The sequence below is a fragment of the Pipistrellus kuhlii genome, unplaced genomic scaffold, assembly GCF_014108245.1.
Source record: "Pipistrellus kuhlii isolate mPipKuh1 unplaced genomic scaffold, mPipKuh1.p scaffold_m20_p_6, whole genome shotgun sequence".
Classification (NCBI taxonomy): domain Eukaryota; kingdom Metazoa; phylum Chordata; class Mammalia; order Chiroptera; family Vespertilionidae; genus Pipistrellus; species Pipistrellus kuhlii.
In genome coordinates, this window is record NW_023425562.1 from 69,062,930 (window position 1) to 69,541,250 (window position 478,321).

Sequence of the window (478,321 nt, forward strand, 5' to 3'; positions counted from 1 at the left end):
CCAAAGTATTAGCCACCTGTAGAGCCCTCTTCAGGCCCATACACAAGGCAGAACTTTATATCTGCATTTTAAATAGTCATAATGGTGCAATATGGGGTGCCAGGTCATGCGCTATTTCGGCAATCAATGGGTGCTGGCATTGTAACTTTTACACAATTAAAAAAAAAAAAGTTGGTCACTGGCATCAATTCAGCTGACACTCTCCACCTTATTCCCAAACAAACCACTTCTCCCGGCCTCTTCTTTCTCAGCCCTGCCCCATACAACTTCCTAATTCATTGCCTCATGCCTCTGCCCTCACCTGTTTTAGTTGTGCCACCATCTATTCCACTTTAAACCTCCCAATCCCTGTGTTCTCATTAATGCCTCCCACTAGAGTGTTGGTGATTAACGCTCTCTAAGACAGAGGTGACTTGGAAACCAGCTCTCCCATATTAGCTGTGAGGACCTGGCCCTGATTCAAGCCCACATAACACAAGCCAAATTACACACTCAGTAGTTGAGGCATTTTTCAAGTCCCACCCTTGCATGAGTGAAGGTGGACAAGCATTATGTGACCATGTTGATCAAACAAAGGGACATGACTGTACTCCCCTCCACTAGTTTTCATTTCTTGGTTCTTCTCCAAGCCTTCTTTTTGATGTTTCCTCTTATTTGGACGAGGCTGAGGGGGGGAAGTGCATAGGGTAGAGTGCTATTCTAAAGAGTTTGGAGCTTTATCCTATAGAAATGGTGGGCCTCTGAGAGGTTTTTAAGAAAGTCAGCTTTGCCGAAGCCGGTTTGGCTCAGTGGTAGAGTGTCGGTCTGCAGACTGAAGGGTCCCAGGTTCGATTCCGGTCAGGGGCATGTACATTGGTTGCGGACACATCCCTGGTACAGGGTGTCCAAGAGGCAGCTGGTCGATGTTTCTCTCTCATCGACGTTTCTAGCTCTCTATCTCTCTCCCTTCCTCTCTATAAAAAATCAATAAAATATGTATTTTTAAAAAAAAAGAAAGTCAGCTTCGTATTTTTGTCTTAGAAGGCAAGTTCAATCTGGTGGCAGTGGTTTTGTCTTCTAGTGATTTTGCATAAGAATTATCATGCAAACAATCAATTTCTAAAGGACTTCAAGTTTTTTTTTTAATTTTAAAAAATATTTTCTTATTTATTTCAGAGAGAAAAGGAGAGGGAAGGAGAGATAGAAACATCAATGACGACAGAGAATCATTGAGTGGCTATCTTCTGCACTTAGACCCCACCTTGGGGGATTGAGCCCCTGCAATCTAGATATATGCCCTGACCAGGAATCGAACTGTGGCCTCGTGGTTCATAGGTTGATGCTCAACCGCTGAGCCATGCTGGACTTCAATTTTTTAGAACAACTCAGTGAGGGATGGGTATCGTGAAGCTCCTAGACCTCCAGTACACCTGAGTCTGAGCAGATTTACTTCTAAGGCTTCCTGTTTTAATGCCACCATTACCCCCTTCTCCAGCTCCCATCAGAACTGACATTGAAGGGACAGAGCTGTGGATGTAGAACCATTGTCGCCTCCAGGACAGCAGTGGTCATTCTGGCCACATCTGGGTCAGTCCAAAGCTGCAAGGGATGGGAGCTGATGTGATTTCAGGATACTAAGACTCTAGAATAGAATAAAAGCAGATATAAGGTTTAGAAGTTCTGGCCTAAGAGCAAAATGTGTTAATTAATCATGCTTCCTAATCTTTGTCCCACCCTGTTAAACATTAAAAATAGGGTATTTGTGTAACTCACTGGGATCAACTTGAGGGAACTTGGATCATTTCAACTGGAGTTTACAGATAATAATTATCCCTATTTTCTTTATATAATATTCTTATAAAATAAAAACAAAAAACTATGATATTATAGATTATGAGAAGAAAAATAAAAACAGTACTGGGACAGATTTAAACATTGAATTTGTATAAAATTTTCTGATAACAAGTCTGTGATTTTTCTAATGAAAAACTAGACACAAGGAAAGAAAATAATGGTGCATTTTATAAGCACTGCATTGTAAAGTGGAAAATGCAGTGTCTTAAATAAAACTGTATTCAAATTGGCACCATAAGAAAAGCTAGAGCTTATTTCTCTGAGTCTAAAATGTTTAAATTTTATGTTTAAAATGTCTGTATTAGTGGGTTTGGCTCAGTGGATAGATCAGGTTTGATTCTGGTCAAGGGCACGTACCTTGGTTGCAGGCTCCATCAGCGGTCCCAGTCGGGGCACCTGTAGAAGGCAACCAATGGATGTATCTTTTCTTTCTTTCTTTTTTCTTTTTTTAAAATATATTTTATTGTTTTTTTACAAAGAGGAAGGGAGAGGGACAGAGAGTTAGAAACATCGATGAGAGAGTAACATCGACCAACTGCCTCTTGCACACCCCCTACCGGGGATGTGCCCACAACCAAGGTACATGCCTTTGACCGGAATCGAACCTGGGACCTTTCCAGTTGCAAGCCAACACTATCCACTGAGCCAAACTGGTTTCAGCTGGATGTATCTTTTTTTCTGTTTCTCCCCCTTCCTTCCACTTTTTCTCTAAAAATCAGTGAAACAATGGGGGAATTAAAGGGACATTTGTAATATTCTCAACAATAAAGAATTATTTTTAAAATAAAATAAAATAAATATAAATGGAAAAATATTCCCTTGTGAGGATTAACATGAAAATAAAATAAAATGTCTACACATAATTCCTGATCAAGATGTTTTAAATGATGATTTCTTCAATTTGTGATAGTTATCATGAAGGCAAAAACCTTTCTTGCTGCGAGAAATAATTATAAAATATAAAACCATTTTTTGTAGTTCATAACTTTATGTAAGGTTTTTCTAAGAAGTGGGTCATACATATAGATATGAGCACAAAATGTGTGTGCCACTTGATTGATTTTCACACACAATTAGTACCAGCAAGCAGATCAAGAAACAGAATGATACCAGCATCCCATTTGCCCTCTCCCAGCAAGTACTCTGTCAACAAGATGACCGGCGTGCTGGCTTCTGTAAGTGGAATTTGCACAGATATACTTGCACATGTGTTTTGGTGCTCACATGTGCGCAGTTCTGTTGCGCTTGCGTCGAGGGGTGAAGTTACTGACTCAGAGGGTTTGAGCCAGTTCAGCTCCAGCAAATACAAGTAAAGTGGTCCGGTGACACTCCCATCAGGACACAGAACATTCAGCTGTTCCATGTTTTTGCCAACATGTGCTATTGTCAGTGAAAGCCATTGTTTTACTTTAATGATTTATAAATGTACAGCACTCAGAAATTATTTTGAAAGGATCTAATAGCTCTTTTCTTCCGTTAACAATGCTAATGTTGACTTTTTTTTTTTCTTCCTGACATTGTGATTGGGTTTTGAATCTGAAAGAACTCAGTCACACCAAGTCTTTGGAAACAACGAAAAAACTCCAATCAGGGGCAATAGAATGGGAGGGGATTGATAATTCTCAAGGGGAAAGGGGTGTCTGCGTGTGGGGTACGGGACTGGACAAAAATCATATACCTATGGATGAAGACGGGGGCGGGCCGGGGGGGAGGTAAGGGTAGAGGGTGGAGTGGGGACCAGGTGGAGGGGAGATATGGGGGGGGGGGGGTTGTGAGGAGAAACAGTTGTAATAATCTGAACAATAAAGATTTATTTAAAAAAAGAAAAAGAAACTTCAGTCCACAAATGTGGCCAAGCACCTTGAGAGGTGAGAACGCTCATGTTGGGATGTCACCCAAAGGCCCACTTAGCTGCAAGCAAACAGAAGACAAGAATTCAGGGCCACTGACAGGAGCGCTCTCCAGGTAGTGAGTCTTACGGCATCCTGGAGGGGGCCACTGGAGACTCTCAGGCTGGGATGCTGTGGCATGCACTATCACCACATGCTGATCTGAATGTAGGCATGGTATTAATTAATCATCTCAACCAGTAAGCCAGGGAGGAATCAAACATATCATTGCCCCAATAGTGCAGAGGAGGAAACTGAGGCCCCGAAACCTAAAGGATGGGTGAGCCAGAAGTCCTGCTTTCCACCTCTGTGTTCCAGCAGAGCTTGGCTCAGAGACGCCAACTTCTGAGAACAGTATCCCAAGGGAGGGCAGCAGGGCTATCCTATTAAAGGGAGGAATGCAAGACCCCAAAACAGAGATGCAAAAGGCCACGACAATGGGCAGGTCCCTCAGAAGTCTCCCTGAGGCAAATCCTGTTGCCTCAGAACCTACTTAAAGTTCCAGTCCATTTTTCTGTTCTCTTCTGTTTATCTCTCTCTCCCATCCATGCATCTCCTCACATCGCCCTCCCTCTCTTGCCTGTCTCTCCCCTCCCATTTTTAAGTAGCTAAAATATGGAATTGGAAGATTCTAAATTTACACATTATTCTTTTATCTATTGACTAAAGATATATGTTCTCTGTTTAAAATGTTTAAACCAGGCACATTTAATCTGTTACATCTTTTGAAAACAAAACTAAAAACCAACCAGATTGTTCTATTACTTTTGGACACTGGTCATGTTACCCACTTCTCTGTGCCTCAGTTTCCTCACCTGGAAGATGGGGATACTAACAGCATGTATCTTATAGGGTTATTGTGAAGATGAAATTAGTTGATATATATATATAAACACCTTTATTTTTCATTCTTTTAACAGCTTTATTAAAATAATAATGTACCATAAAATTTACCCTTTTAAAGTATACAACTCAGTGGTTTTTAGTGCTTCACAGAGTTGTGCACTCACCATCATGATCTAATTCTAGAACATTTTCATCACCCCAAAATGAAACCCGTTGACAGTCCCCAATCATTCCCACCCTCCCTTCTCCCCGCAACCAATGTTCCACTTTCTGTTTCTATGGAATTGCCTATTTTATATAAATGGAATCACATAATATTAATACCTGGTCTTTTGTGACTAGCTTCTTTTATTTAGCATGATGATTTCAAGATATTCTGGCTCATCTCTTATAGCATGTATCAGAACTTCATTTTTTCCCTGAGTATGTGTATATATGTAAATAATTTTTTTCTGCTTAATGCTTTAAAAATATATAATTTTTCTTTTGTTTCTGGCTTTATTGGAGCATAACTTACAAAGAAAAAATGTACATATTTAAGGTGTACAATGTGATCATTTGATATACCTATACATTATGAAACGATGACTATAATCAAGCTATTCATACACATATCCATCACTTCACATACTTTTTTTGTGAGAATGCTCAAGATCTACTTGCCTACTAAGTTTCAGGTATACACACAGTATTATTAACTGCTAGGGGCCCAGTGCATGTATTCGTGCACCGTAAAATGAACTGTGGGCCATGAGGCTGTGTTGGGCACAGGGGCAGGTCTCAGCCAATCCTCCACACCCCCACCCAGACCTTCCCGCTATGGCGCCAGTCCCATGTGTGCCTTCAGCCCTGTTCCCCCCACAATGCGCTGACAATGTGGGCCCCACTCTCACCTGCTGATGATGGGGTGGCGCCGGGTGCCAGGCGGGACAGTGGTGTGCGGGAGTAAAGAATTTTCAGTAACCACCAGAGCCTCACCCTGATGACAGTGCCCAGTGCCCTGCCTTAGTCTGGTGCCCCCACTCACCTGCTCCACCATTCTGCCGCAGCCAACACCTGCCATGTTCCACACTCTGCCACCTGCTGCTCACTCCCACCATGTTCTGCACATGCTCCCCTGGTGACCAGCACATGTTATAGTAACCGGTTGTTTGGTTGTTCCACTGTTCGGTCTATTTGCACATTAGTCTTTTATTATATAGGATAGTCACCATGGTGTACATTAGATCCTCTGAATTTATAATCTTACTAGAGGCCTGGTGTACGAATTTGTGCATCAGTGGGGTCCTTCAACCTGGCCTCCGGGATCGAGCCTAAACTGGCTCTCTGACATCCCCTGAGCAGTCCTGGATTGCAAGAGGGTGCAGGCCAGGCCAAGGGACCCCCACCGGTGCACTTAGGGCCAGAGAGTGATGCCGAAGGTTGGTCAACCGGGGAGGGACCATGGGAGGACTTCAGGGCATGTCCAGCCTGTCTCGTTCAGTCCCAATTGGCCAGATCCCAGCAGTAAGCTAACCCAGCGTTTTTCAACCGCTGTTCCGCGGCACACTAGTGTGCCGCGAGATGTTGCCTGGTGTGCCGTACGTGCAGACAAGACAAGAATTTTATAATTTTTCACTATTTTGTTTACTTAATATTTCATAATAAAGTAATTATAAAATACTTCCTTTGTGTTTATTTGATTCCTATTCAAGAGAATTACTTTATATATAGTCAATATAGGCACAGAGTTAAATTTTTTAACATTTTCTAATGGTGGTGTGCCTCGTGATTTTTTTCATGAAACAAGTGTGCCTTTGCCCAAAAAAGGTTGAAAAACACTGAGCTAACCTACCAGTCAGAGCATCTGCCCCCAGTGGTCAGGGCACATCATAGTGAGCGGTTGAGCAACCTTAGCATGTCATTATCATATTATGCTTTAATTAATTAATACCATTCTTACAATCAGATCAGGTTGAATGGATGACCAGATGACCACACACTTAGCATATTAGGCTTGTATTATATACGGAAATAGTCAACAAGTACATTAAAAAAATACTCAACATTACTAATCATCCCAAATGTGTGCCTGAATGTGCTAATGTTTGCTAATGTTATGAAGTCATGCTTTTTACCCTCCCTGTGGGTGAGTTGGCTTCAAATTTAAGTCTTAGACCTTGTAGTAGAAATTCCACCTGTGAGTATATCTGTGATTATTTCAGTAGCACCTCTCACCCAGAGTCTCCAATGGTTAAGCAGGATTTTTTCCATTTAATCAGCATTAGAGATGGTTTACCATTGAGAGAGAAAGAGAGAGAGAGGTGAGAATTTAAGAGCAGATAGCACCTGGTTCCTGTAGGAGAGTTGCTGGAAGATTCTGATGAAGCACATGGTCTTGAATCTTCTGTGTTAGGTGATACTGACTCTGGAGCAGTAGATCTATGCCCACACTTAGGGGGAACAGTTCATTGTTGTCTCAGTTGTGGCCGCTATAACAAAAAATACCATAGACTGAGTAGATTAAACAAAAAGGTATTTCTCACAGCTTTGGAGGCTGGGAAGTCAGAGATCTGGTGCTGGCATGGTTAGATTCTCGTGAGGGCTCTCTTCCTGATTTGCTAATGGCCACCTTCTTGCCCTGTCCTTACATGGTACAGAGATAGCTCGAGCTCTAGTCTCTTTCTCTTCTTACAAGGACAGTAATCCCATCATGGGCTCTACCCTCATAACCTCACCTAAACCTAATTTCCTATTAAAGGCTTTTCCACCTGATACCATGCCATCGGAGGTTATGGTTTCAACATAAGTGTAGGGGGCCGGGGAGGACACACAAACATGCAGTCCATAACCATTCCTATTTGTAAACTGCTTTTTAAATTGTGCTTATTTGATATGTCAATCAGTCTTCCTTGCAGAAATTAAGCTGCCTGAGGGATGGCATGGCAATGGGGGAATCTTGAATCCATAGCTCCTGGCACATTCAGTCAAAGTTTGTTGGAAAAAATAAAATAAAAAGTCAATTAGCAAGTCTGGGCTTGTATTCATTACTAGAAACTCTTCAAGTTGTCCCAGAAAACTGCTTTTGTTCAAACACACTGCACACACTTAGAAATATAGTTAGACTAGATGGAAATCATGTTAATGATTTTAAAAAGGTGGTTTTAGTGTTTGATGGCATGCAGTCATTCTCTCACATAGTAATTTATGTGACAAAAATCATACAATACATCCTACTCAGGCTTATAAATACTTAAACAGTTAATCCATCATTTAATTTCACACATTTAAAGGATCTTTCAAAAGTATAATAACAAAATATTTTAAGAAGACGTTGAAAAATTAGTGATGACAGGATGAAAGACCATCTAACTCTTTAGGCTACAATCTATGGACATGTTGAAGGCTTATTGATTTAAAGGGAAATTATATCTGGAGAAGACAATATAAAAGTAGTCTAATTGTAGACAATTAAAAATAGTCTAATGGGTTTTTTTTCTTTACAGAAATATGCAATTACACCCTGAATCAAATTGCTTCCAACTTCAAGGTGTATTAGGGCAAGACTCCTGTTTTCCAATTCAATGGTACATTCCTCCAGCTGAGAAATATGTTGTGCACAAAATGACATTTGAAAGGGTATTTTTACCTTTTTTTATTAGTCTTATTGTATTACATTTTTTAAGAGCAGTCTCAATCATGCCGTTTACACTTGCATAACTTAGGCTGGAATAGCAAAGCACTACAGAAATGAATGTCAAAGGAGCCCTTAGGTGAGGTTAAGATAGAGCCCAAGTTAATATCACCCTAAGTTGTTTCCATAGGAAAAGTTTGTTCTCTGTGAATTCTAGTAAGAAAGAATAATTTAATGACAAAACTTCATTAGAAAGCCAAACGTCTTTCTACATCTTGGACAGTACCTTAAGCTATTCTCAAAGCACTCCCTCATTCCATCATTTATCTTTCTAGTGATGTGGGCTCAGGAATCCTGTTTTATAAATGGCGGGGAACTGAGGCTAAGGGTGTCAAAGTGATCTCTTAGGGATTCCCTGGACAAGGAGTTAACCAGCTCTTTTCATATCGGGGGGCAAGGAGGTGTCGCTGCCCAGTCAACAGGCTCTTTAGGCAGAGACTACGATTTTAAGAAAACCAGTCCCTGACCAGCCGCCCCACAGCGTCAAGGTGAAAGCAGGTGACTGTGTCTACATTTAACTAGCAAACCTCCATCTCCTGGCGGCACCTGCCCCGCCAAAGGGACAATGAGGGCTGAGTTTGGTGAAGCTGCCATTGAGCAAAGCACCTGGGCCAGCATCTCCACAGGTGACCGAGGAGATGATACAAATGAGGAGGTGCAGGCCTGCAACCCTCCAACTCACCCCGACGAGGTGCTGGGGCTCTAATTTAGAATTTGAATTGGGAGTGCTTTAACCCTGCCGCCTGCGGGGTAGAGAGAGCATCCCTCCCTCCCCCAGGTCCCACCCGCAGCCGCATTGCCGCGGAGCAGCTCGGCTCTCGATTGCTCGCGCCTGGCGGCGGGCCGGCATCGCAGTGGCTGGGGATCTGCGCTCTAGGGGTCGGGTCTGGCTCGCACTGGCGGTGGCGCATGCTCGGCGGCACCCAGGCCCTCGCGTGGTGGGAGGGGGTGCCCGGCGCGGGGATGTCGAGGAGATCGAAGCTGGTGCTGGGCCTCTCGGTGGTGCTGACGGCGGCCACCGTGGCTGGCGTGCATCTGAACCAGCGGCAGGACCGGCAGGTTGGTGTCACGTGACGGTCTCTTCCGGGCCCGGCGGCGGCGGCCTTGGGGAGGGTCTATGTTCTCTCCGCGTGGTTTCCCGCTGGTCCTGGTCTTTCCTTCTCTCCCGTCCTGTCCTCTCCCCGGCGGCGGCGCGGCCCGGCTGCAGCCCCCCTGGCCGCGTGCGCCCTCGAGGTGCGGGCCACCGTCCCGCCTCGGGCGCCGGGAGCCCGGGCCTCCCGCTGAAGTTGGGCTCCCGCGAACGCACGCCCGTGGGGCGGTGAGCGGCCCCGCTTTCTAGTGGCAGCCAGCCTGCAGGGATACGGCGGCCTTCCAGACTGTCACTGGGACCCCAGAGAATGCAGGCGGGAAGGCGTTTCCTTGGGGTGCATTCAGCAGGTGATGGCCTCTCCTCACCCCCAGGCCCAAGGTTGGTCCTACGGTGTTTAAGTGCTAGTAAGACTTTATCCCACGATAAAGAAGCATTCCCGCATTCGCCTTCGTAATTTGGGGAGATGCTTGTATGTTTTTTTGTGGTTGTGTGTTGTTGTCTTCTTTATTGTTGAAAGCAATACACGTGTCCCTTCTTTTCCCTATTGATCCCTTCTAGCCTGTCCCTCCCCCCCTTCCCCGCCCCCGGCCTTCACCTCACTATTGTCTGTATCCACACACACAAGTTCTTGGTTGATCTCCATAAAAACTAGATTTTGTGGACGTCAACGATACCAGCTTCCAAATTTTTTTATTTTTTTTTTGTACTTATATTCCTAGAAATATCCTGACTTACTGATCATTGGTCTGGCCGTCCATTCTGTGGCTCTCTGCCCATACTTTCTTATTCAAGTTAGTAAACGCTTAATGACGGGTCACTGTGTGCCAGGAACTTTTTGGGAAACACAGATAAGGAAGCAGAGCCGCTCTGGAGACAGACTAACTGAAAACAGCACTGAATGTTGAGTGTGAGAAGAGGAACTGGATCATAGGTGAACTCTCAGAGGACACCTTGGCGCGGGTATTGGTCGAGCCTAGTGTGCCAGGGGTGAAAGCAGTGACCTGAATCAGTAGTAAAGTCATCGCTTGCATTGGACTGTGCTGTGTGCTGGGTATTCAGATATGAAGCAGATGAGGTCTTTGTCCTCGGTGATCACAATCCACGGAAATCAGAGGAGGGGAAGCCCGTGAAGATACGAGAATTGTGCGGAGAGGAGGGAATGGGATGATGATTAATGATGAAAGGGCATTGACGAGACTAGAGATTTGGGGTTTTAAAGGGGTAGCTCTTGTAATAGAGGCAGAAGTCTTCCTCCTAAGAAAGAAAAAGATGATGATCCCAAGAAAAATTGAGCTGGAGTAGTGTGTGTCAGATACAGCTCTGAGGTCTGTGAACAGGGAATTACCAAGAGAGTGTCTGGTAGGGCTGGATTATTAGAGCTTGGTTCTGAAACCTAGCCACACACACACCCGATGTTCCTGGAAAGTTTTTACAATGCAGCTGAGGCTGGGCCCTGCTCCAGGCCTATTAAATCAGAATCTCTTGGGCATGAGGATTCTGCTTAGATATGTTTTATTTATTGATTTCAGAGAGGAAGGAAGAGAGAGAGAAAAACATCAGTGATGCCATTGATCAGCTGCCTCCTGCACACCCCACACTGTGGATGGAGTGGGAAATCCGGAGCGAGTGCGCTGACCTGGATTGAAACTCGGACCTCCTGGTTCATAGGTTGAAACTCAGCCACCGAGCCACATCAGCTGGGCTTACGTATGTTTTAAAAGCAATTAAGTAGGTTTTAAAGGCTACCCAGCCCTAGCCGGTTTGGCTCAGTGGATAGAGCGTTAGCGTACGGACTGAAGGTTCCTGGGTTCAATTCTGGTTAAGGGCACATGCAAGGGTTTTGGGCTCAATCCTCAGTAATGGGCTTGCGAAAGGCAGTCAAACAATGACTCTCATTGATGTTTCTCTCGCCCTCCTCCCTTTCTCTCTGAAATCAATAAAAAAAAAATATTGTTTTAAAAAAATAAAAGCGACCCAGAGGATACTAGCAGGCAGCCAGGGTTAAGAACCCCTGGCTAAAAAAAAAAAAACCCTGGCTGCCTGCTAGAGTGGAAGAACAGGTAAAGTTAGATATTTGGAAGTTAGAGATGAAGAAAAGATTGACCAGAATAACCTGGGTTTATCTTACATCCAATCATTCATGTGGGCTTACTTTCTCTCTAGCAGTGGAAAAGAGCTGGTAGATATGTAAGAAGAAGGTTCAAATGATTGACTGGTAGATATGCAAGAAGGTTCAAGGAAGCAAGAAATAAATAATGACTATTGTTTCTTGACTGTCTACTACATACCAGGCACTGTATTAAGCATTTTATATACATTACCTTTAACCCTCATGGGAACCCTGCAAAACAAGTAGTACTTAGGTGAGGAGCCAGAGTTCCAGGTGTTAGAATTGGAATAGTGGACAAGTCGTAATGGTTAGTAAGTGAGGTGGTTCGTAAGGTAGTTGAGTGGACCTCACAGGAAAGATGTGGGAGGCAGTCGGCATACCCATTGAAACTTGGAGGAAGATAGCAAATGATGGATGCAGAGCAAGATCCTAAGCATGTACTAAACTCTCTGCAAAGGGTAGGATCTCAGACAGGTGTGGAAGGTGTGAGCTTTGGGGGTGGGGTGGTGTAAGGAGCACAGGATCGGAGGAATTGCGGAGGGAGGCGTGGAATGAGCACTTCCATTTCTGTCTCTGGAGTTCTTGCCAAGGGGTCAGTGATCAAGAAAGTTGGTTTTCAGTTGAGTTATTAGTCTTAGAATCCTCTACTCCCCCCAATAGGGAATGCAGCTCTAGGCCTCAAGGTCCAGCAAGTAGATACTTAGTGAAAGTGTCTTAAATAGACATCATAATAATTAAAAAAAAACAAAAAACAAGTTCAGATCCGTTCCCCTACCCCCATTAATTCTGCATGACAAGGCTATTAGAAAATTATTAGAGCATTTTGTGACCTGTGACTATAAAATGTTATTAGTCATGACTGGATGGATGCTTTAAAAAGTCATCTTTGGTGCCATGTTCTTTAGTGCTTATCAAAGTAACTACCATTGATGGGCCTTTATTTTTCCTCTGTTAGTGGCATTCTATTTTTTCCCCATCTCTCTCGGTTACAAATTGATTAGTAATTTTTACTTTTTCTCTTTGTATACTAGAAGCTGGGTTTTTTATTTTTTTTGCATCTACCTTGTAGCTTGTTCATATTTTAGCAATCCTTTTTTTTTTTTCTTTGATGTTTATTCAGCTAGGAAAATTGCTAACAGGAAAGTATTTCACAGAGTTACTGTAGTAATTCTTACCAAATAGTTTAAGTGTCATATATCAATTAAACTTTTAAAATTCAACATAGTGATAGTTTTTTTAAATTGTTATTAAATTTTCTGTAATAAATGTTCAGGAATTTCTTAAAATATGGCCAATAGTCATTTAAGTGATAATGTTATAACCCCAGGTTAATTTGATGGGGTTTTTTAAATTACATTTTACATTTATAGAGAAAGTTAAAATAGTAGTTGGGTATTTGGAGTCTGGAAGTTTTAAGTGTATTTTGGTAACACTGTTATTTGATTTTGAGTGTAACAAGGATGGGAACCACCTGTTCAGGGTGCTACTGAAATCTGTTTCTTACATTTTTAGAGGCTTCGTGACGGAGTAATCAGAGACATTGAGAGGCAAAATCGGAAAAAAGAAAACATCCGTCTTTTGGGAGAACAGATTATTTTGACTGAGCAACTTGAAGCCGAAAGAGAGAAGATGTTACTGGCAAAGGATCTCAAAAAACATGACTTGAAATGAATGTGAAATATTGATGTGTGTGCATGTGAGTGTGTTGATGGAGAATAGCTTATAGTAAGATTTTCAAACTTTTTTTGGTCACTGTCCTTTTAAACTCAATCAAGGAAAGGGCAATGGATTATACCAAATTATTACTTTAAAAGTTCGTTATATCTGATTAGAGAATAGGACAGACACTCTTCTGAAGTTTTCGTATAATCCTGATAAAAGCCTCTTTAAGCTTGGTCAGAGCTTAGGATTGTTACGAAAGCACTTCTGACCCTCTGAGAAAGAAGGGATGGATAGTAACATCCATTTAGGTAGTTTGATAAGTCGCCATGATGATGAAGCCACAAGAACCTCTACCTCAGAAGGACTGGAGGAGGGTGAAGTGGAGGGGGAGACTCTCCTGATTGTTGAATCCGAGGACCAGGCATCAGTGGACTTGTCTCACGATCAGAGTGGGGATTCTCTCAACAGTGATGAAGGAGATGTGTCCTGGATGGAGGAGCAGCTGTCCTACTTCTGTGACAAATGCCAAAAATGGATACCAGCCAGTAAGAAGCTTCTCGATTCCTTTGATATGTCAGTTTCCATGTGTTTGTTTTCCTAACCTGTGGAAAAAACAAAAATAAAACATGAATGTAAATAGACCTAAATAAAAGGATAATTATATTTATTTTTAGTTTAGTTGATTTAACTACAAATTTATATAAAACAAACACATTTATACTAATAAAAATTACTGTTGATATTTATCACATTGTTAAAATAACGTTCTTGATGGTAACCCAATAAAGACTAGAAAATTGGATATCCTGTGTTACTTAAGAAATTAGCCAGATTTTTCTTAAAAGGCTATGTTAAGACTTTGGGGCCCAGTGTAGAATAAAAGTTCAAGTTCATAAAAATTACTCTTAGTATTTAACTCACATGGAAAATTCCTGCTACTGTAGGCTGATGTAAGGCCAGAATTAGCAGATTAAAGTGTTTTGTGCTTTTTTTTGCTAGGATCATTCTTCTTTTCTCTTGTTGACCTCAGTGATCTGCTGGCAAGAGATCTATACACACACATGCTCCCCTGATACTTTAGTTTTTCTTTTCTTTTTTTTTTCTTTTTTAAAAATATATTTTATTGATTTTTTTACAGAGAGGAAGGGAGAGAGATAGAGAGCTAGAAACATCGATGAGAGAGTAACATCGACCAACTGCCTCTTGTACACCCCTTACCGGGGATGTGCCCGCAACCAAGGTACATGCCCTTGACTGGAATCGAACCCGGGACCTTTCAGTCCGCAGACGGACGCTCTTCCAGTGAGCCAAACCGGTTTTGGCGATACTTTAGTTTTTCAACTCAGTCTTTTCAACTGCTAGCTTCCTAGTTCTCACAGAAGATATGCTTTGCCAGTCATCATGAGTCTTACCACAACAGGATTTTTCTATTAGGTAGAGACTAGTAAAGACGTACGCACTAGAGGAATTCTTTGTGTAATGAATTTGTAACTAGGTAATTGTGAAGTGGGTTATTTTCTGGTATGTGGAAATGTTTTTGTTGAATATTCAACTTCAGATTAATAGTTACTACTAACACATAACTTTTCTCAGAAAACAAATCTGGAGTTTATTATAAGTAGCTTTTGTTTGTGAGGTGTCTCTTTTTGCTTATTAATTCAGGATCCTGCCTGAGAATCTCAGTGGCTTTCTCTGTCCTGACGGTATACATCTTAACCTGCCCTTTATGATTATGCCCCTGCTAACTTCTTTAGCCTCTCTAATATCCTGTTCTCCTCACACATAAACAGACCTTTGCTGTTAGGATGAGCTTTTAATTCTCTACAAACAAGTCTTTCTTATCCCTGAGTCTCAGCACATTTTAATTTTCTTTCTGGAATATTCTCTCTAGCCTCCATGCCCTCCCCCCATATACACACAAGCTCCTCTCTTCCCCTGGCCAATTCTAGTCATCCTGTAGAAGCTACTTTTTCTAGCTCTCCTATCTTTCCAATATGGGTCGGGCACCCCGTTTATGTGCCGTCACATTGTCTTTACTACTACAGTGGTTTTCATGTCTTCCAGAGCGTGTGTCACTTTAAAAATGTGGACCCAGGCTCCACTTCAGAGATTAATTTATTGCATGTGGGATAAGCCAAGACATTAAAACAAAACCATTCTGATGTACAGTGAGGATGGAGAACCACTGTGCTGTTGTGATTACCTATTTCCTCCTGTTTCCCCTACAGAATTTGTAAAGAGAGCAGTTACTAGGCTTGTCTTGGGCACAGTATTCCCAGTTTCTAGCCCAGTGCCTGATACTGGGTGGGAGCTTGGGTATTTTTGAAAGAATGTGTGAAGAGACTGTAGGAGTCTGGAATGTTAACAGTTGGAAAATCCAGTGAGCAATAATAACTGCTTTTTTCCAATATCTTCCAAAAGTTAGGGAACCAACGATCTTCATGGGCATACACTGATGTTGGGAAAAATAAAAAAATCTCTATTTCTTTCCCTGCCTCTTTCTGTCATGAACTGGCTGAAATAAAGGAAAAACAGTAGGGGAAACTTAAAATCTGGTTGCTAAAAGAATTAAACTTTTGAGTTACCCCTGTTCTTAGATAAATCTATGATACACTTTTTTGTTTTTCTCCTAGGTCAGCTGAGGGAACAGCTCAGTTACCTTAAGGGTGATAATTTTTTTAGGTTTACTTGTTCCGATTGCTCAGAAGATGGCAAGGAGCAGTATGAAAGGCTGAAGCTAACATGGCAGCAAGTGAGTAAAGGCTCTTATAGAATTCAGGAGTTTGGTCCCCCAAGGAATTTATTGGAATATCCACAGAAAGAGGAACTTATATATGTGAGATTTTGAGCTGTTTGGAGGGTTTTTATTTCCTCATGAAAATTATATATTGAATGTGTGGAGAAAGAAGTTCTTGGACTGCACTCATTGCTAACTTAGTGAATTGGGTTTGAGATACTTGAAAACTTCACACACGATATCCTTTTTTCTATAATACGAAACTTTGATTTTAATTGAAAATGAAGTTCACGTTTTTTGAACCATGAAACCATTTTAAAAATTGTAAAGATGGCCACATAGGAAATAAATCTGGAAGACATAATGTGGTTGATTGCAGAAACCAACATAATCCACTTTTCTGCATTTGAATGCAAACCTATTTGAATATTTTTTGTGTCTGTTTTTAAAAAAATTCTCACCCTATTAATTTAGAGAGGAAGGGAGACAGAGAAACATCAATCTCTTGCCTCCCGCATCCCACCTGGCGATCGAACCCACACATTCAAGGTAATGTGCACTGACTGGGAATTGAACCCACAATTTTTTGGTGCCCAGGACAGCACTCCAACCAACCTGATGAGGGCCCTATGTCTACTTTTAACCATCTTCAATACCAATACCATAATCCAACTATATAGTATGAATGATAGCTTTTTATTGATCTTTGGTTATATAAATTTTTTTGGTTTGTTTCTATATTAATACTAGTGTATCTCTAATAGGCACAATGTACATATCGTCTTTAAGTTCTAAAAATGAATGAATTATGCATATTCAATTTTATGTTTATTGATTCAACAAATATTGAGTGCCTGAAAACTACAAGAGAGCTATAACCCCTACCCCCTAGGCGTCACATTCTAGACATTTATTTTATGTTGTAAGCAGACAGATAAGTTAGTTACCTATAGCACTTTTTTGCTGTGAAGGAAATGAACAGGGTAATGAGAAAGATTATACCATCTAGGCCTCTTCAGGTGTTCTTGTAAATTGTAGTTGCTTTAGCAGCCTTAGGTGTCTTAGTTATCAGAGCTTTATTAGACAGCTCATCATGAAATCTGTTGGAGCTGAATGGAGAGAGTGAGTCTTTGACTTGTCTGAAAATATATGAGTAGAAAATGAAAGGTAGTTTATATTGAGGATATAGTCTCATGAATATTGTAATTCTAATATTTTTTTCAAAGAATACATGAGACCTGCCTCTAGCCAAGGTCAGGTTAATATTAATAGGTTATTCTGATGTGTGCATATGTAGGCAGATTTTCATTTGGCCTGCAAGTAGCTTTTCAAAAGCTGTTATATGGAAGAGCAAATATATGTATTTTTGTTATTTTCAAGAATGTGAGTTTTCTGTGAAGGTTCTTTTTAAAAGAAAAAGTAGTTTTTTATTGTGTGGCTCAGAATTTGTAATATTAGCTCAGTTTGCATATTTAGTTAAACTAACATCCCTTGAAAATTATTTATTTTATTTTATTTTTTTAATATATATTTTATTGATTTTTTACAGAGAGGAGGAGAGCGGGATAGAGAGCTAGAAACGTCGATGAGAGAGAAACATCAACCAGCTGCCTCCTGCACACTCCCCACCGGGGATGTGCCCGCAACCAATGTACATGCCCTTGACTGGAATTGAACCTGGGACCTTTCAGTCCGCAGGCCGACGCTCTACCACTGAGCCAAACCGGCTTCGGCTTATTTTTTACTTCCAAAGACACATCGGTGATAGATGATATTGGTCTGATGAAATCATAACTTAGGTCAGACACATCTCATTCTTGGCAAGCTACCGATCAGTGTTTCTGTTGCATCTTAAAAACTCAGTCTTGCCCTGACCAGTTTGGTTCAGTGGATAGAGCGTTGGCCTGCAGACTGAAAGGTCCCAGATTCGATTCTAGTCAAGGGCATGTACCTTGGTTGCGGGCACATCCCCAGTGGGAGGTGTGCAGGAGGCAGCTGTTCGGTTTCTCTCTCATCAATGTTTCTAACTCTCTATTCTGCTCCCTTCCTCTCAGTAAAAAATCAACAAAATATATTTTAAAAAATTAAATTAAATTTAAAAATATTGTCAGAAATAAATAAATTAATAGATACTTCTGTATCTACCACTGATATTAACAGTGAATCCTGTTTCTGGGTTACTCTAGGAGTCTGAGAGTGGGCAGAAGTTCACTTCATTCTTTCCTTAAAGTATTTCCTGAACAGTCACTTTTAAAAATTGAGGTAATATATACATAGTGTAAAAGTTTAAGATTTTAAGCATTTTTAAGTGTACAATTCAGTGGTATGAAGCATATTCACATTGTTTGGCAACCATCACCACTATCCATTTTCAGAATTTTCTTATGTTCCCAAACTGAAATTCCATATTCATTAAATAGTAACTCCTCATGAACAATTATTGCTTTTTGGTTGATGTAGACCCGATGCAAAAATCAGTGAAAGAATTTGAAAAATCTGTTCACGGGTTAATTATTTGTTAGGCCGTCCGAAAGTTTTACAAGTTTAAGGTTGGCGAATATTGAAATTCAGTGGAAGCAGCAGAATTGCCTTCAGGCATAAGTCTTCTCATTGGGAGTTAATGCTGTGAACCCACGTGATGGCCATGAATTGCACTTTATTAGATTCCTTACAGCTTCAGGACCCTCCTTATTGAAATAATTATTTAAGGATTAAAAATTTTAAAAAATATATTTATACATATTTATTTATTATTGATAGTATTACAGATATCTCCCATTTGTTCCCTCTTTACACCCCTCCTCCTAGTCTTTCCCACTTCCCAGGTCTTCACCTTCCTAAAAAATATATTTTTATTGATTTTAGAGAAGAAGGGAGAAGGAAAGAAAGATAGGAACATCAATAATGAGAGATAATCATTGATCAGCTGCCTCCTGCACGCCCCCTACGGGGCATTGAGCCCACAACCTGGATATGTGCTCTGACTGGGAGTCTAGCTGTAACCACCTGGTTCATAAATTGATGCTCAAGCACTGAGCCACACCTGCCAGGCAGGATTTTTTTCCTTTAGATTCTCTCTCCCCTTTTCAATTTTGTTGGCCCCAAATTAATCATTATTTTTATTAGGTTGAATACATGGTTTTGAATAGCTTGTATAGTTTTGTTCATTTACATAAAATTACATAATTATAAAATTACATGTAGACACAAAAAGAAATGTCCGAAAGGACAGTCACTAAAAATGTTAAAAGTGATTATTTCTTTTAACATATTTTTAATTGTTTCAGAAAGGGAAAGAGATGGAGAGAGAGAAAGACATATCAGTGATGAGAGAGAATCGTTGATCAACTGCCCCCTGCATGCCCCTCACTGGGGGTTAGCCTGCAACCCAGGCATGTGCTATTCATGGTGACCTGGATGCTAACCATTAAGCAACACCGGCCGGGCTGATTATTTCTTGTTGGTGGATTTAAAGTGATCTTTACGTACTTCTTTTCTCTTTTTTCCTATTATTAAGTCTTTTACAGTGAGCATGTGTTATTTCCCCATTCGGGGCCATGAATTTATTGTTTGTAAAATAACCAGGTTGTTCTACAATAGATTAGGAGTTTTCAGATTGAACTCTGGGGAGTGAGCCCTTTGAGAAGGGGCAGAGCAGACAGGCCTTTTCAGGTCTCTGCCCCTTGTTGATTGCTGGTTTCCTTTGAAGAAAGGTTTGCACAGCTAAAAATGATTAAATACTGAGTAGATGATGTGTCACATTATTTTCAGCTCTTAAATTCTGAGAGTCATTTGTTTCTGCCCTCTAAAGCGCTTAGAAAAATATGCAGGGATGATTTTCAAAATATTCAATAAAGTTAGCACTGTTGGTGAATATGCTGGCTGTAGTAGATACCCAGAGACCTCCTGATGGCCAGTAGTTAACACTTTTGTTAGTTCTGCATTGTGTAGGATGGAGGGCTACTGGGCTGGGGATTCACCCAGGACAGTGGTTATTTATCATAATCAGTCACCCACACAGCAACCCTGCATATGTAACACGTAAAGAAAGACTGCACATAACTAAGTGGATTAGTGAGACTCATCTGAGGCAAACAAAGAAAGTAAAATTTTATACTGAGGATATTCCAAGATACTATCCTTCCTTTCCCCCTCTCCTCCTCTGTTCTCCAGCACTACTATTTAGAATATATTAACACCTTTAATCATGCTTCTGTCCCAGTCCTTGTTTGGTTTGTTTTTCAGGTTGTCATGTTGGCAATGTACAACTTGTCTCTGGAAGGAAGTGGACGTCAAGGTTATTTCAGGTGGAAAGAGGATATCTGTGCTTTTATTGAGAAACATTGGACTTTTTTACTAGGGAATAGGTAATGTGATTTTTAAAAAATTTTTATACTTGAACAAAGATGTAAAGAATGAATATAAGATTTGAGCCAGCCTAGTGTAGCCCTCTAGAGCAGCAATTTTCAACCTTTTTTATCTCATGGTACATGCAAACTAATTACTGAAATTCTGCAACACACCAAAAAGTACATTTTTGCCACTCTGACAAAAAAATAGAAAAGGTATAATTTTGATTTATTCACACTGGCCAGCTATTGTGTTAGCTATTGCCATTCTTATTTTTATTTGACAATCTAAGGGAAAAGAGGTCAGTGCCCCTGACTAAATAATCAGGTATTGCACGTTCTAAAAATTCTTGTGGCACATATGAAATACTTTCAACAATAAATAATAATTATTATTATTTATATTTTATTGATTTTTTACAGGGAGAAAGAGAGAGGGATAAAGAGTTAGAAACATTGATGAGAGAGAAACATCGACCAGCTGCCCCCTGCACACCCCCCACTGGGTACGTGCCCGCAACCAAGGCACATGTCCTTGATTGGAATCAAACCTAGGACCTTTCAGTCTACAGGCCAACGCTCTATTCACTGAGCCAAACTGGTTTCGGCTAAAGAATTATTTTTAAAGATGAAAATAAAAATGCTTGTGGCACACTGGTTGAAAATCACTGCTTTAGAGAATTAGAGTATGCATTTGCTAGTGGCAATTACAGAGAATTTTGTAATCCAGAAAATGTTCCTTTTTTAAGTTAAAAAACTTGTTTATGAAAAACCAAAGTGGAAGTATATACTATTAAAAGTGTAGTCACTCATCCTATTTCGAGAAGGAACTATTTATACTGAGCATTAAGAGATTTTGAAGAGATTTGTAGAATGTTAAAACGTAGTTTGATTAAATGAGGCTCTTTAATAGTTGGATGAGTAACTATTTAATTGGAGGAGATAGTATTATTACTATCCTTTTAAAATTATTGCCTTATCAAAAGAAGAAAAATAATGGCAGTTATTGACTGCACCCATATATATTGCTATTCATTAATAAATTCTTTTTTTTGTATTTATTATTAATTTTTATTAAGTTGAAAGGAAATCTGTTGTCTTAGTTGTCTTAGAAGGGAGAAACAGTTTTAAATATTTTGGTATGACAGTGCTTAGCAAGATCTAGATACATTATTATACATACGGCTTATTCATTCCTCTTTTCATTTTAAAAAAATATATATATTTTATTGATTTTTTACAGAGAGGAAGAGAGAGGGATAGAGAGTTAGAAACATTGATGAGCCGCCTCCTGCACACCCCTCACTGGGGATGTGTCCGCAACCATGGTACATGCCCTTGACCAGAATCGAACCCGGAACCCTTCAGTCCGCAGGCCGATGCTCTATCCACTGAGCCAAACCAGTTTTGGCTCTTTTCATTTTAATGCCTTTTTTATTTTATTTTTATTTTATTTTTTTTGCTGCTAAATACACTCCTCCTTGGTAGCTGCTTTAGTTCATCAGACTTAGGGATGTCAGTGCACAGATATTGAGACCATATGGTGAGTGGAGAGAGAAATATACATTAATCGGTAATTTGTAGCCTTCTGGATATGCCCCAACTGGGGATTGAACCTGCAACCCAGTTATGTTCCCTTGTTGGGAATTAAACCTGACCTTTTTGTACACGAGACAATGCTCCAAACAACTTAGCCACACTGGCCAGGGCTTGAGACCATATTTTTTAACTAAAGATTCATGTGAATCTACTAAGATTTTTATTGCTATCCTCATTGCTATTTAGAGATTAGAGAGTTTACAACTGGATTGGTCAGTTCTCTTTGAGATTCTGATTGTTAATTGCCGTCTGAAGTCCTGTGTGAGATTTGTAAATCTTGCATAAAGGGTCATTGTAGACAAGATAGGTAAAGGCTCTGATCACAGCAGGTCAGAGCAGGGAGTTTGCACACATCCTCACTCTGAACTCACTGCAGCCTCTATTTCCTCTGGTGCTGAAAAGTCACAGCTCTGCTAATGCTGCTGGGAAATCAGGGAAGGCATTTAAAAAGGGACAACATTCTGAATGCCTGCTGTGAGGAAAAAGTAGAATTGATTCAGTACATTTTTACAAAAGAAGTTATTTTTGTTCTTGAGTAATATTAGTGGTACTAAGAAAAGAATTGACAGTATAACTGGTTATTTTTCTTAAAGAAAGGAAATCTGTTGTCTTAGTTCAATGATTTAGCACTATTTGTGGGACTTAATACATCCCATTTATAAAGGTCAAAAAAGGGAAAAAAACAGATAAAATTAGATCTTGGAGTGTTTTCATGATCTCAGTGCTACTCTGTTTAATGGATTGTCTTCTGGAAGAACTTGGATTTAAATTGCCTGTTTTTAAGGATATTGTCGTTATTTTAACAGAAGTTGTTCGTGTCATTTGTTCATTTCTAGTGCCTGTTTTTTTGTTGTTGTTGTTTGTTTGTTTTAAATACTTTTACCAAAAGGCATTAATTACTTTCCAGCTGCTGTGTAGTTTAACCATTAAACTAGCTGTTTGGGCCATAATAATGTATCACCTGAATTATTATTTACTTACTTAAAACAAGTCACTTAAAAAATACATTCACTTTAAAAAAAAAAAGAAACTTCACACCACCATGGTGAGCAAAAAATCCTACCTAATAAAAAGAATAATATGCAAATTAACCATCACACTGCTACACCCACAAGCCACACCCACCAGCCAATCAGACCGAGTATGCAAATAAACTCAACCAAGATGGCTGTTGTCACAGAGAGCAGGAGGGAGGGTTGGGTTTCCCAGGGAACAGAAGAAGCCAAGCTTTCCGCCTGCCCTTGCCAGCCTAGGCCTCCACTCAAGGCAAAAAGTTTCAACTATAGAAGGTAAACAAATCCAAACTGAAATGGCAGCAGCCATGGAGCAAGCAGGAGGCTTGGCTCTGCTCCAGGCTACAAAGTTTCAATTGTAGAAGGTAAATAAATTCCAGATACCAGGGCCTTTACTTGGGTCGCCAGGGGGCGTGGCTGACCTGCAAACCACCACTGGCCCCTCGCCCAGGCCACCCCATGCCCAAAGGGAACCCCCACCCTGATCCGAGACACCCTTCAGGGCAAACTAGCTGGCCTCCACCCGTGCATCAGGCCTCTATCCTATCTAATAAAAGAGTAATAGGCAGATTGACCATCACTCCAACACACAATAGCTGCCCCCATATGGTCAAAGATTCTGCCCCCATGTGGACACAAGATGGCCAGCAGGGGAGGGCAGTTGGGAGGCATCAGGCCTGCAAGGGAGGACAATTGAGAGGGACCAGGTCTGCAAGCGAGGGCAGTTGGAGGCGATCAACCCTGCAGGGGAGGGCAGTTAGGGGTGACCAGGCCGGCAGAGGAGGGAAGTTGGGTGCAAACAGGCTGGCAGGGGAGCAGTTAGACATCAATCAGTCTGGCATGGGAGTGGTTAGGGGATGATCAGGCTGGCAGGCAGAAGCAGTTAGGGACAATCAAGAAGGCAGGCAGGCGAGCAGTTGGGAGCCAGCAGTCCTGGATTGTGAGAGGGATGTCCAACTGCCGGTTTAGACCCGGTCTCACTCTAAACCGGCAGTAGGACATCCCTCTAGGAGTCCCAGATTGGCAGTGTGCAGGCTTGGTTGAGGGACACCTCCCCCCCCCCCCCCAATCCCGTGCATTAATTTCATGCACCGGGCCTCTAGTATGTATATAATTTGCCATAAACATAATGAAACTATAAAAATAAATGCACTAAAAATAAAACAATGCCATTAAGTTGTAGCTGGAGCCCATGGCCTATTGAGGTAATCTGAGACATTCTTTCTTGATCAAAAGGGGTGGGTACATGTTAGAATTTCAAGCAACAAACTTTCTCCTTGATCTAACCAGAAGGAGTGAAAGAGAAGGAAAAATTACTCTGTGATTCCTTGCCACTCAGTTTCCTGCACAATGCTAACCTTTACTTTGGGAACTCTGCTTTATTTTATTTGGTTTTGTTTTGTCTTTTCTATTTGTTTGTTGTTGTTGTTTTGTCTTTTCTTTTGTTGTTGTGGTTATTGTTATTGGGAATTCTGCTTTAAACATCAGTGGTTGCAAAGTCACCTGAAGCTGCTCCCTGATGTGATTACCATGTGCTCAGATGTCTCTGTATATGAACATACACCCCAGAAGACCATACTACAAAAGCACACTTACAGTCCAACATTTTTTATAACTAATAAAGATTTTAATTCTGCTATCCATAGACCATATTTTAAATTCCTAACAATAATAACCATTTCTCATTTGCCATAAAAGCTAACCAAATAGCCCTGGCTGTGTGGCTCACTTGGTTGAAGCATTTTCTGGTGCACCAAAAGGCTGTAGCTTCAATTCCCAGGCACATACTTAGGTTGCAGGTTTGATCCCTGGTCGGGGCACATGCAGGAGGCAACCAACCAATCGATGTATCGCTCTCACATCGGTCTTTCTCTCTCTCTTAAATCAATTTTTTTTTTTTTTTAAAGAGCTAAGCGAATAGTATACTGTGTAATGAAGTTCTAAATTTAAGTACATTTTCTTCCAGATATTTACAGGACTTGCTTTTACCATATGTCTTTAATTTTTACCAAAGTTTAAGTGTATAAAGACTTATTTAGGGCTAACCTAAATAACTTTATGTACCTATTGTAGAAACAAAAAGTATACAAAAGTTTTATTAATTACTATAGTTTAATTACCATTGTGTATGATCATTTAATTTGCTTTTACAATCCTAGCCTTAAATTCTTCCAGAAGGTATAACTTTGATTATACCTTTGAAGAATAGTTGGAATGCTTTATTCTGTTACCATATTTCATTAATTTTAAGATGCATAATATTTCAAATTTTTATTTATCTGACAGCTTGATATATCTTACAAGTAGTGATGATGTGTCAAAATTTGATAGTTTTCTTTCTTGTACATAAAATGATGTATCTTAAAATCAGTAGATCTTATATTTGATAAAATATGAGACAGCACATTCATATTATTTAAAATTCAAAGCAATTGCTGAAACCAGTTTTGCTCAGTGGATAGAGCGTCGGTCTGTGGACTGAAATGTCCCGGGTTCGATTCCAGTCAAGGGCATGTACCTTGGTTGCGGACACATCCCTGGTGCGGGGTGTGTAAGAGGCAGCTGGCCAATGTTTCTCTCTCATCGACGTTTCTAGCTCTCTATCTCTCTCCCTTCCTCTCTGTAAAAAATCAATAAAATATATTTTAAAAAATAAAATAAAATAAAATTCAAAACAATTGTATGACTATTCCGGGGAGATGGTAAAGTAGGAAGCACCAGAAATCTGCCTTCCTACTTAGACAACAATTGGAATTGTAGACTCTGTCTGCTGTAACTATTTTGAAATTTTGGAGTCTGTTGAAGACTTGCAACTTCCAGGGGAGGGTTTATACAGAAAATTTCTGTTTATTTTAATCAATTTCAACTCTTAGCACTATAGCTTCTGCCTGTCCCACACCTTTCAGCCTGCAGCAGGCAACAATGTACATGCTCTCAGAGCAGCTTGCATACAGTTTTTGGGAGCCACGGCATACAAAAAGAAGACTCCTCCAAATATTGTGATCTGTGCTTTGATAACAGATTACTGCTGCTGATCACAAGGTTGCAGACAAAGGTGGGCAGCCATTGTTGTTGCACCTTCCCTATTGTGGCAAGCCCCTTTCCCTCTGGTTGAACCAACTTTAGGGATTAACAGGCTGGTGCCAAGTGAATCAGGAAACCAAGATGGCGGCGTAGGTAAACAACTGAACTGCTGCCATGCACAGCGATTTCAAAACTACAACTAAAAGATAAAACGTCTACTACCCAGAACCACGGGAAAGCTGGCTGAATGGAAGTCTTATAACTAGATGGAAAGAGAAAGGAGCACAAACACTGAAAAGCTGAGGTATAGAGGCACACAAATCGGGCTGGTGGCGGGCGACTGGGCACGCAGCTTTTTGTCAACCTGAAAGGAAACAAGCTCATGATCACTCTGAAATCCAGTTTCTGGGAACATGCAGGGGACCCAGATGCCTACAGAGAGAAACTGGACTGTCAGCCATGGGGTCGGAAAGTGAGGGTGACTTTTTTGCAGAGGTGCATGCAAGAATCATTGTTTACTGCGCTGGAGACCAGGGACGCGGGGACTTGGAAACGCGGAAAGGCAGGGAAGGCTGATGGCAGCCATCGCTCTTTGTCACACCCCAGCCTAGTGACGCCCTGAGACCCCGCCCTGTCCTAAGGTCCTGCTCCTGACATTCTACAAACCTGCCCAGGCTCCACACAACGGCTTTTGCATATAAATGGCCTGCCCTATGGCAGCTTAAGGAAATAAACTGCAGCTCCAATCAGACTGCTCCAAAACCACCAAATCCCAAGCAAAGAGAAGAAAACTGTAGTTCTTGCTGTAGCTCCTGCTGGGTGGACTCAGACAGTAGCTGACCTACACCCCATTGGAGATCCAGAAACTAGTGTATCTAGTGGTTGGTGTGAGATGACACCAGATTTCAACTACTCTCATAAGGGACACATTCAAGAGACAGACTCAGTGAGCACCAAAGCCCTACTGGAACAAATCCTGCCCCATAAATGTGTCTCCAGCACAGCAATTCTTCCGTTATAGACACAGCGGGTCCTCATAGCCAATTGGCCTGGAGGTTAGTTCCTCCCAGTGACACCAACAACAATCAAGACTTAACTACAACAAGGCTATACACGCTGTCCACAAAGGGGTGCACCAAGAGTGTCTACCTCAGGTAACTGGGAGGCTGACCCATTGAACCATATAGGGCACCCAGCACACAAAGCTACCTTACCAACTCAGGGAAGTAGTGAAAATGAGGAGCCAAGGAAATAGATCACAAATGGAAGGAATGGAGGAGAACGAACGACTGGACATAGAGTTCAAAACCACAGTTATAAGGTTTTTCAAGAATTTCCTAGAAAAGGCGTATAAATTTAATGAGACCCTCGAGGATATGAAAAAGGACCAACTAGAAATTAAACATACACTGACTGAAATAAAATAAAAAAATATTATACAAAGACCCAACAGCAGACTAGAGGAACACAAGAATCAAGTCAAAGATTTGGAATACAAAGAGGCAAAGGACATTCCTATGCAGAATCAAGAAGAGAATCTAGAAAGATGAAGATAGTGTAAGAAGCCTCTGGGACAACTTCAAGTGTACAAACATCCAAATTATGGGGGTGCCTGAAGAAGAGAGAGAGAAAGACTGAAAACCTATTTGAAGAAATAATGACTGAAAACTTCCCCCACTTGATGAAAGAAATAGACTTACAAGTTCAAGAAGCACACAGAACCCCAAACAAAAGGAATCCAAAGAGGACCACTCCAAGATACATCATAATTAAAATGCCAAGAGCAAAAGACAAAAGAGAGAATCTTACAAGCAGCAAGAGAAAAACAATTAGTTACCTACAAGGGAGCACCTATCAGCTGAATTCTCAACAGAAACTATGCAGGCCAGACGGAAGTGGCGAGAAATATTTAAAGTGATGGATAGCAAGAACCTACAACCAAGATTACTCTACCCAGCAAAGCTATCATTCAGAATTGAAGGTCAGATAAAGAGCTTCACAGATAAAGAAAATTAAGGAGTACATCACCACCAAACCAGTATTATATGAAATGTTGAAAGGTATTCTTTAAAAATAGTAAAAAGAAGAAAAAAGTAAAGATAAAAATTATGAACAACAAATATATATCTATCAACAAGTGAATCTAAAAGTTAAGTGAATTAAAAATCTGAGGAACAGCCGAAACTGGTTTGGCTCAGTGGTAGAGCGTCGGACTATGGACTGAAAGGTCCCAGGTTCGATTCCAGTCAGGGCATGTACGTCGGTTGTGGGCACATCCCCAGTGGGGGGTGTGCAGGAGGCAGCTGGTCGATGTTTCTCTCTCACCGACGTTTCTAGCTCTCTATCTCTCTCCCTCTCTGTAAAAATCAATAAAATATATTTTTAAAAATAAAAATAAAAAATAAAAATCTGAGGAACAGAATAAACTGGTGAATATAATAGATCAGGGGTATAGAATGGGAGGGGATTGATAATTCTCAGGGGGGAAGGGATGTCTTCGTGGGGGGTACAAGAAGAGACTGGACAAAAATTGTACACCTGTGGATGATGATAGCGGTGGTGTGGTAAAGGCAGAGGGTGGGGTGGGGACCTGGTGGAGGAGAGCTATGGGGGAGGGGGAGAAACAATTGTAATAATCTGAACAATAAAGATTTATTTTTAAAAAAAACAGGCTGGTGCCTTTCTCTCTCCCCTTTATTTTTCTCTTTATTCTCCTTTTGGAGCTAGACATTGAAGGCTAAGATGTTCAAAAGCAACTACATATAAACTGTATATATAAAGGGGAAATTAGAAAGTCACTATACATGCATGGGAAGGTGCAAGCTCAGAAATGACCTGAGAAGACCTTAATTTTATACAACTCATACTGATATTTGGCACAGGGGGACAGCCTACAACAGTAAGTAAGTAAATAAATAATAAATAAATAAACTAAAGAACTTTGGGGAAGGTTAATCTAATGTCTAGAGTTACTACAGTATTAAATTAAATTTTCAATTAAAAAAATTAGAAAGAATACAAAGAACAGCAAAAGGTATTGCCCATTCAAGGGGGGAAAAAAAAATAAACCAACCAGGACTTCGTTAAGAAGACATAATGGGGAATCTATAAAGGAAAGACTTTACAACTGTCTTAAAGATGCTCAAAGAACTAAAGGAAGATGGGGAGAAAATTGAGAAAATATTGTCTGAACAAAATAGGAATATCAATAAAGAGATAGAAAACCTAAAAAGAGCTGAAACCTGTTTGGCTCAATGGATAGAGCGTCAGCCTGCGGACTGAAAAGTCCTGGGTTCGATTCTGGTCAAGGGCATATACCTTGGTTGCGGGCAAATCCCCAATAGGGGGTGTGCAAGATGCAGCTGATCGATGTTTCTAACTCTCTATCCCTCTCTCTTCCTCTCTGTAAAAAAATCAATAAAATATATTAAAAAAAAAAAAAAAGAAAAGAAAACTTAAAAAGAAGTTCTGGAACTGGAAAGTATAATACTGCAATGAAATATTCATTGGAGGGATTCAAAGGCAGATTTGAGGAAGCAGAGAAAAATTCAGTGAACTTGAAGATGGGTCAATGGGAATTATAAGATCTGAGGAAAAGCAAGGAAAAAGATCAAAAAGAAGTGAACAGCCTGCAGTACCTGTGGAACACCACCAATTGGACTAACATACTCATTGTGTGAGAAAGCAAGTAGAATGGCTTCCCCCTTGATCATATTCTTTGGGCAAGGGGAGGGAGCTTGGAAAGTTAGAAAAAGTTGAGTGGAGGAGACCAAAGGATGAGAGTGCTCTGGGACCAAAACATTGCCAGTGAAAGCTAAGGTGTCATTTGTCCCATCACAGTGCTTAATGGCTGTTAAAGTTTTTTTTCTTCTGTGTGTTCTAGTACATCTCTTTGTTACTAAGAATACTTTTTTTTTTTTTTTTTGCCCCTTAGCAATATTTTTGAATTGTTAGTCTGGCCTTCTTATGAAAGTATTTCTGGTGACTGACTTAATGTTTTCAAGATGGAAATAAAATAGTTGCCTTTGAAAGAATTTTCAACAGGAGGAATCTGAATAGTTGACATTTAACATATTTAAAAATGTTTGTTATATACATTCTTGTGTAGTTATTTTGAAATGCTTGCCTTTTTTTTTTTTTTTTTGCCAAAGTTATTCCCCCAAAGTTCAGTTGTTTGTAGAACATACAATATAGTTTTATTCCCATTCTGCTGTGTAAAGGAAAATAGGAACAGATTGAGAGATATATCTGATACCTGGGTAAAAAAGAACTACAACAGTAAAAAAAAAAAAAAAAAGGCTAATGATTCTGCATGCATTCTTGAGAACTGTATTTAATTCACATATAAAAGCGACTCATTTAATTAAAATTAACTTATAGAACTTGATAATCATGATGATTGTGATCAGAATTGTTTTATGAGCTTTGTTTGAATCATTTCATTTAATTCCCACAACGACCTAGTGAGGTAAGTTCTATGATCCTAATTTTAAAGTTGAGGAAACTGAGGCAGCTAGAAAGTGGTAGAGCCAGGATTTGAAGCCAAACAGACCTCAGAGCCTCTCTTATGTTCCTTCAAAGTTTTCAGGTTCAGAGCATATTGTAGGCTAGGAGTCACAGAGTATACATAGAATGTATTTTCTATATAATGATAGAATTTAAAAAAACAATCATTTTTAAATTCTTGGACTCTCCAGGAAAAAAACTTCGACCTGGTGGAGCACAGTAGCAGGTTGCCTCAGCGTGGGAAGTCCTATGTACTTCCGTTCAGGCGCTCAGGAATTCGGAGAACCAGGATGGTGGAAACTTGTTCACAACAAGCCTCCAACAATGAAACCTGAAGGAGAGAAGCTGTCTGCCTCTGCTTTGAAAGTAAAAGGTACTGCTGTGAGAGCAGTGTAGGAGGTGCTAGCCAGCCCAAAGCTGAGCAAGGGTGAGCTCAGGAGACAGTCCCACTGTACCCGGCAGAGCTCATCTGCCTCTGGAGGAGGGACTCTGCTTGGCAGTTTTATTGTGACACGTTTTTTGTATCCTGTAAATAAATACTAAGTAAAAATAGGATAATCTCCTAATTAAGTTACCAGTTTTATTCAAGTTCCTTTGATATCTGAAAGGTTCTCTATTTTAATAAGATTTTGTTTTTAAACTTTTTATTATGGAAAGGTTTTTTAAATGTGCAGAGAGTAATATAATGAATCTCCACATACTTTTCACCTCACTTCAACAGCTAACTGCTGGCAATCTCATTTTATCTAGAACAGGGGTGGGAACATCCAGCCCTCATGTCGTATAAGGCCCAATTAATCATTTAGCCTGCACCTGCCAAGGCATTAGGGGTGAGTTAATTAAATGTTTGAGCAAATACAGCAGGCTAATTTTTAAGTTGATACTTTGGTATGGCCTGTGAATGATGTTATAAATATCAAAATGGCCCTTGACATAAAAAGGTTCCACATCCCTAATCTAGACCCTGAGTACTTTCCCCCAACCCTCTACCCATCCCACCCTTGGAGTCTTTAAGAGCAATCCTAGACACCAACATAGCATTCTTAAATATTTCAGTATGTATCTCTAAGTGGTGTGAACACTTTCTTTTTTGTAGTCTAACCATAATATCATTTTCTTTCTTTTTAAAAAAAATATATTTTATTGATTTTTTTTATAGAGAGGAAGGGAGAGAGAGAGAGAGAGCTACAAACGTCGATGAGAGAAAAACATCGACCAGCTGCCTCTTTCACACTCCCCACCGAGGATGTGCCCGCAACCAAGGTACGTGCCCTTGACCAGAATCGAACCTGGGACCCTTCAGTCCGCAGACCGACGCTCTACCACTGAGCCAAACCGGCTTCGGCCATAATATCATTTTCAGAATTTTAAGAGAATTAATAGTAATTCTTTACTGTCACACATTGGTCTGATTTTTTTTTTTAATCTAAAGAGGCTTTAATGAGCTTTTACATTTAAAAAATATATAATTGGGAAGAAAGTCAAGTAGGATTGAAGGATATAAGGTGTGGAAGTTGCTCCTCTGTACCCACCCCTTCCTGCAATTTCACTTCCAGAGTAACCACTGTTGACTCTTGTGAATGCACTTAGAAATCGTATGCACATTTAAGCATTTTCTTATTTATTTATTTTTTTTAAAGAAAAACTGTAAATGGACTCACAATATCTATTCTCCATTTTTCCCTCCACTTAATAGTAAACCTTGGATATCTTTCCATAGCAGTACATGCATATCTGCCATGTTTTCTTCCTCTCTTTTTTTATTTTATTATTATTTTTTTAATTTCAGAGAGAAAGGGACAGGGAGAGAGAGACAGAAACATCAGTGATGAGAGAGAATCATTGACCAGCTTCCTCCTGCACAGTCCCCACTGGGAATTGAGCCCATAACCCACATATGTGTCCTGACCAGGAATCAAATTATGATCTCCTAGTTCATAGGTCGATGCTCAACCATTGAGCCATGCTGGCCGAGCTGCCATATTTTCTTTTATTTCATTGCATTCCATTGAATGGTTATATGATAATTTATTAAACCCCTATTGATGGACATTTTGGTTATTTCTAGAACCTTTTATTGTTGTTATTATATAGTCCTAGCAATATAGTCCTAGCCAGTTTGGCTCAGTGGATAGAGTGTCGGTCTGCGGACTGGAGGGTCCCAGGTTCGATTCCAGTCAAGGGCATATGTCCTGGTTGTGGGCTCAATCCTCATAAATGTGCAGGAGGCAGCTGATCAATGATTCTCTCTCATTGATGTTTCTGTTTCTCCCTTCCTCTCTGAAATCAATAAAAATATATATAAAAAATAGACAACAATATAACTGTACACATTTGTGTGCATGTGCAAATTTTTGTGTGATTAATTCCTGAAAGTGTGTTACTGTATTAAGTGCATGCTCATTCAAAACTTTAATCAGTATTGGCAGGCTACCTTCCAAAAAGTTGTAATAAAATATACTTCCTGGTATGAAAATGTTCATTTCCCCATATACTTGTGGAGCATCATCAAACTTTTAATACTTATCTATTCCAGTCTGTAAAAAGTAGAGTTTAATTGTTTAAATTTCCATTATAATTTTTTTCTTGTTAAGAGATATCTAAGTCCTCATTTAAGGCATTTAATTGAACATTTCTCTATTTTGTGTGTGTTTTTTAAAATATGTTTTTATTAATTTTAGAGTGAGAGGGTGGGAGAGAGAAAAATACCAATGTGAGAAAAACATCGATTGATTGTCTCCCATATGGTCCAGGGCTGAACCTGAATTTAACCAGTGACCTTTCAGTGCATGGGACAACATTCAGCCAACTGAGCCACAGCTACCAGGGCAAACATTTCTCTATTTTGAATGTGGTAGTAAGTTTACAACAATAACTTAGCAAAAGAAACTAAAATTGAGTGGTTATTTAAAAATTGAGATATTTATTCTTTTCCTTCAGCCTCAAAACCAACTTTAGATCCCATCATTACTGTTGAGGGACTCAGAAAACGGGCGAGTCGCAATCCTGTGGAATCAGCCATGGAATTAAAAGAGAAAAGATGTCGGACTCAGGAAGCGAAGGACATCAGAAGAGCCCAGAAGGAGGCTGCTGGCTTTCTCGACAGGAGCACATCTTCGACCCCCGTAAAGTTCATAAGCCGAGGCCGCAGGCCAGATGTGATTCTAGAAAAAGGAGAAGTGATCGACTTTTCGTCCTTGAGCTCCTCTGACCGCACTCCACTGACTAGCCCGTCCCCGTCTCCCTCTCTGGATTTCTCTGCCCCCGGGACCCCTGCCTCTCACTCAGCCACGCCCAGCTTGCTTTCAGAAGCAGATCTGATTCCAGATGTGATGCCACCACAAGCCTTGTTTCACGGTAAGTCTTGCCTTTCATGGGTCTTTTTATGCATGGCCCAAGATACACAAGTGTATGTTTTCACCTTGTGTGCGGTGTGCTCTGTATTTCTTCTGTCCTGTTTTTTATGTTCACAGATGATGATGAGTTGGAAGGTGATGGAGTCATAGACCCAGGGATGGAGTATGTTCCGCCCCCTGCTGGGTCAGCCGCTTCTGGAGCAGTGCCTGGGGGCAGGAAGAAGGTCAGAGCACCTGAACATATAAAGCAGGAGGTCGACAGTGAGGAGGAAAAACCTGACAGGATGGACATTGACAGTGAAGACACAGATTCCAACACATCTTTGCAAACAAGGGCTCGAGAAAAGAGGAAGCCACAGCTGGAGAAGGACAGGAAACCCCAGGGGCCCAAGTACACCCCTGTTAGCATCTATGAGGAGAAGCTGCTCCTGAAGAGGCTGGAAGCTTGTCCCAGTGCCGTTGCCATGACACCAGAAGCTCGGAGACTGAAGCGCAAATTGATTGTCAGACAAGCAAAAAGGGACAGGGGATTACCACTTTTTGACTTGGATCAAGTTGTTAATGCTGCTCTTCTGTTAGTTGATGGGATTTATGGAGCCAAAGAAGGAGTTTCTAGGCTTCCAGCTGGCCAAGCCACATACAGAACCACCTGTCAGGACTTCAGAATCCTTGACCGATACCAGGTGAGTTAACACACATGCTGAAACTCTTGACACAGGTGTGGAGGTGGGGTAGGCAGCACCCGGGGTTGGGCACAATTAGTCAGTGACTATTCAAGTCCTAAGTAATTTTGGGAGAGAGAAAAATACAAAAATTGCTGGGCTTTATTTTTTGAAATTGTTCAGTATGAATGTCTCTTAATACAACTGGGGTATTTCCCTCTTTGGGCATTCAAGGAAGAACCTAGACATTTTTTTTAAAGTATATTTTATTGATTTTTTTATAAGGAGGAAGTGAGAGAGAGTTAGAAACATCGATGAGAGAAAGACATGGATCAGCTGCCTCCTGCACATCCCCTCCTGGAGATGTGCTCGCAACCAAGGTACATGCCCTTGATGAGAATCGAACCTGGGACTCTTCAGTCCTCAGACCGACACTCTGTCCACTGAGCCAAACCAGTTAGAGCCCTAGACATTTTCATTGAATCATTTAGTCTCTAGGGATAGTCATATATGGTTTGTGTCATGGCTCTGACTGACAGTTTTATTGAGAACATAGTGTATCAGACCGTGTGCTGAGCAGGATCTGAAAACATGTAAACATTTGTGTGGTTAGAAGACAGTGTGGAGACGTAGAAGCCAGGACATCAGTGTGGTGTCAGCGTGGCTCAAGGTGACTCAATGGAAACCAAGGCTAAGTGTGCTCCTGGAACAATGAATTCCACTCAGAGCTGCCAGAACACACCTTCACACAGCAGGAGCGAGAGGTCTCAGATTCCCTGTATCTGTGCTAGCTCTTCTCTTAACCAGCCTTCTGCTAGTTAGCTAACTGAGAGCTGTAAAGTGAAAACTTGTTTTTTATTTACTTTCCTTTGATTACAGGTGAGGTTACACCTATAACCATGTTCCCTCGTTTCTCTGTGAATTGCCCATTGGATTCTTTGGACATTTTTCTGTTTTGTTCTTCTTTGGCAACGAAAATGGGCTCTTCTCTTTGTTGCCATTGTTCTGATATTATTCAGTGTGTACCATGTGTGGGGATTTTTGTTTCATGGTGCTCAGCATTTGGTGTGTGTGGGCCCTTTCTATCTGAAAGTCCTTGGGTTCTGGAAAATCTTCTTAATTTCCTATCTTCTGTTTTCTCTGGTCTGGCTTATCAGAACACTGCTATTAGGACAAGGGTTAGCAGAACTTTTCTGTAAGGGGTCAGATAGTAAATAGTTTCTGCTTTGCAAGCCACACAGTTTCCGTTGCAACTATTTAATATTGCTGTTGTAGTAGGAAAGCAGCACAGGGAGGACATAATGAATGGACATGGCTGTGCTCCAATAAAACTTTATTTACCAAAACTGACTGGATTTGGCATATGGGCTGTAGTTTGCCCATGACCCCTACTCCAGATGGATCCCCTTAATTTTCTTTTTTTCTCCTATTCCTCATCTTTCCTGGGAAGTAGTAACCTGCCTCCTTGCATCTTAGGAGCCAAGTAAGGGAGGCCACGAGCTGACCTTTCAGCTGGAAAATTTCCATTAAGTGTCCCTGTTTTGGGATAGTACTTCCACCCTTGGCTGTGCCAGGGCCCCTGTTTCCAGAATCTCTCCTTTGAGCTTCTGCAGAGTCTAGTCTTCTGCCCATGGAAGGGAAGATCATTTTTGGATATGGGCATTGGGGACTTTAACCTCTGAAGTAAAGGACTCTCAGCTTTAATAGGACCTTGCCTTTCCGATTGCTGCCCTTTCCTGAGGCTCTGAGCTGCACATCCTGCTGCTCTTGGCCTGTCCTCCCTGCTGCCTTAGGTTTTTTCTCTCAAGTCTAAGTCACTTGGCACTTTTTCATATGCTTTTGTTGCCATCATCTGTTCTTTATTCTCGTGAGTTTTTCTTTATAATATCTGTACTTTATATTTTTAATTATGAAATGTGTCATACCCCAAGATGCCCAAGGAGAGTGCATAGTACATATGAGTATGGCTTAGAGAATAATAAAATAAATGACTGTGCTTCTAGCTACTGGTTTTAGAAACAGCATTACAAACACCTGAGAAGTCTGTATACTGCCTGCTCCCCCACAAGGGAGTCATTCTCTGACTTATTGTTATTCGTTCTCCTACTTTTTTAATGACTATATTCCTAAACATTATACTTTCATTTTTTTAAAAATGAAGTGGGAAACACTTAGCTGTGGAAGGAAATTGCCTCTCAGATGAAGGTTTCCAGAAGATAAAGCTAAGTAGTCTGTCGGGGGTTGTTGTAGATAAACTGTCCCACAAAAGGATATATTGCAGTCCTAACTCCTGCTACAGGTGAATGTGACTTACTGAGAAATAGGCCCCTTGTACATATAATTAGTGAAGACGAGATCATGCTGGAGTAGGTGGGAATGAGACACAGAGACAGGCACCTGGGGGAATACCATGTGATGACCGAGGCAGAGTGCTGGATCCACAGCAGAGGGATGCCAATGATTGCTGGCAACACCAGAATCCAAGAGAAAGCACGGGACAGACTGTCCCCCAGAGTGTTCAGAGAGCATGGCTCTGCTGACACCTTGACTTCTGACTTCCAGCCTCCAGAACTGCGAGGGAATAAGTTCCTGTTTTGAGTCACCCTATGGATACAACAGCTCTAGGAAACTCACACAGTTATGTTCTGGTTGTCCCTTCCATGAGCCCGTCCTGGAGAAGTCAGTGGTCAAGGTCACTAGGGAGCTATGGGTAACAAGCTCACCGAGGCTGCAGTGTAAACCAGAGAATGTGACAGAAGTCTGGGCCATGGCAGTGGGGTCCTCTGCACTTCCTGCTTGGGTTGACATGCTTCCTTCCAACTCGTGGGTAGGTCAGCAGTTATTTGTGGGGCAAGTATCAGCTGATCCAGGGAGAAGAGTCGGAGAGTGCTTGGTGAAGACCAGCAGGGCACAGATGCGATTCTGGGCTACTATTCCATGGGGTTAAAAGATGGTCCAGTAGTGGCAGGGATCCTCACAGCCTTTATGTTCCGTCTTCCCTCTCACTTTTTGACGTCTCCCACATTGGGTTAGGGAAGGGAACCAACAATCCATCTAGCTCCTCTTTTTGTTTAGAACCAGAATGAGCTTTGGGGAAGCTCATTTAACATTTTCCAAACTTATTTGACTTTGGGACTTCCCCCGACCCACTCACCATTTTGTTATTCAACTAATGTTGAGTACCTCATGCTAGTATGTGCCAATCACTATTCTAATGGGCAATACTGCAGTGAATTAAGACAGATAAGGTTCCCCACCCTGTGGAGTTGCCACTGGTGAGCATGGAGGTAACAATACTAACTCCCTTAACAAACAAGGTGAGTCTGCAGTGGAATGGAGGAGCAGAGGGCAGCAGCCACTTTGGACAGTGTAATTAAGGATGGTCTTTCTGTAGAGGTAACACTTGAACCAGGTTCTGATCCACAAGGAGGAGCGGGGCTGAGGAAGGTTCAGGGCAGAAGACTCAGGCACAGGACCTAAGGTAAGAGTTAGTTTGGTGTCTGAGGCTGGAACATAGTGATGATGGAGGAGGGGGGTGATAGGAGATGAGGCCACAGAGGGTAGCAGGGCTAGATTCTGCAGGTCTCAGCAAGGGATCTGAATTGTATTAGGAACTTACAGTGGAAAGCTAGATAGGAGCTTTCTTCAAGGGAGGTGAATTTAGTTTTTAAAAGGAAAATCTGGCTCTGTGTGGAGAATGGATGATATGGGATAAGAGTGGCAGGCAGCAGGAAGACTGATAGGAGGCACTGGTAGTGATCTGGACAGAAGTTGAGGGTGGTTCAGATTTGGGAAAGCAATGGCAATGGAAAGAAGTTGGGTCACTGTGTAATATCCAGAGTTCCACAGAACTCACGATGAGACATTGAGTAGATAGTATTTCGTGGGCTAGTAGTTCTATTGCTGATGTTTCAGCTGTCTATTGCTGCATTACAAATCATCCCAAAGCTTAGTGCCTTAAAACAATGCCTATTTAATATTTCTTCTGATTCTCTGAGTCAACTGGACTCAACTGGGTGGTTCTTCTGTGGCTGTGTTTAATTTTTTTTTTAAAAATAAATTTTATTGATTTTTCGCAGAGAGGAAGAGAGAGGGATAGAGAGTTAGAAACATTGATGAGAGAGAATCATCGATCAGCTACCTCCTGCACACCCGCTACTGGGGATGTGCCCGCAACCAAGGTACATGCCCTTGACTGGAATCGAACCCAGGACCTTTCAGTCTGCAGGCCAACGCTCTATCCACTGAGCCAAACTGGTTTCGGCTGTGGCTGTGTTTAGCTGAGAGCTGGGTCAGTGGAAGATACCAGTCCCCTAAAGCCTGGGCTCAAAGGTCCCAGAATGTTACTTCTGCCACTTTCTGATTGGTCAGTCACAGGCCCACCAGATTCATGGGGAGGAGAAATTGACTCTGCCTTGTGATATGAGGAGCCACATGTACCCAGTGGTGGGGAAGAACTGTTGGGGCCATATTTGGAAACTGTAACACACAGCTTTCAATTTCACTTTGAAACTTTAAAGTCCTGGAAGAATTTCAAAGTTGGCTTTTGAAAGTTTTGGTGTCCAGTTTGGTAAGATCATGAGAAAATTATAAAAGAGGGAATTTTTGCTCTTCTTCCAACAAAGTTATTTTCTAGTCACTAAGAGCAAACTGATTCTACAAAAACAACTTGAGTTTCTCAACTTTATCCATTCCTTGGCAAACCACTTAATAAGTGTGCCCTTTAATCTTCCATTTGAACTCTTCGCTATAAAACCGTAATTGCACATGTTCTGTTACTACATGACTGAGGGCCCTGGAGCAGATCTCACTGAAGAACAGACATCTCTGATCAGACTCCCAGGGCCAAACCTACCTGTTCAGCTAGGACACCGGCCTAAAGAGCAAAGACAAACCACATTCTCCTTGAGCTTCCGGTAGGGCCTCTCCACTATGGTGAATTGCTTTAGGGATGATAATCTGTACGGTCTTACTTTTGTCAAATTTACTCACTGGAATAGAGACATATTTTAATAAGTTCATATGTAAGTACTGCAATAATTGGCCCCCATGGCTGTTTGGATAACAAATTACTACTCATAAAACCCAGCCTTCATGTCACTGGTGCTGGTTAATATTTGATGAATTGACTGAAAGTGTTAGATAGATAAAATGAAATCCATAGAAGCAATAAATCCTGTGCTCAATCCTGCATTTCACTCACTTAAATGACTTTAAACATTTTAAAATTACTTAACATGCCGAAGCCGGTTTGGCTCAGTAGTAGAGAGTCAGTCTGCGGACTAAAAGGTCTCAGGTTCGATTCCGGTCAAGGGCATGTACGTTGGTTGCGGGCACATCCCTGGCAGGGGGTGTGCAAGAGGCAGCTGGTCGATGTTTCTCTTTCATTGACGTTCCTAGCTATCTCTCTCTCTCTCTCCCTTTCTCTCTGTTAAAAATCAATAAAATATATATTAAAAAAATAAAAGGATAAATAAATAAATAAAAATAATAAAATTACTTAACATTTTAAAAAATTACTTTGATTTGATTTTTTGCTAATCCTCATCTAAGGATATTTTTTCCATTGATTTTAAGAGTGGAAAGGAGCCGAAACTGTTTTGGCTCAGTGGTAGAGCATCAGTCTGTGGACTGAAAGGTCCCAGGTTCGATTCCGGTCAAGGGCATGTACATTGGTTGCGGGCACATCCCCGGTAGGGGGTGTGCAAGAGGAAGCTGGTCAATGTTTCTCTCTCATTGACGTTTCTAGCTCTCTATCCCTCTCCCTTCCTCTCTGTAAAAAAATCAATAAAATATATATTTTAAAAAAGAGTGGATAGGAAGGGGGAGAGAGAGAGAGAGAGAGAGAGAGAGAGAGAGAGAGAGAGAGAGAGAGAGAGAAACATTGATATGAGAGAGACATATTGGTTGCCTCCCGCACATGGGGCCAGGGATCGAGCCAACAACTGAGGTACATGCCCTTGATCAGAATTGAACCCAAGACCCTTGAGTCCTTGGACTGACACTCTATCCACTGAGCCAAACCAGCTAGGGTTAATTATTTTAATTTGAAACTATTACAACAGGATGAGTTTTCCATATCTTATTTTTTTAAATAAATCTTTATTGTTCAGATTATTACAATTGTTCCTCTTTTTTCCCCCCATAGCTCCCACCCCACCCTCTGCCCTTACCTGCCCCCCACTGTCCTCATCCATAGGTATACAATTTTTGTCCAGTCTCTTCCCGCACTCCCCACACCCCTTTTCCCCCAAGAATTGTCAGTGCACTCCCTTTCTATGCCCCTGATTCTATTATATTCACCAGTTTATTCTGTTCATTAGATTTTTAATTCACTTGATTTTTTAGGTTCACTTGTTGAATAATTTTTTTTATATAACCAGTGTTTCTTTCTCATAGACTGCCTTGCCATCCAGGAAAGGATTTCGGCACCAAACCACCAAGTTTTTATACCGTTTAGTGGGATCGGAAGACTTGGCTGTGGACCAGAGTATTATCAGCCCTTATACTTCTCGGATCTTGAAACCGTACATCAGGTATATGGAGAAGAGTGTGATGTTGAGTGTGTCATGAGAAGTAATGTTTGTGATTTCTGCTCTCCGTCTCTCTGCTGGAGTGAAGAAATACCAAAACCTGTGAGCAGCAGTCATCAAGGGCTGAGTCTGTGCTGTGTCTAGCCTCAGCCTTGACTTGTTTCAACTGTACTTGTTTGCAGAAAGGATGGTCCTTTGGTAAAAACATAAAAAGCAAGGATAAGTTAACTCTGTTTGATATCATTATGATGATCATATTCACTGTTTCAATTAAAATTTTAAAGTTGTATATATTTAGTAGTCTGTGAAGTAGAAAAAATAGGAATGATGTCTCAGTTGGACCCATGTCTGGACTGGATGTTGGGACAGTTTCTAATGATGAATCTATGGCGAGTGAGGAACCGTTTTTCTGCCAAAGGCCATTTGGATATTTATAACATCATTTGTGGGCCATACAAAATTATCATCTTAAAAATTAGCCTGCTTTATTTAGTCAAACATTTAATTAGCTCACCCCTAATGTATTGGCAGGGCCAGACCAAATGATTTCAGGGGCATATATGTCCAAGGGGCCCGACATTCCCTACTCCTGGCTAGGCTGTGCCGCAAAGCTGAGCTGACAAGAGAGGCCCCAGTGCAATCTTGGATGTGGTGACAGAGTACATGGTCTTCGTTAATCATACTTGTTCTGCAGCTCATAGTCAACCTGCTCCCTACACAGCACTGCCTCCCAGACAGACACGTGACCAGGCTGCTTTGCTTCTCCTGGTGTCTGGTGGTCTGCAGCTGCCCTGGCAGGGTTGGATCTCCCCTGCCTGGACTCTGTCTTGGTCAGAGCACTGAGGGTTAAATTAGGATGCTTTTTGTTTCTTCACTCTGTTCATAACCCTCACCAGGACCAGTAGAGTTTCTACGGGTACAGTGGGGTTTGGACTGACAAATGTTGAAAGAGTAAATTTTAAATTTATACCAAAAAGTCCTGTAGCTGTTGTCAAGCTAGTTGTCGTATAAAGTAGTGCAAATTAATTCAAGATTTCAAGCAGATCAGAGTTTGGATGAATCAAATGGCTAGGAATAATATTGAGTATTTTTTTTTTTTTTTTACTTAAATTTGTTTATTTTCTGTGGTACTGGAGGCGCGATTATGAAACAAAGCCACCCAAACTGCAGCTCCTGTCACAGATTCGTTATCACCTGCACAGAAATGACCCTCACTGGATGCCGGAGCCCGATGCACCTCTTGATTACTGCTATGTCCGGCCAAATCACATCCCAACCATCAACTCTATGTGTCAGGAGTTTTTCTGGCCTGGTATGTTCCCCTTCTCAAACTGGGCAGATGGGTTTTTCTATAGAGTAAATTTTAATAATTTTTAAAATTAGTGTATGTCATGTAACTCTAACACTTTACTTAAGATTTTATTGTTTGTCTGTACTAATATAGAAATATTAAAATATAAGTATCTCTTTCTTTCCTAAGATCAAGAGAAAGCCTGCATTTAAATTAATAAACAGTGTTTTTGTTTGTTTTTCTTCCCTATTTGCCTCTGCTTCCAGAATTAAAAGATTCATCCTGCTTGCTTCTACATATGTTTAGATATCAGGTAATATCTATCAGATAAACACAGACTGGTAGCCAGGGCATATGGACCCTTTTGAATTTGCTTAATAATTCTGTATGCTTTGCTTACTTAGCTGTTACTTAGAAAGTATTAGTAGAGCCAAAAGGGATTGTTTTTTTTTTTGTTGTTGTTGTTTTAAATAATTTTTTATTGTTCATATTATTACAAATGTTCCTTTCCCCCCCCTCCATTGCTCTCCTCCACCAGGTTCCCCCCCCACCCTCTGCCCTTTCCCCACCCCCCATTATCCTCATCCATAGGTGCACAGTTTATGTTCAGTCTCTTCCCACACCCCCCTCTCCCCTTTTCCCCAAGAATCGTCAGTTCACTCCCCTTCCATACCTCTGATTCTATTATATTCAACAGTTAATATTGTTCATCAGATTTTTTTTTTTAATTTCCTTGGTTTTTAGATTCACTTGTTGATAGTTATATATTTGTTGTTCATAATTTTTATCTTTATTTACTTTCTCTTCTGAAAGAACCCCCTTCAGCAATTCATATAATTCTGGTTTGGTGGTGATGAACTCCTTTACCTTTTTTTTTTTATTAGTGAAACTCTTTATCTGACCTTTGATTCTGAGTGATAGCTTTGCTGGGAAGAGTATTTTTGGCTGTAGGTTCTTGCTATTCATCACCTTGAATATTTCTTGCCATTCCCGTCTGGCCTGCATGGTTTCTGTTGAGAAATCAGCTGACAATCGTATAGGTGCTCCTTTATAGGAAACTACCTGCTTTGCTCTTGTTGCTTTTAATATTCTCTCTTTGTCTTTTGCTCTTGGAATCTTAATTATGATTTGTCTTGGTGTGGTCCTCTCTGGATTCCTTTTGTTTGAAGTTCTGTGCACTTCCTGGACTTGTAAGCCTAATTCTTTCACCAGGTGGGAGAAGTTTTCTGTCACTCTTTCAGTATGTTTTCAATATCTTGCTCTCTCTCATCTTCTGGGAACCCCATAATTCTGATGTTGGTTCACTTGAAGTTGTCCCAGAGGTTTCTTACATTATCTTCAATTTTCTTGATTCTCTTGCCTTCTTGATTCTGCAGAGGAGTGTCTTCTGGCTCTTTATGTTCCAAATCTTCGACTTGATTCTTGCGATCTTCCATTCTGTTTTTAGGACTCTATATAATATTTTTTATTTCAGACAATGTATTCTTTATTTCTTGTTGATCCCTTATCATTTCTTGTTGATCCCTTATTAATTCTAGTTGATCCCTTTTCATATCCTCATAGGTCTTATCGACCTTTTCTAGGAAATTCTTGAAAAACCTTATAAGCGTAGATTTGAACTCTATATCCAGTCGCTTTTTGTCCTCCATTTCTTTCGTTTGTGATCTATTTCCTTGTCTCGGCATTTTCACAGCTTCCCTGATGGGACGGGGGGGGGGGGGGGGGGGGGGGGTGGGGGTGTGTGTTTTTCAGGGTGGAGCCTACAGCCCTGGCTTCCGTCAGCCCTGCCCTATGCAGTTCCTGAGTCTCAGTAATCCCCAGGGTCCTTCAGTACTCATTGCAAGCACCTCTGAGAGAAAGGTGCCCTCGATTTTCACCTGCTACCAAACAGTCTAGGCTCTCCCCAATGAACCCGGAACTGGGGTTCAGTTCAGTTGGAAGTGGAGTTGGAGGTGGTGTTCAGAGCAATCCGGAGCTTTTGTCTCCTTCCCACCAGGCAATCCCGCGGCACAGCCAACCATCCCTTCTCTGCATGCAATGTGCGCGCCTCCGGACCTCCTTTCGCCGCTTCCCCGGAGTCCCGCCTTACAGCGCAGCTCCCTATGGCTGAGCCTGGGTCCCCAGGGTCTGGCCTAGAATTGGGGTTCAGAGCAGTTGGAGCTGGGCCCAGCACAGTCGGAGCTTTTCTCTCCTTCCCGCTAGGGAACGCCAGCCAGGCCCTCAGCCTCCCTCCTCTCCGGCTCTGTCCTCTCCGCGCGCGCCGTGTGTCTCTGTACCTTAGGCTTTTACAGCTCCTCCGCGCTTCCTTCTGGTTTTCTCCTTGCTTCTCATTGTAGAATTTCCAGTCAGTCGACTTTCCTGTAGTTCTGGGTAATGTCCATTTTATATTTTAGTTGTATTTTATTGAAATTGTTGTGTGCTGCGGCTAGGTGTTTACCTGTGCAGCCATCTTGGATTCTCCCAAAAGGGGTTTTTAAAAAGCCAAATACCCCAGTCATAGACTTTAACCCATTATGATTTGTCATTTTATTAGCATTAATGTACTGACTATCTCTAATGACCAGAGCCATCAATTAAAGAGGAGCATTTTCATTGTTAAATATAAACACACTTTTTGTGGATTTGCTTTACCACTATGCTTTGAAATAGAAAGGGGGAAATACATCTTCCAGATGTTAGATAAGATTCATCGGGATGAGAGCTTTGTCATCCTTATTGTCTGGCAATCATGTAGTAGTGCGTGTGGTGGCAGAGCTGTGCTTGCTCTTTTGAGAGTGTATGGGGGCTGAAGGAACATTCTGGGAACATTTACCATTTCCTGCCTGTACACTAGGTGGCTTCCATCTGCTATGCAAGGACTCATTTCTTATTTAACCTTTTTATTGTAAAATGTAGTGTTTGTACAAATGAGCTTACAATTGAATATGTCTGAGGTAAAGAATACAATGATATGGACACTCTCAAGGGATCTTCCCTCCAACTCTGAGGAGGTCTAGGGACTCTCACCTTAAACATTGTAGAAACGAAGGCCAAGACATTTAGAGATGTGCCCACTGATACATGTGGCAAGGAGCCTGAGCTCAAAACAGGTGTGTCCAGTTCTGACCCTGTTCACTCTGCTCCCCCCCTCCCCCACATCCTGCCTCTCCGTTTTTTAACATGTGTACTTAGAAAAGATGATGATAAGTTTGGTATATTCTAAAATTCACTTTTAATTTCTAATTTTATGATCTGAATGTGTGGTGTCTGTGGTACTATCTTTGTCTCATTTTGTTTTGTTTTGTTTTTCCTTAGCACACAGGTGTAGCTGCAAGTACAGACCGAACAGTTTGGTGTTTATTAGTTTCAAAAGGCACATGGTTTGAATCTCTGATTGTTTCTTTTCCTTAGGCATTGACCTTTCTGAGTGCCTGCAGTACCCAGACTTCAGTGTTGTTGTCCTGTATAAAAAAGTTATCATTGCTTTTGGCTTCATGGTTCCTGACGTGAAGTACAACGAAGCTTACATTTCATTTCTGTTTGTTCATCCTGAATGGAGAAGAGCAGGGATTGCAACTTTCATGATTTATCATCTGATTCAGGTATGTGTTCTGTGTTCATCTTCTACCCACTTGCTTCTGGGCTCTTTGGAGAGAATTGGAGGAGGGGTGAATCTGAGTGGGGCCCTTCCAGCACAGCCCAATGGAATATGAGACCAAGTGACAGGAAGCCAGTCACCATCATTTGTGAGGTTATTAAAACACACAGACAAAAATCTTTACCTCTCTAAAATAAGATTGCTATTTATTTTTTTGTTAATCCTCATCCAAGGATATTTTTTCCCATTGAGTTTTAGAGAGAGTGGAAGGGAGGGAAAAGGAGGAAAGGCAGAGAGAGAGAGAACATCAGTGTGAGAGAGACACATCAATTGGTTGCCTTCTGCAAGCAGTGGGATCAAACCTGCAATCCAGGTACATGCCCCTTGACTGGGAATCAAACCTGTGATCTTTAGCTGACGCTCTAACCATTTAACAGCACCATTCAGGGCTAAGATTGCTATTTAGACCTAGGTTTTAAAGAAGTGAATTTGTATAGTAAATAAAAAGAAAATGCCAAAGGGAAAGCATTAAACACTTGTACTATCCATGTTGGTAATGCTGCTGCTCTTAAAATCAGCAGCGCCACAACTCTGACATGGAGATGGAACTATGATGTTTTTAGTTTTAAGCGTTTTAAAATATTTAGCCAAGCTGTATCAGTCAGTATTACATAGTCTGTAATTCTTGATTGTTTTTTCATTTTACCCATCACTTTATAAGCTGGTAATGAACCTTCAAAGATTTGATTCTAATGTCGAATTATAATTCATCCTTTGATATATCTGGATTGCTTTGAAGAAAGTATACTATATATTTACATACTAACATCAGAAAAACATTCAACGATTTTTGTTTTCACCCAGAATTTTTCTGGTAACTTTTATTTAGAAACCAACTGGTATAGACAATTTTGTATTACTGGTCAAAATTCCTTTTTGGTTTTGGATTTTTTTTTTTTTTTTTAGATATAATCGACATAAAACGTTATATGAATTTCAAGTGTACAAACATAATGATTTAATTTTTGTATATGCTGCAAAACAATCACTACATTAAGTCTAGTTATCATCCATCAACATACATACTTATAAAATTTTGTGTTTCTTGTGATGAGAAGTTTTAAGATTTACTCTCTTAGCAGCTATCAAATATGCCGTGTAGTATTATTAGATATAGTTGCCATGCTATACATTACATCTCATGACTTACCTATAACTAGGTGTTGGTACCTTTTGATTCCCTTCATCCATTTTGTCCACCCTCTACTTTTCTTCCCCCCACCCCCCCAATCTCTGGCAACCACTTGTCTGTTCTGATTCTATAAACTTGGTTTTTAGGATTTCTTTCAAATAGAGGATGGAGTTGATAAAGTGTTTATCCAATTTTTAATGAAACTTGCTCAGTAATTCCCAAGTGTTGGCCAGAACCTTGAGAACCATCTTGTAGAAATTGCTTTCTTTTCACCTCTCTCAGCAGTTAATATGTGCTACCTTGTATTGTCATGGACTGAGACCTTCTCAGTTATTTCTACAACACCCCCTTTTTCTCTGCCCACTTCACTCACAGATTGACCTCTACTCTGCGTTCCTCCTGTCCTAGCGGACCGCCTGCAGGATTTCTGCCTTTCCCTTCACTGGCAAGGACTTGGGAGCAGGGCAGGGATGACAGTTTATGCGTGTGCTTGTCACAGGCCTGACCCAGGCAGTCCCCACAGAGCATTTCCTGGGTTGGAGGAAGAGTATTCGTCTTTGTTAGTAGGTATTTAGCCCATAGCCCAGACCCAGACACAGTCTTCCTCAGTCAAATCACTCAGTGTTGGCCTAGGTCAGACTGTGCATATTTGCAGTGGAAAGAATACTAGCCTTACCTCAGTACACATTCTTGCCCTTGATGTACTCAATGCAGATTTGAATTAAACAGAGAGTGGAAGGGAGTCGTCTGCCTTTGACAGAGTTCTTAATTGAGGCCTTGGAGGAAACCATGGGCTATAATGTCTTAAGGACCCAATCAACCTCAGTATTTCGGTGCCTTTTTCATTAAAGGAAGTTCTTTATTCATATTACTTTTGGCTACTTCAGTCTGGGTACCTAATTAAAGAATCTAAGGACTTGCCTTGTATTGGTAGAATGATTATTACTCTTTTTCCCTAGGATTGGGCAATGATAAGTATAGAAATCTCAGATCTGAGAAGTGAATTCTGTCACTTTGAGGTGGACTTTAGGATTTTGTAGGTCTATATAGATTCTTCAGGTTTTATAATTAAATGAAAGTCCTAATATTTCATATTTGGTCACATAATTTAACATCTAGTTGTTAAAAGCAGAATTAACTTTGTTCACTATTTCTTCAAAATGTTTATAGAGTTTGATATAAGTATGTTTGACATTTAAATGTAATTGAATTATAAATAATATAGTTGATAATGAAATATCTCCCTTGGCCCTTCGCTTCTGAGAGAAAAAAGAATGCTCAGCATGCCATCAATTTTCTCAGTGTTGATGAATGCTTCAGGGAATGTTTTGATCAGTGGCAAAGTGTCATTCGGTTTCCAGCTGTTGCCAGGTGTTGCGAAGTCTCAGCTTCAGTCCCTGACATCTCTGGTTTCCAGAACTAACTACCTCCTCTTAGAAGAGTTTCTTCACCTACTCATTTTCCCTCGGGCTTTCTCCTTTTCATCTTGTATTTTTCCACTCTTTTGGCAGACCTGCATGGGCAAGGATGTAACTCTTCACGTCTCAGCAAGCAACCCAGCAATGCTGCTGTACCAGAAGTTTGGATTCAAGACTGAGGAGTATGTTTTAGATTTTTATGATAAGTATTACCCCTTGGAGAGCACAGAGTGTAAACATGCGTTCTTTCTGAGGCTCCGACGCTGATGGGACTTAAATAGAGCTCTTCACAGAGAAACACGTATGCTTCTACAGACAGGTCTTCACATAGACCTTACTCATTGCACTGTGAGTCTAATCTCTGCGATTAGATATTCATCGAAACTCTCAACTAAGATGAGAAAAGAGGTGGGCGGTGGAATGAGTAGTGACCAGCCCGACAGGAAGATCACTGTGTCCAGTCCTTTCAGGAGAGGCCTTCACCCCACATTTTGGGACTCCACAGTTAACTGACACTGAGATGCTGCTGTCCTCCTTCCATTGGACAGTTTGTAAGATTAAAAGTATCTAAACTGATACTATTGGTGAGAAAGAATCCGACTGTCCTAATTTAAAGAATGAGCAAATGCGATCACTGTTAAAGATTCATGCAGAGTTCTGGGACGATGAGAGATTATGAAATGGTTATGTAAAGGGATGCCAACCCTTTCCCCAGACTTCATGTGTTGTCACTGAACCCAGCAGGACTTTTAAGTCACGGAGGTTCTGTTGTGTCTCTCTGTCTTTGGTCACAGTCGAAATAAACTAAGTGCCGTGTCTGTACATTACTTAGCCTGTTCTGTTAGCATCTCCCACCAGAGAGTGGCCTGGGAGTGGATGGTCTCAGCCTCCCTCTTCCTGTGAAGTTGGTTTGTTGTTGGAGTGGCTGAGCCTGGAGGAAGGTGTGCTGGGGGCAGAGCTGTATGGTCTGCAGGACTAGGCTGTTTGGGGGGGGGGGGGGGGTGTTGGAGGAGATGGACTCTTTTTTTGTTGTTTTTTTATTTATTCACAAAGTATTTACTAATAGTTAATACATCCCAGACATTTTTTATGGTATTTGGAAGGTTAACACAATAAAAGTGAGTTCTCAGAATGCTCAGGCTAAGAGAGAATCATGAAAATGGGGAAATTATAAATGACCCCCTGAAAGTTGGCAGGAAATGTGTAACTCGTAAAGGCATTGCTCCCAGGGATATATTTGATGCAAATTTCCTGGATTACACACAGTTATTTTGCTCATTATATTCCACCCATGAGTGTGATACTTGTCTTTTTCTGACTGGCTTATTTCACTTAGCGTAATACTCTCCACGTCCCTCATGCTATCTCAAAGGGTAAGAGAGCCTTCTTTATCGCAGCTGCATACTATTCCATTGTGTACCACATCTTTTTTTTTATCCACTTATCTGATGGGCACTTGGGCTGTTTTGGAACTTAGCTATTAAGAATAGCACTGCTATGAACATAAGGGTGCATATATTCTTTCTGATTGGTGTTTCAGGATTCTTAGGATATCTGGATCAAAAGGCAGTTCTATTTTTTTATTTTTTGAGGAAACTATATTGTTTTCCATATTGGCTGTACCAGTCTGCATTTCCACCACCAGTGTACCAGGGTTCCATTTTCTCCACATCCTCACCAACACTTGTCATTTGTTGATTTGTTGATAGCCATTCTGACAAGTGTGAGATGATACCTCATTGTCATTTTAATTTGATGATTAGTGACTTTCAGCATTTTTTCATGTGTCACTTGGCAATCTGTATGTCCTCTTTGGAGAAGTGTCTATTTAGGTTCTTTTCAATTTTTTGTTTGTCTTTTGTTAAGTGGTATGAGTTCTTTATATATTTTGGAAATTAAGCTCTTATCAGGTATATCATTGCCAAATATGTTCTCCCTTACAATGGGATCCCTTTTCATTTTGTTGGTTTCTTTTGATGTGCAGAAGCTTGTTATTTTGATATAGTCTTATTTGTTTATTTTTTCCTTTATTTCCCTTGCCCTAGGAGATGTATCAGCAAACATGTTTCTCCGAGAGGTGTTTGAGATTTTACTACCTATGGTTTTTTCTAACAACTTACAGTTAAGTCTTTTACCCATTTTGAGTTTTTTCTTGTGTATGGTATAAGTTGTGATCTAGTTTAATTTTTTTTGCATGTACCTGTCCAATTTCCCCAACACCATTTATTGAAGATACTATCTTCACTCCATTGTATGCTCATGCAAATGGCTTTCTAGATGTGAAGAGGAAAGTTGTCCAGGCTTCCTGGCGGAAGCTGCTTTTAGAACTCAGATAGCAATGCCTGTTCTACACTGAGCACTGAGCTCAAGTAGAGCCTGGTGTGCTAAGAAGGTCTTTCACATCTGACAGCCTTCAGAAAGATGCCGGCAAGTATTACAGCATTCCCACTGCTGCACTGCAGGACAGAGCAGCAGGGTCATGGGAAAGTGGAGGTACTTCAGTCTGGGACCAGTTACTCAGAGCCTTATAGGTTGTGCATCTCAACATTCACCAGAACTATGTGACAACAAAAAGAATAAATGATGTCTTTGCTACCTATCGCTACATAGGAAACCACCACAAAATCTAGTGGTTTAACGCCATACCAGTTTATTATCTCGGAATCTGTGGTTCTGGGCAGTTCTCTTCACATGGTGCCGGCTGGGTCATTGGCGCAGCTGCCGTCACCTGGGAGCTCAGATGGAGGTGCTGGCCAGGGATATGATTCTCTCCCAGGTGGGTGTCTTGGAATGGTGGCTGGGTTTCAGAAAGGAGCATTCTTCCAACATTTCAGGAGAACAAACCCAAATTGCAAGTGCTTGTCAAGCCTTTGCTTATACTATGCTTACTACTAACCCATTAGCTGGGGCCAGGCACCTGCCTAAGCTTCTAGTCCACATGGGAGGGCTTCAAAAGGACAAACAACTTACCTCAAGTTAGTTTCTGTTACTAGCTACCAAAGAGGCTTCTCTAACCCAGAAGAGCCAATCACTGTGGATATATGGGTCTAATTCTTCCAAGGCCTTGTATGCACACAAGTCCTTGCATATGCCAACTTTTTCCCATGTACTAATTTTTTATATGAATTGTGATCATACTGTATCTTGTTCTATTATATATTTTTTTCTATTTTTTAAGTGATCGTAGCATTCCAAGTTGTCAAACGTTTTTTATATATGTTTTTATTGACTTCAGAGAGGAAGGAAGAGGGAGAGAGAAGTAGAAACATAAATGATGAGAGAGAATCATTGACTGGCTGCCTCCTGCATGCTCCCCACTGGGGATTGAGCCTGCAACCCAGGCATGTGCCCTAACCAGAAATTGAATTGTGACCTCGTGGTTCATAGGTTGATACCCAATCACTGAGCCATGCCAACTGGGCTCAAATATTTTTTAAAAATCATGTATGATAGGATTGCATTTGATTACAGGAGTGTACATAATTTAAAAAAACAAACAAAAAGCCCTTGTTTCAATTTTACCATTGTAAAGAGTACTGTATTGAACATTCTTGGAGCTAAATCCAGATAACTATCCATGACTTTCTTTAGAACACATTCCCAGAAGTGGAATCGCTATATTAAAGGGGATAACATGTCTCAAAGTACAATGAATAGTAATAATAATAATGCCTAGGGTTGGCTGTTTCTCATGCATACATCATTCTAAGAGCCTTGAATGACTCAGAAATATATTTAGGACTCACAACAGCTCAGTGGGGGAGGTACTATTATGATTCTCATTTTTCCAGTGGAAAAAACAAACAAACTGAGACACAGAGAAATTTACAGTAACTTAAAATCTCACAGCTAGTAACTGGCAGGGCCTAACAGTCTGCTCCAAAACCTTTACATTAACTATAAAAATATTTTTTTAATTTATAATTTAACCCATTGCACTTATATCTCCAATTCTTGCTTTTCTTTTGTTTTGGTTTTTTTTTGTTTTTTGTTTTTATCTGTATTTATTTATTAACATAATCTTAGAAAAACAAATGCAGTTATTTGTGTAAACTATATCAAACTTCATTTTTCAGTTTGCTTTTTGACATACTATGATGTTATTTTATTATATGATTGCTTTAATTTTTGCTTTTTATGGTGAAGTAGGAATTTTTTTAAATAAATTTTTATTGTTCATATTATTACAAATGTTCCTTCCCCCCCCCCCTTCCCACCCCACCCTCTGCCCTTTCCCCACCCCCCATTGTCCTCATCCATAGGTGCACAGTTTATGTTCAGTCTCTTCCCACATCCCCCCTCCCCTTTTCCCCAAGAATCATCAGTTCACTCCCCTTCCATACCTCTGATTCTATTATATTCAACAGTTACTATTGTTCATCAGATTTTTTTTTTTAATTTCCTTGGTTTTTAGATTCACTTGTTGATAGTTACGTATTTGTTGTTCATAATTTTTATCTTTATTTACTTTCTCTTCTGAAAGAACCCCCTTCAGCAATTCATATAATTCTGGTTTGGCGGTGATGAACTCCTTTAGCTTTTTCTTTATTTGTGAAGCTCTTTATCTGGCCTTCGATTCTGAGTGATAGCTTTGCTGGGTAGATTATTTTTGGCTGTAGGTTCTTGCTATTCATCACCTTGAATATTTCTTGCCATTCCCGTCTGGCCTGCATGGTTTCGGCTGAGAAATCAGCTGACAATCGTATAGGTGCTCCTTTATAGGTAACTACCTGCTTAGCTCTTGCTGCTTTTAATATTCTCTCTTTGTCTTTTGCTCTTGGAATCTTAATTATGATTTGTCTTGGTGTGGTCCTCTTTGGATTCCTTTTATTTGGAGTTCTGTGTGCTTCCTGGACTTGTAAGTCCAATTCTTTCACCAGGTAGGGGAAGTTTTCTGTCACTATTTCTTTCAGTATGTTTTCGATATCTTGCTCTTTCTCATCTTCTGGGACCCCCCATAATTCTGATGTTGGATCATTTGAAGTTGTCCCAGAGGTTTCTTACATCATCTTCAATTTTCTGAATTCTCTTGCCTTCTAGCTTCTGCAGAGGAGTGTCTTCTGGCTCTTTATGTTCCAAATCTTTGACTTGATTCTTGCGATCTTCTATTCTGTTTTTAGGACTCTGTATAATATTTTTTATTTCAGACAATGTATTCTTTATTTCTTGTTGATCCCTTTTCATATCCTCATAGGTCTCATTTATTTTATCGGCCTTTTCTAGGAAACTCTTGAAAAACCTTATAAGTGTGGTTTTGAACTCTATATCCAGTCGCTTTTTGTCCTCCATTTCTTTCGTTTGTGATCTATTTGGTTTAGGCATTTTTGCAGGCAGCTTTCCTGATGGGGCGGGGTTTCAGGCTGGAGCCTACAGCCTTGGCTTCCATCCGCCCGAACTTATGCAGGTCCTTCAGTGCTCGCTGCTGGCACCTCTGAGAGAAAGGTGCCCTCAATTTTCGCCTGCTACCAAACAGTCTAGTCTCATCTCTCTCCCAATGGGCCCGAAACTGGGGTTCAGTTCAGTTGGAAGTGGAGTTGGAGGTGGCGTTCAGAGCAGTCTGGAGCCCCTGTCTCCTTCCCACCGGGGCAATCCCGCAGCACAGCCGACCATCCCTTCTCTGCGCAATGTGCGTGCCTCCGGGACCACCTTTCGCTGCTCCCCTGGGTTCCACCTTACAACCCAGCTCCCCCTGTGTGAGCCTGGGTCCCCGGGGTCTGGCCTAGGACTGGGGTTCAGAGAGGTTGGAGCTGGGCCCAGCACAGTCGGAGCGTTTATCTCCTTCCTGGAGGGAACACCAGCCAGGCACTCAGCCGCCCTCCTCTCCGGCTCCAACCTCTCCACGCACCGCATGTCTTGGTACCTTAGGCTTTTCCAGCTCCTCCGCTCTTCCTTCTGGTTATCTCCTTGCTTCTTGTAGAATTTCCAGTCAGTCGACTTTCCTGTAGTTCTGGGTAATGTCCATTTTATATTTTAGTTGTATTTTATTGAAATTGTTGCGTGTAGCTGCAGCTAGGTGCCTACCAGAGCAGCCATCTTGGATTCTCCCAATTCTTGCTTTTCTTTTGAATAGACAGTTTATAAGATTCAAGAAGAGATTCCGGAGCAAATTTGGAAAATCACACTTCTCATTCTCAAAATTGCTACTATAAAGCTACAATGATCAAGGCAATATGGTGATAGTTTAAGGACAGATTCTACTAAACAGTGCCATAGAATTGAGCCCAGAAATAAACACTTATATTTATACTAGAGGCCTGGTGCACAAAAATTCGTGCACTGGAGGGAGTCCCTCTGCCCAGCCTGCACCCTCTCAAAGTCCAGGAGTCCTCAGGGGATGTCCTACTGATAGTTTAGGCCAGCTCCCAGGGAGCAGACCTAAGCTGCAGTCTGGCCTCCCTCTGAGGGATGCAACCAGATGGGCCAGTCAGGGATGGTGCCACCCATCGGCCCTCCACCACCACTGTTTTCCTCCTCCCCCCATTATTGTTCCCTCCCTCTTGCCTGTTGGCACAGGCCTTGGCTGGCCTGGTGCCGCCTGCTCGCTGGCCCCACCCCCACTGACTGCTCATTCTGCCATTTGGTCAATTTGCATATTATGCTTTTATTATATAGGAATGGTCTTTTTAGCAAAAAATAGTTATGATTTTGATTCATTCATATTGAATAGCTATTGTATTGGCTGTTGTCATTTTTTTTTTTTAATTGATTTCAGCTTTAACCAGCTTGGCAATGGATAGAATGTCTATGGTCTGTGGACCAAAGGGTCCAGGGTTCTGTTCCAGTCAAGGGCATGTACCTCAGTTGCAGACTCCTTCCCACCCCAGGCACATGCAAGAGGCAAACAATCGGTGTGTTTCTCTCACATCCATATTTCTGTCTTTCCCTCTCTCTTCTACTCTCTCTAAAAATAAATGGAAAAATATCATTGGGTGAAGATTTAAAAAAAATGATTTCAGAAGGAGCAAGAGAGATGGAGAGAAAGATAGAAACATCAGTGATGAGAGAGAATCATCAATCAGCTGCCTCCTGCATGCCCTCTCCTGGGGGTGGAGCCTCCAACCCTAGCATGTGCCCTGGCCCAGAGTTGAAACATGACCTGATTCATGGGTCCACACCCAACCATTGAGCGACACTGGCCAGGCATTGATTTTTCTCTCTTAATCATCGTAGAGTTCTTTCCAGGTCAAAAAACATAGGTTTAACTTACTTTTAAACAGCTGCAGAACATTCCATAGGTGTATAAGTACCATAATTTCTTCAACCATCTCCCTATTGGTGGATAATCCTGCAGTTTCCCATTTGGGGTGACTACAAACAAGGCATCAAAAACCATCCTTATCAGTATAGCCCATTGCATTGGTGCTGAATATGAGTCACTTCTGAAATTAGATTTCAAACAGAGTCATGTAGCAACTCAGATTCCCCCAGTCCATTTTATTCAGAGCTCTCCTGCAGAGGGAGTAAGGCTGGTCTCCAGGGACCATCGGATCATACCCTATGTCCAGTAGCATGCAAGCCTGGCATTTTTCAGAGCAGGACCGAAACATCCTCTAAGGAAGCTGACCATACCACGTTTCTCCTTCAACACCAACAGACTGTTGAGACCTATCTGCTGTCTTGTAGCAGATGCCTCATCTTTACATGGCAGATGAGTCCAACGTTACCACCTGTTGGCCGCACTTCACACATCCCTTCTCAGCTAGTTCACGGGTGTCTGCTAATTATATACTTTAAAAAGCTTTTGCTAGAAATTTTAGGCAGAGCCCAGTCTTCTGTAGGTGGGACTACATATGGTCCACAAGCAGCCAGTTGCAGGCTCAGGTGGAATCAACTTCTATGACAAGTAATTTGTCTGAGATTATAATTTTGATCTTCACATGGTGCACAGTGCCTTACACCAGGAATAATAGTTGACATTCACGGAATATTGTTTCATGTCAGGCACTGAATTAAACACTTTTACATAGACTGCCTCATTTAATTTCCTCCACACCTCTGTTGTATACTTCTGGTCTGTTACCTATTGCCACAGTAATTCTGCATAAAGCTATGCCAAAAATTGTGGCAAAATACAGCCACTAATTTTTTGCTTATGATTCTGTGAGTGAATAACTTAGGCTGAGCAGTCCTTCTGGTCTCATCTGGGCACCATCATGGGTCTGTGGTCAGCTGCAGGTCAACTAGGAAGCTCAGCCTCTGATAGTTGGCTGGCTGATAGTTACATTTTTTAAAATTTATTGTCTGAAGTTTTATATACTATGTCTCTTTTTTCCCTGTTTGACCGCCACCCCCAGCCATTCCCACCCTGGGCAAACCCTCACTGCTCCAGTGTCTGTGTCCATTCGTTATGCTAATATGCATGCACACAAGTCCTTTGGTTGCTTTCTACTCCCCCCCCCCCCATTTGTCTCTGGATCTATTCTTATTCATCATATTATGTTGATCATTATATCCCACATATGAGTGAGATCGGGTGATATTTATCTTTCTAATTAGCTTATTTCACTTAGTGTAATGCTCTTCAGTTGTTTCCATGGAGAATACATTGGGGCTTTCTTATTCATATATATATATATATTGTGTGTGTGTGTGTGTGTGTGTGTGTGTGTGTGTGTGTATACACACACAATTTATTGATTTCAGACAGGAAGAGACCTATGACTCAGGAGGTCAGGAATCAAACCCTGATCTTCTGGTTCACAGGTCAATGCTCAACCACTGAGCCACACCAGCTGGACAATTTCTGCAAAAAGTGTCATTGGGATTTTGAAATGGATTGTTCTGTCTCTGTAGATCACTCTGGGTAATATTAATATCTTAACAATATTGTCTTCTAATCCAAGAACATGAAATGTCTTTCTACTTATTTATGTCTTTGATTTCTTTTATTGATGCTTTGTACTTTTCAGTGTACAAATACTTCTTCTCCTTGGTTAATTCCTAAGTGTTTTATTCTTTCTGAAGCTACTATAAATAGAATTATTCTTTTAATTTCCTTTTCAGATTGTCCATTGTTAGTATATAGAAATGCAACTGATATTTGTGTTTATTTTGTATAATGCTCTGTCTCTTGTTTTTGTTTTTGTTTTATTTTTTAATATATATTTTATTAATTTTTTACAGAGAGAAAGAGAGAGGGATAGAGAGTTAGAAACATCAATGAGAGAGAATCATCGATCAGCTGCCTCTTGCACACCCCCTACTGGGGATGTGCTCGCAACCAAGGTACATGCCCTTGACTGGAATCAAACCCGGGGCCCGTCAGTCCGCAGGCCGACGCTCTATCCACTGAGCCAAACCAGTCTCGGCTGTCTCTTGTTTTTAAAAAAAGTAAATTTTTATTGATTTCAGAGATGAAGAGAAAGGGAGAGATAGAAACATCTTTGATGAGAAAGAATCACTGATCGGCTGCCTCCTGCATTCCCCCTACTGGTGATAGAGCCCACAATCCCACAATCCGAGCATGTGCCCTTGACTATAATCGAACCCAGGACCCTTCAGTCTGCAGGCCAGGCTCTATCTACTGAACCAAACCGGCTAGGGCTCTATCTTTTTAAAAATGTTTACATTGGGACTTTTCAACACAATCAATGTTTAGACATACCTCATCGTACCCTGGATAGCATTACATGGAATGGGTATTCTAGCCTGAGCTGAGAATAGTTTTAAAGTAGTACCCATATAGCCCTAGCCAATTTAGCTCAGTGTATAGAGTGTCAGCCTGCAGACTCAAGGGTCCCAGGTTCAATTCTGATCAAGGGCACATGCCCGGGTTGTGGGTTCGGTCCCCAGAAGAGGGCGTGCAGGAGGCAGCCAATCAGTGATTCTCGTCATTGATGTTTCTATTTCTCCCTCTCTGAAATTAATAAAAATATATTTTAAAAATAAATAAACCATCTCACACCTGTCAGAATGGCCAACATCAACAAATCAACAAACAACAAGTGTTGGCAAGGTTGCGGAGAAAAAGGAACCCTCGTGCACTGCTGGTGGGAATGCAGACTGGTGCAACCACTGTGGAGAACAGTGTGGAGTTTCCTCAAAAAACTATAAATGGAACTCCCATTTGACCCAGTAATCCCACTCCTAGGAATATATCCCAAGAAACTAGAAATACCAATCAGAAAGGATATATGCACCCCTATGTTCATAGCAGCACAATCTACAATAGCTAGAATTTGGAAATAGCCTAGGTGCCCGTCAGCAGATGATTGGATCCAAAAACTATGGTACATCTACACAATGGAATACTATGCTGCCATAAAAAAGAAGGAATTCTCATCATTTGCAGCAACCTGGATGGAATTGGAGAACATCATGCTGAGTGAAATAAGCCAGTCAATGAAAGAGAAACACCACATGACCTCACTCATTTATGGATAATAAAGAACATTATAAACTGATGAACCAAAAGATAGATATAGAGACAGTAAACCAACAAGCAGACTGTCAAATTACAGCAGGGAGGGTAGGGAGATCTGGGGGAGATAATAGATCAACTAAAGGACTTGTATACATGCATATAAGTACAACCAATGGACACAAAACTCTGGGAAGGGAGGGTATGTATGGGAGGGGGGAGGAATGTTAAAATATGTACACAGATAATAATTTAATTTAAAAAAGGTAAAAAAAAATCAACAAGGAAACGGTGACCCCAAATGATGTACTAGATCAGCTGTATGTTCTGAGCATTTCACGCAGAAGCAGCAGAATTTACATTTTCTTCAAGTGCACATAAAATCTTATAGGATACAAAACAAGACTCAATATATTAAAAAAATTTAACTCAAAAAAAAATATATAAATAAATAAATAAAGTAGTACCCATATAATTAACTCTCTTTTTTCTCTGGGCCCACAAAGCCTTTTTAAGAAAAAAAATTGTCAAAACCCATTCTAGAACACATTTGGCCAGCTTCCTATTGAAAGGACAGCTGAGTTGTTTCCAACACAATGCTATTATAAACAACCAGTGGACCGGTGCATGAAATCCATGCACAGGATGGGGGGAGGTGTCCCTCAGCCTGGCCTGCACCCTCTCCAATCTGGGACCCTTCGGAGGATGTCTGACTGCCAGATCAGGCCTAAACCGGCAGTCGGGCATCCCTCTCATAATCCAGACCGCTGGCTCCTAACCACTCACCTGCTTGCCTGCCTGATCACCCCTAACGACTCTACCTGCTGGGCTACTCACCCCCAACTACCCCCCATGCCGGCCTGCTCTCCCCCAACTCCCAACTGCCCTCCCCTCTTGGCCTGATCACCCCTAACCGCCTCTGCCTTGGTCCCACCACCATGGGCTTTGTCTGGAAGGTCTCCCAGTCTAATTAGCATGTTAACCTTTTATTAGTATAGATGGTTCTCTAACATTCTCTTCACTGATTCGCCCTCATATATATCAATAGGGTAAATCTCTAGCAGAGGAAGAACTGCTAGATCAAAGAATACATTTTAATTTTGATAGTGAACCCCAAGTGGACCTGGAAAAAATTACAGCCATTTACCTCTCATCAGGAGTGGCTCTTTCCCTACATGTTTACAAGGTGAATTATTGATTTTTTTCCGTTATGGTTCCTGGGTTGTATGTCTTACTTAGAAAGGTCTCTTCTTGAATATGATTCTTTTTTTAAATGCTTGAGTTTTCTTCTGGTACTTTTTTGTTTTTAAAAGTACTTTCATCCATCTGGAATTGACTTTGGTGTAAGGAGTAAGGTATGGCTCCTGCTGGCACTCAGCTGCTGCAAAGCCATTTATTGAATAACCCATCTTTTTTTCCACTGCTTTGAAATGCCACCTTTCCATATGTATTTGGGTCTATTTTGGGGCTCTCTAGCTTGTCCCATTGATCTAGCTGTTAATTCATATGCTATTTCAAACTTCTTTAAGTATAGTTTTGTAATGCTTTTTATTACTTGGAAAGAATAGTCTCTCTCTATTAGCTTTCTTTGTAGTATTTTCTTAGCTTTTCTTGCATATTTTACTTTTCACTTGAACTTTAGAATCATCTTGTCTAATTAAAAAGTAGATCTTTTCATTGACTTTGCATTAAGTTCTTAGATAAATTTAAGGAGGAAGAGTATTAGTTTTTCCTATTTGAAAATAGGGTATTCATTAAATTAAAAAAAATCTTTGCTAATGCTTTATAGTTTTTGTTTATATAAATTCATCTTAATTGAGTTTATACCCAGGTATTCTCTCTTTTTATGTACTGTAAATGGGATTTTTCTTCTATTATATTATTCTAATGGGTTTTTTGCACATGAAAAAATATTTTTGCATATTAAATTTGCAATTAACCACATTACTGAATTTTTTTTTATTTCTATTCATTTTTCAGTCGACACTCTTGAGTTTCTCAGATATACAGTTGTATTGCCTGCAAGTAACAATTTTACTTTCTCCTAAAAATTAGTTAATGTTTACTTTTACAGGATTTCATTGCAGGGCCATGTAAGGAGCTCTTAGTTCTGTCCTCCTAGAAGTCTATGTCTACAGCTGGGATATACCAATCTAATTAGCATATTAACCTTTTAGTAGTATAGAAAATCTCATAAGCATAAAGCTTTAACAGAAAGGAGTTTTAAGCAAAGGAATGACAGGATCATATCTGGAGTTAGGAAAACCACCCTGGCCAGAGTGAACAGACTGCCTAAAGGACCGGCAGAGTCTGCAGAAAACTGGTGAACAGACCAGCAGGGCTCTCATGAGGAGAGGACCCAGCTAGAGCAAGAATGAAAGAAAGTTAGAGCATATTACAAGATATTTCTAGGTTTCCATTTCCACATTGGGGGGAAAAAATGCTCCATCTCCTACAGGTAGGTATGAGAAAAGCACCCTGAGTGGAAACATGTTAGCAAAGGTAAATTAGCACCACTTATTAGAATACTAATAAGTATTCTAGAATATGAATTAGTGCACCTTGAAAGGAACTGTGAGCCAGGAGGCCAGTGGTGGGTCTGGGCTCATCCTCCATGCCCCTGCCCAGCCCCTCCCACAGTGATCCTGGGTCCCCTGTCTGCCTTCAGCCCTGCTGCCAAGGCTCCCATGCACCTGCTGCCAGCACAGAGTAATTGGGGCCAGGGCCAGCAGCAGGTGCAAGCAGGTCCAGTGCTGTCAGTGGGCTCGAGCAACGGCTGCTGCCCTGATCTCCCCTCAGGATCATGGGAGGTAGAGAAGCCCTGACGGATGATCAGGGCCAGCAGCCACTGCTTGCACCCGCTGATGGCGCCAAAAAATTTGGGCCAGCCCCAGGCACTGGCAATGGGTGTGAGTGGCAGCTCCGTCACCGGTAGCGGGTGCCAGCAGGGCCAGCACCTGCAGCAGGTGTGAGCACTGGGCGGTATATATATATATATATATATATATCCCTGTACTATAATATTTCAAACCCATGTTTCCTTTCACTTTTTTCATACTTGTTTTTCATTATAGAAGCACTGAATTCAAATTTTCTATATCCACAGGTATTCTGCTCCACTCCTAAATAAATGTATTTTAAAAAGTCTGCTAGCCCTAGCCGGTTTGGCTCAGTGGCTAGAGCATTGGCCTGCAGACCAGAGGGTACGGGGTTTGATTCTGGGTACTCCCTGGCCCGGGCCCTGGTGCATTAGGCAACCAATTGATGTGTTTCTCTCACATTGATGTTTCTCTCTGTCTTTCCCGCCCCCACTCTCCCTAAAAATCAGTGGGAAAATATCCTGGTTTGAGGATTAACAACAATAACGACAAGAAAAGCTGCTCCAGAGTGCGGAATCTCTGAGAGAAGGCGGGAGTGGGGGTTTGGGCAGGTGGGAGGTAATCAACCAAAGACCTTGTATGCATATATGCGTAACCCATGGACACAGTCAATAGGGTGGTGAAGGCTGGGGGCGAGGGGGCAGCTTGGAGAAGGTCAATGGGGGGAAAAAGGGATATATGTAATACTTTCGACAATAAAGATGAAAAAAAAAAAGGTAATACAAATAGATTACAAAGAGGCTGAAAATAATATAGGATAAGTGGGTGGCATGAACTTGTAAAAAATATAAAAGTAAAAATAAAAAGCTGCTCCAAAAGAAAAAATTAAGAAAATACGTAATATTTTTTTAATTTTCCATTAATTGCTTTTAAAAATGTAAAAGAAAAGGAAGAAAGGAAAAGAAAGTAGAAGAAAATAGTAATGTATTTTAAAAGAATGTTAATTCAAACTATTATTTAGGCCCTAACCAGTTTGGCTCAGTGGAAACAGCATTGGCTTGTGGACTGAAAGGTCCCAGGTTCGATTCCGGTCAAGGGCATGTACCTTGGTTGCGGCACATTCCCAGTAGCGGGTGTGCAGGAGGCAGCTAATTGATGTTTCTAGTTCTCTATCCCTCTCCCTTCCTCTCCATAAAAAAAAATATATATATCAATAAAAATATATTTTTAAAAATATTATTTAGGCCGAAACCAGTTTGGCTCAGTAGATAGAGCATCAGCCTGTGGACTGAAGGGTCCTGGGTTCGGTTCTGGTTAAGGACATGTACCTTGATTGCGGGCACATCCCCAGTAGGGGACGTGGAAGAGGCAGCTGATCGATGACTCTCTCTCATCGGTGTTTCTGACTATCTCTCTCCCTTCCTTTCTGTAAAAAATCAATAAAATACATTTTAAAAGTATATATATATTATTTAGGAAGTTTTTGCCATATGGAAAAACAGGGGTTGAGTTTGTCAGCAACCTCGAATCTTTGATGAGTTTATTGCTGAGATTTGTGGGTAAACAAGTGGTGGATCGTCAGGGACCCAAGCACAGTCACTGAGGATTGCCCTGCCTGTGCCACACATCTGAGGCCATGCTGCTGACCTCCAGGTACCAGATCAGCACCCACTTCACTGTATTATGAAGAATAAAAAGCATAATGGATGAAGGTGCTCTTGCTTCATGTAGAAACTAAAAGGGGCAAGGAGACGGATTTGCTTGTGGAATGATGCTCTGGGCGGGCAGGGCAAGCACATGGCAATTTCATTTGTTTATTTACTTAATTTTTTCAGTCATAGTTTAAATTTGATATTACTTTGTATTAGTTTCAAAGCATAATGGTTAGACAATCATATGCTTTATAAAGTGGTCCACCTGGCATCATACGTAGTTATTGCAATATTATTGACTACATTCCCTATGCTGTATTTTACATCCCCGGAACTATTTTGTGAGACCAATTTGTAATTCTTACTCCTTTTATTTTTATCACCCAGACCCTCCAACCCCCTTCCCTCTGGCAGTCCTTTTAGAGAAGCACACAGAACCCTAATATTATAGTACAATTGTGTCCCCTTATCTGCAGGGTATATATGTCCCAAGACCCCCAGTGAATGCCTGAAATTAAACCTTATATGTACTATGTGCATGGACCCTTTAAGTATTTCTGAGACCAGGCCTACATTTGCAAAATGGCAGGACTCTGCCATGGATAGCTTGAGCACCTTTTTGCTAATTGATTCAGGCTGCACCTAATCAACGTAGCTAAGAACTTGAATTCCAAAATGGTCAAATAGATCTTTATTAGCGCTTCTATAGTTCCCATCCACGGTGATGGGCCATTGTGACGCAAATCTCCATTCCCTCCGCTGTGAAATGGGTACACATCCTCCAGGTGGTCGGGAGAAGGTGCCACTCTGTTGTTAATAAGGAGAGGTCCTTGAGAAGAGGGCCTAGGAATCTGGGCCTGGGTAACTCTCCTTTTTGGGTGTGCCCCAGAAACTTCTGCTCCTGCCTTGCTCACTGTGAGGGACTGAGTGATTCACCAGGTTAATCTGGGAGCAGCACTGAGGGTCCCTCCCATCTTCCCAGACACACAGGATCCCAGGTACCATTCTTCAGCCAAAGTGCCTGTGCTCTGGCTGCAAACCGTGGGAGCGTGGAGCACCCACAGGCTCCTTTCTGTGGGGCATTGTTAGGGCATTAGTCACCTTAGAGCCCTCGAGCATTTGTTTAGGTAATGTAGCAACAAGAAATGTTCCATGCTGGCAACTTTGGCATTTCAAACTGTCTCTTCCAGAAAGCCCCATGGAGCCATTGCCGTTTACTCAAAGGGACAGTGGCCCTAAAAGCATAATGCCGGAATGTGGGCGGCTTGCCTGGCTCTGCTGCTTTGGACAAGCCCAGGAAAAGGTACTCTTTGTTTCAAATGCCCTCCCGAAGTTATTGGGCTCAGGATGTTACTCCCTGGTCACACCTAGATTCTTGACTGATTTATTACGTTCTATGGGGAAAGGTTCTTTATCATTTGCGTGGCTCCTGTTACAAGAAGCATGTGAAGATGTGGAGGCTCCAGTCACATGTGGCCCCAGAGCTGCTTCAGCAGTTTCACGAAGCCTGAGGAGCCGGGCGGGGCTGAACCATTTACCTAAAGGTTTGGACACATAGGCAAGTTGAGGGCAATGATGAACATTCCCAGAGATCAGGCATCAGGGAGTGTTAGGGACTGTGGAGAGCTGGAAAATGCTTGCCCCTTCGAGAGCAGCCCAGGCCCCTCCAGCTAACGCTGACTTGTGTGAATACGTGCCCAGCTCTGGCAGATCTTTTGATTTGTCATGCCCAGACAGTACGGCCCAGTGGTTGAGTGACAACCTATGAACCAGCAGGTCAAAATTCAATTCCTGATCAGGGCAAATGCCTGGGTTGAAGGCTCGATCCCCAGTAAGGGGCATGCAGGAGGCAGCTTAATCAATGATTCTCCCTTTCTCTCTCCCTCTCACTTCTCTCTGAAATCAATTTAATTTTTTTTTTAAAGGAAGGGTGTTCTAGCACATGTTACAACATGGACAAACTTGAGGACATTATGCTATGAGGAATAACCCAGTTACAGAAAGACAAACTCTATATGATTTTACTTATATGAGGTACTGTAGTTAGATTTGTCTAATTCTTAGAAATTCTACAGAAAGTATAGTGGTTGCCAGGCATTGGGGGAGTTCGTGTTTAATGGGGAAAGAGTTTCAGTTTAATAAGATGAGGAGCTCTGGAGATGGCTGGTCACGATGGTTGCACAACATCATTTAGTGTGCTTAATACCATCGAACTATATACTTAATATGGTTAAGAAGGAAATTTCATGTGTATTATACAACATTTTAAAAATTGGGGGGAAAATTAAGTCTAGTGCAGGCCGAACAAAACTTGTCTTTGGGCTCAGCCAAGCCGTAGGCTGCTAGCGTGTCCCCTCTGCTGTGCGTGATCCTCCACAGCAGCCCGCTCACTGGACCCACTTCCCTTCCCAGCCAGCTCCCCAGCCTCAGGGGCTGGCACACCTGGGTGTGAATCTGGCTGTTTCTTGCCAGTCATGAGATGTCGGATACTTCTATGGGCAGGTTGGGGTTATAAAAGCTTTGTGTGTTCATGTTTGCTTCTTCCTGAAGGTTCCTGGAGGCAGTGATCTCCAAATGCCTCAGCCCAGATGCCCTGGATTCACTGGTCCAGGTGTGACATTTGTTGCTGATCGGAATATGCCCTGAAGGAAACTAACATTAGCTCAGGTCCTCATCACAGGAACTGGTTACCAACACACTGATTTGAAACGGTTCTTAAGAATTACAGACTATCTTTGAGCCTGTGCTTAACAATTTTTAAAAATATTTTTATTGATTTCTTTACAGAGAGAAAGGGAGAGGGATAGAGGAACATCGATCAGCTGCTTCCTGCACCACTCCCCACTAGGGATGTGCCCTCAACCAAGGTACATGCCCTTGACTGGAATCGAACCTGGGACCCTTCAGTCTGCAGGCTAATGCTCTATCCACTGAGCCAAACGGTCAGGGCTGTGCTTAAGAAAAGGAGAGCAGCAAAATCTCCAAGGCAGACTGAAGGCAGATGTTCAATGGGGCCAAACGCAGCATTGTGAAAAATAGAGGAGGAAGAGAATACATTAGCAAAACTATTTTTAATTAATTTCCCCTCACAGTTTTATTTAATTTAATTTTATTTTTCAATTTTAGGGAGTGAGGAAGGGAAAGGAATAAAGAGACAGAAACATTGATGAGAGAGAGATCAATTGGCTGACTCCTGCAAACCCCCTACTAAGGATCAAGGACGAAATCCAGGCTTATGACCTGACTGGGAATCGAACCCAGGATCTCTTGGTTGTAGGGTTAAGCCTCAGACTGACATGCTGTCAAAGCTGCAAACAAGTCCCAGGTTAGACGGCACAGTCCTCTAAGCATAATTAAGCTGGATCTTGTGACTGCTCCCTAGATCTTTCCTGGGTAGCTAAGGGGCTGTGGGAGGTGCAGCAAGTGCTGCAAAAACAAGTAAACTTACAAGAACATTGTAAATTACCTTGTTTACATCTGACTATAAAATAAAGCATCAGCTTGCAGTCTGGATCTGTTCTGTGGTCTCAGTCACACACAGAAGATCCACCTAGACCCAGCTTATTCTCCTTGCCTGTCTTTGCTTCATCCTTTGCCGGCCCTCCCTCAGGCTCGCCGAACCCTTGGCTGTGCTGGCACGGCACACTTGGTCCAGGGGACAGTGTTCAATCCACTAAACCACACCTGCCAGGCAGGTGTTTTTTTTTAATAGAGTTTAAAATTTTCCTCGTTTCCTGACTGTTTCCAACTGACTTCCTTTTTCTGACCATGTAAAATGTAGTAAAAGCAAATTAGAACTTTTTAGGTAAAAGTAAAGCTTTGCGTTATATTCTTAAAATGCCCATCTCTTCTTGAACAGGCACTGGAGATTTGAAACAAATCGGTTGTGCAGGGTCCTGCTCCTCAAAAGATTACAGTCTAGAGCACATGTGTCAAACACAAGGCCCGCGGGCCAAATCCGTCCCGCCAGGCCTTGCAATGTGGCCCGCACCGCACTGTCATCACTGCACTCTGCTGCGTTTCCATCACAATGACAGTTTATGACTGTTCAGTAAACCATTCGGCCCGCGATTTAGGCTGGATTTTAGATTTTGGCCCCTTCTCTAATTGAGTTCAACACCCCTAGTCTAGAGGGAAGACGAAAAATGAGATGTAATTGTTTTAGCCAGAGGATGTGATGAGAGCTTCTTAGGATGGGTAAGTTACCTATCTGGAGGAGAGAGGTCAGGGCAAGTGTCTGTTGGAGAGGGTGCCGGAGCTAACCAGGAGTTAGTCCGGAGAGTCAATGGCAGAGGGGAGATGGAGAAGTGCACAGGGAAGACACTCCTGCCTGCAGTGTAAGGCCCCAAGTCAGAGCCCAATATTAGGTGCTGCTTTGACATCTGGTGAAAACTGGGAAAGCCTCAGATGCCCTAACCACACGTTCCCCTCCACGCTGCTCCCAGAAAAAACATCACTGTTCCCTTGCAAAACCACCCTCCTTGTCAAAGGGACCAGTCACAGTTCCTACTTAATCTCTGAGCCACGGGTTTCTGCTTCCTGTCAGCCCCTGGAATTGTTCAAACAAGAACAACCAATTGTTCAAAAAAGCCTGAGCCAGAGGGCACCCCAACTTTTTGATACTGCAAAGTCAACCTCCTGAGGAAATAGGTGGTTCACTGTTTCCCAGTGCAGCCCTGTGTGGCCCTGCATAGCGTTGGTGTCCTCCTCGCTGGCCTGTGAGTGTACATATGTGACCAATAAACTGTTATCCATCTCACCTGTCCAGTGCCGTGTGTGTACTTGGCCACGCCCACCACTGTTACTGGAGAGCTGCTCAAATCAGAGGGGATCTCTCCCCCCCTCGGCTCTTGTCACATTCACGAGAAAGAATTCAGACGAGTGGCAGAAAGCAGTGTTGAAGCAAAGCAACTGAATCTATTAAGGAGGCAAAGCAACTGAATTTAGTAAGAATACAGTTGGCATAAGGCACAAGCAGACGACTCAGCTAGTCGGTGGGGGTTCAAGGGTTTTATACTTTCCCCCACTGGATATCTTGAGCAACAGATTAGATTTCAAAGTCCCCCTTTTACACTGTTGTAGTTTTTCCCAGAATTTATGACACTATCTGGTGATTTTTATTGACCAATGACCTTCTTGTTCAGGAGTGAGATAAGCTGCCCTCTCCACCCTGCTTCCCTTCCTCCTGCCCTAGCAGCTACCTATCCTGCCTGACAGAACCAGCCGGCAGAATCCCTCCACCAGCATCGGGATGACAGGAAGTGATGGAAACAATGACCGCGGGGATGTGCACGGAGAGTCACAAATCAGCATTGCTAGAGGATCTGGTGGGGCCAGAGCAATGGGGTGGCTGCTAAGGAAACGGTCTAAGAGAAGCTCAGGAAAGTCCTCATGTCTTCAGGAGCCTCTGGAGGGTGTTGGACAAGGATGAGAACTGGCCACATCTGAGTGTTTGTTGTTGTTTTCTTTTAAAATATTTTTGTTGATCAGAGAGAAAGAGGAGAGAGAGAGAGAGAGAGAGAGAGAGAGAGAGAGAGAGAGGAAGAGAGAGAGAGAGGAGAAACATCAGTGATGAGAGAGAATCATTGATTCGCTGCATCCTGCAACCTGGGCATGTGCTCTGACTGGGAATCGAATTGACCTCCTTGAAGTTCATAGGTCTACACAATAACTGAAGCCATTCGGGCCCGGCTGAATTTTAATTGACTCTGGCCAATGTGTGGGCTCGGTTTGAAGGGGATGAGATTAGAGGCAGCAAGTCTGATTTAGAGAGCTACTGCAGACATCCAGGTAAGAGCCGATGAGCATCTCAATTAGGACCAGGCATGTGGGATGGAGAGGAAGAGCTCCTCAGAAAGTGTTTATGACAGAAATGCAGTACATTTGGCCCCATGTAATCAAAAGGCAGCAAATATGTACAAAACCCATTCATGAATGAGGAATATTAATCAGTTCCCTGATGGGTCCTGGCAGCACTGCAGGGTGAGGTTGTGCAGGGTGATACTCCCCAAGGGCAGCCCGCCTGATGATGAGTGAAGGCTGTGGGCCCACCTAGCACTCCAAGGAGATCCAAGGCAAAGATATGCCCCCTCCCCACCCTAGGCAGTTTACCACTTCTATTTGTAAACCTGAAAGATGACTGTGATCACATGCAAACTGCTGATTCAGGCTGGGCATGCAGAGTATTGAAAAGGCAAAACGCCATCTCTCAGTTTTCTCACATGAGATAAGAGTTGGCCTTTTTTTGAACAAAAAAACTAACACCCAACAACTTTCATTTCTTCCCTTTGGGCAAGATTAACCTTCAAACATGTTGACTAAAGTGTGAATCAATCAACCACCCGGTTCAAATTTAGGATTTTCTTTTAGCAAGGCTAGCGAGTGTTAACAGGTCCCTCTGGACTGTGATTTCAAGAGAAAATTTAGAATGATGAGAAACTCAATGAATGAAACACTAAAAAACTCTTGTGTCATTGATTCTCAGCCTTGCCATTATAAACATCTGGGGAGCTTTTAAAAATTCTTGAACCCAACTCCATGCCCAGAGGTTGGGATACGGTTAAAGGAGCAAGGCCCCAGCAGCTGCATTTATGTTATCTTCTTCAGAAGAGCTGCAGAGGATGTGCCTGCAAGGTCGTTAGCTCAGGCACTGATGGAAGAGAAAAGCATATTGTGAAACCAGCAGGGGATATTTTACATTGAAGGACTTTCAAAATCACTAAATTTGCCTTGTCTGGTTTGGCCCAGTGAATAGAGCGTCAGCCTTCCGACTGAAGAGTCCCGGGTTCAATTCCAGTCGGTCAAGAGCACATGCCAGGTTTCGGGCTTGATCCCCAGTGTGGGACTGCAGGAGGCAGCCAATCAGTGATTCTCTCTCTTCATTTATGTTTCTACTTCTCTCCCCCTCTCCCTTCCTCTTTGAAACCAATGAAAATATATTTAAAAAAAGAAAAGATTTGTCCTGGCTGGTTTGGCTCAGTGGATAGAGAGTTGGCCTGCGAACTGAAGGGTCCCAGGATTGATTCCGATCAAGAGCACATGCCCAGGTTGAGGGTTCTATTCCCAGTTGGAGGCTTGCAGGAGGCAGCCGATCGATGATTCCCGCTCATTGATATTTCTATCTCCCTCTCTTTTCCTCTCTAAAATCAATAAAAATATATTTTTAAAAATTTTTAAAAAGAAAAAGATTTAACAAATTGTCCTCCATGATGTTGGCTTTGACTACCTGCACAGACTCGGTGAGCAGCTATAAGATTCTGTGGCCTTCCAGAGAATAGCAATCGACCAACTCACATAAAGCAGGCCAAGTGACTAAATTGCTTGGAGTATCATCCCGTGCACCAAAGGGCTGTGGGTTCGGTTCCTGGTCAGTTCACATATCTAGGTTGCAAATTCAATCCTCAGTCAGGATGTGTGGGGGGGGTGTGTGTGTGTGTGTGTGTGTGTGTGCAGAAGGCAACCGATAGATGTTTCTCTCCCTCTCTTTTTCTCTCTCCCTCTTTCCTCTCTCTCTAAAAACAATAAAAACAGCCAAAACCAGTTTGGTTCAATGGATAGAGCGTCGGCTTGGGGACTAAAAGGTCCTGGGTTCAATTCTGATCAAGGGCATGAACCTTGGTTGCGGGCATATCCCCAGTAGGAGGTGTGCAAGAGGCAGCTGATCGATGACTCTCTCTCATCGATGTTTCTAACTTTCTATCTCTCTCCCTTCCTCTCTGTACAAAATCAATAAAAATATTAAAAAAAGAATCTGAAGCTCTCCTTAAAAATATATCCTCGGGAGATGATTAAAAAAGCAAGCATTCTCAAGTGCAAGAAGCTTTTGTTTGAACCCCTCCCCCCTTGAATGACCCAGACATATTGAATTCTGAAACCCACCTAACCATCTGGAAGCCTCAGAATTGCTCAACTGTTGAAGTCAAATTCTCCCACATGGAAATGGACAAACAATGTGGCTTCCTCAGCCCAAATTTTCTTACCTTGTCCTCCACTTCCCAAGACACTGGAAATACGCATTACAGTGGTATACCCTATATGATGAAGACCCTCAGAAGTAGATTGCTCGAAACAGAAATGATCACACAGGTGCCTCTGGAGAGAACCAGGTTAAAGATGGTTGTAAGGAAAAATGTGTCATCATGACACACCATCCTACATATTGACTGCCATTCTTAATTCTTTTATCCTTCTACTAGAGAACTGGTGCATGGATTCGTGCACAGGGGTTCAAGGGTTTTATACTTTAAAACAAGAACAAGAACAACCTCAGCCTAGCCTGCAGGGATAGGGCCGAAACCAGTTCCCTGACATCCCCCAAAGGGTCTCAGATTGTGAGAGGGCAGTTCTCGGGTGATGCACCCCAGAATTGGGATCTTTCCTCTCTGGTTCCAGTCACCCAAGAACCACTGCTGCCAAATCACCACAGCTCAGCAGCTCCTGTGTTGAGCATCTGCCCCCTGGTGGTCAGTGTGTGTCATAGTTCCTGGTCGGATGGGCTAACAGTTGGAAGATCACTTAGGCTTTTATAATATATAATGTCTTCATAAAAGCCTCCATTGTGATCTCCTTTAGAAAGCTGCTGGTTATAATGAAACCAGGCAGAGACAAAGTACACTAGAGCAGATTGCACTAAAAACAACGACTGCTGTAATTATTGTGGCTCCATAATCATCTTCTTCCAAGAAGCTGAGCTAATAGTCATTTGCAGGCATGATCTCATTTATCTATATGGCAAACCTATCCATAGGTGGGGTATTATCATCCCATTATGCCTTTTGCACTTAGGACTGTCTCAAAATCACCTGGGAAACTGGCCATAAAGATGAAACTGGAAACTGTGTGCTGCAATTTTTCACTTTCATTCTGGACCTGTTAGAGCTTGTTGCCACTAGCTGCGAGGAGCAGGAGACACTGGGGAAAATGCGTGTGCATGTTGCCATCCAAATGTGAAAACAGCAATATCCAAGCCTGGGTGCTTGAAACACTCTCCAAAAAAGGAAACAAAAGATTCTAACACGTCACTAAAGGAAACTGTAGAATATCTCTAACATACATGCCAAAAGCACGTGAGTCTTCCAAGTGTTACACTATAAAAATAAAAGGCAGAAGGGGGGGGGGGCCGGGAAGGAATACATGAATTAAAAAAATCATGAAATCCAGAAACAAATTTGATATCAACGAATTTAAACAGGCAAGGTAACAGGAGCCATTCATGTTTTATTTTTAGTAGAATTTTGAACTCCAAGAAATTAAAAATATATCATATAAACAAGACTGAATTAGCTTTTGTAACAATTTTGAGCAATAAATTGAAGAAACATAGAAAAAGCAACAATTTAATACCTGACCCCTTGTTGGAGCTCATAAATCAATTCCATAATTCTAAACTTTCAATTCAGTGATTTTTTTCCCCCTGGTGTTGGTCTTTTTTAAAGATAATCACTTTATAATCAACAGCACAAATCCTTTTATTTCATTTGTAAAGTCATGGTCTAACAGAACTCTAGAATGTCAAGTGTACAAAACAGGAAACTTTCTGGTGAAAGTTCTGATTTTTAATAATCTGAGTTTTGCCTAGCTGGTGTGGTTCAGTGGCTGGGTACAGACCTATGAACCAGGAGGTCACAGTTCAATTCCTGGTCAGGGCAAATGCCCGGGTTATATGCTCAATCCCCAGCACGGGGGCATGCAGGAGGCTCCCACTCAACGATTCTCTCTCATCATTGATGTCTGTATTTCTCTCCCTCTTCCTTCCTCTCTGAAATCAATACAAATACATTTCTTTATAATCTGAGTTTCCTCGTTAGCTAACTAACCAGTGGGCAACAACAGACTCCTCTGTTCCATTCCTAAAGCTCATCAAAAGTCTCCCAGCAGTCCCCGGAGTCACCTGCCTGTCTCATCATTCTTATCTTTCCATTTCAAGGTTTCAACCAAGTCTTGCGGATTCGGAGTATCAAGTTCTGAGGATGTAGGGAGATACAAGGACACCGAAGGCAGTGAGGAACTGCTGGAGGTTTACCAGCAGTTCAGGTGAGTGGTCAGATCTCTGTTCGATAACAGGAGCACAGAAAAGTGAAAGGTGAGCAGCCTTCCGAAAGCCAGAACACTGGCTGAGAAACTCTTGCCTTACTCCAGGGAGAAAGGATAAGGAACCAAAGCTACTTCCAACTCGGAGGCAGTGGAACACAGGGGAGCTGACAGGTCTAAGAATTAGAGCAGACACTCTGGGGAGGGAGGGCATGTATGAGAGTGGGGGCAGGGAATTAGTAAGATATGTACACATATAATACCTTAATAAAAAAAAAAGAGGGGGGGGGAGAATTAAAGCAGACAATGGGTGCCTGATAAATGACTTGATATTGGGGTGAAGGGAAAGGGATATGTTGTGAAAGACTCTAAAAAAGGTGATTAATCATTTGTGAAACTAAGAGGAAGAGTAATGAAATCTATGGATATCAAGGGACTCAGGAGAAAAAAAGATTAAGAAGGAAAAGAATGGGGTAAAATTTCAGACTTGCTGAACTTGAGATACTTGATGGTCAAGCAAAGCCATCCACCTGCCATTGGCGATGAGGTCTGGAGTTCCAGAAACTGATATGGGACAGATCTTACATTCTCCCACATATTCAAACAGAGTCTGGTTTTGGTTCCAGAGATTGCAGAGCCATTGTAATTCCAAAATGACAGAACAATACTCATTCAGCAGAGGTGATAAAAGCGTGAAAGCTAATCTGGTAGCTGAAAAAGATGGCCCAATGCCAGCCAGAATTGGGATGTTTTCTGTGTTTTTGGTCGGTTTGGTTTTTGAAGGTGTGTGTGTATACAAATTTATTTGCTTGTTGTTTGTTGTAGTCATCTAAATATTAGCTAACTGCTTTCTCCCAAAAATGTACTTAATTGCTAGGATATGGTAAAGACTTTCTAATCATGGCATGAATTTTTTTAAAATAAATCTTTATTGTTCATATTATTACAAATGTTCCTCATTTTTCCCCCCTCCATCAGGTTCCCACCCCACCCTCTGCCCTTTCCCCACCCCCTATTGTCCTCATCCATAGGTGCACAGTTTATGTTCATTCTCTTCCTGCACCTCCCACTCCTCTTTTCCCTGAGAATCCTCAGTCCACTTCCCTTCCATACCTCTGATTCTATTATATTCAACAGTTAATATTGTTCATCAGGTTTTTTAATTCCCTTGGTTTTTAGATTCACTTGTTGATAGTTACATATTTGTTGTTCATAATTTTTATCTTTATTTTCTTCCTCTTCCTAAATAAGCCCCTTCAGCAATTCATATAATTCTGGTTTGGCGGTGATGAACTCCTTTAGCTTTTTCTTTATTTGTGAAGCTCTTTATCTGGCCTTCGATTCTCAGTGATAGCTTTGCTGGGTAGAGTATTTTTGGCTGTAGGTTCTTGCTATTCATCACCTTGAATATTTCTTGCCATTCCCGTCTGGCCTGCATGGTTTCTATTGAGAAATCAGCTGACAGTCATATGGGTGCTCCTTTATAGGTAACTACCTGCTTTGCTCTTGCTGCTTTTAATATTCTCTTTGTCTTTTGCCCTTGGAATTTTAATTATGATGTGTGTTGGTGTGGTCCTCTTTGGGTTCCTTTTGTTTGGGGTTCTGTGTGCTTCCTGGACTTGTAAGTCTATTTCTTTCTCCAAGTGGGGGAACTTTTCTGTCACTATTTCTTTCAGTATGTTTTCGGGTTCTTGCTCTCTCTCTTCTTCTGGGACCCCCTTAATTCTGATGTTGGTTTATTTGAAGTTGTCCCAGAGGTTTCTTACATTATCTTCATTTTCTGGATTCTCTTGTCTTCTTGCTTCTGCGGAGGAGTGTCCTCTGGCTCTTTGTTTTCCAAATCTTTGACTTGATTCTTGTGACCTTCCATTCTGTTTTTAAGACTCTGTATAATATTTTTTTTTAATTTCAGACAATGTATTCTTTATTTCTAGTTGATCCCTTTTCATATCCTCATAGGTCTCATTTATTTTATCGGCCATTTCTAGGAAATTCTTTAAAAACTTTATAAGCATGATTTTGAACTCTATATCCAGTTGCTTTTTGTCCTCCATTTCTTTCGTTTGTGATCTGTTTCCTTGTCTCGGCATTTTCGCTGCTTCCTGAGTTGGTAGGGTGGCTTTGTGTGTTAAGGTGTCCTATATGGTTCAGTGGGTCAGCCTCCCAGTTATCTGAGGTGGACACTCTTGGTGCACCCCTTTGTGGACTGTGTGTAGTTAAGTCTTAATTGTTGTTGGTATCACTGGGAGGAATTGACCTCCAGGCCAATTGGCTGTGAGGATCAGCTGTGTCTATGCACAAAAGCCTCTGTGCTCAGCTTGGATGGAGAGGAGTTTTGGGGTGGAGCCTACAGCCTTGGCTTCCTGTCAGCCCTGCCCTATGAGGTTCCTGAGTCTCAGTGTTCCTCAGTGTCCTTTGGTACTCAGTGCTTTGGTACTTGCTGCAAGCACCTCTGAGAGAAAGGTGCCCTCGAATTTTGTCCACTACCAGACAGTCTAGTCTCTCCTCCAATGAGCCCAGAACTAGGGTTCAGTGCAGTTGGAAGTGGGGTTCAGTGCATTCCAGAGCTTTTGTCTCCTTCCCACTAGGGCAATCTAGCGGCACAGTCAACAGTCACTCCTCTGTGCGCAATGTGCGCGACTCCAAGGCTCTGCCTTTCTCCACTCCCCTGAGTTTCCACCATACAGCCTAGAATCCCTCTGTATGAGCCTGGGACCCCAGGGTCTCGCCCAGAACTGGGGTTCAGTGCAGTAGGTACTGGTTCAGCACAGTCCGGAGCTTTTATCTTCTTCCCACTAGGGAACGCCAACCATGCACTCAGCCGCCCTTCCTCTCTGGCTCGGTCCTCTCCCCACATGCACACTGTGTCTCTGTACCTTAGGCTTTTACAGCTTTTCTGATTTTCCTTCTGGTTTTCTCTTTCCTTCTAGTTGTAGAATTTCCAGTCAGTCAAATTCCCTGTAGTTCTGGATAATGTCCACTTTATATTTTAGTTGTATTTTTTGAAATTGTTGTGTGAGGCTTCAGTTAGGCTTTTACCTATGCTGCCATCTTGGTTTCTCTCCTAATCACTAGCATGAAATTTTGAGTTTGCCTCCAGGTGAGAGAAGATGTTACCAGGGGCAAAGGTAGAAATAAGGCAATTAAAAAAAAAAATTATGAGCCGAAACCAGTGTAGCTCAGTGGATGGAGCATCGGCATGAGGATTAAAAGGTCCCGGGTTCGATTCTGGTCAAGGGCATGTACCAGTGGGGCATGTGCAAGAGGCAGCTGGTCGATGTTTCTCTCTCATTGACATTTCTAACTCTCTCTATCCCTCTCAGTTCCTCTCTGTGTAAAATCAATAAAAAATACATTAAAAAAATTAAGTTATGAAATATTCTGCTCTTCTTCTCTCTTCCAGGACTTGATTAGAACTAGCAAGAGACCTGTTTGATATCACTGTGCAGGGTGTGCAATTCATATATTAAACCTTGTAGAGATGAATATCTATTAGGAAATTTATCAGGAAGACGGAAGTAAAATGCCTTGAGGAAGGAGCATTTTTCTAATTTGCACAAAGAAGCTGTCTGGACGAGTGGAAGCTTTCCTTTCCTGCTGAAGATAGTTGGTTTGCTGGTGAGAAATGTAAAAGAAGTAACAATAATGTATATATTCATTTCACCCAAATATTAGAAGACTGAAAGGAAACACAATCCATTCCTTTGCTAGTTGCTGGAATTATACTATAGTGACCTACCCAGAATCCAGTTTTTAGTCAGAACAAACATAATTTATGATATACTCAGGCTTAAACTCTTAGTATGATATACTCAGGCTTAAATGCAATGTTCTTTTACCAAAGGGAAATGTGTAGGATCTCTAGCTTCTACTTACATCTTGTGGAAGTGGAGGAGACCAGAAGATATCTTAAGGTTTTTTCTAGGACTCTAGCATCAGTTCCTTAATTAGAAGATGTTTTCTCACATGAAGACCCATCCTAGTCCGTTTGGGCTGCTGTAACAAAAATACTTAGACTGGGTGGTTTAAACAACTACTTATTTCTCAGAGTCCTGGAGGCTGGGAAGTCCAACCAAGATTAAGATGCTGGCAGGTTCTGGGTCTGGTGAAGACCCACTTGACCACATTACTGTGCTCTCACAGGGTAGAAACGGTAAAGGACTTCTCTGGATCTTTTTTATGGGCACACTAATCCCATTTATGGGGGCTCTGCCCTCATGACTCAATCACTTCCCAAAGCCCTATCTCCAAACTCTGGGGATTAGGTTTCAACATATGAATTTTGGGGGGACAAAAGTATTCAGTCTATAGCAACATATTATCAAGAACACCAAAAAAAAACATTATATATATATATATATAAACATTATATATATATATATATATATATATATATAGAGAGAGAGAGAGAGAGAGAGAGAGAGAGAGAGAGAGAGAGAGAGATTTTTTTTTTCATTTTAAAAAATACATTTTGCCCTAGCTGTTTTGACTTAGTGGATAGAGCGTCAGCCTGTGGGCCAAAGGGTCCCAGGTTCAATTACAGTCAAGGGCACTTACTGCAGTTATAGGCTCCTCCTCTGCCCAGACCCTGGTTAGGGCTCATGCAGAAGGCAACCAATTGATGTGTTTCTCTCACATCGCTATTTCTGTCTTCCTCCCTCTCTTTTACTCTCTCTAAAAATCAATGGAAAAATATCCTCAAGTGAGGATTAAAAAATAAAAATAATAAATAACTAAGTACCCAAAACTCACTACTTTCCTAGATACACACACACACACACACACACACACACACTGAGTGGCCAGATTATTATGATCTCTGAACGCATAATAATCTGGCCACTTGGTGTATATCTTATATAATAAAAGGCTAATATGCAAATTATCCAAGAGTTTGACCATCAGGCAGGCCAGCCAACTGCTGTGTCCCCTCCCCCTGGCAAGGCTGGTCAGACTCCACCCATGCACGAATTCATGCACCAGGCCTCTAAAATATATTTATACACACTGAGTGGCCAGATTATTATGCATTCAGAGATCATACTCTGACCACTCAGTGTGTGTGTGTGTGTGTGTGTGTGTGTGTGTGTGTGTTTGTATTTTTAAATTGGTCTCAGAGAGGAAGGGAGAGGGAGAGAGAGGTACTTTAATGATGAGAGAGAACCATCGATTGACTGCCTCTTGCACACCCCATATTTGGGATTGAGCCTGCAACCTGTGTATATGCCTCTACCGGGAATCGAATAGATGACCTCCTGGTTCCTGGGTCGATGCCCAAACACTGAGCCACATCCAGCCAGGTTCACATGTTATATTTTAACTAGAGGCCCAATGCACAGAATTCATGCAAGGGGCTCGGCCCTCCAAGCCCAGGCTGCCTTGGCCCTTGCAGCCCAGCTGCTTTTTGGCCCTGGCTGCCTCTTGGCCCCATGGCCCCGAACACTGGTCATTAGCCTTCTGGTCTAACTAGCATATTAGCTCTTTATTATATATGATGTTAAAATTAATTCCAAAGAAAGATATGCAACTTACATCTATTATATCTTCACTTGTTTATTTACTTTTTTTAAAAGTATATTTTATTGATTTTTACAGAGAGGAAGAGAGAGGGATAGAGAGCTAGAAACATCGATGAGAGAGAAACATCAATCAGCTGCCTCCTGCACACCCCCTAATGGGGATGTGCCCACAACCAAGATACATGCCCTTGACTGGAATCTAACCAGGGACCCTTCAGTCCGAAGGCCAACGCTCTATCCACTGAGTCAAACTGGTCAGGGCTGTTTATTTACTTTTTAATGTATTTATTGCCTGACAACCCCCCTCCCATTTCTGGAAATCATAAGCCCCTGAGAAAGTAGACACTCTGCCTTGTTTATTGCCAAATCCTCAATGCCTAGAACAGTGCTAGGCAAATAGTATTTGCTCAATATTTTATCTTTTTTTTTTTTTTTTTTTTTTTTTTGCTAAGAAAATGTATTCAGTTTTGTAAAACTACGATTGAAAGGAACTAAGTCAGGATGAAAAGAAATCAGGAACTTGACCAACTGAAAACTATAATAATAATCATGTTGATGAATATGGTGATATTTATTGAGCAATTATTATATGTTAGGCCACTGTTCTAATGGCGTAAATATATGGACCCATTAAATCCTTACATGACTCATTGAAGGTAGATTAAAAATATTTCCCCAAGTCAGCCAGTTGGTGAGTGGCATTCCAACTTGGACAGCTTAATTGGATTTTTCTGAGGCCTTGGCTACCCAAATTGTTTAGGAAGACAGGCCTCTGGATAATTGAACCCTGACTTTTATTTTTAACTATGTTTTTATTAATTTCAGAGAGGAAGGGAGATGGAGATATAGAAACATCAATGATGAGAATAATTGATGAGCTGCCTCCTGCATACCCCCTACTGGGGATCGAGCGTGCAGCCCAAGCATGTGCCCTTGACTGGAATCAAACCCAGGACCCTCTAGTCTGTAGGCCAACACTCTATCCACTGAGCCAAACCAGCTAGGTCTGAATCCTGACATTTGAGAAGCTGGCCTTGCTCCCATGCTGCACCTGATTTGTCAGAAGGGCCTAGGGAAAGGAATGAATCGCTGTGTTTAGGGCGCCCCCTGATGTTCAATTATGTTGAGGCTGCTTGGAAAACGGGCAGGGCTTTTTCAGTGGATGAGTGTATTTGGTCAAAGGTCAGGAACCACCTACTATACTTACATTCTTAGATAGGACCTTAAAAGTGATTAGATCAAGCTGACATTAGAAATGGGGAAACTAGCCGGGACCGGTTTGGCTCAATGGATAGAGCGTCGGCTTGGGGACTGAAGGGTCCCGGGTTCGATTCCAGTCAAGGACATGTACCTTGGTTACGGGCATATCCCCAGTAGGGGGTGTGCAGGAGGCAGCTGATCGATGACTCGCTCTCATGGATGTTTCTAACTCTCTATCTCTCTCCCTTCCTCTCTGTATAAAATCAATAAAAATATATATATAAAAAAAAGGAAAAAAAGAAAAAAGAAATGGGGAAACTAGCCAAGACTGGTTTGGGTCAGTGGATAGAGCCTCTGCCTGCGGACTGAAAGGTCCCAGGTTCGATTCCGGTCAGGGGCATGTACATGGTTGCGGGCACATCCCCGGTGTGGGGTGTGCAGGAGGCGGCTGGTCGATGATTCTCTCTCATCGACATTTCTGGCTCTCTATCTCTCTCCCTTCCTCTCTGTAAAAAATCAATAAAATATATTAAAAAAAAAAAAAAAAGAAAGAAAGAAAAAGAAATGGGGAAACTGGCGCCCAAAGAAGTCAAATGTCTCACCCATGGTCGGTCACTCAGTTGGTTAAATCTCAAACAGGAAAGAAGCTGTATTCCCTGACCCACACCTCCCATCAAGGTAAACTAAACTCTTAATTCCAGTCTCTTCACCCTTTTTATATTTACTTTTTTTTTTGAAAATTTTTAATATTCTTATTGACAGTATTACAAATGCCTCCTGTTTTCTCCCTTACCCTCCCCCCTCCCAGGTCTTCACCACCGTATTGTCCATCTCCATGGGCTATGCATATAAGTATATATAAGTAGGGGTGCATATAATCTTTCTGATTGGTGTCTTAGCGGTGGGGGGGTGGGGTGAGGTTAGAATATATTCCTAGAAGTGGGATCACTGGACCAGATGGCAGTTCCATTTTTAATTTTTTTAGGAAACTCCATACTGTTTTCCATAGTGGCTGCACCAATCTGCATTCCCACCAGCAGTGAACTAGTATTCCCTTTTCTCCACATCTTTAATAGCACTTGTTTGATGATAGCCATTCTGGCAGGTGTAAGGTGATCTCTCATTGTGCTTTAAATTTGCATTACTCTAAAGTAGGGGTGTCGAACTCAATCAGAGAAGGGGCAAAAATCCTAAAAGCCGCCTAAATCGCGGCCGATGTTTTACTGAACAGTCATAAACTGTCATTTGTTGATGGAAACGCAGCGGAGTGCAGTGATGACAGTGCGGTGCGGGCCACATTGCAAGGCCTGGCGGGACGGATTTGGCCCGCGGGCCTTGTGTTTGACACATGTGCTCTAAAGATTAGTGATTTTGAGCATTTTTTTCATATATCCATTGGCCATTTGTATGTTCTCTTTGGAGAAGTATCTATTCAGGTCCTCTGCCCTTAGATTGTCTTTCTTTTGTTCTATGAGTACTTTATATGTTTTGGAGATTAACCTCTTATCAGATGTATCATTGGCAAATAAGTTCTCTCATACAATGGATTCCCTTTTCATTTTGATGGTGGTTTATTTTGCTGTGCAGAAACTTTTTATTTTGATGTAGTCCTATTTGTTTATTTTTTCATTTCTCTTGCCCTAGGAGATGGATTAGTAAAATGTTTTGTGAGATGTCTGAGATTTTACTGCCTATGTTTTCTTCTAGGATATTTATGGTTTCATGGCTTACATTTAAATCTTTTTAAAAAAATATATTTTATTGATTTTTTTTAAGAGAGGAAGAGAGAGGGATAGTTAGAAACATCGATGAGAGAGAATCATTGATCAGCTGCCTCTTGCAAACCCCCTACTGGGGATGTGCCCGCAACCAAGGTGCATGCCCTTTGACCGGAATCGAACCCGGGACCTTTCAGTCCACAGGCCGACACTAGATCCATTGAGCCAAACCGGTTTTTCGGCTACATTTAAATCTTTTATCCATTTTGAGTTTATTCTTGTGTATGGTGTAATTGGTGGTCTAATCTCATCTTTTTGCCTGTGTCTGTCCAGCTTTCCCAACACCATTTGTTGAAGAGATTAGACTGTCTTTACTCCATTGTATGTTCTTGCCTCTTTTGTCAAATAATTGACCGTAATGGTGGTAAATTTCTAGGGTCTCTGATCTGTTCCATTGATCCGTGTCTGTTCTTGTGCCAATATGAGGCTGTTTTGATTATAATGACTTTGTAATATAATTTGATATCCGTCATTGTGATCCCTATTCCCCTCACAGAAGGTCAGACAGCCCCTCATCTTGGAAGTCTTCCTTGGTCTCTTATCACCAGGATCCTGTGATCCCTGACTTTCACATACAGGAAGCATCACTGGACACTTAAACATGGATGTCCCTGCATTGATACTTTGAACTTCTCTGTGTCAACAGCTAATTTCTAGGTAAATGACTGAGTTACAGGTGGGACTGTGAGAGAGACCTGAGAAGGTACTAAATAAAACGGGCACTTATCCAGGGCCAGGGCTGAGTTGAAATTCACTATGAACTAGGCAGCCTGAGGGCAAGAGAAGGGAGTGGATCCATCCTGCAAGAGCTAAGAAGAAATTTTAGAAAATTTGCATCTCTTCCTGGTTCTCTGGGATATGTAGAAATGTTCTTGGACTTCCTAGACTCTAGGACCTAGAGGAATAAGCTTTCGAAAGCCTACTCTATAAAGTAGAGAAGTGAGAGGTGTCAAGGTGAAAATGCCCACCCACCAGTGAAGTGGGGCTTGCTCTCCAGCACCTCAGTTGAGGTGTCCCCAGATGGCAGCGGAACAGCCAGTTCTCAGAGACAAGACACACACACACACACATACACACACACAAAAAAAGATCTAGAGTCCTAGCCGGTTCAGTGGACATTTGATTCTGGTCAAGAACACACTCCCCGTTGTGTGTGGGCTGGGACCCCAATTATTCTCATCATGGATGTTTCTATCTCTCTCACTCCATTCCTCTATGAAATAAATAAAAACATTAATTTTTTTTAAAGGCTCAGCCCCGCGCTATGGCCAAAGAGGTCCTCTTCCCCAGGAGAGAAATGAGTTTGACTATAATTTCGTGGACTCCAAAGGAGGAAAAAGGTCTCAGGCCACCGGCAGTGGAGTGTTTGGGTTGAGGACTGGTGCTCTGATGAACCCGCGGGGAGAAGGCTGCACCCCTCCCTTCTTCGTGTAAATGAAGTTAAAAGGGCATGTGACCTGGACGAGCCCGCATACCTCCGGCGCTCACGGAATCCCGGGAACAGAACCCGCAGCAGAACCTGGGAAACTGGACTGACCGACCCTCTCTGCCCCGCATCAACTCCAGAACCGGAAAAGCAGCTTCCCCTCGCTTCCCTTCCGCGCGCCGATGGGCGGAGCCGGATGTGGAAGGCACTGCGGGCGCCACTGGGAAATGTAGTCTTTGAGGCAAGGGCGTTGGAGAGGGGTCGGGCACGACAGAGTACTACGCTCATGGCCCCGTACATGTTTTGTGAACGTGGTTTGAAGAAGAAAAAGTGAAAGCCAGGCGCCACACTGGTTTTACTCCAGGGACCGGAGTAAGTTATCCCGCAGTGCTCCCTCGGAGGCCAATGGGAGCGCAGGCCAGCTGCGCGCTCCGGCCCAGCCGAGCATCCTGGGGGGCGTGGTCCCGCGCCGTGGCGGATTCTGGGTAATGTAGTCCCGCCGCGTGGCTGGAGTCGGTCCCCAGCTGGTGACTGCATTGACCCCTTGTTCTTCGGTGGCGCTGGTGAGTGAGGCTCCCGCGGCACTTTTGCCTCACCGTGCCCTTCCCTGCTCCGGAAGGTGGGTCTGAAAGGCTTGCTGGGGGCTGGGGCTGAGGATGGTGCTGTGGGCGGGCGAGGAGGGAGGGATGGGGGCGTGCTGTCGTGGCTCAGGCCGTGCGCTACCGGATGTCTTATTTGGGGGTGTGGGCGCGCGTCTCCGACGTGAGTGAAGCTCAACCTTGAAGCCCAGGGATGGTGGGTGCTGAGCTCCGGCCTAGGGTCCCTGTGGGTTTGACATGTTTGGCCTTGGCCGAAATAGGGGTATTGGAGTGGGAGGGGGTATCTCTCATGCCACAAGTCCCTGGGTTTTGAGGGGTTGAGTAAGTAGGCTCTGGGGGTCCTGTCATTCCCCAGGTGGTGGAGTGGGGCTGCCACTGGGGTTTTGGTGGATGGGGGCTGACGGTCTTACTTCGAGCTTTGCTGAGGTGGGGTGCGGGGCTAGCGGGCTTGGCCAAAGGTCCCTGGTTTGGACTAGGTGTTGGAATGGCCATTTTTTGCGTGATCTTAGGGTCTCAAATTGGCAGGTCATCCCTAGGTTCAGGCCTTGGAAGAAGTGGGGCTGGGGGCCCCTGGGCAAGTTTTTCAGAGATCCGGAGGGCTGTCACTGATCCCAGGAATCATGAATCCCCACATCTCTGGTGTGGCCAGGCTTTGGGACTTTAAGCTTTATTTTAACTTTTTATTACAGAAAATTTTAAGACGGAAGTAGATGAAACTTCATAGAACCATCACCTAGATTCAGTGCTTATCACCTCGTGACCCCTCTTGATTTCACCTCAGAATGACACACTGAGAGCCCTTATAATCCACCGTGGTTTCATATCACCCACAGCCAGATTCCATCCAGGCTCTGTCACTTTATAGCTGTGTCGCCTTGGTCAAGAGACTGATCTCACTTGTGCCTCAATTTTCTTATCTGTAAAATGAAGATAACAAATCCTTACTTCATTGTGTTGGGAAGGTAGAATGAGGTAAAGCTTGTACAGTGCCTGGAACAGTCTCTGGTATTTACACTGTGGCCAGATTATTATGGTCTCTGAATACGTAATAATCTGGCCACTCTGTGTGTGTGTGTGTGTGTGTGTGTGTGTGTGTGTGTGTGTGTAAAATTAGAGGCCTGGTGCATGAATTTGTGCATGGGTGGGGTCCAGCCAGCCTGGCCAGGAAGGGACATGGGCCGTTGGCTCTCCTGCCTACTGGTTGAACTACCTTTATTATATAGGATATACACTGAGTGGCCAGATTAGTATGCGTTCAGAGATTCTAAGAATCTGGCCACTCAGTGTATATGCTAAGTGCCTAGTAGGTGTTAACTTTCCTCATTAGAGCAAAAGTGAGAGGGGATCAGCTCAGGGTCAGTGCCAGTAGCATGTGTGAGCAGGCAGTGTGAGCAGCCCATAGTTCAGCTCTCTTCCCAGCAAGCTGCCCACCATCTTTTGTAATGTGACAGCTCTATTCTTTTTTTTTTTTTAATGAATTTTTATTGTTCATATTATTACAAATGTTCCTCATTCCCCCCCTTCCTACCCTCCATTGCTCTCCTCCACCAGGTTCCCACCCCACCCTCTGCCCTTTCCCCACCCCCATTGTCCTCATCCATAAGTGCACAGTTTATGTTCAGTCTCTTCCCACGCCCCCCTATCCCCTTTTCCCCTGAGAATCGTCAGTCCACTCCCCTACCATACCTCTGATTCTATTATATTCACCAGTTAATATTGTTCATCAGATTTTTTTTTAAACTCCCTTGGTTTTTAGATTCACTTGTTGATAGTTACGTATTTGTTGTTCATAGTTTTTATCTTTATTTACTTTCTCTTCCAAAAGAACCCCCTTCAGCAATTCATATAATTCGGGTTTGGTGGTGATGAACTCCTTTAGCTTTTTTTTATTAGTGAAGCTCTTTATCTGGCCTTCAATTCTGAGTGATAGCTTTGCTGGGTAGAGTATTTTTGGCTGTAGGTTCTTGCTATTCATCACCTTGAATATTTCTTGCCATTCCCGTCTGGCCTGCATGGTTTCTGTTGAGAAATCAGCTGACAATTGTATGGGTGCTCCTTTATAGGTAATTACCTGCTTTGCTCTTGCTGCTTTTAATATTCTTTGTCTTTTGCTCTTGGAATTTTAATTATGATGTGTTTCGGTGTGGTCTTCTTTGGATTCCTTTTGTTTGGAGTTCTGTGTGCTTCCTGGACTTGTAAGTCTAATTCCTTCACCAGGTGGGGGAAGTTTTCTGTCACAGTTTCTTTCAGTATGTTTTCAATATCTTGCTCTCTCTCATCTTCTGGGACCCCCATAATTCTGATGTTGGTTCGTTGAAGTTGTCCCAGAGGTTTCTTACATTATCTTCAACTTTCTGGATTCTCTTGCCTTCTTGCTTCTGCGAAGGAGTGTCTTCTGGCTCTTTATGTTCCAAATCTTTGACTTGATTTTTGCGATCTTCCATTCTGTTTTTAGGACTCTGTATAATATTTTTTATTTCAGACAATGTATTCTTTATTTCTTGTTGATCCCTTATTAGTTCTTGTTGATCCGTTATTAGTTCTTGTTGATCCCTTTTCATCTCCTCATAGGTCTTGTCGACCTTTTCTAGGAAATTCTTGAAAAACCTTATAAGCATGGTTTTGAACTCTATATCCAGTCTCTTCTTTTCCTCCATTTCTTTTGTTTGTGCTCTATTTCCTTATCTTGGCATTTTCACAGCTTCCCTTAGTTGGTAGGGTGGCTTTGTGTGCTAAGGTGTCCTATATGTTCCAGTGAGTCAGCCTCCCAGCTACCTGAGGTGGACAGTCTTGGTGTAGCCCTTTGTGGGTTGTGTGTGCAGTCTTGTTGTTAAGCCTTGCTTGTTGTTGGTATCACTGGGAAGCGTTGATCTCCAAGCCAATTGGCTATTAGGATCCGACAGCTCTATTCTTGATGCTTTTAAGGACAGTAAGCCCTACCCTGCTGGATCTTGAGGGTTTCCAGTGATGCTCTGTAATCTTTTTGTTCTTGACCTGCCCCCCTCCGTCTCCTGCTGCCCAGAGAGGACGTCCTAGTGGGCAAAGGGAGGATCTGGGCTCTGGCAGCCCAGCTTCAGGGAGGGTCCTACTTGCCTTTTGCATGTGAACTCCTGGTGGGTTTCCTTTGCTCACCTTTGATATCCAGTGATCAGAGCCCCAGCTGGTTTCCCCAGGAAACAAGGCCTGTGGTAAGAGTGACAGTTTTCACAGGGACTGTTCTTCAGACCTGGGGCCCTCATTCGTGACCTCTCAGTCCTTACCCCCCGCATTTCTTCTCTCAGCATTTGTGCAGACTGCTCACTTTAGAGCTCGTCTGCTTGTGAAGTTGTCAACATTCGGGGTTTTTTTTTTTCCATCCAATACTCTCACTTACTCTTTTTCCCTACTAGAGTGGTTTGCAGCAAATTGTCATAGCATTTCACCTTAAATACTTCAGTAGGTATGTCTAACACAGAAGAGCTTTTTAACTTAAGGGAATCACGATTGTTATATCCAACAGAATCAATAGTTCTTTCCCCGGTTGTTTAATTTTTTTCTTTGAACAGCCCTTGTCAGGAGTGGAAGAGGAAGACATTTCTGGAATCTAGCATGCTGGTTTGTTTTTTCCTTCTTTCCTCCCATTTCTTCTGATCTCCTTGATCTAGGTCAGTGGTTGGCAAACTCATTAGACAGCAGAGCCAAATATCAACAGTACAATGATTGAAATTTCTTTTGAGAGCCAAATCTTTTAAACTTCTTCAAAATAGACTCGCCCAGGCCATGGTATTTTGTGGAAGAGCCACATTCAAGTGGCCAAAGAGTCGCAAGTGGCTCGCAAGGCGCAGTTTGCTGACCACGGATCTAGGTTAATAGCTGCAGCTGCTACCAGTGGTGCAAGCTGGGTCTCGAGTTTTCCTTGCCTCTTCTTTCCAAACCTCCCTCCCTTTTGATTGGCTGTTGTATCTTCTCAGTTCTACCTAATCGGTACCCCTTAATTCCTCCTTCTTCCCTTTGTCTCTACTCCTGCACTACCCTAGCTTCCTGTCTCCTCTCCACCTTCTTGCCTGTCTCCCCTGCCCCTCCTCTTAAATTGGGCTTCTAAAGTATAAATGCGGTCATGCATTGCTTAGTGATGGGGGTATGTGCTGAGAAGTGTGCAGTCCGGAGATTTTGTCATTGTGTGAACATTATAGAGTGTACTTACACACATCTCGGTGGTGTACTAGTAAGCTTCCGTAAAGATGGGAAGTAAAAATGGAAGTTAGCAGAGGTGGAGGGTGAGGAGGGAGTTACTGTCTAATGGTTACAGAGTTTCAGTGTGGGGTGATGAACGAATTCTGGAGATGGATATCGGTGATGATTATACAACAATGTGAATATACTTAATTGTACAGAAATGTACATATAAAATAGTGCCTGACATAAAAACAGGCTCAGTGGTTGAGCATTGTCCTATGACCCAGGAGATCAAAGTTTAATTCAGTCAGGGCACATGCCTGGGCTCGATCCCCAGTCATGGGTGTACAGGAGACAGCCAATCAATGATCCTCTCTTATCACTGCTGTTTCTCCCTCTCTCTCCCTCTCACTTCCTCTCTGAAATCAGTAAAAATATTTAAAATTTAAAAATGATTTTTAAAAAAGTAAAATTTTGTTTTGTATATTTTATGATAATAATTTTAAAACCTACAGGTATCTACACTCCACCTATGCTCTTTTACCAGTAGGTGCCTATTCCTCCTGGGTAGTCCTCCCTGTGGCTTCCATTGTTGTGGCTTCCATTCTCCATTTGCTCACAGCCCTCTTCTCTGCTTCCTTTATCAAGACCAAGTTCTTTCTCATGAAATCTTTCTTATTCTTTTTTTAAAATATTTTTTTCTTTATTAAGGTATTACATATGTGACCTTATCCCTCCATGCCCCCCCTCGCTGATTCCCTCACCCTCCAAGTGTCTGTGTCCATTGGTTATGCTTATGTACATGCATACAAGTCCTTTGATTGACCTTTCCCCTTTTCCCCCACCCTGCCCTGCCTTCCTTCAGAGGTACTACCGTGTTTCCCCGAAAATAAGACCTAGTGCATGGAAAGATAAGACATCCCCTGAAAATAAGCCTAGCACAACTTTGGGAGAAAATATTAATATTAGACACTGTCTTATTTTCGAGGAAACAGGGTAGTATGAAATCTTCAGTGTGCCCTCCATTTTGAAAAAAATATTAAGGATATGAGTAGAACTGGACAAGGGGTTGAGAATGGAATTAGAAATTAGAAATAAATTTGTAGATTGAATGGCCAAGAAGGTTGGCCCTGAGCATCTATTGTGCGGGGCTGTAAGTTTGCTGTTATCCACATTTCACAGGTGAGAAAATTAAGGCATTAGTTGACAGCAAAGTTGGGCCCCAAACCCAAGCATTATGATTCAAGTCCCTGCTCTTCACTACTTCCTGCTTGTGCCTCTCAGGCCTGAGAAGGTTGAGAGGCCATGGGATTCAGGGGAAGGACTGAGTTGTAGTGTTGATGCCATTATTGAATGATATGAACTTAGTCACTTAGATGCTCCAGTATTTTGTTGTTGTTAATCCTCACCTGAGGATATTTTTCCATTGATTTTCAGAGAGACTGGAAAGGATGGGGAGAGATAGAGGAAAAAAAACATCGATGTGAGAGAGACACATCAATTGGTTGCCTCTGCACAAGCCCCGACTAGGACCGGGCATCAAGCCTGCAACCGAGGTATATGCCCTTGACCAGAATCGAATCCAGGACCCTTCAGTCTGAGGGCTGATGCTCCATCCACTGAACCAAACCAGCTAGGGCCTGGTGCTTCAATATTGATTCATTTGGTTATGCTCTTTAATTTTTTAAATTCTTAAAACTCATTAAGTCTTTTATGTTTTACTATTGCTTAATTTATATATATATATATATATATATATATATATATATATATATATATATATATATTTATGTTGTCTGTTCTTCTCTCTGCCTAGATTTAAAGTTTCTGAGAGTGTTCTTTACATTTACAGGGTGTCCCCCAAAAAATGTATATACACTTTAACAGCTGATAGCTCAACTTTAAAAATGAAATGCATTTTAATAAACACTGCCTTTATACAAAGTGTGTATATACATTTTGGGGGGATGCCCTATATTCTCCAAACAGTTCACGCAGGGTCTTGAATGTGTAGATTCACAAGTGCTGCCTGCTGGATAGCCACAGAGGTTTATAGGTTTTGGAATGCTGGCACCAAGGTCACAGTCAAAGGCAGGATTTAGATATCTCTCCTGCCTCCCCCAGGGTCGCTGACTCTCTGCCCCTTACCTTGCGTCACGGGCAAGGCTGGCTCCTTAGTGAGCAGGGCTGTGTTTTGTTTTACAGGCACACATGGCATTCAGGGATGTGGCTGTGGATTTCACCCAGGAAGAGTGGCTGCTGCTGAGCCCTGCTCAGAGGTCGCTGTACAGGGAGGTGATGCTGGAAAACTACAGCAACCTGGTTTCACTGGGTAAGCCTGGCATCTCTTTGGACCCCCATGCATGCTGCTGGGCATTTGAAGGTCTGCTTGAAGCAGCCATCTTGCCTTCTGACTTGGCCCTCGAGTCCATAACGTGCAGCCACTTTGCTTTCTTTCTCCGTGAGCAGGAATCCCATTTTCTAAACCAAAGCTCATCACCCAGCTGGAGCAAGGAAAGGAAACCTGGAGAGAGGAGAGAAAATGCCCACCAGCCACTTGTCCAGGTGAGTGGGGCACTGGGCAAATAGGTCATAGAGCTGCGTGTGGGCAGCTCGGGGGTGGGGGAGAGGAGGCATTGCTCAGGTGGAGGGAGGGAAGACCTGCTCCTCACCCCGCAGGCTGCTGTTTGCATTGCCTGGCACAGCCGCCTCCCTGCCAGACCTTCATCCCTACCCTGGGACGGGCCTTTCCTAGTGTGTCTTCCTCCCCCAGAAGCCTTCCTACCTTCTACTGAGTCTCCCTCTCAATCTCACTCATTCTCTTCATAGTCACAGACTTCTTTCTCTTTACTTTTTTTTTTTTTTTAAAGATCAAGCAAGAATGTGGGAAAATTCTGAGTGAACTAAAGAACTAAGGCAAGCCCAGGGAGAGGGAGGAAGGCTAAAAATCCAACCAAGAAATTGAATTCTTAAAAACCTGTGAGCCAGAAGTAGTTTTTACATTTTTAAATAGTTACATAAGTACATAATAGCCTCAATTTTATGCTTCTTACCCTCAAAGCTTAAAATTATTTGCTACCTGCCTGTTTAAGAAAAAGTTTGCTGACTTATGCTCTAAGGAATTACAATATATAGCCCTAACTTTTCCTATCCTACTTATTATGGCTACCACTTTATGTAAAAATGTAAGAACATTGCAATTGCATAGTTCCACTTACCCCTTTCCCCAACATTCTTTATTCTATAGCTCTTATTTGTATTACGCTTATATACATTGTAAATTTCCTAATATGATATGTTGTTTTTAAAAAAAATATATTTTATTGATTTTTTACAGAGAGGAAGGGAGAGGGAGAGGGATAGAGAGTTAGAAACATTGATGATAGAGAAACATTAATCAGCTGCCTCCTGCACACCCCCTACTTGGGATGTGCCCGCAACCAAGGTACATGCCCTTGACCAGAATTGAACCTGGGACCCTTGAGTCCCCAGGCTGATGCTCTATCCACTGAGCCAAATCGGTTAGGGCTCGATGTGTACTTTTTTTAATCAAGAAGAAATTATTTTATAAGCATTCAGATAATTTACCGTTTTCTATACTCTTCATTTTCTTTCTGGGGATCTGAGTTTCCACCTGGTATCCTTTCTCTTTAGCCTAAGTAACTTGTTTAACATTCCTTGTGCGGGTGGCACTGTATTTGCTTACACTTTGTTTTTCTGAATGTTGACATCTCCTACTTAAGAAGTATTATAAGAAGAAAATTTTTCTTTTTTATTGATTTCTGGGGAAGTCCACTTATATTAATAATAGAAATTATCAGGAATTGAACTGATCAGGAGCTCCAGCAAGGGGCATCTCTTAAGGCTATTTGTGTTGCCCATTGCATTATGGCACAAAGAAATCTTCTAACAAACGTTCATTAATGAGTGGGAAAACGATTTAGGCATCTCACACACAACTTCTTCTTACACTAGGAGTTCTCCAGTCTAGATGACTTCTCTCTCAATCTATCCCTTTGTCTTCAGAGGGAAATCGGGAAAGACGTGGCATTTCCACATGGGCCCTCTGATTAGAGATCTCTCAGTCCCCGAAAATACTTGTGGACCCAATTTACATAAATGTGGGCGGTTGTGAGTTAGGAGATGGTTGTAGTGAGGGGGGAGACTTGCATCTTGGCCCTGTTTACAGATCTGAAACTTGATTTTACAGTGTGACACAACCAATAGATTAGGTTCAGGAATGGATTTTCTGGATTGTAGTGGAAATTGGAATATGTTGTGATGGGCCGGAAAAGGATCATGTAAAGGAAGGTCTTGTTTGGGTAGCACTTAAGTTTTAAGTATTTTGAAGAACAGGGAATTGAGTCTCTCCGTCAGACTCGGCAGAATTACTTGGGTTGCCCTCCTGAGCCTCAGCTCTGCCTCTGCCTCTTCTCTCTGCAGGAGAGCCAGCGCCAGAGCTCCACCTGTGTGCTCCCTGCCCTCCGGGCTTCTCCGGTCAGAAGTTCCACGTGCGGCACATGCTGTGTAGTCACCCCCCGTGGATCTTCCCACGCTTGTGCGCAGAAAATCACGTCCAGCCAGGGGATCTGTGCCAGGGGGACCAGAGAAAGCAGCAACAAGCCTCTGATCCAAGTTGCTGGAGTGATAAAGCAGAAGGTCAAGGGACAGAAGGCACCAAGCCTTCATTTGGAAAGACAAAGAAAAGAGCTTTAACAGCATTATCCAAGCCACCCCAAAGGCAGCCAGTCAGCTCTAGGAATGGCATCAGAGGGGTGGAGACAGAGGCCACCCCGGCCCAGACGGAGAATCCGGAGGAAACAGACAAATTACTGCGGAGGATAGAAGTCTTGGGATTTGGAACAGTCAATTGTGGAGAATGTGGACTGGGCTTCAGCAAGATGACAAACCTGCTCAGTCACCAGAGGATACACTCAGGGGAGAAGCCATATGTGTGCGGGGTGTGTGAGAAGGGCTTTAGTCTAAAGAAGAGCCTTGCCAGGCACCAGAAGGCACACTCGGGGGAGAAACCTATCGTGTGCAGAGAGTGTGGACGAGGATTTAACCGGAAGTCAACACTCATCATACACGAGAGGACACACTCAGGTGAAAAGCCTTTTATGTGCGGTGAATGCGGGCGAGGCTTCAGTCAGAAGTCAAACCTCATCATACACCAGAGGACACACTCGGGGGAGAAGCCCTACGTGTGCCGGGAGTGCGGGAAAGGCTTCAGCCAGAAGTCAGCGGTCGTTAGACACCAGAGGACGCACTTGGAGGAGAAGACCATCGTGTGCGGTGATTGCGGACTAGGCTTCAGCGACAGGTCAAACCTCATCTCACACCAGAGGACGCACTCGGGGGAGAAGCCTTACGCCTGCAAGGAATGCGGGCGATGCTTCAGGCAGAGGACGACCCTTGTCAACCACCAGAGGACACACTCAAAGGAAAAGCCTTATGTGTGCGGCATGTGTGGGCACAGCTTTAGCCAGAATTCAACCCTCATCTCCCACAGGCGGACGCACACCGGGGAGAAGCCTTACGTATGTGGGGTGTGTGGGCGAGGCTTTAGCCTGAAGTCACACCTCAATCGACACCAGAACATACACTCAGGGGATAAGCCCATCGTGTGCAAGGACTGCGGGCGGGGCTTCAGCCAGCAATCCAATCTCATCAGACACCAGAGGACACACTCCGGGGAAAAGCCCATGGTGTGCGAGGAGTGCGGGCGAGGCTTCAGCCAGAAGTCAAACCTCATTGCACACCAGAGGACACACTCAGGGGAAAAGCCATACGTGTGCAGAGAGTGCGGGCGAGGCTTTAGTCACCAGGCAGGTCTCATCAGGCACAAGAGGAAACACTCGAGGGAGAAGCCCTACATGTGCAAGCAGTGTAGCCTAGGCTTTGGCAACAAGTCAGCTTTAATCGCCCATAAGTGGGTCCATTCAAAAGAGAAGCCCTGTGTATGCAGAGTGTGCGGCCAAGGCTTTATCCAAAAGTCATACCTCGTCTTACATCAGATGACACACCAGGAGGAGAAGCCTTAGGTGTGCGAGATGTGGGCGAGGCTCACCTCAGCAGACACAGGAGAATGAAGTCTCTCCACCACAAACTGCCACTCCAGATTGACAGACCTATTGAGCAATCAAAATGTCTGGGATGTGTTAACTCTTAGCAACCTTCTGACCTGTTACACGCTCTTTAAAAATGAAAATGCTGGTGAGAACTAAATCGAAATTTTTACACTTTGATGAAAGGAGGTAGAAAAATTCATTCCATAAGTGGTCAAAGGACATTTGGTTCATTTACTTTCTTCACACAAAGTCTTCATGTTTTGTGGCCTTTAATAAACTTTGCTTCTTTACAACTCTCTAAACTTAGCTGTGTATCTCACTTATTCATCTATAAAAATAGGGAATCAGGAGTAGTACAGATAATCTTGAATTCCTAAGTCCACTATTTTTACAAGAATTCAGTTCTTGCCCTGGCAGGTTTAGCTCAGTGGATAGAGTGTCAGCCTGCGGACTGAAGGGTCCCGGGTTCGATTCTGGTCAAGATCATGTACCTTGGTTGCAGGCACATCCCCAGTAGGGGGTGTGCAGGAGGCAGCTGATCGATTTCTCATCAATGTTTCTAACTCTATCCCTCTCCCTCCCTCTCTGTAAAAAAACAATAAAATATATATATTTTAAATATATATATATATATAAATATATATATATATAAATATATATATATATATATATATATATATTTTTTTTTTTTTAAAAGAATTCAATTCTTTGGAAGACATAGAGTCACTAGTATGTTCATTAGAAAGTCTAGTCCCTTACATAGGGAGAAACTTTAGGAGCTGTATTCAGAGATTTCAGGTGAGGGGAGGAAACCTTCCAGGTTTCTTCCAGAGAATATGGCTTCCTCTGGAGTCTACCTGCATCTGGAGCTGCCCTCTTCCTTCGGCTGCTGTGACAGTTGCATCTCCTCAGTTCTCGAATGTCTATTGTTGTCTTTGCTAAACCATCTCCTAGCCACCTTTCTTGCTTTTTGTCAGGCTTTTGTCCCTACTTCTCCCATTATGAAGCCTCCTTAATAATATAATACACTGACCCCAGCACTCCAATCCCGGGCGGTCTTTCCTCTTTGACCAAACAAATTAGTGTCAGAGCCTGGGGTCTCCCACCACACCCATCTCAGAGCACCACTCCCGGAAATAAAGTGCAGGTAGTGATAGCAACCACTTAACAAAGTCTGTTATTTATTGTGCTAAGTTATTTTATATTAATGAATATTCTTGTTATACACAGTAAAAAACAATTTAGGCACCCCACGATTCAATCACCAAAGACTGAAATAACACTCTGAAAAAAGGAGTAAGCCAAAATTAGGCATTCATGCAAGTACTTTATTTAAACCTTATTTGTCACCAAATTACAAGCCATAACAATAGGAATGTCCATGAATTCAACACAAGAAAAACACTTTTAATAAGCCAATCTGAGAAAGACAAATATCACATGATCTCACTTATTTGTGGAATCGAATGAACAAAATAATACCCAAAGCACAGAGACATGGAACAGACTGATATACCTTGATGTGAGGTTGGGGGTGGGGGGGTAGGAAGAGCTAAACCAAAGAACTTAGAGGCACAGCCCACGGACACAGGCAATAGGGTAATGAAGACGTGGGCGTGAGTAGGAACTGGAAAAAGGGAGGTAAAGGAGGGAGGAAATGGAAGTATAACAAGAAAAGATATTAAGAAAAGAAAAATTTTTAAATAAACTCAGTCTTTATATCATAAGTTGGAACCACCTACAAGACACATTAAGCAAAAGAACAAGATAGGACAGTGTGTAGTTCACTACTACTTGTCTCACAAGAGGAGAGATAATATATGTGTATATTATCTATATTTGTATTCATGCCTACTCTATAGACCTGCACATGCATACACTACACACACGGCTTATACAATCCTGTACTATTTCTGGAAAGACACAGTTGACGCTACCACTGGCTACCTCTGAGGAGGGGAAGTGGGTGGCTGAGGGTCAGGGATGGGAAGCAGACTTTTCACTACATGATACTTAACCCTTTGCACTCCGCTGTCCCCTCTCGGGGGACATCGGAATTCTAGCATATCACTCGGATGTCCCCTCTCAGGGGGGACATTGCAGTTTATTAGTGATTACGGGGAACTGAGTTAACTCAACGCACGTGTCCGCCGCAAAGTAGCGTCGAGTAGCTGGTAGCCAATGTCCAGAATGGTTCGGAGTGCAAAGGGTTAATACTTTTTAGCTTTGCATTTTGTGCAATTATTATCTATTGAAAAAGAAAATCTAAAACAAGCAGCAATAAGACATGCATCAAGTTCATCACCATCACATTAGGAAATACCCATGCTTACACTGTCACATAATTAAAAGACAAAAACATATGACTTCATCTTAACCACAGTTGCCAAACTCAAATACACATTTCAGAAGGAAACGAGCAAAGAACTGCCAGGGCTGGATGGTTTCTTTACGTGAAGCTCCGTGGAGGTCCTAGTGCCTAATAGTCATCAAGGCCAAGCTTAGCAGCGAAGAGCGAGGTGATGAGGTCATCCCCAATTGACAGAGCCAGGTCACGGGGGGTGTGGCCTCTAATATTCTTCTTTCGGATGCTTGCATTGCATCTGGGAAAGGAATGGGGGTGAAATGAAGGACGTAGGCACTTGGACCTGAACGCCTGGCTCTTCCCTGACTCGGAGGCCAGTCTGGGAGCCTCCTGGCCCCACCTTCCCAATTCTGTCCCCAAGAGGCCACCATGACCCTCAGCCTCAAGGGCGGCTCTTAAAAGGGTGAGTGAGACCTTTTGAGGGACTTTCTGACTTCATACGTTCAATTGCCAATCCTGGCCATTGCATCAAAGTCCTACAACTAAAGGTGTTTAAGAAGTGGGCAACATTTTATTTTTTTATTTTTTTTAATATATTTTATTGGCTTTTTTTTTTTTTACAGAGAGAAAGGAAGAGGGACAGAGAGCTAGAAACATCCATGAGAGAGAAGCATCGACTAGCTGCTTCCTGCACACCCCCCATTGGGGATATGCCCGCAACCAAGGTACATGCCCTTGACCGGAATCGAACCTGGGACACTTCCGACCCCAGGCGGACGCTCTATCCACTGAGACAAACCGGTTTCGGTGGAGGGCAACATTTTAATTGTGTGTTTAAAAGCTCCTAGTGGCCCTAGCTGGTTTGGTTCAGTGAATAGAGTGTCAGTCTGTAGACTGAAGGGTCCCGGGTTTGATTCTAGTTTAAGGGGCCATGCCCGGGTTACAGACGTGATCCCAGTAAGGGACATGCAGGAGGCAGCTGATCATTGATTCTCCCCCAGCATTGATGTTCCTATCTCTCTCTCTCTCCCTTCCTCTCTGAAACCAATAAAATATATATTTTTTAAAAGCTCCCAGTCCCAGAAGCCATGGTGAGTGGTGGCCCCCATTCACTGGACTAAGTGTATTAATTAGGAGATCTGGGGGAGATAATAGATCAGCTGAAGGACTTGTATACATGCATTTAAGTACAACCAATGGATACAAAACTTTGGGGAGTGTGGGTATGTATGGGAGGCGGGGAATGGTAAGATATGTGCACAAATAATAATTTAATTAAAAAAAAAAAAAAAAAGAGTAAAGACAGCCCTAACCGGTTTGGCTCTCTGAAATCACCCGAAGTCAGCAGGGGGAGCACGTGGCCCTCAGAGGTCTTCCCAAGCGGCCAGTGAACTTACCCTAGTAAAGCAGCGATACACTCCCTTCCTGCCATGCCAAGCAGAGTTGCTTCATGAAGAGCAGTATTTTGGTACCTGTTTGGAGAAAAAAAAATCACCCTGGCTAAAAAAACTGGACAGGGAACACATGACCACAGGGGCCTTGGTTTCACCCACTGCCCTATTTAACAAATTGATATAATCTCTTGAGTCTCCCCTCACTGCCGCTTCCCTTAGAGAAATACTGTGATGGTGGCTAAGCTGTGATGTTAGATAGAAAGTGAAACGTCTCTGGACACATTCATTTCTTATTATGTATTTTTAAAAATTTATCTGACACATTCATATTTTAAAGTGAGAAACCTCACAAAGATCTGGTTTGTAGGTGATTTAACAAATGCTAATAAATACTCTTTCAGTAAATTTCCTACCAGAGTTTATGGAACATATTAGACACAGTCTCCACTCTGGCTTGGACCTCTTGGGCATTGTCTACATCAGCGGTCACCAACCAGTGATCCATGAGGTCTGAAAGGTTGGTGACCACTGGTCTATATGATAACAACCTTTCAGAGCTGAAGCTATTCCTCTTTTAAAAATTTTTTTTTTTTATTTCAGAGAGGAAAGGAGAGGGAGAGAGAGATAGAAACATCAGTGATGAGAGAATCACTGATCAGCTGCCTCCTGCACGCCCCCTAATGGGAATCGAGCTGCAACCCAGGCATGTGCCCTGACCAGGAACTGAACCATGACCTCTGATTCAAAGGTAGACTCAACCACTGAGCCACACAGGCTGGGCGGAAGCTCCTATTCCTGTGTAGGAAACTGACTTCAGTGAGTTGGGTTGTAGGCTATGAAAATAAACGCCAATCTTAGAATCTACAAAACAAGCTCTAGAGGTGAGACAGAGCATATTTTGCTGCATGCCAGACTGTCTCTCCACCTTGCCTGGCCAGGTTTGGCCCAGAGAGAGAGCAGTGGATGCCTAAAATGAAGGATGGGGTGATACCTGCATCCTAGAACTCATGGAAGGATCCTGATCAGAGAGGGCAGGAGTGATGGTACGTACATGGGAGTCACAATTGGACTAGAAAAGGGATGAACAATGGAAGTTCTGCATTCTCCCGGGCCTGCTCTTTCCCCTGATACAACCGTTCTATCCTCTGCACCTGCAAATATACCTGCAGCCATCAATTTATCTCAAAGGAAAGAAAAATATGGTGGTCTCTACTCTGAAAAAGTTAAATGGTGCCCCCAGAAAAAAAATCAGGTAAGCAATTGCCATGCTCAGAGGGAAGTCTTCCAATTGTCTCTGTCTGAGAGAAGCTTCATCTACCCCAAAACTCCCCAGTTGACCAACTCCTCTCAAGTACACAGAATCCCACTCATTTAGCTTACTCCCCATTTTAATATGGATAGACAACAAGGGATCACAGGCATCTGAGAAATACCAAAACATGCAACATAAATCTTTAAAAGACAAAATCTAATTGGTATCCTAAGAATGATTGAAGACAATATCAGACAAAAACATGAAAACAAAACAAAACATGAGGCCATGAAGAAGAAACAATAAACACAGGGAAACAAAAAGAAAACAACCATGTGATGACAAAGGAAGAGACTGGAGTGATGCGCATACAAGCCAAGGGATGCCAAGGGTTGCTGGGGACTACAAGAAGCTACAAGGCAAGGATAATTCTTCCCTGAAGGCTTCTGAGAAAATATAACCTTTGACACCTTGATTTTAGCTTATGGTCTCTGGAACTTTATAAGAATAAATCTGTTGTTTTCAGTCCCCCCAAAAAGGGAAAAACAATAAGAACAAAAAGTAGCTCTTAGAAAGTAAACATATGATTATTGAAATCGAAAGTATTAAACAGGTGGATTAAGAAATTATCTTAAGAAAAGAGAAAAAGGGAGATAAAAATATGGGGGGAAATATATATATATGATATCATCAACTCAAGAGATCTACCATCAAACTAATAGGAGTTCTAGAAGGAGAGAACAAAAAAAAATGGAGAGATAAAAGAAATTTCTCTTGAGCTGAAGAAAAACATGACTTTTTAGACTAAAAGGACCAACTGGGTGAATGAAAAATTGCACATGAAAAAAAGACACCCTTGTGAAATTTCTGAACATCAAGGATAAATGCTTCTAGAAAGAATAGGTCACAAAGAAAAAATTTGCTGTAAAATTTTCATGGCTATATGGGATGCTAGAAAGTAAGAGAGCAAGGCTTTCTAAGATTTGAGGAAATTTTATTTTGAATATAAAGTAATAGTAGTCAAAGCATTAATCACGAGTGAAGACAACCCTAACCGTTTTGGCTCAATGGATAGAGCTGATGCCTGTGGACTGTAGGGTCCCAGGTTCGATTTCAGTCAAGGGCATGTACCTCAGTTGCAGGCATATCCCCAGTAGGGGTGTGCAGGAGGCAGCAGATCGATCAAGGATTCAGAACGTTATTTCTACACACCCTTTCTGAAGGAGTTACTTGAGGCCACACTTTATCCTGACAAAGGTCAAAAGCAAGAAAGAGGAAAATGTGAACAATAACTACAGATGAATTCCAATAAAATAAAAATCCCACAATCACCATTGTACAGCAGAGCTGAAAAGCTATCAGGCAAAATCCAAATAGGAAATGTACTCCAAGAAGAATGTCTCTAAGAACAACACTGAAAAAGTAAGAAGTGAGACAGGATTATGAATTTGGTAAAGCCATGTTCTTTTTCAAGCCTGAAAAAAACAAAGGCAATCATAAATTCAAGGAAAATCAAAGATACAAAAGTTATATGTTATTCATAGTTTATGAAAGAATATGAAATGCAACAGGATTTTGAACAATTGATGGTGTGTAAAGAGAATCAATTTGGCATTTCTGGTAAGAAAATTTTACTTTGACTGGCCTAGGGGTCATTATCTCGAATCCACAAAGAAGGAAATGTAATCACAACATATCTCTTAATTCTTCAACGAACAATATTTATATGGCTATTACAATACAATTGTTCTTTCTGCTTCTCAACTATTGAAATCAATTATTAGAATAAATTATAATTAGGACACCTAATCACAAGAAATATGTCTTCATTATGTTAACACGAGAAAATATAACTGATCAGCCTTGTAAAAATAATAATAGAAATAAAAGAGTAATATAAATTGTGAGATGGAAGGGGAAGAAGGGGTAGAGGTAAAGATAGGAAGCAGTAATATATGCATTAATATACAAGGCAGTCAAGAGATACCATTGAAAGATAATGGTCAAGGCCCTGCCAGGGTAGTTCAGTTGTTTAGAATATCACCTTGATATGCCAAGATTGTGGGTTTGATCCCTAGTCAGGGCACATACAAGACTCAACCAATGAATGCATACGTGAGTGGGACAATAAATCTCTCTCTCTCTCTCTCTCCTTCCCTCTTACCCTGTCTCTAAAATAAGTCTAAAAATGATAGCAATCAAAATATGAGTTTAGGAACATTATTTATAGCAGGAATTAATAAAAGAACCAAAAATAATAATAGAATTATTAAAACATTAATATGAAGATAGAAATAATCAGGTGGGGTCAGTGAAACAAATCATCATCTGGCATGGCAAGATGATAATACCTAACCATGATAAATCAGGAATTGGCAAGATGATAATACCTAACCATGATAAATCAGGAATTGGCAAGATGATAATACCTAACCATGATAAATCAGGAATTATCAGTTTAAGCATATTGTTTAGTGACTGATGTAGCTGACTCCCAGGAGAATTAAAAAATATTTCAATGTAGCTCTAGCAAGTTTGGCTCAGTGGATAGAGCATCGGCCTGGGGACTTGAAGGAGGGTCTGGGTTCAATTCTTATCAAGGGCACATGCCCAGATTGCAGGCTCAATCCTCAGTAGGGGGATGCAGGAGGCAGCCGATCAATGATTCTCTCTCATCAGTGATGTTTCTATCTTTCTCACCCTCTCCCTTACTCTCTGAAATAAAAGAAATATATATATCTAAACAACAACAAAATATCTCAATGCAGCTGTCCCTAGGAACAAGAAATGGGGATTAAGAAGTGAGGACATGATATTTCATTTGCATAATAATCTCCAGGTCCCTCCAAGCTATCTCAAAGAGTAATAGATTATTCTTTTTTACAGCTGCACAGTATTCTCTTGTGTAAATACACCACAGCTTTCCAGTTAGCGAAAGACAATATCACATGATCTCACTCATATTTGGAATCTAATGAACAAAATTAACTGATAAACAAAATAGTATCTGAGGCATGGAAACATGGAACAAACTCAGAGGGAAGAGGGCAGGGGGCAGGAAGAGATTAACCTAACAATGTATATGTATAGCTGCTTTGCCCATGAACACAGAAAATAGGGTGGTGAAGGCCTAGGGCAGGGTGGGAACTGGGTGGGGGGCACAATGGGGATAAAAGGGAGGACATCTGTAATACTTTCAACAAAAAGATAAAAAATAAATTCAGCAAAAAAAAAAAAGAAGGGCAGAGGAGGACTGCTAATCCCTTCTATAGGATTTGACTTTTCTATCCTGTGCAGGTCTTACTTTGATAAAATTAAAAAATTATTTGGCATATAAGAATTGTTTTCAATAAACAAATACAAATTTTTAAAATCTTTCTGCCAGCCCAGATGGTGTGGCTTAGTGGTTGAGCATAGACCCACAAACTAGGAAGTCACAGTTCAATTCCAGGTCAGGGCACATGCCCAGGTTGCAGACTTGATCCCCAGTAGGGAGTATGCAGGAGGTAGCGATCGATGATTCTCTCTCATCATTGAGGTTTCTCTCTCTTTCTCCCTTTCCCTTCCTCTCTCTGAAATCAATAAAAACATATTTTTAAAAATCTTTCTGCCAGACTAGTCATAAATAAGGAAATCTCACTTTGGAACAACCTCTCCAATAGTCTTCTGCACCTAAAGCAAGTCTCTTCCAGACTAAGTCTGTGTCTCTGGTCTCAGGGGGTAGGTTTGGGTCCTTTCCTGACCACATCTTCTATTCTTCTACCTGGCTTTATTATCTTTGCAACACTTATTCTCCAAAATTACTTATTCATTTGTATGTTTATTGTCTGTCTCCTCCACTATATTGTAAACTCCACAAGGGAAAGAATTTTGTCTTCATCACTGCTGTATCTCCATTACCTAGATGATGACTGGCACATAGTAGGTGCTCAAAAACCACTAGCGAAATGAACACATCCACAAAAAGAATGAACAGACAAACTGAAGGAAGAAGCATTGCCTCCAAGATTGAAGCCTATATGAGTTGCAAGAAGTTCAGGTAAGTATAACTATGACCTTCCCCATATAGATGTGGAAGGGTAATCCTCTGATTTGGGCACCAGAATCTGAACTGTCCACTTAAATAGATGCCTCTCCTTTTTCCAAAGTAATTGAAAAACTGAGTACTTTCACTGGTTTTTCACTGCAACAGCACTCTAAAAGCACCAAACACCCTGATGGTTCTGGATCTTATCTAGTTTTAAATCTTATCATGCACACGATTTGTTACTTAAATAACTTATTTGGCTAAGGCTCCTGGTGTCAAGCAAATCTGAATAGTGTTTTTCCTCCTATTTTCCCAGAGGCAATAGATGGAAGTGTCAACGCAATGTGCCTTTGCCAGAATTTCCAAAGGTCTGCCCATTGGTTCTATATAGTTTCTTCAAGCAACTAAGTTTTGGGGATCAGCCTTCATATTGTTGGTGGTGGTGGTGATGATATCATCATCATCATTATTTTTTAAAATCAGGTCAACATAACTGACAGCTCAGGTACAGGGGGAAATCCCCAGTGTCCAATAGCATTATGAGGCCATTTCCTTACCAAATGCTATGGTGGGCTGTCTCTTAAAAGCTCAATTCATATCAATACATTCCGGACGGATCAAGAGAATTCTCGTGCTTTCTGTTCTACAGTTTGTGGCCTTAAAAAAGATATTAGCTTGTAAAAACATGTAATAAATAACTTCAAGATGCAATGGGGCCCTAACCAGTTTGGCTTAGTGGATAGAGCGTTGGCCTGCAGACTGAAGAATCCTAGGTTCGATTCCAGTCAAGGGCATGTACATTGGTTGCGAGCACATCCCTAGTGGGGGGGGGGGTGCAGGAGGCAGCTGATCGATGTTTCTCTCTCATCAATGTTTCTATCTCTCTATACTTCTCCCTTTCTCTCTGTAAAAAAATCAATAAAATATATATTTTAAAAATGCAATGGATATTTAATTTTAAAGCGTGCCTTTAAGATCTATGTAAAACGTTTTTTGTACTAGTTCAATAGAAACTTATCTGGCCACTGGGTAAAGCTCGCAATAAAACTACTGGTCCGCAATGTGTTAAAAACAGTCTCTATATCTTCACTACTCGAACTATGGTACCTGGATCAGTGGCATCCTCCTGGATCAACTGTATATGCATCTTAACAAGATCTTTGATAGTTTCATATATGAAGTAAAATATGAGAAACTCTTTTTAAGTCCAGCTTCTTAGAATTTGATATATTAAAAGACTAGTATAACATGCCCTTTCTTAATTATGAAAACTCAGGCCTAGGAAGACTTGGTGATATCTATTAAGAATAATAGAATAGCCGAGACCAGTTTGGCTCAATGGATAGAGCGTCGGCTTGGGGACTGAAAGGTCCTAGGTTCGATTCCGGTCAAGGGCATGTACCTTGGTTGCGGGCATATCCCCAGTAGGGGGTGTGCAAGAGGCGGCTGATCGATGACTCTCTCTCATCGATGTTTCTAGCTCTCTATCTCTCTCCCTTCCTCTCTGTACAAAATCAATAAAATATATTTTTTTAAAAAAAGAATAATAGAATACAGCCAAAACCGGTTTGGCTCAGTGGATAGAGCATCCGTCTACGGACTGAAAGATCCCAGGTTCAATTCCGGTCAAGGGCATGTATTGATACATTGGTTATGGACACATCCCCAGTATGGGGTGTGCAAGAGGCAGCTGGTCGATGTTTCTCTCTCATCGATGTTTCTAGCTCTCTATCCCTCTCCCTTCTTCTCTGTAAAAAATCAATAAAATATATTTTTAAAAGAAAAAAAAAAAGAGTAATAGAATACAGCCAAAACCGATTTGGCTCAGTGGATAGAGCGTCAGCCTGCGGACTGAAAGGTCCCGGGTTCGATTCTGGTCAAGGGCATGTGCCTTAGTTGGGGGCACGTCCCCGGTGGGGGGGGTGCAGGAGGCAGCTGATCAATGATTCTCTCTCATCAATATTTCTAATTCTCTATCCCTCTCTCTTCCTCTCTGTAAAAAAATCAATAAAATATTTTTTAAAAGAATAATAGAATACAGAACTTTAACTTAAATTGTATAAACTAACACCTTTCACCCTGGGTTTCATTGTGCAGTCCATATTTCCCATTCAAAGCTTGCTATCATTTATTAATGTCCAATTATTAGGCTCTTCCTAGAAATTACAAATACATGGTCTCATTTTCTCCTCCAACTGATTCTATAACAATAAGTATTATTATCTCTATTTTATGGATAAAAAGGCCTAGCAAGAATATGCTCATTTTCTCTACATTTTGCTCTCTTCTGTCTATGTGCTCTCTCTCCAAGAGCGGAATTTCCAGTGCTCACCTTCTAAGTTTACACTTTTCATGAGGTCAATTTAATTACTTCTGCCTGGCTATCAGTTATTCCGATAATTTGTTCATCTACTCAACACACATTTGAATGCCAGCCTGATGTCCCCATTTGTGCCAGGGCTGGGGTCCTCTCTCTGGGAGCTCAGGATACCAGTTGTAAATGCAGGCAGAGGGGTACACAGCATGTGTTGGGAGCAGACAAAGGATGTCTCAGTCACACCAGTGACACCAATCTCCTCTGCATCTTTCAGCTTTCCTTCTTCCTAGTAGCATATGGCTTAACTCTTTGCCACTTCACCCCTCAAGTTCCTTGGGTCTTTATAAGACACTTACCATTTGAACTTAGATATGCTGATGGAGTCACCACATTTCCTAAGTAGATATATGATCGTCTTTCTTCACAACTATCCCCAGTCTGAGCAGAATGTGTATTCGATTTACAGTTTAGTTTTGGAAAATGATGAATTGTGACTCTGCCAATTCTAATTTTGTATACTGCTCATCCTACAACTTAACTCAAATATGGAAAGTGGGGGTGGGGGGTAGAAGATGGCATAGAGGGGATAAATGGTGGAAAAAATAAAATAAATATATGGAAGGTATGCTAGATGGAATATACCTCCTTTTCAGAACCCCATACTTCAGATTAGTTTGAGTTTGTTCCTCTGAATAGCGGTGTTCTCTCATCAGACCTTTTAGAACATGTTTTATACAATAGTTATACCTTGGTGTTCCTGGAATTCGTATTTTAAAGAAATTTTACTCTTAACCAACAAACAATTCAAACTATTTATTCAAATCTAAGCACCATAGTGGATTAAGATAGATTCTCTTTGTAAATCTTCAATTACCTAATACCATGGTCAGCAAACTGTGGCTCACGAGTCACATGTGGCTCTTTGGCCCCTTGAGTGTGGCTCTTTCACAAAATACCACGGCCTAAGCAAGTCTATTTTGAAGAAGTGGTGTTAGGAGAAGTTTAAGTTTAAAAAATTTGGCTCTCAAAAGAAATTTCAGTCATTGTACTGTTGATATTTGGCTCTATTGACTAATGAGTTTGCCGACCACTGGCCTAACAGAACAAATCTCCACAGCTGAACCTCCAAGAAGTAGACTGCGAGTTGCATTTTCTTCACCTGGAGCAGATCTGAGAAATTAATTGTCTGAAACTCCCATGAAGAAAGGCAACTACTGTCCAAAACAGACAACCCTCTTCTGTGTCCTTCTCCCAGCGAGACCTTGAGTCTGTTTCTGAAGTCTGCGAAGAGGTATCAGCTTCGGTGGAGGATGTGTACCTAGCCCTTTTCTTCCTGTTGAATATGAGTTTATTCTGATAGAAATGACACAAACATGGTAAACAGAAACACTAGGAAGGCCTCTGCTACCTGCCAACCTCCTTAATGGAAGTGACCTCATGTGGAAGCCAGCGGGCTGCTTCTCTCCACTAGCCAAATGTGCCTGGGAGGGAAGGCGCATTTCAATCCGGGGGGTGCTGAGGACAATTCCCTGGGCCTCTTCTCCAGGACAGCCAGGTCTCCGGCTGGCTTATACCTGGAGAGCAGTAGGATGAATGGAAACTTGAGGATGTGTTCTTGGATCCACAGAGATCCAGCTATGGGGCAGAGGGCAGGCTGACCTAGGCCTAAATACTTCAAATGAACAAATATAAACCAGACTTGCATAATTTGGCTTCCAGTGGAAAAATCTGCTTTCCTCCACTGGCATAAACTGAAAAGGAAGAGATCTCTGAGCTCTATTTAGGGGGAAGGCATTCAGTCTAGCACTCCTCCCTCCCCCCATGTGAGCTAAATTCTGCTACTAGTACCCAGGAGCACGCAGTAAGAATGGCAAAGGGCTATTATACATCCTCGAGACAGATGGCATAACCAGAGACTTAGCAGAAATACAATGAGATCACATGGATAAACAGCATGATGGGTTCGAATGGTGATAAAGCAAAAGTAAAAACTGAAGAACACCAAAGAAAACCAGTGAATCTGTTGCCCGTCTAAGATAGTTTCATCCTCTTAGCTGGGCTTTTCATAAAGCTAGGACTCATCAGACTTAAGCATCAGCTCAAAATGTGCTCAATATATTTTTGTATTAATCATAACATACTTAAATGCTATAAGAAAAGATTATCTGAATTATACAAATATAAACTATACCTTAACACAAAACAAGATAGTAGTATTTTTATTGTTAATGATGATACAGTGTGGAATAAAGAAGCTGACAGAGTATGATGAATGTGAACCCTAAGAAAATTTAAGAAAGTAAACTCCAGCCATCAAATGTTTACACCAGTGTGCCAAAATCCTGCTATAAAATAAAACTAAAAAGGGAGTCATGCCTACTGATATAGTATAGCTGTCTTTTTGGGCAAAGACTGATAAAAATGCACATCTAAAAATTAAGAGGGATATATTTTTAATAAAAACACTAGAAGAAATTTTGAAACAGAGAAAAACAGAAGCAAAACTACTGGACTTTTGTCCCCTATGCTGGCTTGAGACACTCAGCAGTATAATTCGATGACCTGGGCTTTGACCCTGTCTTAATAATTCAGAAGGCAGTAATGTTAGACACCTGGGATGCCCCTAGAGACGTCTAGTTAAACAGCTTGGTCAGCAGGATAGGCAATTAACAGGAAGGACCCGTACTCAAGGAATTTCCCACCCCAGGTTTCCTACTATTTGCAAGACACCAACAGGAACACAGGCTGGGAGAGGTCAAGAGGCAGGACAGCACCAAGACCAGGACAGTAGGTAACAAAGTCATCACACATGATGTGGTATCACTCTGTCCTGCTTCACAGCTGGGGAAACCAAGGCACCAGGAGATTATGTGTTGAGCTCAGATGGACCCATCTCCTCCCCAATGATGTTAACCTGTGAGACAAGTGCATATCATTTTCTTTGTGCATTAACTTCGTGGGTATATTCCTATGGGGCTTTCTTCTCTTACAATTCAGATCATGATGAAAGCATTGCTTAAAACCCTAAGCACTAAGAACCTGCCAGCCCCACAATAGTATAAATTAATGAATTAACAAAATGTACCATCCTTTGTAAAAGCTACTAAAATTTAGGCAATCCAAAGGTCCATTTTGAAGACTTCATTCTAACCAGATTTAGAAAATATGAGCTATTGAGTCTCTTACTAAGGCCACAATGGGTGCGGATGGTGCCTAAGTGGGTGAGATTGCACAGGGCGTGCAGGTAGCTGATCCTGCTGCAGCAGAGCTCAAGGTACTGGCTGGCTGCCGCATGGCGCCAGAACTCTCCTCCATTGTGTCTCACTTACGGTCCCCACGGCCGCTCGAGGTCTGCTCCTCTCTGCACGAGGACTGGGATCGCTTCATGGTGCCTATTGATCACAGCCACGGTAATAACGGGTCGGTCTTCATTGTCACTGCAGTTGGGATCTGCTCCCTGCAGCACACGGAAAAGGACAAGCCTGCCACAAAACCCTGCACTCAGGAGCATCTAATCACCTTCTTAGTCACAAACAAGCATCCTCGATGGAACTAAACAGCTTTAAGTCCACAGAGAAGGGAGTCAGGAACCCCGAGACCCAGCAAAGAACAGACAGAGCTGCCATGTCACTCGGGTGGTAAAACTTCTGTTTCCACATCGGAAGGAGTAGGTACCCAGACAAGCTTGCCTCTTTAGGAAACATGGGATCTCACAGACCAGGGATTCTGTCCATTTTTGTGCCTGTTATTTGGGCTCATATGCAGGTTTCTGCCTATTTCCTTTGTAATGAAAACTAGCAACAGGTAACAACAATTCATGTAAAGGTTTGGACTCGCCATTTAATCCATTCCCAGCATTAAAAAATTAACTGGCCCTGTGATAATCACAACATTGAACAGAACTTCCATCGGAAAGAGACAGAGATGAAACACAGGCTGGAACCCCCAGGGAGACTTGCTCTTCGGTTGCACTTACTTCATCAAGCAACTGTTCAATCACAGAGACTCTTCCTTCCCCTGTCGGTCCGACTTCCTTCAGCAGGAGCCTGTTTTCGGGCTGCAGCATTACAGAATGTGGTCATTTCCACTGCCACAAAATATCTTTACTGTCAAGTCCCTCTTACCCAGGCTCAGCCCTCGAGGTAAATGTCTCCTCTCCAGGGTTAAGTTCTGAGCCCCAGGGACAGGGGAGCATGAGCATGATCCTGTGTGTGTGTGTGTGTGTGTGTGTGTGTGTGTGTGTATGTGTGTGGTCTCCAACAGCCAGCAGCACTGATAAACACACCTAATGTACATTTTCCTGGTCTTTGAAATACTGCCTTGATGAAGGATAACACACTCACATTGTTTTATATTATTAAGGACAGGGATGCAAGGAGAAATCTCACCAAAACCAAGAAACACCACACTGGTTTTATTATGACTATTTCTAGGAAAAGCAACCGGGTGAATCCTAAAATTTACTTTGCATGCTGTTATAAAGTGCTCAAAGCCAGCCTAAGTAAGACAGCTCACAATACATGCTCACCTGAGGTGTGAGAGAACCAATAAAGTCGATCTCTTGCTTGGGGGGGAAATAACCTCTCATCTACCTATCATCAGAAATCTGAAGATTTTATTATCCTTATATTTTCAAAATGCAATGAAATTTATTTTTATATCATCTTTCCTTATAGAGAAAGGATTGCAAATGCTGATTACTGGAAGACTAAAGGAAGCATTCTAGGAAGCAGGAGACATTACCTCTAGTAGGTGTCTGCCACTGGATCCCACCCAAGGGTGACTGTGAGATAGTTCCGGGACCACCATTTACCTGTTTATAAAGTGGAAGTAATACCACACCTCCCTGGCTCCCTGGAAGACACGGGAATGAGGACACTGGCCAAGGCCTCTGAGCCTTTTGGAAGAAGATGCAAGGTTCACCCTGTGTCCTCCCAGTGAGCAGCTCAGAACAATGTGCTCTAATCCATCGGGGGAGGGGCAGGGGGCAGTTGTTTACACTGAATTCCATTCCGTATGAGGGAAAATGTACTAGAATGTCAACTTCATGAGGTCTGAGAACTTTAAGGCTTTTGTTTATTTTCAAGATCTAGAACTGCACCTAGAATAGATGTGCTCAAAAGTAATCACTGAATGAATGAACAGATGGTATAGCATCTGCCACTTGTCCCCTAAAAGAGAATGAGAAGATAAAGGCACATAACACTGGGGAATTCAGATCACGTATAGAATAAGTGGGTAGAATTTCCAAAATGGTAAAATTGTTATGAAGTTTATGGAATTCTATACTTCTGTTATACGTACTGACAATATTTCAAACTGGGAGAAGGTAGAGTACAAGGAATCACAAGCAATTAAGTTTTAAACAATTCTCAGGTATTCTTCCCACATTTATTAGGGTTTATGACAAGATGAAGAGCAGAGTCCCTGCCTCCAGAGGAATCACAATGCAAGCTAGGCGGCGGGTATGTGCGTCCGAGGATCCTGAGGGTCTGGCTTAACTGAAAGTTGGAGGGCAGGGCTGACTACAAGAAGCAAAGATACCCAGTGTCTCTTTCTGCAAAGCTCCCACTGAAATTATTTTAAACTCTACCAGCTGTGGAAACTCTAAAAGGATGCCATCAGAGGATCAGAAATGGTGAGGAATCCAGAGATGGAAAGTTGATGGGATCTGACAGACAAGGAACTCTAACCAAAGAAAAAACCCGGGTGAAAACCAGGGTGAGTGTGCTTTCTTTAGGGAGCCCTGCGCATGCTCAAAGTTAATCAACAAGGAGGGTAGAAGCTGAGTGCTGGGCCGCATCATGTGTATGTCATCAGAGGGCTTTCTTGTAAATATCTGAGGTGGCTGGTGTCCTCCTCTTCAATGCAAGGACAGGGGCTTTTGTTCTCTGCTTAAGCCCTGATAACTACTTTCCAGAGAGTGCATGATTTGCCTCACAGGCACTTCCTGGGAGCACTTGGGCGCAAGAAGGGCAGAGCCCCAACCTCTATGACAGACATAAGGAAGGGTCTGGAAGACTGCTCACACCGGAGTACTTTGTAGCACCACCCTCATCACCAGAGGAAATGCCGTCTTGTACTTTCTCCTGCCTCTGCCCACAACCCCCCAGGGAAGCCTGCCCCCACACATACCCATCCACCCACACAGAGACTCCAGACCCACCCATGCTGGGCACCCATGCCAGTTGCTTGTGAGAATCAAACTAGCTCTTCACCTGTTAATGTGACCAGACAACCAAGGGTCATCACATTTGAGACAAACCAAAAACAAGAACGCGAAAGATGGGCACACAGAACTGACACCAGAGGAAGAAGAGGTGATTCAGGACACTGATGAGAATTTTTAAATAATTCTAATTAATAATCTTGAGATATTTTAAAGAATTTCAAAAAAATCAATACAAATTGTCATGAAAAAAGGAACAAAAAATGAAAACAATTCTTCCATTGAACAAAAAATAAAAAAATAAAATAAAAAAATCTCAAAATAAAACATTAAGTAGACAGGCCAAAGAAGACATCTGTTAAGGACCAAGGGATACACATACTGTAAGCTGCTCCTTCCTTTCTTGAAATGTTCTGGTCTTGAAAGTCTTTGTCCTCTTGATTTTTTCAGTGGTATCGGAGGTGCTGTGGCAGTAGTCACTCACTGGAATGACAAAGAGTTGCGGATCAAAATGATGCCCCGGCCTCTCCCCCCAGGCACAGACCTAGAGTCTAGTGCCATGCCCCTCAAGAGGATAAAATAAATTTTGTAGAAATTTCTGTTTGAATACATTTGGTAGGAAGGATTCTGGTAGCCATTCATCTCAGTCCAAGACCAGAGAGGATGGGGGGAAGGAGAGGAATAGAAATGACTATAGTTTTTAAGCCCCAAAGAGCACTCCACCCCTGTTTATCTTCCCAAGCCTGTGAAAGACTTCAAAAGTCTCACCCCTGCCTTCAGGGAAGCCAGATAAATAAAATGGCTGGCAAATGAAAGTAAGACATATGGTTGGGCTGGCAAATTTTAAGCAATTCTGCCACCCTTGCCAAGTCTGTGTTCCTAGTCAATGGCTTTAAAATCAATGGAAGGAGCCTAGCTGGTTTGGCTAGGTGGATAGAACGTTGGCCTGCAGACTGAAGGGGCCCTGGTTTGATTCCGGTCAAGGCCACATGTGTGGGTTGTGGGCTCAATCACCAGTAGGGGGCGTGCAGGAGGCAGGCAATTAATGATCCTCTCTCATCATTGATGTTTCTATCTCTCTCCCTCTCCCTTCCTTTCTGAAATCAATAAAATATATTTACAAATAAATAAATAAATAAATAAATAATATCTATCATACCAATGTTAATAGTAATGTATTTACAAAAAATAATAAAATAAAATAAAATAAATGGAAGGGCACAACTTACCCAAGCTATACCTGCTGCCAAATATCCCGTGACCACCCTCGGTGACGGTGCTCAGAAAGTGGTCGCTGAAATTCATCGCCTTACTCATGTAAAAGTTCTGGCCAACAAAAACATGCAAGCACCATGACGATGAGAATGCCGTGTCCTAACACCTCCCTGCCCACCTGCTCCTCTTTCTGTCAATGACAGCTCTGTCCACTCCCGGACATCCTTTCTACAATTCCCTCACACCCAGGATGTTCTGATCATTCAGCCTCTTAAACAGGTCCTCAGTCTGGCCCCTCCTCTCGGTCATTACAACCTCATACCAGGATTATCACAATAGCCTCCCAACAAGTTCCTGCCAGCCCACCTTCCATGTGCTCAAAACGTTTCTGTGTCTTGGAATTAGGGACCTTGGAAGAAGTAAGTTGCTTAACTTCTCTGAGCCTTTCAGTTCCCTCACCCACAAAGTGTAAATATTAAGGTCTACCTCAAAGGCATGTTGTGAAAGTAAAATGAGGTGAAACAGATGTTTATAAAATGAGGATAGATAATGCATAGGCCAGACTTGAAATCCTGTATCCACCCTACCCTACCCTCACGTGGCTGCTGGTTCCTGCCACAGGGAACCACCTGCTACTTTCTAAACACAAACTGCAAGTTAAGAAAAAAACAGTGAACCTGGGCATATTTACTTCCCTTCTATTTGATAGATAGCATGTTGTAGATGCTATTGATGCCCACCCAGTCCCACCTAACTGGTCAGCTGCTGTGTTGGTTACTAACAGCTCACAGCTGACCCCCTTCTCCGGCCAACTGCCATCAGTAGTGGGGTGCTGCCTTCCCATAGAAAATTATGCCCCTCGCCTCCCTGCCTCAACTGGGGACAACTGTGTGGTGTCATTCACAATCCAGGGCTCCTCACGGATCCAGGTAAAGCCAGACATTACTTGCTCATTTAGCTCCTTCCCCAGCCTTGTCCTAAAGCCCTTCACTCCCCTTCTCCTGAAATACCTCCCTGACCCAAGCTCTGCTCTGGCCACACCAGAAACGTGGCATTTAGTGCTTTACTTGGTTTCAAAGCGCTTTCGTATGCATTATCCTCTTGGATATGCCCAGCCTCCCTTTGAGGTAGGCAGGGCCCATAAATCTATCTTAATTTTAAAGACATTGTTAACACCCTGCTGGTTAACAATAAATAGTAGTTCCTCTCTTTTTCCTTGCCTTCTTTATCCGTCTTCTCAATCCACTGATTCTTCTTTTGTATATTTTGACTTTTTGTCCAATAACACCAAAGCTGCCAATATCAATCAATATTTGTTACACACTTACAGGCTCTGCACCAATGCCCCAATCACCATATAGAGGGCAGATCAAAGGAGAGAGACATGGCCACAACACTTGGTTTCTCTTTTACAGGCAAACAGGTCATAGTACATATCAGCAAACAGTTTTGTCAGTCTTTTCCCAAAGCAGTTGTATCACAGACCTGCCATCAGATGTCAGTGAACAGAAATAAGCCTGAAAATCACAGGCCCAATCGGGTAGGTGACAATTCCTGTTCTCACTGTATCACTATGTGCCCTAATGCTTCTCTCAGGCTTAGCTCAGTTATTTACCTAATTCCATGAAAGTGTTGACCTACATTCAAGTTCCACGATATTTGAAACTTTTCCTTTCTATGAATTACACAGAAACATTTCAACAAGTCATAAGCCACAACTTACTAGTTCAGTCAATTCCCCAATAAATAACTTCTGAAGGTTTCACTCACCTTGTTTGAGACTTGAACATAATTCAGCCTGATGCTAACTTCATAGCCATCTTCATGGACAGTAGCAGAAAGAAGCTTTTAAAAAAGTAAGAGAGAGGAATCACAACTGTGGGTATGGAACTCAGTGCCCTGAGCTACAACAAAGAAATTCTGAGATGTTAAACTATAAATTTAATCAAATATTTAATTAACACAAAATAAGGCAAAAAAGATAAACAGAACAAAAACAGAACAAACAGCAAAATGGGTCAAACAAATCTAGCCATATTTATAATTTCATTAATTATAAATGAACTAAATAAATACTCCAATTAAAGAGCAGAGACTGCCCTGGCTGGTTTGGCTCAGTAGCTAGAGTGTGTCAGCCTGTGAACTGAAGGGTCCCCGGTTCGATTCTAGTCAAGGACACATGCCTAGGTTGCAGGCTTGGTCCTCATGGGGGCGCTGCAGGAGGCAGCCGATTGGTGATTCTCTCTCATCATTGAGGTTTCTATTTTTCTCCCTCTCCCTTCTTCTCTGAAATCAATAAAAATACATTTTTTTAAAAAGAGCAGAGTCTACCAGAATGTATAAGAAAGCAAAACCCAACTTTATACAAGAGATATGCTTTAAGTTTAATCAAGAAATATGGCTGGATGCCACCATCTTAGGAAAGGTGTCCTGGAGGCCAGGTTTTAGCAATCAAAGGTAATTCTATATACTAAAAGCATAATACGCAAATCAACCGAATGATGGGTCACTATGATACACACTGACCACTAGGGGGCAGACAGACGCTCAATGAAGGAGCTGCCCCCCAGTGGTCAGTGCACTCCCACAGGGGGAGCGCCATTCAGCCAGAAGCGGGGCTCATGCCTGGTGAGTGTATCAGCTGTGGCGGGAGCCTCTCCCACCTCCACTGCACGAAGGTGGTAAGGAACAAGTGGTCCCAGACTGCGAGAGCCCTGACTGTAAGAGGGATGTCCACCTGCTGGCTTAGGCCTGATCCCCCTGGGGACATTCCCTGATGAGTGTGAGAGGGCACAGGCCAGGCTGAGGGATCCCTCCCCTCCCCAATGTACTGGGCCTCTAGTGTATTATAGTTGAGCAGCTTTCTCTGTAAGCAGTGGGAGGGATTTAGTTCAAACCAGAGATCAGCAAGTGTTTTAAGGATCATATAGTAAATGTTCTAGGTTTTGTGGGCCATAGAGTCTCTGTCATGAATACTCAGCATTGCCATTGTAACACAAAAGCAGTTACAGAAAATAAGTAAATGAATGAGTCTAGCTGCAATCTGATAAAACTTTATTTATAAAATTGGATGGCAGGCTAGAATTGTCCCACAGGCCATAGTTTGCAGACCCCTGGATTAGGCCAAAAAAAAACTAATAAACTATCAAAATAGATGATCAAAGGAAATTGAGCAATACTTGACCATGAAATAGTTTCAATGTTGGCCTTTTAGTGTCAGAGAAGCAGACAGGCTGATTTTCAAAGGTTCCTCTAGTCTCATGACAGAGGAACAGGTCTTCTTACAAAATGTCTCTTTACAACAGCAGATAAAGGCCATGGTATTTGGGGTCTGACAGACCTACTTCAAAGCCTGAATCCCCCCGAGACTTAGCAGTATGGTTCTAGGGGAGTCACCAAACCTCTCTGAACCAGTGTCCCCAGGTGTCAGATAAGGTTTGTTCTGATTATCTACTGCAGTGTAAAAAGTCCCAGACTCAGTCACATCAAACAACTCCCATTTTTATAAGTTCATGGATTCCAATGGGGCCCAGCAGCAATGGCTTTTTTTGTTCCATACATCTGAGGCCTCAAAGACTCACATGGCTAGAGGTAGCTTCATGTTTGGGAACTGGAATAGCCTAAAGCCTCATCACTCATTGCCTGGCTCCTGAGCTGGGATGACTCTAGGATTGAAGTCAGCTGGAGCTGCAGACGGGTGCACCAAATGTGGCCACGCCTTGGGCCTGGGTTTTTCACAGCAAGAGGGCTGGGCTCCAAGGAGTTTTGAGATGAGCATGCAAAGCCATAGAAAGCCACGTGCATATATGACCACCACTTGGGACTCCCATAGCATCATTTCTTACATACTGTTGCCCAACAGTCACAAGCCCACCAGACTCAAGGTGAGAAGATATAGATTTCATCTTCTAAAGGGAAGACTGTTGAAGAATCTGTGGCCATGTTTTAAAAAACGGCCACAGTGCTAATACTCCTACCTTGCAGATTTGTTTTGAGAACTAGAGATGATAAACATGATATATATATTGTTATATGGTTAAATCTCTTAATTACTATTAATAATAGAGTGTAGAGTTTAAGAAGACAATTTGGCTGAATTAAACTATTCTGGGTCATTTAGCTCTGACCACCAGGATTTCCACAGCCTGTGAATGCTCACAATTCACTGTCTTAGGTCAGATGTCCAGGAGCAGACCCTAGGACAAGACTCAAGTGCAGGTGATTTATAAAGGCAGTGACTGCAAGGGAAAGATAGTAAGGAAATGTAGAAAGCAGGACAGGAAAGGGAAAGGAGCCAAGCAAAGGACAATTTCAGGTGAAGCCGGCGGAGGGTACTTCAGCCTGATCCCATGGGACACTGTGAGGTGGAAGTTCCACTCAAAGTCCACTCACCTTTCCCATCCTGGGTTCGGCAATCAAGGCCCGGAACTCAGAGTTGTTCTGAGTATAGGCCCTGAGGTGAGCAGAGATGTGATCCAACTGTTTTCTCCAGTATCCTAAGGAAGAAGAGAAACCCATCCACATGGTTAATTCTTCTGAGGCTAAGAAAGAAAATGCTGATGTGGATCATGTATTCTCAGAAAGGTTGTTTTCCTTTGTAACTTTGTGATGGTTTTTACTTGAACCTCAGCTATGTACTATAAGTTCCATTTTTGTTCCAAGATTCTTTTTACACACGATTAATTATAGAATATTCTAGAATCTCAAAAGACCATATTTTGATTTTTGTGCATTGGGTCTTTTTCATTTATTCTTATAAAATTATGTTTAAAGTAACCAACCATATTTGGTTGGAGTTTCATTCTATGCACCAAAGGGTTACGGGTTTGATTTCTAGTGATAGCACATATTTAGGTTGTGGATTAATCCCCATTTGGGGTTTGTACAGGGGACAAGCAATCAATGTTTCTCTCTCTCTCTCTCTCTCTTTCTCTCTCTCTCTCTGTCTCTTTCTTCTCTCTTCCTTTTCCTCTCTCTCAAAACATATCCTGGATGAGTATTAACATATGAGTATTAACATATATGTTTACATAACCTGTATATAAAATTTACAATTTGAGCTTTGGCAAATGTATACATCCCCATCAATATGCAGAACTCTTGAACATCTCAATTATAAAAGACAAGCAGCTGAATTTAAAAATTGAACAAGGATATGAATAGACATTTCTCCAGAGAAAAAATATAATGGCCAAGAAGCACATGAAAAGACAACATCATTACTCATCAGGGAAATATTAATTAAAAGCATAATGAGGGACCACGTCACCCTACTAGAATGGCGACAATGAAAATATAGTAAGTGTTGGCAAAGACGTAAGAAATCAGAACCCTCCTACAGTGCAAGCAGAATGTAAAATAGTGCAGCCACTTTGGAAAGTAGTATGGAAATGTTAAACATAATTTTATCATTTGGCGCAGCAATTGCACTCCTATGTATATACCCAAGAGAAATGAAAACATGTCCATAGAAAAACTTATACATAAATGTTCACAGCAGTATTATTCATAATAACCAAAAGGTGAACAAAATGCAAATATCCACCAACTGATAAACGAATCTACAAAATGTCATAAATGCTTATAATAGATTATTATTCAGCTATGAAAAGAATGAAAAACATGCCAAAATATGGATGAACCTTGAAAACATTATACTAGGTGAAAGAAGCCAGTCACAAAAGACCATATATTTATATAAAATGTCCAGAATACATAAATCCACAAGTATAGAAAATGGATTTATAGTTGCCAAGCACTTGGGAAAGGAGATGTGGGAAGTGACTGCTTAAAGAGAATATGCTTAATATGCTTTTATCACACTTAAATTACTTTGGTGTGATAAAAAGTTCTGGACATAGAGTGGTAAAGGTTGTATAATATTGCTAATGTACTAAAGCTTGCTGAATTGTACACTTTAAAATGGCTAAAAGGGTGAATTGTTATGTCAATGTTACCACAATAACATAAAGGAATAATAGCAAACAGCAATGACGACACAGGTTAACATTTCTGCCACAATAGAAGTCCATGTGTACTATTTAATTTATAGACTAGATGAGGGGACTGTGAGTCAAAACATCACAATACTAAATGTTAAAAGAAGAGCAGTTTAATTCAAATGAAAATTACTTTAAAAAAGTAAAATAACCAAACTTATTTCTTATATATAAAAATAAATCTAAAGGAAGAAAAATTGAGATTTTCTTTCTTTTTTTTTAGTTTCTTTATTGATTAAGGTATCACATATTTGTCTTTATTCCCCCATTCCCATCCCCAAGCCCTTCCCATGTATGTCCCCACCCATGAGATTTTCTTTCAAAGAAAGAGTGAGTTCTCTCCTGACAAGAAAGCATATTTTTTATCCTCACCTCTTCCTGGGCTGACGGCTGTAAGGAGAGGCTTATGGTCACTCATTTTCTCCTGTCTCTGCTGATGAGAAGCCATTTCCATTTCCTTTTTTGCCAGTAGGTTGCCAGATGGGTAGAACAGGCCAGCGGTCTGTGTACCTACATTCCTCCTAGACCCATCATGTTTGGGTAAAGGACCATTTACGGACTGCCAGGCAGATCGGGACTACAAGTGAGGCAGAAACATAAAATATTATAATTTAATTAATCCTTCAGATTACCCACAGAAAACAACTGTAATCAGAACTCAAATTGTATCTCAAAGAACAACAACAGTATTTTAATCTAAAAGAGGGTTTTCAGCCTTTGCCTCATCTTCCTTTCTTCTGTTTTCTCACCAACTCCTAGCCCCATCTCCTTAGCCACTTACTGTCTCAAATTCAGCAAATTAACTGATGTTCCCTGTTCTGCCCGAGGCCTGGAAGATATCTATCTTCCCAGCCCTACACTTTATTAAAGCACAGACTTTACTATCCATCCACACCCAACCTCTGGGCACCAATATTTCCTGTGAAATAGTCCCCTGTGTCTGGACCTGAGGATGTAAGAGAACCAACATGTAAGGTTATCTAGGTTGTGTACTGCATCTAAAGGAGTACTATTCACATAGTGGACATAATATATTTGCATATTTATTAGGATAATTTTTCTGGTGGATAGAAAATGTCTAACAAAATTAGTATATTATAATCAATTTCCAACAGATGGCACTCAAGTGTCTTCAGGAAAGAACACATTTGCACAAAGGTGTCATGTAGACTATTGGCAGTCCCAGAATGTATAACCCAATTTCGATTAAGAAGACTATGAATTTCCTAAAAATGAACACAAAGTTACTAAAAATGAACACAAAAGTTACTAAATATGTTAGCCTTCATGAAAGTCTAACACAAAGCTGGTGAGTGTTTAAGTCCTTCTGAAAATAACCTTGTGAAATTTTCCTCAAACCATGTCCACTTTTTATAAATGGAAAAAGCAATTTTATATGCGTGATCTAAGTTTCTAAAATATAAAAGAGCCTTGGGGAAAGTTCTTGATGTGCTACATAAGACATCCAAGAGAAGTACTTTCTATCTCATATATGTATTTTTTTTAAATATATTTTATTAATTTTGTACAGAGAGGAAGGGAAAGAGATAGAGAGTTAGAAACATCGATGAGAGAGAGTCATCGATTAGCTGCCTCTTGCACACCCCCTACTGGGGATATGCCCGCAACCAAGGTACATGCCCTTGACCAGAATCGAACCAGGGACCCTTCAGTCCCCAAGCCGACACTTTATCCATTGAGCCAAACCGGTTTCGGCTCATATATGTATTTTAAATCCACTTCTCCTAAAATATATTGTATCTATTGCCTTACAAATGCAATTAGATTTCAATCTATGGTAAATAAATGATATATACTTGATTTCTGAAGAAATCACTCGAGTGTTTAAAACCCAAATTACTTAATTTTATTTCCACATCTAGTTGAAAAATCCATGTGAAAGGTCTAAATGTTTTGGCCCTCTTTCCCTGGCTTGATTCATAGATTAGTATACACACATTCACATACAACCTCTTCCCAAGCACCAGTTCTTACAATGGAGGCCTCACCTCAGCAAAAGGGCCCTGTTCTCCAGCAGCTAGAGCCCGGCTGTTCTCCGCACTAAGTTTTGCCAAGGACTTCAGATATATACCACAGGAGCCACAGAATCGGGCAGACGGGTGATTGTTGGCCCCACATTTGAGGCAAACAGAGAAGCAGGTAGCAACGACAGGCTAGAGGACAGAAAATATTTTTATAATTTCATATATATTTAGGGTCATACTTTTCCCATATAAATTATTTCCATACCAGTCATCAAAATAATACATGCCCATACCCTCAATCCCTGCAATTCTACCTTTTAGAATAAATGTGTATTTTATCCCATGGATGGACAAGTACACAAAGAAGTATATTCAAGACCATTCCCTGAAGGATTGTGATTTTAGAGAAAATAACTGGAAACAATCTAAATGTCCAGCAAGTGAGTATGGCCTAACTATATCATGGTACATACAGATAGCGAAATGCTATAAAACTGCTGAAAAGAATGAGGAGGTTACTATCAATAACTAGACATATTGCGAGATGCAATATATCCAAACTACCACCAGTTTAGTTATTAATGCATTAAGGCTGAAAGAACAGCTCACAAACTAGGTAACAATGGTTGCTTTTAGAGAGAGGAGATGTGGGACTGGGATGAGAAGAAAGACTAACCCTTCACTAAATCTTTTGTATTATTTACATGAAACATTCAGATAAATAACTTTGAGTGTTTTATTAAACAGGAAGGCAGACAATTCACAAAAGAAAAAATATCAACAGTCAACAAATGAGTGAAAAAGTTTAACCTCAAAAAAATACAAATTAAAACAGCAATGAGAGACCATTCTCAAATCAAGAGAATTAATTATCCTTGTCTCCAGATTCTTAGGTGCTAGGACCCAAATCCCAAAATGTGATTTCAGCAAAGTCGTGGAAGAGGGGGAACCTGGCTCTTTCTAGGGTTGGGGTGAGGGTCTCTGCATCAAGAAGCTCAGTGTTCAAATACCCACCGTGGCTCCACACCAGTCACAGAAGAAAGCACCCGGGCGGTTCTGGCGGCCGCATTTGGAGCAGGAAATGGTCTCCCCTTTCCCAGGACCACCTTTATCTCCACTACACCTGGACTAGTGAACACAATGGCATTGACAGGCAGGTTAATACTATTTTCTCCAATCCTCCCACAGAAAAGAAAAAGCAGCTTATCAATGTTTCTCTCTCATCAATATTTCTAACTCTCTATCCCTCTCCCTTTATCTCTGAAAAAAATCAATAAAATATATTTTGAAAGAAAATAAATTATAATAAAAAATATAATAACACTGAACTGAATTATAATAAAAATACAATTGTTATTCATTTCTGAGATGTTGCTAAATAAATTCTTAAACATGAATTTAGGTAGTATCCAGAAATCTTACTACTCAGCATTTACCCAAGAGAAATGAAAACTATGTCCATACAAAATTTTGTATGTAAATGTTCACAGCAGCATTATTTATAATAGCCTGACACCAGAAATGAACACAAGTGCCCATTTTTTGGTTAATAGTTGTATTTATATCCATTCTGTGGAATAACATGCAATGATCAAAGTTATTAATACATATAACAACTTGAATGAACCTTAAAAAAATTGTGCTAAGTGAAGGAAATAAAATACAAAAAAAAAAAAAACAACACAAAAAACTACATACTTCTGTAAAAGGTAAAACCAATGTCAAAAGAGATCAGAATTTTCTGGGGTTAGTGATCATGGAGAACCTCAAATGCAAAAGGACATGAAAAAACTTTTTAGGGTAATGAAATTGTTGTGTAACTTCATTGTGGTGGTAGTTTAAATGATTATGTATAATTACTGATATTTATTAACCTGTATAAAGTGAGTGAGTTTTATTGAATATAAATTATGCCTCAATAAAGATTGTAACAAAAAGAGTTCCTTCAAATCAGCTAATATTATATTGTCAGCAGTTAGACACAACCTTAAAAGACATCTTGTTCAACTCTCCTTTTATGGAGTTAACAGTGTCTCCTACAAAGAGATATGTTGGAGTCCTAACCCCCATACTTCAGAATATGCACTTATTTGAAAATAGTAACTTCATAGAGGTAATCAAGTTAATATGAGGTCATTATGGTGGTCCAGAGACAGACACACATAGGGGGAAGAAAATGTGAAGACACACAGCGAGAAGGTGGCCATGTGGCTGAAGTGCTTCGTGTACTGGCCAAGGGAAGATTGATGCTAGGCGAGAGGCATGAACAGCACCTTCCCTAGAGCTTCAGAAGAAGTGTGATAACACCTTGATTTTGGACTTCTGTCCTCCAGAAATGTGAGATGATAAATTTCTGTTGTTTTAAGCCACTCAGTTTGTGGTGCTTTGTTTTTAGTAACCCCAGAAAAACCAACACACCCTCATTTGATACTAACTATATTGATCACAGTAATCATCACTCATTTGTCCAGTTTCCCAAGGAATCTCTCTGACATGAAAACAAATCCCCCAAAGTGTCAAGTATTTTCCTTCTAAGTTGGCTAGGAAATAGCGACTTCTCTTTGGTTATTGTTAAACCAGGACAAGAGTCACCTGGAAGTAATTTTTAAAAACTCATCTTCATCAGAAATAGTTTATAAACATAAAACAGATCATCTAAACTAAACCCATTTGCTCTACTTAAGTTGCATATACTCCTATTCCCCTATTCCTTCATCTTAAACACTCGAAATAAGCTGGTAGGAAACTCAGAAGTGGGTGCCGGCAATGTTCTCAATTTCAAAACATAGCATGGTATAGTTAAATACAGACATACCTGACTGTAAATGAAAGTGAATGGGTCCATTAACCAATGGCTACTGCCAGCCTTCCATGCAAACTTAGTAAATAAAATTGTAAGAAATTGTAGGTTTTATTGAATCCCCATGAAGACTTTGAAAAAAAAATTTGTGTTGGTAAATATATAGAGTTCTCTCCATATTTAGAGACATTGCTCCTGCCCTGTAGATTATATTTATTCATTATCATTAACGCTGAACCTTAGCAGCCACTAAATATAGGACAGGCACATACCTCCTTTGATGAAGGCAGGGTGCTCTCACAGGTGAGGCAGTATTTCAGGTAAGGATGATTCCCTGTGCCACAGGTGCGACAGATTACTTTCTCCTTGAAAACAGAGAATAAGAAATTCATGTTCCTCTGAGCAAAGAAATGTGCAAATAAAGCAAACAAAGGCATGAAGACAATTTAAGAACAAGATTAGAAGTCAACAGTAATTGCAATGTTGAAGTTTAAATATATGAAGCAAAAAGTTGTCTAAGTAGGCTGCCATGCAATTTGTCCTCTAAATCCATATTCAGAGAACACATTTCTCTTTTCTTTTCTTTTTTTAAATATATTTTATTGTTTTTTTACAGAGAGGAAGGGAGAGAGGTAGAGAGCTAGAAACATCGATGAGAGAGAAACACTGACCAGCTGCCTCTTGCACACCCCCTACCGGGGATGTGCCCACAACCAATGTACATGCCTCCGACTGGAATCGAACCTGGGACCTTTCAGTCCGCAGACCGACGCTCTTCCACTGAGCCAAACCGGTTTCGGCAGAGAACACATTTCTATGTATTCTTTTTGTTTGTTTAGTTTCTCTCTCTCTCTCTTTTTTTTTTTTTTTCTTAGTCCCTCCACCACCACTGATATCTGTCCATATGCTTCTATGATTATAACTATTTTGCTTGTAAGTTCATTTTGGTCATTAGATTCCACATTTTAATGTTAATTCTTCCTATCCATGAACACGGTATATGCTTCCAGTTTTTTGTATTTTCTTCAATTTTTTTCTTCAGTGTCTTATAATTTTCTAAGTACAGGTCTTTTGCATCCTTAATTAAATTTATTCCTAGGTATCTTATTCTTTTTGAAACAATTGTGAATGGAATTTTTTTCTTAGTTTCCCTTTCTGATACTTCATTATTGGTGTATGAAACGCCAACTGATTTCTAGATATTTATTTTGTATTCTGCTACTTTCCTGAATTCATTTATCCATTCTAGATTTTTTTTGTGTGTGGAATTTTTAGGATTCTCTATGTACTATATCATGTCATCTGCAAATAATGACTGTTTTACTTCCTCCTTTTCAATTTGTGTGCCTTTTATTTCTTCTTGTCTCCATATTTAGAAACATTGTTCTCTGTTAATCATGAGAGGCTTGGTAATAAGAGTGGTGAAAGCAGACATTCCAGTCTTGTTCCTATTCTTAAGGGAAATGCTTGTAGTTTTTGCCTATTTTTATTTTTTAAATTTTTTTATAGAGCTTCTTCACAGCCTGTTTGCTCTGGTGTTGGATGGCCTTGATACCACAGTGAACAGTGTATTGTTATCTCTATCTATCTATCTATCTATCTATCTATCTATATATATATGTATGTGTATATTATTGATTTTTTTTTTTTTTTTTTTTACACAGAGAGGAAGGGAGAGGGCTAGAGAGTTAGAAACATCGATGAGAGAGAAACATCCATCAGCTGCCTCCTGCACACACCCCACTGGGTATGCGTCCGCAACCAAGGTACATGCCCTTGACCAGAATCGAACCTGGGATCCTTGAGTCTGCAGGCCAACGCTCTATCCACTGAGTCAAACCGGTTAAGGCAGTTTTTGCCTATTGAGTAAGATGCTGGCCCTGAGTCTGTCATATATGGCCTTTATTATAGTGAGGTATGATGCCTCTATTCCCACTTTGCTAAGAATTTTTTGTTTATTTGTTTGTTTGTTTTTGTTAGTCCTCACCCGAGGATATTTTTCCATTGATTTTTAGGAAGAGTAGAAGAGGAAAAGACAGAAACATCAATGTAGAGAAACACATCGATTGGTTGGCTTTTGCACAAGTTCCAACCAGGACCCGAGGCAGGGAGGAACCTGCAACCAAAGTATGTGCCCTTGACTGGAATCGAACCGGGACCCTTTGGTCTGCAAGCTGATGCTCTATCCACTGAGCCAAACCGACTAGGACTTGTTGAGAGTTTTTACCATTAATGGTTGCTGAGTATGTATTCTTCTTAATATTATAGATCCCATTGGGAAGTTAAACTTTTGGACAACATGCCTTTCCAAAAATTCGAGTGGATTTTGTTCACAGATATTGGCTTATCACTTGTTAGCCAATTCCATCAACTGAAGAAAGACAATTGCTCAAGCATTACTTTCTATATATTTCATTCATGTTTTTACAAAGTTGCATTTCATTACCTTCATGTGGAAGCTGGCGGGTGGTTGCATCTGCAGAGCAAGAGGAGCCTCACACACCACACAGAAGGAAGTGTTCATGGGCACCATGCTTCCACATTCTGCACACAAGCCCAACTGGGCAAAGAAAGAGGTCAAGTTTGTCATGGGATGCAAAACTGAAGGTATAAGTAGATCATAGAATGTACGGTTTAATTTGCTTTTGTAAAAACATTTTTAAAGTAATTACCTCTATTCTTATTTTTTCATATTAAGATTAAAACCATGTTTATTTTAGAAAACAGAAAGAAAGAAGAAAGAAAGAAAGAAAGAAAGAAAGAAAGAAAGAAAGAAAGAAAGAAAGAAAGAAAGAAAGAAAGAAAGAAAAAAAGCGAGCTGAAACCGGTTTGGCTCAGTGGATAGAGCGTCGGCCTACGGACTGAAGGGTCCCAGGTTCGATTCCAGTCAAGAGCATGTACCTTGGTTGTGGGCACATCCCCAATGTGGGGTGTGCAAGAGGCAGCTAATCGATGTTTCTCTCTCACCGATGTTTCTAATTCTCTGTCCCTCTCTCTTCCTCTCTGTAAAAAATCAATAAAATATTTTTTTAAAAGAATGAATGTGTTTTGGTAAAGGTATTAATTTTTAGTAAGCCAAGTATGTTTTCTAACTAACTGCAAACTTAGTAGTAAGATAATATAAATTATTATCTATACTTGGCTAAAACTTTTAAATTTAGATATACTAATCTATCTTTAGCCTATATAAACAGCTTCTTTGGACAGAATGATGTATCTTATGACTATATATAGACTTGTAATTAATACATATGATTTATTTCTAGAATATATTTCCTTACTATTCCCAGATTATAAACAGAAATATCACATAAATAGGAAATTAATATTTATCCATTTATGCATCGTTGAAACAATAAGATTTCACTATTTTTGAGTTTGTGCTTCTACAAGGCCACACACACACACAAAAAAAATATTAAGTGGCATTGCAACCAAGTTTGTTCATTAGTTAGACAGTAAGAGATTAACCTGCCAGCATTATTTTAAACAAGTATTTATATTTGTGGTTTGTGCTTGCCAGGTACTATTCTGCTGCTGCAAATAAAGATCAGATAACCCAATGAAAGAAACTTTTAAGGACTTTGCTGCTCACCTGAGCTCCTTCTGAGGGTGAGAGACGACAACCAAATACAGGTGGAACAGGAAAGCCACAATCTTGACAGAAGCGAACCAAGGGATCAGATGGGCGAAGGGCGAGGCACTGGGCACACCTAAAACAGAAAAGGTTCCTGATTGATCATGTAAGAAGTCAAGTGAAAATCTATAAGTGTTCAAGAATCTTTAAAAATAAAAAAAAAGTAAAATACTCTCATAGGCTATGTCGTTTTATTACAAACTGGACTCAAGCTGGAACCACTGGTATCTTTCACCTCCAGGCCATCTCACTTCCTGAATGCAGCTGAAGTTAGAAGCAGCCTAGATCCCACTTTTTGTGGGGATCTGACTTGTCCTATCACATTGGATTTGGCACTGGGTTTGTGAGGATAAGCCAAGGGAATTCTAGTAATGTCTACATTGCACTTTTCTAACTTTCTCCCTGAGCACTGAGCCCAGTCTGTGTGACTCTCTGGAGGGTCACCGTCTATTAAGCTCTGCCTATGTTTCCACTCACCTGGTTAGAGTGCCAAGGCCCTGCCCCAGCAACATCTGTCCCAGTTTCCTAGGCAGATGAATCCCATCGTGTAGCCCTCACCAACCTACCAGGGTTCTGAATATCAGCCAAAGTGAGAGCATTGACAAAACTCAGCATTCTTTTATGATTAAAAGCACTGAATACACTAGGAACAAAAGAAAACTTCCTCAACATTCTAAAAGTCACATACAAAAACCCCAGAGCTAACATCATACTCAGTGGTGGATGACTGAAAGCTTTTCCCCTAAGATCAATAGCAAGACAAGAATACCCACGTTCACTGTTTCTATTCAACATAGTATTAGAAGTCCTATACAGAGCAATTAGGCAAGAAAAAAATAAAAAGCATTAAAACTAGAAAGAAAGGAAGGAAGGGAGGGAGGGAGGGAGGGAGGGAGGGAGGGAGGGAGGGAGGGAGGGAGGAAGGAAGGAAGGAAGGAAGGAAGGAAGGAAGGAAGGATGAGGAAGTAGAGGAAGTGAAAGAAGGAAGAACGAAATAAATAAAGAAATAAATAAAGAAAGAAAATCGAAATAAATCAAATAAATGACAAAAGAGAGAAAGGAAAGACAGGAACTCAAGTAAATAAAGTAACAGACAGGAAAGAAAGAAAAGAAAAAAGTAAAATTATCTTTGTTCATGGATGATAGGATCTTATATGTAGAAAACCCTAGGGTGTACACACACACAGCTAATAAGAAATTTAGAAAAGTGGTAGGATAAAAAAAATCAACATACAAATATCTGTTGTATTCCTATGAACAATTTGAAAAGGAAATTAAGAAAACAATTCCATTTATAATAATATCAAAAAGAATAAAATGTTTAGGAATCAATTTAACCAATGAGGTAAAAGACTTGTACAATGAAAGCTATAAAACTTCTCAGAGAGAAATTTTTAAAAGACATAAATAAAAGGATAGACATCCTATATTCATGAATCAGAAGACTTAATATTAAGATGAAAATACTAACTAAAGCAATCTACAGATTCAATGAAATTCTTATCAAATTCTCAATGACATTTTTTGCAGAAAGAAAACTCATCCTAAATTCATATGGAATCTCAAGTAACCTCAGATAGTCAATATAGTCTTTAAAAAGAACAACAAAGTTGGATGACTCACACTTCCTGATTTCACAATTTTCTACAAAGCTAACTAATATATGAAGTATTGTTCTAACATAAGAACAGCCAAACCGGTTTGGCTCAGTGGATAGAGCGTCGGTCTGCAGACTGAAAGGTCCCAGGTTCGATTCCGGTCAGGGGCATGTACATTAGTTGTGGCCACACCCCCAGTAGCGGGTGTGCAAGAGGCAGCTGGTCGATGTTTCTCTCTCATTGACATTTCTAGCTCTCTATCTCTCTCCTTTTCTCTCTGTGGAAAATCAATTTTAAAAAATAATAATAATTAAAAATAAAGAACAGACATATGGACAAATAGAATAGAATAGAATAGAATAGAATAGAATAGAATAGAATAGAATAGAATAGGAGAGCCCAGAAATATACCTTTGTATGTATGGTCAAATGATATTGGTGAGGGTCAGGGGGAAAGGACAGTCTTTCTGACAAGGGTGCTAGAAAAACTGGATATCCACATGCAAAAGAATGAAATTGGACCCCTCCTTACAACATATACAAAAACTAACCTAAAATGGATCAAAGATCTGAATGTCAGAGGTAAATCTATAAACCTCTTAACAGAACACATAAAAGACAAGCTTCATGACACTAGGTTTAGCAATGATTTCTTAGATATGCCACCCAAAGCATAGGCAGCAAAAGAAGAAATAGATGCTTGGCTGGCATGGCTTAGTGACTGAGCGTCAACGTATAAACCAGAAGGTCACGATTCAGTTCTTAGTCAGGGCACATGCCCGAATTGTGGGCTCGATCCCCAGTGTAAGGTGTGCAGGAATCAGCCAATCAATGATTCTCTCTCATCACTGATGTTTCTCTTTCTCTCTCCTCACTTCCTCTCTGAGATCAATAAAAATATTTTAAAATTTAACTTTAAAAAACCTTTTGTATATCAAAGGACACTAACAAGGGAGTGAAAAGAGAACCTTACAAATGGGAGAAAATATTTACAAATAATATACCTGATAAAGAATTAATGTTCAGAGTATATAAAGAACTCCTAAACTTAAAAAACAAACAACCTATTAAAAAATGGGCAAAAGACTTAAATAGACATTTCTCCCAAGAAGATTTACAAATATCCAAGAAACACATGAAAAAAAAGTTCAATATTACTTGCCATTCTGGAAATGTAAATCAAAAACACAATGAGATACCACTTTATACTCATTAGAATGACTATTATCCGAAAAATAAAAAATGAGTACTGGTGAGAGTCTGAAAAATTGAAACCCTTGTGCATTTCTGATGAAAATGTGAAATGATGCAGCTGTTGGAGAAAACAATTTGGCAGTTCCTCAAACAGTTAAACATAGAATTGCTATATAATCCAGAAATTCCACTCTTAGTCAAATACCCAAAGGAATTGAGAGCAGGGATTCAAAACAGATATTTGTGCATCAATGTTCATAATAGCATTATTCAAATAGACAAAAGGTGGAAATGTTTCTATCTATTAACAGATAAACAAATAAACAAAACGTGGTATATACACACAATGAAATATTATTTATATTTAACTGAAGGCCCAATGCATGAAATTCATGGGAGGGGCTTAGCCCTTGCAGCCCCAGCCCTCGCAGCACCAGCTACCTCATTGGCTGCCCTGCCCACTGATTGTTCCAGAAGGTCATTCCAGAAGGTTGTTCCACCATCCGGTCTATTTAGCATATTAGCTCTTTATTATATAAGATAAGAAATGAAATTCTGATACATCCATGATAACATGGATGAACCTCGAAAACATTATGCTAAGTGAAATCAGACTCAAAAGAACAAATGATGTCTGATTCCATCTATATGAAGTAACTAGAATAGATAGTTATAAAATCAGAAAGTAGAACAAAGTAGGACAAAGTAGGTTACTGGAGACTGAAGGGAGGGAGTAATGGGGGCTTATTATTGCTTAATGGGAATGAGGTTCTGTGTAGAATGACAAAATAGTTCTGGAAACTGATCGTGAAGATAGTTGCACAACATTGTAAATGTACTTAATGCCATGAAATTTTACACTTAAAATGCTAAATTTTATTTATGTATATTTAAGCACAATAAAAAGTATAAAGGACTGCAAAAAATAATTAATTATCTATATAATAAAAGCCTAAGCAACCATTACAACGGAATGACTAGAACAACCAGTCGCTATGATGCACATTGACCATCAGCGGGCAGATACTCAAGGCAGGAGCTGCCCCCTGGTGGTCAGTGTGCTCCCACAGGGAGAGCGCCACTCAGCCAGAAGCAAGGCTCACAGCTGGTGAGTGCAGTGGCAGTGGCAGGAGCCTCTCCTGCCTCCACAGCAATGCTAAGGAGCAGCGAGCCAAGCAGTAAGGAGCAGCGAGCAGGCCGGTGGTAAGGAGGGAGGGGTCCCAGACATCCCCCAAGAGGTCTCAGACTGTGAGAGGATCGCAGGCCAGGCTGAGAGACCCCTCCCTCAGCACACAACTTTCGTGCACTGGGCCTCTAGTATAAAAGTAATAATGTATTATGGGTTCATGATATTTGTAAAAATAAAATGTATTACAATAGCACAAAAGCTATTGATATTCAGTTATTGGAAATATACTGTCATAATATTCTTATGCTATATATTAAGTATAATATTACTTGAAAATAAACTATGATAAGTTTTAAAAGTACATATACTATAAACTCTAGAGCAACCACTAAAAAAAGTTATTGCTAATAAGTCAACAAAGGAGATAAAATGGAATCATAAATCATACCAATTAATCCAAAAGAAGGCAGAAAAAAAAGGCAACAAATAAAAAATAAGATAAACAGAAAACAAATAACATGATGGCTGATTTAAATTCAAACATATCAATAAGTAAAATAAATAGGCTCTCAACATCTCAATTAAAATGCAGGGATTGCCTGGTACAATTTTTAACAAAGCAAGACCTAAAACACTAAAAGATACATTATGCAAACATCTTGAGAAAAAAGGAGTGGCACAAGAACAGGCATACACAGAAATAAATCCATGCCTTTATGGTCAATTAATATTTGACAAAAGAAGCAAGAAGATACAGTGGGGTAAAGAGAGTCTCTTTAATAAATGGTATTGGAAAAATTGGACAGATACATACATACAAATGAAAGTAGACACCAACTTACACCATACACAAGAATAAACTCCAAATGGATAAAAGACTTAAATGTAAGTCATGAAACCATAAAAATCCTAGAACAGACCTAACTGGTTTAGCTCAATGGATAGAGCATCAGCCTGGGGACAGAAGGGTCCCAGGTTCAATTCCAGTCAAGGGCATGTACCTCAGTTGCTGGCATATCCCCAGTGGTGTTGTGCAGGAGGCAGCTGATCAATGTTTCTCTCTCATTGATGTTTCTAACTCTCTATCCCTCTCCCTTCCTCTCTGTAAAAAAGTCAAAATAAAATATACATATTTTTAAATCCTAGAACAAAACATAGTAAAATTTCAGACATCTTTCATAGTAATATTTTTGCTGGTATGTTTCCTAGGGCAAGGGAAATACAAGGGAAAAAAATAAACAAGTGGGACTTACATCGAACTAAAAAGCTTCTGCACAGCAAAAGAAACCATCAATAAAATGAAAAGGGAGCCCTAACCGTTTTTGGCTCAACAGATAGAGTGTCGACCTGCAGACTGAAAGGTCCCAGGTTCAATTCCGGTCAGGGGCATGTACCTTGATTGCAGGCACATACCCAGTAGGGAGTGTGCAGGAGGCAGCTGATGGATGTTTCTCTCTCATCGATGTTCCTAGCTCTCTAACCCTCTCCCTTCCACTCTGTAAAAAATCATCTAAAATATTTTTTTTTTAATGAAAAGGGAGAAGATATTAGCCAATGATATATCTGATAAGGGGTTAATTTTCAAAATACATAAAGAACTTATACAATTTACCACCAGAAAGACAAACAATTCAATTAAAAAAAGGGCAAAGGATCTAACTAGACACTTCTCCAAAAGGGACACACAGATGGCCAACAGACATGAAAAAATGCTCAATGTCACTAAACATCTGAAAGATGCAAATTAAAACCACAATGAGATATCACCTCACACCTGTCAGAATGGCTACCATCAATAAGTCAACAAACAAGTTGCTGGTGAGGATGTGGAGAAAAGGGAACCCTGGTTGGTGAGAATGCAGATTGGTGCAGCCACTGTGGAAAATAGCATGGAGTTTTCTGCCTTTTGACCCAGTATCCCACTTCTGAGAATATATTCTAAGAATTCTGAAACACCAATTCGAAAGAACATATGCACCCCTATGTTCACAGCAGCCTTATTTACAATAGCCAAGATCTAGAAACAGTGTGTTTACAAAATTATTTACAAATGCCCATTGGTAGATGAGTGGATAAAAAGGTTGTGGTACATTTACAACAATGGAATAGTACGCGGCTGTAAAAAAGAAGGATCTCTTACCCTTTGTGACAGCATGGATGGACCGGGAGATTATTATGCTAAGTGAAATAAACCAGTCAGAGAAAGATAAGTACCATATGATCTCACTTATAGGTTGAATATAATGAACAAAATAAACTGATGAACAAAATAGAAACAGAGGCATGGATACATGGAATGGACTGATAGCTATCAGGGGTAAGGAGAAAGGGAGTACTGGATGAAAGAAGGTGAAGGGATTAGGTACAGAATATATATGCATAACCCATCAACTACACAACAGTGGGGTGATGGCCAGGCAGGCAAAGGAGTGAGGGTGGAGTAAATGGAGACATCTGTAACCGTGTCAACCATTAAAGAAAAAAAAAGACAAAAATGTTTAATACATGCAAAACATGGACAAATCTAAAAATAACCTCAAAATAATTGGCCTGAGTTAAAGAAGCTAAGAAAAAAGAGGAGTACATTCAGAAACATTCTAGTTACATATGGAATGAAATGCAAACTAAGCTACAGTGACAAGAAGCAAATCAATAGTTTCCTGGGAATAAGGAGAGGCACAAGAGAGAAATTTCAAAAGGGCATACACTTTTGGAGGTAATAGATTTGTTCATTTTCTACTGTGGTGATAGTTTCAGAGTTATATTCATATGTTAATTGTACTCACTAAATAAATGCAGTTTTTTATATGCCAATTATGCCTTTAAAATATGTAAAAATTTAATAAAACACAGTTAGGGGTAGCCAAACACCATTACACTTCATCCTTAAATTCTTTTTGACCATAATGCGTCATAGAAGGATTTAAGAAACAGTACAGAGAATGAGATTACTTACTTGAGAAAGTCTGTCTCCCTTTGAATTCTCATGATCTCTGTGGCTGTCAAACTCGGATGGCCAGTTATGTGCGCAAAACTAGGGAACTAAAATTAAGAATGTAACAGAATCTTGGTAAAAGCTGTGGCATAGCAAAATTTCACTGCAAATTATAATATTTTGCCTTATATCCAGCATCCACCCTTTAAAAATCATGGTTGGAGAAGTCATAGGTAATGATTATTCCAGTACCCACCATTAAAAAATTAAAGTGCTAATCATAATCATACATATATATTACATTAAAAACATAAGTGTAGGCCTGGCCGGTGTGGCTCGGAGTGGTTAGAGTATGAGCCCTGCACACTGAAGGGTTCAATTCTTGGTCAAGGGCATGTACCTGTCTTGCAGGTTCATTCCCAGCTCTGGTTGAGATCCATGTGGGAGGCAACTAATCAATGCATCTCTCTCGCGTTGTTATTCTCTCTCTCTCTCTCTCACTACCCCCTCCCCCAATCCCCTTTTCTACCTTCTTCTTTCTCTAAAAAAAATCAGTGGAAAAATATCCTTGGGTGAGGATTAACAAAAACACAAAAAACCATAAGTTTATCTGGGCCGGTTTGGCTCGCCTGCCTGCCTGATTCCCCTAACTACTCACCTGCCTGCCTGATCGCTCCAACTGCTTGCCTGCCTGCCTGATTGCCCCTAACCACTCTGCTTGCCTGCCTGCCTGATCATCCCTAACTGCCTCTGCCTGCCTGCCTGATCACCCCAACCACTCACCTGCCTGCCTGATAGCCCTAACCGCCTCTGTCTCAACCCTCGCCACAGAGGCTTCATCCAGAAGGATGTCCAGAATGACATCTAGGAGGTCATTTGGCTGTCCAGTCTAATTAGCATATTACACTTTTATTATTATAGATTATAAGTGTGATCAGACTTGGAATCATGAGTACATAAGAAGCAGTTGCGGCTATATAAAAAAAATGTGACTCCATAAATGCTCTACTTGGGGCTCAGATTGGAGGAAGAGAGAACAAGAGTTCTTGGGTTGCATTATATGTCAAAATTCTAAATTGGATTTTATAAACATTGAAAAATCAAATTGCTATAATAGTAGTAGCAGTTGGCCACTAGTATAAGAGCATCTTTTTTGTATTATATGGTAAAAAAAAAAAAAAGTATTGATATAGCTTTTATTTATATTATAAATCACTTCCATTTTGTTTAAATCCAATGGGCAAGTCCTTGTCCTTGTCTAATTTGAATCCCAGTAACATTTGACATAGATGACCACTGTCTTCTTCAGAAACCCTTTCTTCTCTTGGCTTTCTATGTTTGTTTGTTTTGCTTTCTTCCTACTTCTCAGGCTCTTCCTCTTATACTCAACCTCTAAAGTCAAGGATTTTGTCTTGTGCTATCTTCTTTTTCTGGACACCCTTATTTATTAATTATTGTATTTCCCATATTAACAACTGTAAACCTAATTTTGCCCACTCTGGTATATTAACTATTCCCACATTTATGTATTTCCAGCCCTGGACTCTACCCTGGGTTTGAACTTGCATGGCCAACAGTGTATTTAACACCTCCAGTTGAATTTTTTTTAATTTGTTGATTAAGAGAGAGGGAAATAAGAGAGACTTATTGTTCCACTTATTTATGCATTCATTGTTGCTTCTTGGCTTTCCCTAATGGGAAATCAAACCCACAACCTTGGCAATATCGAGATGATGCTCTGACTGAGCTACCTGGCCAGGACCTCTTGAATTTCTAATGAGTCTTTGAACACCTGCTCCTCCCTCATCTTCCTCATCTCAATTAATGGTACCATCACCTCCAGGTGCTCAGGGCAGAGCCTTGAGAGTCACTCTTGACTCTTCCTTTCCCCTCATCTTATCTATCTAATCCCTCAGCCAAACCTGTCAGCTCTATCTCCAAAACACATCTGGATTCCCACTGCCTCCTATGATCACCATTTGCACAACCTTGGTAGAAACTACCTTTATCTCTCATCTCTCCCAAATGATATTCCCCTCTTATTCCTCTACAGCCCAATCTCCATACTGTGGCCAAAGAGAAAACTTTTATTCCCCTCCTTTTAAAAAAAAAAAATTTGTTCAAAACTGATTTGAGAGAGAGGGAGGAAGGGAGAGGGAGAGAGAGAAAGAAATATTGATGGGCTGCCTTCTGCTGGGGATTGAGCCTGCAACCTGGTCTTCTGCCGTGACGGGAATCAAACTGGCGACCTCTCAGTGTATGAGACGAAGCTCAACCAACTGAGCCACACTAGCCAGAGCCCCTTCTCTTCCTTTAAATGTAAATAAGATTATGTCTTAGCATCCAAATGAATTCCCTTTACAATTAGAAAATCAAACTCCTTACAATGGGACTCACCTATAGCATCTGCTATTCCCAATCATGCCTGACCATTAGAATCACCTGTGGGTGAATTTTAAAAATAACATAAAATAAAACCAAGTCCAAACCCCATATCAGACCAATAAAATCAGAATTCCTGAGGCTGGCTTCCTGGGATTGACTTGAAACCCCTCAGGTGATTCTCATGCGCAGAGATGTTTGAGAACCACAGGTCTCCATGCACTGGCCCCAGTCTACTTCTCACACCTCACCTCTTACCTTGCTCTCCACACCAGCCTCCTTGCAATCCCCCCTTTTCTGTACTGGCTATTACTGCTGCCAATATCTTTACAGGGTTGGCTTCTATTCATCTTGAGGGCTCAATTCAAATGTCATATTTTCAAGGACACCCTCTTTTATTACCCTGAATTAGAACACTGTCCTTCCTTCACAGTCATTCTCTATCCCATTGGTTCTCAAACTTAAGTGTGTATCAGAAAAAGGGCTAATTAAAACATATTGGTGGGCCCACCTCCCAAGTCCCTAATTCAGTAGACCTTGGGAGGGGCTGAAAATTTGCGTTTCCTTTATATATATGAGGAAGAGAGAGATAGAAAATCATGATGAGAGAGAATCATTGATCAGCCACCTCCCACATGCCCCCCAACTGGGGACTGAGCCCACAATCTGGCATGTGCCCCTGACCAGAATGGAACCCGGGACCCTTCAGTGCATAGGTGATGCTCTATCCACTGAGCAAAACCAGGCAGGGCTGAAAATTTGCTCCCATGTGATACTGATGCTACTGGTCTGTGAGGTCCACACTTTGAGAACCACTGCTCTATTCTATTTACCCAGTGTTATCTTGTTCATTATATTTATCACAACTTACAATTTTTTGTTTATTTACATATTTATTATCTGCCTACTCCCATCCCCAATAAAATATAAGTGCTATGAGTACAGGAGGCTTTCTTAACCAACCCAGTGTCCCAGCTCTGAAACAGTTCTTGGCACATGGTAAAAGCCTGAGAAACACTACCTTAAAGTATTTTGTGGAGGACATTAAAAAGGCAGTAGGGCCAAAACCGGTTTGGCTCAAATGGATAGAGCGTCGGCTTGGGGACTGAAGGGTCCCAGGTTCGATTCCGGTCAGGGGCATGTACCTTGATTGCGGGCATATCCCCAGCGGGGGGTGTGCAGAAGGCAGCTGATCGATGACTCTCTCTCATCGATGTTTCTATCTCTCTATCTCTCTCCCTTCCTCTCTGTACAAAATCAATAGAAATAAAAAAAAAATCAATAAAAAGGCAGTAGGTATTTAGTACCCTGAAGATTTTCCTTAGAAGTTACCTGGGGTGGATTTCTGGGTGGTCTAGAAACTGATTCTTCACGGTAAGGGGGCCTTTCCATGTGGTTGTCTGAAAGCAAAGATCTTTCAATGTTTTATACTTAGTTCTTTCACCTACCTTGAGGTATACAAATACTAGTACATCAAAAACATCATTCTGTGAACAACTATAATTATATATATAATCATGCAAATGTCTTCATAGTTGCAAAACTTTTTATAAGGGACCACTGTCATCACAATCTTTCTTTAAAGTAGCAACTACATAAAGATGCCCTCACTCAGCACTGAGAAAGAAAAAAATTAGTCCAGACTAAGAAAATTAAAATCTGCCCAGATACATTCCAAAATATTTCACATCAGGCTAGAAAAATAGATAAATCCAATTGCAAGTTTATAAGGAAATATTTCTCCCCAGAACACAGTGCAGGAGTAAAATGTCCTAAAAGCACATCCATTGAGTGACATTATTTCTTGCCTGCCAAGAAACTCTCTTCTCTAAAAATCAGGTTTTTAGAAACTGTTGTTTCAAAGCATCTCAGTAAGAATGAAACATCTGACTCTTGCCTGAGGATGTAAGTTAGACATCCACAAGCAGCCCTAATTTCCAACTCCAGTGCGGTGTGGAGCTTCAGAGAAGGGTTTCTGAGGCAATGGTCACATTTATCTTTGTTGTTTCCAAGATAAGAGAACACTGGTTCCCTTAGGCAGTCCATACCAGATAGTGATCACTTCACATTTAGCCCTGATGTGCTGTGAGCCTTTCAAACTTGATGCTTTCATTTACATTTCACACAAAGTCCACTCTCCCCTGAAACCTTCTACTATCTTTTTCTTTGTTTTCAACCCCATAGATCCTCTTGTGTGTTGCAGGGAGTTATAAACCTGACTTTGTTAGACTGCTAGGTTAGCTAGCCCTCCTGAATAAGCATTAGCTTACACAGCAGTAAAATTCAAATTCTGGCTTATTTTACTATTCCAGTATTTCTAATTCCAACCCTTCTGCAGACAAAGTAAGTTATGAACCTATTTGGCATTTAGATGTTAACATCATCCTCTCATGTCATACCTAGATGTCTATGGTGAACATTCCAACCAGGTTTATGTTCAACATTCTTAGATTTCTTCCTTGGTTTTGGTGCAACAAATCCATTTTTCAGTTCCTAGGAATGAAAAAAAAAAAAAAAGCATATTATTCTCTTCATTAAGCCCACTTTAAAATGTGAACATTAAGTTACATGGTAGACCAACATCAACAAATCAACAAACGACAAGTGTTGGCGAGGTTGCGGGAAAAAAAGGAACCCTCGTGCACTGCTGGTGGGAATGCAGACTGGTGCAACCACTGTGGAGAACAGTGTGGAATTTCCTCAAAAAACTGAAAATGGAACTCCCATTTGATCCAGTAATCCCACTCCTAGGAATATATCCCAAGAAACTAGAAACACCAATCAGAAAGGATATATGCACCCCTATGTTCATAGCAGCACAATCTACAATAGCCAGAATTTGGAAACAGCCTAGGTGCCCGTCAGCAGATGATTGGATCCAAAAACTATGGTACATCTACACAATGGAATACTATGCTGCCATAAAAAAAGAAGGAATTCTCATCATTTGCAGCAACCTGGATGGAATTGGAGAACATCATGCTGAGTGAAATAAGCCAATCAATGAAAGAGAAACACCACATGACCTCACTCATTTGTGGATAATAAAGATCATTATAAACTGATGAACCAAAAGATAGATACAGAGACAGTAAAGCAACAAGCAGATTGTCAAATTTCAGCGGGGAGGGGAGGAGGATCTGGGGAAGATAATAGATCAACTGAAGGACTTGTATACATGCATATAAGTACAACCAATGGACATAAAGCTCTGGGGAGGGAGGGGATGTGTGGGAGGGAGGGAGGGGGGAAAAATAAAAAAAATAAAAATCAATGGAAAAAATAAAAAAATAAAAAATAAAAATATCTCTTGTAATAGTACCACTTAATAAATGCACAGTCCCAACTTATGCAAGGATGAAAAAAAAAAAAAAAGTTACATGGTAGAGGCAGTGTCATAGCGCATACTTCTTACTTGAAAGGATTTACAAAGTGACTTCTGCCTCACCTTACTCTGGAAATACACAGCTTTGTATCTGAGCTGCTTGGCTGACAGCGTGAGCCCCACCAGATCAAGTGATCAAGACCATGGGAGTCTGAGTAACAACAGAGGAACTACCAAATCCAGGGAGCAAAGACAGGTTCTGAACATAAGTCCTATCTTGGTCTGACCCCCAAGATAGGACTTATATACAGTACCTGCCCACATACAGTCCTTAACACTCCTCTCTGGGCTTCCTTCTCCATGGACTCTGTCTCTTTTGCTTGATCAAGCCTGTGCACCTGCTGACACGTGTAGGCTCAGCCTCTGCTAGCTGGCCCTGCCATGTGTAGATCCCTTCCCTGATCATACTTGAGCCCCCATGTTCTACCCACACCCACTGCTTTGGTTCCACAGCCTCCCTGCTGGCTTCTGGACCACTGTTGGGCTAACGGGACTCCCCAGAAAACTTTATGTCACCCTAAACACGACCTCTGTGACAGACTCTTTAGTTGATTGCTTCTCCATGGGTTGGCCCATCTTCTGATCCTTGGATCTGTCTCACTGAGGCCCACAACGCAGGGTCTGACGTTTCAAAAGTCATTTTTAGCTAGGTCTCATTCACTCCCCAAAGTGGTGTTTTGCAGCTGCATGGGAATGAAGATTTCAACGTAACAGCAGCCCATTGAGGGCTTCTCCACTAGTCTGGTGCATCTATTTAACAAATATATCCTCTCCACCCTCTCCTACCTGGCCCTGTGCAAGGAATTGAGCATGGCAGACGTACTCTGTGCCACCTTGGAGCTTACAGTGCCAGGGGATGATAGACAAGGAGCAAAGTAATCACATATTCACAGCATTTTATAAAAGGAGAAGGCCTGGGTGCCAGGGGAGCAGTGATAGAATATAGAAAACACAGTTCAGTTTGGCTGGAGTATATACAGGGGAGTCACAAAGCAAGAAAAGAATGACTTAGGACAGAAGTGACCCTTTGGGATGCCAGCCTAAAGGTATGTTACTTCAATAGGTAACGTGGAGTCACTGAGGACACTAGAACATGGGCAGTTATGATAGGCAGGAAAATCTACAGGCGGACCAAAGGGGGGAAATCAGCAAAGATATGTTGCAATGGTTGATAATGTCCAGAGCTGTAGGTAGAAGGACTGTGGTGATGAAATGAAAGGGAAGATGTGACCACTGAGAAAGGAGGAACCAAGAATGTGGTGACTATCTGAATGTATTATAGTTTCACTACTTGCCTGCTTTGAAGAATCTTCAAGAATGTTTTCAACACTGTCTTCTGAAAAGGCTGCATTTGGCGGTTCATAGTCCACCTGAAACATCTTTGTTACAATGCCACTCTGTCTGCAGTCTCTGAAAATTATTTTAAAAAGAAAAAGTCTGGGTATTGCACAAATAGTTCAAAAAAGCCGGATAGCAATTAAGATTAACTCTATTAAAGTCCCTTAGTCTAGCTACTAAATTTAGTATATTTTAAATTGAGGAAATAAAAATATAACTTCTATAGTCTTTCTTTACATTATTCTCATTAAGAAGATCTATTGCTTTGTAACAAACTGCTCCAAAACATAATGTTTTAAAACAAATCTGCAATCTCTCATGTGATTGCAGTCAGATATTGGCTGGGCTGGAGGTCAACTGAAAGGTCAACTTGGCTGGAAGTGTTTATGTTCCAAGAGACCAGAGCAGAAGCCTTACCACCATTTCTGAGAGATTCTACTGGTCAAAAGTAAGTCATAGGACCAACCCACATTCCAGTGGAGGGGCTACACTGGGAGGCATGATTCATTTTTGGAGACTTTCTATCATACTGACCATAAAGATTTTATACTTTAAGTCTCAAACTATTTTAAAACAAAGAATGAGGTTATCTGTATATCATTCTATGTACTCAAGTGAATTTTCCTGTAGGTAGCATAATATATGTTGCTGTGGTAGACTTAAACTGTTAATCCTCAAATGCTACCATGTTTTCGATTTATTCATAATATTTTACAGTTAATCTTGTTCCTCTTTGATGCAAAAGAAGTTCCACAAGAAAGTCATGTAGAGGTGCTCATAACTAAAAACTGGTGGTGATTTATTCTGAGCACCAGAAACTCACCTAACACTATTTTTTTTTTAAGTATATGTTTTTATTGATTTCAGAGAGGAAGGCAGAGAGAGAGAACATCATGATGAGAGAGAATCATCGATTGGCTGCCTCCTGCACGCCCCCTACTGGGGATAAAGCCCACAACCCGGGCTTGTGCCCTTGACTGGTATCAAACCCGGGACTCTTCAGTCTGCAGGCCGATGCTCTAGCCACTGAGCCAAACCAGCCAGGGTTGGCTTGTTAATTTTTAATGATAATTATGAAGACTTGTTTTGATAGAAGTGGATTAACAAGTAGAAAAAAGCTAAAAATGCCAATATTTAATAAAGAAAAATAATATGTGTTAGGGGGTTGTTTGGTTTAATTTTTATTTAATTCTTTTTAAAAATTATCAAATTCCAAAACAATCTTTGGTGTAGAATTTGTAACTTTCCGCAGAAAGCCATGAAGTAGATCAGCCACCAGAGGGAGCCCTGATAATCTTATTTCTTTTCTAAAAAAATAATTTTATTGATTTTTTACAGAGGAAGGAAAAGGGATAGTGAGTTAGAAACATTGATGAGAGAGAAACATTGATCAGCTGTTTCCTGCACACCCCCTACTAGAGATGTACCCGCAACCAAGGTACATGCCCTTGACCAGAATCGAACCTGGGACCCTTCAGTCCACAGTCTGATACTCTATCCACTGAGCCAAACTGGTCAGGGCTTGATAATCTTTTTTAAAGCAGAACCTGGGCCAGCCAGTTATTGATCTGGGGACTAATAGTGCTCCAAAGATGTGGCCAAACCTGTCTTGCTGCACAAAATAATTCCCCTATCACAGACTTGCAAAGCAATTGAGTTTTTCTCTACATCACAAGGTTTCCAAATTAAGATGTGTTTCCATATTGGTAAAGTGGTAAAAGTCATTGAATAGGAAAGAAAGTTATAAAATAGCAAATATCACAAATGGAAGTGACAGTAGCAATTAAATCAATTGAATCAATACAACATAAAACAGAATGGTCATGGTGATTGTAGGCTATGTCCTGGGGAATAAAAGAAATATCCACTAGAAACAGTGTTTTCTCTAGAACTTGATGAATCTCTTCAGAGGTCCCAAGCCCTGCAAAGGTTCCTGAAATTCCAATATAGCATTAAAAATAAAAACAATATTATTAATATACGTAGTAGTACTTCTTAAGTTGTACTCTTATGATTTCTGCACTTTACAATATACCTCAGCAGAAGACAAAAACCAAAAGTTACAGATATATGTTGAAATTAAAATAAATTTTCTTTTATACCCTCTAATCCAGCACTAATTCCCACTGAAAGAAAGAAAATTAAAGCATCATTATATTATAAAGTCATTTTAATCACCATGCTCTTAACTTACTTAGAGACTGCAATAGCTTTAACTTGTATTTTTCCATCAGGCAGAGTAATAGGCCTTGTATACTTAAATGTAGTATTTTCACCATAACCTATTCTCTTTAGAAATTCAGGCTTGCTGCCATCCAAGGTATAATATATGCTGACATCTGGGGTATCTGAAAAACCCGAAATAGGATAACTGTGATTAGCATTAAAATACCAAGTCCCTGAATAATGCTGATGGGTCCATTATTTAATGAGATTTTTAAATATATTGTAGAAACAAATACCAATAACAATAATTGAGTTCCTTCTCTATTCTAAGCACTGGGCCTTACATGAATAAGCTCATTTCATCTGAAAAATCCCATTAATTAGGCCCTATTTTATACCCACTTTATAGTTGAGAAAACTTGAGAAATCTGCCAAATAATAGCAGAGTTGTGATTTGACTCCTGATAGGCTGGATCCATAGCCCACGCTCTTGAACCACTATGCTGTTCTGCTTTTCCAATAGGGAATTAATTCAAATAGAGTAGGGGTCTATTTTAAAAATAGAACAGCCATTTAAAAAGCAGGAGTTATTTTTTCTTTTTCTTTTTTCAGTATTGCTTAATAAATGCTTTTATACTTGTACTTGGTAAATGATTCATTCCTACAATCTTGGAATATTTGTAAAGGTAATAAATTAATATAAATCTAAATTCAAAATGTCAAAAAATGACAGACAATTAAAGTTCTCCTTCCCAATAAAAAAATAATAATAATAAAAAATAAAGTTCTCCTTCCTGCTCCCTAAGGCAATCAATGAAATCTTGACTATCCTTTCAGTAATATTGTATAACAATACAAGCATAAATGTATGTGTTCTTATTTCACTTACTTTTTATACAAAGGTGTATATCATACCCTGTTCCACACATTTTTTTTTCATTTAACAATATATCTTGTATATTGTTCTATACTGGTACATAAAGTGTGACCTCATTCTTTATTTGGTTGTGTTATATTCTCTCTTTATAGAGATAAACCTACAGATGGACATCTGAATATTTTCTTTTTCTTTCTTTTGCCATTACAAACACCATAAGAATAACCCTGAAAAAACTTCTTTTTGTAAGTATATTTGTAAAGTATGTAGAACTAGCACTGTTGAGTCAAAAGGTATGTGCACTTGTAATTTTGGTTAATATTGCCAAACTTCCCTCCATGGAAGCTGAAACAACTTGCACTGCTTCCAGTAATTCATGAACATGCCTGTTTACCCACACACCCATAAAGTGTGTTATCAATTATTTTATTTTTACCCATCTGTTAGGTAAAAATAAAAAGTATCTTGCTGTTTTAACTCATATTTCTTACATTTTTGAGTAAGATTGATTCATTCCTTCAACAAATACTTACCAAGTACCTATTATGTAGCAGACACTGTTCTGGGGATACCCCAGTGACCAAAGTCCCTGCTTCCATTTTAGGAAGAACACACAGACAGTAAAATATATATATATATATATATATATATATATATATATATATATATATATATGTATATATATGTATATATATGTATATATATGTATATATATGTATTATTAAATGGTAATTAAATGCAATGGAGTAATAAAGCAGAGGATAAGGTCTGCTCAGCAAACAGGTGAAGGGGTAGGCAGAAGCATATTCTCACATGTCTAAGAGACACTTATATTTCCTTTCCTATAGAATGTCCTCTCACATGCTTTGTTCATTTTTTATGGGTTATTATTATTCTTTTTGTTACTGAATTATAAAACCTCTTATTTATGAGACATTTTTAATATTAGAGAATTTGGATACTCTATTATTCATATCATCATTTGTCAGTAAACATTCAATTTCTATGAATCATGGGCACATATATTAAAATTTGTATTTTGCTTTGAAAATTAAAAATATATATATATTAGCTTTTAAGACAGCGGGAGATACCATAATGTAATATATTTTCAGTTGAAACTTTTGCTCTAGGAAGCACAGGGGTCATAACATAAAAACAGAAATAATTTTTACACATATCACTTAATAAAGTACATTGGAATCTCAGTCTGCTTTTCTTTTTAAATATTTTTTTATTGATTTTTTTTTACAGAGAGGAAGGGAGAGGGATAGAGAGTCAGAAACATCGATGAGAGAGAAACATCGATCAGCTGCCTCCTGAACACCCCCTACTGGGGATGTGCCTGCAACCAAGGTACATGCCCTTGACTGAAATTGAACCCAGGACCTTCAGTCCGCAGGCCCATACTCTATCCACTGAACCAAACAGGTCAGGGCCTCAGTCTGTTTTAAACAAGTATTTGTTCATATGCTTTATCTATAAAACTTTCCCTCTTCCTTATAGTATACATATGTATATGTAAATATATATGTGTGTATATATGTATATATACATATACCCACTTCTGGCATTAGTAGGAAATGTTTTTTGTTATAATAGCTAAGACTTGTTTTTTTGTACTAATTACAAAATATTGCTTTGTGCCGAAATCGGTTTGGCTCAGTGGATAGAGCGTCGGCCTGCAGACTGAAAGGTCCTGGGTTCGATTCTGGTCAAGGGCATGTACCTTGGTTGCGGGCACATACCCAGTAGGGGGTGTGCAAGAGGCAGCTGATCAATGATTCTCTCTCATCGATGTTTCTAACTCTCTATCCCTCTCTCTTCCTCTCTGTAAAAAAATCAATAAAATATATTTTTTAAAAACACACACACAAAATATTGCTTTGTAATAATAGGTGGCTTTATTTTTGTAATAACAGCTAAGATTTATTTTGGCATTATTACATGCCAGACCCTGCATACCTCACATTAATTTATTTAATCCTCACAATGGCTCTAAATAATAGATATTATTATCCCTATCTCATAATGAGGAAACTGAGACTCAGAAAGGCTAATTAATATACCAAAAATTACTAGAGGTTGTCAAAGCCAGGATTCAATTTCCAACATGAGTGGAGAGCCTGTTAGTATATCAAAATTATTATCCCAGCAAAATAATGAACATCCTGGAAACATTTGGGGAAGCACTGGGACATCTTACCTTGGCCTAAGTGAGTCAAGTACCTATACAAATGGAAGTACCTATACAAACGAAAGGTCAATCAAAGCTAATGGTCTCGATCTAATTATTAGTATACACCGTTCTATTGAATATAAACCATCAAGTGTAAGTGTTGCAAATTTTGCAAGTTTTATAAACTTCTCAAGGTCCTGGTTATAGAAAACATACAAAAAAGAAAATCAACAACCAGATGAACATAAAGAGTATGACCATGTTATTTTAAAGCATTCCAAATATGTTTTATTTTTACCTGACTTCATTTCCACAAGTGTATTGTTATCAATTTCATGGTTGGCTTTTCCAGGCTGAGGCACTCGCAATGGTATGATCTGAGGAACACACACTGAACCAGCAGTCATTTTCCCTGCTTACATTTTTAAAAAAGTAAATGAAAATAAATTCCAACAGCCACATATATTTGAACACACATGCTGAAGAGAAGTACCTCATTTAAATACAGTAAAGCTAGTAAAAACTAAAGAGAATACTATTACTATATCACCTAAAAATATTATTCAGTTTTTATTTGAAATAATTATTGCTTCAGCTGTATTTTTACTATTGAAGTCTTCTGTAGAGTTTTGATTATCTAATGATTACCTTACTCCTGGGGGAAAAGCATGAATGAATGAGATGGGGGAAAGGAATTGTTTTTTAAAATATATTTTTAATTGATTTCAGAGAGGAAGGGAGAGGGAGAGAAATAGAAACCTCAATGATGAGAATCATTGATTGGCACACTCCGCACTGGGGACAGCCTGCAACCCGGGCATGTGTCCTGACCAAGAATCGAACCATGACCTCCTGGTTCATAAGTCGATGAGTAATCACTGAGCCACACCAGCTGGGCAAAAGGAATTATTTTAAATTATTAGAGGCCTGGTGCATGGATTCGTGCACTGGTGGGGTCACTCAGCCTGGCTTGCAGGAATGGGGCTGAAATTGGCAGTCTGACATCCCCTAAGGGGTCCCAGAATGTGAGAGGGCACTTTGCAAAGTTGCTGTTACTCAACAGCCCCTGCATTGAGGGTCTGCCCCCAGGTGGTTAGTGCACATCATAGCTACTGGCTGTTCAGCCGATTGCCTAGGCTTTTATATATATAGATGGGCAAATTAAATTAATGCATCAGAACACAGACCATCACTAATAATCTGGTCTGAGCTTCCTCTGGATCATTATCAGCCTTTCCTGCCTTTTATTCCTGTGCTACCTTTCTTGGCTTCAGGGCAAGTCATCATGCCAGAGAAACAGAAGTAACTTTGTATACAGCACAAAATTTTAATTTAGAGCCAGCTCTTGGGAAAGCTCCAGGTTCCAGGCCCTGCAGTTGTCACCAAGTAATTCTTGCATTTGAAAGCTGCAAAGAAACTTTAGAAAGATGACAGAGTATCAAGCCTCAGCTGAAAGATGGCACCAATATAAAAAGTAAGCAACAAATACAAAAGTCTCCCACTCTGTCTACTATATTTATAAATAAGTATGAGTGTGGAGGCCTTATTGACATTTTCCCTGGGCAGTGTCATAATTTTTAATATGTGAAGGATTCAGGAGGAAAAACACCCCCCCCCCCTTAATATAGTGACCATTTCCCATCACTCTTTATCCTGTTCAAATTCCAATGATTATGGATAGATTTCACTCAACACAATCATTCCATTTTTATAGTTTACTTATTGCACCATCACTATTATTTACAATTTTCCACATGCTTATATAATCTTATTTATCAATTTGTGGTTGGGCTTTAAGGATATTACTAGTTTTAGTGGTTGCAATTCTAAATAATGCTGCTCTGAATATCTTGGGGTTTTACTTTTGTCACAGACAGTATTCCAAAAAAAATGAGATAAACAAATGGAGGAATGAACTTAATGCCTGGTTACCATAGTTCCAGGGTAGAGGTCAAGAATTTGAACCGCAAATACTAACAGATCACTAGCCTCTAAGAAAGGATGGATGGACTTGGGACACTTGCTCAAACTCACATTTCCATTTATGTGAGAGACAGTTAAAATAAAAATAGTTGAACCCTGCTCGTGTGGCTCAGTGGTTGAGCGTCACCTGATGGATTCCTGGTTAGGGCATATGCCCTGGTTGCTCGCTCTATCCCCAGTAGGGGGCGTGCAGGAGATCGATGTTTCTCTGTCGTCATCCATATTTCTATCTCTCTCCCTTCCTCTCTCTCTAAAAATCAATAAAAACATATAAAGAAATATTATAAAATAAAAATACTTGAAAAATTACTTCAAAATAAAAAATGGTTGTGGAGGGAGTCATTCGCAAGCAGTAAGTAGGAGCAGCCCTTGGAAGGCCGGGGCGGCGAGTGGGCCCCAAGAAAGAGATCAAGAAGTAGACCAATCCAACAGGCCCAAATGGCATTGTGGGGGAAACAGCATCCTAACCCTCAACTCCATCCACCCACACTGGGCCGCTCAGATCAGGAACCCTGTCTGGTCCCGGCCCCCGCCCATGGGGGAGGGGGGCAGTCAGAGACTCTCTCTTCCTTACCGCAGGATTGAGGGAGGTCCTCCTCCTCCTCTCCGCAGGATTGAGGGAGGTCCTCCTCTTCTCCGCAGGATTGAGGGAGGTCCTCCCCCACCTCCTTGTCCTCCTCCTCCTCCACCTCTTCCTCTATCACCGGCCACCAAGACAGAATTAAGCCCTCCGAGGCTCCTCTGCCGTCCCCGGCCAGGTGCTCCACCTCTCACTGCGGGGGTACCGCCGCCGTCCGCAGCGAGCTAGCCCACCTCTCACTGCCTCCTGCCTTCTCCTTGGTCAAGGTCTCGGTTACCACTGACGCTGAGAGCCTCGCCCCGCCTACTGAGAACTGAGCAGGTGATTGGCGGAAAATTGGCTTCCTAGCAACCAGCTCCGCCCGTGACGTTTGCCAGGGAGAGTGGTACCCGCAGGAACCGTAGGCGTCCGAGAATACGCCTTCTCCGAGGTTGGAAAATGCTAAAAAGTGGCGTCTCCACTCAGAATGAGGAAAGGAAGCTCGTTCGCCCGACAGGCATTGACCCTCTGGAAGCAAGAATAAGAGGATGTAGGGGGAAATGTTTTGATTTTTTTTAAAGAATCAGAGGATGTAGTGGCGCCCGTGCGTGACGCGGAGCAGGCGCGGTGTGGCCACCTCAAGCCGACAGACAAGGAAGGACCGGCTGCGACACGCGGAAGAAGGCCCATCGCCCGGCACCGCTGGTTCTCCGGCCGATACGCGCAGCTCACCCCACTGGTAAAAGAACCGCGTCCTCATGGCTGAGGTGAAGGTGAAGCTGCAGCCGCCCGACGCGGATCCAGTAGAAATAGAAAACAGGTGAGTCAGTGGGTGAGGCTCGGTTCCCGGCGGGTCATTTGGGCAGCCGGACCCTTTCTCCGGGGACTGCCGGGAGATACCGGACAAGTTTAGTGAGCACGCAGGGAGGGGGTTGCCGGGTGTGGATCCCCTTCCCACCCCCGAGGAACACAACGCTTAAGAAATTCAGAAGGAGTTTCTGACAGTTTGCAATTTTGTGTAGCTGTCCCGATGCTGTTAGGGAAGTTGTGATGATGCACCGCCTTCCTGTGTGAAGGTGATCGACGCTCAGCAAATGGCGTTTTTACCTAAGGACTTGAGGAGGATGCGTGTTCTGACTCCCAAGTGGCCCTTGTCGCTATGGGAACTCCCACGACAGGACGTGTGGGCGAAATCAGGGTGCAGTTTGTGATGACAAAGCAACACTAAGCCACAAATGGTTTCGGTGCGGAATTTAAGTCAAGATTGTAGGGCACCTAAACCTCTCACTATTGTAATTCTCTAGCAGTGCCTACTATTGTTAGATTACCACATAATCTTTAAAGACCCCAATTTTCTCAAGCTAATATGAATAGCAAATGAGGATCCCATGACAGTGTGAATATTTGGGCTTATTTCTGTTTGGTAGGGATAATTCCAAAAACAAGCCCCAGTTGTGAATTGTCATACATTTTGGCTTCCCACCAGAAATATCTGATTTGGCTCCTGCTTGCAGACTTACACTGTATCCTAACTTTGTGTACTTGCATCTGAGAAAATTGAAGCTGCAGCGTTAATATTTTTTTCTTTGTTTTCATTTGACCTTTGTTCTAATTTAGAATTCATATTGGTGAGAAAAATGTTTTCCTTAAATAATAATGTAAACATGTATTTTGAAAGCTTTGATTCAGAACCATCATAGAAACCCAGTCTGTCTGCTAAATGTGAAAACACAATTTCAAATTAATCTGCTAGTCCCCCCCCCCCCCCCGCAACCCCACTTGAAATAAGAATATCATTAATGCCTTTGTTCCTAGGATTATAGAATTATGTCATCAGTTCCCTCATGGAATCACAGACCAAGTAATTCAAAATGAAATGCCTCATATAGAAGCTCAGCAGCGGGCAGTGGCAATCAATAGACTGTTGTCTATGGTAAGGTGAACTCAACTAGTTAATGTAATTACATTTTTTAATTACCATTGTCATTACTTCCTATTATTAGTCATAAAAACATTGGAAGAGCCTGGCCAGCATGGCTTAGTAGTTGAGCATCAACCTATGAACCAGGAGGTCACGGTTCGATTCCCAGTCAGGGCACATGTCTGGGTTGTGGGCTCAAACTCCAGTGTGGGGCGTGCAAGAGGTAGCCAATGGATGAGTCTCTCCCATCATTGATGTTTCTATCTCTTTTTCTCCCTTCCTCTCTGAAATCAATACATTTAAAAAATAAAACAAAACACTGTTATTAAAAAAAGAAACATTGAAAGTGTGTTAGGTTGTGACTGATAAGATTTTAAACCAGGAAACAGCTCAGACTGCTTTGCTTGTTAACCTAATTGTCATTAAGATACATAAAGGCACATAGGCATAGTTTCTTCTGACGTTCTATTTGCTTCCTACTCCTGGTGTTGGCCATTCCCTATGAAACACATCCCCTGATTTTTCTGTGAATCATCACGAACCACCTCATTAAGGTATCCCTCCACAATCTCACTGAGCATTTCAAGAGGCAGGAATGAGTCCAGTTTAATGTCAACAGTGCTGGGTCCCTGGGAGGAAGTGCAGACTCAGCCCCCAGTGATAGCAGTGGGTTTTTGTTTTTTAGTGAAGCCCTTCTACCTATTCTTACCTTTTCTGTTTTCCTGGAGCTCTAATGTCATTCTCTCCTGTCCTAGTGGTACCCCATGTTCTAAATCTACCTATTTCTCCTTTCTATCCCCTATCATCAACATTCCCATGTCCTGAGGAATGTTGGTCTTAATAGCAATTAGGTAAAATATTTCTAAAATAAGGAATCATCTGAAGGCTGGTTTGCTTTTTATTATTATAATTATTATTTATGTTTTTTTAGAGGAAAGGAGGGAGAAAAAGAGGACTATCAATTTATTGTTCCACTTATTGATGCATTCATTGATTTCTTGTATGTGGCCCAACCTGCAGCCTTGGTTTATCAGGACAACACTAAATAACTGAGCTACCTGGCCAGGGCTAAGGCTGATTTGCTTTTTTAAATCAACTTTGTTGGATTTTTAAGGGCTTTGGATATGGAGGTTTGAGGACAAGTGAACTTTCTGTTAAAATGTTCCCTTCAACCTACTAGTTGAAGGGGTTGGCAAACTTTTTGTATAAAGTGGCAGATAGTATGTTTTAGGCTTTGCAGGCCATTTGGTTTCTGTTATAAGAGATAACTCTTCAAGAAAGTAGCTATGGCCGAAACCGGTTTGGCTCAGTGGGAAGAGCATTAGCCTGAGAACTGAAAGGTCCCGGGTTCGATTCCGGTCAAGGGCATGTATTTTGGTTGTGGGCACATCCCCAGCAGGGGGTGTGCAAGAGGCAGCTGATCAATGATTCTCTCATCAATGTTTCTAACTCTCTATCCCGTTTTCTTCCTCTCTGTAAAAAAATCAATAAAATATATATTTTTTTAAATTCCTGAAGAAGAAATTAGGAAAATTAAAAAAAAAAAAAACACGAAAGTAGCTATGGTCCACACATAAACAAATGGGTGTGGCTGTGTCCCAATAAAACTTTATTTATAAAAACAAGCAGTGAGCCAGATTGCTAACCTTGTTTTAGCACCAGGGAAAAAAGGACTCTTGATGATTTCTAGACATTTCATTATGAAGGTCTTCAGCTCCAGGAAAGATAGAGTAAGGGATGCCGGGAGGTTGTGGCAATAGAAAATGTTTTTGTCCTTTGACCACTCTTTCAACCCTTCCTTTCTGTCTGGAAATCATCCTCAGTACCTCCTTCTCTTTTACTATCTCTGTGACTGACCCCACCTACTGCCAGTCCTGTTTGCTATAGGCTGTAGTCAGTTGTGGAGCTATTGAAGAGTTTTAAGCAAGAGCAATTATCAATCACAAGTTATTACTGATTTTGCCTCTTAAATACATCTCAAATTTATCCCCCCATTTCCATTCCTATGACCCCTGCATGTGTTCTGGCTCTTTGCTTTTACCTGGACTATTCCAGTGCATCCCAACTGGCTCTCCTGGCTCCCTCTGCCTCAGAGCAGGCAGTCTGATGTGTCTTCAATACAGATCTGACCAAGTCACTTCCCCATCAGAAATACTTCTTTCAGTGCTAGAGATTCAAGTCAAAACTCACGGGTTGACCACATTGAACCTCTATCTTCCTTACCTATCTCCTCTTTTGCCATCATTGTGTCTCATAAGTTAGGTTTCAGAGGGACCACATCATGCTGTTGCATGTCTCAGGTCCTTTGCTCATGCTGTCTTCCCTGCTTAGAAGGCCCTTCTTCCTCTTCTTTTTAAAGTAAAAAGCTTATCAGATGACTAACTCCTCATTATCCTCTAAGACTCAGCTCTGCTGTTGTCTCCAAGAAGCCTCCCTGAATCCCAGATTGGGCCATAGCTGCTTCTCTGAGAGCCCATCCCACCCATTACTTACCTCTACCTTAATGCCATCCAGATGGTTTGAAGTTAGGTGTATGATTTGCTTTTAGAATTCATGTTTGTACCCACAAACAACAATCACAGTACTGGTTCATTAAATGTTCATAGGTTGAGTTAAATAACCAAATGGAACCTCTAAATTGAGCTTTGTAGTTCAGCTTTGCTACTTAATGGTGTCTAGGGAGGGAGGGTATTACTGTTCAGCCATATGTAAACCCATTTCCAAATCATGGGTCTGCCCAGTCATAACATGGAAATGGAGCCTCTCTTAGCCACATCTTCCCCAAACTGCCAGAAGCCCAATGGTACAGCCATCTGGGTGCTCCTAAGTTCAGACCCAGGGAAATTTAGAAGTATGTTAAGACATGCTTTATTTTACTTTTGATTTTTACAGAAAAACAAAACTGTGGGTCTTTTTTTCATTAGTTGACTCTTCTGCCTAATTTTTTTTTTAATATTTTATTGATTTTTTACAGAGAGGAAGGAAGAGTGATAGAAAGCTAGAAATATCAGTGAAAGACGCCGGGACTGGTTTGGCTCAATGGATAGAGCGTCGGCTTGGGGACTGAAAGGTCCCGGGTTCGATTCCGGTCAAGGGCATGTACCTTGGTTGCGGGCATATCCCCAGTAGGGGGTGTGCAGGAGGCAGCTGATCGATGACTCTCTCTCATCGATGTTTCTGACTCTCTATCTCTCTCCCTTCCCCTCTGTACAAAAATCAATAAAATATATTTAAAAAAAAAAAAAAAAAAAAAATATCAGTGAAAGAGAAACATCGACCAGCTGCCTCCTGCACACCCCCTACTGGGGATGTGCCCGCAACCAACGTACAGGCCCTTCACCAGAATCGAACCTGAGACCCTTCAGTCCATAGACTGACGCTCTACCACTGAGCCAAACCAGTTTCTGCATCTTCTGCCTAATTTTCATGTAACAAATAGAAATCACACATATCAGTAAATGTCACTATTAACTTTGTAAAGTTTAATCATTGTGTTAAAAAAATGTTTTTACAGCCCTAACTGGTTTGGCTCAGTGGATAGAGCGTGGGCCTGCAGACTCAAGGGTCCCAGGTTCAATTCTAGTCAAGGGCATGTCCTTTGTTGAGGGCACATCCACATTAGGGAGTGTGAAGGAGGCAGCTGATCGATGTTCCTCTCTCATCGATGTTTCTAACTCTCTAAAAAATAAATAAATAAATATATTTTTTTAAATGTTTTTACATGTTAGTTTTTATTTGAACTTTATGTAAATTATATTTTATTTGTATTATACTTATAGTTATTGAATTTGTTTTAATTTGAATCAATTTATTGAGGACAAGTGAACTTTCTGTTAAAAGTTCTAAAGATGCTTGTTTATAATTCTTTATACATTGATTATATAACCAAGCCAGGATCAAGCATATAAGTAATTATTAGATATTAATATTTTAGAAAATGATGAGATAAAGAGCTAAATTTTAAAAAATGCACCGTATGTGATAGGGGGAAATTTAAATCTCAAGAACTGACAAATAACTATGGGAGGTAGTATATTTAGTCTGTGTAAAATAATAAAGAATATATTAACATTTGTCATTAGATTTTATGTATCTCCAAAGTAATTCACTGCTATGTTCTATCTTTAAAAATTTTAGGGTCAGTTGGATCTCTTAAGGAGCAATACAGGTCTTCTGTATAGAATAAAGGATTCTCAGAATGCTGGGTAAGCACGTAATCACATCATTTTAAGAAAACTTTGATTATTACCAAATATAAGTTTTGAAAAAAAGCCGATACAGAATTGCATAATGTAAACCTCTTGCATATCATCCCTGCCTCCTATCATGAGTTCCCATTTCCTGGAAATAACTGCTTATAATAATTTGGTATATTTTTTTTCTTCTAGATATATAAATACATATAAATGATTATATATTTATATATAATCTCTCTTTTTTTCTTTTTTTTTAACCAAAAAATGGGATCATTCTATTCATACTGTCTTGCAACTTGTTTTTTTCACTTACTCTGTCTTGGACATCTTTTCATTCTGGTACATACAGCCCTGTCTCATTCTTTTTAAGGTAAGTTCTTATTTTAGTAAATAAGTCAATGTGATGACCTTGTCTGCTGATTCATTGGAGTAGTCATGTAGATTATTAGATTATCCTGTACCTCTTTGCCTTTTTAATTATATTTTATCCCCCTGCAGTAAAATGAAGGGATCAGATAACCAAGAAAAACTAGTATATCAGATCATAGAAGATGCAGGAAATAAAGGTAAGCATCTGAAAGAAGAAGCAGAAAAAAAATGTTGACTTTTGGACCAGATATAGGGACTGAGATTCTGTCTTCCTGGGAAATGGATCAGTGTCTGTGCTGCCACTTATATAAAAAGGAGAGGAAAATAATATACTTCTACATGGGCGGGGGTGGAGGGTGGGAAGGGAGAGGAAGTTGGTTTACAGTTGTGAGTATGCGAAAGTGTATTCTTTATTAATTATTGTATTATTTTGAATACAAACAACTGTAAACTTACTTTTGCCCCATCCTGTACTATATATATATATATATATATATATATATATATATATATATATATATATGTATGTATATATGTGTGTGTGTGTGTGTGTGTGTGTGTGTATGTATGTATAATATATGCTTGGAGAACATCTGGAGTGATGTCATTGTTGCTTCAAAGGAGGCAGGGATTAGATAACTGAGCAGGAATGGAAAGAAACTTCCAAATATTGAACCATGTGAATGTATTATCCAAAATAAAAGTTAAGGTCCTTTTTTTAATCCTCTTTATACTTAGGAAAGCCTTAGTTTCTTCATCACATGTAAATTGTGGCTAATAAAATCTCTCTGGTTTTTCAAAAAACAAACAGAGAGATGAATAGAGCAGTATGGCAGTGTCTGACTAGGTCACAGAACAGCTATTTAGTTTCTCTAACTTCATTGAAGAACTATATCTAAATTGCTGCTTATAAAGAAAAGTAAATAAATTGCTGGTTATTACAATTTAGGATATATTTGATCTGTTAGCTTTAACATTTATAATGTAATGTGAAACCACTAAAAATAGATGAATGAAAAAACCGTTCTGTGTTGAAAAAAGTTCTTATCTCATTATGCCTCTGCACTGGGAAGAAAATATGGCAAAATATTTTTACATAATATTCCCTTTTCACATATAACACTCTTTCTTTCTTTGAAAGAAAAATTATACCTCCCTGTACAGGCTGTTGAGTGGCTGTAAGAACTATAATCTTCCTATTTTCCATCTCCTGAATGTAGTGTTGTAAAATGGACATCGGTGCTCACATAAACGGGTTTTTTTTTCTCTCCCTTGAAGATTGCAGCTGACTGTAGCCCAAACTTAATTTTGTGTTTTACATATATAATCTGATTGAAATTTATAGAAAACAGAGGTTGGGATACAGGAGGGAGAGGAAGAGACTGTCAAGCACCACTTAACAACAAGGATAAGTTCTGAAAAATGCATAGTTAAGTGATTTTATGGTCCTTCTGCAAATATCACAGAGTTTACTTATACAAACATAGATGATATAAGCCTATTACATACCTAGGCAATATGATATATGGCTTATTACTCCTAAACTACAAGCCTTTGCAACATATTACTGTATAAAACAACACAAGATTAAATCAAGCACAAAAGAAAAGAATGCAATCAAGAGACACAGTAAACCCGAAATGTATGAGACTAGGGATAAGTGAAGCTTCTGCAGCATAGTTTTACAGTAAACTTTTTTTTTATAAGTAGGAAGAGTACATTTTAAATTCATGATTAAATGTATACTATAGTAAATATGTAACCAGTAAAATAGTCACTTATCAAGTATTATGGACTGTACATAATTGTATATGCTGTATTTTTATACGACTGGTTGGTTTGTTTATACCAGCACTACCACAAACACATGAGTAATGAGTTGGGCTACATTAGGACACCAGATGATAGAAATTTTCACCTCTATTATAATCATTTGGACCCACCAGGATACATGTGGTCCATCACTGATGTCAGTATGTAGCACATAACTGCATAAATTTAATAGCATTCAAGATTTTTCTTCCAATACAAAAGATCCTTTTTATTTGTTTTTAAAAAGGTTCCACACTAGGATTCTAAGAAATTTCTATAGAAAATAGAACATATAGCATATATTGTTTTGCATACTTTTGTTACTTTATGTGAGAGTCTTATTACCTCCATGTCACTTAATTTTTCCTATAATTGTGCCCTAGCAATATATAGATATATATTTTGCTGGTTTTGGAATGAGATATAAGCAATGGATTATAAGCACAAATCTTATAGTTTTAAACTTATTTTACTTTCTTACAGGAATATGGAGCAGAGACATCCGGTATAAAAGTAATTTGCCATTAACAGAAATTAACAAAATTTTAAAGAATTTGGAAAGTAAAAAGCTTATCAAAGCTGTTAAGTCTGTAGCAGTGAGTAGTTTTCACTTTCCTTCCAAATGTTTACTATATATATTACTCCAATTATATTTCAAGTTTTTATTGTTCTTTAAGCTGTGCTGTGATTTAAAACAACTGATCAAAAAATATATTTTAAAATTTAGCTCATAATTGGTTTGGAGATACTGCTTAGATATGTCACTTCTTACCCACTCAAAATTAGTAAATTAGTAAAGCTAATTTACTCTATTTAGGAAAGAATTTTTGGAATCATGAACATTTTTTCTGGATTTTGTGATGTGTAAGATAATTTACTCTCATCTTGATATATTAGATTACTCATTGAACAAATATCTACTGTGTGCTTGCAATACATTAGTGAATAAGTCAGAGAAAGATCTCTGCCTTGGTGGATCATCTGTTCCACCACATAGTTTCTCTTCCTCACCCCACCCTACCCATCACATCCTTCGGGGGCTCCATGCTCCAGAACTGTGTTCATCATGGACATCTGCTGCTGACCTCACTGATTTTAGTATCAAAGGAGCCAAAATTCCCTTAGATTAAAGTTTGCTTGAACACAAATTTCAGCATATAAGAATTTAATATTCATGCAAATTGATACAGCCACTATGGAAAACACTATAGAGGTTCCTCAAAAAAAAAATTTTTTTTTAAATGGAACTGCCTTATGACCCAGCAATTCTACTTCTGGGTATATATCCGAAGAAACCCAAAACACTAATTCAAAATAATATATGCACCCCTATGCTCATTGCATTATTTACAATAGCAAAGATATGGAAGCAACCTAGGTAGATGAGTGGATAAAAAAAACAGTGGTAATATATATAATGGAATATTAGCCATAAGAAAGAATAGAATCTTACCATAACAGCATGAACAGACCTAGAAAGTATGCTAAGTGAAAGAAGTTAGAGAAAGACAAATATATGATTGTATTTATATGTGGAATATAAAAAACAAAATACATGAATAAATAAAACTGAAACAGACTCATAGATACAGAGAACAAATTGATGGTTGCTAGAGGGGAAGGGGTTTGGAGGACTGGGTAAAAAGACAAAGGGATTAAGTACAGATTGATAGTTAGAAAATAACCACAGGAATGTAAAGTATAGCATAGAGAACATACCTAGTCAATAATGTAATAATTATGTATGGTGCCAGGTGGGTACTTGAAATATCAGGGGATCACTTGTAGGGTATATGATTATCTAACTATAAGGCTGTACACCTGAAACATATAAAATAATATTGATGTCAACTGTAATTGAAAAATTAAATAAAAAATATAGGTGAATTGCCAAAAAAAAGTTTGATATTCATTTGATTCTACTTATCAATGATTTTTATGTCATACCACTCCCTAAGTTAGAATATTATTTCTATTTCACATTTTTAATGGGTAAGTTCCAATATATATACAGAAGTAAAGAAAATAATATAATGAATCCCCACATACCCATCTCCTAGCTTCATTTCTACAATTCTCCTACATCTTTATTTTTAATAGCTTTATTGAGATATTTACATATTATAAAATTAATCCTCTTAAAGGGTATGATTCATTGGGTTTCAGTGTACTCACAGGATTGTGCAGCCATCACACTCTTCTGATTTTAAAACATTTTCCTCACCCCAGCATGTGACCACACTAGCAGTCATTCCCCAGCCTCCTTGTCCCAAGGCCCTGACAACCACTAATGTATGTTCTATCTCTATAGATTTGCCTAATCTGGACATTTCCTATAAATGGAATCATGTATATGTGGTGTGTGTGTGTGTGTGTGTCTGTGTGTTTTGTTTGTTTTTTTGGATCTGGCTTCTTTCACTTAGAATGATATTTTCAAGGTTGCAAACCAAGTAGTATAAATTTTCATAAGTCCATACCAGGAGATGTTTGAATAAATGGACACATTAGACAAGTCCATAGAGAAGAATTTCAAATTTATGTAGACACTCCACCCTAAAGAAAGTAGAGCATAATTCCTAATCCTTAGTTGTGGGTAGTACATAATAACTTTCTTCCAAGGAAAGGGCAGGGGAAAAAGTACAGTGAAGAAACTGTGAGTCACTACCGTTAGCCAGGCGATTAAGGTTAATGTCAACACTGATAAGTCATATTGATGACAATCATCTCTTGGTGACAATCAGATACCCTTAATATCTATATATATATTAAAGCCCAGTGACCATTATGATGGAACGACCAGAATGAGCGGTCACTGTGACGTGCACTGAATACCAGGGGGGCAGACACTCAACGCAGGAGCTGACCCTTAGTGGACAGTGCGTTCCCACAGGGGAAGCGCCCCTCAGGCAGAAGCCAGACTCACGGCTGACAAGTGCAGCAGCAGTGGTGGGAACCTCTCCCACCTCCGAGGTAGCGCTAAGAAGCAGCAAGGCCAGCTTCTCAGGGATTGGGCCTAAGCTGGCAGGCAGATGTACCCTGAGGGGTCCCGGACTGCAAAAGGACATAGCCCGGGCTGAGGGACTCTCCCTCCCCCAAGAGCACGAATTTTGTGCACTGGGCCTCTAGTGATGTGATAAGAAGGTCATTTGATCTCTGTGATCTTTCTTCCAGTTTAATAATCAGAAAAACATTGACCAAATCCCAATTAAGGGCATCCCAATTAAGGGCATCCTACAGAATACCTGACCATTAATTCTCAAAACTGTCAAGTTCATCAATAACGACACTTAAAAACTGTCACAATCTAAAATTTACTTCAAGAGACATGACAACTAAATCTAATGTGGTATCTTGGGGGCGGTGTGGGGGAATGGACCAGAAAAAATGGACCAGAAAAAAATTATGGAAAAACTCAGGAAATACGAACAAAGTGTAGACTTTAGTTCATAATAATATATCAGTATTGGTTCATCATTGTAACAAATGTACCCTATTAATTTAAGATGCTAATAATAGGGAAAACATTATAAGGTAACTGGAATTCTATACCATTTTCACAATAATTCTGTGAATCTAAAACTCTAAAACCTAATGTTTTGAGCTTTTTTTCACATCTTAGTTTTGGGAGATTGTTAGCTTATAAGCACCTCTTCTGTGCATGCTTTTTCCTAGGCCTCAAAGAAAAAGGTGTATATGCTCTATAACCTGCAGCCAGACCGGTCTGTAACTGGTGGAGCCTGGTACAGTGACCAGGATTTTGAATCTGAATTTGTAGAGGTGCTTAACCAACAGTGTTTTAAGTTCCTACAAACCAAGGTAAGGCATAGTTGAATAAACATTTTTTAAGATTCTTCATAAAGAATGTTTAAATTTGTAGATCTTGTTTCATAGGCATATTAAATTGGTAATTTTTACTAAACAAAATATGTTCTGTTGATTTCACTCTGTATAAATTGTATTCAGAAAACAGTTGTGTTCTTGCTAAGATTTATGTGTCTTATCCTTATAGGCAGAAACAGCCCGAGAAAGCAAACAGAATCCAATGATACAAAGAAATAGTTCATTTGCTTCATCACATGAAGTGTGGAAATATATCTGTGAATTGGGGATCAGTAAGGTCAGAACTCAGTTTCTAATTTTTATCTTACTTTTTAAAACATAGTTTATTCCAAATATATTTGACCCTGAGCATTTTTTCAGGGGATAACCTGTGAATATTCTGCAGAACCCACTTTGGAAAAGTACTATCCTGAGCCAGTTAGGCAAAGTTGGTCATTGCCATTGGCATTATCGGAACTGTGTGTATTTGAGCTTGGGAGACAGAGCAGCAGAGCGGAGCCTGGTACCGTAGTACATTTCACTTTCAGAAGTTTATTCTGACTTTTTTTTTTCTTTTTTCTTTTTTTAATATATTTTTATTGATTTTTTACAGAGAGGAAGGGAGAGAGAGAGCTAGAAATGTCGATGAGAGAGAAACATCGACCAGCTGCCTCCTGCACACCCCCCACCGGGGACGTGCCCGCAGCCAAGGCACATGCCCCCGACCGGAATCAAACCCGGGACCCTTCATTCTGCAGGCCGACGCTCTACCACTGAGCCAAACCGGTTTCGGCTATTCTGACTTTCTTAGACACATTTCTTTTTTAATATATTTTTATTGATTTCAGAGAGAAAGGAAGAGGGAGAGATAGAAACATCAACAATGAGACAGAATCATTGATTGGTTGCCTCCTGCATGCCCCACACTGGGGACCGAGCCTACAACCCAGGCATGTGCCCTTGACTGGAATCAAACCTGGGACCCTCAGTCCTCAGGCCAACGCTTTATCCACAAAGTCAAACCAGCTAGGGCAGGCACTTTTCAATATATGTGCCAACAGTCATCACATCAGTTGTCATTTATTGGTATTTTCCTCTTATGAGATATATGGTGGTATCGGCATATTTTTTGAAGACTTTTACATAAGGTCCTATACATAAGGAAATAGTGCTGAATACTTTTCATGATCAAAGAAGAAATTGAACATTTAGACAAGTCATTTTTCATTTTCCAGATTTTTCATTTATAAACTAGTGATTTTGACTAAAGACTGTTTTATGTCTAAAATACCTTTCTGCTCAAGCATTTTATAAATCTCCATCCAATTCTTACCAAACTTGACTTTACAAGACTTCTAGGTTTTACATAAAAGAGCAAAGATATGAAAGTCAGTTTGAGGTAAGATTTTCTGTCTGTAGCATTTGAGTGGTTTGTGCTAACTTGGATCATTGTTCAGCCTCTTTGTGTTTTCCATGACTTGTTTTTAACTCCCTCCAAAAGGATGTGTCTTTGTCCTTTTTGTTTCCTTTATAATATATTTCCTTTACAGGTAGAGTTGTCTATGGAGGACATTGAAACCATCTTGAATACACTCATATATGATGGGAAAGTGGAGATGACTATCATCGCTGCAAAGGAAGGCACAGTTGGCAGTGTAGACGGACACATGAAATTGTACAGAGCAGTCAATCCAATCATCCCACCTACGGGCTTGGTCCGGGCCCCCTGTGGACTCTGCCCTGTGAGTTCAAGAGACTTCACGTTACACTTGACTACCTCCAAGTGCAAATGCCATGTAACGTACCAATAAGCACACCCCAGTTTTCTGACTCTCAGGGTTGACCAAGAATTAAACCTCCATGTAATCTTGATATTTAATGAACAAATCATTGCCTTACATAAGAGATCTGTGTTTTAAAATGGACAATTTTTTAAAAATATATTTTATTGTTTTTTTTACAGACAGGGAGAGAAATAGAGAGCCAGAAACATGGATGAGAGAGAAACATCGACCAGCTACCTCCTGTACACCCACCACCGTGAATGTGCCCGAAACCAAGGCACACGCCCCTGACCGGAATGGAACTTGGGACCTTCCAGTCCACAAGCCAATGCTCTGTCCACTGAGCCAAACCAGTTAGGGCTAAAATGGACAATTTTTTACAACTATTAATCTTTTAACCTTAGTAGTGTGAGCAATGAAATTTGTTGAGAACATGAGAACATAGCATAGACATGTTTTTGAAGATTTATGTGGTTTCATTAAATCCTTCTTATGTCCCTTTGAGCTACTGGAGTTATTTTCCCTTAAGTAGGAGGGAACTTAGGCCAAGAAAGACCTAAGAGCATGTGGCTTAGAAGTAACAACCAGGATTCAAATTCAGAGGTAATATTCTTTCCCCTGCAGTATGCCCAAGTACTCTTCATTCATTTATGAGTGCCAACTGTGTGCTATAGGGACTGTCCCAGCCTCATCACATTTATATTCATGGGCTGCTAATCTGTTTTATTTCATTACTAGAGGCCCGATGCACAAAATTCGTGCAAGAGTAGGCCTTCCGCTGAAACCGGTTTGGCTCAGTGGACAGAGCATCGGCCTGCAGACTCAAGGGTCTCTGGTTCGATTCCAGTCAAGGGCATGTACCTTGGTTGCAGGCACATCCCCAGTGGGAGGTGTGCAGGAGGCAGCTGATCGATGTTTCTCATGGATGCTTCTAGCTTTCTATCCCTCTCCCTTCCTCTCTGTAAAAAATCAATAAAATATATTAAAAGAAAGAAAAAGAATAGGCCTTCCTTCCCCAGCTGCTGGCACCGGCTTTCCTCTGGTACCCAGGACCAGGCTTCCTCTGTCCGCCGGCAGGCACCTTGCACCCGGGCTTCCCTTGCAGCCCTGGCTTCGTCCAGAAGGATGTCCAGTTTAATTAGCATATTATGCTTTTATTATTATAGATACTGGCCCTTTTTATATATCTAAGCATTCTATGCCATGGTTTCAATTACTAGAAAAAAGGCTACCATATTGGAAATTCTATTCAGTACCCTTCACAAAAAGGAAAGTAGCTAAACAGGAAACATTTCATTAGTCAAAACTAAGTCTTTTTTTTTTTTTTTTTTTTTTTTTTTTTTATTGATTTTTACACAGAGAGGAATTGAGAAGGATAAAAGAGTTAGAATTGTCGATGAGAGAGAAACAGTGACCAGCTGCCTCTTGCACACCCACCACTGGGGATATGCCTGCAACCAAGGTACATGCCCTTGACCGGAATCGAAACTGGGACCTTTCAGTACGCAGGCCGACGCTCTATCCACTGAGCCAAACCGGTTTCGGCTAAGTCATTCTTATGTATAGATCTCCCTTGAATTCCTGTTACCTGCTAATAGTCTTTTCCCCAGTGGGCAGGTGAGCATGGTCATCTTAATGCTATAGTAAAAGATTTCCCATTAAGTAACTTTATGATCACAGGGCAGGCCTAATAATTAGTATGTCCTTAAATACAGACCTAATCTCTTTCAATTTGAAAGTTTTGTTTTTAATAAATAGTGCTTTAAGTAAACGGTTGGGTCTGGGATAGTTTAATAAAATTTTGAGACATTTAATTTGACTTTATTAGTATAATAAATTAAAACTTCAGTTTGAATATAAATATTTTTCTGTTTTAAAGGTTTTTGATGACTGCCATGAAGGTGGTGAGATTTCGCCCTCTAACTGCATTTACATGACAGAATGGCTTGACTTTTAATAGAGCTAGGAACTTTATGACATCTTTCAAATGAAGTTATTTTGGGAACAAATTATTTAACTCATGATGGAACATCAATTTCCCTTGAAAGCAAACTTCACAATAATGGATACAGACTTACTGCTATGAAAATGTATTTTTTAAATCTATGAAGACTAAATTTATATTGGTAGAGTAGCCATCAGAATATACAGCAGGTAAGTGAAATCCCTTCTTTAATAAATAAAATACTTTGAAGTTCTGGAGGACAACATCCGAAGCTTTCAAGATTTGACTGTCCAAAAAAAAAAGAACCCAACAAATGCATATTTACCAATGGATAATAGCCGGAGCCTAAAAATGCTTGTTTTAAAGCTATTTATTAAGGTCTTCATTGGAAATTGTTTATATCTGGTTCACTGTCACCATTTCTGTTCCCTCAGTGGTTCCACTGAGAATAAATTAAAACAGGAAAGGCAGGAATAGCAGAACAGTCTGTGCAAATTGGGGTATGGATAGAGAGGATAGTTGGAACATCCTTTTCCACATTCTGTTCCTTTTTATGTGAAGTATTCTTGTCCTAGCCCCATGGTCGGCAAACTGTGGCTCACGAACCACATGCAGCTCTTTGGCCCCTTGAGTGTGGCTCTTCCACAAAATACCACTGCCTGGGCAAGTCTGTTTTGAAGAAATGGCATTAGAAGAAGTTTAAGTTTAAAAAATTTGGCTCTCAAAAGAAATTTCAATTGTTGTTCTGTTGATATTTGGCTCTGTTGACTAATGAGTTTGCCGACCACTGCCCTAGCCAGTTTGGCTCAGTGGATCAAGCGTTGGCCTACGGACTGAAGGGTCCTAGGTTCGATTCTGGTCAAGGGCACATGCCTGGGATGTAGGCTCAGTCCCCAGTAGGGGCATGCAGGAGGCAGCTGATCAATGATTCTTTCTCAGCATTGATGTTTCAATCTCTTCCTCCCTGAAATCAATAAAAATATTTTTTTAAAGAAATATTTTGGAGGATTAAGCTACTGCATTTACCTCAAACTTAAATAACTATTGTCAAGGATGTTTTCAGTCCATTAATATTATTCTCATCCAAAAGGGTTTTTTCCCTCTAGACCTTCTTTGTTAAAGTCTTACAAATTCATCTATGGCTGTTATATTATTTAATAGAATTTTTCCTATATTCTTATTATTTAAGTAACATTAAAACCAAAAATAATCCATTGCCCTCTAGTCAGACTTTATTTTGGGAAGGGGTACCATTTGTTTGTTCTTGTCCTATTTTAGACTTATTTCTTTTCTTTATTCTGTTCTAAAACTCATGATGTAATATGTCTAAACTGAGCAGAAAGCCATTGTCATTGTCCGTAGTTCTAATACCACTTTCAGTTTTCATTCTTTAGACATATAAAACATACTAGCTTGTTTGTAGTGTTCCACAGATGTTAGCTGGAGGACTTTTTAGGATCTCAGCTGTTGTATTTTCCCTTTTAACTCCATTTAAAGGTTTCTGTGTTGCCCTGGGCAGTGTAATTCAGTTGGTTGAACATCACTCCATACACAGAGAGGTCACCAGTTCAATTTTAGTAAGGGTACACGTCCAGGTTGCAGGTTTGATCGGCGGGGGCGGGGGGGGGGGGGAATCTGATGTTTCTCAGCGGGGGGTTATCTATGTTTCTCCCTCTCCCTCTCTAAAAGCAATAAAATAAAATAAATGTGCCTGGCCTGCAAGACTCAGTGTTTGAGCATCAACCTATGAACAAGGAGGTCACGATTTGATTCCCAATCAGGGCACATGCCCAGGTTGCGGGTTCAGTCCCCAGTGGGGGGACATGCTGGAGACAGCCAATCACTGATTCTCATCATTGATGTTTCCATCTCTCTCACTCTCTCCCTTCCTTTCTGAAATCAATAAAAATATATTTTATAAACAATGGACGCAAAACTCGGAGGGGGAGGGCATATATGGGAGTGGAGTTGGGCAATGGTAAGATATGTACACATATAATACTTTAATTTTTAAAAATCAAGAAATCTATATAATAAATTATAATTATATATAATATAAAAAAGTTTCTTTGGCTAGGCCAAAAGTGTGAAACCAGAGGAAAGGAATTCAAGCTCAGCTACTCCTGAGGCCTGAGTTCAAACAGTTTGGAGATATTCTTAAGCCAGGAGTGGGGAACACCCAGCAAGAGGGCTGTATAGATCCACAAAACTATTTGATCTGGCCCAACAAGGCAATTATAGAGGGGTCTCAAAATTCAACAAATCTAGGAGTGTAAATTTATCAATATAAATTTACATTGAATGAATGATGTATGTTATAAATATCCATATGGCCTTTGGTAGAAAAAAGGTTCCCCACTCCTGCTAAGTGGACAACCAGAAGGGTTATTTTGAAATAAATGGGATTAGTAAAATAAATTCAGTTAAATAACCAATTTTTGAGAATCAAATTCTGTGGCCAGCTATATAGAATTAGCATTTGATGACACTAGCTCTTTGAAACAAATAACATTTTTTAAGTATTGGATATACATGAGATAGAGAACCCAGGAGCCTGTAAAGTACAGATTTCTCTTCTACCACCAGTGAGAATTGGAATGAGCCGGGACCGGTTTGGCTCAATGGATAGAGCGTCGGCTTGGGGACTGAGGGGACCCGGGTTCGATTCTGGTCAGGGGCATGTACCTTGGTTGCGGGCATGTCCCCGGTGGGGGGTGTGCAGGAGGCAGCTGATTGATGACTCTCTCTCATCGATGTTTCTGACTCTCTATCTCTCTCCCTTCCTCTCTGTACAAAATCAATAAAATATATTAAAAAAAAAAAAAAAAAGAGAGAATTGGAATGATAATATCTGTCCTTCGGGGGACCTGGCCTATCACAGAGGTATAGTCTTATTTAATAAGCAAACTGAACTTGGAGAATTCGCATTGGAAAGCAGGAATCAGTTTTAAATATAGACTCTGCATTATGTCTTAATTTTTTTTTTTCCAGAGATTTATTTTTAAAGCTTACAATCAATGGCTAAAACATAAAAGTATCCCTTGCCTCACTAGAATAAAGATTCTCTTTAAACCTTTTTGTCATAGCACATCTTAAATTGTGAAAATTAGCTGAAGGAAAAAGACAATAATTTAAAAACACAGCACCTTTGATGGCAAATGTATATTTATGTACTGGAGTAAACTTTGACCAAAACAAATAGTGGGGCTCTAGACTCGTGACACCACCAAAAAATCAAGTTGTGAGTGAAGTCCTAATCCTACAGTTGATTTTCATTTAATATAAGATATTTTGCTCACCTGAGATTGGATATTCCCCGGAGTCTGGCAAGGCCTTGCTATAGTTAATAATGAGCCATATACAAAAATGAGAATCTATGGTTCGATGGCTCATTAATGGTTCTCATCGATGTTTCTCCCTCTCCCTCTCTAAAATCAATAAAAACAGAAAGTAAGCTTCTGCCCAGCATGCCTGACTTAGTGTTTAATTCCCGGTCAGGGCACATGCCCAGGTTGGGCAGTTAAACTAATAGTTTATGTGGGATTCTTCAATGAAGCTTCTCTGATCTTAGTTTGGTGATGAGTTTTACAGAGCCATGATTTTTCTGATAACCAACTAAGCAAACTAGACAAGTAATTTCAAATTGAGTCATATTAGATGGTGGGTCAGGGAAGAATATAAAATACATTAGGGGCCCGGTGCAAAAAATTTGTGCATGGGGGTGGGAGGTGTCCCTATGCCCAGCCTGCACCCTCTCCAATCTATGACTCCTTGAGGGATGTCCAACCACCCATTTAGGCCTGATCCCAGTGGAACTAAACAGGCAATTGGACATCCCTCTCAATCCAGGATTGCTGGCTCTCAACTGCTCACCTGCCTCTACCTAATTGCCCCTAACTGCTTCTGCCTGCCAGCCTGACCAACTCCTAACTACTCCCCTGCCAACCTGATTGACACTTAACTGCTCCCTAGCTGGCCCGATTGCCCTTAACTGCCCTCACCTGCCGACCTGGTTACCCCTAACTGCCCTCCCCTGCCACTCTGGTCACCCTTAACTATCCTCCCCTGCAGGCCTGGTCACCTCCAACTGCCCTCCTCTCCTACCCCAGTCACCCCTAACTGTTCTTCCCTGCAGGCCTGCCCTTCCCTGTAGACCTGGTCACCGCCACCCCCAGTTGTTCTCCCCTGCAGGCCTGGTCCTCCCCCAACTGCCCTTCCCTGCAGGCCTGGTTCCCCTCCCCCCACAATTGCCCTCTGCAAGCCTGGTCCCCCCCAACTGTCCTCCCCTTCAGGCCTGTCCCCACCAACTACTCTCCCCTGCAGGCCTGGTCTCCCCAACTGCCCTCCTCTGCTGGCCTGGTCACCCCTAACTGCTCTCCCTGCTGGTGTGATCACCCACAACTGCACTCCCCTTCAGGCCAGTTTCCTCCCAACTGCCCTACCCTGCAGGCCTGGTCCCCTGCAGGCCTGAATCCCCCCCCCCCCCCAACTGTCTCCATTGCAGGCCTGGTCACTCCTAACTGCCCACAACGGCCCTCCCCTGCAGGCCATCTTGTGGTGGCCATCTTCTGTCCACATGAGGGTGGCCATTATGTATCTTGGGGTGATGGTCAATTAGCATAATACTCTTTTATTAGATAGGATGCCCTAGATTCCAGTGCTGTCCAATTGAACTTTCTATAATAATTGGCTGATAATTGGTTTTTTTGTGTGTGTGGTTTTTTTTTTTTTTAATAAACCATGTCATGTTTTTTTGTTTGTTTTTGTTTTTATTTTTTTCAGAGAGGAAGAGAGAGGGATAGAGAGCTAGAAACATCGATGAGAGAGGAACATCGACCAGCTGCCTCCTGCACACCCCCTACTAGGGATGTGCCCGCAACCAATGTACATACCCTTGACCGGAATCGAACCTGGGACCTTTCAGTCTGCAGACCGATGCTCTATCCACTGAGCCAAACCAGTTTCGGCAGCTAATGATTGTTTAAGGCAATATTTAGAGATAGTAATAGGCAAAAATTTTAAGAAATGAAAAGGGTTTTTTAAAATATGATCAGAAGAAAAAGCATGGGAAATGAAAGAGATCTAAAGAACCATGGGAGTTAAGAAGTAGAACTCTACAGAACAAAAATTTCAGGAATGAAAAGATTATTTAAAAAAATAAGACTAACAAAATCCAAATTGTTTCCATGATTTTATTCTTTGACATTATGTTCATTTCTCAGGCTTTACTGGGAATCTTTTTTTTTTTTTAATGTATTTTATTGATTTTTTACAGAGAGGAAGGGAGAGGGACAGAGAGCTAGAAACATCAATGAGAGAGGAACATGACCAGCTGTCTCTTACACACCCCCTATCAGGGATGTGCCTGCAACTAAGGTACATGCCTTTGACCAGATTTGAACCTGGGACCCTTCAGTCCACAAGCCGATGCTCTATCCACTGAGCCAAACCGGTTTTGGCTATAGAGAATCTTTTAAGGCACCTGGCTAAGTTAATTACGGCAGAAGCCACAAATGGATGGCTTGGATTTTGTGTGTGTTGCAATGTTTGTAAATTTTTTATTTACACTGTACTTGCCAAGTAATCCTTAGGTACATGGACTACAAGTAATTCATGTACATATGCGTTATTTATACATGCATATATATTCCCTAAATATAAACCCATTCTATAAAGTTTTTTCCTTAGAAAATTGGCCACACCTTTGTCACATTCCCACATGACATGAGTTCTCCAGATAGCCTTTATCCTCCCAACTGTGGTTTTAACAAAGTTGACTTATACTCCCCGCCTGACCCTTGCAAAACCCTGCATCATAGCATCCTTATGTTTCATTGTCTCTCAACCTGTTTGAAGGATCATGGGTTAGAGGGCAAGGTGTCAAAGGTGAAGGCCCCAGTCTGGGATTAATATCTTAGGCCAGCTCAAAACACTGGCTAGTGTTTTGAGCTCTAAGCCAACCTTCAGTCATGTTTTCTTTCTCCAACACTTTAAAGAGGAGGAGGCTGAAACCGGTTTGGCTCAATGGATAGAGCATCGGCCTGCGGACTGAAGGGTCCCAGGTTCGATTCTGGTCAAGGGCATGTAACTTGGTTGCGAGAACATCCCCAGTAGAGGGTGTGCAAGTGGCAGCTGGTCGATGTTTCTCTCTCATCAATGTTTCTAACTCTCTCTCTCTCTCTCTCCCTTCCTGTCTTTAAAAAAATCAATAAAATATTTTAAAAAATAAAATAAAGAGGAGTACAACTCGTATACATTAAATTAATTTTGTTTTAATCTGGGCTAGAAACCAGGAAACCTGGGTTCCATTTGTGTCTTATTCACTTTGGATGGTTAACATGTCCTTATGTCCCTTATCATAGGGAAAATACTGCTTTAATTCATAGCAATTTGGAAAGATATAGAGTCTAAGGAAAATGGAAATGTTATTTGTAACTTAGTTTGAACACTGAAATTTGTGGGGGGGTTTTAGGCATTTCTGATGAATTACCTATAATCTGATCATTGTTCTACTATACTGGTATGCAAAATAGCAGACCTCATTCTGTTTGTGCTGATATTTTCAGTATAGCCTTTACCACCTCAATCATTTCAGGAAACTCTGTGTCCTGAAAGTGCTCACGGTCAGTGAATTTGTAAAATTTGGTTTCCAAACTGTCTGCCACTTCTTGTTGTTCCTTCCATGGTAGGAAAGGATCATCAGTGGAGCCGAACTGCACAATGAGAGGGCAGTTGGCTTTGATCTTCTCCCACTGCCAAGGGCGGTTGAAGTAGCCTAGGGAGAAAAATATATATAACCCAAAAAATATATATAAGTAGTAATATATATGTACACATATAATACCTTAATAAAAATTTTTAAAAGAAAAAAAAATATATATATATATATATAAACAAACTATCAGTGCCAATGGATAATTTCTATTCTAGCCATTCTGAAATATCTAGTGAAGACCATAGAAGACGCATCAAGAATCAAAACCCAAATGGTTTTCTGATCTGTAGGGCTTGATATCATAGGTACTTGTGAAAGGGAAGTATGGCTCATATAAAGTCAGACCTCAATTCTAGACCATGGATTGGAAATGGTTACAACCTTTCAAAGTGCCAAACTTAAGCTAACGATAGGTGGTAAATATTTTTCATGTACTATTAGATTTTTTAGCCAGTCCAAAAGACGGTGCTGTTTTATAACCTGAACAAGCAGCCATGTGACTAGAGGAAGGGCTCTTCTGGGGTTTCTGCCTTCAAACTTACCACTTGCACGTTCATTTTCATCCCCTAAGTCTGATGTGTATGCAGACACTAATACAATCGCAAACACTCGATGTGTTTCTGCATACCTGAAGAAAGAGAAATTATGTCAGCTAATATTTAATGTTAAATCTGATCACCAAAAAGTCAGTTAACCACTTACCTCATTTGGTTTAGCTTACAAGAAGTATGTGCTATATGCTGTTGGAGTTAATATGAGAAATAATAATGAAACTGCAGAACTGTAAGCCCAATGGTTACTTGATATGAGTTTCTACTCATTTTTCAAGGTAGTTCAAACCTCTGCTGCAATCCTTTCCCAATACTACACATAAAAGTATAATCATGCCCAAACCGGTTTGGCTCAGTGGATACAGTGTCTTTCTGCGGACTGAAAGGTCCCAGGTTTGATTCTGTTCAAGGACATGTACCTCGGTTGCGGGCACATCCCCAGTAGGAGATGTGCAGGAGGCAGCTGGTCGATGTTTCTCTCTCATCAATGTTTCTAACGCTCTCTCTCTCCCTTTCTCTCTGTAAAAAGAAATCTATAAAATATATATTTTTAAAAAGTATAATCATTTTCTTCATTGTGTGCAATCTATCATTAGTATGCATCAGCATTATTTGATTAACACATAGATTTCTGGGCTCAGTCCCAAAGCATGATTCAAAAGGTTGGGAAGCCTAACAGACATGGCTCAGTGGGTGAGGGGTTGGCCTAAGAACTAGGAGGTCACAGTTCGAATCCTGGTCAGGGCATATGCCGGGATTGCGGGTTTGATCCCCAGTGGGGGATGTGCAAGAGGCAGCCAATCAATGATTCTCTCTCATCAGTGATGTTCCTCTCTCCCTCTCCCTTTCTCTCTGAAATCAATAAAAATATATCTAAAATGTTTTTAAAAGGTTGGGAATGTGGCTCAGGAATCTGCATTTTTTAATACATTTTTAAAATATATATATATTATTGATTTTTTACATAGAGGAAGAGAGAGGGACAGAGAGTCAGAAACATCAATGAGAGAGAAATATCGATCAGCTGCCTCCTGCACAGCCCCCACCGGGGATGTGCCCGCAACCAATGTACATGCCCTTGACCGGAATCGAAACTGGAACCTTTCAGTCCACAGGCCGATGCTCTATCCACTGAGCCAAACCGGTCTTGGCAGTAATCTGCATTTTAAGGCATGCCACCTCTTCCAACACTATTTTAAGAAATTCTGTAAATAGCAGAAATATACCTCCTTTACCACACACTCCACATTGCATTGTATTACTTATGCAGTATTATCATATATCTATCTCCCCAATGTAAACCATCAGCTCCTTAAGGGCACATCTGAACCTTGATCTTTGGGACCCTGGTGCCTAGAACATTGCCTGGGAAACAGTTTACTATTTGCAGACAGTTTCCTCAAAAAACAGGCGAAGGTAAGACATAGAATGATAACAGTTTCAAGGAGCCATGGCACTCTGGGGAGGGAGGGTATGTATGGGGGGGGGGGCAATGTTAAAATATGTACAAAGGTAATAATTTAAGGAGCCATGGTGCCAGAAAAGATTTAGGGTTGATATTTTGTTCATGGGCCTAAACTTCTTTCCCCAACCTTTTGTTTTGAAAAATGTTCAAACCTACAGAAAAGTTAGAATAACAAGCACCTAGGTTCATTAATTTTGCTACCTTTCACCCTAAATCTTCAGCATGTATCCCTATATCCTCATATAACAGTACCACTATTACACTGAATAATTTAACATTGAAACATATTAACTCTATTTCCCCCCCCACAATTGTATCAAAAATGCTCTTTAAAACTGCTTTTTCAATCCTAGATCCAAAGATCATGCAGTACGTTTGGTTTTCATGACTCTAGTCACTTTTAAATTTTTTAAAATATATTTTTATTGATTTCAGAGAGGAACAGAGAGAGAGAGAAATATCAATAATCAGAGAGAATAATTTATTGGCTGCCTCCTACAAGCCCCACACAGGTGACCAGAGTTGAACCTGGGACCCTTCAGTCCACAGGCCAATGCTCTAGCCACTGAGCCAAACCAGCTAATACTAAATTTTTTGTTTTAAATAACATAAACATAAACGAAACTGGTTTGGCTCAGTAGATAGAGTGCTGGCCTGCAGATCGAAAGATCCGAGGTTCGATTCTGTTCAAGGGCATGTACATTGGTTGCAGGCACATCCCCGGTGGGGGCTGTGCAGGAGGCAGCTGTTCGATGTATCTCTCTCATTGATGTTTCTAGCTCTCTATCTCTCTCCCTTCCTCTCTGTTAAAAATCAATAAAATATATATATTTTTAAAAACAAGTTTTTTAAAATTTAGGCCAGTTTTCTTGTACATTATCACATAACCTGAATTTGCCTATTTCCTCATGATTAGACTGAAGTTAGACATTTTTGGCAAGGATATTATATAGATAATGTGAATCTCCCAGTTCATCCATCAGAGGCACCTGAAGCCAGTGGTCTCATTATTGCTGAGATTAACTTTGATTACTTGCTTAAGGCAGCAATTTTCAACCATTTTTATCTCATGGCATGCATAACTAATTACTAAAATTCTGTGACACACAAAAAAGATATACTTTTTGCCAGTCTGGCAAAAAAAAAAGCGCGTAACTTTTATCCATTCTCATCTGATGGTTATTATGTTGGCTGTTTTGTGTTTTGTTTTGTTTTTATCTGATAGTCTCAGGAAAAAAAGATTGGTACTCCTAACTAGGCAGGTATTGCATGTTTCTTTCTTTTATATATATATATATATTTTATTGATTTTGTACAGAGAGGAAGAGAGAGGGATAGAGAGTAAGAAACATCGATGAGAGAGAGTCATTGATCAGCTGCCTCTTGCACACCCCCTACTGGGGATATGCCCGCAACCAAGGTACATGCCCTTGACCGGAATTGAACCTGGGACCTTTCAGTCCCCAAGCCGACGCTCTATCCATTGAGCCAAACCGGTTTCGGCGAGGTATTGCATGTTTCAAAAATTCTTGTGGCACACCAGTGTGCCTGCTGTGGCATGCAAGTTGGTAATTGCTGGCTTATGGGTGATATCCGTCAAATCCTTTCCTTGTAAAGACATTATTTCCCCTTTGTTATTAACAAGTAATCTGTGGGGTGGTCCTCTGGGACTCTGTCAATCCTCTACCATCCTCCATGGTTTTGGTATCTATTTTTCTCTGTCTACCTTAACTTTAGAAGTTAGAACATTGCTCACAACCCTGCAATCAGTTTCAGGGATCTTTAAAAGAAGGCATACCTTGCCCTAAACAGTTTGGCTCATTGAATAGAGTGTCAGCCTGCAGGCTGAAAGGTCCCAGGTTCGATTCCGGTCATGGGCATGTACCTTGGTTTCGGGCACATCCCCAGTAAGTGATCAATGTTTCTCGCTCATCAATGTTTCTTTTTTTTTTTTCTTTTTTTTTTTTTAATAAACTTTTTTAAAAAATATATTTTATTGATTTTTTTACAGAGAGAAAGAGAGAGGGACAGAGAGCTAGAAACATCAATGAGAGAGAAAGATCGACCAGCTGCCTCCTGCACACCCCCCACCGGGAATGTGCCCGCAACCAATGTACATGCCCTTGACTGGAATCAAACCTGGGACCTTTCAGTCCGCAGGCCGACGCTCTATCCACTGAGCCAAACCAGTTTCTGCTCATCAATATTTCTAACTCTCTATCCCTTTCTCTTCCTCTCTGTAAAAAAATCAATAAAATATATTTAAGAAATAAATAAAAGAAGGGCACACCTTTATTAGCCAACGGCTTGAGAGATATTTGGTTGGCCTTGAGTTGGTACATATTTCAGCATAAAGGAATTTCTTCATTTTCCAGACAAGCCCTGGCAGCTTATAAACAATGGCTGTACCATAATTCTGTAATTCCATATTGCAAAGCATTATTATTCTTATAACTTCAATTAGTGTGGCTGAAAGGTTATAGAATTGGGCAAGATTCTTTGACATGCAATTCATGTGACATCCTAAAGGACTGCTTGGGATGATGCCACATGAATAAAAACCACAATCCTTTGTCATCTAGCCTGGCAAATATGGAAGAAACCCAACCTGAACAGGCTTATTCAGCCAGCTAAGTCCCTAACCCCTAGGCCTCACAACCCTAAAGTGAGAGATGTCATGTTCTTTGGTGATCATGCCCATGAATACTAAGGACTTGGGGTTTAAGAAGAAAAGGAGTAACAGCCTCTAACCGCTAACTAATACTTACTGAACACTGATCATATGCCAGACATTCTTCTAGACACTGGGGTTTCAGAACAAAGTTCCCTCTCATTTATCTTACATTCTATTGGCAGGAGACAAATAAACAGGATATCAGATGGCAAAAAACTGTATAGATAATAAAGGGGATAATAAGGTATAAATGGAATAGGAGCCAGTGAAGTGAGGTGGTTGTTTGAAATGGAGTGATTAGAAGAGGCATCACTGAGAGGGAATATTCAATCAAGCAGAGCCTAAAGAGGAGCAGAAAACCATGCAGTATCTAGGGACAGAGTTCCAGGTAGAACAAGAGCAAGTACGGGCCTAAGGTAGGCGCACACTTAGCACGTTAAGGAACTATAATGAAGTCTGTAAACCAGGCTGGGGGCAGTGAAGGTAGAGATGACATTGGAGCTACTACTCAGAGCCTTGAAGGCCTAGGAGTTTTTCTAAAGAGAAGTGCAGCAGCTGGGGATAGAATCACTAATGTGTTTAAAAGATCACTGGTTTTTTGTCCAATCTCTTCCTGCACCACTCAGACCCCTTTCCCCCTGAGAACTGTCAGTCCACTCCCTTTCTATGTCTCCGATTCTATTATATTCACCAGTCCATTGTGAGATTAGACAAAAAACTTACACCTATGGATGAAGACAGTGGCAAGGGGTAAGGGCGTGGGGTGGGGTCGGGAATCAGGTGGAGGGACCTATGGGGGGGTAAAAAAGAGGAACACCTGTAATAATCTGAACAATAAAGATTTATTATATTAAAAAAATTTTTTTTTAAAGAAAAAAAAAAGATCACTGGGTCCCAAGAAAAGAAAAAAAAGGTTTTAACCCACTAACCAAACCAGGAAGCATTACGATAAATTATATTGCCACTTTTGAGGTCAGCACTATTTCCTCTACAGTGGAAACCAGATATACACAAGGTATTTCCCAAGAAGACGGTTGGAGCCCCTACAAGGTGATAATTCAAGGATCGCACCTCATGGCTGCGATGGCCCCGGAACTGTGGCCTATGATGATGGTCCTCTCGTCACAATGCAGCTCTGTCTCCATGAAGGGCAGCCAGATGCTCTCTCGAGCTGTAACTAAGGTTCAGGGTAAAGAAAGAGTGTCATTTGACAGGGACAGCCTTCATCTATTCACAACTTTAAAACTTCAGATCATGCCGAAACCGGTTTGGCTCAGTGGATGAAGCGTCGGCCTGCAGACTGAAAGGTCCCAGGTTCGATTCCAGTCAAGGGCATGTACCTTGGTTGCGGGCACATCCCCAATAGAGGATGTGCAAGAGGCAGCTGATTGATGATTCTCTCTCATCGATGTTTCTAACTCTCTATCCCTCTCTTTTCCTCTCTGTAAAAAAATCAATAAAAATATATTTTAAAAAGTAAATAAAATAAAACTTCAGATCACAGTGGCAATGGAGCCATTTTAATAGAGACATTGCATGTTGCTGTTTGAAAGAATCAAATCTGTAGTTCTGTTTTTGTTTTTTACCATTGTAAGAAAATACTGCAGAGATGATAAATTATAACTCTGAAGCTTTAAACTTTCCAACCTAAAGGACAATGTTCTCTTTCAAATTTATACATTATTTCTTTTCAAAACGGAAATTCCTGAGACAAGTCATAGCCAAACTCAGAACAAAAGAGTCACTGTTATATTTTTTAAATATTAGGATCTCATAAATGCTGTAGAGTTTTATCATATCTCTGCCTCAAGTGGAACACCCATAAATTTTGCCTAGAAATAATTGTTGATTTATGGAAGAGAAAGTCAAGTTGCTTACAAAGATAGAAATTAAATTTTACCAAGTCCAAGTACTTTTATTTTTTTCCCTTTTTTTAAAATTCTCACCCAAGGATATGTTTTTATTGGTTTTAGAAAGAGAAGAAGGGGGTGAGAGAAACATCAATCGATAGCCTCCCGTACATGCCCTGACCAGGGATTGAACCACAGCCTAGGTATGTGCCCTGTCTGGGAATCCAACCTGTAACCTTTTTGGTGTACAGGATGATGCTCCAGCCACCTGAGCCAACTGGCCAGGCCCAAGAGCTTTTCTTGATCCTTACTAGAATTGTCTATTAGTTTTTTTTATTTTGGGTTTTTTTGTTGTTGTTGTTTGTTTTTTTGTATATACCCTCCTCCCCAAACTATTTGCCGTCATTCATTTTTAGGTACATATTCTGTTTAGCTTCTCTACTATGATATTCTTGTTCTCTACCAGGAAAATACAAGATCAAAACCCAACAAAATGAGGCTATTTAAAAACATTTTTAAGAGGAGAACCAAGATGAGTGTAAAGAATCCCTGGGACAACTTCAAGTGTACCAACATCCGCGAGAATCCAAGATGGCTGCACAGGTAAACACCTAGCCGCAGCCCCACACAACAATTTCAATAAAATACAACTAAAATATAAAATGGACATTACCCAGAACTACAGGAAAGTTGACTGACTGGAAATTCTACAACGAGAAGCAAGGAGAAAAACAGAAGGAAGAGCGGAGGAGCTGTAAAAGCCTAAGGTACAGAGACATGGTACCCGAGGAGAGGACAGAGCTGGAGAGGAGGGCGGCTGAGTGCCTGGCTGGCATTCCCTAGCGGTACAGAGATAAAAGCTCTGACTGTGCTGGGCCCCACTTCCGACTGCACTGAACCCCAGTTCTAGGCCAGACCCCACGGACTCAGGCTCATCCATAGGGAGCTGGGCTGTAAGGCGGAACCCCGGGGGAGCGGCGAAAGGAGGTCCCAGGGCTCGCACATTACATGCAGAGAAGGGATGGTTTGCTGTGCCGCGAGATTGCCCTGGTGGGAAGGAGACAAAAGCTCCAGATTGCTTTGAACGCCACCTCCAACTCCACTTCCAACTGAACTGAACCCCAGTTCCGGGCTCATTGGGGAGAGGCTGGACTGTTTGGTAGCAGGCGAAAATCGAGGGCACCTTTCTCTCAGAGGTGCTTGCAACAAGTACTGAGGACCCTGGGGATTACTGAGACTCAGAAGCTGCATAGGGCGGGGCTGACAGAAGCCAAGCCTGTAGGCTCCACCCTGAAACCCTGCCCCATCAGGGAAGCTGCGAAAATGCCCAGACAACTAAATAGATCACAAACGCGCCGATACTGGTTTGGCTCAATGGATAGAGCGTCGGCTTGGGGACTGAAAGGTCCCGGGTTCGATTCCAATCAAGGGCATGTACCTTGGTTGCAGGCATATCCCCAGTAGGGGGTGTGCAAGAGGCAGCTGATCGATGACTCTCTCTCTCATCAATGTTTCTGACTCTCTATCTCTCTCCCTTCCTCTCTGTACAAAATCAATAAAATATGTTTTAAAAAAATAAATAAATAAAAATAAAATCCACTAAGATAACACTTTTTAAAAAAAAATAAAAATAAAAATAAATAGATCACAAACGAAAGAAATGGAGGACAAAAAGCGTCTGGATATAGAGTTCAAATCTACGCTTATAAGGTTTTCCAAGAATTTCCTAGAAAAGGTCAATAAGACCTATGAGGATATGAAAAGGGATCAACTAGCATTAATAAGGAATCAACAAGAAATGATAAGGGATCAACAAGAAATAAAGAATACATTGTCTGAAATAAAAAATATTCTACAAAGTCCTAAAAACAGAATGGAAGATCGCAAGAATCAAGTCAAAGATTTGGAACATAAAGAGCCAGAAGACACTCCTCCACAGAAGGAAAAAGGCAAGAGAATCCAGAAAATTGAAGATAATGTAAGAAATCTCTGGGACAACTTCAAGCGAACCAACATCAGAATTATGGGGTCCCAGAAGATGAGAGAGAGCAAGATATCGAAAACATACTGAAAGAAATAGTGACAGAAAACTTTCCTCACATGGGGAAAGAATTAAACTTACAAGTCCAGGAAGCGCACAGAACTCCAAACAAAAGGAATCCAAAGAGGACCACACCAAAACACACCATAATTAAAATTCCAAGAGCAAAAGACAAAGAGAGAATATTAAAAGCAGCAAGAGCAAAGAAGGTAGTTACCTATAAAGGAGCACCTATACAATTGTCAGCTGATTTCTCAACAGAAACCATGCAGGCCAGACGGGAATGGCAAGAAATATTCAAGGTGATGAACAGTAAGAACCTACAGCCAAAGATAATCTACCCAGCAAAGCTATCACCCAGAATCAAAGGCCAGATAAAGAGCTTCACTAATTAAAAAAAGCTAAAGGAGTTCATCATCACCAAACCAGAATTATATGAATTGCTGAAGGGGGTTCTTTAGGAAGATAAAGTAAATAAAGATAAAAATTATGAACAACAAATACGTAACTATCAACAAGTGAATCTAAAAACCAAGGAAATTAAAAAAAAATCTGATGAACAATATTAACTGTTGAATATAATAGAATCAGAGGTATGGAAGGGGAGTGAACTGATGATTCTTGGGGAAAAGGGGAGATGGGAAGTGGGGAAGAGACTGAACATAAACTGTGCACCTATGGATGAGGACAATGGGGGGTGGGTAAAGGGCAGAGGGTGGGGTGGGAACCTGGTGGAGGAGAGCAATTGGGAGGTGGGGAGAAACATTTGTAATAATATGAACAATAAAAATTATTAAATTTAAAAAAAAGTGTACCAACATCCAAATTATGGGGGTGCCAGAAGAAGAGAGAGAGCAAGATACTGAAAACCTATTTGAAGAAATAATAACAGAAAACTTCCCCTACCTGGTGAAAGAAGTAGACTTAGAAGTCCACGAAGCTCAGAGAACTTCAAACAAGAGAAATCCAATGAGGACCACACCAAGACACATCATAATTAAAATGCCAAGGGCAAAAGACAGAGAATATTAAAAGCAGCAAGAGATAAACTATTACCTACAAGGGAGTACCCATAAGACGGTCAGCTGATTTCTCAATAGAAACTATGCAGGCCAGAAGGGAGTGGCAAGAAATATTCAAAGTGATGAATAGCAAGAACCTACAACCAGCCAAAGCCAGTTTGGCTCAGTGGTAGAGCGTCGGCCCGCGGACTGAAAGGTCCCAGGTTCGATTCTGGTCAAGGGCATGTACATTGGTTGTGGGCACATCCCCGGTGTGGGGTGTGCAAGAGGCAGCTGATTGATATTTCTCTCTCATTGACGTTTCTAGCTCTCTCTCTCTCTCCCTTCCTCTCTGTAAAAAATCAATAAAATATATTTTTTTAAAAAGAACCTACAACCAAGATTACCCAGCAAAGCTATCATTCAGAATTGAAGGTCAGCTAAAGAGCTTAACAGATAAGAAAAAGCTAAAGGAATTCATCACCACCAAACCAGTATTATATGAAATGCTGAAGGGTATTCTTTAAGAAGAGGAAGAAAAAGAAAAAGGTAAATATAAAAAATTCTGAACAACAAAGTGACAACAAATACATATCAACAAGTGAATCTAAAAATCAAATGAATAAAAAATTTGATGAACAGCCCTAACTGATTTGGCTCAGTGGATAGAGCATCGGTCTGCAGACTGAAAGGTCCCAGGTTCAATTCTTGTCAAGGGCATCTGCCTTGGTTGTGGGCACATCCCCAGTAGGAGGTGTGCAGGAGGCAGCTGATTAATGTTTCTTTCTCATTGATGTTTCTAGCTATCCCTCTCCCTTCCTCTCTGAAAAAATCAATAAAATATATTTTTTAAAAATCTGATGAACAGAATAAACTGGTGAATAATAGAATCAGGGGCATGAAAATGGAGCAAATTGACAATTCTCAGGGTGAGGGAGCGTGGGGGGTACAGAAAAAGATTGGACAAAGATCTTACAGGCATATATGCAGTACATAGGGACGCAGACAGTGGGGTTGCCAGGGCCTGGGGTGGGGTAGGGTGGGGTGTGAACTGGGTGGAGGGGAGCTATGGGGGGGGGGGGGGAAATGAGGGATATCTGTAATAACCTGAACAATAAAAATTAAAAAATTAAAATACTTTTAATACTCACTTGGGTCAGGCATGTTTTTAGTCAAACACTGGAAACCAGGTATCTATGATATGAAAGGGAGAAAAAAAAAGCTATAATAAACAGCTTCATTACTACTTATACTTTGCTAATAAGAAAAGAGACACCTAGCCGAAACCAGTTTGGCTCAGTGGTAGAGTGTCGGTCTGCGGACTGAAAGGTCCAAGGTTCGATTCCAGTCAAGGGCATGTACTTTGGTTGCGGGCACATCCCCGGTAGGGGGTGTGCAAGAGGCAGCTGGTAGATGTTTCTCTCTCATCGATATTTCTAGCTCTCTATCTCTCTCCCTTCCTCTCTGTAAAAAATCAATAAAATATATTAAAAAGAAGAAAAGAGACACCTAATATGATCTTTATTTAATAAGTGTTTGCTTAGATTTTGAAATGAACCAGGTAAAGCACTATAGGATTATGTATGAATATACAATCCTCATAAATGTCATGTGTCTGTTAATCCATACCTAGCCAGCTCTGTAGGTCTCTATATAGAAATACTTGTAACTGTAGAGAGGGTTTTACTGAATGTGTTCTAGACAGAATGACCTGGAGCCAAACAGACTGTGGGCCAGGGAGTAGATAAAATGTAATACAGAAGGTTGGAGATCCCATCCTCTTGGACAGCTCTAGCCATGGTTTTCAGCCACAACCCAGGTATTTTATTTTAGCAACTTACTTCAGTGCTCAAGGGGTCAGCAACCCAGGAAGTAATCTTATTGTTTGGTTATGGAAGAGAGTTTAAAAAAACAAAACAAAAACCACAATTATGTTGCCACAGTGGAATGCCATTTCTACAAAGCTCACAAAGAAGCCAGATTAAACAATACATGTTTAAAGGATACAATAGAGGTTGCAAAAGTACTTTAAAAAAAAAGGAGAAAATGAAAATAAAATAAGGATGGCAGGGAAATGGGATGGAAGCACACAAATGGCTATTAGTAATGTTCTAGATTTTAGTTTGATGATGGATTCTCAGGAGGAAAAAACCATGCAGGTATCAAGGGACAGAGAGTTCCGGGTAGAACAAGAGGAAGCACGGGCCGAGACCAGTTTGGCTCAGTGGATAGAGCTTCCGCCTGCAGACTGATGGGACCTGGGTTCGATTCCAGTCAAGGGCACGTACCTTGGTTGTGGGCACAACCCCAGTGGGGGTTGTGCAGGAGGCAGCTGATAGATGATTCTCTCTTATCGATGTTTCTACCGTGTTCCCCCGAAAATAAGACATCCTCCAAAAATAAGACCTACTTACAGGTTTCCTTCTGAGTGAAATATAAGGCATCCCCCTGAAAATAAGGCCCCCCTAGGCTAAACATGAGAGATTTAGTCGACTGATTCTGAAAGAAATGGAGTCACAAGAAATTCACCAGGAAATTCAGGAATTGGATTGTTATGATGATGTTCCAGAAGATGATGACATGATTGTCATTGAATAAATGAGTAAATTCTTGATACTGTAGGATTCACAGTTTGTCTGGTTTGTGTTGACAACTACTGTACTACCGTACCGTATACAGGTAATAAATTTCCTTTATTTTCATTTAACAATGAATGTGTACCATATTCTTCTTCATGGAAAAATAAGACATCCCCTGAAAATAAGACCTAGCGCATCTTTGGGAGCAAAAATTAATATAAGACACTGTCTTATTTTTAGGGAAACAGGGTATCTCTCTTCCTCTCTGTAAAAAAATCAATAAAATATATTTTTTTAAAAAGAGGAAGCACGGGCTTATACATTATGATTCATAATTTGTATACATATTACACATATATTTTGTATACATTCATTAATATTACATGTTGAATTTTAAAGAATCTGAGCCAGGGAGCAAAGGGAACAGCTGTAAAGCTTTATGGGCACTCCCAAATCAACCAGCAGCAGATACCAGGAGGGGGAGGGGACTCGGTCTCCGCAGTTCCAAGAGGTGGTGCCTTGTTCTCTAACGACTAAGCCCTAAGGGAGTTTTATCGAAATTAAAAAGTGTAGCAAAGGGGAGAAATGAAAATACACAGGGCTTGGGGTTTAGGAGGAGTGGGGAGACACGTTCAAATTTCAGTCCTCCATCCCTTCCGTCCCCTCCAGCTCCAGGCTGATTTCCCAGCGCAGCGAGGTGTGTCTTACCTGATCCAGCCTCTTCTTCACCCAGCAATACCATCCGTCCTCGTCCGCCACATTCACGTCTCCGTTCCCGGGAACAATCACCACCTTGCAAGGAGAAGCCATGATCGCAGGTAAGCCAGACTACCCTGGCAGCCGATCCTGCAGTGCTCTGAGCCCAAAGGGAGCCTGCACTGCGGCATTCTGGGGATTGTAGTTCTAGGGGACCAATAGGGTTACTCCAGCCTTCCTTAACCCACAGGGCACCCAATGGATACCACCTTTTACAATACTTGCCTCTTACTGACATTCCCGTTCCCTCCTCCCTCCCTTAATTAAGACAGGTTGTGACATACCCAGAATGTGTTATTTCTTTACTAGAATTATTGATATTTCCATAGGAAAGTGTGCTTTTAGTTCAAATGTACAGAACACAGCCTATTTATTAGTTGAGGATTCCTGGAATCCTTATCATTTTTCCTTCTGATTTGAAAATAATTTTTAGTATAATAGTCGATTTCGGCTCTGGTTGTTATTTTTTATTACTTTAAACGTGTCCTTTAAAAGGTTTTACCGTTTGTGTAGAGAATATGAATAACAATAACTTAAACCAATTTAGAGACTAGGGAAACTTAGATAACAATGAAATGGTTTAGCCAAAACCGGTTTGGCTCAGTGGATAGAGCGTCAGCCTGTGGACTGAAAGGTCCCAGGTTTGTTTCCGGTCAAAGGCATGTACATTGGTTGCAGGCACATCCCTGGTGGGGGTTGTGCAGGAGGCAGCTGGTCGATGTTTCTCTCTCATTGATGTTTCTAGCTGTCTATCCCTCTCTCTTCCTCTCTGTGAAAAATCAATAAAATATATATATTTTTAAAAACGAAGGAAAAAAAAAACAATGAAATGGTTTGCCTATTATAATATGGCAATCCTGAAATTTTAGGAACTGGTCCTATCTTATATAGTCAAAGCTTATTGAACTGAGGTGGACAGAGTGTGTATTATAAATGGGAATGGAGAGGAAAGTACATGCTCTTCCCATGGACTTACTCACTGTGTACATTACATGTGTGTTAGCATCTGACATTGAGAAACACTCCAGCAGTTTATATTTTGAGCAGGTGCAGGTAGATGATCAATGATACACTGCCCCAGTATGTCTAGGAAGAGCAAGACTTCCTTTTCCCTCTTGGATCTTAGACTCCAGATTTTCTTTAAAAGATCAGTGTTACTGCCCTGACCAGTTTGTCTCAGTGGATAGAGCAACGGCCTGTGGACTGAAGGATCCCAGGTTCAATTCCGGTCAAGGGCATGTACCTTGCTTGTGGGCACATCCCCAGTATGGGGTGTGCAGGAAGCAGCTCGTCGATGTTTCTCTGTCATCAAAGTTTCTAACTTTCTATCCCTCTTTCTTTCTCAAAAGGATTATGTTGAGTGACAGATGCCCCCCCCCCCCAAAAAAAAAGAGAGTATGTACCATATGTTTCCACTTATTCAAAACTCTAAAAAAAAATAGATATATCAGAGACACAAGGAAACATTGCAGGGTGATATACACATTCCTTATTTTTGTTTTTATAATCCTCGCCCAAGGAGGATATTTTTTCATTGATTTTTAGAGAGAGTGGAAGGGAGGGAGGAAAGGGGGGTAAGGAAAAGAGAAAGAGAGAGAGGGGGGAGAGAGAAAGAAACATTGATGTGAGAGAGACACTTTGATTGGTTGCTGCAACCCCCATGCACCCCAACTTGGGCTAGGGATCAAACCCATTATCCTTTGGTGCATGGGCTGACACTCTAATCACTGAGCTAATCAGCCAGGGCTACAGATTTGTTATCTTGATTGCAGTAGTGTCAAAATTTAACAAAGTGGACGGGGGTTGGGGAAAAAGACTTGTATGCATGCATATAAGCAGAACACACCAATGGATGCAAGACACTAGGGGGGTGGGCTGAGGACATGTGCCAGGGGGATCGGGTGGCGGGGGGGAAGGTCAATGGGGAAATAAAAGGAGACATATGGCTGAAACTGGTTTGGCTCAGTGGCTAGAGCGTCGGTCTGCGGACTAAAAGGTCCCAGGTTCGATTCCGGTCAAGGGCATGTACCTTGGTTGCGGGCACATCCCCAGTAGGGGGTGTGCAAGAGGCAACTGGTTGATGTTTCTCTCTCATCGACGTTTCTAGTTCTCTATCCCTCTCCCTTCCTCTCTATGAAAAATCAATAAAAAATATTTTTTAAAAAAAGGAGACATATGTACTAATATTTGTAATTCTTTAAACAATAAAAAACAAAATGAAGTATGAAAAAAAGCATTGTTCTATTCATAATAAAAAAATAAAAAACAAAAACAAATTTAACAAATTGTATATTTTAAATTTGTACAACTTATGTATCTCAATAAAATTGTTTAAAACTTAAAAATAAATTAAAACAACCAGAGGCATTCCTATAGCTAAGTGGTGGTTTGTTTGGTGGTTTTCAGTTCAAAAAATGATGGCAAGAACTGAAGGCTGGAAAACGATATATCCTTCCTTTGGGCTTGTTTTAAGATTTGTCTGTCTTGGGGGAGGGAGGGAGGGGGCAAAAAAAAAATCATTAAAATATGTATAAATAAATAAATTAATTAATTAAAAAAAAAAAAAAGATTTGTCTGTCTTCTCACTCATAGGTTGGTTAGCTCTTACTTTGAGAAGGGAAAAATTAAGGCAATGGCCTCAACTCTCAACTTTCTCAAATTGTTTATACCAATAACGCTTGTAGAGATTATATATTTACACATAAATCCACCTTTTCTACTTTTTATCTCTCTCTCTCTCTCTCTCTCTCTCTCTCTCTCTCTCTCTCTCCTTTTTATTTCTTGTACAAACTTTTTCTGAGCTTGTCATTATCAGAGAAGAAATAGTTTGGTTTCAAAACAACATTTTTATGAATTTTTAAATATCTGAAAATGCACAATTTATATTAAGCATATCATTTGAAAGAGCTGCTCACAGAAAAACCAAGATAGTGGCATAGGTAAACACCTGAACTTGCTGCCTCGCACAACCACTTCAAAACTACAACTAAAAGACAAAACAGACATCACCCAGAACCATGAGAAGGCTGGTTGAGTGGAAATTATACAACTAGAAGGAAAGAGAAAAACAGAGAAAAATACTGGTTTGGTGGTGATGAACTCCTTTAGCTTTTAGCTTTTTCTTATCTGTGAAGCTCTTTATCTGACCTTCAGTTCTGAATGATAGCTTTGCTGGGAAAATTAATCTTGGTTGTAGGTTCTTGCTATTCATTACTTTGAATATTTCTTGCCACTCCCTTCTGGCTTGCATAGTTTCTGTTGAGAAATCAGCTGACAATCGTATGGGTGCTCCCTTGTAGGTAACTGTTTTTCTCTAACTGCTTTTTTTAAAAAATATATTTGTATTGATTTTTTACAGAGAGGAAGAGAGAAGGACAGAGAGTTAGAAACATCAATGAGAGAGAATCATCGATCAGCTGCCTCTTGCACACCCCCTACTGGGGATGTACCCAAAACCAAGTACATGCCTTTGACCGGAATCGAACCCGGGACCTTTCAGTCCGCAGGCCGACGCTCTATCCACTGAGCCAAACCAGTTCCGGCCAAGAGGTCCTCTTTTTAATGAATGAGTTATGTAGAAGCTTTGACATGTTCTTATCTTATATTTGTATGCAGGGCATAATTTTCCCTTTTTGAAACTTTAACAATTTTTGAGGTTGCACCAACATCCCAATGTATCCACTTGATAAAACCAGGGAAATCATGTTGCTAAAGAACATGAAATCAAGTTAGTACATCTCTTAAAGGGGTTCTGTGTGAATGGCTTATTAAGATAAATACAGTTATATAAATTACCTGTTCCTTAAAGTCCCAGAAAATAAAACAGCTAAACTTCCAATACTCTAAATGTGCTAGATTTTTTTTAAAAAAGCCTTCTTACAGAAATTTCTAGTACAGAATCTGGATTCATGTAATCAAAGCAAATCTTTGCAAAGTTATACTTAATGTTTGATTAACAAAACACCTATGTCTTCCCTCAATGTAAAGTATAATGCATGTATTTATTTGAGCTCAATTCCTGAGAGAGTAATTAATTTGAATGTCCTAAATTTATAGAAGTGTAACGATCAAATGAACTAACATTACTCTTACATAATGTTTTAGGAACATGTAAATTGAGAAATGTAAATTTGCTCAACAAAACCGAATCATTATTCTGACAAACATTAACAGTAATTTTCATAGTACATTGACTTAAATGAATTTTAAAACTCTATAATACCAAATTGAGCTAATTAATTATAATTCTTGGATGCCTAGATATATTCTAAGCATAAATTTAAGCATAGTTTTATATGCTACAGAGAGGCTATATATCTCTGGGTCAGATTAATAACCTTAATCTCATTTTTGCCTTTTATAAAATGGTGTAAAACAGTTTTGGTGCCTGTAGAAGTTGCACTCTGCATAGTTATGAGGTTCATTTAGTCATCTAAAGTGCTTGACTATGATCCTAACCAGTTTTGCTCAGTGGATAGAGCATCAGCCTGTGGACTCAAGGATTCTGGGTTCGATTCCAGTCAAGGGCATGTACCTTGGTTGAGGGCACATCCCCAGTAGGGGGTGTCCAGGAGGCAGCTGATAGATGTTTCTCATCAATGTTCCTAAATCTCTATCCCTCTCCCTTCCTCTCTGTAAAAAAAAAAAAAAAAAATCAATAAAACATATATTTTTTTAATAAAATAAAGTGCTTGACCATGACAATTCTCAATTATTCACTGCCTCACAGGACAGGGATAGAAAAGCAGAGAAACTGTGCTTCTAGGGCAGTCTTCGCAGAGAGCATGCCATCAGGGAGAGCGAAAGGAGGAAACCTTGCGATGCGAGGAAGCAGAACCAAACCTGTGGCATTTATGATGAATCTTTTCTTTTTTAATATTTGATATTTATTTATTTTACATACAGAGAGATAGCATTCTGTCTTTTTTTAATTTAATTTAATTGTTTAGCAATCTGTCTTAAGGTATATGGCTTAAATGACCTATTCATGGAAGTTCACTTAATCCAACTTAATGAAACCTATGTCCTTCGTGTACTGACGTTACCACCACTGGCGGCACATGTTGAAGTCATATTTCCGAACCAGACCGCGCCGGTTTGAGCAGACGCGTCAGGAACGAGAACCGTGGCCGAATTTCCTCGGACGGCTCCAGGAGAATCGCTGGCGACCCATCTTTCTCTCTCTGCAGCAATGCAGCAAAAGGCACCATGAATCTTAACCAGACCCAGAGACCTGCCTCCACACATCTGGGCCTGCGCAGGCGGTGCCCACACTCCCCGCCCACACGCCTTCCGCCCCACCCTTTCACGCGCGCTGACGCCTCTTTCCAGCCGGCATCAGTTTCCTCTGCATAGGGCCACCCCTTCTTCCGGGGCCATACGTCATCGTTCTCGCTTCCCGGTAACTAAGGTGATGAGAGCAACTTCCCACCGAGGCGAGCGGACGTCCTGTTGGATCAGAGAGTGCACCTGAGGCTGCGTCTAGTAAACAGTCCGGCTGGCGCCGGGGTTTTCTGAAGCGGAAACGTCCAGCGGTGACCGTGGAAGAAAGTATGTTCTGAGGAACTGCGCTTTTGTAGAGCGAGGCACCGGTGTCTTGCCCTTCTCCAAGATGGCGACGCGGCTTCCCTGAATGTCTTGCTTCCGCTTGTCTGCCGGGGGAAGCGCTTTTTGATTGGCCCGTGGGCGGCGCCGGGAGTGACGCACAGAGACGCTGACCAATCGACTTAGAGCTGAGCTGGACTTGGCGGTGGGAGCTGCAGCCGGTCTCTTGTAGGTGCGGGCTTCTGCGGCCAGGTGGACGGATCCGGCCAGGTGAGTGGGGGACGCCGGAGTGACCCGAGGTCTGGGCACGGGCGTGGACGTGTAGGCGGCGAAGGGTTTGCTTCCGGGTGGGAATCCTTTAACCGGCGGGCAGAGGAATGGGGGCGATTGGTGATCCAGGGGTCTTTTGAGGGTGACGCTTTCCCCGCCAGGCCGACTTTCCCCAGCGGCAGGCCGGCTTCTGACTAGGGGTGTCTCAGAAAGGACCCAGGCCCCTTTTTCAGTTTTTGAACTCGCGTTTCAAGTGAAATGACTTCTGCTTTTTGATAGAGCTGAAACCAAAACACAGGACTTCTGACTGCCTTGGATTTAATCTTTGGTTAAACTTGGTTTCTGTGTCTTGAAAATATGCCTGGTGGATGGAGTAAGAGTGGTTCCGATAGATAGATAGATAGATAGATAGATAGATAGATAGATAGATACAATAGATAGATAGATAGATTGATTTTTTTTTTGTCCGATACTTCTATCAGATCTTTCCAGCCCTTTCATATATTCATTTATTCATTCATCTGTTAATCTCTTCAGGTACCTTACCCTTTGAGAATTTGGTGTTAGCCATAAAACCATTTTCCTAGATGGTTCTATATGCAAATTCATTGAGGCACAGAATTTCGCGTAAGTTTCAGAGGATTGTTTGAGCCTCAAGTTCTGGGTGGGTTAAGAATCCATGCTGTACTGACATGCTCAAAAGGCAGACTTTCTGAGCACCAAAGCCCACTGAAGCAAGTCCTGCTTTGAATGTCAGTTTCTGCACCTCTGCTGTAGTCACAACAGGTCCTCACAATTGATTGGCCTGGGGGTCAGTTCCTCCCAGTGATGCCAACAGCAATTAAGGCTCAATTACAACAGGACAGTGCCCATATGGAGCACCCAGCTCAGGTGAACTGGGAGGCTGTGCCACCGAAACCTACAGGACACCTACTACACCAGGCCACTCTACCAAGTCCAGGGAATGTAGCAGCTTTACCTAGTACATAGAAAGATGCATAGGGAAGCATCCAAAATTTGGAGACAAAGAAACAAACCCCAAATGAAAGGACAGGAGACATTTCCAGGAAACACACACACACACACACACACACACACACACACACAAGAAAACAAACTAAATGAAATGGAGGCAAGCAAGCTACCAGATATAGAGTTCAAAACAGTGGTTATAGAGATGCTGCAGGAACTTAGAACTTCAAAATGAAAATGGACATGGAGCCCTGCTGGTATGGCTAAGTGGTTGAGCATTGACCCATGAACCAAGAGGTCACCAGATGGATTCTAGGTAAGGGTACATGCCCATGGGTTGTAGGCTTATTGCCCAGTAGGGGCTTGCAGGAGGCAGCCAATAGATGCTTTTTATCTGTGTTTCTATCTCTCTATCCCTTCCCCTTCCTCTCTCTAAAATCAATAAAAACATAAAAGTGAACATGGAAACTATTAAAATGAGTCAGTCGATGTGAAGGATACTTTTAGTGTCCCTAGAGAAGGAACACATGAGACTGAAAGGGCTAAAGAATTATGAGTTAACTAGAGGCCTGGTGCATGAAATTTGTGCACCAGAGGGCGGGTTTCCCTCTGGGAACTAACCTTTAGACCTCTTTACAATCGACATTCTCTTTTACTTATACCGCATTCCACTTGTAAAACCATTATCTTTCCCCTCCAGACCTACCCAGAGAATTCTCCACCTGAAAAAGCCCACCCAAAGACTTTTAAAATCTTTATTTTCTTTTTTTTAATATATTTTATTGATTTTTTTTACAGAGAGGAAGTGAGAGGGATAGAGGATTAGACATGTTGATGAGAAAGAAACATTGATCAGCTGCCTCCTGCACACCCCCCACTGGGGATGTGCCCGCAACCAAGGTACATGCCCTTGACCAGAATCGAACCTGGGACCCTTGAGTCTGCAGGCCAATGCTCTATCCACTGAGCCAAACCAGTTTTGGCTGACCTTTAAAATCTTTGACTTCTCTTGTCCCTGGATGCTGGCACCATTTTGGTTTTCCAGATGACCTAATCTATATCTATACAATAAAAGCCTAAGCAACCGTTATGGCAGAATGACTAGTTGCTACAATGCACACTGACCACTAGGGGCAGATGTTCAATGTAGGAACTGCCATCTGGTGGTCAGTGCGCACCCACAGGGGGAGTGCTGCTCAGTCAGAAGCCAGGCTCATGCTGGCGAGCGCAGTGGCAGTGGCGGGAGCCTCTCCTGCCTCCACAGCAGCACTAAGGAGCAGCGAGCCAAACTGTAAGGAGCGAGCAGTAAGGTGGTAAGGAGCGAGGGATCCCGGATTGTGAGAGAGATGTCTGCCTGCCAGCTTAGGGTATTGGGCCTAAGCCGGCAGGCACACATCCCCTAAAGGATCCTGGACTGCGAGAGGGTACAGGCTGGGCTGAGGGACACCCTCCCTCTCCACCCCCAGTGCATGAATTTCATGCACATGGAACTGACTTTTAGAATTCGATTATTTGGTCAGACCTAACAGATACACTAACTGGAATGAAGAATAATTTATAGACAATCAACAGTAGAGTAGATGAAGCTGTGAATAACATAAGGAAGCAAAAAACACCCAATCAGCCGGGACTGGTTTGGCTCAGTGGATAGAGCGTCAGCCTGGGGATTGAAAGGTCCCGGGTTCGATTCCGGGCAAGGGCATGTACCTTCGTTGCGGGCACATCCCCAGTAGGGGGTGTGCAAGAGGCAGCTGATCGATGATTTTCTCTCATCGATGTTTAACTCTCTATCCCTCTCTCTTCCTCTGTGTGAAAAATCAATAAAATATATTTAAAAACAAAAAAACAAACAAAAAAACCACCCAATCAGAACGGCAACATGAAAAAGAATCCCAAAAAAATGGAGATAGTGTAGGAAGCCTCTGGGATAACTTCTAGCATTCCAACATTCACATCATAAGTGTGCAAGGAGAAGAAAAAGAGTGAGAAGTTGATAACCTATTTGAAAAAATGACAGAAAACTTCCCTAACCTGGTGAAGGAAATAGATATACAAGTCCAGGAAGCACAGAGTCCCAAACAAGATGAACCCAAAGAGGCCCATACTGAGACATATAATTACAATGCAAAAGATTAAAAGACAGATTCTTAAAAGAAACAAGAGAAAATAAGTTAGTTACCTACAAGGGAGCTCACATAAAGCTGTCAGCTGACTTCTCAACAGAAACTTTGCAGGCCAGAAGCGGGTGGCAAGAAATATTTAAAGTGGCGGACAGCAAAGACCTACAACAACCAAGATTACCCAGGAAATGTCATTTAGAATTGAAGGACCTATAAAGATCTTTCCAGACAACAAAAAGCTAATGGAGTTCATTACCACTGAATCATTATTACATAAAATGTTAAAGGTTCTCCTTTAAAAAGAAGAAGAAAAATTAAAAAATGTGAACAATAAAATGACAGTATCTATCAAACAGTTGAATCTAAAGAACAATAAACAAACAAGCAAAACAAACAGACTAATAGATAAAGTGAACATTTTGATCATTGCCAGATAGGAGAGGGGTTGGGGAAATGAGTGAGAAAGGTAAAGGGGTTAAGTACAAATTGGTTGTTACAGAGAAGTCATGGGGATGTAAACTACAGCATAAGAAATATAGTCAATAATATTGTAGTAGCTACATATCATGTCAGATGGGTACTAGATTTATCAGGATGATCACTGTAAATTACCTAAATGTCTAATCACAAGGTTATATGCCTGAAACTAAATGTTAACTGTAACTGAAAAATAAAAAATGTTTTTTGTTAAATAATCCATGCTGTAGAAGAAGGCATGAGGGGAGGAGACAGTGGGAAACTGAGAGAGCAGGTTTTAATATGTAGTTGCTTGAGGACATTGGATGGAGCCAGTACCTTTTAATAATGAACTGTTTTGAGAGAGGAAGTAGCCAGTGAAGCCTGTTGAGGTATTTGCTGAGAACTGTGATCTTAGAATTAAATCCATTTGCCATCCAGGAAGCTGAAGTGCTTCCTGTGTACAGTGCTTCAATTTCCCACTTTTGTCAGAAAAAAAGCAAATAAATATATGCCATAGAGTTTCATTGGAACAAATATTTGGAATACTTGTGGATAGGTTATGTATAGTAGACTCGATCATTCATTCGTTTTTCTAGCCATATATAACTATTATCTTGGTTCAAATCATTACAGTAAGGTGCTTCTGATAATAACATGGAGACTATTATTCAGAACTGTATGAAATGAGCACTAGAGGCCAGTGATATTCTAGATTCTTTCATTTGCTTTCCCTCTCCTCCCCCCATTTTTCTTGAGGTGCTTGTTTTCTTAAACCCTAATAGCTGAAATGTGTGTTAACCTAGATTTTAGGATGTAAACAGGATGTATAAAACATTAGATGGAGTTGGTGTTATTGGGGTTTGAAAAGGTTAGTCTGAATGACTATTTTATTACTGGAATCTTTCAAGGCATGGACATAAGCAACCATGGTGAGTAGAGAGGTCTTGGTGAGGAAATCACTAAACATAATAGCAAACTTTCCTTTGTAATTTTGGTGATTCCAAGTAAAAATTCACTCAGAACTGGTGGCTATTCCCATTATGAATTGGATTCCCACATCAATATCCAGTTCTTTCCTCCAGAGGTAACAAAGGAAGGAGGGAAAAGGGCACAAAAATAAGATCACTTGGCATGAAAATTTTAGTAGTGATTATTTTATTTTATTTTTTATTTCCTCTTTTTTATTTATTTAGTAGTGTTTATTTTAGTAGACCAAGGAAGGAAAGGGATTAGGGAGGAAGGTAGCTGGATCCTGAAACAAAGTTTGAGACTAACCCTTGGGCAAGGAGATGAAATTAGCTTGGCTGAGATGATGAGATGATATGAGGAGGTTTAAATGCATTTTAGAAATGATCAAATGATCATCTCAAAAGAGCCTCCTGCTCTTTTTACTTTTTTAAGTTTTAGAGAGGAGGGTTGAGAAAGGAACAGTAGTCAAAGATAACTGAAGTTAATCAGCTTTTGGGGGTCATCGGGAAGCAAGATGTTGTCATCCTACAGTGACAGTTCTTCCAGACATAGTGTTAAGAAACATTGTGTTAGAGGACCTTTTTTTATTTTTTTGTCTTTGAAGTTTAGTTAACAATTTCACATATAATTAAAACTCTATCTTCAGTTTCTTTTTAGACTATGGCAACATATCTGGAGTTCATTCAGCAGAATGAAGAACGGGACGGTGTGCGTTTCAGTTGGAATGTGTGGCCTTCTAGCCGGCTCGAGGCTACGAGAATGGTGGTACCTTTGGCTTGTCTCCTTACACCTTTGAAAGAACGTCCAGACCTGCCCCCTGTACAGTATGAACCTGTGCTGTGCAGCAGGCCAACTTGCAAAGCCATTCTCAATCCACTTTGGTATGAATTCATTTAAAAACTAGTAAATGATCAATACAGTAAATTATGACATTTCCACGATTCTCATTTAAGTGATTGGATTTGGGCAAGGCATCAAATTTGAGATTAGTAGATGATGAGATTCTTTTTTTGTTTTAAATATATATATTTTTTTTTATTGATTCCAGAGAAGAATGGAGAGGTAGAGAGAGAGAGAGAATCAATATAAGAAAGTATCATTGACTGGTTGTCTCCTGCACACCCCCTTACTGAGGATTGGCCTTGCAACCTGGGTATGTGACCTGACCGTGATCTCCTGGTTCATAGGTAGACTCTCAACCACTGAGCCACACTGGCCAGGCTATGGTGAGATTCTTAGTTGATGAATGCTTTTAGAAATCTCCGTGATACCCGGGCCAGGAAGCTCAGTTGGTTAGAGGATTGTCCTAATCTGCCAAGGTTACAGGTTTAATCTCCGGTCACGGCACATACAAGAATCAGTTAATGAATGCATAAAAAGTAGAAAAACAAATGTTTCTCTCTTCTATTTCTTCCTTCCTCCCTCCCTCTCTCAAAATCAAATAAAAAATTAAAAATAAAGTGATCTCTCTGGCATAATTCTTCAGATAAAATTAGAATTTATGAGGGAATAAGGTGGAAGTAGAGGAAAAGGATTTGAAATTCACTTTTGGGTGGCTGAGTTTCAGTTTGTATTTAGGTTATTTAGATTTTATTGCTGCCCTTTAAAGCATTAAAAAAATACCAAAAAACTTAGACAGTTTTTCATACATACCTAGTATATTGAGGATATAGAAGAAATTTTAACTCTTTTGCTGTTTATAAATTTTTATTTATTGATTGGTTTTTAGAGAGAGAAAGACACACACACAGATACATGGGTTTGTTGCCCCACCCTCCTATGCATTCATTGATTGCCTCTTTTATGTAGCCTGACCAGAGATGCAGTGCGCAACTTTGGTGTATCAGGATGACACTCTAATTAACTGAGCTCCTAACGAAGTTTTAACTCAGTGATTTTATTGTTAAGTATAATTTTTTTGTCCCTATGATATTTCTCTTAAATGTGGGTACTATTTGAGAGAATTTTTAAATAGGTGAAGAGTGTCATTAATATTTTTTAACAGATAAAATTCTTATATGAGGGAACATTTTTTACTTCATTCCCTTGCTTTTATGTAATGTATCCACATATAAGATGTTGCTGCCTTCTTTTAAAACGATAGCCACTTAATGTTTTTGTGGATTTTTAAAAATATATTTTATTAATTTTTGTATAGAGGGTAAGGGAGAGGGATAAAGAGAAACATCGATCAGCTGCCTCCTGCCCACAACCAAGTTACATGCCCTTGACTAGAATCGAACCTGGGACCCTTCAGTCTGTAGGCTGATGCTCTATTCACTGAGCCAAACTGGTTAGGGTGCCACATATTGTTAATTTTCTAAATGTAAAAAGTGGGGCAGGGTGGCAACTAACGTATCTTGAACCAATTCTAGGAATTCTATCAACTCAGAAGCATGCTTGCTCAACTTTTCTTCAAGTGAGCTATATGTGGTGAAAGTCTGGGAAGTTTATTCTCGTGTAAAATACACTTTTTAGTATTGAAATTTAGTAGTTTCACATATCTGGGCAATAAAGATGTTAGAAAAGTTACAAAGATTATGTTAAGATAACAGGCCAAAAGAATATGAGCTATAATATAAAAATGACATTTTAAATATTATCTAGGAAATTGGGAAAGAATAAAAAAGGACTTATTAATGTCTCATTACTGCTGTATGAGGGAAACCTTTGTTGTATTGAGCAGGCAGAATTCTAACTGCAATGAATGTTTTACATACCTTTATCCATACACCCATACAGAATCACTCATGCAATTTACTAAACTTGAAGTTTACATCTGAATGCTTTTTACCTTAAAAATGAACATGTTACCTAGTTATGTTTGTTTTTGTTTTTTTTACAGTCAAGTTGATTATCGGGCAAAACTTTGGGCCTGTAATTTCTGTTTCCAAAGAAATCAGGTATGTGAATATTTTTAAATGTATTTTCTTTGTTTGAATTGTATTACTCTGAAAAAAAGTTAAGTGATGTTGAATTGTGCTTTGGCAGGTAACAATTTAAACTCAAGGTGAGAGATCTAATAAGTTCTCTGTAGGCAGCAAGCATGTTACAATAAGAGAACATATATTGTTTATATTTCATTTGACTTCAGTTTATTCTAATTGGATAGTATACATTACTGAATTTCCATTTTCTGATCTTTCTAACTTTTAGGGTTCAAGTATCAGTGTTGAACTTCTTTTGGCTTAAAAAATTTTAAACTACAAAGCTAGAAGGAACTCACAAATCATAAGAAAGACTCTTTAAAATAAATGTGCCTATGATGGAAATGTTATAAAACTGGATTGTGGTGATCATTGTACAACATTGTACATTTATTAAAAGTCATTAAATTGTACATTTAAAATGGATGGTTTTTCTTGATATATAAACTATAACACAATAAAGCTGTCAGAAAAAATTGTGACCAACATAATGTACAGTGCTCTAGTAGATCTTAAGGTATAAAAACATGCATTTATTTTTTCATATATTTTATTATAATTAGCAGTCTCATTCTCAGATATAGCCACAATAAGCCCAGGATGAAAAGAAAAATGTACAGTTGATAAGTAACTATAGGCATGGAAACTATAAGCAGATACCATTTCCAAATTATCTCCATGAGAGATTCAGAAGTATATACAAGTCTTAAACATTTCTACCTTCTAGTACATTTTTGTTTTAATATTTTATTGATTTTTTTACAGAGAGGAAGGGAGAGGGACAGAGAGCTAGAAACATTGATGAGAGAGAAACATCGATCAGCTGCCTTCTGCACACCCCCCACCAGGGATGTGTCCACAACCAATGTACATGCCCTTTACCGGAATCGAACCTGGGACCCCTCGGTCTGCAGACCGACGCTCTATCCACTGAGCCAAACCGGTTTCGGCACCTTCTAGAACATTTTAAAAATATATATTTTATTGATTTCAGAGACGAAGGGAGAGGGAAAAAGAGAAACATCAATGATGAGAGAAAACCATTGATTGGCTGCCTTCTGCATGCCCCCTACTGGGGATCCAGCCTGCAACCCAAGCATGTGCCCCTGACCAGAATCGAACCTGGGACCCTCAGTCCGTAGGCCAACGTTCTATCCATTGAGCCAACTTTCTATCCATTGTTTAATTACATTAAACATAGATTTCAATTCTGTTTAATTACATTAAACACATTTCAATTCTGAATTTTTAATGTAATTTATTGTGAAAATTCTAAGGTATCAAATGACAATGTCATCAGTAAAAAGGAGACCCATAAAATGGCTGAAAATACTTACAAATCATATATCTAATAAGAGATAAATATCCAGAACTCCTAATACTCAAGAACAAAAAACAATCAATCAACCCAATTTAAAAATAGGTAAAGAACTTGAATAGAGCCGAAACCGGTTTGGCTCAATGGATAGAGCATCGATCTGCGGACTGAAGGGTCCTAGGTTCGATTCCGGGCAGGGGCATGTATGTTGGTTGCGGGCACATCTCCAGTAGGGGGTGTGCAGGAGGCAGCTGGTCGATGTTTCTCTCTCATCGATGTTTCTCTCTCATCGATGTTTCTAGCTCTATCTCTCTCCCTTCCTCTCTGTAAAAAATCAATAAAATATATTGAAAAAAAACAAGTGAATAAATAATTTTTTAAAAAAAAGATGCTGACAGTGACTAGCTCACAGTGATAGGACTGTGACGGTTTTTTCTTTCTGTTTTTTTTTATATTTTTCTATACTTTCCAATTTTTCTATAGCAAACATTATTACTATATTGATAATAGCTGAAATAATAAACCCAAATAAAAGCTTTGGTCTTCCGCATAGATTTTGATGAGACAGCTAAAATCTCTGCCTTTAGTTTGCAGGACAACACTTAAAAATGGTTTTTAATAGTGCATTTTTAAAAATACGTATTTTATTTATTTTTTACAGAGAGGAAGGGAGAGAGTTAGAAACATTGATGAGAGTCATTGATCAGCTGCCTCTTGCACGCCCTTTACTGGGAATGTGCCGCAACCAAGGTACATGCCCTTGACCAGAATCGAAACCGGGGCCCTTCAGTCTGCAGGCTGACGCTCTATCCACTGAGTCAAACCGGTTTCGGCGATAGTGCATTTTTTATTCATTTAAAAGTTACAATTAAAAAATCAATAAAATATATTTTAAAAAATAAAAATAAAAATTACAATTAACCTAAAGCTGCGTTAAAAAAATTTGTAATGTAAATATAAGGCATGGTTATAGGCTTTAAATACTAATTTCTGTATTATAGGCATATGCTTATTTTGTGTTTTCAGAATTAATATGTTATCAAACAATTATTATAAATGGGAAATAAAAGGTATAGCATAGAAAATTTTCAGCTCTAATAAAACATGGCTTTGTTTTCATCGCTTCAGTTTCCTCCAGCTTACACAGGCATATCTGAGGTGAATCAGCCCGCTGAATTGATGCCCCAGTTTTCTACAATTGAGTACATGATACAGGTTTGTTGCACATTTAATGTTAAATAATGAGATTCTCTTGAAATGCTTTATCTTCCATATGGCTTTAAAACTCTGAGGGCAGCAAGATTCTAAACATTAAATTATGGTTTGTGTATACTTTCTGGCATTTTCAGGTCTTGGGAGAAGACTGTAAAAAAGAGGTAGCACTGTATAAATTCAAACCCTGTCCTTCAAATCCTTCTCCATTTCAGTTGATGGTACTTCATCTTCTCATTGATCAACTTACAAACCTTAGATCCACCCTTGACTTTCCCTCTCATCCCATAACTAATCTATTAGGAAACCCCATTGGGTCTATATTCACAATTTATCCAGAATCCATCCACTTTTCTCCCACTGCTGCTTTCCTGGGCCAGTCACCACCTCTCACTTGAATTACTGGGGCATTCTCTAATTCTCCTTTCATGTTTACCCTTGTCCAGAGTAACAGTTTCACAGCCCTTTGTGAGCCAGTTCTGTGTTACCACTCTGACCTCAGTTTTTTGCTAGTTTCCTCATTCAGCCAGATGGGCCTCCTTGTCTTGCCTCAAGCATGCCAGGAACAAGCATGCTGCAGTGCTCTCCCTGTGGGTCTTGCTCTCACTTGTGCTCAGCTGGACTCTTATTCTCCTCTCTCCCTGTCCTCCAGGTTTTTACTCAAATGTTACTTTTTAAAAATATATATATTTCGCCGGGACCGGTTTAGCTCAATGGATAGAGCGTCGGCTTGGGGACTGAAGGGACCCGGGTTCGATTCCGGTCAAGGGCATGTACCTTGGTTGCGGGCATATCCCCAGTGGGGGGTGTGCAAGAGGCAACTGATCGATGACTCTCTCTCATCGATGTTTCTAACTCTCTATCTCTCTCCCTTCCTCTCTGTACAAAATCAATAAAATATATTTAAAAAAAAAAAAAATAAAATTAAAAAAAAATCCAGGTTTTTACTCAAATGTTACTTTTTAAAAATATGTATATTTTGTTATTGATTTTCCACAGAGAGAGAGGGAGAGGGATAGAGAGCTAGAAACGTCGATGAGAGAGAAACATCCACCAGCTGTCTTCTGCACACCCCATACCGGGATGTGCCTGCAACCAATGTACATGCCCTTGACCAGAATCGAACCCGGGACCTTTCAGTCCACAGACCGATGCTCTATCCACTGAACCAAACTGGTTTCGGCCAAATGTTATTTTTTTAATAAGGCTGCCCTGACCTGCCATTTAATACTAGAACCTGCCCCTTACCTACATTCCTGGCATATGCAATCCCCCTTACCTTCTTCCTTCCAGAAAGCTAGCTCCGTGAGGCTGGCAGGGAGCTTTGCTGTTTTGGTTCACTGAGGTATCCCAGGATCTAGAACAATGTCTGATACTTAGAAGGCTTTCAAAAATGTGGAATAATTTGTTAGATACAAATATTTTTTCTTTTAGTTAGTTTTTTTTTTTTTTTCCAGTTTGTTTTAATAGAACCTGTTATTAAATGATGTTTGTTTAGCTGTTCTTATCCCCAGACAGTAAATATAGTTGAAGACTTGTTATTTACATACCTGATTTGATTTAAAAGAACTGGATCTTATCCCCGGACAGTAAATATAGTTGAAGACTTGTTATTTACATACCTGATTTGATTTGTATATTGATTACTATGTTGTTTTTCTCTGCATAAAGCGAGGTCCACAGTCCCCTCTAGTCTTCCTCTATGTGGTCGACACATGCCTAGAAGAAGAGGACCTTCAAGCACTCAAAGAATCTCTACAAATGTCCCTGAGTCTTCTTCCTCCAGATGCTCTGGTGGGTTTGATCACATTTGGGAGGATGGTGCAGGTTCATGAACTCAGCTGTGAAGGAATCTCCAAAAGTTATGTCTTCCGAGGGACCAAGGATTTAACTGCAAAGCAGATACAGGTTTGTGCTTTAACTTGTACACAAGCAGGAGCAAGAGTATTTTTTAAAAAACTTATGTTTTTATTGATTTTAGAGAGAGAAGGAGAGATAGAAACATTAATGAGAGATTGATTGGCTGCCTCCTGAATGCCCCCTATTGGGGATTGAGCCCACAACCTGTGGGCGTGTGCCCTGACTGGAATCGATCTGGTGATCTCTTGGTTCATAAGTCAATGCTCAACCACTGAACCACACTGGCTGGGTGCAAGAGTATTTTTTTTTTTTTTTTAAATTAATTACCCCTTTACTTTCAGTGTTAGAGAAAATGAGTCTTTTTTTGTTCTTTTTTAGGATATGCTTGGCCTGACCAAGCCTGCCATGCCCATGCAACAAGCAAGACCTGCTCATCCACAGGAGCACCCTTTTGTTTCAAGCAGGTGAGGCACTGATGTAGTGTTGCACATACAGTTGTTGGCATGCAGGGGAATCCACTCAAGGGAAGAAAAATGTTAAAATTTTTAGTTTAAAATTTTCAGAGAAAAATAAATTAAGTCAACAATATTTAATGTTTAATAATGTATTTAACACAGGAGTATATGTATTATATACGTATAACTGAATTATAAATATTTTTACATATATCTGTGGTAAGTTTGTTCAGAATGCTTTTCCTGTTAGCCTTGTATCATTACAAAGGGTTTCAGACCATTGCGCCCCTCCTCTTAAACACATGGCTGCTGTCCCTTTTGATTCTTAAGTAAAACTGGGAAAACTGAAAAGGCTTCTGTTGGGTGTCTCAAACCTGAAATCAGGCACTTATTTCACTCAACCCCTTGAGTGTCTGGGGCTGCCCTGGGCCGGGATAATATTCAGCAAACATGATAAAATGCATAGTCTGACCTGCTGTGGTCTGTCTCTTATGCTGTTAAGAAACCAGTGTTACTTCTATTACTCCCAAGGCTCAAGAGAAACACAAATTATGAATCTTGAGAATGATGAAGATTGTCCACATAATGAACCTTACGATTTGTACCTATTTAAAATGATTTTTTTCCATGTTACACATATATAAATTGCTATACATTAGGCTTTAAGATATATTTTTTAATAAAATTGACTTGTTTTTTGTAGTTAGAGATAACTTAGAAGAAAAAATTGTAAGTTTTGTTATTCTGAGTAATTATTTTGAAGAGCAGTAACTACTTATTACTTAGGGCTGAAGACCAGAGTATGTTTTAAAACCAGGATGGATGTGTCTATTCAAAATCACACAGGTTTCTGCAGCCTGTTCACAAGATTGACATGAACCTTACTGACCTTCTGGGGGAGCTGCAGAGGGACCCATGGCCCGTAAATCAAGGGAAGAGACCTTTGCGATCCACTGGTGTTGCTTTGTCTATTGCTGTTGGCTTGTTGGAGGTAACTGAGAATTGATTGGACTCTTCAAACCTTGCATACTCGCTCTCAGAAGTCGCTTTCAAGTTGTGCTTGAAAACCAGTTGCAACCTAATCAGCTGACTGTTAATTTATCAGAAAGTGCTTCAGTTATTACTATCCACCTCGAAGAACCCCTTGATGTTTTAAAATTTACCAAGTTTTCATGAGAAACATAAAGCAATTAGGACAATGAGAAGTGTTCACAGTAAATTAATAAAAATGTACACAACCTTCAGGTTGGAAGAGAGATGGCTGCTTCTGGGCATTGTCATCTGTGTTATTCTGCAATATTAGTATTTGGTATAGCTGATGAGAACTCATATTTGTAGTACATTTTTAGGGAAACAGAAATATACTGGGGGTGGAGTTGTCTGCTTCTAAAATGCTGCCATTTACTGTTTTAGGGCACTTTTCCAAACACTGGAGCCAGGATTATGTTGTTTACAGGGGGTCCCCCCACCCAGGGACCTGGAATGGTGGTTGGAGATGAATTAAAAGTTCCTATTCGTTCCTGGCATGATATTGAGAAAGATAATGCACGTTTCATGAAGAAAGCAACCAAGGTAAGTGCTTCTGGATACAGGCTGTAGTCGAGTTGTGGTAACCCAGTGCTGGGTTTAGGCTCCTCTGGAGTGTCAGCTACTTTGCTGAGGCCATGCTTCGTGGTCAGCAAGTTGCTCTTGCTGGAATGACCTTGCTGATCTTGGCTGCTGTTAAATTACTGAGAACTTAGAGTCGGTGGCTTTAAAACTGCCAAAAATGTTTTGAGATTGAAAACACTTAATTATTTGGATTTTTTTTAATTTAATTTTATTTATTTTATTTTTTTAAAATATATTTTATTGATTTTGTACAGAGAGGAAGGGAGAGAAATAGAGAGCTAGAAACATCGATGAGAGAGAGTCATCAATCAGCTGCCTCCTGCACACCCCCCACTGGGGATGTGCCCGCAACCAGTGCACATGCCCTTGACCGGAATCGAACCCAGGACCCTTCAATCCCCAAGCCGACGCTCTATCCATTGAGCCAAACCGGTTTCGGCTGGATTTTTTTTTTTTTTTTAAATAAATCTTTATTGATTTCAGAGAAGAAGGGAGAGGGGAAAAGAGATAGAAACATCAATGATGAGAGAGAATCATTGATTGGCTGCCTCCTTCACGACCCCTACTGGGGATCAAACCTACAACCCAGGCATGTGCCCTTGACAGGAATCGAATCAGACCCTTCAGTCAGCAAGGTGACACTCAATCTACGAGCCAAACCAGTTAGGTCTATTTGGATGATGTTGTTGTTGTTTTTTTGTTTGTTTTTTAATATATTTTATTGATTTTTTATAGAGAGGAAGGGAGAGATATAGAGAGCCAGAAACATTGATGAGAGAGAAACATCGACTAGCTGCCTCCTGCACAGCCCCCCACCGGGGATGTGCCCGCAACCATGTACATGCCCCTGACTGGAACCGAACCTGGGACCCCTCAATCCGCAGACCAACGCTCTATCCACTGAGCCAAACTGGTTTCGGCTGGATGTTTTTAAAAAAACTATCTCCATATGCCTATATTTGATTATATCTCTTTGGTATAGTAAGGCATATCTGGTGAATAATTTTACTGTTTCCTAAAGCTGGTTTACTTTTCTTCACAGCACTATGAAATGCTTGCTAATCGAACTGCTACGAATGGCCACTGCATTGATATTTATGCTTGTGCCCTTGATCAAACCGGACTTTTGGAGATGAAATGCTGTGCAAATCTTACTGGGTATGTTGACAGCAAACACCTGGAAACGTGAGAGTGTTTATTTTAAGGAAAAGGAAATATGTGATGCAACAATAGGAAAGGACAAGGCTGACTTAGTTAAGTATTTAGATAGCTCTAGACCAGGGGTCTTCAAACTACGGCCCGCGGGCCACATGCGGCCCGCAGAGGAGTCTGATCTGGCCCGCCAGGTTTTTTGGGCAGTGAGCGCAGCCGAGGTGTTACAGTAGGAATTAGTAGTTCATATAGTCCGGCCCTCCAGCTCTCTGAGGGACCGTGATCTGGCCCCCACTTTAAAAAGTTTGAGGACGCCTGCTAGACTGTGGCTTCCATGGCTGGGAAGGTGTGTGGGCTGCTTAGATGAAGAAACAGTGGTGAAAAGGAAGTCTCAAGGGTTCACTATAAACAAATCTTTATCAGAGTAACTTCCTTTCTTAGAATTGTTAAAGATACTAGAGCAGGAAAGAAAGGAAACATGAAGTATGTGGCCTTCAGCAAAGCACTTCCTTGTGAGAAGGGAAATTGTGTCCGAATGCCAGAGCCATTAGGAGACCCTTCACCTGGCTTAGTGACTTAAGCCTAGAGGGTGCATCACAGTGCACACAGACTTAGATCCTAAGTCCATAACGTGCACTCAGATCACAGTGTAGAGATGTGCAGTGATGCCTGGCCAGCAACCTTCAGGGATCCTGGGGACTGATTAGGAATGTATGTCCTCAGGCCTCACCCAGACCTGAATCAGGAACTATGGAGGTGCAACCCTGCAGTCGGGTGGTTTTCTAAAAATATATTTATATTGATTTCAGAGAGGAAGAGGGAGAGAGAGAGAGAGAGAAACATCAATGATGAGAGAGAATCATTGATTGGCTGCCTCTTGCATACCCCCTACTGGGGATTGAGCCTGCAACCCAAGCATGTGCCCTTGACTGGAATCGCACCCAGGACCCTTCAGTCTGCAGCCCAATGCTTTACCCATTGAGCCAAACTGGCCTGGGCTGGCAGTCTGTTTTAACCAGCTTTCCAGGGAATTCTGGTGCACGTGAAAGTGAGTGAATCACTGATGCACAGCACTGATCTGAAGCTGGGGAATCACCTGAAAACTTGAAAAACTCTTCCCTTTGGATCTTGTTTCCAGAGATTCTAACTTAATTAGTGTGGGGTGTGGCCTGTACATCAGCATTTTTAAAGTTCCCTCAAGTGATTCTACTGAAGAGCAGAATTTGAGAACCACTGGTGTGGACCTTTAGTACTCGTGTGGCTGAGCACAGGCAGCATCAGCCCACCTGAAAGCTTGTTAGGAACACAGCATCTTGAGCCTTACCCTAGACCAGTGGTCGGCAAACTGCGCCTCATGAGCCGTGGTTGACCGCTCTGTTGACTAGTGAGTTTGCCGACCACTGGGATAGGGGCTTAATCACAAGAAACAACAACCTGTAATTAGAACTGAGAGTCTAGGTCAGTAGTTGGCAAACTCACTAGTCTACAGAGTGGCAAACTGTGGCTTGTGAGCCGCATGTGGCTTGTGAGCCACAGTTTGCCAACCATGCCCTAGACCTATTGACTCAATCCTGCATTTGAACAAGATCCCAGGTGATGTGTATGCACAGGATAGGTTGAGAAGCACTGGCGGAGGGCTGTGGAGGGCCTGTGATGCTGCTGGTCCTCACTGAGTAAAGACACGAGGGAAGAAGATGGAGCCCAAGTCACCTGAAGTTGTTTTGGAGAGCAGCAGATGTGTTAGGTGACACTAGCTGTACCAGAGAGCCACATTTAATATGGTGAATTCTTACAGTGCCCACCAGCAGTTCCTGACTTGGAATAGCCACACAAAAGCTGTAGTGTTTTTTGTGAATATCCTTAAGTTTGTACACCAGAGTTTATGTATGTATGTTTCTACTTTGGAGAGGAACCATCACTTCCATCAGATTTTCAGTAAGGCCTTTAACTCCTAAATGAGTTTAGTAGTTAGGTCACATTACTTTTGGTTTTTTTTTAATATAATTGATTTTTTACAGAGAGGAAGGGAGAGGGATAGAGAGTTAGAAACATCAATGAGAGAGAAACATCTATCAGCTGCCTCCTGCACACCCCCTACTGGGGATGTGCCTCCAACCAAGGTTCATACCCTTGACCGGAATCGAACCTGGGACCCTTCAGTCTGCAGGCTGATGCTCTATCCAATGAGTCAAACCAGTAGGGCAGGTCACATTACTTTTTTAAACATATATTTTTATTGATTTCAGAGAGGAAGGGAGAGGGAGAGAGAGATAGAAACATCAATAATGAGAGGGAATCATTAAGTGGCTGCTTCCTGCATGCCCCCTACTGGGGATCAAGCCCAGGGACCCTTTAGTCCACAGGCCGATGCTCTATCTATTGAGCCAAACCAGATAGGGCACACATCATCTTTTGTACTAGTATCAGGGAAGTGTGTTAGCAGTAACATTTCAAAAAAAAGATTTAGAGGTTTTAATGGATAGCTCACCTAAAATGAGCCAACAGTTTGGGATGACTTCCAGCAGAGACAGGTGATCCTACACTGTGCTAGAAGGGTTGATTATCTTCAAAGAAGATCATCATCTTGATTTCCTTGATGCTTGTCACGCCTTATCTCCATTGTATCATCTTCCATTCTGAGCATTTCAGTTCAAAGGGGCTGTGTAGAGGAACTGGAGATACTCAGAATGGAGCAGTATGAGTGACAGAGACATATGCCATATGGAGAATGCTTGAAGGAGCTAGAAGACAGATGGGGTGTGAGAGCTATATTCAACAATTGCAGGCCTGCTCAGTGGAGAAGAAATCAGATCTGTATGTGACCAAAGGATAGAACTTGAGCCAGTGGTGGAAGCTGCTGAGAAACAATTTGACTCAGTGTAAAAAAAGACCTTTCTTAGCAATCAGCACTGTCTAAGCATGGAATGAACTGCCTCTGTAGGGTGTAAGATTCTGGGAGCATCTAATCTGGATGAAAACCTGGCAGGTGTTTTGGTAGAGGGTGGGTGTGAGTCAGTATTAGGTTTGTGTGATTGTGACAGAAAATCCCAAACAGATTTTTCTCTCTCACTGGAGGTAGGCAGCAGGGCAGGTATATTGATTTTATCATTATCAGGGGTTAAGGCTCCTGTGCTGCTCCACTATCTTAATGTGCTAGCTCTGGTTCAACATAGTTGCTAGGCTCTAGCCATGTTATAACAGCAGGAAGGAGAAGGAATTGAAGAAGCACGTGTCCCTTCCTGTAAGAACATCCCTATTTCCTTAAATCACAAAGGCCACTTCCGGTAGACAAAGCTGTCGCACAGCCACAGGCAAAGCAGTCTGGGAAACAGTCTTTATTCCAGGAAACCATGGATCCCATGATAATGAAGTTTGGGAGGGTGGATATTTGGGTCCAAATAGCAATCACTATAAGGGGAAGAGCTAGACACTGAAATAGCTGGACCAGATTATTTTGTATTATTCTCTAGTCTGAGATCCTGTGTTGTTGTGTTTTGTGTGTGTGTGTGTGTGTGTGTGTGTGTTTGTGTTTGGGGGAGGGGTATATTTATTGGCCTTAAATTTTTTAACTTGTTTCCTCACCGAGAATATTTTTCCATTGAATTTTAGAGAGAGTGGGAGGGAGGGGGAGAGACAGAAAGAGAGAAATACCTGTGTGAGACACATGAACTGGTTGCCTCCCACACACGGGGTGTTGGGGATGGAGCCTGCAACCAAGGTACGTGCCCTTGATTGGGAAACAAACCCGGGACCCTTTCAGTCCTAGGGCTGGCACACTACCCACTGAGCCAAACTGGCTAGCGCTTGAGATCCTGTTTAATGCTGGAGGCATAACCTGCATCAAGCTGTGCTCATCTGCCAAAACATGAAATGCTGGCTTTTTTTTTTATTTTTATTTTTTATGTTTTTATTAACTTCAGAGAGCAAGGAGTGGGGAGGGAGCAGGGGGAGAAACAGAGCGAGGGAGACATTCTGCTGCCACCTGATCCAATGCACAACTCTGGCATGTGCCCAGACTGGGACTCAAACCAGTGACCTTTTGGTGTATGTAATCATGCTCATCCAACTGAGCCACCCTGGCTAGGGTGAAATACCGAAATTCTGAACAATGTTTCTCTGTAACTTCAAAAAGAGATGAATATGGATATTTGCAAACTAGAAAAAGTAAGTTATGTAAAGCCAGGGGTTCACTGTTTTGAGCAGTGAATTAAACTGAAGAAAAAAAAAAAAGAATTTCCCACAGGCCTGGGTATTTTTCCATACAAAGAAGTCTGAGAAGAGTTGGGGATGTTTTCTCAGTAGATGACCTATTAAAACCTGCACCCTTGGGTTTATTGATTAGATGTTTGGGTTTTGTTTTTTATTTTGTTTTACTTTTTATTTTGAAATAATTGTGGTTCACAAATTGTTAAAAAAAAATAATAATAATAATAGGACAAAGTAGTTCATCTGTTTACTCCCAGTGGTACCATCTTACATAAATATAGAGTGCAATGTCAGACTAGGAAATTGACATTGGCAGAATACAGTTAGCTCTATTACAGACCTTGGATTTCACCAGTTTTTACAAGCATGTGTGTGTGTGTGTATAATTCTGAGATTTTGCCATCCCTATAGATTTGTATAACTGACACAGTGATCGAGACACAGAATTGTTTCAAAGTGTTCTTTTCTTTATGTTTTAAAAGTAGTGTCTTGCCCTGACCGGTTTGACACAGTGGATAGAGAGTGTCAGCCTGCGGACTGAAGGGTCCCAGATTTGATTTCGGTCAAGGACATGTACCTTGGTTGCAGGCACATCCCCATTGGGAGGTGTGTAGGAGGAAGCTGATGGATGTTTCTCTCATTAATGTTTCTAACTATCTCTTTCTCTTCTCTGTAAAAAAAAATAGTAAAATATATTTTTTTAAAGTAGTGTCTTTTCTAAGTATAATTGAACTTTCTGTTTCCATTTAAGTTAGCGCTATTATGAACATGGTTTATTTTTTCTTCCTTCCTCTTTAAATTCTTGTTTGTAAGTACTGAGGGAACATGTGAATGGCTTTCAGGCTTTCTAAGTACTAACTTTTTTTTCTTTTCTAGAGGCTACATGGTGATGGGAGATTCTTTCAATACATCTCTCTTCAAGCAGACATTCCAAAGAATTTTTAGTAAAGACTTTAATGGAGATTTCCGAATGGCATTTGGTGCTACTTTAGAAGTAAAGGTACAATAAATTGGTAAAACTTTAATGGAAAAATAATGTTCTTACTTTTTAGTAGTCAGACTTGTGGAAGCCCCAACCTATGAGACACGGGCAACTTAAAAAGTTGTCAACAATGTGTATTCATTCCATTCCTTTGTTTCCTTTTTAAAAAATGTATCTTTATTGTTGAAAATATTACAGATGTCCCCTTTTTTCCTATCCCTCGGCTTCTTGAGGATGGCCTATAAATGCTTTAAAAAAGAGTTGTCTGGCTCCCCTGTAGGCTCTGCTCCTGGGCAGTAGGCTTAGAAGGGGTGGTGGGTTGAGCACAGAGGCAGCCGCACAGAGTGGAGCATTCTCCCAGCTGTCGGTATGGGTGGCTGCATGCACAGAACCTTGGTTTATGTTTAATGTCTGCCCGAAGTGAAGCGAGAGTGCTCTAAAATAGTGCAGATTGTGTTTGCGTTTTGTTTTTCCATTAGGATTGAGAGAGTACTATTCACTTGATTATAAATTGCAAAAACATTAAAAGGGGCTATTATAACATACAATTGGAATCAGTACTTTGAGAGTTGAAGATGATTGTTAAATCATCTTTGTTAAACTTTAAACAACATTCTCAAATGTTTAAGGTTGTGTTTTTTTTTTAATATGAAGAAGAATGGACTTTGCTAAAGTGAACTTCATTTAAAAAGTTTTACGTGTGTTTGTTAGCCTTGTCATCATGTTGGAGTTTATGAATTAAATGTGTTGTTGTTGTTGTTGTTGTTGTTTTTCTTTTCCTTTTTTCTCCACTGATTTTTGAGAGTGTGTTTATTAAAGCTGGGGACTATAAGGAAGGGCTAGCGATAGAAGAAATAAAAGTCAGGCAAGATAGTGAAATAAGGAAGTGCTAGTGATAGAAGAAGCAACAGGTGTGGCTGCTTTGGCTCTCTAGAAATCTTACAGGAAAGAAATTAACCCAGGTGGGGCTGCTTTTGCCCACAGGAAAGTCAGAGAAAAGGGGACAGGTTCAGGGGGGTTAGCCCAGGTCCTCAGGACAAGTTGCTGCTGCCCATTACTTCCCTGTTTGCAAGCCTCTTGGTGACTCAAAAGAATTAAGGAGATGCACGCCTGAGAGGGAAGGAAGGTGTAAGCGTGCTCCTGAGAGGGAGAGCGCCTGAATTACTTATTTTTAAAGCAACGCAAAGCAGTATATGCACAGATTAGAAGTAAATAATTACGTATGACTGTATACATGGAATTAGAAAAGAATGTAGTATTGTTAATAGAATTGTACAGTGTGTACAATGATTTCACTGTTGAATAAGTTGAAAATATTGCATCAACTTTGGAACAAAGATAATACAGTTTCTAAGGAAGGATTTTTACAGTGTTTTAATCAGATCACAGTGGCCCTGGAAAAGCTTGTAACATGATCCATATGGGATTTCCTCTTGGTGGAATGGTATTGCTGCCATGTTTTTCCTCTAGTCTTTAGTAGTGGCCTTTGTGAGAACAGGGTGGTTCTCAATGATATCTAACTTTATACTCTTATTTAATTCTGTTTTAGACCTCTCGAGAACTGAAGATCGCAGGAGCCATTGGTCCTTGTGTATCTCTGAATGTGAAAGGACCATGTGTGTCAGAAAATGTAAGGAAAACTTTCTCCATTACCCTTACCTCCGGTGCCCTGGGATTAGCCCATTAGAAATGTCAGAGCTTGCCGAAACCGGTTTGGCTCAGTGGATAGAGTGTCGGCCTGCGGACTGAAAGGTCCCAGGTTCGATTCCGGTCAAGGGCATGTACCTTAGTTGCGGGCGCATCCCCAGGAGGGGTTGTGCAAGAGGCAGTTGATCGATGATTCTCTCTCATTGATGTTTCTAACTATCCCTCTCTCTCTCTGTAAAAAATCAATAAAATATATTAAAAGAAAAAAAAAAAGAAACGTCGGAGCTTGATGACCTTGCCTTGTGTTACCTGTTTGGATATGTCTGCTGATGAGAGATAGGCTAAAGCTCCAACTCTGAGAGGTGGTTTTATTTCCACTTATCCATCTGTCTAAAGGTCAGAGAGGAGGAAATTGAGGTGCAGAGAGGTTAAGTATCTTGCTCAGGGTTAGAGCTGATATGGAAGAGCTACAGTGTAGGTCCTTCTGACCCTACTACCCATGTTTGGGTCAGTGGGTCAATGAGTCACAAAGCATTATAGTTAGCACAAGGTAAGCGTTCAGCAAAACCCTTCAGTAATAAACCCCTATGCTTGTTGCTCTTAGAGATGATACTTTTGACTCTCTTCTCACATAGCATTTTGGGTTGATTGGGCAGTGAATGACACTGTTGTATATGCAGACATTTGTGTTCCTTGAGTAAAAATTTCAAACATGCAGAGAAATGTAAAGCAAAATATAATGAACTTCTAAATACCCACCATTTAGAATGAGTAATTGTTAACTTTTTAAATATATATATATATATATATATTTATTTATTTATTTATTTATTTATTTATTTATTTTTTATTGATTTCAGAGAGGAAGGGAGAGGAAGAGAGAGATAGAAACATCAATGATGAGAGAGAATCATTGATTGGCTGCCTCCTGCACACCCCTACTGGGAATCAAGTCCACAACCCAGGCATATGCCCTTATCCAGAATCAAACTTGGGACCCTTCAGTCTGCAGACCAACACTATCCACTGAGCCAAACCAGCTAGGACAGTAATTAACTTTTTTGTCATAAGTGCTCTGTCATGTTTTGCTACATGTGCTTTATCTCTCTAGTTATCACCTACTTTCCATATTTGCTAATTGACCTGGTTTTTTAGAACCTTTGAAAACAAGTTTCAGACATCATGGCATCTAGTCTTATGGTGCTTCAATATGCATCTTAAAAAAATAAGAATGTTCTCTACCACATTATTATCAAACCTAAGAAAACAATTTCCTAATATCTAACCTATCTTCTTTCCTTAATTTTCCCTCAAATGCCCTTTGTAGCTGCTTTCCCCCCCTCTAACTAGCACTGCATTTGGCATTATTATCCTTTATAATCTAATGCTTAGATTCATGCTGAACCTTTTGTCCAGCATACTTGATGAGTGATCTGTATACTTTGTGCTGTGTTTCATCAGAAGCACCTCAGTCCTGGTGTCCTGTGTTAGTGAGCCTGCGTTTCATCTTGTGGTGAAGGTGATTAATGTCCCACATCTTTCCATTATAAGGGCACATTTTCCCTTTGCCATTAGCAAAAAAAATCTTGTTTGCTTTTCACCTAATATTTTTAGTGTCCAATAATTATCCTTACTTGGAATCAGTATATTTCATTGGAGATTATAAAATGGTAATTTCTTAGTTCCATCTTTGTAGTTCCTCTGATAAAAGCAGGGCAAATGCTCATGTGAGGAATTTGGAAAAATGTACCTTTCACACATATATACTCAGTGATGAGTAACTCAAAAGGCTGGTTAAGTATCATCTTAACAAAGGAACAATAAATTTATAGAAAAGTGACAAGACAGAGAAAAGGGACTTTGAGCTTCTAAGGCACATGTGTCAAACACAAGGCCCGCGGGCCAAATCCGTCCCGCCAGGCCTTGCAATGTGGCCCGCACCGCGCTGTCATCACTGCACTCCGGTGCGTTTCCATCACAATGACAGTTTATGACTGTTCAGTAAACCTAAATCGGCCCGCGATTTAGGTTGGATTTTAGATTTTGGCCCCTTCTCTGATTGAGTTCGACACCCCTATTCTAAGGTGTCAAATTGTGGAAAAAGTAGATATATGGGAGGAACTAATGGAAGGTAAGGTTATTTCAGCAAGGTTTGTTCTGTAGATTCCTCTGGACTGAAAAGCATCTGATGTTGTCTTTGGTGATTAAAAATCATTCTGCTGCCTGACTGTGGTGTGGCTCAGCTGTTGAGCATTGACCTATGAACCAGGAAGTCATGATTCAATTCCCAGTCAGGGCACATGCCCAGGTTGCAGGCTCTGTCCCCAGTGTGGAGCATATAGGAGGCAGCCGATCAATGATTTGCTCTTATCATGGATGTTTCTATCTCTCTGCCTTCCTCTTTGAAATTAATAAATAACATATTTGTAAAAAATCATTCTGCCCTTCCTGGTAGAGAGGTGAAGACAGAGAGTTTTTCTTGTGTTTGCTCTTTTTTCAATTCTTCAGCTCAAAATAATCCTTGTATGAGAGTGATATCTTTTGGGGTGGCATATTATGAACCCCTTGATCTCCTCATTTGAAACTTTCAAAAATTTCATATATTAAAAATTGAGCTGGTAGATGTAGAGAGAAATTTGGGAGAATGGGTTAGCAGGCAAGAAAGTTATACAAACTTCTTTTTCTTCTTTACCATTTTTCCTGGTGTGGCTCTTTCAGCAGCTGTTACCTGCTTTTAGAAATGCCACTGAAAGGGAAGATTAATATCCACGAATCCATCCATTTATAGTCTTGCTTTGCTGACATTGATGAAACAGAGTTTATTATCTCCACCTTAGAGCTGCTATGTAATTTCACTTCAGACTCTTTCTTTTCCCCTCTGACCGTTACTTCCCTGAGATTACTGGATCTGTGGCTAGGTACATAGGCTCCTGACATGGCTTTCTTTATATCCAGACCACACTGATAACAGCTCTACTCACCTGACAGTGTGCACTCTGGGTGGATTCAGAGTATCATAAAAGTAATATCATGGAGTGGAGTGCTCCACCCAGGAAAGATGGCCTCTGAGGTGTAAGAGGGACTCAGCACAGGGATCCTGGCAGCTGTCCCTTCAGCTCTCTCCTCAGAACCATAAACCCAAGTCTCTCCTCACACGACTCTAGTCCACTGTACCCTCCCTCTGCTGGAGCCCAGGGTCACTTTAGAAACCATCCATTTGAAACAATGGAGTGCACATATACTCAAGATGCTATAGAAATGACAGCAAAGATATATTTAAAGTATCAACCAATTTCCAATGGTTGGAAATTGAGAGAGCATGTTATCAAGGGACCAGAACTTTAAGGATTTTTTTAGAAAGTATAAAGCAGAAGGGTCAAGATAGTATCAAAGAAGGTTGGATTGATCATATGCACAAGCCTTCAAGTCTATCCCAGACCTCTAGAAATAACAGGAAAGAGATGAGAATTTTAATAATGCTGCTGGATCCTAGAAGAACCCTGAAGGGTACATGTGATTGCATGAAGAAGGAAATTAATTTTTTAACAAAGCCTTCATACCACTAAAATCTCAATTCTTTTACCAAGAACTTACATGTAACTTTTGCACAAAGGAATTAGATTAAAAATGAATATTTGCCGAAACTGATTTGGCTCAGTAGATAGAGCGTTGGTCTGCAGACTGAAAGGTCCCAGGTTCGATTCCGGTCAAGGGCATGTACCTTGGTTGCCAGCACATTCCTGGTGGGGGTTGTGTAGGAGGCAACTGGTCCATGTTTCTAGCTCTCTATCCCTCTCCCTTCCTCTCTGTGAAAAATCAATAAAATATATATATTTTTAAATAAATTAATTAATTAATATTTAAGAGCTAACATTCTGTAACTATTTCTTATTCTAGTAATGATGAAAGAAGTGCATAAAACTTTCAAGCTAAGAAGATAATTATTTTTCTTTTCTACTATTTTTTTCTCAGCCATGATTTAATTCTTTCATTTGACTTTAGTGTTAGGTACCATAGTGTATGTATAAGATGTGTTTGTACATGTAAATATACAGATATATTTTGTGATTAATGAAAATTGATCAGAGCCGAAACTGGTTTGGCTCAATGGATAGAGCGTCAGCTTGGAGACTGAAGGGTCCCGGGTTCGATTGCGGGCAAGGGCATGTACCTTGGTTGCGGGTACATCCCCAGTGGTGGGTGTGCAAGAGGCAACTGATCGTGACTTTCTCTCATCAATGTTTCTAACTCTCTCTCTCTCTCCCTTCCTCTCTGTACAAAATCAATAAAATATATTAAAAGAATCACTTAGACCAGTGTTTTTCAACCTTTTTTGGGCAAAGGCACACTTGTTTCATGAAAAAAATCACGAGGCACACCACCATTAGAAAATGTTAAAAAATTTAACTCTGTGCCTATATTGACTATATATAAAGTAATTCTCTTGAATAGGAATCAAATAAACACAAAGAAAGTATTTTATAATTACTTTATTATGAAATATTAAGTAAACAAAATAGTGAAAAATTATAAAATTCTTGTCTTGTCTGCACCTACGGCACACCAGGCAACATCTCCCGCGGAACAGCGGTTGAAAAACGCTGACTTAGACCATATTTAAAAAAAAAGAAAAAGAAAATTGATCAGAATACCAGTACAAAAAGTAATGTAAATATAAATGTTTAACCATATTATAATCCATAATTGTACTTTTTTCAGTTAAATTTTCATTGAAATGAGATATTCTAAGTGCCCTATCAGTGTCTGTGCTTCTTCATTGGCATTTAACAACAGGATAGCTTTTCTTTTCAGTTTTTTTTTTTTAAATATATTTTATTGATTTTTTATACAGAGGAAGAGAGAAGGATAGAGAGTCAGAAACATCGATGAGAGAATCATCAATCAGCTGCCTCTTGCACACCCCTACTGGGGATGTGCCCTCAACCAAGTACATGCCCTTGACCGGAATCGAACCTGGGACCTTTCAGTCCGCAGGCTGACACTCTATCCACTGAGCCAAACCGGTTTCGGCAGGAATAGCTTTTCTTGTTTTGTTTTAATTACTCTTCTCACCCTTAGGAGCTTGGTGTCGGTGGCACAAGTCAGTGGAAAATCTGTGCCCTAGATGCCACATCTACACTCGGCATTTACTTTGAAGTAGTCAATCAGGTGAGTAGGATTTCTTCATGAATATTTGTGTCTCATTATTGTGTTTTCTGATTTATTACAAGACTAAATGGCCTCTGGCTTCTTTCTGCACAAAGTGATGCTGCCAATCTGGCATGGTTTCTTTAATTCCCTCCAGGGTTTGTTCAGAGTTAGGCTGCAAATTGTTTCCTCACTTTATTGTTGAACTGGTAAGGTCGTAGAAGTGTAATGGCTTTTATCAGCCATTGTTGTATTGGTGAACTTTTTTTTCTTATTAATTGGTGAATTTTGGGGTGTGTTCTTTCTCTATTATTTTATTTTTAAAAAGCTAAAACGCAAAAATTAGAAAAATTGTACAGCAAATGAAGAATTCAAGATGGCAGCATAGGTAAACACCTAACTGCAGCCTCACACAACAATTTCAATAAAATACAACTAAAATACAAAATGGACATTACCCAGAACTACAGGAAAGTTGACTGACTGGAAATTCTACAATGAGAAGGAAAGAGAAAACCAGAAGGAAAATCAGAGGAACTGTAGAAGCCTAAGGTACAGAGACACGTTGCGCGAGGAGAGGAGGGGGAGGCTGAGTGCCTGGCTGGAGTTCCCTAGCGGGAAGGAGATAAAAGCTCCAGACTGTGCTGAACCCCAGTTCCAACTGCACTGAATCCCAGTTCTGGGCGAGACCCTGGGGACTTAGGCTCATACGGAGGGAGTCTGGGCTGTAAGGCAGAACCTCAGGGGAGCGGCGAAAGGCAGAGCCCCAGAGTCGCACACATTGCGTTCAGAGGACTGACTGTTGACTGTGCTGCTAGATTGCCCTAGTGGGAAGGAGACAAAAGCTCCAGACTGTGCTGAGCCCCAGTTCCAACTGCACTGAACCCCAGTTCTAAGCCAGACCCTGGGGACCCAGGCTCATACAGAGGGAGCCTGGGCTAAGGCAGAAACCTAGGGGAGCGGTGAAAGGAAGTCCTGGAGGCTCACACATTGCGCGCAGAGAACGGACAGTTGACTGTGCCTCTGGATTGCCCTAGTGGGAAAGAGTCAAAAGCTCCAGACTGCTCTGAACCCCACTTCCAACCCCACTTTCAACTGAAGTGAACCCCAGTTCCGGGCTCATTGGGGGAGAGCCTAGACTGTTCGGTAGCAGGCGAAATTCGAGGGCACCTTTCTCTCAGAGGTGCCTGCAGCGAGTACCTAAAGACACTGAGGAACACTGAGACTCAGGAGCCTCATAGGGCGGGGCTGACGGAAGCTAAGGCTGTAGACCCCACCCTGAAACTCCGCCCTATCCAAGCTGAACAAAGGGACTTTTAAGACTACCAACTCAGGGAAGCTGCGAAAATGCCAAGACAAGTAAACATCACAAACAAAAGAAATGGAGGACAAAAAGTGACTGGATATAGAGTTCAAAACCACACTTAAGGTTTTTCAAGAATTTCCTAGAAAAGGCCGATAAAATAAATGAGACCTATGAGGATATGAAAAGGGATCAACTAGAAATAAGGGATCAACAAGAAATAAAGAATACATTGTCTGGCCGGGACCAGTTTGGCTCAATGGATAGAGCGTTGGCTTGGGGACTGAAAGGTCCCAGGTTCGATTCCAGTCAAGGGCATGTATCTTGGTTGCGGGCATATCCCCAGTAGGGGGTGTGCAAGAGGCAGCTGATCGATGACTCTCTCATCGATGTTTCTGACTCTGTATCTCTCTCCCTTCCTCTCTGTACAAAATCAATAAAATATATTAAAAAAAAAAAAAAAGAATACATTGTCTGAAATAAAAAAATATTATACAGAGTCCTAAAAACAGAATGGAAGAATACAAGAATCAAGTCAAAGACTTGGAACATAAAGAGCCAGAAGATACCCCTCCACAAAAGCAAGAAGGCAAGAGAATCCAGAAAGTTGGAGATAATGTAAGAAACCTCTGGGACAACTTCAAGCAAACCAACATCAGAATTATGGGCGTCCCAGAAGAAGAAAGAGAGCAAGATCCCGAAAACATTCTGAAAGAAATAGTGACACAAAACTTCCCCCACATGGGGAAAGAATTAGACTTACAAATCCAGAAAGCGCACAGAACCCCAAACAAAAGGAATCCAAAGAAGACCACACCAAGACACATCATAATTAAAATTCCAAGAGCAAAAGACAAAGCGAGAATATTAAAAGCAGCAAGAGAAAAGCAGGTAGTTACCTATAAAGGAGCACTCATATGATTGTCAGCTGATTTCTCAACAGAAACCATGCAAGCCAGACGGGAATGGCAAGAAGTATTCAAGGTGATGAATAGCAAGAACCTACAGCCAAAAATACTCTACCCAGCAAAGCTATCACTCAGAATCAAAGGCCAGATAAAGAGCTTCACAAATTAAAAAAAGCTAAAGGAGTTCATCACCGCCACACCAGAATTATATGAATTGCTGAAGGGGGTTCTTTCGGAAGAGGAAGAAAATAAAGATAAAAATTATGAACAACAAATACGTAACTATCAACAAGTGAATCTAAAAACCAAGGGAATTAAAAAAAATCTGATGAACAATATTAACTGTTGAATATAATAGGATCAGAGATATTGAAGGGGGGTGAACTGACGATTCTCAGGGGAAAGGGGATTGTGGGGATGTGGGAAGAGACTGAACATAAACTGTGCACCAGTGGATGAGGACAATGAGGGGTGGGGAAAGGGCAGAGGGTTGGGTGGGAACCTGGTGGAGGGGAGCAATGGAGGGGGGGAAAATGAGAAACATTTGTAATAATCTGAACAATAAAGATTTATTTTTAAAAAATTGTACAGCAAATACTCATATACCCACAACTTAGGTCCCACAATTAACATTTACTGTATTTGCTTTTTCACTTATTTTTCCATTCATCCATCCACTTTATTTTTTATTCATTTCAAAGCAAATTGAATCATCAGTGGTTCCATCCCCAAACATTTCATTATGGGTAACATTAACTTGATGTCAGTATTTATTTTAATTTTTTATTGAAGTAAAAATTATAAAGAGTGAAATGAACAAATCTTAAGTGTACCATTCAAAATTCAAGAACCTTACCAACACCACCATGTCAGTCATTTCAGGAAGAGCCGGATAAGCTATGTATGTTGTATGTGAGTCATGTATGTAATAATAACACAGTGTATGGTTTCTCACCCTGCAGCACAACGCCCCGATCCCCCAAGGAGGCCGAGGTGCCATCCAGTTTGTCACGCAGTACCAACACTCCAGCACCCAGAGACGCATCCGTGTGACTACCATTGCCCGAAAGTGAGTAGACCCAGTTTCCTTTCTGTTGAGCTACTGACCAATGTTTTGCCCTATGAAAGATAATTTGTCAAATAGATGAGTATCAACCCATGCACCAAAAGATCACAAATTTGATTCTTGGTCAGGACACATGCCTGAGTTGCAGGCTCGATCCTCAGTCAGGAGCATGCAGGAGGCAGCCAATCAATGTTTCTCTCTCATATTAATGTTTCTCTCTGTCTCCTTTTTCCCCACTCCCAGAATTAATAAAATAAAAAAAAGTTCATGGACCTTTCTTTATAAAAACAATAATATATCAAGGACCTCTTTGTCAATAGCATGATACGGTAATATCTCATTCATTTTAATGGCTGTTACATGGTTTGGATGGGATATACCACTCCTTTACTAAAGGCCATTGCAAGTCTTACCTTCCTTCCAGCTGTGCTGCCTTCATAGTTCCAGTCATTTCATAGAAGCAGAATTTTGGATACTGCAAAATTACTTAAGAAGCTAATTTGTGTTTTTCTTAGTAGTGTAAGGAGAATACCCTGGCTTCTTATTATGATAATAATAACATTATTAATCTTTAACATGCAGATATAGAGCAATATGCTACTTTTATATGTATTATTTCATTTATCAATGAGTTGAGCACTTTCTATGTTTATTAAGCAGATGTATTTCTTCTGTGATAGCCTTTGCCCATTTTACAAAACATGTATTTTTCCTTGTTTATTGATTTGCAGGGACTCCTTGTATTTTGTTTGTTGCTTATACCTGTCCCTGGTCTATCTTTTGTCTTTTAGCTTTGTTCATATCGTCTTTATTCGTAAGGAAAACTTGTATGTATGCTCATTCTCTTTACCATGGTGCCAGAAAAGACATTTTGTGAATTTGTAAAGACTTAGATTTTTGTAAGATTGACTTAGAGGAAGGAACACTGGTACCTTTTGGGTATCTGTTTTCATGATGTCTTGTAGAATATAGGAAAGTTCTCTATAATTTTATTTTGAACTTATAGCCTTCAGAAATCACACGAGGGTAAATGAAAATGAGTGTACAACTGATGTGATTCTTTACCAACAGTGCAATTTGAATTTGTGTTGTCTTAGATGAAGGCACAGGACTTATGTTTCTTTATCTTAGTGAAGAGCTGGCTTTCTGGTCTCCTCAGTAATAAGCATGTATTAACTCTATGATTGTCAGTTGGGCAGATGCACAGAGTCAGTTCAAACACATAGAAGCAGCATTTGACCAGGAGGCCGCAGCAGTCCTGATGGCCCGGCTAGGAGTGTTCCGAGCGGAGTCAGAGGAGGGGCCTGATATACTCCGGTGGCTGGACCGACAACTCATTCGACTGGTAAGTTGGGAACTGTGTGGCACTAGATTCCATCTGGTCTCTCTCTGCTTTAAAAAAAAATTTTTTCTGCCGAAACCGGTTTGGGTCAGTGGTAGAGCGTTGGTCTGCGGACTGAAAGGCCCCAGGTTCGATTCCGGTCAAAGGCATGTACATTGGTTGCGGGCACATCCCCGGTAGGGGGTGTGCAGGAGGCGGCTGGTCGATGTTTCTCTCTCATCGACGTTTCTAGCTCTCTATCTCTCTCCCTTCCTCTCTGTAAAAAAATCAATAAAATATATATATTTTTTTAAAAATTTTCTCTTCTCTCTTTTTTGTTTTTTGTTCATCCTCATCAGAGGATAATTTTTCCATTGAGTTTAAGAAAAAATGGGAGGGAGGCAGGAAGGCTGGAGAGAGAAAGAGGGAGAAACATTAATGTGTGAGAGACTCATTGATTGGTTGCTTCCCGCACATACCCCAACCGGGACAGGGCATTGAACCCTCCATCCTCCAGTCCTATAGCTGCTGAGCCACACCACTCAGGGCTCTGCTCTACTTTTGAGCAAACAAGGTCAACAAGAATTTATCAGTTGCTTACCTGATAAATACCAAACACTGAACATTCTGAGAGTGTTAAGTACTAAATAGGCATTTTCTCAAGGGCTTACATTACATTTGGGAAGAAACAACACGCACAGGACCTTTAGAGAATGATGCAAAGCTGTGTGTTTGAGAGTTGATTTAGATGAGTCACCGTGAATGCTGTGTTCTGTATTTTCAATCCAGATCTTGGATATTTTTTTTATTTTTGAAATAGGGGTCCATGGCCCAGTGAATGTTGGGAGATGTCTAATGTGTCAATCTGGATCGAATCAGAAGAGTAATACCACACAGTAATTTCAACAGGGAAAGGTTTATATCAAGAATTACTATCTTGGAATTGGAATAATGAGGGCTGTGTAGTAAGATGTAAAGAGAATGCAAATAATATAGGAATAGCAGGTAAAAAGGCACTGCCACTGCTTCTAGGCTGAGGTAGGTCGCCCAAGGAAGAGTCTTTCCTCCCCCCCCGCCCCCCCCCGGCTTGTCTAGACCTAGGTGGGACATGGCCATGGTTCACTGAGTCCTAACAGCAGAGTAGTTACCATGGTGTTGTGCCATGAAATTCACCCTCTAGAATTAGATGAAAATCCACACTTTGATGTGCTGAGGAGAAGCTGTGGGGTACCATGTGCTCCAGGAGGTGGGCCCAGGGGAAGCCATAAGGCTGCTGCTGGGTTTGACACACTGGAACCCAGAAGCAAACCCTTGCCTCCAGCATTCTCTACTGACAAAGCTCAGCATTGTGCCATCTAGCAGAGGAAGCATTTTAAAAGAGCCCAGGCAGAAACGGTGAGTTTGTTGCCATGAAGAAAAAAATCAATACGGTAACTGTCATACCTCATGATTTTTACTGTCTTGGAAATTTTTATTTATGATCAGAGGCACTGAAAGCCCAGTAGAGAAACATATTTAACTTTGTTTAGCTCTGTGTTTGCCCTTGCTGTTGAGTGGAACCATTTTTTTCCTTCAGGGAATATCAACATTTCAAACACAATTTGAAAATTGAGCCAAAACCGGTTTGGCTCAATGGATGGAGCGTCAGCTTGGGAACTAAAGGGTCCCGGGTTCGATTCCGGTCAGGGGCATGTACCTTGGTTGCTGGCATATTCCCAGTGGGGGGTGTGCAAGAGGCAGCTGATCATCAATGTTTCTAGCTCTCTATCTCTCTCCCTTCCTCTCTGTACAAAATCAATAAAATATATATTTTTTTAAATTGAGCAAGTGGTTGGTTTTATGTGGAAAGTGAGCCATGAATCAAGTCTTTTACTTTTTAAAATATATTTTATTGATTTTTTTTTGATTTTTTTTTGATTTTTTTATTATTTTTTTTTTTATTTTTTTTTTACAGAGAGGAAAAGAGAGGGATAGAGAGTCAGAAACATCGATGAGGGAGAAACATAGATCAGCTGCCTCCTGCACACCTCCTACTGGGGATATGCCCACAATCAAGATACATGGCCTTGACTGGATTTGAACCAAGGATCCTTTAGTCTACAGGCCAACGCTCTGTCCACTGAGCCAAACTGGTTAGGGCATGAATCAAGTCTTTTAAAAAGTAGGGTAGTAGGAGAGAACTAGGCAAGGCTTGCCAAGTGGAGGGCCCAAGCCTGTGGGAGGTGGCTGTGCACTTCAGCTTATGTTGGGGTCTTTGACAAAAGGGCTGTCACAGAGGTCAGGTCGTGCAGTGGGGAAGGAGGCAGTGAAAGTGCAATGTAATTAGGAAATGTCTTCCATTTTAAGTTGTCATTGCCTTAACATTAGAGAGAGAGGGAACTTCGGTGTGGTTCCCAAGCAGGAGTGTGATAACAGCATGATTCTTGTATTTACATTTACCAGTTCCATTCGAGGTAAATTTGGAAAGAGAAAAGACTACACTATTAAGGAGACTGATGTAGGGGTTTGCAGGCTCAAGGAAGGTAAGACCAGGATGGCAGCAGTACAAGTAAAGTGGGAGGAGGTTTGGAATCAGAATTAATTCTAAAGAAAGAATTGAGCCGGGACCGGTTTGGCTCAATGGATAGAGCGTCGGCTTGGGGACTGAAGGGTCCCGGGTTCGATTCCGGTCAAGGGCATGTACCTTGGTTGCGGGCATATCCCCAGTGGGGAGTGTGCAAGAGGCAGCTGATCGATGACTCTCTCTCTCATCGATGTTTCTAACTCTGTATCTCTCTCCCTCTCTGTACAAAATCAATAAAATATATATTTAAAAAAAAAAAAAAAAGAAAGAATTGAATCCTAACAGATTTGGCTCAGTGGATAAAGCATTGGCCACAGACTTAAGGGTCCCACGTTCAATTCCGGTCAAGGCATGTACGTTGGTGGCAGGCACATCCCCAGTAGGGAGTGTGCAGTTGGCAGCTGATTGATGTTTCTCTCATCGATGTTTCTTTTTTTTTTCTTTTTCTTTTTTTAAAATATATTTTATTGATTTTACACAGAGAGGAACTGAGAGGGATAGAGAGTTAGAAATGTCGATGAGAGAGAAACATCGACCAGCTGCCTCCTGTACACCTGCCACTGGGGATGTGCCCGCAACCAAGGTACATGAAGATAGAGATGACATGCAGAGAAAAGAACTGTATAAACTTTCATGGAAAGGCAAAACAAGATCGTTCTATAAGGCCCCAACAAATATCTCTAATTTGTACATGCTCTTGACCGGAATCGAATCTGGGACCTTTCAGTCCACAGGCTGACGCTCTATCCACTTGAGCCAAACCGGTTTCGGCTCTTTTCTTTTTTTAATATATTTTCTTATTGATTTCAGAGAGGGATAGAGGGAAACATTAATGATGAGAGAGAATCATTGATCGGCTGCCTCCTGCACACCCCCTACTGGGGATGAAGCTCGAAACCCAGGAATGTGCTCATGGAGGAATTGAACTCGGGACCCTTCAGTCAAAAGCCGATGATATAGCCACTGAGCTAAACTGGCCAGGGCTTGCTTGTTTGTTTTTTTTGTTTTGAAATATATTTTATTGATTTTTTACAGAGAGGAAGGGAGAGAGATAGAGAGCTAGAAACGTCGATGAGAAACATCGACCAGCTGTCTCTTGCACACCCCCGACTGGGGATGTGCCCGCAACCCAGGTACATGCCCTTGACCGGAATCGAACCTGGGACCTTTCAGTCCGCAGACCGACGCTCTACCATTGAGCCAAACCAGTTTCGGCTGCTTGTTTGTTTTTAATGGAAGAAGTGCCCGAGAACTTATCTAGCTCCTCACTAGTCAGAGTGGTGTTTAGAATGTAGGATCCCTAATCCCTCCCCAATCTGCCAAACTAGAATTTGCATTTTAATAACCTTGGAGGGGATATGTCTGCCTATCTGTGACTGAGAAGTGTTGGTCTGGGACTCACAGTCAGTCAGTGGCAGAGTTGAAATTGAAATGTAGCTCTCGTACTCCAAGGATTTTTCCAGGTGACACTAACTTAGGGTTTTCCTCCTGCTTTTTGTTGTTTTCTCTCAACAGTGTCAGAAGTTTGGACAGTATAACAAGGAAGATCCCACTTCTTTTCGGTTATCAGATTCCTTCTCTCTGTATCCTCAGGTAAGAAATATACATTTCTAAAACAACAATAGAAGAATACATTGTGATAGAAATAAAACTCGCTGTTTTCAGGGCAAAGTGAAGACTTGGTATGTTTTGCGACTCAAGCTACAGGAGATGAAGGTTATTCACTTCAAGACAAATACTATGTCTCTGTGAGAGGCAATTCCTGAGCCCAACAGAAGACAGAGATGACACGCAGAGAAAAGAATTGTATAAACTTTCATGGAAAGGCAAAACAAGATCGTTCTTTAAGGCCCCAACAAATATCTCTAATTTGTAGAAGTTCTGGCTGGACAGTCATCTACTTCAGCAGCAGACAGACAGAAAAATGAAGCACATAGGAAGATGAATATAATAAAGGAGACCATGTTAATATGACAGATGTTTAATGATAAGTTCATGGTTATTAGGCTGCATCGTGACTAGGGACAACAGTAATAAGCAGCTTCTGTAAATAACTGCTTTTTGCAGAAACTAAGTATTTGGGAGTTGTTGGACAAGAGAAAAGAAGGGTATTGGGGGGAAACCTGAAGTTGTCAGAGATCTGGACATTTACCTTTTCTGAACCTTCACCCTCATATTTAAATGAGGAAAGTAGAGCTTAGTTCAGTGGGTGGCTCTGAGGATTACCTGAGCTGAGGCCAGCCTAGTGTTTAATGCTTTGTAAACGTGAACCCGTGTCTTCACAGCTGGGGCCTGTGCCTTTCAGGTTGGGCTCCTTGCTGGTGCACCTTTTCCAGCACTGGAAGGAAACTCAACTTTATTTCATCTTCCCTCGGAGACACCTTAATGAGATAAATTTGAAAAAAGCAGACCTATGTATGCAAATTTGCATTATCCTTTCAAATACTTTTTGCTTTGGGAAATGGACACAGGTTTCATTCATGAACTTGTATAGTTTTGACTCTTAGGGTTAAAAGGGAGCTCAGAGGTCACCTCACTGGACCCCTGGCCCAGTAGGGCTGTGTGGTACCTGATGTGTGCCTCTTCTCTGGCCTGTGCCGGAGTGGTTGAGGCTGAGTAGTGTTGTAGAAAGAGCCAGAATCAGGGCCAAGTTCCAGCACTGGCTCTGCTGCTGCTGATCTCGGATGAGGTTCCGGACCCCTGTGAATGCTGGTTTCCTCTTTAGCACGTTAAGTGCCTGGCCTGTTTTGTCTTCTGGACAGAAAGTACAGTGTCAATCACCGGTGACTGACAGGGCGCTTAACGTGTTGAAGGGAAGGAGTTGGTCTGGAGTTTTTGTACTGCTGTGGAACCCTTGCTTCCAGAGGACTCTCTTAAAAGCCAGTACATAAGCAGACAGACTTGGGTGCTGCTCTAGTTTTGCCCGGCACCACCCCACCCACTGGGTCCCACCACAGTACTCCACCACCTCACTCCCGGAGCCTTGTGGTTTTGCTAAAACTCAGGAGCACAGTTTGGAAACCACTGAATAAGTTGGTTTTAAGATCCCCTCTGTTGGGGCATCTAAGATAGAGGTCAAGAGCCCAGCCACTGAAGCCAACAGTCTGAATTAGAGTCTGGTTCTGCCACTTAGTAGTGGTGGCCTTGGGCAAGTTGCCTACCTGCCCCTTGGTTTCCTGATGTGTAAACTAGGGATGGTAAGAGAACCTACCTCCTGGGCTTATTGGAAGAATTGGATAATTCTTGTCAAGTGCTTTATGCCTTGCACATAGGACGCATGGAATGTCAGCTGTGCTAATCATTTAGGAACAATGCTTCAATATATGGAGTCTCAGGAAGCTTTATACTTCTCAAGGCAACTGATTTTCGTATTCTGGTAACTCTTCAAAGAGAGTTAAAAGTCTGCCCACCACTTTGTAAATCTCAGGCTAAAGCACATACCTCTGGAGCATCATCATTTTGTCCCTCTCTCCTTTACATACCTCACCGTACATACCAGCCTGGGTCTGAGTTCTAACCGCTCATCTGCTGTTACTGTGCCTGGAGTCCCCTCTCCCCAAACCCTCTGGCCTCCTCAGGAACCTCTCTCAGACCCAGTGGCTGTGAGAAATCTCCTGCTGACCCTACAGCCCCATCCCACTGTAGCAGTACTTGCCTGTACAGGGGCTCAAAACATGCCGCCCCGAATGTGCCTTTTCCCCACTGGGCTGTGACCCCTTTGACAGCAAACATTCTGCCTCTGCAACCCAACCCAGTGACTCCAGAAATAAATGCTTTTTCTTGCCCATTTCATGTGGAACCTTTGACACACCCAGAGGCTTCCCCCACTCTTTAAAAATACTTTTTAAAAATTTTCTAATTGTAAAACACACGTAAAATTTACCATCTTAACCAATTTTAAATGTACTGTTCAGTATTAGGCATATTCATATTGCTGTGCAACAAATCTATAGACTTATCATCTTGCAAAACTAAAATGCTGTATCCATTCAACAACTATCTATTTCCTTCTTCCCGCAGCCCCTGGAACCAGCATTAAAGTCTGGGTTCTTCTGCTTTAGGGACCTAAAGCAAGTCTACTCTTTTGGGTATCTAAGGTTACAGCTCTATGGTTTGTCTTTTTCTTTGTGAATGCAGTTCATGTTCCATCTTAGAAGATCTCCATTTCTTCAAGTGTTTAACAACAGTCCTGATGAGTCGTCATACTACAGACACCATTTTGCCAGACAGGATCTGACCCAGTCCCTCATCATGATCCAGCCCATTCTCTACTCCTATTCATTCCATGGACCACCAGAGGTAAGGCTTTATGTGAATGCTTTTCTCCCAGTTCATTTTAAAATGCTTTTAACTAAGATTTGCTTATAATTATATTACCATATTATTTTTTGATTATTAATTCACTGTTATTTTTAACAAATTTTAGCAATAGGTCATATGTTGGAATAAACACTAGTAATTTCACTGACATAAATAAATATTATATATCTAGAGCTATAGCATACATATTTAAATTCAGGTATGACAGCTCATAAACAGCTTTCAGGGAATGATTAGCATGTGATCACAGTACACTGTTTATGGTAATTGGTTCTTTTGTCACATGGTATGACTTTCTACAGCACTTTTTTTTTTTAATAAATCTTTATTGTTCATATTATTACAAAAGTTCCTCATTTTTTCCCCCTCCACCAGGTTCCCACCCCACCCTCTGCCCTTTCCCCACCCCCCATTGTCCTCATCCATAGGTGCACAGTTTTTGTTCAGTCTCTTCCCGCACCCCCCTCTCCTCTTTTCCCCGAGAATTGTCAGTCCACTCCCTTTCTGTACCTCTGATTCTATTATATTCAACAGTTAATATTGTTCATCAGGTTTTTTAATTCCCTTGGTTTTTAGATTCACTTGTTGATAGTTACATATTTGTTATTCATACTTTTTATCTTTATTTTCCTCCTCTTCCTAAAGAACCCCCTTCAACAATTCATATAATTCTGGTTTGGCGGTGATTAACTCCTTTAGCTTTTTTTTATTTGTGAAGTTCTTTATCTGGCCTTCGATTCTCAGTGATAGCTTTGCTGGGTAGAGTATTTTTGGCTGTAGGTTCTTGCTATTCATCACCTTGAATATTTCTTGCCATTCCCGTCTGGCCTGCATGGTTTCTGTTGAGAAATCAGCTGACAATCGCATGGGTGCTCCTTTATAGGTAACTACCTGCTTTTCTCTTGCTTCTTTTAATATTCTCTCTTTGTCTTTTGCTCTTGGAATTTTAATTATGATGTGTCTTGGTGTGGTCTTCTTTGGATTCCTTTTGTTTGGGGTTCTGTGTGCTTCCTGGACTTGTAAGTCTAATTCTTTCCCCATGTGGGGGAAGTTTTCTGTCACTATTTCTTTCAGAATGTTTTCAGTATCTTGCTCTCTGTCATCTTCTGGGACGCCCATAATTCTGATGTTGGTTCGCTTGAAGTTGTCCCAGAGGTTTCTTAGACTACCTTCAACTTTCTGGATTCTCTTGTCTTCTTGCTTTTGCGGAGGAGTGTCCTCTGGCTCTTTGTGTTCCAAGTCTTTGACTTGATTCTTGTAATCTTCCATTCTGTTTTTAGGACTCTGTATAATATTTTTTATTTCAGAGAATGTATTCTTTATTTCTTGTTGATCCCTTATTATTTCTTGCTGATCCCTTATTATTTCTAGTTGATCCTTTATTATTTCTAGTTGATCCCTTTTCATATCTTCATAGGTCTTCTTTATTTTATCGGCCTTTTCTAGGAGATTCTTAAAAAACCTTATAAGCGTGGTTTTGAACTCTATATCCAGTCGCTTTTTGTCCTCCTATTTCTTTCGTTTGTGATCTGTTTCCTTGTCTTGGCATTTTTGCTGCTTCCCTGAGTTGGTAGGGTGGGAGGATCAGCTGTGTCTATGCCAGGAGACAGCCTTATTCGACTAGACTTGGAAAACTGCAAGAGCCTCTGTGCTCAGCTTGGATGGGGCAGAGTTTCAGGATGGAGCCTACAGCCTTGGCTTCCAGTTAGCCTTCCCCTGTGAGGTTCCTGAGTCTCAGTGATCCTCAGTGTCCTTTGGTACTTGCTGCAAGCACCTCTGAGAGAAAGGTGCCCTAGAGTTTCGCCCACTACCAAACAGTCTAGTCTCTTCTCCAACGAGCACGCAACTGGGGTTCCGTGCAGTTGGAAGTGGGGTTAAGAGCAGTCCGGAGCTTATGTCTCCTTCCTGCTAGGGCAATCCTGCGGCTCAATCAACAGGCTGTCCTCTGCACGAAATATGCGTGACTCAGGGGCTCTGCCTTTCTCTGCTTCCCTGAGCTTCCGCCTTATAGCCCTGATTCCCTCTGTATGAGCCTGGGGCCTGAGGGTCTTGCCTAGCACTGGGGTTCAGTGCAGTCGGAACTGGGGTTCAGCACAGTCTGGAGCTTTTGTCTCCTTCCCACTAGGGCAATCTAGCAGCACAGTCAATAGTCAGTCCTCTGCACGCAACATGTGCAACTCTGGGGCTCTGCCTTTCACCACTCCCCTGAGCTTCCGCCTTACAGCCCAGATTCCCTTTGTATGTGTCTGGGTCCCCAGAGTCTCGCTCAGAACTGAGGTTTAGTGCTGTCAGAACTGGGATTCAGCACAGTCCGGAGCTTTGATCTCCTTCCTACTAGGGAACACCAGCCAGGCACTCAGCTGCCCCTCCTCTCTGGCTCCGTCCTCTCCGCGCATGCAACATGTCTCCGTACCTTAGGCTTTTACAGCTCCTCTGATTTTTCTTCTTGTTTTCTCTTTCCTTCTTGTTGTAGAATTTCATCAGTCAACTTTGTTCTGGATAATGTCCACTTTATATTTTAGTTGTATTTTTTGAAATTATTGTGTGAAGCTGCAGTTAGGTGGTTACCTATGCCGCCATCTTGGTTTCTCTTGGATTTTTTTTTTTCCATCTACAGCACTTTTTTTCCATCTACAGTGCTAGTGATGTACTTGAACTAAGTAATGCCCCAGCCGTGTGCTTTTGCTTACTCTTGGTAACTGGTGAATGCACGCACCTACTAGACTTATTCAGTATAAATTTAAAATTACTGTAATATATAGAAAACTTTTCTGTGAAATTAAATTTTTCATACATAATTAGTTTTAATTCCACAAATATGTCTACATAAGTAAAAACAGATACACGAATTAATTTGTCCATTTTTAAACATACACATTTGGAAAACCCACTTTATTATATAATGGGCTTTTGGCTTTTTTTAAAATACTGATTTTTAGAAAGGAAGGGAGAGCGAAAGAGAGATAGGAAGATCAACGAGAAAGGAACATCATCAATCAGCTGCTTCCTGCATGCCCCCCACTGGGGATCAAGCCTGAAACCGGGCTTGTGCCCTGACCGGGATCAAACCAGCAACCTTTTGGTTCCTGGGTCAACATTCAACCTGTGAGCCACATCGGGTGGACACCCTCTTGCCTGAATTAATCTATTGTATTGTGGTTTTACTGGGTTTTTTTTCTAGCGAATTTATTCATAGAGTAAAACTAAAGAAAGAAAACATTTGAGTCTTTATAGTAGTTAAACATTATTTCTGAGTCTAAAAATATATATATATGAAAAAGTCACAGGCGAGTAAAGCTATTTGTGGAAGGCAGGATTACAAGTGAAAAACTTAAAAAATGGTTAGGTACTTTTTTCATTGTGTTCAAATACTTTAACCCAGTAATTCCATGTCTTGTGTTCTGTCTGAAGAATATATTCCTATATATAGAAAATGTTTTGTTCAAAGAAATAGTAAATGAACTATTAGAATAGAAAATTTAAAAACAATCCAAATGCTCAATAGTAGGAAAAAAAATAAGAAATATTCACAGGTTATGTAACATAATACAATAGATACATCCTTATGTTAAAAACGATACATGAAAAAAAATAAGAAATTTTCTAAATTATACTTTCTAAAAATTTTGCAAGATTTAAAAACTATATGGAAATAAACCAAACTATCAATATTTATTGTCACTGGGTTCAAATTTTCTTTAATAATTTATTACTGAAATGAAAATCATAAAAAAATACATTTTGCAGTAAACTTTTCAAATTTGTATTAAAAGCTGTACTTTTTCATAAAGCCATTCCTATGTGTCATCTGCAGTTGTACTGGGTTTGATAGAATGTGTCTCTGATAGATAAAATCTTTTTTCAGCATGAAACAGAATGTTTGGAATAACTTTTGGTTCCTAGAGCAAAAGATGTCATTAATCTCCCTTCCTAACTGATGAGGGGTTGTTTGGAGCTTCTTTCTTTCACGGAGTTGAAACTGAGAACTGCTAAGTCAGGGAGCAGAAAGTGGGGATGACAAGAAGGGGCGAGCCACCGTACCTGCTGCCCGGGGTTGCTGTTTTGGCCACGTGGGGAACAGGGAAGACCATGTCATCTCTCCCCTTTTTCTTTAAGCCAGTACTGTTGGACAGCAGCAGCATTCTAGCTGACAGAATTTTGCTGATGGATACTTTCTTCCAAATTGTCATTTATCTTGGTGAGGTAAGATGATATTCTAATTTCTTACTATTGTTTTTACTTATTAATTTAGGTTTTTATGCATTTGCAACAAGAATCTGGACTTAAGAAACCCACAGTTTATTATAATGAGTACAGTGGCTTTTATTCTAGTGAATAAAATCTCTTTTCAGGTCCTTGGGGTATTTGTATATTAGTAATTTCAATAACATTTGCTGTAAGTGATCCTTTCAAATCACCATAAGTTATTACTTTCTGAGTTGTCAGGCAAGATCAGTTCTTTTCCTCATTAAACTTATATGCACTATTACCCTTTCAGAGTTATGTTAGAGTTAGTAGTAAACACGTGTTTGGGACTAAAGATTTTATTTGAGATAACGTGACGCAGTGGACCTCCAGGAGGACTATGGAAGGCTTTTAGGGCAGTCCATTTCTTTCTAAAAGTGGCTCATTCCCTAAGAAAGGGAATGGTTCCTCTAACGAAAATTCTTTAACTAAGCATTATATTCAGGGAGATATTCTTTTTTTTCTATTGTGCATTCTTTACCTATAGTTAGTTGCCTTGGTGGTTGACTTGACTTCCTAGTGTCTATACATTAGAAGTGATTTCAGATATCCTGAAAAGATACAAATTGTGTTTCAGAATTCTGTTTATAACTTAGAATTTATTTTCTAATACTAATGAGCATTTTATAACTTTAAACTTTTTCAGCATATTAACCTCCAATTTGCCAGCCACTTACTCACAGATGGTAAGCCATCAGTAATGATCCTAGACCAGTGGTCAGCAAACTCATTAGTCAACAGAGCCAAATGTCAACAGTACAACGATGGAAATTTCTTTTGAGAGCCAAATTTTTTAAACTTAAACTTCTTCTAACACCACTTCTTCAAAATAGATTCCCCCAGGCCGTGGTATTTTGTGGAAGAGCCACACTCAAGGGTTCAAAGAGTCGCATGTGGCTCATGAGCCTCAGTTTGCCAACCACAGGACTAGACCAAAGGCTGTTTGTGACCAGCTGCCTTTCCCACTGGTTCCTTTAAAAACAAAAAGTTCACACATTTATTGCGCACCTTCTGTTTGCAAGTTCTAATGTCAAAGGCAATGTGACATCGTTCTCACCTTCCAAAGCTCCAAGTCTGCTGGTAGGTGGTGTTCTTATGGCCCAAGTTAGCTTATGGTAATTTCCTTCATGCCACCAGTCAGTCAAAAAATTAAGACCTAGAAAATAGTATTGAAATCTCACAGAAGGAAAAAGAGGCTGCAGAAGGAAGCATCTAAAGAGAATCCTCTTTCAGATATTAGATTAACAGTTTAACAGTTCACATGTGAAAGCACTTCAGCTTATTTATAGATACTAGATGCCTGGTGCACAACATTCGTGCACTGGGAGCATCAGGGGAGGGAGGTGGTGGTGTCCCTCAGCCCAGCCTGCGCCCTCTCGCATCCAGGACCCCTTGGGGGATGTTCACCTGCTGGCTTAGGTCAGTGCTTAACCATTGAGCTACATTGGCTGGGCAAAAATTTATTATTCCTTTCTCCCACCAAAATATATATATCAATATATATATATTTTAATGATTTCAGAGAGGGAGAGAGAAATAGAGCATCATTGATGAGAGAATCATTGATTGGCTGCCTCCTGAACACCCCATACTGGGAATCAAGACTACAACCCGGACATGTGCCCTGACCGGGGATCAAACCATGACCTCCTGGTTCACAGATCAACACTTAACCACTGAGCTATGCTGGCTGGGCAAAACTTGTCATTCTTGATATAAGGCTTCTTCACTGGAAGCAAATTTGGGGGTGGAGAAGTGGTATTAAGAGTGTCAGAAGTGTCAAAGAAGACTGTTGGTTTAGTGTTTCCTCAGTAATTTTGGTTTGTTTGTTTTGGTGTAGACCATCGCTCAGTGGCGTAAAGCTGGGTACCAGGACATGCCTGAATATGAAAACTTCAAGCATCTTCTGCAGGCACCAGTAGATGACGCTCAAGAAATCCTGCAAGCACGCTTCCCAATGCCACGTTACATTAGCACAGAGCATGGAGGCAGTCAGGTTGGTTTTGGTATTCAGTTAATTTTATGATATATTTTTATGGCTATAAATTCAAATAGCATGGTTAATAATTTGTTTTTATGATATATTTTTATGGCAAATCCAAATAGTAGATGGTTAATATTTTATGTGGTGACATAAATTGACATGCAGATAAACTTCCAATAATGACTTCTTTTTAAAGGAGTGGTCAGAATATGTTAGTGTAAAAGTAGAGGATTGCCAATATAAAATACGTTTTGTGTTTCTGGAACCCTAATAAATCAGCAGCTACTGGCCTTAAGCTAAAGAAATGGACTCCTATGCAGTAACAAACGAAATGTAAAACTTTTCCCCCCTAGTGTACTAATATTAATGCCACTTTAATCTTTAAATCTTTTTTTTTTTTTTTTTTTTTTTTAAGGCTCGCTTCCTTTTGTCCAAAGTGAACCCGTCTCAGACACACAATAACCTATATGCTTGGGGACAGGTAAGAAATTGTCAGGTATTTGGGGAAGTAGCCTGGCTACTTAAAAAACACACACACACACACAAAAACCAAAAAAACTAATTACAAATTGGATTCTTTTTGACACAGAGGCAGAATAACTTGGATAATTTGTTGGGGGGGAAACTTTGAACATAGATTGGGGTTTGGGGGTGGCTACCCAGTGTGGATCCCTTTCTGCAATACACAGCATAATATGAAAGGTTCGGGCCCGAGGACCGTAACCATAGTGTGGCCTCCGTTTTGGCTCTCATAGACCAGCAGCGTTGCCCCCAAGTCCTCCCTCTCTTCCCTTCTCTTTTCTTTTTATTTTATTATTATTATTATTTTTTTTTAGTCTCCCCTCCCCCCGCCCTCCCGGATCCCTTCCTCCCCTTCTCTTTTCTAATAGGGCAGGGCAAAAGCATCTACAAATGCTCACCATTTGTTCTTTGTCCTCTTTACTTTTCAGCCTCTGGTTCCTTCTTTATCTAATTATTCCAGCCATTTATGCCTTCTTATGAGCTTAGTGGGTCAGGGGAGGGTTTTGTGAGGAATCGATGCTTCATTTGAATGCATTAGGCAAAGGATGGGGTTTGACGGGAGTTCACATAGCAAAGGGGACAGCACTTATAAATGTTCAGAGTTGGACAACTTTTGTGAACGTTCTGAGTCCCTAATTCATGAATTCTAAATAGTTTTCAAGATACCTATCAGTTAACCTTTATCATTAAATTTCAGGAAACGGGAGCACCCATCCTAACCGACGACGTTAGCTTGCAGGTATTCATGGATCATTTGAAGAAACTGGCTGTCTCTAGTGCCTCTTAAGCTGAGCAAATGAGCTGCAAATTAAAGAAAACACTGTCAATTGTGTTCATCGTTGTTTATAAAAGCTTAATAGCATTCCTTTTCTTGTGGATTTAAATAAATAATCAAAGGAAGTGTTGTATGTAACTCTTTATAATTTATTTGTATTTCTTATCTGTGCCTCTTGCATTAAAAAAATTATAACTTCATACATGTTTTGGTACTTATAAATGTTTATATGCTTTTTCTATTCTAACTTTACAGTCTATATAAAATCAAAAGTAGCCGAAACCGGCTTGGCTCAGTGGTAGAGCGACGACCTGCGGACTGAAAGGTCCTGGGTTCGATTCCTGTCAAGGGCATGTACCTTGGTTGCAGGCACATCCCTGGTGGGGGGTGTGCAAGAGGCAGCTGGTCGATGATTCTCTCTCATCGATGTTTCTAGCTCTCTATCCCTCTCCCTTCTTGTCTGTAAAAAATCAATAAAAATATTTAAAAAATAAAAATAAAATAAAAAAGTAATGTATTTTGGCAACCTGTTTTGGTGAAAACCATAATGGTCAGAAAGGGAAATACATTTGAATGAAGAAAGCACTGGCTACAATAATGCTAATACAAATTTGATTTCCTGATGTCTGTGTATTTTTTTAAGTGGCAGGCCCAAAAGGTGTTTCCTATACTTAATCCTCATTCACTGTCTGTTAACAGACAAAGAAAAGGTTTGAGATAGGGACACTTTGTTGAGGAAGATTGGTCTAGAGCACATGTGTCAAACACAAGGCCCGCGGGCCAAATCCGTCCCGCCAGGCCTTGCAATGTGGCCCGCACCGCGCTGTCATCACTGCACTCCGCTGCGTTTCCATCACAATGACAGTTTATGACTGTTCAGTAAACCATTCGGCCCGTGATTTAGGCTGGATTTTAGATTTTGGCCCCTTCTCTGATTGAGTTCGACACCCCTAGTCTACAGTGACACTGTCCCTAACTCACAACATGCCATGTAAATAGTCCGGCCTCGGTAGACATAAGGAGTGGCTCTAATAGAGTGACAACACTTTATCTTGGGCATAAGTAAAATAACTTGAACAGGTTCTGCTTTTAACCAGTTACCTGCCACACATCCAAAACAGAAGCCATCCCCATATACCACGATATTGAATTTAATTTTTAAAAAATCACCTGACTCGCCAAAACTGGTTTAATTCTGGTCAATGGCATGATTGATGTCTCTCTCTCATAGATGTTTCTAGCTTTCTATCCCTCTCTTTTCCTCTCTGTAAAAACTCAATAAAATATATTTTTAAAAATAAAGTAAAATAAAAAAAATCACCTGACTCGAGTTGAATAAAGGATGTCATCTTCTTATATTTGCTATTCTTTTCCCTAGATTTTATAATTTTTGTTCTGTGAAAGAAGATTTTGTTCTCTGTTGAGGAATTCCAGCTTCATATTCTACTAAATGGAGTATTAGAGGTTATTGATGTTCCCTTTAAACATAGGCCAATTGCTATGACAGCTATCATCCAGGAATTCCTTTTTGTTTGGACTCTTGGGTTAGTTCTACTTTTTCTTCTGTTCCCTACGTCATTTTCCCATCTAATATAATTTTTCCTTAAAAAAAGTAGATGGAAGATAATTCAATGAATCATTCTGTCTTCACACTTGACAGCTTTGCTGACTATAAAATTCTAAACCCCAAATAAATTTATCTTTCAGAATTTTGGACTAATTCATGCAACAAGTAATTCTTATGTATTTGCTATGTATGTAGTAGTCTTCCAAGCACTGGGAAGGTAGCCAATAAGTCAAAAATTCCTGCCCTCGCCGAAACCAGTTTGGCTCAATGGATAGAGTGTCCAGCTTGGGGACTGAAGGGTCCCAGGTTCGATTCCGGTCAAGGGCATGTACCTTGGTTGCAGGCATATCCCCAATAGGGGGTGTGCAAGAGGCAGGTGATCGATGACTCTCATCAATGTTTCTAACTTTCTATCTCTCTCCCTTCCTCTCTGTACAAAATCAATAAAATATATTAAAAAATAAAAAATAAATTCTTGCCCTCATGGAGCTTATGTTCTAGTAAGGGAAGACCAACAATTAAACTTTAGAAGTATATTACATAATGTATTAGAATGAGTGCTATGTAGAAAAGTGAAGCTGGGAACTCATATTAATTGGATTATTACCAATTGGATTCTGATGCTCTGTCTTTTGAATTTGTAGGTACATACTGTCTTTTTGCCTCTGCTCTGCATTCTTGGGTTTCCCGTCTTACAGTTGTTAAACAGTTACATTTAAATGCCAAGAGCTTTTATTTTCTGTAACTTTTCCATAGGATACTTTTCTTACTTTTTGGATATAATTTTTAATTGAGTTACATCATCGGAAAGAGTACATAAAACTGTGTATACAGACGAAGGCTGAAACTTCCTCCTTGGGCCCTAGCCGATTTGGCTCAGTAGATAGAGCACCAACCTGCAGACTGAAGGGTCCCAGATTGGATTCCACGTAGGAACACATGCTTGGGTTCCAGACTAAGGGGGGCGGGGGGGCGTGCAGGAGGTAGCCAATTAAGGTTCTCTTTCATCGCTGATGTTTCTCTCCCTCTCCCTCTCAGAAGTCAATAAAAAAAAAAAAAAAAATATATATATATATATATATATATATATATATATATATATATATATATATATATATTTTTTTGTAAAAAGGAACTTCCTCCTTGGGCCTTTCTGTCTCAGATTAACAGAAGAATGTGACAGACAGCTCACTCCAGGTGAAAAGGAGTTGCAGTGCTGGGGCAGAAGGGATGCTACTGGGTGACCTAAGGTAGAAGATGTGACTATTTCCAGGTTTAACTTGGAGGTTAGGGGTTAGTGTTTTGTTTTGTTTTAATATATTTTATTGATTTTTGTATAGAGAGGAAGGGAGAGAGATGAGAGTTAGAAACATCAATGAGAGAGAGTCATCGATCAACTGCCTCCTGCACACCCCCCACCGGGGATATGCCTGCAACCAAGGTACATGCCCTTGACCAGAATCGAACCCGGGCCCCTTCAGTCCCCAAGCCGACGCTCTATCCGTTGAGCCAAACTGGTCCTGGCAGGGGTTAGTGTTCTATGAAGAGCAGCCATCCCAAGAGGGGGACAAGGACTCTGAACTCCATCTCAAGGCAAAGAAAGCCTCTGATTTAGCTTAGAGCCATGGTCAGCAAACTGCGGCTCGCGAGCCACATGTAGCTCTTTGGCCCCTTGAGTGTGGCTCTTCCACAAAATACCACGGCCTGGGCCAGTCTATTTTGAAGAAGTGTTAGGAGAAGTTTAAGTTTAAAAAATTTGGCTCTCAAGAGAAATTTCAATCATTGTACTGTTGATATTTGGCTCTGTTGTCTAATGAGTTTGCCGACCACTGGCTTAGAGTATGAAATGATCAGTTATAAGTTTTTAAAACTCTGGAAAAGTGACAGGATAGATGGGAGGAGTCTGGAATCCAGTGTGGTCTGAAGAGAGGTATGTATGTGTTTAGACAGATGGGATGTTTAGGCAAGAGGACGAGTTCAGGTTTCTGGCTTGGGTGATCGTTCTCTGATTTGCAGAAAAGGAAGGAAAGGTGTCTTTCCTGGTGGGGGTGGCACTGATACATTTAATCTTCGACATTGTGAGCTACAACTGAAAGTGCACAGCAGGATGGCAGTAATGAATATGGATTTGCTTGTAGAAGGACTAAGTGGCTTTGAGGGTCATTAACATGAAGTAAATAACTTGGGTGGGGTAAAGTTGCTCGGATGAGAAGAAAAGGAAGCTTGAAACAGAATACTGATTCTTCTGTTTTGTTTTTAACAACTTTATTGAGGTATAATTTATATGCAATAAACTGCACCCATATAAAATGTATAACTCGGCCGAAACTGGTTTGGCTCGGTGGATAGAGTGTCAGCCTGCGGACTCAAGGGTCCCGGGTTTGATTCCGATCAGGGGCACGTACCTTGGTTGCGGGCACATCCCCAGTAGGGGGTGTGCAAGAGGCAGCTGATTGATGACTCTCATTGATGTTTCTAACTCTCTATCCCTCTCTCTTCCTCTCTGTAGGAAATCAATAAAATATATTAAAAATAAATAAAATGTATAATTTGGTAAGTTTTGACAATACTGTGTATACTCATGAAACCGCCACCACCAACTTAAAGGAACATTTCCATTGTCTCCATGTTTTCTCAGGCCCCATTTTTAATCCTTTCTTCAGCCATAGGGAACCACTGGTCAGCTTTCTCTCACTACAGATTAATTTGCTTCTAGAATTATATGTCTGGTTTCTCTTGTGTCTGGCTTTCACATGGCATAATCCATTTTAGAGTCATCCAGATTTTTCATGTAACAGTAATTCCCTTTTTTATTTTTTTATTCTTTTTAATTTTAAAATATATTTTATTGATTTTTTTACAGAGAGGAAGGGAGAGAGAGATAGAGAGCCAGAAATGTCGATGAGAGAGAAACATCGACCAGCTGCCTCCTGCACATCCCCCACCGAGGATGTGCCCGCAACCGACGTACATGCCTTTTATCGGAATCGAACCCGGGACTTTTCAGTCCGCAGACTGACGCTCTACCACTGAGCCAAACCAGTTTCGGCAGTAATTCCCTTTTTTAAATAAACACTGATTTCAGAGAGGAAGGGAGAGGGAGAGAGAGAACATCAATGATGAGAGAATCACTGATTGGCTGCCTCCCCGCTACTGGGGAACGAACCGGTAACCTGGGCATGGAACCGGACCCTTCAGTCCCAGGCTGCACTCTATTCACTGAGCCAACTGTCTAGGGCAGTAGTTCCTTTTCATTGGCGAGTGGTATACTACATTCATTTACCCATTCACTATTTGATGGACAGTTGAGTTCTCATTTTTGTCTCTTATTACTAAAGCTCTGTGTCCATGTGCTGTGTGAACGTGCTGTTTTCATTAGGGGGAGGGGCGGGCACTGGGGGGTTAGATAGAAATGGAATGTCCGAGTTGTGCATGATAGGTGTAGTTCAACTTTTTAAGAAATGGCTATTATTATCCTGGCCTGTGCTGCCAAGTTGGTTGGGCAAAATCATGTGCACCAAAAGGTTGCTGGTTCGATTCCTGGTCAGGGCACAGCCTGGGTTGAAGGCTCAGATCTGGGTAGGGGGTGTGTACTAGGTAGCCAATAGGCGTTTCTTCCTCTCCCCCTCTAAAAGTCCATTAAAATTCTAAAACAAACAAAATCACAAACCCACAACAAAATTATAAAAGATTAAAAAAAAAAAAAAAAAAAAAAAAAAAAAAAGGCAAGCCCAGAGCGGTGTCCCTTACACGGAAAGGGCACGGGCTCTTGTTCAGGCACACACGCCGGGGCACCGGGATATTTCGCTCTCACATTGATGTTTCTCTAGGATGAATTAAAAAGAGAAAAACTGACAGTATTGCAAAGAGGTTGTGACATTTTGTGTTCCCACCACTAAGAGCTCTGATTGCTCCAAATCGTTACAACTCTGGGAGTTCTCAATCTAATTTTCAGTGATTCTGATAGGTGTGCAATGATGTCCAGCTGTGGTTTTAACTTACAGTTCTGTGGTGACTAGGAGGTCCCTGTGCTTGTTGGCCATTTATAGGAATGACGGCCCGCAGGTCTGGAGTGAGGGCGTGTGAGCGAAGGGAGTGCGAGGGCCAGAGCGGGATTGCTGGGAGCCTTGGGGACAGGTGGTTCCGGCTCTCAGCCACATACATACATATATGTATGTATCTGTGAGAACAAGTTGCTCATAAAAATTTTTTAAATATATATTTTATTGATTTTTTTTTTTTTACAGAGAGGAAGGGAGAGGGATAGAGAGTTAGAAACATCAATGAGAGAGAAACGTCTATCAGCTGCCTCTTGCACACCTCCTACTGGGGATATGCCCGCAACCAAGTTACATGCCCTTGACCAGAATCGAACCTGGGACCCTTGAGTCCGCAGGCCGGTGCTCTATCCACTGAGCTAAACCGGTTTCATCGCTCATTAAATCTTGTGTAGGAGATATTCTTTTTTACATATATATATACATGAAGAAGTAAAATCCACAGTAAATTTGCATATATGTAAATACACTAGACGGAAAAAGGGATATTCAAGAGTAAATTCAAGCTGAAAAAGTAGTTTAAAACTTTTTTCACGTTTATGTTCTGAAAATGAGACTATTTACTGAATAAATTGAAATTTTTTATTCAAGCACTGAAACTAGTCACCGTTAGCGAAAAAGGAGTTGCTGTTACCCGAGGTATGTGCTATAAGGTAGCTAAGTAACTCTCTCTCACCCGATTTGGGTATCTCTCTCTCTTCCCAATTTTTTTTTGGGAGGCAACCAAAATTTTTGGTGGCTTTGCTTTGGCAAGGCTCATTTATTACCATGGTCAAAAGGAAGAATAGTTCCCTGGACAGTTTCTTCTTTTTTCTTAAGTGTGTTTTATTAATTTTTATAAAGGATGAGAGAGAGACAGAGTGTCAGAAACATCTATGAGAGTCATCAGTCATTGATCAGCTGCCTCTTATATACCTTCAACCTGGGATGTACTCGCAACCAAGGTACATGCCCTGGACTGGAACTGAACCTGGGACCTTTCAGTCCGCAAACTGGCACTCTATCCACTGAGCTAAACCCGTTTCAAGTGGTTTTGGCGCTCATAAAATCTTGTGTAGGAGATATTCTTTTTTTTTTTTTTTTAAACAAAAACAGTTCAACATCATTTATTGTCATCTAGTAGTTACTTAAGGTTATTGTAAGCCAATATGAATAAATGGTTAAGACATATTCTCCAAACAAAGGACACCATACAACACAAACTATATTGTTTCTCAGTAACTCCTCACTTAGCATTTAAGTCATTTCTAGGTGGAGACACTTTGAAGCAGAGTAATATTATCTCCTTTCAGCATGATCCGACCTAGTTGTTTCCTTGACTTTGTTTTAGAATGAATCTCTTCTGCATCATCTAATATGAGGTTCATATACTCATCAAAACCAATGATACAGCCTTCTATCTGCATATTCACTTGCTCATAAAGCCACACCTGAATCCGAGATCTATTTTGCAAGTATCTGAAGATGAGGTTGATGGGCTGCACCATCACCTTCTGCACCTTCTGGCCCTGGCCGCGGTACGCCATGGTGGAAACTAACAAAGACCACGCTGAGCCCCTCCCTTTTTTTAATATATATTCTTGAGAAATTTGATTTTCACAGCTTTATTTTATTATTTTTTAAAATATATTTTATTGATTTTCCACAGAAAAGAAGGGAGAGGGATAGAGAGCTAGAAACGTCAATGAGACAAACATCGACCAGCCGCCTCATACCCTTGACCGGAATCGAACCTGGGACCCTTCAGTCTGCAGACCGATGCTCTATCCACTGAGCCAACTTGGTTTTGGAGAGATATTCTTTTTTACATGTATATATGAAGAAGTAAAATCCACAGTAAATTTGCATATATGTAAATATACCAGACAGAAAAAGGGATATTCAAGAGTAAATTTAAGCTGAAAGAGTAGTTTAAAACTTTTTTCACGTTTATGTTCTGAAAATGAGACTATTTACTGAATAAATTGAAAATTTTTTATTTAAGCACTGAAACTAGTCACCGTTAGCGTAAAAGGTGTTGCTGTTACCCGAGGTATGTGCTATAAGGTAGCTAAGTAACTCTCTCTCACCCGATTTGGGTATCTCTCTCTCTTCCCAATTTTTTTTTGGGAGGCAACCAAAATTTTTGGTGGCCTTGCTTTGGCAAGGCTCATTTATTACCATGGTTAAAAGGAAGAACTTGTTACCTGGACAGATATTTAGCCAAGTTTTAACTCTTAGTTCTAGAAGTTGGTAGTACAATTTTGGAAGCTTCTGATTATACACTTGGGGAAGTGTTAACTTCAACTCCTTTCAGTTTCAAACAGTGGAGATAGTGTTAGGGTTGGAGTATTGCGGGGACTGTGGGCTCGGCTCAACTGCTAGGTGGTCAATGACAATCTCACAATTGATGTTTCTTCATTCTCCAGATTATAGTATATGTATTTTTCTATATTTTTTAACGAGTATTCCTTATAATAATATGTGCATAGTTCATGGACAGGGCCAGTAGGTTAGTGAAGACCTAAAGAAGGGAGTGGGGAGGAGCTGGGAAGAGGAGAGTAAAGGAGTGTAAAAGGTGGGGTGGGGTGGGTTGTCGGGGGGGTAGATATATGTGATGCTGTCAACAAGGAAAACACAGGACAACATAAACTGATGAACAAAAACTGATCTAGAGACAGAAAATCATCGATCAGACCATCAAACCTCAGAGGGAAGGTAGGGGAGGGTGGGGGTAAGAGGGAGAGATCAACCAAAGGACTTATGTGCACGCATATAAGTCTAACCAATAGACGCAGACACCAGGGCGGTGAGGGCATGAGTGGCAGGATAGGGGGTGTTGGGGGCAATGGAGGGATAATACCTTAATAATATAATACCTTAATCAAGGGGGGGAAAAGGTACATATTTTGAAAAAGAACATTGGGAAATCAGACATTTGCATTATCAAAAGTGAAGTTTAAGAAACAAATGAAACAATATCCAAAATAGGTGACGAATAATTTTTATATACATTTAAGAAGCCTTACAATTCCAATTACAGAGACAATCCAACTATATAAAAAAGGCAAGCAACATTTCAACAAATATTCTTAGTGCTCGAATGCCTACTTATTTCCTCAACCTGTGACAACGAGGACAGGACTCTCTCAAATATCACTTTGAGACCCTTCAGTCCATCCTGCAGGATGGTGACCCACCCACCCAAACAGACTAAAATAATCTTTCCTTTTTTTTTTTTTTTTTAATATATTTTATTGATTTCTTACAGAGAGGAAGAGAGAGGGACAGAGAGTTAGAAACATCGATGAGAGTCATCGATCAGCTGCCTCTTGCACACCCCCTGCTGGGGATGTGCCCACAACCAAGGTACATGCCCTTGACCGGAACCGAACCGGGACCTTTCAGTCTGATGCTCTATCCACTGAGCCAAAGTGGTTTCAGCAATCTTTTAACCATATAGCACCAAGCCCTGTCAAAACAAGGCCACCAAAAACTTTGATTGCCTCCCAAAGAAAAAATTGGGAGAGAAAGAGGTACGTGTCAACCTTGTGACGCACCTCTTAAATAGAAGCAACCCCTATTTCGCTGACAGTGGCTAGGTTCAGCACTTGAATTAAAAATGTTCAGCTTATTCTTGTAAATAGAAGACTCATCTTCACAACATATAATTGGGAGAAAATTTTAAGTGACCCCTTTTTTTCCACTTGGATTTTTCTCTTGAATATCAATTTTTCCCCTGTCCTGCACTTGTACTTACAGATATGCAAATTTTACTGTGGCTTTTACTAAAACAAGTTGCTCATAAGATTCTGTCTAGGAAGTATTTTTTTTTTTCCTTTTGTACAATATATTTTGTCCTTGGGGCCAGCGGATTTCGGGGCTGGCGTGTCCGGATTCCGGGGCGGGAGTGCCGTGGGCTCAGGCCTCGGTGGGTCCGGTAGGTGGCGGGCTGGGCAGGCTCCGCCCAAGGAGGACCTTGCAAGCCCTTGAGGATGGAGGCGGCCTGCGAGCCTGGGCGGGCGGCGGGGGAAGGGGGTGCCTTAGGTTTTTTGGCCCCGAGAGCCCGAACGCCTGCCCCCCTGGTTCCCGCGCCGTCGTACTGTCCCCCCCCCTCCCGCCCCCGCGCCCTCTGGCTCCCTTCCTCCCATTCTCTCTCATTCCACACCCGCTGGCCGCCAGCTTCCTCCCTCCTCCCCATGTTTTATGTTTTGTGCTAAGAAACTTAAAACTATCCCAAGGCGGCAAAGATTTTTTTTCTCCACTCCCCCCCCCTCCCCGCCCCGTTTATAGTTTTAGCTTTAGAGTTACATTTGGGGTGAGTCAAAATATCAGTTTCTAGGATGGGCAAAGTAGAAAGAGCCCCGGAGGATTCCGAGGTACGGAAGAAAACGCTTTTGAAGCCACAAGAGGAGCAGGTGGGGCCAGTGGTACCAGATGCTTTAGAAATGGACTGATCAGCCCTAACCAGTTTGGTTCAGTGGATAGAGCATCGGCCTGCGGACTGAAAGGTCCCAGGTTCGATTCCGGTCAAGGGCATGTACCTTGGTTGCGGGCACATACCCAGTGGGAGGTGTGCAAGAGGCAGCTGATCGATGTTTCTAACTCTATCCCTCTCCCTTCCTCCTTGTAAAAAAATCAATAAAACATATTAAGTAAAAAATAAAAAGAAATGGATTGATGAGGCTGTAAAGGAGTAAGTCTATTTACTGGGTGTCCACTACAGCAAGCACAGAACTTTTGCTCTCAAGTTGTTCGGTCTGTTGGAGCAGGGGGAGGTGATGCTTTGAAGAACTGCATGGATAAGAGAAAAGCCGAAGGTGAACAGTTAAAAGGGATATTTAAAAAAAAAAAAAAGATTTTTACTTATTTTTAGAGAGAGGGAGGAAGAGAGAGGGGGAAACATCCATCCACTGCCTCCTACACTCTCCCACCGGGGAATCCCCACAAACCGGGCAGGTGTCGGCCGGGAACCCACAGGGAATGGACCTGACAACCTTTCCTTCTGCGCACGAGATGCCGCCCCACAAAGCCACCCCAGCCAGGGCAGATGGCTTGTTTTTGAGATACGGGCTGGTTTGTATGAGGAAGGGTAAAAACTAAATGAAAATTGTGGGAGGTGGTGGAGCATTAGAATATAATTCATGGGAAAGGCTCCAGAGGAAGGAGTAAAGAATAGGCCCAGAGTCTAGTGGAGGGATTAGCTTTGACGTGGGGGAACTCAACGCTCACCCAGGGAGGGTTCCAGAAAGGTAAACAGAGAAGATGAGTTTGGGGTTGGGAGTGGGGGTGGTTAGGGGGGGGGGGCTGGCGCTATCCTCGCAAATCCGAGCTGGAGGAGGAATGAAACTAACCTTTTGGAAATACCTCCTGAAGCCTGCTAAAGCAAACGTTACCCATTTGCAAGTGGGAAGTCTGCTCAGACATACTCATGTAGTAGGTCACTGGGCATGCAAGGTCGTGCGTTCGCCGCAAGGCACCGGAACCAAAGCTCCTGGACCTGAGACCAATCCCGGGCGCGGCTCGCCGGACTACACGCCCCAGGATGCATCGGGGCCCGCTCCCCATTGGAGGAAGCGGCGGCGGCGGCGACGCGCTGACCGGAAGACCCGCCTACGCCCCCCCGAGCCTTGGACAAGACTTTCCTTCCTCTGGCGGCGCCATGCGTCCGGACCAGGCCTCGGCTTGGTACCGGCGCATGTCCACTGTGTACGCTTTGGGCACCTGGACCGTGCTGGGCGCCTTGATTTTCTCCGGCCGCAAAAAGAGCAAGTCACTAGGTACGGCTCTCCCGCGAGACCTTCCCCCCGGAGACGCAGCCCTCCGTGGGGCTCACGCAGGGGTCACGGGAGCACGCAGGGGTCACGGGAGCAGCTTCGCCGTGCGCCAGCCCTAAATATTCTACAAAACTTGGGAACGGTGGTTTAGCGCCATTCGGTGTAATGGAGTGTGCCGGGAACTACATTTTAAATGACCAAATCTTATATTTTTGAATGAGGCCGTGCTGTAATACTAAGAATTTGAAGGGTCAGTGTTAAAGATGGAGTTTTCAGACGCTGGACACTGGTGTTTCTGAAACATTAGCCCTTTGTCGCATTTGGCGAGCAGACAAGTACAGCGCTTAACACCAGCCAAGGAATATGAAAGCCTTCCCGGAGCCCTAGCTGGTTTGGCTCCATGGACAGAGCAAAGGCCTGCGGACTGAAGGTCTGGTTCGGATTCTGGTCAAGGATTCGTGCCTGGTTTGCAGGCTCGATCCCCAGTAGGGGGCAGCCTATCAATGATTCTTATTGATGTTCCTATCTCTCCATTTCTCTCTGAAATCAATAAAAACTATATTTTTAAATACCCTTATCAGAAAGGAGATCCCTTAGCTTTAAAAAGTGCTTGGAAACCTGTACTGCTAATAGATATCTGGTTGCTTGTGGTTGAATGGGAGGAGTGATAGCAAAGAGTATGGGGTTTGTTTTTGTGGATGAAAATATTGTAAATTTAATTGTAGTGTAGGTTCCACAGATCTGAATGTACCGAAAACCATTTAATGTTACATTTTATTTTACTGTATTATTATTTTAATTTAAATTTTTTTGTTAATCCTCACCCAAGGACATTTTTAATTTATTTAAAATATATATTTTGTTGATTTCAGAGAGGAAGGGAGAGGGAGAGAAACATTAGTGATGAGAATCATTGATTGGCTGCCTCCCTTTATACCCGCCACTGAGGAATCCAACTGTGACCTCCTGGTTCATTGGTCAGTGCTCAATCAGTGAGCCACACCAGCTGGGCTTTTCACTGATTTTTAGAAGGAGTGGAAGGGAGAGGGAGAGACAGAACCATGAATGTGAGGGAGACACCTTCATTGGTTGCCTCCTGTGGCCAGGGAAACTGCAACCAAGGTATGTGTCCTTGACTGGAATCGAACCTGGGACCCTTCAGTCCACAGGCTGACACTCTAACCACTGAGCCAAACCGGCTAGGGTTATTTATTATTATTTTTTAATATCCACCTGAGGATATTTTTTCCATTGATTTTTAGAGTGGAAGGGAGGACAGAGAGAAAGAGAAAAACACATCAATTGCTTGCGTCCCTGGGCCACCAGGGCTGTGGTCAAACCTACAACCTAAGTAGATGCCCTTGACTGGGAATTGAACCCAGACCCTTCCGTGCTGGGCAGAGGCTCTAACCACTTAGCAACACAGGCTAGGGCAGTGTTACATTTTAAAGGAGTAATTATATGATATGTTAAGTTCATCTTGGTAAAGCTGAGATGTATAAACTGCTGAAAATTATATTTGGTGATGAGGATTATCAGTGGCTAGAAAGTACACATGTCCAACCAAGTATAAAGTGTAACCATTTCATGTTTATAGTGGTCATGTTTTATTTATTTTTCTTTTTTACAGAAAGAAAATGGTGTCAGGAATCTGATAGGGGTGGGGGTAATTATTTTATTTATAAGACTTTACTAATAGTTTACATGACTGCTATTTAAGTTAGAGTTAATAATTCAGGTGTTTTGTTTTTTTAAGGTGATGAAGTAGAACAAAAAGATGTCGCAACATATGAAAGCCCTGAGTCAAGTAATTCTTATTTTGTTTTATTTCTAAGCCTTGACTAAATAATTTTAGTGACTGCTCCTTAAAAGTTAATAATTCAGGTGTTCCATATTTTTCAAAGGTGATGAATTAGACCTAAGGAATGAAGTAACTGAGCCCCCAAAAGGGTTTTATGTGGAAACGATTGTCACATATAAAGAAGATTTTGTTCCAGTTACTGACAAGATCATCAACTATTGGAAATCATGGACTGGTGGCCCTGGACCAGAATCATGATTGACTGCTGGATGCCGAAACCCAGGACTTTGTTTCAGCATGTAAATGTGATAGATGCCTCGATTTCAATTTTATGTTTTTGAAAAGTGTATACCTTTAACCTTTTATGTAAAATATGATCACTAGTAATATGCAGTAAATATTTCCTTGAGGAAAAGTAAACTGGCATATTCAAGAAGTGTTCCTCTATACTTACATGAGTGAAGGGTTGAAGTGAAATTTACATTGAGCTTCCATATGCTTGCTTTCTAAAACTAGTTCATGACCTTTATATTTATTTTAATAGAGGCCTGGTGCATGAAATTCATGCCTGGGGCAGGTTCCCTCAGCCCAGCCTGCACCCTCTCCAATCCAGGATCCTGGGGATAAGGCCTAAACCGGCAGTTGAATATCGCTCTCACAATCCTCAACTGCTGGCTCCTAATTGCTCACCTGCCTGCCTGCCTGGTCACCCCTTACTGCACCCCTGCTGGCCTGGTCGCCTCCAACTGCCCCCTTCTGCCAGCCTGGTCATCTCTAACTGCCCCCGCTGCTGGTCTGGTTGCCTCTCACAGCCCCCATGCCGGCCTGGTCTCCGCATGCAGTCTACTGTTCAGTCGGTTGGTCGTCCCTCACTAACCACCCTGCCGGCTTGGTTGTAGGTAGCCATCTTGTGATGTCATAAGGGTCAATTTGCATGTCACCTCTTTATTATATAGGATGTTATCAGACACAGTTTTAGTGATCCATTTAAGGTTAGGTTCAGCAAATCTCCATATTCAATATGGAATTTATAGCCACTCTTTGGATACTATTATGAATTAGACAAACTCCATCTGTTCTTTAGGACCAGAACAGGTATGGATTAAATCCCAACTGTGACTACCAATATTCTAGATACGGAGTAAGTACAAAGTTGGGACAGCATGGTTCCTAGAGTCTCTTGGTTGCAAGTAACAAGTGGGCTTAACTTAAGGGGTATTTGTCAAAAATTGTGTTTGGATACCTCAGAATTAAAGCAAGTTATGTTGTAGGCCTAGGAAGGCCTGGCACCACGAACTGGAATGCAGCCAGCCACTCATTGAACCTGCCTGCCTCTGGATAAAATAAATTAGTTTTGTTTTGATTTTAGAGAGAGGAAGGGAGAGAAAACAACAACAACACATTGATTTGTTTCACTTCTTTATGCACTCATTGGTTGATTCTTGTATATTCCCTGACTGGGGATTAAACCTACAACCTTTGTGTATCAGGATGATGCTCTAAACAGCTGTGCTACCTGTACAGGTCATCTAATAAACTTATACATGTTTTCTACAAATTTGGACATTTTTATGTCAACATAGGTGTACTTAAAAATGATTTTCCAAGTCTGGTAATTTGGTAACTTTAAAGGTTTGCTAGCTAAATTAAATTATGAATATTCATTCAATGTCTAGATCATTTCAAATAAGATAAAGTACTGAAACATTTCTTACTGAATGTAGGTTTGCCTACTTTTTGCTTTTTCCTTTTTTAAAAAATATATCTTGATTGATTTCAGAGAGGAAGGAGACAGAAACATCAATGACGAGAGAGAATCCCTGATCATCTGGCTCCTGCATCCCCCTATTGGGGATTGAGCCCACAACCTGGACATGTGCCCTGACTGGGAATTGAAAATTGAACTATGACCTTTTGTTCATAGGTTGACGCTCAACCACTGAGCCACATCAGTCAGGCAGGAGCTACGCTTTAAAAAAAATTTGGATTTATTGGGGTGATACAGGTTAACACAGCTATACGGGCTTCAGGTGCACAATTCCATAGCACTTCATCTGTACTCTTTACTATATGTGTACCACCCCAAGTCCGTCTCCGTCCATCACCATTTACCCCACTATACCCTCTTGTGTTCCCCATCCCCCCAGCCCCCAGTCACCACACTTGTCCGTGTGAAAGAACTAAGTTTTGCTAAAAATTTTGTAAGGTACTGAATTTGTCTTTGAAATTTTTTATCATCACTTTGGTTAAGTGGGTAATTAAGTATTGATCCTAATACTTAATTATCCTTATTGATCCTATTTAATCAAATAATAACTAATTGATCCTATTTAATCAAATGTCCAAACTTTTTTAGATATTTTGACATCCTCCCACATTCAAAATGCAGAGTCTTGACCTGGAAGGGCCTTAGGACACCTCAAAAGGTTTATTTCCTCTCTTTACAAAAGGAAATTTAAACAAATTTGGCTTATCCTATATAATAAAAGCCTAATATGCAAATCAAATGGTGGAACAACCAGAGGAATGACTGGTCACTGACATTTACTGACCACCAGGGGGCAGATGCTCAATGCAGGAGCTCCCCGTAGGCCCTATGCTCCATGTCAACCAAGGCTGTTGCCACTGGAGGGAGGGGAGGGGTGTTTGAGGGGGCCCTCAATTGCCCCAATGATTGCCCCACAGATCAGCCCTGATCACCAGCCAGGCCCAGGGACCTTACCTGTGCACGAATTTCATGCACTGGGCCTCTAGTTTGGTATAAGTTGCATGGGAAGCAGCCTATATAGTAAAAGCTTAATAGGCTAAGTGTCAGTCTAGTCATCTGTTCAACCAATCAAAGCATAATATTCTAATGATATGCTAAGGCGCTCAACCGCTATGACATGCACTGACCACTAGTGGGCAGAAGCTCAGACTAGTAGGCCCTGGCCGGTTTGGTTCAGTGGATAGAGGGGTACGGTGTTCAATTCCAGTCAAGGGCATGTACCTTGGCTGCCAGCACATCCTCAGTGGGGAGTGTGCAAGAGGCAGCTGAATTGATGTTTCTCTCTCATCAATGTTTCTAAATATCTCTCTCCTTTCCTCTCTGTAAAAAATCAAATTAAAAAAAAATTAAAAAAAGAGAAAAGACTGAGTTGGAAGGGCAGAACATGCCCTGAAGCCCTCTTGAGGTCCCTCCCTAGCTAGCCAACCTCTCACATTCCTCCCCCCCCCCCCCCCCAAATCATGCACCAGTGGGAGCTCTTTGCCTGGCCTGTGCCCTCTTGCAATCCAGGACCCCTTGGGGGTGTCAGGAGCCAGTTTTGGCCGGATCCCATAGGCCAGGCCCAAGGACCCCACTGGTGCATGAATTTGAAAAGTATAAATATACATATATATATATATATATATATATATATATATATATATATATATATATATATTTCTTAATGATTAAGGCATTACATATGTGTCCTTATCCACACCCCCACTCCCATCCCCAACTCATGCCCTCACCCCCCTGGTGTCTGCATCTATTGGTTAGGCTTACATGCATGCATACAAGTCCTTTGGTTGATCTCTCCCTCTTACCCCCACCCTTCCCTACCTTCCCTCTGAGGTTTGACGGTCTGAAAGATGATTCTCTGTCTCTGCATCTGTTTTTGTTCATCAGTTTATGATCTCTATTTTTATTGTTGATATCTCTGCATCTGTTTTTGTTCATCAGTTTATGATCTCTATTTTTATTGTTGATAGCATCACAAAGATCTCCCGCTTACTCTTCTTCCCCCCCCCCTCCCTCCCTCCCTCCCCCTTTACACCCCTCCAATCTCCTCTCCCCACTTCCTCCTTTAGGTCCTCACTAACCTATTGGCCCTGTTCTTGAACTATGCATATAAGTATATTATAAGGAATACTCTTGTTAAAAAGAATATATATATATATACACGCAGTACAACCCAGGTATTGAGGAGCAGGATTGAACGGCCATACTTAGCACAGTGGCTAACATAGAAAACACTGCCTAGCAAGTTATTTTTCTTTTTTTAACCTGAATTAAAGTAAGCCTTGCCGAAACAAGGCCACCAAAAATTTTGGTTGCCTCCCAAAAAAAAATTGGGAAGAGAGAGAGATACCCAAATCGGGTGAGAGAGAGTTAGCCAGCAACCTTGTAGCACAGACCTCGGGTAAAAGCCACTCCTATTTCACTGACGGTGGCTAGTTTCGGTGTTTGAATAAAAATGATCAAAGGTTATTCTGTAAATAGTGATCTCATTTTCAGAACAGGTAAGTGGAAGGAAATTTGAAGTTACTCCTTTTCAGCTTGAATTTGCCTTTGAGTATCAGTTTTTCCGTGTTGCGTCATTTACATATATGCAAATTTCACCGTGGAGTGTTTTACTAGTTTTAAAGTAAGTGGCGATAAACTGAAGGTGACCCAAAGTCCCGCTTTTGGTGGGACAGTCCCGATTTTTAACAATTTGTCGTTTTAAAAAGTCTTGATTTTTGGAAAGAATGCACGACAAGCTAGGGAGCGGTGGTAGAACGGAGAGGGAATATACGGTTTTCCGCGGCCATGTGGCTGTTTAGCCAGGATATGAGTTTTATATTATTTTTGTTAATTTTATAATGTTAAACTTTAACAATAACAAATAATTGTTGAGAACTGATTACCGAGAACTGCTTATCAAAGTTCGCATTGTTGATCAGTTGTTAGAATTCGACCACCATTTTAAGGTGACCAGACGTCCCGCATTTGGCGGGACAGTCCCGATTTCTAACAATTTGTCCCGCGTCCCGCGGCGTTTTAACACAGTCCCGATTTTGAATTTTAAATTTTAAATGGGGATTGTCTTAAAACGCAGCGGGACACGGGACAAATTGTTAAAAATCAGGACATCTGGCTGGGACTGGTTTGGCTCAATGGATAGAGCATCGGCTTGGGGACTGAAAGGTCTCAGGTTCGATTCCGGTCAAGGGCATGTACCTTGGTGGCGGGCATATCCCCAGTGGGGGGGTGTGCAAGAGGCAGCTGATCGATGACTCTCTCTCATCGATGTTTCTAACTCTCTATCTCTCTCCCTTCCTCTCTGTATAAAATCAATAAAATATATATAAAAAAATAAAAATCAGGACGTCTGGTCACCTTAGAATGAACAATGGCATTTTTGGGGATTGGCAACCACGAAAACATTTTGTAACTGTCTCTCAGACGATACACATTGTACTGCGTGCTAGTAAGCTAATTAAACAAGTGATGCCATTACAAATCAGCTATTCAGATAATTTAGGTAATTTATTTATTTCATAAATACATAAATTTTCTTTTTTTTTTTTTTTTTTTTTTTTTTTTTTTTTTCATAGCACGTGGACTCTTTATTGTGACGCTCAGTGGAAACCTCTGGAAACCAGCTTCCTGTAGTGGTGACAGCTGCAGCACATGCTAAGGCACTTTTACTTTAGAAAAAGGGTGGGGTGCGATTCCATTCACTCCTTTGTGACAGCAACTGGGACCTGAATTCAGAGCTTTGGAGGTATATGTAACTTTTACACAGCTTCATGATTTGTGGAGTTTGTTTCTTTAAAAAAAAAACCACCTTCTTTGCTATAAGGAAGTCTAAAATGCAGCATATACATAACAGTTAATATACATAAATTTTCTTGAATTTAGCAGACAGTACTCGTATATGTATATTTTATAGTGGTGGCAAAAAGTCTAGTTCCGGCCTTGAAAGTGACACAACTATACATAATTTTTATTTATTTATTAATTATATTTGTAAATTGTACTTATGTTGAAATTTTAAAAAGTATATTACAATACTATTTTTGTGTTCTATGAAAATTTTTGTTTCTCCATATATACCAGAATCCCCCCTCCCCCCCCCAGTCCCGCTTTACCAATGTTAAAATCTGGTCACCTTAGGTAAACTTTCAGGGTATATTATAAAGATAAACAATGGCTGTGAATTAAGTGGATAGTCTATGGAAAACCCAAGATGGGCCACTTGATTCTTTCAGGCTCCTGTCAAACCCCATTTTTCCCCCATTTCTCTTATTGCATTTCTTCATCACCGTAGTACTTTTTTATTGTTGTTAGCCCTCACTCAAGGATATTTTCCCATCAATTTTTAGAGAGAGTGGAAGGGAGGGGGAGAGACCGAGAGAAACAACTATATGACAGAGACACATTGATGTGAAAGACACACTTTGGTTGCCTCCTGCACTCGCCCTACCCACCGAGGTTCTGCCCTTGACTGGAATCAGGCTGACAGTCCACCGGCTGATGCTCTTTCCACTGAGCCAAGTACTATAAAAGGACCACCCAGAACTTTTATTTTTATTTATTTATGTTTTAAATATATTTTATTGTTTTTTTTACAGAGAGGAAAGGAGAGGGAGAGAGAGCCAGAAACATCCATGAGAGAGAAACATTGACCAGCTGCCTCTTGCCCCCCCCCCCCCCCCCCCCAGGGATGTGCCCGCAGCCAGTGTACATGCCCTTGACCGGAATCGAACCTGGGATCTTTCAGTCTGCAGACCAACGCTCTATTCACTGAGCCAAACCAGTTTCAGCCACCATAGTACTTTTAAACTGTGGATTTTATTCAGCTGCTATTTAGTATGTGTTAGGAGTATGCTCCTGGTGTATGTTTCCCAGGTGGGTTAAAGCCTTCCCCTACTGAAAGGCTGATACCCTCACAGTAGGAAAGACAGTGTTTGAAAATGTATTTCCCACTTAGTGTATGCCTTCAACAATCTCTGAGCAAATTATATGAGTTAAAAAAAATATTGATTTTAGAGAGAGAGGAAGGGAGAGAGAGAGAAATATCAATGATAAGAGAGAGACATGTATCAGCTGCTCCCCTGCAGTTCCCCTCCTGGGGACTGAGCTTACAACTCAGGCATGTGCTCTGATCCAAAACAAATCTGGGACCCCTCCTTCATGGGTGGACATCAGCCGAGCATAAGTCATAATGGACTCTGATGGACAGACCTGAACACTTGGAATTATCACTGACCCTATCACTTCATTATCAGGCAAGATTGAGAGAACTAATGGAAAAACTGAATCAAGCAGAAATTTTAAGTACATGGGGCTGAATTAACTGATGAGAATGGTTACAATATTGATAACTTTTTGTTTGAAATTTTGCTGGATTATTTTTTCAGATATAAGAAAACAATTTTCTAAAGCTAGCCATGACGTAGAGCAATATGGTAAACTATACCTTTATAAACAGAATAGAAACATGTGTCCTTTTCTCTTTACTTGATTCCCCCAGAATTCAGAAATTCTCAGGGAGTGTTCTCATTTTCATGGCAATACTGTTATTTGCATAAGTTCAATAAAGATCTGTTCTTATAACAGAAGACAGTTATATATCAAGGATTTGACTGGAATGTCATATTTTTTAAAAATATATATATTTTATTGATTTTGTACAGAGAGGAAGGGAGAGAGATAGAGAGTTAGAAACATCGATGAGAGAGAGTTATCGATCAGTTGCCTCTTGCACACCCCCTACTGGGGATATGCCCGCAACCAAGGTATATGCCCTTGACCGGAATCGAACCCGGGTCCCTTCAGTCCCCAAGCCGACGCTCTATCCATTGAGGCAAACCGGTCCCAGCTAGAATGTCATATTTGAGAGAGACATGCATAGACTCAGACATGACCAGACAGCTTTAATATTGACTGACAGAAGCCAATAAAAACCCTTTGAAATATTGGCATAGTACTTTGCTTACAGAAATCAGCAGCAGCCTTAGGAGGTGAGTAAAGAATGTAATTTCTTGGCCGATACAGAAGCTTCAGGATATTTTGAGGAGTTTGAGAAAAGACAAACTCACCTAAATCTATACGTAGTGCAGGCAAGGGCTGATGGCAAGTTCTTGCCATGGCTTTTCTAGCCTCAAGAGGCCTTTTTAAGTTCAATCTGAAGATTTCTCATGGAAAATTCCAGCACAGCAGATTTAATTTTTTTTTTTTTTAGATTTAATTTTTTAAAAATTGATTTCAGTAAGGGAGAGAGAAGGATAGAAACACCAATGATGAGAGAGAATCACTGATCGGCTGCCTCCTGCATGCCCCCCACCAGGGACCAAGCCCACAACCTGGGCATGTGCCCTTGACTGGAATCGAACCCAGCAGTCCGCAGGCAGACACTGAGCCAAACCAGCAGGGCCAGCACAGCAGATTTAAAAGAGCCCTTCTGCTTAATTACTATTCTTGCTGGACTTAGACGAATAATCAGGCCGAGTTTATTGAAATAACTTATTTTGCAAATAAATTAAACTTAATTTGGCTATCTTTGGTAAAAATAATGATCTTAGAGTAAAAAATTATGTTTCAATAGAAACTATGATATATATTTGCAGATATTACATTCTGGTGCTGTTCATTATTTTTTGAGTTTTTTGTTTCCTTCTTGTAAATGGACTGGATCTTCAATTATCCTAGGTCCCTCCAACATCTGCCAAAGACTCTCCAAATGAATGTTTCTAATTTTTCTTTCATCTGTCGACTTGGAATCATTGAGGACTGAAACTGCCCCTTTCCCAGGGCCATGTAAGCTGAAGATGGAGAACTTGGTAACAGAGTTCAGAGAAATCACCACAGCTTATGTATAGACAGTCATTCCCCCATCACGGAAAGATCACCAGAGACATCCATTCTGCAGACCAGGAGAAGCTACAGCCTGTAACTACCTGTCCTCACTCAATCTGAAGACGATTCCAGACATATTTAGACATCTTCTCAACTGCCTGCCCTCAGAACTCAGAAACAGATTATAGTTGTTTTTTAAAATTTTTATTGATGTTTTTTACAGAGAGAAAGGAAGAAGGATAGAGAGTTAGAAACATCCATGAGAAAGAAACATTGACCAGCTGCCTCCTGCACCCCCTCCCCTGGGGATGTGCCTGCAACCAAGGTACATGCCCTTGATCGGAATCGAACCTGGGACCTTTCAGTCCGCAGACCGACACTCTACCACTGAGCCAAACTGGTTTCGGCATTTAAAAAAAATTTTTTTTTTAATTTTAATTTTTATTTATTTATTGTTTTTTTAGATTCATCAAGCAAACCATTTTCAGTGATAGTCTGCTTTTTTGTTTGTTTGTTTCCATAGAGATGCTTCCCCCCACCACCCAGGAAACACCACTTTAATACTGTATGTGGATGATCTAGTCTTTTGTTCTGACAGTTCTGACAGCTCACTTCTTGACTCAGAGTACATTCTTTTAAAATAAATAAAAAAATAAATATTTACTGTTGAAAGTATTATATATGTCCCCATTTCCCCCCCATTGACCCCTTCTAGCCTACCCCCACCCGTTGCCCCAGGCCTTCACCACCCTATTTTTTATGTCCACGGATTATGCAAATATGCATACAAGTTCTTTGGTTGATCTCTTCCCATCCACTCACCCCTGCCTTCCCTTTGAGATTCCAGTCTGTTCCATGCTTCTATGTCTTTGGGTCCATAGAGATGCTTTTTATTAAATACCTGTGCTGTCTTTGCACCACAGGTTTAATTTTAGGAGCCCACTGGTATTACTGCCTCCAAATGAGATACAGCTATTTAACTGAACTGAACCTGTCCCAAGACTGAGGTTTGGCTCAGTGGAAAGAGTGTCGGCCTGCAGACTGAAAGGTCCCGTGTTTGATTCCAGTCAAGGGCACATGTCCAAGTTTCGGGCTCAGTCCTTGGTGGGGGGCATGCAGGGGGGCAAGCTGATCAGTTATTTTCTCTCATCATTAATGTTTCTCTCTCCCCTTCCTTTCTCTCTGAAATCAATTGTGTGTGTGTGTGTGTGTGTGTATATATATATATATATATATATATATATATATATATATATATATATATAAACAAAAACACAAAAAACTATCGACATCATTTCTGGAATGTGAAACTTCCAGGGAAGTTTCAGGAAGGAACTGTGGAGGTTCATAAAGAGCTATCCCGTGGCCAGGCCCGGAGCAGCGGCTGCCAGGCTGGGAGCGGCCAGGCCCGGAGCAGCCGGGTCTTGTGCGGCCAGGCCCAAAGCAGCGGTTGCCAGGCTGGGAGCGGCCAGGCCTGGAGCAGCCGGGTCTGGTGCGGCCAGGCCCGGAGCAGTGGCTGCCTGGCTGGGAGCGGCCAGGCCCAGAGCAGCCGGGTTGGGTGTGGCCAGTCCCGGAGCAGCAGCAGCCAGGTCAAGAGCAACTTGGTTGGGAGCGGCGGTGACCAGACCCGGAGCAGCTGGTTGTGGAACAAACCAGAGCAACAGAGGCCAGGCCCGGAGCAGCCAGGCCCGGAACAGCTCGCTCCTCGCCTGCCCCTGCCCCACGGCTGCCTCTCAGACATGGCTGGAAACTTTTGTGGGAACTTGAGGGTCTGCTGAATCAAGTGATGAAGGCTTAGATCTGGATGTGTTGAGTTAGTATAGGGCTGGGGTGTTGATCTGTGAGTGCCTTGGGTGGGGCCTGGATGAGGCTGGTTGACCTATTTGGAAATGTTTTTTGTGTGAAATGTATCATTGGGCATGTGGTGGTATTATTGATATGAGAAAATGCTAAGTAACTGATTTACTATCTGAAAAGGGATTTACTATCGGGGAAAGGGAGGGAGGAAGAGACTGAACATAAACTGCACCTATAAATGAAGACAATGAGGGACGGGGAGGGACCGGAGGGTGGGGTGGGAACCTGGTGGAGGGGGGAAGAAATGAGGAACCTTTGTAACAATATGAACAATAAAGATTGATTAAAAAAACACACAAACAAACAAACAAACAAACAAAAAAAAACAAACAGAAAGAGCCATCCCAACATGTATCTGTGGTATGTGAATTGTTTTTGAGCTAAAGGCAACTTTTAGCTGTGGGCTCATGAGAAACTTCTGCCCCGCAAATACTTAGAACAGTGGTCGGCAAACTCATTAGTCAACAGAGCCAAATATCAACAGTACAACGATTGAAATTTCTTTTGAGAGCCAAATTTTTTAAACTTAAACTATATAGGTAGGTACATTGTTATTAACTTAATTAGGGTATTCCTAAGCTGGCCTTTGCTAAAACTCCAGGGGGCCAAAGAGCCCAATGTGGCTCTTGAGCTGCAGTTTGCCGACCTCTGCATTAGAAGAATTTGGATTGGGGGGTTGCCCATAGTTAGAGGCTATTATCTATAGGGCAGGGCAAACTACTAATTAGTTACTAAACGTGCTCTCCCTACACTGACCCTTTGAAGCCCCAAGCACCTTACCTCATTGCTACCTCAGAATGTCTTATACAGTCATTCTCCCTTTCTGTCTTCGAACCTGTCATGCATGTGGGGTCTCTGACTCTTCTTATATGTATGCGTGGTTCCCATAAATATGTGTGAGTTAAATTTGGTTATTTTCTCTTGTTAATCTGACTCATGTCAATTTGGTTATTATTAGACCAGTTCAGTGGTCAGCAAACTCATTCGTCAACAGAGCCAAATATCAACAGTACAATGTTTGAAATTTCTTTTTCTTTTTTTTTTTAATTGAAATTTCTTTTGAGAGCCAATTTTTTTAAACTTAAACTTCTTCTAACACCACTTCTTCAAAATAGACTCGCCCAGGCAGTGGTATTTTGTGGAAGAGCCACACTCAAGGGGCCAAAGAGCTGCATGTGGCTCATGAGCCGCAGTTTGCCAATTACAGGACCAGCTGAAAGAACCTTGAGGGTAAGGGAAAGTTTCTCCTTTCCCACACAGATTACAAATTTTTGGCAGAAATGCCACAAAACTGATGTTGTGTCTTTCTCAGTGCAATATCAGGGAGCATATGATGTGTTTCTCATTACTGATGAGATTAACTTTGGCCACTTCGTTAAGATAATTTAGTGTGCAGTGTAAACATTCAAGCATACTAATTTGTGTTCTTTTCTGGCCAAATGACTTTCCTTGTTCTTTATTTGAATGCTTTCTTTTATAGGAGGAGAAAAAGTTTCCCTCAACATTCATAAGGTCTCTGGGTGGGTCTGAAAATTAAACTGATAAAGACAGATGAAAAGGAGAAAAGCATATACATTTATTTGTTTTACATGTGACTGAATTGATCAATGGGAGTCTTCATAAGGAAACGGTGAGCTGAAGAGACAGTTAGATCTGAGAATGTTTATGCTAAGTTTGATGCAGAGTGAGCAGTTGTGGAGGAATAAGTAATATGAGGTAGCTGTCATAAACTGAGGGAGACCTAGCAAGGCCTGTTTGTTCTTCCTCCAGATATAGGGATGGCACCTCTCACATGAGGTGTTTACGATCTGTTCAAGGAGAGAAGGTTCAGGGGAAGGTCTGAGTGACCTTCCCGCTTCTGTTTTCCTCAGATTCCAGCTTTAAATATTCAGTATGCCAAGGTGCTATGCTTTGGGATAGTTTGTCCTGAAGCTCATATTCTACACACACCAATGCTTTTCGAGGACTGTAAGAAGAAGACAAGTTGAGAGGAACTCATTTTCATCTGTGATAATAATTTGTTAGGGTGATACCTTCGTATAGTCCTTTGCAGCTTTCTAAGCACTTTTGCACCTGGGGGTGGGGTGGACTAGTATTTGAATTAGAAGAATTATTATTACAAAATTACAGTATACATCTCTGCATTGCCATGACAGGGTTAAGTCAAAAAAAATACTTAAATAGTTAAATGGCTATTTTGGGCAGCAACTCCTGTCTACTTTCTAAGAAGCCCCTGAGTCAGGAGGACGGGGGAGAAACAATTTGGTAAAAGGCGAAAGATTAATGCGATCTGAAGAGAAATCAGAGTACAGGGAAAAACAATTTGGGAGGATACTTGTGCGGAGGGATGGCAAAGAGGAAAAGGGAACACAATTAGAATTAGGATTCTGACTGAAACCGGTTTGGCTCAGTGGATAGAGCATCGGCCTGCGGATTGAAAGGTCCCAGGTTCGATTCTGGTCAGGGGTATGTACCTTGGTTGTGGGCACATCTCTAATAGGGGGTGTGCAAGAGGCAGCTGATTGATGTTTCTAACTATCCCTTTCTCTTTCTCTCTGTAAAAACTCAATAAAATGTATTTAAAAAAACACACACAATTAGGGTTCTGGACACAGTTGGGATTTAGGAATGATGTCTCTTAGGCCTGGGGAAGTGAGAGGAAACGGGCAGAAACCGGTCTGGGCAGAGGTGAGCCTGGGTTTTGGTTGGGGACCCGAGGTGGTTAGGGCGGGGCCCAGCGGTGGGTGGAGCCACACCGAGAAGGGGGCGGTCCTGTCCCTGGATCAGCCGGGTTACGGGGAGGCCGCAGGTGGGCGTGACCAACCTCGGGGGGGGGCGTGGCCCACTCCCGCCGGCCGTCCCCAACCTGGCCTTCCTGGGCCGTGGGGCGCACTTCCCAGTGTCACCGGCAGAGGGCGCAGGCCGCGGAGCCGCTTGCAGAGCCGTGAAGCCGGGAGGAGCGGCTGCGACCCCACTCGCCCCAGCCGCCGCCGCCGCCGCCGCCATGAGAGCCGTGGTGCAGCGCGTCACCCGGGCCAGCGTCACAGGTCAGTCGGGCGGGGCCGGGCCGGGAGGAGCCGCCCCTGACCCCGCGCCGGCAGTCCGTCCCGCCGCTCCGCCGCCACCGATTCCCCGCGCGGTCCCCCGGCGGACCTGTCTGTTCCCCGTGCCCGCCGGCTCGCACCCCGGCCGGGCTCGGGTCGCGGCTCCCGCCCCAGATGGCTGTCCATGTGCCTGGGGGCGCCCAGCGCGCCCCTGGCTGCAGGAGCTCCTCTTTGGGCTCAGGATAAACACGCCTTATTATTCTCTTTATTTTGGTCCTGCGCACAGAGGGGCGGACCCTCCTCCGGGAATCCCCACGGCCCGTTCTCAGTGGAGTCGTGCACACACACGTGGGGAGCGTTTCCGGAGCCAGAACATCCTCCTTTTCAACATTCGGTTTTAATTCCCCGTTTCCCCAGTTTCTACAGCCTGGTTTTCAGGGAGCTGACTCGCCCAGAGGCGAGGAGCTGTAGGTTCCCGTGGAGGAGTTCTGACAGCTGCGTGGACCCACGTGACCCGCCCCGGACTGGCGTTTCCTTCCGCTGGACATCCTCCTCCTCCTCCCTCCCAGCACCCTGCAGGCACCGGGTCAGAATCTGAGGAATTCAGGGTGAAATGTTGCTCTTCCCCACCCATATCTTGCGGGGCACGTCACCCAACCATTAGCCATCACTTCCACTAATGATTCTGCTTTTTAAAATCTACTCTAGAAGATAATCCTAATTATAGAAAACACTTTAAAGGGATAAGAAGGCAGAATGCAGAGGACTTTTAGGACAATGAAATGACCCATTGAGATACTATAATGATGGATACATGTCATATATGTCTTATTTGTACTGAAGTCTAATTTGTACAGCGATGAATGTTCATCCCCGTTAACCGGGTCCAGATGACTCATATAGATAACGTAGGCGTTTTAAAAACTCAAGCCAAGATAATACAGATATTTTTTAAAAAATGTAATGAGTAATTTTAGATTTTTTAAATAGCCTTTTCCACTTTTATTGGCAGGATTATAATATTATTTCAGTCCAGGTAATTCCAGGTATTTTTCAAGCCAGTCTAGACACCAAATACCAAATATGTGTTCTTGTGTCTGCAAAAATATAAATCTCAGAACAAAACAACAACATCCCCTAAAGAAACAACCGAATCCAGCAAAACTACATACAGGTGTTTAGATCTGAGGTTCAATTTTTCAACTCTGCCTAATGATTTTTAAGCTCTTCTGGTAACTGGTTTTGCATATGGCCCGGGAGTAATAGGGAATAGAACAACACAGGGATTTATGGAATTTTAAAACAATTTTTAAAGATTTCAGTTAAGCCAGGATCAGTTTGGCTCAGTGGATAGAGTGTTGGCCTGCGGACTGAAAGGTCCCGGGTTCGATTCCGGTCAAGGGCATGTACCTTGGTTGCGGGCACATCCCCGGTAAGGGGTGTGCAGGAGGCAGCTGATCGATGATTCTCTCTCATCGATGTTTCTAATTCTCTATCCCTCTCTCTTCCTCTCTGTGAAAAATCAATAAAACATATATTAAAAAAAAGATTTCAGTTAATATTCAAAGTCACTAAACTAGGATAATTTGTAGAAGAGAAGATTTTTTTGCTTTATGTGGTCATCATCAACAATGACTAAACTTTGGAGAATTTCAGTTTTGATATTTTCTCTCTGAATTCTCATTCTGGAATATTGAAAACATGTATTCTGTGAGATTTGCTGAATATTTTGAGTGATTTTAGTTGACTATTTAAATTATATGTTTTTAGTTAAAAACAAGCAAATAAACCTACCTGCTATTATTTTTTTTTCTTTTTTTAAAATATATTTTATTGATTTCTTACAGAGAGGAAGGGAGAGAGATAGAGAGCTAGAAACGTCGATGAGAGAGAAACATTGACCAGCTGCCTCTTGCACACCCCCTACTGGGGATGTGCCCGCAACCAATGTACATGCCCCTGACCGGAATCGAACCTGGGACCTTTCAGTCCGCAGACCGACGCTCTACCACTGAGCCAAACCGGTTTCGGCAAACCTACCTGCTATTAAAAAGATAAGCGTGAATTGTGGGAAGGTGTTAATAAAATGGAATTCTCTCAGTGCTAGAGGGACATTGGGGTTAGCCAGGCCTTCTGGTTGAATTGTAATGGAAAGAGATTTTTTGATTCCTTAAAAATGTGACTGGCTCCACCGAAATGTGGCTGTAAGTTAATGACATTTTATTTCAGAGTCTAAAATGTCATTTCCAATATTATAGTTGGGACAAGAGTACACTCTTACGAGTCATATCATATATATATATATATTTTAATTGATTTTTTTACAGAGAAGAAGGGAGAGGGATAGAATGTCAGAAACATCAATCAGCTGCCTCTTGCACACCCCCTGCAAGCAAGGCACATGCCCTTGACCGGAATCAAACCCGGGACCCTTGAGTCCGCAGGCCAACGCTCTATCCACTGAGCCAAACCGGTTTCGGCAAGGAGTCATATCTTTTTTTTTTTTTTTTTTAATATATTTTATTGATTTTTTTACAGAGAGGAAGAGAGAGGGATAGACAGAAACATCAATGAGAGAGAATCATCGATCAGCTGCCTCCTGCACCACCCCTACTGGGGATGTGCCCACAACCAAGGTACATGCCTTTGACTGGAATCGAACCTGCCACCTTTCAGTCCGCAGGCTGACGCTCTATCCACTGAGCCAAACCGGTCTCAGCAAGGAGTCATATCTTATTATGTGAAGGACTCACTTTATGAGATTGGCAGGCAAATTTTGTTGCCATAGTGTGGTTATTGTGGTAATCTAACTTAAAAAGCTTGGTTTTGAAACATTTCAAGCATATTCATTTGGATAAACAGGTGAATAGTACATAAACCCCAAGTCCTGTCACTCAGCTTTAGCAGCTGAAATCTGAACAGAATCATAGAGCTTTGGGAAGAGGTTCTAAAATCGATGGGCTTTAATGTGTTAATTGGGGTGATGAACCTCAAAGAAGAGGTTCTTGGATGATGCCACTTGTACATGGAGAAACAGACCAGATATCTCAGATATTTTCTAGCCTGGTAACCTTTTGTCTAAAATTCCCACTTTTTAAAATTTGGAAATCCCGCTGAAACTGGTTTGGTTCAGTGGTAGAGTGTCGGTCTGCAGACTGAAGGGTCCCGGGTTCGATTCCGGTCAAGGGCATGTACCTTGGTTGCATGCACATCCCCGGTGGGGTGTGTGCAGGAGGCAGCTGGTCGATGTTTCTCATCGATGTTTCTAGCTCTCTATCTCTCTCCCTTCCTCTCTGTAAAAAATCAATAAAATATATTTTAAATTTGGAAATCCCTTTGTCTATAATAAAAGGCCCCTTTGAATCTCCCAATTCTTCTATTTGTTTCAGGAGGAAGGGCAAAACTGGTCTAAAATAAGAGAGCAATCTGTGTCATCTATAGACTTTGGGACATAATTTGCTTCTTATGGAGACAATGTTACATTGTAAAAATGTTGAAACTTCAAATAGTGATTTGAATCACTTCAACTTATGATTCTGCTTTTTAAAATCTACTCTAGAAGATAATCCTAATTATAGAAAACACTTTAAAGGGATAAGAAGGCAGAACACAGAGGACTTTTAAGACAGTGAAATGACCCATTGAGATACTATAATGGTGGAGACATGTCATTTTATATGTCTTTGTCCAAATCCAAAGCACCAGGAGTAAACCCCAATGTCAACTTCGGACATTGGGAGATCATGGTTTGTTGTTGTAGGCTTATCAGTTATAACGAATGTATCCCTGTGGTGTGAGTCAGGTCATTGGATGGAAGGCAACTGTTCTACTGGATGGGATGCGACTGTTAAAAGATGTTTAGGAAAAGCTAATAACATGGAAAAATCCTAATGCAATGTTAAGGAAAAAGATAAGACACAATTTATATACAATATTTACAATAATATTACAATAATATTTTTTCTTCCAAAAAGTATTTTTATTGATTTTTTTACAGAGAGGAAGGGAGAGGGATAGAGTTAGAAACATTGGTGAGAGAGAGTCATGATCAGCTGCCTCTTGCACACCCCCTACTGAGGATGTGCCCGCAACCAAGGTACATGCCCTGGACTGGAATCGAACCTGGGACCTTTCAGTCCGCAGGCCGATGCTCTATCCACTGAGCCAAACCGGTTAGAGCATCTATTCACCTATTGATGGACAGTTAGGTTGCTTCATGTCTTGGCTATTGTAAATAATGCTTCATTGAACATATGGATGCCTATGTCTTTTTGATTTAGTGTTTTGGGTTTCTTCAGATAAATACCCAGAAGTAGAGTTGCTGGTCCTTCATTGTCTCTTGTTATATAGTCTTTGTTTTAAAGTCTTTTTTGTCTGTTGTAAGTATTGCTAACTCAGCTCTATTTTTTACTTCCATTTTTATGAAATATATATTTTTTAAAGACTTGTATATATATATGTATATATATATATATTTTTTTTTAAAATACTTTTTTTAAAAAAATTCATTTCAGAGTGGAAGGGAGAGGGAGAAAGAGATAGAAACATCAATGATGAGAGAATCATTGATTGGCTCCCTTCTGCACGTCCCTCACTGGGAATCGAACCTACAATGCAGGTGTGTGCCCTTGACTAGAATCGAACCTGGGACCTTTCAGTCTGCAGGCCGACGCTCTATCCACTGAGCCAAACTGGCTAGGTCTGAAATATCTTTTTTCATTCCTTTACTTTTAGTATGTGTGTGTCTTTCCATCTGAAATGAGTCTCTTGTAGGCAGCATATATAAGGATCTTATTTTCTTATCCATTTAGCCACCCTGTGTCTTTTCATTGGAACACTTAATCCATTTACATTTAAAATAATTATATATATATATATATATATATATATATATATATATATATATATATATATATTTATTGTCATTTTATTATTCATAAAAAGAATGAAATTTTGCTATCTGCAACATCATGGATGGACCTAGGGTACTGTGCTGAGAAAAATAAGTCAGAGAAAAACAATGCCATATGATTTCACTTGCATGTAGAATCTAAAACAAACAAACAAACAAACAAACAGGCAGACCAGAAACAGACTCATAGATATAAAGAACAAAGGGATGGGGGTTGGAGGAATGGATGAAAAAGGTGAAGGGATTAAGAAGTACAAACTTGTAGTTACAAAATAATCATGGGGATGTAAAGTACAACATAAGGACTATCCTATATAATAAAAGAGTAATATGCAAATTGACCATCACTCCAACACACAAGATGGCTGCCACCATGCAGTCAAAGATGGCTGCCCCCATGTGGACACAAGATGGCTGCCACAAGATGGCCAGCAGGGGAGGACAGTTGGGGGCAATCAAGCCTGCAGGGGAGGGCAGTTAGGGGTGACCAGGCTGGCAGAGGAGGAAGTTGGGGGCAACTGGGCCTGCAGGGAAGGGCAGATGGGGGGGACCCAGGCCTGCAGGGAGAGCAGTTAGGGGGGACCAGGCCTGCAGGGAAGGGCAGTTGGGGTTGGCCAGGCCTGCAGGGGAAGGCAGTTAGGGGCAATCAGGCTGGCAGGCAGAAGTGATTAGGGGCAGTCGGGAAGGCAGGCAGGCGAGCAGTTGGGAGCCAGCAGTCCTAGATTGTGAGAAGGATGTCCCTGATACCAGTAGGATCAGGCCTAAATGGGCAGTTGGACATCCCTCGAGGGGTCCCATATTGGAGAGCGTGCAAACTGGGCTGAGGGACACACGTTCCCCTCTCCCCCATGCATGAATTGCATGCACCGGGCCTCTAGTAGTCAATAATATTGTGATAACTATATATGGTATCAGATAGGTACTAGATTTATCAGGGTGAACACTTTGTACTTTATATAAATGTCTAATCACAGATTATACACCTGAAACTAATGTAATATGTATGTCAACTGCAATTAAAAAAATAAAGAATTATTGAAATAGAAAAAAAAGAAAATACTATTTATTTATTTAAAAATATTATTATTGACTTCAGAGAGGAAAGGAGAGGGAGAGAGAGAGATAGAAAGGCCAATGATGAGAGAGAATCATTGATCGGCTGTCTCCCGCATGTCCCCTACTAGGGATTGAACCTGAAACCAGGCATATGCCCTGTCAAGAAATCAAACTATGTGACCTTCTGGTTCATAGGTTGATGCTTAACCACTGAGCCATGCTGGCCTGGCCTTGTCAGGTGTATTTATAGATATTATTATCCAATTGAAGCAAACAAGAAAATGGCAGAGTTGCCCCTCTTCTAATTGGAACATTAGGTCAGTACATGATAAAGTAAACAAACACACACACACACACACACACAAACACACACACACACACACAAACACACACACACACAAACACACAGAATAATCTAATGAGATTTGGCAAAAATTTGACCAAAAAGGTTAGAAAATTATGAAGATCAGTATTTGAAGGAAGGATTCTATTTTCCATCATAACAATGCATCTTGGCCTAAGTTCTGTGCCAACACTATTGGTAGTAGAGTGTACATTTAACTATAAACACATACACAAATGTTTGGACTAAGAATATATGTTCAGAGGTTATTTTTATGAATGAGTTGCATGATTTAAAAAGATCTGGGAATCATTGGCTTAGAATGTAACTTTAGTACTAAACTGGGAAATAATAGTTTGCTGACTGGAAACTTTTAAAGCATGGTTTTGTGTATAATATATTTCTCTTTTCTGGAGTAAGTAGAAAAATTATTTTTTTATTTTATGACATGTGTTTTCCATTTTGTGCTGTGTATTGTGTTACCAGATTTGCTGATTCCAAGATAAGCAGGCATCTCCTGAGAATTAATATAGCTGAGCTGGATTCTCTGGGCAGGAAAACTTCTGTTTTTATAGATTGGCAAACTCCATCATAGAAAGTTTCAGGTGTCTTAAAGGTCACACAGATGAAAATGTGGCCCTCAAACCCTCCTTATTGGTTGTTCACTTTAAATATATTGTGTGTGTGTGTGTGTGTGTGTGTATATATATATATATATATATATATATATATATATATATATATATTTTTTTTTTTTTTTAATTTTTATTTTTTATTTTATTGATTTTGTACAGAGAGGAATGGAGAGAGATAGAGATTTAGAAACATCGATGAGAGAGAGTCATCGATCAGCTGCCTCTTGCACACCCCCTACTGGGGATATGCCCGCAACCAAGGTACATGCCCTTGACCGGAATCGAACCCGGGACCCTTCAGTCCCCAAGCCGACGCTCTATCCATTGAGCCAACCGGTCTCGGCAGGTTGTTCACTTTAGAACACATTCATTCCAGATATAAAATCAGAATGGACATAAATTAGTATTGTTTTACTGCATTTACATAACTCCTTTCATTTTTGAATATCTGCTGTCTTTGTCAAAAAAGTTAAAAGCAGTATGAGTGATATTTGAACATTCCTGTGGTTATTTAAAAGTGTTTCATGGCGCCTCTATGGTTCTGAGTCCTTTTTGTCTTTTGTTTCTTTTCTAGTTGGAGAAGAGCAGATAAGTGCCATTGGACGGGGCATCTGTGTGTTGCTGGGTATTTCTCTGGAAGATAGTCAGAAGGAGCTGGAGCACATGTAAGATATGAATTTCTCTTTGTTTGCTTTTTTACAAACAAAGAGCAAAGTTATTACTTTTTTTTTTTTTTTTAATCCTCACTTGGTATTTTTTTAAAAAAATATTATTTATTGATTTTGTACAGCGAGGAAGGGAGAGAGATAGAGAGTTAGAAACATCGATGAGAGAGAGTCATCGATCAGCTGCCTCTTTGCACACCCCCTACTGGGGGTATGCCCGCAACCAAGGTACATGCCCTTGACCGGAATCGAATCCGGGACCTTTCAGTCCCCAAGCCGACGCTCTATCCATTGAGCCAAACCGGTTTCGGCCTCACTTGGTATTTTTTCCATTGATTTTTAGAGAGAGTGGATGAGAGAGGGAAAGACAGAGAAAAATATCTATGTGAGAAAAACACATCTATTGGTTGCCTCCTGCATGAGTCCTGACCAGGGCCTGGGCCTGGGAAGGAGCCCGCAACAGAGGTACATGCTCTTGACCAGAATTGAACCCAGGACCCTTTGGTCCACAGGTGGATGCTGTATCCACTGAGCCAAATTGGCTAGGCTAAGTCATTGCTCTTTGAATTGAATATGTGGTAGTTGTGTCATACTGGAGGCCTGGTGCACAAATTTGTGCACGGGTGGGGTCCCACTGACTGGCCAGCGCTTGGGGGGCCAATCGGGGCCCTCTCGCCCAGTCCCACTTGGGGCAGATGGGGGCTGGCCAGCCAAGGAGGGACTGCGGGAGGGCTCCAGGGCTGTCAACTGAACCGGTGACCCATCGGTCGGACACTTAGCATATTTCACTTTTATTTTATAGGATTATATGTAGGATATATGTGCACACACATACACATACTAGGAACTTCTATAGTATTTTGTTCTTATAAAGTGAGCCTCTGTTCTTTTATCAATTTGACATTCGATGTAGTATGGCTATCTTCATGTTGCAGATGAGAAGATGAGGAAGAGTAACCTGTCAAATGACACCCACTAAGTGAGCAGCAGAGCAGGAGTACCACTTAGCTTCCATCCCTATTCGCTGCTACTTCTGTGAACTAGTCTTTTTTTTTTTTTTTTTTTTTAAAATATATTTTATTGTTTGTTTTTTTTTAACAGAGAGGAAGTGAGAGGGATAGAAACATCAATGAGAGAGAATCATCGATCAGCTGCCTCTTGCACATCCCCTACTGGGGATATGCCCGCAACCAAGGTACATGCCCTTTACCGGAATCAAACCTGGGACCTTTCAGTCCTCAGGCTGACGCTCTATCCATTGAGCCAAACCAGTTTCGGCGTGAACTAGCCTCTTAATTAAAAACGGAATCTCTTTTCTTTTTAAAAAAATATATTTTTATTGATTTCAGAGAGGAGAGGAGACTGAGAGAAAGAGAAACATCAATGATCAGTGATCAAGTGCCTCCTGCACACTCCTCATTGGGGATGGAGCCCACAAACCAGGCATGTGCCCTTGACCGGAATCAAACCTGGGACCCTTCAGTCCACAGGCCATTGCTCAAATTGGCTAGGGCTGAGCCTCTTTTCTTATGCATTGTTTCTGTTTTGTAATTTGAGAAATATGATGTGGTTCTGTTAAAGCATTTTTAAAATGCCCAGCTGTTCATTGTGCAATAAGGATCTGGATCTCAGCGAGGTTAAATTACAATACTTGCCCAAAGTCACGTACACATAGCAGAAAGTCCAAATCCGAATTAGAACCTAGTGCTCCTCTTACTAACGTAGGGGGTTCGTTATTGCTATTGCCCAAATGGCTGTACAGCAGCTTTCCCCTCCCCTGTTTACCCCAGCACCACTGGACACATTTACTCAGATGCTTGGATCTGTTTATTCTGCCCTTTGGTGCCCAGAGCCTGGGTAATACCCCACCCAATTGTCCCTTTTGTTCAGATGGCAAATCCAAGTCCTGCTAAGGTGTTGATGACTGGTAGGGATAGTTCATTACCACTTCAGGGATGTTGGTATTTTAACAGCTCTCCCCTGAATACTTGAAACAGTAGAGTGGTGTAGTGGCTACAAACTGCAGCTCTGGGTCTGAACTCTTTATGTCTCTGACATTCTAGAGAGTTAATACTTACCTTGGTGGCTAAGAGATTTTGCTCAGCAGAAGACAAACTGTGGCTGTGGAGAGGAGGTGGTGAAAAGTGCCCACTACAGAGAGGACCCATCTGAAGAGACAGGGAATTACTATTTGTAGAGCCCTCGACCATATCTTCAGCAACATCCCAAAAGGTGGCTTTCCATTGGTGGAATCTCAGCTTCCATGCAGGATGTTCTTTGTCATGCTCTTGAAACCTGATCTTGTAAATGTTACCTAGTCCTCTTCCTTGCCAAGGGGGCTGTCCTTTGCCATCCACATGTGTAGGATTTAAGGAGCATGTGATATAGTTATTAAAGTATTTTTCTCCAGATCTTTTTGTTTCTTTTTTTTCTTTCAGATATTTTTATATATTTGTGGTAACACTAAGTTCTCTCTCAGGTATTTGCTGAATTGTCCATTTTGAGTAGCTCCAAGAAGGGGTGTACAAACGGGGTACCATTTACTCCAGTGTAAAGATTGAATTCTCCTATAGAGAAATTAGAATTAGACCCATGCTTTGATAATGGGTGGTTGTCATCTTGGCTCCAGTTCTAACTGGCACTGGCTGCTAGAGGGACCCACACACACACACAAAAAGGAAATCCCCAAAGTACCCTGTGAGGCAGGACCACTATTGCCCTGTATTACAGATGAGGGAACTGAGGCACAGAGAAGAAAAGTAACTTGCTCAAGGTCACACTTTCTGTAAGTGATGGGGTCAGCCTGATGTTCTTGTTTGGCAGGATGCTGGTGACATTTGGGGGTATGAAATGTATTGGGGGGCTTGTGACTCCAGCTAGCTCTCACTGCTATTTTTCTCCGTAGGGTCCGAAAGATTTTAAACCTCCGTGTGTTTGAGGATGAGAGCGGGAAGCACTGGTCGAAGAGTGTGATGGACAAACAGTACGAGGTGCTCTGTGTCAGCCAGTTCACCCTCCAGTGTGTCCTCAAGGGCAACAAGCCTGACTTCCACCTGGCAATGCCCTCGGAGCAGGCGGAGAGCTTCTACAACAGCTTCCTGGAGCAGCTGCGCAAGACGTACCGGCCGGAGCTCATCAAAGGTAAGCAGAGAGGCCCGGGGACACTTTGGAACAGGGGAAAAGAGAATCTGCAACTGCGATCTTTCCTTGGTCACCAAGTTTGTTGTTATGTTTATTACTGACTTAAAACAACATGATGGCTGCTGCCACTGCTTGTTGCTATACATGTCCTCTGGATGCCCCGGGTACCATATACCCTTCTTCATTCTTTTTTAAAAAAATATATTTTATTGATTTTTTACAGAGAGGAAGGGAGAGAGATAGAGAGCTAGAAACGTCGATGAGAGAGAAACATCGACCAGCCGCCTCTTGCACATCCCCCACTGGGGATGTGCCCGCAACCAATGTACATGCCCTTGACTGGAATCGAACCTGGGGCCTTTCAGTCCGCAGACCGACGCTCTACCACTGAGCCAAACCGGCTTTGGTTCTTCATTCTTTTTTAAAAAAAATATATATATATTTTATTGATTTTTTACAGAAAGGAGGAGAGAGGGATAGAGAGTTAGAAACATTAGTGACAGAGAAACATTGATTAACTGTCTCCTGCACACTCCCTACTGGGGATGTGCTCGCAACCAATGTACATACATACCCTTGACAGAACTGAACCCTGGACCCTTGAGTCCACAGGCCGACGCTCTATCCACTGAGCCAAAGCAGTCAGGGCCTTCTTCATTCTTTTAGTCACATTTGAAAATGCTTAGCAACCCAGAAGTATGTTTGATGTAGGGGTGTTTTATTTTGGTCACTTACTCTCCCCGACAGAAATACAGTGCAAGCTACAAATGTGAACCACATGTCATTTTAAATTTCTTATTTAAAAAAGTAAAAAGAAAAAAAAAAAGTAAAAAGAAACAAGTGAAATTAATTTTAAAACTGTATTTTATTTAGCTTACTATGTCTAAAATATTATGCTTCACTATGTAATTAATATAAAAAGTTAAAATGCAATAACATAGGTATATATATTTTGTGTACTCAAGTCTTCTAAATCTGGTGTGTAGTTTATACTTACAGCACATCTCAATTTGGACAAGCCACATGTCAAATGCCCCAAAACGGTGAGAGTCCAATGATTGTAATATTGGACATATAGGTTTAGGTTTTTGCCTACTTGTTTTTGTCAGGAATGCCAACCTCATTAGACTAACCAAGATTTAGTCTAGAAAATGGCTTGGTGGAATAGTGGTCCTGGTTTGTGGGAGAATTATGAGTCTTTTTAAAAAAAATATATTTTTATTGATTTCAGAGAGGAAAGGAGAAGGAAAGAGAAATAGAAATATCAATGATGAAAGAGAATCACTGATTGGATGCCCTTCTGCATGCCCCCTACTGGGGATTGAGCCCGCAACCAGGGTACATGCTCTTGACTAGAATCAAACCTGGACCCTTTCAGTCCGCAGGCTGATGATTTATCCACTGAGCCAAACTGACTAGGGTGAATTATGAATCTTTTTAAGAAGGCCATTCATTTTTAGTCTGTTTTCATGGGATAAATTGCATTTAAGATCATCATGGTTTGCCTTTAAAAAAAAATTAAATTCTTTATTGTTTAAAGTATTACATATATCTCCTTTCCCCCCATTGACCTCTCCCCAGCCGTTCCCACTCCCCAGCATATGCCCTCACCCCACTACTATTTGTGTCCATGGGTTATGCTTATATGCATGCAAACAAGTCCTTTGATTGATTTCTTATCCCTGTTCCCGCCTTCCCTCTGAGGTTGTATGGTCTGTTCCATGCTTCTATGTCTCTGGATCTATTTTTGTTAATCAGTTTATGTTGTTCATTATATTCCACAAATGAGTGAGATCGTGTGGTATTTAATTTTCTCCAACTGGCTTATTTCGCTTAGCATAATGCTCTCCAGGTCCATTCATGCTGTTGCAAATAATAAGAGTTTCTTCTTGCTGAAACCGGTTTGGATCAGTGGATAGAGCGTTGGCCTGTGGACTGAAAGGTCCCAGGTTTGATTCTGGTCAAGGGCATGTACCCTGGTTGCGGGCACATCCCCAGTGGGAGTGTATGCAAGAGGCAGCTGATGGATGTTTCTCTCTCATGATGATTCTAACTCTCTATCCCTCTCTCTTCCTCTCTGTAAAAAAAAAAAAATCAATAAAATATATTTATAAAAAAAAGAGTTCCTTTCTTTCTTTCCTTTCTTTCTTTCCTTTCTTACCCTAACCCTTTCCTTTCCTTTCTTACCCTAACCCTTTCCTTTCCTTTCTTACCCTAACCCTTTCCTTTCCTTCCCTTCCCTTCCCTTCCCTTCCCTTCCCTTCCCTTCCCTTCCCTTCCCTTCCCTTCCCTTCCCTTCCCTTCCCTTCCCTAACCCTTTCCTTTCCTTTCTTACCCTAACCCTTTCCTTTCCTTTCTTACCCTAACCCTTTCCTTTCCTTTCTTACCCTAACCCTTTCCTTTCCTTTCTTACCCTAACCCTTCCCTTTCCTTTCCTTCCCTTTCCTTTCCTTTCCTTTCCTTTCCTTTCCTTTCCTTTCCTTTCCTTTCCTTTCCTTTCCTTTCCTTTCCTTTCCTTTCCTACCCTACCCTAACCCTTTCCTTTCCTTTCTTACCCTAACCCTTTCCTTTCCTTTCCTAACCCTTTCCTTTCCTTTCCTTTCCTTTCCTTTCCTTTCCTTTCCTTTCCTTTCCTTTCCTTTCCTTTCCTTTCCTACCCTAACCCTTTCCTTTCTTACCCTAACCCTTTCCTTTCTTACCCTACTCCTTCCCTTCCCTTCCCTTCCCTCCCCCTCCCCTTCCCCTTCCCCTTCCCCTTCTCCTTCCCCTTCCTCTTCCCCTTCCCCTTCCCCTTCCCCTTCCCCTTCCCCTTTCCTTTCCACAGCAGCATAGTATTTCATTGTGTAGATGTACCACACTTTCTTTCTTTCTTTTTTTTTTTTTTAAATATATTTTATTGATTTTGTACAGAGAGGAAGGGAGAGAGATAGAGAGCTAGAAACATCGATGAGAGAGAGTCATCGATCAGCTGCCTCTTGCATGTACCACACTTTCTAATCCACTCATCTGCTTTTGGGCACTTAGGCTGTTTCCAAATCTTAGCTATTGTAACTTGTGCTGCTATGAACATAGGGGTGCATATATCCTTTCTGACTGGTGTTTCTGGTTTCTTGGAATATATTCCTAGCAGTGGGATTACTGGGTCAAATGGGAGTTCCATTTTTAAGTTTTTTGAGGAAACGCCATACTGTTCTCCACAGTGGCTGCAGCAGTCTTCATTCCCACCAGCAGTGCACGAGGGTTCCTTTTTCTCCGCATCCTCGCCAGCACTTGTCATTTGTTATGCTTTGCCTTTTTTTCTTCAGTTGGTTATTAGAAAAGCATGTTTAGCCATTTTGGTAATGTACCTCAATAAGAGACCTTTCGAAGTAGATTGTTTCTTTTGCTGCCATAATATTCTTTTATTGGCATCTAGTAGTTGTTAATAGTTAACTCTGTAGTATTTCCTACACTTTAATTTTCTCTGAATTAAACAAATCTAGATTTCTTCTTTATTTCATCTATTTTTATTTATTTATTTATTTTTTTAAAATATATTTTATTGATTTTTTACAGAGAGGAAGAGAGAGAGATAGAGAGTTAGAAACATCGATGAGAGAGAATCTTCTATCAGCTGCCTCTTGCACCCCCCCCCACTGTGGATATGCCCACCACTAAGGTACATGCCCTTGACTGGAATTGAACCCGGGACCTTTCAGTCTGCAGGCCGATGCTCTATCCACCGAGCCAAACCGGTTTTAGCTATTTGCTCTATTTAAAAAAAAATATGTTTTTTTATTGAGAAGAAGGGAGAAGGAGAGAGAGATAGAAACATCAATGATGACAGAGAATCATTGATCAGTGGCATCCTGCACACCCAACACTGGAAATTGAGCCCACAACTTGGGCATGTGCCCTGACTGGGAATTGAACCATGATTCCAGGTTCATAGGTTGATGCTCAATCACTGAGCCACACCAGCTGGGCTATTCGATCTATTTTCAATTGTAAGTAATAAAAGTTCTTACCTGATTTTGAAGCTCTGTAGCAAGCTCCACATTGAAGTTTGTCAGCTCATCAGACTTGCTCATGCTTAGAAGAGTGATATTCCTGTCCCCTTTGGAATTTCCTTTTATTTTAATTCTCCTTTTACTTGTGTAAAGTGTCCACTTGCCATAAGGATTCTATATGATCAGGACATTCCTGCCTTAAATCAAATTCCAGTCTTTACCTGGGTCCTGGTAGGACAGAATATATTTGCCTTTTCTGGAAATATCCAAGTCTTGAACTCTATTCACAAGTTTAGTCATGGATACCTCCAGTCTCTTTTTCCCACCCCATGTCCATTGAGATCCTCTGACCTGGCTTTGCTGCAAACGTGTTTTATCCCAGAATTAGGAGTTAAGGCAGATCCTCTGAATAATTACTTTTCTTTGCTGAGCCAAGGATTAAATGCCACCAGCATTGTCTTCTCTGCTTGATGTGTATAAAATCTTCCCATGTCTGAGTAATGTCAGATATGTTTTATATAGAATGCACTGCAGGCTCTTGAAAGGGTGAGTACCAGCAACAGCATAAAAGCATAAGTGAAGGCACTTTAAACGGGAGAACATTGATGATTGTAAGAAATAATGCAGTGAAAACAAAATAGCATTCATCTAAGTCCTTAAAGTAGAGTGTTGTGTGCATTACTGGGTGCTTTGTGATCCTAAAAATGCCTTTTATTGCTTGAAATGATGTGTCTTTTATCCAGGTAGTTATATGAAGTGCCTGAAACAATGTACTGTAGACAATATAATTTTATAATGGATTAGAAGTTAAGCTCATGGGATGTGATACATCTGATCATTTTGATAAAAGTCAACATGCATTATACAACTAATTTTAATTATAATTTATTTCAAAACCCTTTGAATTTTCAGAAGCACTGCAGTGATTTCACCTTCCTCTTTCAGCTTTTTATCTCTTTTATGGTCTTCAGTGGAACACAGTGTATAGAGCAGCGGTCGCCAACCGGTGGTCCGCGGATCACTGGTGGTCTGCGAGGCCAGAAAGGTTGGCAGCTGCTGGCGTAGAGCATGTTTTATTTAATGTTATTTATTTATTAAAAAATATTTTTATTGATTTCAGAGGAATGGAGAGGGAGAGAGAGAAACATCAGTGATGAGAGAATCATAGTGTGGCTGCCTCCTGCATGCCTCCTACTGGGGATCAAGCCCACAACCTGGGTATCTGCCCTTGACCAGAATTGAACCAGGAACCCCTCACTTCACAGGCTGATGCTTTATCCACTGAGCCAAACCAGCTAGGGCTAGTGCATGTTTTACAAACCTGCTGTCTTTTGGTTGAATTTGAGATTTTGGCTTCCATCTCCAACATGGAAAGTTCTCTGTTAGCTGAAGGGATGTTGGGATACAAATAAACTGCTAAATATTTTTTTCTTTTTAAAATTGATTTTAAAAGATAGAGGAAGGGAGAAAGAGAGAGAGAAACATTGATGTGAGAGTTTGGCTGCCTCCTGCACGCCACTCTCTAGCGATTGATCCTGCAACTCAGGCATATGCCCTGGGAATAAAACCAGCAAACTTTGGTTTTATCTCCTCCCCTCCCCTCCCTCCCCTCCCCTCCCCTCCCCTCCCCTCCCCTCCCCTCCCCTCCCCTCCCCTCCCCTCCCCTCCCCTCCCCCTCCCCCTCCCCTTTCCCCTTCCCTTTTCTTTTCTTTTCTTTTCTTTTCTTTTCTTTTCTTTTCTTTTCTTTTCTTTTCTTTTCTTTTCTTTTTCAATTACAGTTTGCATTGAAAGGTATTTTGTATTAGTTTCAGGTGTACAACACAACAGTTAGACATATAGACAGGTAGACCGATAATTTAAGTGCCCACCTGGCACCATAGATAGTGACCACAATATTGTTGACTATATTCCCTATGCTTTACCTTATATGCTTATACCTATTTTACAACTACCAGTTAGTTCTTAATCCCATCACCTTTTCTCACTCTGCCCCCTAGCAACCTTCCCCTCTGACATCCATTATTCTGTTCTCCGTATCCACTGTCAGCTTCTATTTTGTTTGCTCTTTAATTTTGCTTTTTAGATTTCACATATAAGTGATATCATATGGTAGTTTTCTTTCACTGTCCGGCTTATTTTACTTAGCATAATATTTCTTTCCTTTTTTTTTTTTTTTTTTTTTTTTAAACATTTCATTTCTTTGATTATTTATTTATTTAAAATATATTTTATTGTTTTTTTACAGAGAGTAAGAAAGAGGGATAGAGAGTTAGAAACATCGATGAGAGAGACACCGATTCAGCTGCCTCCTGCACACCCCTACTGGGGATGTGTCTGCAACCAAGGTGCATGCCCTTGACTGAAATCAAACCTGGGACATTTCAGTCTGCAGGCCGACGCTCTGTCCACTGAGCCAAAAACGGTTAGGGCAGATTTCATTATTTTTAAAGGCTGAGTAGTATTCCACTGTATATATGTACCACTGCTTTTTTACCCACTCATCTATTGATGGGTATTCAAGTTGCTTCCATGTCTTGGCTCTTGGTTTAATTAGATTGAACATTTATTTTACTTTCTTTCTCTGGAATGAACGAAACTATTTTAAACATATGTTTAATGTATTTCTCATATTTGTTGTTGAAGATTGAATAGAGGGAAGAGTGTACTCTACTTTATTTCTTCTTTCTGTTTCTTTATTGTTCCATCCGGTGCCCATGTGCTTTCAGGTATTTCCCAGGCTAGTTGCAGCTCTTCTGCACAGACCCAGTCATAGCTCATGCGCTGGACAGGGAAGTCCCTGATTTTGGTTTCCAGTCTGCTTGCTGATGTGACCTCAAGTAATTTCCCTGAGTTTGGTGTGGGATGGGAACCCTAGAATGGGAACCCTAGAAGGCAAAGTTGTTATAGTTTGGCCCTCATATATTTTTAAAATTATTATTATTGTTCAAAAGCATGCCAAAATACATCTGTTAGGGGATTATTGTGTGCCAGGCCCTCTGAAAGAGTAAACATTTTCTATTCTTATCTAATTACATCCTTACAGAACCCTTCAGGGAGGCACTAGGATTACTCCTCATTCTGCAGATGAGGAAACTGAGGTGCAGAAGGTCACTCAGCATACAAGTGGCAGAGCCTGGAATGGCCCCCCCAGCCATCTCTATGGTCTGAGCTTCTCTGACAGCTTCGCTTCACTGTAAAAGTCACAGTCTGTTGACTTGTTGGCCTTTCCTCATGCTTCTGAATTCAGCACGTCTTTTGTACTTTTATGTCTTTTCTGCTGTGCTCAGGAAAATCGGTGGGCAGGTTTTTGGACCTCAAGTAGGTCTAGTAAGAGGAAAGCAGTATAGCCTGAGACCTGGGGTCCTTTCTGTCAGAACAGGGATGTTAACCTGGAATTTTAGTCTTTTTTTCTGTTGGGGGAGATATTATTGCTTCTACTCATAATTGTGTCTCCTGTATTGATAAGACACTGTTTATCTGTTGGCCCTTGTACTGGGCTCTGGGTAAATAGTGTTGAGCAGGAGAGATGTTGTCCCTGCTGTAAAGCTCACAGTCTAGTGGTAAAGAGAGTGAGCAAACACAATTGCTATAGCAAGAAACATGTTCCTGAAGAGTTCACATTCTGTAAAACCCCAACTAAAACTATCAGGCTCATGGGCAAACCCCTAAAGAGCTGTGGTTGGGCCAAAAGGAAGAAGGCACTTGTTTTCCACTTTCATAAAATACTAGGGGCCCAGTGCACAAAATTTGTGCACTGAGGGGCTGTCCCTCAGCCTAGCCTGCACCCTTTCCAATCTGGGACCCCTCAGGGGATGTCCGACACTGCTGGTTTAGGCCTGATCCCTGCAACCATCTTGTGACAATGTGGGGCAGCCATCTTGTGATGACATGGGGGTGGCCACCTTGTGATGACGGGGGGTGGCCATCTTGTGACAATGTGGGAGCAGCTCTTGTGACACTAGGGTGTAGGGTCAATTTGCATATCACCTCTTTATTATATAGGATAGTCAAAGGGCTTCTGCTTCCAGTGCTGAGGGCTTTTCCTTTCTCTACTGAAGGTGGTCTTTTTGTTCTGCTGTTCTGAACATCCTTACCTCAGTAAACCCAATTTGGACCCCATGCAGCCTCTGTGTTCTACACACATTCTCTTATTTGCCAGTTGTGTATGTATGAGTAAATTCTCATTACAGAACAAGTATTGGGCCAGAACCTTCTGTAATTAGTGTGATGTATGCACTGAGGAAATATTTGGGAATGAATAACAGGGGTAGGTCTAAGGTGGCTAATGCGGTTGGGCTCGTTTCTGTTTGTTCTGTATATGGGTCATGTGTTGGACCTTAAAAAGTTGTTTTTTTTGGTTAATCCTTATCCGAGGATGTTTTCTTTATTGATTTTTAGAAGGAGTAGAAGGAAGGGGGAAAAACAGAGAGAGAGAAACATTGATGTGAGAGAGACACATCAATTGGTTGCTTCCCATATAAACACTAACCAGCAATGGGGATCAAGCCTGCAACTGAGGTATGTGGCCTTGATCAGAATCAAACCCATGACCCTTCAGTCCATGGGCTAGTGCTCTAATTACTGAGAAAAATGGTTAGGGCAGGACCTTCTTGATTCATCACAATGATACCTACGTAGAAGGTTTTTAATATTTTTGCATGTTCTGGGCCTGTGCTCTCAGCCTGGTTAATAGACCCTGTGGCTACTAGACAGATACTTACAGTTCTGTAATCACCACCACAATCAAGACACAGAACAGCCCCAACATCCCCCTTGCTGCCTTTCATAGTCATCTTTTCCCTCCTCTCCAGCCCCTGGCAACTACTGCTCTGTTTTCTGTGTCTATAAAGTACTGCGCACTTTTGGATCAAGGGTAGAGCTGGGATTTTCAGGCTTGCCAGTCACTCTCCTGGAGGATAAACTGCATAGACAGATTCTCTTGAATGCCCATCCGTTAGCATTTTTATACAGGTGACAGTGGGTTAAAAATGAACATCCAAGGCACATGCAGTTTGAAGGGAGGAACCCCAGATCTTTCTAGAGAAGGAGGACACTCATCTAGGTCACTTAGGCAGCAAGGAGCAGAACAGATTAGCGGTGCGCGTGGGCCAGTCCCCGATGGAGCAGGGAGCATTGTGTCTATGTGGGGAGTCTACAGAGTAACTGGGGGGCTTGTGTGGGGCCACAGAGTTAATGGGTCAGAATTGGGATGGAACTGAAGTGAGGTGGGGTCCCAGCTGCTTACTGCAAAAGTAGCGGAAGCTTCTGAAAGCGTAGAATGCTTCTGAGAATAAGAAATAGACAGTTCCACCCAGTCGTCTTCAATAATAGAGGGTTTACTGCTGTATGACTGAAACATGCAGAAGTGCAGGGAGTTCAGATTCAGCGGGAGCTGGGGATTCCTCTGTCATCACTGCTGTCACTGTTCCTTGGGATTCCCTGAGCCCCGCTTCCCCCTGCAGGGATCAGCTTTGTCCTCAGGCTGGCCTTCCTCAGGATGGCAACTGTGGATGCCCTCTTCACCATTCACCATCTCAGTAAGAAGAACAAGCCCTTGACTCTGCATTCTAAGCAGTGGTCCTCAAGGTCACTTGATAGCCTGGGTCACATGTCCACCCTTGAACGTATGTGGGATGGACTGTCTGGCTCAGCCGAGGTCATGTGCGTTTGCGTCACGACGTGTGGAGTCAGCCTCCTGGGACCACCTGGAGCCACAGTGGTGTCTGTGTCTGTTGGGGAGGAGGACGGGGTAAATGCATGCTGGGAGGGCTACTGGAAAGTGCCCCTCTGTGACCTTTACTGGCTTTATTGGTGGGCTGCCGGAAGGTGGGCTAAGACAGAGACAGTCCTGGGTACTGTGCCTTCCTGCGACAGAGGTGGAGAGGGGACTGTCTTAGACGTGTGTGTAATTAATGAGGGTGTTACTTTTACTTGTGTCTCTTTTCAGCAGAGACAAATGGCATAATTACCCTGAGAGGCACACGGGGTCCTATTCTGCCCCAATTATCCTTGTCTTAGTACTTTAAACCAAGCTGGCCCACTACATTCCCATGACCAGGAACCTCAGCACCCTTTGCCTGCCTGATAGTTGGGAATCTCCTGCTTTTGTGTCTGCCCTTGCACCCCTCTCCACTCTAGTCTGGTTCTGCCAGCCCCCAACCCTTTGGCTTTGCCAGGGCATCTCCTCTTTGTGAGAACTTGCTCCCCTGCCTTGTGCTCTGGTTATGTATTGCCATGTAACACACTACCCCAGAGCCTAGTGGCTTACAAATAACTCTAGTGTCTTCCTCACAATTTTGTGGATCAGGAAACGAGGAAGGGCTTGTCTCTGATCAATGTGGTGCTGGCTGTGCTGCAGGATCTGCTTCTAGATTGGTGTCTGTGCATCTTATTCCTCCTCTCTCCTCCTCATCTTATCCTCCAGGGCCTCACACTGTCTCACAGCCTGGTGGCCCCAGGGTAGTGGGATCGCTAACATGGTGAATGGCTTCTTCCAGAATGAGCATTCCAAGTGCGGGTGTTCCAAAAGACCAGAGAGGGAAGTGCAAGCCCTGGGCTGGGCTTGGAAAGTAGTGCAGCATCTCTCCTACCACAGGCGATTGGGCAGAGCAGTCTCCAGCCCTCCCAGATTCAAAGGGAGGGCTACCGAGCCACATTGAGATGAAAGAAACTCAGAGCCACACTGAGATGAAAGAATGTGGGGCCATCTTTAATTCTCTACAGCTCATAACTCTGGTGCTGTCAAAGGATTGTTCTCATTCTTCAAATAATTGCTCTAAGGGGAAAATAATAAGTGTACAAAGTCATCAGCTTTCCCCTTCTACTGCAGAATGAGCCAGAGGTTGAGGGTGCTTTATTGGACCCCAAGACTGACCGAGTGGGTCCAGGAAACTGGGTTCAGATGTGGGCCTTTGCAGCCCCTGAGGAATCTTCATCCTTCAGGAAAATGCTGACAATGCCGTGTTCAGTGGGAGGCCTTAAACACTCTCAAATTTGATTGGAGAGCATGTATTGCTTTTATAGCTAGAAAAAAATATTATACCAAAATGGAATAGTTAAAAAGAAGGGTTTCTGCTCTCAAGCTGCTTGTTCCAGCCCTGAGCTATTTGTAGTGCATTCACCTGCCAGCTTTGTTCAGCAAATCCGAAGCTGTCATGGGATTAAAAGGCGCTGCCTGCGCATTCTCTGTGGGTTCTGATCTATCATGAGCTTAAGAAATGTGCAAAGACATTTTAAGGAGCGCAGCAGCTTTGTGGTTGTTGAGCTCTGTTCACGTTGTGGGGTGTCCATTATGTCCATGTTCCCTACAGGGTCATAATGCAGAGAGAAGGCGCCAGAAGCGGGGAGACAACACTGAGTGTTTGCTTCATGGTTAGTGTTAATTTTTTGAGGATTTGTTTAATTTTCTACTCTTTTCACTACTTAAAACGTCTTAGCAGCGTGAGTGAGCTTTCCGTGGAAGCCTGCTTTATATGCGTTGGCGAGGGCTGTGGATAATGTAAACTTAGGAAATCACAATGTGGGAGCACCTCTGCACTGCTGATAGATGGCAAGGCTGGCAGACCGTGGCACACGCTCATGTTGCCGTGCACAAGTTTGATGCACATACGCGACTGATTTTGGTGAAATCAAGGAATATTTTCTGTCCTTTTAGTCTCTTCAGTAATTTGCTTATCAACTTCCTTTTCTACTTCTACATATGTGTTTTGGTCTTTCACTTAAACTACATTATCTCTGCCAAAACCAGTTTGGCTCAGTGGATAGGGCGTCAGTCTGCGGACTGAAGGGTCCCGGGTTCGATTCCGGTCAAGGGCATGTACCTTGGTTGCAGGAACATCCCTGTGGGGGGTGTGCAGGAGGCAGCTGGTCGATGTTTCTCTCTCATCGATGTTTCTAGCTCTCTTTCTCTCTCCCTTCCTCTCTGTAAAAAATCAATAAACTATATTAAAAAAAAATAAACTACATTATCTCTCTGGCTACAATTTATGCCTTCCCTCCGCCCAAATGGCAAACTATCCATTTTTGTTTTTAAATTCCAGCTTTTCATGATTTCTATGGTTGATTATTCAAAATAAACCGAATTTTACCAGTTCTCCTTTCCCACCTAAATAGGTGCTATGGTCACTTTAGAAAAGTGTAAGTTTATTTGCCTTCGGTTCACTTGTGCGTGGACTTGACCCTCAGGCTGGCTCACAGTGAGGCTCAACCCCCAACACAGTGTGTAGGCTTCTGTGCTTCTCAGAGGAAGCAGAATTCACCCCAGCAGGGTTTGGAGCCTGCCGGTATCTCCCTGTGGATATACTGCTTGTGAAGGTTTTGATAGTGCTCTGTTGTTTTCTGATGGTGGCCACTGGGTTTATTTGGGCCCCTTCTGGGTGTTGCTGGTGCAGGCCAAGGTCAGATGCTGCTTTTGACTGGCTCTCTGAACGCAGTTTGCAGCGATCAGCAATCCACAGCTTGTGGCTCCCTCTGCTGGAGCTGTGTGTGTTTGGAAAGGACCAAACTCCACACCAATGTCGGGTTTTTCCTAGCCCGAGGTAGGAAGCAGATTAGACAAACTCAAAGCACCCAGAGTTCCACCTCTGCTTGCAGGCTGATTGTTAGTCTCAGTCACTTACTGAGCCTCTGGCTGTAGACCTCTGCAGGGCAAAAACACTGCAGGGTCGGGGGAGAGGGTTTCCAATGGGCGGGCAATCCCCTCTTTTTCCCTTCCCCCCAGCCCAGTGCTGCCTGGATGGTAAACATCTGTCATATGGGGGAATGTCTCAGCACAGGGATCTAGGCTTCTCTCCTCTCAGCTCTCTCCCCGGAGCCACCAACCTCAGATCCTCCTCACACAGCTCTCACCCACTCTGCTTCCCTCTGCTGGAGCCCAAGGTGAGTGGCTGCACACGAAATTTTGTGTGTTGGCCCCTGTAAAAGGATGCCTGCATTTCTATCTCTCCTTGCAGACAGAAACCACACTGCTTTTCACAGCCAGATGTTATGTGGCCACCTTTCCCAGTTCTGGTGCTCTGCCTGGGGAGCCTGGCTTGAGGTTTAGACCCCAGACTTCTCAGTGGGAACTGCCCTGCAGCTGAGATATACCTCTGGAACTTTAGCTGCTGCCTGTAGGAGCCCAGCCAGCCCTCTCACGCCTCTGCACTTCCTGCCAGTCTTGATGTGGCATCCTCTTTGTGTTCTTGATTGTAAGAGTTTCTCCAGTTAGTCTTCAGTTGGTTATTCAGGATGATTTTTCTACATTTTAGTTGTAATTCTAGTTTGGTCCTGGGAGAATGTCAGTGTAGCTTCCTTCCACTTAATCCACCACCATCTTGGAATCTCCTCCTAGCTATTCTATTAAAAAGATATAATTTTATTGATTTCAGAGAGGAAGGGAGAGAGAGAGATAGAAATATCAATGATGAGAGAGAATCATTGATTGGGTGCCTCTTGTATGCCCTATACTAGTGATCAAGCTTGCAACCTGGGCATGTGCCCTGACTGGGAATCGAACTGTGACCTTTTGGTTCATAGGTTGATGCTCAACCACTGAGCCATGCCAGCCAGGCATCCTTCTAGCTATTGTTAATTATTATTATTATTTTTAAAATATGTTTTTATTGATTTCAGAGAGGAAGGGAGAGGGAGAGAGAGATAGAAACATCAATGATGAGAGAATCATTGGTTGGCTGCTTCCTGCACACCCCTTACTGGGGATAGAGCCTGCAATGAGGGCATATGCCCTTGACCAGAATCAAATCTGGGACCCTTTAGTCTGCAGGTCAATACTCTATCCACTGAGCCAAACTGGCTAGGGTTTAATTATTATTATTAGTATTATTATTATTAATTTATTAAAAAATATTTTATTGATTTTTTACAGAGAAGAAGGGAGAGGGATAGAGAGTTAGAAAAATAGATCAGCTGCCTCTTACACACCCTCCACTGGGGATATGCCTGTAACCAAGGTACATGCCCCTCACCAGAATCGAACCCGGGACCTTTCAGTCCATAGGTCGAGGCTCCATCCACTGAGCAAAACTGGTTAGGGATTAATTATTATTTTTTATATGAATTTTAGAACCAGCTTGTCTAATTCCAGAAAATAACCTGTTACTTTTTTTTGCATTGCATGAAATTTATAAATCCTAAATGCTGTGGTCCATGAAGATAATCACCCTCTAGCATATTCCTTCATTCCCTCACATCCCTTGACCAGTTTTTGGTGTGTTGACATTGCTTGGCAAAAGTCCAGCTCTGGTTAATATCAGCCCTTGGAGTACCATGTGCCTGTGTAGCTGAATGTGGCTGGAAGGAACATCCACCATGTTGACTATGGCTGGGATTGGGCCTAAACCGACAGTCAGATATCTGCCGGGGGGGTTCCAGATTGGAGAGGGTGCAGGCTGGGCTGAGGGTTTCTGTCTGCAAGGAATTTTGTGCACTGGGCCTCTAGTAGAGTAATAATAGCTTTACAGAATAAAGTAGAAAACTTTTGTTTTCTGTGGTCTGGACTAATTAAATACACTAGTTATCTGTTTCAATAGAACATATCAGTACAGCTCTTTGAGTGGCCTTTTTTGGTCATGGTGCTGGTCAGGTTTTCCAGAACCATCAGGTGTCTGCAGGGGTGCTCTGGGTGGCACTTGGAGGGGCTATTAAGGCTGTTCCAATGGGCGCTCTGGGCTACTATAGCTGTCAGGTGCAGAGTGCCCCAGGTTGATTCTCAGAGGGGCTACTATGGCTGTTGATTGTTTAACATTTTAGTTGTAATTACAGTTGAGGCAGGGAGGAGGTGAGTAAAAATTCCAGCTGCTCTGCTAACATCTTCTATCACCCCACCTTTAAAGTTGCTCCTACTATCTGTCTTTTGTCCCCAGAGGCTTTGAACTAGGTCATAACCCTTCTGGAGAAGCACCCTTAAGGTCACTATACTCTCAAAGTGAAGACTTATTCCCTAGTCTGTGTCCCAAATTGTGTCCAAGAACATTGCCCAGCTCAGCACTCCAGAGGCTCCGCAAGGTTAAGTGATGACATCAATATACTCCACTAATCAATATATATAAAACCCTAATATGCAAATAGACCAAACAGTGGAACACCCGGATAACCAAACAACTGGTTGCTATGATGTGCACTGACCACCAAGAGGTGTGCGCGGACCGGGGCAGGCATCAGCAGTAGGTGGCAGAGCATGGAATATGGTGGGCATTGGCTGTGGTGGGATGGTGGAGCAGGTGAGCAGGGGTGTCAGACCAAGGTGGGGTGCCAGTTGCTGTCTTTGGGGCGAGCCTCTGGTGGTAACTGAAAATTCTTTGCTCCCACACACTGCGATCCTGGTGGGTGCTCACACCTCTAACTCCCCTCAGGGCTTCTCCACCTCCCCTCCGCTCCTAAGGGGGCGTTGGGGCAGCAGCCACCTCTTGCACAGGGGACCAGGGAGCACAGTGGAAGGGCCGGGCCAGGGCACAGAGGATAGGCTGAGACCCGCCGCTGTGCCCACTGCAGCCTCACAGCCCACAGTTCCTTTCAAGGTGCATGAATTTGTGCACTGGGCCCATAGTAAAATACATAAGAAAGTCATAATAAAATGCCCGCAACCAATGCACATGTCCCCGACAGGAATCAAATCTGGGACCCCTCAGTCCGCAGGCCGACTCTCTATTTACTGAGCCAAACCGGTTTTGGCTGAAATCAAATCTTGATGAGTTCAGAAATTGCCCTCCTTGGTTTCTTATTCTGCTGCTCTTGGGGAAGGGGTGTCCATGCCCGATGGGCTGTTTCACACAGGAACCCATGTAGGTTCTTTGGGACTTCAGACACTGTATTGTCCTTGCACATGCTCACTTGCACCTCAGTGAGGGGACCAGGTAGCCTCTGATGCAGCTATCTCAGGCAGAACGATGGCAAGGACTGAGCCAAGACAAGCTGACAGTCAGAGAAAACCATGCTTTGAGCCTCTTTGTTGGGCATAAAGAGATGCGCCAAATCCATGCTCAGAATTTCAGCTCAGATGAGAATTTAACTTCATTACCATGTTAATTTTCATTTTCCCTCTCTGGTTGGGAACTAGGTGGCCCCATTTGGTGACAGGTGCCCTCACTCTCCTGTGAGGAGGTACTCTCTGTCCTCGGCTTATCCCCTGGTGCTTCTGGTCACAGAGTCCCATGCCTGAGATGCTTGCTGCTCAGAGGAGGCATCTCCCTTGAGTGGTCTGAACTGGAACGCAGCAGAGCCAAGCAGAGACCGCCCTTAAGGGTGACAAGCCTGGGACGAAGCCACAAGGGTCCTGGGACCACCTTTCCAGTTCCCTCCATGGCCCTGTATGTAGATGGAATTGGACAGTGGTTCTAATGCTGCCCACCTGGGCCTGGCCCTCGCTCTCTGAGGAATTTGGCTATCAGGGGTCTAAAGGCCTTAAAAGTATACCTTTTATCCAATGACCGAATGTTTCCCCAGCCATATCACTTAGAAAGTGCCATTCCTTGGACTGCTGGTCTCTGCTGATTCCCAGAGTCCTTGCCCCTGCTCCTAAGGCCCCCTGGAGCTGTGTCGGCTGCTGTCTTGGACTCCTTACCCCAGTGTGGCACCCTGCATTGGCTCAGCCCTCAAGGAGCACTCTGCCTCTGTTGAGGCAGCTCTGTGCTTATCAGACTTCAGGGCTCCAGGCATGATACAGGCCTGTGTGTAGACCAGACTCCTCCATGCCTGGCCCTCACCTCACCATATGCCTATTTTTGAGGCCTCAAGTTCCACACATTGCTGGATTTCTTGGTTCCCAGCCTGTACACAGATGTTGGGGTCTATTGGTAACCTTGTCTTCTCGCCTGCCCAGGCTCTCGATAGGTTGAAAGTAGAACAAAGGGGAAGCCTGGTGGCAGAGGGAGCCGCTTTGGGGTGTGCTCAGATGGGCTGGCCTGAGGCTCAGTGTCCAGTACTGGTGTCCAGGTCTGACCCCCAAAGATAGGTGAGCCCCAACCTGGTCACAGCCGTGCAGGGCAGGCTCTGGAGATGGAGAACATGGCCTTTTTTCCCCCTCTCAATTTTTCTCCAGTGGCTTGCTTTTTGTCCCCCACTTCTCTTATTTGCCCACCTACTACCATGGACAGCAGTAGGAGTGACTATTGTGTACTGTCCTGGCTACACCCCTCCCAAGGTGACTGTCCTATCATCCCACACCAAACTGGGCACGAGAGGCAGGGCAGGGCTTCTGAGGATGGTCATTGTTCAGAGCATTGTTCAAAGTGACGGGACGTCAGCCTTTGTAAGGAAAAGGGGTGCCCTGGCTTGGGGTCGGGGCCTCAGGCAGCTGTGCTGGAGACCAGGACGCAGCAGGTTTGGCTCCAGTGGGGTCTCCTGCCTGGCAGGTGGCACAAACGTACCTGATATATGCTCCTCCCCCAGCTCTGCACTCAACCCCAGGACTTGTTCTTGTAGAACAACTTGATTGTGCCACATGGGAGCCCAGAGGTAGTTTTGTAGCTATGAATGTCTCCTAAGATTATTTTAAACAAATATTTTTATTTTCCCTGGCTAATATAGTTTTTCTTGGGGGCTTTACTCTCTGATTTGGTCTGGAAAAAATGTTACCATTTTAAGACCCCTTTAAACCTGACTTTAGATTTATTGTCTGTACAAATGGAGATTTGGATAATAGCGCTGTTCTTAACGGGAGAGAAACAGGAAAAGAAAATAAAGTTCTTGCTTTGGAATGATAAACACAGTGAAGCATATGCCGTATATCCTGGCAACAGGAATTCAAGGTCGGAAATAATTTCTTTCCTCTTGAGTTTGCGTCAGCTTCCCTGAGGAGTGCAGAGACTGGAATTTGCTACTAATTGTAGCCATAATTTTAGCATGCAATTAAACACATGTTTCCTTCCCAGCTGATGTCTTTTTAGCTCTCTGACATGGATAAAACAAAAGCTCTGTAGATTTGAACGGCCATTTTAACCCGCTAGGAGGTAGGAAGTAGAGTAATACTGCCTTATAGCAATGGAGAACAGCATGGGTGCTGTTAATACAGTTTTCAGTATTTCTGAAGAAGCCAGCGGTTGCCATGTCCATTTTCCTAAGGTCCTCCATGAGCTTAAGGACCGTTTGACGGAGTGATACGAGGTGGGGAGGAATCAGAGGTGGAGACTGCGGTTGTGGTGGTGGTTGCAGAGGCTCAGAGAGGCCACCTCACTCTATGGAGGGTCTGGTGTCTGAGGGACCCTCGGACCCGAGAGCAGAGCCACTCCAGGCATCAGGCTGACCCGCCCTGGGCTGGTGTATCATTCACTGCTTTTCTCTGCCTTGGCCTCTCCAAGAGGGGCACTGGCACCGCAAAGGATGGTCCCTGTGAAACAAGGGCTCCCTGCCCGGAGCGTTTGGTAACTAACAGAGCAAAGAAACTAAATAGGTTTTTCTACTTATGGGTGTCTTAAGAGCCTGTCACATGCTGTGGTACCTAGAAGGAAGAGTTCAAAGCATGGTTGACCATTTATTTATTTATCTATTTATTTTATTATTTGAGAGAGGAAGGGAGAGGGGGAGAGAGATAGAAACATCATTGATGACAGAGAATCATTGATTGGCTGCCTCCTGCATGCCCCCCACTGGGGATTGAGCCCACAACCCAGGCATATGCCCTTGACTGGAATCGAATCTGGAACCCTTAAGTTCACAGGCTGACGCTCTATCCAGTAAGCCAAACCAGCCAGGGCACGACCATGGCATTCTTTGTTCAAGGAACACCTTTCAGGCTGCAGTTGGGGAAGTGTCACTCTGGTTGTATGGAGCCTCTTGAGCACGACTTTTCGTAATAAAGGCAAACACTGATTTTTCACACTTCCTGTCCTAGCCTCAGTCCCAAGCACTTCCATGCATGGTCCTCTCTGACATTTCTTCCTGTTACTCTCCCTGTGATGCAGGTGAGAAACTTATCTATTGAGAGGCTAAGCAACGTGCTCAAGGGGCTGGGCCTGTCCTATTTTCCAGCCTGAGTCTTGGTTGACCTTTAAGTGTTGGACCCTGTATAGGCTCATCTGAGAAGCCTTTCTGATTTCCTTCCTATCCCCCAAGACAGGGACTCTGACTCTTCCCTGGTCTCAGGGCCAGAACCTCTCACGGTTTGCGTGCAGCACTACGTCACCATCATGATGTGCCCATTTGTTCTTCACATTAGACTGCCTGTGCCTTTGAGCTGGGTCTTCAGGCTCTAGCACAGGGGCTGGCACAGTTGCTGTGAGTGAAAAGTGGTGAGTGATTCTTAAACATGGACTTGATCTCATACACTCTCTTTGCTCCGTAATGGTGGGTGGGAGCAAGAGTTCTTGGCGGTTTTCGGTTTCTGAGGACTCAATAACTTTACTCTGTGGATCCAACTTTTTTTTTTTTTTAAATTTTCGATTTATCAGAGGTGGTAAGCAAGTAATCCTCCCTAGTGTCAAAAACAGTGTGTTCCCTACTCTAAGAATCACCAGCAGTGTTTAGGCCCAGCGCTTAACAGAGGTCCTTGGATGGATGGAGTTGATGTTCTGACTAATCTATGATAACATCTCTCAAAGCGTATTCCTGGTTTTCTTTATAAATGTAAGTCAGCTTTCGGGGATTAATCAGACACAGTTGAGTGGGTTTGGGTGTTAAAACAGAAAACTGGGAACAGAACACACTGAGGTGCTCTCTTTGGGGCAGCCTGTGGCCAGTTTGACTGCATTTTCTGGAAACAGGATCATCTGCTGCCTCAGTGGGGTAAGGAGGGGACACAGGCAGGGAGAGATGGGCGGCCCCCAGCTCTGGGCAGTCCCATCCTGTGAGGAGTGAGGCATCTCCTCAGTTCTCTGCCCTGAGAAGCCGTCTGTAGTTTGACTGGCCTTTTGACCCCACAGTGAGGGAGCAGGACCTTCTTTCTACCATGTGGGCCTGTGGGTCAGTTACAGGGATGTTTATGAGACTGTTTTTAGAGACCATCCTAAGCTTTCTTTTTCTTTACATTTAAATTGTTTAAAAATTATGAAACATACAGAAAATGAATACCTGTGTACTCACTACCCAGTTGGTCATATTTATTTCAGATCTCTCTCAAATCCCACCACCTTCTACCTTCTCTTCAGTATGAATGCTGTTACTATCCTGTATTTGCATTTGTCTTTCCTGCCCATGTTTTTTTTGACACACACACACACACACACACACACACATCCATAAATAATATAACTTGTTTTGATGTTTAAAAGTATCATAAATGGCCGAAACTGGTTTGGCTCAGTGGATAGAGCATCGGTCTTCGGACTGAAAGGTCCCAGGTTCGATTCCAGTCAGGGGCATGTACCTTGGTTGCGGGCATATCCCCAGTAGGGGGTGTGCAAGAGGGAGCTGATTGATGACTCTCTCTCATCGATGTTTCTAACTCTCTATCTCTCTCCTTTCCTCTCTGTAAAAAATCAATAAAATGTATTTTAAAAAAAGTATCATAAATGATATAATGATGCGTCCTTCTTACAAATTCCTTTTATAAAGATTGTATTATGTTTTTGCGATTTGCCATGTTGACAGATGTGGCTGCCTTACAGTATTCCATTGAGGAATTGAGGTAGTGTTTATGAATTCATCCCCCACTGAGGGGACAGTCAGATTGGTCCATTACTTTCTTATATCAATATAAACACTGCCAAAATGAACCTTTGAGTGTTTCCATTTGTTTAAGAGTTTCTAGGGTAGTCTCACCAAAGAATTCCAAGGTTGTAGGCTTCCTTCACATTGAACTTTACTGGGTATAGCACCAAAATGCCCTCTAATTACTTATACCAGTTTACTCTCCTGCCATTTTTCAGTCCTCTAACCCATACTTTCCCCACCCTTCATGTTACCAGGTCTTTTCATTCTTGCCAAGTCTATAGCAAGTGTGTGTGGTGTGGCACCTCTGCTGTTTAATTTTGTATTTACCTCACCACTGGGGGGTGGACCATTCCTCCACCCCAGGCTTCTGATTTTACTGACATAGGTGTGCTTTATCGATGGGTAATCTGGGGTTTCCATCTCTTGTAACTGTTTGCATTGCTCTTTCAGATGGCAAGTTTGGTGCCCACATGCAAGTCCACATTCAGAATGATGGGCCTGTGACCATACAACTGGAATCTCCAGCTCCTGGCGCTTCTACCTCCGACCCAAAGCAGGTAAATCTGGCGTTTGGATTTGTTCCCCGGGTGCCGGTAACATCTTTTGGCTTCAGCTTAGTCCCTGGAGCAGTTCTCAATCTGGTGGACACAATACTTCATTGCAGAATTTAATACATCCCTTCTCATCTGCTCACACCTGCCCCCATAGTGCTGTGGCAGGCAGGGACAGCACTTCTGCCTTGCCTCTGCCTGACTTTGGAATCCAGAGAAAATGCCCTTTACAGAGAGCCCAGTTCTCTCTGTTCTCTGGCGAGGTGCTTTTTCACCCACACGCCACTGGGTGGCAGCAGAGTAGCGGCACAAATCCCCTTGGCTCTGGATTGGCAGGTTCGCCCATTCAGAATGGCTACCTGGATTGGGTTTTATCCCAGGTGTAAGCAGATGTGTCAGCTGAGGTTCTTTTAACACCTAATTTTCCTAAAGCAATATCTGACCTAGATTTTCTGCCAACTCAGTAAGCTTTCAGAAAATATTAAAATTAAACTTGAGAAAGGAGCTCTGTTGATCGTCCTTGTAATTTGTGTTCTCTCATAGACACTCAACACTTCTAAAGGCTTTAATTAACACAAACACTTAATAGCCTTCCAAAAAGGGGAGCAGGCAGGAAGAGGAGTGAGAACTGAAGGGACATTCCTGTTTTTGCCTCCCTCCTTGCTAAGAGGCTGGGAAGCAGAATGATGCAATAGATGCGGGGAAGCATTATATAAACTTAAAGCTCTGTGACCTGTTCAAAGTTATAATTTTCACAGGGAACATCACCTTTCTCTTTTGTTACTGATTCTTGGCTTGAGAGAGCATCAGGAACACGTCTGATGCAGCAGTGCTAGACTCCAGAGGTGATAATTGAGGTCACTGGAATTACCGATAACATTAAAGAAATCGCAAAACATCCACATGAAAATTTAAACTTTTTTATTTTTTTAAAATATATTTTATTGATTTTGTACAGAGAGGAAGGGAGAGAGATAGAGAGCTAGAAACATCGATGAGAGAGAGTCATCGATCAGCTGCCTCCTGCACACCCCCCACTGGTGATATGCCCGCAGCCAAGGTACATGCCCCTGACCGGAATCGAACCCGGGTCCCTCAGTCCCCAAGCCGACGCTCTATCCATTGAGCCAAACCGGTCTCAGCAAAAATTTAAACTTTTTATATGAAATAATTTGAGACAGAAAATTGAAAAAGGAGTCAGAGTTTTCATAAACCCTTTGCCCAGATTCCCTGAATTTTGCTATCATTCATAGTACACTGTCTTTCATAGTACATTGTCTTTCATAGTACACTGATCAAAACATTGAAATTAATACAATACTCTTAACTATACAACAAACCTTATTGAAATTTCACTAGTTTTCCCCAATGTCCTTTTTCTGTTTCAGGATATCCCCACATTGTATCCAAGTAGTCTTCTCCAGTCTGTGACATCCCCTGTCTTTCCTTTTCTCTCTTGGCCTTGACACTTTCCAAGAACACTGGTCTGCTGTTTTGAGGCATGTTCCTCAGTTTGGGTTTTCTGCAATTGCATCGAGATGTTGTACTTTGACAGGAATAGCAAATAGCACAGAAGTGAACTTGGGCCCTTTTTAGTGTAAAATAGGAGGTGCACGATATTAGATTGTCTTGTTATAGGTGATGTGAGCCTTGATTCCTTGGTTAAGATGGACTCTGCCAGATTTTTCCACTCTACAATTAATTTCAGCCTCTCTCCCTTGCCTGCCCTCTTGCTCATTCATGGCAATTGACTCTGTTTCACGGAGAAAGAAGCTATGGCTGGCACTGCCCTCCATTCCCTCTTCCTGCCCTGGCAGCTGAGGCCGCATCCCCCTCTCCCACCCCAGACTGGTACATAATTTGTGAGGCTCAGGGCAAAATGAACTGAGGCAGCCCCTTTAAAAAAATTCTAAGGAATCTGAAGATGGTAAACTGGCCTTTTGATCCCACAGTGAGGGTGGTGCCCTTCTGAATGGGGGCCCTGCCTGTGTGAGTGCACAGGTTGTGCACCTTTGGAGCCAGGTTAATGAGGGCCATGGAGCTCTTCTCCTCCTCCCCTGCCTCCCCTTCTATCTTCTCAGCAGCCTTCACCAAGCCCTTTGTCCTCTTGTCAAGTCAGTTGGTCTCTTTCATTCATTTGTGTTTTTTTTTTTTTTTTAAATATGGTTTTTATTGATTTCAGAGAGAAAGGGAGAGGGAGAGAGAGAGAAACATCAATGATGAGAGAGAATCATTGATCGGCTACCTCCTTCATGTCCCCCAATAGGGATCGAGTCTACAACCCAGGAATGTGCCCTGACTGGGAATCGAACCATGAACTCCTGGTTCATGAGAGAATCATTGATCCGCTGTCTCCTGCTAGCCCCACACTGGGGATCAAGCCACAACCCCGGCCTTCACCAGAATCGAACCTGGGACCCTTCAGTCCCCTGGCCAGCACCACATATTGAGCCAAACCCGCTAGGGCCCGTTGGCTTTTAAATATTCCTAGGAATCTCCGTTTGAGAAGTACCTCCATTTTCTTTCTTCTTCCTGCCTCTTCAGTGTACTGCTCTCATCTGCAGAGACTCTCACTGAGTTCCCCAGCGACCTCCATGTTGCTTTGTGTCATGACTATGAACTAGAAGGCCCACCTGACTTGACCACTCGGCAAACTTCTAATGAGGCATGCTTACATAACTTATTAGGATAAGAAAGTCTCTTATTAGTTATTTCTAGATCTTTTAGAAGCCTTTTTTTCTTAATTGTCCTGTGTCCGTTTCAATTATTTATACAAGTTAGCTGACCGGACCCTGAAGGCTCAGACTCTGGAAAACTGCGCAGATTTCTGTCCTCCGACTGTCCAGTAGGTGGCGATGGGTAGGCATGGAAGGGGCCCATGTGATGGCTGCTGGCCTTACCTATGGCCTTTCTCTGCCTTTCCATCCTCAGTAAGACGGGACTCCCTTTGGGCAGGAAGCTAATTTGTTTATTTCTATGTTGGTAGGAAGACTGCAGCCAAATTCTTTTCAGTGATAGGTATTTATATCCACTGAGCTTTTAATTCTAAATGTTTTATTTTCCCGTTACGTTCAGCCACTGTAGTAGTGAAAACTGCAACCATTACAAAGGAATGATTCCTTTGGCAAGTTTTTAAATGTAGGTTCTTTAACCATCTGAACAAATGAACAATGTGTGTGTGTGTGTGTGTGTGTGTGTGTACATCGAGTGTCTTTTTTGTATACAATGGTGTGGTGGCACTGTGAGGCCACATAGTCTCTGCTCTCAGGGATGGGTTTAGGGCAACATAAACTTGGAAGGTTAGTAACAGTGAAAGAGGTAAAGAATGGTACATGTCAACTTAGGACATGCCACAGCCCATCATGCCATGCTTTTCTTCAAGCTGAGGCCTGAGTGCCCAGCCTTCTGTGGTTCTCCGCTACCTGCTTTACAGCCAGCAGTTCCTCACTCTCTTACACTTTACCTAATCTTGGCTCCGTCTGTTCTACGAACAGGTTGAACTCTTTCCTACCTCTGGGCTCTGGGCTCAATGTCATTGTCTCCTCTTCAGAGGAGGTCCTCTGACCCCCTTGATTCCAGCGAGCCCCCGACAGCTACTCTGTCACGCTGCTCTGATGATTTATGTCATAGCACTTAGCACCATCTGTTATCTGCTTGTTTCCACTCTCCTCATCTGTCCGCACCCTCCTAACATTTAAGCTTCCTGAGTCTTGTCCGCTGCTGTGCCTGCCCCAGGAGGTGAGCCGGGTGTAGTTGGTTTTGGAATTATGTGTCATGGGCCTGTGAACAGTGACATCTGTGAATGCCCTGAGTTCTGAGAAGGCTGGTGTCACTGCTGTCACCACCGAGCTGGAGAGGCCCCTGGGGACTGGAGGTGCTAGCTGATCTTGAAGGATGCAGAGGAGAGGAGGCATCTCGGTTGCTGTTTCCAAGCTTGTGCTGCACACAGGGGTAGGCCCTTGTTTGTAAGAGTTCCAGAGCTCTGTGCTGGGGTGAGGCAGCTACTGCTCTGAAGGCCGGACTGGTGAAGGTGACTCGTTGTTTGCCTTAGCCAGATCTGCTTTCGGAGCTGGCCACTGAAGCCTCTGCCATTTTGCCATGGCTGGATCACACTGTCCAGGGCCCTTACAGGCTGCTGTGTGGTCCCATCATGTGCCCTGACAGTGAGAAGTCGGAGGAAGAGATTACATTTTTGTTCTGAAGGACATTCTTCTAAAGGGAATAGGGAGTAGAAGTGGTAGCAGAACCACCAGACAGAAGCTGTTCTCCCTGTTGCATTTAAAACAAAATGTTTTTATTGATTTCAGAGAGGAAGAGAGAGATAGAAACATCAACGATGAGAGAGAATCATCGATTGGCTGCCTCCTGCATGTCCCCTACTGGGCTTCGAGCCCATAACCCTGGCATGTGCCCTTGACTGGAATCGAAACTGGGACCCTTCAGTCTTCAGTCTGCAGGCTGATACTCTATACACTGAGCCAAACCAGCGAGAGCTGCATTTTTATGGAAGAACGTGTTCCTGGTAGGTAGATCCTGATTATTGCTTAGAAAAGATTGCTGAATGTGGTCGAGACCGGTTTGCCTCAGTGGATAGAGCGTCGGCCTGCGGACTGAAAGGTCCTGGGTTTGATTCCGGGCAAGGGCACGTTCCTGGTTGCGGGCACATCCCCAGTAGGGGGTGTGCAAGAGGCAGCTGATTGATGATTCTCTCTCATCGATGTTTCTAACTCCCTGTCCCACTCTCTTCCTCTCTGTGAATAAATCAATAAAATATATTATAAAAAAAAAAGATTGCTGAATGTGAATTCTTCTGTAGGTGACTAGATATCAGGAGATTTCAATACCCTGACAGTAGAAACTGTTTTTGCTCTTGTTTTAATCTTAAATGCTTTCTCTTTAGTTGGGGTGGGGAGTTGCCTGGGTCTCACATGAGTGAGGTTGCATGTGTAGGAGAGCAGATGGGGGTTTTCCTGGGCAGGAGGGGCATTTATAAGTGAAGGGCTCTTCCTGAAGCCCAGGCCCCACGTAGTTTATAATGTTGCCATTAATAATTTATATTATCATTTATTTAATGGAATTGAAAGATTCCCTAAATTGAAATGCTGGAAGGAGATGAAGAAATAAACTTCCAGATAGTCTTTGAATTATCTCATGCGGTTATTGGTAAATCACTGGGGTAAGCTGACCAGTGAAAAATGGTACCTGGCTTCTAATTTTATGATTCTCTGAATATCGCCATCACTCTTATTCTCCTCTCTGTACACTTGTCTTATCATCAACATTCATCATTATGCCTGGAAACTGTGGAAAGTCCAGATTGAGACATTCATGATTTCTGTAGGATTGGGAAGAAAGAAATAGGGTGGATAGTGAAGTGGGAAAAGAACTCCTTTTGATTTCATTTATTTGTTCTTCCAGTGACAGGGGCAGCCTTTTCACTGATACTTGCTGTGGATTCCAGACTAGGACACAGGTGGCAGCTTCATCGCAGGTGCACAAAGATGGGCTCACAATCCCTATACATTTCAGTTTGAGGGACAAATCTAATGAGCAGTATTCTGCATATAAGTAAGAATTATGTTGATGCCTATAAGTTTGCATTTCTTAAAAAATTAAAAAAACACACATATTTTTATTGATTTCAGAGAGGAAAGAAGGAGAGAGAGAGAAACATCAATGATGAGAGAGAATCACTGATCTGCTGGAGATCAAGCTCACAACCTCAGGCATATGCCCTGACCAGGGATTGAACCATGACCTCCTACTTCATAGGTTCAGGCTCAACAACTGAGTCATGCCGCTGGGCTACGTTTCTTCATAGACAGACCTTTATTTAATGTAGGTTTTCTCTTTTTTATTTTTGTTTTAGAATTGAACTCCACATGCTAGTTCCTCAGTTTTTGTTGGTTTCAACTCAGTTTTTGCAGGGCCTGAGCCAACTTGCCACGAGTGTGTGCTTCTGAGTGGCTGCCAAAATGATACTGAGATCCTGTCCTTTATTCTAATGATTAGTTGCATTGATTTATTGAACACACATTGATTGAGGGTCTATTTTTTTTTTTTACTGGTGTTACTAAAACAAAAGTGGACACTTAGCAAGAGCCTCTTCGTGACAGAGTTTTTGTTATTGCTCTTATTCATCTTTGTCACAATCATGCTGGGCATGGTGGTGACCTGAGTCCTGGGTCCTCACCTGCTGCACAGAGGGTGTCCCAGCATGTCAGGGCTAGCACCTGCCAGACCTCTTGGGTTGAGGAGTCACCCCTGGTTTTTCTTCAGTGTGAACACCCACTTTCCTGAGTTAGGAGACAGCGCAGCCCTCTGCAGAGAGGATTGAGTGTGTAGGCAGGTTGGCTCCTGACCTCTGCCCCCTAGCAGCCAGAATGTATATCCTGCTAGTGGGGGTACCCTGCCCGGGGCATGCATATCTGGCTGGCAGAAAAATTGGGATCCTTGTAGATGTATGTAGATGTTTCTGAGCAGGCTGGCTTTTCCTAGGTGCGGAGGTGCAACGGATCGCTTTTATTTCAGCATTTTAATTTAATTTGTCCCGGCTGGTACACCATAGAATTAAAAAGAAGCCTTTCCAGGAGATCTATGCCTGTGACTCTCTGCCTGGTGACCCACTGATGGATTGACCACTCAATTGACCTTTATCTGATTTTAAATCCATAGCATATGTTACCAAAATTGTAAATGCTGAAGTTTGTTCCCTGCTATTGGAATATGGCTGATAAATTAAAAACTATGATCTCCTCTCTGCCTTTGGCACCTAAAGCATTTCTAATCTCCAACTAGAGGAAAACACTCAATTTGCTTTTAACGTATCTCCTAGGGCACTGATGGGTCAATGCATTAAAGGGCTTTATTTATTTATTCCTGTGTATGTGTTTTGGGAAGATTCTAAATTATTTTAATCTTCTAATATCATTGGTGGATATGTTAAAAAAGTTGGTCTCTAAGAGAAGGAAACTTCTTTCCTTACTGACTTGACCTGCTGGAGATTAATTAGCATCTTATTTTATTCCCAGAGGGAGGAGGTAAAGTTTATCCTCTGTGGATTTGTACATTGAACACAGCAATAATTTAATTAGACAGACTCAAGGTTTAACCCTTTGCACTCCGCTGTCCCCTCTCAGGGGACATTGGAATTCTAGCATATCATTCGGATGTTCCCTCTCAGGGGGGACATTGCAGTTTATTAGTGATTACGGGGAATTGAGTTAATTCAACGCACGTGTCCGCCGCAAAGTAGCGTCGAGTAGCTGGTAGACAATGTCCAGAATGGTTCGGAGTGCAAGGGGTTAAATTTGGGATTCTCAGCTTTTTAGCTAATTTGGTAGGCACTTTCTAGCCTCAGGCAAATGTAAAAAATATTGTGTAGGTCAGTGATGTTTTGTAGGAAGCCTTGTCCAAACATTTGCTTTACTAACATGGAGAGGGAAGAATGATCTGAAGTGATAGAAATAAAAAATAATTTTTTCAAAAAGGACTGCCAATGGATAAAACACTCATCTGCACAGAAGTGGTGCAGTCTGACTGAAAGGGCTTTATATCTTTTTTATTTTTATTTTTTTAATATAGTTTATTTATTTTTATTTTAAAAAAAATATATTTTATTGATTTTTTTTTACAGAAAGGAAGGGAGAGAGATAGAGAGTTAGGAACATCGATGAGAGAGAGTCATCAATCAGCTGCCTTTTGCACATCCCCTAATGGGGATGTGCCCACAACCAAGGTACATGCCCTTAACCGGAATCGAACCTGGGACCTTTCAGTTCGCAGACCAATGCTCTATCCACTGAGCCGAACCGGTTTTGGCTATTTATTTATTTTTAATATAGTTTATTGATTTTTCACAGAGGGGAAGGGAGAGAGATAGTTAGAAACATCGATGAGAGAGAACCATCTATCAGCTGCCTCCTGCACGCCCCCCTACTGGGGATGTGTCCGCCACCAAGGTACATGCCCTCGACCGGATATCGAATCCTGGACCCTTGAGTCCACAGGTCGACGCACTGAGCCAAACCGGCTTCGGCTATGTCTTTAAAAAAAAAATTTTTTTATTGATTTTATACAGAGAGGAAGGGAGAGGGATAGAGAGCTAGAAACATCAATGATAGAGAGAAACATTGATCAGCCACCTCCTGCACACCTCCCACCAGGGATGTGCCCGCAACCAAGGCACGTACCTCCGACTGGAATCGAACCTAGGACCTCTCAGTCCGCAGGCCGACGCTCTATCCACTGAGCCAAACCGGTTTCGGCAGGGCTTTATCTTTTTTAATAAGTTGATATCTAAGAGAAGGGAAGGATAGGTAAGTGGGGTGTGAATTCGGTCAAGTGGACTTTTAAGGGGATCACGACTAGCTCTGGGCTTGTCTTCCAAGTTTTTTTGTGTATCTGTGTGTGAGTGCCCTTTTCTGGGAGGGTCTAGGGCTTGCATCTGATTCTTGGAAGGCCCCAAAAGTGAAGGTGCTGGTGGTGTGGGACTGTTGTGTTCAAGGATTTCGTACTCACTCTCCACCAGATTCACTCAGGAAGTGTTCGTGGTCCTCAGAGGGCTGTTTGACAACCTCTGGCTTCAAGCCACTGAGGGTGCATATTAAGTCGTAGAGTGTTGCCGAAACCGGTTTGGCTCAGTGGATAGAGCATCAGCCTGCGTACTGAAAGATCCCACGTTCGATTCCGGTCAAGGGCATGTACCTTGGTTGCGGGCACAACTCCGGTAGGTGGTGTGCAGGAGGCAGCTGATAGATGTTTCTCTCTCATCGATGTTTCTGGCTCTCTATCTCTTTCCCTTCCTCTCTGTAAAAAAATCAATAAAAATATATATATTAGAAAAAATGTAGAGTGTTGGCACTAGTCTCCTATCCCCAGGTTTTCTGGAAAACCTGGGGATAGGAGACTAGTGCCAACATAGTCTCATATCTGGTTGTGGAAGCAGAAGAGTAACCACAGTTCAGAAAACCTGGGGATAGGAGACTAGTGCCAACATAGTTGCATATCTGGTTGTGGAAGCAGAAGAGTAGCCGATTTATGTTTTTAACCGGTTCTTCATGAGCTCGTCAAGCACACCGATGTTTGAGAACCACTGGACCTGAGGAGATTGGAGCTCGCCATGTTTATCTGCTCTAGGTGTTGGTCTCCTCTGGACCACCCTGTCCTCTGCTCCCCCACCCTCAGCTGAAATGTCTAAAAATACTTTATGCTTTATAATTTGTATTACTGCAGCTGCCAGGAAGCAAGATGTTGAGGCTTGATTATTGAGGTCATATGTGAGGCTGTTCTTATTCATCAATGCCTCTTGGCCCCTTAACCACCCCTCTACCCCCCTGTACACACAGCGGCGATGAAAGTATTCCCAAAGCCTTCCTGATACAATTACAGATGTGTCAGGGAAAAGCTGGTAGAGCAACAACAGCTCAATCAATACGTTAGTGACTGATGCTGGGTCTCTATGCTGAGTGACAGTGAGGCCTGTGCTGGTAGAATAACTTGTTTCTTAAGAGAGATGAACCCACTGAGTGGGTTCCCCAGTGGCGGGGTGAGATTGCAGTGGAAGAGCCTTTTAAGATTTTTAGTTGAAAAGCTATTTATAAATCTCTTAGTTTTTTTGTTGTTTTTTTTTTTTGTACCAGACATGGATGGAATACCCTACTCATCGGTCGACTTATTGACCGGACTAGAATAAAAACTCAGGATGATCAACACTTAAGTTTTGTTTTGAGAATTGCATTTTATTGAAATGTATAAATGTCAAGACTTTATGGGCAGCTGGCTAAGCATTTATAAGGGTTGAGACATTGTTAAGGGTTCATATTTTATTGTTCATTTCTAAATCTAAGTGTTTGGAGCTTGTCAGAGGGAAAAATAGATTTCTTTTTGGGAGAATACATTTCCAGGTGCTCACTGAACTTGGATATTTTGGGAAGTAATTGTCAGAAGGGCGGTAGCAGCTCCTGAGCAGAGCAGAACTCCAGGCTGGAGGAGGTGCTTGTGCCTGGACGCCGTGTGCCTTTGGCCGGTGGCAGGCCAAGGGCCTCACAATTGCTGCCTGCCTTATTCCATCCCCTCAGTCATTTTTGTCCATCTGAAATGCAGACTAGCACTCCCATGAAGATTCTTTACATAGAGTGCTTTACTTTGACCATTTTCCATAAAATGTGAAGGTACTTTCTTTTTCTATTTTTAATTGTGAAAGCGAATCCCGGAAGCCTCAGTTTCTGTGGAATGGAAAGATTTGAGTTTGTGGCCTTGTTTCCATTTTCTACTCCTCCTGCTCCGTTGGGAACATGCTGCCCACAGAGTATGCCCAGCAGTGGCTCTGCTCTGAGTCGCTGCACAGTTGGATGCAGAGGGAGGGCGCAGGCTGTTATTAACGCCTGGTGTCACTGCTGGGTTATGGAATCTTGAGCAGATAAGTACATTTTCTATAAATTTCATTTCAAAATCCAGACTAGATCTGGCTTTATGCTCTGTGTATTCTTTTTTGTTTGTCTGTTTCATGTTGTCCCTTTGCCTCCTTCACTTTCTCCTGGGAAGAGCCATGCAAGTAATGTGTTAACTTGGAATTGCTAGTATAGAAATCTTTTTTATTTATAAGTTTTTTATAGTAGTCCTGGGTAGAAAGGTATTTTTATAGAGACAGTTCTTTTACTGTCTTTTATTTTTCTCATGAGTCCATAAAATAACATTTTATTTATTATTATTTAAAAAAATATATTTTATTGATTTTTTACAGAGAGAAAGAGAGGGGGATAGAGAGTTAGAAACATCGATGAGAGAGAAACATCAACCAGCTGCCTCCTGCACACTCCCCACTGGGGACATGCCTGCAACCAAGGTACATGCCCTTGACCGGAATCGAACCTGGGACCTCTCAGTTCGCAGGCCAATGCTCTAACCACTGAACCAAACATATTATATCAATTTTTTGTTATATATAATAGGTAAAATCACTATCCATTAAAAATTAGAAATTTAAGATATATTAAAGACGCTTTTAACTATAATCTCTCATTCTCAGAGGCAACACCATTAATAAGTTCTATGTATTATCTTCCAGACTTATTAAAAAAATGTTTACCCACATTTATACATATTCATAGAAAATACATGGTATCTCTGGGAGTATGTATATAATAAAAATTTTAAAAATTGTAGTAAAATGTACATTCAATATAACTTACCATTTTAACCATTCAAATATGTTTTTATTGATTTTAGAGAGGAAGGGAAGAGATAGAAACATTGATAATGACAGAGAAACATCGGTTGCTGCCTCCTGCACACCCCCTACTGGGGATCAAGCCTGCAACCTGGGCATGTGCTCTGACTGGGAATCAAGTCAGTGACCTCTTGGTTCATGAATTCATTCTCAATCACTGAGCCACACCAGCTGGGCTAACCATTTTGCAATTTTTAAGTTTATAATTCAGTGGCATTAAGGACATGCTGTTGTATAGCCATCACCACCATCCATGTCCAGAACTTTCTTATTTTTTTAAAATTAAATTATTATCTGTGTACATATTTTAACATTGTCCTCCCTTCCATACATACCCTCCCTCCCCAGAGACTTTCTCATTTTTCTAAATTGATATTCTATTAATTAAACACTAACTGCCTATTCCTCTCCTTCCAGCCTGTCTTTAGGTATCTAAATACCTAAAAGAGGCAGCCATTTGATGTTTCCTTTTTCCACTTAGCATAATGTCTTCAGAGTTCATCTGTGTTGTAGAATGTATCAGAATTTCATTCATTTTTAAATCTGAATAATATTTCATTGTATGCATAAACCACATTTGTTTAACCGTTCATCTGTTGATGGCCCTTTGAGTAGTTTACAGTTTTGGCTGTTGTACATATGAACAATGCTGCTGTGAACATTGGTGTACAGATATCTCTCCAAGTCCCTGCCTTCAATTATTTTGTGGAATTGCTGGATCATATTCATAATTCTTTGTTTAAATTTTTGACTAATTGCCCTATTATTTTCCACTATGGCCACATCATTTGCATTCCTACTATCAATGCATAGGGTTCTCATTTCCCAACATCCTTGCCAACACTTAACTTTTTTGTTTTCTATAATAGCCATCCCAATGGACTTTTTTCCTGAACCAGTTGAAAAAAGTTGCATACCTGATGCCTCACCACCCCTAAAAACATTAATGCATATTTTCTTCAAACAAATGCACTTCTTGTTTTGAAATATATTTTTATTGATTTCAGAGAGGAAGGGAGAGGGGAGAAAGAAATAGAAGCATCAATGATGAGAGAGAATCATTGATTGGCTGCCTCCTGCACACCCCCTACTGGGGATTGAGCCTGCAACCCTGCATGTGCCTTTGACTGGATCGAACCTGGGACCAGTTAGTTCTCAGGCCGATGCTCTATCTGCTGAGCCATACTAGCTAAGGCACAAATGCATTTCTTACAAAACAACAAAGTACATATTAAAAGCAGAAAATAACATTGGCATTTTAGTGCCACCCAATCTTCAGACCCTATTCATCTTTTAGCAGTTTCCCCAGTAACTAGTCTTATAGTGGTTTAGAATCACTTGTTACATTTAATTGTCTTTAGTTTCCTTCATTCTAGATAAGTTCTTCAGACTTTCCTTGAATTTCATGACCATAGCCCTATGGAAGAGTACAGGCCAGTTATTTTGAAAAATGTTCTCCAATTTGGGTTTTCTTAGCCATTTGATTGAGAGAGAGAGAGTGTGTACATGTGTACACATACCTATGTGTATGTGTGCACATGTTCTTCACGTAAATGGTACTGTATTGCATATGCCATTCTTTTTTTTTTTTTTATAAGTATGTTTTTATTGATTTCAGAGAGGAAGGGAGAAGGAGAGAGAGATAGAAACATCAATGATGAGAGAGAATCATTGATTGGCTGCCTCCTGTACTCCCCACACTGGGGATTGAGCTCACAACATGGGCATGTGCCCTTGAGCAGAATCGAATCTGGGACCTTTCAGTCCGCAGGTCAGCGCTCTATCCACTGAGCCAAGCTAGCTAGTATCATATGCCATTCTGAAACATTTCCTCCCACTACCTAATAATGTTATTTGTTTTGTTACGTCTATAGCTAGTTTATTCATTTTACCTGCAAGCTAAGATTCTGTCATATGAACATACTATATTTTGTTTAGTAGTTGTTTTTTTATTTTTTATTTTATTTATTTATTTTTAAATAAGTTTTTATTGTTCATATTATTACAAATGTTCCTCCCCCCCCCCCCCCACCATTGCTCTCCTCCACCAGGTTCCCACCCCACCCTCTGCCCTTTCCCCACTCCCCATTGTCCTCATCCATAGGTGCAAAGTTTATGTTCAGTCTCTTCCCACGCCCCCCTCTCCTCTTTTCCCCAAGAATCGTCAGTTCACTCCCCTTCCATACCTCTGATTCTATTATATTCAACAGTTACTATTGTTCATCAGATTTTTTTTTAATTCCCTTGGTTTTTAGATTCACTTGTTGATAGTTACGTATTTGTTGTTCATAATTTTTATCTTTGTTTACTTTCTCTTCTGAAAGAACCCCCTTCAGCAATTCATATAATTCTGGTTTGGTGTTGATGAACTCCTTTAGCTTTTTTTTATTAGTGAAGCTCTTTATCTGACCTTCGATTCTGAGTGATAGCTTTGCTGGATAGATTATCTTTGGCTGTAGGTTGTTGCTATTCATCACCTTGAATATTTCTTGCCATTCCCTTCTGGCCTGCATGATTTCTGTTGAGAAGTCAGCTGACAATCGTATAGGTGCTCCTTTATAAGTAACTACCTTCTTTGCTCTTGCTTCTTTTAATATTCTCTCTTTGTCTTTTGCTCTTGGAATATTAAGTATGATGTGTCTTGGTGTGGTCTTTTTTGGATTCCTTTTGTTTGGAGTTCTGTGTGCTTCCTGGACTTGTAAGTCTAATTCTTTCACCAGGTGGGGGAAGTTTTCTGTCACTATGTCTTTCAGTATGTTTTCAATATCTTGCTCTCTCTCATCTTCTGGGACTCCCATAATTCTGATGTTGGTTCACTTGAAGTTGTCCCAGAGGTTTCTTACATTATCTTCAATTTTCTGGATTCTCTTGCCTTCTAGCTTCTGTGGAGGAGTGTCTTCTGGCTCTGTATGTTCTAAATTTTTGACTTGATTCTTGCGATCTTCCATTCTGTTTTTAGGACTCTGTATAATATTTTTTATTTCAGAGAATGTATTTTTTATTTCTTGTTGATCCCTTATCATTTCTTGTTGATCCTTTATCATTTCTTGATGACTCCTTATTAATTCTAGTTGATCTCTTTTCATATCCTCATAGGCCTTATCCATCTTTTCTAGGAAATTCTTGAAAAACCTTATAAGTGTAGATTTGAACTCTATATCCAGACGCTTTTTGTTCTCCATTTCTTTTGTTTGTGATCTATTTTGTTGTCGCATTTCGCAGTTACAGATGGGATGGGGTTTCAGGGTGGAGCCTGCAGCTTTGGCTTCTGTCAGCCCCACCCTATTCGGGTCCTTCAGTGCTCGCTGCCGGTACCTCTGAGAGAAAAGTTTCCTCGATTTTCGCCTGCTGCCAAACAGTCTATGCTCTCCCACAATGAGCCCGGTTTTGGGGTTCAGTTCAGTTGTAAGTGGAGTTGGAGGTGGCGTTCAGAGCAGTCTGGAGCCCCAGTCTTCTTCCCGTCAGGGAGATCCCACGGCACAGCCGACTGTCCCTTCTCTGCATGCAGTGTGCGCGCCGCTGCCGGGACCTCCTTTCGCCACTTCCCCGGGGTTCCGCTTTACAGCCCAGCTCCCTATGGCTGAGCCTGAGTCCCCGGGGTCTGGCACACTCGGAGTTTTATCTCCTTTCCGCTTGGGAATGCCCGCCAGGCACTCCGCCTCCCTCCTCTCCGGCTCCGTCCTCTCCTCGAGCCGCGTCTCCGCACCTTGGGCTTTTCCAGCTCCTCCGCGCCTCCTTCTGGTTTTCTCCTTGCTTCTCGCTGTTGAATTTCCAGTCAGTCAACCTTCCTGTAGTTCTGGGCAATGTCCGTTTTATATTTTAGTTGTTTTTTATTGAAATTGTGTGTGGCTGCGGCTAGGTGTTCACCTGGGCGCAGCCATCTTGGATCCTTAGTAGTTGTTTTTTTTAAATGAATTTATGGAGTTGTCAGTTTTTTGCTGTTACTAACAATGGTGTAACAGAATTACCCTTGTTTATATTTCTTTCTGTGAATGTAGATTTTCTAGGCAATAGACTTTTATTATTATTTTAAAAATGTGAAATATTTCAAAAATACTGAAAGTATAGAGAATAATATAAACTTTAGTAAAAGTTAATATTGGCTCTAGAATTTTTTAATTTGGTAAATTGTTGTCCCATAAAATAAACGGGAGTTTTACTTTGGCTTGTTGAAAGTTAGTGTCTTACTGAGTTAGAATTATTATTGATGAAATAGCCTCAAAGTATGTGGCTTTATTCAAGAGAGAGATATTTTGGGAAAACCATCAGATTTAAAGAACAGAAAATATTAGGCTTATCACTCTGATGTGAACAGTGAATAAAATACCAGGTAGACTCAGCCAACTTATATTTAGTCTTTCCTCATGCCTTTTTTTTTTTTTTTTTAAAGTTTTTATTGTTCATATTATTACAAATTTTCCTTCCCCACCCCCCCACCATTGCTCTCCTCCACCAGGTTCCCACCCCACTCTCTGCTCTTTCCCTTCTCCCCATTGTCCTCATCCATAGGTGCACAGTTTATGTTCAGTCTCTTCCCACGCCCCCCTCTCCCCTTTTCCCCAAGAATCGTCAGTTCACTCCCCTTCCATACCTCTGATTCTATTATATTCAATAGTTAATATTGTTCATCAGATTTTTTTAATTTCCTTGGTTTTTAGATTCACTTGTTGATAGTTACGTATTTGTTGTTCATAATTTTTATCTTTGTTTACTTTCTCTTCTAAAAGAACCCCCTTCAGCAATTCATATAATTCTGGTTTGGCGGTGATGAACTCCTTTAGCTTTTTTTTATTAGTGAAGCTCTTTATCTGGCCTTCGATTCTGAGTGATAGCTTTGCTGGGTAGATTATTTTTGGCTGTAGGTTGTTGCTATTCATCACCTTGAATATTTCTTGCCATTCCCTTCTGGCCTGCATGGTTTCTGTTGAGAAGTCAGCTGACAATCGTATAGGTGCTCCTTTATAGATTACTACCTTCTTTGCTCTTGCTTCTTTTAATATTCTCTCTTTGTCTTTTGCTCTTGGAATTTTAATAATGATGTGTCTCGGTGTGGTCCTCTTTGGATTCCTTTTGTTTGGAGTTCTGTGCGCTTCCTGGACTTGTAAGTCTAATTCTTTCACCAGGTGGGGGAAGTTTTCTGTCACTATTTCTTTCAGTATGTTTTCGATATCTTGCTCTCTCTCATCTTCTGGGACCCCAATAATTCTGATGTTGGTTCACTTGAAGTTGTCCCAGAGGTTTCTTACATTATCTTCAATTTTCTGGATTCTCTTGCCTTCTAGCTTCTGTGGAGGAGTGTCTTCTGGCTCTTTATGTTCCAAACCTTTGACTTGATTCTTGTGATCTTCCCTTCTGTTTTTAGGACTCTGTAAAATATTTTTTATTTCAGACAATGTATTCTTTATTTCTTGTTGATCCCTTATCATTTCTCGATGACTCCTTATTAATTCTAGTTGATCTCTTTTCATATCCTCATAGGCCTTATCCATCTTTTCTAGGAAATTCTTGAAAAACCTTAAAAGCGTAGATTTGAACTCTATATCCAGATGCTTTTTGTCCTCCATTTCTTTCGTTTGTGATCTATTTTGTTGTCGCATTTCGCAGTTACAGATGGGATGGGGTTTCAGGGTGGAGCCTGCAGCTTTGGCTTCCGTCAGCCCCGCCCTATGCGGGTCCTTCAGTGCTTGCTGCCGGCGCCTCTGAGAGAAAGGTGCCCTCGATTTTCGCCTGCTGCCAAACAGTCTATGTTCTCCCCCAATGAGCCCGGTATTGGGGTTCAGTTCAGTTGGAAGTGGAGTTGGAGGTGGCATTCAGAGCAGTCTGGAGCCCCAGTCTCCTTCCAGGCAGGGCAATCCCGCGGCACAGCCGAATGTCCCTTCTCTGTGCACAGTGTGCGCACCACTGGGACCTCCTTTCGCCACTTCCCCGGGGTTCCGCTTTACAGCCCGGCTCCCTATGGCTGAGCCTGAGTCCCAGGGGTCTGGCTTAAAACTGGGGATCAGAGCAGTCGGGGGCCCAGCACAGTCGGAGTTTTATCTCCTTTCCGCTAGGGAACGCCCGCCAGGCACTCGGCCTCCCTCCTCTCCGGCTCTGTCCTCTCTGTGCTCCGTGTCTCCGTACCTTGGCTTTTCCAGCTCCTCCGCACCTCCTTCTGGTTTTCTCCTTGCTTCTCACTGTAGAATTTCCAGTCAGTCAACCTTCCTGTAGTTCTGGGCAATGTCCGTTTTATATTTTAGTTGTATTTTATTGAAATTGTTGTGTGCGGCTGCGGCTAGGTGTTCACCTGGGCGCAGCCATCTTGGATCTCCCTCATGCCTTTCTTAATACAATTTAATAAAATGAGACGGGGAGGAATCACAAAAGGTTAAGAATAATAGACTTGGAAGCCTTGCTCAGAAAACTGGTGTAGACTCATTTCTCATCATGGATCCATTCCTCGGCTCTGGTGTGAGGTGAGATGAGAAGTACGTTCAGAAATTCCTTCCAAGACTATTCAGTACCCAGGATAATTTTTTAAAAAAACCTTTTAAAAAAATTGACTTTAGAGTGAAGAAGGGAGAAGGAGAGAGAGAAACATCAATGATGAAAGAGAATCATTAATTGACTGCCTCCTGCATGCCCCTGGAACTCTGGGATCAAGCCCACAACTTAGGCATGCGCCCTGACCTGGAATTGAACCTCGACCTTCTGGTTCATAAGTTGATGCTTAACCACTGAGCCATACCAGCTGGGCCCCCGGGTATACTTGGGAAAATCATTTCTGTACCCATATGTGATATTAGGCCAATCAAAGGGAAAAGAAGGAAAGGAGACAGGGCAGAGCCTAGCTTACTTCACCAAGCCGTGGGAAACAGAATTCCCTAAAGATAAATAAATATATAAATTCAGTACTAAGAAAGAAATGATAGGAATAGGTGGTATCATGAATTTCATTGGAGCTGCTCATTTTTCAACCCGAGGCAATGGAGCTACAGAGGAGGATCCTAATTCACATGCCTGCAGGCAGAGATCAGTGTGTCTATGGATTACAGGGTCTTCGGCTGCTTGGAGGTCTCCGCCAGAAGCACAGGAATGTGGCCAGTTTGTCTTCTCCCCAGTCCAGGAAAATGTTATCCATTTTGAGCTTTGGAGACATAGACTCAATACCTAGAAGTGAAGTCTCCTGATGCTGGGTGTTGCATTGATTTTGCTTTTTTTTTTTTTAAAATATATTTTATTGATTTTGTACAGAGAGGAAGGGAGAGAGATAGAGAGCTAGAAACATCGATGAGAGAGAGTCATCGATAAGTTGCCCCTTGCACACCCCCTACTGGGGATATGCCCGCAACCAAGGTACATGCCCTTGACAGGAATCGAACCCGGGACCCTTCAGTCCGCAAGCCGACGCTCTATCCATTGAGCCAAACTGGTTTTGGCTGATTTTGCTTTTAATGCTTAATAGCACCCTCAGGAGAATTCCTCTTGGCTTGTCTATTGATAGTTGAATAAAAGGAACCACAGAGGTTTCTTAATATTCACTGCACTAGGATTCTGTTTCTGGCTGATACGGCATCTTTCAGTTTTGAATTATGCTGCCTGTATCAGGGCTAAGGAGAACAAGTCTGTGGCCTCTGGCCTGGAAAACAACAACAATAACAGTAACAGTAACCACACCCAGGAACTAGTTTGGGTCTTTTATGGATTCACTGTCCACAGTATTTGAAGTGCTATATATTTTCTGGCTATAAAAATGGAATATCTGTATTTTTAGCATACAGCAGAGTGGATGTAACTTGTCTCAGTAATCAGTTTAGGATTCTGGCATAGATAGTAATTCTGAGTTTTTTTTGTTTTGTTTTTTTTTTAATCAATCTTTATTGTTCATATTGTTACAAAGGTTCCTCATTTCTTCCCCTCTCCACCAGGTTCCCACCCCACCCTCCGCCCCCTCCCCATCCCCCATTGTCCTCATTTATAGGTGCAGTTTATGTTCAGTCTCTTCCTCCCTCCCTTTCCCCGATAGTAAATCCCTTTTCAGACAGTAAATCAGTTACTTAGCATTTTCTCATATCAATAATACCACCACATGCCCAATGATACATTTCACACAAAGGACATTTCCAAATAGGTCAACCAGCCTCATCCAGGCCCCACCCAAGGCACTCACAGATCAACACCCCAGCGCTATACTAACTCAACACATCCAGATCTAAGCCTTCATCACTTGATTCAGCAGACCCTCAAGTTCCCACAAAAGTTTCCAGCCATGTCTGAGAGGCAGCCGTGGGGCAGGGGCAGGCGAGGAGTGAGCTGTTTCGGGCCTGGCTGCTCCGGGCCTGGCCTCTGTTCTCTGGTTCATTCCACAACCAGCTGCTCTGGGTCTGGTCACCGCCGCTCCCGACCTAGTTGCTCTGGACCTGGCTGCTGCTGCTCCGGGCCTGGCAGCACCCGACCCGGCTGCTCTGGGCCCGGCCGCTCCGGGCCTGGCCGCTCCCAGTCTGGCAGCTGCTGCTCCAAGCCTGGCCACACCAGACCCGGCTGCTTCAGGCCTGGCTTCTCAGCCTGGCAACCGCTGCTCCGGGCCTGGCCGCACTAGACCCGGCTGCTCCGGGCCTGGCCGCTCCCAGCCTGGCAGCCGCTGCTCCGGGCCTGGCCGCTCCCAGCCTGGCAACCGCTGCTTTGGGCCTGGCCGCACCAGACCCGGCCGCTCTGGGCCCGGCTGCCCCGGGCCCGGCCTCTCCAAGTCTGGCCGCTCCCAGCCTGGATGCTCCAGCTTGGCTACTGCTGTTCTGGACCTGGCTGCTCCCAACCCAGCTGCTCCGGGTCCGGCCACTCCGGGTCTGGGTATTCCGGGACTGGCCACCCTGGACTGGCTGCCTCCGTCTCAGGCCTGGCTGCCACTGCCCCAGGTCTGGCTGCTCCAGTGCTGGCTGTTGTTGCTCTGGTTCTGGCTGCTGCTGCTCTGGGGCCTGGCCGTTGCTGCTCCGGGCCCGGTTGCCACTGCTTTGTGCCTGGGCACTCTAGGCCTGGCCACCGCTGTTCCAACATTCTGTCCTTTTTTTTTATTTTAAAAACGCATTTATGTTGCAATGTTGGCTGGTGAGTTGAGTTCTGACTTAGACTTTGATTTTTCAAGATCTTCTTTGTATTCTTTCTTAAGTAATTTTACTATCTTTTGCTCTCACTTGGTTTCTTCACATTGAGAACTTTGGTTTCTTCCTCCTTGTCCTGGGAGCTCAGCAGGTTGGCCTGTGGCACCCCTTTGTTCTCCGCGGGCTCACGCGCTGCTCCAGCCTGTTGCCGGGGTCAGCGCCACCCAGGAAGCAGCCCCCGGCCTTGGCTCCGTTGCCCGCGCTCAGAGGTCGATGGCTCGGGGGCACCCCCCCCTGGGGGCCCCGTCACCCGGCTCCCTGCCGGTGCCCGGCTGGCTGGTGTCCCCGGCAGGGGCTCCTGCTCCCTGTCGCATTCCTCCAGTCTAGAGCTTTTTTTTTTTCTCCTTCCCACTAGGGGAGTCTAGGATCAGAGTCAACAGACTGTCCTCTGCGCACAGTGCGCGCGACTCTGGGGGCTCCGCTTTTCGCCACTCCCCTGGGGTTCCGCCTTACAGCCCCGTCTCCCCCTGCCCGAGCCTGGGTCCCCAGGGTCTGGTCCAGGACTGGGGTTCAGAGCAGTCCGGACTGAGGCTCAGTGCCGCCGGAGGCTTTGTTTCTTCACTCTAGGGTAATCCAGCAACAGAGTCAACATTCAGTCAGTCCTCTGTGCGCAAAGTGCGCGCGACTCCGGGGGCCCTGCTTTTTGCTGCTCGCTTGGGATTCCGCCTCGCAGCCCTGTCTCCCCCACCGGAGCCTGGGTCCCCAGGGTCTGGCTCATAACTGGGGGTCAGCACTGCCATTTCGGGGGTTCAGCCCAGGCTGGGGGTTTTATTTCCTTCCTGCTAGGGAACGCCAGGCAGCACCCAGCCCTCTCCTCCTCTCCGGCTGCGACCTCTCCGCGCACGCGAGCGTGCGAGCTCACAGCATGTCTCCGTACCTTAGGCTTTTATTTTTCAGCTCCTCTGATTTTCCTTCTGGTTTTCTCTTTCCTTCTTGTTGTAGGATTTTCAGTCAGTCGACTACCTGTAGCTCTGGGCGATGTCCACTCTACATTTTAGTTGTATTCCATTGAAATTGTTGTGTGCTGCTGCGGTTAGGTGTCTACCCGAGCAGCCATCTTGGATCCTCTGAGGTTTTTTTTTTCTGCTTCCTTTCTAGGAAGCAGGGTATTTGGCATTGGATGTGATGCTGTCTTGGGCCTCAGATTGTTGCTGTAGGTCTTGGAGGCTTGTAGCTGCCACTGTAATGAGTTTCAAAGCTCTGAGAGAGCCCAAAGCAGAAATGAGCCCTCTCTGGACAAGGGTGAGAGCAGGACAGCCATATCAGACCTTCACCGGGTACTGTTTTTATGGCCATCAAGACCCGTGATAAGCTGGCAGCATTTTTTTCTACAAGCGGCTTAAGTACCCATTGTAGAAGAAGAACATTGTATGAGCTTGTGCTGCAGGTGCACACTGGTGTGCTTGTGGTCAGCATCTCAGCATGGGGGGCAGGGTTGTTCCCAGGCCTCCTTGGAGCCTCATGTTTACCATTCACCTATCTGCCTCTTCATTAAAGGCTGGGGATACATAAAATGAAGAGTATAGCTTTTCCTTCCTGAAGGCCCTTGAGCAGTGTGAAGGAAGGAGAGGAGGAGTAGTCCAGAGCAGGGCTGGGAGCTGGGTGCCTGGGACCTCTGGCTTGCCTGCTATTTGGTGACTGGCCACATTGAGAACCCCTCAGTTTTGGTGTTAGAGGACTGGGCCAGATGATCCTTTGGGATCTTTCTAGCTCTAGAAATCTGATTCTGTAGTGTTGATGGTTGGCCATGTATGTGTAAGACCCCTTTCCTCATCTGTCCTCACTGGTTCTCTCTGTTGACACTGTTTTTCCTATTCTCCAGAAGAAACCCACAACCCCAGGTAGTTTTTAAAGCTCCACTGTTGACTATTAGGAACCGTGCAGGCATCTCTGTGTACCTTGATGGAAATCAGATGGCAGCAGAGGAGGGCATGTTAATGAGCCATATGGGCCCGTTGTGCTTCAGGCTTTTCAGTCCTGACCTTCTGCCGCGAATCAGTTACATTTGGCTTCAGCTTCAGCTCTGCAGAACAAAGGAAAGCCCTGAGAGTGGGGAAAAGGAATTCCTTTGCCCCTCTAATCAATCAACTCAAAAGCCTCAAAGGCCAAGTATTTCAGAAATAACAAATGCAGATAACTTAACATTTGTATTAAAAATCTTTATCTTCCAGATGTATTGGTGTTTTTATTGGCTTTGAGTAGGCTAATTTCTATACTTGATCCATAACTGTATATTTAAAAATTGAATCAGTTACCTCCCTTTGTTTCCTTTTCACCAGTATTTGTTGACCACTTTTCACATGCCAGATTTTGTGTTAGTCATGCATACAAGAAGAGAAATAAGGCATGTTTTCTTCAAAAGGCTTGTACTTCAATGATATGGAAATCACACTGGGAGGGTCCTGAGGGGACATTATTGACCTGCTGCTAAGTGGAATGCATAGAGCCTTGGGTGGGGGGATAGTCATCAGAACAGGTGTCCAAACATCTGAGTTGAGTCTTGAAGGGTGAGGAAAAATCGTTGAGTCAAAAAGCTTAGGACAGCAACTGGCACGTCCCTGGAAGAGTGTAAACAAGGGATGGGAGGCTTGAATCTGCCTGGTGGGATAGCAAGCAGTTGAGTCTGGTGGGGCTACACGGTGCCAGTGGAGAGGAGGGTGATGAGCCTGGAGAGGCATGCAGATGATGGCAGTGTTCAGGGTCCTGCTAAGGAGCTTGGGGCTTGGTCCTTTGGCAATGGGGAGCCACTGTAGGGAGTTCAGCAGATGAGAAGGTTAGGTTTGCCTGTTAGCCATGACCCTCTTGTAGCAGGATGGCAGATAGAGTGGACTGGGGAAGACAAGAGAGGCAGGGGACAGACCTGAGAGGTGAGCCCTGCCCTGGGCCAGACTAGAGGGGAGCAGAGTGTGAACCAGATGGACAAGGGGGGACAAGGAGCCATAGAGAAGGGATTGATCTATTGTAGAGGATGAGGATGGTCAAGAATGTAGCTTGGATTTATGGTGGCGGACCAGGGTGGCGATTTTCAACCATTTTCATCTCTTGGCACACACAAACTAATTACTAATATTCCAAAATATATATTTTTTGCCAATCTGACAGAAAATAGGTATAATTTTGATTCATTCAAACCAGATGGTTATTGTTGTGTTAGCTTTTGCTATTTTTTTTAAATCTGACAGTCTAAGGGAAAAGAGGTCAGTGCCCCTGACTAAACAGTCAGGTACGCATGTTTTAAAAATTCTTGCAGCACGCAGGTTGAAAATCTCTGGACTAAGAGTTGGGATGGTATCACTCTCCTAGACGGAGTCCACATCAGGGACATTGCTTTTAAAAGATCTTTTTTTGTTTATTGAATTACTGTGGGTCTTACAAGTTGCTCTATTTGTAATCTTATCTCACCTCTCTGTTGCTATTAATTTTCCTCTGGCCAGTGGACCTTGGTAGTTGTTGATCACTTTGTTTACTGTAGGAAGGTGGTGCAGTTTTCTCATCTGATACCATGTCAGGCTTTGCTGAAAGTGCCAACTGCAGGATCTGTAACTGTCTTTTGGTGTGTGTGCCTTGTACCTTGTAGCCTCAATCTAGGCTGCTCTTTCTCCACTGCAGATACACATTAGAATCACCTATGAAAATTCCCCATAAAATGAAAAAACAAAACAAACAAAAAACTCCCCATGCCTAGTTCTACCCTAGGCCCACGACACCAGATTCTCTGAGGGTGGGACCAGCGGTTGTTCCAGTAAAGTCACTAAAATTACACTATTAGTATTTTGTGGCTTGTAGATGCATATTTTGTTCTTACCAGAACAGTGGAAATGTTGAACAAAACTAATTTACCTATTTTTGTTTTGCTTATTAATAAAGGTACATTCTGGCAGCACTCTACCTTTGGTTTACAAATGAATAAAGGACTGACAGGAAAGGAAAAAGATACTTTTTGCTCTTTCGGCATTCAAAGCAAGTTCTGGTTCAATGCAAAGTGTGACCGCTTGGGGCTGTCAGCATCCTTGCTTGCTCAGTCCTAGACATAAACACACTTATTTTATGCCTCCTTTGAGTGCTCTGAACTCCCACACACTGTGGTCCACGGAATTCAGAGTTCTCAGAATGCTGTGTGAATTCTGTGTTCTGAGAAGGCCATCTGTGAATTCTGTGTTCTGAGAAGGCCGTCTGTGAATCTGTGCTCTCAGAAGGCCATCTGCAAATTGTGCTCTAGGAATGCTGTCTTGTGAATGGGGCAGTAAGGAACAGCAATGGACATACACATTGCATATATGTCCTCTGCTATGTGCGTGCTTCATTGTAGAACTTCACCCACAAAACACATACTCGAAAATAAACTTATTAAGAGTTTCAAGGTGATTGGTAGCAGAACATTAAACCAAGTGCAGACCCTTTGATCCAGAGACCTTGTGTACCTGCTCAGGTCACCTGCCTATGAGGTCAGCCCTGCTATCCTCTGTCATATTGTAGCCTGTTCCTCTTCCGCCTCCCCCAACAACCCACACTCCCAGCCTCCTATCCTGGCCACCTTTCTTCCTAATGGAGCCTGTCCTCCCTCCCTGTACTTCTGACCTTCCTATCCCGATCACCCTAAATCACTCCATCTCTGCTGTGTACCAGCACTTCTGGGCCCCTACCTTGCTACACTTCTTACTACTTTTGTAAGACATTACAACTGTATGTATTGGTTATTTCCTTTTAAAACTTGTCTATTTCCCTGCTAGGATATAAGTTCCCCAAAGGCAGGGATCTTAGACCAATGAAAGGAAGGCTGTAAACAGTTCAGAATTGAATATGTGATATTTGCTGTCTTAAGAATATCATGTTATAAAGTAGGCATTACAAATTAATGGCAGATGAAAGGGTTTCTCAGTAAGCAGTAATTGGGTAACTGGTTGTCAATTATAGAAAATTAATCACTTTAGATCCATTCTTTATACCACACTTAAAGTAAATTCCAATGGAATTAAAGAGATAAACGTAATTCTAAAAAATCTCCTGGAGGGACTGGCCTTCCTAGAAAGCAAAGTGCATTACAACCCAACAGTAATGAAAACCGATGGTGCTGGCAGAGCAAGAGAGAAGCCTATTGGTAGACTAGATGAGAGACCTGAAAGAAAACCCAATTATTTATAAGAAGTTTGATATATAATAAAGATAGCATTTTAGATCAATGGGAGAGAGGCAGATTTTCAACCAAGGAGCTATGATAACTGGTTAGTTAGTTTCCTTCCTTTCTTTCTTTCTTTCTCTTTTTCTTTCTTTCTTTCTTTCTTTCTTTCTTTCTTTCTTTCTTTCTTTCTTTCTTTCTTTATTTCTTTCTTTTTAAAAATATATTTATTGAATTTTTTACAGAGAGGAAGGGAGAGAGATAGAGAGCTAGAAACGTCGATGAGAGAGAAACATCGACCAGCTGCCTCTTGTACACCTCCTACTGGGGATGTGCTCGCAACCAAAGTACATGCTCCTGACCGGAATCGAACCTGGGACCCTTCAGTCCGCAGACCGACGCTCTACCACTGAGCCAAACCGGTTTCGGCTGGTTAGTTAGTTTTAAAAATTGACTACGATAGAGATATATGCACTTCTGTGGAAAAACATAGTAGCTGTATTATTAGATGAAATAAGTCATCTCCAAAGCATATCTGTGGTATGATTTCAGTCATAGGAAAACAAAGACTATCTGTTGATGTGTAATCTGTTTATCTGCTTACCACTTCATATGGATCCTCTGCCTCTTAGTAACTTCTGGAAAATAGAGGATTTATTTCAGACCCCTCATGACTGGTCCCCTTGAGAGTTGCCTCACTGCATCTTTGGCCCTGTTGGTGGGGCTCAGATGACTGTGCTCCTGGCCAGTGCCGGAACTCCTGGGTCCCAGTTTAGGGAGAGCACTGGGCAGCCAGCTCCACTCTGAGACAGGCCAGTGTAATTTTTTTCTAAAGGGTGAACTGGGCATTGAGACTTCTCAAAGTTCCCCAGGTGATTCCAACATTCAGCTAATGCTGAGAACCAAATGTTCTAGTTTGATCTGGTAAGAATTCCTCCTCCTGGGGCATAACACCGGATCTCGGCTAAGCATGCCACTCCAGAGGGACAGGGCACTGGGCTCACTAGATTCGCAGTTGTATAGGGATGGAGATGCTTCGGCAGGATTTCTAACCAGCCCATTTATTAAAGTGTTCAGAATGCCTTCCAGGGTTTGCTGTCTAGGGGATGGGAGGTGGGGCTTTTAGCCGCTAGTTCCTGCCTCCATTGGCTGTGCAGGCAGGCAAGCAGGCCCCCATGGCTTCTGAGATGGCCCTGAGGAAAAAGACCCTCAGTGCTTTCTTGCGGGGGCCAGGTTGTCAGCTGAGTTGGAAGCGTGCATGGTACTGTCTGCAGCAACTGGGGCTGACATTAGAGGTGGGCCAAGAGGGTGGCATGCGGGCACTCAAAAGGGTCTGCATTTAAAAGTCTTGGCGTGCCAAAACCGGTTTGGCTCAGTGGATAGAGCATCGGCCTGCAGACTGAGAGGTCCCAGGTTCGATTCCGGTCAAGGGCATGTACCTTGGTTGCAGGCACATCCCTAGTGGGGCGTGTGCAGGAGGCGGCTGGTCGATGATTCTGACTCTCTGTCCCTCTCTCTTCCTCTCTGTGAAAAATCAATAAAATATATAAAAAAATAAAAATAAAAGTCTTGGCGTATCCTCATGCACCCCATATTTAAAGTTAAGTGTACTGCTAGGGATTTTGGGGTTTCCTAATAAATATTACCTAAAAAATAATAGTTGTCAGAATAAAATATTCTTTGTAGTAGTGAGAGAAAAGTCCTATTTCTTTCTTTCTTTTTTTTTTTTTCTTTTTTTTTTTTTTTTTTTTTTTTCAGAGAATGGAGGGTGGGAGTGGAAGAGAGAGAGAGAGAAACGAAAAGTCCTATTTCTGTTTTATGTTTTCAGTTTGGTAGAGTAGCTCCTAGGAGGATTGAAAGTCAACCAGATCCTTAGGTGACTCTTAGCTCTGATTTGGGAATGGCAGGCTGAGCCTAGCGAGGCCCATGCAGCTTCTGAAGCAAGCCACGTGCAGCAGGTGGCAAGGGTGAGGGACAAGGAGGAGCATTCTTTCATGGACACGTGTGGTAACCTCCTGGTTCCAGTTTTGTAAAGTGTGTCCCGGTGCTGCTATCTTGTCTTGTGTGTAGTCTTAACGGACATGGGTCAGGGATGCCCATGAAAAGGATCCCTGCCAGGTCCAACCTGTGTGGGGACCTGCATCTCACTTCCGAAAGAGCACTCCCACCTTCCTGTGTAGGCATCCCTCAGTGTAAGGGACAGAATGGCATTGGGGGTCAGAGGTCAGGTGCTCAGGAGAAGTATTGGCTAACTAACTTTAACAAAATACAGGAGTGTGCAAAAGTAGGTTTACTATCTAGTATGGTTGTGAGTATGTGAGAAAGAGTTTATTCCTGTATTACTAATTAATTAATTAATTAATTAATTATTGTATTACTAGAGGCCCGGTGCACAAAAATTCCTGCACTGGGAATGTGGCTTTCAACAATTTTAGGGTCAACAACACAGCCTAGGAAATTAGAATCCACTGGAAATGCTTCTTAACCAACATTTTTGTTTTTTAAGCAAGCCCATGGGCCTTTTAAAATTAATCTAGACAAAAATAGCTTCGATTACCACTGGATTTATGCGAATGATTATAGTAGACTAATGAGTTAATCTGTTAGCAGCACATTCTAACAACCAATATACTAGACCAATTGCTTTATTCACCTGGGTTTAGTTTTCTTGCCTTTTTTAGTGAGTGTAATCATTTCTGTTTATAGCAAGGGTTATTTAGTTTTAATTATGGCAATTTTTCTGAAGTATACATTTTTAAAACTTTGTATTAGAGAGAATGTCAAACTCACATAAAGAGGGTAGTACAAAAAACTACCATGTATCCATCATTCTGTATCAGTGCAATTATCTATCTCAGAAAATGCACATTTTTGGGTGTCCCAATGCATAGCACAGCTGTGGGCACCGCTGGTTGGGAGTCCAGCTAGAGAGGGTATGGGCAGAGCACACATCAGAGGAAATGTGTGGATATGTCAGTTCATTGAATGCCTATCTGCTTTCTCTATTTGATGGTCATTTAGCTGGTTTTTATTTTTTATTTTTCTAACACAAATAGGCAGCGTGGCAGTAAACATGCTTGTATATAAATCTTTGTCCATTGCTGTATTTCTGTAGGATAATGGAAGGAACATCCCAATAGGAAGGGGGCTTGGATATTTTCATTCCCTCTTATGAAGATATTGCCCTTTTGCTTTTTTCTTAGAAGTTCCAGGTATCCTCAATGGAAATAAGCTTATTGGGACTATTTTAAGAAATGCTAGCTGCCACAGCAAACACTTAGAAGGCTCTGTGACTTACCACAATAACAGTTATTATCACCAAAGTTCATTTTGGGTTGGCAGATCTAGGCTCCCTCAGCTTGTAATACTGGCCTCCTGAGCAGGGGGAGGGAGGGATGGAGGCACCTCACCAGCTCTTATGCATCCCCTCTGTTCATGTTCCCATCTCAACCACGCACTTCACAGCAGGCTGAGAACGCTGCGGGAGCACTTGGATTCTGAGTGAGCACTGTCTGCTCCTATCCTGCAGTCGTTAAGGAAGAGGCCATTGTCTATTTGACTGCCCTCACTCTCCAGTCCCACATATCACACATCCAAAACACTTGAAGTCTTTGCCCACCAACGGATAGGAGGTTTTCTATCAAGTTTAGACTCTCCTTTTGTCTTAGTACCCTCCTCAACTAGGGCCATGTTAGAATGGCTTTTCTAAGCATGCTCTAGAACACTAGCATCAGAGCCTGCAAGGAATGGATTTAGTATCATTTCAGTTTTTTTTTCTTTTATAGTTTAAAAAATATATATTTTATTGATTTTTTACAGAGAGGAAGAGAGAGGGATAGAGAGTTAGAAACATCGATGAGAGAGATTCATCCATCAGCTGCCTCTTGCACATCCCCTACTGGGGATGTGCCCTTGACTGGAATCTAACCTGGGACCTTTCAGTCCGCAGGCCAACGCTCTATCTACTGAGCCAAATCGGTTTTGGCTCATTTCAGTTTTAATGACAATGTTATTTTTGTTGTTGTTGCTTTTTTATTTAAAAAAATTTTAGACTTATAAAAAGTTACAAAAATAGTACACTGGATACCTGTATACCTTCACTCAGCTTCCCCTAATATTAACATCTTTTATAACCATAGTGTAATGATCTAAAACAGAAAATTAACACACATACAGTACTTATCTACAGATCTTATTTGAATTTTGTCAAAGGCAATACTCTTAAAGCAGAATTGTTCTCAGGTTCTTGTTTGCACATCCCCCATGGATGTGCATCGTCCATGGGTGGTCTCTCTTTGCTCACAGGTACCCCTTACTTTAGAAATGAGCATGATGAACTGAAAATCTCCAAAAGCACTCTGGTCTGGGTCTCACTGCAGAGTGATATGTAACCTAGCATTTGGCCTTTTGTCAACAATACAATACGATAGTGCTCTGTTGGCAATATGTCAGAAAGAAACACGGAGAAGGCAAGCCTTTCTTATTTAGTAGGCAATAGGTTTAGGAATCTCCAATAGTCTTGGAGACTTTTAAGATAAATATGACCTAACACTACTCTGATCATAATTTTTTTCATAATTGTACCTGTGGCCACAGATAACCCCCTAACCTTATTTAATTGGTTTACCCAAGAATGGGCTTCGACACAGCAGGGTCAGAGTGAGGGAGTCTAGGTCAATCAGAAAATCAGTCTCACCAATGACTTAATTGGAGTTTATTGAGTGCCTGGAATCTTATAGAGCAATGGTTGGCAAACTGAGGCTCATGAGACACATGCAGCTCTTTGGCCCCTTGAGTTTTTAGCAAAGGCTAGCTTAGGAGTACCCTAATTAAGTTAATAACAATGTACCTACCTGTATAGTTAAGTTTAAAAAATTTGGCTCTCAAAATAAATTTTAGTCGTCGTATTGTTGATATTTGGCTCTGTTGACTAATGCGTTTGCCGACCACTGTTTTGGAGAAATAAGGGTTATTAGTCATCTAATGCTGTATAAAACATAGTAGCTTGAAACAACAATAAGATATGTATTATTTCATACAGTTTCTGTGAATCAGGAATTCAGGAGAAGCTGAGCTGGGTGGGTTTGGCTCAGGAACTTTCTCTTATTATAGGTTCTTTTGTGAGGTTGTAATTAAGATATCAGCCAGGGCTGCAGTCACTAGGCAATTTGGTGTTGGCTATTCGCAGGAGGCCTCAGTTCCTCTCCTCGTGGGTCTCCCCATGGAACTGCTTGACATCGCTTATGACGTGGTGACTTGCTTCCCCATGGCGAGCAGTTCAAGAGAGAGTAAGGTGAAGGCCATAATGTCCGTTAGGATATATTTCCATGATATCCTGTTGGTTATCAGGTCAGTTCTATTCAGCGTGGGAGGTGAGTACACAAGGCCTGAATACCAGCAGGTGAGGCTGGCTACTACAGTGGGAGATAGAGAAGGGACAAGTGGCACTGAATTTGTCATTTGTTGAAAAGAGCATTGATCACAATTAATTAATACTGGAGATTTGATTCTTGTGGCCATTCTGGTGTTTTGTATTTTAAATATATTTTATTGATTTTTTTACAGAGAGGAAGGGAGAGAGAGAGAGAGCTAGAAACGTTGATGAGAGAGAAACATTGACCAGATGCCTCTTGCACACCTACCGGGGATGTGCCCGCAACCAATGTACATGCCCCTGACCGGAGTCGAACCTGGGACCTTTCAGTCCGCAGACCAACGCTCTACCACTGAACCAAACCGGTTTCTGCTGGTGTTTTGTATTTTAAAAGGCGAAAGATTTATGCGATCTGAAGAGAAACCAGAGCATTGTTTTGTATTTTAATGAAAAACAAAATCAAGAAACATGAAAAGAAAGTGGACCTTATCTGCATGGAGGTTTGGTGGGCAGAAGTAGAAATTTTTGAGTCAGAAGGCTTGAATTTCAGTACTGCTGTCTGCTGCCTGCAGAGTGGTCATAGGGGTGTCTGTGTCTCCTCAGACAAAGAGGATGATGACCTTCACCAGGCTATTTTGAAGGGTGAAGCCACATGGGAGGGGATGCATGAATTGTGCAGTGTTTTATGGGAATGTTAATTATGATAATAAGGGAGAGTTTTAAAATGCAGTGAGATTTGTTTAATTAAACCTGGAAGCAACTGAGTATGTTTTTCAGAACAAATATTTTAGGATTGAGCGTTACATTTTTTGTGCTGGATGAAGATGCTGGTGACTACAAGTGCCTTTATTAAGAGGGGCTGTAACGTCAGAGCCATGGGCTGGCAGGAGGTGCCTTCGCAGTTCTGTAAGGAAGTTAAATCCAGGTGACACCTCCATCTGCAGTTTCCGCAGAGCCTTCCCATTTCGGCCCTGTTTGTCATCTCTACTTGGTAAGTCATGAGTTTTTGCCTCTGACTTATGTTCCTAGACCAGTGTTTCAAAAGTAAGGGTTCCCTTCTGTCTCTTTCATTGTGGGGGGAAGCGAGGACTCACTCAGAGGCCTAATCCTGATTGTGGCTTGTGAGGTCTGTGGCTGAATGTGTGGGTGTATAATCCCTGAGATCTGAACAGCAGATCTCGGAAAAATGGCTAGAAAGTAAACTCAGCGTCAGGCAAACTTTTCTGAAAATCCATATTATAGGTAGGAAAAGCTTGAATTATCATAAATATTGGGTGCCCAGTGTTTTTTTTTTCTTTTTTAAATATATATTTTATTGATTTTTTACAGAGGAAGGGAGAGGGAGAGTTAGAAACATCGATGAGAGAGAAACATCCATCAGCTGCCTCCTGTATCTCCCCCCGCCCCCTCTGGGGATGTGTCCGCAACCAAGGTACTGCCCTTTACCAGAATCAAACCTGTGACCTTTCAGTCCATAGGACGACGCTCTACCCCACTGAGCCAAAACGGTTTCGGCAGGTGCCCAGTGTTTTAAAATAAGGTTTCTTCATTTGTATTATGTCTATATACACAAAGCTATTATTTGTTAAACCTTTCCAGAAATAACTTGGGGAAGAACATTCCAAGGAGAGCATAAAGGTCTGGGCTGAGTGGTGTGTATTTTCTTAAAGGACTTAACTAAAGGTCTAAATAGCAAACTGTAGCCAGTCTTTCTTCTATTATACTTAACTAGAGGCCCAGTGCACAATTAAATTGTGTGCATGTAGGGTCCCCTAGGCCTAGCCTGCCATCAGGGCCATGTCTGCCGCTCCGTGATGTTCCGCTGCCAGCGCCCCACAATGCTCCGGGGACATTGCCGGTGCCCTGGGACGCTCCACAGATGCTGCTGGTACCCCAGGGGGTAGGGGGGGAAGGCAACCTATGAAATGGGAGAAAATATTTTCAAGCCACATATTAGATAAGGCTGTTAATATCCAAAATAAATAAGGAACTCATACAACTCAATAGCAAAAAACCCCACAAAAACAAAAAAATCCCAAAAAACTCCAATAATCCAATTTTTTAAATGGGCCGAAGATCTGAATAGACATTTTCCCAAATGCATGGACCTTCTCTTAAGGAGAAATTACAACCTCAATGTAATGTCTTTTTTAATATCCTGAAAGAAAATTTTAGAAAAGCAGAACAGATATCGCTCTGGGATGTAGTCTGATGAGTCATTTGAATTTGATGCAAAGAACTTGGTCACAAGCTGGTTTGCACCTTTGGCCCTGTTGCTCCAACAGTGACTGTCCAGGCTGACATGGAGGTGGGCAGAATGGGAGTGCTCTAACATTTATCTGCTTTACAGAATCTTTTTTGCCTCCCTTCATAAGCACCTACATATATATGTGCTTTTTAAATTCTATTCATGATGTTTAATTTCTCTTTCTTGTTCTATCTAAGCCTGAAATTAAAAGCACTTACAAATCACTTTTTAAGGTTATGCCCAGGTTTATTTAATTTTCTTATGTTATCTTTAATAAGGTTTCTTATGGCTAATTAAAATACATTTTACTATAAAAAGATTTATTTATTTAGTATAAAAACCTTTTTAAAAAGATGTATTATCTGCTCTTTTTAGTAACCTCAAGAAAATTGCAGAGTATAAGAAAACTTAATCCAGGAGACATAAAGAGAAAAGTAAATTTAACTAGATAAAATTAACCTTCCCATACTTGAAAGAAATTCAGAAGATAAAAGATAGACTAGGAGTAAGTATTTCCAGAATTATTTAATTGAATTTTAATTGAGGTAATAATAGTTCACATGAAATTAATTGTAAGAAATAACACAGTGAGGTACTGTGTACTGTTCATGCTGTTTCCCCTCATGGCAACATCTTGTAAAAGTATAGCACAATATCACAGCCAGGACATTGACACAACCCAGCTCCCCTATCTTTAGGTCAGGGTTTATTTCTTTAATTCTTTAGCCTATGGATGTTGAACTGATCCAGCATAATTTGTTGGAAGGCTGTCTTTCCTCAGTTTTTATGCTTTTGAAATATAATAGTTGATTATATTATATAGTATCTATATAATAGTTGATTAAATTTCATTACTTCTGGGTTCTCTATTTTGTTCCATTGTCCTATGTGCCTATCCCCCGCCATCACCACAGTTTTTATTACTGTATCTATAGAGTAAGCCTTAGTATTGGCTGCAGGGATTCCTCTCACATTTTCCTCTTTTGTCAGACTCCTTTTAGTTATTAGAAGAGCCTGTGCCTTCCCATATAAATTTTAGAATAAGCTTGTCTATGTTTTCAAAAAACTAGGATGGGATTTTGATAGGCAATACATTAAAAACCTATATACATCAGTTTACAGAGAATTTGCTTCTTTTCTATGTTGAATCTTCTACTCCAGTGGTCGGCAAACTCATTAGTCAACAGAGCCAAATATCAACAGTACAACGGTTGAAATTTCTTTTGAGAGCCAAATTTTTTAAACTTAAACTTCTTCTAACGCCACTTCTTCAAAATAGACTCACCCAAGCTATGGTATTTTGTGGAAGAGCCACACTCAAGGGGCCAAAGAGCTGCATGTGGCTCACGAGCCGCAGTTTACCGACCACAGTTCTAATCCGTAAATATGGTATGTCTTTCCATTTATGAAACATTTTCTTTCATGCAAATAAGGAACTAATACTTGGAATCTATAAACTGCATCTGTAAATCAGTAACAAAAATGACCCAAAACAAATAGAAAACTGGAAAAAGAAATACAAATGGCCACTCAAGTTTGAAAAGATGCTCGATCTCACTGATATTACAGGAAATTCCAATGATAAGATCTCAGGGTTTTACCTGTTTAGATTAGCAAAATAAAAAATTGACAATATTATCAATTAATGAGAATGCAAGGAAATGGACACTGTGATACACATGGTGGGAGCAAGCTGGTGAAGCCTGTTTTGAAGGCATTTAGAAATATTGATCAACATTAGAACCGGACATAACTTGACTGAACAGTTGCAATTCATTGAATTGCTCATATAAAAGTCTGTGCTCATATGCACAAAGATATTGGTACAAGGGTGCTCAGCATTGCATTTGGGGAAACAACCAAAATGCTAATCAGTAGAGGAAGGATTAGACAAATTATGTCTTATCCATATGTAAAATACCGTGCACCAGTTAAAAAGAATGAGGGTGACCTATATGTGCTGAGATTTCAAATCAGATAAGAATAGGAGAGAAGTCCAATTATACTCCCTCCCCCTCTGGTTCTACTTTCCTTTCAAACAGATATAAAACAGCCATCTGGTCAACTCTGACTTTCTTGTCACATTATTGAACTGAACAGCTGCTTCAGATAATTCTCTTATGGCTCAGGGATGCTAAGTTACTGATAAATTAACTTTCTTTTTATGGCTCTTATCTTGAAGTCATTTTTATTGCTTTCATTGTGTACCAGCAATGGAGAATAAATGTCCAGGACTGGGGGAGGGGTCATGCCTCAGGCAGAAACAGTGTGTCTGGCTCTGCCTAGTGGTCTCGTTCTCAGTTCCCTGGCCTTTTGTTATCTTATTTGGGTCAGAAGGGCATTGCTAACCTCTCTGAGGAATGGCTTTTCCTTTACTAGGGTTGGCAGTTGAAGAAGTCTTATTTTCATGATCCAGTTCGGGAGAAGAGTTTCATAAAAAGTATCCATATAATAGTTTATTAAATTCCATTATATTCCCATCAAAATGAATTCTTCATTATATTTAATAAACCAAAGTATATTTTTGAAAATTTCAGCGGAGCTCATTTTCTGTATGTTTTTGTCCAGTTAAAAACATTTTATTGTGAATTACTTAAGACAAATAAGAAGGAATGACAGTCAACACTGGTGTATCCACCTTCCAGCATAAGAAAGTGTTCTTTTCACTTGCAGCTTCTTGAAGATGTGCCAGTGAGGGAGGGCTGGCCATTTTAATGCTCCTGTGCTAGTGCTTTAATGCCCCTTTGCTAATGATTTAATATTGGTATCTGGGATTCAATGGTTTACCATTTCTTGTAGTGTCCCCTGCTTGCCCACATCTATAGCAGGGCTCAGTTTTGGGAAAGAGACTAGGCTGAGAAAATGGCTTTTTTGAATTCTATGTAGATGAAATTTAGTATTTATACTAATAAAAGCCTAGGTGGCCCTTGTGCCCTCACATCATCACAAGATGGCTGCCCCCATGTCATCACAAGATGGCCACTACAAGATGGCCACCACAAATGACCATCACAAATGGCCATTACAAGATGGCCGGCATGGGAGGGCAGTTGGGGGTGATAAGGCTGGAAGGGGAGCAGTTAGGCGTCAATCAGGCTGGCAGGGGAGTGGTTAGGGGGTGATCAGGCAGGCAGACAGAAGCAGTTAGGGGAAATCAGGCAGGTAGGCAGGTGAGTGGTTAGGAGCCAGCAGTCTCTGATTATGAGAGGGTTGTCTGACTACCGGTTTAGAATATCCCCTGAGGGATTCCAGATTGGAGAGGGTGCAGGCTAGGGTGAGGGACCCCCCCCCCCCCCCAGTACACAAATTTTGTGCACTGGGTCTCTAGTTTAATATAAAGTTTATAGGAAGCTGTTCCCTTCTCTTGCTAACACTATTGCATTATTGGTACCCTTAGGTGAGCTGGTGAGGCTTTTAATTCATTTGCAGTACAGGAGACCATAGCTGGTCTGTTTCCTCATCTGCCTCCCTGTTTTCCCACCCATCTGTTCATCCATTTATCCACCCACCCACCTATCCATCCATCCTGGAAATCCTTCATTGAGTCAATATTCTGCGAGCATCTACTGTGCTATGGCTGTGTGTTTGACATGGCCAGGCTGTTGAAATTCTATGCAAAGCCATAAAAGAGGCTATAGACTACCTCAGACCAGCCCTGCCTATTTTGTGGCCCTGGAGTGGCTTCAAGGTGGAGTCTGGGGCAGAGCCATGCTACACAGAGGTGCTGGAGTCTGGCATGGCACTGCTCATGGAGGCCATGCTCTCCAGCACAGGGTTGAGTCTGATATTTGGTTCTTGGAGTTGGGCTGCCAGAGGCTGTCTAGTGGCCAAAGATACCCTCTACCAAGGAGAGCTGCTCAGGCATATGGGCCACTTATGTTTCTGGTTGTTGTGGGCTTGGTGGATGGGGGTGAGCAGTGTGTTTTTGCTTGAAAGGTCACAGGGTGGTGGATGCACTATAGGTTGACCTCAGGAGCTGGAGGTAATGAGTGAGTGAGCATGTGCTTCTCCAAGCAACTTGGTCTGGGTGAAGGTATTCTTGTAGACAACCTCTACCCACAAGTTGCTCTAGTATTCAGGAAAGAGAAATAGGTAATTCCAGCCCATTTAAGAGTTTATCTAAGAGAGGAGTACCAAGGGTTCTATGGCAGCACACATTTGTATATGTGTATGTATATGTGTATGTTTGAGAAAGAGACAGACAAACAGAGGAGATACACAGAGAAAGACAAAGACACAGAGAGAGCAGAGAGAGATACAGAGAAAGAGGGAGAAAGGATATATGTGTTGGTAAGTGAGAAGAAGGATATAGAACAGGATATTCTAAGCTGAGGGACAAGCTTTTGCAAAGACATGATGGAGAGAGCATAGTACATTAGGTATTTATTGTTGGGTGATAAAATACCTCAAAACTTAGTGGCTTAAAAAAAAAAAAAATATATATATATATATATATATATATATATATATATATATATATATATATATGAAGCCAGCAGCTGGTATGGTGTGACAACCAGAACGACTGGTGGCTATGATGCCCACTGTGGCCAGCAAACCACCCAATCAAGGGTGGGGCCCGCTGGCCAACCTTCCTCCCCCACGGCCCTTCCCCCAAGCTGACCTGCCCCTGATAGCCCCTTGACCTGAATAGGAGGCGGGGCCAGCCGGCCAACCTCGGGTAGTGCCCCCCTTGGGCTCTCACCACCCCAATCAGCCTGCAACCCCTCCCCACAGCCAGCTCCAACCTTGATTGCTCCCCCCCCACCAATTGTGGGTGGGGCTGGCCAGCCAACCTCACACACCCCTCCCACAGCCATTGACCCCTGATCCCACCCCCATTCGGGAGTGGGGCTGACTGTCCTACCACCCACCGCCTTTCCCCATGGCTAGTCCTGCCCCCAGTTGGCCCTGATTGGGGTGGGGCCAGTGGGACACCACCTGTGCACAAATTTGTGCACTGGGCCTCTAGTAACAATACAGTTGTCTCACATGGAAGGAGACTTGACTTGGGGTGATGAACACACAATATAATATACAGTTGATATATTATGAAATTGAACACCTGAAAACCTATAAAATTTTTATTAACCAATGTCACCCCAATAAATTCAATTAAAAAAAAATCAGGAGCAGTTTAGTGGTTCTGGCTGAGGGTCTCTCATGAGGTTGTAACCAAGATTTCACCTCACGGCCACCACCATCATCTGAAAGCTCAGCTGGGGCTGGAGGTTCTGCTTCCCAAGTATCTAACCCACGTGGCCAGGAAGTTGATTCCAGCTATCCCAGGGCTGCTTGCATGTCCTCACAACAAGCTGCCAACTTCCTCAGGGCAAGTGATGCAAGAGAAGGCAGGGTGGGAGCTGCAACATCTATGACATAGCTTCACAAGCCCCACTTCAGTGTCCTGTTGGCCACACAGGCCAGCCCTATCCACTGTGAGGGGGTGGGGACTATAAAGGCGTGAATACCAGGAGGCAAGGTTTACTGGGACTCTATTGGAGATTGCCACCATAGTGTGGCCCAGCGTCTGTAAGCTGGTCTGTATGACAGGAGGGCCAGTTGATTCAGGGAGTGGATTTGGCTGAGAAGCTTGATACAGGCTTTGGACACTGTTTTAAGCACTTCCTATTTTTTCTTCAATGTCTTCCCTTTACGGATATTGAGGAGGGGAATTTGTCTTTTCGATCTATAACTCTAGCAGAGGTGTGATGTGCTGTGGGGCTGCTAGTGGTGATCTGTTTATGGGTCCTGCTCCTCATCCTTTCTAGGGCACCTGGAACTGATTTTAAGTCCACAGTTGCCTCAAGTTTCACTTTCCCCTACCTCTTCTTCCATAAGGGGGACCTCAGGAACACAGGCTAGAGGGGCTAGAGACTCAGTAAAGCAGTGGTATCCAGAAAAAAAGCCTATATGGGACGTAAGTTTTACCACTCTTATTTATATGTATCTCATTTTTAAACATTTCTACTCTTAGGGCTGTGTTATGTCATTAGTGTGTGGTGAAGGATGCAATAGAAGATGTTTGTAATTTATAAGTGATGTTCCTTATTGGGGGCCCATGGCCCATGTCTTTTTACCAATGGCGTGTATGGTTTAATGAGTTTGGAGACGACTGCTAGGAGAAGCTGGTGATGTGGGGCGGCGGAGTTGAGGGGAGTGGGCAGTTATGCCTAATGTCCCCTTCCATGGCTGCCCTGCCCGGCCATCATTCAGTGACTCCCCTTCTTGACCCAGATCACTTTTGGGAAAACACCCTCAGGCATTGGCTGTTGTGAGTGACATTGCTGGCTGGAGCCAGACCTGCATTCTCATCTGGCTCAGAAAGTGCTCGTAGTTCTGCCCTGGGTAGATCATTCAGTTTCTCTGAGGGCACCTCTCGGTTTATAAAACAAGGATGGTCCCCTGTGCAGGGTGCTTCAGTGGAAGGGCCTCACACAATATTCTTTTGCCTTCCTGTACCCCATTTTTCATGCAGTGGGTCAATACAAACTAACTTTGCCCTGATAGTGTCCAAAGTGAGGACTCCAGGGGGCTACCATTATCCCCTTACCTGGTGGTGGTGGTGGCGGGGGACACACTCAATAACAAATTGAATTTTAGGTAGATCCTGGCTTACCCAACTTGGTTACACATATTCTCTTTGAATGATGCCCCTGAGTTAAAACCATGACAAGGAGCTCTGATAAGAATGTGAAATGTCCTCACCATTTGGGACCCCTGTTTTTGAAGGGCAGCAGTCCAGTGTTCGATGAAGTACCCATCCTTTGTAGCCTTTCTTTGCAAGGGTTACTTTGTAATCTGAAATTTTAAAAAAAGTCAGTTTTCATAGTCTTTTTAATAACTTTGAAATCTTTTTACAAAAGAATGCATCTGGTCTACCGGGTTTATTTTTATAACCCTTTGCATGTACTAAAAAATGTATCTTTTTAAAGTGTTCATTTTGAAATAATTTTAGACAGAGAAAATTACAAAAATAGTAGTAACAAGTATCCGTATGCTCTTCATCTGGCTTACCCTCATGTTAACATCTCACATGAGAATAGCACAATTATCAAAAGTAAGATATGAGCCTGGGTAACCACCATTAACTAATCTTCAACGCTTGTTTGAATTTTTTCCCACTTTTTCTAAAAATGTGCCTTTTCTTTTCCAGGATTCAGTCCAGGATCCCACATTGCTCTTGTCATGTCTTTTTGCTTCCCTCCAATCTGGCAATGTGCTTTGGTCTTCATGTTATTCTATTTGAAAATATGTAAGTCTAAGTGTGTACACATCCTTTGGACATAATTTTGTTTTCTTCTCAGCTATAACCTGGCTTCTTCTGCTGAGCCACAGCCAGTCATGTGCTTGGCACATAATAGTTGCTCAGTAAATGTTAGCTGCTATGGTTTCGATCATAAGTGAGGCACGGTCATCGGTAATGCCACCAGTAATCTTTACTTACAGAAGAGCTCATCATTGGACTCCTTATATGGCATCTGTGGGGAAATGCTTTCAGTTCACTCAAATGTAGATTTCTAAATGCAGGTGTGAGATGGGAAAGTGCCAGGAGCAGCTGTTTCCAGTCTCAGGACGTCTGTTGCAGTAGCAGGGCTGGCCTGGCGTTTTCTCTTACAGATGCTTGGTGCTCATGCAAATCCATGTCAGGCCTGAAAAAGCCCAGATCTCACTGTTTAAGTTTGTGCACAGTAAATCACACTTCCTCTGGATAGCTGGGCTGCTTAGAGAGTGACCTTCCCAAAACTCCCAGGGTGCTCTCGAAACACATGAAAGGCTGGGGAAGGATCTGCGCAAAGGTGGCATTTGGTGTTTACAGACTAAGCAAGTCATTCCTTTCCTTCTGGGCCTGATATTGGGCATAAATATATAGTGGTGGTAGGTGGATGGGAGAAGAGGGAAGGTTGTTTTATTTTAGAGTTTTTTTTTTTTTTGTAAAAGTGATAATTACCCGGACTCTGAAGTTGTACCTAACTTTTTATTTAACCAAAGAATCCCACTCTGCCCCTAATGGGTTTTTCTCAGTGGATAGAGCATTGGCCTGCAGACTCAAGGGTCCCAGGTTCGATTCCAGTCAAAGGCATATACCTTGGTTATGGGTACATACCCAGTGGGGAGTGTGCAAGAGGCAACAGATGGATGTTTCTCTCTCATCGATGTTTCTAACTCTCTATCACTCTTCCTTCCTCTCTGTAAAAAATCAAAAAAAAAAAGAAAAAAAAAAAAAGAATCCCACTGTGGCCCTAGCTACTTTGGCTCAGTGGATAGAGCATCAGCCTGTGGACTTTAGGGTCCCAGGTTTGATTCCGGTCAAGGGCATATGCCTGGCTTGTGGGCTTGATCTCCAGTGGGGGATGTGCAGGAGGCAAACGATCAATTATTTTCATTGATATTTCTGTCTCTCTTTCCCTCTCCCTTCATCTCTGAAAAACAAAAACAAACAAAAAAACCTCAAAAAAACCCAACCCACTGTGTGTGGTATGTTTATGAAGCAGATAGTCACATATGAATACACATGGAGAGACAGAGATTGAGAGGACTGGCTTTCCCCAGGACTAAGAGATTCTCTGGCATGGGGGACTTTCACTGCTAAAACCGGGCCAGCACTAGGCAAACCAGGGTGGGTAGTCAGCCTTTGAAGGACCTACATGGGACAGAAAGTGGTGTGGGTTGATGAGACCTCAAATATTCCCAGTGTGAGGTTTCTAAGTCTTCATCTTTTGCCATTTGTTCATGTTCCTTTTAAAATAAATCTTTATTTAAATTATGATTACCAACACTTTATTATTATTGTTCTATTTACTCTCTCCTTATATTTTGCTGGAGAATTTTGAAGCACTTCCCTGATATCCTCTCATTTTTATTTTATGTTTTATTTTTTTAAAGTAAACTTTTATTTGGGAGTAATTTTAGATTTACAGAATGTTGCCAAGAGTGGAGAGAGTTCCTGAATAACCCTTACCCAGCACATCCTATTGTTATCATCTTAAACGTTTCCACGGCACCTTGGTCAAAATTAGAAACTGACATTAGTACATTACCATTAATCAAATTCCAAACTTTATTTGGATTTCAACAGGCTTTCCATTTATATCCTCTTTCTGTTCCAGGATCCACTCCAGGGCAGCACATTGAATATCATTATCTGTGACAGTTTCTCAGTCTTTCACAGTTAACAGAGAGAGAGAGAGAAAAAAAAAAAGGCATTTTTCATGACCTTAACAGTCCTGAGGAGTTCTGGCCAGGTACCCTGTAGAATCCCCAAATATGGGTTTGTCTCATGTGTTTTGTGATTAGACTGGGGTTATGGGTTAAAAAATTAAAAAAATATATTTTTATTGATTTCAGAGAGGAAGGGAGTTGGAGAGAGAGAGAGATAGAAACGTCAATAGTGAAAGAGAATTATTGATTGGTTGCCTCCTACACACCCCCTACTGGGGATTGAACCCAACAACCCTGGCATGTGTCCTTGACTGGAATTGAACCCAGGACCCTTCAGTCCGTAGGCCAATGCTCTATACACTGTGCCAAATTGTCTAGGGCGGGTTATGACTTTTTAGAAAGAGCACACAGGTGAAGTGTCCTTTCTTTCTCATGATCTCGGGGGATATTTAACACCCATGTGACTTCTCGGTGATGGGCACCTTGATCACCTGGTTTATGTTGTGCTGAGCAGACCTCTCCACACAGAGTTACTGTTTTTCCTTTTCCTCACTCTGTTCTTGGAAGTGAATCCCTGAGCACAGCCCTGGAAGGGGTTCAGCGAAGATTAAGTTCAACCTCCTGGAGGTAGAAGTACCTACATGCATTATTGGTAGGCTTGTAGGATACCCAGATTTCTTTGATTTTTAGATAAGCGATGAAAACTTTAATGTAAATCAGAACTTCAAATTTAACTGTTGTCCTGTAATTTGTTAAATCTGGCAATCCTAATTCTTTGGAATTCTTCTTTAAGGAAAATTAGTTTATTTCCTCTTTCTTTTGATTTTTAGTTTGATTCCACCATCTTCTTGTTATAGTTTTCTTCCCACTTTCTGTCATCCTTTAGCAGAGTTTGATATACTTCAGTGATTGTACTTTGTCTTCTTAATGTTCCTTTAAAACAATATGGAAAATAGTTTTGTTTGCCTCAAAAAATGAAAAATTTTTTTTGGTGTGTGTTTAATCAAAGGATTTTTTTTCATTTCATGAGTCAAAAAGTACATTCGTTTCCAACCCCTATAAATGAAACCCAGAGTTGAAGGAAACGAGATTTGTGCTGAATTCTCAAGTGTGGGTTGTGGGAGGGGTTGGGAAGAAGGATGGTCTTTTAAGCAGCCCCTTTTTTAGGCATGAGGATTCTGCCTGAACTTGGCACTGTGAGGCACTTGTCATTGCTTTAGCGCCTCTACTTCTAGTAGGTGTGTGAGAATGCTAATTAAGTGGATATGGAAAGGAAGGATGGCTGGGGTAGTGGGAATGTCAGAAAGATCCTATAATTGTCCCTATAAAAGAAAGCCAGACCTCTTGTTTCCATGTGGTGCACCTAGCCCAGTGTTTGGCAAACTCATTAGTCAACAGAGCCAAACTCATTAGTCAACAGAGCCAAATATCAACAGTACAATGATTGAAATTTCTTTTGAGAGCCGAAAACCGACTTCTGCGCATGGGCCACGAAGTTTCAATTGCACTGTACGTGTGCACCCACACATGGTATTTTGTGGAAGAGCCACACTCAAGGGGCCAAAGAGTACATGTGGCTTGAGAGATAGGTCTTTGTATATCCCAAATAAAAAAATGCTAGGTCAGTGGTTTGCTGACCACTGACCTAGCCCATCAGATGTGTTGCATTTTGTTAAAGCAACAGGTCTTTAGCAAGATTACCTTGGGTGTCTTGTTCTCAGTAGCTGGAACCCATCAAATTAGGGCCTGCTTGTCATCAGCACAGGTGTTCTAGGAAATGGCCAGAGACCTTGGAGTTTACAGAGGGCTCAGCTCCCTTTGGCAAGAGTCCTCTGCTGTCCCATGGCCCCAACAAGCCTTACCAGGGTATAAGGACAGCTGATGGCCAGGCAAAGAGGAGGTTTTGGAGCTTGGTGAATTGGATGTGGCTGTGCCTTGCTGATAGTTGCCTTCTTATCAGTTCTTTTGAAAGGATGTGCCTGGCACATAGTAGGTGATTCATTAAACGTTTGCCAGTTGAATGAGGGCATTCATTATTTGTTCTGCCACATGTTCAGGTAATCCTCAGCAATTATGACATGGATCCACCGACCTTAACTAAACTGAACCCTGTTAACAATGCCAGTCACTTGCCATTGCTTATCTAAATTAATTTTCTTGAGCTATGGGGTCTGACTCCTGCCAGGTCTGCACAGAAAGACCTCAGCACTCCCAGGGCTCTGATGCCCTTTGATCTGAGTGTCCAATTCTTTCCCCTCCCAGGATGGGGCTACCCATGCCTCTGCTTCTGGAAGGATCTTTCTTTGCTGCTTCACCTGTGGCACCTGGCATGGTCTTGGGCCCTCATAAGGCCCTTGTTGGATACGTGGGGAGTGGATAAATACCTATCTCTGTCTGGAATTCTTTGTATATCCCCAATAAGAAATGCTTACAGGTACAAAGATGTCCAGGGCAACTCATTAAAATATCTTCACATGTGTACAGTTACTACATTTGGTCTGAGGCTGCCAACTTTTCCCCCTAAGAAAATAAAAGGCATTGCTTTTAGCATAGCTTCCTGGAGGTGTTACAAATGTCTGTGTTTGGTTCTTGTATCCTGTTGAAGAGAACAACATATTAATATGTTTGTCCATGTGCTTATATTTTTTAAGATACCAGCTGTCCGTAGTATAAGTTTTTATTATCTATTTTTGAATTTATGTTTTGAAACTTAAAAACACATTTTGGAATACTGCTATAGGTGTGAGTGCTGAGTGCTACCTGACGGACTGTAGGATATGTTTTGCCAAGCTGCTTTGAGTTTTGAATTTTCTTGAACTTCTGTTTATGGGATGCCGGCGTATTAAATACACAGATTAGTAAACAGTGAGGTCAGTTCTTAACAGCTCTGAAAAAGAGCAGGCAGTTCTATTTTTGGTGAGAATTTTGGAGTGAAAGTAAAGCCCCAAAGAATGAGCCAAATCTGCATTGATTTGAGGTGAGGAAGCCAGGACTGGGCACTGGGACAGTGGCACCATTAGTGGTTCCCCCTTGTCAGGTAAAGTCAACACTTGTTGGCAAAGCCTTGTCCTGACTGTGGCCCAACAGAGAGCTCATGGCAGCCACCGCTATGCTGGTCAGCGGTCAGTGGCATAGAAATCGAACCCTGTAGCAAATCTCCCGAGATGTGACCCTGTGGGTCGCTGCCCTTCTGTGTCTGGAGCCACAGTGGAATCGCTGAGTGAAATGAGCTACGGAGTTCTCGGTTTTACACAGACCACAATCTCTTCTGAACTGCTCACTGTTTTTTAAATTTTTTTTTTTTTATGAGGAAACTGAAATAGCTTTACTTGCCCTTTTCCAGAGTTTTCTGCTTTTCCTTTTTATAGCTGAATATGAGGTCACCAGAAGGTTTCCTTTTCAGCTTTTTGTTATCAAATTGAACATCTTTGCAGCTGTGGCTCCTTATTTTCAGAAATGTGTTTCCCTGAGTTTTGGCTAAGGAGCATCTCAGAGGCAGGGAGTCTCCCTGCAGACCAGGCGGTGTCTTTGAAAGGCACAGCTCACCTGGGATGGCTCAGCTCCATCCTCTACAGTCAGGGGGGGGGATACTCCTCGAGCACCTGTTTTCAAACTTTATTAGTAGGGGACCCTTTTGTAGACACAAAATTATATCCCAAACACAATAGAATACCAAAATGAGCTGCTGTGTGACTTGGGAGGTAGGTGATAGAAGGCTTAGAGCTGTCTGTAGGTGGTGATGGGAAGGGGTGTCTCTGAGGCTACTTCTGATGAGTTGGGCATTTGTAGGCAGGTCATCTCACTCTGGTTGAGGTCTGTCCTTGGTGCTGTCCTCTCCCTCAGGCCACATAGCTCTGCCTGAAAGTAAGTCAGTGCTAGCATTTCCTTTTTCCCTGACACGTTCAGGATCTGTCATTGGCTCCTGCTCTGGGGACCTGCCCCTCTACCTTGGTCTCCTGTTTCTCACCTGTAGCCAGCGCCTGTTTGTAAATGTCTTGGTAAGAATTGAAGCCATTCTTCAACGTTGGTGGAGCTCTCACTGTACTGGGCCTGTTGTCAGCGCTTTGCTGTCTTGCCTCACTCACCCCATCCTTTCCATGTTAGGTGCGGATGACCCAGAATTTCCATTCTTATATCAGTGCTGAACTCAAATTGGAATTACTCTAATAGCCCCCGATGGGGCCGCATGTCAAGGGTTTCTGTACTGTGTCTTGCAGACCAGGGTTTGCTTAATATTTCTCAAACCCTTTAATCTTTGCAGCTCCTCCTGAAGTCTTGGCTGGCTCCACTTCCCTTAGGGTTAAGGTCAGACTTCAGCCCAGCATAGGCGCCAGTCTCAGGCCTGTCTCCCCTCCGTCCCTGCAGGAATTGCCAGTGAGAACATGCACTTGTTTTCTTCTCCAAGGCTGTGCTCGAACCCTTTCCTCCTCTGTGGCTGCACATCAGTGCACCTCTTTCCTTCCCGGCAGGAGTGTGTCCCCACTTTTGCATTTGAGCAGCAGGCATGGCTGTCTGTCTGTGTACTGCCACGTGTAATCTGTTAGCATTTTCATTGTCTTGAAACATAATACAGTAATTTTCATCCAACTTCTCTAGAGCTCATCCCTTTTCTACAATTAAATTATAAACGCTTTAAAAATATTTTTATTGATTTTAGGGAGGAAATAAGAGGGAGATAGAGAGAGAGATAGAAACATCAATGATAAGAGAGAATCACTGATTGGATGCCACCTGCACACCCCACACTGGGGATTGAGTCCACAACTGGGGCATATGTCCTGACCAGGAATCAAACTGTGGCCTCCTGGTTCATAGGTCAACACTCAGTCACTGTGCCACGCCTGCTGAGCTAAATTGTAAACTCTTTAAGGGAGAACCAGAACTTAAAAATTCCTCCACAGCACTCATCACAGTGCAAGGATGGGCAGAGGACAAATACTTGCTTTTGATGAGAGTTCTAAAGAAGGTAAAGAAGCTTCATGTTGCTGTATGAGAACACAGTATTCCATTTTTGCCAACCTTCTTGCTCTTCATCCTCCAATCTTGTCCTGCATTGGTTCATGAGAAGTTCACTCAGAGCCAACAAGCAAAACCAAGAAGCCAGTGGAGTGAAACTTCCTGAGGGTTGCTGTATAACAGGCATAATCATAACCTATTAGTACAAATATGTAAGCTTGGAATTCTGAGGGCATGCACAAGGAACTGTTTTGTACCATCTCTTCTCACCTATATGATGTGGGCCTATTCCGCAGATTCTTGGTTGGCTGTGGCTGACAGCCTCACGGAAATGGGAACTGAGAGTGGCATTGCCACTCCTTAGTTGGCATCCTTAGAAACAGGAGGGGATCTGCAGAACATCTGGGCCTCTGCTGCTTATAGAATGAAGCAAGGTGAGAGGGGAGAAGCCGCTCCTCCACAAGGCATTCTTAGACTGAGGGGCTCCTTCCTCACTCTCTAATATTTATTTTATTCTGAGACCATGGTCGTCTCATTACAGTTTACATTTTCTTCTCTTGCTTTAGTGGCTTATTTAATTGAGAACATGTCAATGACAAAAATGTTTAAAGCACTGCAGTTGCAAAGAATCTGGGGTCATGCAGAGGTTTTCATTGATCCCTGTGATGAATGAATGAATAGAACTCCCCTGTGAAGGTCCTTATTTTCATTATCTCTCAAGGCCTTTATTCCATCTCCATCAGCACAGAAGAGCTTAATGTTTTTGGCCAATTGCACTCTGACTTATGCTACTTTTAAAGCTTTGACTTCTTAACCACGAAGCTGAAGCCAGAGTAAGCTGGAAAACTTATTCCTATGCTATTTATTGCACGAGGCATTAAAAACAGCACCGTTATGGTCATCTGTTTTACTTTTCATAGGCTCTGTCATCACTTTAATTGGTTGTTAGAGCAGATGTTTTAAAAGGAATAGTTTGGCATGACTGTATTTGTTTATTTAATTTCTGATGATTTACAGGACATTTATATCTACATGTTTTTTAAAAAAGAACTGTGGGCCATGGGAGCAGAGCAGCCCCTGAGCCCTCTCCCGACCCGTCCTCGGGAGGGATTAATGAGGCTGCCGGGCCAGCTGTCCTGGGTGAAGAGGTTGAGGGAGGCCTCATAAACTTGAAAATCTAGGGGCAGCATGCAGAAAGCTCTCGGTTTACAGTCAGCAGGATGTTCACTAGCAAACCAAATGTCAGACCACCTCCAAAGATGCCTTTTAAGAATGCAGAAGCCAAGTTACCCTTGTTTTAAGGTAAACAAGATTAAAAAGAAAATTGTCAACCTGTTTAGACAGAGCTTATGAATCAGTTATTGATACCTTTACCAGTAGTGAACTGACCTCAGACTTGGACATGGCATATGGTTCATGGTTCATATGCCATGGCTTAATAGCCCAGTGATTATTTTTGGTTCTTTGAATGTGGGCAATGATAGAAAAGCTTATCAATATCAACTCTCAAAATATTTTTTCTTCTGTGTTTGGGTCAAAATATACTTCTTAAATTGCTACTTCATAACAATGTTTGTAAAATAATTAATATTATAACAGTATTTTGAAGAATTTTAGTTTTAGAGAAAGTCTCTAAGGATAAAAGGATTATTTTAAGGCCTTTTTATTCTTTTATACTATTTAAATAATTGTCTCTGTCTTTTAAATAATTGTCTCTGTCTTTTAAAAAAATTGACCAGGAGGGGGAACTCCTTTGTTAACCTAAAGCAGACACTTAGTAAGTCAATTAACATAGTCAGTGGAAGTAGTCATGATGAACCCTGTAGTGTAGCAAATTTCCTTCTGGTGGATTGATACATTATCAGGTTTGGGGCTGTGCCATTATGACTTTACAGAAAACGTGTGTTACAATAAGGCAGAGAGATGCTGCTGAGCTCATAAGGCTTCCCAGGTGTAGACATCTTTTTAAAAAATCCTCACCTGAGGATATGTTTTTGTTGATTTTGAGAGAGAGAGAAAGATAGAAAGAGAAAAACATCAATGTGAAAGAGAAACATGTATTAGTTGCTGAGAGAGAGAGAGAGAGAGAGAGAGAGAGAGAGAGAGAGAGAGAGAGAGAGAGAGAGAGGGAGGGAAACATCAATGTGAAAGAGAAACATCTATTAGTTGCCTCTACTACGCCACGGCTGGGCATTGAACCCTCAACCTTTTGGTGGAAGGGATGATGCTCCAACCAACTGAGCCTCCTAAGTAAGTGAGTATGTTCTTTCGTTCAGCTGGGTTCCTCGGAACATTCTCATTATTGCAAGCGCTAAGCATGATACTTGTTTGGTGCAGAGCAAACACTCAGTAACTGTCTAATTAATGAATTGGTAAAAGAGTTTACAAGTGACCAGATGTCATTTGTATATAGGGAGTAGCTTATTGGTGGAATGCCACCTGTTTCCATGGTGTTATTATTAACTGTGAGTGTTAATTGATAGCCAAGCTGTTTAATCTGTCTAGTATATTTAAGTCCTAATTGAAATACTGAGGTTTTCTTGGATTATGTGACTTTCATTTTCATGTGATGGGTGTCTTAAACAATTTGAGACCAATTGATCAATCTATTTAAAATTTATTTTTATTTTTTACCCACTTAAGCCACCTTAGTGTTAATAAAATGTAAAATCTTTTCTGGTGTGAAAAATGCTACAAATCAGTGCACATGGTAGAAGTATCTATGAATAATTTCTTTTGTGTGATCATTATCTTTACTTCCTAAATTGCTACTTCATAACAATGTTTGTAAAATAATTAATATTATAACAGTATGATATTGGGAAGGGATGGAAGGGACTCAATTCTTAGCAGGTTCCTATTGTTGTATAACATAAAGAGAAAGGTATAGAGTGATGAAAATTATTCCTGTCAAGTTTATGATTTTTAAAATTTTAAATTATTTATTAAGTTTATGATTCTTGACCTTTATAACGCCTATCCCAGTTGATTAGAAAAATAAAAGTGCAGTTTCTTTGAAATACTATCACTTATCATCTTCAAAAGAGCTTTAACTCTTTAAAGTATATGTCACATCTAAATAGACACTAAAAACCTCACTGTTACAGGATAGGAGAAATGGTATTTCTAGTTTATTCCTGGGGAAATAAGCACAGAAGTCTTCCAGTGATTATAGAACTAGTTTGGTAGCTGAGCGGGACTAGAGTATTTTTCAGCAAAGTGAACAGCTAACCTACCCTGGCAATATTTATCTAATTATGTTTTCTCCATTAAAAAATGTATTCAAAATGAAATAAACCCTACATTGAGATATCTTTCTGTTTAGAATACACAATTAATTTTTTTGTTACATTTATTTTATTCTGATATCAACCAGTTCAGAATCACTTTTAAAAGACAAGTATGCCTAATTTCTCTTCTTATAGTACCAAATTAAATTTCTCGATTTTCAGTTTTCCTGTACTTGTATTGCTAAATTTCTAGATTAAAAAAAATATTTTATTGATTTTTTACAGAGAGGAAGGAAGAGGGACAGAGAGTTAAAAATATCGATGAGAGAGAAACATCAATCAGCTGCCTCCTGCACCCCCCCCACCCCCCCCCACCCCCCCCACTGGGATGTGCCTGCAACCAAGGTACATGCCCTTGACCAGAATCGAACCTGGGACCCTGCAGTCCACAGGCCGACGCTCTATCCACTGAGCCAAACCGGTATTGGCTCTATTTTTTCCCCCCATGTAGATTTATACCAAAGGTACTTCTCTTCTACTTTGATTTTTTTTTTCCAGTTTACTAACTTGATTTGATGATATAAATATACATGGAAACAATTGCAATCGAAACATTCTGAGCAATAATAATATTTTTGACTTGAATGCCTGGGTTGTCTTGATTTTCAGTTTTTATTTGTGTGTGTGTGTGTGTGTTTAAAGCTACTGGCAACCTTGAGATCACTACCAAAAGTTTATGATTAAAAAACAAAAAAAACAAAAAAACAAACAAAAAACCCCCCGAAAGGGGTAGCGTAGGGAATGGAAAAAAAATGCTGTTTATATTACAAACTGCTTATAGCAGTTACAAAAGAGGGCAGTTAACCCAAATCACTTAAAAAACTATCTACTAAAGAGGGAATATGCTAATTGACCATCACACCCTCACAAAGATGGCTGTGCCCATAGCCAGTAAAGAGGGACTATGCTAATTAACTGCCTTGCCCTCAAAGATGGTGGCACCCTCAGTCCCACTGGGGTGGCAGGCGTGCAGCATTGGCTGGGCCTGCCTCCAGGTGGGTCTGGCAGCTCTGCACACCTGCCTCTGGAGTCCCCCAGTCCCCTCAAGCCCCCCAGCTGCCCAGGGCTGGCCCGAGGCACAGGCAAGCCTTGGATGTTGGCTGCCCAGCCACCCAGGGCCGCCTGAGGCTCAGGTAACCAGGGCCAGCTGAGGCTTGCGCTGCCAGCAGTGGCAGCATCAGAGGTGTGATGGGGGCATTGCCTTCCGATCACCAGATCGCCTCCCACCCCTGAAGGCTCCCGGACTGTGAGAGGGGGCAGGCCGGGCTGAGGGACCCCGCCTCTAATGCATGAATTTTCATGCACTGGGCCCCTAGTAGTCATAATATTAAGAGTTAAAAATAGCCAAAACCGGTTTGGCTCAGTGGATAGAGCGTCAGCCTGCGGACTGAAAGGTCCCAGGTTTGATTCCGGTCAAGGGCATGTACATTGGTTGCGGGCACATCCCCAGTAGGGGATATGCAAGAGGCAGTTGGTCGATGTTTCTCTCTCATCGATGTTTTTAGCTCTCTATTTCTCTCCCTTCCTCTCTGTAAGAAAATCAATAAAATATATTAAAAAAAGAGTTAAAAATAATTTTACTTGAAGAAGATCTCAGGAGCAAATATCAAAAAGTCCAAATAAGCATAAAGTGGGATTGTAGGGCTACGTGCAGAATTTCAAGTGTTACTTTATGGACAGTTGTTCATTCTGTGGGTTTGCCTACAATTTGGGGTCCCATAGTGACCTGTGACCCCCAGATTGCTTTAGAGTGCTCTCTGTTGACAAGGTCAGATGCTTTCTCCTCTGAGGGAGCTGGGCCTTTCCTTGACTGCCTCAATGAGAGTGTTCATCCAGGAGTTAGCTGGCCTCCCAGGTGCCCTGCAGGAGCCATCGACCCTGCTGACAGAATGTGTGCCTGCCTCTGCTCCCAGGGGAGCTCGGGCAGAGCAGCGTGTGTGGCTGTCAGAGACCTGCTCACTGCCTGGAGCTGTGCTGCTGAAGCCCCCAGCCCAGCCACTGCACAGTGAATTCTGTGTGGATCTCTGGGGTCGTCTGTAAGTCAGACCATGTGTGTTAGTTATTGAGTGCTGCGTAGCAAATTGCCTGCAAACTCAGTGGCTCAGCACAATGATAAACATTTGTTTCATACAGTTTCTGTGTGTCAGAAGTTTGGACTGTTTAGCTGGGTGGTTTTGGCCAGGGGTTACAGTCAGTGTTAGCAGGATGGTCTTCTTCTATGACTCTTAGGAGGCTGGCAAGCTGGTGCTGGTTATCGGCAGGAGGCCTCGGTTTCTTGCCACATGGAGTTGCACAGGGCCACTCAAATGTCCTCACAACATGACAGCTAGTTTCCCCCAGAGACATAGCCTCTGAACTCACATGATGTCATTTCTGCAGCATCCTGTCAGCTACACAGGTCAGCCCTAGTCACTGTGACTACACAAGGCCACTGACACCAGGAGGCGGGACTCACTGGGATTGCCACACCAGCCCAAACACACTTTCCAATAGGTAAAATCCCTCCTGCCGTCTCATCATTAGCATAAAGATGAACAAGATGCTTACTGAGTATACTTATTGAATGAGCCATATTCTGGGAAGTTTGCAGAGGTAGCTGCGTAGACACAATAGAGAAAAGCTTCATTATTGCTGAGTGTGTGGTGGAAGTATTCAAACATTTCTCTTTTTAAATCATTGATAACAATCTTTTACAAAGAAGAAAATAAAATCATCTTTAATTCTAACTTCCATGATACCTAAGTGCTTTTCTTCTTTCTATGTAGTGCTTTTTGTCTTCTTTGTGCTTCTATATAGCAGATACGTCCCTCTGTATATTCTATAGTAATAAAAGTGTAATGTGCTAATTAGACTGGACAACGTTCCAGACAAAGCTGGGGCTGCAAGGGAAGCCTGGGTGCCAGAGAGAAGCTGGTGCTGGCAGCCAGGGGAATGCAGCTAGGGGAAGGAAGGCCTACTTTTGCATGAATTTCATGCTTTGGGCCTCTAGTATGTATGTATTTATAAAATGGGACCATTTTACTGTACTGTTTTGTAATTTTATTTTTCCACTTAAAATATCATGGACATTTTTGCATATCATTAAATAATATTTTTCAACCTCAGTTTAAGAAAATATTTTTATTGCTTTCAGAGAGGAAGGGAGAGGGAGAGTGAGATAAAAACATCAATGCCCACCCTCTACTGGGGATTGAGCCCGCAACCTGGGCATGTGCCCTTGACTGGAATCGAACCTGTGGCCCTTCAGTCCAAAGTTTTATCCACTGAGCAAAACCAGCTAGGGCTCCAACCTTACTTTTAATGGGAGCCTACTATTCTGCCATAAGATGTATCATAATTTATTTAGCTACTTACTCCCTATTGTACATTTAAGTGACACCCCAGCTTTTCCTCTTAGGAGCAGTGCTATGGTGAAGTGCATTGTGTCCTAAATCTCGCTCCGTAGCCTGGCTCATTTCTGGGCATACATTCAGACCTGTAACTTCTGGGGCAACGAACACAGATGCATTTAGGGGTTTATTTTTTATCAGGAGCCGCCTCTCCTTGATGCCTTTAGAGTTCATCTTCACCTGACAGAGCTTGCAGGTGACCCTTCCCAGGCATTGGGCTGAGCACATCAATGTGAGTCTCTGCTAACTTGATAGATTAAAAGCTAGAGATAGAAAGTTTGTTTATCTTCAGTAGGCCTCACTTAATAAAAAGTCAGTTAACTCCTAATTGCCCGTGGAAATTGCATGGAGGTAGTGAAGGAGGTGGGGAGTAGTCTGGCCACGTGGAATGACCTGCCAGCCAATTCAGGCAGAAACCCAAGCAGCCTCCCCTGCGAGAAGCTGTTTTCTCCACCTGTGCTGCAGGCAGTAAACTAGAAAACGGACTGTTTTATGTCTCATCCCTCCTGTCTGCCCACCCCAAAACTGAAGGTCCTGCCGAGCTGAACAGACAGGGGCAGGGAGTAGAAGCACGGGGGTACTGGTCCCCAGCAAGATCAGTCTATCTTCAGAGCATTGAGGGCGGCCACGACCTCTGTGGGCTGCCGATGGTTATGAGGATGGCATGTTGGTCAGATCTGTTCTCGGCTTCTGCGCTGGTGAGCTGAGGACTCTGTGATGGACAGACCTTTGGAGCCCAGCCTCTCGGCTGATGCTTGTGTACTGACGGTTACTTGTTGGTCCTTGGAGTAATTCTACTTACTCCCTATTGTACATTTAAGTGACACCCCAGCTTTTCCTCTTAGGAGCAGTGCTATGGTGAAGTGCATTGTGTCCTAAATCTCGCTCCGTAGCCTGGCTCATTTCTGGACATACATTCAGACCTGTAACTCAGGCCCCAACAGGGCAGGAGTGGGAAGGAGAAGAGAACTACCATTTTACTCAACTCCTAGGTCCTACTTGCCAGACATTACTCTTGTTTTTATCCTTACTGACTGCCTTTCCTCGCCAAAAAAGGAAAAGAAACAGGCATTTCATCGACCTTATTTTATTCGGGTGACAAAGTAGCTAATCACCATCATAAATAATGTGCAGCTTAAAAATTTCTTTTACGTGTGAACTTTATGAGCAAGTAAATATTTTCTCATTTGTGGTTTTTGCTTTCTTTGCTTGGACTCAAGAGCTTTACAACCCCCAACTGCCCAGGCGCATGTCAATGGCTGAGGTTTCAGTGTGCTGTTTCTGTACACCGAAAGAAAACACAGGCCCTTTCCCATCGAGGGGGATAACCTGTTGCATTCTTTTGTGAGCTGGAGCCTGAATTTTGGACCTGTTACTGAAGAATCCATGTTTCTCTGTGCGGTTCTGATTTACCTAGGGATCATCTCAAGTGAAGAGTTGTTCCTAGCCTATTTTGCTGCTGTTCTTCTTCTTGGAGCTATTTTCTGTCATTGAAGAATCCTGGGCACAGGGTCAGGGAAGGTGATTGAAACTGGCTAACAGGCCTCAGCTGTCTGTGCACCCATTGCTAAGTTTCCTGCGGTGGAAACCTTCTTGGGAGGCCAGCCTTTCGGGGCCTTGCCTTAGGTGTGTAGCAAACGCTGCTTAAAGAACACATTTTCACTTTCCCGTGTGTTCAGAACCTTCCAGATACGTTGTCACCTTGTCTCCAAGGTGATTTTACGGATGAGAAGAGCAGAGAACTAGGAGGCCGAGTCCCATGAGACTCCCTCAAACTCCCTCTTATTTTCCTCTATTTCCTTGTCTTTACAGATTTTTCTCCAAATATATCTTAAAAAGAAAAAAGAAAAGAAAAAAAGGCAAAATTCAGGAGCACCTCCTCTACCAAAGTCTTAAGTGGTAGTTTGAGAAATGGAGTTGTTTCTTTTAAAAAATTAAACCACCATTCTCCTTTCTGGACACACAGATGTGACCTAAAATGTGCTGGTGAAGGAGAAGGGCCTGCTTCCACAACACGCCTCCTTGAAGTGCTGGCCTCTGAGGAACAAACGATAAAGGCAGGCTTTCTCGAGATTGTTGAGATGATATGAGTGGAAATATAAAAGAAAGGCTTAGAAAAGAATTTGAAACCTAAAGGCGCTTTAAATGCTGGCAGGGCCAGCCAGGACAGCACAGGAGAGAAGGAAGTGAAAGTGCTGGGTGTGGGGCTCTGAGGGAGGCAGCCTGGGCTGAAGGCCCCGTTGGGAGCCTTAGAGCCATCTCTCTGGCTGCACCACGCCCCGTCACCTGATGGGAGGAAATAGAGCTGCTTTTAAGAGGTTTCTAGAAGGGATGGGCTGTTAATTCAACTTCACTGTCGGGAAGTTGTTATTTCTTTGGAAATTGTTATTTCTAGGTTAACCCACTGCTGACTTTCCCCACATCTCACTGGAGATAAACTATCTTTTGAGTTCTGATACTTGTCATTTTCTGAAAACTCATGATAACAACTTCAGTGAATTTATATTTTGAAATTTGAATACAGGCGAGGCCATACTGTAATTGTGATATTTTTCTGAAAGAAGAGATCTGAAAAGCATAGCATAATGAAACCTTTCTGACCTAATATGCATTTTATCTGAATGCTTGATGTTGAGTTGAAGTTGTCCAGCTGAAGTATTTACCCTCCAGGAAGATAACATGTTATATCATTGGTCTCATATTCATTTTCTGTCTCTACCCCCCATGCCTGTCTCTGTCCTGCCCATGTCACCATCCCATCCCCTTCACCTGCATCACCCCATCTCTCCTCTGCTCACCCCAGTGCCTATAGATAATTGATTTCATTTCTTTTTTAATATATTTTGGACTTGGAATCAGGAAACCCTCCCAAACACAGGCTTTTCCTTGCCGTCCCGTCCCTGGGCTATTATGAAAGCTCTTTTCTCCATGTTTGGCCTTATCATCCATAGGATGGCTTATGAGAAGTGGAGGAAAAGCTGCCCAGATCCCAGACTTTATGTCCTGAGTACCCTTTGACTATAAAGAAATATCAAATCTGCTATCACAGTTAAATCCATAAAGAGCCACATCCTTCTCCAAATCCCTGAGTGAGTGAAGACCTTATCTCTAGTTTTCCTGAGACCATACTTTTGAGTTGTGAAAGCATTTCTTGATTTACATTTTCTTTGATTGCATCTGAAAAGGCCTGTTGGCTTGACAACAGTTGCTATGGAGATGATACTTATGGTTAGTGCTGTGGGCAATCACCAGAAAGCAGCTGTAAGAAGTAAGCATTCTCTGTTTATCCAGTGGGTCTTTGTAAGGCCTGGTAAGTGATTCCTGGTCCTGAGGACAGAGCCACACACCCTCTAAGATACAGCATCTGCTTGAGGGCTGGGGTTTTAGCAAGCGAACAGAAGAGTTTGTAGGGCTGTTTTGTGCCTGCTTGTTGATGCATCTCTCTCTCTCTCTCTCTTTTTTTTTTTTTTTTAAATCAATCTTTATTGTTCATATTGTTACAAAGGTTCCTCATTTCTTCCCCCCTCCACCAGGTTCCCACCCCACCCTCCGCCCCCTCCCCATCCCCCATTGTCCTCATCCATGGGTGCAGTTTATGTTCAGTCTCTTCCTCCCTCCCTTTCCCCGAAAGTAAATCCCTTTTCATATAGTAAATCAGTTACTTAGCATTTTCTCATATCAATAATACCACCACATGCCCAATGATACATTTCACACAAAAGACATTTCCAAATAGGTCAACCAGCCTCATCCAGGCCCCACTCAAGGCACTCACAGATCAACACCCCAGCCCTATACTAACTCAACACATCCAGATCTAAGCCTTCATCACTTGATTCAGCAGACCCTCGTTCCCACAAAAGTTTCCAGCCATGTCTGAGAGGCAGCCGTGGGGCAGGGGCAGGCGAGGAGCGAGCTGTTCCGAGCCCAGCTGCTCCGGACCTGGGCTCTGTTGCTCTGGTTCATTCCACAACCAGCTGCTCCGGGTCTGGTCACCGCCGCTCCCGACCTAGCTGCCCTGGACCTGGCTGCCGCTGCTCCGGGCCTGGACGCACCCAACCCGGCTGCTCCGGGCCTGGCCGCTCCCAGCCTGGCAGCCGCTGCTCCGGGCCTGGCCGCATAAGACCTGGCTGCTCCGGGCCTGGCCGCTCCCAGCCTGGCAGCCGCTGCTCCGGGCCTGGCCGCACCAGACCCAGCTTCTCTGGGCCTGGCTGCTCCCAGCCTGGCAGCCGCTGCTCCGGGCCTGGCTGCACCCGACCCGGCTGCTCTGGGCCTGGCCGCTCCCAGCCTGGCAGCCGCTGCTCCAGGCCTGGCCGCTCCCAGCCTGGCAGCTGCTGCTCCGGGCCTGGCCGCACCAGACCCGGCTGCTCCGGGCCTGGCCGCTCCCAGCCTGGCAGCCGCTGCTCCGGGCCTGGCCGCACCAGACCCGGCTACTCTGGGCCCGGCTGCCCCGGGACCGGCCGCTTCGAGTCTGGCCGCTCCCAGCCTGGATGCTCCGGGCTTGGCTACTGCTGTTCTGGGCCTGACTGCTCTCAACCCGGCTGCTCTGGACCTGGCTTCTCCGGGCCTGGCCACTTTGGGTCTGGGTGTTCCTGGACTGGCCACCCTGGGCTTGGCTGCCTCTGCCTCAGGCCTGGCTGCCACTGCCCCAGGTCTGGCTGCTCCAGTGCTGGCTGTTGTTGCTCTGGTTCTGGCTGCTGCTGCTCTGGGGCCTGGCCGTTGCTGCTCCGGGCCCGGTTGCCACGGCTTTGTGCCTGGGTACTCAAGGCCTGGCCACCGCTGTTCCAACATTCTGTCCTTTTTTTTTTTTTTTTTTTAAAAACGCATTTATGTTGCAATGTTGGCTGGTGAGTTGAGTTCTGACTTAGTCTTTGATTTTTCAAGATCTTCTTTGTATTCTTTCTTAAGTAATTTTACTCTCTTTTGCTCTCACTTGATTTCTTCACATTGAGCACTTTGGTTTCTTCCTCCTTGTCCTGGGAGCTCAGCAGGTTGGCCTGTGGCACCCCTTTGTTCTCCGCGGGCTCCTGCACTGCTCCAGCCTGTTGCCGGGGTCGGCGCCGCCCAGGAAGCAGCCCCCGGCCTTGGCTCTGTTGCCCGCACTCAAGAGTCGATGGCTCAGGGGCTCCCCGCCCCCCTTGGGGGCCCCATCGCCTGGCTCCCTGCCGGCACCCGGCTGGCCAGTGTCCGGCAGGGGCTCCTGCTCCCTGTCGCATTCCTCCAGTCTGGAGCTTTTTTTTTTCTCTCCTTCCGCTAGGGGAGTCCAGGATCAGAGTCAACAGACTGTCCTCTGGGCGCAGTGTGCAAGACTCCGGGGGCTCTGCCCTTCGCCATTGCCCTGGGATTCCGCCTCACAGCCCCGTCTCCCCCTGCCCGAGCCTGGGTCCTCAGGGTCTGGTCCAGGACTGGGGTTCAGAGCAGTCCTGACTGAGGCTCAGCGCCACCGGAGGCCCTGTTCCTTCTGGCTAGGGTAATCCAGCATCAGAGTCAACATTCAGTCCTCTGTGCGCAATGTGCGCGTGACTCCGGGGGCTCTGCTTTTCGCTGCTCCCCTGGGATTCCGCCTCACAGCCCCGTCTCCCCTGCCGGAGCCTGGGTCCCCAGGGTCTGGCTCATAACTGGGGCTCAGCGCTGCCGGTTCAGGGGTTTAGCCCAGGCTGGGTGTTTTATTTCCTTCCTGCTAGGGAACGCCAGGCAGCACCCAGCCCTCTCCTCCTCTCCGGCTGCGACCTCTCCGCGCGCACGAGCTCGCAGCATGTTTTCGTACCTTAGGCTTTTTTTCAGCTCCTCTGATTTTCCTTCTGGTTTTCTCTTTCCTTCTTGTTGTAGAATTTTCAGTCAGTCAACTACCTGTAGCTCTGGGCGATGTCCACTCTACATTTTAGTTGTATTCCATTGAAATTGTTGTGTGCTGCTGCGGTTAGGTATCTAACCGAGCAGCCATCTTGGATCCTCCCTGTCTTAAAAATTGATGCATGTCTCTTTCATAAATCCTGTACAGCAGAATTAGGTCTCATACCTACTTGTTCCATCACATTTGACAGGAAGATTGGGTGGGAATAATTAACCCTCACCAACCTCAAACATTCTGGTGGTGACTGTTACCTACCAAAAGGAATCTAAGAGTCGTCACAGCCAGGTTAGTAGGTCTGTTCCCAACAGCAGTTTATCTATTTTTCCTCCTGTCAGACATGTCAGTGTTACATATAAATCAGAACAGAGTATAATTATTTAAAACATCATTTTTAATATCTGACCTTCAAAAACAAATACCTCAAATTCCAGACTCCTTAGAAAAGTAAAGACACCAGTGGAAAATTATAATGACTACCACAATGGGGATATATGTCATGAAGATCCCCAGACTATATTCAGGAGAAAACAAGGTTAAGGTGAGTCACTTTCATGTGCTTTATAACAGAATCTGTTCCAAACCACATGGCCTGTCAGGAACTGACGCAGTAGGAGATAGCGACACCAGGGGCTTCATTATCCACACCTTGGAACGGGCCATGTTATAACACTGTGAATGTCAGAAGTGGATGTTCCCTCGTGCAGGAGCCTCCTGCATTGGAGGATGGGAGTTTATTACCTCTAGGTCAAACACCAGCTGGGCATGCTGAGCTGCCTGTCAATTTGGGGCAACTTATGAGAAATCAGATCAGATTTATTTGCAGTCTGGCTGGCTTGGAAGATGTGGAATTATTTTAAGCATTACAATGCAAATATCAGGTGAAGTCCTTCACAGACACTTTAATAACAAGATATCATCTACTTGAGCCACATTAATTTGCCTGGATTGCATGTATCATTCAGGTTTATTTCATTGGGAATTTTATGGGGTCCTTAAAAGGTGTCTGTTTTTGGATGAAGGTGTTTTACTGGGAGGTTTTCAATATGGCAATAAATCATCATTAAAAAGGAACAATGATGAGAATTAGAGTGGGCAACTTGTTAGAAACTATGCAAGCAAGAAGAGAGAAGAAAATATTTCAGGTTTTGAAAGAAAAACTCACCAATTTAGAATTATATATTCAGTGAAATTACCCTTCAAAAATGAAGGAGAAATACAAATAAAAACAGAGAATTCATCACCAGCAGACCTATTTTGCAAGAATTGTTAAAAGAAGTTCTTTGGGCAGAAGTAAAACAATATAGGTAAGAAACCTGCATCTCCATAAAGAAAGAAACAGTATAAGAGAAATAATAAATTAAAATGAAATAAAATTTTATTTTTTTTTGCTTCATAGAATTCTTTTTTAATTTTTAAAAATAATTTTTTATTTTCCAAGTACAGTTGATGTACATTGTATTAGTTCCAGATGTATAATCCTATGATTAGACATTTATATAACTTACAAAGTGACATCATTGATAAATCTAGTACTATATATAGTTATTTCATATTATTGACTATATTCTCTATGCCATACTTTATATCCCCATGACTATTCTGTAACTACCAATTTGTATTTAATCCCTGAACCTTTTATACTCTTCTCCCTCTACCCCCCTCCCATTTGGTAACTGTCAAAATGTTCTCTATATCTATGAGTCTTTTTGTTCTGCTTGTTTGTTTATTTTGTTTTTTAAGTTCCACATGAAATCATCTGGTATTTATTTATTTATTTATTTATTTATTTATTTATTTGGACTTATTTCACTCAGTACAATACCCTTTAGGTCCATCCATGTTGTTGCAGATAACAAGATTTCATTCTTTTTTTTTTTTTTTTTTTTTTTTTTTGCCTTTCAGCATAATGATTAGTATTGCTTGTCTCAGTTTTTATTTATTTTTTCCTGTTTTTTTATTCATTTATTATCTGTGTACATAATTTAACATTGCCCCCCCCCCCCCTCCATTCATATCTCCCTCCTCAGAGTTTTGTGTCCATTGGTTGTACTTATATGCATGTATACAAGTCCCTCGGTTGATCTCCTATCTCCCCCAGATCTCCCTACCCTACCTGCTGTAATTTGACAGTCTACTTGTTGCTTTACTGTCTCTATATCTATCTTTTGGTTCATCAGTTTATAATGTTCTTTATTATCCATAAATGAGTGAGGTCATGTGGTGGTTCTCTTTCATTGACTGGCTTATTTCACTCAGCATGATGTTCTCCAATTCCATCCAGATTGCTGCAAATGATGAGAATTCCTTCTTTTTTATGGCAGCATAGTATTCCATTGTGTAGATGTACCACAGTTTTTGGATCCAATCATCTGCTGACGGGCACCTAGGCTGTTTCCAGATTCTAGCTATTGTAGATTGTGCTGCTATGAACATAGGGGTGCATATATCCTTTCTGATTGGTGTTTCTAGTTTCTTGGGATATATTCCTAGGAGGGGGATTAGTGGGTCAAATGGGAGTTCCATTTTCAGTCTTTTGAGGAAACTCCACACTGTTCTCCACAGTGGTTGCACCAGTCTGCATTCCCACCAGCAGTGCAAGAGGGTTCCTTTCTCTCCGCAACCTCGCCAATACTTGTTGTTTGTTGATTTGTTGATGTTGGCCATTCTGACAGGTGTGAGATGGTACGGCATTGTTGTTTTGATTTGCATCTCTCGGATAATTAGTGACTTTGAGCATGTTTTCATGTGCCTTTTGGCCTTGCTTATGTCTTTTTTTGAAAATATTCTATTTAGATCCATTGCCCATTTTTAAATTGGATCATTCATTTTCCTTTTCTTTAGTTGTATAAGCTGTTTGTAGATGTTGGAGATTAAACCTTTATCAGTGGTAACATTTGCAAATATGTTCTCCCACACAGTGGGCTTTCTTGTTGTTTGTTGATGGTTTCTTTTGCTGTAAAAAAGCTTTTTATTTTGATGTAGTCCCATTTGTTTATTTTCTCTTTAGCTTCCATTGCCCTAGGGGCAGTATCAATGAAGAAGTTCTTTTGGCATATGTCTGAAATTTTGCTGCCTGTGAATGCTTCTAGTATTTTTATGGTTTCCCGTCTGATGTTTAAGTCCTGTATCCATTTTGAGTTTATTTTTGTGTATGGTGTAAGTTGGTGATCTAGTTTCATTCTTTTGCATGTATCTGTATAATTTTCCCAACACCATTTATTGAAGAGACTGTCTTGACTCCATTGTATATTCGTGCCTCCTTTGTCAAATATTAATTGAGCATAGTGATTTGGGTTGATATCTGGGTTCTTGATTCGATTCCATTGATCTATATGTCTGTTCTTGTGCCAGTACCAGGCTGCTTTGAGAACAGTGGCTTTGTAACAGTGGCTTTGAAGTCTGGTATTGAGATCCCTCCTACTTTACTCTTCTTTCTCAGGATTGCTGTGGTTATTCGGGATCTTTTATTGTTCCAAATGAACTTTTTGAGAGTTTTTTCTAGGTCAGTGAAATATGCCGTTGGTATTTTAATGAGGAGTGCATTGAACCTATAGATTGCTTTAGGAAGTATGGACATTTTGATGATGTTGATTCTACCAATCCATGAACATGGTATGTTTTTCCATCTGTTTACATATTCCTCTATCTCTTTCTTCAGTGTCGTGTAGTTTTCCGCAAATAGGTCCTTTACTTCCTTAGTTAAATTTATTCCTAGGTATCTTAATTTTTTTGGTGCGATGGTAAATGGAATTGTTTTTTTAGTCTCTGTTTCTGTAATTTCACTGTTGGTGTATAGAAATGCTATGGATTTCTTGGTGTTAATTTTGTATCCTGCTACATTACCAAATTCATTTATTAAGTCAATAGTTTTTTAATGGAGTCTTTTGGTTTTTTTATGTACAATATCATGTCATCTGCAAATAAGGATAACTTTACTTCTTCTTTTCCAATTTGAATGCCTTTTATTTCCTCTTCTTGTCTAATTGCAATGGCTAGTACTTCCAGTACTATGTCAAAGAGGAGTGGCGAAAGTGGGCATCCCTGTCTTGTTCCTGTTCTTAGAGGGAATGGTTTTAGTTTTTGCCCATTGAGTATGATGTTGGCTGTGGGTTTATTATATATAGCTTTTATTATGTTAAGGTATGATCCTTGTACTCCCACCTTGTTGAGAGTTTTTATCAGGAAAGGGTGTTGGATTTTATCGAATGCTTTTTCTGCATCAATTGATATGACTATATGATTTTTATCTTTCAATTTGTTTATGTGATGTACCACGTTTATTGATTTGCGGATATTGTACCATCCTTGCATTCCTGGAATAAATCCTACTTGGTCGTGGTGTATGATCTTTGTGATGTTCTTCTGGAGTCGATTTGCTAGAATTTTGTTGAGGATTTTGGCATCTATGTTCATGAGGGATATTGGCCTGTAATTCTCTTTCATTGAGTTGTCTTTATCTGGTTTTGGTATTAGGGTGATGCTGGCTTCATAGAAGGAGTTTGGAAGTGTTCCTTCCTCTTGAATTTTTAGGAATAGTCTGAGGAGGATAGGTTTTAGTTCTTCCTTGAATGTTTGGTAAAACTCTCCTGTGAAGCCATCTGGCCCTGGTCTTTTGTTTGCTGGAATCTTTTTGATGACTGTTTCAATTTCTTCCCAAGTCACTGGTCTATTGAGATTTTTAGATTCTTCCTGATTGAGTTCTGGAAGTTTGTATTTTTCTAGGAATATGTCCATTTCCTCCAGGTTGTTCAGTTTGTTGGAATAGAGTTGTTCGTAGTATTTTGTAACAATCCGTTGTATTTCGGCGGGGTCTGTTGTTATTTCACCTCTTTCATTTCTGATTTTGTTTATTTGAGTCCTCTCTCTTTGTTTCTTGGTTAGCCTGGCTAGAGGTTCATCTATCTTGTTTATCCTTTCAAAGAACCAGCTCTTGGTTTTGTAGATCTTATGTATTGTTTTTTTGGTCTCTATGTCGTTTATCTGTGCTCTGATTTTTGTTATTTCCTTCCTTCTGCTTACACTGGGCTTTTCTTGTTGCTCTTTTTCTAACTCTTTGAGTTGTAGAGTTAGATAATTTGTTACCATTTTTTCTTGTTTTTTGCAATAGGCTTGTAGGGATATGAACTTCCCTCTCAAAACTGCTGTTGCTGTGTCCCATAGATTTTGGATTGTTGTGTTTTCATTGTCATTTGTTTCCAGGATGTTTTTAATTTCTTCCTTGATTTCTCTGGTAACCTAGTCCTTGTTTAATAACATGTTGTTTAGTCTCCATGTGTTTGATTTCTTAGGTTTATTTTTATTGTAGTTAATTTCCAGTTTTATGCCACTATGGTCTGAGAGGATGCTTGAAATGATTTCTATCTTCTTGAACTTGAAGAGACTTTGCCTATGTCCCAAAATGTAGTCTATCTTTGAGAATGTCCCATGTGCACTTGAGAAGAATGTATATTCTGTGGCTTTGGGGTGAAATGTTCTGAAGATGTCGATTAATTCCTTCTGGTCTAATGAGTCATTTAAGATTGATATTTCTTTGCTGATTTTTTGTTTAGATGATTTGTCCAAGGTCTACAGTGGGGTATTAAAATCTCCTACTATGATTATATTGCTATTAATCTCTTCCTTAATGTCCTCCAGTAGTTTTTTTTTTTTTTTTTAATATATTTGTTTGCTCCCATATTGGGTGCATATATATTTACCAGGGTTATTTCTTCTTGTTGGATTGCTCCCTTTAGTATTATGAAGTGGCCTTCATTGTCTCTTGTTATGTCCTTCACTCTGAGATCTAATTTGTCAGATATAAGTATTGCTACCCCAGCTTTTTTTTCATTTCCATTCGCCTGGAAAATCTTTTTCCATCCCTTCACCCTCAGTCTGTGTGCATCTTTTTTCTGAAGTGGGTTTTTTGTAGACAACAGATATATGGGTCTTGTTTTCTTATCCATTCTGTACCCTATGTCTTTTGATTGGAGCATTTAATCCATTTACATTTAAAGATATTATTGATAGGTACTCATTTGATGCCATTTTTATTCTATACTCCTGTGTTCCTTCTTCGCTTCCTATTTCTTTATTTTTACAGTAGACCCTTTAGCATTTCTTGCATTGCTGGTTTGGTGGAGATAAATTCCTTTAGACTTTTTTTTTGTCTGTGAAGCTCCTGATTACACCTTCAATTTTGATTGATAGCCTTGCTGGGTACAGTGTTCTTGGATTCAGACCTTTCCTTTGCATGACTTTGTATATTTCATCCCATTCCCTTCTGGCCTGATGAGTTTCTGTTGAGAAATCAGTTGCTAGTCTGATGGGGGTTCCTTTATATGTAACTTTCTGTCTCTTTCTGGCTGCTTTTAAGATTCTTACTTTGTCATTGTTGTTTGCAAATTTAACCCTTTGCACTCCGAACCATTCTGGACATTGGCTACCAGCTACTCAACGCTACTTTGCGGCGGACATGTGCGTTGAATTAACTCAATTCCCCGTAATCACTAATAAACTGCAATGTCCCCCCTGAGAGGGGACATCCGAGTGATATGCTAGAATTCCGATGTCCCCTGAGAGGGGACAGCAGAGTGAAAAGGGTTAATTATAATGTGCCTTGGCTTCTGTCTTCTGGGATTCCTTTTGCTTGGATCTCTGTGAGCATCTTGGATTTGTGTGGGTTTTTCCTTCTCTATCTCGAGAAAGTTTTCTGTCATTATTTCTTGAAATACTTTTTCCATGTCTTCCTCAGTTTCCTTTCCTTCTGGAACTCCTATTATTCTAATATTGTTTTGTTTTGCATTGTCCCAAAGTTCCCTTAAGCTCTCCTCCTGCTTTTTAAATTTTTTTTTTCCCCCCAGAAGCTGCTCTAATTGGGTATTTTTTTCCATCTTGTCTTCTAGCTCACTGATGTGGTCCTCTGCTTCATCTAGTGTACTCTTGATGCTTTTTCATACTAGCTATGTTATTTTTCATTTCTTCTTGGTTCATCTTCATTGCCTCTTGGTTCTTCTTCAGTTCCTCTTGGTTCTTCTTCATTTCCTCTTGTTTCTTACTCATACCATCAAATTTCTCTTCCATTCTTTTTAGCCATCCTATGATCATTACTCTGAATTCTTGCTCTGGTAGGTTGCTTGCCTCTTATTTGTTTACTTCCTTTTCTGGTGATGCCTGGTTTTCTTTCATGTGCAGGCTATTTCTTTGTCTCCTCATGGTCTCTCTTTTCAGGATGTCTGGTTATGTGGTGTTCCTTCTCCTGCGTTGATTTAAAGGCACAAAATACAGCACTACCAGGTACAACACAAAAGGTACTTTCTGTGGGTGATTGAAGAACTGCCTTGAATCCATGTGTTTGCATCAATTAGGATGTCACAGCTCTGTTTCATTGCTTTTTAATGAGAATGGAATAGAGAGAAAAAGACAGATAAATGTTGATGTGAGCGAGACACATTGATTGGTTGCCTTCTGCATGAGTCCCAACCTGGGCCTGGGCCAGGAGGGAGCCTGCAAGTGAGGTATATGTCCTTGACTGGAATTGAACCTGGGACCCTTTAGTCCGTAAGACGACACTCTTATCTATGCCAAACTGGCCAGGGCTCATTCTTTTATATGGCTAAGTCATGTTCATAGTGTATATGCACCACATCTTCTGATCCATTAATCTACTGATGGGCACTTAGGTTACTTCCATATCTTGGCTATTCTATATAATAAAAAGCTAATATACAAATTATCTTCTCTGGAGTTCAACCGCCTGGGAGTTTGACTGCTTGCTATGACGTGCGCTGCCTGCCCCAGGGGTGGCGGTGTGGAATGAAGGAAGGTCCCAGCTAGGCAGCTGGAAGCTGGGGGGAAGGAAGGCCCCATTGGCCTTGATCGCTGGCCAGGCCTAGGGAACTTACCTGTGCAAGAATTTTTGTGCACCGGGCCTCTAGTTGTAAATAATGTTGAAGTGAACATATGGTTGTAAATGTCTTTTCAATTTGGAATTTTGGGTTTCTTCAGATAAATACTCAGAAGTGGAATTTTTGGATTCTTCTTTGTCTTTTGCTGTCACCTTTGTTTTAAAGTCTGTTTTACCTAGTGTAAGTTTTGCTACTGCAGCTTTTTCTTTTTTTTGTTAATATTTTCACAAAATATTTTTTCCATCCCTTTACTTCAGTCTGTGTATGTCTTTTGATCTGAAGTGAGTCTCTTGTATACAGCATATGTAAGGGTCTTATTTTGTTATCTATTTAGCCACTGTATATCTTTTGATTGGAGCATTTGATCCATTTGCATTCAAAGTAATTGTTGGTAAATATGTATTTATTGCCATTTTATTATTCTTATTTTTTATTTTAAAATTTTCTTTGTCTTCTAAAATAAGACCGTTTATCATTTCTTTTAAAAAATATATATTTCATTGATTTTTTATAGAGAAGAAGGGAGGGAGATGGAAACATGGATGAGAGAGAAACATCGAATAGCTGCCTCCTGCACACCTCCCACTGGAGAAATGGCTGCAACCAGGTACTTGCCCTTGACTGTAATCAAACCAGGGACCCTTCAGTCCGCAGGCTGACACTCTATCCACTGAGCCAAACTGGTCAGGGCCCTTTACCATTTTTTATAATACTGGTTTGGTGATGATGAACTTCTTTAGTTTTTTTTCTTGCCTGGGAAGCTTCTTATCTGTTTTGGGGTTCTAAATGATAGCTTTGCTGGGCAATCTTGGTTGTAGGTCCTTGCTTTTCATCACTTTGAATATTTTCTGCTGATCTCTTCTGACCTGCAAAATTTCTGTTGAGAAACCAGCTGACAGTATTATGGGTAACTAACAGTCTTATATAGGTAATTAATAGCTTTTCTCTCATTATTTTTAATATTCTCTTTAAAGATTATCTTTAATCTTTGGTATTTTAATTATAATGAATGTTTGTGTGGACCTCTTTGGGTTCATCCTGTTTTGGGACTCTCTTTGCTTCCTGGACTTGTATGTCTATTTCCTTCACTAGCTTAGGGAAGTTTTCCAACATTGCTTTGTCAAATAGGTTTTCAGTTCCTTGCTCACAGCAGTTGTGTTCTTGCCAAATTGTATATGCTTTTACAGTTTTTGTTAATTTAGTAGATAAAAGTGTTCTAGCTGTAATTTACATATCTTTTCTTAAAAGTAAGGCTGACTCTTTATATTAATAAATACATTTATTAGCTATCTGAATTTTCTGTGAATGCAAATTACTGTTCCTATTATTTGCCAGTTTTTCCTTTTTCTTATTAATTGAAATCTTATCTTTCCTACAGCATGTTCTTCCTTGCAATTGATTGCTTTTTGGGCCTATTCAGAGACCAGGTTAGAGCAGAAAGTCTTGGAGAGATTTCATGAGAGGTTGAGTCATCAAATGCATACTCACTCAGTTTTACAAATATTTATTCAGCATCTTTTTCATGCCAGGCACTTTCTAGACACTTGGGATATAGCAATGAACAAAAAAGATACACACGTATCTTGCATTCTGGCATTAAATGCGTTTTCTAGTTATGATATATTCAACTTATGCAACCTCATTGTGAGTTGAGGAGCATCTACAGGTAGCTAAATGCTATTTTTGTTGTCTGCTTTTCTAGTGTTTGGTTTTTACCTGTGATGCATTGCCCGAGCAAAGATCTCCTTCTTAGGGAAGTGGCGCTTAATTGGATAACACATGTACCTGGGGGGAAATGCCAGCAGAGCATATGTTGGAGAGCTCAGAAATCTGGCCCTCATTTGCCCTTGACTGGGGATGTGGGAGGGAGGAGGCATAACACATGGCAGTTGGAGCCAGCACCAGCCAGGAGGGGATGACTGAATGAAAATAAAAAATTCAGAGCTCTCCAAAAGCATTACAGACCATTATGGGACTTGAAATTAGAAACATTGTGTGCATTTTTAATATTCTGCTAGGAAAGAGACTGTAGCCACATTAATGTTTAATGCGTGGATGGACCGTAATAGCGGAACAGCTCTCCACGGTCCAGTTAGTCCCAGTCTTGTCTAGAAGAAAGAGGTTGGGTTCTATTTTAGGCCTGAGTTTGGGAACTGCATTCTCCTGTGGAATGAGACCCTGAGGGCCAAATTGCCTTTTCTCTGCTATGTACAAATACATTTGGTAGAAGAAAAATGGTTCGTTTTGTGTTATTTGCCTTTCCCCTCCCCTTGTATATATGTTATGTGTAATTTTCGGAGGTTATACAGTTTGGTTTTACTGTTTTTCTCTCCAAATTTTCATAGAATCCGCTGTAGTCTTTCTTTAGAGTAGATCTGTTAGGGACAGAAAAAGAGAGTGGAATACACATTAGTCTTTTTTTAACAAAATATGTTTTTATTGATTTCAGAGAGAGAAAGGGAGAGGGAAAGAGATAGAAACATCAGTGATGAGAGAGAATCATTGATCAGCTGCCTCCTGCACACTTCACACTGCGGATCCAGCCTACAACCTGGGCATATGCCCTGATTGGGAATCGAACCATGATCTCCTTTATGGGTCCACACTCAACCACTGAACCATACTGGCCGGGCATGTCTTTTTTTATTTTTAGCATTTATTTGAGCAGTAATGCAACTGAGATTTTAATTTGCTTGTGGATTAGAATTATCCTCTATCACTAGGCAGATTTACTTGGACAGAGGTAATTGGGAGAGTATTATATAACTAATATTGTTTAGCTTTGCCAATGTTTGTTGACAATAGAAACCAGAATGACTTTTAGTCAGTTTTATTATTGTTTTAAAACTATCTAGACCAGCACTGTCCAATAGAATTGTCTGCAATGTTGGAAGTATTCTGTCTGCACCATGTAATACCTTAGCCACTTGCTGCTTGTGACTAATGAATACTTTCATTGTGGCTAGCATGATTGTGGAACTTAAATTTCATTGTGCTAAGTTTAAATTCCAATAGCTGCACGTGGCCAGAGGTTACTGTATTGGACAGGGTAGGGCTAGACAGCATCCCACCTTATTGCTGCACCTGGGGTGGATTACTCCTTGGCCCCTGTTGCTTGGAGCATCTCACACCTGAAACGTTGAGCCAGCTCACCTTTTGGTATTAGTGCTATGAATAGAGGCAGAAGACAGAGAGGTTGTGCCCATGTCAAAAATTACCACTTTGCTTACAAGTTAAGTGTAGTGATGGATGCATAAAAGAGTATTCTTTTATTGAGTGCTTACTGTATAATATAGATGAGTGAGCTATACCCAAATTGTGCTCTTCTCCACAGTTTATTCTTCAGTTAGTGTACATATTGGTCTATGCAAGGATTAGATGGAGATTTCCCCCTTTCATGTGTAATTCAATATTAATATGATATCTAAGATAGGAGTTTAATGTTTGAAGATTATATGCTTTGTCAGTGATGGAGATAATGAAATCGTTTCTAACTTTTTAGAGTAAAACCTCTGGCTTCTAACTTCTTAGAGGAAAGACTCTTGTGTCTTTGTTTCCTTTGGTCATTTCCAAGTGGAAGTGTCTTTCAGTTGGGGCAGGCTAGTGGAAGACGAAGAGGTCCTCTCCCCGCCTTTATCACAGGGTCAACTGGTTTTGCCACGAATAGAAAAAACCCCACTGGCGGAAGGGGTCATATAGAGGAGAGGTCAGATAGTTTGTCAACCATTGATCTGGTTGTCTCTGAGTTCATAGTTCAAGGGGGTATGCTGGAGACAGGGTTGGCCAGGTTGGAATCAGGAGGGGTCCAATTGCATTCTTAGAAAAGCAATTAGCATAGGCCTAGAAGTTATGTATACTTTTATAAAACCACCCCTGAGCCCTAGCCAGTTTGGCTCAGTTGATAGAGCATCGCCTGTGGACTCAAGGGTCCCGAGTTCAATTCTGGTCAAGGGCACATGCCTGGGTTTTGGGCTCAGTCCAATGTGCAGTAGGAAGCCAATCAATGATTCTTTCACATCATTGATGTTTCTATCTCTCTCTTCCTCTCTGAAATAAATAAAAACATTTTAAAAAAGCAAGCAAGCAAACAAAAAACCCACCCCTGACTGTCTTCCTGCCTAAAAGGATAGAGCTACACATGCATTAAGCAAATTTTGAAAATAATTCCTACATTGAACTCTTCTAATGTGATATATGTTGCTTGTACATTTGGATATTTTCTGGAAATACTTATATTTTCTGCTTTTAGTTGGCATCTGAATAATCATGACTCTTTTTTTTTTTATTTTTTTTTTATTTTTTTATTTTATAACTCATGCATTTGGTAGCTAAATTATCCTTTGTTTTTTTCTTGACCTTTTATTACTCTTTCTGGTGATGGTTGGTGGTAGGTAGGAAGGAAGGGGCATTGTTCTCATGAGTCACTTATCAATGAAGAAAAGTAACCTTCAGCATGAGTCATGCTTATTTTTATTCATTTAGTTTCTCCTCTTACTCCTTAGCTAAGCACCTTGAAAGTAGCAACCATAACACCCACCCTGTATTCAGTGCCATAGTGGTTCCCACCTGGAAGTGGAGGAGTTGTGCAGGAGTAATGCCTAGAGCAGAGGTCTGGGGAGTCATCAGCTCAGGTATGGTCTTGTGTTAGAAATTAGGACAGGTTACCAACCAATTTCCAGATAGCCATGGAAATTTGAATTCTAAAATTTGAAAATTAAACAAAATTAAACATTCTTTTTAGTTCCACTTAGCCACAAAAAGTTATGTTGGACAATGCTGTGGTAGGCATTTTTGGAGCTTTATTTATCCAGTCAACCAATATTGCTCAGTATCTTCTCCTTTTCAGGCCCTTTTCTGGCCACAGGGACACTGTGAGGAATAAGAAAGACAAAGCTGGGCACTCACAGAGCTACCATCTTGGTGAGGAACAAGATGCAAGAAGCTCAACCAGAAATTCCCATGTGCCCTCCACTCTCAGAGGACACTGGTGACACTGGGGATATTGTCTTGGCAGGGAAGAAAGATAACTAGGCGGCTTATTTTGCAAAAGAGAAGGATGATTAGTGCAAAGAAATTTAGCCTAATGCTTCTTGCCTTGAGGTTAATATGCATTGCCCTCTCTGAGCCTTATTTTCTTCCATTTTAATAGTGGGGTTTTAGTATCTGCCTTATGGAGCAGTGTTAAGGGTCTGATGTCACATTCAGATGTCTTTTACTGGGCTGTGGGCATGTGAGGTAGTGCTGGCTCTATAGAACATGTTAAGCTGAAACCAGTTTGGCTCAGTGGATAGAGTGTCAGCCTGCAGACTGAAAGGTCCCGGGTTCGATTCCAGTCAAGGGCATGTACCTTGGTTGCGGGCACATCCCCAGTAAGGGGGTGTGCAAGAGGCAGCTGATCGAAGATTCTCTCTCATTGATGTTTCTAACTCTCTCTCTCTTCCTCTCTGTAAAAAAAAAAAATCAATAAAATATATATTTTAAAAAAAGAACATGTTATAAGATGCATTCAGGAGCCAGTAGAATGTCAGATTTTGGGTCAGAGAGTTAGCACCCAGACAAAGGAAGTGCCCTTAAGGCCTTGTTGAATCACCAGTAACTAATCAGTGATATTGGAGGAAATTAACTATCAGTAATAATACACTTATTCTGAGTGCTATTTATCTGGGGAATATGCATGAGAATGAGTGAGCTGGATCATGACAGCTTGTAGTGGAAGGTGAGAGTTTCAGTCTTTCCCAGCGGATCCAGAGAATCTGAATACGTTCCTAACATGCTAATGAGCTCAAGTACATGTCTCAGTGAGAAGGAGGAAGTGGCAGAAGTGATTTAGCTTAGTCATGGTGGGCTCCGTGTGCTAGGAGATCTGTTCTGTGTGAGAATGACTGAATTGAAGACAAGGGAACTTGATAAGCCCCCGCCTTCCTTCACCTGCCTATAAACATGTATGTCTGCCTTAGGTGTACTTTTCCTTTCCGGAGAAGATAGTGACACTGAGCTCCTTTATAGACTTTTAAAAGAACTTAGAGGAATGTAGCGTGGAGATGTTAGTGACAACATGTCAAAGGACAGAAGCATTATTATTAGAATCTTAAATATGTTCTAAAAATGGAAGTTTGTTTCTGTAGCCCAGTGCACTAGTATTCTAAGTGCATTTGCTGGTATTTGAGTGTGTGTCCTGGTGTTTGAGCCTGTGTCCTGCTCATTTGCTGGTGTTTGAGTCATTCTCATGCACCCTCTTGTCTCTCTGACAGTCTGTGCCGATGGAGCCATGACTGATTAAGCCTTTAGCTGAGACTGTACTGGAAAAGGGGACTAGCTTAAGGTGTGTGGCTTTCCTGATTCTCTTTTTCCTAGAGGATAAAAGCTAAGTGAGCTGCTTGCTTTTAGTAGTGGTTTGATGCTAGAGATTTAACGATTGTTGACTCTGAGTGGGGAAATAATGTCATTACCAACCATAGAGTTTGGAACTCTTTCCCTAGGTCAAGGGTAATACTTGGCAATTGTGCTTGTAGAGGAAGCAGTTGCCAACCACATTCTTTGTTTGTGGGAGCAGATTTGCTTTCCTGCACTGAGGTTTATTTGGGGGTGTTTCACCTCTTTAGTACCTGGACGGATCTCTTTATGAAGAGCATAATTGCAATTAGAAGGCCAAAAAAAAAAAAAAAAAAAAATCGAAGATAAAATCCCTTGTTACTGTTTTAGATTTTCTCCTTATGGTAATGTCTTCTGGAACAGAATCTTCTTGCTTTGATTTCCAATCAAGTTGGTAACTGGCCAAATGGGTGGGATTGCTCCTGGGTTTGGGCAGTTGAGGGTGTCGTGGTTGGCTTTGGAAAAGGAGTGTTGAGCCTTCTTTACAGGGAGAGGACCCACTACCTTTAAAAAAATGAGATTTGATGCTTCGACAATGATGTAGGAAGTTGCCTGCAAGGAGCTAGACTAATAGCTAATCTCAGGGAAAAATAACACAAAATGACCTTTTACTCCTGCTCTCTGAGGCAGAACAAGTGGAGTGCATTTCAAGGTAGAAAACATTTTGTGTGAATCATACCCAAGGAAGCAGTGTGACTCGGTGCTCTGTAATTAGCCCTGTCCTGGTATTTAAGCCTCTGAAAGGAAGTGCTGCCTTTGTAATTGAGTTCTTTTTAATCTCTTTAGTGGTACATTTACATATTTTAATTGAATGTATCAGGATTCCGAAGGTGAAGCACTTTTGAGTGTTGGCATCATATCCATCAGGTGTGCCCACCAAGGGCCAGGAGAGCCAGCGTACTGAAGGGGCTACACTGCAGTGTGAACCGAGTTCTGAGGGCATTGTGGGTAGAAAGTACCTGCTCTGGGGCGGCCTCCTGGACGTTTTGTTGTTTCTGTGTAGCTTGCCATATTTCTCCTGATATTTATCATCTTTATGCCGTTAATATCTTCATGAGAGAGACTCTAGTCTTTTTAGTTTCCTCAGACATTATCAGGATTTCAGTTATTTTCAGGATGAGTTTTGTTGGATAAAACTCCTGGTAATTGATTAGGGGAAATCCGAGACCTGCTTGGTCTCAGCTCAAGTTCTTCAGTTTAAACTTCCTCTTTAGCTGTTTAAAACCACACATTGTTGTCTAAGTAAAATACATCTGAATGCATTAGAAGAGATTATTTCTTGAATACTCTCTGTCTGGGACTAATCTCACTTGCTCTCTCACATATATTTGCATCTGGTCTTACCAAATACCCCAAGGTAGGGTGGTCAGTGTCTTGGGGACATGACAACATCTTTGGTAAAAGGATACTGTGCTCAAATGAGCCTTGGTTGCCTGAAAGGGTAAGTGGCTCTTGTTTAGTTAAACTGGTAGCTCTCTGTCACAAGAAGGCCTCCTCAAGGCTTCATGCATTAGTTCTATTGGAGACTGATCCAGTGTTGAGGGCAGATCTTAGAGCTGGTTCTTTTTTTTTTTTTTTTTTTTTTTTTTTTTAAATAATATATTTTATTGATTTTGTACAGAGAGGAAGGAAGAGAGATAGGGAGTTAGAAACATCGATGAGAGAGAGTCATCGATCAGCTGCCTCTTGCACACCCCCTACTGGAGATGTGCCCGCAACCAAGGTACATGCCCTTGACCGGAATCGAACCCAGGACCTTTCAGGCCCCAAGCCGACGCTCTATCCATTGAGCCAAACCGGTTTTGGCAGAGCTGGTTCTTTTCTCTCCAGACAAGTGGACTTTGCCATAAAAAATCTTACCATATGTGATAACTCTTAGCATGTATGCAAGTGTACACACACACACACACACACACACACATACACACTCACTCACACACTCACACATGTCTAATGCTGCCTCTTTTTTAGCTAAGGAGAAGAGTTCTCAGAAGGTACCTGGCCAAAGAGGGCATGAAGGGTTACAGCTTCTCAGAGCTCTTGCCCATGGCTTTCTCCATTGCCTGCTGGTCTTTAGGAACCAAAAGGGGGACAGAACTTCCCTGTGGACTCCATGCCCAGACTCCAGCCCTAGTGCCTAGCCCACTGGCCCACAGGGCTCCCAGACAGAGAGGTCTGATGAGTGTGTTTTACTAGTGGGCAGAGTTTTGGGGGCCAGTGGCATAGTGAAGGTGGTTAGGAACTTGGAAAGGATGGAACATTCTATTTTTTAAAATGTGCTTGACCCAATTGAGAGGTGCTGTAGGTATAAAGTACACTCTGGATTTGAAGGAGTTAGTATAAAAAGAACGTAAAAGATCTCATTATTTTTAAAATCAATTATATAACATGAAAATTAATTTTACTTTAAAAAAAACCTTATCAATATTCCTACTAGAAGATGTAAAATTACATATGTGGCTCTTATTTGAAGTGTGTGTTATATTTCTATTGCACTGATTTAAGGCATATGGGCTTTAACTACTGTCAGGATAGTCTGGAAAATAAGAAAGTTCGTTTTCACACAGAGTGGTATTGGCTGCCTCTAGGTCTCATCAAAAGGATTACTTCCTTAGGGACAGTTGAGAATTTTCCCCAACAAAAAGTGAGGAAGTAGTGTGTGTGCTGTGTGTGTGTGTGTGTGTGTGTGTGTGTGTGTGTGTATGTATCCATATATATCTAAGTTGCCCAGGACTTTGAGATTAAAGTGACTATAATTTTAATTGTAAACTGTGAACTTTCTTCTATCTACATATCTTTCTCCAGATCTCATGATGTTATATTATGGGAAAACTGCATGAGGATTATTTGATGTAGTAAAATAAATGTTTGATCTCAATCTGGGGGAGATAATAGATCAACCGAAGGACTTATATACATGCATATAAGTACAACCAATGGACACAAAACTCTGGGGAGGGAGGGCATGTATGGGAGGGGGTGGGCAATGGTATATGTACAAAGATAATAATTTAATAAAAAATAATAATATAAAAAAACAAATTAAAAAAATCAATAAAAAAATAAAAAAATGTTTGATCTCAAGAGAGCAAGAAAGTGCATTTACTGTTGAAATAAATTTGATTTAAATAAAAATGTCTTTCTATACAGAGAGGTGATTTTGTTGATGACTGGCTTGTTGGTTACTCATTTATAGAGAGCAATGTGTGGTTCAAGATTTTTCTTCAAATGAAATTGTTCACTTAAAAGTGTTTTTCTATGTCTCCTCTTTATTCTAAGTGATAATTTTTTTTCTCTTGTTAGGGTAAACAGGATATATCTATTGCTACCTAGAGGAAGGGAGGTCAGAGGGAAAACAGAATTTTTCATATTAATGGCCAAATTATAACTTTTAAAAAGTTAAAACCTAATTCTCATACGAATGGATATGGAGCAAATATCAAAGATTTAATTAATTCACTAATGAGGATGCCAGTCAGATGGCAGTGGGAGCAGGGGAGGCTGTGAGAGACTGATGGGAATGAAGAGTCAGCTGCAGAATGTTAGAATAGATTGCTGAGGTAAATATGAATTGCTTAATGGCATTTGGATGGTATCTTAGGAGTTTCTCTCTTTCTGCAGAACTCATTTGCAGGTTCTCAGTCTTCTAATATGTAACTTTGCAGGGTCTGGGCCCTTATCCATAGTAAACAGTAAGTCACAGAAGTTACGTTCTCTGAGAATCAGGTTGGGTTTGTAGATTTGGTCCAGGACACGACTGAGTCCGTGCCCAGACATATTTTGGCCCCATTTCCAAATTCTGGCTAATTTCCTCCAATAGAACAGGCTCATCCCATCTTCTCCAGCGTTAGATTCCCTGGGGCCTTTCGCGCTCTTGTAAACTCTAAGTGGACTTTTGGATATTTCAGGATCATGAGGTCACAATCTGATTTAGCCTGCAGTCTGAATCTTAATGACAGGGCCTGGATGCGCTAGGAGAGTGACCTGGAGGCAATGCATTGCTTAGAGCAGTGCTTCTCTAACTGTGGGTGGGGAAGGGCCAGTTTTTTTTGTAGTCGTGTTTGTTTTTTTCTCTTAATATTTTTGTTTTTCATGTTCAGTCTATTGGGGATGAATACTATAACCATGCACAGCAATGTTGAGTTACTGCAAACATTTCTGAACATCTGTCTATGCGTACTTACCCTCCTCACAGAACTTCACAGACAGTTTGGGGCACTCAGTAGTCTGTTGCCTTTGCTTTGAGCTGCATTGGTTTGGAGAAATCTCCCCTAGCACAGAGGCAAGATGCAGTCCCTTCACCTGCGCCAGTGGTGCCCTGGAGGGGCTGTGGGGTAGTTAACCCCACCTCCTTCGGTCTCCACCAGCCCTGTAAGCTGCTCAAAATACATATATGATGTACGTCAGAGGGATGGGTTTGCAGTGCAGATACAGCTTCAAGACAGGGGTCCACCCCTGCTCTTGCTCCCTAGCCGAATTGCTACTGCAAAACCCCTTCTCTATGGAATCTCTGCAGCCATCCGGCTGGCCGCCTCTAGGAAGAAAGGACTTTCTGTTAGACCACTGGTTCACTCTTGGTCTTCACACACGTTGCAAAGAAGACTTAGCAATGTGCAGAGTATATTATTTCCCAGCCTTTGTTACGGAATAAGGCATTTTGAAAAAAAAAAAAAAAGTACATAAAAAATAAAATCCCCGTTAGCTCAGGGATATTATTGATCTTTTGGAAGAGGTTGGCTTTTCTTTCAAAGGGCATCGTCAAACCTTTAACAATCATTACATAAAAATGGACTTGTATTTAAAAGTTACTTACAAACACATCAATGAAACCCCTTGCTATCTCGTAAGTATAGAATGACATTTTCCTTCCTAGCAATTTCCATTTCCTCTAGCCTCATGTTGCAGGGAGCTTCTGTAAGTGATGTGACCTTGCTCTGTTGAGATGTGTGGCAGGTTGTCCTTCTGGAATCAATGTGTGCCTGGACCTGTGCCTGTCCTATCCAGGTGTTTGCAGTTAGGAGGCACTGTCAGGGTGAGGGGTGGGGCGGGGAGGTACACTGCCTCCAAGGGTTTCTGCCAAGTTAGGATAATTATACCTATATTCTTTGATAGTGCTGTTTTTTTTTGTACTTGATGGTCTTCCTTCTGCCCTTGGCTGTGGTATTTCCCTGGTGAGGGGAGAGGTTACGTCTCCTTGGAAATGGGCTGATTTACCTTGTGGCTACGTCAGGTCAGAGTGTAGCAAATCTGTGTTTGTTACCTCCACAACTCTGCGGTCTGTGTAATGCTCACCTAGCTTGCTGCTTACCCAAGATCTTTGTGCATGGGAGAAATACTGATTTAAGGTGTTTTATTTGGGGGGATTTGATCAGGTGGTTGAATGCCTAAGCTATGCGTCTAGGGACCAGGGGCAGTACAGTCATATTAATTGAATAAGCATGGTGACCTGAATATTAGAGAACAAAACTTACAAACAGGAAGGGTCAGTTTTAAAAGTTCAGCTTTTTACTTTTTTCTCTAAATCCAAGAATCTGGCCATTCTGGGCCTACATAGAATGATGGCGGCAGTTGTTGCCTCTGTGTCTCAGCTGCCTCCTTTGCAGGTGGCACTTCTCACACTCGGACTCTTCACATCAGCCGTACCTTCCCGATCTCCTGCAGGACTTAGTTTTGAGTCCCTTGATTTCAAATGCCCTTGGTGGTAAATGTGGGGATGCTAAGTAGTGGCCAACTCTCCTCTGAGCATGGGTCAGTTTCCAAAGTCAACATGTGAAGTGGAATTGGATATAGCCCCAATGACCCAGAAAAACCCCTCGAGGAGCCTGTGGTTTTGCACAGACTGTAAAGTCCATATTTATATAAATCTTTGTTCTGTGTCCCAGTGTGCATGAGGAAATCTATAAAGGGTTATTGATGGTGACTCTTGTGAGCCACCGTTCTTCCTTATCATCTTCGTGTTTGGATAAACAAGTTATCATTCCACTCTCCTGTGGTTATTTTTCCTCTGTGACTCTCCATCCCTTTTGTTTCTTCTTGGAAAGTATTGAAGGAGCCTCAGCCCATCTATCTGGATCCTGAAGTCTCAGGTCATGACTGTGCCTGAGACCTGTGGGTTATATCCATAGTTGTCCCCAGATGGTTGGACAGCGCTCCCCTCTGCATTACCTGTGGCAGAAGCTTACCGAGGGCAGTGGTAGGCAGAATATCCAGGACAATGGGAATCATCATCACTTTATTTCTGAGTGCCGGGTAGTTGAATTAAAAAAATATATTTTATTGATTTTTTTACAGAGAGGAAGGGAGTGTGATAGAGAGTTAGAAACATCGATCAGCTGCCTCTTGCACACCCTACTGGGGATTTGCCCACAACCAGGGTACCTGCCCTTGACTGGAATCAAACCTGGGACCCTTGAGTCTGAAGGCCGACGCTCTATCCACTGAGCCAAACTGGTTAGGGCAGTTGAATTCTTGTAAATTAAATGTACATGTAGTATAATTCATAATACTTGGTATAAAAATCTTAAAAGTTTCTCTGGGGAACTTTACAGTTGAACAAAGGGAATGGAAGCAGCTGGTAATGACTTAATAAGCCACCTTACACTAGAGGCTGGGGAGGGGTGGGTCATTTTCATTTATGAGCATCTATGACTGTGTGTGTGTGTGTGTGTGTGTGTGTGTGTGTATGTATGTGTGTGTGTGTGTGTGTGTGTGTTTAAATCCCTAGGAAATCATATAGAAGTGGGCAACTGGGAAACTTTGAGCCTTCATCCTAATCTTCTTTTTTTTTTTTAAATATACTTTTACTGATTTCAGAGAGGAAGAGAGAGAGAGAGAAACTCAATGATGAAAGAGAATCATTGATAGGCTAGCACCCGCATGCCCCCTTTTGGAGATCGAGACTGAAACCCAGGCTTATGCCTTGATGGGGAATGGAACAGTAAACTCTTGGTTCATAGGTCAACGCTCAACCACTAAGCCATGCCAGCGGGGCTCAATCTTATTTTTGATGCTAGGATATATTAGGGCAAATTACTTATTCTGCATGTATTTGAGGGTTTGATCACTTTTGAAATACAATGTGCTCACTTCCATTATGAATAGAGCAACCCTGTGGTACACATGTGTCAAACCCAAGGCCCGCGGGCCAAATCCGTCCCGCCAGGCCTTGCAATGTGGCCTGCACCGCGCTGTCATCACTGCACTCCGCTGTGTTTCCATCACAATGACAGTTTATGACTGTTCAGTAAACCATTCGGCCCGCGATTTAGGCTGGATTTTAGATTTTGGCCCCTTCTCTGATTGAGTTCGACACCCCTACTGTGGTATATTACCCAAACTTGGGACACTTTTGAGAGTGCAGCTGTAAACTTTGATTGTTCTGGTACTTCACAACATATGGTCACCTTCATTAAGAATATCAGTTTGGGTTATTCATCTTAAAATCAGAAATTTGTATAGAACTGAGAAATCAGGTACCATGTCTTATATTCTACCTACAATAGAAATAAAAGAAAGTAATTATAATGGAGACAATAATTATTATAGAAATATATAATAGGAATAATAGAGTAGAAAATTCCTATCTCTCCCACAAGCTCTGGGGGCAGGGAGAAAATTTTCTATTAAAACAATATAAATGTATTAAAATAAAATATTTTATTGATTTTAGAGAGAGAGGAAGGGAGATGGAGAGATAGGAACATCAATGAGAGAGAAACATCAACATTGAATGGCTGCCTCCTGCACACCCCCTTCCATGGATTAATCCTGCAGTCCCAGGTATGTGAACTGACCTGGAAGTGAACCAGTGATCTTTTGGTGCATGGGTCAATGCTCAACCACTGAGCCACACTAGCTGTGCAAAACTATAGAAACAGTTTTATAAAGTAAATCTATATCAAGGTTCTTTTTAAAAAAATAGAGCTTTTGACAAAATAAATGATGGCATTATACTTTCACAACCTTATTAAAATATTCTGAGAACTTTTTTTTATGGACAGTTTGAAGATGAACAGTGACAGTGTATGTGAAGGATTCACATACAAAATAAGCTGCTTATTTAAAATTACTAAAAAGATTTATAAATCTCACTCATATCTTTAATAATCAGTCAGTTTATTTTTATAAGATTGGCATTTCTAATAAAATTATATCCCATGACCTACAGTGTTATCTAATAAGATAAGCTTTATAAAAGCATAAAGGAAAAATCAGTACCTCAGTTATTTTAAATTGTTTCATCCCTAGAAAGAACTGAATACTTAAGACTAGCCTGTAGCTTAGAACACTGTGGACAAAAATTCATGGCACTGTTTTTGAAACAATAGCCCTTAATGGAGGTGGTGGATGTTACATGTCTGATTGCATATTGGTGTGCCTCTGGCCATAGGCGACAGTACCATCCAAGCCGTGTCTTCCTGTGCTGGGTTAGTTCAGAGTACCAGCCTGTGTTTTCTCCTTTGGTATTTGTGAGGTAAGAAGGTTGGAGAGATTTCAAACAGTTTTTACCTCGTTGGATACTGGCTATTTTTGTATTCCTATAAATATTCTTGAGATTTTAATTAAGTTACAGTTTGATTCTTATGGGTCTTTTATGATTTACTGAGGCAGAGCATTGTTCAGTCTGGGCCTTATTATTCCCTTTCTGAGTACCCTACCCACTGCACCTTGGATTACGAGGTTCTACATTCTGGCTGGAGGGAGCAGGCGCGGTTGCCAGCCCTGCACCAGTACCAGGCACTTCTAATCCTTTCCCTCCTTGAGTAGTTTCCTCACTCACAGGCATGATGTGCAGCGCTCTCCTCTCTGGATTCTGCCCGGAGCACTTTAGCTGCCTTGGCATCCGGGATTCCCAATTTCATCTTATTCACCCAGGGGTCCTCCCAGCTCTGCCTTAGTTTCCCTGTCTATCCTGAGGCCTGGAAACTTCTCACATGGTGAGCAGGGGCTGCGGAAGTCTCACCTTGTTGGTTTCCTGTATCAGAGATCACTAGCCTTTGTTGCTTTATGTCTAGTGTCTTGAAAACTTTTTTATATTTGTCTTTTCTTTCTTTTTTGGTTTGAGGTGGAAGGGTGAGTCTGGTTCCTTGTGCTCCGTCTTGGACAGAAACAGAGGTCTCAGGACAGAAGTGCTGCTTTTTAAAATCTTGATTCAGTATAACCTTTTTTTTCCTATGGGTTGTTCTGGCTCACAGTCCTCTCTTTAGGTCCAGGATGGTATCTGGGTTGCCTTGAAGTTTTTTTCTTTTTTGTGTTGCTTATTTAGGCCCAGAACTTCTTTAAGAACCAGTTTGTCTTACTTCTTCCACAAACCACTCTTCACTGACTCCCATGCGCATGGGACTTTCCTTTCTAAGTACTTAGAAATGGTGGCAGTCAGAAGTGCGCCGTCCTGCAGCGTTCCATCTTTGTTTTACAGCGATTAAGGCTTGTCTTTCTAAACTTCTTGAGCCAGGGGTTCTTGTTTATACTTTTCGTGCCTTTCATAGGGATTAGCACAGAAATAAGCCCATAGAACATCACCAAATAATTGTTGTTGGAAATAGTCACCTTTTTTTTTTTTTTTTTTGCCAAAGGATGCCAAGAGGATATCATATTGAGAGTTACTGTGTGTGTGTGTGTGTGTGTGTGTGTGTGTGTGTGTGTACAGTATATGTGATAGGGTAAGGTTGAAGTAGTGGTTCTCACCTACAGTCAGATGTGAGCAAGGCCGTCCTGCTGCTCTAGCAGTCTCCCTCAGTCTGTGTTTCAGGTGGCTTTTATTCACCGTGAAATTGGAACTTGACCTGAGATACCACACAAAACTAAACCTTAACAATTGAGACAAATACCCTAAAATAAGGCCATTCTCCTCTCATATAGACTTCCTGATAAAGCAGCAGAGCATTCACTGCATCTGCAGAGGTACTTGATGGAAAGAAAGCCCTCAAATGCACACACTCGAGATCTGCAGGCTTTTTCGATACCTGTCTACTGTGACTCTCTCAGTTAAAGAGGCCAAGATCTTCCACTGACTCACATGGAACCCATTTCACCAATAGCTGTGCTGATGCTGGAGTCTTTTCTTTCTTCAGTCCATCTGAAGTTTCTTCCCATACAGACCTCCCTCCTCGCCACACCACATAAGGTACCAATTTCAGCAGAGGGGTCTGGCAGCGCTCTGGTGGTTAAACTGTCACTAGATCTCCCTGTAATGGGATTACCATTTTAATGCGTTCCCTTCCCTCCACACCCAGGATTTCCATTTCCCCAGTGTTTCTTGTATTCCTGGGGCCTTGGCTGCAGGGGAGCTGTTCTCAGAGCTCATTGCAGCCTTTGCTGCCCCTCGGTGGCCTCCTGCTGAGGCTGGCAACTGGGCATCTTTTGCAGAGGTCACTCTTTGAAAGATGCCTTTTTGTGAGCTTCTTCCAAATGGTCTTTCTTCCTAGTGCTTGTCTTCTTGGCATTTTAAGAGCTGTTTCATGAAGTGTCTGACTTTTTAAGTTCCTACTGACAATACAAAAATTCTAGACAGCCATTCCTCTCCCCCCCCCCCCCCCATTCCCCCTGGCCTTCTTTCTCCGTCAGAAACATCCTCTTGTCAAAGTCTTCCCAGGGTCCCTATGTGTGGGTGAGGACTCAACTCTCCATTTTTCTTTGATGAATTAGCCCAGCAGCATGTCACACTGCCTTTGGGAACATTGCACTCTGTTTAGCATCTGGGGAATGGGCCACAGTGGCCACAAGGGTGGTTGTTTCTGGTCCAGACAGACTGGACAGGTTCTTGGAGCAGGACTAAGGATTTGGGGGGGAGGGGTGTCTTCATCTTCAGCATCTGGCAGGGCTAAGGACTTGGGGGGTCTTCATCTTTAGCATCTGACCACAGCTCTCCTTACTCCTCAGTTCAAGCATTGTGTCATTCCTGGACTTTTTTTTACTTTGACTTATTACTGGTCCACTGAACATGCTCTTTCTCTAGACTGATGTATTATCTTGCTAACATGGGCTATAACTCATTCTTACAGGATCTACTTAAGAATGGAATCCTTGTGTTCCTCAGGGCAGGTTCTGTCTTCCTTGTTTGCATCCCCTTCTGGACCTGCCACGGTTATAGATAGTGTGGGTCATTATTAGATGTTTTCATCGTCTTGATGTGGGTGATCTGTCAAGACCGCATCGTGGTCTGGGTTCTCATCTAGATCAAGGGACCTTGACCTCAAACCTCTCCTCTACCTAGAATTGTGAAACAGATGGTGCGGAGCTCTCTGAACTTCAGTTTACCCGTCTATCAAATGAGATGGTTGTGAGGCCTACTCGCCCTCCCAGATCATTGTAAGATTCAAATGAAAGAAAGGATGTGAAAGGGGGCTAGCAGGTGAGCATAGAGAGTTTTTGTGTCAAATAATTAAACCTCTTTGGTTCCATTTTCCTAGCCTGTGAAATCAGAAATCTGTACTAGATGTGTATTTTTGGACCAAATAATCTTTTCGATTTTCCCATTTCTGAGCTGTGGGTTTATTTATATATTCACCTTTAACCTGAGATACCAGGTCATTAGGCCCCATGTTCTAATGCATCACTGTGTGACTCATGTTGAAGCCGTTCTCATTGGCATGAATCCCCATATTCTGTGCCATCACTTCTTGCTGCAGGGAGAATGATCTTTACTTTAAAGTTCTCTTCTGGTTGGACCTAATTTTAGAACTTCTCCTTGCTTGTACTATTCACAAGTAGACTAATTAGGAAAAATGTTTTTTCCCCCCTTAGTTAATTCAGTGATTCCTGGCATATAAATGGGCTGATTAAGAGCAGATCCTGGGTGATGGGTTTAATCGGTTCTGCTTCCTTTGGTGCTGCATTAACTAAGCTGGAGGCAGCCGGTTACTGGCCATCCTCTAGGTTGGGCCCAGTGAGGGTGCTCTTTAGAAGAACTCAGATCCCTTCTCTCATTGTCCTGCACAGCCGAGAGCAGTTGAGAGTATTAATTTGAATTAATACCTAAGTCCTGGAGGAGTTTTAAAAATTTTCTCTCAGAAAAAACTTGTTTCTTACTTCAATTAGAAGATTTGTTTAACAGGCAGTACCTTCAGTGCCTCAAAGAGGGACTGGTCTGCTGTTACTCCTGGCCATTCGGCCAAATCCCTGGGAGTGATATATACCAATGTCTATTGTTTAGGGCTTTTAACAGGATGCCTCTGGTTCCAGTACCCAGGCCCATCCTAGATCCCAGCCTCTGCAGGTCTTATTGTCCCCAGTTTCATGCTCAGTCAGAGCCCGAGGCCAGTCCTGACTTTGACCCTATGGTGAGCCAACTAGAGCTCTGCCTTCACCATATCTGCCATTGCTTAGCTCTGATAGTGGGTATTGGCCCTGGGTCCTGTGTATTACCTGAGTCCTGCCACACACCTTTCTCTCTCCTTCTCCATTCCCCTGTGGAGGTAGCAAAGCCTGTCCCTGAGCTCAAACCCAGGGAACCTTCTTGTGGAAGAATGCTGCTGCCACCGCCCGGACTGCTCCTTTACCTGGCCTCTGCTTGGCCACAGCGCATGCTGAGCTGGCCTTCGCGGATGCTGGGGAGCTGCTCTGCACATTTTCCTTCTCTCTGGTGTGACTCTTCCCAGGGTGCCTCTCCTGTGGTGTTCCCACCGCTGGGCCTGGCCCTGAGCTGGGCTATAGCGGAGAAACATCAGAAGAACAGGCTAAACCAAACCAAGTCACCAAGTAAAGCAGACATTCCGGAACTTCTGTTGTGGTGGAGGAAGAGGTTGAAACTTCTTGTTTAAAATGAGAATCTGGGATTGTCTGTGGATATAATCTGTAAAGTGATGGCTAATCAAATTGGCAAAGCTGTTTTTGCTTCATCCTCTAGTTACAAATTCCTTGGACTCCCAAAGTTTTAAAAATTAGGGTATCAGGTTCTAATTAGTAGGTTTTCTGTTCTGTGAGAACAATGGAGGTTCTGCTTTTACTTAGAGGACTTTGGTGTTGAATCACTGGTACATAGATATTCCAGGTGTTTTTGGAGTCTGTCATTGGCACTGACTATTGTTTGGTATAGTTTATGTCATGTTTGACCCACAATTTGAGTAATTTGAGGTTGGACCTACCTACCTACAATACTTTAAAAGTTTCTGCTAAAGAAAGGCCAACGCTGCCATAATCATGGTTTACTAGAATTTTCAAACTACTTTAGGCTTTTGGCATTCAATAAAACCCAGCACATTTCTATGACACCTTTTCCATTCATTTTTAAAGCCATGTGCTATTTTGAGCAAATGTAATCCATGTGGTTCTTTTTACTCAGTTCATCTAAATGTTGGTTAAGGATTTGAACTCTTTGATATCCCAGAAGCATTTAGATTCCTTTCTTAAAAAGAAAGGTTATATTGATTCTCCACTTCCCAGAAAGGAGAAATAACATTTTAAGAATGAGGAGGGCGCCCAGCCATCATGGCTCAGTGATTGAGCATCTCCCTATGAACCAGGAGGTCAGTCACAGTTCAATTCTGGTCAGGGCACATGCCTGGGTTGGGGGCTAGATCCCCAATGAGGGGGCGTGCATGAAGCAGCCGGTCAATGATTCTCTCTTATCATTGATGTTTCTATCTCTTTCTCCCTCTCCCTTCCTCTCTGAAATCAATAAAAATGTTTTCAAAAAAAGACTAAGGAAAGCACTTGAATTGCAAATGCGTCTGGATTCTGACATGTGGAGTCCGACTGGTTGGAGCAACATGACATCCTCCTGGTTCCTCCATGTAGAGGCCGGACTCTCAGGATGACACAACTAGGTCTGCTTTCTGATTCCTCCAAGGTGTGGATCTAACCTGTCAGAGACATTTGGGGCTTTCTTACATCTGAAAGGTGTTTTGAAAGGAGATTTTTCAGTCTTTTAAAAATAATGCAACAGACCAACTTAAGGTTTTATTAATTCGAATTTAAGTAAAAGAATTTATTTCTGTAATAAAACCAGTTTATCTTCTTTTGTGATAATAGGAGTTCTTTTCCCTTTAATCTTTCTGTCTATTCCCATAGAAAACTTAGAGTTTATTTATTTATTTATTTTTAAAATATATATTTTATTGATTTTTGTACAGAGTGGAAGGGAGAGAGATAGAGAGTTCGAAACATCAATGAGAGAGAGTCATCGATCAGCTGCCTCTTGCACACCCCCTACTGGGGATATGCCCGCAACCAAGGTACATGCCCTCGACCGGAATCGAACCCGGGGCCCTTCAGTCCCCAAGCCGACGCTCTATCCATTGAGGCAAACCGGTCCTGGCGAAAACTTAGAGTTTAAACAAAATATAACCAGCAAAGACTTTAAAAAATACATAAGAAATTAAATTTTTCTTATTGTTTACACTATTACAGATGTCTCCTTATGCTCTCCTCCTTTTGCCCACCTTCATGCAGCCCCTGCTACCACTCTGTCTCCGTCCATGGGCTGCATGTATATGCACTTTGGTTACTCTCTTCACCTTTTTTTAATTTTTGAAGGAAATCCATACTATTTTCCACAGTGCCTACACCAGTCATTCCCACCAGCAGTATACTAGGGTTAGGGTTAGGATAAGATGCCTCCAGCTCATGTCCTCTTTTACAACCTTCCCAAAAGCATCTAGCAAACTTCCCCTTATGTTCATGGCCACAATTGTATTGCATACTTTTGCCTCAGTCTCAGAACCTGGCAACATATATGGTGTGCACACACCATGATGGGTTAAAGTGGGTCCGTGTGAAGGACCTGGCTGGTCGAAGGGTGGTACATTCAATAGTTCTGCTAACAAGGGAGAAGGTGGGGTGGAGTTGGCGGGCAGGACAGGGAAGGGTTTCCCAGTGTGGGTGCCAGCAGTGATACCTCCGAGAGCAGCATTGTAGTTCACCAAAAGCACTACGTGTGCTGAGTTTCTGTTGTACATAGAGTCATGTCCTTCCTTGCCTCAGTAAACAGAATGGAGTTTTTCTGTTTTTGTATGAGCTCTTGATTACAAACAGTAAGCACACACAAGGGTATAAAATTCCATTTTTAGGTACAGTGTGGAGAAACCCAAGAATGAGGACAAGATGGCAGCAGCAAAGTAGCCAAAGATGGGAAGTGATGAAAGGGAGGTTGCAAGTGTTCATGGAGGGTTAAGCATATCCCTATTATCCATATTAGCGCAGGTAGAGCAGTTACTATGTAGAAGGTAGCATCAGGCTGTTGAGGTTCTTAGGCTACACAGTTGGCTTCCAGGGGTCCTCAAACTTTTTAAAGTGGGGGCCAGATCACGGTCCCTCAGAGAGCTGGAGGGCCGAACTATATGAACTACTAATTCCTACTGTAACACCTCGGCTGCGCTCACTGCCCAAAAAACCTGGCGGGCCGGATCAGACTCCTCTGCGGGCCGCATGTGGCCCGCGGGCCGTAGTTTGAAGACGCCTGGGCCTTATGCCAATAAAAGATTTATGTTGTAATGGGGAAGATCAGCCTTGAGCACCCACCCATAGGGAAAGGAAGTGGAAGAGAGGAACAGAGGCCTATGCAAGTGTGCGATTTTTAAATGCCCAGTGTCTCTTCCTGCTAGGAAACTGGGCCCAGCAATGGCCTGGAATTCTGATCAGTCAGAATTCTCCCTCTAGGGGAGAAGCAAGGGAAGGAGGTGGGGAGAGAGGCCGGCAGACGGTGCTCATTTTTCTTCCCTGTGCACACTTTTAGCCCAAATAGGAGGCAGCTATAGGATGGTCCAGCTTCAAGCATCCTGACTTCATTCAGATGGTTTCTGCTTAGAGATGAGTAAAAAGCCTCCTTTCTTTTCTCCAGGAAGCTGTCTGCCTGCTCTCCATCTATAAGTCTGTCTCTACTTTGCTTGGTATTTCAGTTTGTTCATTAAATTTCACATGTGAGTGAAATCATATGGTACTTATCTTACTTATTTCTTACTTACTCTTACTTATTTCACTTAGTGTAATGATCTCCAGGTCCATCCATGCTGTCGTAAAGGGTAAACTTTTCTTCCTTTTTTTACGGCAGAGTAGTATTCCACGGTGCGAATGTACCACAGCTATTTTATCCACTCATCTACTGATGGACACTTGGGCTGCTTCCCAGTTTTTGATGCCATTTTCTATGCATGTTGTTCCAGTCATCTTGAGTAAGATGCCATGCTGGTCTCACTTTGAACTCTCTAAGATGTTTCCTGATTGGCTTGCCCTTGGGGCCCATTTCCAAGCAACCTTGGTTTTCAGATGACTCACATCTCTCTCTGGTGGCAACAGTCAGTGCTATCATTATACCGTTGTACACTAATGTTTCCTCAGACCTGCCTCCTTGTCTTAACTGTGTTTCAGCTGATATCTAAGCAAGCAACTTCCTACATGTTTTCAGCGTTTTCTTTCATTTCCGCATCCCGATCTGTGTCTGATGTGGCATTTTATCCCTTACAATTCAGACAGACCTTTCGAGGTGGTTAGAGGCAGATGCTGAGCAGTGCTGGAGTCGTCCCCCCCCCCACGCCCCCCTCCCCTTCGCTCTATTCTCTGGCTGTTCCCCTGCAGATGGGTGCTGGGGTTGGTTCTAGAGACTAGCAGCTGTGTATGCTGCTCCCACCATCTGGACTGTTTTGTTTTAGATTTGTGCCAAAACATTGGAGTGTCCTCAAGTTCACTTGTTCGGGGTCCTCAGAGGTTCAGGGATATTTCTGAATTTACAGGAGTGGAGTGGGAAGGCCTCTGGTATAGATAGTCTATAAATAATTGATTGAACCTGAAATATAGACATTTATCTTGCTGGCCTGACCCTTTTAGTGGCAGTGGAGGCATTTTCTATTCATGACTTGTCAAACTCACTCTTCATGTATTAGTCCAGAAATGTTCTCAGTCTTGATTTAATAATTGAACATTATGCGATTTATTTGTCAGCCTCATATTCACGTTAATTCTCATCATGAAATTGCATGGTTCAAGCACTCTGCCACCATAAATGCAGCAGTGATGCAGATGCAGGAGGTTGCCAATCCAGGTATTTTCCCCTTACCAGGTTGCTGACATTAATTCAGTCATTTAAAAAAAATATTTTATTGATTTTTTTACAGAGAGGAAAGGAGAGAGATAGAGAGCTAGAAATGTCGATGAGAGAGAAACATTGACCACCTGCCTCTTGCACACCCCCCACCGGGGATGTGCCCGCAACCAATGTACATGCCCTTGACCGGAATCGAACCGGGGACCTTTCAGTCCGCAGACCGACGCTCTACCACTGAGCCAAATAAGCTTCAGCTAATTCAGTCATTTAATCATCAGTTTAAAAGTCAGCTGCAGTCATCAAAATGTAAGTGCCTTGTGCATGGACCCTGAAGAGGTTCCATCTTAAAAAATATATATACATATATATATATATGTATATATATATATATATATATATATATATATATATATATATATATATATAATTTTTTTATTGTTTAAAGTATTACATATGTTTCCTTTTTCCCCAATTGACCCCCTCCCACCACTCCCACCCCCAAAGGCAAGCCCCCACTGCCCCAGTGTCTGTGTCCTTTGGTTATGCTAATATGCATGCATATAATTCCTCTGGTTGATCTTGAACACCTTTCCCCCTCTCCTGCCATTTGTCTCTGGATCTATTTTTGTTCCTCAGTTTATGTTGATCATTATATCTCACATATGATTGAGATCATGTGATATTTATCTTTCTCCAACTGGCTTATTTTGCTTAGCATAATGCTCTTCAGGTTCATCTATGATGTTGCAAATGGTAAAAATTCCTTCTTTTTTACTGCAGTGTAGTAGTCCATTGTGTAGATGTACCATAGTTTTTTAATGCACTCATCTGCTGATGGGCATTTAGGTTATTTCCAAATTTTAGCTATTGTAGATTGTGCTGCTATGAACATAGGGGTGCATATATACTTTCTGATTGGTGTTTCTGTTTCTTGGGATATATTCCTAGAAGTGGAATTACTGGGTCAAATGGGAGTTCCATTTTTTACTTTTTGAGGAGACTCCATACTGTTTTCCTCAGTGGCTGCACCATTCTGCATTCCCACCAGCAGTGCATGAGGGTTCCTTTCTCTCCACATCCTCGCCAGCACTTGTCATTAATTTGTTGATACTAGCCATTCTGACAGGTGTGAGGCGGTACCTCATTGTTGTTTTGATTTGCATCTCTCGGATGATTAGTGACCCTGAGCATGTTTTCATATGTTTCTCGGCCTTCTGTATGTAAGAGGTTCCATCTTGGAGATGTTTCAGAGGTAGGTGAGTTGGATTAACTGGGAACTCTGCTCTTTGTTGACAGGAAGTTAGGCTCAGTACAATCAATCCTTTGACCTCTGAGAAGATCCAGGTTTAGTTTCAGGGGTTTTTCCATCTTCTTTTTCTTCCTCCTGTCCTCTTTCATGGGGGACAGATGATCTTTCAGGTGGTAACTAATGTCATTTGTAGAACGTTTGCTCCCAGTACAGACAAAGGAGATGGGAACAAAATATTTTCCTGAGATGTTAATTGCAGTGGGGGCCAGAAGGGACTTGAAGTTGACGTCATCTTTCCCAGAAAAGGAAATAAAATGCTGGAGACTGAGGCTGAAGTGACCATCTTTGCATTCCTGGTGGTCTTGGCCATCTGGTGCGGATAGTGTGTGGAGTCCCATGTGCTGGGGCCTGTGGCGGTGGTAATGAGCAGAGTGATGCTGTGGTCCTTCACAGGTGTGTGGTGGCAAGGTGGAGTATAGGCCCCAGGTCTTGTGTAGGTAGTCCTAGTCAGAGCTGGAGGTAGAAGCTCCTAAGAGTGAGTTCTGGTGCTACACGTCAGACTGTGATTGCTCCCTGAGCTCTTGGAGTGTAGGTGCAGCCGAGATTGCTCTGAGAACCTGGAAAGAAGCTCTGAGAGAAAACCAGGATGCTGGAGCTGAAACTTTGAAGATGATGAGGATGGGGTGACAGGAGAGTCCAAGCTTGAGTGTACTAGTAGACCTGGGCAGGAGCAGGGCGGTGGAGTGGGGTGGCATAGCTTGGAATTCCTACAGCCCAAGAGGCAGTGTGAGGGTAGGTGGGAAATAAAACCAGTGAAGCAGTCTGAGGCCAATCATGGAGACTTTTCTGTAACATGTAGAGGACTGTTGGCTTGATTGGAGTGAGTGAGCGTTGAAATGGAGAGCTTGAGAGAACCAAAGAGTGGGAGCTGATGGCTAAGAGAGTGGGATATTGGGTTCTAACTTTTCTGAAGGTGAGCACTTCTGCGTGGGGGGAATGGTGCTGTCGTGAGGAGGCCCACGAACTTTGAGGGATAGGACCTGATTGGAAATAGTGCTGCTCAGGGTGATAGCAAGGCCTAGGACAGAGACGTGATAGCGGCTCTGTCGAAGCCAGAGAAGGGGGATAGAAGGTTGTGTGGACCCAGGCTCTGGATGCCAAAAAGATTTTCCTCAGTGGGGTGATTTGGGTTGGGACAGCGGAGGGAGAGAAATAGGAGGAGGCAGGCTCATTTTGGGTAGTGGGAGGAGGGCATGGTGGAGTGAGAGTCCTGCACTGGAGGCTTTCAGGGGAGCAATGTCCATATGGGAGAGATGGCTGAAGTTAGGGCAGGTGGTGGTTTAATGTAGAAGAGGGGTGTTTGCTGAAAGAGAACTGTAGGAAAGAGAGCAAGAGCTTGGACGAGAGAGAGAGAGAGAGAGAGAGAGAGAGAGAGAGAGAGAGAGTGTGTGTGTGTGTGTGTGTGTGTAGGTAGACCATGAGTAGGCTCAGCCAGAGGGTTTGTATTTGGCCCCTCCTTGACTTGGAGTATGACAACTCTCTCTTGGCCCCTCAGCCTCCTTGTCTGGCTTAGACCACTAGTTGGACTGGAGAAACCCATCAGGACACCGGGAGGGCCCTGAGGCCAGGCTGGTGGGATGAGCTGCCTAAGGTTCCACTGGCAGGTGGGAAATGTGGGAAGATGGAAGACAGTCACAATGAGTTAGCTTCTTTTTACCTGCAGTGGACAGTCTTGGTGTAACCCTTTGTGGGCTGTGTGTGCAGTCTTGTTGTTAAGCCTTGCTTATTGTTGGTATCACTGGGAAGCGTTGATCTCCAAGCCAATTGGCTGTGAGGATCAGCAGTGTCTCAGCTAGGAGGGTTTCCTACTCTGCTTGAATAGGGCGGGGTCTTGGGGTGGCGCAGACAATCTTTGGTTCCCTGTCAGTCTCGCCTTAGAAAAGTCCTGTTCGTGGAGAGTTTTGGAAGATTGGTTGCAGGCGTGCTCGCACCTCTTTGGTAAAGGCGCAGACAAGCTTTGGATTCCTGCAAGTCCCTCCTTAGAGAAAGCCAGCCTCTGGGAGAGCTTCTGTGCTCAGCCACAGGTAGGGCGGAGTCTCGGGTTGGTGCAGACAAACTTTGTTTTCCCTTCGGCTCCTCCCCAAGTCCTGCAGTAATGGCCTCTGGCTTCACACACCTCCAAGAGATCTCTGCACACTGCCTGACAGTCTGGCCTCTCCCTGTCTGGGGCCGTTTATCAGAGCAATAGGGTGATTCTGTTTTCTTCTCGGACAAGAAAGCTAGCCGCATTAGCTGTTCGCCCTCTCTGCGCCAGGAGTAAGCCAGTAGCGAACTCAGCCGGCCCGCCCTCTCTGCGTGCAGGGAGTAAGCCAGCAGCAATCTCAGTCCGGCCCTTCCTCTCCGCACCGGGATTAAGCCAGCGCCTTTTCGCGCACACAGTTCTCCGTGCCTTCACAGTTCCTGAGGTTCAGCGTGCCTTCTCTCTCCTTCCCAGATGGCAGAGCCTCCTCTCAGCCAGCCGTCTGGCGCTTCAGGGCAATGCCTCCCCTGTTTTTCAGTTCTAAATTCAAATTTGTTGTGGTAGGCTGCATTCGGGTGTCTACCCTATGCCGCCATCTTGGTTTCTCTCTTGAGTTAGCTTCTTTTTTAAAAAAAATATATTTTATTGATTTTTTTTTTATTTTATTTTTATTTTTTTTTACAGAGAGGAAGGGAGAGAGATAGAGAGCCAGAAATGTTGATGAGAGAGAAACATTGACCAGCCGCCTCCTGCTCACCACCCACCGGGGATAAGCCCACAACCAACGTACATGTCCTTGACCGGAATCGAACCCAGGACCTTTCAGTCTGCAGACTGATGCTCTACCACTGAGCCAAACCGGTTTCAGCATGAGTTGCTTCTTGGTCTTAGACAGCAGCATGGCATTGTGGGACGGGAATTCCTCTCCCAACAACCCTCCCATCAGCCCCTTCCAAAGCCACTTGCTGCAGTGTAATGGAGAACCGTGCTCCCTCTGTGTCCCCAGTTTACAGTGAGCCATCTAGTCCAGTGGTTCTCAAAGTTTAAGGTGCACATGAACCCCTTGGGAGGGGTTTGTTTCAGTGAAGATTCTGGCCCTGCAGGTCCAGTGGGCCTGCGAGCCTTTCCAGCCAGCTCCCAGGGCATACTTGGAGCATCTTGGAACAGCTAGAGACCAGCCCCATTTCCAAACAAGTTGTTGCTACTCAGCCCCTCTGTGTTGGTGTCTGGATGTGAGAATCTGGAAAGTAAAGGGAAGTAGAATATTCAAGTGATTTGGCCTTACGATGTCAACTGTTTTGGAGGCCTTATTTGCATAAGAAACTTGATATAGCAAACCTGTTTAGGATGTGACAGGTTTTTCTCATAGTTCAGAGCAGATCTGACATGTTAGGAAAGGCACCTGAACTATAACCCCAGGTACAGTTGAAGCAGGAAAATCAGTAAGATGGCTGTGAGCATTGCATCTATCCTTGAATTTCATTATGAGCAAACCTTTTGTCAGGAGGTGCTGATTCCTGATGGCATTCTGAAAATGAGTTGGGCTGATGATGAAGATATCTTGGAGCAGGTTAGAGCAGCTTTTGCTTGGATACATTTTCTCCCACAGAAATGGAATTCATGAGAGTTTTGTGGTGGTGTGCTAACATTTCTTTTTAGAAATTAGTGGCAATAATAACTAACACTATATTTCTAATTAAGTTGCCTGCTACATCTCTGGTTCCCAGTGGATTATGTACAATACATATGGGTCCTGAGATTAAACAAGGGCACTCAGAACTGAGGTTTCTATGAAATTCACACATGCGTCACAGTAACACTATTGAAGAGCACTTTCTCTTCTCTACAGGCTGCATACTTGAGAACTGTAAGTTTGTAATCAATAGTAGACTTTCGTTGTACTTTTCAGATTTCTGTTTGGAGGCAAGTCAGATTGTTGGAGCTGTTTGGGCAAAGGTATGACTGAAAATGAAGTGTCATCACTCACATGTTTTAAGAATATTTTATTGTATAATATTTGATAGCTGAAGAATTCTGCAGCACACAGAATTATATAATAAAAGGCTAATATGCAAATAGACTGAATGGCGGAACAACCGGAACAACCGAACAACTGAACAACCAAACTATTAGTTGCTATGATGTGTGCTGATCACCAGGGGGCGTGTGCAGCACATGGCGGGCATTGGCCATGGTGGGATACTCCCACTCAACTGCAGTCCCAGCCAGTGCTCGCACCCACTTCCAGCACTGGCCCCGCTTACATCCGTAGCCAGCACCAGGGCCACCATTTGCACCTGCTGCCAGTGCCTGATGCCAGTCCTGACCACTTGGTACCATCAGCAGGTGTGAGTAGTGGCTGTTGGTCTGGATACCCCTGAGGGCTTCTCCACCTCCCCCTCCTCCTGAGGGGCAATTGGGGCAGCAGCCACCGCTTGCATCCACTGACTGTGCCACTCCTCTTGCACCCGCTGCTGGCCCCCAGCCCCATTCGCTCCATGCTGTCAGTGGGTGCAAACGGGGCTGGCACCATCAGTGCATGGGAGTGGTGGTGGCAGGAGCAGGGCTGCCGGCAGACAGGGGACCGGGGGCATGGTGGGAGGGGCCAGGCAGGGTCATGGAGGATGGGCCGAGATCCGCCCCGTGCCTACTGCAGTCTCGTTGCCCACAGTTTCTTTTAAGGTACACGAAATTTTACACTGGGCCCTAGTCCAATGATGGGCAAACTGTGGCTCACGAGCCACATGTGGCTTGCGAGCCTTGGTTTGCCACTCTGTTAACTAATGAGTTTGCCAAACACTGGGATAGGGGCTTAATCACAAGGAACAACAACAGCCTGTAGTTATTGGAATCGAAAGTCTAGGTCACTGGTCAGCAAACTTATTAGTCAACAGAGCAGCAAACCGTGCCTCGCAAGCTGCAGTTTGCTGACCACTGCCCTAGTCCTATATAATAAAATCCTAATATGCAAATTGCCTGAAAGCTGGAACAACTGGTTGCTATGATATGCACTGACCACTAGGGAGCAGATGTTCAATGCAGGAGCTGCCCCCTGGTGGTCAGTGTGCTCTCACAGGGACCAGCACAGTGGTGGTGGTGGGAGCCTCTCCTACCTTTGCAGTAGGTGGACATCCCCTGAGGGGTCTTGGACTGCGAGAGGGTACAGGCTAGGGTGAGGGACCCCCCCCTCCCTCCCAAGTTCATGAATGTCATGCACTGGGCCTCTAGTCTATATATATAAAAGCTTAATATGCTAATTGTCCAACTGTTCGATCAACTGCTCGAACAGTTACTATAATGCTCACTGACCACCAGGGGGAAGATGCTCTGACTGGTAGGTTAGCTTGCTGCTGGGGTCTAGCTGATCAGGACTGGACAAGATGGACTGGACATGCTCTGGAGCCCTCCCACAGCCCTTCCCGGCCGGCTAGCCTTCATCAGCCCCGATCGGGTCTGGGTGAGATGCCCCTGATTGGTCTGAATGTCAGCCAGGTCAAGGGACCCCACCTGTGCACAAACTCATGCACCAAACCTCTAGTACATATATAAAAAGCATAACGATAAGATGAATGCCCAAGGATCTGCCTCTCAATAAGCTGTCCCAGAGGCTTCCTGTTTCCTGTCTTCACAAGCATCCCCTGCCCCACCATCCACGAGACCACCACTGTCCTGCCTTCTGTGTTGATCATCTCATTCCTCTCAAAGTGGCTCCTAGCTCATGTGTGTCACCAAACAGCAGTGTCTGGCTTCCTTGTTTGAGGGCCTTGTCAAATGCTATCTTTCTGCATCTTACTTAAAAAAAAAAAATCTTTATTTCAAAAAGGAAGGAAAAAGGAGATATAAAAACATTAATGATGAGAGAAAATCATTGATCTGCTGTCTCCTGCATGCCTTACACTGGGGGTCAAGCCCACAACCCAGCATGTGCCCCGAGAAGGAATCAAACCGTGATCTCCTGGTTCTAATCGATGAATGCCGGCTGGGCTGCACCTCACTTCTTTCTGTTAGGCTCGGCCTTGCTGTTTGTGCTGTGATGCTTCAGCATCCTCTACCACCAGACAGCCCTCAGAGATGAATTTATACTGTTTCCCGAACACCCCCCCCCCCCCCCCCCCCCGCCCCTCCAAAGTGCAAGAGGAACTTTATTTAGCAAGCAAGGTGAAAGATACTTGAAGAGAAGAATCCAGTGGGATGCTCAGAGCACTGCATTGGCCTTTTAGAAAAGCCCAGAGACTGAACAAATGAGGCAGCTGGGCTGTGTGGGATGAGGAAACAAGCAATAGAGGCAGAAGAATTGCCCTTGGAGACAAGTTTCAGGGGTTTGCTTGCTGCTCTCCTGTTTTCAAGTCTCGCGAGGAACCTTAGAGCTTAGGATGAAAACCCAAAGATGCACACCTGAAGAAAGAAGCCGCGGGTGTGCTCTAGAACAGCGGTCACCAACCTTTCAGACCAGTGGCTACCCGCTGTTCTAGGGAGGGAGGAAGGGAGGAAAAGAGAGAGAGAGGAAAGGAGAGAGAGAGAGAGAGAGAGAGAGAGAGAGAGAGAGAGAGAGAGAGAGAGAGAGAGAGAGAGAGAGAGAGAGAGAGAGGAGAGAGAACGAGAACACCTCTTTTTTTAACAGTGAAGAAATGGGAATTCTAGGTTTTGATTACTGCAACCATAAATTTTCCAAGGCAACAACTCAAATGATAAATCAATCTGTCCAGAATGTCTCATAAAGAAATCCCTTTTTATGTACAGTTAGATTGCTGCATGGTTTTTACTATTGTAAAAGCCAATGCTATGAACATTTTTTTGCATGCATCCTTGTGCACTAAAATATTTATTTTCCACAAGATCAATTCCAAAAGGTAAAATTGGGGATATAATATATATACTTAGTGCTTTGAAATGTGCATTGCCTAATTGTGTCCCCGAAGTCCAAATTTAGTCCTTCATTGCCAACATATAATGATTCTTTCCTCAAACCCTTACAAAACTATTATCGTTGTTTAATCCATGTCAACTTGATGAATCATGAATTATATCATCATTTATTTTGCATCATTTTAATTGCAAATGAAGTTGAACTCTTCTTTCATAAGCTTATTTGGTATTTGCGTTTCTTCACATTGTTTGTGAATCTGGATTTGATCTCAATAAGTTTGTTTAATAACCTTATTTGCATTTTGTATTTTCTTACCAATTAGTTTTGGGACTCGTATAACTCATTTTATTGTGTACATTACTTAGCACAATTTCCTTTATTATTCTCTTAAGAGGCTGGAGTTCTATGAGTAATTTATTTACACATTTATTTTTAAGGATGGGAATGGCCACAATACTTTCTGAATACTTGCATTTTTGAGAATGTCCTGGTTGATATGGAGTGTTGGGGTCTCTCTATTTTACTCACAGATGGCAGTATCATCCTGGTGGTTGGTTGGCTTTTTTCCTTCCTTCTGTCTGTCATCTCTCATTCATTCATCCAACACACAACTGGGCAGCGTGGGACTGTGCCCTTGTTCTCTGCTGGCATTTAGTGGGATGGGAGAGAAGATGGTGCCTCTGTGTGGACTTCTTTTCTTAAATTTTCTGGGTGGTTGGCCCTTCCAGGATATCCTTGAACCTTTTGGTTATCCATGGGATGTTCTCCTGTATAAGGTCTTTGCTTATTGCCTTTTCTCTATCTGTTTATATATATATATATATATATATATATATATATATATATATATATATATATATTTTTTTTTTTAAATATATATTTTATTGATTTTACATAGAGAGGAATTGAGAGGGATAGAGAGTTAGAAACGTCGATGAGAGAGAAACATTGACCAGCTGCCTTTTGCACAACCCCTAGTGGGGATGTGCCCGCAACCAAGGTACATGCCCTTGACTGGAATCGAACCCGGGACCTTTCAGTCCGCAGACCTTTCTCTTCTAGGTCATGTCCACTGTTTTTCTGAGTCCCAGGCCTTCCTTTTTTTCTGGATCATCATGGTTTTGCACAATAATTCTTCAGTGTTCAAATGTGCTTATTGGCACTTGTACAGCATATAGACTAAGGGGGCAGAGAAAAGAACCCCACCTCTCCTTTTTAAGATTTGCAAACTGAAGGAACATTTTGAATCATTTAAAGAACACTATTAGTTTAAAATGCCCATGAACAGTTTTCTGTTACCAATTATGCATTGGAATACCAAAACTGAAATGTTTTCGTATCTCCTTAAACTTTGTTACAGTTCACAATTATTAACCAGACATGTGCCAGCAGTGTGATAGATGTTGACTTAAGTCTAACATAGCCGTTAACTACAAGGTTGCTTGTTATTTCTGTTTGCAGATAGTTTATGTCCTATGGAGCAATAAATGCACACAGGCATGGGGGAGAGGAGAAGCAGTTTACTTGGTGTGAGGAGTGGAAGAAGGCTAGTCTCTGGCCTTTCAAATGCCATGGGCCATTGCTTCTCTGTTAGTGGAGGGGAAATGGTTACTTCACTCCTGTAAATCTTGAAATTTTGGAATTAGCCCCATCAGAGAAAAAGCCCAGGCCAAAGGTGTGATGAAAAGTTGGGAAATGTAAGAAATCCAGTTAATACCTTGCTTTCCAATAGGGTTAGAAAATGGAGTGCAACATAACAAAAATCCTGGCACTAGAATGGTAGTTTGCCATGGATAGAGGTGACCAATTTACACAGAATCTATATATAGAAGAGGCTAATATGCTAAGTGTCTATCCAACTGGTAACTATGATGCACACTGTCCACCAAGAGGCAGATTCTCAATGCAGGAGCTGCCAAGCTGCAATGACTTGTCAGAGGTGGTTCTCGGGTGATGCATCCCAAAATCAGAGCCAGCAGTCCCGGATTGGAAGAGGGATGTTTGAGGGGTCCCAGATTGAAGAGGGTGCAGGCCGGGCTGAAGGACACCTCCCGCCCCCATGCACGAATTTCATGCACCGGGCCTCTAGTTATATATAAAAGCCTAAGCAACTATCCCACTATCCGATTGTCCGACCATCCATTAGCTATGATATGAAGTGACCACCAGGGGGCTGATGCTCAACACAGGAGCTGCCAAGTGACAGCACCTTTGCAGAGTGCCCTCTCGCACTCCAGGACCCTTCGGGGGATGTTAGACTGCTGGTTTCAGCCCGATCCCTGCAGGCAGAGCCGAGGGACCTCAGTATTAGCATAGCCAATGGACATAGACACTGCGGCTGTGGGGGCTTTTCTTGGGGGATGGTAGTGGCCAGGGAGGGGTCGATGGGGAAAAAAGGAGACATATGTAATATTTTAAACAATAAAAAACAAAAAGTAACAAAACATGGCTTACTTCAAATCATTAAAATGCTTCTGGTTTGGATTCCCTCAAAGTAACATAATTTAGCTGTAGGTAATTATTTTAGGAGGTCTTCTCAGGGAGCAGAGTGAGGGGTAGAGGTGAGACAGAGAGGGCAAAAGCCTGCAAAGTGTGGGTTGATCATCCCTGGGGATGCTCTGGGGGACTGTAAAGCACATGTCCCAGAGTTGGCCCAATGAAGGTGAGGAGGCTAGGAGTTTGAACCCCAGAACTGTCACTTTTCAGTGACTGAGATCACTTCTAGAAGCAGTAACTTCCTGATAACTTCTCGCTGGCCCTGCCTTGGGCCCAGCACCCTCCCAGAGCCTGTTGGGGTTTTCAGGCTCCAGCTCAGAAAGTCTTGGGCTTGTCAGATGTTGTCCATTGACACTGCAGGTGACTTCTGGGCTGGCGGACACATGAGGCTCTGACAGCATCTGCTGCAGGGGGCTCACCTGGGAAATTTTAGGGCAGCTGCACTGACAGATAAAAACACACATGCGAGCTGACCTAAGACCCCTCAACATGACCCTCAATAGCCTAAAACTCCCTCTGGGGCCTGAAGGCTGGAGCTATTCCAGCATGTGCTGTTCAGTGTGTAGACCTAAGGAGACTTAGCTAAGCAAGAAAAATGGGAAAGGCAACTGAACACCCCACTCCCACCCCAGTTATTTTTGCACGCCTAAAAGGGTTTTCGTAAACAAGGGGGAATTAGAAAATAAAATTAGCTTGCATGATTTCAGATGGGAACAGATGCCTGCTTGCTTGATTTTTAAAAAAATCCCCACAAAAACCTCAAGCAGAGTTAATAATGTATGAAAATTAGGTACCATGTGTGCACTTCGCTTCATAATGTTCTTATTAAGCAGCAAGTTGATTTAAAAATAACACAATGTGACAATTGACATAATGGCAGACTCTGTGGTGTGTACGGAAACATTCGCTTTGAATGTTCTATCAGGTTTTCCATTACACAAGTACATTTATAAAAAGCTTTCAGAATTATCATATACTATGAAATTATGTCAATTTACAATTCAATAAAACAAACTGCCCCAATACAAATTACAATTGCTTTTTAAAATATGGCTTAGCCAGCCCTAACCAGTGTGTTTGGAGCGTCATCCTGTACAGTGGAAGGTCTCAGGCTCATTTCTCAGTCAGGACACATGCCCTGATTGCAGGTTTGGTCCCCGGTTGGGGCACGTACAAGAGGTAACCAATCGATGTTTCTCTCTCTCTCTTCTTCTCTCTTTAAAATCAATAAACATAAACATTCTTGACTGAAGAGTAAAAAAAAAAATAGCTTAGCCAACTAGAGATAACTAGATGGAAGTAGTTTTCTATTGATTATCTAAAACTCCGCAGAAGATTCATATTTCTCTGGTCTCAAATTTTTGCCAGTAGCATTTTAGATTGGAATTTGCCTTCTCTTCTTTCCCCTTTGCACCCTCTGCCACTCTGGCTTGTAAGTAGCAGAAAGACACAGGGAGAAACAAAGGGTCATCGACCCACAGGTTTCTAGTAGCTCAAGGGATGTCCAGGTTCTGAAGGCAAAACGAGTCTTACGAAGTTGACACATGGGCATTGGGCCAGCAGGTGGAGGTGTCCTCTTCTAGAGTTTGAGTGTAAGCCTCTGTCATTCCCTAAAGAAACCACTCTTTAAAAAAATTTTTTTTAATTGATTTTTTACAGAGAGGAAGGGAGAGGGAGTTAGAAACATTGATGATAGAGAAACATTGATTCAGCTGCCTCCTGCACACTAGGGATGTGTCCGCAAACAAGGTACATGCCCTTGACTGGAATTGAACCTGGGACCCTTGAGTCCGCAGTCTGACACTATCCACTGAGCCAAACTGGTTAAGGCAAGAAACCACTCTTGGTGGTGTCCCAGCCCATGATGGAAGGGCAGCTGGCTGCTCTAGGTGCTGGGCTTGTGCCTTTAGGGTTTATTACCTACAAGATAGTGCTGACGGTTACCTCCCTGTTGTTGGGGTCTAGCAGAGTGCACCCCTGAGGCACAGGGAAGTCCAGTAATCAGGAAGTTCATTGCTGACTAATTATGTATGTACTAGAGGCCTGATGCATGAAATTTGTGCGAGGGCCTTGATTCCAGTCCCCACCTGCCGCCATGACAGCCAGGGAATCTGCCACCTCTGCCTCAGTCCCTAACCACTGTGGCTTTGTCCAGAAGGAAGGACGTCTGGAAGGACATTCGGTCTAGTTAGCATATTATTCTTTTATTATTATAGATGTATTCTATAGCAAGCTCTACATTACCTTGAAATTTTAAGTTATTCAACAAGACAAATATCAGCTCATTTCAGATATCTAATAGCTGCAGGGTGAAGGAATTGTCCCACAGGGCAGTTTAAGTGATTTGACAAAGTCGGGACATTTTGTACTGGTGGTGGGAGTTGATAGAAAACACAGTGAGGCCAAAACCGGTTTGGCTCAGTGGATAGAGCGTCAGCCTGCGGACTGAAAGGTTCTGGGTTCGATTCCGGTCAAGGGCATGTACTTTGGTTGCGGTCTCATCCCCAGTAGGGGGTGTGCAAGAGGCAGCTGATCGATGATTCTCTCTCATCAATGTTTCTAACTCTCTCTTCCTCTCTCTTCCTCTATGTAAAAAATTAATAAAATATATTTAAAAAAATCTCTTAAAAAACACAACAGAAAAAACACACACAAAAAACAAAAACAAAAAAAGGAAAGACAGTGACACCGAGGGGAGTTTGAAAACTATTGACATAATTAATAGGCTAACGGATTTGGGACATTTTGTGGAAGGGAACCGGGTTGGCATGTCTTTCCTTGGCAGCTTCCTGTGACTGTCCAGTTGTGCCTCCTGACATCAGCAGGGCCGCAGGTGTGGGCCAGCACCCTCAGAGTAATAGGACCTTGCAGCATTTTAAAGCGTAATTGCAGAGGAGACATTTGATCTTTATGACTTGCACCATGAGGCTTTCTTGGAATCTTTGCAAGGGGTTGGTTGGAACAGAACTTTTCCATCTACACTATGGTCTATAAAAATCATAGCAACTGACTTCATGAGGTCTGAGTTTTTCTTTTGTTATTTTCTTCACTCTCTAATTAGGTTTTGCTCATATGCGGGACAGAACAGCCTGGCAGGAAGCATTCATATTAAAATTATTTAAAGGCAGGGCTGTGCCTGGCACAGCCCTAGCAAGAGTAGAGATAGGGTTTGCTGCCCTGGACCCGTTGCCAACCCCAGAAGCCCCTGTCCAGGTGAGCATTGGCTCCGAAAGGAGGCCAGGTCACCGGGGCACTTGGCAAGAAGTTCAGAGACCTGGCACTCTTCCCAGCCTGGTTGCTGCTGGATGTGGCCTTGGGCGTGCTCTCTCTCAACTCACCGCACCTCCACGCGCCCAGAAGCCATCTGAGGAGAATATCAAGAATGTCTGCCCTTGACTTCTTGGGATGCCAAAGGTGACAAATTGTCAGAATCTAAGGGGCCATTTATTTCCCTAGCGTGAAGACAGGCTTTAAAGAGCTAAAATGAACATTTGAGGTTATGTCCATGGACCTCTGAGGAAGGAGGCACTCTTTTTTTTGTTCAACAGTAGGCTCAGAAAAGAGAGAGAGTAAGATCTGCAATGGTGTTCATGGGAGTTCTGAGGAACTATGAAGACATCAGCGAGAAGCTGTAACTTCTCACCGTCAATTCCCCAAATCCTATTGGAAGCCATTTTCAGGCACCGTCTCATTCTGCGGGCCCCTTCTATCAGGAGTCCTGGGCACCTGTTTTGCAAAGAAATTAGTTTTCTAGAGCCCTTTCAAGACTGTATCTAGTGCCTACCATGTTCCCGGGAGCCAGGCAGGGGTGTTGGCGACTAGAAACAAATGTCTCTGCAGCTCTGTGTACACCCTCCTAGCCTGGGCGGGTGTCACCAGCTGCAGGGCAGCCCACCTGCCTGAGCTTCTCCTGGAGCAAGTGACATCTTTGCGGGGCCTGGAGGCTGGCTGTCCATGAGCACCAAACGCTCACCTTTATTCATCAAGGTGTTCCTTGCAGCTCATTAGTGTCCATGGAAGCCTGAAGTTACTCACTTTGTTTGATGTCTTTGTCACACCGGGCCATCCGTGGTGTGAAAAATGCTTCAGAGTTTGCTGTTTTGGGTGTGAAAGAACAGGACAGGTGAGAACGATTCCCTGTTTACTTGGTATTTCACACATCTCAGAGCATGGGCACATGCTGCAGTCTGTTCACAGTGCCCAGGGCAGTCAGCCTGGGAGGCGGCAGCCTGTCATTTATTGAAGAGGTGGAGGCAGGTGGAGTAGAGGCCTGCCCAGGAGTCTGCTTCTCTCTCCTGAGAGAATGGACTCACCTGTGGTGCACTTCTGTGTGGGCCCTGTGCTGTCTCCTGCTCTCAAATGCTGGTAAAGTGCTGTTTGGTTACATAACTGACATAAGCAAAATTTGGTACTTCCCTTCCTTCCGGGCCATCACCTGGCCATTCTTCAAACAAATCAGGTCTTATTCATTTAGTTCTGCACTCATTCGTCCTGTGCTCTGTGTGTGCTACACTGTGCAAGCCACACCACTGTGGCTCTCTTACCGATTGGGAACTTATGAAAAATGTGTTCCCAGGCTCCCCAGCCTCTATGCTGCTTTGCCTTGTCTGGTCTGTCCTCCAAGTGTTTGGTGACTGTTACCACCAGTGGTACCCTGACTCACCTGCCACTCCGAGATGGGGCAACTCCAGTTATTGCCGATGGTGCACCCTGACCATAATTCACCTTTGCTCTTTCTGGCTTTTCCCCAGTGGTCCCACCCTCACCTTGGCCTTTGCTCTTCAGGCTCCTTGTGCAGCCCTTGACCTTCCTTTCTTCAGTCATTTGTCTGTCAGTTTTTGGCCACATGGCCTGCACTTCCTAATACTCCTGCCTTAATGTGCTGACAGTGAAGAGTGAATACACAGAGGATGATGCTGGTCTCTGGAATTTGCATGCCTTCTTAGCCCTCCATCAGACTTTGATTCCCACCCCATCCTCAACCCCAGTGTCCATTAGCCCTCACTCACCTGCCTAGGTATACCTCAACCTCCCTCAACCTGGGGCTCACCCCCTGCTTGAGGACCACCACTCTCTAGCCATCCTGCACTGCTCTCTGCAATGCTCTGATGCTGATTGCTTTCTTTGGCTGCCCCCTGTTTTGTGGCTGGGCTCTGGGTATCCCTGCCCTGTCTGCTGGGCTGCACTTTCCCCCGATGCTAGCAGCTGGCCTATGCCCTGTTCCGGCTGCCCTGAATCGGTGGTTGAGCTTGGGGTCAGCCTCCTCTCCTTTACTCTGTATGCCTCTCCCACTGCCATTCACAGGCCACACAGGACACGTGCCAGGCACACTAGAAAGCTGTCCCTAGGCCCTTGTTTCTTTTGTGGCTTCCCTACCGCGCTTCCTTATGTCGCCTGGTTCCCAGTTGATTAAAGCCCAGTGATGGTTGTATTTGATCCATGCCACTTCTTCAGCGATCAGGGCAAAACAGATAGGCGAACTGAGGTCCTGCATAAGCTTGTTGTTAAATCACCAAGCAGTGAACTGTGCTAAGGCCGGTTTTTCTTTAAATTAGACAAACGGAGTTGACCCTGAGGTCCCACCCTGCATATTTTCTATGGATAAAGACAGGTGCCAAGAAGAATGACAGCTTGGCCGGCTGTAAGCTGCAGGTAGACTGGCGGGGGTTGCCAGCACCCCCAGCTTCCTCTACTTTAAAAAATGGGCTTAAAATAGTGCCTTCAGACCTGCCAGGTGCTTAGAACAGGGCCTGGCTTGTCGTAAGTGGGTTATTCACCCGGTTGACGGATCAGCTCCAGGAAGCCAGGCCTCTACCTGGTTCCCCTCTGCGTCCCTAGCACCGAGAATAGGCATGCCTTGTAGCCGGTGCTCAGTAAAGATCTGTTAAATGAAGATCCTAGATTGAACAAGAGAGGGCCTGTGGCTCCTTGGGAGGAATGTGGAGTTTGGCATCTAGAGGCCTGGAGTTTGGTCCCCTCTCAGCCACTCATGCTGAAAATCCTTAAATAAGTGCTCTAACCTACTGAACACCCATTTTCTCATTCATTTCAGTGGGCATGTTATATTTTGCTTTGGGCAAAACCTACCTGGTACACAGTATGGAGCTTGATGTAACCTCCCCCGGTAGGATAACTGATTCTATCAGTGTGGTCCTGGATGTGTGTGTACCCTGAAAGTCCCTTCTTTGTTCTGACAGTGTGGCCTGCCATCATTCCAAAGCTCTGTTTTCTCCTGTCTCCTTACACCTGTATTTATAATGGAGGACGCCTTTCCCTGAGCCTCCCTGCAGCCCCTCGGGCCCTGTTGGCTGTGATTTCTCTCACGTGTCTGGTGGTAGCAGGGCCAGGCACTGCCATGTCTGAAGTGGCTGCCATGCCAGCAGGGCGGGAGGAAGGAGCGTGGAGGAGTACTGTATGTGTGGTGCAGGCAGCTGGTGGTGGCTTCTCCAGGGGACGTTGATGATAATATACCTGTGATTGAGTTGTTAGGAGCAAGCAAGAACCCAAAGTGGAAGTGCAACATCCATAACAGGTGACCCATATCTATCCCATGGACATTACATTTGATACATGTTTAAAAATAAAATGTGAATGCCCTAAGTTGGATTCTGTTCTCTTCTGTGTGAGCACAGTCTCCACTATGCTCTATTGTCTCATACTTAGTTACTTGACTCATTTTTTGACCTGCTTGTTTCTTCCAGGCATTTAAGTTTGTAGGCCCTGTGGTAAAACATTGCAATATCCATGCTCAACTAGTTTGCTCTTTTTTTTTTTTTTTTTTTTTTTTTTTTTTTTTTAATATTTTTTCTCTTAAAGTTTTTATCTAAAGTTTGTACTAACATTCTCAGTGGGTGTTGTTTTAGTGATCAACTCAAACCCAAAAAATTAATCTCCAAAGTGTTAAGCTAAAATCATTTAAAACAAATAATAGTGAGGTATTTGGGGTTTTGTTTTTGTTTTGCATTTTACATTTCAAAGTGAAAAGACTGAAACTCGAAACCCTGTAATCAATGACTTTATCCTTGTGTTATACAATTAGAGCAGGAATACCTTAATTACAATGAAAATCTCATCTTTTCTCAGTGGATTTAATCACGAGTTGGGACAGTTGTCTCTAGATAGCTCAGTCTCCCCTACTTAGGTCCCCTTTTCTGAGATCTACCACGAGAGGTGCCGGCTGGCCATAAGATGGTGACCTGTTTGCGGCAGTTTCTGTGTGCCCAGAGCTGCCTCAAAAGGTTGAATTTCTCTCTGAGGCACTAGAGCCAGTATTGTTTGGACACTCATCATCTAATAAAAAAGCAAGCAAACAAGAAACCAAAGGTACTCCACTTCAGTGCCTGTAGACCACATGTTCCCAGGGCCTGCTGTAGTTTCTGTTCTTGACATGCAGCTAGCTGCTCATTTGAAAGCTGCTGACATTATACATGTTCTATATGCAGTACCAATTTCTTTCCTTTCTCTTATTCTTTCTTTTCTATTGTATTTGTTTCTTTAAAAAAAAAAAATCAACTGCTTTCTTGCCTTGAGCTGTAAGTTTCACATTGTGGGTGCATTGGAGTTCAGTTTTCCGAGAAAAGGCTTAAGTTAATTAGGTGGGTTCACTGTGTTCTCATAGAAAACTTTACTTTGAGGCACGGAGTCATATGTGGTTAGGATTGCTTTAAGATAAAGACTGTAAGAGGATCAACATTACACTTTTACAGAAACTTGGATTGTGCTTATTGCTTAAATAATTATCGCACCTGATTTACAAGCATGATCCAGGATGGGGTGGAAGGTCCACGTGGCTTTCCTGGCACCTCTGAGTCAGTGCGGAATCAGAGGGGTGCTGGGAGGGCTGAGAACCAGCTATGATTGGGAAGTGTTCCCCATCACCCTCCTAGGATCTGGCTTCTCAACATTAAAGAGTAGAAAGTGACTAACAGGTTGGAACACAAACAGACTTTTGCATGAAGTTGACTCTTAGCAGTGAGGAGAGGCTTGGTTTGGTTATATCGCTGGTTATATATCACATTTTCTATATTTACTCTAAAGAGGGAAACAAAACATTTTTAAAAGAAAAATCATGCGTTTTCAGTGTCTAACTTGGGTACGTTTATGATTATATATAGTGTGTGTATATATATATATATATATATATATATATATATATATATATGCAAAATCTGTAGCTACAAATACACATAATAAACACATGTATAAACTCGTATACAGACACTAATGTAAATGTAAACTGCTGGCGACAGAAGACAGTGTATCACAGTTCATTGCAGAACATTGATTTCCAGATGTTTGGATTTCATGAACTAGGAATAAAAAAAAAAGAAAAAAGAAATGGAAGGGTCGAGCATGGCTTGCCAACTTCATGTTTTCCAAGATCATTAAAACATTTTTTTTGGTGCTGGATGTTAACTAGACTTATTGTGGTGATCATTTCACAAAACAGTTGACCCCTGAACAATACAGGTTTGAACTGCATTGATCAAACATATGTGTATTTTTTCCAATACATACCAAAAATGTATTTTCTCTTCCTTATGATTTTTTTCATAACATTTTCTTTTCTCTAGCATACTTTATTGTAAGAATATAGTATATAATACACATTACATACAAAATATGTGTTAATTGATGGCTTACGTTATCAGTAAGGCTATTAGTAATTAAATTTTGGGGAGTCAAGCCATACATGAATTTTTGATTGCACAGTGAGGGTATGTATGTGTGTGTCAGGATCCCTAATCCCTGCATTGTTCAAAGGTCAACTGTGATACAAATACTGATCATTATTTTGTATATCTGAAACTAATGCTATATGTCAATTACATCTAAATCAATTTTTTAAAATAAAATTTGTATTTTATGTAAAAAGCACATAACATAGATTTTACCATCCTAATAACCATTTATTTATTTAATTTAAAAATATTTTTATTGATTCAGAGAGGAAGGGAGAGGGAGAGAGGGATAGAAACATCAATGATGAGAGAGAATCATTAATTGGCTGCCTCTTGCTTTTAACTGGGGATCGAGCCTACAATCTGGGCATGTGCCCTGACTGGAATCTAACTGTGATCTCCTGATTTATAGGTCAACACTCAACTACTGAGCAACACTGGCTGGGCCCTAATAATAATTTTTAAGTTTTATAGTTGAACAGTGTTAAGTACATTCACATGGTGCAGTCCAGGATCATTTTGCAAGAGAGAAAGGGAAACTTCCATCTATTATCCTCATCCTATATAATAAAAGCCTAATATGCAAATTGACTGAAGAGCAGAATGATTGGTCTTTATGTTGTGGGCTAGGGGCAGCTTAATGCAGGAGCTGCCCCCAGCCTGCAGGCCCCCGGCCAGCCAAGGTGGGTGCCAGTGGGGCCCCCTGATCACCCTGCCTGTCGCCCCACAGATCGGCCCTGATTGCCGGCCACGCCTAGGGCCCCTACCCATGCATGAATTTTGTGCACCAGGCCTTTAGTCATTTCATTAAAAAAAGAGCATTTTGACATCAAAAGGGAAACAAGGAAGGAAGGCTGTCATCTTAGCTTCAAGAAATTCCTCCCTAACCTGTGGTAGAATAGTACCGAGAAAAATAATCATGCAGGGAAAAGAAATAGTACAGAGAACAACACAAACAGGAATTCTGTACAACCATTACTCTGATTTTTAAAATGGCTAACCGTCTGTCGTCCTTGCTCCAGGTCTTTCCTGTTTGAAGTGACTGCACACGAACTGCACGTACCAGACTGTGGCAAGACAAGAGCTTTCACTAGAATGAAATGAGCCACACCACTAAGCACACAGTCCGGTAGCTGATACATTTTCCATAGCAAGTTTTTATCGAGGAAGGAAGCTGTGTGTTGGTTTACATCCTGGCACGAGTATCTTATCATCAGTGGTCCAAGTGCCAATACCAAGCAGTTCATGTAGTGGCTCTGGTCAGCAGCTAGATCTGGTTGTGTTTTTATAGAAGTGAAAGTTAACAGTTGAAGTCCATATCTATTCATTCCACTATGAAGCCATTCTTGTCTCTTTCTCTCCAAAGTTAACTGATGCACTGAAGTTGGTTTGTATTCTCTAGTCTAGGGGTGTCGAACTCAATCAGAGAAGGGGCCAAAATCTAAAATCCAGCCTAAATCGCGGGCCGAATGGTTTACTGAACAGTCATAAACTGTCATTGTGATGGAAACGCAGTGGAGTGCAGCGATGACAGCGCGGTGCGGGCCACATTGCAAGGCCTGTCGGGACGGATTTGGCCCGTGGGCCTTGTGTTTGACACATGTGCGTCTAGTCCATAGCGGGTCTTCATGAGCCCATCAGATACATAGTGTTGTTTTGTGTAAATGGAATCCTGCTTTATACGGCTTTCTGAGATTTAATTTAGTTCATTTAACACGATTTTAAAGACTTATCTATTCTGACACATGTAGAACAGCTTTACACTATTGCTTCTTGTGACTGCACCACATTATATTTATCTATCCTCCTGTCAGTGGACATTTGGGTGATTTCTAGTTTTTTTTTTTTTTTTTTTTGCTAATATAGACACACTGCAGTGCACTTTCCTATGAGCTTTTCCTGCCCACATGAGTGTGAATTTATCTAGGGGAGTTACCTGGGAGGAGAGTTGGTGAGGTCTTCATTCACAAAATCTAGTGAGCATGTTAACCGGCCTAGTTGTTTAGTATCCAGCCTTTCAGGTAAACGAGGAATGGGAAAGATAACATTCTAAGTCAGCTATCCATAAAATTGGTTTTCTGGACCAAATCGAGAGCTTCTGATTATTGATCTACCTAATGATTTAGCTCAAAGTCTATTTGTAATATAGAGATGATCTGGTGGTTTGGTCACAGTGACTTTTCTTCATCTTTGGCGATGGAGCAGGAACCAATTGAGAAAAGCCTGCCCTGTATTGTATCCTCCTTTCCATGTGAACCAGAAAATATTTGCAGCCGTGGTCTGGGAGGCAGATGGAACTGGGTGCTGCTGTCCCTTAGACTATTCCAGATGACTTTTTGGTCCAAGAAAACCCCACGGATCAAAACTTGGCCAGTCTTCTCGGCACGTGTCTCGGCACGCGGAGTGGCTATGCTGTTGCTCAGACTGTCAGATGATCTAAGTTTCTTTTGATCATCTATTCTGTGGTTTCTTTGGATAGTTTGGGGAGATAGTAGACTTAGGATCCTTTGGGGTTGGGTGTTGCAGGCATGTCCCCAGATGGTCTGGAGGACCTCTGAGAGGGTTCCCTTGGCCAGTGTCCCTGTGTAGCCACCACCAGCCTGGTGAGAGCATGTGGAGTTTTGGCTGTGAACGAATCGAGTACAGTCTCAAAGAACAAAAACGATGTCTGAATAATGTACTTTATTCATAGCCTCTCTCTTACCTTTAGCAAATAGTGGAGTGTTTTGATCACTCTTTAAAAAAACAACAGTAAATGGGAAGACAACTTGGTAAGAAAAAACTATAGTGACATCAAAGAAAAAATACAACTAAGAGTCTGAGAGAGATCACACGTATGGCTAATCTGTGTTCATGATGCAGGTACTTGACTGGTAAGCATTTTGTGTATAATTTGGCACATGGGAACCTCTGTGGTCACGAGGTTATCCGATAAAAGCATTTTCAGTGGTTGCTGTTTGTGAAGTAATTAGTGTTTTGGATATTTAGACACATGTTTACATCTGTAAAATAACTTTTTTATTTTTTTACTTTTGATAATCAGCTGTCAAAGCTTGAAAAACAACAGCAGAGGAAAGAAAAGACCAGAGCCAAAGGGCCTTCTGAATCAAGCAAAGAACGAAATGCTCCTCGCAAAGAAGACCGCAGTGCCAGCAGTGGGGCCGAAGGAGACGTGTCCTCTGAGCGGGAACCATAGGCTGCCGGATGAAGCTCAGGTAGGAGGGTCCCCTCCCAGCAGGCCTCCATCCTACCACATTTTGGGCAAACGACAATGAATAGAGAACAGAATGAGGTTAAATTCATTTCATGGACATTTAGCTCTCTTAAATCCACTGACTTTGAGGATGAAGATAAAAATCGAAATGCAGGAGAGTCAGGTACCCATAGCCTGGGGTGTTCACCTAGGAAGTTGTGTGTGTGTCACCTTCCTTAGTTGCCTATGACAGTTGACAACTGCTACTACTATTAGCATTTCTAGAATGTTTGCAGATCCAGCAGCTAGAGCTTCACAAGAATGGCCCCTCTTTTTCATTCTTGCTTTTGGCAGCTTTTCCATTCTTCCATTGTCATCTGCAGCAGCCTCCTCCTATAATTTCCAGCCCAGTGTTGCGCCATCCTCCACTCCATTCCACATGGCATTGCTAGTTTACTTTTCCTAAAACAGGTGTTTATTCTCATCACTTTCATGCCCAGGAATGTCCACACAGTGATTTGGCATGAACTTCACTTCCCTGCTTGAAGATCAGAGGCCTCTAAAACTTGATCTAGCCATGTGCTGGTCCTTTGCTTAAGTTCATTTCCCAATGAACACTTTATCGAGAGCCTCTTTCTTTTCTGAGTTCTCAAGTCCAGGGAGAAGCACAGAAGTAATTACACTGCAGCATTGTGCATTGTGGTGGTGGTGGGGTGTGGGGTGGGGTAGAGAGGGGAGTTGGGAGGCTCCATGGAGGGGAGAACTCTGGAACTGGAATGTAGAAATGGGGAAATGAGGGATGAGGGTAGAGAGCTGTGTAAGCCAAGGGAAGTAGCAAGTACAAACGTTGGGAGAGAGGGACAAGGACAGATGAATTTTAAAACAGAGGTAATGAGGAATGGCTGAAGTGTTGGGTACAAGTGGTGGGGGTTGTCTAGAGAGCTCCTCTGAAGTTAGAAAAGCAGGGTTCTGAGTCACAGAGGTCTATTATGCAACTCAGAAATTTGGGTTTCATCCTGTGGGGCTAAGGTTTGAAGTGTAAGGTGACATATGCAGATACCAAGTTTTGAAAGGTCACTCTAAGCAGCCCTGGGGAGTGAGGCTGGAGGCAGATAGGCCAGTGCGGAAGCAGTTGCAGAAACAAAGAGGAGATCAAGGTCTGGACATACATTTTGGAGCCTTCAACTTATAGGCTGTGCCTCAAACAAAGTCAGCATACAGGTTTTCCCTGAAGATGCCAACTTGTGAGAGAGAACATTCGTAATATGTTTTTCTGCCTTCTCTTTCCCTTAGGAAGGAGAGAAATTAGAGTCTATCTTTGAAATGTCCTTTAGAACACACACCACCAGATACTGAGGTATATTACAGAACCCATAGTGATAATTGGGTACAATAGAACTGGCTTGCAAACATAAATGACCACAGGAACAGAATGGAGAGCTCAGAAAGAATGGGTTGTCAGTTCATGGGTAGTCTAGCAGGTTGGGGTGGGAGGGGAAAGATCAGAGGGGAGTTTTTCTGGAGCTGCTTCTCATACTTCCCCTCCCCTTTGGGGAGCATGCTGGAGAGAATATTCAGCACCCTCTTCTGCTCCCCAAGTGAAGGATAAAGAACTGGCTAATATGATGCCAGGGGAGCTATCTATTAGGCCAGATTTTCATAGTGGGTAGTTCCTTGGTTCAGGAGAAAACTCCCTTCTGATTGTCCTTCTTGGGCTGTGGCCAGCTGCCCAGCCTTCATGCTCTTTTACTTTCTTAGCCTCACCTGGGCACAGCACCAGATCTTTCACCTTCGGTGTAAAGATCATAAATTATGGCCCCTTCCCTAGAGAGCTGGGACCTTACAATAAGTAAAAAAAAAATTTTTTTTTTAGATTTCCATGATGAACTCAAAAAAATAAACATATAAATACTCATCTTCCAATAACCAAACCCAATTTGTCTACCTAAACATACACACACACACACACACACACACACACACACTTGAGGAGAGACACACACAGATTCAAATGTTCCTTCAAACTTTGTATTTTTTAAATACCCTTAAAAATTTGAATGCCACCTAGTTGATTTCTTTATTCATTTTAATTAATTATTTATTTTAAAAAATGATTTCAGAGAGGAAGAGAGAGGGAGTGAGAGATAGAAACATCAATGATAGAGAGGATAGAGATCAGCTCCTCCTGCATGCCCCCTACTGGGGATCGAGCCCGAAACCCCAGCATGTGCCCTGACCTGGAATCAAACCTGGGACCTCCTGGTTCATACGTCAATGCTCAACCACTGAGCCATGCTGGCCGGGCTGATTCCTTTACTTTAAAAAATATTTGATTTTATATAGCTTATATTTATATTTATATTTTTTATGTATATATTTTATTGATTTTTTACAGAGAGTAAGAGAGAGGGATAGAGAGTTAGAAACATCGATGAGAGAGAATCATCGATCAGCTGCCCCTTGCACCCCCCCCACCGAGGATGTGCCCGCAGCCAAAGTACATGCCCTTGACCGGAATCAAACCCGGGACCCTTCAGTCTGCAGGCCGACGCTCTATCCACTGAGCCAAACCGGTTTCGGCATATTTTATTTATTATTTTAAACTTATTGATTTAAAAATTATAGTTGCCATCAATATTATATTAGTTTCAGGTGTACAGCATAATGATTTGACATTTATATGCCTTACAAAGTGACCCCACAAGAAGTGTAGTAACCATCTGTCACCATACAAAATTATTTCACTATTACTGACTATATTCCCTATTCTGTACATTACATTTCTGTGATTTATTTATTTTATAATTGGAAATCTCCACCTCTTACTTTCCTTCACCCTTTTTGCCCATTCACTTCACCTACACCTTTTTGGAAACTCTGTATCCATAGTCTATTTCTGCTTTGTTCATTTGTTTGGTTTTATAAAATTCCACATATAAGTAAGAGCATTAGTATTTGTCTTTCTCTATTCAACTTGTTTCACGAAGCATAATATTCTCTGGACCCATCCATGTTTTGCAAATGGCAAGATTTTATTATTTTTGTGGCTGAGTAATATTCCATTGTATACATGTACCACATCTTCTTTATTATTGATGGACACCTAGGTCATTCTATCTTTTATTCTTTTGAGAAATCTTCATCCAGTTGCCATAGTGACAACATCAATTTACAATCCTGCCAACAGTGCATGAAGGTCCCCCTTTTCTCCACATCCTTGCCAACACTTATTATCTGTTGACTTTTTGATAATAGCCATTCTGACAGGTCTGAGATGATATCTCTTTGTGGTTTTGATTTGCATTTCCCTGATGATTAATGATACATGAAAAGATACATTGGCCATCTGTATGTCCTTGTTGGAGAAGTGTCTATTCAGTCCTCTACCCATTTTTTAATCGGATTGCTTATTTTTTATACTGAATTGTATAAGTCCTTTATATATTTTGGTTATTAGCTCCTTATTGGATATGCCATTTGCAAATATGTTCTCCCATTTAGTAGGTTGCCTTTTTTGTCTTGTTGATCATTTTCTGTGCTGTGCAAAAGCTTTTTAGTTTAATGTAGTCCATTTGTTTATTTTGGTTATTGTTACCTTTGCTTGATATAAAAATATAAAAAAAAATATTGCTAAGACCATCTGACTGGCATCACTCGGTGGTCACAGTTCAATTCCCAGTCAGGGCACATGCCTGGATTGTGGGTTCTACCTGTGGTGGGGGCATGCAGGAGGCAGCCGATCAATGATTCTCTCTCTTTATTGATGTTTCTATCTCTCTCTCCTGCCTTCCTCCCTCAAACAAAGAAAAATATATTTAAAAAATATCGTTAAGACTAATGTCAAAGAGGTTACTGTCTGTGTTTTCTTCCATGAATTTTATGATTTCAGGTCTTATATTTAAGTGTTTAATTCATTTTGAGTTTATTTTTACATATGGTGTAAGAGAATGGTCTAGTTCCATTTTTGTTTTTTGCATGTGTCTTTCTAGTTTTAGTTGATTTCTTTCTTGATTGTGTTTATCAACTTGATAATATATTTTATAAATTTAATATGTTGAGTTTTTGTTATATCTGATCAATACTTTAAAAATCTTTTATTTATTGAGGAGTATAGAATTTTTAAGAAAATTAGTGTAGCACATAGCTTTCCATATGTGTAAGAATTTGACTTCAGAATAATCCCAGTAGAGAGTGTACCATAGACATCAGTCTACTGTGGCCACTGGGCAGCCTGCAAGTCATTTAGCTATTTCTGTGGGCATGAAAAACATGTGAGGGCTCCATATATTGAAGAAGTACAGTAACTGTGTGTCACAGAACTTCCTGGAAGACACATTCACAATAAGAAAACCAAGCACACAGAAAGAAGGGCAAGAGGTGAAAGTGGACATTTCTTTCTAATATCTCCCAAGTTTAAGAGGCAAAATTTCTCAAAGACTTGTATTTATCTATTTTTTGCTTCTCTAAAGTTTATGAAAAAAATTTAAATCTTTAATTCTATTTATTCTCAAAATAGTAAAGATTGGTTAGCATAGAACCTGGAGTAAATTGTACAATTGTACCATTAAAACACCCCCCCCCAAATAAAAACACACAAAACAAACAAAACAAAACAAAACAAAACAAAACAAAACAAAACAACTAGCCAGAGAGAGAACACAGCATTGGGAGAAGCAAACTCAAGGGATACAGTGTTTTGAAAAGAGTAGACGGATGTGTTTTCCTTCCTTTTCCCTATAAATCAAGTTCACTGCAGCCATATATATATATATATATCATCATTATGGCCTTGGGGAAGATGTGGGGAGAATGAGTCAAGAGGAATGATGTAGGGAGAAGCCCTTGCCGGAAGGAAGGGAGGTGAAGGAAAACCCCCAAGTTAGAAGAGTAGGTAGGAGAGAGAAGGGGTCAGATGGAGGGACAGCAGAGGCCACACTTGATGTTCTGGTTCCCTACTGCAAGCTATAATTGGGATGGGAGTTAAGTTGATGTAAAAATGAAAGCCATGTGGAACTATGTTCTGGTCTTTGGTGGGAATTCTGGAAGAGACTGCTAGGCAGAATGGGTCCAGGTCTCACAAACATGCTGCAACTGAGTAGATGGGCCAACCAGACATTTAAGCATCAGGGCATGGAAGGAGTTAATGTGAGGTGTCACCCACCATGGGAAGGAGAAGAAGAGAGCTGTGTGGGTGTCCATTGGACTGACCATGGTTTTTGGTGGAAGAGGTGATATGAGCCTGCCCTAGAGGTTATAAGGGAACAGCTTCAACCAGGAGGGCAGAGGGGTCATGACCTCATCTCTTAACAGTATGGATAGTCCTTGCAGATCTTAGAAATCACCTCCTTCTGGCTTTCTAGGTGCGACATGAGAGTTCTGTAGTGCTAGTGAGAGCTGAGGTATGGCCAAGTCAGCCAGGGAGGGACTTTGGCCGCTGAGCAACAGAGTGCCCTCACTAGTATGCACCAGGGCCCATGTGCTCATTCACACCAACCACCTGACCTCAGAGGCCACTGAGGACCCAGAGAGCTGTTTTAACACCAAGATAAGACAGTGTTACTCTGCATTCAAGCTTTACCCAGCTGCTACTCAGCAGATGGAGGCTTGTGAGGAAGTTTGAATGGGCCCATGGGAATGCAGGAGCCACATTTTGTGTGTGTGTGTGTGTGTGTGTGTGTGTGTGTGTGTGTGTGTGTGTGTACAATTATATAGTACGAATAGAGCTTTTGACTAATTTCAGAAGGAAAATCATTCATTTATTGACAGGCAATCACTTGGAATTATTCAAACCAGAGATTGGGCAGCAATTGGTGGCAGGTGCTAATATTCAGGCGTGGCAGAGACTTCTGAGCCTTCATGCTGGCTGCCTCTGAGACACCTACAGCCAGTTGAGGACCAGTGGGGAGCTGTGCTAACTCCACTTCAGGGATTTTAGTCATGTTCCAAGATTGAAGACCCTGAAGGTGGTTAAACTAAAGGACAGCATTTACTCCAATTATCTATCTGGGGTCTTGTTGCCCATGGGCTTTGGTTGCCCCTCTGATAAAATTTGTCATCCAGTAAACCCACAAAACCTCTCATTGTTGATTTCTTTAAGAGCTGAATTACTAGTAAATATCTAGTAACAAACAGAAAGTGACCTTGGTATTTGCTCTGTTACACAGAAAAACAGGCCCTCACCCCTCACCTCAAAGAAGGGAGCTGTAGTTTTCATTTGCTTCTCTTTAAAAACAGAGAGCCCTTGGGGGAGCCTCACAGGTCCTAAGAGAAAGAAAAGGCAAAAGAAAATGCAATGAGAAACTGCAATGAGAAACTTATGACCTTGGGCATGTTTTTTTTGAAAATGAGTCAAAAACCTGAATGGTTCAGAGGACATACCCAGGGTATCAACAGTTCTCTGTCACACTATAAATGTTGGTTCTTATTTATTAAATGGACATGGAACTGCAATAATTAACTTCTAATTTTGTCCTCTGTCTCATTCTTTCATGCTCCCTCACATCACTGGGAGAATTCAAGGTTTTCTATGAGGCTGCAACTCAGTTTTTCCCCTTTCTGGCCCACAGCTAAAGGTACTGGGCAACTTTTCACTGAAAGAATGTGGTTTCTACTTTTGATCGCAGGTAATGCTTATTTTGAGTATTTACTTAACTGCTGTCATTAGGGTGTGAGAGGGCCATACTCCTGAGCAGCGCTTCACATTTCTGTCCTCAAATGTCAACATACTTGAGAACAAACAAGAAATTGTTTTGGAAGCTGCCATCTGTTTGCTTTTTCAACTTGACCTTTATCTGAATAGTAAGACATGTCTTAGCTGAGCACACTTCTTTTCAATAAGCTAGAGCAGTTTGTGTGTGTGTGTGTGTGTGTGTGTGTGTGTGTGTGTGTGTGTGTGGTATGTTCTGTTAAAAGGAAATTCCATCACTTTTCACTTTGCCCATCCTGTAGAAGGTAGAATCTCTTTCATTCTCAGACCTTCACTTTGCCTCCCTGTGTTAACTTTCATACCTGTGCCCCACCCATGTGTGGGTATTTCATGGTATAAAACTAGCTGTGCCTCATGGTGGGGCCGTGGCTTTCAGGTGCACGTTTCTATTGCTGGCCAAAAGGCTCTTGAATGCAGTTTGGAAACTAATCTCTCATTACATTAAGGTTGACATTATGATTAGGTCTGCCCATGAGGTAGCACAGTTAGTTCTGAAGACATATTTAGTGGTAAAGCCCAGGTAAAATGCTTTATAAAGTTTCCACGCCTGAATGGTTTACCTAAAAGCCTGAAATGCCTGGGCTGAAATCTCTCAGAATTCCTTCCAATTCTTTGATTCTTTAGAAGGCAATTAGAATCCCTAAATCACCTTTCTCTTACAAATTTTCTTTTAAAAGCTATTTTTATTACAAAATATTGCTCACGTATGATAGAAAATTTTAAAAATGCCAAAATGCTCAAAGAAAATGAAAGTCATTATACTAAGATAACAATTATTAACATAATGCCTTTATAATGTTTTTCTCTCAGCAGCTAATTCTATATCTCTTTTCAAAGTTAGAGGCATACTGTTTATTTTTTAATTTCTTTATTGATTAAGGCATTACATATGTGTCCTTATTCCCTCATTACCTCCCCCAACCCTACATTCATGCGTTTACCCCCCTGTTGTCTGTGTCCATTGGCATAATATTTATTTAATGTTACCTGCTTTTACAATGTAATGGAATATCATGAGCATTTTTTAGATCATTTATTCTCCTATAGTTAAACCTTATTATTTCCACCTGCACATCAAATACTTGAAGCGTACATTGATTATCCCAAAGATTAAAACATGTAGAATATTTAACCTAAGCAGGATTCCAAAGCTCATTTTGAGTTAAAAAACACAAGTTTTGATTGATACTAAGAGGATGGAGTTCTCCAAAGGTCAGTGTCAGAATCTATTTCAGGATTTCAGTTATTGATATTGCACATGAGGAGAGAGGTAATAATAGGCCTTAGGTTCTTAGGTTTGTGTTTGCATCTTGATTAAAATATAGGAAAAAGTGGTTTTTGTTTTTTTTTGACTTAAAAATGGAGGTAAGATGGTTTTTAGGAATGATGTTTTATCTTTTTACCCCCCTGGCCATCTTCTAGATATCTCTGAGGAAGTAATGCAGGGCTTTGAAGGGTGGGTTTCAGAGCATGAGAGCAGGCCTTGGGGACATGTCAGTCCCTTGTGAGGGTCCAGCAGAACCAAAGAACATGGGCTAGCTGCAGTCTCAGTTAGCCACTCTTGTGTGTGCCCATGACCCTCAGTATCAGAATGGACTCCGACTAGAAGGCTATCAATTCCATTGAGGCATGTGCTTATAATTCATTTCTTAAGAATGTGGTCTGTGTTGAGTGCAGACATGGCACCATCACCTGCAACCCCATTATCAGAATCTTTTGCTTTTACTGAAGTTCATTCAATTAAAATTTATTTTTATTTTTGACAGGATGATCTACTTATTTATTTGTTTATTTTTAAATTTATCTTTATTGTTAAAAGTATTACAGATGTCCCCCTTTTGTTCCCATTGACCCTTTCCACCCTGCCTCCTGCCCCTTCCAAGCCTTCCAGACCACACTATTGTCTGTGTCTATGGGCTATGCACATACGCATATAAGGTCCACAGTTAATCACTCCCCACCCACCCACCCCTGCCTTCTAAGATTCGTCAGACTGTTCCATGCTTCTGTATGTCTGGACCTATTTTGTTCAACAGTTTATTTTGTTCATTAGATTCTACATATGAGTGAGATCATGTGATACTTGTCTTTCTCTGATTGGCTTATTTTGTTTAGCATAATACTTTCTAGGTCCCTCCATGCCATCTCAAAGGGTAAGAGATCCTTTTTTTTTTTTTTTTTTTTTTTTTAACAGCTGTGTAGTATTCCACAGCTTTTTTATCCACTCATCTACTGATGGGCACTTGTGCTGTTTCCAGATCTCAGCTATTGTAAATTGTGCTGCTTTGAGCATAGGGGTCCATATATTCTTTCTGATTGGTGTTTCAGGTTTTAGGATTTAGATATGAGGGAATAGAAACTGCTCTTGTATGTTTGGGATTTAGTTGAACTCTTGGGTGACAAATACCTGCCTCACAAATCTTGGCAAGACCAGAAGGTTTTTTTTTTGTAACCTCAGAATTGCAGAGGGAAACTCAGGACACTTGGATATTTTATACCAAAGAACCTTCCATACTTCAGGCATGGAAGTATTGAAACTATCCCAAGAACAAGAGATTAGTTTATTCCCTGTCCCCATGCTTTAGTCTGGCACCTCTCGCCTCCCTAATTGTTAAAAGGTCTTGGAAATGAGGCTTTCTATTTTTTTCCCCCCAAGGAATGTGTCCATTTTATCTATGTTTTCTAATTTGTGGGCATAAAGTTGTTTGAGATACATCTTTTTTATCCTTTAAACATCTATAAAATCTGTACTGATGCTGCCTCTTTGATTCCTGAACTTTGTAATGTGTGTCTTCTTTTTTCTTGGTAAGTCTGGCAATGATCTTTTTATTGAGGTTCGATCTTTTTATTTTATTGATCTTTTTATTTTCTCTTTTGTTTTTATGTTTGAAATTTCATTTGCTTTTGTTGTCTTTATCATTCCCCTACTTCTGGTGTACTTTGCTTTTTTTTCTTTTAGTTCCTTAAGGTAGAAACTCAGATTATTGGCTTGATAGCTTTCTTTCTTCCTAATGCAGTCAAAACTCGTTTCTCCCATCTCTAACAATTCGGTTCTCCACCAAGTTGTTCACAAAAAAAATATCTTGGTTGTCGAACAAAAAAAAAAAAAAAACCAAACAAACAAACAACAAAAAAAGAATGCTTTTGTTGCTGGCAAAATCAACTATTAATTCAGTTTTAAAACATAAAGAGGCTATCAATAGTACTAATGTTGCTAAGGGTGTGAAAGAAAGAATGGTCACAGCCTAATGAAGAGGTAGAAAAACTGTTGTTGATATGGATAAACAGAAGCAGTTAGCCAGTGACAGCATTTCGCAGGCGATGATTTATGAACAAGTGAAGATGCTGCATATTGACCTGAAAGACCCTCTGGACTGAGTGCTAAAAGTGTTTGGTGTAAAGGTAGTAGCGGGTGGCTCGATAAATTCAAGAAAAGAAGTGTTTGTTTATAAATTAAACAGTATATTAGACATGTACTGTCTATAAGAAAGGTTAAGACAGGGAATCATTTGGGGAATCTACCAGCAGTACGGATTAATTCAATTTACATTATTTCTAATGGGGGGAAAAATGAATCGGTTTTTGAACGAATCGCTTCGTGAACAGCTTTCCAGAATGAATTAAGTTTGAGAACCGAGGTATAAACATTTAATGCTATGAATTTCTCTCCAAGCATTGCCTTAGGTGAGTATCTCAATTTTGGTGTGTTGTATTTTCATTTTCATTCACTTTAAAATGTTTTCTAATCTGCCTTGTGACTTTGCTTTGCTACAGCGGCCACTTAGAAGTGTGTTGTTTAATTCCCAGATATTTGGTTTGGTATCTTTTTGAACTCTAAGAAGGAAGTTCTAATAAGTTGAAACTGGTGAGAAGGCATTTGAATTTATACATAACAACATGGCCAATGTTTCACAGTAAAGTGAAACCCTGTCATGCTATTTTCATTGTATGAGCTTGAAAAAAGGATATCTACAGCTCTTTTATTATGCTTCTTAGTGCTTTTAATAGGATTTGAAGACAAGCATTGGGACCTCTCTGAGTTATGTGTCTTATTTTGTTCTTTTTAGTGCGTTATCATTGGCAGAACCGGATCCTGAAAAATCCATGAAAAATGCTAAGCACCTATACTGCTTTAAGAATTTGGAACTGAATCGTGAAAAGGAAGACAGAAATTAGAAATTGGGAACCTGAAGAATCCTGCAAAAGAAACACACACCAAAGGAACATTACTGTTTTCTGTTGTGGCTGTGGTCAGAGGGAGGAAGTGCATTCTGCCCCAGCAGGGATTGTGCACTGCAGGGCACACACCTGTGCCTCCCTCACAAGGAGGTTTTGTTAGTTCCTATGATGGCTTACTTTTGGAACAAGTTGGCTCAACATCATTTGTCATCGAGTTCTCCTTTCACACTGTGGTTCATTTCTGCTTGTCCATGATGGGTCTCAAACGCATTCATGCTGTCCATGTTCTTCCCAACACTGGCCAACCCGGGGCCTGTGTTAAGGTGTAAAGAGAATTGTCACCAATGATAATGTATTGTGTGAGACCTTTGCATCTTGTAAATTTTCTCTTTTTTCTAAAAATAAATAATAAAACAATAAACCTCAACAGATTATTTTTTTCAAATAACCCTTTTATATAAGGCCTTCCCGTAGTGGCCCACAGAGGCCTCTGGTTCCACAGTGAGAGCTTGTCTATGGCAATTTGTAGTTGATGACGTTTAACTTGGGCATGAGATGGCAGGAAAGGGGAGAGTATGTGGGAAAGAAATCCAGCTTCAGAAAGGCCAGATGACTGAGGCCAAGCGTGGCTGCCATATCTGGTTTATCCGCCTGTGGGAGGTTGGAGGAAGGCCTCAGCGTGTTAGACCATACAGATGCCCTTTCACCCGGAATTGCTTGGTTGTCCCTATATCCAAGCCAGCATCTCCACAGTTATATTAAGACAGAACCACCTTCTGCCAAAAGTTTCTCAGTTCATTTTAATCTGCTAGTGCCACAGCTATAGTGATCATTTTTAGACATTATTTCATGTCAATAGTAATATATATTTATAATATATTAATGACTATATTAAACAGAGTTATCCTTTCTTGAAATACTCTTTGCCTGACTATAAAAGAGACCTTCTTGACATTGTTATAATGTGTATACTCTGTAACCTTTATAAGAAATCTGAGTTCTTCTAATCTGATGCAATTGTCTACTTCAAGTAAAAACACAGAAAATGTGGGGGAAAAATAAGCTCAAATCACATCTCTAATGAACATTCAAGTCCTTAGAATATGGAGTTGAAAAGGAGTTTGGCAGATTGCTTTATTCTGAATTGATACAGATGGTCCAGAATAATTCATGATAGTTTAAACCTGGATTTGAAATCATTACATCCCAGCTCGTCCAGCTCTATGGACAGCTCTTCTGTTTCAGTTATCGAGGCTTTTACAGAGTGAATTCACCTTCAAGTTACTTGAATCTACAGTTTTGAAGAAATTCAGCTGTAAGGCTGTATAATTGCTGAACAGACTTGTCATACATTTCCCTGCCACTACACTTTATCAACACCAATTAATGCTGTTCACAGCTGCAGCCTGTCCTTGTGGTAATAGGTAATGAAGATGACAAGCTAATGTGCTTGACGTTTGGATGGTGGTAACATGATAAAGTCTCTCATAGCCCAGAGTCTAGTTTCTGGATCTCATTCAAAGGGGTTCAGACAAATTGGAGTTTGAGTAGTGCCATGTGTCAACTTGTGGAAGGATCTGAAAACCAGAAAGGAAGAAGAGCTGAAGGGGAAAAACACCAAACTCTGAATATTTGAAAGACATGGACAAGACACTGGGTCAGGAACAAAACTAGGAGCAATATGTTTTGTTGATTAATATAGATGCTGGCTTGATCAGCATTAAGTCTAAAATTAGGATAAGTCCAAAATCAAGGTGTCACAGGGTTGTGCTCCCTAGCAAGGCGTGAGGGAGGATCCTTCCTTGCCTCTCTCAGCTTGAGGTGGCTCCTGGTATTCTTTGGCTTATGACCACAATACTTCAATCTCTGACTCCATCTTCACATGGCTTCCCTGTGTCTGTTACAAATCTCCCTCTGTCTTCTCATGACACCTGTCATTGGATATAGGGCCCATCCTAAATACAGGATGATCACATCTTGAGATTCTTAACCTGATTATATCTTCAAAGACCCCTTTTTCAAATAAGGCCACAATCACAGGTTCCACCTAGCATTGGGGGCAGTGTCTTCTCCCCTTTGGGGCTGTTCTGCCCTCCTGAGATATCTTCTCAGCTTTGCTTATTGTTTTTAGGCCCTGTTTGTCACTGACCCAGTGCCTTGGGTGCTCTTAGAGTCCCCGGGCAGGAGCCGAAGGCACCAGTATCTTGACAAAGCTCTCACTGATACAAGAAGAAAACAGAGTGATGGTCTCTCCCCTCTGCTGAATTATGGCTGAGTTCCCGTTCCTGTTAGCCTGCTGCTTCCTCTACCCTTGTTAGATCCCGTAGTCCTCCTTCCTGCTCAGCTAAGGGTCAGACAGTCAACAGGAAGGACAAGACAATGTGCACTCTTGAAGAAGACAGCACTGAGTAGGGGGCAAGTCCTCTCTTGAAACTCCAGATGGATAATTTCTGCTGATTGAAAGCTGACAATCACTGATAATAAAGTTAATTTCAACCAATACTTCCCCCCCAAAAAACAAACAAACAAACAACAACAACATAGATGCTGGCTTGATAGAAGGTAAAGCTTTCTAACGACACCATTTTGAAATGGATGGTGATGTTGGGAGTTATTGGTGTTTGAGCAGAAGTTCATAGTCTTCTTATGTGTGGGGAGATTTTAAAAAAATTTTTAGTTAATTAAAAAAATGTCCTCCCTCACAGCATGCAGGGAACATGATAAATGTTGGAAAATGTTTGCTACTTTCATAACATTGGATTGAAGGAAGGTTTTCCATCATCCTGAAGGTCACTTTCAACACCTAGGAACAGAGAAGCAGCAGTGTGCACGCTAATGACGGCCTCGAGAGCATCAGATCTAACCACTGGGCAAGGTAATAAAGAACAGAATGAAAGTTCCAGGCGATAGCCCATGACATCCACAGCTGCATCAAACAGACAGCTAATTTCTTCCCTCCCCCGTCCCTCTTCACTAGCTTTCTGAAGGTGATTTCTAACTCTTCCTGTGGGACCAATGGCTAAATTGGATTTGAGGTATATTTCTACTTGCAGAATAGAAAACTCTCAGTCTTTACACCCCTCCAAACATCCCCAACTCTTCTTTCTGCTTGTTTATAAAGCTTTCTGTGTACTGTTCATTGAAATATTGTTTGAATGAGGGTGGGAGAGAAGAAGCACATGCATAGCTTTTCTTGGCAGACTACAGGCCAGTACTTTAAACAGAACACTGTCTGATAACACCGGGTACCAGGCTACGTTTAATCTTGCCTTTCTTGGTTTATTTTACAGGAGGCCAAGCTCTTCCGGCAACGCAAAATATAGGCCAAATAAAGACACCTTCTGGGGTGGACACTGCATAGATTGCTACATGGTTGGTGGCCCTCAGGAAGGCATCTTCTCCATCAAGCTGCATCCTCACTGATGGGGCCAAATGGTAGATAGAGAATGTGATATTTCATTGATTTGATCATAAGGAACACAGTTCCACAAACTGTCTCCTCAGTTTATTGCTCTTTTCTGCAAGTTATTGTCCTTATTTTATTTTTGTTGGAATAATAATGTCCTTTCTTGTGACAGGGCTCTGTGTAAGAGCAGGCTGCCATTCTGTAGTTTCTTTTTTCTCCATAACAGCCCATTAGCAAACACTTCCCCATCATGGGCCAGTTTACTTTCTGTAAGATGTGGGGTCAGCGTGGCTGAGATCTGAGTTCTGTGATTATCTGATGGCCCAGGGAGCCCAGCAAAGTGCTTTACATCCTAAGTGCACTTAAGATGTTTAAGGCATGCTTTTGAGAGGGTTAGGAATAATTTGCTATTTGAGGGAGCTTTCGTCTCACCATCCTCTCTAAAATAGGACTTCTGGCATTGGAAACAAATATAAAGACTGTCCAGGTCTCTGAGAGATGATAATATTCAATAGTAGTAATATTAACCATGCATTTGGTGATTGTAGCACATGGATAAGTGAAATGAATGTCAGTAATTCATAAGGCTTGGGAGGGAGGAATTGAAAATATTTTGTTGTATATTACTTTAACTACATGTAAAGTGGTATAGTATTATTTGAAGGTGGACTTAGATTAGTTTAAAAATCTAGGGAAATTACTACATGTTTTCTACAAGGAATCCACTTTAAATATAAATATTCTGAAGAGTTAAAAGTAAAGGGATGGAGAAAGATGAACCTTTCTAACATTAATCCAAAGAAAGCCGAAGTAGCTATATTAATTTCAAACAAAGCAGACATCAGAACAAGGAGAATTTTATGGATAAAGAGGGCCACTGTATAATGATAAATGTGTCAATTCTCTAAGAATACATAACATTAGATGCATGTAACAACAGATCATCAAAATGAGGCAAAACTGATAGAGCTAAAAAGAGAAACAGACAAATCCACTATAGTAGCTGGAGACTTCAACGTCTCCCAGTCAGTAATTGATAGGTCAAGCAGGCAGAAAATCAATAAGGATAAAGTTGACCTAAATAGCACTATTAATCAACTTGATCTAATTGACATTTACTGAACACTCCATCTACCAAAAGCAGAATACCTATTTTTCTCAAGCTCACATGGAACATTTACCAAGAAAAGTCACATTCTGGCTCATGAAACACACCTTAACAAATTTAAAACTAGCAATCTTATAAAGTGAGTACTTAGACCACAGTGGAATTAAACTAGGAAGCAATAATAAAATACTTGGGAAATCTCTCAAATAATTAGAGAATAAACAATATACTTTTAAATAATTCATGGGTCAACAAAGACTTGATAGGAATTTTAAAATATTTTGAACTAAGTGAAAATAAATTTGCAGCTTATTAAATTTTATGAGAAGAAGTAAAAGCAGTGCTTAGAGGGAAATTTATAGCATGTGCATATATTAGAATAGAACAAAGAGCTAAAATTAAAATATATTCACCCCCCCCCACCAAAAAAAAAAGTATAAGCAAGAGGTAGCTCCACTGCTTGAAGAGATAACTGTGAAATAATAGTAACAGTGACATCAACAACAATTTGGTGATCGTGACAGTAATCATGATGATCACAATGGTGATGATGATGATGGGTGATACCTCTATAGTGCTCTTTATGTGCCAGATGCTGTTTTAAGCAGTTCTCATGTACTCATGCATTTAATACTTAAAATAGCCCTCTGAGGAAAGTACTGTTAGAATCTCCATTTCACAGAGCAGCCACTGAGGCACAGAGCCATTAGGTCTCTTGTCCAGGGTACACAGCTATTCAGGGAAGAAACCAGGGTTTGAATGAAGCCATCTGTCTCCAGAAGAGGCAGAACCATTCAATTCCTGTTCTCTCGGCCTTCTCCAGAAGAACAGTGGCTAGAAAAATTTATGTAGACCAGGACTATGCAAAGGATAGGAGGGGGGGACCTAAGATGCCATTATAGGGTATGCAAGAAATAAAAATGCTTTTCTGACCTTATGAGCTGTTGTTAAAGTTTGAGAAATTATAGATAGGCATGCTGCCAGAAGGTTTGGGGAAGATAAATTCTGCACAGGAATTTGCTAGGGGAATGCCACAGGTCTGTGCTCCAGACAGCTCATTCATCAATGTCTTGGGTAAAGTCACGCTGATCAAGTGGACTGGTTTGTAAAGTGGAAAGGCAAGAGTGCCCTGAGCAATGCCAGAATCTAGAGACCACTTTCAATACAATCCAATTAAACAAGATTATTTGATTAAAACAAAACTTGCAAAATTTAAGCAAGACAGGACCTAGGTAAAGAGGAGTTTCTTCAAAAATGAACTTGGGGTTTAGTACACCTCAAGCTGCAAACGAGCTGCAAATGTGATATAGCTGCCGAAACATCTGGTGTGTCCCCAGCCTCACTGAAAGGGATCTGTGGGCTAGAGGTGCTTGAGCTGGGCACCATGTCAGAATACTTTGAAAAATTTAGGTGCTTGTACCCTACATACTGTTGGGGTAGAGCAGAAAGAAAAGCTGAGAAGGAACAAAGATGTGAATATAGTATGGTATTTGCTGGTTCTTAAAGGAGTTTGGGCTACCATCAGGTTAATGAAACCACGAGGCCAGGAGCAAGAAAAGACAATATTCAAAGGAAGCTGAAGAGATCTTAGAATAGATTGAAAAAGAAAATACCTGTTGGAGGTCGTTCCAAGATGGCTGACAGGTAAACACCTAGCCGCAGCCGCACACAACAATTTCAATAAAATACAACTAAAATATAAAATGGACATTACCCAGAACTACAGGAAAGTTGACTGACTGGAAATTCTACAACGAGAAGCAAGGAGAAAACCAGAAGGAAGCGCGGAGGAGTTGTAAAAGCCTAAGGTAGGGAGACGCGCAGTGCGCGAGGACCGAGCCGGAGAGGAGGGAGGCTGAGTGCCTGGCTGGCGTTCCCTAGCGGGAAGGAGATAAAAGCTCCGACTGTGCTGGGCCCCAGTTCTGATTGCTCTGAACCCCAGTTCTAGGCCAGACCCCAGGGACCCAGGCTCATCCATAGGGAGCTGGGCTGTAAGGCGGAACCCCGGGGGAGCGGCGAGAGGAGGTCCCGGCAGTGCGCACATAGCGCGCAGAGAAGGGACGGTTGTCTGTGCCACGGGATTGCCCAGGCGGGAAGGAGACTGGAGCTCCAGACTGCTCTGAACGCCACCTCCAACTCCACTTCCAACTGAACTGAACCCCAATACCGGGCTCATTGGGGGAGAGCACAGACTGTTTGGCAGCAGGCGAAAAATCGAGGGCACCTTTCTCTCAGAGGCGCTTGCAACTAGTACTGAAGGACCCGCATAGGGCAGGGCTGACGGAAGACAAAGCTGCAGACTCCACCCTGAAACCCCGCCTCATCCAAGCAGAACACAGAGACTTTTAAGGCTACCAACTCAGGAAAGCTGCGAAAATGCGGAGACGAAATAGATCACAAATGAAAGAAATGGAGGACAAAAAGCGACTGGATATAGAGTTCAAATCTACGCTTATAAGGTTTTTCAAGAATTACCTAGAAAAGATGGATAAGACCTATGAGGATATGAAAAGGGATAACTAGAATTAATAAGGAATCAACAAGAAATGATAAGGGATCAACAAGAAATGATAAGGGATCAACAAGAAATAAAGAATACATTGTCTGAAATAAAAAATATTATACAGAGTCCTAAAAACAGAATGGGAGATTGCAAGAATCAAGTCAAAGAGTTGGAACATAAAGAGCCAGAAGACACTCCTCTGCAGAAGCTAGAAGGCAAGAGAACCCAGAAAATTGAAGATAATGTAAGAAACCTCTGGGACAACTTCAAGCGAACCAACATCAGAATTTTGGGGGTCCCAGAAGATGAGAGAGAGCAAGATATCGAAAACATACTGGAAGAAATAGTGACAGAAAATTTCCCCCACCTGGTGAAAGAATTAGACTTACAAATCCAGGAAGCGCACAGAACTCCAAACAAAAGGAATCCAAAGAGGACCACACCAAGACAAATCATAATTAAAATTCCAAGAGCAAAAGACAAAGAGAGAATATTAAAAGCAGCAAGAGCAAAGAAGGTAGTTACCTATAAAGGAGCACTTATACGATTGTCAGCTGATTTCTCAACAGAAACCATGCAGGCCAGACGGGAATGGCAAGAAATATTCAAGGTGATGAATAGTAAGAACCTACAGCCAAAGATAATCTATCCAGCAAAGCTATCACTCAGAATTGAAGGTCAGATAAAGAGCTTCGCTAATAAAAATAAAGCTAAAGGAGTTCATCGCCACCAAACCAGAATTATATGAATTGCTGAAGGGGGTTCTTTCAGAAGAGAAAGTAAATAAAGATAAAAATTATGAACAACAAATACGTAACTATCAACAAGTGAATCTAAAAACCAAGGAAACTAAAAAAAAAATCTGATGAACAATATTAACTGTTGAATATAATAGAATCAGAGGTATGGAAGGGGAGTGAACTGACGATTCTTGGGGAAAAAGGGAGAGGGTGATATGGGAAGAGACTGAACATAAACTGTGCACCTATGAATGAGGACAATTGGGAGTGGGGAAAGGGCAGAGGGTGGGGTGGGAACCTGGTGGAGGAGAGCAATGGTGGGCGTGGGGGGGGAGAAAGGAACATTTGTAATAATATGAACAATAAGAACAAACAAACAAACAAACAAAAAGAAAATACCTGTCAATAGCTAACAAGAGGTCATAGAGGGGGTGGAGAGAGAGGAATTAATATAACAGAGGCCACAGCTAGCAATTAAGTGAAGAGATTTTGGTGACCCTTAGTAATATCTCATAAACAATAGGCTAGAGTAGGGGTGTCGAACTCAATCAGAGAAGGGGCCAAAATTGAAAATCCAGCCTAAATCGCGGGCCGAATGGTTTACTGAACAGTCATAAACTGACAATGTTAACCAGAAATGTGAATTTAAAATGAGTGGAACAATCTTTTCCTTAACAGTGCTGTTAACCAACTCACATGCTATCAAGGATTTGGCCCGTGGGCCTTGTGTTCGACACGTGTGCGCTAGAGCATTGCTCCTGGTTTTGGGAGAAATAGGAAGAAATTTCAAGGTTGACTGTAAGACCAATGTGGACATTAAACAATTTTTAGACATTGGAAGGGAGGAGTCTGATTATAAATATATATCAACAATGTCATGATTTTGAATCATTTCCAAAAGATGGAATTGGCCTCCTACACATCAACAGAAGACCTCTAATGGTGTGGTTGGCTATTGTCCCTAGGGCGACTAACACTCTAAGAATTAATTAGGACCCAGTGGTTTCTGGATGTTGCATGCCTACCTGGCTAGAGCAAGTGGGCTCTAATAAAGTGTATTTAGAGTTTGTGCACTCATTATCTCATTTACACTCACAAACTGTGAAGTAGGCAGATAGTATATTATCATGCACATTTTGCAGATGAGGAAACTGGTACTGGGGAGGGTAAGTGGCTTTTCCAACCCAGGCAGCTGTGGAGATAGGACTGGAATTCAAGTCTTATGCTTCCTGGTATTGCCAGGGCCCCTGGTTTCTGCTCTGCTGCCTGCCAGGCTGAGGCAGGAGCTCAGGGGTGCTCCTATTTCAGTGGCAGATGCCAGAAGGAAATGGACTGCTGTTTGCAGTTGGAGTCCATGTCAGCTTGAGTCTTCCTTCCACACACATTCTCACACCCAGCCCCACATGATGTGGCTGTTACTGTGCCAGAGCTTCAGTGGCTGCAGGGTCCTGTCCTCCCTTATTGATCCGTTGTCTATTGTGTTGGAAAAAACCCACTGAAAACCTCATGGCTCATTCTCCCTGGCAGACTCTGAGGACGTGAGGGTTTCTTCCCAGCTCTGCTGCCTCCCTTGACTTCAGAGGCCTCTTCAACACCTTCCCTCAGCGTTCCACAGCGTTTGTACTGGCCACTTCCAAGCAGCAGCAGTGGTCAAATGGTAGACCTGCTGGAGAAAGTGCAGCTGCAGATCGGAGACCCAGCACTTTCATTAATCAGTTTCTTAAGCTACACATGCAGTATCAGCCTAAGAGGAAAAGTTTGCCTTTATAAGAACAAAAGATGCATGTTTTCTTAAAACATGGTTGGGGCCTCCTGAAAGAAGGCTATGATTCTTTGAAGCCCAACTACTGATTTAGCTGTGGAATAACTCATACTTTTTCACTTATGATATTTGCACGTGTGCCCTATGTATTGGATAATTTCCATAGTTCTGTTTAGTCAAAACGAAAATCTTGTTTTTATTTTTCATTTTTGTGAAAGCAGAATACTGATGTTATTTTTAAAAATGTTTAAAAAAAAATATTTTCTATTGATTTCAGAGAGAAAGGGAGAGGGAGAGATAGAAATATCAATGATAGATGAGAGAGAATCATCGATCGGCTGCTTCCTGCATGCCCTCCACTGGGTTTGAGCTCACAGCCCAGACATGTGCCCTGACCAGATAATCGAATCCTGACCTCCTGGTTCATAAGTCAATGCTCAATCACTAAGCCACATGGGCCAGGCCTAATTTTTTTTTTTTTTATGCTAGCCAGTATTTGTTTATCTTAAATACTTCCTGTCTAAATTTTCATAGAATCTTTTATGAAAATTAATTTTACCAGTAGATAATAATATCACGGAGTTACCAGTAGCAAAGTAGGTAGACCATCATCCTATTTTATTTGCAAGAAGATGCCAACCATGGCAGAATTTGAAGTTGACCTTCATTTTATGGACTATAGAAAATAACTTGCAGGTTAGCAATGTTAGATTGTGTTCCGTTGGGCGAAGTTCCCTAAAACCAACCAACCATTACACCTATCTACTTCCATATTCCCACTACCTAGAACAGTGTTGCAATCACTAGAAGTTCGTTAGATAGAATAGTCGACAACATAATTTAAATCTATTTTTTCTTCCCGTTTTTAGCATGAAGGTTAAAATTGTTTCTCTAAAAAATATTTGAGTCAACCTCATTGACTTGAAGGGAAACATTTTTATTTTTAAAATGGAGATTTGAACTTTAACTGATGAAAGCTTTTTAAAAACAGATGATAAATATGTTTTGCCTTTCTATGGCACTTTTTAAAAAGGCTTTTCAGAAAATAAAAGCATGTCTGGAAAAAATGCATATTTCTCCCCTATTTATTTAGAAGGTTAACTGATTCTACAGAAAATGCTTCTTGCATTAGATGTCCTTGTATATTTGACTTCTCCCTTTCAAGTGCCTTATCACAGTTATGGCTCTGCACTACTACTTTTGGAGCTTTGTAAGTAACAATTCTAAATTGTATACATAATAATTCTAAAGAAGTTACTTTGTTTTTAATGTATCAAATTTATATGATGGGATTGTTTTCATATTATTTGACCTTATTGATATTATTCTTTTTTTCCTTGTCTTACAGCTTATATTTCTCCAACCTCTCTCTGGTTTGCGTCAGGCCAACTCATTTTCTATTTAATTCTGGACATCTTTTGATACAGCATCTTAATTCTTTGTAGATATGGAGATGTGTATAGAACTATATTCATAGCTCCACTATGGGCCTATGAAAGGGAACAAATGAATAGTGAAAGAATAGTTTTGCTTAGCACATTAGGTCATAGTTCTTGATTAATTATTTAAAGTTAAAGATAATACATATGGTATATTCCTGTACCAAAGAGAGTTGTATTTTGATATTAGAAAAATATTTTTCTTATGTGTCACAAAACTGCAATTTTAAAATGTATAAAAATAAACTACAATATTTTTTAAAAGCACAAAACCCCATGCAAAGCCTTAATGGTTTAAAATAATCACTTATTATTTCTCACAATTCTATGGATCAGAAATCTGGGCAGTTTTTTTTTGAGTTTTGCTTGGGATCACACATGTGGTGGTGATCATCTGATGACTAGCCTGGGCCTGAAGAACCCAAGATACTCCCACTCTCATGTCTGGAGGTTGGTGAGACACCTTGGTTCTTCTCCAGTGGCCGCTAACCTGCCTGTAGGCCAGCCCAGGATGGCAGTCTCAGGATCCAAGAAGGTGACAGTGGAAGCTGCAAGCCTAAGCTCATGAAACCACACAGCATCACATCCACCATATTCTATTTGTCAAAATAAGTCAGAAAGCCAGCCCAGATTCCAAGGAAGTGCAGAAATAGACTCCATGGATGGAGCTTTGAAGGCAGGGACAGCAATATCCCATTGCAAAGGGGAATGTTCTCACTGGGGCCATTATTATAGTGACCTACCATACCCCATGACCTGGTGAACAAGGATTGACCAAACCATGCCCCTAATAGGACAAAGTAAGTCTCTCTGTGATAGCACTTGCCTATCAGCTAGTGATCTTTGGTGGCCAACAACAGAAACAGACTCTAGTTAACTTAAACAGTCATATATTAGAAGGAAAACAAAAAGCTCAGACTTGATGGAAGCATTTTACGAGACCTCAAAAGTGATAGGAAGAGGCATCTCGGAAGCAGGAATTGCTGGATACCCTTTGTAAGGAACTAACCACTGGAATGACTCAGTTCTAGTTGGGGTGTGTGTGTGTGTGTGTGTGTGTGTGTGTGTGTGTGTGTGTGATGATTCAGTTTCCTTGGGGAGCTGATTTGCAACATGTTGCCAGTACACAAGTGGGTATTGTGGGCACCTTGATGGATTGGGCCATGTGGAGTGGAGATGGAATAGTATTCCAGAAGAAACAGGCAAAAGAGGGAGAGGTGCTAGGTAGGCAAAAATGTCAGTTGTCTACTGATTTCTAGCCAATTTCTGTGGGAACTTCTTTGAAATGGGGGAGGGGCACCTGACAGTGACATATGAATGAACAAATCATTCTATCTCAATGCCTTTGCTTCCCAGCACCCACCTCTCCACCCCCCAAGAATTAAAACTATCATTAAAAACCCCTTTTCCCTTCATTCATGAAAATGTATTCTTAGATGAACTTTTGTCCCACTGGACCTAACTTCTTAAATGCAAGTGTTCTCAAAGAGTCTGTCATTTGCTGGTTTATACTCAACATCGCGTCTGAGGCATGCTGGCCCCTATGCTGTAAGTAGTCCTCACTTCCCTGCAGGTGACTCCTCCATCTCAGTCTTTGGTATTGACCATTTCCAGTTTCCTGCGGGATCCTTCACTCATCCCCTGGACCCAACCTGCTCTCACTCCCAAAATATACTATGGTAGCTGCAACATAGGGACTCAAATGAGTCTGGAAAGATAAAAGTAACATTTTAAACTCCTGTTCAGCCTGGGATCCACACTGGATTGACTTCCACCAGGCAGACCCCCCACGTGAGGCAGGAGAGGCAGAGTGAACCAGGAAAGGTGATGGGGCTCTATGGGAGTTGTGTGGATGGCTTTGTGGAAGCTGCACGTTGTGTCAGAGGTACTTGCTTTTCCTGGGGCAGCATGGGAACTTCTACTGTCCCATCTTCTGAAGTCATAGGCTGTGGGTGGTGGCCTCAGAGGGGTTCTGATAGAGCATTCCTGTGAGGAAGTTCGACATATCTCCTGGCTGCACTGTTCCTGGCCATGTAGCACGCCTTCCCCCCCAGGCTTGGTTCCTATAATTGGGAATTTTGTGAGATACCTAGTGGAATGAACCTTTTCTACTTAAACTAGTTAAGAGTGGGTTCTGTTGTCTGCAGCTCAGAACCCTGCCTGATAGAAACACGAGCTTCCCCAGTGCTGTAGTGTAAATTGCGAGCCATACGCTCTTTGTCCCCCACGAAACATGAGCCCTGAATCATTTTGCACTTCCATGGGTAGTATGAGGTGTCCAACTGTTTTGTCTTCTTGCAGGCACCTGGTTTTATAAACACTTTATGGATGTTGCTGAAAGAAACAATGCAATTTTAAATAATATTTCAGTATCAAAATATGACTTTGGATAGAGAGCAAGATATTAACACGTGTCATACATCTAAAAACCTTTTATTACAGTAAAGAAATGAATGTTTCTTATTAACCCTGGCTAGGTCTTTTGAGTTCAACTCCTCACTTTTGTTGTCTTATATAGTTATAGATGAAAAATTTAGGGACATCTTCAAGGTATTGTTTGATTTAAACTAGAAAAATCTCTCCAAATTTATAGATGTGGCTTCCCTAATTATTCTGTCTTTTCCTCGTGTGGGTGAGTGGACTATGGACAGAGCTATCTCATCATTGGTCCAAGACAATGTTCTTCACATCCCTCAATATCCTATGAATGGGAGAGGTGACTATGAATAAAATGGTCCAGATATGGAAGTTTAGTTCCAGGACCAGTAATTCAGTCATCATTTTCATGTTGGATTAGGAGGCACATTCATAGGCAAGAGGCATATGGTTAGCAGCTAATTAATGGCCTTGATGAAATTCTTATCAATTCGGGAGATAATAATTTGAAATCATTGCCAGCTCTCTCTGTTAATAAGCTGTGCTCTGTGTCCCCACCCATTCCTCAAGCTTTGCCCTGACTCCCTTCTGTTGCAGAACTAGATGAGGATTTCCACCTCCACACCGGCCAAAATTCAAACCTTGTTTGGGTTGAAATCTGACTTCAGGACCCCGACTTCAGTTTTTCATCGACAGGAAATTTTAGTTTCCTTTTCCAAGACAATGTTCTCATCACATGATCTCAGACATCCAGAGAACCCTTGGGTATTATTATCAGGGTCTTTTGCAGAGAGACGAGGGTCAGTGTTGTGTTATGTTCTTTGGTGTGTGTGTGTGTGTGTGTGTGTGTGTGTGTGTGTGTGTGTGTGGTGGGGCTGGGGAGAGGCAGAGAGTAAGGTAGGTTGGGACGCAGAGGGTGGTGAGTTCACTCATTCCAAAGAACCAAATAAATTACTCCTGGACAGTCCACAATTTCAACATTTTCGGTGCTTTTTCTTTTCTTCTTAGTTGTGATTATGGGTTCTGGTGGCTAGAGCACCAGAACTTCTCTTGTGGAAGCATCTCATGCTCTCTGCCTCTTTGCATTCATTATCTTGTACTCCACTTTTGAGGCTTCTAGAAATAGGAAATATGCTATAAAGTCTCAGTAGAGGGAATCTCTTCTATTAACAAGAAACCATCAAAAACAGCACCCCATGGGGCTACACAGTGTCCTTATTGTAAAATGTCAGACTCAGCCTGTGTCCTGGTTTTAACTAATATGCCAGACCGGATATGGCTGCAACTCACTCCTGAATTCCATGACTGCTACTTTGTCTTCTCATTTATGTATGATTCTTAGGTGACAGATTTGATTCCCAGTTGATTCCTCTTCCCACCCACAGTTTGACCCAGTGTATCAGTTACTTTTGTCTATGTATCATGCCACTCCAAAATGTAGTGGTTTAAATAATATATATTATTTTTATTAACCTTTATTTTATAGAGCAGTTTTAGGTTCACAGTAAAATTGAGATACAGAGATTTTTCCACATACCCCTGCTCCCCACACATGCACAGCCTCCCCCAGTATCAACATTCTGCCCCAAAGTTATAATTGATAAACTTACATTGATATATTATTATCATCCAAAGCCCATAAGTTCACTCTTTGTGTTGTATATTAGGGTTTGGGCAAATGTATAGTGACATGTATCTACCACTATAGTATCACACAGAGTCATTTTACTTTCCTAAAAATCCCCTGTGTTCTGCCTGTTCATTCCTTCCTCCTCCTAAACCCTGGCACCCACTGGTCTTTTCACTGTCCCTGTAGTTCTGCCTTTTTCAGAATACCATAAAGTTGGAATCACATAGCATGTAGCCTTTTCAGACTGGCCTCTTTTACTCAACAATAAGCATTTGAGTTTCCTTTATATCTTTTCATGGCTTCATAGTTCATTTCCATTGTCGGAATGTACTACAGTTTATTCATCATCTACTGATATGTGTGTGTGTGTGTTTAGAGGATCAGAGACCATGTGGTGGTGGCTTCCAAATTTTGGCAATTGTGAATAAAGCTTTGTACATTTCTGTGCAGGTTTTCATTTGAGTAAATACTAAAGAGCTGATTTCTAGATCATACTGTAAGTTGGTAATATGTTTAGTTTTGTAAGAAATTGCCAAACTGTCTTCAAAGTAACTGCAGTTGCCCAATTGACGTGGCTCAGTGGTTGAGCATTGACCCATGAACCAAGAGGTCACCAATTTGATTTCCTGTCAGGACACATGCCTGGGTTGCAGGCTTAATCCCCAGTAGGGGGCATGCAGGAAATAGCTGATAGATGTTTTTCTCTTATTGATGTTTCTTTCTCATCTACTATATATTTCTCTCTATCCATCTTTTATACTCTCTCTAAAAAAACATACAATAAAAACATTAAAGCCCTGACCAGTTTGGCTCAGTGGATAGAGTGTCAGCCTGTAGACTGAAGCCTGGGTTTGATTCCAGTCAAGGGCATGTACATTGGTTGCAGGCACATCCCCAGTAGGGAGTGTGCAGGAGGCAGCTGATCAATATTTCTCTTTCATCAATGTTTCTACCTCTCTATCCCTCTCCCTTCCTCTCTGTAAAAAAATCAATGATATATTAAAAATTTTTTTTAATTAAAAAAAGTAACTCTACTGTTTTATATACCTACCAACGCTGAATGAGAATTCCTGTTGTTCCATAGTCTTACTGTTTGGTGTTGTCAGTTTTGGATTTGGGCTATTCTAATAGGTATGTGGTGGTAGCATATTTTTAATTTCTCAAGATTCTTTGAATTGTCTAGGTAGCTCTTCTGACAGGTGACATGTATCCATCATTATTGTCTCGGATGATCTCACTTCTATTTCTGACACCTTGGCTGGGATGGCCGGAATTCATTTGGGTAAATACTAAAGCGCTGATTTCTAGATCATACTGTAAGATGGTCATATGTTTAGTTTTGTAAGAAATTGCCAAACTGTCTTCCAAAGTAACTGCACTTGCCCAACTGGTGTGGCTCAGGGGTTGAGCGTTGACCCGGTGGAATGGCTGGGATGTCTGGAGCCTCGCTCCATGTGGTCGCTTATCCTCTAGCAGGCCAGTCCAGGCTTCTTTCTCATGCCTGTAGAGGGGTTCCAATAGCAAGAGAGGGCATGCCCAAGCTTATCTTATGTTTGGTACAACCCTCTGTCTAAGGCAAGTCACATGACCAGGTCCAAATTAAAGAGATGGAGGAGTTGCAAAATATTGTACCATATTTTCCCCATCTACAGCAATTGGAGACTATGGTGTCTAACTCAGCAAGGAAATAATCTCTGACATCACATTAAACCACTCTAAATCCCCACCCCAAGTCACATAGAGAGCAGTGTCTTCAGTTAGTACAGGGAAATATTATAGATTATTTAATTTTATAGATTAGATAGTTTTATTTTTCCTTTCTAATTACCCAGTTGGTATTGTTCCAAAGGGGCAGTCATTTCTTCAGACCTCCTAACCTCTAATGTTTCATAAAAGAAAAGCATTACATTTAATCTTGTCTTTATTTATTTATTTAAATTAAAAAAATGACTTTAGAGAGGGAGAGGAAGAGAGAGACGGAAACATCAATGATGAGAGAGAATAATTGATTGACTAACTCCTGCATGCTCCCTGCCAGGGATCGAGCCTGCAATCCCAGGTATATATCCTGCCTGGGAAGTGAACTGAGACCTCCTGATTCATGGGTCAACGCTCAATCACTAAGCCACACTGACTAGGCTTGTCTTCATTTCTTAACTGCTGAGAAAGACGTTGTTAAGGTTAAGGGGTGATAAGTAATGATTTTTTTCCCTTCCATCTTTGAAATCAGTTGAAGAAACTGGAGATCAAAGTAGTACCTCTGTTGCTGGCTGCTATCAGGCTTCCTGCTTCCTGCTTCTTCCCCTCAGCACAGACTTGAGATGCCCATGGGAAGGGAGGCTGGGTCTGCAGAGAAGGTCCACTTCCCTGGCCAGACAAAAGGAGCATTGTGCTTCTCACCTTTCAGGTCATGGCAGTCAAGACAGAAGGATCAAGGCAGGGCTGACATAGGGGAGGGGGTCACCCAGGCTATGGTAACTGTGGCTCCTTCTCCCTTCTCGGCCACAGTCAGCGAGGAGTGAGTGGATGATAGATAGATTCTAATGCTTTCTACTTTGACTTTTGTGTGTATGCAATTTTTTAATATGCATATATTTAAAAGATTTAAAAAATATATAATTAATTTTTTTTACAGAGGGGAAGAGAGAGGGATAGAGAGTTAGAAACATCAATGAGAGTGAAACTTCAATCAGCTGCCTCTTGCATACCCCCTACTGGGGATGTGCTCGAAACCAAGGTACATGCCCTTGACTGGAATTGAACCTAGGACCCTTTAGTCCACAGGCCAATGCTCTATCCACTGAGCCAAACCAGTCAGGGCTAAAAGCTTTTTGTTGAAGCATAATATAAATATAGCGAACACATGACATAAGAGTATGGCTTAGTATGTTTTCACAAATGACACTCATGTAACCAGAACAGTGATCAAGAATCAGAAAATTATCAGCTCCCTAGAAATCATATGGTCTCTGTATTTTGGGAGGGGGCCTGACTTCTTTTGCTCAGAATTATGATTGTGAGCTTCACCATGTTGTGTATATATGTTGATTGTTAATTCTCATTGCTGTGTAGCATCATCCTCTGTAAATACCCTGCACTTTATGGATCCATGCATTCTGTTGATGGTTGTGTGTGTAGTTGCCAAGTCTGGCTGCTTAAAAACACTGTGATATAAAAAAATAATTTTAAAAAATTCTAATATGTGTCTTTTGTGTAAATATGCAGGTATTTCTGGTTGCCATGTTCCTAGAAATATGCCCTGTGGCTCAGTGGTTGCACTTCTAGAGACACATCAAATAAAAATGCCTAGCAATTTTCGATACTGAAAACTATTTTCCAAAGTGGAACTGTTTGGTACTCTCACTGGTGGTATTATGAGAATTCTAGTGGTCACCTCCTTGCCTCCTAACACTTTGGAAAAAGCAAAATTATATAATCTGTTCTATAGATGAGGGTGAAATACCAAGACAGGCAGAAAATGAGTCCCCCTACCACTGAAAAGGGAAAAGTTTTAAAAAGTTTTTTAAAAATACATCAATCCATCTTATTTTTGATGCATTTTAAAGTTGCAAACAATTAACAGGTGGGATCTTTTGAAATGTGACAGCGTCCTACAATCAGGAGAATGATCTATGATCTGACTTTAGAAACTCAAGTCTCACCCAATTCAGTAGAGGAAGGGTTCTGTGGACAAAACATTCCCTCCACGGAAATTGTGATAAAGCACCAATTAGTGACTGTAGAAATGAAGTGGGAGTGTTTAACTTTTCAGGAGGGCCAACAATGTGCTCCTTAATTTGGAAATCGGGTACAAAGTGTTAGCAAGTGAAGAATAGTAATCATCCATCATTCCACTTGACATCCCTCCTCTGCATCAGAGGCAAGACAAGGAATCCTCTTGGCTGCACTTACTCCGGCTTTGGTCTAACTGCGCTGAGAAAGGACAGATGCTCTAATGAGGGGTAGCAGACACTGAAAATATCTGGAGGCCAGGGGAAAACATGCTGATAGCTTTCCCAGCAAGAGGCCTACCTTCCCTCTGAGCTCCCCAGAGCACTTTATGTGCGGGACCCAGCAGCAAGTCTTATTTCCCTTTGCAGATGGGAGGCAGTGGTGCAGGCAGGCTAAAAGGCTCACTCGGGACTACATGGGAAACCAAATGTTCATCTTAATATAGAAACCAAGAGCCCTGAGAAACACGGACAGCCTGAGAAGGTCTTTTAATCTCTGAAGCCTTCTGTGTCTTTAAATGATAAGCTGTTCCCTCCCCACTATCGACAAGCTGCCACCTCTAACCTCCAGGATATTGTAAAGAGGTGACATTTAACAGTGGAAAATGAAACTCTAATTGACTTCTCCTAAAGAAAAACAAGCGCCCTGTTTGCCTTCTCTTGGCCAGGTGTTTGTAACTGTCCTCTTGGGATTCTACCTCGAGGGAAGCTGCAGAGGCAACGTAGAGCAGTTCTCTTGCATTGGTGTAGGTCGGAGCCCCCTCAAGATTTGTTGTCACTGACATCCTTCAAGCAGACAAGTTTTGGGAAGAGGGTTCTGGCTCATGTCACTAGACCCTGGGCCAAAGCAGCCCCTGAATCTCCTGAAGTGATCAAGAGCTGGAGATGATCCCTCCATTTCCCAATCTGAGTGTGTGGAGGCCTGTGATTATTTGGATCAGCTGTGTTACTTGCTTTGTTGCTGTTGCTATTATTACTATTTTTAATCCTCACCTGAGGATATTTTTCCTTTGATTTTTTAGAGAGAGTGGAAGGGAGAGGGAAAGTCAGAAAGAAATATGGATGTGAGAGAAACATGTCAATTGGTTGCCTGCATATGCCCTGACCAGGGCCTGGGCCAGGGAGGAGCCTACAACTGAGGTACTTGACCTTGACTGGAATTGAACCTGGGAGCCTTTGATCCTCAGGCGGAGGGTCCATGCACTGAGCCAAACCGGCTAGGGCTGTGTTACTTGCTTTGGCAAATGGATTTTATCAGAGACAAAGTGAGCAGTCTTGAAATGTACTTGTGCCAGAGGTCTTGCCCTGTTGTGTTGTCATCCTCATGAGAAGAGCATGCCCCACGGAGCCTGCTGATCAAGGAGAATGAGAGACACATGGAACCTGGAGGCTAGCTCAGTCTAGATGGCCAGTCCCTAGCTTCTCTGCAAACAAGTAAGCAAGAAATTCTTACTATTGTGAGCTACTGAGTTTTGTGGTGGCTTGTTATGAAGTGCATTATGTTATAACTGACTGATACAGGGCCATTGAAAGAGTAGGGAATGAGAGCTTCTTATTGTGCTGTAGATAAAATTTGCAAAACTGCTCAGCTTATTGTATAGGAAGTACCTAGTAACTGTGAGAGGAGCTGAATTTAACGGGGTGATTGCATTTCATATATTTAAAAAAATAATAGCGTGAACCACATTATGTGTTCTGCATGTCTGGCCTGCCTGTTGATATCTTCCTCTTGTCCTTGTAAGAACATCCGAACCTGTAGAGAATTTTTATAAGTGTTTATTTGAGCCCAAATTGATGACACTTGCCAGGAAGCAAGATATCAAATGCTAAGGAAAATGACAGTTTGCAGTTTCTTTTATGCATTTGGAACTAAGGAGGGAACTCTGGAAAATTGCATGAGAATGGGAAAAAGCAAGGAGGGGGATTGAATTACAGGGATGTTAACAAGATTATATGCTCTTCTGGGAGTGGTTATGTCTTTGAGAGGTATGGAAAAGAGGATCACTTCTGACATTTCAAAGTTGTGTTAACCTAGAAGTTCAAGAACAATGAACAGGGCTGGTTTAAAAAGCCTTCACTAAAGGAGTCATAGGCCTGGGGCATGATTAGCCACCATGACTGTTCAGTTAGGAATTTGTGATCAGATCACCCTGTAAGGTTACTTTCTATTATGTTTATTACAGCACCCCTTTGTATCCCCATTCTTAATTGACTATAACTTTTATGAACCCTTTCCTAATGGTTTCTTTGTCAGATTTTCCTTAGTCAGTATGTTGACTGTCCATGACTCAGTTCTGGGCTGAACCGTGAATACCCAAACACCACTTCCCCCCCTGTCAACCTAGATTCTTCAATGAATATTTAACTGTATTTGTTTTGTTACATGCCTATCCATCCTTCTATCCATCTTATTTTTTGAAGCATTTCAAAATATGTCTCAGATATTAGTATACTTCACCCCTTGGGTGAATTTTGACAAATGTATATACCCACCACCCTGAAAGTTTCTTCACGCCTCTTTCCAGTTAATTCAACCCTACACCCCCGGGTAAAGAATATTTTGATTTTTTTCAGTATTGGTTAGTTTTGCCAGTTTTAGAATTTTATATAAATGGAGTTAGTAGTCTTTTGTATTTTGCTTCTATTTGGCATAATATTTTTGATATTCACCCACAGTGTTGTGTCTATCAGTAAGAATTCTCATTTAAAAAAATTAAAAAAAAAAATCTTTATTGTTGAAAGTATTACAGATGAACCCTTTTTCTCCCCTTGACCTCTCCCCTTTCCCCCCTTTCCCCCTGCATTCACCACCCTATTGTCTGTGTCTATGTGCTATGCACATATATGAACACACATGAGTTCATTGGTTGATCTCTTCTCTCCCCTCACCTTGCCTCCCCTGCCTTTCTTCTGAGGTTTGACTGTCTGTTTGGTATTTCTATGTCTCTGGGTCTATTTTTGTTAATCAGTTTATGCTTTTCATTAGATTCCACTTATGTGTGAGATCATGTGGTAGTTATCTTTTTCTAATTGGCTTATTTTGCTTAGCATAATGCTCTTTTAGGTCCATCCATGCTATTGCAAATGGTAAGAGTTCTTTCTCTCTCTCTCTCTCTCTCTTTTTTTTTACAGCTGCATAGTATTCCATGTACCACAGTTTAAAAAAAATTATATATATAATATATATAAAATTATATATATATATATATATATATATATATATATATATATATATATATATATATTATCCATGACCACTGGCTAGGCCCATATGTATGCTCACAAGTCCTTTGGTTAATCTCTTCCTTTTACCCCCATCCCCCCTTACTTTCCCTCTGAGGTTTGAGAGTCTGATCGCTGGTTCTCTTTCTCTGGGTCTGTTTGTGTTGTTCATTATTTCCTCTAGATGTGTGAGATCATGTGATAATGCACTCATCTGTTGATGGACACTTAGGCTGTTTCCAAATCTTAGCTGTTGTAAATTGTGCTGCTATGAACATAGGGATGCATATATTCTTTCTGATGAATATTTCTGATTACTTGGGATATATTCCTAGAAGTAGACTCACTGGGTCAAATTGCAGTTCCATTTTTAATTTTTTGAAGAAACTTTCTGCATTCCCATCAGCAGTGTATGAGAGTTCCCTTGTCTCCACAGCCTTGCCAGCACTTGTTTGTTGATTTGCTGATGATAACCATTCTAATAGTGAGGTAGTACATCATTGTCATTTTGATTTGCATCTCTCAGATGATTAATGACTTGGAGCATTTTTTCTTATGCCTTTTGGCTTTCTGTATGTACACTTTGGAGAAGTGTCTATTTAGGTCCTTTGTCCAGCTTTTAAAAATTTGATTGTTTATCTTCTTTTTGTGAAGTTGTATGATTTCTCTATAAATTTTGGAGGTAAACCTCTATTAGATGTATCATTGACAAATACATTCTCCCATGCAGTGGGGTCTCTTGTTATTTTGTTGATGATTTCTTTTGATGTGCAGAAGTTTTTAATTTTGATGTAGTCCCATTTGTTTATTTTTCCTTAGTTTCCTTTGTCCTAGGAGATATATCCATAAACATATTGCTATGAGAGATATCTGAGATTTTACTGCTTATAGTTTCTTCTAGGATTTTTATGGTTTCATGTCTTATATTTAAGTCTTTTATCCATTTTGAGTTTATTTTTGTGTATGGTGTAAGTTGGTGGTGTCATTTCATTTTTTTTTTGTATGTATCTCTTCAATTTTCCCGACACCATTTATTGAAGAGACTGTCTTGACTCCATTGTATGCTCTTGCCTCCTTTGTCAAATAGTAGCTGAGCATAATGTCTTGTGTTGATTTCTTGGCTCTCTGCTCTGTTTCATTGGTTTATATGCCTATTCTTGTGCCAGGCTATTTGGAGTACAGAGGCTTTGTAGTATAACTTGAAATCTGATATTGTGATTTCCTTCAACTTTGTTCTTTTTTTCTCAAGATTGCTGTGGATATTTGGGGTCTTTTTTGATTCCATATAAATTTTTGGAATATTTGTCCTAGGTCTGTAAAATATGCCATTGGTATTTTAATAGGGATTGCATTGAATCTATAGATTGCTTTGGGTAGTATGGTCATTTTAATGACGTTGATTCTACCAATGTATGAACACGGTATATTCTTCCACTTGTGTGTATCTTCCTCTCTCTCTTTTTTCAACGTCCTGTAGTTGGAAAACCAGGAGATGTGGATATTTACCAAGAATTCTCATTTTTAAATGAATAATTGGACAAGATCTTTTCAGATTCTCTTTGCCTCAAAATTTGGGGTTTCTATAATGTGTATACTGTTACAGTAAGTAACCACTGTGAAATAATGTACCTGAACAACATCCATCTGAAACAGGCAACTCTCCTGCATGTCTGTCAGAGATTTTGCCCTTTGGTTTTCACCCTGCCCCCTCTCCCATGTCTTTTATAGAATTGATAAATCTTTTAGAACTGCTGACGGAATTTACCCAAATTGGCCCTATGGGCATAGAACTTTTGTTTTACTGATTTCAGTAAAATGTAGGGGCTGACTAAGCTCTTAGAATTAACTGCTTCTGACTTTCCCCCAAGAGGTCATCAGCAGTATCTTTCACAGACCTCACAGCAGTGAAAGAAAATAAGAATAAAGTGACAGTTTCCTCCACAATCGATAAATGCCACTGGATCACTTTATCCATTAGACTTAGTTTGAGGTTTTAGACTATTTCTTTTTTAAAAAATTTTTATTGATTATAGTATCACATAATTGTCCTTATTCCCCCATTCCTCCATTGTGGTAGCCCCGAATGTTCTGTGTCTGGGGAACCTCTCAGTCCTGAGCATGCCCTGTGGTTGGTCACTCTAACTCTGCCTCAGGACTTTGATGGGAGATCATTCTCTTGTTTAAGTTGGATGAGTTTTGCCTGTTTTGGGTACTCATAGCTGAAAGTATTCTTAATGGCAGTTAAAAATGTGCCTTTAGTTTCTGCCAACAGTTATAAAAGAGATTCTAAAAAGTGTTTTGAGTGGTATTAACATCAGTTTCATCACAGGCAAGAATAACATACATTTTACCTAATTAAAAAAAGTTATTACTTGGGCATGTGTATTAGGAAAGATAAATATAACTGTTCTATTTTAGGTATTCGCATGTCTTTGGGCCTTTATTTAGCTTTGTCTTAAAATAAGTGCCCTTACGTAGGCAATGATGCCTTTGGAGCCAATGGAAGGGGAATCTCTGTTTTACATATTTAAAAAGTCTCCAGTAAGTTACTGGGATTTTCAAATATGTTTGTACATGAGTTTGGTGTGGTTCAGTAATTTTTCCAGAAACAAAGGATTTCTGGACTTGACACAGTCTTCCTGTGAGTATAGTAGATAATTATGCTATTGACCTTTGCTCTTTCCTGTTTCCACAGACCTGTCAGTTTTGGAGGCTGGAAGTCCAAGATCAGGGTGGCAGCATGTTCAGGTTTTGGTGAGAGTCCTATTCTAGGTTTCAGGTTGTCGAGTTCTCCTTGTATCCTTACTTTCCCAAGAGGGAAAGTAGGCTCTCATAAATCTTATAAGGCATTCATGAGGGATCTAACCTCATGACCTCATATAATCCTAATTATCTCCCAAAGGTCCCGCTTCCTAACACCATCACACAGGGAAGTAGTACGTTTCAACATATGAATTTGGCAATGGTATTCAATCCATTCTGCCCCAGGTTCCCGCAAATTCATGTCCTCATATGCAAAGTAATTCATTCCATCCCCAAGCCCCCAAATCTTGTTCTAGCATCAACTCTAAAGTTAGAAATCCAAAGTCTTATCTAAATGTCATCTATATCAGATGTGGGTGAGACTCATTATATGACTGAGTTATCCTAAGTCAGCTGTGAACCCATGGAACCCAGACAAGTTATGTACTTTCAAAATACAATGCCAGAGGGCATAGGAAAACACTTTCATTGCAAAAAGGAGGAACAGGGAAGAAGGAACGGGGCATGGGTCCCAGGCAAATGCAAAATAGCTAGGCCAACTTTATGAGATTTCAGGCTTGAGCTGCATGTTCTTTGGCATCATGCTCTGCTCTTCAGCCCCCCATGGGTGGCAGTCCCACCTTTTAGACCTTTTGGGACAAAGGTGCTCAATCTAACAGGCAGGATCTCGACCCATGACGGCTCAGTGGCCCCACCTCTACAGCTTTAGGCAGATGCCATCTGGCTGGTTGAAGGCAAAGCAGATGTACTTTTGAACCTAAGGAGGCAGTCTTGATGACCTCTGAACTGCCTTCAGGGTGAGTCTTCTCTTGTCTTGAAGAATGAGCATGTTCTCAGCCAAATAGCTCGAAAGAGTTGGTTTCAAATAGCTCAAATAGCTCCTATAAAATCCAAGAAATCTGATGGCCTTCCTTTTTCCTTCCTATCTTCTTCTGCTTGAGTTTAAATTGGCAGTTTTCCTGGTGGCTTAAGTCCATGCGTGGTTCACACCCATACTGATCGCATTGTCAGTGACTGCTTGCCCACACGTTGAGCGTACTTATTTTTTGCAATGTGGATAGGCTGAGAAATTTCCAAATCTCTAAGGTCTGATTGCTTTTTACTTAACAATTCTGTCTTTAAGTCATTTCTTTCTTCTCCAAATTTTACTATAAGCAGTCAGGAAGAGCCAAGTTGCACTTTCAACACTTTGTTTAAAAATCACTTCAGCTAGATATCTAGTTTCATCAATTTAAAGGCCTGCCTTCCACAAAGCCCTAGGGCACAAACACAATCCAGTCAAGTTCTTTACCATTTTGTTATGAGGTTGGCCCTTCCTCTAGTTTCCAGCAGCACAATCCTCATTTCTGTCTGAGACCTCAGCAGAATGTTTATATTTCTACCAACATACTGTTCAGACTTACTTCAGTTTTCTCTAAGAAGGTTGAAGCTTTATAGTTCTTTCTGAGTTTCTATCAGATTAACCTTTAAATTTCTGTTCATAGAAATATAGTTTGTTTTTTTCTAGCATGAATCTCAAAATTTCTCTGGGCTCTATCCGTTACCCAGTTTCTGAGCTTCCACTTTTTTTGTTTGTTTGTTTAAAAAATATTTTTATTGGTTTCAGAGAGGAAGAGAGAGAAACATCAATGATAAGAGAGTATCATTGATCGGCTGCCTCCTGCACACCCCACACTGGGGATTGAGCCCAAAACCAGGGCATGTGTCCTGACTGGGAATCGAACTGTGACCTCCAAGTTCATAGGTCAATGCTCAACCACTGAGCAACACCAGGTGGGCTGCAGTTTTAGATGCTTAAAATAGCAGTATTCCACATCTCAGTACTAATCTCTCTTAGCTCAAGCTTTTATAACAAAAATAGCATAGACTAAATGGCTTATAAACAATAGGCATTTATCTCTCAGTTCTGGAAGCTGGAAGTCAAAGGTCAGTGTGGCAGTGTGGCTGGGTCATAGAGAAAGCCCTGTTTCAGGTTGTAGGCTGTCAACTTCTCATTGTGTCCTCACGTGGTGGAGAGCAAACAGGATAAACATTCCATCTTGTGACTCTTTAATAAGGGCGCTAATCTCATTCACGAAGGTTTTATTGTTATGGCTTCATCTAATCCTAATGACTCCCAAAAGCCACATTTACTAATACCGTCATATTGTGTGTGTGGGTTGGAGAGATTGCGGAGGGACATAACTTCCAGTGCATAGCAATACCCTTTGCCATGCATGTAGCCTGTTAGTGCCCTCCCTCTCTGACTCTGGGTTTGCCCCTGTGATATTATTGGGCTAATAGGTATAAGCAGTGGCTGGAAAAGCACTCATGTAATTTAGATTGTTTGCTCATGTCCTGCCCCCACCACGACAATGCGTTTAGGTTAGTGTGGGGAAGAACTAGTGTCACATGGCCCAGGCACCCAGCCGACACACAATTGCCAGACTTGTGAGTGAGCCCAGAAGAATCACCACTGAATCCATCCTAAATTGCTGGTCCACTCATTCATGAACTAAAATTAGTGAGTATGGGGTGGTTTGTTACACAGCATTATTGCAGTAATTGATAACAAAAGACATCTTTGACCCATCAGGGACAATTTGGAAGGCCTGTAAGAAGGAATTAAATGTCTTGGCTTTCAGGCAATTGTACCTTATACAATTTAACTTAGAAGTTATCCACTAATCACCCACTTGGACATGCTTATGTCCTATTCAAAGATAAATGTAACAGTATTATTTTAAGTAATAATGTATATCTTTAGGCTTTTAGCTTTGTCCCAAAATGGAGTGCCCTCACACATGGACCACATCCCACCAATGGGAGCTGGTCTCTGTTCCACATGTATAATAGTCTCAAGTGCATTAATGGGGGGTTTTAGAAATAGATCTTTATATGAGCTTGATGAAATTCGGTGATTAAAGATGGAAGCAACATCCCCTAGATGCCCATGTAACTTCCTTATGGTGGTTAGAAGGATGTTGATGGAAAATCATAAGTGACTATTTAACTTTACTACAACTAAATAAAGTTAATTCAGTTCCTCATCATACTAGCCGTATAATGAGTGCTCAACAGTGCCTATTGGTTATAGCGCTGGACAGCACAGGTACAGAACATTTTCATTATCTTAGAAAATTCTAATGGACAGAGCTGATCTCAGTGCTTATTTTCAAGTTTCTTATTTACAGAATCTTTTCTGTCTAAACTTCTAGTTTCTGCTGCCCATTTGATTCTGACAGCCTCTCACCCTGTTCCCTCTGGGGAAAATGAGTTATTGCTGCCTAGGTTGTTTTATCAAACTCAAGCCAGCCTGTTTTGACACCCACATTGTTAAATATTCTCTTTGTTTATAGGCCACAAAGCTAACCATTGAAGCAGAGTCATTATTTATCACCTGTACTGGCAGGGGAGTGTTCATTCCACCAGGGCAGAGAGGCTTGGGAGGGAGGGAGGGCAGCTGGGAGAAACCCTGGTTTGAGTTATAAAAACCCCAACAAAACCCGAGGGGACCACAGACACAGGCAATAGGGCAGTGAAGACCTGGGGTGGGGGTGGGGGCGGTGCGTAGGGTCTGGGGGGAGGGAGTAAAGGGGGTGGGTGGGAGATATCTGTGATACTATTAACAATGAAAATATATTTAAAAAGAAAAAACAAAACAAAAAACCCCACAAAACACAACACCCAAAACCAAAATAAACAAACTTGAAGGGGGGAAAAAGAAGAAACTGAAGCACAAAAAGAGACTATTAGGCAAAATCGTGTTCTCTGAGCAGGCTCCCCGAGTTTACCCTCTCACCCCACCCCACCCCACCCCACCCCACTAGAACTAGCTTTGCTAGAGGACAGGGCCTTCTCCATTCTCTGGTTTCTTCAAGGGGGGGGGGGGGATTTTCCTTCCAAGTGATTTCTCCCCAAACCACTCCTGGGCTCTCTTCACCACTTCACTCACTTCGTTGAGGTGACCTTTTTGAGTGGTGAATCTGGGAGGTATAAAGTGAGCCTCTTTGTGCCCAGGATATTCCCTGTGAGGGCTCTCCTGACCAGCTTCACACGTAGAACCCTCCCAGGAGTGTGGCTGAGAGGTAGATGGGTAACTCTGCTTTGCATTGTGGGATTTAGTTGGCAGGCCCATTGGGGGTCTCATATAAGTCTTTTCTGTGATCTATGCTTCTATCAGTGATAAAGGCAAAATGTTGGTTTCTATCTGCCATTTCTTATCCTGTTTCTCAATTTCTTTAGAATTCAAGGAGAGGAGAGAAATGCTGTTTATCAGACCTTTAGTGCTTTCGGAGACTGTCCCTTGCTTGTTTTGAGCTGCACCTGTGCACCTGTCCCCAGTTTAGCGTGTGTCTGACCCCCAAGAATTCTTGGATACAAGCATATCCAAGTAGATGTTTGTGTCGATTCTACTACATGGTGGTGGTGGGCGGGGGACTTCATAAGAGGCTGATGCAGCTTAAACTGAGATTTGAATTAAAAACAGAGTTTTGCCGAAGCCGGTTTGGCTCAGTGGTAGAGCATCAGTCTGCGGACTGAAAGGTCCCAGGTTCGATTCCGGTCAAGGGCATGTACATTGGTTGCGGGCACATCCCCGGTGGGGGGTGTGAAGGAGGCAGCTGGTCGATGCTTCTCTCTCATCGACGTTTCTAGCTCTCTATCTCTCTTCCTTCCTCCTCTCTGTGAAATATCAATAAAATATATTAAAAACAAACAAACAAACAAAAACCAAAAAAAAAAACACAGAGTTTTGGCCAAGACTGGTTTTGCTCAGTGGATAGAGCGTTGGCCTGAGGACTGAAAGGTCCCGGGTTCGATTCCAGACAAGGGCATGTACCTTGGTTGCGGGCATATCTCCGGTAGGGGGTGTGCAAGAGGCAGCTGATTGATGTCTCTCTCTCATCGATGTTTCTAACGATCTCTCTCTCTCTTCCTTTCTGTAAAAAATCAATAAAAATATATCTTTAAAAAAATAAAAACTAAAAACAGAATTTTGGATAGAATTAGAGGATAGGATACAAAAGCCTTGATTTGGGAAGCTGAAAAATGTTCAGGAGGGGAGTATAAAGCTTCCTTCAGCTGGGCTCCTGCAGGGACATGAGAGAAAAGTCTGGAGATAGGGATCACCAGTTGGTTCTATTTCTCTTCACCTCAAAATAATTCAACATCTTTTTTTTAAGTTGGGGTATAATTGACATATAACATTATTAGGTTCAGGTGCACAACACAATGATTTGAAGTCTAGAAAACTATTTGTGTGTGATGAGTCACTGTAGTTTTAATTTGCATGTCCCCAGTGACTAATGAGGTTGAGGACCTTTCCATGTGCATAGTAGCCTTCTGTACTGGGATTCCTTTTTAAGGTGGAAATACCACTGATAAAAGGTAGAAACATGAAGACGACATGTATGGATTATGGAGCTGTGCTCCCCTCTTACAGTCTAAGGCAGAGTGGCAGCTCAGTTGGGGGCCTATTTGAATAATTTGGAAGGGCCAAACCCTCCCTTGAGGAAAAACAGATATGGGTGGCGATGGGGCCCATTTTTCTGTGGGTTGCTCACAGTGAACGTACTGGGAAGTTGCTTCTTCTTCTTCTTTTTAAATCCTCACCCAGGATATTTTCTCTAGAGAGAGTGGAAGGGAGGGAGGAGGGGGAGAGAGAAAGAGACACATACATTGATTGGTTGCCTCCTACAAGTGCCCAACCAGGTCTAGGGAGCCTGAAACCAAGGTATGTGCCCTAGAATGGGAATTGAACCCTCGACCCTTTGGGCTGAGGGCTGATGCTCTAACCATTGAGCAACCAGCTAGGGCTCTGACCTCTTGACTTTAAATTTTCTATGCAGATACTGGTGCTCTCAGAATAGACTTGGTTTTGGAGGCCCCTGGGTTTTGTTTAACTGCTTCTTATTGATAATACCAGCTCATCCATCATGTGCCAAAGAAGATGTGCCAAAGCCTCTTTATTTATTTATTTTTAATTTTCTGCATTCCTCCCAGACAGAACAAAGCTATCAGCAACTCTACTTAATGTATCTTCACTTCTTATAATAGCAGTCTGGCTAGGGAAGGACACAGGCACCAGCTGGATGGAGCTTCCAATGACCAAATCTGGGGCAATTTGCAAGAAAACAAATAATGATGATAATAAATTATGACCCACAGAATAAAACAAATATCCACAAGTTCATATTGAAACAAACACATAATTGAACAAACAAAAAAATGGAGGATAAGGGGCAGCTCTTTCTTAAGTAGAAGAATTCCAATCATGAAAACGGAAGAGAGTGATAGGAATAGAAAATGACCATTTAGCACACATCACACGGATGGACCATGGGTGGATACAGAAGAGATCGGGCTGAAGTATGATATGAAACAGGATATTTGCAAAGTCTCAAAAGGTATCCTCACAAGATACTTATTACAAAGGAAGAATTACAGTGGAAAAATCTAGTAGATACCACCTTGTCAAGTGATCAAGGTCAACATAACCAGCAATGGGACATATTGCCCCCCATCCCCCTGATATATTGCACTGAGAAGGGCACAACAGCAATTTAATGATATTTCTGCCCCAAACTCCTCATTCTAATCACAAGAAAGCATCAGACATACTGAAAGTGGGTTCTAGAGTGATACTTCTGCCGTTTAGACATTGCTACCCTACTTACTAGCTGTGTGGCTTTGGGCAAATAATTTCTCCTTGCCTCAGTTTTCTTCTTTGTAAAATGGGGACAAAAGGTAGTACCTTCCTCAAAGCACCACAATGAAGATTTAAAAATGTTAATACAGTTGTGGTCAGTGTGTTCAGTGGTAAGTGCACTGACCCTCATACTAAAGGGTCTTGGCTAAATTCCGGTCAAGGGCATGTACCTGGGTTTCAGTTCAATCCCTGTCCCAGTTGGGGATGTGGGAGGCAACCAATAGATACAATAAATACAATAAATATGTCTCTCTTACCTCTCTCTCTCTCTCTCTCTCTCTCTCTCTCTCTCTCTCTTTCTCTCTCCCCATCTCCCCCTCTCCTTCCCTTCTATTTTCTTTAAAAATAAATGGAAGATATATCCTTAGATGAGTTTTATAATAACAAAATGCTAATACATGTACAGTGCCTGGAACAATGCCAGAGTAAGGACTATATTATTACCTGCAATTATTATGTTAGACCAGCAGAATCTTCTAATCATCTTAAGGATATTTCTTTTTTATTTTTTCCTCATTCTCACCGTGCTTCTGGAAGCTATCTGATTGATGCAGGCCCTGTGCTGATGCCTTCTCCAACCAGCTATTTTGCTCTAAAAGCATTTCCCCCTCCACCGGCAGTCAGCTAAAGCCAAACCTGGCACCACAATCTATTGCTTAAGGATTATCCACTTTTGAAGGAATCAGAATAACTGCTCTCTCAGCTAAGGTTGCTACTAGGAGATACCTGCATTCTAAAGACAGAGCTCTTGTCACCAAAGAACCTTCGGGGGTCAGTTTCCCTTATTCCCAACCTGTGGTCCAGGCCCTTCTGAGCTTGTGAGACCAATAGCAGATTGGTTTAGGGGCTGGTGGTATGGATCTGCCTCATAATTACCTGTCTGAGCCCTCACTCCATGTCACAGGGTAGCATCTGATTAGCCAACAATACTGCCTCAACACACATAATACAGCTTCATTCCCTGCTTGGGCCTTACCTTTGATGTCACAATCTGACCTGCAGATATTAATCTGGCCACTGCTGCTCCCAAGCCAGATGACAAGGTCAAGAGGACCAGCACAGTAAGATGTGGAAGAGAACTGGCCATCAACCCAAGATCAAAACAAGGGATGGACCTCAAGTGGGTCAGTTCAAGGAACCGGATTCAGCTCTGGAACCTACCGTGCCACACCCTCCTGAGCTGCCAGAACTGCAGAGCTTCCTGGTGTTTGAGGACATTAGCCACCACATCAAAGAAGCAGGGGCCCAAATGGTGAAGAAAGTGAATGCCATCTTCCAGCTTGACATCACCAAAGACGGGAAGACCATCCTGCAGAGGACCATTGATCTGAAGAACGGCTCTGGGGACATGTACCCAGGATCTGCCAGGCTCCCAGCAGACACTGTCTTCACAATCCCGGAACCTGTCTTTATGGAATTGGTTTTGGGTAAAATAAACCCTCACAAGGCTTTCCTTGCCGGCAAGTTCAAAGTAAGTGGCAAAGTTCTGCTTGGCCAAAAGCTGGAGAAGGTTTTCAAAGACTGGGCTAAATGTTAAGCATGAAAAAAAAAAATACCAAGGAAATGATTGGAACTTCTCTTCAGCTAAAATGTTGAACGGAAATCATGCTTAAACTGAAGATTAAAAGAAAAAGTATCCAATATTTTTACTCTAATTCTTCCTATTCAAATTTGATTAATTTTCCTGCTAATATGTAAAATTGCAGTGAGGGTTCTAGAGCAGTAAAGAGTGTTGGAGTGGTGTATCACCTAAAATCTTCGTCTTTTTCTTTTCTTAGATTCATTTATGTTGAAATATGGTAGGGTAAAAGCCACATGTAGAGAAATGGGTTGTTTTGATAGCTGGATTAAAAAAAAATCCTCACCTAAGGATATGTTTTTAAATCGATGAGAGAGAGAGAGAGAGAGAGAGAGAGAGAGAGAGAGAGAGAGAGAGAGAGAGAGAGAGAGAAATCTATGTGAGAGAGAGAGGATTGGTTGTCTCCCGTACTCACCCCAACTGAGAATCAAAACTGCAATATGGGTATGTGCCCTAACTGGGAATTGAACCCACAGCCTTTGGTGTATGAGATGATGCTCCAACCAACTGAACCAGGGTGACAGTTGGATATAAATGGTTCAATGATTGAGTTCCTGATTCCTGAGCATTTTTCCCCCTCTCATTTTAGTGTTTTGGGGAAATAGTGATGACCATCATGGAGTATGTTTGCATTCCAGTTGCTAACTTGGTCTTTGAGGAGATTGGCGGAATTCTAAGGGGGCTGCAGAATTCTAAGAGGGTGGGCTCCTCAGCTGTGTGGGTGGAACAAGGCAATAGAGGTGATGGTGTATCATGACTTCTGATGTATTTAATTCTGAGTGAGTCGAAGGGCTTGAATGTTATTCTAGGTCACTGTTTCTTAAACTAGAGCATGCATCAGATCACCTGGAGGGCTAGTGAAAACCCAGAGTGCTGGGCCCCAATCAGAGTTTCAACTCTGAAGGTCTGGGCTGGGGAGAAGGTCCATGTCTAATAAGTTCCCAGGTGATACTGATGGGTACATCCTTGAAAATCCCCTGCTCTGATTCGTGCCACAGCTTTCAGTATTGATTGAAACTGTTCTATTCCAGACCAGTTGTCCTTATTTTAGGGTCTCTTGGAGAGAGATTACATAATCCTCTTGTGAGTCATTTCTAAAGTGTCAGGAGTTTGTGCACTGAATATTTTACAAAACTGAAGGTCATCTTGGGAGATGTTCCCCTCTGGAAGCCCTCTCTACATACTGGGAGAACTGGAATGAAGCTGTCTTCTGATGTAACTTCCTCATGGTTGAGTATGAGTGTCATTTGTTCCTGTGTGATCTGTGTGTACCTTTATTTGGTAGGCTAAACATATACAGCACAGGCACTCTGAAACCCACAAGGAAGTTTTATTAAATTGGTCATGCTCAAACACATGCCTACCAATGATCCAGCTATTCCATTCTCAGATATTTTCCCCAAGAGGAAAAGGTACGAGTACAAAAAATATGTTCATGTTATCATCGTCCCAAACTGGGAATAAACCAAATGTCCATCACAGGTGAATGAATGAACAAATTGTGTTATGTCATACCATAGACTACTACTCAGAAACAAAAAGGAATGAATTACTGATATGTGCACAACAACACAATAGAATGCCAAAATAATTATGCTAAAAGAAGTCAGAGAAAATCAAGTACATACAATATGATTCTATTTAAGTAACATAGTAGAAAATGCAAACTCTAGTGACAGGAAAAAGATCAGTGGTTGCCAAGAAAGGAGGATGGGAAGTGGGAAGGGAGAGGGGGTTTACAAATGGCCATGAATAGTCTTGAGGTGATGGGTAGATTCATTATCTTGATTGTGGTCATGGTTTCAAAGGTATACATAGGCCAAACAGCAAACTGTACACTACATACACATAGGCAGTTTATTAAGTGCCAATATAAGCTCAACAAGACTGTTTTAAAAATCTGCTGCTCTCCATTCAAAATGAAGGCTTCATAAAGAGGACTTAAAATCCTACCCCTTCAGCACAAGGATCCTCTGACCTCATTATACGCCTGCCTTTCTACCCCCTTACTGATTTGGGTAGCTCTGCAGAGGCCTTCCTGAGTTCTCCAAGTCAGAAGGAGGCAGAGGGAGGGCTCACTGCTAACACAATCTCAATCTCTTAGTGTAGGGGTGTCGAACTCAATCAGAGAAGGGGCCAAAATCTAAAATCCAGCCTAAATCGCGGGCCGAATGGTTTACTGAACAGTCATAAACTGTCATTGTGATGGAAACGCAGCGGAGTGCAGTGATGACAGCGCGGTGCGGGCCACATTGCAAGGCCTGGCGGGACGGATTTGGCCCGCGGGCCTTGTGTTTGACACATGTGTCTTAGTGGGAAAGGAAGAGACCTTTTGTTCAATTGGCATTCATCTTCGTGGCAAGACATCGCTGAAGGTTTGTGAGTGGGGACATGGAGCTCCCTGGTTTCTTTGCTCACCTGGGTCATTCTGTAGGTGATCCATGGTGGTGTGAATGCTTGCTTTGGCGCAGAGACTCTATTCAAGCCATGTTTATGAGTATCAGGATGCTGAACACGACCCGGACCAATTAGATTCCTTTCTCAGGAATTTGGAAGTTGAGGGGCTGAGCTACATGAGCAGTGGGGTTGGAGTCTGAAAGGCTGGGATGTAGGAGGGGGTGAGGGAGGTGCTGTGGGGATGGATGGACAGCTACCATGGTAAAAGCTGAAGAGAAGGAAGAACAGAGGCCTTGAATAAGGAGAGAGAGCTGGTTAATTGAGGGAGAAGAAGGCTGACCTTGTGAAACACAACAGCAAACTCCTTTTCAATGAAAAGGATGAAATTGCTTGATGGGGGATGCCACGTGGAGTGGATTGTAGAAGCAAATGTAGTTTTTAGCCCAGTGTCAGCACTTCATATCCGTGTAATCACAGGCCATGGTTGAAACACTCAGCACCTTAGCTGCCTTGCCTGGAAATGGGGCCAGCAGCCCTTATAACATCAAGTTGTTGGGAGCTCCAAATAGGTCACATCTGGAGTCCATGGGTTTTCCATGAATGTGAATTCCTTTCACTATTTGGATGAGAGAAAGGGAGGACTTTCACTGGCTCCCTACTGTCTCCCAAAAAAGCCACACTCGGCTTTCACAGCGTTCTGGAGACCTTTTGCCTTGTCTCTGACACTCAGTTGATGCCCTAGAAGGTGACATATAACTCAAAACCCACATCCCTGTGTTAGTTGGTCTGCCCGCAGAGTGTTTATAAAGTTTGGATGAGGATATTTTATGTGAGAATTGGAATTTCTGGGTTTTCTTGAAAAAAAAAAAAAAAAGGAATTATTTGGCCATTCCTAGCTCATAGTCTTGCCAGGCAATAGTTTGGGGAACACTGCATTCAGGCCCACCCACACCTTCCATGCTGCCTCTTTGACTCCCAGCCTGGGCCAGGGTGGCCCTCCCTAATTGAGCTTACCGCTGTTCTCTACCTGGATCTGCTTTGCTGGGCCCCATAGGTGTTTACATTCATGACCACAGCTGCCCCTTAGCGAATCTTACTCTTCTCCCTAACTCAAATACCCTGTGTTAGTTTTTCCATTTCTGTGTAACAAATTACCACACAGCCCCTTAAAACAGCACGTGTTCTTCGTCTCACAGTTGTTGCAGGTCAGAAGTCAGGTTTAGGTTCAGCCGGGTTTTCTGCTTTGATCTCATGACACAGCCTGAAACCAAGGTGCTGGCCTGGCTGGGCTCTCCTCTGAGAGGTTGAGGGAAGAATCTGCTCGGAGCTCATTTGAGTTGTAGCCTAATTTAGTTCCTCAAGTTTATGGGACTGAGGTCCCTGTTCCCTCCTTGGTTATGAACCAAGGATGCTCTTTCAGCTCCTGTAAGCCACCCACTGATCATGTGTTTCCTCCACTTGCAAAGCCAGCAATGGCATGTAGGGCCCTTTCTCAGGCTTCAAATGTCTCTGAACTCCTCTGCCTCTACTTCAGAGGACTTGAGTGATTACACAAGGCCCACTCAGACAATCCAGGATAATCTCTCATCTTAATGTCAAATGATTAGTCACTTCAATTACATCTGCAAAGTCCCTTTTGCCATGTAAGGTAATGCTGTGGACTGAATAATTATGCCCTCCCCCACCCAATTCATATGCACTCTTTATTCATCATGTGAAGATATAGCAAGAAGGTGCCAACTACAAGCCAAGTGCTCTCACCAGAACCTGACCAAGCCATACCCTGATCTCAGACTTGCAGATCCAGAACCAGAGAAATAAATGCCTGTTGTCTAAGATATCAAGTCTACAGTGTTTTGTTATAGTAGCATGAGCTAAGACAGGCAATGCATTCATGGGTGTGATATATCATCATATCCGTAGTCCTGGGGTATGGGGCTAGACTCTTCTTGGGGCCTTAATGTTGCCCTCCTGAATCTACCATCTAAATCCCACCTCCTCCATGAAGCTGCCTGGTTCATTTGTCATCTTCTCCCACAGTTTTTATGCTTCTTTTTCTCCCAGTGCTCTGGACTGTGGATGGGTATTAACCCAACTGGGCCAACCAAATCTTGGTTTGCCCAGGATAGTGTCATTTTCATTGCTGTTGTGATGTTCAGTTAGGTGTCACTTTCCTCAGAAGGGCAAGTTATGTGGCTGACCTATGCACCTCCCAGTACCAGCCTGCTCCTGAGGGCAGGCATCAGTCAGGACCTTGCCTGGTTTTGCTTTTTCTCATTCTCTCAATGCTTGACATCCACTGTATACTCTACAGTTGTTGAGTGAATAAACAAACTCCTTTAATTTTTTTGAAAAAAAAATGCACATGGAAAACAAATCCAAATATTACAAAGAAGTATACAGAGAATATTCAGATTTTCATACTTCTCCTGACCCCCTTCTCCGATTTTTTATCTCATGTCACAGCCTGAAACCAAGGTGCTGGCCTGGCTGGGCTCTCATCTGGGGGGTTGAGGGAAGGGTCTGCTCTGAGCTCATTTGAGTGTAGCCTAATTTAGTTCCTTGAGTTTATAGGACTGGAAGTCACACACAGTTACTGGCTTCTTGTGTGTCCTTCTAGGATGTACTCATGGGCCCCAATGTGCATATTCTACCTCTCTTTTTTTTAGTTGCCCACAGAATCTATTTTCCACCTTGCATTTTAACTTATCACAAAAATTAGGGATATCTTTCCTCTTCCACGAATGCCTGCCTGAAGGGTCAAAGGGTGGACTTGATTTATACAACTGAAACTTCCCAACTTTCCTGAGTCCTTTAGGGAAAATCTCTCGACAGACTGCTTTATAAGAGGAGGCTGCAAAATAAATCCCTCTTCCTTGGAGATGGGATTTATTTCTCCTCCTTGTGAGAGCAGTCCTACCAGTCCTTGGTGTCCCAGGAACATGCCTTTGCTCAGGTCTTCTCCTGACTCTTGTTTTCTGGGCTTTCATCTGCCCAAGGCCCAACTGAGAGTGCTTGGTGTGATGGGCCCGAGCTGGAGGATTCTGAGGACCCTGCAGACACTGGGCTCTTTCCACCTGGGACCCTCAGGGTTGCCAGACATCTGAGATGGGACCCTTGCTTTATGCATGACCTGTGGACACAGAAATGGGGTGGTGAGGGCTGGGGGGGGGGGGGGGCATGGGAGCAGGCTGGAAGAGGTTAATGAGGGAAAAAGAGGACCTATGCAATACTTTCAACAATAAAGGTAAAAAAGGCAGACTTCAGACAAATGATTAAAACTTAAAAAACAAAACAAAAACAAAGTAGGAATCAACTGACCAGAGTATGTTAGAGGTTTAAGGCCCCTGTGCCCTACTCATGCAGGAGGGCAATGACTCAGCTGTAGCAATATCCGTACCGGCAAGCACACTCATATATAACCTGCCTGTTAATGTAGCATGGACGTCACTAATTGGCATGAGGCTTCTTTTGTTTGAGCGTGTATATAAGTTGCCGCTGACCAGTGAGTGTTTGGCTGCTTTGTTCATAGTAAAGCATGTCCCACCTACCTGCTATCACCATTTGTTTTTCCAGTTTTCTGCTCCCAGAGGGGTCAAGTCCCTGGCTGAGGAACTTGTCCCTAAGGGGGCCCACATGCTGGGTTTTGGAGAGAACTGACAGCAGGAAGGAAGCCCGCATGTCATGGAGTCCTCACAGGCGACACCGGCAGATCCTCTCTTACTTTCCTTTGGGGAAAACACACACACATTTCTTTCAGACCTGAGATTTGCTTAATCACAAGAAACATTTGTCACCTCCTAAAAAACCTGCTTTTTACCATGTTGTGGAGCACACTATTTATGTAGCCCCGCAGTGTGATTAAATGGCTGTTTAGTTAACTATTGAAAAACAGCTGGAGCCTCCCAAAGCCCAGGCGGCTGTTTGCAGGCAGCCTGGGATATGGGGTGGGGAAGGCAGGCCTTGGGGATGTGACTGCAGACTTTGGATGGGGGTGGGACCTGGAGGGCCGCAGCACTGGGGTCAGAGTGAGCCATCAGGAGAATCCTGTGATGGAGGGCTGCTGGCCCCTGGGGCAGCTGTGAAGGGCTTTTCCATGGTCTGGCTGGCAGCCTCTGGAACATTTCCTGCAGAGGAAAGGTTTTCCCTTAAAAGAACTGATCAGAAAGGGCCTCGCCTCAAAGTGGCTTTTATTGTTGTTTTGTAGCATGAGGAGGTTCAGCGGGGTAATGGTAGATTTTTCTGGAGATGTTCTTGCCTATTTGCAGGGAGCCACATATATTAGTCAGGATTTTAGCCAGTGAGGGCACAAGTTCACGATAGAACTGGGAAGTGAGAATAGGTTTGTTTGACCCCAAATGTCTTACTGAGAGTAGTATAGTGTCTCTGAGCTCTTCCCATCCTATCTAATAAAAGAGTAAATTGACTGTCACTCCAACACACAAGATAGCTGCCCCATGTGGTCAAAGATGGGTGCCCCCATGTGGACACAAGATGGCCACCACAAGATGACCAGCAGGGGCGGGCAGCTGGGGGCAATCAAGCCTATAGGAGAGGGTAGTTAGGGATGAACAGGCCTGCAGGGGAGGGCAATTAGGGACAGTCAGGCTGGCAGGGGAGCAGATAAGCATCTATCAGGCTGGCAGGGAGTGGTTAGGGGGTGATCAGGCTGGCAGGCAGAAGCAGTTAGGGGCAATCAGGAAGGCAGGCAGGAGAGCAGTTGGGAGCCAGCAGTCCTGTATTGTGAGAGGGATTTCCAACTGCCCATATAGGCCTGATCCTACCACAATCGAGCCTATATGGGCTGCCAGTTGGACATCCCTTGAGGGGTCCCAAATTGGAGAAGGTGCAGCCTGGGCTGAGGGACCCCCCCCCCCCCATGCATGAATTTTGTGTACCAGGCCTCTAGTAGAATAAAATAAAAAGTCAGAGGTGGAAGGACTTTGAATCCTTTCAATCCAGAGTTTGCCCATTTAGAGCTGAATAAACTGAAATTCACAGAATGCAACACCATGGTTGCTGTGATTCCATGGACTTCACTAGTTCCCAGGGAAACGCCTGGAGGTAGACCTGAGCTCCATTTCAAGCTGGTGCTGAGTCTCACAGTGTGACCACCAGGAGGTCACCTGCCCTCTCTGGGCTCCAGTCTTGCCTCTCTCGGGGTATCAGATGAGTTGGATTGGGAGTACTCTCACACTCTTTCTGGCTTCAAATTGTTCTCATTTTGATTCCAGTGTCTTCTCATTGAACGACTTCCCATGTCTCTTGGGGAGGCAATTGGGGTGGTGGAACGGAAGCCAGTTCCATAAGCGATGGAAATCAGAAATGCAGAAGCAATCATTTTTGTAAAGAAAGTTTAATAAAGGGCAAGTAAAAATTTATTTTTCTCTTCTCCTTTTTAAAAAAAGAAATAGCGAGTACCAGAGCTCAAGACAACTGACTGATGAGTTTTGATTGTTTTCATTACAGAGCCTCATTACAGAGACTCATTCAGAGATGCTCTCCCCTGTTCATGCCCACACAGCACACAGGACACAGTGAGCCCACGCACCACACCCCCTCTGGGACTCAGGCATCACAATGAACTGACATCAGTGAGCTGCTTCGAGGCAGCTAGGTCTGAGCGGGACTCAGGCAGTGGCTTCGATGCGAGTCTGGAGAAATCACTTCTGTGGGGCTCAGGGGTACAGAACCTTGAAAAATTTGCTGAACAGTCATTAGCCAGCGTGGCTGACATAAATTGTCTCCTATTTATGTTTTCTTCATCTTGAGTAGCACTCATGTATGATTAAACATATGGCTTTCTCACATCTCTCAAATATTCTTTCTGAAGTTGGATCTAATGTCTTTTTTTTGGTTTGTTTTTTGTTTTGAGTGCCAGTGTACCATTTACATCCAGTGTTGAAAACACTGAGCCACAAGCTGTTTCAACAGTCTGTGTCTTAAGGTAATGCTGATTGATTCTCATGGATCTACAGGTTGACTGTAGAGCTGACTGGGCTCTGCTCCTTCCATGTCTCATCCCTTCTTCCTCCTCCTCAGACCAGCAGGCTGGCTTTGCCAGGTATGATTTTCCATGGCAGTGGTAAGGAGAGCAAACCAGACTGTACAAGTCTGTTCCAACCGTGTGCATACATCACTGGGCTAACTCCCCAATGACCGAACTGAGTCGGATGGCCAAACTGAGGACCAGAAGGTAGGGAAGTGTATTCCATTGTTATAAGTGGGGAAGAAAGTGAAATGTTGGGACAGTAATTATTGTCATCATCCACTATAATAAAGCATAGGTTGTGGTAGTTTTAAAACATGCAAATTCTTGGACACTCCTCCCATCAAGAGGTAGAATCTAGGTCCCCTCCCTGTAAACCTACGCAGAACTTTGTGATTGTCACGATGAACAGAATGTGGCAGATGTGATGCTGAGGGCTTCCTAGGCTTTTGCCAGTGTCTCACGAACACACAGCCCCATGGAGGAATCCTGCCATCCTGAGGTTGCTGTGTGCAGGAGATTCCATGTGGGGAGACCAGAGAGATATTGGGGGACTCTGGACTCTTAGTGAGGAGGCCTTGGGGATGAATGCAGACACTGCATCACTCTGAGCAAGGACTGCTTAGCCAAGCCCAGTTAACCCCCAGACTGAGCAAAGCAAATGATTGTTCTTACTTTAAGCCATTGTTTTGGGGTGGCTCCCTATGTGGTAATAGGTAACGGAAAATCAAGATTACAGTTATTACCAACAGCTCTACCACTTGCTGCCTAGTCGGTGACCTTGGATAACCCCAAGACCTCTCTGAGCCTCAGCTTCTTTGTCTGTGAAATGGTCATGATCCTGGTCTCATACAGTTGCTGTCAAATTACATCAAACAGGTAGCACAGTCTTGGGTCATGCAGGTGTTCGGTCAGTGTTAAAAAAAATAAATAACCACTTTTTGTTAAATTTGGCTCACAAAGTGTGGGAGGAAGGGGGAGAAAGACTGGTTGGGGGAGAGACTGGGGATCACAAAATGGGCAAATGGAATGATTGCATCAGAGCTATGGTATAGTCTAGACTACAAAGGATGGCTACCAGAGGCTGTTGAGTGCAGTGTGTGTGTGTGTGTGTGTGTGTGTGTGTGTGTGCGTGCACATACAATGCATATGCTTCAACTCTTCCTTAAAAAAAAAAAAAAAAAAAAAAAAGCTGGCCCTGGCTGGTGTTGCTCAGTGGTTGGAGCATTGGCCCATACACCGAAGGGTCACAGGTTCAATTTCTGGTCAAGGGCACTTACCTGAGTTGTAAGCATGATCTCTGGCATCCTGGGTAAGGCGCATGTAGGAGGCAAACAATCGATGTCTTCTTCTCTCATCATTTCTTTCTCCCTCTTTCCCTTTCTTCCTCTCTTCACTCTTTCTAAAAAATCAATGGAAAACATATGTGTCAATTATATCTCAGTAAAACCAATGGGAGAAAAGGAAACCTATATCTTTTAAGCCCTGATTGAAGTGTGTGAAATTTGCTTCAAAGGAACTCTTTGTTTTGTTTGCTAAAAATTTCATTGAGTTGTAGTGACGAACAATATGTAGTTTGTTTGGGGCGGTGTTTTAGGCAGGCTGATGAAAGTGGAGACTATTGCCGAAACTGGTTTGGCTCAGTGGATAGAGTGTCAGCCTGCAGACTGAAAGGTCCCAGGTTCGATTCCCGTCAAGGGCATGTACCTTGGTTGTGGGCACATCCCTGGTAGGAGGTAGCTGATCGATGTCTCTCTCTCTTCAATGTTTCTAACTCTCTATCCTTCTCCTTTTTTCTCTGTAAAAAATCAATAAAATACACTAAAAAAAAAAAAAAAAAAAAAAAGTGGAGGCTATTGAATCCATGTAGTCCCCTTCTTCCAGATCCTGTAGCCAGCCTGCTTCTCTCCAATTTCAGCTACCAAAGAAGTATTCCTTTTAAAAAACCTTTTCATTGACAAACAGCATACATACATGCAGAAGGTGCACACACATTCTAAGTGTGCGCTAAGTTAATTTTCACACAATGAACACCCCCAGATAACCAACACCCACGTCAAGAAAAGCCTATTCCCAGCCCCTCGGGCACCTCCTTCACATTCCCTCCTGGCCCTTACCTGGTCTCCTCCCTAAGGGAAACCACAATCCCAACTTAAAATAACATTGTTTAGTTTCCCCAGTTTTTGCTCTTTATATAAATAATCTTACCCTTAGTATAGTTTGTGTCTGAATTCTTCGGCTCAACGTGCTATATACAAAGTGCATGAGTTTCTTGTATATATTTTGGCTCCTTCCCCCTCTTTGCTATGTTATTTTATGAATATGTAGCAATTTATTTCTCCATTCTACTAGTAGGTAAGTTGCTTCCAGATTTGCTTCCTATCTACCTCCCTATCTCCCCAGTGTGCAGATTATTAAACATTCTTGAAACACTTAAAACATGTACTTATAATCTGATGGCAGATTTGAACCCATTCCCCTCTGTCTGCCCACACTGCCCATGCGTTTTCACTGACTATTCTGGCCTCTCACTCGGCCAGATTTCAAGGGGTGGCTGGTGGAAACTCATTCCCTCAGCTCCTTCACCCCTTCCTCTGACCTCCAATGCCTGAGTCCCGATTAGTATAATTCACACAAGAACTAAAAGCCATTGGCTTTGGGCCCCTAGGCTGGGCTTGCAATTCTGGAAAGCTAGCCTTCTTTCTATTCCTGCTCTGAGAGGCCTGCCAAGCACATATTTTACTTTCCTCTCGCCCCTCCCCAGCCATGAGCTCCACGGTTGCCGCAGCCACTCTGCAAGTTTCAATGTGGTGTTTTAGACGCTGGAGCATGTGCAGGCCACAGCTACTGTATGACTGTTTTCCCGAGGAAGTGGCTGTAAGGGGCCTGAGATTATGAGTCCCAGTCTCAGAGCTGGTACGGAAGGGAAAAAAGTCTTAGAATGAATGTAATGCCATAGACCCACAGCGACCTGCTGGCCAGCTCTAAAACGGACCGTCCAGAACTCTGACCGTCCAACAGTTTGCTCACCTGTCACGGTTGTAGCCTGTGTCTGAACACTTGGCTTTTCCCCATCTTTCTGAAATATTGTATGTGAACTGATTACATTGCTCCTCTCCCCACACCCCTCTAAAGTAAACCTAGTGACAAATCTCTGTCCTATTTCTGGAGCAACAGCCTTCAGACCCAGGAGAGCTGTGGATGTGTTAATTGTCTAGTCACAAAACGATTCAACATCAAAGTGGCCCTAAGGAGGATGAGGCTGTGCTGCCTCCCGTTTCCATCCTGGCCTCCCTCACACTCTGTGCAGAGTGAGCCACGCATCAGGACTGACGAGAATGAGCCTGAGTCGGAAGCAAAGGGTTAATTTTCTGCCTGATTTCCCCAGTTTGCCCAGGCATACACTTTGGCACCAGCGATGGATGCTCTGGTCTTCATTGCTGCCCCATTAGAGTGCTTCCCCGGAGCCCTGTAAAAATTTATTTTGTTTGTGTTTTGGACAAGAAGTTCATTCAGAAGAAGTGTCGGCAATTCCCCAGGGGAACTTTACTCTTTGTTTTTAATGATTTTGGAGCCTGGAGATTCAATATTTATCCCTCCCCCCTCGTGCGTGCCCCCCCCCCCCCCCCCCTACTTTAGAGCTTGCCTGAGAAAGGGCTTGGAGGGTGGAAAGGCAATGGCTTATTTTTCTTTCTAGAGTTTCATAGTGGATGGCTCGGCAGCATCAGAGCCAGACTAAGGAGCCCTGCTTATTCTACACATTGGTTCTGGACAATTTCTGTTTCTTAGCAAGCTTTCTGGAGACCACAGGGAGATAGCCACTTCCATTGAGCAGGTGGTTTGAACTTTGGAGAAGAAAACAAATGTGAGGCTTGACTATAAGAGAAACTGTTCTGCTGAGGGGGAGGGAAGGCTTTTTCCCGAAGCCCTGGAGAGAAGTGAGGTGGAAGGGGAAAGGAAAAGGAGGTGGTGTGAGGCTGGAGGATGGCAGGAGACCCAGCTGTAGAAGTTTGAATATTTAATGTTTAATTCTAGTACTTCCCTCTACTCCAGGATTATGTACCTATATTCTCGCTGTGGCCTAGTGCTGTGGTTGGCAAAACTGCGGCTCACAAGTCACATGCGGCTCTTTGGCCCCTTGAGTGTGGCTCTTCCACAAAATACCACGGCCTGGGCGAGTTTATTTTGAAGAAGTGGTGTTAGAAGAGGTTTACGTTTAAATAATTTGGCTCCCCCCGAGGCCCACGCGTGGTGCGATGCCGGCGGCGCACCCCTGTACCAGCACCTCTTGCTGCTGCACTGCGCCCTGCCCTCCTCCCCCACCTCAAAGCCCTGGGCGACCAGTACGTGAAGGACCAGTTCAGGCGACATAGCCGGTGGGTGCTGACGAGGCCCGGCGGTTCTTGCAGGAATGGGAGGCATATGCAGCAGTGCTATGGCAACAAACTAATGAAAACAGCCAAAATTCAACTGAAAAGGCATGTTTTAGAGCCACCCTACCAGAAGAGAAACTTAATGACTTTCATGATGAACAAATAGGACAGTTGCAGGAGCTGATGCAAGAAGCCACTAAACCCAATAGGCAATTTAGTATTACTGAATCAAGCAAACCAAAATGTTAGTCTGTACAATAAAGCTTAACAAAGCATTTCAAGTTCAGAACCCCTTATTTTAACTGTCATTGGTTTTAAAAATGTATCAAGCTTTTAGGCTTTGAGAGTGCCTGGTGTTAATGAAATATGTATTTTTTGTTTGGGAATGTAATGAATACTCTCTGCAATGTATGGATCAGCTCATCAGCGGACAGAATTTTACATTACTGAAGTAATTAGCAGCACTTGCTGGATGGAATTTGGTTTTTGGACTAAATAAGGAAGAACCAGTAGAAACTGGACAAACCTTTTGACAACTGTAGAATTGTCAAAAATTTTTGGATATATAAATTTGTTTTTAATGCTGTTCTTGTTCAAGCATTAGCCTCATGGTTTTACAGTCAACAACACTGAGGTTGTTTGCATTTTCTATTTGATCTCTAATTTATTCTCTTGGTAAGAGACCTAGTAGAAGAAATACAAGAGGACCTTTGTAATGTCAATTAGATTCATACGAAAGTATCGAAATAGAAGAGGCTGGTAAGTTCATCTAGTCTAACCATATTTTTCAACCTTACAGGATTTATTTGATCAAGAGATGCATCTTGACTCTCAAGATTAGTGAATTTGAAACACAATGGATTTATTCCAACTAATTTTGTGTTCTGCAAATCTCGCACAGAGACAAACAGAAATGCTGGGCTCAACTGGCAGTTATGGGCTTAAATAAATGTATTGTTGTTAAACAAAACAAAAAAATTGGCTCTCAAAAGAAATTTCAATCGTTGTACTGTTGATATTTGGCTCTGTTGACTAATGAGTTTGCCGACCACTGGCCTAGTGGATGGGGCTGAGTGTTCCCCCTTACCCTTTAACTTAAGGTTTTCCTTTTTAACTTGATTTGGCCAATGTGATATTAGCAGATATGACATGGGTAGAAGTTTGAAATGCTCTTGGGCAGGGATTTTGTTTTGTGTCACACCTTACTTTCAACATGGTAAAAACATGCCTGAGGTATTTGTAGGACCATGGGCCATGAGGAACACACAAAGAACTGAGTCTAACCCACAGCTTGTGCCAAGCACACCATGCACTGTTATGTGACCAGGGAATACATTCCGATGTTGTATAGCACTGTGCTTTGGGATTTACACAGCATCTGTGGCAAATACAGAAATTATTTTACCCTCACGAACTTTAGTAAAGTCAATAGATTCATAAAATAATTGAGACAAATGATTAAAAAATAAAAATAGTGAGGAATTGGGCTTAAGTCTGAATTTACAGAGGAGTATGGAGGGAGAAAGGAGGGTTTGGAAGAAAGCTTGAGATGAAAGGAGACCATAGGGAGAGCTTGGCACCTCACATGAACATGGAAATAAGAGCTGGGCAAAATTTCTCCAGCTCCCTGAGAGATCCAGTTTAATTAAGAAAGAACATGCAATTATGGAGACCTACAAGTCCAAAAGCTACAGGCTAGAAACTCAGAAAAGAGCTGAAATTGTACTTCAAGTCCTGACAGGATTCTTCTTGCTTGGGGGAGGTTGATGTTTGGTTTATTCAGGCTTCAACTGGTTGGCTGAGGCCCATCCACATTATGGAGATAATCTGCTTTACTCACAGTGCTCCAATTTAAATGTTAATCTCAGGCAAAAACACTCTCACCAAAACATCCAGAAAAATGTTTGACTACACATCTGGCCAGTGTGACCCAGCCAACTTGTCACATAAAATGAACCGTCATCGTGGGCTTTAATTGTTTCCTGGCCCTGAAAAAAGAGACCCATTTGCTCCTTGTTGGCTAGATAGTAGCCCAATAAGAGGCTGGCATTTGACTGAGTGCTTTTATTCACTTCTTTATGGTACCCAGTGAAAGTGGTGGGGCTATTGTTGAGGAAATTTTATATTGGACCTACTGAATTCACTAAGCTTTGTCACAAATATCATTTCTAATATTCTTACATTTTTCTACTGAGTCATGAGCATACATCCACAATGTGCATATGTCAGTACAGCCTGATAAACTCTCACAAAGTGACCCAGAACATCATGAGCACCCCAGAAGCTCCTCTCGTGTTCCCTTTTAGCCACCACCCACTTCCTGGTGAAACCAATACCCCTCTAAGACCAGAGATTCATTTTGCCTGTTTGGTATTTTGTGACAGGTATACTTTTTAAAGATGGCTGCATTAGTATTTTTCATCTGTATTGTGACAATGTGATGCTGATATCCCTCCACTGAGGGATATCTTTTCCCTTCCTTTAAGTATGTGTGGACCAGTGACTATGGCACAAGGGACACTGTGTGGCTTCTGGAGCTGAGTTATAATAGGTATTTCGACTGATCCCTGGTCCTTTTGGGATGCTCACTCTTAGAGCCCAGCCACATGCAAATCTGTGAGCATGTATCCCAACCAGAGACCCAGTGGAGGTCCCAGCTGACAACCAGCATCCACCACCACACCTGAGCAAAGAGCCTGCAGGTGATGCAGCTGCCAGCTTTCCCCAGGCTCCTCAGCTGCCTCAGAGTGCAGTGGAGATGAGCTGTCCCTACTGAGCTTTGCCCAAATACTGACTCATGAGCCAAAAATATTGTTGTTTAAACACACAAATGTTTGTAATCATTTGTTACACAGCAAGCGATAACTAGAACATAATTTACACAGATGGTATGAGTCCTTTACTAACATTCAATATTATGTCTGTGTGATTCTTCCATATTGTTGCATGTAGTTGCATATTGTTCATTTTTATGGCTTTAGAGTACATGATTACATGAATAATATACAATTTACATGTTCACTGAATGTTGACAGACATTAGTTGTTTCTAGTTCAAGGCTATTAATAAGAGCTTAATAGCCAGACATTCTAGTACATGCCTTTTGGTAAACAAAGCATGTATTTTTGTTGTGTATGTACCTGGAGTTGGAATTGCTGTGTTATAGAGTATGACTGTGTTCTGCTTTCATATTGTAGTTACTGTTAAAAGATGGCTAATGTTTTTTCTAAAACAGATATTAAAATCACTTTTCCAGATGTGTCTATGGACTGACCTGGAGTTCAGGGAGAGAGGTGAGATAAGAGGTGTCTTAGTCATATCTAGAAAAGACTTGAGGTCAGAACTGTTGGATTTATTCGCTCTGTCACCCCAGGACTTAGGAGACTTGCAAGGACATAAACTTAACAGCATCACTTTGCAGAATGGGAGCTTTCTGGGGGAACATGACCATGGAGAAGCCCTTTGTGATCTTCCTCTTGGTGCTTCCCCTTTGACTTATCTGTGAAGACACAAAAGTAAAAATTTGGCTTTATCTTTAGAAGCTATCATTGCCACGGTCGAATGAAGTTTCTTATAGGTATTCCATATTAAGAAGGTTCTTAACCATAAGCTCTGCCCTCTAAATATCCCAGCGAAAGTAGGAAAAGGCTAAGTTGCCCTTCAGTTTACATTCTAAATTAGGGGTGTCGAACTCAATCAGAGAAGGGGCCAAAATCTAAAATCCAGCCTAAATCGCGGGCCGAATGGTTTACTGAACAGTCATAAACTGTCATTGTGATGGAAACGCAGCAGAGTGCAGTGATGACAGCGCGGTGCGGGCCACATTGCAAGGCCTGGCGGGACGGATTTGGCCCGCGGGCCTTGTGTTTGACACATGTGTTCTAAATGAAAATCAAACCCAACAGGTGTAGGGGTCTGAGATGTGGATAAAGGAGAGAGAAGAACCTGGGAGAGAAAGAGAGAGAGAGAAAGAGAGACTGAGAAGAAAGGAGCAATGAGAAAGAAGAGTAGAAAGATGTGAAAGAGGAGAAAAAGCAACACCTCATAAAGATTGGTCAGCACCTTGGTGTATGTACCTGGAGTTGGAATTGCTTTTACGTACTTTGGAAATATTTCACAAAATAGCCGAAGCCGGTTTGGCTCAGTGGTAGAGCATCGGTCTGCGGACTGAAAGGTCCCAGGTTCGATTCCGGTCAAGGGCATATACATTGGTTGCGGGCACATCACCGGTAGGGGGTGTGCAAAAGGCAGCTGGTTGATGTTTCTCTCTCATCGATGTTTCTAGCTCTCTATCTCTCTCCCTCTCTGTAAAAAAAAAAAAAAAAAAAAAAAAAATCAATAAAATATATTTTTTTAAAAAAGGAAATATTTCACAAAATAATGAACTTGAAGGGTTCTTGTGAGCCTCAGTTTCCTCATCTATAAAATAATGCAATTTTATTATCATCTACCTCCTTTTGTTATTATGAGAATTCATTGAGATGCTTGATGGCTATAAGTTCCTTACTAGGTGTACCAGTTAATAATGTGGATTTTTTTTCAATAGATGGAGTTACACATATGTTGATATATATGCGATTTGATATGTATGCTATTTTGTTTTATTGACAGCAAGTTCAAAACTTCATACGTCAAATTTGCTGAAGGTGTTAACATCATAGATATTTTTACACTTAAAAATGCCAAATTTCATACCAAAAAAGAGCATTTGTTAGAAGCTTTAATTTATTATTTTGAAGAAAAAGTTATCTTATACTTCGGAAAGCTTATGGTGAACATGCTCCATCTCAAGATACTTGTGAACGCTGGTTTAAACACTCTAAACATGATAATTTTGATGTGAAAGACAAAGAATGCCCAGGTCAACTGAAAAAGTTTGAAGACCTACAATTATAAGCATTATTATTGAATAGATGAAGAAGCGTGTCAAACTAAAAAACAACTTGCAGAAAGATTAAACATTGCTCAGCAAACAATTTCCGATTGTTTACAAGCAATGGGAAATATTTTAAAGAAAGAAAAATGGGTGCCACATAACTGAATGAAAGACAAATGGAAAACTGAAAAGTCATCAGTAAAATTTTGCTTCAACGGCATGAAAGAAAGTCTTTATTGCACTGAATTGTGACTGGTGATGAAAAGCGGATTTATTTTGGGAATTCCAAATGCACAAAATCATGGGTTGAACCAGGTCAACCATCAACATTGACTGCAAGGGCAAATCACTTCAGAAAGAAGACCATGCTCTGTGTTTGGTGAGATCAGGAAGGTGTGGTGTATTATGAGCTTCTAAAACCAGGTGAAACCATTAATATTGATTGCTACTGACAACAAATAATCTATTTGAACCATGCTTTGATCATGAAATGACCAGAATGTTCCAGAAGACATGGCAAAGTAATTTTGCTTCATGATAACATACCATCACACACTTCAAATCCAGTTAAAGACATGTTAAAAGATCTTGCCTGGGAAGTATTAACCCACCCGCTGTGTTCACCAGACCTTGCTCCTTCAGATCACCACTAGTTCCGATTGATGACACACACACGTTCTGAGCAGCACTTCAAAATGTACGGAGAAGTGGAAAATTGGGTCTCTGAATAGTTTGCCTCAAAACAAGAAAAGTTCTATTGGGCGGTATCCACAAATTACCTGAAAGATGGGGAAATGTGTAGCTAGCAATGGACATTACTTTAAATAAAGCACTTTTGATGTTCCTCTTGAAATTATCTTTTCTTTGATTACAAAATCCACCATTATTAACCGGTATACCTAGTATATCAGCACTTGGGGTAGGGTGGTAAATGCTTCATTAATGTAGTGAATGTTAAAATTCTACACAGATAGTGATCTATATAGATGGTAAATAAATCTTCATCTGATCAACAAATAACATTTTCCTCTGGAAAATATTTTCGTTGACATTTTTTGATACTACTGTACAATGTAATTGTTGCAAATATGGAGGTATATGAGACATTCTGGAATCCTGCAGAGTTCCAGGGCAGGGCTAGGGTCACCATTTGCCATGGGCAGTAGAGTCTATTGGTCAGAAGCTTATGCTCTGCTGGGGTTCTAATCCAAGCTCTGCCACTTGCCAGCTGCATGACTTTGGGTGAGTTCCAAGCCTCTCTGAGCATCAGTTTCTCATCTGTAAAAGGAAAATGATAACAGTATCCATTAAATAGAGTTGTCAAAGCTAAATACAGGTAGATAGGTGAAAACTTGAGCAGGTCTGGGCACATAGCTAGCACTCAATACTTAGCCATTACATTTGCAGTGAAGGGATAGATCAAAGTCATGTTCATTAGGAACTCTGGTTAAGTGAATGCTGAAAACCATTTATTCCAGGCCAGACCAAAGGGGATGTAATGTGGACTAATGAATCTTCCCTGTCCTGCAAACTCAACCCACAGTGCTGATGGCATGTATCAGGATGAGACAGGGGACACATGGCTCATCTTGGGAAAGTTGTAATGAGCACTGAACACAGTTGTCAGACAATCGGGAGGCAAGCCCTCATGCCAGGATTTGGTCAATGGAGGGCAGCATCTTCTGAAAGATTTGCATTGGGCAAAAGATGAATGTGTTCTGGTTTCCCAAGGTCTGTGTCACCCCAGCAGAGTGTTGCCTAGTTACTTTTATTTCCTTATCTGTCCTATCAAGGGACCATTTATGTTTCTTTTGAAGAATGGCTGCTCCCTTCTAGTGTCCCCATAGACCCATTCCCACCAGGGAGCCAGGAGAGACCTCCAGATTGTGAGAAAGTAGAAGAGACTCTTGTGAGGGAAGGACCTGGGAGTCTATGTGAGATCTCAAGGTCAAGGTGGAGGGAGTGGCTGGGACTGGCCTGTTGCACACAGTAGACCTACAGATGCCCAAAGGACTTCTTCTTGGCTGCCCAGCGTTTGTAGCCCCTCCTTTCTTGTCCCAGCTTATTTCTCTTGGTGGAATACAGAACTTACCTCCCAAATATAGTGGTTTAAAAAATATGGGATGCTAGTGTTCCCATTCTCCTTTGTAGGCAGGGTGCAGATGTGTGCCTCAGAGCCAGTCAGCTCAGAGCCACTGCCTCCATGTTCAGACTTTCTTGGATGTGACTTTGCACTTCCTCCCATTTAGAGGGAAGTCTCTTTCCGAACCCCCTGCACCTATTTGACTTGCTTTAGTCAGTATGAATGAGAGATGATATTGAGCCAGTTATGGGACTGTGCCTTAAGAGGCCATGCATGCCTCTGCTTGCTTCTTCCAAACCTCTGCCTCCACCATGTGATAAGCCAGGGCCAGGGAAGGAGAGGTCTAATGCCCTGAGCCAAGATGTCCCAGTGGAGGCCCATACGTGTGACAGAGCCCAGATAAGATCAGCACAGTTTCTTTTCAGCTGGCTACAGAAACATGAGGCATCCATTTGAGAAGAGAAGAACTGCCCAGCTGAATCAAGCCTATATTTCTGACCCACAGAATTGTGAGATAAATAAATGATCATTTAGGGACTTTTTTATTTTTATTTTTATTTATTTATTTAATTTTTTTGTAGAGCTATATCCAATGGATACACTGACCTTTGGGAAGCCCAGCAATATCTCCCAAGGGCATGGTGGGTGGGTGGCCATTTGGGTCACATTGGGCTGTTCATAAGCTAACCCATCACTAACCTCATTTTTTTGTTAGGAAGGGCTGAAGAAAACCTATATGCTATTGAACTTAATAAGAGAAAGAGGGAAGTAGCCAAGCAGGTACTTCTGTCCTTAGCATCTGTATTGAGGACATTTGTAGTTTCTCTGGTACCACTCCTCTGTCTACTCTGTCCTGACTCTGCTGCTTTTTCTATAGAAGCAGCTGCTGCCCAGCTTCAGCTATGTCTGTATCTCTGAGCTAATGTTTCACAAAAGGTGACTGCAGAAGCAAAGCATTCCTGTCTCTTGCCTGTTCAGCTGGCTTCTGAGCCATCAGGAAGCAGGGGGAACCCACCTTTTTGTTGCTCTAAATGAGAAATTAGCAAACACAGAACAACAAAATTGCCCCAAATTGGAAGGATTAACACAAGGATGCAAGTTGGACTGAACAAAAAATACCATAATCAGGAACAATGGCAGGCAATGAATGAAGGGAAATGAGAACTCCCTGGGTGGTACTCAGAGCCTGGTCTTGGTGTTCCTTCCCCCATAGAAACCTCTTCTCTAGGCTTCCAAGAGGATGTTGTTTATCAAACACTTCCTTCCACTGCTCCCTGCCATAGGGCTGGGTAAGCTCTCAGGGTCAACAGCCTCCTTGCACTCTGGGCAGCCCAGGCCCATAGGTTTCTTAAGGAAAGGAATTTGTAAACCCAGGCTGGCTCCTGACTGGCTCACACCTTCTCTCCTAGATGATTTGATTGCTTTAACTACAGTAACTTAGTGTGAATTCAGAGCAGGGGAATAACTTGGGTCGGTGTGCTTCTGTTATCTGTCAGGTTGGAGAACTAACAGACTTGTTTTAACCTCAACCCCAAGTTAGAACTAAACTCCTCAAGAGGCAGTTTCTCATGGACTGATAGCAGTGTTGGGGTGGTCTGGTTTCTTGCAGATCTGTGTGACTTGCTTTGGGTGGCCATGGCTATGATCAAATGATTCAAGTGAGATATCAGTGGGTATGCAAAAGCTTTGAGATATTCTCAAACTACTCTCCAGAAAGGTTGACAACATCTGGCCCCTCTAAAAATGTGTGAGAGAGCCCACTTATCCAGGTCTTCATCAGCACTGGGATCATCATGAAAACGATGGGTGGGAAATGGTACTGATTGCATTCTTTGATTACCAGAGAGAATATATTACATTTGATATTTGTGTTTCTTCTTTTGTACATTGCTTAAGGCTTTTTTTTTTTTTTTTTTTTTTTTTTTTTACTTTTATCTTTTGTGGTTTTAAAAGCTGATTTTTAAAGAATCAAATGTGTTAGCTATGACTTAAAAAATATGTTTTTATTGATTTCAGAGAAGGGAGAGGAAGAGAGAAGTAGAAATATCAATGATGAGAGAGAATCATTGGTCGGCTGCCTCCTGCACGCCCCGCTCTGGGGATCAAACTCGCAACTCGGGCATGTGCCCTTGATCAGAATCAAACCCAGGATCCTTTAATCCACAGGCCAGTGCTCTATCCACTGAGCCAAACAAGCTAGGGCTTAGCTATGATTTTTTATATTGCAGGCTATCTACCTGCAGGCAGCACCAATTAAAAGGAAACTTGTTAATTCAGTTACCTTTCAATATTAAAACATCAAACAATTGTTTTTCCTACGTGTCACACATCTTTTTTCTTTGGTTGCATTTGGCATTTACTAGTAGCTTTGTGTGTATGGGGTATGTTTTTGCCATTCAAAAAACTTAAATTTGGCATAATTATATTTATTTCTTCCTTCGCATTTTTTTCTTTCAGTGCATACATAGAACTCCTCTACATAAGCTCATACAGATTTCTACTAATTCTACTGTAGTTTTTTCTCTTACAGCTAACTCTTGAAGGCAGCTGAAATTTCTCCTCACTTTAATTCTAGAAAATAGCATTTAAATGATTTGATGAAGTCAGCTCTAAACCTCCTCTCAGGCATCAGGAAAATGTTGCCCAACCATTGTTGGCATCTTGAGAGGCTGAATGAAATTGAAGTCTGTGCTGCATTGACCCAGGGCATCCTTTGGGGTTAGGGGCCAGCTGGACATGTAGTTACCCACTGGCTCCTTGTTGTCTTCCCAGATCATTTCACCAGACCAAGGCCTCAGAGAACTGCTCCAAGCAGGATGACGATACATTAGTCATCCATGCAGGACACTTTTGAGAGTAAAAGGGAGCACCATCAATAATTATGCAAGTGGTACCAAAGCAAGTTACATAGACACCAACTGGGGCTTTCCCAGGCAAACTGAAATGCTTTTACCTTACCTACAGGGGACTGACTCTCCCTCCTCTGACGATTAAAGATTGATGTCTGCTTCATGCAGTGACAGTGGTGTCTTAGCAGCTCACATTACTGGCACCCAGCTTCTGGGTGAGCAAAAGTTGACTGGCCAGACTCTGACAAATAAATATGTTTCTTTCTAAAGAGGAAGTAGGAGCAGGAGAGAATTGAAGAAGAATCAGCATATGTCCAGTGGAAGGTACCGTATTTTTTGGACCATAAGACGCTCCGGACCATAAGACGCACCAGTTTTTAGAGAAGGGAAATGAAGAAAAAAAGATTCTGAAACAAATAGTGTCCTAAAATATTTTATGTGCATTAAAACCCAACATCACAGTCATAAACACATGTAATCAACCCTGTAAAGTAAACAGCAGCATTTAGAACCATTTTAGAGCCGGGCAAGCACACAGAGACCACACAGAGCCGGGCAAGTAAAAAAACTTTTTTTTTTAAAGTATATGTGTAGGCTATATTTGGACCATAAGACGCAGGGACTTTCCCCCCCCCCACTTCTGGGGGGAAAAAGTGCGTCTTATGGTCCGAAAAATACGGTACATTATTCCTAAGAGAAAGGAGGCTTGAAAACATGTCACCTCTGGAAGGGATGCTGCTAAGGGCCAGTTATAGAAGAGGTTAGTTATATAAGAGGAACCAGTTTGCACACTCATGAATCTCTGCTACTGCTGAGTCCAGTGACTGAATTCCTTAGATAAAAATGGCTTCATTTTTTTTTTTGAAAAGGGTAATCTTTTTATTTTATTTTATGTTACATCATTCTAATTTATTTATTAATTAATTTTTTTCTTTATTGATTAAGGTATTACATAGGTGTCCTTTCCCCCATCCTGCGCCCCCCCCCCTCCCCGCTCCCCAACACTCTTGCCTTTACCCCCCTGGTGTCTGTGTCCATTGGTTAGACTTATAGGCATGCATACAAGTCCTTTGGTTGATCTCTTCCCCCTACCCCCACCCTCCCCTGCCTTTTTTTGAGGTTTGATGGTCTGATCAATGCTTCTCTGTCTCTGGATCTGTTTTTGTTTATCGGTTTATGTTGTTCATTATATTCCATAAATGAATGAGATCATGTGATATTTATCTTTCTCTGACTGGCCTATTTCGCTTAGCATAATGCTCTCCAGTTCCATCCATGCTGTTGCAAATGGTAAGAATTCTTTTTTTTTTACAGCAGCATAGTATTCCATTGTGTAGCTGTACCACAGTTTTCTAACCCACTCATCTGCTCCTGAGCACTTAGGCTGTTTCCAAATCTTAACTATGGTAAATTGTGCTGCTATGAACATAGGGGTGTATATATCCTTTCTGATTGGTGTTTCTAGTTTCTTGGGATATAGTCCTAGAAGTGGGATCACTGGGTTTTGTAAAAAGAGGTGATAGCCATGAATATTCTCTCCCCTCGGCCCTGTTTCTACCCTTTCAGCACCAGAGCACAACAGCCACAGGTGCTGAGACAGGATTGACTGTTGCAGGGATTTAAATGATATCATAGCCTCTTGCAGGCTAGAAGAGCAACATGCCTCTTTGGGATTTTCTGCAGAAACATTGCTGCCCATTGCTCTGTGTGTGTGTTGTTGTGCCCCTGCTGTTTCACTTTATTGGATGAAGATGGGGTTGGCGATGGCATCATCATGTCTGGGGTGTAAATGAAAATAAAGCACGCCCTGGGAACAGGTCCCTGCTTTGAGAATCAACTGTCTCATCAGAGAGCAGTTACAAAAAACATTCTAGCCCAGCTGGTGTGGCTCAGTGGTTGAGCATCGACCTATGAACCAGGAGTTCATGGTTCAATTCCCAGTCAGGGCACAAGCCTAGAATGCAGGTTTGATCCTCAGTAGGGGGCATGCAAGAGGCAGACAATCAATGGTTCACTCTCATCATTGATGTTCCTATCTCTCTCTTCCTCTCTGAAATAAATTAAAAAAATACATATTTTAAAAATACATTTCTGGTTAAATCATAATAAGGAGGGAAAGGTTTCTTCATGTCAATTGACCAGGTGGTGGAAATACAATAGATATAGTCACTGACTGTGCAGCCCAAGACCTACTATTCAGGGTTTACTTACTGTTTCAAGGGATATAATTGGAAAGTGAGCACCATATCAAGAGGTAATGGCTCTATAAAGAACAAAAGGTCTTCCTGGTTTCCTCCGGCTGCTGTGAAAAATCATCACAGCTGCAGTGGCTTAAACAAGCCCAGTTTATTCCCTGATAGTCCTGGAGGTAACACGTCTGAAATCAGTCCCGTTGGGCCAATGCCCAGGTGGCAGCAGGGCTGCTTCCTTCTGGAGGCTCTCAGGGAGAAGCTGTTTTCTTGCTTTTCCAGTTTCTGGAGGCAGCCTATATTCCTTGGTTTTCAGCCCATTCCTCCACTGCCAAAGGGCATCACTGCACTCTCTGCTTCTATAATAACATTGCGTCATCTTCTCTGACTCTAACTCTCCTGCCTTCCTCTGACAAGGACCATTATAATTACCCAGGTAGCCCAGGATAATCTCCCCATCTCAAGGTCCTTAACTTAATCACATCTGCCCCTTTTGCCATGTAAGGTCTTGAGGATTAGGATGTGGACATATGTGGAGTTCGTTATGAAGCCTCCCTAAGGTCACTTGATTAGCCTTTTGGAAGTTAACTTCTGCGTTTGGTCAAGACCAACAGCTCCAAATACATCATTTGTCCTGGGTCTTTGAACTTGACAATGTATTTCCTAATTTATGAGAGGAAACTTGGAGGCTGTAGGCCCCAGAGTAATGCTCCTTGAAGCTCCTAAAAGGCCAAGCACTTTACAAGCCAATGTTGATGGAGGTGGAGGACATGTACTCAAGCAGATTGCTTAAGAGGGGAGCATGTCCAGAAGAATGTTTATAGAAAACAAACTCTCAAATGTCAGTTGAGTTACAGATCATGGAGAGAGAAATGGAAAACAGGGCACATAAAAGGTAGTTGAAGGGAAGAGCCAGATGGAGCTCCCAGAGCTGCTGGGGAAGACTTGCTGCTTCTACAACACAGCTGTGGGATTTTCAGGGGTCCCAGCCAGTTGGTTTTCTCTCTCAGCTTCAGAGCACCAGAGTGTCTTCTTGCATTCTGAATGTCACTTGCTCCACTGTCTGCAAATGTGTAGGAGGTTTTGCAGGAGCCATGTTAGAGGGAATTTCACAGCTGTTTGTGCTTAGTTTACAGCCAGCAGACCAGAGGACAGCACAACTGGGTCTTTCCAGCCCACCGATGTTTTCAGGTGTGTGAGGATAGGCCTAGGGTATGGCCACTGAGGGACAGAATGGATCTGCTCCTTTGATACAGCAGACGTGGGGGACCTGTTATTTTTGTAAAGGGCTGAGAAAGCCCATGCCCCGACCAGACAAATGAAAATAAGAAATGTGCAGCCACTATGGAAAACCGTATGAAGCCTCCCTAAAAATTAAAATGAAATTACCATATAATCTAGCAATTCCACTTCTGAGAATATATTCAAGGAAATGAAATCACTATCTCAAAGATACATCTGCATCCCCATATTCATAGAAGCATGATTTACAACATTCAAGGCATGTTTGGCTGACAAATGAATAAATAAAGAAAATGTTTGATATACATACAATGAAATAT

The 478,321-nt window shown here is 41.8% G+C and overlaps 11 protein-coding genes, 4 long non-coding RNA genes and 1 pseudogene across 42 annotated transcripts; 11 read left to right on the top strand and 5 right to left on the bottom strand.

The window, feature by feature from the left end:
• The first annotated feature begins 9,089 nt into the window (after positions 1–9,089).
• LOC118708170 (protein PET117 homolog, mitochondrial) lies at positions 9,090–13,216 on the top strand. Its single transcript, XM_036419264.2, has 2 exons — positions 9,090–9,300; positions 12,954–13,216. The coding sequence occupies exons 1-2, from the start codon at positions 9,151–9,153 to the stop codon at positions 13,110–13,112; spliced, it is 309 nt and encodes a 102-aa protein (XP_036275157.1). The 5' UTR covers positions 9,090–9,150; the 3' UTR covers positions 13,113–13,216.
• Positions 13,217–13,382: 166 nt separating this feature from the next.
• KAT14 (lysine acetyltransferase 14) lies at positions 13,383–49,179 on the top strand. 10 transcript variants are annotated; one of them, XM_036419237.2, is made up of 11 exons: positions 13,383–13,648; positions 15,737–15,855; positions 20,086–20,207; positions 30,523–30,704; positions 33,272–33,688; positions 33,805–34,370; positions 40,749–40,885; positions 42,016–42,194; positions 45,564–45,754; positions 48,205–48,313; positions 48,454–49,179. In XM_036419237.2, the coding sequence occupies exons 1-11, from the start codon at positions 13,390–13,392 to the stop codon at positions 48,537–48,539; spliced, it is 2,367 nt and encodes a 788-aa protein (XP_036275130.1). In that variant the 5' UTR covers positions 13,383–13,389; the 3' UTR covers positions 48,540–49,179. The 10 variants fall into 10 exon arrangements, with proteins under 10 accessions (XP_036275130.1, XP_036275132.1, XP_036275133.1 ...); XM_036419239.2 differs by having other exon boundaries at positions 42,019–42,194; XM_036419244.2 differs by having other exon boundaries at positions 13,632–13,648; positions 20,063–20,207.
• An 18,932-nt stretch (positions 49,180–68,111) lies between these two features.
• On the bottom strand, positions 68,112–71,389 carry LOC118707988. The gene is made up of 2 exons (XR_004984431.2): positions 71,171–71,389; positions 68,112–68,656 (listed from the first exon to the last, which is right to left on the bottom strand). It is a non-coding gene; the product is annotated as an uncharacterized LOC118707988 (long non-coding RNA).
• An 11,990-nt stretch (positions 71,390–83,379) lies between these two features.
• On the top strand, positions 83,380–94,267 carry ZNF133 (zinc finger protein 133). 3 transcript variants are annotated; one of them, XM_036418853.2, is made up of 5 exons: positions 83,380–83,706; positions 90,103–90,229; positions 90,367–90,462; positions 92,341–94,040; positions 94,074–94,267. In XM_036418853.2, the coding sequence occupies exons 2-4, from the start codon at positions 90,109–90,111 to the stop codon at positions 93,939–93,941; spliced, it is 1,818 nt and encodes a 605-aa protein (XP_036274746.1). In that variant the 5' UTR covers positions 83,380–83,706; positions 90,103–90,108; the 3' UTR covers positions 93,942–94,040; positions 94,074–94,267. The 3 variants fall into 3 exon arrangements, with proteins under 3 accessions (XP_036274746.1, XP_045430630.1, XP_045430631.1); XM_045574674.1 differs by lacking the exon at positions 83,380–83,706 and adding an exon at positions 83,805–83,938; XM_045574675.1 differs by lacking the exon at positions 83,380–83,706 and adding an exon at positions 83,805–83,938 and having other exon boundaries at positions 92,341–94,267.
• Positions 94,268–95,470: 1,203 nt separating this feature from the next.
• DZANK1 (double zinc ribbon and ankyrin repeat domains 1) lies at positions 95,471–149,113 on the bottom strand. 10 transcript variants are annotated; one of them, XM_036418845.2, is made up of 22 exons: positions 148,842–149,113; positions 146,550–146,663; positions 143,224–143,377; positions 140,987–141,101; positions 138,706–138,799; positions 137,639–137,706; positions 133,946–134,031; positions 127,027–127,144; positions 125,878–125,991; positions 123,704–123,796; positions 121,646–121,759; positions 120,656–120,820; positions 119,019–119,223; positions 117,040–117,143; positions 114,418–114,492; positions 112,662–112,758; positions 111,815–111,915; positions 109,240–109,320; positions 108,593–108,720; positions 97,671–97,745; positions 96,186–96,571; positions 95,471–95,980 (listed from the first exon to the last, which is right to left on the bottom strand). In XM_036418845.2, the coding sequence occupies exons 2-21, from the start codon at positions 146,656–146,658 to the stop codon at positions 96,448–96,450; spliced, it is 2,220 nt and encodes a 739-aa protein (XP_036274738.1). In that variant the 5' UTR covers positions 146,659–146,663; positions 148,842–149,113; the 3' UTR covers positions 95,471–95,980; positions 96,186–96,447. The 10 variants fall into 10 exon arrangements, with proteins under 10 accessions (XP_036274738.1, XP_036274735.1, XP_036274734.1 ...); XM_036418842.2 differs by having other exon boundaries at positions 148,809–149,113; XM_036418841.2 differs by having other exon boundaries at positions 146,550–146,666; positions 148,809–149,113.
• Positions 102,813–103,566, top strand: LOC123651552. The gene is made up of 2 exons (XR_006740336.1): positions 102,813–102,958; positions 103,263–103,566. It is a non-coding gene; the product is annotated as an uncharacterized LOC123651552 (long non-coding RNA).
• Positions 149,114–149,234: 121 nt separating the features above from the next.
• POLR3F (RNA polymerase III subunit F) lies at positions 149,235–165,115 on the top strand. Of its 4 annotated transcripts, XM_036418855.2 has the most exons (10): positions 149,386–149,613; positions 150,609–150,726; positions 154,852–154,919; positions 155,260–155,280; positions 155,409–155,476; positions 157,575–157,687; positions 160,764–160,907; positions 161,101–161,208; positions 162,461–162,652; positions 164,574–165,115. In XM_036418855.2, exons 1-10 carry the CDS (start codon positions 149,552–149,554, stop codon positions 164,649–164,651), a joined length of 972 nt encoding a protein of 323 aa, XP_036274748.1. In that variant the 5' UTR covers positions 149,386–149,551; the 3' UTR covers positions 164,652–165,115. The 4 variants fall into 4 exon arrangements, with proteins under 4 accessions (XP_036274750.1, XP_036274751.1, XP_036274748.1 ...); XM_036418857.2 differs by lacking the exon at positions 161,101–161,208 and having other exon boundaries at positions 149,235–149,613; XM_036418858.2 differs by lacking the exon at positions 160,764–160,907 and having other exon boundaries at positions 149,377–149,613.
• Positions 165,116–170,880: 5,765 nt separating this feature from the next.
• On the bottom strand, positions 170,881–184,524 carry RBBP9 (RB binding protein 9, serine hydrolase). 2 transcript variants are annotated; one of them, XM_036418861.2, is made up of 5 exons: positions 184,224–184,448; positions 182,088–182,130; positions 177,116–177,221; positions 171,897–171,982; positions 170,881–171,414 (listed from the first exon to the last, which is right to left on the bottom strand). In XM_036418861.2, exons 1-5 carry the CDS (start codon positions 184,323–184,325, stop codon positions 171,179–171,181), a joined length of 573 nt encoding a protein of 190 aa, XP_036274754.1. In that variant the 5' UTR covers positions 184,326–184,448; the 3' UTR covers positions 170,881–171,178. The 2 variants fall into 2 exon arrangements, with proteins under 2 accessions (XP_036274754.1, XP_036274753.1); XM_036418860.2 differs by lacking the exon at positions 182,088–182,130 and having other exon boundaries at positions 184,224–184,524.
• Positions 184,525–189,186: 4,662 nt separating this feature from the next.
• On the bottom strand, positions 189,187–189,577 carry LOC118707987 (annotated as a pseudogene).
• A 369-nt stretch (positions 189,578–189,946) lies between these two features.
• Positions 189,947–236,272, top strand: SEC23B (SEC23 homolog B, COPII coat complex component). Of its 3 annotated transcripts, none has more exons than XM_036418839.2 (20): positions 189,947–190,085; positions 195,263–195,486; positions 197,451–197,508; positions 199,979–200,065; positions 201,734–201,970; positions 202,301–202,386; positions 203,224–203,368; positions 203,791–203,949; positions 205,031–205,146; positions 210,223–210,346; positions 211,878–211,958; positions 217,055–217,144; positions 220,297–220,403; positions 221,592–221,745; positions 225,800–225,877; positions 228,422–228,583; positions 232,721–232,807; positions 234,690–234,845; positions 235,249–235,314; positions 236,053–236,272. In XM_036418839.2, the coding sequence occupies exons 2-20, from the start codon at positions 195,266–195,268 to the stop codon at positions 236,140–236,142; spliced, it is 2,304 nt and encodes a 767-aa protein (XP_036274732.1). In that variant the 5' UTR covers positions 189,947–190,085; positions 195,263–195,265; the 3' UTR covers positions 236,143–236,272. The 3 variants fall into 3 exon arrangements, with proteins under 3 accessions (XP_036274732.1, XP_036274731.1, XP_045430260.1); XM_036418838.2 differs by having other exon boundaries at positions 189,949–190,085; positions 195,252–195,486; XM_045574304.1 differs by lacking the exons at positions 202,301–202,386; positions 203,224–203,368 and having other exon boundaries at positions 189,949–190,085; positions 195,252–195,486.
• A 6,547-nt stretch (positions 236,273–242,819) lies between these two features.
• Positions 242,820–243,316, bottom strand: LOC118707986 (small nuclear ribonucleoprotein E-like). Its single transcript, XM_036418866.2, has one exon. The coding sequence runs from the start codon at positions 243,279–243,281 to the stop codon at positions 243,003–243,005; it is 279 nt and encodes a 92-aa protein (XP_036274759.1). The 5' UTR covers positions 243,282–243,316; the 3' UTR covers positions 242,820–243,002.
• A 3,832-nt stretch (positions 243,317–247,148) lies between these two features.
• On the top strand, positions 247,149–250,870 carry SMIM26 (small integral membrane protein 26). 2 transcript variants are annotated; one of them, XM_045574548.1, is made up of 4 exons: positions 247,149–247,514; positions 249,268–249,318; positions 249,416–249,611; positions 250,397–250,870. In XM_045574548.1, the coding sequence occupies exons 1-3, from the start codon at positions 247,280–247,282 to the stop codon at positions 249,568–249,570; spliced, it is 441 nt and encodes a 146-aa protein (XP_045430504.1). In that variant the 5' UTR covers positions 247,149–247,279; the 3' UTR covers positions 249,571–249,611; positions 250,397–250,870. The 2 variants fall into 2 exon arrangements, with proteins under 2 accessions (XP_045430504.1, XP_036274758.1); XM_036418865.2 differs by lacking the exon at positions 250,397–250,870 and having other exon boundaries at positions 247,154–247,514; positions 249,416–249,732.
• An 11,772-nt stretch (positions 250,871–262,642) lies between these two features.
• DTD1 (D-aminoacyl-tRNA deacylase 1) lies at positions 262,643–419,483 on the top strand. The gene is made up of 6 exons (XM_036418862.2): positions 262,643–262,809; positions 270,327–270,417; positions 273,323–273,558; positions 294,582–294,688; positions 408,022–408,193; positions 418,945–419,483. The coding sequence occupies exons 1-5, from the start codon at positions 262,767–262,769 to the stop codon at positions 408,172–408,174; spliced, it is 630 nt and encodes a 209-aa protein (XP_036274755.1). The 5' UTR covers positions 262,643–262,766; the 3' UTR covers positions 408,175–408,193; positions 418,945–419,483.
• On the top strand, positions 269,180–270,131 carry LOC123651490. The gene is made up of 2 exons (XR_006740249.1): positions 269,180–269,774; positions 270,099–270,131. It is a non-coding gene; the product is annotated as an uncharacterized LOC123651490 (long non-coding RNA).
• Positions 419,484–451,379: 31,896 nt separating the features above from the next.
• On the top strand, positions 451,380–452,051 carry SCP2D1 (SCP2 sterol binding domain containing 1). The gene has a single exon (XM_036419974.2). It carries the CDS (start codon positions 451,491–451,493, stop codon positions 451,959–451,961), a length of 471 nt encoding a protein of 156 aa, XP_036275867.1. The 5' UTR covers positions 451,380–451,490; the 3' UTR covers positions 451,962–452,051.
• A 5,716-nt stretch (positions 452,052–457,767) lies between these two features.
• LOC118708198 lies at positions 457,768–472,196 on the top strand. Its single transcript, XR_004984485.1, has 3 exons — positions 457,768–457,891; positions 458,957–458,960; positions 472,184–472,196. It is a non-coding gene; the product is annotated as an uncharacterized LOC118708198 (long non-coding RNA).
• Positions 472,197–478,321: the final 6,125 nt, after the last annotated feature.

What these genes read in the sequence shown, in the direction of transcription:
- LOC118708170 (XM_036419264.2), top strand. Translation starts at nt 9,151, where the DNA reads ATGCTCGGCGGCACCCAGGCCCTCGCGTGGTGGGAGGGGGTGCCCGGC. An exon ending in ACCAGCGGCAGGACCGGCAG is followed by an intron (nt 9,301 to 12,953) that starts GTTGGTGTCACG and finishes TTACATTTTTAG; the next exon opens with AGGCTTCGTGACGGAGTAAT.
- KAT14 (XM_036419237.2), top strand. Translation starts at nt 13,390, where the DNA reads ATGGATAGTAACATCCATTTAGGTAGTTTGATAAGTCGCCATGATGAT. An exon ending in TGATTTATCATCTGATTCAG is followed by an intron (nt 45,755 to 48,204) that starts GTATGTGTTCTG and finishes CCTTCGCTTCTG; the next exon opens with AGAGAAAAAAGAATGCTCAG. An exon ending in CGGTTTCCAGCTGTTGCCAG is followed by an intron (nt 48,314 to 48,453) that starts GTGTTGCGAAGT and finishes CTCTTTTGGCAG; the next exon opens with ACCTGCATGGGCAAGGATGT.
- ZNF133 (XM_045574675.1), top strand. An exon ending in CAGCAACCTGGTTTCACTGG is followed by an intron (nt 90,230 to 90,366) that starts GTAAGCCTGGCA and finishes CTCCGTGAGCAG; the next exon opens with GAATCCCATTTTCTAAACCA. An exon ending in CCCACCAGCCACTTGTCCAG is followed by an intron (nt 90,463 to 92,340) that starts GTGAGTGGGGCA and finishes TTCTCTCTGCAG; the next exon opens with GAGAGCCAGCGCCAGAGCTC.
- DZANK1 (XM_036418845.2), bottom strand. Translation starts at nt 146,658, where the DNA reads ATGACTGCTGGTTCAGTGTGTGTTCCTCAGATCATACCATTGCGAGTG. An exon ending in AACAGGGCCCTTTTGCTGAG is followed by an intron (nt 119,224 to 120,655) that starts GTGAGGCCTCCA and finishes CCTCACTTGTAG; the next exon opens with TCCCGATCTGCCTGGCAGTC. An exon ending in CTCGAGCGGCCGTGGGGACC is followed by an intron (nt 97,746 to 108,592) that starts GTAAGTGAGACA and finishes TTCTCCAAACAG; the next exon opens with GTACCAAAATACTGCTCTTC.
- POLR3F (XM_036418855.2), top strand. Translation starts at nt 149,552, where the DNA reads ATGGCTGAGGTGAAGGTGAAGCTGCAGCCGCCCGACGCGGATCCAGTA. An exon ending in TTAAGTTCCTACAAACCAAG is followed by an intron (nt 160,908 to 161,100) that starts GTAAGGCATAGT and finishes TTATCCTTATAG; the next exon opens with GCAGAAACAGCCCGAGAAAG. An exon ending in CCCCCTGTGGACTCTGCCCT is followed by an intron (nt 162,653 to 164,573) that starts GTGAGTTCAAGA and finishes TCTGTTTTAAAG; the next exon opens with GTTTTTGATGACTGCCATGA.
- RBBP9 (XM_036418860.2), bottom strand. Translation starts at nt 184,509, where the DNA reads ATGTCAGTAAGAGGCAAGTATTGTAAAAGGTGGTATCCATTGGGTGCC. An exon ending in TGAAGAAGAGGCTGGATCAG is followed by an intron (nt 177,222 to 184,223) that starts GTAAGACACACC and finishes CCTGAACCTTAG; the next exon opens with TTACAGCTCGAGAGAGCATC. An exon ending in GGGGCCATCGCAGCCATGAG is followed by an intron (nt 171,983 to 177,115) that starts GTGCGATCCTTG and finishes CTCTTTCTTCAG; the next exon opens with GTATGCAGAAACACATCGAG.
- SEC23B (XM_036418839.2), top strand. Translation starts at nt 195,266, where the DNA reads ATGGCAACATATCTGGAGTTCATTCAGCAGAATGAAGAACGGGACGGT. An exon ending in TCATGAAGAAAGCAACCAAG is followed by an intron (nt 203,950 to 205,030) that starts GTAAGTGCTTCT and finishes TTTTCTTCACAG; the next exon opens with CACTATGAAATGCTTGCTAA. An exon ending in TTGTCATTTATCTTGGTGAG is followed by an intron (nt 232,808 to 234,689) that starts GTAAGATGATAT and finishes GTTTTGGTGTAG; the next exon opens with ACCATCGCTCAGTGGCGTAA.
- LOC118707986 (XM_036418866.2), bottom strand. Translation starts at nt 243,281, where the DNA reads ATGGCGTACCGCGGCCAGGGCCAGAAGGTGCAGAAGGTGATGGTGCAG.
- SMIM26 (XM_045574548.1), top strand. Translation starts at nt 247,280, where the DNA reads ATGCATCGGGGCCCGCTCCCCATTGGAGGAAGCGGCGGCGGCGGCGAC. An exon ending in CAAAAAGAGCAAGTCACTAG is followed by an intron (nt 247,515 to 249,267) that starts GTACGGCTCTCC and finishes TGTTTTTTTAAG; the next exon opens with GTGATGAAGTAGAACAAAAA. An exon ending in ATATGAAAGCCCTGAGTCAA is followed by an intron (nt 249,319 to 249,415) that starts GTAATTCTTATT and finishes TATTTTTCAAAG; the next exon opens with GTGATGAATTAGACCTAAGG.
- DTD1 (XM_036418862.2), top strand. Translation starts at nt 262,767, where the DNA reads ATGAGAGCCGTGGTGCAGCGCGTCACCCGGGCCAGCGTCACAG. An exon ending in CACCCGGGCCAGCGTCACAG is followed by an intron (nt 262,810 to 270,326) that starts GTCAGTCGGGCG and finishes TTTCTTTTCTAG; the next exon opens with TTGGAGAAGAGCAGATAAGT. An exon ending in CTACCTCCGACCCAAAGCAG is followed by an intron (nt 294,689 to 408,021) that starts GTAAATCTGGCG and finishes TTTGATAATCAG; the next exon opens with CTGTCAAAGCTTGAAAAACA.
- SCP2D1 (XM_036419974.2), top strand. Translation starts at nt 451,491, where the DNA reads ATGTGGAAGAGAACTGGCCATCAACCCAAGATCAAAACAAGGGATGGA.